The sequence below is a fragment of the Pleurodeles waltl genome, chromosome 4_2 (genome assembly GCF_031143425.1).
Source record: "Pleurodeles waltl isolate 20211129_DDA chromosome 4_2, aPleWal1.hap1.20221129, whole genome shotgun sequence".
In the NCBI taxonomy this organism is placed as follows: Eukaryota; Metazoa; Chordata; class Amphibia; order Caudata; family Salamandridae; genus Pleurodeles; species Pleurodeles waltl.
The window spans coordinates 126,247,806-126,801,174 of NC_090443.1; the positions used below are offsets into that span (position 1 = coordinate 126,247,806).

The 553,369-nt window shown below is 46.8% G+C and overlaps 1 protein-coding gene across 1 annotated transcript; it reads left to right on the forward strand.

Annotated features, from left to right (window-relative positions):
- Positions 1–245,657: 245,657 nt before the first annotated feature.
- IGFBP6 (insulin like growth factor binding protein 6) lies at positions 245,658–487,360 on the forward strand. Its single transcript, XM_069230935.1, has 4 exons — positions 245,658–246,506; positions 342,341–342,561; positions 343,436–343,558; positions 485,926–487,360. The coding sequence occupies exons 1-4, from the start codon at positions 246,110–246,112 to the stop codon at positions 486,043–486,045; spliced, it is 861 nt and encodes a 286-aa protein (XP_069087036.1). The 5' UTR covers positions 245,658–246,109; the 3' UTR covers positions 486,046–487,360.
- Positions 487,361–553,369: the final 66,009 nt, after the last annotated feature.

Below are 553,369 nucleotides of genomic sequence, written 5' to 3' on the forward strand. Positions count from 1 at the left end.
GCGGTGGGGGCCCATGACTGCTGGTGGTGGTGGAGGTGTCACCCTGACAGCCTTCGCTGGAGTAGAGGGTTTTGTCCCCTCCATGACATGGGGCGTGGATTCCTTACCCTTCCTGGCAGGGGTTAATGGCTTCTTCCCCTTCATGGCAGGTTGTACGTGGTCCTTAGCCTTCCGGGCGGGATTCAAGGGCTTCTTCCTCTTCAAAGCAGGAGGTGCAGGCTCCTTCCACTTCTTGCCTGGAGGTGCAGGCTCCTTCCCCTTCTTGGCTGGAAGTGTGGTATCCTTCCCACCATGACTAGGTGGTACCATCACTGTCCCCCTAGACTGTTTGGCTGAGGTCCTGGGCTGCATCATTGGTACCCTGCTCTTAAGGGCAGGACGGGGGGAGCGTGAGGGAAGAGGTCAAGTTGGGCAAGGAAAAACTTCTTAAGGACGGTGGGGCGGGAGGAGGGATGAGTGATGGGAGTGGAGGTTGAGGGAGTGGTTGTAGGAGGTGTCTTCTGCTTGATTTGGGTCCCGGTGCATTGGCTGTATGCTGATGTGAGATGGATGGCTGTTGGGTGTGAGTGCTTGCGTTTGTGTCCTTTAGGAGGGGGGGCAGACAGAGTGGGAGAGGACAAACAGGATGCGTGCATGGATGTTGTGGAGGTGTCTGCTAGTGAGGTGTGTGTGCTGCTTGGTGTGGTGATGCTGGTGGTGGATGTTGATGTAGTGCATACAGGTGTGAGTGTGGACGTGACTGGGAGGGAGGCGGAGGATGAGGAGGAGGAGGAGGGGGAGACAGTGGAGGCAGTGGATGTTGTTGTGTCTGCAACTGTCTGGTGTTTGCGTGAGTGCTTGTGGTATGAAGTGTGGTGCTTGTGTTTGCCTGTGCCACTCTTGGGTGTTGTCTTATGTGCATACTTGTCAGTATGTGTGCCTGGGATGTGTTGGGGTTGAGGAGAATGGGACTGGAAAGTGGTAGTTGGAGGGGGAACGGCAGAAACAGGGACAATGGCTGCCATCAGAGAGGAGGCCAGAGCTTGAATCGATCTCTATTGGGCCACCAATCCACATTGAATGCCCTACAGGAATGCATTGCATTGCTGCATCAGGTATGCTAGCCCCTAGATGGCATTCACAATGGTTGATACCCTACAGAGATGAATCTCAGGAGGTCAATAGCCTCCTCACTCAGGGCAGCAGGGCTCACTGGGGCACGGCCTGATGTGCCTGGGGGAAAGGAGCTGCCCAACCTCCTGGGTGAGCAGGCACGGGCAACTCGCTGAGGGGCTACTGGGGTGGTGGTGCTGGTACAGGGGTGGCGGCTGTACCTGCAGCTGGGGTGGTCACAGAGGTGTCTGCCACCACCGGGTAGCTTCCATCGAAGGAGGTATCTGAGTCTGTGTTGTCACCTCCTGTCTCCGATGTGGTGCTCCCCTAGCCCTCCGTCCCACTGGATCCATTGGCGTCAGTGGACTCTGCCTCCTGGGTCCAGTGGGATGCAGCTCCGTCTGTCACCGGTGCCCCTCCTCTTCTGCCAGATGATGCTAATGCACACAAGGACAGGATGACAGAACAAAAAAGGAGGGTGAGAGAGAGACAAAGGAAACACTGGGTCAATGACTGCACCAACACCACAGTTGTCATACACAGCACCATCACACACTGGGAACAGGCTTAAGCACTATGCATTGCACTGCCAGTGATATGTCTAGATGTTAAGGCAAGATGAGGGCCACACACCGCCAACTGCACCCCTCCTGGGACCCATGATGCCCTGTCTGAAATGGACTGCTAACAAGCTAGGTTACCTGTATTTGATATACACCCATTACCCTAGAGATGACCTACGTTGCAATGTCTGGTCTGGCCTGGCCTTAGGGGCACCCACTAACTCACATCCAGATCCCACCACACCTGCCAAAATTTGTAATGATACCCACTGTACTCACCCCCTTGTGGCTACTGTGATTCCCTCGAGCGCCCATCCAGCTCAGGGAAGGCCACCACCAGTATGCATGCAATCAGGGAGGGGTCAGGTTCCGACAGGCACCCCTTCCTTGTTGGGAGGCGTTCCCCAGCTGGGCCTCCGCGGTCTTCCGTGCCCAGCGTCTCAGGTCCTCCTACCGTTTCCGACAGTGGGTGCTCTGCCTGCCATAGCCCCCAGGGTCTGCACGTCCTTGGCGATGGCATGCTATAATCCCTTCTTTTGATGGGTGCTGACCTGCAGAGGCAATACAGACAGAACACCATTAAACAAACAGTCCAGCCTGCCACACAAATGGCCCACCATACCCGCTTCCATCACCATTGGCACACACATCGCCCGGCGCACACCATGTCCACAACCACATGACATTCCCGACCGCCCTCCCCGATGACACGATACTTGCACACACATCCCCATGCATCTTTCCCACATGCATAGTGCCCAATGTGTACTCACCTGTTGGTCTGGAGGCCCATACAGCAGTCCGTACTGGGGTAGGACCCCGTCCACCAGTTGCTCCAACTCCTCTGAAGTGAAGGCAGGGGCCCCTTCCCCGGTCACACGGGCCATGGTGGGTTCCAGACACAGGTCTTAGCAGCACACGCAGTGTAGGTGTTCTCCTGTTGAAGGTCAGGAAATAAGTGAGGAATCAGATAGAAAATGGCGGTCACATCCACGGCGGTGTACAATGTCACCACCGGCGCAGATACACATTGGCCACTGTACTCTATAGAGCCCTATATTATCCAATCAGGAATTGCACAGCGGTGCAAGACCGCCTTCCACCACAATGCCCAACATCAGCGGAATTACCTCACTTCCAGCTGTCCCTACATTCAGGACCAGCGGTTGCCATTTCAGGGGGGGGGGGTCAGTCATATCGACATAAACTGCGTCACAGATTAGATTGACACGTACCTCGCCATTAACACTGCCCCATTACATAAGTACACCAAGTAGACTGAAGTTGTGGTTCCATTGTTCCAATTCTCAGACTACTCACTCTTGTGTCCCTTAGATACCTACCGCTGCAGATAAATAGGAGGTGGTGACATACCCCCCTGTACACACCCCTTGTGGACTTAGCTACACTGGAGGACAGGCACATTATCCCACCCATAGACTGGACAGGGCCACAATCACAGAGCAAATTGGAGCCAGACTGATCTCATCTATCCGTCGTCTGACTGGGATCCCCCCTCTTCTGCAAGTGCTATCAGTGCTCCATTTCTTGGCAACTGGTTCTTTCCAAGTGACAGTGAGCTTGGCAGCAGGAATGTCACAGCCAGTTTTCTCAGTCATGCAGGCAAGAGTGTTGCCTGCCCTGGTAAAACACGTGCAGCTACATTTCTTTCCCCCAGGTTGAAGAATTGGTCACTGTGAAGGCCGGATTCTATGCAGTGAGACATATCCCCAATATTATTGGGGCGATTGACAGTACACATATTGCGTTTGTCCCCCTCCCCCACCAGAATAAACAGGTGTCCAGGAATCGTAAGAGTTTCTACACCCTGAATGTGCAGATGTTGTGCCTGGCAGACCAGTACATCTCCCACGTCAATGCTAAGTATCCTGGGTCGGTGCATGATGCCTTTGTTCTGAGGAATACAGTATTCCAAATGTGATGGCCCAACTACCAAGTCACAGGGTGTGGCTAATAGGTGAGCCTTGGTCCCCACCCACTGTATGTTAGTGTATGCCTTCTGGTGTAAACCCCATAGGATTGTGTGAGGCTAAATGTGCTCCCTCAATACTTGCAGGTGACTCTGGCTACCCAAACCTATTGTGGCTGCAAACCCCTAAGAGGAATGCCAGGACAGGGACTGAGAAAAACGTTATAATGAGGCACATGGGTGAACCAGATGGGTCATCAAGAGGACCTTCGGCCTCCTGAAGGCCAGGTTCAGGTGCCTCCATCTGACAGGTGGATCCCTGTGCTACTCACCAGAGAAGGTCTGCCAGATAGTAGTGACATGGTGCATGTTGCACAACCTGGCTCACAGACGCCATGTACCTTTTCTGCAGGAGGAGGAGACTGGAGATGCCCCTTGGCAGCAGTAGACCCTGATGACAGTGAGGGTGAAGAGGCTGAGGATGAGGATGAGGACAACAGAACATCAGTTATCCATCAGTACTTCCAATGACACACAGTTGAGACAGTTCAACTGCACATTCCTATTACTATTGGTGTATTCTGTGTGGCTGTAGCATGATGGCATTAATTTCCTTTGCATCTCATCTTACTGTCACCTATGGTTTGTCATTTTACGGATGTTGGTGATATAACAACTGTGTACTGATGTGCTGACTACAGCCAGCTACGGGTCATTATGTCTATGCTCTCACAGTGTACAGTTAATTTGTACTAGATGTGACTGTTTCCATAAATACACATTTTCAATACATAAAATACTAGTAGTCAAGTAGTGTTCAAAGGTGTTTATTGTAGTGCTATGAAATTGAGGGGAAAGTGCAACGGAATGGGGTGATGATGAAGGAAAGTCCAGGGTATTGTTCCAGTCTGTTTGTACCACAGGTGCTGTGTCCAAAGGGCCATAGGAAGGGGAGCAACTGCATTTCAAAGTGGACAAGGTGACTGAGTGGGACACAATGGGACAATCAGGAGAGTCTCATTTCCTGGTGGGGGTCTTGGCAAGTGTCTCTGGCTTCTGTCTGGGTCGCAGGAAATGTTTGCAGAGTGGTTCACCTTCTGCAGGGGGAGGGGTACTGGTGGCCTGTGGGTCCTGTGGCGGGGCCTCCTGCCCACTAGCTGCAGCGGAAGTGGAGGGCTGGTCAATGGACTGGCTAGTGGTAGTTGCTCGCTGGTGTGCTGTTGCCTCCCTCATGATGTTGGCCATGTCTGCCAGCACCCCTGTTATGGAGATCAAGGTGGTGTTAATAGCAGAAAGTCACTGTAAATATTCCTGTACTCACTTAAGGTGCTCACCATCCAATAAAAATAATAAAAATAACTTGTTTATTTACAGTAAAAACAAACACCCATATTGTAAAGGCAGTATTTATTTCCACATACAATTGTGAGTGCTTCAGGATGTCCGCCGCAAATAACAAGCCTGGCAAAAAAAATAAAAACTTGTTTTCATAGGTGGTGGGGCTTGTTCGAAATGTGCTGAGCGTCTACACACATTTAAAACGTGCCATGCGTCTACAACGCTTACATCCCAAGAAATGCGCTCCACGGCAAACACACCAGCACCCAGCAACAGCAGCCGTTACAGAAATGGTGCAGCATACGAAGAAAGCTGCAAAAATGGCAAGCGCGCACTGACCATTTAAAAGATGCAGTCCAAGTAAGTCCTCCCGTTTTCAGTTTAAGTATTCGATGTCAGGATTAACACCCAAAACCATATGCAAAACAGAAAATAAAACTCACAATCTGGTCCACGAAATTCTTCTTGTTTTTTTGTAAAAAATAGATGAAATTCACCACCTGCTGATGTTCCTCACAATGTTCATAGTCCTCGCTCGTAGCCAAAACAGTGTATTAAATACTCACAGCGATCAGATTACTTAATTCCTTCTTTATTTGTACAGGATATATATACAGAGCTGTAACTGCCTTTATGCACCTCTAGAAGAATGAATCATAACACCCTTCTCATCCCCAACATCACTACATTCTAGATTGCAAATTATTACTACATTCCATTACATGCTAGTCACTACAGTATATATACATACAACTACATAAATACACATTAGTTCTGGAAAATGGAGTGTAATCACAATCCTAGCTGCCACCCACAAGAGTGTAGTGTGGAGCAACAAAAGAGCGGAGAGATTTCTCGTACCCAAAATGAGAAGTAGTTTACTGAATTCCGACAATCCACAACAGAGGAGATGAGAAGGCACTGGTCACCTCGGGAACTAATATCAGAATGCTCCCAAGCTGATAATCCTAGAAACCACCAGAACATTCCACAATCCAGAATACACAATAGCATTAAAGGAACTGTGAACTAAGCAATTAACTAAATACAAATACATTACTTAATACTATACCATACTAATACTTCACACCTCCCCTTCTATATTAATAATGAAAAATAAATAATTAAGCAATACTACTAATAATAGTAGATTATGATGAATCATAATCAAACAATTTTTACAGTAATTTAATTGGTCATGAACAACCAGAGGTCATCCGAGGAATCTTTGAATGAAAAATGTCACTGGAACATGTCAATAACAAGTGCAAATCAACAACCTCTCTACTCTCACTAGCATGGCTTTCTACCAAATGTCCACTCTTAGTGATTTGGCCCTCAAGTAGGTCTTGAAAGAATTGTAGACTTAGACCCTTTAACAACATACAAATGAGGATCTACCATCGGAATGTTATCAGCACATGACAAATGTAAGTCAGCAAACAACATAGAGTTATTGACATCTTTACACACAAACATGTGTTGTTGTAAATTTCAGCTTCAATGTTGGTGAGAGGAACAAACTTGTTCTTATTCCACCATCCCTTCTCAGACAGCAAAACAGAACTCTTACCCACCTTTATTATTTCAACAGGAGGGGAAGAGTTGCACTCCCCTTTTTTTACCTTAGTGGTGGTTTTTAATTAAAACCCGACCACCAATTGAGAATTCAAATTGTTTATGTTATCTTGCATCAAAAAAAAATCTGCAAAGACTGTTTTAGACAGATTCTGTCTTGCATCTCATTCATGGAAATGGCCGCATTCTCAAGGGAGAATTGCCAGTAGTGGAATGAGGAGTGGTGAGATAAGCCCATACTTTTTTCTTTTTAAAAAGTATTGATTTCCAAGCCAGAATTTAATGCTGTTTGTATTTCCTCTTTTAATAAATTGTTATCTCTCTCAGCCAAATCATTTGCAGCAGGACCATAGAGGGCTACTTGAATATGCCTGACATTGTGTGACCTGAGAAATTGGTGCGTTTTCATGGAAATAAAATGTGAACCATTGTCGGTAACTATTTCCTTGGGAGGGCCCTGAAGAAAGAATACTTTCTTCAAGAACCCAATCACGTTTTTTAGTATGTGGAGAATCAACAAAAGCAAGATAAACCCATTTTGAGAAGTAATCGATAAGTACAACTAAAAAAATGACAACCAGAAGAAAGAAGATGAAAGGGTCCCAAAACCCCTAAAGCCAATTTGTCCCAAGGACCACAATGCACTTGTGTACATTATCTATGTTAAGATCACTTGTACCTTTATGTCTAGAATGTTATAGCACTTGTGTTCTAGTGCTCTTTTGTATTGTGACTTGGCTGATTTCTCTCTTGGGTCAGTTGTTTGCTGGCTGGAGAGGAAGCACCAACTGCAGCCATCTGTGTCTCAAATTAAATATTTGTTTCAACCCTCTAATGGCTGCAGGGAGTTGAATCTCAAGATTGGCGACAAGGATTGGATGTAACCTGCATGGATGAGAGTTTTGACAAGCTGAGAAGATGATGATAACAAGTTAAATGAGAAGAGTGGTGTTAGAATAAAAGTAGGAGATTTGGTGAAAGTGAAACCAGGCCGGATTGAAAGTGGGCTGACAAAGGTTTGTGGTCCTTTTACAGTGAAGGATGTGCATGTATTGTTTGTAATTGTAGGGACTGGGAGCGATGGGAGATTGGCATTGTATGAGAGAGGAACTGATGGGATAAAAGCAGTAGAGAGCTGCAACAGTGAATCAGTGGAGATTTGCGGCAGCCACATAATGATGGATGATGGTGATGTATTGGGAAAGAAGGTCCAAGATTCTGGTGAGAGAATGACGGTGATTTGAGTGGCATGCAAGAGATTGGAGGTTGTTGGTTGCCCAGGCACAGAGTTCTTGTTCTTACAATATGTATTAGTCTTGTAAAGAGTGTTATTTCTGTAAAGGAAGGAAGATGTGTTGTACTTGTGTATATTATTATCTATGCTAAGATTACTTGTACGTTAGACCTAGAATGTTATGGCACAGTGTTCTACTGTACTTTTGTATTGTTACTTGGCTGGGTTCAATCTTGGGTTAGTTGCTTGCTTGCTGGTTGGAGAGCCTGGAGAGGGAGCACCAACTGCAGTCACCTGTTTCTCAAATAAAATAACAATTTCAACCCTCTAGTGGCTTTAGGGAGTTGTATTTCAAGAGGTCATCAGGTAAAGGGACAGGAAACAAGGCTTTTCAATTTGTTTTCCAATGCTTGTCCGAGATTATACACTTGGGACAAGCATTAATTAGAGCTCTAACCTGATCATCCATTTTAGGCCACCAATAGACTTGCCTTAACCTTTTGCTTGTGGCAGAAACACCCAGGTGTCGTCATGAGCCACTTTAATAATCCTCTCATGAAGACCTCATGGAGGCATTAACAAACCATCCCTTGAACAAAAATGATTTTTGTAAGGTTGGCCAATTTGCATCAAGAACAGCATGGAGGCAATCAGTAGAAGACGCAGGATATCTTATTACAATCTGCTTGGTTACAGCATTGTTACATGTCCCCAGGATACCAGCAAACCCCCCCCCCCAATATAATCCACTGCTCCATATTTATCTCCTCCCCACATTCTACCCCACATTCCTACCTCAAGCACATATAAACACTCCTAACAACTAAAAGCAAACATACTTAATGACACTACATCATTTAACATATGATAACAACACAACATTGAACAACATTATTTAATATTTAAATGACAATTAGATATGTAACAATCTTCACACATGAGTTCCGATGACACTTGTGCAGAACACTGCAATTCTTTAGAAAGCTGTTATAGTTGTGGCCATCCTTCCCTGCCTTAAACAAACACTTTTTACAAAATCAGATCCTGAGTCGTGGCCACGTCCCAGTCAGCTCAGAAATCTGACCGTTGGTACCATGCACAGCATCATTTGTGGCCCCAGCACATTCCAAGGCATTTTCATCAGTTTTATCCTGCTCAGAAACTGGCAAAGGTAGCCGAAATAAGCAATCTACTAGAAAGTTTTTCCCACCTTGAATATACTTTAAGTGCAGTCACATTCCTGCAATTTAGAAAGAAGATGAACCACCATGGCGGAGGCCTTCCCCAGACCATTGCCAGGCAGTAAATACACAAGAGAGGTGTGGTCTGTGAACACTTCAAATGACTTGCCCCAAGTATATTCTTTAAATTTCAGTACAGCCCAGACACAGACCAAAGCCTCCTGATCAATGGTACTGTAGTTTGACTCTGCATCACTAAGGGACCTAGAAGCAAATGTGACTGTTACTTCTTTGCCTCCAATAAATTGGACAAACATAAAACCAATACTTTTCATGCTAGCTTCTAAAGAAATGAGGCATTTACCTTCAGGACACTAAGGTCTCAGTGCAGGGGCATTACCCACTAAATATTTTATGTCACTGAAGGCTTGATTAATTTCACTTGTCCACACAAATTTTACCTGCTTATGAAGCAAATTCCTCATCGGCTGTTCAAGTAAGGAGTAGGCTGGAACAAAACAGGCATAATATTTGCACTGCCCTAAAAATGAATGAAGCGATTGTCATATGGCGGCAGAGCCTTCTGAATTGCTTCTAAATTTTGGTATAATGCCCTTAGTAGTGAGCATATGTCCTATGTAAATCAACTTCTTGTACCAATAAATTACATTTTTCTGGTCTTGCAGTCATTTTCCTTTCCGTTAGAATGGACAACACCTTTTCAACAACAACATTTTCTTGCCTGTTCTTGGTAAAGATTAAAATGTCATCCTGGAAGTCACAATCCCACTCTCCGAAAAGATTATCCATCATCTTTTGAAAGATTCTGGCAGAGGATGCCAGGCCAAAAGGTAGTCTCAGGTATTTAGATGCACCATGTGGTGTGACAAATGTAAGATCCCGAGACTGTTGGCTCAGAGCAATCTAGTAAAAAGCATAGTGAAGATCAATGGTGAAAAAGTATTTTGCCTGTCCAATGTTGGCTAACATTTCTTGAATGTGTGGAAGAGGATGGCAATCAACCACATTATTTTGATTAAGAGACCTTAAATCCACGCACAAACACAATTCACCTGATTTTGTTGTAGTTTAAACAACTGGTGAAACCCACTCTGAAGAATCTGTAGGTTGAATTATTCCCCCTAGGCACAACCTATTGAGCAGAGCTTTAAACCCTTTACGAACACTAAGAGGAATTAGCCTTACTTTAGGACTAACAGGACAGGTACCTTTCTTTAATTTAATGCAATTATTAATGTGTTACACTATGCAAATCTCATTCTTAAACAAGCTAGGAAACTTCTTGATCAATAATTGAAGAATATTTTACTCAGTTTCTATTGCAAAGATTGGCAACTCTCCAAGGACAATAGGTTCCCTATGTCCTGGCTGCAATATGATACCAAATTTAGCCAAATCTTTTCAGCCCACAATGTCACGTCCTTTGATAGCCATGTACACTTTTCTGCAAATGTTTCTTCCTAGACACTCCAAATTTCCCTTGAAGTAAGCCCAAAGATCAATATAAAATTCTCCAAAAGCTTTGGGGTTGATATCAGGCTTCCCAAACTTACATTCTGTGGGCCAATGTTGGAAAAATGTAGTGTCTGCTAAAATGCTTATGGGTACCCTTGAATCTGCCATAACCAGAATAGACTATCATTCACCTTTGCCTGCATCAGAATACCTTAGATTTTTGTAAGATCCTTGCCACAATTATTGTCAGTAGTCATAAAACATTGTTAAATTGGTTAGCATGTTCTTGAACATTAGCTTGATTGGCTTCTACATTGATTACTTTAACCTTATGACCACCTGTTTTGCACATAGCCGAAAAGTGTCCCAATTTCTTATAACTACCATACTTTTTGTTCAGTGCTGCACAAGAGGAATAGTGACTAATATGAGCAAGAGAGTCACATCGAATCAAAACATTTGCCCCCTTTTCTTGGATTTAGGGGCAGATTTAAGGACAGTGACATATCTCCCAGTGAAGCTTCACTTTCCTTGCACCCCTTAACGCCCCCTACAGCCACCATGTGTGCGCTGTGTTTAAAATACAGTGCACCATGACGCAGGGTAAGGGGCAATAGCATCATTTTTTACACTACTGATGTACAGGAATAGTGCCACCATTTTGGCACTACTCCTGCAGATTACCCAGGGGCCCATTATAAATATATGTGTATTTCCCCTTTTAACGCCTGCTCTGAGCAGGCGTTAAAAGTACCCCAAAACAAATGGCCAAAAAAAATGGCGCAACGAAATCTCTTCGTTCTCTTTGCGACATTTTTTGGCCCTCCTAATGAGGGAACGCCCCCTTGGACATATTATGCCTGGCACAGGCATAATGTTGTGCAAGTGGTTTACAAAGTGGCACAATGCATGCATTGTGCCACTTTGTAAATATGGCACAGGGAAAATGCCACTTTAGCCCTGCCTTAGGGTCAATAGAATGGCACTTTGGCAGCTCTAAGGTGGCGCTAGGGGCTCTTAAATCTGCCCCTTAGTCTTTATAGCACAGACTGCACTTTCATCAGAAACACAAACAATGGGTGACAAATCCTCATTCCCAGACAAAGCTTGTGAGAAAATAATAGACCTCTCAATACTCTCAGCAACATCAGTAACCTCTGACAAAGAACGTTTTTTGCATGTAATCTTTATTGTGTTTTCTTCTAAAAGCTCTTAGTCTGCTCTGAGCACTCAAAGTATCAATAAAATATAATGCCAAGTGTTCCAACACAATAAATCCTGCATTCTCTAAATAAATGTCTCTTCATAATAACCACAAGTCACTTTGTTCATTAAGTTTCCTTGTTGCTTTTATTTCAGAGACTTCTCACAGCCATCAGACGTTTTCAATACCAGTTTCTTGATCTCACCAGCTTCTATCAATGTTCCATAAGACACAATTGCCGGAGGTACAGCCAAAACGTGTTTTATCTTGGCAATAAGCCTTCGACTTCTTCAGGGCTGTAAAAAAGATGGACTTCAATATGAATTAAAATTAAAAGATGAGGTCTCATGCTTGTAACCAACACTCAAATAACGGTGCTAGATTCACTGTAGAACTATGACTCAGGAATTCATCATACAAATCCATAGCCACCAATAAAAAAAGCAGTGAAGATTCTGAAAAGTAGTGTGATCAAGATCTGTTAGTGAAACAGACTAAGAGATCGAGAGAAATGGCCATAGTGTGCCAGAAACACTCAGCAAGATATAATTCAGTCAAAATATCCATGCAGAAAGGCATAATGATGAGCGCCAATAGAGACACATAGGGGGATAACTTATGTTGTACTTATTTTGTAATTTGTGCAGAAAAATATATATATTCGAAGATAACGACATATAGTATGTAGGTGATTCCTAATAGATGTGGGCACTGGACACTTGTCCTATCCTGTGGAAATTTGGGAAATTTTTGTGTCTTTCTGCACGGATCTTTCTCATATACCTTCCAGTCAACATTTTTGTCATTGGGAGCAGCCACAGTTGATAAATTATAAGACACTCCGTGACTAGCAACTCCCAAATGATTAAATAGAAGAGCAACTTTATGATTGAAATCATGTGTAGCTGCATCACTGGCTACAAGATCACTCGAATACTCACCACCATTGTTTCCATTTTATTTCAGGCTTACTAGGACTTTAAAGACATGGTGGAGGTTGAACCACGTTGCTCCTAGAAGCCGTTATAATAATACAGAGTTTGCCTGCCAAGGAAACCAAGAATAAGACAACTACTAAACAATCAAGAAAAATAACTACTTAATAATATAGAATTAAAGTCACCTCAAATTCCAATTTTGAATTCCCCCTTAAATTGCAACATTGAGATTCTAAAGCTGTAAATATCTGCTGTACCACAGACGGCAATCCAACCAAAATGTGGGCTGCAGCTTCCGAAGTTGAAATATGCAGGCTTACAAAGACTAAAAGGTGCACAAATGTCAAATTGACAGAACGAAAATGGCAAAATTAACAGATGACCAATCGTTTACCAATCAGTATGAATGGCAGAGTACCTTATCTTGAGTCTCATGGTCCATCCACAGTGCCTTGATCGCAAAAATCTAATTTCCATCTCTGTGTATGCATGGATTCCCATATCCATCAAATGCTGTCAGTGGATTGTAGGATAAAACACAGATGATCCAACAGCTCGCTGAACCTCAGTTATGGTATCAAAAATGATCTAGGATGGAGCAACAAAAGAGTGGAGAGATTTCTTGTATCCAAAATGAGAAATTGTTAGTTGAATTCCAACAATTCATGACAGAGGAGATGAGAAGGCACTGTCACTGATGCAGCTGATAATCCTAAGAACCACCAGAGCGTTACACATTCTAGAACACATAATAACATTATTGGAATAATGAGCTAAGCAGGTAACTAAATACAAATAAAGTACTGTTGGAAAATGGGTTATTGGTAAGGGCAGGTAAGTACCTACACTTAGCAATAGGCCTCTAACCTCCACTTAGGTCCAGTTAGGTCTCAGTAAATTAAACCCAGCTCAACCCTTGCTAGATTGGCAACGAGCGACAAGGCTTAACTTAGGAGACAGAGTGTAAAGCATTCAAATATCACAAAACAGTAATTAAATAAAACACAGGAAACAGTTTAAAAATCCAAAACCAATTTATAAAAATAGATTAAAATGACACAAAAACAAATAAAATCGGATAAGGGAACCGGAGATATGAATTTTTAAAGAATTATTGTTTTCTAGCGCCTAGAAACAAAAAGCGCCAATCTGGTCATCCGGTCGCTCCTCGACCGGGGCACAGTGAAAGTTTAAGGCCGACTGCGATGGAGCCCGGCTCGGCTACAGCCTTCCGGAGGACCCGGTTAAAAGTTTACCTTCGGACTTAGTCGTTTTTCTGAAGATTTTCTTCAGCGGGACGAACCTGCCAGTCCAATCCGACCTCCTGGAACTCTTCTCCGGATACGCGTCGCAGGAGCCCTCGGTTGAGATTTTTACCTTCGGTCTTAGTCGTTTTTTCGAGGTGAAAATCCTTCGACCGGGGTAAACCTGGATCTTGATCCGACGTCCTTGGAGCCCTCCTCGGATATGCTGGCTGGGAGGTCCCTGTCAACTTCCTACGTTTGGACTTAGCCTCTTTTTTGGAGATTTTCTTCAACAGGACGAACCTGCAAATCAGGCCGGGTCGCGGTTGAGGCAAGCTGGCTAGAGTTGCCGCGGCGGGTCAGTCCCTCTATGGAGCTTTTTTTCAAAAGTTCTCCAAACTTCTGGATCTCCTTCCAGGTGTTCCTTTAAGGTTCTTTTGAGGTCCACAGCTCACCCCAAGGTTCCAGAAGCTCTGAGATGCTCCTTGGGGATGTGGACTACAACTCCCAGAATGCACCTGGCGCAAACTCCTTTTTGGCCACTGGACAGTGGTCAGCTGGTTGGTTTCTTCAGGAGCTGGTGCAGGGTACTCTGGTTAGCAATTCTTCACCTGTAGCAAACAGGGAGTCCCTCCTTGAACCAGTTGAAGCCAGGCAAAGTCCTTCTTGTGGTGAAGCTCAAGTGTGCAGCTGGTGCAGTCCTTCAGAGTGCAGGATCCAGGTGCAGGCCAGAGGTTCAGCAGGGCAGTCCTTCTTCTCCTGTGGTTCTTCCTTGTAGGAATCTGATGGGGATCTGAGGTGTGGGTGCAGGTCTGCCAGTTTTATCTTTGCTCCTGGGTGAAAAACAGAGGGGTCCTGGTTCTCCAATCAGGTGCAGGGTCCTTCCCCCTGTGATGACCACTTCCTGGGAAGTGTGTCAAAAATCAATCCCAGGAGGCAACATTCCTAAAAAATCCATCATGGCTGAAAGTGATTTTTGGAGGTTACATCTGGCTGAGCCCACCCACTGGTGTGGCTAAAAATCCTAAACACACCCCTCTCCTGAACTCTCCTAGTCTAATAAAGGGGGCACCTAACTGCCTGGGTTTGCAGGATGTGGGGGTGTTGCTGGGTTGCTCCAAATGTCCTTCTCTGCCTTTGAAGACCAGTTTGGCAGCCCTCCCCCTTCCTGCCTCACCATCTGCTGAGGGGAGATCTCCTCCCACAGGCACATCTCTTTGAGTGAAGCCAGGCCACTTCACACCTCATTAAGGCAGCCTGGCCAGGCTGCCAGAGGCTGACCAATCAGAGCACAGCAGCAAAAACACTGCAGGGCTGAAGTTGGCATCTTTTTAGGTAAAATTTAAAACTCTTTACCTGAACAAGTTATATTAAATCCAACAACTGGAAGTTGTGGGATTTATTATAACAATTAATTTGATACCAAACTCTTTGTATCTGTCACTTAAGGGGACTTTTAAAATTAAAGTAAAATCTCCCCATTCTAGCCTACACTACAATGAGGGGAAACAAATTTGGCTGTTTTACCTCACCAGGGCTTATAAAACTATTTTTATAAGGTCTCTGCTTATAATTACATGGCACCCAGCCCTAGGGGCACATAGGGCACACCTTAGGGGTGACTTATATGTACAAATAAGGTAGTTTAAGACTTTGGAACTACTTTTAATTCCAAAGTCGAATTTGCGTATAACTTTAATTTAAAAGCAGCCAGCAAGGCAGGCCTGCTTTTAAAATGACACTGGGAACCTCAGCAGTGCACGTGCACTACCTATACTGGGGTCCCTAAACCTACATGCCCTTCCATATACTAGGGACTTATAGGTAGGTTGACTTAGCCAATTATAATTAGCCTAATTTGCATACTGATTTTACACAGAGCACAGGCCCTGGTACTGGTTAGCAGTACCCAGGGCACCATCAGAGTCAGGAAAACACCAGCAAAGAGTGTAAAATGGGGACAAAAAGTTAGGGGGCCTCTGCAATCAGTCCCGTTCTCTCACAAGTGCTAAATACTACTTCATACTGCAAAGAGGCAATCTGAATAAGATGGACAGGCTTTGAAGTCTAAGTAAAGGTGCTAGTGGCATTGTGACCTCTTTGGGGAGCTTTGAATCTAGGAGTGTGAAGATGACCATTTGGCATTGAACTGTCTTTGCCACAGAGGCCCTTTTAAGTTGGAGTTTTCTAGGGTAGAAGCATGCTGGCCCTTCAGGCCACCTGGAAAAAGCAAACGACTTGGGGCTAGTTGTCTTAAGCTGCTCTGCTCTAACTAATTGCGATGTCTTGTCATGGAAAATTCAGTGGACTTAGCCTCATTTGATCTCAACGCATCCTGGACATTGAGGCATATTCTGACCATTGGCTTACTGAAGGTGTTGAGGCATCCTCAGATTCGAAGAACTTCAGGTGCTGACAAACTCTCAACATCTAGCTAGCCTGACTGATGAAACCGGTCTAGGATGCTTGTTTCCGGTCCAGGGAAGACCTGGCTTGGCAGTTTGGGTTGGACTGTTCCCATGGGAAGCAGGGTCAAGGTTGATGTGCATATGGCTGGGTCAAAACTGGGGTGTCTTGGGGATCAAAAATACGATAGATTCAACACAGATCTGTGACTAGGATGTGTGTTTGAAAAGTTTCAGCACTCCATCCATCATCCTTTTGTGTTGCTAAAGTTGCCTTAAGTGGCCAGGGTATGCCCAGACATGGGTCCTTTGCTCACTGTGCCAGTAGATTCAAGCTAGCGTGGCTGATGAGGGGTGATACCCAGAAACCGGTCCTAGGATGCTTGTGTCCGGTCCAGGGAAGACGTGGCCTGGCAGTGTGGGCTGGACTGTTTCCTTGGGGAGCAGGGTCAAGACTGGGTCCAAACTGTAGTGGCATTGTGAGCAAAAGAACGATGGATTAAACCAGATCTGTGAGTGGCGGTGAGTATGTTCAAAGGTTTCAGTACTCTGCCCATCATGCTTTTGTGTTGTTAAAATCTCAACATCAACAAACGGAAACTGTTGACAAGAAAGCATTCTCCAAAAGGAGAGACTCCCCATGTAAAGACACACTCGATGTGAAGGATACTTCATTGTTGAACCAAACGTGGCAGCCAGAGCAGTGAGAAATGCACAAAAGGCTTGAGGATCCCAAGATTTACCGAAGGGGATAGCAGGACTTAAAGGTACGCAGTTTCCTTCAGTCACTTTGCTGATCTGTAAGAGACCCACGGAACAAATAAATCCACTAATGGCTACAGATGTTTTCCTCACCGAACCGTTCATCACCAATACCAACATCAAGAACAAGAAAGACAGCAGAAATCTATTTTCTATGATTGCCCTTCCACTGCAGGAGGAAACTCTTTAAAAATACCGCGGAGGCTGAAAGGACAGTGTGGAGAAATTGCATGAGAGTAAAGGCAACAAATAGAAAAATCTGCGTTCAGAAAAAAGTCTGCATTATGAAAACAAAGTGCAATACTACAGATGAAAACAGATCAAAAGACAAATGTTCATTAAGGATCTTCGATACACAGGGTTGTAAAAACTGAAATCACACACACGGCACTGCACTGCATTTGGGTCATTGGAGCATACCGGTTATTCAGACTGACAGTTGTGGACATTCTTTCTGCTGAGAGTTGTGCCACACTGCACCATTTCCTGCTTTTGTTTTCTTGTTACAAAGAATGAAACCTTACTCTATTGGCAATTAAAATGTAGGGGCTTAACAATTTATTTTAAAGCAATCCGGTAACAGCAGAGGTGGAGTCAGAGGCTTGTGAAGTCACTAACCCTCCTAGAGTCAGAAGGGAAACAACCCGTACCTTCAGATCAAGAAGAGCTGCTGTGGGACAGAATACATTATTTCCTTCGTGTGGCAATGCTCTTGCAAGACTTCACAGGCCAGTCTTTTGTACAGGCATTGCCTTATGATCTCAACTCTATTGAGCCAAGGAGGCCCATAGCCTTTTAAAATGTTACAAGATCAGAACGTTTTTAATCTACAGGAAGCAGTCAGTAACTGGCATTAGCTGCAATTCTGTAGACATGTAAAACTAACAGAATAATTATTTTTTCCTCTAAACATTTCCAAGATTTTTAGTGGCATTAGGTGGAAACTGCATTGTTTTCAAAGAGATGTATGACAAGTCTCTGATTGTAGATGAGTGGCAGAGTTCCGTGAGACTGGACTGTAGTTTCTGAGGACCGTGCATCTTTCTAAACCTAGCAGCCCGTGAAGGTGTGGAAAGCAGGCCGGCCTGAAGTAACTCCCCTGGGTGTTCTGAAACATCGACAGGTGTAGACATGATGGCTTAATGACTCATCCAGGGTGGTTCCCCACAAGGCAGCCTCTCTGTTAGCCACTGTGTCAACATGAAGTTAACTTTCATCCCAGCTCAGGAGGTCGGCTCTCAGTCAGGACATTCCTCACCTTCAGTTAAAGAAAACCGTGACTCACCTATAACTATGTCAAAAGAGGGTGAGGCCTGAGCTTTTTATCTTCCCTTAGCTGGTATTCAATGCTTTAATTAATAGTCAGTATACACACCACAAAAAAGTTGTATCCTAAGATGTCTCCCATAGTATTGTTCCAAAGAGGGCTCGTCGTTCTGAACGTGATATTGGTTTAGTCACACTCTGCCTTCAAACCTCTTACTCTTTGCCAATTATTTGTATTTCTTTGTTCAGTTGTCAGGCGTGGTTTCAAACCTCATAAAGTCCAACCTTATCTCTGATGGAACCGTAGACCACTTTTCAAGAAAACACTTAGGCACAATTTAAAGTCAGTTATAGATGGGCACTGACAGTTTCAAGTTATTAACACGATACTAAGCACCTCTTGGATGAGTCAAAGAAAAGGAATACAAAGTGGTTAGCTTATCAACACAACACAAAATATTCTTTGAAATAAGCCCAGCATCTTTATTGTTGCCAAATGATCGCAACTGGTAACTGCTAAAACACTTTCTCCTTTGACCTAATCAATGGAGGAGCATAACCACCGCCCGACACTCCAGGGCAAATCTTCAGCCATACCCTTTCAGGAGGATGGGACCATATCTAGGGCCAGGTTTATACTTTTTGACGCCAAACTGCGCTAATGCAGGTTTGTGTCAAAGAGGTTAGCACTGATTAGTGCCATTTTTTAACGCCACTCAGGCGTCAAATTTATAATATGACGCTGGGTGGCGCTAAAAAATTTTTAGAATAATTTTTTCCCACTTTAACCATTGCGCCTTGTCATAAGGCAAAATGACGTTAACAAAGGAAAAATGACTCTAATCCGGTTTACAACACAAACACGTCGTAAAACGGAAATGCACCATTTTTGCCCACAATAGCGTTGGAGAGAACAGTGCAAAGGAGCCCCAAAATGGATCTAGGAAACCATGAGAGACCCCAGGGAAACCCTATTCCACCAGAACCAGCCAGGAGGACACAGACAAGACCCAGGGGAGGGAGAAGAAAAAGAGGAAGTGTCGTTTCAGCACAGAGGACCATGACATACTGGTGAGAGAGGTGACGGAGTACCAACATCAACTCTTCATCACCTCTAAATTGCCAATTGGAAGGAGAGAGGCAATCTGGAAGCCGATTGTCGAAAAGATCAACAGTGTGGCAGAGGTCAGGAGAACTGTGACTGAGTGCAAGAATCGCTGGCATGACTGCAAGAGAAGGACAAAGGAAAAAATGGCACAGAACAGGAAGGCAGCACTGCAAACTGGAGGTGGGAGTCCAGCACCGCAAGAGGACTTGGACGAGATGGAGGTGATGGTTGCAGTGGTCTCCCGGAGGAAATCGCCACAGGGATACAAGGACAGGACAGTGCAGAGTACCAGAACACACCACAAATGCAGGGTAAGTTGCATGGGGGAAATATATGCTTAAATGTCAAGTGCAAGAATGGCGAGGCACATAGGACTCACACAATGCATGTCAAAGGAGCGCAGAGGGGTACCATGTACATTAAGCAAGTTGCACCATGCCAACGTAAGCTACACATGTACCTACGCCTGGTAGTGCCATGCACCATTGACAAATACACAACCTGGACATAATTAGAACACCATGCTTAAATACCTACATGTACAAATGCAGTGCATGGGATGGATGGCATGTATAATCACTGTGCCACTGGTTGTGACATCACAATATCCCTTGCATGTAGTCACATCAACACCACTAACATGACCAAGACCTCAGAGACAAGGTAGTCAGTCAACACAATTCCTGGGGTTACTTTATAGTGGTGTCCCTTGCAGTAAAACTTTGCAACTGCCTTGCCTCATTGCCCAAACGCATGTGTGCTGCATCTCACAGCACACAAGTCATTGCAACATTACATTAAGCAAGTTGCACCATGCCAACGTAAGCTACACATGTACCTACGCCTGGTAGTGCCATGCACCATTGACAAATACACAACCTGGACATAATTAGAACACCATGCTTAAATACCTACATGTACAAATGCAGTGCATGGGATGGATGGCATGTATAATCACTGTGCCACTGGTTGTGACATCACAATATCCCTTGCATGTAGTCACATCAACACCACTAACATGACCAAGACCTCAGAGACAAGGTAGTCAGTCAACACAATTCCTGGGGTTACTTTATAGTGGTGTCCCTTGCAGTAAAACTTTGCAACTGCCTTGCCTCATTGCCCAAACGCATGTGTGCTGCATCTCACAGCACACAAGTCATTGCAACTGTCCCAACAGTACCCAGGCATGTGTCCGTTGCACCACCACACCGCACGTAGACAACACATGCACATGAGGCAGCCATCCCTACATCATGCAGTCAGGGTGTCCCCTGGGTGCATGGAACAATTAAATCAACAGGTGCTGGAGGAATAGCAGGCTGAACCGGTGTCATTGGTAACATGCCACTACCCAGACCAAGTGTCAGTACAAGAGTTCATGAATATGTGGGCAGATATCTATGCACATTGTACCTACATGTTGTACGTCGATGCTGGTCCCATCCCCTTCAAGCAATTCACTGAATATGTGAAATACGTTGAACACTGTATGCTATACCCACTACATACTGCAGGAATGGGTGTGAAACAGTTATCGGGCAATATCGTCAGTACCAGTCGAACGCATTTGTGTGAAACAGAGGGACTCAACCTCATCTATTATTGCCACTGGTCAGTTTATCAGGATAGGAATGAACTGTAGGCTGTTGTCAAATGCCCCACAGTGCCCATCAGTCCTAAACAAAACCCATACAATATCAGCTGAATTCCCACACCTACCTGTCCTATACATTGTAAACATAGTCACCTTAAGTGGTGGATACACTGGATGGCAGATGCACAGGTAGATGTGTTGTAGCTGCCACTGTGACAGCTCAGTCATGAGGAGGTATTGAACATGTCAAGAGAGGGATTTGGATGCAGGACAGAGTCCCTAGGACAACACACAATTTTCCCTGTACACCCAATGGAAGACTCTGAGACCCAAGCATATGACACATGAAGTAAGGGAGTACCCAATATTATTTATTATGATAATAATATTGGTATAAAAATAATTATTAACACCTATCCTAACCTATCCTAACTATACATAACCCACAACAGACCCTAACTACTCTATGGTAAACTTACCTAACACATTTAACCACAAACTCTAAACATTCGCCCCCCCCACGTCCTTATATCACAGGACACATGTGTGAAAACATACACTAAACTACACATTTACTAACTATGACTAAACAAATATATATTCTTTTGGTATTTTATTTTTTATTTTTTTATTTTTAACATTTTTTTTAATTTTTATTAAAAACACATAAAAGCACCAACATCACCCCACACTCACCCACCCACATAGTAAAACATACAAAGTAGAAATCCCACCCCCAAACTTACTTATCCTAACTAACTTACAACTAACACCCTAATACCCACTAAAAACCTAGAAAAAAAGAGGAGCGAGGGGAGTGAACTTGGGAGGAGTGACATCATGCCATTCAGAGGTTGGCCTTTTTCAGTCTCCTCTTAATGTTCTTGAGGGCCTTAGCATTCTTTGCCACCTCCTTTTCAATGGAGTCCAACTTTTTGAGAACCTGTTGTACATCCCTCTGTAAATCTGTGATGACACTCATGTCCATGGCAGCAGGTGTGGTTGGCTGTGTAATGGTAGTGGAGCAATATTTATGTTGGCAGCTGTGGGCCCCGGCACAGTTGTGGTGCTTGGTCCAGCCTGTGTGGGCAGTGTGGGTCTCCCCTTGGCTGAATACCCGCCACTAACCAGTGGATCTCTCTGAGCGATAGCGGCATGCCATCCTCCTGAACCCAGATTCCACTGCAATATGTGCCTATAGCGCACTGCCCTCTTCTGAAAGGCTCAGAGTTGGTCGTTATTCATGTTGGCAGCTGTTAAAATGAGAGAGGCAACCATCAGTGTCAGCATTATGTGGAGTATGTACAGTAAATTAGCTTACTATCTACATCGATTTGCACATGCACTCCTACTCACAAACTGGATGATACAATGGCCCTGATGGATGAAATGACAACGCTGCCTTAGCACCATTTCCTTGACACCATCTCCACCTACAACAAGATTATGAAACAAACAAAATTAGATCTGCTTAGATTGTGTACCATGTGTGACAATGCTAACTAAGGCAGCGCCAAATTCACATTGATCAGGGCCACTATTCCTCGTCATCTGTGTCAAATTTTCTAACATACATCACCAGAAACTTGCATCTGTTATTGGGAGTATGGGATGCTGTTGGTAACCATAAGGGTTCAGTGTTGATAGGTACACATGCAAGCCTGATGAAATGACTGTCACCTACACTGTGAGCATCACATCTACCTACAAATTTGTTGTTCCCCCCACCTGTGCCTCTGGGGGTATGGCCATGCAGATCAACATCTCAACTTTCCATGTCATCCACCAATGCATGTCCACTCATACATGCGGTCAGGGAGGGGACCGTATGTGAGGTGATGACAAAAATGAAGCTGGTATCCATAGGTCTATCACTTCTACATTCACGTGTCCAGGTGTAGACACCCATCTATACCTAATCACCAAAACCATTCCTCACACGCCCATAACCATGCCAGCACACGATTGGACTTGACCTGCATGCATGCCTATTACATTCCATATAAGTGTCACGTAAGTGGAGTACACAATTGGTGGCACCATGCTGGAGGACAATTGGCCACCCAGTCCTACAGGTACAATACAATACAGGGATGCACCAATTTGTCTACAAAATGGTGCATCACTGTGTTGTGGGAATGATGGTGTGTTTATATACACAACGGTGCACATCTAGGCCACATATGGCACTACATGTGGCTTATCATCACCTTGTTTACACAATGCTGGCCATTGAGAGCCACAAGCCTCACAAGATATGACTCTTTGCACATGCACGGGGAACCACTTAAATGTGACACAGTGTCACCATCCAGCCTACTTTGATTTCTGATCATTTTACTGCTCATCACTTCTAGCATTGGGTGCAACACTCATGACTCACTCACACAAAACACTTCAACACTACACAGGACAGACAAAATCACACTTACTGGATACGTCAGACATCAAATCTTGCCACTTAACCTACGGTGTAGGAGGCAGGTCCACCTGAAATATATGAATGGAAAACCATGGTTAGTATCACATCACTGTCCCTACTAGTGGACAACATATGGCAGTATGTACTATTTCGGAGGAGTGAGGTAATTATCCAGGTTGTGGACAGTGCAACAGACACACCACTGCAAACTCACAATGAGATTGACACTCAGGTGAATAAGAGCCATACATCTGCACTCTTACACTGCGCCTGAGACTGATGTAGTGCTACATCCTTCAACAACCATTTGTGGCCAATTTGTCGAAGATGGAACTCCATGGCATGAGGGGGAGTTGGGTGACAGATATATTACACTACCCTTGTGCTCTGCAAGACAACTGACTCAGGTATTCTGGCTTGTCCTGCAAGGCACACAGAGGCACTTTGTGGAGGACAAGAGGATAAATAGTTAATCTGCAATTTTCATGCACTGAGTAACTGATGTGTCACAGTTGGATGATGGCATCAAATGCCCCGTTGCCAGTGCCCCCTAAGGCGGGTATGCCCCCTTTGTAAACATAATGGCAGGGATGATGTATGTGAAAATCTGACATTGTGGCACCATACATGGATTGTCATACTTTGTTATCACAATCCACTTACATATGGTATGCTGGCGGTGTCTTGGCTTATCATACATTAAACAATGCTGGGGCACAGATGTTGCCATGGCCCCTGAAATGTGTGACTTAGTGATGGGTGTGCATGCCTCACCTAACATCTGACTTGCATTTGTAAAAGTGCAACCTGTCCACAAGCACTGCATGAAGCATGCCAACCCATCTGCTACTGTCATTCAAGTGCTGTGAACAGTAATTAGTTTGCAAATGGGGGACTCACCAACAGGACCACCAATCACCACTCCAGGATGGTCCAGAAGATCCTGCTCCCTGGCCTCAGATCAGCCCAGTGATGCTTGAGCTGGTGGTCATTACAACTGCTGTTGTACACCCTCTTCAGGTGGTGGAACATCTTGCCCCACTGCAGCCGCTTCGCCTCAGTACAGTAGCCCTGGATCACACGGCCACCCATCTCCAGCATCATTGGGAGGTAGTGGGCTACCAGCCACAAAAAGCCTCCCAGCTCTTCCTCCCCCATTCTGGTCTGCCTCCCCTGCCAGACATTGCACTGAGGTACAGGTTGAAAATAGTAAAATGTAGTAGTAATATACAGAAGTAAGGAAAGTAAACTTAACACCCAAAAAATAACTAACCCAACTAACCCACCTACAGAACTAACCCAGACAGACACCGCACAGTTACAAGGTAAACTACAGTAGACACACAAATTCACAGACACTGGGACGAATAACAATCAAATACAACAGAAAACACAACAGGAGGGACACCACAAGATACAAAAAAGAGCAAGAAGACACCACCAACTCCAAGAAACAACCACACAGTCAAAAGAGGCACAGACTGTAAAGAGAAAGTGAAAGTACACCCACTGTACCATGCCTGTCAATAGGATATCCTATTACATCACTTCCTGTGCCCTTGCGTCACATTTTCTGTTATGTGTGAATTTTTTTGACACATCTGATATTTGCGTTAATTTTTCAGACGCATTAGTTACATGTGCCTTTTTATACTGACGCATTACCTTTATGCGTCAATTTTACAGTAAATCAGCATTTGCAATTTGTGCGAAGGTGTAAATCATGCTAAGGGCCCATGGCTCATGTACTTTGCATTTGCGGGTGTTTTCGACGCATTTGCGTCATTTGTTTTTTTACTCAATTCCTGATTGCGTGATTTTGTCAATTGTTAATAGATGCACCATGTATCAACATAATAATTGAATGGGCAGGGCTTCAGTTTGGCATTTTGTGTATGGCCACATGTGGTAGTCCATTGAACAATGTGATTTGTGTGTGATTGGTCTGTTACACTAATGTGTGTGTTACAGAATCAACAGCATGCAAATGTATACAGGTCATGCATATGTATGTATGTGTGACAACAGTGTATGCACATATGTATGGCAGTCATTACTATGCAAGAGACATGATATGTGTGAATTGTGTTAACTTATGTGCTGTGTGTTGTTGTCTCGCAGAGCATCACATTGCAGACGACATGCACAGCTCAGGCATTGTTGATGATGGCTAATGAATGCAATCTGGCAACTGTTACCCGACATATGTCTCGATATGTTGCTCTTGAGTATATGGATGACTTGTGTGTGGACTACACATATGTTGGACATGTGTATATATTTGTTACATACTGTGATTGACACACTCTGCCTACATTCCAACCATTTAATGTATTGAACACAATAGACAGTTAAAATCATAACATTTTGCATTGCAATAATAAGTAATTTGTGGTGGACCTGCAGCCTTAGCTGCAAATGTTCTCATCCATTCTGATGTGCATTCCACAGACTTGTCCGTCCAAAGTGTGAGGTCATGTGTACCCTGTGACAGGATTGGGCCCCATGGCAGAGGCAGGAGTGATCTCCATGGATGTACTGCTCAGGATCCATTTCTATCATTGCTTGTCATACCTGGCCTAATCATGTTGAACATTGTCACTAATGATGTTCCCCCCTTGTCACACATGCTCCATGCAGCCATTGCACTCTCACACTGAGTTGTGTTAGTGCCCTGTTCAAACATTACTGTCTCACCACATTTTGACATCCACTGCCTCGTGTGTGGCCCCCTTGTTTACCTCCTATTTGGACATGTTGTTGTTGTGTGTGATGAGCTATTGTACAAGTTGTCAATGTGGATGTTATGAATATGTTGTGGTCCATAGACTGTGTCCTTCAGTTGTCACAACCAAGTGATGTTGGCTAATTGTGATGTGTGTGATGGTAGCAGTTCACTCATACGCTTCACATGTGATGTTGTTACAGTACTCTTCAGATTAGTGTTTGTGACATGCTTCCTGAGGTTAGACTCATAATCCTAAGGTATATGTTTAAGAGGCCGAAGACACCAAAGCCAGATTGTGTGAATATGTGAGGTGTTTATTGACAAAATCTATCAGGTGAGGTATGTGATTATTGAGTGAAGAAGTTATCAACAATGTGCAGTCTGCGTCGTATCCCAACAGCAGTGTTGTGCTGTTCCCCCTCATTTTCTCCTCCACCATCCTCCTCCTCTTCCTCAGGCAAGTCATCCACCTGCTCATATCAGGGGACGTTCATCTGCACACATATGTTGTGCAGGATGGCACATGTCGTGATTTACTTGCAGATGATGTGTGGAGCATATAGGAGGCTGCCTCCTGTGATGTCCAGGCACCTGAATCAGGAGGCCAAATGCCGTCTCCACAATAGTCTGTGTCCTCTGATGTCCCTTATTATATGTACGCTCTGCTGCTGTGCTTGGGTTGGGAAATGGGGTCATTATCCATGGCTGTATGCCATAACCCTGATCCGCTGCAAAAGATTAAAGGAGTAATTTGTTGTTAGGGCTTGCAACAGGTATGTCATGTAACATGGCAGTTGATATTAAGAGCTGGTTGTGGCTCATATGTATTTGTGGTTTGGTGTGAGTTCCTATCCTTGTGTAATCTTTCCTCAGCACTAGGTTGTTGGACATGACAATCTTGTGTTTGGCACAAGGACCTGAAACATATGATTTGGTTTCCACACTGATAGTCATTATTTATGTACCATACATTGTGTAGTGCACCTTTGTATCAGTGTGCTATCACTACAGGGAACATGACACATCCTCACAAAGCAATGGGGTCAGATGTGGTGGCAACATGGTAGCACTACAGAGCCTGGTCATCCCATCCCTTCTGACATGTGTCATTGAAGATGAGGTGTGACACTATGGGCCTTTGAAATTGGTTTGTGAGAATGCACTACATGTCTCCAAAATTGCCTTAACTGTCCTGCAACATTTCAACTATGCAAGAATGCCCATGTGTGACATGTTACTTGGCAAGCTTTGTTGTCCCCTGCGCCAGTTGCTCATGTGCAACCGTGCACCAACACTACCTACCCTGCACCAGGGTACTTGGCTAGCTGCCTTGTAGAGGTGGATGTATCTGTGCAGGACAGTACACCGCCCTGTACATATGCTTTTTGGATGGCCAATTGGCTATTTCTGTGTATGTAGCAGTGTGCAGCATGCATTTGCAACATTCAACAGAGTTCATAGCACAGTCTACTTCCTTGTTCCAATCTGCATGCAGCACCCCTGGGGTGATATTTGTTGTTAGCACTACCTCAGGTTTTAGGGGACAGCTTCATGTGAGTCTGCATCATCGTGCTATGTATCTTGTGGTGAAAGACCTGCAGTGAGAAACATTGCACACCCCTTCCACGCTACATACAGCATGGGAGGGTGGCCAATTTACAATGTGGCTTGAAGTCATTACAAAATGGTCATCTGTCAAGATATTCATACAGTGCAGGCCATGAATATGGAACTGTGGCCTACTGCATTGTTCCATTGGTGTTCCTGAGTGACAACTAATGTTTGTGTCAGCCATGAGGTGTCCAAGGGTGTGTATCCCATTGTCACAGGATGATCAACATAACTAGCAGTTTCTCTCCTATCTTCCTAAACATTATTGTGCTTTTATTCTGTTGACAGATGCACAGTGCAGGCTCTGAGATGGAGCTCAGCTACTTGGCAAATGTGTCCCTTGCCACAGTGCATGTGAGGTCAGTGATGTCCTGTTTTCTCCTACTGGGTCTCACTATGACATCCATGATCTGCACTGTCTGACTGTGTCTCCGGCCCCGCTTAGGCCAATTATTGCATCTGGTACAGACATTATGGTGTTGTGAGTCAGTGAGTGTTGCATGTGAGGATGCACAACAGTAGGTGTGGTATCACTTCTGACCCATCTGGCACATGGTATGTGATGGGCATTGATCTTGTATTCTTATGTGTGTGCGCCAATTCGTCAGGCAGATGTCTTTGCGCACTACAAGTAAGTTAGGTACGTGTTGATGAGATGCAGGCACAATTTGTGTGGTGTTTGATATTTGTTCTGGCAGTGATTTGCATGGCATGACTTGAGGCATCTGTGCCTATTTGGAAGTTACATGACATGGGCATGGTGTATGCCTTTGACATTTCTGTGCTATTCTTTGTGTGGTGTAGTGTGTGTGATGTGTACATAGTGGGCAACCTGAGGGCACTTGTAGTAGTCTGTGTAGGTCTGCTGTTGTCAAAGGGTACATGTCTGCACCTATCCTTCCCGTGGTATGCCTGTCAAGTTGTGGGTATGTTACATACATGTCGGTGTATGTATTAGTGTTGTGCAGTGATTGTGCTGTACTGCAGCATGGTGTATATGTATTATCACCTGCACATGTGTGTTACCCTGGCCATATGTTATGTATGTATGTATGTATGTATGTATGTATGTATGTATGTATAGTGTATTTGATAAAGCGCATTTCGACCAGAGGTATCAAAGCGCTAAGAAGGCAAAACAAGATTTCTACTGCAGCTCCCCATCAAGATTGAAATAGCCAAGTTTTTACTAATTTGCGGAAAGACAGAAGAATGGGGGTATTTCTAATTTTAAAAGGGAGGGAATTCTATAATCTAGCGGCGGCTGCTGAAAAAGCTCTATCCCCCCCATTTCACTTTCTTTGACCTGGGAGGGCAAGCTAGCCTGAGAATAGCTGACCTGAGGGGGTAACCAGGCATGTCCCACCTAATAAATGAAAGAGGGGAATGAGGTCCATGTAAATAGAGGGTCTTGTGAGCGAGACACAATGTTTTGAAGATAATACGTTTCCTGATCGGTAGCCAGTGGAGTTCATTCAAACTCTCTTTGGTGGATGCAAACTTGTCTAGACCCAGTACCAGGTGCGCACTTTGATTCTGAATAAGTTGTAGCTTATGTAGAGATGTTTGATTGAAGTTAACATACAGGGTGTTAAAGTAGTCCAGCCTCGATCTGATCAGGCCCAGAACTACCGCTACCCTAAGGATCCGAGGTATGAAAGGAAGAATATTCTTGAGCATCTTAATAATCCAAATGCATGAATTGGGGATTTTATTAACCTGGGTGTCAAAGGTTAAGGCAGAGTCACAGACAATCCCAAGGTTTTTGACCGCATCGGAGAGGACTGGTAATGTCCCACACAACTCTGGCCACCAGTTTGAATCCCATATAGAAGAATTGGCCCCAAAGATAATGACCTTGGTTTTGTCCCCATTCATCTTAAGCCAATTTAGATCCATCCAGTTTTTTATTTCTGTCATACAGGACTGAATTTTTTTTGCTATGTCCAAAGTCTTATCTTGAAAGAAGACAATAATTTGGGTGTTGTCAGCATAGGAGGACACCTGAAATCCAAAGGAGCGCACCAAGTCCGCCAATGGTGCGACATACAAATTAAACAAGGTCGGGCTTAGAGAGGACTCCTGTGGAACTCCACTGGGGAGGTGAAATGGGGCCGAACTAAAGTCCTCCCATTTAACTAATAGTGATCTGTCCTGGAAAAAAGATGTAAGTATGTTCAAAGCTGGTCCTCTCAGTCCAACCTGGGAAAGACGATCAATTAATATGAGGGGCGAGATGGTATCAAAAGCAGCCAACAGATCCAGCAAGATTAGGATTTCGCCACCACCTGAATCTACCTGTTTCCTGATTGAGTCAGTAATCGCAAGCAGGGTCGTTTGTGTTGGGGAAACTGATGTGGTAGGGTGTCAGGGAGATGATGGCATCTAACACCTTTCACAGGAATGCAGAGAACAACGGCTGTGAGACACCAGCAACCAGTGCACCCGTTGTTTGGAAGGAACCACTTGCCAGCCTGTGAAGGACAGCGAGCACCTTTGTCATAGGTGGCATGTTGTGTGGGGTCTGCAGGCTGGCTGCAATTTGTGGCTCAATATGGTGCAGCAGGTATAGTATGGCTTGCCGGTTGAGTTTGTAGGTCCTAATAATGTCCAGGTCCCTGAGGCCAAGGAGGGTTGTCCTGGTTCTGAAGGCCCTCTCCTGCCTTCTGCGTTGCCTTTGTGGGCCACGTTGTTGTGGTGGTGTGTGCAGTAGTTTTTGCTGTCGTCTAGCAAGCTGTATCAGTATCACATCCATCTTCTCCTTGGGTTGTAATGTTGCTTCTGTGTGTTCTCCTTTAGTAGTGGTGTGTTTGCCTCATTTTAAAGCCTGCTCTGACCCAGGCATTACATTTTGGCGCATATTGGAGTTAACATAATTTTTTGGGTCCGCCTCCCACCTGTGCCTCATTTTTGCTCGGGTGGTTAAATACGGCGCTAGGGTGTTTGAGTCATTTTTTTGACAGGAACGCCTACCTTGCATCTCATTGACGCAAGAAGGTTTCACGTATCTGAAAAATGATGCTAACACCAAACTTTTGACACTAGACGGGTCGAGCGTCAAAGTATAAATATGGCGTTGGGTTTGAGCTGAGTTGGCTTCAAAGATAATGACGCTAATTCAGCGCAAAGCAAGTATAAATATGCCCCTTAGTACTAGACGGAAACAAGACAATTATGCTACACCTGCAATTAACGTCAAATGTTAAACTCTCCATTGGGAGGTGGTTTGTGTTAACATACAATCCTTAAAGACCTACAACTTGCCTCTAAATGGGAGCTTCTAAGGATGCGAAGCATGGCCAACGCATGGTCAGCATATGCAAAGGTTTAACACCTTTGGTTGTTAACTGCAGTCCTGGGAACTTTTTCCTGCGAGTACCCATTTCTTTGTCCCAACACAGAGATGTAGTATGCTTCCATGTTGGCCTCAATATACCTATGATGGTCCAACTTAACAACCATTCTCCCATAGTGTCCGGAATGTGTTTCACCATTTCGAAAAAAGTTTATTCCCTAGCTACTGGGTGTGACATAAATCAGTGATCTCTTCTCTGCCCTTTTGCTCGAAAACTTTGCTGAGGTTCCCAGAACTATGAAAGGTATAATTCTCCTAAGGCAGACTGTAATTATTGCAATGTTGGTGATAGTGCCTTTCTAGTTATTTCTACTATTTCTGACTTTTCATTGAAAATGATTCTTTTTGTTTTCTTACCCCCTTAACTGCTGAGCTTTACCCCATCCCAGAGCTAAGCCCTTTTTTGGCTACTTGGGGTACTTTGCACTTATGCCTCCATAACATTTTTAAACATAAGGGGCCAAATGTACCAACACATTTTCCCATAGACACAGAATGGGTAAAACCCTTTGCTACATCTGGCCCAAGGTGTCCATGCCAAATTTGCATTCTTTTTCCCAACATGACGGGTGTTCTGAGGATAACCAGGAATTGTGGATTTCCCTGGAGAGGACCGGGTAAACAGCAAAATATAGTTACATTTTTTTTAATGGAACAAAAGTGTTCTGCAAAAACAGTTTTATAACTAAAAATGCCAAAACATTTACTGTGCTAAAATCACCATCGTCTTTGCTTTTAGGTATATGCAGAGCTGTAACAAAATCAATTTTTTTATCACACTTCTGGCATTTTTCTAAGAGATAGACCATTTTTTCCTAATTTTTCTGCTTTCAACATACTTCCAACTTGTGGTGGGACCAGGTGTGAAACCCATCGATGATGCCAAAAATGTGATGAAAAATCTATATTTATAGCACACTAGCTTACATTCGGACGGCACATATTTAAAGAGAATGAATTGGTAATAACAAATGATCTAGTATTCTGTGTTCCCTTGTGTCCTGATATAAATGGTACCTCAATTGTGTAGCTAGGCCCAGCGCCTGTGACACAATTCACCCTAAAACTCGACTTAGAGACATCATACTTTTCCCAGCAGAATCCATGCTTTTTTTTTTTTACAATGTGGGTAACTATGGATTTAGGGCTCTAACTCAACCGCCAAACTGGAAAACCTACCAAACCAAGAAATGTATCTTTTTTTACCACTTTGTTCAGATTTCTGCAGTGAGGCATATGGTAGCGCAATAGCTACTGAAAGTGCCAACAACCTATAGGAACGAATAAGGGGAAGACATGACTGTATTGCTACTAAAATATGTAATTTCGAACAGGAGAGCAGTGCAATACACAGTACAATAATATTAGTAACCTAAAGCAAGCTTTCAAGGGACATATTGTCAATAGTGTGCTGTAATTTGTTGTTAAGGACTGCCATATATCTCTGGGTGTAGTTGCTGGACGTAACATACCCACATATGTTTCCAGTTGTTCATTACAATGCACTAGGTCAGCAAACTATACCTTAAATTTGGGGGCTCGTCTTCTGCCCCATCCACAAGCCACCAGTCGCTTCGCCAATAGCAACCCTAATCCCACAAACTTCCTGTTTGGTGCCTCCATCTCTCACACATATCCCAAGAGGCCTACATATGGGTACACAGCATTTGCACAGCCAGTCATATTGGTCAGAGCTGTAAATAGATGTTTCCTGTACTCTTGTATTGAGGGGCAATTTCAGGCAAGGTGCAGGATTTCAGCTCCCTGTCCTCCACACCTCCAGCAGTGATCGTCTGATCGCAGGCCATACCTATGTAGCTGCTTTGGGGTGTAGTATGCTCGCTGTATGTATTTATAATGTGTAATGCAAAACCTACTACTGAATGACGCTGGCCAGTTTGCATGCAGCAATAGTTCCAGTCTGCATCTGGAATTTCATTGGCCAGCTAGTATTCCCATCTCTTCTCAGCTGTCGAGGGCTGAAGTGCAGCCTCAGCTTATGCCTTTGTGATAAAGTGTAGCAATGAGGTGTCTGGTAGCCTGGGTCTCAAGTAGGCCCTCTGAAACTACGAGGGTCTGGGCTTCTTAAAGCACTCTTGGAAACACTACTGACTGTGTTGTATGTAAACACCTCCAGCGGGAGGTGTTTACATACAACATACTTTTCCAATGTAAGGAAGGTGTCCTGCCTAAACAAGTCACCTTAGGGTCCCTGCAGGGCCGGCTGTGCGGGGGTGCGACCGGTGCAGCCACACCTTGCGCTGACCTCGTGGGCGCCATATGTAGGAATAACGTGGGACCGTATCACTGAGACATTGGGAAAAGGTATACGAGGGGGTACGGAGTGTCAGCTCCAATGATCGATTCAAACTCCTGCAATATCATTTTGTACATCAGACATAAACCTTACGCCAGCCACAAACGTTGCACTCAATATATAACACCCGGCCAGTCAGATGTCCTCGCTGTGGAACTCCCACGGCAGATTTGTTACATATGGAATGGTCATGCCTATCCTGTGCTCCTACTGGCGAGACATAGTACACAGTCTCAATAGGGCCTCAGGGTGGGATGTACAGATGGAGATCCAGCTGGTGTTGCTGGGGCTACTTCCCTCACCCGCAAAGAAACATGTAAGTAAGAAATGTGTCCTCCTCGGGCTTGTGCTGGCAAAAAGGCTCCGACCGACACCCCCCACTTGTGCAGCATGGGTGAGGGATGTCTTTGAGTGAGCGATGGTGGAAGAGGTGCGGAGATGTGAGACCTACCTGCCCCTGAAGGTGAGGATGCATGACATAATATTCCTCCTAAAGGGGGGGGGGGCTGGTAAGGGGTATGGGTACCTCCGTTCTTTCGATTAGAGTGCTATGAGTGTCTGTGAACTGTCCAACAGGCTAACTTGCCAGATATGTCTTGCTGGCCAACACAAAAGGAGACAGAGGGGAGGGTGTGGGGTTTATTTGTTAAATAATGGTTTTCGGGGAACAAAGACTGGATTTATTTTTTCACTTCACTTTTTTGTGTTCCTGGAGCAGACATACTAGTTGATCTCGGGGAAGCAGATGTGCTGCATCGCTTTCTGTAACGCAGATCTTGTTTTCTTCTTAGACCTACCCCCAGTGGATAGAAGGTTAGCCACTGTCTCTGTTATTATGTCCCGAATGCCTGTGCATTTGCAAGGAGGATGCAAAACTACTCAATGTCAAGTTTATGTGATGCACTGTCCTTGTGTTATCTCTAAACGCCAATAAAGTTCATTTACAAAAAAGGATCTTTTTGTTACTCGCATTTCATAAGTTACAACACTAATATAGCACAGTGACCTATGCAAACGGCATAGTATAGGTTAGGACGTCATTTTTTCCTCCGTCCTTTTATTATCCTAATTTTACTAAAAAGGGTTTCTTTAGGGAGAAAGACATTCTTTTCAGTAAAGCCAACCCAACTTCTGTAGTCTATTTTAAATCCAGAGTTTATGCTTCACCAGGCCAAACACTCTTCAAATATGCTGCCTGCTACTATGATTGATATGATTCCTAAACTTTGTAATCCTTTTTTTCTTATGTAACATTTCCTCTAGTAGAGTGATTTACACATGATTCATTCTCTCTGTATGATGTGTGTGTGTGATATGTAAAGTGCTCAGATACCCTACAATAGTATGGGTAGCGTTATAAAACAAATTAAATGCATGCCAGACAGGTGTTATGGAGAGATGAGGACAGTGTTGGACAATGGTAGTGAATAAATCCATGGAGAAGGTGTTCATGGTGGGGGGAGGGCACCTAAAAAGACTGCTGCACTAGGGTCCACAAGTACTAAAGCTGGCCCTGCATCCCAGATCCCTAACATGTGAGTGGGTCCACACTAGCTTTTCTTGTGTTACTTTTAGCGGTGGGTGGCTGACTACCAAGTGGCAAGCGGGGGGGGGTACATAAGGGCCAGTCCAGCTCTTATCTTAAATGTGTCTCATGCTTGCAGTGTGCGTTCACTTTTGGTATAGTGCTTGAATGTTGAGTGATGTTTCAAGGAGAGGTTGCAGCACAGCATTACATAATCTGCTTCCACAGCCAAGTTTAGGGGAAACAGGTGAGTTGAAACTAGAGGAAGGCGAAGTGTGTCTGGTAGCATATTTAATAAAGCTCTAGCTCAGCAGCCTTGAATCTGCTTCTACGGAACAAGAACAGGAGAGTTTGCTACCTTATATGTGGCTGTTTCCCTGCCCAGGCAAGGTGTACCAGCTATGTCCTAAGTTCTGTAAAATATGCTGCTGTAAGAGGGAGAGGTAAATTAATGAACAAGGACAGCAATTTAGGGAGCAGCACCATTTTTATGAGCACTATACGCCCAGCCAGTGAGAGCGGGAGTCCCATCCATCTAGAGTGCCATCCATCCAGTCAGTCATGGCTATGAAGGTCATCCCATTGGTGGCCCGCAGAACGCCCTCCCTGTCCTGGTGTATCCAGATACGTAGATATCTGAATTCTAGCCAGCGCAAGTGAAAGTCCACAGTGAAATGAGGGGTGTGAGCAGTAAGTGGGAAAATCCAGGACTTACCCCAATTTATATTTATACATGTGTGCCAAAACTCAAGAATTCCTGCAATAAGCCTTTTAGATTTTTACTCAGCTTATGCACCTAAAGGGTGATGTCATCAGCTTATAGATTTATTAGTATGGGCGGATTTATGAAACGAAGGGCATGGTCCAAGTGTCTCCGACAGATCATAGCAGCCAGGGATCCACCACCAGAGCAAACAAAAGGGGAGACCTGCTGAGTGCCCCGTGGTAACTTGAATGATCCTTGATTCTAACAGGAGCCACTTTTCTGCAGTACAAGATCTGTACCCATCCCTTGAAGGTTTGGGGAAAGCCCATAAGAGTGTATAAAAAAAATTCCAATCCAGAGAATCTAAGGCCTCAGTGGCATCTAGAAATATCTTAGCTGCAACCAATTCTGGATTGAGGGTCTGCAACATAGCAAAGAAAGTGCACTGGTTATTGGTCGTGGATTGCTCAGGAATAAACCCAAACTAATCAGGCCTGACCAGGTGAATTATCAGGAGTGCCAGCCTGTTGGCCACCAGTTTAGCCAGTATTTTATTATCACAGTAAAAAAAGCGATAATAGTCAATACGAGTCACATAAGGAGTGTTTTTTATCTGGTTTGAGAAGTGTGATGATAACCGTTTCCTGCTACAACTGGGGCATAGTGACTTTCGACTGCAGCTTGGGCCTACTAGTTGTCTGAATCTTTTAGAAAACTCTGGAGAAACGCCTTCAGAGCCAGCAACCTTACAAGTGGGCAGTAAACCGAGAAGCACTGAGAGTTCGTCTAATTTTGAAGGGCTGGTCTAGAAAGAGTATGTGCTCATCGCTGCGGCATCCGGGGGTAACCTCATCAAAACAGTGTGCCTTAGTGGGACTCTCCCTGGAGGTGTACCAGTTCTTAAAGTACTGAAGGAATGTAATTAGAATTCCTTCCAGATCCTGCTAGGTTGTGCCCCCATAATGCATTATCTCAGTTATTATATTGGCATCTCATGGACGGAAGTGATCTTTCCGGCCTCTCCCCTTCTCCGTAGCTCCCAGCACTTGCATATTTACCTCTAAATTTGCACTCTCTCACAGCCATCTTGTTAAATTTAGTAATATTGTCTCTCATTTGTGACAATATATCTCCCCTCTGTCCCTCCACCAATTTCAGCTCTAGGTGTATAAGTTCGCCCTCTAACTGAGTGAGGCGGCACAGGCGAGAGTGAAAGATCCTGCCATGCTTGGCCATGCATTTCCCACAGATGGTAACCTCAAACATTTCCCAAACAGTGCTGAAAGAGTCCATAGTGCCCTTATTGTGCTTGAAAAAATCTGCTGCCTCCCCACGGAACTCCTCAGCAAACACAGGATCCATAACGGCCTCCGGGGAGAGAGGCACCACTGTTGTCGCGAAGCAAACATGCTGGGTTTACAGAGCTTTAACAGCACTGGGGAGTGATCAGAGATCAGGTGCGCTATATATTCTATGCTATGCACCCATGTACCACTTCCACGATCACAGGCAGAAATAGGTATGCAACCACCGTCCATGCACAACACCATAAAATGTGCCCTCTTTAGCAGTAGGGTGACTGGCTCTCCAGAAACTGCAAACATGGTGTTCCTGGTTCGTCTCCCTTAGATGTTTGGAGGCTGACCAGAGCAGCTGGGGGGAACACGTGACCTGTCAGCGTACTCCTGCAGCGTGCAATTGAGGTCTCCTCCCCAAAACAGGGAATGTGGATCTGTGGATAATATTTTCCCCAATTATGCATATAAACTTTTTTGATCATCTGCTTTTGGGCCATGGCAGTTTGAGAATATGACTCTCAAAGTGGTCTTATGTCCCCTTGTTAGCACACACCGTCTGTGCTCATCTAAGAGGAAGCCCCTCTTACTGGAGGAAACTTCCTGCCTGAAAAGTACAGCCACCTCTCAGAATTAAGAGGAGTAAGAGGATGGCAATCTATGTTTAGCTCATTTGATGGTGAAGGTCTTCACAAGGTACGTCTCCTGCAAAAAAGCAGCCTGCACTTAATGTCTGTCCCAGTATGAGAGCACCCATTGGAGTTTGCAAGGGTTATTGTGTCCCCTAACATTCCTGCTCATGCATGTCAGTATGGTGAGCCCCCAATTGTACATGAGTCATCCGAAGAGGCTGTTGAATGGCGTCACGGCAACTCTCCGTATGTGTGAGTGCTATGCATGCCTGCCTACTGGCCAGGGCACTTGCCATCAGTACATGTGCATGGAACTCCTCCCTTGTGTTATGCCTTTCCTCAAAACCATCCCTGCTCCTCCCACACTGGTGACCCAATCTCACCAGGTAAATACCACCCCCAAAAAACAACAACCATGTGTACCTCGCATGTAAACTGAAGTGTATTATCTGAATCATCGCAATAAACACACAAAAAAGTTTGAACCAACAGGGGTGAGGGGCATCAGAGTAATCAGTAGTATACCCTGCAGTTACTGACAGTCCACAGTAGGGGCAACAAAGCAAAGAGCCCAACACATATAGTTAGTAGTATGACACATTGAGGGTGTGTGTCTCGGCGGGTGGCTTGATCACACGCCCCAGAGGGCATAGTCTCTCACCCCCACGTGAATCGTTCGGAGCAAGGAGGGTCATAGTCAGGGTTGCCAGCTGTCAGGATGCCGCAGTCTACGCCAATGCCGTAGCAGCCCAGTCCCAGCCAGCACATCTGTCAAAGCCCAGCTCACCTGAGTTCTTGTTCAGTTCTGATGGAGGTTGAAGACAATCCGACCCCACCCTGAAACTGCTTGTTCCGGCACACTAGTTTTTAAAACAGTGCACTAAGAACAGAAGCTCAAGGGAAGGGGGGAAGTGGATAAAATAAAAAAGAGAGACAACACCGTTCTTGCGTTTCCACTGTTGAAGTGCTGCACAAATCTGCGGCCCTTTCTGACTTCTGTAGAAACTGGTGCCTAATGAAACATAAACAAAGAACAGATAAATTCCTAAATGGGTTCCTGACTATCCCTTTATTTATTAGAAATTCTCTTCTAAAAGTACCTCTTGGATCCTGGTCTCTAGTTTCCAGGTTTGGAATGTGTTACTGCTCTGGGATGTGTTTTCTATTACTGTAAAGCTTCTAAAACATTAAACAAATACCGTTATCAGAATTACCAATATCAAACATTCATCATAATATAACTAAAGCCTAAATTCCCAATAGCAGACTCACTTTTCCCATATTTCCAGAATCTTTTATAAAACAAATACTGTACTTTTACATCAAAATACAGCATGTAATTTGTGCAAGTCCTTGATTTACTGTTTGCCTTGCTGTTAATGGTTTCCACTGTTCGATTCTTAAAAGTTCCATGAGAAAAAACAATGTTTGCTTCACGAAGTTCTGCAAAATATTCTTGTAACAAAGAGTTTGAATCACAATGTTCGTGGAAGGTATTTCATTTCAAATTGTCTATACACGAATCCAGAAATTGTTGTCAAAGTTCTTTCAGGTAATAAAAGGTTTTGCACTTACTTGTTGCTGGCAAGAGATACTGATCAGTCTAACCTTCTCTTCTTTCTCTTTTGCAGGTTACTCATAGGAGAGAGGCTGAAGCAAGGAGGAACCGGAAACCGGAAGAAGGAAGAGCCAGAAGCTGCGCCCATTGAAGTCAATGAAAGTCTGTAAAGAGCAGGAGTGCCAGCGCCGAGGGATCTGTTCTCAGGTAAGCGGGAGGTAGACGAGCACAAGCACTGGGTGAGGCTCGGGGGATGCCTTTTATAGACAGGGCTGGGTGTGGTTTGAAGGGCTGGGTGTGGTCCTCACATGCTGCACATGTTCTTGGAAGGTGTGCAGAGCTGGGTGTGGTTTGAAGAGCTGGGTGTGGTCCTCACATCCTGCACATGTTCTTGAAAGGTGTGCAGAGTTTCAGTTATTATACAAATGAGTTGGATTAACACATGGCCTAGGGAGGAGTATTTTAAAGAAGCCTTGGTAAAAGCAAGGCCCAATGTGTAAACAAAACAGCACATTAAACAACATACACAGAAGCCTGGGGGGGGGAAGGTGAGATAACAAGAAAGGCTTTCAATAGTAAGTTTAAAAGGGAGCTATTACAGAACCCACTAGTGCAGTGAGAGGGGACATGCTCTTTGCTGTGTACAAACCCTAACAGTTGCCCCCCTCAAAGGCCCTCCTACAGGACGGGGTTTTCCTGGATTTTTTAAATAAAACCGTCTAATCAGCTGTGGGGCATGTACATATGATGCTGGTTCCCATGAATTCTCAGATTCATCATATCCTTTCCATTCTACTAAATAATACAGACGTCCACTAATTCTTTTTGAGTCTTTTATGCTTTTCACTTCATATTCCAGATTTCCCTTAATTGGTATGGGTGGAGGTGGTGGTTCAGGTCGGGTTTTTGAGTTGTACGGCTTAAGCAAGGACACATGGAATGTAGTATGTACTGGATATTCTTTTGGTAAATCTAATTTTACTGTTACCGGGTTTACTATGGCAGTTGTACTAAAGGGTCCAATGAAACGTGGTTGCAGCTTTCGGGATCCCTCTATGTTTAGGTTCTTTGTGGAGAGCCATACCTTGTCACCAATTTTATACATTGGGGCCTCAGACCTGTGTTTGTCTGCTTGTCTTTTCATGCTTTCCTTGTACTTTAACAAATGTTTCCTGGCTTTGTCTTGTATGTCACCTAACCTCGTTAGTCTGTCCGTTACTGTAGGCAACAGGGAATCTTCTAACAAAATTGGGTATAGCTCTTGGATGATACCCCTGCAAGAAATAGAATGGTGAGCAAAGTAGAGCTGAATGCTCAGTATTATTATAAACAAACTCTGCTACAGGGAGAGCTTCCAACCATTCACTAGAATAATCAGCCAATAAACAACGTAGCGTTTGAAGTAAGGTTTGGTTCAGTCGTTCAGTCTGTCCATCTGTCTCTGGGTGGAAAGCAGTGGATAAGGCCACATCTATTTTCAGTTTTTCACATAATTTTTTCCAAAATCTGGAGTTGAACTGGCTCCCTCGGTCTGACACCACTTTGCTTGGCAAACCATGTAAACGCACAATTTCCCTTATAAAAATATCGGCAAATTCTGCCGCCGTGGGTAATTTCCGTAATGGTACAAAATGTGCCATTTTAGATAAAAGATCCACTATAACCAACACTGTTGTGAAGGATTTTACAGGTGGTAAACCTACAATAAAGTCTACGCTCACAGTGTGCCAAGGTTGTTTGGGTGTTGGCATTGGTATTAACAAGCCGTCAGGAGCCTTATGAGAAGATTTATGTCTTGCACAAATTGGACAGGTAGTGACAAATTGCTTAATGTCCTTTCTTATAGTGTCCCACCAAAAGTGTTTTTGCACATTTTCCAGGGTTTTTACCCAACCAGGATGACCTGCCAACGGTGAGGCGTGATGCCAAATTATCACCTGTGTTTGTAATTCAGAGGAGGGCACTAACAGCATGTTGTCGTGATACAATAAACCTCGTTGTATTGTGTTATGGGAATCCTTTAACCAATCCTGAGGTGCTATTTGCATGTGTGCATTATATAGATCTGTGATGAAATCCTTCTGTTGTACTGGTGCCAACAACTTTTGGGGAGGAATAATGGGTTCTCCTATTTTATCTTGTTTCATGTCTGAGGTATGTCCGTATCTAGATAACACATCAGATTGAATTTGTTGTGCACCTGGTCTATAGGTTATAACAAAGTCAAATGTGCTAAAAAAATTTAACCAGCGCATCTGACGTGGTGTTAGTGCTTTAAGTGATCCAAAAAACTGTAGGTTCTTATGGTCAGAAAAGATTGTAACTGGGTACTTGGCTCCCATTAAATGGTGCCTCCATTCTGAAAAGGCTACTTTGATAGCTAGTAGTTCCCTTTCAGCCACAGTGTAATTTTGTTCAGCTGGCAATAACTTTTTAGAATAGAAGGCTATAGGATGTAACTGGCCATCTACTGCATCTCGTTGAGAGAGAACTCCTCCTAAAGCTACTTGTGAAGCATCCGCTTCAACAAAAAAGGGCAAGTCAGGATCAGGATGTTTCAGAATTGGGGCTGAAGTGAACTTTTGTTTTAGGAGTTGAAAGGCGTGTGCCGCCTCATCAGTCCAAAGAAATCGTTGCCCTTTCCGCAACAAGGTAGTTATTGGGGCCGCAATGTCTGCAAAATGTGCAATAAACCTCCTATAAAAATTGGCGAAACCCAGAAATTTCTGAATATCTTTTACAGAGGATGGTTCTGGCCAATCAGCAATAGCACTGATTTTCTTTACATCCATAGTTATTCCTTGAGGTGACAGGCAGTATCCTAAAAAGTCCACCTTGTTGACATTAAAAGTACACTTTTCTAACTTAGCAAAAAGATGATTTTCTTTTAACTTTGATAATACTGCACGAACATGTTGGGTATGTTCTTCTGAGTTCTTAGAGTAAATGAGGATGTTGTCTATGTATACTATGACACAAACGTCCAGGAATTCGTGTAGGACCTCATTTATAAAGAACTGAAAGGCCGCAAGGGCATTACATAACCCAAAGGGCATTACTGTGTACTCAAATAAACCAAACTTTGTCTTGAAAGCTGTCTTCCACTCATCCCCCTCTTTTACTCGGACCAGGTGGTAAGCTCCCCGCAGATCTAGTTTAGTGTATACAGTAGAATGTCTTAATTGATCCAACAACACAGGTATTAGAGGAAGAGGATATTTATTCTTTATTGTAGCCTTATTTAGTCCTCTATAATCGATACACGCGCGCAGGGATTTATCCGGCTTCGGGATAAAAAAGAGTGGAGATGACACCGGAGATGTGGAATGACGGATGAACCCAGACTGTAGTAGGTCATCTAGGTAGGTTCTTAAGTATTTGGTTTCTTCGTCAGTCAAAGCGTATACTCTGTTATTAGGTAAAGGGGCCCCTGGGATAAGATCTATACCGCAGTCATAAGACCGATGTGGGGGCAGCACACTAGCCTTTACTGGATCAAAGACGTCTTTAAAGTCAGAATATTCAGGAGGGAGACTTGGTTCATCTTGTGTAACACTAGCACAGTGTAATACTGTGCTCTGTTCTGTACCTGCTTCTTGATAGCAATTGGTTCTACAGAAAGAGGAATCCAAAGTAACAGTTCTATTCACCCAATCAATTTTTGGGTTATGAGTTGTTAACCAGGGTACCCCGAGAATCAAACCAAAATTAGGAGTATCTATCAGATCAAAGCTAATCACCTCTGTGTGCCCGTTCTGACAGACCATAACAAGTGGACTTGTTTGTTTTGTGATTAATCCAGAGGTCAATTCTGACCCATCCACTGCACATACTGCTTCTGGACAAGGCTTTAGGCACATAGGAAGTCCTAAGATTTCAGCTAACTTATTATCCACAAAATTTCCTGTCGCGCCTGAGTCCAGTAGGACAGGGAGAGAATGCCTCACTTGGGTAGTAACAATTAAAACGACCTGAATTATGAAATGTCTAGGTATGTGCGGTACCCTGAAGGCTGCAGCATTAGAGGTTTGATTAAGATGTTTTCTCGAACAAGTAACCTCTCCCCTTGTCGAGCTTAATCGTTTCCCGATTCAGTTGAGGAGGTGGAGGAAACAGCACCCTTTCGTGGAGTTTTAGGCTTTACTGGACATTCTCTGGCAAAGTGACCTGCCCTGCCACAATATAAACATAATTGAAATGTTCTCCTTCTTTCTTTTTCCTCTGATGTGAGTGGACCTCTGAGTGTCCCTATTTGCATAGGCTCTGGTTCAGGGAGTTTATTATCTGTGTCTTTCTTCTCGTGTCTAATAAAAGTTAACCGTGATTCCAGTTTGTATTTATCTCCCTTTCTTTCTCCTAGTCTATGTTCTAATTTCACAACTAAATCTACAAAGTCCGAATAGTCTTTTGGCAAATCAACGATATGAGCCAGCGCGTCTTTTAACTCGTCTCTCAAACCTTTATAAAAAAGGGAGACACGCTTTTCTTCAGGCCACTGTGTCTCGGTGAGTAAACGATTAAAACTAGTGAGATAGGTCAATAAATCCTTGTTACCTTGTTTAAGATTTAAAAGCTCATTATCACTTGCCTGCATGAAAGTGTGTTTTGCAAAAAGGCTGGTCATGGTATGTTTAAATTGATTCCAATTATGGAGGATGGGATCATCTCTATCCACGAAAGGAATTGACCAATTGGCTGCTGTGCCACCCAAATAAGACAAGACGAATGCCACTTTCGTATCATCAGTAGGGAACTGTTGTGGCTTACAAATGAAGTGTAATTGACATTGATTGATAAAAACATGGAATTTGTTACTATCTCCATGAAAACGTTCAGGTGCTGCTAAGGGCACAACATTAGGAACATTAACAGTAACCTCAACTGGGGAAGGCAAAGTTGTATGTTTTGATGGCGCCCCTGTCTCTGAGGAGGTTTTAAACAAAGGCGTAGAAGCTGTGTTCCACTGAGATCCCCTAAATTTATACCTGCTTAAATCCTGTTTTAAAGAGGTATTCTCCATCTTTAATCTCTCTATTTCCTCTTGCATATGTTGCAAGATGCCAGACACTGATTCATTATGAGCCAAGTCCTCATTTAGGGCCTGCGCCATATCCGTGACGTCAATGCCCTCTATTTCTTCCCCGGTATTCATCGTCCACCAGAACTGAAATTTTTTAAGGCTTGTGCTTCGGTCAAAGCCCAGCTCACCTGAGTTCTTGTTCAGTTCTGATGGAGGTTGAAGACAATCCGACCCCACCCTGAAACTGCTTGTTCCGGCACACTAGTTTTTAAAACAGTGCACTAAGAACAGAAGCTCAAGGGAAGGGGGGAAGTGGATAAAATAAAAAAGAGAGACAACACCGTTCTTGCGTTTCCACTGTTTAAGTGCTGCACAAATCTGCGGCCCTTTCTGACTTCTGTAGAAACTGGTGCCTAATGAAACATAAACAAAGAACAGATAAGTGCAACCTATTCCTAAATGGGTTCCTGACTATCCCTTTATTTATTAGAAATTCTCTTCTAAAAGTACCTCTTGGATCCTGGTCTCTAGTTTCCAGGTTTGGAATGTGTTACTGCTCTGGGATGTGTTTTCTATTACTGTAAAGCTTCTAAAACATTAAACAAATACCGTTATCAGAATTACCAATATCAAACATTCATCATAATATAACTAAAGCCTAAATTCCCAATAGCAGACTCACTTTTCCCATATTTCCAGAATCTTTTATAAAACAAATACTGTACTTTTACATCAAAATACAGCATGTAATTTGTGCAAGTCCTTGATTTACTGTTTGCCTTGCTGTTAATGGTTTCCACTGTTCGATTCTTAAAAGTTCCATGAGAAAAAACAATGTTTGCTTCACGAAGTTCTGCAAAATATTCTTGTAACAAAGAGTTTGAATCACAATGTTCGTGGAAGGTATTTCGTTTCAAATTGTCTATACACGAATCCAGAAATTGTTGTCAAAGTTCTTTCAGGTAATAAAAGGTTTTGCACTTACTTGTTGCTGGCAAGAGATACTGATCAGTCTAACCTTGTCTTCTTTCTCTTTTGCAGGTTACTCATAGGAGAGAGGCTGAAGCAAGGAGGAACCGGAAACCGGAAGAAGGAAGAGCCAGAAGCTGCGCCCATTGAAGTCAATGAAAGTCTGTAAAGAGCAGGAGTGCCAGCGCCGAGGGATCTGTTCTCAGGTAAGCGGGAGGTAGACGAGCACAAGCACTGGGTGAGGCTCGGGGATGCCTTTTATAGACAGGGCTGGGTGTGGTTTGAAGGGCTGGGTGTGGTCCTCACATGCTGCACATGTTCTTGGAAGGTGTGCAGAGCTGGGTGTGGTTTGAAGAGCTGGGTGTGGTCCTCACATGCTGCACATGTTCTTGAAAGGTGTGCAGAGTTTCAGTTATTATACAAATGAGTTGGATTAACACATGGCCTAGGGAGGAGTATTTTAAAGAAGCCTTGGTAAAAGCAAGGCCCAATGTGTAAACAAAACAGCACATTAAACAACATACCCAGAAGCCTGGGGGGGGGAAGGTGAGATAACAAGAAAGGCTTTCAATAGTAAGTTTAAAAGGGAGCTATTACAGAACCCACTAGTGCAGTGAGAGGGGACATGCTCTTTGCTGTGTACAAACCCTAACAACATCTCAGTCAAGATCCACCAATGGGGATCATAATCTGGATCTACCTGGCGAGCAGGATCTTCTATTCCTATTCAGTAGTAGTTTATGTAGAAAATTCATAGTGTGCTATGGGGTTTGAAATATTTTGGGTTTTCTCTGATAGGAAATTCACAACTGCGCAGGGTATAACATTGCATATGGCATGTTAACTTGCTGAAATTTATGATTGGCGTTGGTAAGTTTACATTTTGCATCCTGAACAGCGATAGTGAAGTCCAGGACAGTGACACCGTATTTCAGTCAAAAAACAATGTCAGTTTTACTCTCACCATGCTTAGGGTGGTGTCCTGATCCTGAAAATGTAAGAGGTGGGCAATGACAAGCCTACCTGGTACCGTGGGTAGTGGTCTGGCAGCTAGATATGAGCTCTTACAGCAATGAATAGCAGCAAGAACGTGTCAGCTCCAAACAGCGCTACTAACATCTTTTCTACCTATTCCTCCATCCTGTCAGCATTTTCTGATTCAGGCACTCCAAGAATGTGGATGTTATTTTGGCACGGTTGCTCTTCGAGATTCTCATTTTTTGCGACAATCACCTTAAGTACCTTTTCCATATTCAATAGGGATTCACTTTTTGCAGCCACCACATCTTCCATGTTTGAGATCTGTTATTCTACCTCCTGAAGTCTACCATCATGTTTCTTCAGCTTGTGCAAAATCGTGACCATTTGGGATCCTAGTGTGTCCATTTTGGATTCTATGGACGTCAGGCTGCCCTGCATTGCTTGGAGGAGGGTTCTTATGCCTATGTCATCTTTCCTCTCTTGGTCTGGAGTCAAGGCACGCTCTGCTGTGGCGGCGGGCGCAGCAACATGCAACCACAAGCCCCTACTAGCATCAAAGTGGAATTTGGTCTGCTTGCTGTCAGTCTTCCCCATTGCAGAAAGGATAGTTATTGTATTGATTTAGAATTAAGATTAAGGGTAGAAGGCTTTAGGCCACAATAGGTCGATAGTTGAATGCAGCTAAGGCATCAGCAGGCATCCACGCTGATTTAGTACGCTCTCCTAAGCAGAGTATGTTTAGTATGTTTTCCTTTGCAGAAGCCTGAATTCCCCCCACCACTACCTCTGGGGCATGTCAGGTGATTCGATGGTGCTTAACAGGTCCTACCTTGCTCCCTTGCAAAGTAATTACAACCAGGTCACCTGAGGGTAGGCGCAAGCAGACTCTTTTAAAGATGGTCTCCTGTCCTATGACCTGATACAGCTGTGGGGGCATAATCCTGAGCCCGCCCCACTACCACTGTTGCAGCAAGCAGATCTAGTTCCCGCAGGGCCTCCACAGCGGGCATTCTGGAACGTCCAGGCCCCTATCTCCAGAGCGCCAGAGCCAATGCAGTGAGCTAGGGGCATACGGCCTAGAAGTGGGCACCAATCCTTGAAAGCCGCAGCAGAGTCCAAGTCATCAAGGGTGGCCCATGCACCCATCAAAGGACCTGGGTCCCCCGTACAGCACAGCTGAGTTATCTGCACAGCACTTGAGGCCCCAATCCCCCAGGCAGAACCTGCAGTAATTGTGCAGCATACAGTTTGGGTCCGTAGCAGTGACTGGAGGCAGCAACAGTGGCCGGGCCTGAATCTGTCACCGCTCGTCGATCCTTACCTCACTTTTTCTGACTACAGCTCACAGTAGCAGCTCAAAAGATGGAAAGCCAAAGCCTGACTACTCACACATGATCCAGGCCCAGTGCAAGATAGATGGAATCAGCAAACACTCCACTCCAACAGACCAAGAGCCCTGGTAATGCAACTCAACTGGGGTGCCCAGTCCTGCGGACCACTGGCATCACCAAGGCAGCACCCCAATGCCTCAGGGGATGCAGAGGTTGGCGGATAATATCAGCCAACCACCGGAGCCTCACCAGGGTGAAGCTATCTTGTACGGCGGCTTTCTGGTGACCCATATCAAGACATTTCTGAAAAGTAGACACCTGTGGATGTCCAAGATGGTGTAGCTTATGTAGTTCTAATTAGTTTTTTTTACTCAGAAACCCTTGCAAACATTAAACTGTGCCTAAAAGCACACATTTTCCTTACATTTCTGTGACGGCTAGTCCTGAAATCTGCAGCGTCCCACAAATTTCTTACCAGCCAGCATTCATCTAAGTCTCCTGATAAAATTGGTCCCTCACTTGTGTGGGTGGGCCTAGTGTCTGTGACAGGAAAAGGCCCAAATAGCAACAAGGACAGATCACATTTTTCCACCCAAAAAGTGTCCTTTTCTCCAATGATGGTGGCTGGGGAATATGGAGCCTAGCTGAGCTGGCACCCCAGGAAACCTACCAAACCTGCACATTTTTTAAACTGTATACCCAGTGGTGTCCAGGGTGATGAGATTTGTGATGAGGATTGTTACTCAGAACCCCTTGCAACCTTTAAACTTTGTTTAAAAATGCACATTTATTTTTCTTTGACATGAAGTTCTGTTATCTGTGGGGAGCCACACACTTCCTATCACCCAGTGTTTGCAAAAGTCTCCTGATAAAAATGGTACCTCACTTGTCTGAATGGGCTTAGCGCCTGCATCAAGAGAAAGCCAAAACACAATGTGGAGGCATCAATATTTCCCATCAAAAACACTGTGAGGGGGAATCAAATTAAAATTGATCTCCTCCTTCCCCCGACTGACACCCATCCATGTGCCTGCGCCAAGACCCTTTATCTACCCTACTTGAGAGGCACACATACCCGCCCCCTCTGATGCCTGCCTGGAATAGTGGAATATGCACTGCACCCACTCCATGGCCCATGCATTCTCCATACCAGTATCTTCCCCTGACTCTAGCAGTTTGATATGTTTGTCAAAGTTGAAGTGAAGTTGTTGTTACTAACGCAGGAATATTTCCTGTATGGCAAATAATGCTTACAAATTGGACCACCCAAGCATGGACTGTTTGGCTTAATGATATATTCTGCTGGGACTTACCTGAACCTATCCCTCTTTTATCTACTACTGTATGATTTAATCTTTAATGATACTTTGACAATGTCAGACTGGATATGGCAGTACTTGTATCAACTCTGCAAACATGTGCATGAAACTTAATTAAAATGTGTTTTTTTTCAATAAAAAAAAAAACATTTCCTGTAAAAAAATGACCTAATTTGGAGATAGCTGCACTATATAGGCCTTGGTTTGGTGACCTCCCGGGAAAACCTACCAAACCCTGACATTTCTGAAAGCTACACAATCCAGAGAATCCTGGGTGGTTAGCCTTGTGTGGATCCCATGATTGTTTCTGGCTGACAATGCCCTGCAAACTTTAAATTTGGCCAAAAATCTGAACAAATGGGGGAATGCTGGGTGGTAGGAATGTTGTGGCCTCATGCACATTGAGGAAGTTTACTTCACAGAAATGCAAGGGAAATTTGCAATTTGAAAATATACAAGTGTACTAGGTGAATGTCGCAGAATTACCAGTAAAGTGCTACACAAAAGGTTTTAACAATGTAAAGGAGGAATAATAGGAAGGGGGAACCACGTAGTTGAGAAGCATAAGTGGTCAACCTGAAGATAATTGATCTTTAAAAAACAATGTATCTTGACAATAGTTACAATTCAGATTGCCACACCACCTCCATTTTTTAAACATCTCGTGGGGAGCCAAAATTATGCTGAAACAAATAGAAGAAAGTGTTAGTCACTATGCCAAAGTGTGTGGCACTCATTTGTCTGGAGAAAGGAAAGTGTCAATATTTATGCACTGCTGAGAAGCAGAATGACGAGATGTATTTGAATATCTACCATATTACTGTCAAACAAAGCCATGGTTCTGAATAGGTATCAAATATGTGTACAGTATTAAAGCTAAACAAACATTGCCTTCCTAAAAGGAGCACTGTTTTAGTATTGCATAATTTTGGAATGAGATAACAAAGGCAAGGATAGAGTATGGAAGAAAACATAACAGTATTGAGATAACTAGCTTATGTGTTCAAATTTGACGCTACACATGAAGATAGAATTAAGGACCAATGTATGTTGGAATGGAAGTGAGTTCAACAGTAGGTTCTATATCCCCTATGTTTCTTCATTTTATACTTATGGAGGTAGGAAGTTATTTTTACCATGTGTGACTGAAAAGAATAGTGCCTAAATAGGGATCCTCTTTGAGCCCTGACGAATGTCCCTGACTGGTTTTCTTGAACACGTGTGGACAGCAACATGTTGGCCTCATAGTGGATTAGGGGCTATTATACCCTGAATCATCCACCACAATATTTTGTAATCAGACCTAGGGTACTTACAAATAAAGGTATTCCTTTAGATTTACCTTGAGGTATTTTTACACATATCTGTATCCTGGTTTTATCCAGTCTAAACTTCATTAAGAACCCCCTCTCTATGACGTATAGGCCACCCATGTGGTAACATCTTATTAGGGTGGGATGAAATTACTGTTGATAAAGCATGCCACAAAAGATGGGTAAGGCTTTTTCATCCACTAAGATTGGCTTATTGGCAAATCCTATTGTCTAGGCAACTGACCTAATAGGACATTTCTTCTATCACCACCATACCTTTTGTGTTTTTCCTGCTCATGTTTGGAGGATGTGCGGGGGGGGTCTACCTTCTGCTTTTCGGAAGTTAATAAAGTGTGATCAAGATTCAAGTGAATGGAGGAAAAATTAAATTCAGAGACGGTATAATAATAAAGCACTACAAAATTAATGTGGGACTGAGGTGGTTGTGAAGGATCCAATAGGTAATTCTCCACATTTTAAATATACATGTCCTATGAATGTAGTGGAAGTGTACAACATAGCCCTTAATACACACGATGAAAGGACATGAAATGTGAGTAAAATCGCCAAGTTCATTAAGTGCTATCCATCTGGGGTGAGAATGAAAAATCCAATGGTAAATGAAGATTATGAACATGAGAAGAAATAAAATATAATTCTGGAAGGCCTAGATTTCTTGATGATTATTCAAATACTGAGACCATATGTCTGTAGACGAATATTTCTATTAATTGTTTTAGTTGTTTTAAATTGATGACTGTTTTTTGTTCTTCATTTATTTGTGTTTGTTAATGATGTTATTGTGGTTGAAAGATATGTAGTATCTACACATTCTAGATCTTAGAATCTGGAAGAAAGAAGTCCAGTGTTGGGACTTGAATCTAGACTTTTGGATCTAGTTATTTATAGATGAGATTTCCCTCTTCTTATAGACTTTATTAATTATACCTTTGTCAGAGAGTGCACATGGTATGCCCCTCCAGACACAGTGACTGGTACTGGGTCTCAAACTTTCACACAAAAGTGCCCCTGGAGCAAACTGATGGTCACTGTATATGCTCAAGTAGGGGTCAAAACGTTGTAGTTTTCTATGGTGAATTCGAGGAAGAGTGCAAAATCTACAGAGCCATGCAGGGGACCTGTCTCCATCTCAATAATGTGGTTACTTGTATTGCATGCTCAGTATCTGCTTTGGTAAATATTATCCGAGTGGGTTCATTCTATTACATGCTCTAAGACCTAGTTGTAATGCCAAACATTTTGTCTGGCATGCTTTTACAGTCCTACAAACATTTTTCATTGTTTGAGCTCATTTAGTCCTCTGGAGAATCAAATTAGATATTAAAATGCCCAGCTATCACTATTAGACCCTCAGAATCAAGGAGCGTTCTAAAATTTTGATGGTACCAAAGGTAGATAATCTGCATGCTTCCCATTTGTATACATTAAAACAATGAATTTGCAGTCCCTGATCAAACTGCAGAATCAAATATTTGATATCTATGTGACTAGTATCAACAGCATTGTTTTTGTCTTTGACAGAGATTTTTATCCAGGTGTTTAAATGACTGATGGGCATCTTCTGGGGTCCTTACTTACATGTTTGCTAGACTTCTGGTAACCCTGTATAAAAACAAGAAGAATTGGCAAGTTTCTAGAAATGATATTGGCTGAATTACAGAACTGTTGCCAGTTCTCATTATTAATCTTGGAGTTAAGGCCTGCCATGTTCTCAGAGATCCACAAATCTTTATTCTGTCACAAAGTTATTTTACTTCTGCGGTACATTTCCATTGAAGGGGGCTGCTAGGACAAAATGTCAGTTGAAAGAGTGTTCTTCGAATTAGAATCTGTATGGGAAGAAATATATAACTTAGTTCTCTTGATACATTTATAAGATCAGATTGTATATGCCAAGTATGTCAGGAACAAAGAATGTTTTGCTCACCAGAGTCTCTTGTGTTCTCATACTGGTTGGGTATTGACTTCGCTAACCTAGCTAGAAATACTTCAGCGATTGCAGGGCCAAAGTGATTTCTGGGCTGATTTAGAGACACTATAAGGCACTTATCACTTGTCATATTTACAGGTCTGGCTAGTGGGTGAATTTTGTTCTAATCTGGTTAGTATAATTGCTCCATGGTTTGATGCCTAATATCTCACAAAAAGGACAGGGAATATAGTCAAGTATCCAGACCCGACTAATTAAAAAATCCCGCCAATTCTTTTTTGAAAAAACGGCCCTCACCCACAAATTGTGGCATGCTTCATCATAGGGCCCTGCTAACACACTCCAAAAATATATAAATCCCCTTTTGGAGTGGAGCAGTAAGGGTAGGGGAACATGTTTACATTTCCCCTACCCTTACTGCTCCACTATGATGAGCCATGCCACAATTTGTGGGTGAGGGCCGTTTAAAAAAAAAAAAATGTTTTGGGATTTTTGAATTAGTCGGGTCTGAATACTTGACTATATTCTCTGTCCTTTTTGTGTGATGATTCATTGGTTAAGGGAGGTCGGACAGGGAATCCCTTTCACCCCTTCATAGTGTTGTGATGTTGATGCCTAATATACCTGCTTTGTAGATGTAATAATGAAAGAGGGAGGAAGAGTGCAGCTCTGTGAGATGGTCCATGTGTGGCCCTTGCAGAACACCTTTAGACCCAGAAGTATCTGACCAATATCTACAGCCCTAGAATGAACTGTGCAATATCTGCAGACCCAGAATTTTTGATGCAAAAGCAGGAGACCTTAAATCCTATCACAAACCACCCAAACTCTTATTTTCCCCTATGAGGAAATAATGCAGTGCTTAATAGAATTAACTATGATGAAAGTTTTTCAAAATTCAAAACACTTGTTTTTGTTTTTATGAGATAAACTACATTTCTTAACAGAATTAGGAATTATGAAAAGTTTTCTTGTCTAACACATAAGTCTTAATTTTATGTCAAGACAGGAGGTTAGCGTTAGGCATAAGCCTTTTATTCACCACTTCAGTGCAGCACCTTTAAAGACTCAATAGAACCAACATGAAGTCACAATCCGAATAGAATCTTACCAGTACAAATCAAGTCTATGCTCAAAGCTCTCTTCCTCTTTTGTTTGCTGCTTCCGTGCAAGTAGTAATGATTACCTATTTGTTTGTTAAGAAATGTGTTTCCCATACTGGAGTTTGTGGATGAATGGTATTTTACGAGTGTTCCTGGTGGGGAATTTGTTTGTGAAACCCAATTTTCAGGTTGAATTGTTTGGATTAACAATGTTTAAATTCGTTTACTGTATTAAGTAAAATATTGGACTGGAGAAACCAATAGAAAATGTATCTGATGTACAGTGCAAATTATTTACAACAAGTGTTTATTTCAAAATATTCTTTGGATATGAAATAGCGAGGTTACCGTTATATAGGATGTTTATTTTTTGTCGTAGCGCTTGGCACGCGTAGCGACTATTCTCCCTTGAGAGCAGTGCTTCTACTCGCGTGAGGGAGAGCGTAGTTAGAACATCTATGTTTCTTGAGCAGAAGGGCCTGTTAAGGAAAAAGAGCTCTATTTGATAACGTGTTACGTGAAACATTTTTATCTAGGAGAATTTGGACATGTTTTGGAAACACTGATGGGAAGTGATCCTCAATGTAAAAACACCTCCTACGTGACTGTGTTTTTCAAGAAGCAGCGTAGTTTTTGGATTGCGTTAGAAAGGAAGCTGACCCGATATTTATAAAAAGTATAAAAATAAATAGATATAGGAGTAGTTTAGAGATAGTTTTAGTTTAAAGTTAGTGCAAGTAGATATTTGTTTTAATACCAAACAATAGTTAGACATTTTATGGTTGGTTTAATATAAAAAAAGAACAAACAAAATGTCAGAAGAAGGTAATATTTCTAATAAAGAGATCCAAGAGGAGGTCATTAAAAAACAAAATTCTCAGGAAATTGGGGACACTGTTCAACAAACAGTTAAACACTTATTGAAAGAAAATAAAAGGAAAGGGAAGGTAGTAGAGGAAGGTGAGTATTGGTCACTATCTGAAAGTGAGGGGACAGATAAAAAAAGGCCCCCGAGGCAAATGCTTGAAAAAAAGAAAACATATTGATAATGAGGACATAATGAAAGAACGCATAGGGGCTACAAAACATTTACATTCTAGTGTCCTAAGAGGCACAATGGAAAGAATGGAAAGGCAGGATGACCTTGCAAAAGACATGGCTATAAGCCCGACTGGAAAGATCAGAAATTCACTGATGAAGTAGATGAATACTTCTTTGATTTGGATTATGATGATGAAATGGATGAGTTTGGAATCCTGGAGTCCTCAAATAAAGAACAAAAAAGCAGGTAAAGTCCCATTGGGTCAGGTATTGTTTGAGCCATATGATATTAAACATCCAGGTAGTATAGAATGGTGGCCTATTAGACATGTAGAAGAATACATTAAGCAAAAAATAGGAAAACCTTCGGATAGGGGCGAAAGAAATATAATGAGAGCTGAATGCTCGCTTCCTGTCATGGAGCTAAGGACTCCATTGCCCCTCATCTGGATCTTGAATTAATAACGTATTTATTTAAACTAGGCTGGGATTCAAGAAAAGGATTAGAGAGATCATTGAAACACTGTGGAGATAAACTGCTTGATGTTCTTGGCCCATTAGCAAGAATATTTGAAATGGTTGAAGAATCATATATTAAAGAGTCTGATTTAGACATTATTTATTAAGGGGTTGGAGCCAAAGAGTGATCTGCTTTTTAGGCAATGTGAATGCAGGACTCATAACAGAAAGGTGGAGGGCTGTGCTCTTGAGGATTATCCCAAAGTTAGGAGAACTTTAAAAGAGAGAGAAGTCTGAGGAGACAAAGGGCCTTCTCTTGGAGAAGGTATGATTAAATCTTTGGGCAAATATGTTCATACATTGATGGCTTTAGATAAAGCCCATACCTCGATGCATAAGGTGTTTGGAGATGGAAATTTATATGGTAGGGCCGGAAGAAGGGGCCACTCTTTCGGCCGTACATTTTATAGAGTCCCAGTTAGTCAAGGATGAGGAAATTACAGAGGAGGATCTAATTCAAGTACCTTTTACCCTCAAAAAGGAAGAGGTGGTAGAGGCCGGGCAGGTCAAGGTTAGATCGCAGGGCCATAATTTGGGATCTCAGTCAGGACAAGGTGAGTATGAGGACTGGAACTGTTTTGGAAAAATGGCGGGGAGACTTAAGTATTTTATAGATTAATGGAAGAAAATAACTAAAAATGGTTGGATTTTGGGGACAATAAAAGGGTATTCAATAGAATTTCAGGAAGATCCACTTCAAGCAAGAGAATCCAAGGAATTGTGTTGTCAGCATCAAATAAGAGAGATTGTGAGCAAAGAGATAGCTGGAATGATGGGAAAGGGGGCTGTTGTCAAAATAAAAGAAAGGAAGAAAGTGTTGTTGGAGAATACGTTCTTTGTGGTGGATAAAAGATAAAGGTGGGAGACCTGTGATAAACTTGTGAAGTTTAAATGCTTACTTAGTTTACAGGTACTTCAAAATGGAGGGGGATATCCTTTAGGCACAGGACTGGTTAGCAAAAATAGATCTGAAAGATGCACATTTTACAATTCCTCTGGCGAAGGAGAGTCAACAATATTTACAATTTAGACGGGAAGTTCACATGTCTACCCTTTAGTCTATCATCAGTTTCTTTGGTGTTTTTCGAAAGTCCTAAGACCGGTAGCAGGTTTTCTGAGAAAAAGAGTGAGATTGATTATTTACTAGGACAATATTTTTTAATAAATAGTCGAGATCAGTTTTAATAAAACATGTAGAAATGACTATGGATATTTTACAGAATCTAGGCTTTGTGATAAATCAGGAGAAGTCCATTCGTCAACTGTCTCAGAAGATGTTTTTTTTAGGTTTTGTGGTGGACGCAGTGAAAGCGCAATTGCAAATTCCAGAAAGAAATATTCCCTAATAGAGAGCTAAAGGGTGTATTACAGAAAAAGAGAATTACATTGAGGGAGTTGCCAAGGGTAATTGACTTACTTTTGTCATCAATTCAGGCTATTTTTCCAGGCCTGTTAAATTACAGAGCATTGCAATGTGTAAAACACTTTGCATTAGCAAAAGGACAATGGTACAAGGACATGGTAAGGCTTTCAGAGGATGCAGCAAAGCCTCTCCCTAGTATAATAAATTGTGTGTAAGTCGCACAGATGAATAAGGCGGTACTAGGAGGCAATTGCCTCCACCCAGTGAAAAGCCAGCGCCTCCCTCCAGTCCTCCTCGGCCACGGGGCTCAGGTTGTTGGCTCAAGCCTCTTGGAAAGCCTCAAAATATCTGGAGCATTGACCACTAGAGACTGATCTATGATGGAGATCTTTTGTTGTTGGATGTTCACCAGAAGCATTTTGGCTTCTAGGGGGCTAAATCCCAGTATATCCTCTAAATGTCTATGTATGGTGTGATGGCGTGATGGAGTTGCAGGTATTTATAAAACTGGGTTCGGTGGAGTTGGAACTCCTATGAGGTCCCATCACTGGAACCCTGGTAGCTCAGCCACCTGGCGCAGGTCATACCCTCCCATAAAGGAGTCTCCCTAGTGAGCTGCCCCTTTCACCCCGTGAATGTGTAGCTTCCCTCCAGATGGTGAGGACCAACCAGGTCACCAGAGGGAAGTCCAGAGGGACCGCTCCCCCATTCAGCAGGTGCAGGGGGGACTGTGCACCCAGCGCCCATCCCTCAGATGCATAAGTGGGGTCCCCGAACCCACCAAACCATCAGTCATTCAGGTCAGTCAGTTGGACCACCCTGTAGTAGAACCGCACATCTGGCATGGCAATACCACCATCATATGATCGTTTACATCACTTAGAGATGGCAATTCTGGGTGGACCATGATTCCACAGGAAACCCCGTAGGAGCGAGCCTCATTCGTAGTGATATGCACCCCCAGATATTAGAACCCCTGTCTGAGGACTCTGAGCTCCGATGTCCAAGACAAGTCTGGTGTGGCTTTGCTCACTAGGAAAATTGAGGAATTTCTGTGATGTACTTGGAGTCCTGAGAATGTCCCGAAGATATCCAGTATCTGAAGCCCATGGTGCCCGAGCCCCAGAGGCATGTCAGAAAGATGAGCACGTCATCTGCGTATAACACAATCTTTGCCTCAACCCCTGGTCCCCACTCAAACCCCCTCAGCTGTACATCTACTTTAACTCAGTCCACCAAGAGTTCAATGACCAGGGCGAAGAGGAGCGGGTGGGGAGCACCCCTGACATAATCCTCGGTCAACTGGAAAGGAAGCGTAGGTGGCCCGTCCACCCTAACCTGGGCAAACAGCTCCATATAAAGAAGCTTGACATAGTAGATAAATCGGGGTCCAAAATTAATCTTGCCCAAGAGAGATAGCAAAAACGGCCGGCCAACCAAGTCAAAGCCCTTGAGAAAGTCCACTTGCAGAGGTACACTCTCCTTGTGGTAATTATTCGACAGGGCAATGTTGTGTCTTTTGTCTCGTAGCCCAACCTGGCATGAATCCAAATTGGGCTGGGTGGACCAGGGTGAAGATGACCTTAATCAGTCAAATAGCCCACACCTTGACCTCAACGTTAACAAGAGGAATCTGCCAGTAGGACTCACAGCACTCCAGTGGCTCATGCAGTTTTAGAATGACAACAATGTCGGTTTTCCTAAGATTCAGGGGCAGTAATTAGCCCTTCAGAGCCTCCCGAAATACTCCCAGCAAATGTGGGCCTGTAAGTCCCAAGTGGTCTTATAGAACTCAGCCGGAAACACATCCAGTCCCGGTGACTCCTCGGCTGGAGCCACCTCTGCGTCCCCCTAGTTCATCCACTATGATGTCTAGCTACAGTGACTCTCTGTCTTCCCCTGAGAGGGCTCTGATAGGAAGGTCATGTATCAACCTCTCCATGTCAGAGGAGCACTCTGTTAGGTTGCTGCTTCACTTTTGATAAAAATTGGAAAACTGCAAAGAATGCCTTAGATTTATTAGTGCCACAAAAATATAGTATTGCCTGATGCAAATAGCCTACTGTATGGGGACCAATGTAATAGAGTGTGAAAAGGTGAAAAACTCACCTTGGACTCTATTACATTGGTCCTGCATGTCTTGAATACAAATGTGCATAATGTACTTCTGTGTACGACTATACCTATGTATATGTGACTTATTGTTTGAGACTACTATATGTGTGGATACAAGTCATTACTGCTGTGTAATGTGACATTTACTGTGTTGCCTACCTTATGTGCGCACTTACCTGTAGAGAGAACGTGATTTCCTTGCAGATTACATTGTTGGAAGTGACTTTAGCTGGTCAGATTCCTATGCCACAGCCAATGTGTAATTCCTGTGCCTGGGTTTTAGAGGTGTAGGAATTCTGATGCATTGCAGGCTCAGAGGCCCGCTTCCTGATGATGCGTCGCTTTTCCACAAAAGTCAGTTTACGGTGGGATTTTGCGTGGGAACGCCTACATTGCATATATTAATTCTAACACAAAGCAGGCAATTCCAACAAAGGTAAAAACTGACGCAGGCCAAAGAAAAGTACCGCATCTACCTAGATGCGACACATTGCAAATATGGAGCAAAGAAAGCGCAGCTGATGCGTCAAAAACAGTGATGCAACAGCGGCACAAGTTCCTCATAAATGTGCCCCTCTGTTTCCGCAGTGGCCAGTACAAATCTGTTTATAATTCATAAATATATTGTTCCTCTCAGTCTGTGGCGTCCTCCTCACGCCTTCTGTGTTGCTTCCACACAGCTGCATTCCCATGTTGCTTCCCCGCTCTTCTGTTGCTTCTCCATCCCACCCTCTTTAATTCCTACTTCCCCTCCGGATTGCTTCCGCCCACCCACTCTCGCCACTTTGTTTTGTTTTTGTTTACCGATTCAACTCGTACTGATAAACATTTTTTTTTTTAAACGCTATTTTGTAGGTAGGTGCACGCATGCTCGGCGCCCACAAAATGACCTTTTTTGCACTCAATTAATCACGGGCTACAGTGCCTCAGGATGCTGTACAGCAGTGGTTCCCAAACTGTGCGCCGCGGCTCCTTGGTGCGCCGTCAAAATTAGCCAGGGGCGCCGCACACAGTCTGGAAACCACTCGGAGGTGCTTTTAATTGGTAGCTTTTCACCGTGGTATTGGAAACAAAACCCCCTGCATTAATTATTGTGACCAGCGGAGGGCGCCAAAGTACCATTAATAATATCCCTATGACAAAAGAACAAAAATAGTTTCCAATAAATGGTTTTCAGGAACCTGAACGAGAGAATAAAAAAGTCAAACTGTAAATAGTGTAGGTACAGGTACAGGCTGGGATTACGTTCTCCCACCCGCCAAAAAAAAGTAACATAATGGGGAGCCGTGGCCAACACGGCCAATAGGTCAAAGGAGCCGGGGATCGAAAAAGTTTGGGAACCACTGCTGTACAGCATTACTAAAACCATCAGCAGAGCCTAAGTCTCAAAGGCGAGGAAGGGAGCTGCAGATACAGTGCAGTGACGTATGGATATTTAGTAACAAAATACCGGAATATTTTGTGTGTAGTGGAAAGTTAATTTTGATTTGTAAATTTGACAGAGCTTTATAAATGAATAATAGTGAGGAACAAAATATTTTCGGACAGATTCACAAAGGCATTTTCCGATATAAGTTTACCTTTATGGCCATAACATCTGGTTTACCTCTGTCAGGTATCTGGGAAAGGGACATTTAAGAGGCATGCATTTCCTACTGTGTAATTGCAGGAAAACTCTGCATCCAGTTATGCAGTAGTAGACCCCAAAGAATGGTTGGAAAGTGGGCGGCTCAAGGCACAGTTCGTCCTGTGCATTTTTGAATTCCCACGAACAACTCATAAGCGCGTACAAACGTTTCTCAACCCCCGTTAAATCCTGGAAATGATTGGATATTTGCTCCGTAAATGTGCTGGAGTAAGTCCCCTTCCAGACTTGGAAGGGAACGATTCCTATCCCAAAGTTTGTAAGGCGATAGAGGAAGGAGTTTCACCAATGCGAAAAATGTTTCCTCCTGGAGAAAACAAATTAAAATGAATAAAAATCTGCAATTATAGAGCGATGTTGCCATTCCACAATGTGTTGTGAAACTGTACATGTAACAGTGTCATATTACATTCCCACTTGTTGCTGCTTTCCAGACCTACTACTGCCAATGTTTGTGAACTGCAAAACGTAGTAAATCGCACCCATTCGAAGGAGTAATACTTCGAGCGCAATTTACTATTTTGCTGTATTTTTGCTCCGTGTTTAGTTCTGGACCTTGTGATTGCAAATGCTTTGTTTCCATCCGTATTGGAAGCCTTTCAAAGAGTATTTTGCGTGCTTTCTGGAGTAGTCTGTGAAAACCTACTTTATCACTGAAATCGTAGGTGGCTCAGAAAAGTTTGAAATCTGATCCCGAACGCAAGCTAGATGAGATATATGGGCCCATATTTATACTTTTTGACGCAAAACTGCGCTAACGCAGTTTTGCGTCCAAAAAATTAGCGCCGGCTAACGCCATTCTGAAGCACCATGCGGGCGCCGTATTTATTGAATGACGTTAGCCGGCGTTAGCCGCCGGCGCCGTCTGGTGTGCGTTAAAAAAAACGACGTACACCAGGCAGCGCCGGCGTAGGGAAAATGGAGCTTGGGCGTCAAGAAATGGGGCAAGTCAGGTTGAGGCAATTTTTGCGCCTCAACCCGATTTGCGTCATTTTTTTTTCACTCCCAACCCCCATAGAAATGACTCCTGTCTTAGCAAAGACAGGAGTCATGCCCCCTTGCCCAATGGCCATGCCCAGGGGACTTCTGTCCCCTGGGCATGGTCATTGGGCATAGTAGCATGTAGGGGGGCACAAATCAGGCCCCCCTATGCCACAAAAAAAAAATAAAAAAAATACTTACCTGAACTTACCTTAATGTCCCTGGGATGGGTCCCTCCAGCCTTGGGTGTCCTCCTGGGGTGGGCAAGGGTGACAGGGGGGGTACCTGGGGGCATGGGAGGGCACCTCTGGGCTCCTTCTGAGCCCACAGGTCCCTTAACACCTGCCTTTTGCAGGCGCAAAAAAACGGCGCAAAAGCGGCCGTACGTCATTTTTTTTGACCCGCCCACTCCTGGGCGTGATTTTTGCCCTGGAGTATAAATCCGACGCACATGCCTCGGAGTCGATTTTTTAGACGTGAACGCCTACCTTGCATCTCATTAACGCAAAGTAGGTGTCCACGCTAAAAAATGACGCTAACTCCATGGACTTTGGCGCTAGACGCGTCTAACGCCAAAGTATAAATATGGAGTTAGTTTTGCGTCGCAATTGCGTAAAAAAAAAGACGCAATTCCGGCGCAAACGGAGTAGAAATATGCCCCATGATACGTGGTTGTGCGCCCAATTTTAGGTTTTGACGGTTTTGCGTGGTGTGTCCTGTTGATGCCTCTCGGTAGAATCTTGCATTGCTGAATACTAAATCAGTGTGGCTCGGTGAGAAGGGGTTTCCTGTTTACCTAGTGACCTTGAAAAGTATGTATATAGTTTATCTGTTTTTGTTTAGCTGTATGCCTTAGTGACGGTAAACAGGCATTTCAAAACTGATCCAGAGGAAGGTCACCACCGCTGGACATTCTGGGACCTGCCATGTTAAGTGAGAGAATCAGAATAAAGAGCCATGAAAATCGGGAGATTTGAATCTTAAAAATGTCACGTTTCATTGCTAATCAAATGTGTTAGACAGACAACGAGCAAAATACATTTTTGAGATGGACCCTAGAACGGGGCTAGCCTTGTTCCCTTGAGCATTAAAAATACCCTGTTCAAGACCTAAGGTCCAGAGAACTGACATCTAATCTGCATAGGATTTGGTAAAGATGTGCAGTGATCGCCAAGTGGCTGTTTTACAAATTTCTGAGGACACCCTTCTCACGAAATTGCAGTGGCTGCTTTCTATACCATTGATGACGCAGAAATGAAGGTTTTCATTTATTAGCGCATAAACGTAGTACTGCAATAATCAAGTGTGATTTTAACCGAACTCATAAAGATTGTACGGGGACAAAATGTGCCCTCAGAGTAGTTTGCTAACATTTATAAGCGTGCTTTATATAACGTGATGTATTAGAATTGCACTAATCCGACATAATCATAAACGTGTGCTACGATTTGCTTGTTTGAAATGTTTTAGCTTAGCATAACTTTAGTGCAGGCTTTGGCCTAGTTGCCTGGTCTCACGGTTTAGATGCTCGTATTTTTCCAATGTGCTAATAAACGTGTATTTCTGCTTGAAGCTGTACTTTTCCACTGAGATCGTTCACATGCTTATCTTAAAGTTTCGTGCCAGCCTGGCATTTTTCTCTTTGCTCCAAGGTCAATCTGCAGGTGCGGACAATGGAAGCCCTGAAAGTGAGTTAATTGGTATAAAATGTTGCAACTTGCGTACCCATCTCCAAGGATAATGTATGCTTAAGTAAAAGCTTGAGAACTGTTGTTTTTGATTGGACAATTTGAAGCCAACCTATGAACCCTCCAATGGAAGACCCTACTGGATTTGAACTGTTGTCTATTTAAACCAGGTGCACGAGAAGAAAATAGCCTTTTACCAGCTATTGTCCGACATTGCGCCATTCCGTAGCTATTATGGCCCACCTTGCTGCGACGCCATTTTGAAAGAGACTCTGATGCTTTCTCTAATCGAGAGAAAGAGACTTTAAATGATTCTTACCCTAGAGACTTTAACTTTGATCCCTTTGCATGAAGTAGTAGTTTTATTTTGCCGCCGTGAGGCAATTGCCCCGTCCACCCCTGCCCCTTTGCCCCGTCCCATGCCGATCGAGAAGCGGTACCTGTGAGACGAAGACTTCCTTGAATGCTGATTGTAATTGGTAAATATGAAAGGAAATTATACAATTGCATTGTGTTTCTTTTAGGTAACCAACTGCTGATTTTTTACAAGAGCCCTAGCTAGGAGTTTTTCCAAATTAATGTTGCTAAATTGTTTTTGCATGAAGTCCCACATGCCGATGCTAATTTGAGGTTAGATGAGGATTCCTTTTGTTGCACGATGCAATTTGAGACCTTGTTATGCTGACTAAATGTATGCAATTAGCTCATTACAGATCATAGTATTAGTGATTTGCATTGCTATTATCGAATGCCTTGTTATTCAAATGCTGCATAGATTGCACCTGTTTCATCGTTATGGACAGCTATTAATGTTCATTTATGTTTATCATTTGGTGTTGAGACATATCTATATTGTGCTAGCTTTGTTAATATAGGGAAATAAATTCACTAACTTTGAATAAATTGGTGTGGTTATTCCTGACTGAAAGGTCAGGGTTCGCCGAAATGTATTCTGGATTAATTGTTAAGTGTTATGTTGATCAGGGTATTGCTTATGTTCGTTATTGATTATTGATTAGATTAAATTGACCGATATAGAGTGAGGAGAGTCCCACTTAGCCAAAAGATTCATCGGCCTAAAGAGCGTCCAAATACAGGTAAATTATTAGTACGGAACGCTCTATCACCATTGAATGAGCGCTGGCTTTCCTGGCTGTGGCTTGTTACCCATTTAGTAAGATGTAGTTATGCAAGACGTGATTCACCTTGAGATGGATGGTTTAAAAGATTCTAAACCAGTGTGAAGAGAGCCACAGCTTAAGAAAATCTGCTTTGCTTTATGCGCATCGTTTGTTTGACCTCTAACACTAAAGAAGTCTTTTGGCATCCAGGGTTGAGGCCTCAGTTTACCTCCTACCTGTTGCCCATATGTGGCAATAATGACAAATGTGTCTCCTTTGACTCGGAACTTGGTTGAGTAGCCCACCCAATTAAGGAATAAAGTTCAGATCGAATTCTGTTAACACACAGGGCGGACTGGATTAGCCCGTCCCAAAAAGTATTTGGTGACGATTGTCATTATAACTTTCAGGTACCCTACGTTTGAAGGGAGGATTTTACATCGCACTTAATCTGCCCCCCCAGCAGGGAGTAATATCTCGCTCTTACCCCTAGGTTTTCTGTAGGCATTTATCTCAGTTTTCAGTCAATCCTGCCTCTTGTTTAACTGACCCTCCCCTACTGGGCAATCAACCTTTTTCCCTAAAACTTTCAAACAAGTATGATGCCCTGAACAACCTGCAGGCAGTGGATTGATGTCTGGTTCTCAAGGTCACTACCCCCTCTGGCCGTTTATATGACCATTCAAATTGAATTAAATCATCCCACTGTCACGAAAATATCACTCTAGCTGTTGTTGATGCTCCTGCCCCATCCAGAAACCCCTCATCTATTTTCAGAGTTTTGGACAGGAGCTCAAGCCAGGCCAATCTAGCTACCCCTATAGTTCAATCAAGCTGTAACAGGGTATGTACTATTGTCTCTTGGAATATTTCAGGGCTTCAGAACAAGGTAACCTCTCAAGATTGGCTTCATATTACTCTTACTTCCCTTATAATTTGTATTCAGGAAACCTGGCAGGTGACACCTCTACACGTGGATGGTTTCTTTTCTCTGTTTACAGTAGCTACTCCAACCCCTGCGGGCCATGATAAAGGTGGTTTACAGCTGCTGATTTCTAATTTATATCTGATTTCTGCTTTAGAGCTTTCTGCTGGTGCCCTTAACTCCCTTCTGGTGCGTCCTGCCAAATCAGGGTCATATGCAAGCCATGTTTGTTTTAATCACGTTTGCTCGCAGGCTGCCAGACAGCTAAGGTATGCCCTACATCATTTTCCAAGGGATTCTCCTACCATTAAACTGTTAAGGGAACATATAATTAGACGTTAGAAACTAAGAAGAAGGAGCTAAGGGAAAAGGCTTTGTTGTCTTTAATTCAGGCTGCTGAGACCGGGGACACCATTTTGTTCTAGAATACTGTAAATGTCACATTTTTGAAATGTGATACCTGCCCTGACTTAACATCACATGTTCTGTCACAAATGTGAGTAGACCATTTTGAAAGGATTTTTTTACTCTTTGACCTGTAGTGATTCAATGTCGTTTTGTCCAGTATTAAATAGTTCTGTAAGGATCTCTATTTCTATGATTGCTTTACCCTTGAGCTTCAGACTGAATAAGGTCTGGGATGCCATGTGGTAATTGTGCCAAAGAGAAAGCACCTGGACACGATGGGTCTCGGTTGATGCCTTTTTAGGTATGGTTGAGTTGTGGGCACCTGTTCTAATGCGGCGGCATTGGGCTGCGCACCTTCATCTTGGGCCAAGTCTAATACTGTTCCTATTTATAAGAAGGGAAACAGAGCTGATCTAAAGTGCTACCATACCATTTCTATCCGGTATTCTTCTGCAAAGCTGCAGGATAGAGATATTTTGAAATGTCTAGAGGACTGGTCAACCAACAATTCTATTCTGACGCAGGTCTAGTATGGTTTCAGGAAGGGACTTTGGAAAGGAGAACAATGCTTAAACCTTGAGATCTTAATGGGAAAATATACAAGACTTAAGCTAGGATCTCTGTACTTGTGCTTTGCTGATCCTAGTAGTGCATTCGATGCAGTAGATCATTCGATTTTATGCCATTCTTAGTGCTCCTTTGGAGCTCCTGAGAACATCGACTCTCTTCTTGATAGGCTTTATGAAATCTTTCATCTCAAGTACTATATGACCCTAATGGTGAACTCTCCCCTTCTTTTGAAATTAGGCAGGGCAAAGCACAGGGGTGCGTGCTGCCCCCCTTTTTATTTTTTATTTTTCTAAATGGGGATATCGATAAATTATGGTTCGTGCAGGCCAATGCACTAACTATTGCTAGTTGTCTGGTTCCCGTGCTTTTACATGCAGACAACGCAGTCCTATTGTCAAGGACCACTGTTGGGTTGCAGCGAATAATGGATTCTTTTTCGGGTTTTATGGCCTCTAAGAAATGAAAGAATATCAAATCCAAGAGATCCACAATGATTTGTGAGAAAGACCCAAGGAATGTTAAGCAGTTTTACTTAGATGGTGCACCTCATGTTAAGATGAAGTCCTTTAGTTACCTGGGTATTCTGTTCTCTGGCTCTGGTTCCTTGGCCGAACGCATTCAGAACAGCAGGCTCAAGATGAAAAGAGTGTGTGTGGGTGTGTTAAGATTTTCCAGTAAACTAAGCTGCTGATCCATTAAGGATATGATTACAATCTATAAACCTGCTACTTATGGCGGCAGTGTGGGGCTATGTCCCTAGTAGCCCTTTACAGGCTGAGGAAAAACCCTTTTTAAAGGATCTCCTGTGTATCCCCATTATGACATCGCCCACCATCATCCAAAGGGCTTAGCCACATGGAAGACATGCTGGTCTGCAAACCCATTTTTTTATGGCATTTGGTATGGACCAAACCGGAGCCTGAATTTATGCAGGCCAATATACGGGATTGGTTAACTTTAGATCATGCTTTTAAAATCCAGTGGCTGTCTTTTATTAATGATACTCTTAGGTCGGTGTTTGGTTTTCTGGGCTTCAGCATCCGGCTAGAATTTTATCATATGGCAGGTTGGAGGTTAAGGTTTTTTTGTCTGACATAAGGGCAAGAAAGAGAGCCTCCGTTGATGAGGCGAAACAAACAGAAGGTGCATATACATCTTACGCCTTGCCTGAGGGATTCTAACCTTATTTGACCCAGGTGACAAACTTACAACATCGTCTCATTTTAACTAGATTACAGATGACTATTTGCCCTTGTGAAGGAACCTCAAAACAGAGTACATTGCACTTCATGCTTTTCTGCCAGTTTTATCGGGACATAAGGAAACATTTTTTAAAACCTATTTTTCCTAACTCTATCTTGCATGATATTCAGGATTATAAAACTGCTATGGATTTTATGTGTACTCTGGGATGCACTGTTGTATGTTTTAATGTTACTTCTTGTATCTGCAATGCAGTACGGGTCAGGAGAAGAGTGGTATCATAGTGTTACCTTATCATTGAGCTATGGAGATATACTTCAATGTTTTAATTGTCTTTTAAATTGTTATGATCTATTATATTGTATCGTATTATACTGTGCTTTATAGCCTATGGAGATAGTGCCGAAATAAAGAGTTTGAATTGAATCAAATCAAACCTTTTCAAATCGAACAGAAGTAGCTGATGTGGAAGTATCTATTCTAAGAAAGGTAACATGTTCCTCTACATCAATATCTTTGTAAAATCCATTTTCTATTTTAAGATATTGTAAAGTTCTCTTAGCCCTATCAATGCTGACAAATGCCTGCCATTTTGTTTCTCTTTAGAAGGAATTTCATTTACTAGAAGCACTAGTGGATGGATCTTCACCATTTTGATCTACCCCTATAGTTCCAATATTCTGCTTTATATTCAAAGGCAAGTACCCAACTTTACCTTTCAAACGTTTAGTAGCTCAGAAGGAGGTCATTTTTTTAGGTTCCATTCTAGCAATGATTTGGAATGGATGTATCATTTGTATACGCATATGATCATACATCTTCAAGTTTTCAAGTTAAGGAGTTATTGAAAAAACGTAGTTTGTTATGAATTCCTCTAGCAGGCATTTCATTATCATCAAGTTTGTCAATACAGTATTTACAGACAACTGTGTGACACGCAAGTCAAACCTATCTTCAGCAATCAAATAAAGATCAAGTTTAAACCATTGTACTAGATCGCTGTCTTCTGTTTATTCACAAACAAAATGTATTTTGACTTATGGTTCGTAAAGAATTTGCATGCAACAAACATACACCTTGTCTGTAATGTCTGCATTTGTTCTCGCAAATGTATACATTTTCTTTTTAAAATTATCTAACACTGTGCTAATATTAAACTTTTCAGTGTTGTTCTCAACAACCATCTCATCTGTTTACAAGGCCTTTCAGGCCCAAAGCATTGCACCCAAATGTCATCTATTAGAGAACTGACTTGAGAATGAGTATCTGTTAATACCATATCATTTAGTTTCTGAAGTTACAGAGTTGGACTTTTTACAAAATACAATCTTCCTACTAGATTGCGCATTTTAGAGTGGTGCACAGACAGCATCCGTATGTGATGGAAAGTACTGTCATGGATCTGCTGAGATCAGCAATCCAATAAATGTCCTTGGAAGTTTGTAAGTTTCCTTACTCTACAACGAATCAAGGCTTTGGAGAAGTTTAATTTTTTGTTTCACAGTTCCTTTGCTGTATTTGTTTGAGAACAGTCTAAGGACCTCATTTACAAGAAATGACGCAATTCTGCCCGAGCGCAGCATTGCGTCAGAATTTTTAATGCTATGTGAAGACAAATCCTAACACCATGCTTGCACCGTATTTATAAAACAGCACAAAAAGGCGTTAGGATCTGGGCAGTGTAAAAAAAATGACACTAGCATGTTGTGGCGGGTCGTGAACCAAACTGACGCTAGTGCTGCATAAGTGACGCTAGCCTGATTAGCTTTGTGTGAAGGGCAGCATCATTCCATTTTTACCTTACTTTGGGCCTCGTTTACGAGGCAATAGTGGCACGTTGCACCACCGGAGTGTCAATTTCAATTGATGCTCCAGAGGCTCAGTGTACCAGCCCATATGTACAAGGCCATGCAAAGCCACCTTGAATTGCTTTTCCAGGCCTTGTAAATATGGACAGCTTTCACATATACTGCATGAAATGGCCTTTTCATGGGTGTTGCTTGGGGTGTTCATATGCAACTACATGGAACCTGAAGGAGTTTCATGCTGTCACAGATTTACAAGTCTGGGGATGTGTCACATTCCTATGCCACCCGAGGGGTGACGTAAGAATGATGCAACCTGGATAAATGTCTTCATGTCACAGTGTTTGTACCGCTTTCTGTGTGCGGCAGAATGCAGCACACATTCAAAGAGGAAAACACCTTTTATGATTGTATCTCGTGCAGGGAAGTGTCCTTTACATTATCCCCACAAGGCAGGCATCCTTGCATCATGGTGCAAGGGTGCCTGCATTGGCACTAGGCAGCAATCTATGCACCAGCGCCAGGGGAGAGGAAAGATATGCACCTTAGTTTGTAGATAAGCAAACAAACACAAATGATGTACGGAATGCGGAACCAACCAAGCACTCATCCCCAGTCACAGATCTGGGTTTAATCCATCAATTCTCTTGCGCTCCACCCCACCCCAGTTTGGACCTAGCCATATGCAAATCAGTCTTCACTCTGTTACCCACAGGAACAGTCCAGCCCGAACCGCCAGGGCAGGTCCTCAATGGACCGGAAACAAGCATCTTGCGACCGGTTTCAGAGTATCACCGTTCATCAGTCAGGCTAGCTTGAATCCAGTGGCATAGTGAGCCCAGGACCCACATCTGGGCATACCATTCCCACTTAGGGGCAACCTGTACCTGTAATTTCTTCCATCATGGTGTACTGCCTGCTGCCTAGCAAAGGCACCCTTGCACCATGGTGTAAGGGCGCCTGCTTGCAGGAATGAGTGCACATGTACTGAAAGGAACATGTTCTTGAACTAGAAGAATCATGAATGTCCATTTCCATTTACTGTGTATGCTGGTTAATACTGCAAACATTGAAATATGAATTAATGTGGACCAAAATGTCTAATCTCTCTGTTGCACCACAGTACTGCCATCCTTGAGGTTGGATAGGAATCAGACACATTTCCAGATATCTAAATCTGGGAATCTGTCACAATCCTATGGATTCAATGGGTTTTGTGGGGAAAAACCCACAGCAGCACCTAAGGAACTCACCTTGTATGCAGTGTAATGAGTGAAAGGGGTACACAATTACAGGGCCACAACCAGCGACACAAATTGGTGTGGTGTGATCTTGTGAATTATGGGCCCGCACACTGTGCCATTGGAGCATCAACCTCAATGACACTCCAGTTCCACAGTGTGCTGCTAGTGCCTTTGAAAATAGGTCTTTAAAGTGCTCCCTTGGAAACTTGGTTTGTAAACCTGATCACTCAGCTCAACATTTAGCAGAAATCAAAATAAACTTACCTCCATTTCATTGCAGAAGACAACGCCATACCTCCTGCCCAGCTGCCTGTCTTGGACTTCTCACATGATGCAGATAACCAGCTGCAAACCATACATCTGGATACCCTCCATCAAATCGTGGGTGCCATCCAGACACCATCTCCATTTGCAGGGAGGGTAGACAGTGTTGCAGCATCTCCAGATGATCCACCCAGCAGGCAACATGCACCACTTGCCAGCTCAACCACAGCCCGGGACTCCCAGGACCCAGCACCTACATTCCATTAAACTGCAGTAGGAGTCCAGCATGAGCTGGCTGATTTGGTGCAGGTGGGGATGGAGAATTTTGTGGGTACTATAGAGGCAGTGCTGAGGTGACTCACTACAAATTAGGACAATTTTTCTTCCATACGAGGCACCAACCGTTTGCTTCTTGGCCTCCAGCAGTCCCTGGCTGACATCGCTGGTTTTCATGAGGGTGAGGCATGAGCAAATGCCCAGCCAAAGTGCCACCACAATATTGCAAACAGGCTGGGAGCAATAGAAAATGTCTTGGAGTCCATGGAGCGGAAGCAGAAAACCCTCACTGCCACCTTGGGTGCCCTTCACCGTGATGTTGCTGCAGTGTTGCAAACCCTGCAGGTCTTCCTTGCTGCTATGCTACCTCACGTGTTCCCACAGATGAGAGGTAGACACAGCATTCAAATATTCAGCCCCAGATGTGTGTGTGCCTTTCTCTACTTCTGCACCTACAAAAAAACAGTCACTGGAGGCACCACATACATCAGAGGATGAAGATGTGGAAGGAACATCTTTCACCAGGAAAGCTGCCTAGTAGCTTTTCTCTTTGGGACATGGCCCCTTTCTCCTTTGCTTTGTGCCAAAGATCATGGCAGTGTCACTACAACTGTTACCATACTCAACTGGAATATCCCACTGTTGATCTCTCACATATATGGACTGTCATTGTGGCTAATCTTCCCTAATGGCAATGTCATCCTCCTCCTTACTAAAGCACTCCTCTTCAACACATGTCCCATGACATGTTCAACCCCGGGGACTCTGTCTGGACATCCACTGGCCCCATATACCTATTGGGGTTGTTGTCCCATGAACTGGTCTTGTCTAGCTACAAAATATTTGCACATGCAAATAAAATCACTTAGTCAAACCTGTCTGGCATGTGTGTATTCAAATCAGGACTTATCTGAACATGATGCATTATGTGAGCAAGTACACTGAATACATACTAAAGGGATATGTGTGGATTGCAGTCCCAGACAAAGCCACACAGACTTAGTGAACAAACTTGGGGAATATGATTCGTACCTTGATAAACAAACAGTTCCGGCGACTTAAAAGCATGTATTGCAACAGGTATCATGCAGTCATCGTGACAGCTGAGGTAACTCACACCACAAGTGGCTGGTCTACGCAAGGATGTTATCAACAAGTCAACATTGATGTGACAACCAAATGATGCATGTTTAGGTCTGTAGGGGGCTATAATCCTATCTGTATTTAACCACCGATTCTATCTTGACCACTGACTCCATTTTGTGCTTAGCTAAAAATGCCATCACATTAGTGGCACAGGTATTTTTCCATGCACAGCTTGTTCTCTACATTGAAAATGTTTTTGCTATTCTCACTAGGGAAGGGAACATAACTTGAGGGATGCAACGATGATAAAGGTGTATAAGGATGAGAATGTTTATAGTAGAGAAGGGTATGGCTCTGTCTTGGAAATGCACATTGCGATCTGGCCAATAGTTTTGTGTGTTTTCAAAGCTCACTAAGTACAGCCAGCGTTTGAATTTCACAACTTACTCAAAGGGAGCGGGGAGGTTACCAGAAACTTCCTCTTAAGTTTGTTTAAGGTATATGAGGTGGGGAAACTTGGCACTGAGGCAGAAGGAACTCATTTCTGAGGGTGGACGCATTTCTGTAAAATCAGAGTCCCAGTTGGCAAAATTTCTCCTGTCTCAGCTGTCCAGGTTTCCACAGCTTGACGTTGGCAAGGACAAGGATGATGTTGGATTCGATCCCTATGGTTATGCATTTTTAATTCTTAATTATATAGCTTTATTGTTTGCATGCATAAATATATAGATATTCATGGCATACATATTAATTGTTGATATTTTATTTTTTCTGATTATTATTATTCAACTGCTGTGATTATTTTAGTAACTCCACATGTTTTGTTGCATTGAAGTTAAATGCTCATGTTAATATTTTTGTGCACTTTGGTTTGAGCCCTGGGAAGTGCTCTGATAAATTAATTACTCATACTAAGAGTTCTGCATTCTTTGCATTCTTTAGCCTCGTTCCTTAGTAGTTTGAAGCTAAGCAGAACAGGGGTAGGCATAGGTGTGTGAGTAACAAAGCCACATAAGCTAAGGTGATGGCAAAAACAACATGCCACCAATGCATTCAACATGTATTCCCACCAGACTAATAACATTCAACTAAAACTCCCTAATTTACTTAACCTAACTATCCTAACCTAACCTACACTACCTTATCCTATTCCATGTACAAACAACTTAACTTATCTTAACTTAGCCTATATATTTAACACCACATGACAAACATCATCACAGCCACACCTTTAAAACACATCTGTAGAAAAGGACAACATCAGCTACACCTATACTGAAACTAGCTAATCGTCTAGGCCTAAACAAATATATATTTTTCGTGTCCAACATAAATTCCCACCACTGAGCAAATGCATAAGAATACTTGTTTGGAATGTGAATCACTTAACATCAAGATTAACACTTAAAATCAGCAATGCTGTTTGTAGATGACTGATAGTGTCCCATTGCCAACATGACACTGACTTGCTCTTAGGCAATACACCTTGTCACACATATCAAAATACTGCTTGCAAAGCAAAGGTATGTCCCTGACACAACCTGTGCAAACATGCTAAATTCTAGTCAGAAACCATGATGGAGACCACAAGATAGGAAACAACTATTTTAATAAGACTAATAACATTTAACTAAAACTCCCTAAGTTACTTAACCTAACTATCCTAACCTAGTCTACACTACCTTATCCTATTCCATCTACAACCAACTTATCTTAACGTATACTATATATTTAACACCACATGACAAACATTAACCTCCCGGCCCCCTTAAAACACATCTGTAGACGAGGACAACAGCAACTATACCTATCCAGAAACTAACTAAACATCTAGGCCTAAACAAAGATATATATTTTGTGTTTTTTCATTTGTTTTTGTTTTTTATTTTTTATTGCACACACCTAAAACTTCGCCCCTCCAAAACCAACCAAAACATAAAAAAACATTAAGAACACCCCACCCCTAATAAAAACCGCTATGTCCTGCAACTAAGCTACACTACACTACCTTACCTAACACTAACTATCTAATAACCCCAACAGTATAAACAACTATATGCTGGGGGAAGGGAGGGAAGTCTAAATTGGGCCAGCCATCTCCTCAGGGCTTGCAGACGGCTGCCATGATGCCATGGAGCATCCCCATCATTTGAACTTGTTTATGTTCCATGTTGACCATATGTAGTTTGAGGTCTGCCACTTCCTAGTACATGTCCCATTCAAAATTTGCCCACTGGACCTGTGGTGGGGGCCGTGCTGGGGCTGAGTTAGTTGGTGGTGCGGTGGAGGTTGATGGACCTGCCCCTGTAGGCCCACCCCTGTCAGTGGCCGAGCTTTTCCATTGTGGTGTTGCGTGGAGGTATCTGTTTCCCTTGTGGGTGCCACTTGGGGGAAGGCACTCCATGATCCCGATGCACAATCCCTCTCATACATCTTGCCCATCTTTTTAAATTTCCTCCTCACCTGGTGAATGTGGGTATATCAGTCCTTGCGTCTTTCAAAGGCACGCCTCTGGGATGGGATAGGCTCATGTTACCTGAGGAAACAATAAGAATACATGTCAGACAAAGATTTTTTGGGGCAAATGAACATCAAGCATGTCATGTAAACACAATCTGCAATCATCGCATGATGCACATAACATACCACAAGAACCACTAGAAGGACAAAATGAACATTCATTTACTCAATTTCCTTCTTCTCCATATCGATTATGTTCAAAGTAGCAAGCCTAAGCTACTGTCTCACACTAGCAACGTCCTGTCTTAACTCATCTATGAATTACCATATCTTCATTGGGTATGCTTATGTCAAAGTGCATGCATTGGGACAAAGCGATGATTTTCTTTGGTGCAATGACTCAGATGTGTCTATGTGTATGGTGTCATGTGGAAATCAATTTTCTAGTAATATGGGTTGCTGTGTTACCTTTGGATAGTTGTGTTTCACACTTCTCTCTTTCGATGTGCCCAATGTATGTATAGAAAGTGTACATGGGTGAAAGTACATGCATTACAAGGGTCAGACCACGCATAGGCCACATTTCCTATGATTTGTGGACATGACACCTTCAGAGGCTTGCCCCATGTTCCAGCTATGTGTTGGCACCTAAGTCCATTGCTTAATTTACCCCCAGGGATGCCATGGACTAGCCGTGGAATGTGGTCTGCACACCCACATTTAGGACAGCGCAGACGTGGGACAATATGTGCTGACCCCCAAAGTGCAGACATCAGGCTGTCAAGCAAGGTGGGAGGTTACAGGGTCTGGTGCAGGCAAGTGTTGTGATACTTATGGCCTCATTTATGAGGAAACGGTGCCGCACTGTACCACAAAAAATTTGCTGTGCCGAGCTGCATGATTTCCAAAATGCAGGGATGCGCCATAGTTACCAGAATACGGACCATGCCTGTGTTTTCCCCTGCGCAGGCACAAAATCAGATGCATAGCGCCAACAAAGGCTCCCTTGCACCATGGTGCAAGGATGCCTGCGTTGCGGAGGTGATTGCTTTTGTGCATGAGGGACACCTTCCTGGACAAAAACAATCATTAATGGTGTTTTGCTCTTTCTATGTGTGCTGCATAATGCAGCACGCATAGGGGCTCATTTACAATCCCCTTGCGCCACCACAGCATCACTTTTTGCAACGCTCCGATGACGTTGTGCCCTGCTCCATATTTACAAGGCAATGTTAAGACACTTTTCATGGCTTAACATGGCCTTGTAAATATGAGCCGCCCAGACACAGTTTTCTGCGGCAAAGGGACGTGCACTGTAGGCGTAACCAAACACAACACCCATTGCTTTTTGACACTGCACCAGATTTACAAGGAAACGTAAACCAGAGGCTGCGCCAAAAACTAACACCTCCCCAGGGGTGGCATTAGAGTGGCGCAACAAGGATAAATTCTTTTATTTCTCCTTGTTTTTGCTCTTTTCATGTATGCTGCATTGTGCAGCACACATGGAAGAAGCTAATTGCCATTAATGCTTGTTTATGTGCAGGGAGGATTCCCTTCCTGCACATAAACAATCATCCTTGCAATGCAGCCGTCCTTGCATCATGGCGCAAGGGGGTATGTGCTGGCACAAGGCAGCTGATTTAGCAAAGGCGCAGGGGAAAACACAGGCATGCACCGCATTCTGGTAAATACAGCACATCCCTGCATTTTGGAACTGATGCAGCTCGGGGCAGCAAAATTGCTTGCGGCACCGCACTGTGTCATTTCCTTGTAAATGAGGCCCATAAAAAGAGCAAAAAACAAGGAGAAAAAAGTATTTCTCCTCGTTGTGCCACTCTAACGCCACCCGTGGGGAAGATGTTAGTTTGTGGCGCTGCCTTCCATTATGTTTCCTTGTAAATCTGGGGCAGTGTCAAAAAGCAATGGGTGCTGCATGGGTACGCCCACAGCAACACCCATGGCATGCCCCTCTGCCACAGAAAACTGCGTAGGGGAGGCCCATATTTACAAGGCTGCGTTAAGCCACAAAAAGTGGCTTAACGCAGTGTGGTAAATATGGAGCAGGGCACAGTGCCACTGTGTCCCAAAAAGTGATGCTCCAATGGCACAAGTGTATGGATATGTGAATGGTGCAATTTTCTCATGTTCCCCACATACAAGGGCCTCCCATCAGGGGACACACTGCAAGTGTGCCACAGGATATTGTATCAGCACCTGGCACCACATTTGACATTCAGCAGACAGTCAAAACTTCTCTGCCCTATTATCTACTGGTGACTTATAAGTAGTATGATTCAACCTTGCCCTATTATCTTCTAGGGACTTATAGATAGTAGGATTCAACCTTGCCCTATTATCTACTAGGGACCTATATGTAGTTGGATTCAGCCTTGCCCTATTATTTACTAGGGACTTATAGGTAGTTGGATTCAACCTTGCCCTGTTATCTACTAGGGACTTACAGGAGTTTGTAGTTGGCAATTGTGCTTCTTCCACTATAGCACATGACATTAATACAGAAAAGCAGCTCTAGGCCTGGTTAGCAGACCAGGGGTTCAGCCAGGATCAGTCAACACCAATTTTAGTGACTAGAAATTTGTAGTAGATGCAACTGGATGAGTTTCTCACACTTTGACTGGGCAGGTAATTTGGCCGGACACTGGTTGTAATGCTATGTTTTATCTTACAGAGGTACACTCTTGTTATCACGCACGCTCTTCTCACATTGTGTGAGACACTCACACATGTACCACACACATAACTAGTTTTTGTTAACTCAGCAATGTTGCTGCTATTGATGTTACATTTTGTACTTCCTCATACTCTTCGTCCAGCTGTTCTTGCTACCCATTGTCATTGGGCCATGGGAGATTATGTTTCAAGAAAAAAAGGGGGATTCTGAGGATTAATGGTCCAGTGTATACCCTCCTATGGACATTACTATATAATGAAATACACTGTTCCAAAAAGAGAAAGAAAGACAGGGTGAACACTAGGGAGTCCTAATTGTTAGGAGCAAGAGTCCTCACACACCCTATTGAGTGTCATGCTTCATCATCGGACGTGCTCCTCGTCAGACCGGCGGTGCAATGTCTGACGAGCACCCCCCATAGGGGGGCTCTTTGCCCGAGATCCTTTCTCGATGATGCCACGATATCCCAAAAGTGAGTAAGGAGAAAAAGAGGAGAGATCAAAAAAAGAATAAAATTGGCTCAAGACCCTAACTGAGTACTAGGTTTATTTGTCTGTGTTGGGTGATGGCCAAGATTAAAAATATGACCAAAGAGTGAGATAGAGATTTTTTTTTTTTTTTTATATATTTTTATTAACATTTTGTTGTCTAATAAATCATTGTTACAGTTGCAGAATCACTTAGTATGCACTAGATTTGTACATGATATCCTTAACATCACTCCTGTATCTGTTGTTTAATTGTACTACCTCGTGGTCAGTTAGCTTAAGTGTTTAATTCCTTTTATACAAGCGTTACATTGGTAGTTCAACTTTCCTATGGGTTGTTCTGTAAGCTGAGTGTTATGATTCTGTGTAATTCTAGGAGTCATGCAACCCGTTTGGTGTCTATTGAACAGTTATTAACTCAAACTAAAAACTAGATGGTACTGTGGGGGGTGGCGGTTGTTGATGTAGGGGTTTGCTGTGTCTTTTTCCCTTCTCTCTTCAGGGATTTATGTGGCATTAGTACTCCTAGCCTTGGCCTGGTTTCGTGGGGGTGGGGTTCTCTTATGTCTGATTTGTCTGTAACTCAATGTCTGAACTCTGTTCCTTGGTGGCTCGTCCCTTATTCAGTTCCCATCTCCCTCTTGCCCAGTCCATCTGCATTTTGGTGAGTGTGGTAACGTCCGTTGATTCTCATTATTTACCCAGTTTCCCCTTCTGTCGCTACGTCTACGTCAGCATCCGCGTCTGTAGCCCTTACTATGTCACTCCAGTTTGTCACCGCTATTTCCCATCCCTGTGCAACAGGGTGGCGTCGTAGACCTTTCCCCTCCTCGCTCTTAAGGACCTGGAGTTCAGCCCTAGCCCACACTGCAAAATCTTGTCTCCATCTGACCCGGGGAGGGCGAAGCTGTGCTTTCCAGTTCTTCGCGATTTGTCTCCTGTACAAGGCCAAGGCCAGGTTCAAGAATTGGATCTTGGCCCTTCCCTGTGGCAGTTCATCCCCATAGCCCAGCAAGCACACGTTGGGGGTCGGGCTCAAGTTCTCACTTAGCAGTTTGGACAGGTCAGAGATCACTTCGCCCCATCCCTGCTGAATCTCAGGGCAGGACCATACCATGTGGTCAAAGTTTGCGTCTGTGTTTTTACATCTGGGACACTTCCTAGGGTCTCCCCCATAAATTACTGTTAATCAGTGTGGGGTAAGGTACGTTCTATGTAAGTAGTTGTATTGTATATACCGCAACCGTGTGCTACATTCCGGGGATAAGCCAGGGCCCTATTCCACTCCACATCAGTCGGTTCCCTGCCATCTGTCCTCCCCCATCTCTCTCTCAGTGGTCCCAGAGAGTCTAGTGCATCCTCAATTTGAGCGCGGTATAGTTTAGTGATCAAATGGGTCTCTTCGCCCGATGTCAATATGAGATGCAATATTCTATGGGTGGGGGGCTCTACATTGACAGTGGTCCAGCACGTTTTCAGCGTGTGTATCAATTTATGGTGTAGGAGGAACTGCCCGGGGGGGATTCCATCCATGACATGGTTAGCGAAGGATCTCAATTTTCCCTCATGGAACAGATCTCCAACTGTTTCTATTCCAGCTCTCCTCCAGGGACCAATACCTGGGTCCCTCAAGTTCCTCCCTTCGGTGTCAGTCACAAGTGCCGCTAGGGGCAAGGCTGGGGAGTAAGGGGGACCCACTCCTACCCTTTTTGCGCATCTTTTCCAACATGCCAGTGCCACTCTTGTCATCTGGCTGTGCGTGTGAAGGGTAAGTTTCCTACATGTTAACCGCGCTGCGAACCGGTCAATGTCCTCGGCCGCTGGTTCGATGAATCTCTCCAGTTGGCCCCTACCTATAAGCCACCTGGCTACCCACTGCAGCTTTGAAGCTAAGTAATAGGCTTCGAAATCAGGGGCTCCCAATCCTCCTTGATGGGCTTGTCTGCGTAATATCGAGAGCGATGTGCGTCTCCGTCCATCATCCCATATAAGCTCCCTGAGTAGGGCATCAAGCTCCAGGAACCATGCTGTCGGGATCAGAAGGGGTAAGTTGGTGAAGTAATATAGGAGACGGGGTAGCATGATCATTTTAGATAATGCTATTCTGGCCATTATCGTTAGTTTTAGCGATCGCCAGAACCCAACTGAGGACTTCAGCGATCGTAGCGCCTTACCCAGGTTACCCTCGCGCAGATCTATCTTGTCATGAAACACCTGTATACCCAAGTATTTGAATGTTCGTGGGGCCCAGATCAGGTCCTCGGGCAAGCTGTTGGCCGTTCGCCACACGGGGACAGGGGGAACACATATGTTTTGCCACGGTTAAGGCGTAATCCAGAGATGTTCCCATAATGCTCCAGCACTCCCAGGGCCCACAGGAGGTCTCCCTCTCCATCCCGGAGATATATAAGTATATCGTCTGCATATGGCGAGATTATATGTTCTTGGTGTCCCCATTCCACTCCTCTACCCGTGCCATCCTGTCGCATCTGGGACACCAGCGGCTCGATGGCCAGGGCAAACAACAGTGGGGACAATGGGCAGCCCTGTCTGGTTCCTCTATAAATTGGGTAAGTGTCAGATACTGTCTTGCCTGTTCTTACTCTCGCTAGCGGAGACGTGTATAATAGGTCAACCCATCTAACCCAATACTCACCCATTCCCATACGGAGCATCACTGCTCTTAGGTAGTCCCATCTGATCGAGTCAAACGCTTTCTCAAAATCTACTGCTAGTAACTTCCCCGCTGCGGGTCTCGCATTACTAGGCATATTCAGGATCGCAAATAGGCGCCTCAGATTCAGAGAGGTGTTGCGGTTCGGGACGAAACCATTCTGATCTTCATGTACAAGAGTTGGTACATGATCAAGCAGCCGGTTAGCCAGGATCTTACTTAGTATTTTGAAATCACTATTTAGCATTGACAGGGGGCGGAAGTCAGTCACTGATGGTTGTTTTGTTTTGGTCTTAGGGAGTGGAATCACTAACCCCTCTCTCATGGTGCCTGGCATTATTCCGATTCGCAGCGCTTCTGAGTATAACTCTACCAGCTGGGGAGCTAGTTGTTTCTCAAATTTCTTGTAGAAATCCATGCGGAGGCCATCTGTCCCAGGGGTCTTCCCAGGGGCCAGTTGCGCTATGGCTTTGCTAACCTCCACCAGTGTTACTGGGCCTCCCAAGCAAGCCCTATCTTCAGCCGTCAGGCTTGGCACAGGTATCTGCCATAAGTAATTATCAAAGACTTCCGTGCTAATTTCCTCCGGCTTCACATAGAGATAGGTGTAGTATTCTTTGAAGGCGTTATTCACTGTACATGGTCCACTTCTGCCTATCCCTTCCTTATCTAGTACATTCGTTATGGGCTCGGCCTCTCCCCCCGGTCCTACCAACCATGCTAGTATTTTCCCAGACCTACCCTCTTCTGACTGTTAGGAGGCAAAATATTTTTGTGTATGGTGGCATCTGAGTTGTTCTTCGGTCTGTGAGTGTTCCTTTCTTGCCTGATTGTACTCTTCATTCCCTGTTGTGTCCGCCCCCTGTCTCAGTTCCATCTCATGTATTATCTTCTCTAGTCTGGTCAGTTCTCTTTTGAGTGTTTGACGAATTCCGACTGATTGTCCCATACAAAAACCCCTTGTTACCACCTTAAGGGCTTCCCATTCGGTTGCTCTAGTGGCGGTGGATCCGTTGTTAGTTTGAATGTGGTCAGTCAGGTGCTGCCTCAGGGTGTCTCTATATGCTGGGTCTTCAAGCGCCGACGGTGTTAGACTCCAGGTCGGTATGGGGGGACCTACCCTCTGTCGCTCTCCAAGTTACTAGCAGGGGATTATGGTCGGATAATGTGCGACCTAAATATTCTGAGTGGGTCATCTCCCGCTAAGGTCTCCTGTACATACCACCCTGTCAATTCTGGTAAGAAGTCGGTGGAGACCCGAGTAGAATGAGTAGTCCCTGTCGTGCAGATGGTGCTCCCGCCAGACATCCAATAGTCCCCATGAATTCAACCATTCACTGAGCTTCCCGGCTATCTTACTTGTAATTGCACCCTGCAGCAGAGGAGTAGACCTGTCCAGGTCTACATCTAGTATACTATTGAAGTCCCCTCCAATCAGGAGCTCCCCTCTCCTTTGACGGTTTACCGTGCAATCTACCCTCCAGAATCACAAACCTCCCCTCCCGGTCTATGTTGGAGGCTTCAATCTCTAGTGGGACCCCTGCTCGAACCCAGATCATTACTCCTCTCGCGAATGCTGAGTACTCTGTTGCGTACATCCGCCCCCTCCATCTCCGTCTTAGTCTCTCGGGTTCACCTATTGCCAGGTGTGTCTCCGGCAACATTGCCACCTGTATATTCCTCCTTTTTAAGTAAGCCAGTATTTTGTGTCGTTTATTCGGTGACCCCATCCCCCTAACGTTCCACGTTAAGAAGTTGTATTCTGCCATTTAGGAGTTTCACAAGTTTATGCAGGTTGCACTTTACCCCTTTTACTTTCAGCTCTCCCCTGTTCAGTAATGGAATACCACTATTTTCAAACCATTCACCACCCCTTGCCATCTTAACTCGTAACTGTTTCTCCCAACTCCCCCTCACCAGGGCACCTCTCAAACAGTAGGCTGCCCATAACAGACAAACCTGTGCAACAGTGCAACTTGTGTCAACTTTTGGTTGCTGTTCTCGCCAGTCTACTTGTACGGACGAGATTCTAGTGGGGGGGTGGCCCTGCACGGAGGGGCCTCTCGTACATCAAGATCAGCCGCCCCGAGGTTGTCCAAAAAAGCCTTGGGGGTCAAAGTTCGTCTGCAGTCTGTGGGGTCACTATTGGTGCTCGTACGTAGCTGCCCGAGCCCCCCGACGACGACATCACGGTCTTGTCTGACTCTCCTCCAGAGCACTCTAGAGGGGACCCTTCTCCACTCATACGGGCCGCCGCCTCTAATACCACTCTTCTGCCACTCTCTTTTTGTTTTCAGGAGGGTGCCAACCAGTGGTGACTTCGGGTACGTGGCCCTCGGGGGGGTCGAAGTGATCCTCCCCCAAGTGGTCCTCCCCTCACCTGCCGCTCCGTCTGTACTCCACGGGCTTCCAGTAATTCCCATGCCTCCTCAGGGGACTGAGGAAATTATGTTTTACCATCTAGTATTACCTTCAGTCTGGCTGGGTATAACAGTGAGTATTGAATGCCTTCATTCCTTAGGGCCCTTTTGACTGCGATGTAAGATGCTCGTTTATTTTGTACTTCTACAGTAAAATCCGGAAAGAGTGTGACTTCGCCTCTGTGCATCTCTGTGTCCTGATACAGCCCAGTGTTCAAGGATTGCAAAAAGACCTAGGTAAGGAGCCCAAAGATTTTTCTGGGTAAATAGTATTATTTTGTTCAAAAAGTGTTTGTTTTACTGTGGACTCTCTGTGTTTCAGGCAGCCTAGCCTCTTTTAAAGTGGTGTTTTTTTAAAAATCGTTTTTGCCATGACTGTGTGAATTCCCTTGCTAGTTTGTGGCACCCCCCCCCAATCACCCCCCCCTTTTTGGCCCCTATTCTTAGTAAAAAGGCTACATACATCTAGCAGAGTGTGGTTTTAGGAGACTGTTTTAATCTGTTTGTGTGATTTAAATTGTGCTTAAAAACTGTCTGCCCCCCTGTATTTTAGCCTTTAAAAAAGCCCGATTTTAGAGTGTGCGCCCAGCACTATTGCAGTGTTTGTCTCTTAAACAATCTCCCCCTTACCTGGAAAGTAGACTGCTAGCTTGGAAGTGTGGATTCAGCCTGTCTGTATCCAAGGAGATTCTGAATAGAGCAGCAGTTGCCTTTGCCCCTGCCCACAGGGACTGGAGTTTAGTTAACTTGCTCCTTATATAAGTTCCTTGTGGTTGTTGCATATGCTGTTGTGATAGGTTGTTGGGAGACGGTGTTTCATTGGTTGCTAGCTCCAGGGATGCAGTTGTGATTGGTGGATAGGGCTGAGATTCTGATTGGCTGTTGGTTCTAGGGCTGTGATTGGTGGATAGGGCTGAGATTCTGTTTGGCTGTTGGTTCTAGGGCTGTGATTGGTGGATAGGGCTGAGATTCTGATTGGCTGTTGGTTCTAGGGCTGTGAGTGGTGGATAGGGCTGAGATTCTGATTGGCTGTTGGTTCTAGGGCTGTGATTGGTGGATTGTGCTGAGATTCTGATTGGCTTTTGGTTCTAGGGCTGTGATTGGTGGATAGGGCTGAGATTCTGATTGGCTGTTGGTTCTAGGGCTGAGATTCTGATTGGCTGCTGGTTCTAGGGCTGTGATTGGTGGATATGGCTGAGATTCTGATTGGCTGTTGGTTCTAGGGTTGTGATTGGTGGATAGGGCTGGGATTCTGATTGGTTGCTGGTTTTAGGGCTGGTGCTGTGATTGGTGGTCAGGAATAGGGCTATGACTGGTGATTAGGACTGGGTCTCCCATTAGTTGGCTAAATCAGGGTTTGAAATTGGATTGGCTAGGGTTAGGACCAGCTTCTTATTGGCCAGTAGGGCTATAATAGGCCAGGATTCAGGGCGTCTCAGCCCGGGCGTCGAGGCAAAGGGCAGAGAGGACAAGGGCAGTTGTCTGTTTGGGACTGTTCATTACAGGTAGGGACTAGGGACTAGGGCCAGAAATGCTGCCCAATTCACATATGACCAGGAATGGTGTCAACCCCTACACATCCCTCAACATGCAACCACATATTCTACAAAGGCAGCCAAACCATGCATCACAAACTGACCATAGACAGATTGCATTGCCCCATCACCCAACACAATACCCTATATACAACACATATACACATATCCCCCACAACTACTCCAGTCAAACACCTGCATTCTCACAGCAAACACTACTCTGTCCCTTCCCACTAACACTACCTGCCACCACCCACACAATACAAAACTACAACATACATTTCTCTCAGTTGCAGTTTCCCAGATACACACTCTCTGCTGATACTAACCAACAACACTATCCGCTGTTCACTCCACACAGACCACCTGTCATCATAAAAATGCCCAAACCCTGCATTCAAACACATCATCTACAAACACTCTTCCCCTCTCCTCACCAATTACACACAACCATACAATTCCCACATTTCACTCCACCACACATATTACCTCTTCCGGTCATCTCAACTAATACTTACTTCCCTGACACACACCCATCACCTCTTACACACCTCATACATTCATCTCCAAAACACATCAACACCCCATCTAACACTCAAATTCCACTTAGCAGCACTAACTCACATACAAATCCCTCACCAAAAACAACTACACCAATTTCCCCTCTCATTATTCCACAAAAACAATACCAACCACAAACATCAGAACATCAAAGCAACACAAACTTACATTACACTCATCGTCATACCCACTCCCACCCCCAGGACTACACAAAGGATACAAATTCCATCCTATCTCCACCCCTACCCCCCCACTCTTCACAAACACCTACCACAAGCACCCCAACCCAGCAACTTTCATTCACTCGCCTCTCCTCCATTGCACAATTTAGAGCCTTACATCATGATCCACATGCTCCTCCACCACCCCTAACCCATACTGCATCCACACTAAACAAACGCAAACAAAATAAAAAACATGCCACTCATAGCAACCTTGCATCCCCTTGTCTGTTACATAGTAAAACTACCCTGCAAAAAACACTACACTCCTCATGGCTCTCTCAGCCACCAAGTCCACCACCCACACACACAGACCCAACAAAATGCCTCCTTAACCTGCTGGAAGAGGAACACTATATTGAAAAGCAAGACTATTGTGAGCCTCAAACAGTTATCACAACAAGCAACACTCCTGCTTCAAGCTCACATTACACTACTTACCCTTCCCCTAAACAAAACAACACTACCACTAACACACCTTATCTAAACTGCCAGCTCATAAATGCTCGATCACTCTAAAAAAACAAGCACCACATCTACGACCTGCTCACAGACACACAACCTGACTTACTATTCATTACGGAATCCTGGTTGGGAGATGACATGGCACCAGTGTTGCACGAAGCCCTTCCTCCGGGCTATCAAACCATCACACAAAACCGTATAGGCAAGAGAGGAGGTGGACTAGCTATTATATTCAAACAGGCAATGAACCTCAGTAAAACAGACAACATCTCCATACAAGGTTGTGAAGGCCTCCTTACCAGATGCCACCCTACTCCAACTTCCTCCTGTAACTTTCTCCTCCTTTACAGACCTCCACCTAACAACTCCACTTTCCCAGATTCTTTTCTTGACACAGTCTCAAACCTTATTACACTATACTCCAATCTATGCATTGTTGGGGATCTAAACATTTGGTTTGACAAACCCAATATGCCCCATCCAAAAGCTATCACCACTGGCCTACTCACATTGAACCTACATAAGATTGTACACAATCCCACACACATCGCTGGTCACATCCTAGATGTCATTTTTGCTAAGCCTGAACTCGTTACTATTCATAACATCACACCAACCACCTGGTCAGACCACCATATGATAACTTTCCAACATACAACTCCACAAATCAACACACCCCACAACTACTTACACACATTCACCTATCGACCATGGAGCAAACTCAATTTGGATCACTTAGAAACACAACTAACAGCAAACACAGATCTAGATACAATTAATTCTGTGCCAAAACTTTATGAGTGGCTACAGGAAGCTTTTGATGTCCTAATACCACTCAGAAAAACTAAACACGACAAAAAAAAACCAACACATTGGAGAAACACAGAACTTAAAAAGATAAAGCAACAAATCAGAAAGTTGCAGCGGACCTGGCTCAAAACAAACAACAGTCAAGACAAACTGCAGCTACACAAACTTAACAGGATATACAAATCATCAATCAAAAAAGCTAAAAAAAGATACTACTCAGACAGAATTCAAAATGCTCAATCTACAACCAAGGAATTTTATAAAATTCTCAATGAATTTTGAAAACCTACATGCATGGAAGGAAGTCATCTAACCACTCAAGATTTCACAAACAAATTGGCAACTCACTACAGAACCAAGGCAGACACATTGGACTCCTATTTAAAACAGAAGAAAACCATCAGCACCAACCCCTTTACTAAAATACCCTTTAAGAATAAACCATCCCAACCTCTACAGTCCTTCAAACAAATATCCCAGGATGAATTTATGGATTTAGTCAAAGCAAGCAGACTTTCTGGTTGCCCTTCTGACCCTTGCCCACCACAAATCTTCAAGAACATCCTGCTATCTACTTCTGCTGCCACACCTGTAAGAAGAATCATCAACAACTCTTTAACTTCAGGAACTTTTCCTGCAGACCTGAAAAAGGCATACATACGACCATTATTAAAGAAAACAAACCTAGACCCGCAATACCCCAACAACTACAGACCAATCACAAATGGACCTTTCCTGGGCAAATTGATAGAAAGAGCAGCATTCGCCCAGATGTCACAATTCATTGAAGACAATTCTATACTTTCAAACTTCCAAACTGGATTCCGCCCAGGAAGAAGCACTGAATCGGTACTCATGGCAATCTGGGACGATCTTAAAAACACAGTCGACCGAAATGGAGTTGCTGCACTACTACTCTTGGACCTCTCAGCTGCCTTTGATACGGTTGACCATGACACCCTAACTCAAAGACTCCATGAAGCCGGCAGACAAGGGATTGCTCTCTACTGCATTACTTCCTATCTTCAAAAAAGAGCGAATATCATCCACTCGCCCCCCCTTCTCGTCCGAACCCTACCTCACAAAAGCAGGGGTCCCCCAAGGGTCAATCATCTCACCTTTGCTTTTCAACATCTACATGATATCTTAACCAGAACTGATCAATTATTTCCATCTCACATGCTACAACTATGCAGATGACACACAAATACTACTTAAATTGGAAGACCCCAAAAACATAGAAAACTCACAAATCTTCAGTTGCCTCAGAGCTGTTGATCAGTGGATGACCTGGAGCCATCTCAAACTAAATACCTCCAAAACAGAAAGACTCATATGTGGTGACTGGAAAAATTATGACCCTCTGTGCGTCTGGCCTGACGATCTCGGACCACCTCCTCAATTATCCAAGGAAGTTAAAAACCTAGGAATCACCATGGATTCCAAGTTAACTATGAATGCCCAAGTAGACAAATTAGCACGTACAAGCTTCATCACCTTAACCTCTTAGCTGCTGGGCCTTCCCCCCCCTAGTGCTGAGCCCTTTTTTGGCTATTTGGGGTAGTTCGCGCTTAGGCCTTCATAACTTTTTGTCCACATAAGCTATCCACGCCAAATTTGCGTCCTTTTTTTCCAACATCCTAGGGATTCTAATGGTACCCAGAGTATGTGGTTTCCCCTTTAGGAGACCAAGAAATTAGCCAAAATACAGTGAAAATTTAGTTTTTTTTCAAAAAAATGTGAAAAAAGGGCTGCAGAAGAAGGCTTGTGGTTTTTTCCCTGAAAATGGCATCAACAAAGGGTTTCTGGTGCTAAAATCACCATCTTCCCACCTTTCAGGAACGGGCAGACTTGAATCAGAAAACCACATTTTTCAACACAATTTTGGCTTTTTACTGGGACATACCCCATTTTTACTATTTTTGGTGCTTTCAGCCTCCTTCCAGTTAGGGACAGGAATAGGTGTGAAACCAATGCTGGATCCTGGAAAGCTAAACATTTCTGAAAAGTAGACAAAATTATGAATTCAGCAAGGGTTCATTTGTGTAGATCCTACAAGGTTTTCCTACAGAAAATAACAGCTGAAATAAAAAAATATTGAAAGTGAGCTGAAAAAAACAGCCATTTTTCTCCACGTTTTACTCTGTAACTTTTTGCTGCAATGTCAGATTGTTTAAAGCAATATACCGTTACGTGTCCAGGACTCTTCCGGTTGCGAGGATATATAGGGCTTGTAGGTTCATCAAGATCCCTAGGTACCCAGAGCCAATAAATGAGCTGCACCTTGCAATGGGTTTTCATTCTATACCGGGTATACAAGAATTCATTTGCTGAAATATAAAGAGTGAAAAATAGGTATCAAGCAAACCTTTGTATTTCCAAAATGGGCATAAGATAAGGTGTTGAGAAGCAGTGGTTATTTGCACATCTCTGACTTCCGGGGTGCCCATACTAGCATGTGAATTACAGGCCATTTCTACCAAACCAGTACCAATACCAAACCTGTGCATTTTTTAAAACTAGAGACCCACAAAGGGGCGGGTGGGAGGCGGGGTGAGACACGGAAGAGCTTCTGTGTCTCCCAGGGAACAAAAAAAAGAAAAATAAATCCTCGGGTGCGACGCACCCGAGGATTTATTAACCCCCTCCCTGGTGTCGGCCACTGGTCGTGACCCGCACCAGGGAGGTAGTGCGGGCGTCGGCCAGTGGCCGACGCCCGCATTTAAAGGGTTAAAGAATTTATGACGCATCTTCCCCCACCTCGGATTTCCACACAAGGTGCAAGCTACTATCTCGCTTGTACTATCCAAACTGGATTATGCCAATAGCCTCTACCATGGATCATCTCTATCCGTTATGCAAAAACTACAACGTATCCAGAATTCTGCAGCTAGGCTACTACTACATATAAAGCCGCAAGCCCACATCTCCCCTGCCTTGAGAGCACTACACTCATTACCCGTTGCCAGAAGATGCACTTTCAAGCTGCTTTGTATCACCCACAAAGCTATACATGGAACAGGACCGCTTTTTATCAGAAAGAAAATTACCAAATACATCCAACAAAGAACCCTCCGCTCAAGACTGGCACCCCGCCTTAGAACACCACCATACAAGAAAAAGACTATAGGTGGTACATCCTTCTCCGTCCAAGCAGCCAAACTATGGAATTCATTACCCCCAACTATAAGAGCCACAGATAACTTTCTTGTCTTCAGAAAACTACTCAAGAGTTGGCTCTTTCCTTCATAACCACCTTTTTCAAACAACTATGAAATGTATATGCCTATGTGGATACATATTTTTTCAGATTATATGTATATTTCTATTTATTTATAGTTTCTTTGGAAAATATGTATTGCTACTATGTTATAACAATAAAATACACACACACTCTTTAAACCTGTCTGACTAAGTATTTTTTACCCATGATTCTAATTATGTATTGTATGTGCATATGTGTGTGTATTCATGTGTGTGTGGATATATATATATATATATATATATATATATATATATATATATATATATATATATATATATATATATATGTATCTGTATATGTTGTTTCTGTGCTTGGCATGTTCGTGGATCATTGCATGGCTCCTGGATTTTGGGTTGTTATACTAGATATCTATGAATTCCTGCTCTCATCTTATCACACTTATCTATTCATCACTCTTATGTCATGTCTCTATCAAACTATCCTCCATTCTCACTCTGACTCATCCCAAATCCCTTCTACCACTTTCATCTCCTAAATATCTCTGCCTAAGCTCTTCCCTCCACCTCCACATATAACTCACCAAACCTCACTCTACCTCTGTGACCTCCCACACAACCCTACTAAATTCTCCTGCATTCATGTCACCCTGCTACTATGCTCTCCCTAACCCTTCCACATACTCTTCCCCCTCCGCCCCCCTTTACTCATCCCAAGCCTTTGGGTTGAGTAAATGAAGGATATACTCCCAATTAACACTTCTGGATTTCTTTCCACCTCCACCCCTCCAATACTCCAGTCTAACTAACAAACTCTCATATCCGCGGCTCAAATTAACTCATAATAATACTAAAACTGTACTCATTATTTAACGAAATTAATCCATCACTAATTCTTGTTGGGTTCCGGAGTAGCGTGCTACTCATCGAAAAGCGCTTCGACGCCTCGTCAGGGGTAGTAAGCGCTATATAAATACGATTACAATACAATACAATACAATACAATTTGCCACCTTGAACGGGCCTTCCTCTCGTGCTCTTTGCAGTAGTATGTCCCGGTCTCTGTAGTGTAGTAATCTTGCGATCACCACCCGTGGGGGCCGGCCCGGAGCCAAAGGTCTTGAGGGCACCCGGTGTGCCCTTTCCAGAGTGGAGAAGGGGGTCAGCCCATCCGGCGCCTCTACAGTGCTCAGCCATTTTTCGAGGAATTTTACCATATTCGATCCCTCGGTCCCCTCCGGAAGTCCCACCACATGCACATTATTCCGACGACTTCTCCCCTCTGCATCCTCTGCTCTTTGCTCTAGGCGTGTCATTCTGTCCCTGAGGTGCGTCATTTCAGCTTGCAGGTCTTTTTGTTTTGGTGCGATGTCGGCCAATGTGGTTTCTGTTTCTTTGACTCTGTCTGACAACTTGTGGTGGTCGGCCCTCAGGAGGCCCAGCTCAACCGCGACCTGATTGATGTCGTGTTGCAGTGTCAATTTAGTATCTTCAATCGCGCCAAGGATTTTATCTAGGGTGTCCTGCATTTGGCTCTGCGGATCTCCCCCTCCGTGACCGGGAGCCGCCGCGCCGTCCATATCTCTGGGCTTGTGGCGGTTCTTAGGGGACATTTGGCGTGTGGGTGACTGCTCCACTAGGGGACGAACCAGAGACCAGCTCAACAGGTCCTAGTCAAAGCGCTATCCAGGGCCCCTATGGCTCCTAGGCCCGATCCCAGTGGCATCAGAGTCGATGTTTTCGCTCTCCAGTTCACCAGAGGCCTAGGGATGCACCCCGGCAGCCCAAGGGGGTATCACCAACCCGTTCTCAGTAATCTCTGCCCCAGGGCTTGATACGGGTCACATAAACAAGGCTCACGTTACAGGTCACTGCCCAGTGGATCTTTTGCAAGGGTGCACAGGTCCATGCCATCTGTTTCCAACGAGTCACCACGCAGCGCCATGCCACTATACCTTCCTCTTGGATCAGGGGCCAACCGTCACAATTCAGTTCCCCAAGTGTTTCGTCCGCATCGGGGAAGGTCCGGGTACCCTCACCCTTGGGATGTCTTTGGGCCTGTTCCGAAGCCTCTCCTCTTAGGGTCCGTCAGGTAGGGCCCGGCCTCTAGTCAGCCCCACCGCTCTCTCGCAGTGCCGGCCCAGGCCCTACCGCAAGATAGGCGGTTCCTCCTGTTCGCCTTTCGCGCCCCGGTCCATGCCCAGCGTTCTCCTCCACCAAGGGGGGCAAACCTGTTTCCCGTTCGCCGCGGCAGGGGCCCCAGTTCTCCGCTAGGCCCCGCCGCCTCGGTCCTCAAATCTCCTCGCGGGCCAGGACAGCAGACCCCTTGAAGCCCCGCTCACGGGGCCGCAAGGGCAACGATCCCGCCGGCCCCGCCCCTCTCACCAGCGGCTCCCCCGCGGGCACCTCACTCACCAACAGGCCCCGGGAGGGCGGGGGGGGTCACCTCAGGCTCCGGCTCCGGTCCGGGATGCCCCTCCGAAGCGCCGTACAGCCGCAGGGACGGGCGCGCACCGGTCCCCTCTAGGGCGTGGTAGGTAATGTCCCCAGGAGCGCTCGCCTCGGGGTCAGCTGATGCCCAGCGCCCTCACTTGGGTCCCCACTCCTTTCCGGGCTTAGACTGCCCCGGGGACGGCATAAATGAAGGATAAAGTTCCGGCCACTCCGGAGCAGCAGAATTAGGCGTGCGCCATTTTCAACCGCTTGGCCACGCCCCCGAGAGTGAGATAGAGATAATGCACAACCACTCTCTAACACTATATACGACAGAGAGGAGGTCAGGAACTACCAGACCTACCTCAGACTAGGGTCGACATGTTTCGCGTCTCTGTGGTCCACAAGGATCCTTTGACGCTTCTTCAGGACCTAATGTATTCTAAACTTCTCCAACTATAGACTAAATTGACTCCTGCAATTGTAACTGACAGTCAAAAAGTATCACCAGTCACTTACGCGAGTCCAATCTGACCTGAACTTTCTGTTCCTATTAGTCCCCCTGGAGATGTATAAAAAAATAACACTATATAGGTTATGTACCAAATAACCATATTTCGTCGATAAAACAATAAAAATGTGACAAACTGTGCAACACAAGGTGGTGGTGTTGGTGGTAGCACACCCATGCCAAATAAATAAAGGTAGGCTTACCCTCCCAAGTTGGGATAGGGCTTCATGGGATCACACAGGCTGTTAACCAGGCTTACAAACACTCTGATCGTCAAATAGACAGAAAAACAAGAGAACAAACACCTCTGTTATAATACCGATTGAAACTTGATCCATTGGATAGCAGAGAATGATTAACATATTCAAATAGTAATGTGAAACATATTCAATAATAATATGAAAAATGTCATCCTTCTGGGCGCACATATTAACCCACCCACTTGATTTCACTAAAACTGGTCATTATCAAGCGTAGTGAAAGACCGGTATGAATCAGGGGATGCTACGACTGGTTGCTGGTAACCCGAGAGGAACTTCAATATAGCTCAGCCAAAGATTATTAGGCAGACAGGCATGGGAGATTATGGCCTGAACATGTGTTTGGCAATATTCAGCATAGTAGTATTGGTTTATTGGCTATTAGTGGGGAGTAGGGTAAATGGTCCCAAAACCTATCCTGACGCCAAGAGTAATACTGAGGTACTCTGGGAGTCCCCTCCACAATGTAGCAGGTCCTTTTTAGGCCATGATTTGGACTCTGCTGGGCTTCAATGTGGGTGTGTTTGTGAAGAGTAGTCACCCACAGCTACAGATTCTATACTATGTCAGCTGCACAGTGAGTAAGGGTGGTTTGGGGTAATGGTCTTTATAGTTAATGTTCCCACATACATATACAAGTCTTTCTATGTCTTGATGTGCTCAGACTTATTGCCAACAGTATGGGCATGCTCTGACATCGATTGGAATACATGCAGGATGAACACTGATTTGTTGGACACTGTGCTACACATGTGGATGTAGTGTCCTCTGTGATACACTTACTATTTGTCATACATGTGAATGCAAAAGATGCTCATGTTGTGGTTTGCCAGTAGTGTTATTGATCTTTCACCCATTGATTTGTTAACACACCTCACACTCATCAACTGTTGCATTGCCTGACTACTATTTGCAGACCTTGGTGTAAAGTGTTGCCCTGCTACATCACATAGTGATTCCTATCCATCTGTTTTCCTTTTGGAACAACATTTCAATAGCAGATATGACTATTTTCATTAAAACATGTTTGTTTGGCAGGCAATGCAAACACTACACATCATACTTTTCAGAGCTCAGTGCATTTTGTCTGGTACTTAGAGGATGACAGCAGTGTTCATACTAGATTGAAAACTCTTGGGGCTTACTCATGGGTTCCTGGATGTAGATTGTTTTGGAAATGGGACTGTACCAAACACTCCAAGACATATTTTGAATATGATTATTTATTCACATGTTTGGCAGTCATACCTTACTGCACATGTTTTCAGGTAAAGAAAAGCTGCACAATGTAGGCATGTCGCTGTGCACCGGGAAAAGCAGTCCTCTGTATGTCCAGATGATTTGGCATGTCATCCTCCTCCTTCTCCCAGGGAGGCTCCTGCTCCTCATTCAAGGGGACGTTGCTTTTTACACACGTACTGTGCAAAACAGGATCATCTTGCAGACCATGGTTGGGGAATTCAACAGTCGCCCACCTGATACATCAAGGTAGTGAAAGGGGGCTTTCAGCAAGCAAAAGGTCCTCTCCACAATGTTCTCCACAATGTTACTGGTCCAAACATCTGCCTGGTTGTAGGCCCTCTCCGGGTCTGTTTGTGGATTTGCAAAAGGTGTCATTACTCATGGCTGGATGTCGTAACCTTGATCAGTTGAAATGTTAAATGAAAAAAAATGTCATTGCTTTGGTTTACTGCATTTGCCTACATCCTGCCCGTGTTATATATATTTGTATGTATTTGTACTGTTATGCACTTCTCCAGGCGCGCGGCCGAGGGTAGGTCTTTGCTGAGACCAGGGACGACACGATCAATACTCCTTTGGTTTGAGGCTTGCGCGTTCCTATGAAGTCCATACTCTACTATGGGATGGGCGACTGGCTGACCAACTGACTCTGACAGACAGTCTCCATTAACTAAGTGACCATCCAGCACTTATTTTTGCACATTAGTATAGGAGAAGTAGTAGCAACGGCCCGAAGAAGCGTCACAGGATCATTGCGACCACTTAGACGCAAAACATGTTGACCATATTTTTCTAGGATTTGTGGCACCACCTTTTTTTCCTTGTGTGGAGTGTAGTGGGACATTATCCCTGTTTACAGTCCCCCGTTTTTTTCTTTTAATCTTGGCCTGAACCTATCTCTGATTCATTAAATGTGATGTTTATGATTCTGAGCTAATTTTAACCTTTTCCTTCTCTCCTGCATATACCAATAGTCAGTATTCATCTCAGGCCTAACCAAACTTGGTAATAGGCTCTCCGGTTAAGTACCACCACCGTAACAGGGGTAGCCCGCCAGACATTGCAGCACCGGTCTGACGGGGAGATTGCCCAGTGATGAAGCTTGACACCCTATTGGGTGTGTGAGGGCTCTTCTTAACTACTGACTTTCCTCAGCCCTGTGTGTTCGATCCATGGAACAGTGTACTATATCTATTGTATTCATGAGTTTTGGGAGACTGTACACTGGACCAATATCCTCCCAGTACCTCTCTTTTGTGATAAATGCACTTCTTCCAGTCATTAAAAATATATCATGCCAGTGCAGTGCCGTTTCCAGGGGCCTCTGAGATCCAATGCAGTGTATGGGCAGTTACATCATGCAAATCAACTTCCTGACAGGCATATCTGTGCAGCAGGGTTGGATGGTATCTGATTCCCATCACTCTAGTTCACTTAGGGCCAGATGTAGAGCTTTTGTTTTGCTACTTGCAATTTGTGATTCGGTTGGGAGTTGCAAAACAAAATGTACAACAGTGTTAAGTACGCTCCCAATGGGGTCGCAAATTACCTACCTCATTAATATTCATGAGGTAGGTCCCAATTTGCAACCCATTGGGGATAACCACACTCAGAGGGATGGTGGCCTGCTGTGGACAGAAGACCACCATGTCTGTGACTGCTTTTTAAATAAAGCAGTTTTTTTCAAATGCAGCCCATTTTCCTCAAAGGGATCCATGGGACCACTACCTGCTCTGAAAAAATATTTTCGCTTCCATTCACAAAGTGGGAAGGTGCCCCATTTGTGAATGGGTGAACACCAAATTGAAATTGGTGTTAACTGCAATTGTTTTGCGACTGCATTCACAGTCACAAAACAAACATACGTACCACTGCGACTTGGCAGGTCCCTTCCTAATTGTGACTTGCAAACCCTTTTTGCGATTCAGTAAATAGATTACCGAATAGCAAAAATGGGTTTGTACATTGGGAAATGCTTGTTTCATGTGCAAACTGCCTGACTCTGCAAATCTGTCCGTTTGCTTTGCCACCACAATTGTGGTGGGACAGAATGTGACTGTGAATCTTTTTTGTATGTTCAGCCTAGGTTGTTGGTCACATGCTAGACGTGGCTGAGCAGACACATGTACGGGTCCATGCTCCTCCCCAGATGTTGGTATTGCCCTATTTTACATCTGCCCATGCCTTTGAGTGTCCTACATTGTCTGTGACAGTTGACATGATGAAATCTACACAGTGTGCCCTCACACATTCCAACTGAGTGACATGATGTGACAACTGCCATTTCCTGATACATGTTTGCATGTCACGGTGTTGTAACATTGTGTGAATGTGAGACAGATTTGTACTCAATTTGTGCATATGAAACATATATCTTGCAGATTTGTGTGTGGTCATCTGCAGTCAAGCTACGCAACTTACTGCACTGTAATATGTCGATAAGAAGGGTAACTGATACACATTACTCGAGTCTTCCTGCCAATTTGGGATCCATACAACCGGACTTACACATAAGTTGCCGCACAAGTACACATTCACACTTGCATCAGGGGTTGTAGGTGTACTTATTAGTTTTCCGGATGGAGTTTGTGTATGAAGGAGCACCTCCCAGCCAAGGCTGCTGCCTCAGTAGCATGGTGATTGATGTCTGCGTGTAGCATTACACTTCACACATGTGAGATGTGAGTTATTTGATATAGCATTAGACATTTGTACAGCTACATGTCACCTGGCCATGGATGTTGGTTTTTCATCTAGCACCTAGGGCCTCATTTATGAGGCACATGGCACAATGTAGCTCAGCAAGTACCTTGCTGTGCTGCCATGCATCACCAAGGAAAGCCAGGAATTCACCATAGCTACAAGATATGGTACCTTTTTGTCCTCTCCCCTGCACTGATGCACAAATTGCTGCATAGCGTCAAGGCAGGCAGCCCTACATCATCGTGCAAGGGTGCCTGCATTGTAAGGATGATTGTTTCTGTGCAGGAATGAACACCTTTCTGCACATAAACCATCACAAGAGGCGTTTCCTTACGGGAGTGATGAAGATATTTCTCCCCGTTGCGTCACTCTTACTCCACCCCTGAGATGGCATAAAATTGGGATACATTCCCAGAATGTCAGTTAGCTTTGTCTTCCATGGGTGTTGCGTGGGTATACCCCAAGCAACACCCACTGAACGACCCTTTCACACAGAGTTGTGCATGTAAGTTGTCCATATTTACAAGGCCACAATAAGCCACGCAAGGTGGCTTTGCATGGCCTTGCAAATATTGCCTGGCACATTATGCCAGTGGAGCATCAAACAAATGTTGCTCTGGTGGCACAAAGTGGATCAAGGGCATGGTAACTGAGGCCCCTAGTCCCCAATGTATTAGGCATGACACGGCTGACGTCCCATGTGTGTTGCATGTGACCACCCCCAGTGTAGGTGGTGCTCCTCCCTTGCCCACAGAGATGTAGAGCAGATTTCCTGTCTGCCATGCATGGCTGTGTGCCTTTACATCATGCAACGTGTACAAAAGTGGCGTGAGATGTCTTCACCTGTATGTCAGGGTGAGTTGCATTAGATATGTGTACAGAAGCAGAGTACACATATGTGTGACAGGCCTCATTGTGCAGTTCCTATCTGTGCAGGCAGACAGTGATCTTTGTATTGTGTCCCCAGAGCTATTTGTTCTTGCGTCTGTTAGGTACTTGCTGTTTGCTTACCTACAAGCAGGTGATTCCCACATTGTCCATCCTGAAACCTCTGATTGATGATTGAGTTGTGGAAGATGTATGTCTCATGGGCACTGACTAGGTATTTGGCCAGCACGTTGAGGGTTAAGCCACAATGATTTACAGAGACCTACACATTCATCGAGTAAGTGTGCTTCCAGTTGTGGTACATGTGTTCTGTTGCCACAGGAGGTACGAGTAGCTCTTGGGTGCACTCTATGGCTCCCAGGACATGCGGAAACCCCGCAATTGCATAGAAACCCTATCTAATTTGCAACTGGGTGTTGGAGAAGAGAATGTATTGGGGTGTGAGGCAAATGAATGCATCCAGGAAAAAGGGCAGGAATGCTACGATACTCTACCCACTTGTGCTGCTGGGATCTGAAAGGATCCAGACGCAAGGAGGTGAAGCACAGCCAGGAGTTTAGTCTGTAGTGGGATGGTGGAGGGCCACTCAACAGTTGCCTGCAGTAGTGGCGCAATGAGGCAGAGCAGCTGGACTATTGTTTCCCGGCACAGCCGGTAGAAGGTGATGACCTCCTCTTCCCTGAGGGCAATCAGGGATGCCTGCTGGCGGTAGACACGCTCCCTTCTCTTGCGCTGCCTCTGTGATCTGGGTGGTGGTGACTGTGGTGGTGCTGGTCTCCTTGGTGCCCCAAGTTGCAAAAGGAGTAATTCCATGTTGTCGTCCAGGTTGCCAGAGTATTTTGTATGTGTTCTCCTTATACCTGTGCCTTAGCCTTTTTAACGCATGGTCTGACCAGCTGTAAAAATGTTGACACTAGTCAGAGTTATGGTGACTTTTCCTTTGCGCGTGTAATTTTTCAAGAAGCTTGTAAATATGGCACTAGTGGGCTAGCATCATCTGATGCACGCAGATCCGACGCTGATGGAAAAAGACACTGGCCTAGAAATAGTGAAACTAGAGACCTCTAGCATCATATTGTAGATCTGGAGGTAATTTAGCACCACCGCAACGTCGGAAAAAATGACGCTACGGCGGTGCAAAACTCTTGTAAATAAGTTTGTCAATAGACTGTTGTCTTATGTTGCATATACTTCTACATTTCCACTTAAAAACTGGATTTTGAGGATGTTGACCCTACACTTCATCAGTTACTTCTTCTTCTACATTTCTAGGCACTCATTTTTCTATTTCAACCACTGTACCTTCATTCATATCATGTCCACAGCCATCTCTGTCTATTGCAAATACCTGCGGTGCTCATTACGACTTTGGCGGTATTTCTCGAGGACCGCCGTCTAAGCGGGTGCCGAAAGACTGCCAGTGCTCATTACGAATTTGGCGGTATGTGTGCCGCTGCGGTTGAGGTGGTGGTGCAGACCGCCATATTACGACCACAGCAATGATCCAACCGCAACACAGCCAAGTCGACGCAGTACCGCCAGTGAAGTCGGACATCCGCCGATGGCTGTAGCCATCTCCAGGCCGTCAGGAACCAATTCATCGTCCACCATAGTACGAGTCAGAAGGCCGCCAGGATTTCGCAGGGCAGTGTCACCGCCACAAAAAGCCTGGCAGAAACTGGCAGTAAAAAAGGAGACACTCACCTCCAGGTACACAGACGCATCTGCAGCTGCCTTGGCAAACTAACTGTAAGTCTTCCCAGAGTTGTATCTCGCCATACACCTTCAGATCCAGCGACGAAGACGACAACCGTAAGTACCCCTGCCTAGCACACTCCACCAATTTTTCAGGTTCATCTTGAGTGAAGGCGGGGGCCCTATCCCCTGCAATACTTGCCATTGTGGCTCCCAGATACAGTACACAGCAGCTCACGCTGGGGAGGTCTTGCTTGTTTGAGTGTCAGGAGTCAAGTGAGCTGGGATATACAAAATGGCAGTCACAGCTGTCGTGGTCATGACTGTCACTGCCGGCGGTGATCATCATTGGCCCCAGTTCCCCATAGACATCAATTTTAACCAATGAGGAGTTGAACAGCGGTCCCGGCCGCCATCTGCCATGACGACTCCCCCAGGCGGAATGGGGACACTTCCATCTGTCCTCTGCATGCAGGACAGGTGGCTGCCATTTTACAATTTCTAAAGTATTTTATGTGATCCCACTGCGTCATTACTTGAATATTTACACAATATGCTTAATGTTAGGTGTCAACACATTAACACTCACATATGAATTGGGTGTCAACTGGCAATACTTCAGGTGTATGTTCATATCCATGTAAGAACATTCCGTACTGTGTAACATATGGGAAGCTTTTGTTTGTTCATGACTTCCTTTCCTGTACACGTCCCTCTGTCACAAGCATGGCAATATGAGGTACTGCCATAATGTCTGGGTAGGAATGGTGTGTGGATAAATGTTTTCATCCTGAAAATGCCTGACAACTTACAGGACCTATCTTTTTTGATTGTCCTGTGATATTTATCGGTCACAACACTGTAAGAAATGTACTGAGTACTGTTTGTCCCCCTGCCTAGATGCCACCAAATCGGAATGATGAGGAATGCACCAGTCTACCGGCCAACAGTAGAACTGGAAACCATGGAAGAGAGGCACATAATGATGACCCATTGACTAAAACTTCTGACCATCAGGGAACTGGTTGCCCAGTTGCAGCCAGTCCTCCTGCCAGCCTTAAGAAATCCCCATGCCATCCCTCCAACAGTACAGGTGTTGTCTTTCCTGGATTTTTTTGGCTAGTGGCTTGTTTCAGGTGACTGTGGGACTGGCTGCAGGGATGTCATAGATGATGATCAGTGTAGTGTTCCAGGATGTGCTGGATGCCCTATTGAAGCATATGAACAGGTACATAAGGTTCCCACAACGTCCAGAGCTGAACACTGTTAAGGCTGCCTTTTACAACATTGCTCATGTGCCACATGTAATAGGGGCCGTTGATGGGACTCACATCGCCTTGGTACCTCCGAGGGCCAATGAACAGGTATACAGAAACAGGAAGAATACATATTCAATTAATGTTCAGATGGTGTCTCTTGCAGACTAGTATATGTCACATGTGACTCATAAAGTCCCTGGTTTGGTACATGATTCCTACATCCTGAGAAACAGCAGTGTCCCTGCATTGAAGTTACATCTAAAGCGGAAAGGTCCTGGCTCATTGTCACGTCAGCCGTCACAACTACCTCTGTACACAGTCAGCTGCATGCCTATCACAGTTCCCTGATGTACTGTTCCTATGTCTAGATAGGTAACCCCAGATACCACAACCTGTCCTGGCTTCTGACTATAGTTAGGTATCCAACTACAGTTGGTGAGGACAAGTACAATGAGGCACACATCCGGATGAGGCATGTGATAGATAGGGCTTTCGGCATATTGACAGCAAGATTTTGTTGCCTCCATGTGTCCAGTGTTGCCCTACAGTCCTGACCAAGAAAAGTCTGCAAGATTGTTATTGCATGCTGCATGCTACATAACCTGGCCATCAGAAGGCACATCCCATTGTTGGAGGAGGGGTACATTGCTGCAGGAGCTGTGGCTGAGGCTGGTGACCCTGATACAGATGAGGAAGAAGATGAGGAGGAGGCAGCTGACTATAGGACTGTGTCTAATTCGCTAATACTTTTAATGATTTTCAGGTATGCGTGGTGTGAAGTGTAATGAACAGGTGAACCCTGTATGGGAGATGTGATTTTGTCCTTCGGTGTTGCATGCATCAAGGTGTATGAGGAGACTACTGTCTTCCATCTTTGTTTTCACATCTGAAGGGATGCTGACTTAACATGAGGGGAAGGGTAAATGCAATGCTGCCATTTACATGCGATAAATCCTTGTGCAATTACATCTCATCCTTGTAGATATATTAAGGTTGTATGATCCTAAGTCTGAATTGATAAGACAGTGGAATGTACACATCTTTGAATTGTCCTGTTCAGCAGGCCAATCATTTTTTACTCTGAGCTGCTGTCTGGCATCTACCTGTTATTGACAATGCAAGGTGATGTACTGTTGGGGATCTCACCTATATGGAATGATACCATTACTTTGCATGTGCATGACTGACATTCCTTGACTGTAGATATGTGATGTGGTGTCCTACCCAATGTAGCATGTATCCTGTGTATGTGGAATACTGCTGTATGTGTATTATAATGGCCTACATGGGTTACTTCATTGAACATTTTCCCTATTTTGGTTTCTAATCAGGTCACATGTGTTTACAATCTGCTTCCTGACATGACTGTTGGCACCCTTGTCATTGGATGTTACTACCATGTGGATGTCCTGACACACCTGCTGGGAATGTGTTGTACAGATATGCGTATTTGATTACTGTTTGTTACCAAAGATGTCCCTCTAAACAATAAAGATATACACCATACAATAAAGACAATGTACACATACACCATTAATTTTGCTCATTAGTGTTTATTTTGTGTTTCACATCACAGTTCTGAGGAGTCAGGTCATGGTTTCAGAAATCATCAGAGTGGGTGGTCCAGCTGTTGGTTCCACAGATCCTGTATCCATGAACCTGGGGATAATGGGGTTTGGGATTTGACAGTCAACAGGGTGTATAAGTGGTATACAAGGGAGAATGTTCAGGAGAGTGGTCACTTCCTGGCGGTGTGTTTGGTCTTGGCCTTAGGTTCTGCAGGATGTCTGGACAGATGACATCTTTTGCAGGGAGTTCCTCAGCTGCAGGGGCAGGGGTGCCAGTGGCCTGTAGGTCCTTTTGCTGGGCCTCCATTCCAGTAGCTGGGGCAGATGTTGATGGCACAGGTGTTTTTAGACTACTGGATGTGTTACATGATGGTATAGTAGTAGTGGTACACATCGTTGTTTGCTATCATTGCCTGCAATTGCTGACCTTTAATGGCATTTACAGTTTCTTGACAACTGCTAGTTTTTGGGTCTGTTGGAAGTTGCTATTGTATTTATGTGCTATATATTTGATGGTGGTCTTGACTGCTGTCATTGGGGTGACATGGTTGTATGTGCAGGTGTCCAAATGTGGGTGGAATTAGCAGTTTTACAATGGTTGGGAGTGTTGCATTGTAGTAGTTGTAGTACTTACTGCAGTGTGAGTAATCCATGCACTAGGTGGGTCTGTGTGGGAATGGTGCTAGTGGGGAGGTGTGGCATGCAAGGGAGGGTACTGGGTTCAGGGTGTATTGGTGCATGTAAGAATGGTGTGAGGGGGTGACGGGGTGGTGGGGGTACATGCTGTGCAGGAGACCAACTGTACAGTGTTGTTGACTTACCACAGTCCAGTCCTCATGGTATTCCTGTCAGGCCCTCTGGGTGTAGAATGGCCAGGACCTTCTCCTCCCAAGATGTGAATTCAGGAGAGGAGGTGGAGGCCCACCACCAGTCTTCAGTATGGCGATTTGGTGTTGTGATGCCATGGACCGTACTTTCACCTGTAGGTCGTTCCACTTCTTCCTGATGTAGTCCCTTGTGCATGGATGGTTTCCCACTGTGTTCGCCCTGTCAACGATCCTCTGCCATGACTTCGTTTTCTAGGCTATGTATGTCTGCTGGACTGGTGCTCCACACAGTTATGGCTCCACTCTGATGATTTCGTTGACCTTGATTTTTTGGTGCCATGGTGGTTGTTTTGTGGTTGGTGGGGTGTGTGATGTGCAGGGATGCTAGGTGTGCTAGTTGTTGGGGTGAGGTTGAGTGCTAGGGTGTGCATGTGGTTTGCGGTGTTTGTGTGCAGTGGTGATGTGCGTGCTGTGTTGCTGATGCTGTTGTGTGATGTGTGTTCAGTGTGAAGGGGCCTATGATGTCCAGGTGCATTGTTTTCTGTTAGTGCGGTCTTCCCTCTCTCTCTGTCAAAATGTCTGGATGCAAAGGTTTGTGGGGGTATTTAGGGGTGTGTTATATAGTGCTGTGATCAGGTGTGTGTGGTATGTGTATCAGGTGTGGGGTATTCGTATTGTCCAGTGTGGTGGTGTGTTCTGGTACAGGTGTGTTTATGACCGCAGCGGTTCGGATCGCCAATGGACTACCGCCGTGCAAAGACCTCAGTGCTGATTTGTGAGTCGTAATTTGGAGAGTGGGATGTTGTCGGTGTGGCGATGCTGGTGGTGGAACCGCCTCTCTCCCGCTCTCGATCAGGCCAACGATTTCAGATTTTTGGCTGTTTTTGGGCAGTGTTCTGTTGGTGACTCGTAATACAGCAGTCTTCAGACCGCCATCACTGATGATCTTTTGGTGCCCGCTTAGACGGAGGTCTTCGGGAAATACTGCCAAAGTTGTATATGCATCTGAGTTTCTTGTAAATAGCTCTCCTCATTAAAAAATGCCTCGGTACCGGTGGTGTGTTTCCACTCCCCCTTGAAAATACTGCAGAGGTTTGCTTTACTCACTTGAACCTTCTGATGACATTTTTTCTTCAATTAACTAATCAATTTATCTAAACATCTCATTCTCTTCAAAATTAGAATATATATCTATTTTAATACAAAAGCCTTGTCAACTAAACACTCAACAACATTTCTCTGGTTTTGCCAACCTCTCTTGCTTTTTACTAGTTTCATGCTTTTCATAATATTACATACTACTCTTCTACGAAATAACTTCTGATGAAGTTCTTTAAATTTATTTTTCCTAAATCTGCTTGGCAGGGCTTTTTTTAATGGCATTATCTCTTATTGAAGAATAATTCAACATTTTGTTAGATTTTGACATATTTTGCATTCTACTCACACCTGTAGAAGAATGTTTACATGGTGATATGGATCTTTAAAAAAACATTTGGTACTCTTACTAGATATGAATTTTCCTTTACCATCATTTTCTTTCTTTGCGTCTGCTTCATGTTTGGAGGGTTCTTTCTAGTACTGCTGTTTTGTCTACTTTCTTTTCTGTTGCTTTGTTGGCATCTTGATCTGACTGGAAACCCTATAGAAACAATAAACAACACCTAATATTTGTTTCTGCTTTTTATAGAGTACTTACTAATAAATTAAAAGTAGGCTTTGTGGTACTACAGTTCAGCATGTTACACATTCTCTGTGGTACAGTTTCATCAAACACTGATCCTGTCTCATACTATCCTGTAACAGTAGTATTGATAACTCACAACTCAACTACACCAACTACTTAGTGTAGAAAGCCTTTGAGACCTAGTACCTTCTGTACTACATGGCTTTATAAATAACAAGGTGTCTAATAATGTATCTGACCATAGTAAAGGTTATGTCTGAAAGGCCTCAGACTAACACTAGCTCCTGTGCTACTACATTTATCAGAGAGGACATCAGACATCATAAGGTTTGATATAAAACCAAAGCTTAGTAATATAATTTTCTAGAGAGTGGGTAACCTCCTTTGAATCAGAACATTCTAAATCTCTAGTAATAGGTCTACAAAGACTGTAGATTGGGTGTAAAATGGTTCACTGAGTTCACCTGTGCACAGGGTATCTCCTGTGAGATGGTGTATGAATGGGTCGACAGACAGGAAGACCACTACTGATAGGTCTAAAGAGAATAAAGAGTTACTGTAGAAAGTTTAAGACAAACATTAGGCCCTCTGCTATCAGATTTAAACAGGGTACACTTTGGTTGTGGTATTTTTTCATGAAAGAGTAACTTCCTCTTAAACAAACCATACAGAGGTAATGGTTGACATTCAAAATAGCACACCACCTCTACTGACAACACTGCACAGGTTACCCACTGAGTATAAAATGATTCATTAATAGACACGTCTCTCAACAGATGTGTTCTCACAGTGAACACTGGCTCAGATGAGAGAGACCAAATTGTGTACTGACATTTCTGAAGTGGATAAAGGGTGTATGTAGAAAGATCTGTGCAAACTAGGCCTGGTATGAGCACAGTTTACCAATCCACAGATTATCTATTGCTCAGTTTCAGGTGAGAGCAGCTTCTTTACTTATAGGCGTAAATAGAATCAATACCTCTTCTTTTCTTTTACTGCAACATAGCCGTTCTGTTGAGACGCCTCTTCACGGTGAGAGCTGCGTGTGGAAGGCTTCACTGAGAAAGTCATCCCTCTCTAGAGACGTTTTTTCTGAGTGAATAGGGCGTTTAGTTCAGTACAGTCGCACCACCCTCTCTAAAGATTCCTTTGAGCAGAATAGATAGTCTCTGTGAAAGGATTAACAGAACAATTAGACCCTGAGCAACTATATTTCAGCATGCTATACATTCTGCATGGTGCAGTTTCATCAAAAAGTGATCTTTTTCATATTACACTGTAACAGCAGCCTCTCTAAGTGAGAGCTCTAAAGAGAGCAAATGTTTTTTGTAGAAGACCTTCGAGAGCTAGTCCCTCCTGTGTTACATGGCTTTAGAAACAGCAAGCTGTGTACTCATATTTGTGAGAAGAATAAATGGTGTCTGTAACCTTAGAAAAACACTAGACTCAGTACTAAAGCCATTTTACCACAGGGGAGATGCGGGATAGTGAAGTTTGTTTTAAAATGAGAGCTTTGTAATGCACTTGTACACTTTTCTAAGAATATTCCCTTTCTACTAATATATGTGTTGAGGTTATAGATTAAGTGTAAAAGGGTTTAATAAGTAATTCAGCCCTGCACAAAGTCATCTCTATTGACAGCATATGGGGAAAGAGAAGGTTATAGACAGCAAGGTTTCTACTGATGGTCATGAAGAGAGTAAAGGGTTGGCATAGCAGGTTTTGACCAGCACTAGGCCCTCTGCTACCAGATTTAAACAGGTTACACTTTGGTTGTGGTACTGTTTCATGAAAGAGTAACTCTCTCTTACACAAACCCTTACAGAGTGAATGGTTCACGTTTAAAACAGCACATAATTTCTACTGATAGCCCTGTTCAAGTTAGACATTGGGTGTGAAGGGATTTAGGAACAGACCCATTTCTCTCAACAAATGTTTTCTCAGACTGAAGATGGTGTTTACTTCAGAGCAGAAAGAGCTATTTATTTGCTGACATTTCTGAACAGGTTAATATATGCATGTAGAAGGATCTATGGAAAACTATGCCTCTATTATCATACCTTCACAAATCTCAGATAATATATAATTCATTTTCAGGAGAGAGAAGCTAATTTTCTTATATGTTTACACAGCCTAAATGGATCATAACAGTGAAACACTTTACTAGCAAAATCACCTCTCTTCTGATAACTGAGCACATATTAAATACAGCATGCAAAATACTCCTCTGTAATACAAAACGGTACCAGTCAAACTCTCTTCTAACAAAATGGTCTCTACACTGAAACCTCTCAACTTGTTAAATGCTGGTTGAAAACAGTTTTATTATAAACCCATCCCCCTATAAAACATTTACTGTCAGACACCCACATGCATAATTGTTTTATGAAACAGTACCCTCTTTAATCACTTTGCAGTATACATTTTAACAGTTTTAAGATTAAATAAAGTTTAATTTGATAAAAGCCTTCAATGTGAATCATACATCATAGAATATGAACACTTCAGTATAAGGTTATTATACACTCTGTATAAAACACATTTGCACAGGGTGAAATCTCAGTGTTAAACTGTTCAGAAACCAAATAATTAATTATCCACACATATTTTCCCTGAGTGGCCAGAATCTATGGCTCTACTCACTTAATGCACACTCTTTAGTACAAACACACTACCATATACTTTACTGTATTTAGGATCTCCAATGTCCAAAAATATATACAGTAAGTTCTAAGGATAGAATATACATCAACCATGCTTAAAAACATCTATGGTGGTCATTCTGACCTCAGCGGTAAAAGGCGCTTACCCCCGGTCAGAAGACCGCCATAACACCGCCGCGGTCGCAGTAAACCGCCACCGTCATTCTGACCCGCAACTGGCAAACCGCCAAAAACCCGACATCAACAAAAGTTCGCCACAGCAACGGCCAGCGAAAAACTGGCGATGACCAAACCTCCACCGTCACGCCAACAGAAATACGCCCATGCCATTCCGACCCACAAATCCCCGCAGCGGTCTTTCAACTGCGGTATTCCATTGGCGGTACACACCGCCGCGGTCAAAATACACACACCTTTGCAAAACACTACCACATTGGACAATTCAAAATACACACACCTGAGACACATACACACACCACTCCCACACACCCAATTAAATATAAAACACACACCCACATCACCCACAAACCCTTACGACCACAATTGCGACTGAAGGACAGAGAGAGACAGCACAGCATAGAGTAGACCATCACACAGAGGCAAATCACAACATCACCCACACAATATCCACGCACAAAACACCATACACCACCACACTCACCACACTCTACAACACATACACCACCCCTCACCTCATCCACACCACCCCATGGCACCCCAAAGACACCCCAGGTTCTCTGACGCCGAACTCAGGGTCATGGTGGAGGAAATAGTGCGGGTAGAGCCCCAGCTCTTCGGGGCACAGGTGCAGCACACCACCATTGCCAGGAAGATGGAGCTATGGAGCAGAATAGTGGACAGAGTCAACGCTGTGGGACAGCATCCACGAAATCGGGACGACATCAGGAAGCGGTGGAACGACCTACGGGGGAAGGTGCGTTCCATGGTATCAAGGACAACATCGCGGTACAGCGGACTGGCGGCGGACCCCCACCTACTCCCCCAGAATTCACAGCATGGGAGGAGGAAGTCTTGCACATCCTGCATCCTGAGGGCCTCGCAGGAGTAGGCGGAGGAATGGACTCTGGTAAGTCAAATCTTCACTACTTCATTCCCCCCACCCCACCTGCATGCCAAATCATACTCCCACCCTCCCCCCCACCCCCATCACACCAACTCCTTGCAAATGGCTCACCATCACAACCCACCCATCCCAAAACCAAGCCCTGCATGCCTCCCCAAAGCATGGACACCCATCACCAAAGCATGCCCACTGCACATACCCATCTCCCCCACAAGCCACTGTCACAAAAGCCCCCACAAGGGAATGCCAGCACTGGGGTACACGGCCACCCACCCATTACACGAAATGGCACACACAGAAGCAATAACCATACTCTAATACCCCTGCAGGACCCGAACGCCACCACACCGCCCAGGAGGGTCCAGAGATGTCCATCCCACCCCCAGAAGAGGCCCCCAGTGATGACAGCAGCTCTGTCTCCCTGGACCCAGATGACCAGCCCGGCCCATCGGGGACCTCTGGACAGTCGGTTCCCCACAGACAGCCACAGGCTACAGCAGACCTAACCCCCTCTGGGAACACCAGCACAGCTCCCACCCAGCGGGCCCATGCCTCTGTCTCCAGGACACGTCAATCAGCGGTGTGCCCACCACTACAGGGCACCCAGGTTGACCCACCACCCCAACAACAACAGGGACCTGGGCGCAGTGGTAGTGGGCACACGGTCCAGGGGACAGAGGCCCAGGGAAACAGGGGAACTGGGAGGGCTGCTGTGCGACAGGGGGGGACAGGCCCAGGGAACCGACTCTCCAAGAGGCCCTCTCCTCCATCATGGGTCAATACCACCACTCCCAGGAGACGATGGCTACGGTACTGGGCAGGTTCCAGGAGATCCAGGTACTGCAGGAGGAACAGTACATGGGGTTCAGAGAGGAACTGAGAAACATTAGTTCCGCAATGGGGACCATCGTCGTGGCCCTTAACCAGATAGTCACCACATTGCAGGGCCATGTGGCACCACAACGGGCCCCTGTCACTAGTATGGACCAGGAACAGCCTACCACCTCCGCCGGCGCTAGTGGACAGGAGGCTCCCACACAACAACAGGCCACCAGAACCCCACCTCCTGCAGAAGAAGAACCACCTCGCAAGCGGTACCTGAGATCTCACAAGAAGACAGAGTAGGATGCCAAGACCCCCACCAGCAAACGATACCCCCTGATGTCATCCCACTGTCCCACATTGTCACCCTGTCCAAACTTAAACTGCCCCTGCTCCATCCTTCCACAGGCATATGGACAATGCACCTGTGAGACTGAAAACTGGACTCTGCCATGGACATTACTCCACCATCACCCATCACCGTTTTACAATCATGTCCCTAAATTTATCACTTTAATAAAATCACTTATTGCACTTAAAAAATCTGGAGTCTGCTTGTATTTTTAACAAATGTATTAGACATAACGTTGCCAAAATGTTCAGTTACATTGTGATGACAACATACCACGGTCACACAGCTGTAGTCCATGGGCAAACAAAGCAGAGGTTACGCAGTGGGGCCCACAGCTCTGAAAACGGAAGGGAAAGTCACAACTCAGTTAACAGGAACTGGGGGGAAACACAGACAGTAGAGAGGCAGGAGACTTTAAGTAAATGTAAAATGGCGGGGTTGATTCGTACCTGTGTGCTACTGAAAATACTGTTGTATCACTGTGTCCCTGTTGTCTGTGTCGTCCCCGTCGTCTTCCTCCTCTTCACTCTCCACAGGCTCCACAGCTGCTACAACACCACCATCTGGACCATCCTCCTGCAGGAAAGGCACCTGGCGTCGCAAAGCCAGGTTGTGAAGCATACAGCAGGCCACGATGATATGGCACACCTTCTTTGGTGAGTACATTAGGGATCCACCTGTCATATGCAGGCACCTAAACCTGGCCTTCAGGAGGCCGAAGGTCCGCTCGATCACCCTCCTAGTACGCCCATGGGCCTCATTGTACCGTTCCTCTGCCCTTGTCCTGGGATTCCTCACTGTGGTCAGTAGCCACGACAGGTTGGGGTAACCAGAGTCACCAATTAGCCACACACAGTGTCTCTGTAGCTGTTCCATCATGTAAGGGATGCTGCTATTTCGCATGATGTACGCGGGAACTTGGCATTTACATGGGAGATATACTGGTCAGCCAAACAGACCACCTGGACATTCATCGAATGATAACTTTTTCTGTTCCTGTACACCTGCTCACTTTCACTGGGGGGAACCAAAGCCACATGGGTCCCATCAATGGCACCAATGATGTTGGGGATATGGCCAAGGGCATAGAAATCACCCTTCACTGTAGCCAAATCGCCCACCTCAGGGAAAACAATGTAGCTCCGCATGTATTTCATCAGGGCAGACAACACTCTGGACAAAACCTTAGAAAACATAGGCTGAGACATCCCTGATGATATGGCCACTGTTGTTTGGAATGATCCACTTGACAAAAAATGGAGTACTGACAGAACCTGCACCAGAGGGGGAATCCCTGTGGGTTGGCGAATGGGGGACATCAGGTCTGGCTCCAGCTGGGCACACAGTTCCTGTATAGTGGCTCGGTCAAGTCTGTATGTCAGTATGACATGTCTTTCTTCCATTGTCGACAGGTCCACCAGCGGTCTGTACACGGGAACATTCCTCCATCTCCTCGCAAGTCCCAGCGGACGGTGCCTAGGAAGGACAACATGGAGCACAGAGTCAAGCAACCCACAGGTACGTAACCACAGCTTGCACAGAACACGATTCGCTATGCATTGAATGGCTTGTATGAGTGGCAATGCAAGGCCTAGGCCTGTGTGACGCAGTACAAATTAAGCCATGTGGGCCCTTGAAATGGCGGCTGCCTGACCTGTGAAGTGTGACAATGGGATGTGAGGTCAATGCACTGGCGTGGCACACCGTGGCGGTAGGCGGTCGAAGACCGCGGCGCAAAACAGCATTGGTTAACATTGAACCCTATGGGTCTCAGGAGCCAATGATGATGTGCGCCGGCGGTAAGCACCGTCGCGGTACGCACCGCCGCGGGCGTGACCGCAATCTTCTATCTGCTTAATCACTCGAGACCTGATCATCCAAAGGAGAGGACCTATACTGCAAGTGCTGCTGTGACCTCGGTCTGGAAGATACAATGGCTGCTGCGACTGGGGAAAGGGCCCCTGCCTTCACATCTGAGGAATTGGAGAAACTTGTCCCCCAGTATGCGCTACTCTACGGTCCTCAAGACCAACAGGTAAGTACACTGGGACCATGCTTTGTGGGCAATGCCTGTGTTGAGTGGGGTGGATGAAAGATGGTGGGGGAGGGGAACGAATGAGGCATGCATCGCACGACAGATGAGAGCATGTGCCATATGGCAAGGTTGGGGAGGGGGGGCCACTCACATCGACCATGCAGAAAATGATGATATTTATTTTCCCACCCTGTCGATGTCACATAGGTCAGCGCCCATCAGAAGATCGACATTTGGCGTGCCATCGCCAAGGACGTCCGGACCCTGGGTGTCCACAACAAACGGGGCACCCACTGCCGCAAGAGGTGGGAGGACATCCACCGCGGGAGCAGGAAGACCGCGGAGGCTCTGCTGGGGATGGCCTCCCAACGTAGGAGGGGTGGCTCCCGTCAATTGACCCCCCTGATGTCCCAGATCCTGGCGGTGGCCTACCCCGATTTGGATGGGCGCGTGAGGACATCACAGCAGACACAATGGGGTGAGTACCAGCACATTCTGCTATGTTAGCGCACAGTGGAGGTGTCTGGGTGGGGGAGGAGGGCTGTGGGTATCTCTAGGCCATGGCGACTTCTGTAGGCTGGTCCCCTCCGTAAGGGATGGCCCTGTGCCCCCGCCCCCCACCTCTGTAGGGTGCTAAGTACAGCTATCCATGGCCCTGGGTCACCTATGTGTGCAGTTGTCGTCCATAGGCTTGTAGGCCAAGTCACAATAATTGAGTAGTGCACACCGAGTGCGCGGCGTAGTGCAGGGGGCTTCTGTGTCTGTCCTCTCCGCCAACGGTGTCGCCAATGCATGCACTCAACATGTCATTTTTTCTCCCCCCCCCTTTTTTGTGGTCTTCCTGTTCATGTGTGCATTAGCATCATCAGGCGGAGGAGAAGTGGCATCGGAGCACGAGGGAGCTGCATCTCACATGGCCCCGGAGGGCCATGCAACCGACTCCGAGTACACCAGTGAGACGGAGGGCGAGGGGAGCTCCACAACGGGGACCCGAGGAGACGTCAGCGACACAGACACGTCCTCGGAAGGGAGCTCCCTTGTGGTGGCGGCAACATCCATGCCCACCGCTACAACAGGTACAGCCGCCTCCCCGCGCACCAGCTCCGCCCTCCAAGCAGCCCCTCAGCGTTCGCCCCGTATCGCTCGGCCAGGAAGGCGGGCATCTCCTTCGCCCCAGGCACCTCAGGCCCTGCCCCAGTTACCCCTGCTGCCCTCAGTGAGGAGATTATTGACCTCCTCCAGACGCTCATTGTTGGGCAGTCTACCCTTTTGAATGCCATCCAGGGTGTAGAAAGGGAGGTGCACCGGAGCAATGCATACCTGGAGGGCATTCATTCGGGTCAGGCTGCCCATCAGCGATCGTTCAACGCTCTGGCCTCAGCACTGACCGCAGCCATTGTCCCTGTCTCCTGCCTCCCCCCTCCAATTTCCTCATCCCAGTCCCACTCCCCTGTTCCTCTGCCTATCCCAGCCACACCTACAGACCAGCCTGCACACACATCAACACCCAAGGGCAGCTCATCCAGACATAAGCACCACAGATCACACAAGCATTCACACATGCAACATCCACATGCAGACATGCCAACAGCCACTGCCTCCTCTGTGTCCCCCTCCTCCTCGTCTCCCTCCTCCCTCCCTGTGACGTCTCCACTCACACCTGCATGCACACCACCATCAGCCAGTAGGCCATCACCAGCACACCCACCAGAACACTCCGCACACGTGCAGTCACCACCCCCACTGTGATTTACACGTCCCCTGTGTCCTCTCCCAGTGTCTGTCACCCCCTCTTCCAAACCACACAAACGCAGACAGCCACCCACCCAACAGCCATCCACCTCACGACAGCCTCCGTCACAAGCACCTGCACCCAAAGACAGCACACTTGACTCTCCTACAACCACATCCTCTTCCTCCACTCCCATACCCACTGCACCTACCCTTCCCACTGCTCCTAAAAAGTTTTTCCTCTCCAAAATTAACCTCTTTGCATCACCTGACCCACCCCCTCCATCTCGTAAGAGTCCAAACAGCACCTCAGCCACCACAAGCCCTGCACCTACAAGGACCATAGTCCAGGGCTATTGGAGTCCACCAGCTTCTAGGGCAGCAACATCGGCCAGCAGCAAGGGGACAGCCAGCCCACCCCCTGGGAAAAAAACTAAAAAAGGGAAGGGCCGGAGCGAGAGGCCAGAGACGGCAGCCCCCAAAGGCACTACCCTGGCACCGTCACCTGGCACATCCACAAAGGGAGGCAAGGGCCCCAGAGAATCGGCGAAGGAGGGCAAGGGCAGCAGGGCGGACATTTCCGGCAGCAGGCGAGCTGCCCAGGAGGGCCCCACCAGCCCCATTTCGGGTGTGAAGGAGGACACCCACAGGCCCAGGACTCCAGCACAGGAGGGCCCCGCAAGCGAAAGGTCGGATGGCGACTGAGCGGAAAATATTGGCCCGATCTGGTTCCCTGGGAACACATGTCACAAGCACCGCTGAACAGGGCCCTTCCTGTCAAGCACCGCTGAACTGGGCCCCGCCGTGACAAGCACCGCTGAACAGGGCCCCGCCGTGACAAGCACAGCTGAACAGGGCCCCGCCGTGACAAGCACAGCTGAACAGGACCCCGCCGTGACAAGCACCGCTGAAAAGGGCCCCGCCGTGACAAGCACCGCTGAACAGGGCCCCGCCGTGACAAGTACCGCTGAACAGGGCCCCGCCGTGACTAGCACCGCTGAACAGGGCCCCGCCGTGACAAGCACCGCTGAACAGGGCCTTCCTGTCAAGCACCGCTGAACAGGGCCCCGCCGTGACAAGCACCGCTGAACAGGGCCCTTCCTGTCAAGCACCGCTGAACAGGGCCCCGCCGGGACAAGCACCGCTGAACAGGGCCCCGCCGGGACAAGCACCGCTGAACAGGGCCCCGCCGTGATAAGCACCGCTGAACAGGGCCCTGCCGTGACAAGCACCGCTGAACTGGGCCCCGGCGTGACAAGCACCGCTGAACAGGGCCCTGGCGTGACTAGCACCGCTGAACAGGGCCCCGCCGTGACAAGCACCGCTGAACAGGGCCCCGCCGTGACAAGCACCGCTGAACAGGGCCCTTCCTGTCAAGCACCGCTGAACAGGGCCCCGCCGTGACAAGCACCGCTGAACAGGGCCCTTCCTGTCAAGCACCGCTCCGCTGGGCCCTTCATCTCAAGCACCGCTCCGCTGGGCCCTTCCTGTCAAGCACCGCTCCGCTGGGCCCTTCCTGTCAAGCACCGCTCCGCTGGGCCCTTCCTGTCAAGCACCGCTCCGCTGGGCCCTTCCCGTCAAGCACCGCTCCGCTGGGCCCTTCATCTCAAGCACCGCTCCGCTGGGCCCTTCCTCTCAAGCACCGCTCTGCTGGGCCCTTCCTCTCAAGCACCGCTCCGCTGGGCCCTTCCTGTCAAGCACCGCTCCGCTGGGCCCTTCCTGTCAAGCACCGCTCCGCTGGGCCCTTCCTGTCAAGCACCGCTCCGCTGGGCCCTTCCTCTCAAGCACCGCTCCGCTGGGCCCTTCCTCTCAAGCACCGCTCCGCTGGGCCCTTCCTGTCAAGCACCACTCCGCTGGGCCCTTCATCCCAAGCACCGCTCCGCTGGGCCCTTCATCTCAAGCACCGCTCCGCTGGGCCCTTCATCTCAAGCACCGCTCCGCTGGGCCCTTCATCTCAAGCACCGCTCTGCTGGGCCCTTCCTGTCAAGCACCGCTCCGCTGGGCCCTTCCTGTCAAGCACCGCTCCGCTGGGCCCTTCCTGTCAAGCACCGCTCCGCTGGGCCCTTCATCTCAAGCACCGCTCCGCTGGGCCCTTCCTGTCAAGCACCGCTCCGCTGGGCCCTTCCTGTCAAGCACCGCTCCGCTGGGCCCTTCATCTCAAGCACCGCTGGCCCATTGGCAGGGCCGGATCTGTGTCAGCCAGGGCTTCACGAAGCACTCTGGGCACCATGCCTCCTCCAGAACCAGTGGAGTCTGTAATCCACTTGATGGACTGTGGCTTTGCACTCCCCAGGATGAATCAGTGGGCAAGCCACCCACTGTAGAGACTTGAGAGACTGTGGCTTTGCACTCCCCAGGATGGTACAGTGGGCAACCCACCCACTGTAGAGACTTGTGAGACTGTGGCTTTGCACTCCCCAGGATGGTACAGTGGCCATGGAGGCCCCTCGTGGATCTGGCGTCGTGGACTCAACTGGCTGAGGTGCCCCCCTTCCCTTCCCCCTGAGGTGCCTGTCGTTTTACTATCTGATGCCCCTGCAGTGTTCTCTCCAATGGAATCGGGTCTCGTGGGTGGGCTTTGCCCATGTGTTTAGGCCCATTGGCCCACGAACAATGGATGATAGCCAATATGGCCCGGACTTTTGACCTATGTATATATTGTTCATGATGTAATATATTGTATTTATATATTTCATATTTCACTTAACTTCAATTATGCTATAATATACTTCATTGTTAATGTTCATTTTATTTTGTCTTTGCATTCTTTCGGGGGGGTTGGGGGGGTGTCACTCTGACTTGTTGCTCTGCATTGATGTGTGTGTTGTAGTGGGTGGGCGTGGGGGTGGGTGTGTGGCGTATGTGTGTCCCCGTAATTTTTTGCCTCCCCCCTCCCCTGTGTCGTAGGTGCCGTACTCACTGTTGTCTTCTGCGCCGGCGTTCGTGCTCCTGGTAGAGGAGCAGGTAGACAATAGCTGGAAGGATGTGTAGTTCGGGTTCCATGCTGTCCAGATTCCTCCTGGAGTGTGTAGAGGTGAGCGTTTTCCCGTTCGAAGTCTGTTTCCGCCGTGTTTTTTTCGGCGGGGCTCCCGCCCCGGAAAAGGTGGCGGATTGGTGAGTTGTGATAGGGTGGGCGGTACATTGTCTGCCACCTGTCTGTTGGTGGTGACGGCCGCGCTGCTTGTCTGTACCGCCGTGGCGGTCGGAGTGTTAAAGTGGCGGGCTGTGTTGGCGGTTCCCGCCAGGGTCGGAATTCAATTTTTTTGGCCGCCTGCCTGTTTGCGGGTTGGCCGCCGCTTTTACACCGATCACCAGGGTTGGAATGACCCCCTATATCTTTGGTTAAAACTATCCCCATAGACAGCTATGAACTTAGCAATATAGTAGAATACAGTCAACTAACGTTCAATGGCAAGCACTTTTGATTTCTACGTAGCATTTTAAAAATCCGAATTACTAGTACTGGCACACTAAACAAATATTTTACCACTTGCTTCTAAATGCGTTTTTTTATTTTAATATTTAGTCAGAGGCTTCATAATTAAATTACAGTATATTTTTACTTACCTGAAAATAAAGTTGTGTCTTGAAGGTAGGTGAAAACCACCAATCATGTTTAATCAAAAGTCAAATATCCCCTTCTGAGCACAAGTCAAAGAGATTACACTTGCTTCACCTCCAAACCACTAAGGGCAATCTCAGGTGCCTGAGGTTATACAACACAGATAAATACATGAACTCTCAAAGCTTCCAGCCAATCACATCGTAGCGTTTTTTTAATTTTGAAGAGAGAAAGTCAACTATTAGTGGACCCTAATATAACCTCACTCTTGGATTCTTCACAGAAGAAATGTATCTGGTTCACAGTACATGTACTACATGTACGATAATCCCCTATAATAGCTTGTGCAACCTTTTATTTTTGCTTTATAATTCATCTTGACTGCCTTTGCTTTACTTCTATTGCGTTATGGTTGTTCTAACCAGTTAATGACACTGATACTGGGGTAATACCCATTTTATTCTCTCCCTGTACATTCTGACTTACAAGACTCTTGCTAGATCAAAAGAAAGACCTCATGACAGGGTCAAGTTCCATGCTTCTCTTGCAAGAGTCTTGCGGGATCGTATGAGGACCCCCTTCATTAAGCTTCACCTGCATAAACTTGTCAATGATTCTAGCAAGACTCTTGCGGGATCATAGCAAAATTTGAAGATCAGCCAATAGAAAAGTTCATACTGTGTATTAAGTAACTGTGCACCATACAGACAACAGTTGGTCACAATCACACTTACTTTTGTCAATTCCAAAAACCTACCAATTACATTTATAATTTTGCAATCTTTCTGTTTTTGGTGTTCTCGTATAACTCCACATTGCTCCTGAAGCTTACTCATTCTTGTGACAGAGGTCTCCATACTGCACCATGGTTCACCTCTGGATTTTGGGACACAGCTTCATCCACTTGGATAGAGGATATGCCATTAATTGTGGTACTGACGGGAATCCTGGATATAACTTGGATTGGCCATAGAAGTATGAAGTGGCATCAATTGTTACCAATGGTTGAGAGCATTTTTGATTGTGAGCACACAGACCTGATGACACTGCACTGTGGTGGCAATGACCTAGCCCAATAACAGGTGTTGTAATTGAAACCACAGACATTTTTTCAAATTGATGTCTTTCTTTCCTCAAACTACCTTTGTGTATTCCAATATATGTCAAAGGCAGAAATGGCAATAGTCAAAAGAGTTTTGTCACAAGATTTAGAAGTCCTGAAAACATGGCAATGAAACAGTGTCTGCATTTCTTGTGACCATAGCATGGGCTCTATATATCACAACAACATCCTATTTGATATGCCTGGTGTCCACAGGAGAGATGAAGTTACCTCACTGCAGAAGAGAACAGGATCTTCCTCAAGAACATCAAGGAATGCACCCAGTTCTATGTGTAGCTGAACACTCCACACCATAAACATAAAGGCTCTTGTCAGAGTCACCATATTCTTAGATAATGTGGTACTTTCATGTTACAACTCCCTCTTCTTGTGAAATACTGACATCTGCAAGACTTACATGAGAGGGAAAGCACCAAAACATCTTCTTCAGCTCATATATTTGCCTGACTCTTGAGAAAGGACCATGCGTTCAAACATTTAACATATATTCCACGGATAATAGCTGAGAAAATACTGTCAGTACTACAGTCTGCACACACACAACTCTTTGCACTGAAAAAAGGGACATATTTTGTCTACTGTTCAGTTTTTTTTTTTAAATCCCGCTAGACTCTTGTGAGTGTGGGAGGAACCAAATGCCTACTTGTAGCTGTGTATTTCTCCATATCTTGCGAGAGTCTCACAAGCTTGAACAATTAGTGCATTTCTCATGGATAACAGGTCTGCATCCTTCAGTGTGGATAGTAGAATATTCAAACACATAATCCTGTGCACTGACAGCTTTCTCTATTAACACTGTTCTCTACTACCCCCTACCTTTTTCACTATCTTGTGAGATCAGATTTTTTTTTTAGTTAAGGAATATACACTTTTCTTCATTACAGTACTTATACCTTTTAGTTCCTTATCCTAGAGTTTTAGCAAAAAGTGCCCACTCCAGTCATAGCTTTCTACGGTATGGCAACGCTATATGGAGCAACTGAGGAGAGGCTGGCCTCTTCAATAACACCTCACCAAAGAATAAGCAGTCTGCATAGTAGGGTGTAGTCAGAGCCACTAGAATTACGCGCTATGAGAGGGCCAAATTATGCAGCAGGGCTGAGTAAATTATAAGGCAAGAAAGTGCAAATTATGCAACATAATGTGACACATTTTATAGAGTATTGCTTCATTTTATTTTAATTTTTAAACGTGGTAACACTATCTGGGCATTGGCAGCACCTCCATAGGCCCATTTTAACATCAAAATATAGCAATAAACAACAGAAAAGTGATCAGTCCAGGTTTGCAAAGGGCCTTCCACAGCGCTGCAACACAGTTTGCTACGTTTATAGTAACTTTTGAACCTTTTGAGCTAGAAACAACATTTGTTATTTGCTAAAATCTTCAAATTATGTGGTAGATGATAGATTAAATGGCAAATGCGGCAAATCTGTAATTATGCAAAAATCACCGCAGCCGCACAATTGCATAATTCCAGTGGCCCTGGGAGTAGTAGGGACTAGCCTCTCCACTGAGACCTCTCACCAAGGCAACAAGGATCTCCAGTAGGGTGTGCAGAAGGACTGGCCTCTACACTAACAACTCTCTCTTGGATGAATAGTGTATATAACAGGGTGTAGAAGGATACTAGCCTCTACACTGAGACCTCTCTCTCAGATGATGGATGTACGTAGAAAAGTGTGGAGAGGGAGTTCCTTCTCCAATGACATCTCTCTGTTGCATGCCAGGTGTCCATAGTAAGATGTAGAAAAAAAGGACTGCCCTCTCTGGCAACAGCCCTCTCTTGGATGACACCTTTGCATAGTAGAGTAGGGGAAGGTAGCAGGCTTTGCACACAGATGTCTTTCTGGAATTACAGCTGTCTCTGCTAACATATGAACACAAACTGATCTCTTCACTGACATCTCTCTCTTGCATCACACTGATGCATAATACGATTTGGAGAGGGACTGGTCTCTCCTTTGACACCTGTCTTTGACAACAGGTATGAATAGTAGGCTGTGGGGCAGAAAACTGGCCTGTATGCCAAGACATCTGTCTTAGATGACACAGCTATGAAGTAGTGTGTCTTCAGGGGATTGCCTCTCCACTGAGATCTCTCTCTTCATTGATGAATACCACAGTATGGCATACAGAGAGACTGGCCATTCCACTCAGAGCCCTTTCTCAGATTATGGGTGTCCATAGTAGAATGTGGAAAAGAATTGGTCTCTCCACTGAGACCTCTCTCAGATCACAGCTGTACACAGTAGGGTGTGGGAAGGCACTGGCCTCTCTGCTGGGACCTCTTTCTGGGATGTTGGACGCATGTAGTATGGTGTAGGGAGGAACTAGCCTCTATCCTTACATCTATTTGTTGGATGATGGGTATGCATAGTAGGTTGTGAAGAGGGACTTGTCTCTCTGCTGAGACATGTCTCTTGAATGACAAATCTACAACCACAGTTATTTTCGGCATCACTTTCCCAACATTTGCTGGAGGTATTCTGCGAGTCTAACACGTCTTAACAGTTACCATCTTCAATGCGTGAAGCCATAATAGTGGTCCTACATAAACAGGGTTGCGATCTATTAGACTTGCACTCCTATCACCCTCTGTCCCTATTAAATCTTGCTTGTAAGAATCTGGGGAAAATCCTTGCTAACAGATTGCTTCCTCACATCAGTACATTAATACATCCAGACAGGTCAGGATTCATACTGGAACCTAACACTTTCCTCAACATCAGTTGCCTACTGTAGTTGATCCAGAGCATGCCTCCTGAGATGCACTGCGATGTCTCTGGATATAGAAAAAGCCTTTGACACATTAAGCTGGACCTGCTGCTAGCCACACTGGAGTGTGCGGGCTTCGGTTTGGGATTTTTAGGTTGGATGTCGCAGACTCAGGGGGTCATTCTAACTCTGGCGGGCGGCGGAGGCCGCCCGCCAGAGTTCCCCCTCCAGAAAACCGCTCCGCGGTCCGAAGACCGCCGTGGTGATTCTGTGTTTCCCGCTGGGCTGGCGGGCGACCGCCAGAAGGCCGCCCGCCAGCCCAGCGGGAAACCCCTTCCCACGAGGAAGCCGGCTCCGAATGGAGCCGGCGGAGTGGGAAGGGTGCGACGGGTGCAGTTGCACCCGTCACGAATTTCAGTGTCTGCTAAGCAGACACTGAAATTCTTTGTGGGGCCCTCTTACGGGGGCCCCTGCAGTGCCCATGCCATTGGCATGGGCACTGCAGGGGCCCCCAGGGGCCCCACGACACCCCATACCGCCATCCTGTTCCTGGCGGCCGAACCGCCAGGAACAGGATGGCGGTATGCGGTGTCGGAATCCCCATGGCGGCACAGCAAGCTGCGCCGCCATGGAGGATTCCTAAGGGCAGCGGAAAACCGGCGGGAGACCGCCGGTTTTCCCTTTCTGACCGCGGCCAAACCGCCGCGGTCAGAATGCCCTTGAGAGCACCGCCAGCCTGTTGGCGGTGCTCTCAGGGTCAGAATGACCCCCTCTATGCCAATCCAGTTGCTCGGGGTAAGACAGGCCAGTTGATTTCAGACTTGTCCCTATTCAACTGGGCACTCACCAGGGATGCCCATTGTCGCCCCTATTATTTGCTATTGCCATGGTGCTCCTGGCCTTCGTGCAGCAGAATCGGGGATTTTAGAACTAGCAACTTATCATGCTGACGATGCCGTGGTGTTCCTCCGCAATGTAGAATCGTCCCTTCCAGTTTTGATGGGGGCTACTGGATGACTTTGGCTCCATCCTGGGACTACGGTTAATTGGAGTAAATCCTGTTTGTTTCCACTTGCCCGCATACCTGATTCTCGCTGTGAGGCAAAACCCAGGCACTGTCCTCAATGGTGCCACTGCACTTTCAAATACCTTGTTATACATGTTTACCACACTGAGGCTGCCCTCTGGGAAGGCAACTTGGGTCGAGCAGTTCGCTCCATTCATGGATCCCTTCCTTTATATTGTTGGCTAGCTCTATCCACATTAGGACTCACAGCAATTGCCAATATGTCAGTCCTTTTGAGGTTGCTGTACTACTTCGCAGTGCTCCCCATTAAGCTCCCCAAATCCTTCTTGCATGACCCTTATGGACTGTTACTGGACCTAATGTGGGGATCGGGTCAACGGCAAAAAGCCTTAACCACTGCTTAACGCCCATTGGCTGCTCCCCTCTTTGAGCTCTATTATGCTGTGGCTCAACTTCAGTGCCTCGTGAGCTGCTTTGGTGGGAAAGCTAGCCCAGAACTGACAGAACTCTAGAATGTACTGGGTGACACTGGTAACTACACCTGGCAGACGAAGCACGACTTCCACCCAACATGTGAACCAGAGCTGATGCGCACAGCACAACAGTACTATTGGTGTTATATACATGGCAAGAGCCCTTTCACTCCTTCTACTCCTTCCATTCGAAACGAACACAACATTGGGGCAGGATGCTTCCTTTCCTACGTTATTATTAGAAGCCAGCTGCATGCGGCGTGGGAAGTGGAAGAAAGCGAACCTGTACTATCATCCGCACTACACACACTGACTACGTGTGGAGATACACACCTCACTATGTCCACGATATATTCCTCCCTGTTTTTGATGTCAATGGGAAGCATAGACCAAGCTAAGACTAGATGGGACAACGTACTACCCCATCCGCTCACAAATAAGGCTTGGTTGCAGGCATTGCAACAAGTCAAGAACGTATCTTGCAATGCTCGCTTTAGATACACACAATTCAATTATGTGCACCACACTTATTTATCACCACACTGAATCAGGCGTATGTTCCACAACGCACAAACTTACTGCCCCCGGTGTCGGCGTCCAGATGCCAGATTCTATCATATGGTGTGGGACTGTCCCCCAACTGCAGGTAACCTGGACTGAGAACACAGCCATCACGGCAGAGCTAACTGGGCATGCCCTGTTCCCAACCCTAGACTATTGCTTGCTGGGCCTTTGCCCTAAGACAAAAAAGTTCCAACAAGCTGCATTGGTTTGTAGACCTTGCCTTTGTACTTTTTAAACGCAAATAGCTATGACCTGGAAAACTCCCTTAGTCCTGGACACAAAACAATGGTTGCATACCTTATTACTCGGGGTTCGGGCTGAAGCCAATACACTCAATGCCATGAGGGCCAGAGGTTTGTTGAGACCGGGAGTGGAAAGCTGGGCTAACTAAATTCTTAACATAGAGGCCAAAAACAACATTTACCCGCACTGAATGCCAGGCTCCGGTAACATACTCAGGCTTACCACTACAGTTCCAATACGAGACAACAAGAATGAAGTGCTTGGTATCTCGGCAATCCTATATCCTCCATATCCCTAAAACGTCACTCTATGTAACTGTTTGTACTCACATCTTAACTTGCACTTCTTCTGTTCATAATCTAATTAACATGTTCCATCCTCAATAGACGTCATGTACATGTTTATTCATGCTGGTAAACTCATGTATCTATATCCACGATTGTAGCTAACCTGTATCTACTACCATATATCCCAACACTGTCACTAACTATGTATTTGATCCCTATGGACTATTCCTAATACATGCAGCATTGATTCCTATTAGAATAGGAGGAAGTGTATCATATCACAAAGTGGATGAGGTGGTATTTTTTAGTATGTTGGTTTGATTGGAATTGAATGAATGAAGTATAAATGTGTGATTGATAGGAATGAGTCTGGGATTTACAAGTTTTAGTATAAGCCATTTCTGGTGCCTTTCTGGATGTAGTGATAGAATCAGGTGCCAGCCGTTGGGGCTGGGAGTGAGATGTGGACAGTTTTCAACAGGGGGGGGCGGTGGTCTTCAGAGGAACTTCGCCTCCACAACAATTGTCTGGAACTCTTAGAGGGCTCCTTTGCCATCAGATCCCTCTCTCCATCAAGAACAATTGTTGCTTCCTCCTCAGGATGGACAATGTCCCCGCGGTGTGTTACATCAATCAATAGGGTGGAACCAAATCTTTCATTCTGGCACACTTTGCCAAGGACTTCTGGCACTTTTGCCTTTCACAGAAGATCATGGTAATGGCGGAGTTTCTCGTGGGGACACCCAGCCTTGTGGCAGACTGGAATTCTTGTTTCCTGAGGGATTCCAGTGATTGGAAACGTCATTCATCAGTCTTTTAGTTGATCAACTTGATTCAAGGCCCTTGTCAATTAGACCTTTTTGCATCTTGTTTCAATTACCAGCTCCTGAGGTTGTTCAGTTGGAGACTGGATCCTCTGGCTCTAGCAATGGATGCCTTCCTACAGCATTGGTCAGGTCAAGTGAATGAAGCGTTTCCCCCCTTTACGATGATCCTGAGAGTGGCATCTCATACAAGACGTCAGAGAGCATCTCTCATTCTGATCACCCCAGTGTGAAAGAGCTAGTCTTGGTTTCCCTCCTTTCTAGAGCTATCCACTGTGCTTCCTCTTCTCCTCTTGGTCTTCCCTCAACTCCTCCTGGACCCAGTGGGGGCACCCCATCCTCTTCTTCTTTCAGGCCACTTAAACCCCATGGCTTTAAATATTTCGGGGGACATAGCCAAGTGCAGGGCATTTCAGCTGCCCAATTTACACAAGCTTGGGCTCCATCCACCCGCAAACTATATTAATTGGCATGGAAAAAATGGGTGGGTTGGTGCCTTTAAAGAGATGCGGATCTCGTGGGATATGAATTCAAGGATGTATTCAATTTCTTGTCTGAATGCGCTGAATCTGGTTTAAGATACAGGTCAGTAAACAATTTTAGATCAGCAATTTCTGCTGGACATGAATGGATAGATGATAAGACAATGGGTCAACATGTGTTAGTTTGTAAGTTGGTTAAAGGTATCAGGGTGGCTCTTCCACCCAAACCACGTAATTCGCAACTTTGGGATGTGAATGTGGTTTTGGCGTTCTTGAATCCCTGGCAGGACAACTATTTATTTTCTATTAAACAATTATCTGCGAAATTGACCATATTATTATGTTTGATTTCATGTCACAGAATTTCAGATGTGAAAGCCCTGGACTTAGCAGGTAGGTGGTTTTCTCCTAATAGAGTTTATTTTGTCATTTCCAGAAGGACTAAATGCATGTCTAGATCAGTGGATTATCCAGCTTTTCCCATTAATGACAAATTGTGTGTAGTCAAGTGCCTGAAGGTATGCAAAGAACACACTGCTATTCATAGGAGTGATCCGCTTAGTCCTCTGTTGATTGCAACTCAGAAACCTTTTTGACCAGTGTCTGCTGCGACTTTGACTCGATGAGTTCACTGGGTCATGTCAGAAGCAGGCATTGACACTTCTGTTTATGAAGCTCATTCCACCAGAGGTGCCATGGCTTCTAAAACGTTTAGGTTGGGAGATATTCTGTGTGCAGCTGATTGGTCCAGTGATTCTATGTTTAAAATGTTTTAATATAAACATATTGTGCATGTTTCTTCTTTGGGGGTTGAACAGCTTTAAACTAGCATAATTGGAGCCTCCTGTCCTTACACAGAATACAAAAGTTTCTAGCTTTGCTGCAAGAATTTTAGATTCTATTAAGGACATGGAGGTGAGGATTATCCCACTCATAGACACAATTGTGATTGATTTTGAAATGTATCAAGTTGTTCTGTATTGTCACTTAAAGTACCTTCCCTTCTTTTATCACAGAACTTGTGTTGAGATATAAATATTCTCTAGGATCCGATCCTAAGGTCTCATAATTCATCAAGAGGTTCTAGGTTCTTGGTTGTCTACAGGATCAGCATTCCGTCCGTCTGGATTGGGCTAGGCAGTTGAAATTCAGTTGGAGTTCTTATCAAGGATCTGAGTGGTTTGGTTGCAAAGAAAGAGGAAGTCAAGATTGTGCTTCTCTATTTGTAGGCTGTTAGGGACTGCTATAGGTGTCTCAAAAAAAGGTGTGGTTCAAAGTCTCGGTGTTATAGTGTGTTTTCTCTTTTTACTCTTTTCTTATTGACTGCTGTTTTTGAGTAGTAAAGATTGAGAAACATAATCCTCGCCTCCGTGTCCTTAATAGAATCTAAGGCCCATATTTATACTTTTTGACGCAAAACTGCGCCAACGCAGTTTTACATCAAAAATATTACCACCGGCTAACGACATTTCTTTGCACTATGCGGGCGTCAAATTTATACTTTGACGCATGGCGGCGCAAACTACAGGTGTAAGTCATTTTTTTTATGCACACCGCAGCGTCATGTCGTAAAGGAAAACGACGTTAACGCGGCAGAAATGACTTTGGGCCGATTTACGACACCGCAAACCGGATATGCAGCTTTTTTTTTATGCAATTACGTCAAAATTCCACACAAACACAGCCATTTCAGCAGAGGAGAGCCAAAATGGATTCCAGATGCCTGTACAGACCCCAGGAAGATGACAACAGACCAGGAACCAGCCAGGAGGACCCACACAAGAACCAGGACAGGGAGAAGAAGAAAAGAAAGTGTCGCTTCAGTGCAGAGGAGCAGGAAATCTTGGTAGAAGAGGTGACGGAACACCAGCACCAACTGTTTGTCACCTCAAAGTTGCCAATCAGTAGGAGAGAGGCAATATGACAACAAATTGTTGACAAGATTAACAGTGTGGCAGACGCACGCAGAACAGTCATCGAGTGCAAGAAACGCTGGCATGACTGCAAGCGCAGGACCAAGGAAAAGATGGCCAGGAACAGGAAGACAGCACTGCAGACTGGAGGTGGGAGTCCAGCACACCAGGAGGGCCTGGACCACATAGAGGAGATGGTGGCAGCCGTCATCCCTGAGGAGATTGTCACAGAGATTCAAGGACAGGACAGCACAGACTACCAGGAGACAACGCACATGCAGGGTAAGTCGCATTGGGAATTAAAATGCACTAATGTCAACTACAACCAGGGGTGGGGGGATACCGACTACAAAATGCATGGAAGTCATCATATAGATGTAATGGCATAGGTAAAGGGGTACGGCACGGGGGCATGGCCTGTACAGAGAAAAGCTGGGGCACACCATAACACAACACCAACAACAGTTCCATGGGGGTATGCTGCCATGCCAACGATGTAGCAAAGGTAAAGCCACGCCAGGAGGGAAGAGCACAACATCAAACTGACATCCTGTCACACGTCAGCCACTATACCCCCTACATTAACTAGGGCCCAATTAACAACCTCTAGCCATACCAACAACTGGAATGTAACAGTGACAACATTTGCCACTACCACCTCCGCTGTGTGTGCAGCTCAAGTAGCCAATGGCAGTAACGTCCCCACGGATCATACACACCTAAATTAAAGGGTTGAGGATGACAACTTTAACAATCCCCTGAAACAAGACAAAGTTCCAATCCTGTCAATTGTGAATGCCCATAGTTGCAGCAAACATCATCCAATATCATCAACATTAGGAGCTACACAGCACTAAGGTCACACCCATGCAGCATACGTCAGGGTCCATCCTGTGCATGGGTCACAATGCAACATCCCAAATATCATACTGCTCAGACAACAGCATTGAGGGGGAGGACACATGTAACTGGTCACTAAAATACACCTGCACAGTCAGAGGAGGAAATAGGACACTGCTACAACAATCAGGGCAATCCAATCTCCACACATTCCCCAACATCAGCTGTACACATTACCAATGCTGACATCCATATCATGCCATAACAATGCTATGCATAGTATACGCTACATTTCAACTACATATAAGTGGATGTGAAAGATCAGAGCATGGGGCAGGTCCAGATTGTTAAGTGTGCTGCTAGTGCCATCAGAGCACCCACAGTCAGTGAAAAGTCTCATCATGAGAATTGATGTAGACAGAGGGTTGAGTAGGACAAGAAGGTGGCAAATCACTATTTGGCCAAAACCAACACCCAGAGGAGATGATGCAGACAAGTCTAATAACTTACCACAATACATGTGACATGCAGGTGGGGCATAGGCCTGGGAGAATGCCCATCTGAAAGACTGGATCAATGAACAAGAAACAAGTTCTCAATGTGAAATCATCACAAGGCAGGCATGTCACATCACTAATGCCACAACACAGACACACTAATTGTACCCTATTTCATTGCAGAGGACGGTGGATCTCCTGTGGCTATGCGTGTCCAGGACTACCCTGATGACATGGATGATGAGCTGACAAACATCAGCCACCAGACCCTCCAAGATGTCCTTGTAACCCTCCAGACCCCACCTTCAGTCACAAGGAGGAGCACAGAACAAGCAGCAATCACAGAGGACCCACCCACCACCCCAATTGTAAGACCTGCCAGCTCTAATACAGCTGAGGACTCAGACGACACAGGCACCAGCTTTGAGAGAACTGTAGTCGGAGTACAGCGGGAGCTGGCCAAGGAGGTGCGGGTGGGGATGCAAACTATGGCAGCCAGCCTAGAGGGGCTGCGTTCGTGCATGATGTCAACTGAAGAACAGGCAGCAGCTATGCAAGGGCGGACAACTATCTTGCAGGAAGTAGAAAAAAGGCTGAAGGAAATAGGCACAGCCGTAATACAGTTGACCCAACACCTACAACAGCAATCCTGTCAACGCGTGCACAAATGCAACATTGAACCCCTCAGGGCCGACCTGGCTGCCTACCATCATGATGTGGCTGCTATTCTTAAGAACCAGCAGATCCTCCTTGCAGCAGTACTGCCCTTAAGACCCTCACCGGTAGCAGCTACCGGGATGTCTGACTCCACGTCTTCAAACACTGAGGTGTGTGTTGCTCCTTCACAACCACCACCACCAAGGCAAGAAGAGGAAACACACACATCAGAAGAAGAAGACATGGAACAGATCACCTTCACACGTAAAAGTACCCGAAGCACTAGTCCCTGCCACATGGCCACCTATTACCAAGGTCCTGCGCTTCGTAACATGCCAGTCTTGCAACAACTGTACTCAACGACTGTTCTGCAAACCACTGTATATCTTGTCAGCGTGCCTTGTGATTGTCTCTCACTTACTCATTGGCAAATCCTGTCCCTCTGTACTGTCTGACACATCACACCAGCATGTCAAATGCATTGTCCTTTAGCACTTGTGTATGATCACAATGGAAGATGTCACTATAATGGACTCACAATCATGGACAATGTACATATAGCACTACAGCACTTTTCAATAAATAGCACTTCCACAACCACTTTGTCTCTGTGTAATGTGACACATCAATCGTGCAGTACACCACTGAATTTTGCCTTCTGTCAAATTACATAGCTTGTCAATACAACAGTCCTGAAATAATGTAGTCTGCTAACTATGCACAGTGGCCTGGATTCTACCATACTCTGCCCTTCCTGAGGGTAATATCTGGTGAAAAGAGAAACTATACACCATAATGCTGTGTTGGACAGAATAATTCTTCCTCAGGGGATATCTAAGCCATTAAATAGTGCCTGCAAAATGTTGTCTCCATGCAAAACTAACACATATAACATTGCCCACAAATCTAAGCGAACAGTCACCAAACTGCATGAATGGAGGTGTCTGAGTTTACATCCAAATAAGTAATCATGTGAACAGTGTAACAAATGATCTATGTGAGTCATGAACAGGATACTACAAGAGTGCTTATTACCACTCAGCTTACAAGGGTTTCCTTGAACTTCAGACTGCAGTCAGACATAACACAGTGTCCCCAATACCAAATCTGGAAGCACTGTATGTGACATTGAAAACATACTTATTGAAAAAAACTTGTTGGGATCCATAGTAACTGTGATTGGTGGTTGCAATGAATGGTCTAATCTTTGCAAGGTTGCTTTGGGGTAGCTGCCAATGTTACAGCTAATTTGGGATTTGTTTGTAGCATAGGACACAAATTATAATACAAAAGAAATCATGTACACTCACGCCAAGGCCCTGATCTACAAGCATGTCACATATACTGTAAAGGGTTTACTACATATTCATTAAACTGTTAGAACAGAAGAGAAAACTTGGGGAAAAGCCTTACCTACCCTAATCTACCCTAACTACTCATTACCCACAACTGTCCCTAACTAACCTAAGCTAAACTTACTTATCACACTTAACAAAACGTTCTAAATATCAACCCCTCCCTCCCCTTATGAGACGGGACACATGGAGGACAACAGATACTAACCTAAACACATACTATCCTATACTAAACAAATATATTTTTTTATGTATATATATATATTTTTTTTTTTTTAAACACACAAGAACCCCAACATTGCCCAACACACTCAAAAAGAAACAGTAGAAATAATCAGGACCCCCACCCACTAACACTAACTATACTAACAGCCTATACTAACCTAACACTAAGCCCCCTAAACCCACAAGGTATAAGAATAAGGAAAGAGGAGGGAGGGGAGGGAATCATGTCCGTCAACATGTCTATGGGTTGGCCCTCCGGAGGGTCCCCTTGATTGACTGCACCCGCCAGTTTATATGTCGCACATCCTGCTGTAGGCGACTCATTTTTCGCAGGACACGGCCCAATTTACGCTGCATCTCAACAAAAGCAGCAGGGTCAATAGCTGCAGCTGGGGTGGTCTGGGTGCCAGCTGAGGAAGTGTGGGGCTGTGTAGTGTCCATGGCTATGGGCTGCCCTGCAGGTGGTGCTGTGCTAGGGCCTGAAGCACTTGCTGATGTGGTTGCCGCAACGGTCCCAGCTGTTGGTGGTGCCACCTGGGTGGTAGTGGTGGTGGTGCTGGTGGTGGCTGTGGTGAGCAAAGAAGGGCCGCCCTGTGGGAACGCCCTGCAGGCTCCTTAGGCCCGTTCGTTCTGGTATCTGCGGGCCATTCTTCGGTACCCAGACTCTACCTGAAGTATATGCTGATACCTCATTGCCGCCTTTGGAATTCCCGCACCTGGATGGGTGTCATATTGCCAGTTGTGAAGACAAATCGAAAAAATAACATTAGGAATTGCATTGTGTGAAATGGCACAAGAAGTAAATCATAGCACATCCAAACCCTACAAGATGGGTAACAACTGGCATGTTTTGGCATCATAGTTCTGCCAGTTGTTAGCTAACAAGCATGCAGCACATCCTCTGCCAATGCCAGGGCTACCAATGTCTCGGGATGGAAATCTAGGGCCACATGATCTGCAAGTTGTAAATGGACTTGCTAGTATAGTACTCATGTGGGAAAAATGAGTGTGTATACTAGGTTCAGATAAAAGATTCACTGATTTTCATGTCTGTGTACCAAACTTGTATCACCAGTCCTAGGTATACTATTCACAAACCCATGCCTGTGGTTGAGGGCGGGGGGGTGGAGTAACAACTAACAATTGCAAACATCATGGACACCCAGGAAGCTTAGGAAAGCTGGACATGTGTTTGGCTCTACACACACACCACAGGTAAGGTGTATCTACAAATAGGAGACAGCAAACCCTTGACGAATCCCAGAGCCACACATGTCTGGAAATGCAGACCTTTGTCCACATCATATACTTCCAGTAAGCCATGACTTACAACAAACACAGAGATGCAACAACACCCCTGGCCATGCGTTGCATGCAAACCTAGGCCATTGCACTCAAGTGCCACATACTCGTAGCACTACATGTGGAGCTAGATGCTGCTAGGAGGTTCAACCTATAATAAGTACATTAGTGAATTGGGAAGCAGAAGTCTGTGGGTAAGCATTTAGCAGCCCCATTCTGGGAGAATGTGGGTCTGACAGGCTGACTAAATCACAGATTAGGTCCAGTGCAACTCTTGCTGATACAAGTGTTCTCCACATGACTCATCCCCATTCACATTGCGGGGCTTACAGGACTGACCTAGAATCCCTAAATAAGACAACAGGATAAGGATTGGCCAACCCAAAGATGGTGATAAAATGAAAACCCACTCATGGAACAAAACAAATGATTGGGCAGCGCATCACTCCTTGCTATGTGTTAAACACACAGTAGTCCATCACACATCACCAGCAAACACAACACATAACAGACATATCAACACTTACTGGAGTTGTCTGGGTCCTCAAATGTAGCCACCTCGCCAACAATGTAGGGTGCGGGTCGACCTGTAAGGCATGGAATGGAGAAATGTGCTCAAAATCTGTGCACTGTCCAACAATTCCAAAGACAAATACAATGTGTAAGATTACATAAGTAAGTAAAGCCACTCAGACATGATGATACTGCATCCGATATAGCACAGCTAACATGTACATACCATGGGTATCCTGTGAGTTTTACACACATATCTGCACACATGCAGTGGCCCTAACTATCATGTGGTGGCAAACATGCTCCTTCATTAGTGAGGAGACATAATAATGGAGTGTATTCGTCTCATCATGTGTATCCAAGGGAGACATCCAAAACCACTTTCTTTGAGGAGTGCATTACCAGTCAACCAGCCATTGTGCCCATGACAAATTCATGACACACAGGTACATTGTACAGAGGGGCAGGGACAGTTGTAAACCCTCATGTTGTTACAGTTTCTTCATTTGATGTGGCCTGGCTATAATGAGTTGCACCAACCACAGAGATATGAACCCATGTGCATACCTTTGCCCAGCCATCCGTAAACGAAAGGTGGAACAACAAACACCAAATACCAGTCAAAGATGTTAGCTGAGGGCAGCTTGAACTTGTCCAGATCTGACATGTATTCGAAATGACGAAGGGCCACAATAATCCCTAAGATTTATAGAACTTCTGTGATTGCTTTCCTTACACACTCACCAGACACACATGAGACATATGTTTTGGCCACATTGCTATCATCAATTGATGTGAAGCCTGCACTCATTTTCAGCCTCATGTAGTGTTTCGAAAATCAGTCTAGCTGTTGCGTCAACAAATGTTGGTAATGATTTTGAAAATCTATACCTCACAGGCAAATGTGACCTATATCTATACATAATTGGCTCCTGATTTGTGTTGCTGTTTGACACAAAGGTGGCACCAACTTACATTAAGCAAAAGTATTCAGTAAGTTTGCAGAGCACTTGCTTCCTAACAGCTAGCAAATGTGGTCCTTAACTAAGCACACAAATTACCCTGTATGTTTCCAAAGCATTCCACACACTCAACAACATTTCCTGCAGATATTGTACAAATCATCTGATGTCACTACAGAGCATTTAATCGTGCACATGTACATGATTTGTACTAACCAACAGGGCCACCAATCACAATGCCCAGGTGGTCCAGCAGATCTTGCTCCCTGGAGATGAGGTCAGCCCAGCAGTGCTTCAGCTGGTGGTCATTCCTTGGGGTCCGATAGATGCGTTGCAGGTGATGCAATACCTTTACCCACCGGAGCCTCCGTGCCTCGGTGTGATAATCCTGTATCACCCGCCCACCTGCCTCAATCATAAGGGGGAGGAAATGGCACACCAGCCATATGAAACTCCCAAGCTCCTCCTCACCGATCTTGCCAAGACGAGGCCTACCCAACATCTTAGCAGAAAAAAGGGAAATAGGGGATAAAGGGGAACAAAGGAGAATAGGGGGAAGTAGAATATGAAAAATGTAAACTAAACAACTAAAACAGCCAAACTATCCCCAGACTATCACTACCCACAACAGACTCCCAAAAACAACAAAGACAATTGTACACAATAAACACTCAGAAAGGATACAACAACAATATTTTATTCACAAAATGACAAGTAATGGACCACACAGGAGACAAAAGCACAATTTAACCAGACAAAACTCTCAACACAGCCACCCACTGTACATAATCTGTAAACAGGATATCCTGTTACATCACTTCCTGCCTAAAATGGCGGGCGTTTTTATCGTTATGCGTCAAAACTTTTTGACGCATACAGTCTGGGTGTCATTTTTTTCGACACACAGGAGTAAAAATGAGCCCGCATCCATATATTTGGAAATAGTCTAACTCTTAACAAATTTTCTGAGGTACAGTGTGGAAGAGTCAATGGTGTTTTCAGTGCATTATGTGTCGTTTTTCGGGCATAAGCGTAATTGTTTGACACTTGTGCGTCATTTTTTGACGCATATGCGTCAAAATTTCAGGGCATTAACAGGGTTTGGGTCATTTTACCATTTTAATGTTATGTAACATTTGTGACACAACTGAGATAGGGTGATTACACCCACTTTGGTCTTGACGGTGTATGGGCACATGTGAGACATCATACTGCTGCGGACCATGATCCGCTACTTCATTAACAGGATTTTCACTCTTCGCTGATGCACTAGATGGCCATATGTGTGGCCTACATATATGTATCGCACAAATTGGGCACGTTTGGCGTCAGGAGAGGATAGCAATGTGACGCACATAAGTACAATACCTCAATGCCTATGGCTCAATGTGTGTGCATTGGCTACTGATGTAGTTGTTGACCCAGTGTGTGTGCATCACAAGATACATTATTGCAAATATGTTTGTATGAATGTGAAGTCAGTGTGTCCAAACCTTAGATGCATGTCAGTGTGGAAATGAGAGAGGACATGTGTTAGTCATACATATAGCAACATCTGTTGTGTGCACTTCCAAGATTTTGGGTAACGTAGACACCACAAATGACAAAGCATACACCGGATAGATGGCAGATGCTTGTTCATGTCAATGGTCCAAAAGTTGCCCATCACATGTCCTGGAAATTTGGATACTGCTTCCTAGGCACTTGTTGGTGAACCCACCGTGAGTCAGGCACATGTACAGACTAAGGGGGTACCATGTTATTGACACAGAAAGCCAAAGGTGACCCACAACTGTAATATCACCCCACAGTTGTGGTCATATGACTGAGCCACAAAACTCCTGTGGCAGTGGTGGACCAGCAGACGAGGCTGCACGTAGCCGCATATTTCCAGTGATCAATTCCACAGAGGTGTCTAGTTCATGTGTGTGGTCCAATGTTGATCCTGTACATTTTTAGGGGTCTATGTTGTCACAGTTACGTCCAGGTCTCATCTTGAGTCAGTGGCGGCTATTCCTGTATCTACTGAGTATCCTTCGGAGATCAAAGGAAGTAAAGTCGATGAGGACATGAGAACCTACATGGGGATGGTCCCACCCTGTCACTGCAGACGTGTTATGAGACTGTCAACAGGGCAACCTTGGTGTGCTAAGTGAGATCATATCTCAGGAGTCATGTTCCGGCAGGTGTCATTACAACATTTGTACACAGGTTGGCCTGTAGAGTTCCCACTGCATCTGGGAACATCATAGCCTCTGTGTTGATTAATCTTGCAGCTATTCAGCACGCACAGGCCATCAATATGTTGTGAGCAATCTGATTCAGCATGTGAACTGTCAGTGTCCTAACATGTGTGGAATTTTCATGCACATTATCAGAGGTTGCTGGTTCTGCTGGAGGCACCATACCCAATCCCTGCATACGGCCCTGGTACACTGTCACACTTTGTCGTTCATGCATACATGAGACCCAGACAAGGGATAGGCCATGATTTGGGTATTTGGAGACAAGTTTACAATTATGGTACAATAAAAAAGCAGATTATGCTATACAATGTATTTGAGTATGCATTGAGGAAGCACCTGACAAAATATCCCCGGAGGAATGTGAGGGTTGGGAAAGCAAGTGTGGTACATATGTAGACACAAGGAACCTTTAGGGTAACACACAGACAGGTGCCAGCCAGGGTGACAAGATGCAGGGTCAATCAGGATCCAGCAATTTCACAGGGTACATACTCAGTGGTCTGACTTACACTGGTCGGAGGAAGAACAAGACAGTTGACATGGAAGACTGTGTTTGTCCTGTGTTTTGGAAGGTGACACATAAACCCAAGGGCTGTGTTACACGGCTTATTTTTCTAGCAATGCATAACAGTGTAATCGACAAAATGGCAGCTTCTATGCTGTTTCAAGCATCTGCAAGGGCAGTGCATGTTCAAATGGGTGGTCTGCATGTAGGTGCTCACAGGTGTGTGCTGCATAATTTTCTCAAAAGTCCTGTAGGTGAGATTTGAGTTAAAATGGCCAACAGTACCTTTCACATGGGAAGCAATCTACAGGTGATAACTGGTCTTAGAAACTACAAGTCAGTGTATTAATTGACCTGACGTCCATGCAGTCAGATGTACTATGACAATGGCATACCATATGAAAGGGTGAAGCACACTGGATTACTATTGTTAGTCTGTGTGTGTAGAGGAGGGAATATCTGGGTACACATATTACCATTCCAGGGACCTCTTCAGACAGGTGGGGTGAGACCAGGAGCATGGGTGTGTCAGGAGTTAGGGCATGGGCTGACATGTACATGGAATGTCATGTGCGCAATGCTTGTCATAGGTGTGGCACTTGTGCTGTCTATGTTCTGCTTATATGGAACTCTAGTCACAGATAGTCCTTGCAAAGATAGGTGCTGTATGACTTACTGCTGTCAAGGGTCTGGTAATACATTCCTGTTACCAATGCAATAGCACATCCACTGCCTCATTTATGAGGCATTTTTTTCCCTTATAGACTGATGGTGTCTTACTTGTGTGCCACATGCTGCGATGAACCATGTTGCCAACATGTATGTGTAAAATAGGTGTGGTCCTCTGCTATTGCCCTTCAAACGTGAAATGTACAAGATATATGTCATTTACAGTGTGTGTGTGTGTGTATGTGACTGTTGTATAATACACATCACAATTGCTTTGGAATGTTCTGTGTCCTGATCTGTATGTCAGCAATGCTCCATGAGGCTACACTCTTATTCTGATAGTTAGAGATAAAGGTGAGCAAAAATGATTACCCAGACCATGATATGGTGATTATTATCGGTGTTTATTTACATCTGTTGCTACAGTGGTGATGGTGAGTTGTTTCAAAAGAAATTGTTCACAATATGTTGGCGCCTAGCAATCCAGCAGCTGTGTTTTGTTGTTCCCCCTCATGTTGCAGCCCAACATCCTCCTCTTCCTCCTCTTCAGGCATTTGTGGCTCTGGTTCTAATAGGGGAATGTTCCTTCGTATACAAATGTTGTGCAGGATAGCACATGTTAAAATGATCTTACAGACCATTTCTGGTGAATATAGGAGGCTGCCACCAGTGATGTTGAGGCACCTGAATCTCGACTTGAGGATGCCAAAGGTCCTCTCGACTATGGTGCGTGTCCTCCTACGTGCCTCATTGTAGGCACACTCTGCTGCAGTGCTTGGGGTGCCAAATGGTGTCATAATCCATGGCCGGATCCCATACCCCTGATCAGCTGAAAGAGAAAATGATTGGGATCATGTTGACGTATCTTGCCCCATTCATATCACCTTGCATGGCAGTAGTTGTCTTGTGTTGTCTGTGGCTCTTTTGTGTTGATTCCTAGGCTTGTAGGATGTGACATCTGCATTGGGTTGTTTCCTTGCTGAACCGGTGTTTGCCTGCTGACCGGTTGTCAGCAGTATGTTTTGGGATTTGCAGTACAGTGTGCACCCTAGCATTGTGACTTGTGATACAGGTGTCCCTCTGTCTTCACTGGGGGTGAGATGATAGTTCCATACACAGATTCAAATTGACAGTGGTTGCAACACGTTAGCATCTATGTACCCTGGACATCCCATACCTTTAGACATATGCAATGGATTAATTTAAACATTAGTGAGACGCTTACATTTTGCAAGGTGACAATTAGCCAAACCACTCCATACGTTGTGATCATTGACGTATTGACATTAGACTGTACACTAATTTCAGATGTGTGACACGTTCACTGCAGACCTATCAAACATGGCCAGCGGTGTCACAACCTCAGTGTGTTCCTGTCCACATGTTGCTGTCGTGGTGTATGTGTTGTGTGTCCTAAGGGTTGCTGTGCAGTGTGTATATAAGTAGGTTTCTGTACTTACCAACAAGTAGTGAATTGCCATATCGTCCATCCTAGAAGTGTTGATTGATGGTAGAGTGACGGAAGATGAACGAGTCATGGACACTCCCAGGATACTTTGCCACAATATTGGTGATCAATCCTTGGTGATTGACAATGGCCTGCACATTGATGGTGTGTGTGTGCTTCCTGTTGCGGTATAGGTGTTCTGTTGCAGCAGGTGGCACAAGGCGTACATGTGTGCAGTCAATGGCACCAAGGACATATGGGAATCCATTTATGAGGTAAAACCCCTGTTTGGTCTCCTGCTGCTTCTGCTGTGTGTTTGGGAAGCAGATGTGGCGGGCGTGAGTCCAATGATGGCATCCAGTACTTTGGGCAAGAAGGCAGAGAATGATGGCTGTGATATCCCGGCAACCAGGGCGCCAGTGGTTTGAAAGGACCCACTTGCCAACATTTGAAGTACAGCTAGCAGCTTGGTTTCTGTTGGGATGGTGCGGGGTGTCAGCAAGGTAGGTGCCAACTGTGGCTCAATGTTGCGCAGCAGCTGCTGAATGGCTTGCCAGTTCAACCTGTACCTCTGGATGATGTCATGTTCCCTGAGGCCATGAAGGGTTGTCCTGGTGCGGAATATCCTCTCCTGCCTTCTGCGTTGCCTTTGTGGTCCCTGCTGGTGTTTTGGTAGCTGCTGTTGTTGTTGCTGTGCTCTGCGTCTGCATGCACGCTGGATGAGAAGCACATCCATGAATCCCTTTTGCTGCTCTGCTGTTGCTTCTGTGTGGTCTGATTAAATACAGGTGTGTTTACCCCATTTTAATGCCTGCCCTGACCCAGGCATTAATTTTTGACGCAAATCAGGTTGTGCGTCATTTTCCGCCTCCGCCTCCTGGCCGTGCGGGATTTTTGCCCGGAAGCATAAATACGACGCACAGGTGTTTAAGTCATTTTTGGGACGGGAATGCCTACCTTGCATATGATTAACACAAGGCGGTCTCCCGCATCCAGAAAATGACGCACACGCCGGGATTTTGATGTCTGCGGGCTCGGACGTCCAAGTTTAAATATGGGGCAAGGTTTGCGCCGAATGTGCATCAAAAATTTCAGCGCAAGACGGAGTATAAATATGCCTCTAAAATTCTTGATGAAAAGCTAGAAAATGTTGTAACCTCTTTGAAGTTTATACATGCAAGCACAACTGCGCATTGGCACGTCTTCAGCCTCATTGAAGTTTATGCGTGAAACCACAATGGCACATCGGCAAGTTTTCAGCCGTTGCTTAGCAATTTTACATACAGAGCATGTTTTTATGAAGCAGCCATATTAGATGTGGCTTATATTTGCTTCTGGACAAACTATTGCCTTACGATTGATTTTACCATTGTTACTGACTTGTAACCTAGATGATGGGAACACCGTTTTGCAATTTCTTACTGTTTAAGGTACTTTTATTTGAGCAGCGAAGTATTACAGCTTTGGGCAGCGCGTTAATATTTATTTCAAAATTCATTTAAATGTTTGGCAGCAAGCTTCTACAGAGCGCATGACAATTACACACATTTCTTTTAGATTTTTAAGATTTTCATTAGCTTTACGCAATTGTCAGTTCTCATCTTGGAAGAAGTATTCGTTTATTTATATTCTGAAAATGGCTGCAGTTCCCTCTACCACCTTTGCGAAAATCAGTCTATTTTTACAATCTCCTCGGAAACCTCCAATAAAATGGCGCATTTGGTTAAGATCATTTGAGAATTATTTGGTTGAGGTGGAAGCAGGTGACCTTGAACCAAAGTGCACAGTTGCTATACTGTTCAGTCATTTAGGCTCTGAGGGCCAACAAGTCTTTGATAACTTGCCCAGGGCTATTGCACTAGCAGGTGAAAATGGAGATTGGAATGAAAAGTGAGGTAACTTGTCGCCTCCAACATACGTTTGCAGAGGAACCTAGCGTACTCCTTTTGCAAGTTTGCGCCGTTTTTGCGTCAAAAAACGACGCAAATGCGGCGCAAAAAAAGTATAAATACGGGCCTAATTTTTTTTCAGAAAAAACAAGCTCCTGATGAATCTGTAGAGGATTTTATATCAGCTTTAAAGTTATTGGCAACTACTTGCAATTTGTGGGCATCTCTTGATACACCTGAGACCAATTTGTCTACAGTTGTTTTTCAAAAACAAATTCAAGGGAGACTACTCAGCTGCAGGGAACAATTCATTGTCTGAAGTTCTTAACATTGCTAAAGGTATCGAACACTCTATTGTTTCCACTTCTGCAGTGAATTCCCTAGGAACAATGGAATATGAAGATGCTATTCGTATAAAAGACAAACATTTTAAAAATTATGTTTCTGAATCCGAATCCTGAAACTATTTTGTTTTAGGTGTGGTTCCAAGACACATTTAGGCAACTATACTTATTGTCCTGCTGTGGGTAAACTTTGCACAAAATGAAAGAAATTAGAGCATTTTAACAAGGTTTGGTCAAAATGGGAAAAAATGCAATGAGAGTGAACAATATTGGATGCAAGAAGCGTGAATGATGTTGAGGTCTTGGATGCTGAAAGAAAGGCTGATTTTAGTAATATGGTGCTGAATCTTGAAGTTAACTTACTTACATCTGAGAAAGTTAAGGATCATATGTGTCAATTAACGTTGGGAGACGAGCTTACAATTGACATGATGTTTGATTCAGTGCCCCCATTACAATCATTTCTGACAATCTGTTTAATGCACATTGGAAGACATCTGTAGTTTTGAGAAATCCTGACATTCATCCCAAGGCTTACGGGGATCAGGACATCGATAAGTTGCGGTACTTTGAGGAGATTATCATGTGCCTTGGAAGAAAAGTGTTCACCAAGGTTTATGTGGCAATCAAGGGCAGGCACATTGTGGGGTGGCAAGATGTAGCCAAGCTAGGCCTTGTGTTAGAACCTGGGGCTGATCCGTCTGTGAGAGTTTCTAATGTAGCTGTGTCTTTGGTACAAGTGTTTGATCAGCAAACAACAACAAAAAATTGTGAAAGCGTTTCCTGAGATTTTAAAAAATAATATTGGTTGTGTTCAATAACTATTTGTGTTCTTATAAGTTAAAGCAAAATGCTGTTCCTGTAGCCCATAAAGTAAGGATAGCACTGTTGAGTGTAAGAGAAGAGTTGAATTTGCGTTCAGGAAGGCATAATCAAACAAGCAGCTTCATCTGAGTGGGTAAGTCCTTGTGGGTTATAAGGTAATAAGCAGGTATACTAGGAGTTTTGGCAGATGATTTATCTTTATTTAACGTGTCTGAGGTGGAGAACAGGAAGTTCATAAGCTGTTTTTCTCTCTTCTGCCCCTTTAGGTCGTATCCCGGGTCTTCACCCTTCCTGATTGGCTCCCGGGATGAGGGATATCTGTCTCCTGGTCAAGCTCTTGCCTGGTCCCCCTCGGAACAAAGAAACATGGACTTGTCTCAGGTAAGTTGTTCTCATTTTTTTAGTATGGGGGTTTGGGTCACCGCGGAGGTGCTCGTGGAGGTAAGTGGGGTATGTACTTCAATAATGTTTATATCTCAGTGGGTGATTTCTCATGCAAAATAAAAATGCTCTCTATTGTTCTTCTGCTACCATCAATTTGGATAACTATAGGTTTGTTTTCCCCCTCAATGACCCCTTATTCTCTATCCTCCCTCCCCCTCCCCTCACTATTCATAAATAATGGCTTCTTTTTCTTCAAATACAGCCGTACCTGGTTTAGCCACATTCCTCTAGGAACATGGCGTGGCTGTCGTGTGGTGTCTCTCTCTCTCTCCTTTTTGGTGCACTGCGGTCTGGCTTTATTTCTCATCTTTGCTCTGCTCTCGGCCGTAGCTGTGGTTCTGGTTTCTCCTCTGGCATCTTCTTCTTTTATTTCTCGTTCTCCCTCTCTTTGCGCTCGTGTCTCCACCCACTCCTCGGCGTCCGTCTCACCTTTACGACCTTATTCCGGGGTCACGCCCCAGAACCACTCCTCTTCTTTGATGAAGTTTCTCTGCGTCATGCCCCCGGGGTGTCTTACAGAGGGCTCCTCTTCCTCGGCCCTTGTCTGTGTTCCTAACGGGATTTCTGTTACAGTCCCATAGTGATAGTACATAAGAAAGATGGTGACCAGACTGTGGGCCTGATTCTAACTTTGGAGGACGGTGTTAAACCGTCCCAAAAGTGGCGGATATACCACCTACCGTATTACGAGTTCCATAGGATATAATGAACTCGTAATACGGTAGGTGGTATATCCGCCACTTTTGGGACGGTTTAACACCGTCCTCCAAAGTTAGAATCAGGCCCTGTGTGTTGATTTGCGCAGTTTGAACTATAATATTGGTGAGGCAAAATTATTTTCACTGCTAGATCTTAAATAAACATATCACCAAATTTTGTGATAAATCACAAGAGCTCACAACTTTTGTAACTCCTTCTGGTGCATATAAACTTGCTAGATTACCATTTGAGTTGGTTTCGGCAGCCACTGTCTCACAGAGATTGATAGACACTGTTGGGAGAAATGGTTCAGGCCTTCCAGGACGACATCCTTATCTTTCAGAGACACTGGCTGAGCACAATAAGATGTTGAGCACAATTTTGACAAAGTTTAAAGAATTTAGGACCAGATGTAGCAACCGGTTTTCATGTCGCAAACTTCGAAAAACGCTATTTGCGACATGCAAAACGGCCATCGCGATGCAAAGTTACATTTTGCGAGTCGGCACCGACTCGCAAAATGTGATTCCGACTCGCAAATAGGAAGGGGTGTTTCCTTCCTATTTGCGACCGCATCGCCATGCTGAGTTGCTTTGTGACCGCGAAAGCAGTCGCAAATCAACTCGCAGTTACCACCCACTTGAAGTGGGTGGTAACGCATTCGCAAACGGAAAGGGGTCCCCATGGGACCCCTTCCCCTTTGTGAATGTCGCTGAAAATATTTTTTCAGAGCAGGCAGTGGTCCTATGGACCACTGCCTACTCTGAAAAAATGAAACCGAATGGTTTCATTATTTTTTTGAATTGCAACTGGTTTTCCTTTAAGGAAAACGGGCTGCAATAAAAAAAAAAAAAACTGCTTTATTAAAAAAAGCAGTCACAGACATGGAGGTCTGCTGTCTCCAGCAGGCCACCATCCCTGTGAGTGAAGGGACTCGCTATAGGGTCGCAATTTGCGACTCACCTCATAAATATTCATGAGGTGAGTCTTTGCGACCCCATAGCGAGTCGCAGAAGGTGTCTGAGACACCTTTCTTCATGCACTTTTGCGATTTGCAATTTGCGAGTCGGTATGACTCGCAATTTGCAAGTCGCAAAATATTTTCTTGCTACATCTGGCCCCTAGCATCACTTTTCCCAAGGACAAGTGCTAATTTCTTACACAGAATTTGATAATCTAGGGTATTCCATTTAACCGAATGGCATTTCACAGAAACATTCATTCAATAAAGCCATTGAAGAAGCCCCTTCACCCAGAGAAAAGGACACTCGTCTCTCTTTCCTGGGTTTGAGTGAGCATTACTCATCTTTTGCTAAAGGTTATGTGTAAGGAAATGCCTCCTTGGCATGGTTACCCCCTGACTTTTTGCCTTTGCTGATGCCAAGTTATGATTTGAAAGTGTGCTGAGGCCTGCTAACCAGGCCCCAGCACCAGTGTTCTTTCCCTAACCTGTACCTTTGTTTCAACAATTGTCACACCCTGGCATCCAGGTAAGTCCCTTGTAACTGGTACCCCTGGTACCAAGGGCCCTGATGCCAGGGAAGGTCTCTAAGGGCTGCAGTATGTCTTATGCCACCCTGGGGACCCCTCACTCAGCACAGACGCACTGCTTGCCAGCTTGTGTGTGCTGGTGGAGAAAAAATGACTAAGTCGACATGGCACTCCCCTCAGGGTGCCCTACCAACCTCACACTGCCTATAGGTATAGATAAGTCACCCCTCTAGCAGGCCTTACAGCCCTAAGGCAGGGTGCACTATACCATAGGTGAGGGCATAAGTGCATGAGCACTATGCCTCTACAGTGTCTAAGCAAAACCTTAGACATTGTAAGTGCAGGGTAGCCATAAGAGTATATGGTCTGGGAGTCTGTCATGCACGAACTCCACAGCACCATAATGGCTACACTGAAAACTGGGAAGTTTGGTATCAAACTTCTCAGCACAATAAATGCACACTGATGCCAGTGTACATTTTATTGTAAAATACACCCTAGAGGGCATCTTAGAGATGCCCCCTGAAACTCTACCGACTACCAGTGTGGGCTGACTAGTTTTAGCAGCCTGCCACACACCAGACATGTTGCTGGCCACATGGGGAGAGTGCCTTTGTCACTCTGTGGCTAGTAACAAAGCCTGTACTGGGTGGAGGTGCTTCTCACCCCCCCCCCCCTGCAGGAACTGTAACACCTGGCGGTGAGCCTCCAAGGCTCACCCCCTTTGTTACAGCACCCCAGAACACTCCAGCTAGTGGAGTTGCTCGCCCCCTCTGGCCACGGCCCCACTTTTGGCGGCCAGGCCGGAGGAGATAATGAGAAAAACAAGGAGGAGTCACTGGCCAGTCAGGACAGCCCCTAAGGTGGAGGATTCCCCCAATAGGATTAGGGATGTGCCCCCCTCCCCTCAGGGAGGAGGCACAAAGAGGGTGTAGCCACCCTCAGGGCTAGTAGCCATTGGCCTAAACACACACCTAAATCGAGTACTTAGGGGCTCCCAGAACCCAGCAAGATAGATTCCTGCAACCTAAGACGAAGAAGGACTGCTGAGCTGAAAAACCTGCAGAGAAGACGGAGACACCAAGTGCTTTGGCCCCAGCTCTACCGGCCTGTCTCCCCACTTCAAAAGAACTGCTACAGCGACGCGTTCCACAGGGTCCAGCGACCTCTGAAGCCTCAGAGGACTACCCTGCATCTAAAAGGACCAAGAACTGCCGAGGACAGTGGCTCTGCTCCAAGGAAGAAGCATCTTTGCAACAAAGAAGCAACTTTGAAAGAACACACGTTTCCCGCCGGAAGCGTGAGACTTTGCACTCTGCACCCGACGCCCCCGGCTCGACTTGTGGAGAACCAACACTACAGGGAGGACTCCCTGGCGACTGCAAGCCCGTGAGTAGCCAGAGTTGACCTCCCTGAATCCCCACAGCGACGCCTGCAGAGGGAATCCAGAGGCTCCCCCTGACCGTGACTGCCTGCTTCTAAGAACCCGACGCCTGGTGAGGACACTGCATCCGCAGCCCCCAGGACATGAAGGATCCGTCTTCCAGTGCAGGAGCGACCCCCAGGTGGCCCTCTCCCTTGCCCAGGTGGTGGCTACCCCGAGGAGCCCCCCCCTTGCCTGCCTGCATCGCTGAAGAGACCCCTAGGTCTCTCATTGAACTACATCGCAAACCCAACGCCTGTTTGCACACTGCACCCGGCCGCCCCCGTGCGGCTGAGGGTGTACTTTTTGTGCTGACTTGTGTCCCCCCCGGTGCCCTACAAAATCCCCCTGGTATGCCCTCCGAAGACGTGGGTACCTACCTGCTGGCAGACTGGAACCGGGGCACCCCCTTCTCCATTGAAGCCTATGTGTTTTGGACACCACTTTGACCTCTGCACCTGACCGGCCCTAAGCTGCTGGTGTGGTAACTTTGGGGTTGCCCTGAACCCCCAACGGTGGGCTACCTTGGACCCAACTTTGAACCCTGTAGGTGGTTTACTTACCTGCAAAACTAACAAACACTTACCTCCCCCAGGAACTGTTGAAAATTGCAGTGTCCAGTTTTAAAATAGCTTATTGCCATTTGTGTGAAAACTGTATAAGCTATTTTGCTAATTCAAAGTTCCTGAAGTTCCTAAGTAAAATACCTTTCATTTAAAGTATTGTTTGTAAATCTTGAACCTGTGGTTCTTAAAATAAACTAAGAAAATATATTTTTCTATATAAAAACCAATTGGCCTGGAATTGTCTTTGAGTGTGTGTTCCTCATTTACTGCCTGTGTGTGTACAACAAATGCTTAACACTACCCTCTGATAAGCCTATTGCTCGACCACACTACCACAAAATAGAGCATTAGAATTATCTCTTTTTGCCACTATCTTACCTCTAAGGGGAACCCTTGGACTCTGTGCATGCTATTTCTTACTTTGAAATAGTACATACAGAGCCAACTTCCTACATTGGTGGATCAGCGGTGGGGTACAAGACTTTGCATTGAATGGACTACTCAGCCAATACCTGATCACACGACTAAATTCAAAAAAATTGTCATTAGGAACTGATTTTTGAAATTTGAGCTATTTTTCTTAATTTTTAAAAGTCCTGCTAGGGTCTTGTGTTAGTCCCTGTTAGCATTTCTTTTAGAGTTTAAAAGTTTTGTAAAAGTTTGAATTAAGTTCTATATATAGTTTTAGATTCTTAAAAAGTATTCCAACTTTTAGAAACATAGGTGGTCATTACAACCCTGGCGGACGGTGTTAAAGCTGCGGTAATATCGCAAACAGTGCGGCGGAAAAAAAAAGGGAATTATGACCCTGGCGGAAACCACCAACAAAGACAGCCACTTTAACACACCGCCCGCCACGGCGGTACAGACAAGCAGCGCGGCGGTCACCGCCAACAGACAGGCGGAAGACAATGTACCGCCCATAGTATCACAACCCGCCAATCCGCCACCTTTTCCGGGGCGGATTTACCGTGGATAAAAACACGGCGGAAACAGTTTCTGCAATGGGAAAACGCTCACCTCAACACATCCCACGAGGAATGAGGACTCCATGGACCCGGAACTCCAAATACTCCCTGCCCTTGTCTTTCTGCTCCTCTACGACCATCATCTACGTAGGCGCCGAAGACAACGGTGAGTACTGCACCTACGACATGGGGGGGGGGGGAGGCAAAAGTTAGGGGGACACCCACCAAACACCCCCACCCCCAACCTCGCACAATACAACATACACACCAATGCATCCACAAAAATCACAGTAACAACCCACAATCCCCCCGGAAGAATGAAAAGACAAAGCGAAATCCGTTCAAACATTGTAATGTAGCAATATACATGTCTTACAAAAATATACAGATATATACGAAATTCAGTCAGAAATATATACATTACGAGAAGTAGTGCAGATATGTACATAACAATGTCCGTGCACCAACAGTCCAAAAATGCATGGGCGAGGCCCACAAAAGATACCTGACCGCAATTAGAGAGAACACTGCCGGGGCATCAGATTGAAATACTACAGGCACCTCAGGGGGAAGGGAAGGGGGGGCACCTCAGCAAGATTACTGCAAAGCCAGACCGACGACGGGGCTCCATGCCCATTGATGTATCCTGGGGAGTGCAAAGCCACAGTCTCACAAGTCCCTACAGTGGGTGGGTTGCCCACTGTGCCATCCTGGGGAGTGCAAAGCCACAGTCTCACAAGTCTCTACAGTGGGTGGTTTGCCCACTGTGCCATCCTGGGGAGTGCAAAGCCACAGTCTCACAAGTCTCTACAGTGGGTGGTTTGCCCACTGTGCCATCCTGGGGAGTGCAAAGCCACAGTCTCACAAGTCAATAACATTCTCCACTGGTTCTGGGGGGAACTGGTGCCCAGACTGGATCAGTCTCCCCGTGAAAGTTCCTGTCCTGTCACTGTCCCAGCTGCACATGGGATAAGGATGCCTGATGTGGCGGTCTATTCATTCCTACCCGGTGCATGCCCTGTTCAGCGGTCTTCACCATGGCGGTCTTTGGACTGTTCAGTGATGCTTTGCCATGGCGGTCTTTGCCCTGTTCAGCGGTCTTCACCATGGAGGTCTTTGCCCTGTTCAGCGGTGCTTTGCCATGGCGGTCTTTGCCCTGTTCAACGGTCTTCACCATGGCGGTCTTTGCCCTGTTCAGCGGTGCTTTGCCATGGCGGTCTTTGGACTGTTCAGCGGTGCTTTGCCATGGCGGTCTTTGCCCTGTTCAGCGGTCTTCACCATGGCGGTCTTTGCCCTGTTCAGCGGTACTTTGCCATGGCGGTCTTTGGACTGTTCAGCAGTGCTTTGCCATGGCGGTCTTTGCCCTGTTCAGCGGTCTTCACCATGGCGGTCTTTGCCCTGTTCAGCAGTGCTTTGCCATGGCGGTTCTGGTGCGGACATTGGTGTGTGGCATGACATTCCCTACACTGGGCATTGGTGTGTGGCATGACGTTCCATCATAGCCCACCTGGGCTGTGGCAGCCGTGGCCCTCCTGGGCACTGACTCCGGCGGTGGTCTCCTGACCAGTGACGATACTTGGGCCCTCCTGGGCTGTGACTCCGGCGGTGGTCTCCTGACCAGTGACGATATATGGACCCTCCTGGGCTGTGACTCCGGCGGTGGTCTCCTGACCAGTGACGATACCTGGGCCCTCCTGGGCTGTGACTCCGGCGGTGGTCTCCTGACCAGTGACAATACTTGGGCCTTCCTGGGCTGTGACTCCGGCGGTGGTCTCCTGACCAGTGACGATACTTGGGCCCTCCTGGGCTGTGACTGGCGGTGGCCTCCTGACCAGTGACGACGGTGTTGACGGTTGGGTCTCGACCACCGGGAATGATGGAGCCCTTCTCTGCAGTGACACTCACAACAGGCTGGGCAGACTTCCTCTGGCCGTTCCCCACCTTAGGTGGAGTCACAGCTGACTCTCCAATCCCCTTGGAACCCATGTGAGTTGTTTTCCCACCAGGAGTCTTCACACGGTTCCGTCGTCCAATCTCCAATTTTAGAGCCTTTACAGGGGGTGGGCTGCCAGTGCCTTGGCTCCGGGTCACACTGCCTGCCCTGGTGGCCGGTGCACTCCACAAACATTGAACAGGCACCACTGGTATTGGAGGCTTTTTGGCTGAGGCGCTATGACAGGACTGATGAATTGGAGGGGGGGGTGGGAGCAAAAAGGTCAACTTTACAGAGGGACAGTTTCTGACGTACACTGGGATGGGTAGTTGGAGGGGGTCTGGGAGTGGAGGAAGAGGAGGTGGTTGTCGGAGGTGTCACTTTAGGTGTTTTGGGTGCAGGTGCAGGTACTGGAGGCTGTCGTGAGGTGGATGGATGTTGGGTGTGTGGGTGCCCGCGTTTGTGTACTTTGGGAGTGGGCGTCACAGACACACTGGGAGAGGACACAGGGGACGTGTAAATGGCAGTGGAGGTGGTGAGTGCAGGTGAGCAGCTCGTGGTGCTGGGTCTCCTTGTGCGATTCATGGTGCCTGTAGATGTGGTGCATGCAGGTGTGTGTGTAGACGAGACTGGGAGGGATGAGGGAGAAGAGGAGGAGGGGGACACAGTGGAGGCAGTGGATGTTGCTGTGTCTGTACGTGGGTGAGGCTTGCGTGAGTGCCTGTGGGTTGTGTGGTGCTTATGTTTGCTTGAGCTACTTGTGTGTACTGACTTGTGTGCATGCTGGTCTGTAGGTGTGCTTGGGATGGGCTGGGGTACAGGAGATTAGGTCTGGGTGGAGGAGGTTGGAGGGGGGAGGCTGGACACAGGGACAATGGCTGCCATCAGTGCTGAGGCCAGAGATTGCAGGGTTCGCTGAAGGACAGCCTGACCAGAATGAATGCCCTCCAGGAATGCATTACCGTGTTACAACTCTTGTTCTACACCCTGGATGGCATTCACAATGGTAGACTGCCCAACAGTGAGTGAACTGAGGAGGTCAATGGCCTCCTCACTGAGGGCAGCTGGGGTGACAGGGGCAGGGGCTGAGGTGCCTGGGGCGAAGGTGATGCCCACCCTCCTGGGTGAGCGGGCACGGGGCGAACGCTGAGGGGCTGCTGGGAGGGCGGTGCTGGTAGGGGAGGTGGCGGCTGTACCTGTAGAAGTGGGGCGCACAGATGGTGCCGCCACCACAAGGGAGCCCCCATCAGCGAACGAGTCCGTGTCGCTGCTTGGTGATCCGGTGGCCGACGTGAAGCTCCCCTCGCCCTCCGTCCCACTGGTGCATTCTGAGTCCGTGGTGTGGCCCTCCATGGCCATGTGGGATGCAGCTCCCTCGTGCTCCGGTGCCACTGTACCTCCGCCTGATGATGCTGATGTACAAAAGGACAGGGAGAGCAGAAAAAGGGGGGAGACAGAAGAAAGAGAGTTTTAGTGCATGGCATACCGATACGGTTGGCGGACAAGACAGACACAGCAGCCCCCTGCATTACGCCGTGCTCCTGCCCTCTGCACATGCAATCTCCGGGATATTGCCTACATGGCTATGGTGGACATCTGCACACATGGATGCCACAGGGGCAACTATACTTGTACTTGGCACTCTGCTGAGGTGGGGTAGAGTGCCACATGGCCTGCATTACGGAGGGGCCTAGCCTACGAAACTCGCCCTAGCCAAGGTACACCCACAGGCCTCCTCCCCACCCAGACCCCTCCACTGCGCGCAAAGTCCGCAGAATGAGAGAGTACTCAACCCCTTGTGTCTGCTGTGATGCCCTCAAGCGCCCATCCAACTCCTGGTAGGCCACCGCCAGGATCCGGAACATCAGGGGGGTCATGGTGCGACGGGCACCCCTCCCACGTTGGGAGGCCATCCCCAGCTGAGCCTCCGCCGTCTTCTTGCTGCAGCGGCGAATATCCTCCCATCTTTTCCGGCAGTGGGTGCCCTGTCTCTGGTGGGCCCCCAGGGTCCGGACCTCCTTGGCGATGGCACGCCAAATGTCCCTCTTCTGGTGGGCGCTGACCTACATGACATGCACAAGGAAAGAGGAACAGTCATTACCAACTGCACCGTCGATGTGAGTGGCCCCCTCCCTACTCTGGCCATGTGGCCCATTCATTCCCATGCATAAATGTTCTATGAACTCTGCCCCCTTCCCTCATCCAACCAGCCCTCTTCACCCAGGCCTATCCCATACAACGTGCTCCCTGTGTACTAACCTATTGGTCTGGAGGACCGTAGAGTAGCGTGTACTGGTGGAGGACCCCGTCTACCAGTTTCTCCAACTCCTGTGCAGTGAAGGCAGGGGCCCTTTCCCCAGACGCAGCAGCCATCGTCGCTTCCAGACCGAGGTCACAGCAGCACTTGCAGTGTAGGTCCTCTCCTGTCAAAGGTCAGGGATCTAGTGATTGAACAGATAGAAAATGGCGATGACGTCCGCGGCGGTGATGTCCGCGGCGGTGCGCATCATCACCACCGGCGCACCTCTTCATTGGCTCCTGGGACCCATAGGGTCCAATGTTAACCAATGCAGCATTGCGCCGCGGTCTACAACCGCCTACCGCGACGGTGTGCAACGCCAGCGCAGTTACCCCACAATCCCATTGTCCCAGTTTAGAGGTCAGGCAGCCGCCATTTCAGGGGCCCACATGGCTTGATTTACCTCTGCGTCAAACATAGCTAGGCCTACACTCAACACACATACAGGAAGGGATTTGTGAGTGGTGCAGTCTTGTGTGTAACTGTGGGTACATACCTGGAGGAATAATGACTGATTCGTCACTGTTGTCCTTCGTAGGCACCGTCAGCTGGTACATGTGAGAAGATGGCGGAATCCTCTGGTGTACTGACCGCTGGTGGACCTGTTGACAATGGAAGAGCGACATGTCATCGTCACCTACCGGTTTGACCGTGCCACAATCCAGGAACTATGTACCCAGTTGGAGCCAGACCTGATGTCACCAATCCGCCATCCGACTGGAATCCCCCCTGACATGCAGGTGCTGTCAGTGCTCCATTTCCTTGCAAGTGGGTCTTTTCAACAGTGGCCATGGCATCAGGGATGTCCCAGCCTATGTTTTCCAACGTGCTGTCCAGAGTGTTGTCTGCCCTGCTGAAACACGTAAGGAGATACATCATTTTCCTTGAGGTGGCAGATTTGCCTACAGTTAAAGGTGACTTCTATGCCCTTGGACATAACCCCAACGTCATAGGTGCCATTGATGGGACCCATGTAGCTCTGCCCCCCCCCCCCACAGGAGTGAACAGGTGTACAGGAACAGGAAGTGTTATCATTCAATGAATGTTCAGATGGTCTGTTTGGCAGACCAGTACATCTCGCAGGTAAATGCTATGTTCCCTGGCTCTGTGCATGACGCCTACATCCTGCGGAATAGCAGCATCCCTGATATGATGGGTCAACTCCAGAGGCACCGTGTATGGCTATTGGGGGACTCTGGTTACCCCCAACCTTTCCTGGCTATTGACCCCAGTGAGGAATCCCAGGACCAGGGCAGCAGAACGGTACAATGAGGCCCATGGGCGGACTAGGAGGGTGATCGAACGCACCTTCGGCCTCCTGAAGGCCAGATTTAGGTGCCTCCATATGACAGGTGGATCCCTATTCTACTCACCGAAGAAGGTGTGCCAGATCATCATCGCCTGCTCCATGCTTCATAATTTGGCTTTGCTACGCCAGGTGCCTTTTCTGCAGGAGGATGATCCAGATGACGGTGTTGTAGCAGCTGTGGAGCCTGTGGACAGTGATGAGGAGGGAGCTGAGGAAGAAGACAACGACAACAGGGAGTCAGTCATACAGCAATATTTCCAGTGACACACAGGTGAGAACATTTTCATGTTTAACATTACCTTAACTTTCACAGGTCTACCTCTATCCTGTCTGTCGGTTTCAACCACTATTTGGTAACTGAGTTGTACCTTTCCATTACTGTTTCACAGGTATGGTTACCAACGTGTCATCTGCTTGCATCCTTCAAGGACTTGTGATTTGTGACATAGGTATGTTAGCTTTACAATAGGAAACGCATTATCACACTGTCATTGATAATACATATTTACAAAATCACAGACTGACTCCAGATTGTTTTGTGTTTCAAGGGTGTTTATTGAAGTGCTAATTATTGGAGGGGGTGGTAAAATGGTGAGGGGTGATGGTGGAGGAATGTCCATGGCAGAGTCCAGTCTATTAGTCTCACAGGTGCACTGCCCATCTGGGCATAGGAAGTGGAGCTGGGGCAGTTTAAGTATGGACAGGGTAACAAGGTGGTACAGTGGGAGGACAAACAGGGTGGTCTCATTTCCTGGCGGGGGTCTTGCCATCTTGCTCTGTCCTGTTCCTGGATCTCAGGGACCGCTTACGTGGTGGTTGTCCGTCTGCAGGGGATGGGGTGCTGGTGTGGTGGTCCTGTGGTGGGGCGTCCTGTCCACTAGCGCCGGCGGAGGTGGTGGGCAGTTCATCGTCCTGGCTAGTGTCAGGGGCCCCTTGGAGTGCCACGGTGTCCCTCAAGGTCTGCTGTATGTCCTTCAGAAGCCCTACGATGGTGCCCAGGGCGGAGCTGATGGTCCTGAGCTCCTCCCTGAACCCCAAATACTGTTCCTCCTGCAGGCGCAGGGTCTCCTGCAACTTGTCCAGGACCGTCGCCATCGTCTCCTGGGAGTGGTGGTATGCTCCCATGATGGAGGATAGGGCCTCGTGGAGAGTGGGTTCCCTTGGCCTGTCCACCCCCTGTCGCACAGCAGCCCTCCCAGTTCCCCTGTGTTCCTGTGCCTCCGTCCCCTGGACCGTGTGCCCACTACCACTGCCCCCAGGTCCCAGTTGTTGTTGGGGTGGTGGGTTAACTTGGGTTCTCTGTAGTGGTGGACACACCGCTGATTGACCTGTCCTGGGTAGGGAGGTTTGGGCCCGCTGGGTGGGCGCTGTGCTGGTGTTACCAGAGGGTGGAAGGTCGGTGTTGGGCTGTGCTTGTGCAAAGGGAACCGACTATCCCGAGGCCCACGATGGTCCGGGCTGGTCATCAGGATCCAGTAGGGCAGAGCTGCTATCGTCACTGTGGGCCTCTTCTGGGGGTGGAGTGGTGTTGTCTGGACCCTCTGGTGTTGTGACTGTCCTTCGGGTTCCTGCAGGGGCATAAGAGCATGATTATTGCATGTGTGTGTGTAATGGTGTGCAATGGGTGGGTGTGCGTGTACCCCAGTGCAAGCATTCCTGTGTGGGAGCTTGTGTGATGGTGGTTTAGGGGGTTGTATGGGTGTGTGCAGTGGGCATGCTTTAGTGCTGGGTGTCCATGCTTAGTTGTGTCCTGCAGGCCTTGGTGTTGGGATGTGTGGTTTGTGTTATTAGTACATTAGTGAGGGTTTGGGGTGATAGGGGAGGATGTGAGGGTGGGGGTGTGTGATAGCATGCAGGTAGGGTGGGGGATATGATAGTTAAGATTTGACTTACCAGTGTCCCATCCTCCACCGACTCCTGCGAGGCCCTCAGGATGCATGATGGTCAAGACTTGCTCCTCCCATGTTGTTAGTTGTGGGGGAGGAGGTGGGGGTCCGCCGCCAGTCCACTGAACCGCGATGTTGTGCCTGGAGACCGTTGAACGCACCTTCCCCCGTAGGTCGTTCCACCTCTTCCTGATGTCCTCCCAATTTCTTGGATGCTGTCCCACTGTGTTGACCCTGTCCACGATTCTTCGCCATAGCTCCATCTTCCTGGCTATTGATGTGTGCTGTACCTGTGAGCCAAATAGCTGTGGCTCTACCCGGATGATTTCCTCCACCATGACCCGGAGCTCCTCCTCGGAGAAGGGGGGGTGTCTTTGGCGTGACATGGGGTGGTGTGTGTGATGTGTGGGGCGTGTGAGTGTTGATGTGCGTGATGATGTGTAGTGGTGTGTGGTGTTTTGTGCGTGGATGTGGGTTGGGTGATGGTGTTGTGTGCCTCTGTATGGTGGTGTTGTCTTGGCTGTGCAGTCTCTCTGGCCTTCGTCTCTAATTTCAGGTCGTAGGGGTTTGTGGGTGATGTGGGTGTGTGTTTTATATTGTGTTGGGTGTGTGGGAGTGGTGTTTGTATGTGTGTGAGGTGTGTGAATTTTGAATTGTCCAATGTGGTGGTGTTTTGGAGATGTGTGTGTATTTTGAGCACAGCGGTGTGTACCGCCAATGGAATACCGCGGTTGAAAGACCGCCGAAGGGATTCGTGGGTCGTAGTAGCATGGGCGTGTTTCTGTTGCCGTGGAGGTGGAGGTTTTGTTTTCGCCAGTTTATCACTGACCTTTGGTGTGGCGGTGTTGTGTGGGTGTCTGAATTTCGGCGGATTCCGAGATGTGGGTCATGATAGCTGTGGTGGAATTCCGCGGCGGTGTATTGGCGGTCTTCTGCACGGCGGTAAGCGCCTTTTACCGCCAATGTTGTAATGACCCCCATAATGTCTAATGCAGAAGAGATAGTGATGGAACTCAATCTCATCCCTTACCTGCATCTTAGGATGTCAGAGTTAAGGTCTCTCTGCAAAATCAAAAAGATTAAAACTGGTTCAAACCCTACCAAAGTACAGCTCCAGGAGCTTTGGCAGAGTTTGCTAAAAACAACCCCTCTGATGATACCTTCCCAGAGGGGGAAGCTAGTGATGCGGAGGAATTCACACCTCCAGTCCTAGTTAGGGAGAACAGGGTCCCTCAAACCCTGTCTCCACAAGTGATAGTCAGAGATGCTGCTTCTCTCACAGGCGAGCCCAGAAACTCTGGAAGCATTGAGGGCAGCCTCAATGAAGAGAACCTCCTGCTAGCCAGGATGGCCAAAAGATTGGCTTTAGAGAGACAGCTCCTAGCCATAGAAAGGGAAAGACAAGAGATGGGTTTTGGTCCCATCAATGGTGGCAGCAACATAAATAGGGTCAGAGATTCTCCTGACATGTTGAAAATCCCAAAAGGGATTGTAACTAAATATGAAGATGGTGATGACATCACCAAATGGTTCACAGCTTTTGAGAGGGCTTGTGCAACCAGAAAAGTAAACAGATCTCACTGGAGTGCTCTCCTTTGGGAAATGTTCACTGGAAAGTGTAGGGATAGACTCCTCACACTCTCTAGAAAAGATGCAGAATCCAATGACCTCATGAAGGCTACCCTGATTGAGGGCTTTGGATTCTCCACTGAGGAGTATAGAATTAGGTTCATGGGGCTCAAAAATCCTCGAGCCAGACCTGGGTTGATTTTGTAGACTACTCAGTGAAAACACTGGATGGTTGGATTCATGGCAGTGGTGTAAATGATTATGATGGGCTGTACAATTTATTTGTGAAAGAACACCTGTTAAGTAATTGTTTCAATGATAAACTGCATCAGCATCTGGTAGACCTAGGACCAATTTCTCCCCAAGAATTGGGAAAGAAGGCGGACCATTGGGTCAAGACTAGGGTGACCAAGACTTCCACAGGGGGTGACCAAAAGAAAGGGGTCACAAAGACTCCTCAGGGGAAGAGTGTTGAGACATCCAAGGGAAAAAGTACAGTCTTCTATAGGGCCCCAAACAACTGCTCGGGAGGGAGGGTCCAGAGCCTCTTCACAATCCAATTTTGGGTACAAGGGTAAAAACTTTGATCCCAAAAATGCCTGGTGTCGTAGTTGTAATCAGCAAGGACACCAAACTGTAGACAAGGCCTGTCCCAAGAAAGGTTCCACTTCTAACTCTGGAATGGCCAGTCTCCAAGTGGGATCAACAGTGTGCCCAGAGCAAATCAGGGTTCACACTGAAGCTACATTAGTCTCTGAGGGTGGGGTGGATTTAGCCACACTGGATGCCTGGCCCCCTAATATGCAAAAATACAGGCAACAACTCTTAATTAATGGGACAAGTGTAGAAGGCCTGAGGGATACAGGGGCCAGTGTCACCATGGTGACAGAGAAACTGGTTTCCCCTGGTCAATACCTGGCTGGACAAACTTATCCAGTCACCAACGCTGACAATCAGACTAAAGTACATCCCATGGCTATGGTAACTTTAGAGTGGGGAGGGGTCAATGGCCTGAAACAGGTGGTGGTCTCCTCAAATATCCCTGTAGGCTGTTTGCTTGGAAATGACCTGGAGTCCTCAGCATGGGCTGAGGTAGAACTCAAAACCCATGCAGCCATGCTGGGTATCCCTGAACTGGTGTGTGTCAAGACAAGGGCACAATGCAAGGCTCAGGGTGAAAAAGTGGTGTTGGAGCCTGGAAAAGGGGCCCAACCCTCCAAGAGAAAAGGAAAGAAGACTGGGGAACCAGCTTCAACACAACAAGAGAAAGAGAACCTCTCTTCCCAGGAAGAAGTTCTGCCCTCTGAGGGAACTGAGCCCATGGAGTTAGAACCTTATCAGGTTGAGCTCCTAGGCCCAGGGGGACCCTCAAGGGAACAGTTGTGTAAGGGGCAAGAAACATGTCCCTCTCTTGAAGGCCTTAGGCAGCAAGCTGCTGAAGAGTCCAAAGGAAGAATAACAGGAACACATAGGTGGTCATTCTGACCCTGGCGGTCTTTGACCGCCAGGGCGGAGGACCGCGGGAGCACCGCCGACAGGCCGGCGGTGCTCCAATGGGGATTCCGACCGCGGCGGTAAAGCCGCGGTCGGACCGGCACCACTGGCGGGCTCCCGCCAGTGTACCGCCGCCCCATAGAATCCTCCACGGCGGCGCAGCTTGCTGCACCGCCGCGGGGATTCTGACCCCCCCTACTGCCATCCAGATCCCGGCGGTCCGACCGCCGGGATCCGGATGGCGGTAGGGGGGGTCGCGGGGCCCCTGGGGGCCCCTGCAGTGCCCATGCCACTGGCATGGGCATTGCAGGGGCCCCCGTAAGAGGGCCCCTACATGTATTTCACTGTCTGCCGCGCAGACAGTGAAATACGCGACGGGTGCAACTGCACCCGTCGCACAGCTTCCACTCCGCCGGCTCGATTCCGAGCCGGCTTCATAGTGGAAGCCTCTTTCCCGCTGGGCTGGCGGGCGGTCTGAAGGCGACCGCCCGCCAGCCCAGTGGGAAAGTCAGAATTACCGCCGCGGTCTTTCGACCGCGGAACGGTAATCTGACGGCGGGACTTTGGCGGGCGGCCTCCGCCGCCCGCCAAGGTCAGAATGAGGGCCATAGAGTCTATTGGGAAGATGGACTCCTTTACACTGAGGAAAGAGATCCCAAACCTGGTGCCACTAGGAGAGTGGTAGTGCCTCAGGAGTTTAGGGAGTTCATTCTGACCTTAGCTCATGATATTCCTCTTGCTGGGCATTTGGGACAGACCAAGAAGTGGGAGAGATTAGTCAACCACTTCTATTGGCCCAACATGTCCCAGAAGGTCAAGGAGTTTTGTGTCTCCTGTGCCACCTGTCAAGCCAGTGATGAGACAGGTGGACACCCAAAGGCCCCCCTCATTCCATTTCCAGTGGTGGGGTCCCCTTTGAAAGAGTGGGTGTGGACATAGTGGGTCCACTTGAACCTCCTACAGCCTCAGGGAACCAATACATACTAGTAGTAGTGGATCATGCTACTAGATACCCTGAAGCAATTCCCCTTAGGTCGACTACTGCCCCTGCAGTAGCCAAAGCACTCATTGGTATTTTGGTATTGGTATTTTTACCAGAGTGGGATTTCCTAAGGAGGTGGTGTCTGACAGAGGTACCAACTTCATGTCAGCATACCTGAAGCATATGTGGAATGAGTGTGGGGTGACTTATAAATTCACCACACCATACCATCCACAAACCAATGGTCTTGTAGAAAGATTTAACAAGACATTGAAAGGCATGATCATGGGGCTGCCTGAAAAACTCAAAAGGAGATGGGATGTCCTCTTGCCATGTCTGCTTTTCGCCTACAGAGAGGTGCCACAGAAGGGAGTAGGGTTTTCCCCTTTTGAACTTCTGTTTGGCCATCCTGTAAGGGGACCACTAGCTCTTGTAAAAGAAGGCTGGGAGAGACCTCTTCATGAGCCTAAACAAGATATAGTGGACTATGTACTAGGCCTACGTTCAAGGATGGCAGAGTATATGGAAAGGCAAGTAAAAACCTTGAGGCCAGCCAACAATTCCAGAAGATGTGGTATGACCAAAAGGCTGCTATGGTTGAGTTTCAGCCAGGGCAGAAAGTCTGGGTTCTGGAGCCTGTGGCTCCCAGGGCACTTCAGGACAGATGGAGTGGCCCTTACCCAGTGCTAGAGAGGAAGAGTCAGGTCACCTACCTGGTAGACCTAGGCACTAGCAGGACCCCCAAAAGGGTGTGATCCATGTGAACCGCCTCAAACTCTTCCATGACAGGGCAGATGTGAATCTGTTGATGGTAACAGATGAGGACCAGGAAGCTGAGAGTGAACCTCTCCCTGATCTCCTCTCCACAGACCCAAAAGATGGCTCAGTTAATGGAGTGATCTATTCAGACACCCTCTCTGGCCAACAGCAATCTGACTGCTGAGTTCTTTTCCCTAACCCCTGGTCAGACACACAAAATTTTCAGACAGTCTGACCAAGTTAAGGAAAGCATCAAGGTGGAAGTCCGCAAGATGCTGGAATTGGGAGTCATTGAGCACTCTGACAGCCCCTGGGCTAGCCCAGTGGTCTTAGTCCCCAAACCTCACACCTAAGATGGAAAGAGAGAGATGAGGTTTTGTGTGGACTACAGAGGACCTAATTCTGTCACCAAGACAGATGCCCATCCCATTCCAAGGGCAGATGAATTGATAGACAAAATAGGTGCTGCCAGATACTTAAGCACCTTTGACTTGACAGCAGGGTACTGGCAAATCAAAATGGCACCAGGAGCAAAAGAAAAGACAGCATTCTCCACACCGGATGGGCATTATCAGTTTACTGTTATGCCCTTTGGTTTAAAGAATGCCCCTGCCACCTTCCAAAGGTTGGTGAATAAAGTCCTTGCTGGCTTGGAGTCCTTTAGTGCAGCTTATCTTGACAATATTGCTGTCTTTAGCTCCAGCTGGCAGGATCACCTGGCCCACCTGAAGAAGGTTTTGAAGGCCCTACAAGCAGCAGGCCTCTCTATCAAGGCATCCAAATGTCAGATAGGGCAGGTAACTGTGGTTTACTTGGGACACCTTGTAGGTGGAGGCCAAGTTCAGCCACTCCAGCCTAAGATCCAGACTATTCTGGACTGGGCAGCTCCAAAAACCCAGACTCAAGTCAGGGCATTCCTTGGCTTGGCTGGGTACTACAGGAGGTTTGTGAAGGGATATGGATCCATAGTGACACCCCTCACAGAGCTTACCTCCAAGAAAATGCCCAAGAAGGTAAACTGGACTGTAGAATGCCAACAGGCCTTTGACACCCTCAAACAAGCAATGTGCACAGCACCAGTTCTCAAAGCTCCAGATTACTCCAAGCAGTTCATTGTGCAGACTGATGCCTCTGAACACGGGATAGGGGCAGTTTTGTCCCAAACAAATGATGATGGCCTTGACCAGCCTGTTGCTTTCATTAGCAGGAGGTTACTCCCCAGGGAGCAGCGTTGGAGTGCCATTGAGAGGGAGGCCTTTGCTGTGGTTTGGTCCCTGAAGAAGCCGAGACCATACCTCTTTGGTACTCACTTTGTAGTTCAGACTGACCACAGACCTCTCAGATGGCTAATGCAAATGAAAGGTGAAAATCCAAAACTGTTGAGGTGGTCCATCTCCCTACCGGGAATGGACTTTATAGTGGAGCACAGACCTGGGACTGCCCATGCCAATGCAGTTGGCCTTTCCAGGTTCTTCCACTTAGAAAATGAAGACTCTCTTGGGAAAGGTTAGTCTCATCCTCTTTCGTTTGGGGGGGGTTGTGTAAGGAAATGCCTCCTTGGCATGGTTACCCCCTGACGTTTTGCCTTTGCTGATGCCAAGTTATGATTTGAAAGTGTGCTGAGGCCTGCTAACCAGGCCCCAGCACCAGTGTTCTTTCCCTAACCTGTACCTTTGTTTCCACAATTGGCACACCCTGGCATCCAGGTAAGTCCCTTGTAACTGTTATCCCTGGTACCAAGGGCCCTGATGCCAGGGAATGTCTCTAAGGGCTGCAGCATGTCTTATGCCACCCTGGGGACCCCTCACTCAGCACAGACACACTGCTTGCCAGCGTGTGTTTGCTGGTGGGGATAAAATGACTAAGTCTACATGGCACTCCCCTCCGGGTGCCATGCCAACCTCACAGTGCCTATAGGTATAGATAAGTCACCCCTCTAGCAGGCCTTACAGCCCTAAGGCAGGGTGCACTATACCGAAGGTGAGGGCATAAGAGCATGAGCACTATGCCCCTACAGTATCTAAGCAAAACCTTAGACATTGTAAGTGCAGGGTAGCCATAAGAGTATATGGTCTGGGAGTCTGTCATGCACGAACTCCACAGCACCATAATGGCTACACTGAAAACTGGGAAGTTTGGTATCAAACTTCTCAGCACAATAAATGCACACTGATGCCAGTGTACATTCTATTGTAAAATACACCCCAGAGGGAATCTTAGAGATGCCCCCTGAAACCATACCCGACTACCAGTGTGGGCTGACTAGTTTTAGCAGCCTGCCACACACCAGACATGTTGCTGGCCACATGGGGAGAGTGCCTTTGTCACTCTGTGGCTAGTAACAAAGCCTGTACTGGGTGGAGGTGCTTCTCACCTCCCCCTGCAGGAACTGTAACACCTGGCGGTGAGCCTCAAATGCTCACCCCCTTTGTTACAGCACCCCAGGGCACTCCAGCTAGTGGAGTTGCCCGCCCCCTCCGGCCACGGCCCCACTTTTGGCGGCAAGGCCGGAGGAGATAATGAGAAAAACAAGGAGGAGTCACTGGCCAGTCAGGACTGCCCCTAAGGTGTCCTGAGCTGAGGTGACTCTGACTTTTAGAAATCCTCCATCTTGCAGATGGAGGATTCCCCCAATAGGATTAGGGATGTGCCCCCCTCCCCTCAGGGAGGAGGCACAAAGAGGGTGTAGCCACCCTCAGGGCTAGTAGCCATTGGCTACTAACCCCCCAGACCTAAACACACCCCTAAATCGAGTATTTAGGGGCTCCCAGAACCCAGCAAGATAGATTCCTGCAACCTAAGACGAAGAAGGACTGCTGAGCTGAAAAACCTGCAGAGAAGACGGAGACACCAACTGCTTTGGCCCCAGCTCTACCGGCCTGTCTCCCCACTTGAAAAGAAGTGCTACAGCGACACGTTCCACAGGGTCCAGCGACCTCTGAAGCCTCAGAGGACTACCCTGCATCTAAAAGAACCAAGAACTCCCGAGGACAGTGGCTCTGCTCCAAGGAAGAAGCATCTTTGCAACAAAGAAGCAACTTTGAAAGAACACACGTTTCCCGCCGGAAGCATGAGACTTTGCACTCTGCACCCGATGCCCCCGGCTCGACTTGTGGAGAACCAACACTACAGGGAGGACTCCCAGGCGACTGCGAGCCCGTGAGTAGCCAGAGTTGACCCCCCTGAGCCCCCACAGCTACGCCTGCAGAGGGAATCCAGAGGCTCCCCCTTACCGCGACTGCCTGCTTCTAAGAACCCGACGCCTGGTAAGGACACTGCATCCGCAGCCCCCAGGACCTGAAGGATCCGACCTCCAGTGCAGGTGGCCCTTTCCCTTGTCCAGGTGGTGGCTACCCCGAGGAGCCCCCCCCTTGCCTGCCTGCATCGCTGAAGAGACCCCTAGGTCTCCCATTGAACTACATTGCAAACCCGACTCCTGTTTGCACACTGCACCCGGCCGACCCCGTGCCGCTGAGGGTGTACTTTTTGTGCTGACTTGTGTCCCCCCGATGCCCTACAAAATCCCCCTGGTCTGCCCTCCGAAGACGCAGGTACTTACCTGCTGGCAGACTGGAACAGGGGCACCCCCTTCTCCATTGAAGCCTATGTGTTTTGGGCACCACTTTAACCTCTGCACCTGACCGGCCCTGAGCTGCTGGTGTGGTAACTTTGGGGTTGCCCTGAACCCCCAACAGTGGGCTACCTTGGACCCAACTTTGAACCCTGTAGGTGGTTTACTTACCTGCAAAACTAACAAACACTTACCTCCCCCAGGAACTGTTGAAAATTGCACTGTGTCCAGTTTTAAAATAGCTTATTGCCATTTGTGTGAAAACTGTATATGCTATTTTGCTAATTCAAAGTTCCTAAAGTTCCTAAGTGAAATACCTTTCATTTAAAGTATTGTTTGTAAATCTTGAACCTGTGGTTCTTAAAATAAACTAAGAAAATATATTTTTCTATATAAAAACCTATTGGCCTAGAGTTGTCTTTGAGTGTGTGTTCCTCATTTACTGCCTGTGTGTGTACAACAAATGCTTAACACTACCCTCTGATAAGCCTACTGCTCGACCACACTACCACAAAATAGAGCATTAGAATTATCTCTTTTTGCCACTATCTTACCTCTAAGGGGAACCCTTTGACTCTGTGCATGCTATTTATTACTTTGAAATAGTACATACAGAGTCAACTTCCTACATTATGCAATTGTGGTGCAACCTTGAGAAATAATCTAAAGAAAGGTGTCAAATGCATTTGGTCAGATGAGATTCAGAAGGCTTTTCATAATGTAAAGGGATTGGTTATATCTGCACCTGCACCTTCTTCATTTGTTTCTGGAAGAAAATGTCTGATAAAAGTGGATGCAAGTCAAATTGATATTGGAGCTGCTTTGTACCAGTTTGCTCAGGATCAAGAACACGCCATTGTTTTTGATTCACGTACACTTACCTCTGCTGAATCCAATTATAGTACGATGGAGCGTGAAGCATTGGCTTGTTCTTTGGCTGCGGAAAGGTTTGAATGTTACATTTGGGGTACATATTTTAAAATGTATATTGGCCACAAGCCATTGTTGCATCTGCTCAGTGGCAATGGTTTAGGAAAATCATCTGCGCATCTTGTTAGACTACTGTCCAAATTGCAAGACTTTGACTTTACAAAAAAATACAGTTATGGTGGGAGGAATGTGTGGGCTGCCTGTTTATCTAGGTTGCCTGGGTAGAATTAATTTGTGAACAATACTGTTGAAGATGAATGTGTGATTGCTATAGTGTATGATTTTGTTGGTGACTTTAATACAATTTCATGCAAGGATTGGTTGGAAGCTGCAAGTTATGATGATATACTTTCACTTGTGTGTTTGTACTTCAAAAATGGCTGGCCAAAGAAGAGAAATGTGGGGCCTTCCTTAAGACCTTTTGTGCAAGTTTCAGAACAGCTGTGCTTAATTGATGGTGTATTAGTGCGCGCTGGTGTATGTGTGCCACCTACATTATTGAGAGATGTTCTTATTGAAGAAGCTCACAAAGGTCATCTGGGCATTAGCACTACATGTAAAGCTCTCAAACAGTTTTATTGGTGGCTTGCCATGGATTCCCAAGTCAGCAAATTTGTGGGGGACTGTGCTACATGTCTTGTCTTAGATAAACACTGGAGGATGCATGAAACACCTCTTCAGACAGTGCCATTGCCTAAAGAGGCTTGGGAAAAGTTGCTTTAGATTTTGCAGGACCATTTGAGTTAACACCCTTGACACAAAGATACACAAAATTATTTGTGGATTATTATTCTAAGTGGGTCTATTTCGATTTTACACGAAGTCCTACCATTCTGTTATCAAGTTTTTAAGAGATATTTTTGCAATTGAAGGTGCTCCAAAGCAAATTGTGTCCTATAATGGGACACATGGCACATCTTTTCAAATGAAAAGTTTTGTAAAGGAGTTTCAACATGTACACTTCAAAGTGGCGCTTTATTCTTCTTCATCTCATGGTCTTGTGGAGCGAATGAATACGTTTTTGAAGGAAGGTGTACAAACTGCAGTAATGTTGGGCCATGATGTGAAATAATTTCTAAAATAACGGTTTGGTCATATTTGGTCACACCTCATGGTACCACCGGTATTTGTCCTTTTGTGTTATTACGCAAAAGACTTCCAAGATGCTTCCTGTGTCCTGATTGAATTAGAGAAATGAGCAAAGGCAAACTGGTCAATTTATATTTTATTCCAGCTACAGTGTCAGCCAAACTAAAGAACTGTTTGATAAGAAACATACGAGCATATTTAAGAAAAGTGGTGCTGCACACAGTGCAGCGCCGCTTTCTTGCATCCTTTCGCACCCCCATGCCGCCACTATGTGTGTGCTGCATTACGGTGCATCATGCTGCAGGGTAGGGGGGAATAGCATCATTTTTATTGACGCTATTGATGTACTCTTCCGGAGTGGCACCAAAATATTGGCACTACTCCTGGAAAGTACTTAGGGGCCCATTATATTAAATGGTGTGCCCCCTTTTAACGCATGCTCTGAGCAGGTGTTAAAGGTACCCAAAAAAAATGATGCAAGGAATCAGTTAGATTTCCTTGTGCCATTTTTTAGGTCCCCCTGACAGGGGAATGCCCTCTTTACATACATTATGCCTGGCGCAGGCATAATGTAGCGCGAAGGGTTACAAAGTGGCTCCATGCATGCATTGCACCACTTTGTAAATATGGTGCAGGGATTTTGGCCATCTAACACCAAATTAGCAATGATACTGTGTCGGTAGATGGCACTATGGGCTCTTAAATATGCCTCATAGAATTAAAGACATAGATTTGTCTAGAGGAGATTGGGTTCTTATAAGGGCACCTACACGAATAAAAAAAGGAGAATCTACATTTTCTTTTCCACTACTTGTAGAGAGGGTCTGAAAAAATTCTGTTCTTCTATACAACAAAGGATGGTGGAGTAAAAGAGATACAATCAAAGTGTCAGCTTATCAGGCGAACAAAAATACAGTCGGTGAGAGGGTTGAATGATGTGTATGGTTTTGTGGGAGAACATTTTAATATTGATTCAAGGCCACAGATTGATGTTCCCGTGCAAAAATAATGTTGATGTGGGGCAGAGCGTATCTGATGATTGGTGCTTCATGTGACATTATTCCCAACACAGACGCAGACAGTGTGAGGTTTTCAGAGAATACCTGTTACCAAGCCAATCAGTCATCTACTACTGGAAAGTAACTCATATGCAGGTATGTCTGTGAAATATAAGGACCATTAAAAATAATAATAATAATAATAATAATAGTAATAATATATATTTGGTTTAAAACAGGAAAATTGTTGTATATGTATGTACATATGTACTTTTTGCTTATTTGGCATGTCACACGCGACGCTCTACTGTATTGTTTATTTTCTTACCTCGAGTGACATGCACTTTGTCATTATTTGAAATGCAGGCCATGCGTGCTCATACTGTAATGTCTATACTTATTTCTAATTAGTGAGGAACTTTGAAACTTGAAGTTAGTTTGGTTTTGTCCCTGTTTCGAGACAGTCTTGAATTCTGTCAGCTGTTATTATCTCCTGTCACACTCTTTTCTCTAAGTTCCCTGATGGGTGTTCTCATCATAGTCTTAATTGCCCCATATGCTATACTGTTAAGTACTAATATGCCTAACTAATTCTGACCTGCTGAATTGATCTTTGTATTGCCTGTGTCCTGCACTGTCCTGATGCTGCTGTTAACCGACGCCAGAGGAGGTGACCGCTCTTGTTGAGGAAGAATTACCATGTATGCTATTCCAGAAGGAGAGGTATAACTAAATGTGGTTTCTTGTTTCCTTATTCAGCTTAGACATTTACACCAGCATATTTTTATAGTGAGTTGCATTAGTTTAGATTATTTTTCTAAATTATTTTTGTCTTTCCTTTGTTTTTCCGGCATGTATTCGTTCGTTCCCACACACGCAAGTCCCCATTTGTGTTAGAGATAAGGATAGCCCAGCCCTGAAAATTGATTATTAAAATTGTATTTTGATGATTTGCTGATGCCACCATCTGTTGCTTTGAAATTTGAAATGAATGTGCATATTGTGGTTTTGCTGATTTATTTCATTCTTTTGAAGTGTTTTACAGTATTGCTGTTTAGTAGACTAAGGGCCAGATGTATGACTATGTATTTTGTGACTCGCTATTTGCGACTCATTTGCCAGTCGCAAATTAAGATTAGCAAAACCAAATGCACAACAGTGTAACTCACACTGTTTCTGATTCCCAGTGGAGTGTCATATGACCTATCTCATCAATATCATGCGATAGGTAGCAATATGCAATCCCACTGGGACGACTGCACTCACAGGCATGGTGGCCTAGTGGGGACAGCAGACCACCATGTCTGTGACTGCTTTTTAAATACGTTTCAATTTCATTTTTCAGAATAGGCAGGGGTCCATGGGGCCACTGCCTACTCTGAAAACATATTTACGAATCCATTAACAAAGGGGAAGGGATCCCGTGGGGAGCCCTTCCTGTTTGCGAATGGGTTCCCACCTATTTGAAATCGGTGGTAACTCCGATTGTTTTGCAATGACAGTTGCGGTCACAAAATAATCATACATCCCCCTGCGACTCGCTATTTGGAAGGGACATACTTGGCAGACCCATTCCACATCTATTTTGCAATTCGGTAAATAGACTACTGAATCACAAAATAGGGTTTGTACATAGCAAAATGCTTTTGTTCTTGTCACAAATGTCCCGATTCCACGAACTGGGCAGTTTGTGACAAGACAAAAGCTGTTTACATCTGGCCCTAAATCTTTTAGACGCTTTGGTCAGCCTATGGTTTTCATGTATGTTTATAACTTAGTTTGTGAACCATTTACGTGACATTAATTTTGGATTGTAATAAAGCTTTGAAACATATTCAGTTTGGGGTTTTCCTTTGAGTCTAAATTGTTCATGGTGTTTAAATCTGTTTATGATTTAATGTCAATGATTTGTGATTGTATGAACCTGACTACTACATCCGTCACCAACTCCAAAGATTTAGTTGACCTGTTAAGGCAAGAATAGTGATGTTGTCTCACCTGCGCGCTTGTGGTATCTGAACCCGAGGTGGGAAGAAGACCTCCGTGGGCACACCAGCAACCCAGAATCCATGCTACTGATCTATTACTTTGCAACCTGCATTTCTCTTTCTCTGATCTCTCTTGGGTCTCCCTACACTCTGTCTCACAACTATCTCCTACTTAGCTGGCTTTGTTTATTTCTAACCTCTCTCTCATCTGCTTCCTCTTTTTCTCTCACTCAGTATTTGTTTAATGTGTCTGTCTCTTCATTACCCCACTCTACCTTACACACATCTTCCTTACTCCCTTACCTGCCCCCTTTTCTCTCTGTCTCTCTCTAAGCTGTCTATTTCTCATCATTCTATGTCTCCTTATCACTTCTCTCACAGTCGCACTTTCTACTTATTTCAGCTGTCTTGAACCATCTTCCTATCACATATCTGCCTTCCCCATCTCAAATGTCTCTTTCTTATTGACGTATCTCTATCACTTCTTTTCCCATCCATCCATATCAGCACTTTCTCAACTATCTTTATTTGCCTTACATCTGTCTCTTTCAGTCACTCTGAGCTGTTCCCTTCTAAAGTGACTGTCTTTTTATCAACCCTGTACCTCACTCCCCTACCTCTGTCTCATTGTCACATGAACTACCTATCTCTCTCAACTGCCTTTTTCTCCCCTTTGCAGATGTTTATTAACTCTCTCTCACCTGTCTCCCCTTCTGTCTCTCAGTTGACTTTCACCCTTTTGCCTCTTGCACACACACACACATACCCACGCACACACACACACACACACACACACACACACACACTTGTCACTTGTCTAGTTTCTCTGCCTTTTTCTCACCTCTTTTTCTCTCACTTCTTTATCTTTGCATCTCTCACAAGTGTCCTCACCAATATCTGTCTCTCTCAAGCTTTCAACTGTCTTTTTCTCAACTGACATTCATGTGTTTGCACCTTTAATTCTCCAAGTTGTCCCTTTATCACCTTTCATTGTCAAACCAGTCTCTCGCCCTCTCTCTCTCTCAATATACTACCTAGTGGTGGTCGCCATTAGGTATTCATAGTTAGGACCTAGTTCCCATAGAAAAAGTGTTTTTTGTTTTGCTAATAACTTTGGCACCATTTGATGAATCTTCACGAAAGGTTCCAAAACACAAGTGTTGTCACTTCAGTTGCTGTCTGGAAAGTTTCAGGGTAATCCATCAAGCTGGGGCTGAGAAAAAGGGAGTGGGTCCCAAAACACATTTTCCCCATTCATTTTTCCGTAGGGATTTTGATCAGCGATAGCGCTAAAACTACTGGGCAGAATTAAACCAAATTTGAAATGTAAATGTAAAGTTGTATATATAGGGACACAAAGGATTTGCGTCCCCTCGCAATCTCGTGCTGATATTTGATTGACTGAAAACACTTCAACAAGGAAGTGTTGTTAACACTTCAACAAGGAAGTGCTGTCAGCTATGTTGGGACTTGACTTCAGCTGAGTCCCACAATGGGGCCGCCCCCAGAGGACCACGACCTCCTCGGGGTTATGCCACATTGGATGGGGGACACAAGGTCCTCCTTGTTGAGCCACAGATGGCCCTGGGGAGCTCCACCCCCAGGGCCGGCTCTTGCTATGTCTTGGGGTGCCCACCCCTGGGACACAGCTGTTTGCTGTGGCTTGGATGCAGCTTTGACAGCTACAGCCAAGCCATAGCAAACACTCCGTTTTTTTACAGCAGGACCTGTGTGCAGGGAACAGAGATAAAAGCTTTGCTTCAGCAACCAGGAAGCTTCCACTTAAAGCAGCTCCTTAGTTTCTAGAGCAATGGGACCGTGGGGATATCTTGAGGCTCATCCGCGGTCCCAGATAGCCTGCAAAGGAAACATAATAACATTTTAAAAAATAGTCATGGACTGTGGGGATGGTCTTCAAGCTTCCCCGCGGTCTTAGATAGCACGTAAAGGGCAAATTTAAAATTTTTAAAAATTATCTGCAGGACCACGAGGGAACCTTTGAGGACTCTCTGTGGTCCCAGATAGCCCATAAAGGGCTACAAAAAATATAAAATGTGAAAATAATGAATAGTTCAAGTGTGTCGGTCACAGACTTTCACACTGAGCTTTGACGCTTTGAGTCCAGCCGGAGTCGTTTCCCTCCTTTTTTTTTTTTTTTGGAAGTGCAAATGTTAAAGGCTTATACTGAAAGGTGATCTTACTGTTTTTAAATGAGAAATACATTTTTTTTTCAAATTGTTCAGAAAAATCTAATTCTAAATATATCATACATCGATGCCTAAAAACTTTCAATCGCTCTCCCTCTCTATTTCTCTCTCTCTCTCTCTTTCAATCTCTTCCTTCCACTCACACGCCCACTCAGACACTTACGCACTCACTCACAGACCCACTCAGACATTCACGCACCCACTCACAACTCCAGTCAGACCCTCATGCACACACTCACAGACCAACTCAGATTCTCACACACCCACTCACTGTGGCCAACCGCCACTTCGGCCATCTGCAGCGATGGATGGATTAACGTATAGTAATAAAGATTACTATATGTAAAAAAAAAAAAGAAATTGAATGGAAAAAAACAAAGGTTACAGGGACGTTATACTTAGGAAATACAATAAAAAACATAGAAATTCACTTAAAAAAACTAAAGGGTACAGGGATGTTTTAGTTAGCCTCACATTTTAAATGTACCAAACCATAAAAATTCACCAGTTATAGTTAGTTATCTCAAGTAACTATAACTCATGCCCAAAGGTAACTATAAATTGCGCCCTCGCCATGCACTGCTAATTACCCCACCAATTACAGCACTCATGACATCTTTGATAACATCATTGATAATATCAATGTAATATTTGCAGTAACATTTCCCACAAAAAAATCTGTGCATGGCGGGAGGTGTAGTTACCTTAGGACATGAGTTATAGTTACTTAAGATAACTGGTGAATTATTATGGTTTGGTATGCTTAAAATGTGAGCCTAACTATAACGTCCATGTTACCTTTGGCTTTTTGAAGTGAATTTATATACATATATATATATATATATATATATATATATAGTTTTTGTTTTCCTTCCACAAGTCGGTCATAGAGTCGGCAGTGCATTCAAGCTGCTGGCGCAGGCAATGGAGGGGAACCAACCCTCCTCTACAGCAAGCAAAAACGTTGCTGCATTCCTTTATCTCCTGAATTTCATGTGTATTACAACAGAAAAATAAAAACGGCAACACATTTCGACCCTGACTGAGTCCTGTTCATGCTAAGTGAGTCCATCTTTGCTGCTCCTTTATATGCCTACCCGTCATGCCATCTAGGTGGTATTCTGGGACACATAGGGCCTCATTACGGCCCTTGCGGTACACCGGCGGTAACACCGCCAACAGGCTGGCGGCCATACCCCCGGCCCCTGCAACTGACCGTCAGGCTTCCGCCAGGCGGTCATAATTCCCAGGGCAACACCGCCATGGAAAGGCTGGCAGTAAGGGGGACTCAGGGTGCCCATGGGGGCCCCTGCACTGACCATGCACTTCGCATGGGCAGTGAAGGGGCACCCAGGCACAGCCCCATCGAGCATTTCACTGCTCGAATTTTGGGAAGTGAAATGCGCGACGGGTGCTGCTGCACCCACTGCACATCAACATTATGAGCCGGCTGCAATGTTGATGTGACTTTTCCGCTGGGCCAGCGGATGGAAACGCTGTTTCCATCCGTTGGCCCAGCGGAAAAGTCATAATAGGGAGCCACAAATATCGCCAGCGGTATAGTGGCACCCACAGCTTCGGCTGTCTTTTTGTAAGACCGCCAAAGTTGTAATGAGGACCATAGTCTCAAAATTTATGAAACAGGCAACATTTAAAAATATTTTTTCAATAATTAAAAGTCAGGGAAATTTCTATTGTTCAATGGTATAGCAGAAACAGTTTGCTTGGAATATTATTAGCTGTCAACGTGTTTGAAATCAATCATTTTGAACCTTATTTTGCTAACGTCTGAGTTTACTTACTTCTGTTGCTTACTGTACTTTGGGAGCAGGATCTATCCGCTCAAGAAGAGGATGCTGGAACATATTCGAACTGTACAAAAACGAGATTACTCTTATGCAGTTGCTAAGCACTGTGCCTTGAAACATGATAGCAATTGGAAGACCATGAACTAATTTGGAGTTGCTTACATCCCGAAGGATGAGAGGGGTGGTGACCCAACTCTCAAACTGGGATGTTTGGAGAGCAAATATATTATCAGATCAAGAACCAAAGTACCATTTGAGTTAAATGCAGACAAAGCACTTTGGGAGCCACCAGAGCACAGGGGTCAGAGTTTCGTACCCTGGCTCCTTTCTTTTTTACATTTTTTTGGGGGGGGACTCAGCTTCAGCCGAGTCCCAAGATGGCTGACAACACTTCAACGACTTCTGTTGTTGAAGTGTTATCAGCCAATCACATCTCTCAATGAGATCGGGAGGGGTTGCGAATCCTTGCGTCCCTAGATATAAAAATGTGTTTTCCCTTTAATTTCAGAAAAAACTGCTGAACGGAAGTACACCAAAACAAAAAAGCACTCTTTCTGGACCAGGACCTACCTTCCTGCCAAATTTGGTGTAGTTCGGTCCAGTAGTTTTTTTGCTATTGCTGTTCAAAATCCCTATGGAAAAATGAATGGGGAAAATGTGTTTTGGGACAAGGCAAGTAAATAAACGTTTTTTAAATAGAAACTAGGCCCTAAATATAACTACCTAGTGGCAACCGCCACTAGGTGATACAATCACACATATATATTATATTATATATATATATATATATATATATATATATATATATATATATATATATATATATATATATATATATATTTATTTATGCACATATCTAATACATAAATAGACACACATACACATGTTGTTGGCTCAAAAGTCTGTGATGTGCCTTTTTGCAGTGATCACTGGTTTTCTAGCATCACAACACTTCAATCTTTGAATTTTTCTTTTTACCGTGACATGCTGAGCAGCAGGTTGTAGCGAGGCAGTGGTCACTCTGATTTGTTCTGCATGCCGTTGGACACAGGCTGCATAAGTGGATGAAGGGCCCCTTCCAAGGTGGATACACTTGCGGGCCCTTGCAGCATGGGTCCTTGTGCTATGCTCCTGCACACAATACAATACAAGCACTGGCAAAGCCTGTAGGTCTGCTTTGGCTGACAACCTTTTGGCTTTGGCAAATCTTGATTTGTTCTGTCATAATTTGTGCAAAATCTTATTCTTGGTGAAGCAGCCAGGCCTTCAATCTAACAAAAAAAATATGTTTTGGCTTAAAAAACAAGCACACATTACCATAGTTTTCCCTGACATAGAAGAGGACAACTTTGTGTGTATGTGCTCCTTATGAAAGATATACATGGCTTATGAGCCCTAATCCGGACAAAACATGCCCTAGGTTGTTTGTGTTCTATGCTGGACGTTTCCCACTGGAGCAGGGTCAAGATTGATGTGCATATGACTGGGTCCAAACTGAAGCAGCATGCTGTGCAGAATAACTGTGGACTTAGATGCAGCCTGAGTAATTACCAGTGGCTGACATTAATTCAAGCATTTCATCCATCACTTCTTTGCATGGTTTCTTGTGAAAGGACATCATGCTGTAATTCAACGTGAAATCAACCAGTGGCTGAACGGTGCTAACCGACTGCCCATGATGCAGTGGCTAGAAAAAAACACGAATAAAATAGCAATAGATTAATTGGTCCAAAACCACTATAAGTAACTATCTTATACACATAACTGTAGAAAGATCACAAGGTATTGGCTAAAACAAGACATAAAAAAGCCAACTGGTTTGCCATTGGCCGATTGCCTCTTGCCTTTGCTAATGCTTTTTTTAAATATTTTTGTAAAACTTTCTTACAAACCGGCTTGGACAGAGTCTTGAAGAGACAGGAAGAGAGGTTTGGATGGACAGAAAGAGGGGCTTAGACACCCAGATAGGCTTGCACAGACAGACAGAGAGTACTGCACAGACCGACAGGCTTGTACAGACTTAAAGAGAAAGACAGAAAGAGGGACTTAAGAGACAGACAGAGAGGCTTGGACACAGAGACAGACAGACAGGCTTGCACAGACAGAGAGACTTGCACTGACAAACAGGCTTGCACAGATACACAGAGAGGCTTGCACAGACAGACAGGCAGGTATGCTTGCACAGTCAGACAGTCTTGCAGAGGCAGGCAGATAGAAAGGCTTGCACAGACAGGCAGGCAGAGAGGTTTGTACAGATGGACAGGCTTGCACAGACAGACTTTCACAGATAGATAGGCTGATAGGCTTAGACAGACAGACAGACAGACAGAAAGGCTTGCACAGACAGACCGATAGGCATACAGACAGAGGCTTGCACAGTCGAACAAGGGTGCTTAGACAGACAGAGGCCTGCACAGTCAGAGAGGCTTTCACAGACAGAAATAAAGGCATGCACAGACAGACAAAGTCTTGCACAGACAGACAAAGACTTGCACAGACAGAGGCTTGCAAAGACAGATAGAATTGCAAAGATAGAGTTTCAAAGATAGCTAGACAGGTAGGGCTGCAAAGGTAGATGGACAGATATATATATACAGTTACACAGGTAGAAGGACAAGCAGACAGATAGGAATGCAATAGTAGACAGACAGACAGGTTTGCAAATTTGGCTGAACAGATAGATATATAGAACATGAAACTGGAATAAGTGGTAGAGTTAAAATTGGTAATATAATTGTTACTTGTCTGCATAGGCAGGACATACAAGAGCACTGAAAGCGTACCAGAAAGCCACACAACCAGTCTATAAAGAGTAAATGGTTTACAAATATAACGATAATATACAAGAGAACTGAAAGCAAACTAAAAATCATACAAATAGGGCATATGGACCTAAATTGGTTTACAAGTATAATTGTAGCCCTCAATTAAAATACATACCAGAATATCATATAGGAGATAAGTTAAGAATGCACTTCATTGTACACATACTAAAAAATGATAACTTCATGAAACATGTTTCAAATGAAATTTTGTATGCTGAGAAATAGAAGCAGTCACAAAAGAAAACAAGCATTTGTAATGCAGTGGGTCTCGTGTTTGCTTGAGGTGTTGTAAATTCCTAACTGGACTTTTCTTGCCACATAAACTGAAAATAAAAAGTAAAACAGTTGACATAAGCGAGCCGATTCAAGCGCCACCGTGAGCGCAAAGAGAGACAGGCAAAAGGAAAAAGAAGTTTGCTTGAATTCAGTTATTGGTAATAGTGCAATTGTCCCTGTAACAGAGTCGATGGCCAAGGCGATAACAAAACCCCCCTAAGGAGGGACAAACCTAAAGCAGTTACCAACGAAAACAAAGTATTTTTGAAAGGTAAGCCCATGAACAAGTAATAATGATGGGCGTGTGATGGGTGTGGTTAAAAGCCCAGATACATACTAACACGTCGGAAAAGCAGCGTTTGCGCACTGCTATGCTCAACCTAAAAAAAAAGGGCCACTCCAAAAGGAAATTATAACACCATTAGCAAGATAAACTAATAAAATTGAAATGTGCCACCTGTTCCTTAGAGAAGAGCTGGTAGAAAGCGCCCTGCTGTTACATCAGATTCTAAACAAAAAGGCGACACCAGAGCAATAAGTAAAAACAAAATCACTGGCACTGAAGAGAACCACCTCATGTCCCGATGTGCACCTTAAGAAAAAGCATAGTGCAGTCACTTAAAGTGAAGTTACCCAGTAGCTGACTTGAGCTGGCCCTCTACCCCATACTGTATGATGTAGTGGGTGTAAGCAAAATGTGAATGACAAACCAACAGACCAATGGATGAAGACATCTGAAAGAAAGCCTTTTAAATAGGTATATTATGCACATATTTTTTAAATAAATGAAAAGGTATTGTCTAACGCCAGACCTAATAGGCCGCTTCTGGGAAGAACAGCTGTAGTAAAAGACAGTGTTTTCCAAAAAGAGGAAGCAGCAGAGAAGTTAATCTCTGCCTAATCGAAAAGTGCACAAAAACTGGATTTGGGTATGACGATTGATGACGCAGATACAAGAGAATAAAGCTCACACCCACACACATGTATAAAAGAAACATGCACTGGAGATCCAATTTCCTTTAAAGTGATAGAATCTTTTTGGAAGCTTTTTCCATTCCTGATTGGAGGTGCGTGCAGTTCTCAGCTAGTAGAGAAGTGGGGGTATGAAGGGACAGAGCAACTCGGGCAGCTCATCTGATTAGATGTTGGCAAGTTGGCAATTGGGATTGTAGGATGGACAGCTCAAGGATTCCTAACACCAACCATCCAGGACCACTAAATACACACATTTGCAGAAGATCAGAACGAGAAATTACAGAATGCAAATTATAGTTATTGGCCGCAAGAAGAATTGCCATTTTTGATCAGAAAACAATAAAGTGCAGCCAGTAGCATGAAATGCTTATGGTTAAAACTATAAGTAGCTAAGGGGCATCAAAGAAAGGATTCAGTTGATGACTTCGGTATCCACTTAGAGTCACAAGAAGTGAGATCGAAAATCTGAGTCCCCAGCTACCATCATGGTTTCATGCAACTACCTCGGCTCATGTGCTCTACAAAAAACATGGCAGCCAGCTCCATAGTGCCAATTTCCAATATTGCACTCTACTCTTGGCACTGATGCAGTAACTGCCACATATGGCAGTTACATTAGGCTTGATGCACCTTCCTTTTTCTTAGAGACCTATCCTTAGTCCTTTTTCTGGATTGCATTTCAAGCAACAGACAGTATGACTGGAAGGAGGCAGCTTCTGAAACGCTATATAGAAGATAGTGGGTTGAGGAAATGACAAACACCACAAAGGGGTTAGCACAAAAGTAACGTCGGTTGACCCACTTGTACTGTGAAGACTGATAACCAACAAAAACCCAGGGGCACAACCGCCATAGAGATGAGATCAGGAACTTGGTGAGGATCAAACCTGGATTCTAGAAGTGACATGGTCACAATCAGGGTGGATAAAGAAATTTAACGACTGTATTACTGAATACTTATTAGCAGAATTTTGTGACACCAGAATAACAAGGACACAATATCGAGGAACAAAATATTGAACGGTAAGTCCATAAAGGGAAGTATAGATTTACTATACTATACTCCACATATACATACCTTCAATATATATATGTAGCGTGTAGGTACATATATGTGGAGTTAGGTACAGAAAATCTAGCCTTAGCTGTCTAGATTTTCTTTTTATATTTTGTCCTCGATATTTTGTCCCTTTGATATTCTGGGGTTGATATTCAGAGTGCGAATCAAATTTAACACTGGGTCTGGAAAGTCATGGGGAAGGTTAAGCAGTTGTGCCAGGGCCATCCTTGAAGGTTAGTTTTCTTAAGAGGGGTTAAAACTCAGAAGATGGAGGCCAACAGATCAGAAAGCCTACCCTCAGCAACATACCAGAATGCTCTCCTCCTGAGGCTCAATTTTAGTCCATTTTAGCTTTAAGACATGGTAATCTTGTGACCGGTAAATGCACCAGTAACAATCCATTAGAGGCTCCATATTGAGCTAAAAAAAATCTGGGGACAAGACGGTCCCTAAAGTACAACTGAGTGGAAGGAAAGAGAATCAGAGTTTGAGCATTCTATCTAAAACAACTGAGCTGATGCGTAACAGCAAAACCTTTCACCCACTTTACGACCACTGCTTTGTGAATACAGGGCCTCATGATGCCCACGTCCAGTACATCTAAAAGATCCAGGAAGAGGAACAGACCTGCATCTGCAACATTCATCACATTGAGAGTACCACTTCGATAGGGTAAGAAGGATGTTTTGTTTATTTAGTTAGGCACAAGTGATTTAAAGTAACAACAAGACCACCATAAAAAATAACCCGGTTCTTGAACCATACATATAAATGCTCTCCAGAGATGATATCGCCTAGATAAATTAAAGTCCAATAAGATATTACACTGCAAAGTCTTGACCTCCAAATTGAAAGATAAATTTCTCAACATTTCCTTTCAATTTATCCATAAAACGCTATGTATGATCCAGGGCTAATGCCAACTCTAAATTGTAAAGTTAGCAATCACATCCTCAGCTTGACATTCAGGGACAAATACACAGTGTCTTCACTACATACATTTAATTGCCTTTCCTACCCCCCACCCCGATGTTGGCCGTCTTGCAAACCTTAACCACCAGCACAAACGTCTACTTCATACACCAACACCTCAATCAACAGCCAAAGCAACCCCATACAGGAAGTAGAACCCCATACAGGAAGGAGACCATCTACCCACATTCCGTTGCATCCCGTTACCTCAACACATGTACACCTTTTCAGACCTCAGAAGCCCACCCAAAATACCCTACTCCACCTTACCCAAAGGATCCCTAACCCACAGAAACAACTGCTTGACCTCTTCAACCTGGTAGCCCAGTCAGTGATGGCTTCGAACGGGTGGTGTTTCCTGATTTGGTTGAGCTTATCCTGACCAATAGGAGAGGACAATGTACCACAGTTGGATGAAAGTGGAGGTTGTGGTACTTGCTGTGATTCCCTCGTCTGAGTGGGGGGCAGCTCAAGGAATCACAGCAATGAGGATGGCAATGAATTTGCTACACTGTGCCAGACTGGGAAGCACAAGCACTAGGACCATGAAGCTGCTACAACATTTTATTCTGTGCCTGTGTGTAATCCCTTTCATTACAATGTACCAATTTGGTTTGATTCCGTGGGATTCTCCTAAGTGTTTGATAAGCCAATACTCCCCCCTTCCAACTCTGATCTGCCTTGTCTGATATCACACTTCCTTGCATGTGCACCTCTGCCTAAGACTTGGCTCCTTTCCAATGGCCCGTCCTTTTTTTCACTCTTTTTCTCATATTACCCTAGTGACAGTGTTTCACCAAGGTCTTCCTCCATTAGTAATGGCGTCATGCGCCTGGATGACTGTTCAGGACTGGACGCTCAGAAGTAATGCAGATCCGGGCTTTCCTCTGTCCAAGGTAAGGGTGACTGTTTCTAGAGGCCACAATGTCACCACAAACTGAAACATATAATAGGCAAACTGCCACCTTCTCAAGAAACAACAAGCTAAAGAAGTAAAAACGTCCTTGCTGATGAAGTGTTCACAGTGTTACAGAGAAATCGGAGGCAGGAATCCAGAAGGGGAAGTCCTAGGAGCGAAAAGTCAGGATCAGCAAGTGGAAGAGGCAAAGAAAAGAAGTGAAGGAAATGGGTTTGTTGCAACACACTCTCCATCCAGTCTGAGGCCTTTAAATAATAAAAATATCAGGGAGAGTCATGAAGAAACTAAGATAGGAACAACCATGATGGAAAGGGAAAAGAAAAGAGAATGAAAACCTGAAGTGAACTAGCTGCAGAGATATCTTAAAAGGGAGCTGCAAACTGTCAGGCAGGTGATTGCCATTTCGAAGTAGAGGAGAAAAGGAGCAGCAGCCAGGAGCCCAGGAGCATGGGAGGAAACAGGCCCAGGTGAGTGAATCTTTGAGCCCGCAGTTGAGAAGCTACAGATGCAACAACGACTTGGAGTGTTTGAAGTTGGAGTGGGAATTTGTGAATTTGGGAAAGCTAGTAAGCAAAGGTCAGTATCTGTGAGTGAAAGGGTTAACCTGAGCTGCTCTAATCACCAGCAGGATCGAAGGAAAGCAAAACACAAAAGGTGCAGGGAACAGAAACTGTGGGAACTATGCAATTGGTGTAGAGAAAGGAACACAAGTGGTGCAAACTGTTGCCAGGCAATGTGTTACACTGTGATTGCCGCTTATGACTTCCCAGCTCTTACTGACACTGAAGTGTCCATAACCTTAGGGCCCCTTCCAGAATGTTCTAGCTTTTTTGTAATGCTCCACCTCTTCTGGAATATTCTATCTCCTTCCACCTTGCACCAGAAATGCAGATGTGTGTTACCCTGAAACTTCAACCTCCATCGCCTCCCCAGCCACCACTAGGCCATAATCACAGTCTTGTACAGCACCCCCTAAGTAATATGACCGCAACTCTGCAACACTGGCGACGTTTGGATAGCACAAACTGCAGCATTCCTGACATTATCTCCCCACTAAAGCCCCCAAACTCATTCAAGCCAGGGCTTCTTTTTTAGGAAAACGATGTTGGAGTGACTGGAATAAGCAGGTTGCATGACTGAATAACTCAGGTTCAGGGGATCTATTTGATACATCATACCCTTTCCATGCCACTAGATATTGTAACTTTATTGGGATCAAGAATCTCCTACACTTTATACTCAGGTGACCCATTGTTATAACTAGAGGAGGTGGTACCTTGCCTGTGCTTGTTGCATTGTTACCCTAGTGATGTGAACTACTGAATGTTTGTGCCACTTTGCTGATAATTTTAGGCATACTGCAGAACTCCTGACTAAGCCAGTGATCGTGAAAGGACCCATAAATCGGGGAAGAAACTTAGGGTGTGATCCAGGAATCAATTGTATTCTGTGAGAATACACAAACAAGACCATTTAATTTGTACTGAAAAGAAGTCTGTCTGTGCCAATCCTCAAGTCTCTTATAATCTGCTGTGGGGAGCCTACGATTTTTTATGGTCCTTTGTCAAGTCTCTCATATGTTGTTCAGAGTATTCTGTACAGTTAGTACTGAGGAAAGAGAAAAATCTCCTGGCCAAATCTGAAGATGATACCCATATGAGCAACAAAAGGGGTGAAAAACCTAAAGTACTGTGGAGGGAATTGTTATTAAAAAGCTTAGCTGGGGGAAACCATTTTGAATAGTGTTCTAGGTGGTCCATTAAAACTGATATTTTGTTCTGCATCTTAATTAAATCTCTCTATCTGGCCATCCACCTACGGGTGGTACCTGGTGGAACGGTAATGTATCATGCCAAACTGAGTGGTTAACGCTTTCCAAAATTTAGAAAGAGAATGGGATGCTGTATTTGAAATGATGATCTTCGGCAACACATGAAGGTAAACCGTGTTGCAGTTTGGACAGCTGCCAAGGCCCCTGGGCTAATTCAAAGACATTAGGAACCTTAATAAGTAGGATGAAATAAGCTGTCTTTGTCAGATAGATGACTACTACCAGAATTGTAGTCTGTTGTTCAGAAGTAGGGTACTCAACAATGAAGTCCATTGGAATACAAGCCCAGTGTTGACTGGGTGTTAGTAAAGGTTGTGACAGAGCAGTGGGCTAACTGTGAGATGACTTGGCTCAGGCACAGATCACACAATGGATTATGTACTCTTTCACATCTTGATCCATTCTTTCCAACTAGAAATTAATTTAAAGAAATGAGCTAGTCTTTCTACAATGTTCATGTCATACTACTGGAGTGGAGTGCCATGATCGTACTATAGACAATGTTATTGACAGCTTCATTCAGGTAAACATAGAAGACTGGCATGCCATAACAAACCATTCAATATTTTTCCTTTTGAAAGGATTCTTCCTAATCTATTATTGTTTACTAAGAGCAGCATGTTGATCTTTGAGGGATGTCAGGAATAAGTGACCGAACATTTTTTCCATCAATTCAAGTGCTAAAATGCAAATAATTTTCCACTAGTGTTGTTTTATTTTCCATGGGTTTGGACAAGGCATTTGCTTTGCTATGACAATTTCCATGTGTATAATTAATTTTATATAGGAATTTACAGTTAAGGGGAACACCACATTTGTTGTGGATTAGAGCACTTCATTCCTTTGAGATAACTCTGGTTCTTATGGCCCATCCACACTGTAAATGGACATTCTGCAGTTAATACTGGCAGTGATGGAAAACAATGAGGTGTCATATAATATTTAATTCCTCTTCGCTGAATTTAAAATCCAGGAATGGAAGGCTAAGGGATGCAAGGCTGTAGTAGTCAGATCTCATTGTGAATAATATCCCCAATGTCATAAGATGAGTCATTACTTTCCAGGATGAAAGGAAGTGAATAATCTGGAGGCCACAGTATTCCAACAATCACAAAATCTTCATTTAATTTGGAGAATGTATTCTCCTATTCTGGACCATATCCAAAAGGAATTATTTTCTTGGCTAACTGTTAAGAGTGGAATGACTTTAGATGATAAATATTCAATGAAATGTTGGTAAAAGTTAGCAAAACTAAGGAATCTCTGTATCTTCTTACAGTTTGAGGAACATGCCATTCTCATGCGGCTTTAATGTTATCTGAATCCATCTGTAGTCCCTGATCAGTGAGATGGAAAACCAAAAAGTGACAGTGTTAATTAAATAAGCACTTCTCTACTCTTACATAGAGGTAATGATGTCTCAGCCTCTTCAAGACTTCTTTAATGTTATTGATATTCCTCTTTGGGTCCCAGAAGATTAGAATATCATCCAGATATATTACAACAAAAGCATTGAACAGATCCCTGAAGATGCCATAAATGAAGTGCTCCAAAGTAGCAGGGGCACTGCAGATGCTGAATGGCATGACTAAATGCTCATACTAGTCATAACAGGGTTTGAAGGGTTTCTTCCATCCATCACTTCCTAGATGTGTACTGAGTTATATGCAATCCTTTTTTAGATTTTCATCCAGATATTCTTTAAACACCACACCCACTTTAGGGTTTAAAGGATAAATCCTTCCATGTGGTATCAGGGACCAGATTGCTGGTGCAACCATGGGGTTAATGCATTAATAATGTGCTAGCCACTTTCTTCCTAAATACTTCCAAATACTCCTGATATGCATCAGACATCTGCAGTGTTTCCTCTGAAGGCTGTGACATAACATGCATCAAGTTGTGTGGTATTGCTGGATTAACAAGGAGTAAGCAGTTATTTGTACAGTACGGATGTAGAAATTGTAGGGTTTCTTGTTGTCAATCAGTTTGCAGATTATGTCTACACAACCACATAATTCCAAGTACAATATTGAAAACAGGAGAACCAATCAAATAAAAAATACAGGTTCTACATGTAATGTAGTCATAGTTAAATTTTCTGTTTCCTAAACAATGTCTTGAGAAGTTAATTCTTTACCAACAAAATGTTGAATAAGTTCCTTTTGTTACTTTATCTCTTTTTGGAATCTGTGCTCTTTCTTTAAAGGCCTGGTTCTTAAAACATCCTGAGGCCCTTGAATCAATAGGAGCCAAAACTGAGAATGGCCCTGAAAGAGTGGCCAGTTCAACGGGCAATTAGTAATGCTCCTATATTTTGGTCAATTAGTTTGTTGGAATTCTGCTTGAACTGCGTGCTTCCTTCAAAATCAAGCATTGGCATTTCTGGCCAATTGGGACAGTTCTTAAAGAAAAGTCCAGATTTTCCAGAGGCCTTCGATCCTCCTTTTATCCTTTTCCGCAACTGTGAGGTGTTTCTGTAATCGACCAATAAACACAGGTTCTTCTGTTTCTTATGTACACTTAGGTTCTTCTGCTGGAACCAGAGGTATTCTGCAAGTTATTACCCTATCTTCACACTGGTGTTGTTTTTGCTAGGATTCTATTTGTAGTGCTAAGCTTATGAGACCTTTAGAATCACTGGGGTGGTTTACTGTTAGTGAGATGGTGTCTTTCAATTCTTCATGTACATGTTGATGGAAGATGGCAGCTACCGTTTCATCCATCCATTCTGAGTCAGAGACCGATTGATTGTAATGACTAAAATATTGAGTCAGCACTCTTGACCCTTGCCTGAGAGTACGGAGCCCAACATGTGCATCTTGTTTAGTTTGGCATTTACCGAAGATTCACTTGAAATGCTCCTGAAAAAAGGAATAATTGGACAACAAGGGGATGCTTTTATTAATTAATGGAGTTCCACATGCCAAGGCGTCTTTGACCAAATATAACATGATGAAAGTAACCTTGGAATGATCTGTTGGAAACAGCTGAAGCAGAGTCACAACATTTAAGTTGTATTGATCCAAAAAGGCTTCAAAGGCCTTGGGATCTCAGGAAAATGATTCCAGAGGAGCCATTCATTTGTAGAAATGGGGTAGGTGTGGATATTGTTTGTGAGTTTCTACAAGTATTTGTTAGACTGGTCCCAGATGGAGAAGACAATCTTATTCCCATTATTTGGGCTTCCTAAGAGATTGGAATTGGCATACTGCAACAAATTGACCATGTCAAGCAAAAAAGCCCTTTCTTGAACTTTCTGCATCTCTTCCTGTATTTTACCAATGGCTTGAGCGATGGCCTGAACTGGGTCACCATTGGATTAAATTGAATATATAGGCCTGGAAAACTGTCAGGATTTTGCTGGAATGACCTGGGACTCACATGCTAACCTCACTCCTTCCCCTTTCAGTCAAATAAGATCTGTAATTAATTCCAGAAAGTGAAGTTACTGTATGGGTGAAGAAGGTGAAGGGAGGTAGAGATAAGAGAAACATTCTGTAATCATCTTGACCTGCTGAGCTTGTGAGCACGGGCCATTGGAAGGCTTGTGGGAATGATCCTCATTCTGAAGCGGACTGACTGGTATCCTCCGTAATCCTATAACACAAGGGACCATCAATCTAAATATACTGGCGTACAACAGGATACAATGGCTTGGGAGTAACAGTAGAATGGCTTACCAGGGGATGGACATGGCTAGGCTGTTACTAGTCCCAGACAAAGGGTCTGGGAACCAAATACGAAGGTCTGTCTCCAATAGTAGAAGCGCCATGGTTGCCAGGGAAGTTGTAACACTTTGACTGGTGCTTAAAAGCTCTTTCTGACCTCGAAGTGCCCAGAATCTTCTAGCTCATACCACAATTTTCTGGCCCTCCAGAATGTGCTAGCTCGCCCCACCTAGCCCAGGAATGGCTGGTCTGTGTTACTCTGCGACTGCACCTTCTTTTGCTTCCCTAACTGAAAATTTGCCGTTTGTCACAGTCTCTTAGGCTGGCCTCTAGCAAGCATGCACCATGGTATCTGAGAAATGTGGCAGCATCCCTGAAACAGGAGACACGATCTCAGCAGAGCACGAACTCCAGGATTCCTGACACCTTTACCCTCTAAAATGCATACTGTCATCTCCATCAGTACACCTTCTGCTCGCCATCTGCCTTAGTCCTTTTACCTATGTCTCTGCCTCATTCCTGATGGTCACAGCTACTCTCCACTTCAGTGGTGCCTCTGATGTCTTTGGGTCGGGACTAAAGGTAGGCATACAGTCATGGTGAAAGGCTTTGGAGCTGCATTTACACCAGCTCCATGTCTGGTATTGGGCGTTGATAGTCCAGACACAGATCAACTGGTAAATGAAGAGAGGAGTGTGAGACTATGTAAGTGAAAAGAGAGCAAGCATGTAAAAGCAGTTGTTTTCAGAGGGAAAGGGAGAACGTGTGTAAAGTGTGTGAGGAACAGCAGTAAGAATAGGAACAAGCTCAAACACCCTGCATTATGAGATTATGAGAACTGTGCCTTTAGGGAAACCAACATATTGTGAATATAATGAATACAGGGAACACAAGGACAAGGAAGACTGGTCCAAGGTGATATACTGTTCTGTAAAAAGGAAGGATTTGAGTGTCCTAGACAAAACCAAAAAATGCATATAATACCATATCATAATGGGAGATCAGACCACTTTAGTAGTATTGCAGCTCAAGGTTCAGCCAACGAACAATTAAACAAGGGTTATTTGCAACTTACACCACCCCTTAATCATAAGCACAGCTGCACACCAACACACAGGAAAGGGCAATAACATGCCAGTTGGGTAAGAGGACCAGTGAAGCCCCAAGCGATGGATTTGAGTTCCATAGCTGAAATGGGTCTGAGAGCAGGCCAGAAGACATCCATCCCTTCTGTGATACACCTTAAGTAGACAATCCAAGCATATAGGGGGTCATTCTGACCCCGGCCGGCGGCGGACGCCGCCGGCCTGGCTGGGACCGCCAGAATACCGATGCGCGGTCAAAAGACCGCTGCGGTTATTCTGGGTTTCCCGCTGGGCTGGCGGGCGACCGCCAAAAGGCCGCCCGCCAGCCCAGCGGGAAACACCCTTCCACGAGGAATCCGGCTCCGAATGGAGCCGGCGGAGTGGAAGGGGTGCGACGGGTGCAGTAGCACCCGTCGCGAATTTCAGTGTCTACTAAGCAGACACTGAAATTCAAAGTGGGGCTCTCTTACGGGGGCCCCTGCAGTGCCCATGCCATTGGCCCCACGACACCCCATACCGCCATCCTGTTCCTGGCGGCCGAAACCGCCAGGAACAGGATGGCGGTATGGGGGTCAGAATCCCCATGGCGGCGCAGCAAGCTGCGCCGCCATGGAGGATTCCCCTGGGCAGCGGAAAGTCGGCGGTACACCGCCGACTTTCCGTTTCTGGCCGCGGCTGTACCGCCGCGGTCAGAATACCCAAAGGAGCACCGCCAGCCTGTTGGCGGTGCTCCCGCGGACCACGGCCCTGGCGGTTTTTACCGCCAGGGTCGGAATCAGGCCCATAGTGATTTTACACAGTTTTGTATAGCAGGTCAGAGGACTCAATTTCCTCACAGCTGGAGCTCATCTACAGGGAAAACCTTAAGATTAATCACACCTCATTTCATTAGTGTGCCAGAGCATATGTACAGGCATTAACCCCCCCCACCCCCCCCCCCCCATGGAGCCCCTGCCCCCTGAGCAAACCATGAACTGCAGACATGGCTGGTCCTAGCCATAGGCAGTTTGGGCAGCTGCCAAGGCCCCAAGCCTGCTCACTACAAAGGGACCTCCACCCAGCTCTGAGTATCCCTCTATCTGTCATGACACTAAACTTGTGCCCCTTCCCCATCTGTCTCTTGTACTACAGTGCACAAGAGTGTGCTAGGATTTTTGAAGGGGCAATCTTTGAGGTCCAGGAATGGTCCTGCTTCCCTAGTCATTGCAGTGTCCCCCGGGTGTTGTACCACTATACCATGTCCTTGATGCAGAAAGAATCCAAATTATTGCTGTGTTTTACAGTCTCACAAGGGGAAAATTTAATTAACTTGCACAGGGGCCCATGGTACCATTGGTATGACTCTGGCCACTCTCCCATGGCTGTCCCAGACATTATTCAGCACTGTGAGGCCCAGGAGACCCCCTCAACCCTTGTGAGTCTCCCTGCTGTAGTCCAATGCTGCAAGGCCCACGAGAAAGGGTACACTTTTCTGAACATTGTAGCTCTTTACCAGCTGCAGGGCCCAGAGAAGGGGGCAACCTTCCCTGGGGCGCAACTATTAACAGTGCAGCCATTGCATTGGTACAGTGGCTGTAATTTACTCTCCAGCCAATGGGAGGGGAGAGGAGGAGGAGGAAAAGCTACCTTGCTTGAACCATGTCTCGTGGAACCATTGCTACACAACTGGCTCCTCTCACAAGACTCAAACCCATGATCCAGCACTGCAAGGCCCAGGGCAGAGGTCCCCAACCCTGTGCCTCGTAGAAAGCACATTGAAGCACAGCGAAGTAGGTTTGCAAGGTGCTGGATTGTCTCTTATTTTAGATGTGGGTCCTTCATTGTGGAGTAAGTCCCTGCAGGATGCCAAGTGTTTTGCTTTTTCCTTACCAAGGGAATGATACAGGTAAGCATGCTAATTAATAGGTGATGTAAAACAAATAGGCCAGACAGTAAGCTTGGTGCGCCCAGCTAGACAAAGGGCCATCACTGACACTAAGAACAACCACTATACAGAGATATTAGGGCCAGCATTCTCCCAACATGCCAACTAGGAGTGAGCACTTGAAGCACAGGAGGTGGTCTACACAAGAAACTTCAATAAAATGTTTACCTTCAGAGATGCTAAAAATGGGGAGTGAAAAAAACAACAATGAAACTGTCTAAACTGGAAGACACCCTAAAATCTTTACATTCAAAAAGTAGCCAGTCAACCCATAAGCTAACAGCAAATGAGGAGACAAATGCCCAGGGAGAACATGATTTGCCCAAGATGAAACAATGTGGTCAGGTAGGAGAACCAAGATTGCACACAAGACTAATTATTTCAAGACCCATAACTTCCCCACTACACCACATGTTTATCTGTCAAGGGGTTTAGATGGCTGAATTGGGTGCTACAGGATAACAACTCAAAAATGAACTCAACAAATTTGTATAATCCCCACATAAACATCTTCTTGGTGAAACCACAACCTCAGTGGGGGCCACATTTAAGACGCACTTGCTCTGTCATTGTGTCTCTTTTTGTGACACAACTGCGGTGCACACCATTAACTCATATTTATGAGGCTATGCAAAACGGAATTACCTCATTTGCACATGTCCCTCAATACAGGATAGGTGGACGCCATTTCAGGGGAGGGGGCATGCCTTGGCACCTAACTGTGTCACAGAACACATAGGCACCATTTGGGCCTATCCAACTATATACTGTTACAGTCACAACATGCAACGCAGTGTAGTGTTTGGAAATATGGAATACTGACCAGCTGCTCACTGTTTGCCCCCTAGATTGCAACCGCTGCAGATGACTAGGAGATGGAGACATCCCCCGTGTACAGGCCCCTGGTGGACTTAGCAACAATGGAGGACAGGCACATTATCCTCACCTATAGATTGGACAGGGCCACAATCACAGAGCTGTGTGCCCAATTGGAACCTGACCTGATATCTGATATCCGTCAGCCCACCGGGATCCCCCCTCTTGTGCAAGTGCTATCAGTGCTCCATTTCCTGGCAACTGTCTCCTTCCAAGTGACAATGGGCTTGGCAGCAGGATTGTCTCAGCCAATGTTCTCAATAGTGCGGACCAGAGTGTTGTTTTCCCTGATTAAACACATGCGTAGCTACATTGTTTTCCCCCAGGTGGAGGATTTGGCCACAGTGAAAGCAGATTTCTATGCAATGGGACATATCCCCAACATTATTGGGACAATAGATGGTACACATACTGCATTTGTTCCCCCCCCCCCCGGAGAAATCAACAGGTGTTCAGAAATCAAAAGAGCTGTCACTCCATGAATGTGCAGCTAGTGTGCCTGGCGGACCAGTACATCTCCCATGTCAGTGCAAAGTATCCTGGGTCTGTGCATGATGCCTTTATCCTGAGGAATAGCAGCATCCCATTTGTGATGGCTCAACTCCCGAGGCACAGGGTGTGTCTAAAAGGTGAGCCCTGGTTCCCACCCAGTAGGTGTTGGTGTATGGGTATGGTGTGAGCCCTAATGGTTAGAGTGTGTCTAACAGCTGTCCCTCGATATTTGCAGGTGACTCTGGTTACCCCAACCTCTCATGGCTACTGACTCCTGTGAGGAATCCCAGGACAAGGGCAGAGGAACGTTACAATGAGGCACTTAGCAACAATGGAGGACAGGCACATTATCCTCACCTATAGATTGGACAGGGCCACAATCACAGAGCTGTGTGCCCAATTGGAACCTGACCTGATATCTGATATCCGTCAGCCCACCGGGATCCCCCCTCTTGTGCAAGTGCTATCAGTGCTCCATTTCCTGGCAACTGTCTCCTTCCAAGTGACAATGGGCTTGGCAGCAGAATTGTCTCAGCCAATGTTCTCAATAGTGCGGACCAGAGTGTTGTTTGCCCTGATTAAACACATGCGTAGCTACATTGTTTTCCCCCAGGTGGAGGATTTGGCCACAGTGAAAGCAGATTTCTATGCAATGGGACATATCCCCAACATTATTGGGACAATAGATGGTACACATACTGCATTTGTTCCCCCCCCCCCCCCGGAGAAATCAACAGGTGTTCAGAAATCAAAAGAGCTGGCACTCCATGAATGTGCAGCTAGTGTGCCTGGCGGACCAGTACATCTCCCATGTCAGTGCAAAGTATCCTGGGTCTGTGCATGATGCCTTTATCCTGAGGAATAGCAGCATCCCATTTGTGATGGCTCAACTCCCGAGGCACAGGGTGTGTCTAAAAGGTGAGCCCTGGTTCCCACCCAGTAGGTGTTGGTGTATGGGTATGGTGTGAGCCCTAATGGTTAGAGTGTGTCTAACAGCTGTCCCTCGATATTTGCAGGTGACTCTGGTTACCCCAACCTCTCATGGCTACTGACTCCTGTGAGGAATCCCAGGACAAGGGCAGAGGAACGTTACAATGAGGCACATGGGCAAACAAGAAGAATAATAGAAAGGCCATTCGGACTCCTGAAGACCAGGTTTCGAGGCCTCCATCTGACAGGTGGTTCCCTGTGCTACTCACCCAAGAAGGTGTGCCAGATCATTTTGGCATGCTGTATGTTGCACAACCTTGCCTTACGTCGTCAGGTACCTTTTCTGCAGGAGGATGAGGCTGGAGATGGGCGTGTGGCAGCAGTGGACCCTGTGGACAGTGTTGAGGAGGAGGCAGAGGATGAGGATGAGGACAACAGAAGTGCTATAATACGACAATACTTCCAATGACACACAGGATGACACTGTAATTTCACTTTACAGTGACAGTTTTGTGTTTGACATTGTCACTGGCAGTCTGATTTTCCCACTTCTATTGCCACTTACTGTTCCCTTTGGCATCTCTATTTTCAGATATTTGTGCCCCACCATCGCTCCTGGTGTGTTGACTGCAGCCAACTACAGGTCATTCCTATGTATACATTACTGTACAGTTGTATTGAGGGGTTTAAAGCTTGTTAAACGGATACATAGTTCAACCATTTGACTGACTCCGTATTTCTTCAAATGGTGTTTATTTAAGTGCTAATAAGTAGAGGAGAATGTGCAATGGGTTGGGATGATGGTGGAGGAATGTCCAGGTAAGAGTCCAGTGTATTTGTATCACAGGTGCATTGTCCAGGGGGCATAGGAAGTGGAGCAATGGCAGTTCAAGGTGGACAGGGTGACAGTGTGGGACACAAGGGTGACAATCAGGAGAGCCTTATGTCCTGGCTGGGGTCATGGCAATAGTCTCTGGCTTCTGCCTGGATCTCAGGGACCGTTTGCGGGGTAGTTCTTCTGCAGGGGGTGGGGTTCTGGTGGCCTGTTGTTCCTGTGGCGGAGCCTCCTGTCCACTAGCGGCAGCGGAGGTGGAAGGCTGTTCATCAGTTTGGCTAGTGTCAGGGGCCCGCTAGTATGCCACTGCCTCCCTCATGGTGTTGCTCATGTCTGCTGGCACACCTGCAATGGTGACCAGGGTGGTGTTTATGTCCTTCAAGTCCTCCCTGATCCCCAGGTACTGTCCCTCTTGCAGCCACTGGGTCTCCTGCAACTTGTCCAGTATCTGGCCCATTGTCTCCTGGAATGGTGGTATGCTCCCAGGATGTTGGTGAGTGCCTCCTGGAGCGTCGGTTCGCTGGGCCTGTCCTCCCCCTGTCGCACAGCAGTTCTCCCTGTTGTCCTGTGCCTCTGTCCCCTGAACCGTATGCCCACTGCCACTGACCCCATCTCCCTGATCGTCCTGTGTTTATGGGGTGGCCTGGAGTCCCTGTAGTGGTGGACACACTGCTGATTGACGTGACCTGGGGACAGACGTATGGGCCCGCTGGGTGGGTACTGTGCTGGTGTTTCCTGAGGGGGGGGGGGGTGCTCTGTGGTGGAATGGGACTGTGCCTGGGTAACTGACTGTCCTGAGATCCCTGATGGGCCAGGCTGGTCATCAGGCATCCAGAGCTGCTGTCATCACTGTAGGCCTCTTCTGTGGGGTGACTGGATGTTGCTGACACATCCTCTCTGGTGACGTTGGGTGGGGGACCTGTGGGCATGTAAATGCAGTGTTATTGTTTCTGTGTGTGTCATCTTGTGCATGGGTGTGCTACCCTCTATGGTTGTTATTGCCCTGTCAGCTTTGCCTGGTGTGAGTAGTTATTTTGTGTGCTAAGTGATTCTCTCTATTCTGCATGCAGTGGTGATAGCTGTCCACGCAGGTCAGTGAGTGGTGTCCATGCAATGATGTTATATGCAGGGCTTGGTATTGGGATGAGTGGGTTGTGATGGTGGGATATGTGGTAGATGGTGTAGTGATGGGAGTGAGGGTAGGGGTGGGGGTTTGTGATGGCATGCAGGTGGGGGGGGGGTGATAGTAATAGAGATTTGACTTACCAGAGTCCAGTCCTCCTCCTACTCCTGCCAGGCCCTCAGAATGCATGAATGCCAAGACTTGCTCCTTCCATGTTGTTAGTTGTGGGGGTCCACCGGCAGTCCTCTGTACAGCGAGTTGGTGTCTTGCTGCTGTGGGTTCCCCCGTAGGTCATTCCACCTCTTCCTGATGTCATCCCTTGTTCTGGGTCGCTGTCCCACGGTGTTGACCCTGTCCACGATTCTCTGCCATAGCTCCATCTTCCTTGCAATGGATGTCTGCTGCACCTGTGATCCGAATAGCTGTGGCTCTAACCAGATGATTTCCTCCACCATGACCCTTAGCTCCTCCTCTGAGAACCTAGGGTGTTGTTGTGGTGCCATGGGTGTAGTGTGAGTGGTGTGGGTGAGGCCGTGTGGGGTGATGTGTTGGGGTGTGTGATGTAAGGTGCGTGGATGGTGTATAGGTGATGGTGGTGTGTGGCTGTCGTCTTGTCTGTGGTCTTGCTATCTCTCTTGTGGCAATTGTTTTTTATCGTAAAGGGTTGTGGGTAATATGGGTGTGTGTTTTATAGTGGTGTGGCTGTGTGGGTGTGGTGTGTGTATGTGTGTCAGGTGTGTGTTATTCAAATTGTCCAATGTGGTTTTGTTTTGTTAGGTTTTGTGTATTTTGAGTGCAGCGGTATGTACCGCCAATGGTTTAGCGCCATTGAATGTCCGCCGCGGTGATTCGTGGGTCATAATGCTGTGGCCGTATATTCTGTTGTCGTAACGGTGTGGGTTTTGCTTCTGCCAGTTTATCACTGACCTTTGGGCTCGCGGACTTGTGTGTGTGGCTCTATAGTGACTGATTGCTATGTGTGGGTCATAATATGGGTGGCGGTAATCCACTGCGGCGGCGGTATGTTGGCGGCAGTCAGCATGGTGGTAAGCGGTACTTACCGCCAATATCATAATGGGGGCCTTAGTGACTTAGGTTTGGAGGTTGATTCTTGTCAAAGAGAGCTCCAAGCCCTGGCCCAGTGCTGCAAGGTCCAGGGCAAAGCCTACCCTTGAGTCTAGTAGTAGTGGACCATAAAGACAAGGCCAAGGGGTGGGCTTTCTTGAACCTTGCAGGTATGGTCAAGGGAAGCGACCCTCAAGTGGGATATGACAACACCTTGGCCCTCGCAGCACTGAGCCATGGTTGCTAGGCCCAGGGAAGAGACCCTTCCATTGTGCCTTGCGGTCATAGATAAACATTTTGAGGTCTTGGAAGGGAGTCTTCCAGACTTTCCAGCCTAAAACGCGGCATTGATGTCTCAAACGCCAATACTTTTCTAGGTAATATCCCTAAAAACGTGCTGCACAGTGATTTCTTAGCTTCAGATGACTATGTATGTTCAACAATGATCTGCTTAATTTGTGTGAAGAATGTTTTATCATCACTTGTTGCTAAAATATAATCCATAGCTTTTGGAATATTCTCGGTACTGAAAGTAAATTGAGGACAGAAATTCAGGAGACCTATACAGCATTGCTGCTATATATTAAACACGATGGCAAATACCATCCTGGATACAAGGAAAGGGGAAGAACTTTTCCCCAAATATAGGAAAGGGGATAAAGGTGACCCAGCCTATTACAGACCTAATAGTTTAAAAGATATAGCACACAAATCTTTACCAAACAGATACTGTCAAAAATATATAGCTGTGGATAGAGGAGAAACAGATTCTATACCAATTACAAGCAGGGTTTAGGGTTCATACAAGTACCACTGATCAGGTGTTCCGGTTTCTACTGATTTTAGAAAACGGGGTTATAATTAGTAAGAGGCACCATTATGTAGTGTTTGTGGACCTCAAATCCCCTTTTGATCTGATTCCCCAGGGTAAACTGTAGTCACCACTAAAAGAAATGGGAATGCCAGTGGAGCTGCTAAATTTAATAATTCATCTGCATAGAGAGAACTATGCACAAGATGGGGCGGAGAGGGCAAACTGACCGAACAAATTGATGTTTTCCATGGGGTTTGCCAAGGCTCCATTCTAGCCCCTACTTTATTTACATTATATATGAACGAGGTCATAAATATGCTGTACGATTGTAATGGTGATCCCCCTGATTTGGCAGGTCAGCAAATTCTGCTCCGTTATTTGCAGATGGCACACTGCTTATCTCGAAAACTCCTATAGGTTTACAAAAGATTTTAAATCGGTTTACAGAGGCATGTGAGATGTTTGGGCTAGAAATAAATGGGCTCCAAACGAAATGCATTACCTTATATCCCCACAAGTCCTTTAAAGGGAAAACCAATATTGGTTCAGAAAACTCAGAACAGGTCAAGGAATTTGGGGCCAGATGTATCATTTTTTTACAATTGTGATTACCTAATTGTGATTTTTAGTGAATCACAATTAAGTAATCGTTATTGGAATGTATGAAACTCTAGGAGTTTCATACTGTGATTCGCAAGGGCTCACAAATCGACCTACCTCATTAATATTCATGAGGTAGGTCGCAATTTGTGAGCCAGTGCAAATGGCTACAATCACAGGGATGGTGGCCTGCTGGGCTCAGCAGACCACCATGTCTGTGATTGCTTTCCAATAAAGCATTTTTTTTTCAATGCAGGCTGTTTTCCTTAAAGGAAAACGGGATGCATTTGAAAATGAAAAATGAAAAGTTTTCTTTAAATTTTTTAAGAGTAGGCAGTGGTCCATGGGACCACTGCCTGCTCCCAAAAAACGTTTTTGCAGGCATTCACAAAGGGGAAGGGGTCCCCTGGGGACCCCTTCCCCTTTGCGAATGGGTTAACTGCGATTGTTTTGCGACCGCTTTCACGGCCACAAAACAATCATACATACCTCTGCAGTTCGGTATTAGGAAGGGACACCCTTGACATGTCCCTTCCTAATACCGAATCGGTATGTAGTCGCAAGTTCAATTTGCGATTCGGGAACAAGTTACCGAATCACAAATTGGACTTGTTACATACCAAAACGCATTTTTGCGATCGCAAAAATGTTTGATACATCTGGCCCTTGATTACCTAGCAGTAAGGCTGGCAAGTAATTTATCATGGTCGGCACAGATCCTAAAGAGCCAAGTGTCCCTTCAACATGTGGAGTCAGCCATCTTAAACAAATATGAATTGCTTTAATTAGTGACCAATCATCCCTAAGGTAGAAGTACATTGCGGTAGGGGTCGTGGTGCTGACCCCTATGGTGCAGAAATTATGGGGGACACATCAAATAAAAGGATTAGAAAAAATAGAAAATAAATTCATAAGAGCAATATTATCTATGCCACAAAGTACTCCACTTGCCCCCACGCAACTTGATTTAGGACTAAAGAACATATCACATTGCATCACTTAAACCTCCAATCTACTGGGTTAAGATCTGAACGGGGAAATCTTAAATCCCCATCAAACAGGTTGTATTAGAGTTTAAAACATTAGTGAAGAGGGACTGAGTCCATGGTTCAAGTATGTTAAGAATTAGTTGTTCAAACTGGGCTTAGAAGCGTGGAATAACCCAGAAAACATGAATAAAGGAATATTAGAGAAATTGAAGTCAAGACACTAGGCCGATACCATGGATAAAAGGTCATTTTCAACGACATGTGGCACCTTAGTTAATCATTTTATTGAAATTAAATGCACCTTAATGCATGAAGCATTTATGGACCATTTAGAACACCTCAGGCAAGGTCCATGTTTTTAAAATTCATATGTGGGATTCTACTGGTAAATACAGTGAAAGCTAAATGTAAGCTAAACTCCAATACACTGGCATGTCCGGTGTGTAATTGTGGAGCATTTCATGTTTTTTTGCCCAACCTACATGAAAACCAGGAGGAGGTGGATAATCCTAATTTGTCAATTACGATCTGTTTCTGGACCCATCCATGCCACTGGTGTCTTAAATTAAGAAGACACTGAATGGCTTGTGTTCTCAGTTTCACAATATTTATGTACCCACGGTGTATTTGCTGGCTTGCTGGCCCTTACTTAATAATCTGATATCACTGACTGGGTTTATGTTTGTGCAATCACGTTTAGTTTTATCATTCAAAATTGGCTGTCATTTTATGCACCTCACTTTACTGATTAATTAAACCTAGATTTCTGTTTATAGAATTCATTCACGAACGTGCAATAACCAATGATTATTGGTGTATGGAAAGTGATTATTTCATCTTTGATGGTATATACAGTATTTTAGCTCTCTGACCATTTACCTTTAATAAGAATGGTTTTACCATTGCCTAAATTAAAACAGTAAAACAAATGGATTCAAACTAAGTTAGCAATGACTTAAGTCTTCTTTTCTATGTAAAAGATTGGTTTTATACTCCTCTTTTAAGATGTGGAGTTACTATAAGTAGACTCAACTGCCTTTGCATGGACTCCTGCACTCTAGATTATTAATCTGCACAAATGTTTTAATCTCTCCAAAGAAGGCTGTAAGAACTGGGATTGACTTTGATGAATCTAGTTATTGCATTTTACCTCACTCTGTCCCTTCTTCTCTTTTACAACAATTGTATTGCACAATGAAGGTGATGTAATTTTTTATTATATGAATGTTATTGGAAATTGATTTTCTTTTTTCTTTTTATACATGTGTGTATACGATCATATATTAATCGAATAAATTAAAAAAACACTGAGGTAAATCGTATTTGTTTCAACTACAAATAACACTTAGATGTCCCAAAAAAGGTGGACTCTGTCTTCTTACCTTTTTCCCTTTCCAAGTTCAAATACTCAGAGATTCAGATCTACCAAAGTAGCACCTATAAAAGAATACATGTGTTCTAGAACTCAAAACAGCTCTGTATGACTCTCCCCTTGTCAATGATGGGCACGATTCTCCAACTAAAATGATAGCTCTATCAAAACTGGTATAAAAAATGCTGGAAAAGCTAAACCTACCACAACAGAGACGGAGATTGAGAGTCCCAAATTATGAGTAGTTTTAACTTAAATTTATAACCAAGTGAGCCCAACCCCAATTGGATACAACAGAAGCCAGCTTTCTATTAATCACGACTTCACTGCTCACACTATAGAGTGCAGTGTAGGGAAAGGCACCATAAACAAACACTTACCAAAATTAGTGTTGATCGCAGTGCACTGTTGGAACAGATAAACCAAGCTTAAAAGACTCACACGGGCCTTTGCACACGAAAACACTATCAGGTGCTTCACGAAAACACTATCAGGTGCTTCAAATATATGTGAAGAGGCACTTTTCAAAAAATGAGTTGGTAAAATGTTCTCAGAAGGACTGCTTTCTTGAATATACCGACAGGGCAATTCCTAACCTATAGCTCTATGATGAATACAGTGAAGACTACATGCATAAACAATATGTGAAATGGTATAAACAATATTGTTTCCATTTATGACACCAGAATGGTTGTTAATCCTGTAGAATGTTGGTCGCTTAGGTAGCTTTGGGCACATACGCTGTCACTAGATACACTACTCACTTGATATGTTATGTTCATTTGTATAGCGCACTAATCACCTGAGGCGTATATAGGAGTTGGGCAATTTGGCCTTTGGCACTCCAGTGGCGGGCCCGCTATGCGTTCGTGTTGCAGTTAAGCTGTATAAGTAAAAAATCGATTCTAACGGGTACTTTGACTTTTCCAGCCCCCGAGATTGTGGATGAGAATGCCACTGGAGTACTAACCTCCGTTTTTGGTTTCTATATATAATGTTTGCTCATCAGTCGCAGTAATGTACTACTGATGCAATTGTAAATCACACACATATTGTTTGAATGCAAGAACACGCCCGCAAAGCTGCTCTTTTGTTATCATCTAATAAAGAAATGTTTTAAATAATTAAATAAGCAAAATTGTTTCCAGTGTTGTATCTGTCAGGGTTTTCATATCATCTGACTGGGTGACATAGAAACCCCAACAAATACAACAGTGCAACCAGTAGTACAAGCTGGAGAGTCGTCTGGTTACAGGCAATCCACTGAGCTGGTACAACCTCCCCCTGCACCTCAGACAAAGCCCGTCACTCACCATCTTCAGGAAGAACCTCAAGACGTGGCTCTTCGAATGAGGCCTCTCCCCTCCCCCCAGCGCCTTGAGACCCCCACGGGTGAGTAGCCATGCTTTACAAATACTGATTGATTGATTGACTGTTTATATAAAGGAGTGACATATTGAGCGCCGCTGTCTGGAAACAGTCAATTTAAGAAGATTGTATATAACTGCCAGTATAGGCAAACTTGAGAACAGTTATAATATGCAGCATATTTAAGACAGGATTAGGAGATTGCCCCAGGTGCCATGTTCCCAATGCTAGCTACTAATATATGACTTAGGTCTTACAAATTAGAGCAGCACTGTCCACACCAATGTTTTACGGTTCCCACCAAAAAGGTAGGACTGCACATTAGAGCAACAGAACTTCAGAACGAGAGAACTGAGTCTGTCTACACCATTGGGAACTGTTGACCCAGTTCCTAGCTAGCTCACAATACCTCACCTGAACCCCAACCTTTCCAGGGTAACAGATGATTTTGGTAACCTTGAACATGACACTCTGACTCACAAGGAAGTTGTGCAACAGATCTCACCCTATCGTTGTTTTACTCATGCATGCCCTGGGTAAACACAAAAAAGATTTGAAACAAGGTTCTCAAACATTTATTTCAAATAATTGTATCCTTTCATAGAGAGAATGAGCTGTGATTATTAAGCAGATGAAACAAAGCTTTGTGACCACCATCACTAGCATTGTGAAAAGAATAAACAGTCCATCCAAGGTAATCTTAGATCTATATCTTCCTATCACTGCTTACACTCCGAAAGCAAAGCAGGTGACCGCACTGCCTGATCTGGGTTGATAGCCTACGACCCCCATACATAGAGAGTTGAGCCAGGGAGCCGGTCTAGAGTGGAGTTGGCAATCCTTCTCTGCAAGATGGAAGATCAGTGTTAGCAGAGCTGCATGTCGAACACAGGATTTGTTCCAGGACAGTAGTGGTTGGAGTACTCCTCTGAGCCGTGTAGGGCAGTGCACCGTTTATATAATAAAAACCACACTGTGTCTGAAGAACAGCTCTGATGGAATGATATGTATAGATGTTAGAAGCTGTCTCTGAGTGGGTAACCAAGCACTAGGATATCTTGTTCTATGTTACTAGTCTTGAACAGAGTGTACAGATTACATAACGAGAAAGGCTTTATCAAAACAAGCAACATGTACAGCGTCTGATCAGAATATTGTGCAAGCATGAAGTGTGTTAAATGCCATTGCCAAAAAGTGATGTCAGTCTAAAAAATGTAAAATGTAAAACCAAGCTACGAGGGAGAACCAGAGTGGGTTCAAGAAGGCCTAAAAAACCAATAAAATCACTACCACATGTATGCCTATTGAGAATATTTCCAAACAGAGTGACAAGAGTGTACGAAAATGACTTTGTACATTTAGCGTTAATATTGGCTAAGCACAGGAGTGCAATGTGTTATCAATTGCCTACTTCACCCCACAGCTGCATGGAGCATGAAGTGGTTCTTTGGATAGAGGCAGAAATAACAACCCCAAGCACCTTGACTGCTAAATCAGCTCAACTAAACTAGAAATATGGTAGACCTCACTGGAATTGTTCATTAAAAAATTGGAAAAGAGACAATTTCTAGCATTCTACACATATTTACGTGATTAATAAGCAATATAATACAAGTGCAATTATTATACTACGTTATTCCCCTTATTTTTACTAAGGATACAAAGGTTCAGGTGTAGAACCAAGAAAAAAGAACTTAGTATAGAGCCAGACCTTGTGAGTTGGTTGGGTGTTGCTTCGTTCTCCTCCAAAATACATACTACATATCATATGGAACATGTTGGTCGTAATGTACAAACGTTGTATCTAGTAACATACTGGAAGTCAAGGATTGCGCCTGTTGAAGTAGAATGTTTTCTGAATGTCATCCAAAAATGTAATCAAATATGTTACAACTAAAAATTATCTGCATGCTCTTACCAAACATGATTGATTGGAATAGTAAAATATATAACTTACTGTACAAAGCATGTGACCTAGGTTGGTTGATGCTGAATGCTGAATAGAACAATCTATTCTTCCAGTTTTCCACTTTCATTTTATACTTAGCCTACATAGTCTTCAGTTTTACCCCTGCTTTCTCATTTTCATTGCAACTTAAATACGAGAAAGGCAGCAGCATTTTTGGATGAACTCATACTTTTTAGGTATGCTGCAAACATAAGAAAAACCATTGTCACTAAGCAAGTGAAATTAGATATCTGCAAAAGGTTCATTAATTCTAAAAAGCCTAAGTCCATACTTATAATTATTGTTAGAAGCAGCTTCCTGGTGCGGATATGTATACATTTATTTTAAAGCTTTACTAAGTGCAAACATATAATATTAGTCACGCTGGGTGAAAAAGTGTAAACTAGATCTCGCTGACACTGATATCTATACTCAAATGTTAACTATCTTTTTGGAGCTTACTGCGCTATTATGTATGTGGTATGTATAAAAAGCAAACCTAGCCAAATGACTAGTGAGTGCTGTAAAGGGTCAAAGGCAAAGACACAGTCAGCACACAATAAGAGGTGTAGATGGTATGTTGATTACTACTGCATAGTTATGTTGTGTTCTTTACATCAGTGAGTCTTCAGCTCTTTCATAAATTGAAATTGGGACTGTCCTGCTGAATAAAGGGGTATTGTTCCATATCTGAGACACACTGATGGAGGCCTGTTGCCTTTTTTTCTTTTTCACACTTCATCTTCTGCCAGTAGATTTCCACCAGCGCATGTGCAGAAAGCCACTAGAGATGGTCAGCATGTTATTCAAGTAGGCAGGGTGCCAGTAATGATGGTTTTGTAGATTTTGCAGCTGGTTTTAAGGGTGTAGGCGGGCAAGGGATGCCTGTGGATTTCTCTCACATTAGGTAGTCATATTTCTTCAGACCATAATGGTGCATGCTGCAGCGTGTAGGATGCTATTGACAGAGGTAAGTGTGGATTAAAATTCCAAGATGGTTGCCCAGATACCTATTGTGAAATAAGGTGTGCAGCACAGAAGATATTTGAGTCAGAAGTGTATGAATGAAAAGAGAAGATTATGGCACTTTGGTAATATGCCAATTTTAAACTCAGCCTAAGAACAATTTAACAAGGGTCATTGACAAATTACACCATTCCTCTATCATCAGCACATCTGCCCACCAACGTACAGGAAGGGCGATAACCTGCCTGTTGCACATGGCCAGACTGGCACTATGGGGCACCAGGCATTTCCCAGGGAGGCTGGAAAGGTGGGGCTGAGTTTGCTGCATGTGAACGCTAGTTTTGTTGCTGGCATACAAGGAGACTGCTACTGTTGAACGTGCTTTTAAACAAATTGCAAAAAAAGTGTGAGCGCCAACCAGTGATTTGTATGTCTCTAGGAACTTTAAAAAACACTTATTTTTTCAACGGGCTTTACAATCAATAAGTCCAACATGAAAAGTGATAATTTCACCGAGGCGATGAGCAGCGCTGCTGAGCATTACTGTGTTAGGTACCTAAGACTTACATTTTGTTTGTTTTCAGAATGTTGAATAAAAAGGTTTAAACTGCTGTCGTAGGAGAGTTGAATAGGCAAATATTTAATAGACACATAGCACTCACTGTATCCGGGGTTTGTTCTGTTTTGTGATAGTACACTTGGTGAGCCCTTATTCAGAGGCATAGCTATCTATTGTGCAGCAGGAGTAAAGGCACCAGGGCTTAGAGGTCTTAGGGGCCACCTGATCCCTGATTATTGCTGTACTTTATTACCCAGAGGCCTATTTTCCTTACTTACACCAGGGCCTATCATACCATATCTACCCAACTGCCCTTGGTGTGTGCCTGGGACTGGAGAGGACCTTCTTCAGTACAATGATGTTCTATCTGTTAATTCATTAATTTAATAATATTTGGAAATGACTGTCTGCTGTGATCGCTTACTACACCCAGTATGGTGGGGGATGCTTTTGGTTTCCAGTCCGGCCCTGTGGCTATATACAAAATCCAGTGGGACCTCAAGCAATGGGCTCCAGTTCCATTGATTATTGTTTCAGAGCTTATTCAGGTTAGTCAGTGGGTCTGAGGACAAGGTCAGATTGGGATCACAATTCGCCCCGACACACGCGAAACAATTCCAAGTTAATGCTAGTTCACGAAACACCATTTGGCTGGTGTCATTGGGCTCATTTTTACAGAAATGGTTGATACATTATATATTTTAAAGTTCATAGAGGCAGAAACATTGGTGAAAACTAAAAGCACTACATTTTGCTGGCGGACAAGGTGAAATAAAATGGCTCAAAGATCACAACTCTCGATCTGGCTATGTCTGTTGCCTGGCTGTTCTTTTAACCTTACAAAAAGGCCCAGTCAAAAGAATAACCTCAGGATGGACAAGGACAAAAAGGATGCTTCTATTCGAAAAACCCTCACCCACCACGGTTACCCCTTGGTGGCATGCTTCATCATTAGGTTTCTTCCCGTTCTGCTACGGAGCAGAGCGTGCTAGGACCTACGGGATACATGAGAGTGTTTTTTTGTAACCGGCATTACCAGTAATTTAATGACCTGGCTTGTACGAAAATGAAAAAAATCATCTAAAGTTGGTATTTTTCCTCTGATCAGTATGTACTTTAAACAATAAACGCAAGGTGAAATCAGTTTAAAATGGTGTCTAGTACTACTTTATTGATGCCTTACTAATAGTTAAACTAAAAAGAGACAAGGAATACAGACTTTGTTTAGGGTCGAGCCTGTGAGTGCATGCGCTTGTGCATGCGTCTCATATGCAAGACGATGTTGTATTCAGCAAAAGGGCTAGGAGCTTGCCCGTCACTCACCATTTATTGGTCTCTGTGGCACTCTTCTTTACAGCCACGCAATTTGTCAAGGCAAGCCTGGCATTGTTTCCGTTTTCTGTGTGGAGCAGAGATCAAGCACTAATTGATTTCAACTTAATCAGTGCCCGTCCACTGCTCCCGACGTGATCGATGTACTGTTTTCTTCCTTGTGACTTCTACTGCCCTGCAAACTGAAGGCCTGTAACAAGTAAAAACGTGCCCTACTGGACCAACAAAATTGCAACGTTTTATTTTTTTAAACTAACTTTATTTTATTTTGTTAAGTCATCTTTTCTCAGTTGCCACTCATGTTTTCTTTTGTTTTTGCTCTTGGGCGCTGTTGTCAAAAGATGACAACTTGTTCGTAATATGCAAGACCTATTGCATTGAAAATGCTTGTATTATCATGTAAAGAATTCTCTTTCATTATTATGCTCCAGCCTTTTCAGATTCTTAAAACATGCTGAAACAGAAGGTTATTTGTTTTTGTAGTTTTATTTAGAATTAACTCGGCACAAGGGCATGGGAGTGATTATATGAGTGCCAGTTACAATACAGAAGATCAAATTCATTTAAATTTTAGTCTTTGGACAATTAAGTCATTTGCCCAGAATCACAGGATGTGAACTCAAACCTATTTCCATTTCCTTAATTACAAATTCAGCAGCTCAGACCCTAACATTATATCCTCTCAATTCTCCTCTCTGGGAAAAGTGCCTCACAGCGACACCTATGCAAACATACCCCTACCCTCTCACAAGGGGCCAAGGTGCCAACAACATGCCCTTAGGGAGGCTGCTCCTCTTACTGCCCGCATCCTACCCAACTATAGCCTCAGGGCATGGCCTGGCAGGGGAGGGGTGAAGAAACACACAGAGCTGCTGCTGCTGCTTCAGGGGGGGCAAATGTGTTGAAGGCACAACGCCAGATCACTTGCCCCCAGCAAGGTTGCTGCACTCTCAACACCACGCCTCAGTTTAACAGCAGGGGAGTGGGACACTGATTCTAGGTGTCTGCGCCAGTCCCACAGGGCAAGCTGAAAGTCTTTAACAGCCAGAAAAATACTGGCCTACGGACACTGCTGCAAGCTACCCCCTCAAAGTCTCCCTGCTCATGAGGCTGGCTTCACATTACAGTGGCCTGGTGAGGAAGACAGGCTGTGGTGCCTGGTTGACAGAACTTCTAAGAAAAAACGACCCACAGGTGACCCCCTAGGTACCAGCCATTCGCCCAGTGCCCGACTGACTGCCCACCTTCCCATTTCAATGCTGTCTGAAAATCTACACCCCCATTGTGCTACATCTCGCAGAGACAACCCAAACATATACTGATTTTGCACAGGTTTCTACGGCAGGTGGAAAAACTAAGGCCCATATGTATACTTTTTTTGCGCCGCGTTTGCGCCGTTTTTTATCGCAAAAGTGGCGCAAACTTACAGAATACAATTGTATTTTGAAAGTTTGCGCCGCTTTTGAGTCAAAAAATTATGCATTTGCGTCGCTAAAAAGGTATAAATATGGGCTTAAGTCCCCTCACAGTTGGGCCTCACCTGCAGGCCAAACCCTTAACCGAATCCCTGTCACATTTACTTAAGAGACTAATACTTAATTTGGACAAGAATGAGTGACGCTGCTGAAACTCTGCTCAGAAGTCCGTGGTTGGAGCAATTAAATATTTGCTGGCTGCCGAACAACAAAGAAGTACATAGTCCTAAATCCACTTCATGTCTATTTGGAGGGGCCCGCGGAGACGAGACTCGCTCTAGTCTCCGCGGGCTTATTCGGGGCGGGGGAAGTGACGCCCGGGAGGAGAGTATAGGAGGAAGGTAAGTGGGGGAGGGCTGAAGGGTGGAGGGTTAAAAAGGGTGTGGGGGGAGGGATCGGCTTCTTTCCGCGCCAACCAGCTATCGGAGCGGAATTTGGGCGAAGGGTTTTTTTACCTATAGATAGGCAAGGATTTTTGGGCTACAGGCTCGGCACGGTTTTTCCTTTGCCGGCTTTTTTGAAATTGGTTTCTGCAGTTTTATACCGCTGCCGCTACGGCGCCATGGCAACAAGCCATGATGCTGAAGCTGTTAAGGCCGCGCTTTGCATTCTTTGCGAAGCCGGCCGTGCCGATCTCCTCAGGCCTGGTGTACTCGACCAGGCCTAGTCGGCATGGTGCGGCCGACGCGCGTTGCGTCAAGCCGGGTAGCAGCAGTAGTGGCCGCATGTTCATCTACTGAAAGGGGGACAGGTGGGCCCAAAAAACTAAATAAAACAGCGGGAGGGCGGGCGCAAAGCGCGTCCAGCCCGTCCCAAGAGGGAGAAGCAATGAACACGGGGCAGACAGGGGAAGGGGCATCAGAGGGGACAGCAGCAGTGATTCTTGGGGAGGAGGCCCCTGGGGACCCCCAGGAATTTTTTAATATAGATGGGCCTGGTTTGCCCCTTGATTTAGGAGAGCAGGCTTTGTCTGGGCCCAGCCAGGAGTGGGCCCCTTTGGACCTTTCTTGCCCCAAAGGGGGCATAACACATGTCAAGGGCCCTGGGCCCCCAATTAAAAGAAGGGGCAAGTGTATAGGCAAGGCGAAAGGTGGGCCCGGTAAGGCAAAAGTGGTGGGTGGACAGGCTAAAAAAGTTAAAACTGGGGTCAGGCAAGGGCTGGCAGGGCAGGGGCAAAGGGGAAGGGGCAGGCAGTGCATTTGGGACCCGGTTGAGGCTGGGGATTTAGAGGCCAGGATCAAGGAGCATTGTGGCGGAGACAGAAGAAAGGTGGGCCCAACTGTGTAAGGACAGGGAAGAGGCAGGGGCACAAGGCAGGCAGCTTAAAAAGGCAGCTGAGGGCATGGACAGGACGGGACCCCCACCTACAGGTATGGGGCCCGGTATTTGGGTCTGGGTGCCACAAGTAGAGGAGGGGAGGGTTCAGGAGGCTCGTGCGGTCGGAGGTCTGGTCGGCGCGGAAAGTCCCAGTGGCACACACGGCCACTTTGGGCGAGGACGTACAATGCCAGTGTCGGAGGCTGGCAGAAAGAAGGTGATGCCAACGGAACGCAACACGGCCCCCGCATGTTGGTCTGAAGTGCTAGAGGGGTCTTCGGCGGCCTTATCTACACTGCTGGATCGAGGGGCATGCAGAGATGGTGTGCGCCATGAGGGTCAGGGAGAAGCCTTGGCGAGTAATAAGAGAATGACGGGCGGTGCTGGAAACAGGGGTTAGATGGTTTAAGAGGATGTGTTTGACCTCAATTATGAGGAGGATGTAGATGAATGGGAGGACAGAGAGATCCGTGAAGCAGGAGTGAGCAGGGTAAAGGGGAGGGGACAAGGCCGCAAGTGCGGCGCAACCCCTTCTTCTGCTTCTATTTTACAGGATCCCATGTCCGTTGGTGGGCCGCTGGAGGTGCGGCATGGGCCGGCCCGTGGTCGAGGGGCAAAGAAGGTTGCACGCCCCATAGGGGAGCAAGGCAGAGGCAAGGGCAATGGTGGTCGGTTTGGGGGGACGGTTCTGGTTTTAGTGGGTCCTGCACGCGTAAGTCCATAGGGGTAGGGAATTTTTTGGTTCATGGACCATCTACGGAAGGAGTGACACATGGGGGTGAAGTGGAAAAAGCTAAGGGAGCGCTTATAACGACAACGACTGAAACAGGTAATCAGACGGCTGGGGAGGTCACAGGGTCTGAGGACAAAGAAGAGGGGGGGGACACAAGAAGCGGCTCCCGTACATGGATATGGCCATGCCATTGGGGTCGCACGTAGCGGAAAAAACAAAAGCGAGGATCTGGAAGCATGAATATGTGGACGTTTTTAAGCTTCTACATAGAGACATACAGGCTAAAGAGGGATCCAAGGAGGAGGATTGGGAGTTAGCGCGCAGACCTAGAGTGCCGATCACGATGGATAACTGAACATCAGCCTTTTTGATTTTTTCCAGTATATAATGTGAGAAGTTCCCGGACAGGGCCATAGCGTTTTTTAAGTATATGGATATTATAAGGAAAGCCCAGATGCATTTCGGGGTTTCGCTTGGCTGAGCTATGACAAGGAGTTCAGGGCTAGGGTGAGCGTCAATCCTGATAAACCCTGGGGTGACGTAGACCCAGAATTGTGGATGCAGAGGATGGCGTCAGCACAATCCACAGCGTCTACGCATACCGCAAGTGGCTTGCCTGTAGTCTACAAGCTTTTTCAGGCACGTCCCGCCCAGGGAGGGGCGGGCGTGGGCCTGCGGCCCCCGGTGTCCACAACAGGAGCATGTTGGAACTTTAATAAAGGCTTTTGTTCCAGACAGCCCTGCAAATTTAAAACATGACTGCTCCAAGTGCAGGGGCTGTCATCCAGTCACACAATGTTTTACTCTTTCCAGCCCAGCTGAACAATGGAGAGCGTCCAAAGGGCGAGGCATGCAGGGCACTCCTGCGCCAAAAGGCTCCTACGCCAATTAGGTTGAGGACCCTTCTGCCCTGGCTACATAGCTATCCTGACAGCGACACAGCTTGCAAGTTGAAGTGGGGTTTTCTGGAGGGTTTTTGGGTTGGTTACCAAGGTCCACGACTAAGGAGATGGGCAGACAACCTGCGGTCCGCCAGGGAAATGCCACAAGTAGTGCGGGCCAAGGTGGATAAAGAGGTGTCGCTGGGCAGAATTGCGGGCCTTATTATGATTGGCCAAGTGCGGATATGATGATATCACCTAGGGGGTAGTGCCCAAAAAGGCCCCCGGGGAATTTTGCCTGATTCGTCATTTGTCCTGGCTGGAGGGTACCTCTGTCAATGACTTTATTGCACCCGAGGACTCTCGGGTGGTTTACGCATGCGTAGATGATGCCATCAATCTGGTCAGGGGGTGCGGCAAGCGTGCTGAGTTGGCAAAGTGCGACATTCAATCGGCTTTCAGGCTGCTGCCGATACACTCGGATGATTTTCATCTGCTGGGTATGCAATTCGACTGGGCAATTTATGTCAACAGGGTGCTTCCTATGGACTGCGCCATTTCATGTGCACTTTTCGAGGCTTTCAGTACCTTCCTACAGTGGGTCTTTGTCAAACAGAGTGGCCGGACCAAAGGTGAAGGAGATGCTGGAATTCTTGGGCACAATGCGGGTACTCCGCAAGATTGTTCTGCGGTCAGCTCAGAAGCTGTTAGGCTACCTTAATTTTGCTTGCAGGGTAGTGCGGGAGGCAGGACTTTCTGTAGGCATTTGGGATTAGCCATGTCAAGAGCTGTACTGCCACACCATAGGATATGTGTTTCGGTAGGTATGAGGGAGGATATCAAGGTGTGGGAAACTTTTTTGGCAGATTTCAATGGTGTGTCCATGTTTTTCTGCGAAGCCGATACGGTGTGGCAAGTGCAGATATTTTCAGATGCAGCAGGAGCAGCAGGTTTCGGGCTTTTCTGGGATGGGGGATGGTGCGCAGAAACATGGCCCTCACGGTGGCTGCAGCAAGGGAGGAGCATTGCTTTCCTTTAGTTTTTTCCCCTCCTGGTGGCCTTGGCTGTGTGGGGGCATGAGTTAGCCAACAGGACGGTGGTTTTTCATGTTGACAACATGACAGTAGTTGACTTGGTTAACAGACAGAGAGCGAGGGACCTCAGGGTTTTGCGCTTGTTGCGCCAATTTATGCTTCGCTGTCTATCATTAAATGTTATTTTCAAAGCTGCACACATACCTGGGGTGTACAATGAGACTGCAGATTCCCTGTCTCGTTCACAGTGGCAACGTTTTTGCACATTGGCACCAGGAGCGGAGCGGAACAAGACCACGGTCCCGGCAGACATTTGGGAGTGGGGGGCCTGATGATCACTGGGCTGGTGGAAATGTCCTTAGCGGAATCCACTCTGCTGAGTTAGAGGCTGGCATGGTTGGATTTTCAATCCTTTGAGTCCTGTCAGGGCAATTTTCGGTTACAAGGAACTGAGGTGCTAGAGTTACGCGCATTGCGTTTTGTGTTATTTCTGATTGGGAAAGGTTTGTAGCCCGCAACCATCGGTGATAAATTGGCAGGGGTATCTTTTTACGGGAAACTCTCTTTTGGTCTTGACCCAGCGCGCAATGATTTGTTGGGAAAAATGCTAAAAGGCTGGGGCAAGATTAGGTCAAGTTCAGGGAGGGCAGTTAGAGAGCCCATCACTTTGGAGTTATTGCTGGAGCTCTTGCATGTTTTGCCAGTTTGCTGCGCTGACAAATGTGAGTTGGCTTTATTTCAGCTATGCACGGTGTGGATGTTTTTTGGGGCTTTTCGAGTGTCAGAATTGCTGGGGGTTGGAAAGGGGGTTGGGGTGAAGGTTAAGGAGGTTTGCCTGCATGGGGATGGTTTGGTGATTTGACTCAGGCGCTCTGAGACAGATCAGTTGGGGAAAGGAAAATGGGTATGGCTGGACAGAGGTGGTAACGCAGTTGCTTGCCCGGTGCTGGAATGGATGACCTTTCGGGGGGTGATGTGCTTGGCAGGAGAAGGCGGAGTTTTTGTGCACAGGTCTGGGGCAAAGCTTACCAGTTTTCAGTTGTTGCAGGTGCTACGCATGGCTTAGGGGTGGACGGGGCGTCACGCTCTTGATTTTGGCACTCGTTCCTTTAGGATTGGGGCAGCTACTGCTGCGGCTCATTTGGGCTGGGACTGGATGAGGATTAAGGCCATAGGTAGATGGAAGTTTAGATGCTGCAAGCGCTACGTGAGGCCGTAGAAAGTTGTGTTGTTTTGGGGGTCCATGCGGGTTAACCAACGTTCGTCAGTGGTTGGGGTTGTTTTGTTTTTTTAGATCTAGAGACCATTGTTACAGTTCTTTTTCTTTGCAGGATGCGTATATGGACCACAGAAGGACAAGACGACCACATGGCTGGTCGGCCATTCTTTTATCCACTGGGCGGAGAAGTTTGCAGAAAAGCAGGTTTACGGACGGGCTTTGGGACTCCCAAGCAGTCAACATGAAGTTTTCTGGTGGGGTAAAAGCGGCATGAGGTGGGGAAGTCTGCCTACGTTTATTACTTCTAGCCTGCCGAACTGGGGTTGTCCAGACTTGCTGTTGATTCGCCTGGGGGAAAATGACCTTCTGAAACTGTCAGGCCTCACACTACTGCAACACATGCAGAGAGATTTGGAACTCCTTAAGCAGAGGTGACATGGTACCTGCTTGGTCTGGACCGAGTTTGTGCCTCGATGAGCATGGAGAGGGGCAGTTAAGCATGGAGCCATAGAGCGGGCTCGCAAAAAGCTCAACCGGGCTATGAGGGTTTTCTGTTGGTCACATGGGATAAAGGTTTTAAAACATGAGGACATCAAGGAACAGGATGAGGCACTTTTCAGGGCAGACGGAATGCATCTGTCACAGTTGGGAAACGCCTATTATTTGACAGATTTGAGGCTACTGGTAGGGGATTTGTGGGGGGAGAAGATGTGGCTCAGAGAGCAGGTGTGAGGCAATAAGATTGCAGCAGTGTGCAAACAAAACAAAAACAAAAAAATCCTCTTGGTGGGGCAGCAAACCGCCAAGTGGGTTTATGCTGGATGGCAGTAGATGGGGGAGGGTGGAGAGTCAGATGCGGGCTTGGCCACCCTTCCAGGGGAAAAACAAGCAGGCGAAGGATCAGAGTGTGGGGTATGCACGAAGCAAGTAGGGCATGAAAGGAAAAGGGAAGTGTCTAGGGGAATGGAAGCGAAAAGGCAGGTTTTGAAGTGTAAAGATGAGCGAGGAAATCTTAAAGGGTGGGCTCTGTTAAAGTTGGGGGTATACGTTAAAAGTTAAAATATGTATTATTGTTTCAATCCTGTCCTAAATAAAAGACCTTTAACACTAAAGACTGGTGTCACTGAGGTATGTCCCGATAAATCCACTACCTGGCACACCTTGCCCATTTATTTCACTCTTGCAGGTTCCTGCGTTCACCTTTGGCGCTATCATCTCATTCTTTCTCACCCTCTGTCTTTTCGCTTAGTGTGTTTTCCCTTACTTCCAGTGCTTGAAACGGAAAAATAGAAGTGCAGGTACTCTGACGTGAGTACATGCTTGTTTCTGAAAAATGCCGGTACTCTGCAATTAAAGGCATTACATGTTTCTTGAGAAGAGCACGTACTCTTCCTCTCAAAATAAAAAAGCGCCGATACTGCGTACCAGACAGTACCGGCCCATTTAAAACACTGCTTACTTCTATTACTCTCGGGAAATGTCTGAGGGGGGGAATAAGTGCCGGTTTCCAAAAAGTGTGTCTGTGGCCTGCACCCGCTCAAATAAAGCACAGAAGTGTTCACGGCAACTCCGTCATGGAGTCCTAGCGCTGTGGGCGAACCCAAACCAAAGTAAACTCTGCAACAAAGTGCTGCAAGTCCTAGTAATTGTGGTATATATAGTAATCAGTGACACCTAGTGGCTATTGAGAAAGTAATTGGTTGCGGTCATAAATTAGAGACCTTCTGCAGTCTGCTTATTGGGCTGTGGGGGAGTGAGAGGGGACTGTCCTTCGTGCCTGGTCTGATAATTGACATGTTCTCTATTCCTTAATATCGAAAATACACAAATCCGCACAAAAATATCTAATTTTGCTTAACGCTCAAAACCAAAATATCGACATGAGTTGTTACCGTTTCAATACATGGGTGCAGGAGCTACGGTCATCTTTTAGTAGACCATGATTCGCATTTAACTGTACTTGTGTTTATATAGCGCTTATTATACCCGATTAGGCGTCGAAGCGCTTTTTCGTCGAGTAGCACACTACCCCGGCACTCAAAAAGAATTAGTAGTGGATTAGTCTAGTGAAATATGAGTTAATTAGAGGGGTGGACACGCGAGTCTGTTAGCTGGAGTGCTTGTCGACATTTATTACACAAAAGAAAGGGCGTCTGGGTTTTTTTCACGTCAAGATTTGGGCTTCCTGTCATAACCACGGAAGGGAGGTCTGCAGACATAGCCTTCTGGTGGCTCCTCACACGGCCCTCAGTCAGCTGTGGGTCAGTTACGGAGACCGTGGGGACTGGACCAGTGGGAGACGATGGACCCGAGATGAACAATAACAGAGAAGGGTGGAGTTTGCAGTCAAGCTTCCTGCAGCAGCCTCAGACAAGAATTTGGAGAATACGTCAATGGACCCGGACTGCTAAACATAAACGCAACAAAAACAAATTAGATTAGTGCACACATAGTTCAAATAGTTCCTTCCCTCGCAACGGAAACAGATTCTCATACAGACTGAAATACCGAATAAACAAGTAAATGTTACATGGAGGAGGCATCCACTTCCTGATCCCTCAGGGACAGAAAGAAAGTCTGTAGGAGAGATTCTTGGCATGCACGATGTTTTCTTTATTTTCGGAAATGATTTAAGTTTCCATATTACCATCTCGCATGACTTTGGAGATGTGTTACAATGCTCCTATTTTTTTCAAAATTACAGCTGTAATACATTAAAAAAAAATCACACCTAAGAGGGGCTACTAATAGATATCACAGTGCGAATCATCTAACCCCATGGTTTGTTTGAGTGGGTCACCAACACTCAAACTCTTACATAATACAGTGATCTCAGATTCCATGTAACAGAATCCCTGCCAATAGTCTTTAACACATTGTAATAACAATCTGTCCTTAACCCCTTCGCTGTCAGGCCTTTTCCCCCTCAGGTACCAAGCCTTTTTTTATGGGAGAGCACAAAGTGCTCTGCCCATTCTGTAATCTCCCTTTGGGCTTGAAACCACGCCCATGCCACGTCAGTCACTTACATTGGTTCCTGGGCTTGCCTTTTAAAATCCGCTTGCTTTCATTTGTGAAAGGCATGCATACGTCATGCCTTTTCCGGTGTTTAGCCCTCTTCCAGAGCACCGGTAAAGTACCAAAAACATACAAGGCTCGATGTTTTCAGCCTGGACTACTTTATCTGTTTATTTTCCACGCAGCGCGATTGTGCTGCATTTTACACAGCGCGATCGCGCTGCGTTTTTTTTGCTTTACAACACTAATAGCTTTAACTCGAACAAATGCAAGACCCGTTGCATTGAAAATGCTTGTTTGGATGTTTGAGGCAGTTAGGACTTAGGCCCTCATAACCTTTTGTCCACATAAGCTACCCACGCCAAATTTGAGTCCGTTTTTTCCAACATCCTAGGGATTCTAGAGGTACCCAGACTTTGTGGGTTCCCCTGAAGGAGACCAAGAAATTAGCCAAAATACAGCAACATTTTTTTTTTTTTTTTATAAATGGGAAAAAAGGGCTTTAGAAGAAGGCTTGTGTTTTTTTCCCTGAAAATGGCATCAACAAAGGGTTTGTAGTGCTAAAATCACCATCTTCCCAGCTTTTGGGAACAGGCAGACTTGAATCAGAAAACCCAATTTTTCAACACAATTTTGGCATTTTACTGGGACATACCCCATTTTTACTAATTTTTTGCTATCAGCCTCCTTCCAATTAGTGACAGAAATGGGTGTGAAACCAATGCTGGATCCCAGAAAGCTAAACATTTCTGAAAAGTAGACAAAATTCTGAATTCAGCTAGGGGTAATTTGAGGAGATCATACAAGGGTTTCTTACAGGAAATAGCAGCTGAAATGAAAAAAAATATTGAAATAGAGGTGACAAAAACAGCCATTTTTCTCTGTGTTTTACTCTGTACCTTTTCCTGTGATGCTGATTTGTGAAAGCAATATACTGATATGTCTGCTGGACTCTTCTGGTTGCGGGGATACATAGGGCTTGTAGGTTCATCAAGAACCCTAGGTACCCAGAGCCAATAAATGAGCTGCACCTTGCAATGGGTTTTCATTCTATACCGGGTATACAGCAATTCATTTGATGAAATATAAAGAATGAAAAATAGGTATCATGAAAACCTTTGTATTTCCAAAATGGGCAAAAGATAAGGTGTTGAGAAGCCGTAGTTATTTGCACATCTCTGAATTCCGGGGTGCCCATACTAGCATGTGAATTACAGGGCATTTCTCAAATAGATGTCTTTTTTACACACTGTCTTACATTTGGAAGGAAAAAATGTTGAGAAAGACAAGGGGCAATAACACTTGCTTTGCTATTCTGTGTTCCCCCAAGTCTCCCGATACAAATGGTACCTCTCTTGCGTGGGTAGGCCTAATGCTCACAACAGGAAACGCAACATGGACACATCAAATTTTTACACTGAAATCTGACGTGGTTTTTTTGTAAAGTGCCTAGCTGAAAATTTTGGCCTCTAGCTCAGCCGGCATCTAAGGAAACCTACCAAACCTGTGCACTTTTTAAAAACTAGTCCCCTAGGGGAATCCAAGATTGGGTGACTTGTGGGGCTTTCACCAGGTTCTGGCACCCAAAATCCTTTGCACCCACGCCCTCATCAGCAACAGACTTGACTACAGCAACGCCCTCTACGCAGGAACCACAGCCAAGCTTCAGAGAAAACTCTAGGGCATCCAGAACACCGCCGCACGTCTCACCCTCAACCTCCCTCGCCACAATCACACCTCCACCCACCTCAGATCCCTACACTGGCTGCCCATCAACAAAAGGATCATCTTCAAAATCCTCATCTACGCACGCAAAACCCTCCACGACACCGGACCGGCCCACCTCAACAAACAAATCAACTTCTACATCCTAACCCGCCAGCTCCGCTCTGCCGCCCTCGCAACAGTCTCCCGCATCCAATGCACCACCTGTGGCGGCAGATCCTTCTCCCAGCTCGCCGCCAAAACCTGGAACTCCCTCCCCACCAACCTACGCAAGACCCAGGACCTCCTAACTTTGCGAAAGCACCTCAAAACTTGGATCTTCGAGCAATAACTTGCCCCCCCCCATCCACAGCGAATTGAGATCCTACCGGGTGAGTAGCGTGCTTAAGAAATTTGATTAATTGCAAACCTCAACATTTGGCTAAAAAAAACGTTTTCCTCACATTTCGGTGACAGAAAGTTCTGGAATCTGAGAGGAGCCAAAAATTTCCTTCCACCCAGCGTTCCCCCTAATCTCCCGATAAAAATGGTACCTCACTTGTATGGGTAGGCCCAGCACCACGGCTGGAAATGCCACAAAACACAACGTGGACACATCACATTTTCCCAAAGAAAACAGAGCTGTTTTTTGCAAAGTGCCTAGCTGTGGATTTTGGCCTCTAGCTCAGCCGGCACCTAGGGAAACCTACCAAACCTGTGCACTTTTGAAAACTAGACCCCTAGGGGATTCTGAGATGGGGTGAATTGTGGGGCTCTCACCAGGTTCAGTTACCCAGAATGTTTTGCAAACCTCAAAAATTGGCACAAAAAAAACATTTTCCTCACATTTCAGTGACAGAAAGTTCTGGAATCTGAGAGGGGCCACCCATTTCCTTCCACCCAGCGTTCCCCCAAGTCTCCCGATAAAAATTGTCTCTCACTTGTGGGGGTAGGCCTAGTGCCCGTGACAAGAAATGCCCCAAAACACAACGTGGACACATCACATTTTCCCAAAGAAAACAGCTGTTTTTGCAAAGTGCCTAGCTGGGGATTTTGGCCTCTAGCTCAGCTGGCACCTAGGGAAACCTACCAAACCTGCGCATTTTTTAAAAAATAGACCCTAGGGGAATCCAAGATGGGGTGACTTGTGGGGCTCTCACCAGGTTCTGTTACCCAGAATCCTTTGCAAACCTCAAAATTTGGCAAAACAAACACTTTTCCCTCACATTTCGGTGACAAAATGTTCTGGAATCTGAGAGGAGCCACAAATTTCCTTCTACTTAGCATTCCGCTAAGTCTCCTAATAAAAATGGTACCTCACTTGGTGGTTAGGCCTAGTGCCTGCAACAGGAAATGCCCCAAAACACAATGTGGACACATCACATTTTCCCAAAGAAAACAGAGCTGTTTTTTGCAAAGTGTGGATTTTGGCCTCTAACTCAGCTGGCACCTAGGGAAACCTATCAAACCTGTGCATTTTTTTTTAAAACTGGACACCTAGGGGAATCCAAGATGCGGTGACTTGTGGGGTTCTCACCAGGTGCAGTTACCCAGAATCCTTTGCAAACCTCAAAATGTGGCTGAAAAAACGCTTTTTCCTCACATTTCGGTGACCAAATGTTCTGGAATCTGAGAGGAGGCACAAATTTCCTTCCACCCAGAGTTCCCCTTAATCTCCCGATAAAAATGGTACCTCACTTGTATGGGTAGGCCTAGCACCCGTGGCTGAAATGCCCCAAAACACAACCTTGGCACATCACATTTTCCCAAAGAAAACAGAGCTGTTTTTTGCAAAGTGCCTAGTTGTGGATTTTGGCCTCTAGCTCAGCTGGCACCTAGGGAAACCTACCAAACCTGTGCATTTTTAAAAACTAGACACTTAGCGGAATCCAAGATGGGGTGAATTGTGGGACCCTCACCGGGTTCAGTTACCCAGAATCCTTTCCAAACCTCAACATTTGGCAAAAAAACACTTTTTCCTCACATTTCGGTGACAGAAAGTTCTGGAATCTGAAAGGAGCCACAAATTTCCTTTCACCCAGCGTTGCCCCCAAGTCTCCAGATAAAAATTGTCCCTCACTTGTGGTGGTAGGCCTAGTGCCGGCGACAGGAAATGCCCCAAAACACAACGTGGACACCACATTTTCCCAAAGAAAACAGAGCTGTTGTTTGCAAAGTGCCTAGCTGTGGATTTTGGCTTCTAGCTCAGCCCGCAACCAGGGAAACCTAACAAACCTGTGCATTTTTGAAAACTAGACACCTAGGGCAATTCAAGATAGGGTGACTTGTGGGGCTCCCACCAAGTTCTGCTACCCAGAATCCTTTGCAAACCTCAAAATGTGGCTTAAAAAAACTAATTTTCCTCACATTTAGATGACAGAAAGTTCTGGAATCTGAGAGAAGCCATAAATTCCTGTCCACCCAGCTTTACCCCAGGTCTCCCCATAAAAATGGTTCCTCACATGTGTGGGTAGGCCTAGCGCCCGCAACAGGAAATGCCCCAAAACACAACCTGACACACATCACGTTTTCCCTAAGAAAACAGCTGTTTTTTGCAAAGTGCTTAGCTGTAGATTTTGGCCTCTAGTTCAGCTGGCACCTAAGGAAACCTACCAAACCTGTGCATTTTTTAAAACTAGACACCTAGGGGAATCCAAGATGGGTTGACTTGTGGGGCTCTTACCAGGTTCTGGTACCCAGAATCCTTTGCAAACCTAAAAATCTAGCCAAAAAAACAATTTTTCCTCTCATTTCGGTGACAGAATGTTCTGGAATCTGAGAAGAGCCACAACTTTATGTCCATCTAGCATTCCCCCCAAGCCTCCCGATAAAAATGATATCTCACTTGTGTGGGTAGGCCTAGCACCTGCAACAGCAAATGCCCCAAAACACAACATGGACACATCACATTTTCCCAAAGAAAACAGAGCTGTTTTTTGCAAAGTGCCTAGCTGTGGATTTTGGCCTCTAGCTCAGCCGGCACCTAGGGAAACCTACCAAACCTGTGCACTTTTGAAAACTAGACCCCTAGGGGATTCTGAGATGGGGTGCATTGTGGGGCTCTCACCAGGTTCAGTTACCCAGAATGTTTTGCAAACCTCAAAAATTGGCACAAAAAAAACATTTTCCTCACATTTCAGTGACAGAAAGTTCTGGAATCTGAGAGGAGCCACCCATTTCCTTCCACCCAGCGTTCCCCCAAGTCTCCCGATAAAAATTGTCTCTCACTTGTGGGGGTAGGCCTAGTGCCCGTGACAAGAAATGCCCCAAAACACAACGTGGACACATCACATTTTCCCAAAGAAAACAGCTGTTTTTTGCAAAGTGCCTAGCTGGGGATTTTGGCCTCTAGCTCAGCTGGCACCTAGGGAAACCTACCAAACCTGCACATTTTTTTAAAAATAGACCCTAGGGGAATCCAAGATGGGGTGACTTGTGGGGCTCTCATCAGGTTCTGTTACCCAGAATCCTTTGCAAACCTCAACATTTGGCAAAAAAAAAACACTTTTCCCTCACATTTCGGTGACAAAATGTTCTGGAATCTGAGAGGAGCCACAAATGTCCTTCTACCCAGCATTCCGCCAAGTCTCCTAATAAAAATGGTACCTCGCTTGGTGGTTAGGCCTAGTGCCTGCAACAGCAAATGCCCCAAAACACAATATGGACACATCACATTTTCCCAAAGAAAACAGAGCTGTTTTTTGCAAAGTGTGGATTTTGGCCTCTAACTCAGCTGGCACCTAGGGAAACCTATCAAACCTGTGCATTTTTTAAAACTGGACACCTAGGGGAATCCAAGATGGGGTGACTTGTGGGGTTCTCACCATGTTCAGTTACCCAGAATCCTTTGCAAACCTCAAATATGTGGCTGAAAAAACGCTTTTTCCTCATATTTCGGTGACCAAATGTTCTGGAATCTGAGAGGAGCCACAAATTTCCTTCCACCCAGAGTTCCCCCAAATCTCCCAATAAAAATTGTACCTCACTTTGGGGGTAGGTCTAGTGCCCGCAACAGGAAATGCCCCAAAACACAACGTGGACACATCACATTTTCCCAATGGAAAACAGAGCTGTTTTTTGCAAAGTGCCTAGCTGTGGATTTTGGCCTCTAGCTCAGCAGACACTTAGGGAGCCAACCAAACCTGTGCCCTTTTGAAAACTAGACCCCTAGGGGAATCTAAGATGGGGTGACTTGTGGGGCTTTCGCCAGGTTCTGTTACCCAAAATCCTTTGCGCCCATGCCCTCATCAGGAGCAGACTTGACTACGGCAACGCCCTCTAAGCAGGAACCACAGCCAAGCTTCAGAGAAAACTCTAGCGCATCCGGAGCACCGCCGCACGTCTCATCCTCAACCTCCCTTGCCATGAGCACACCTCCGCCCACCTCAGATCCCTACACTGGCTGCCTATCAACAAAAGGATCTTCTTCAAAATCCTAATCCACGCACACAAAGCCCTCCACGACACCGGACCGGCCTTCCTCAACGAACAAATCAACTTCTACATCCTAACCCGCCAGCTCCGCTCCACAGACCTTGCCCTTGCAACAGTTCCCTGCATCAAATCCACCACCTCCGGCAGCAGATCCTTCTCCCACCTCGACGCCAAAACCTGGAACTCCCTCCCCACCAACCTACGCAAGACCCAGGAACTCCTAACTTTTAGAAAGCGCCTAAAAACCTGTCTCTTCAAGCAATAACTCCCTCCCCTCTTCCACAGCGCCTTGAGACCCTACCGGGTAAGTACCGCGGTTAAGAAATTTGATTGATTGCAAACCTCAAAATTTGGCTAAAAAAACACTTGTTCCTCACATTTCGGTGACAGAAAGTTCTGGAATCTGAGAGGAGCCACAAATTTCCTTCCAAGCAGCGTTCCGCCAAGTCCCCCGATAGAAATGCTACCTCACTTGTGTGAGTAGGCCTAGTGCCCGCAACAGGAAATGCCCCAAAACACAACGTGGACACATCACATTTTCCCAAAGAAATCAGAGCTGTTTTTTGCAAAGTGCCTAGCTGTGGATTTTGGCCTTTAACTCAGTCGGCGCCTAGGGAAACCTACCAAACCTGTGCATTTTTGAAAACTAGACACCAAGGGGAATCCAAGATGGGGTGACTTGTGGGGCTCTTACAAGGTTCGGTTACCCAGAATCCTTTGCAAACCTCAAAATTTGGCTGAAAAACAGTTTTTCCTCACATTTTGGTGACAGAAAGTTCTGGAATCTGAGAGGAGCCACAAATTTCCTTCCACCCAGCGTTCCCCCAAGTCTCCCGATAAAACTTGTACCTCACTTGTGGGGTAGGTCTAGTGCCCGTGACAGGAAATGCCCCAAAACACAACGGCAACACATCAAATTTTCCCAAAGAAAACAGAGCTGTTTCTTGCTAAGTGCCTAGCTGTGGATTTTAGCCTCTAGCTCAGCCAGCACCTAGGGAAACCTACCAAACCGGTGCATTTTTTAAAACTAGACACCTAGGGCAATCCAAGATGGGGTGACTTGTGGGGCTCTCACCAGGTTCTGTTACCCAGAATCCTTTGCAAACCTCAAAATTTGGCTAAAAAAACACTTTTTCCTCACATTTCGGTGACAGAAAGGTCTGGAATCTGAGAGGAGCCACAAATTTCTGTCCACCCAGCCTTCCCTCAGGTCTCCCAATAAAAATGGTACCTCACTTGTGTGGGTAGGCCTAGTGCCCGCACCAGGAAATGCCCCAAAACACATCCTGGACACATCACATTTTCCCAAAGAAAACAGCTGTTTTTTGCAAAGTGCCTAGCTGTGGATTTTGGCTTCTAGCTCAGCCCGCACCTAGGGAAACCTACCAAACCTGCACATATTTTAAAACTAGACACCTAGGGGAATCCAAGATGGGGTGACTTGTGGGGCTCTCACCAGGTTCTGTTACTTAGAATCCTTTGCAAAACCTCAAAAGTTGGATAAAAAAACTATTTTTCCTCACATTTCGGTGACAAAATGTTCTGGAATCTGAGAGTAGCCACAAATTTCCTTCTACCCAACCTTACGCCAAGTCTCCTGATAAAAATGGTACCTCACTTGGTGGGTAGGCCTAGTGCCCGCAACAGGAAATGCCCCAAAACACAGCGTGGACACATCACATTTTCCCAAAGAAAACAGGGCTGTTTTTTGCAAAGTGCCTAGCTGTGGATTTTGGTCTTAACTCAGCCGGCACCTAGGGAAACCTACCAAACCTGTGCATTTTTGAAAACTAGACACCTAGGGGAATCCAAGATGGCGTGACTTGTGCGGCTCTTACCAGGTTCAGTTACCCAGAATCCTTTGCAAACCTCAAAATTTGGCTGAAAAACAGTTTTTCCTCACATTTTGGTGACAGAAAGTTCTGGTATCTGAGAGGAGCCACAAATTTCCTTCCACCCAGCGTTCCCCCAAGTCTCCAGATAAAACTTGTACCTCACTTGTGGGGTAGGTCTAGTGCCCGTGACAAGAAATGCCCCAAAACACAACAGCAACATAACACATTTTCCCAAAGAAAACAGAGCTGTTTCTTGCAAAGTGCCTAGCTGTGGATTTTGGCCTCTAGCTCTGCCGGCACCTAGGGAAACCTACCAAACCTGTGCATTTTTAAAAACTAGACACCTAGGGGAATCCAAGATAGGATGACTTGTGGGGCTCTCACCAGGTTCTGTTTCCCAGAATCCTTTGAAACCTCAAAATTTGGCTAAAAAAACACTTTTTCCTCACATTTCGGTGACAGGAAGTTTTGGAATCTGAGAGGAGCCACAAATTTCTGTCCACGCAGCCTTCCCTCAGGTCTCCCGATAAAAATGGTACCTCACTTGTGTGGGTAGGCCTAGCGCCCGTGCCAGGAAATGCCCCAAAACACAACCTGGACACATCACATTTTCTCAAAGAAAACAGCTGTTTTTTGCAAAATGCCTAGCTGTGGATTTTGGCCTCAATCTCAACCGGCACCAAGGGAAACCTACCGAACCTGCACATTTTTTAAAACTAGACACCTAGGGGAATCCAAGATGGGGTGACTTGTGGGGCTCTCACCATGTTCTGTTACCCAGAATTCTTTGCAAACCTCATAATTTGGCTAAAAAACCTCTTTTTCCTCACATTTCGGTGACAAAATGTTCTGGAATCTGAGAGGAGTCACAAATTTCCTTCTACCCAGCCTTTCGCCAAGTCTCCTGATAAAAATGGTACCTCACTTGGTGGGTAGGCCTAGTGCCCGCAACAGGAAATGTCCCAAAACACAGCGTGGACACATCACACTTTCCCAAAGAAAACAGAGCTGTTTTTTGTAAAGTGCCAGATGTGGATTTTGGCCTCTAGCTCAGCCGGCACCTGGGGAAACCTACCAAACCTGTGCATTTTTTAAAACTAGACACCTAGGGGAATCCAAGATGGGGTGACTTGTGGGGCTCCTACCAGGTTCTGTTTACCAGAATCCTTTGCAAACCTCAAAATTTGGCTAAAAAAACACCTTTTCCTCACATTTCGGTGACAGAAAGTTCTGGAATCTGAGAGGAGCCACAAATTTCTGTCCACGCAGCCTTCCCTCAGGTCTCCCAATAAAAATGGTACCTCACTTGTGTGGGTAGGCCTAGCACCTGCACCAGGAAATGCCCCAAAACACAACCTGGACACATCACATTTTCTCAAAGAAAACAGCTGTTTTTTGCAAAGTGCCTAGCTGTGGATTTTGGCCTCAAGCTCAACCGGCACCTAGGGAAACCTACCAAACCTGCGCATTTTTCAAAACTAGACACCTAGGGGAATCCAAGATGGCATGACTTGTGGGGCTCTCACCAGGTTCTGTTACCCAGAATCCTTTGCAAACCTCACAAATTGGCCAAAAAAACACTTTTTCCTCACATTTCAGTGACAGAAAGTGCTGGAATCTGAGAGGACCCACACATTTCCTTCCACCCAGCATCCCCCCAAGTCTCTCGATAAAAATGGTACCTCACTTGTGTGGGTAGGCCTAGTGCCTGCGACAGGAAAAGCCCCAAAAATTATCAAATACAAAACTGACTTTCTTTTGTGGGGGGCACTTGCGTTTTTGGTCCTGGGCTCAGCAGCCATATAGGGAATCGTGCCAAACCCAAACATTTCTGAAAACTAGACACCTGATAGAGTCACATTTCGGTGATAGAAAGTTCTGGAATATGAAAGGAGCCACAAATTTTCTTCCACCCAGCGCTCCCCCAAGTTTCCCGATAAAAATGATACCCCACTTGTGTGAGTGGCCCAGGCGTGACCAACAGAAAATGCCAAAAGCCTTTAGAGATTGAGGGGATAGCACAGCGAGTTGATAAGCACATATCTTTCTTTTATACATCTCTTAGGCTGACTCTGCTTTGGGGACCCACACAAGTGAAGTATCATTTTACTTGGGAGACTGAGGGGAACGCTGAATGGTACGAAATTTGTGCCAGAGCGGTGATCCTATAAAGAAAAGTTAGGAAAATATGCTCTTTTAAGCAAATTTTGAGGTTTGCAGAGGTGTCTGGGTAAGAAAATGTTGGGGGATCCAGGCACGCCACACCTCCCTGGACTCCTTGGGGTGTCTAGTTTTAAAACATGTCTGGGTTTGGTACGTTTCCCTAGATGAAGGCCACACCCAGGACCAAAAACATAGGTGCCCCCCACTCAAACACAGGTAGTTTTGCAATAGATCATTTTGATGTGTCCTTGTACTTATGTGATGTTCCAAACACTAAAATTGTGAAAAGAAACGCACTTAGGTTATGTTAAAAAGACCCCTCACCCACCAACCAAGTTGGTGGCATGCTTCATCATCGGGGTCCCACCTGAGACACCTAGTGTGTCACAGGTGTGCTGCGACACCTGATTACAGCGGCGCATGTTTTGTTATTTTTACCACACATACTGGTTGGATTTGGCACGAAGGTGAGTTGTGGTACAGTAGATCAAATTTTAATAACAGGACATTTCACAAAAATGAAATGCACTGTTAATAACTGAAAGGCCAAAAAACTGAACCAATGACTCACAGCTTGTGAGCTGTAAAGCCACAACAAGGCACCAACCGCTTTACAGTCCATTCACACACCTTTCATACATGACATGCACAAGACCATTCACGCCACCAACCACGGCCCAGCACATTATAACACTCTCATCGACAGACAGTGCCACTCAATATACAGCAATCACACCAGCTGATGGGAGTGTGTGGACTGGCGTTTGACTGGCACTGTGTTGCAGTAGCCAACAGCAAGTCAATATTTACACCGCCAGCCAAGCACCATTCCACACACACTGCAAGCCAAGCGCCACCCCCGTTCACATGCCAGCCAAGTGCCACCCCACACACACCGCCAGCCAAGTGCCACTCCAGACACACCGTCAGCCAAGTGCCAGCCAATGCACACAGCCATCACTTTTTTTTGTTTTTAAACAACAAATAAACCATTATTTATAGATAAGTACAAAACTACAACCACAAAAGCTCTAACTGAATACATGACAATAATGCCAACCGTGAAACTGAACATATGAAAATATAAAACAGCAGTTTACGCTCACGTTATTTCCCAATAATTCTTCTGTGTGTGGCAGCTCCTGAAACAGCCACGCACAAACAGTCCAGGCTTTGAAGGACAATCAGGGCAGTACATCCTAGTCTCCTTCCTGATACCGCTCCGAGCACAGACTCCACATCTCTTAGCAGGAAAGGTTTTTTTGCCTGTGGGAGGAATGTGCTCAGCAAAGTGACGATCTTTCAATCTAGCCACATCCTCCAGCACTGCTCTAGGAACTCTTGCCTGTTCCAGCACAACAAGGCTCGCTATGATAGACTCCTGAAATTTCACAAATGTCATCCTTGACGCTGGAGAACTATCCGTGAACACCACAAAAGCATTAAAAGTTGCCAAGTGGAACAGGTGAACCACTAATTTCTTATACCAAACATAAGCCTTACGAGCAGCTGTGTAAGGTTCCAATCTCTGATCTACTCTATCAACACCACCCATGTGCTTATTGTAATGTAAAATGCACACAGGTTTGCGCACTTCAGCAACTTGACCCCAAACAGCCACAGTGAAGTACTCTCATCATGGATGGAAGTTAGTGTGTACACATCCCTCCTGTCTACAAATATCAGAGCTAGCAGCTCATCATTCCGCAGGCACTGCACTCTCCCTTCTCAAGTTTTTTACAGACAAGGTCTCTTGGATAGCCTTTCCGATTAGAGCGGATTATGCTACAAGCAACAATGTCCACTCTGAACAACTCATTGAACAACTGAACTCCAGTGTAGAAGTTATCTACATATAAATTGTGACCTTTGCTAAACAGTCGCCTACCAAGTTCCCACACAATTTTCTCACTAACTCCAAAAGTGGGCGGACAACCAGGGGAGTCAATACTGGAATTCCTACCAGTGATAAACATATCCTGTACTACTTTCAGAAAGCATATACAATTTAATTCCATACCATGCCCTCTTGCTAGGAATGTACTGCCTAAAAACCAAACGACCCTTGAACAGGACCAAAGACTCATCTACAGATATTTCTTTGCCTGGAACATAGATCTCTGAAAAACGATCTACCAAATGATCAAGGACAGGTCTAATCTTAAAAAGACGATCAGAATCAGGGTGATCTTGTGGCGAGGCTAAAACATTATGTCCAAGATGCATCGTCTGAAGAAGAAGCTCATACCAGTTAGGACTCATGATTGCAGGAAATATAGCAGTTGCCATCAAGGGACCAGTAGACCAATATGAAGACAGTGATGGCTTCCTTATCAGCCCCATCAGAAAAGTTAAACCCAAGAACTTCTTCAACTCTTCCAGATTTGTGGGAATCCACCGGCTAGCTCTAGAGTGTGGCCTAAGTCTGGCAGCGTTGTCCTTCAAATACTGCTCTGAATACAAATCTGTCTGCTCAACAATCTCTTCCAAAAATTTATATCATCCATAAACAACTCGAAAAACTTGACAGGCAAAAAGTTTTCCGTATTAACTCGACACACTGGGAAACCAGTAAACGCAGGCAACTGTGGCTGCTCCATGTTTGGTGCAACCCACGTGTCAGGTCTTACAATGGGAAGCCTTTCAGCCGTTGGCTGCTGCACCATTGGCAAATCAGTGTGCTCCTCTAAAACAGGCACTTAATCAGCACTAAGAGTGGCTTCATCATCAGATGATTCCTCTCTGACAGAAAATTCACTTCCAGAATCTTGCACTTCCTCCTCTGCCTCAGATGCAGAGTCAGTCTCATAATCATGGCCAGAAGACAACACAAAAAGCACACCTACAACCTGCTGAATGGTCATCCTATGGCTAGCCATGAGCCTTCCTACAAATAGTAACTGGACAAATGCACCCCCCAAACACAAAAAAAAACAAAAGAAAGAAAAGAAAAATCCCTGGCGGCTATATGGTTTCTGCCTTGGGTAGAAGGGCCTAAAAAAAATAGGCCAATCTGCCCCCGGGGGGGGGGGGGGGTGGGGGGAGGGGACAGAAATGGCATAGGTTATATTGCCCCCTTTGGGGGGGCAACTGCTGACCAAGGGGCTACCCCACACACAAAGCACACACACACATGATCCCTGGTGCTAAGTGGATTCTGCCCCCCTTGCGGGCAGATGGCCCTTAAAATAATAGGCCGATCTACCCACAGGGGGGCAGAACTGCCCAATAGTGCATTTTGCCCTTTGGGGGTGACCCTTGCCCATGGGGTCGCCCCAACACAAAAAAACAGGCACAAAAATGATCCCTGCTTTCAATTGGCTTATCAGCCTAAAAATAAAAGGCAGTTCTGCCCCCAAAGGGGGCAGAAACGGCAATAAATATAATGGCCCAAGGAGCGACCCTTGCCCAAGGGGTTGCTCGCCCACACTGTAAAAGCACACATACACACACACATGAATTCCCTGGTGTCTAGTGGGCATTCCTGCTGCCCGATTGCATTGCGATCGGGCAGCAGGAATGCTGAAAGAGACATTGAGGGAAAGGAAAACCCTTTCCTTTCCCCCAATGACTCTTTTTGTAGAATCCCCCGCCCGGAGAAAAAACGTGCCTCTTTGCTGTTCGACGCGCTGGAAGCAAATTGCTTCCAGCGCGTCTTGCACCCTTTGATGATGTCAGCGCGCGACTTCATTGTATGGGGGCAGTCGGGGGTTGAAGGGGAAGTGATTCCCCTCCAACCCTGACCATGGCCCTCGGGGGAGCACTAGCGCTTCCCCCGAGGGCCGGTACAAGGATGTAGTGGCTATGTCCGTGGCGCCTCAGCGCCACAACCACGGACGTAACCATTACATCCACGGCAGGGAAGGGGATAAAAACCTGCTGTCTTTAACACATGCCTTTCAATATAAGTAAGACAGGCCTACCGGTTTTGTCACAATATTTCATAATAAACAGATGAAACCTAAAGAACCAGAGATATATTTTCCCAGTAGACCAATAAGGCCTATAGACTGTACCATTGACTTGACATCATAACAAATACAGTCCTACTAAAGTATTTATAAACTGCAAACTATACAGGTGTACAGTTGTAAATATGCACAAAATTAAGACAGCAAAGCAATATATGATCCCTCTCTCAAGTGGCCTAAAATGGATATTCACAACAACAATCTTCTACCACCAGGGTTTGTCAGAGGTGGTGACCAATACACACAGTGTGGTAACAATTCATTCTTAAAGGCCTACTGGATTTCGCAAATGCTTTTGGCAATAGATAAGCCAGGCCTACTGTTTTTGTTTGAAGTTTCATAATAAACTGATCAGTCCTCTGACATTGAACATAAGTTTTCCCAGTGATTTAATCAGGTGTACAGCCTTTATCATTGACTTTTTGCAAAAACCAACTCGGGCCTAATGTATTGAGCGAAAGCTATCTCCAAAGCAACCATCGGGCATACAGTCTTAAAATTACAAAAATCTAAAAAATTAGTTAGCAAAGCAAAATACTATACTTTCTAGTAGGGTTAAAAATAGATCATCAGAGTGCAAATCTTCTATCCCCATTGTTTTTCAAAGCGGGAACCAGCACCAAAACCCTTGCCTACCAAGGCAATTTGTGAATTTCCATTTAGCAAAAATACCCTTATGTTGGATTTAAAATAGAGTAATACCAAACCCATTGAAATGCGTCCTTACCTTATATCATGCGCTTTAGAACAAATGTCAGGTCTACTGTCTTTACATTTTTCTAATAAACAGATTATGCCTATACAATACCAAATTCAGTTCTGCTATATTAAACATAAGCTTATCCACTTGGCAAAAAGTGCAGTACATATGCTTAGTTTCAGTGGGAGCACACTCGTTCTGCCCAAATAAATGATGTACTCAGGTGAACCAACATGTGGATAGAGCCGAAGCCTCTCTCATAACTACTCCTAAAATGTATTTTTCTGTTGTTCACATAAGATCAAACAACAGGCGTGCTGTCACTCCAGACCTAAAAATGCCAAATGGATAATAAAAACAAGAGCAGGAAAGGAAGTAAAGGCACATGAGAGAGGAAAGTTAAAGTGCAAGGGGGGGGAAATGAAGAAGAGAGCAGAGAGAGCAAGAGAGCTGGTCCTAAGCCAGCTCTCCCCTGCTGCATTGTTCTCGTCTTCTTTTTGCCTTGTCTTTTTTTCTCCGTTCTCCCATTTTTTTCTGACTGATTTCTCCTTATTTTTGCCTCGTTTGTACTGCTTTCTCAAACTCTCCCCCATGTTTTGTGTGCTTTCTCCTTCTTTCTGCTTCATTTTTTTCTGCTTTCTCCTCCTCTCCCCCTTTTTTCTGACTACTTACTCCTACTTAATGCCTTGTTTTTACTGGGTTCTCTCCCTCTCCTCTGTTTTTCTGAGTGCTTTATCCTTTTTTTTTGCTTTGTTTTTTTCTGCTTTCCCTTCCTTTCCTCCTCCCCCGTCGTTCTGAGTGCTATCTTCTTCTTATTGCCTCATTTTTACTGCTTTCTCCTTCTCTCTTTGTTTTTTTGACTCCTTTCTCCTTCTTCTTCCTTCTTTTTTCTGCTTTGTCCTCCTCTCCCTCAGTTTTTCTAAGTGCTTTCTCATTCTTATTGCCTTGTTTTAACCTGTTCTGTGCCTTGGACGAGATGATCTCGTCCAAGGCTACAGTTCCCCTGTGCCTTGGACGAGATCATCTCGTCCATGGCACAGGTGAACTTGGGGGAGGGCTAGCGCGCCCCCGTGCACCCCCCTCCCCCCCAAGCCGGGGATGGAAGGGGAAGACCTTCCCCTTCCACCCCCGACCCCCCCAACCCCCCCTGTGCGCGCTGATTAGTCACAGGGGCCTCCCCCATCGCGCTGGAAGCAGAGCTTCCAGTGCGATTGAAAGAGAAATGCTAAGCATTTCTCTTTCAATCACGTGGGGGAGGCCCGGAGGGGCTTCAAAGGGAAGGAAATGTCCCTTTCCTGCCCTTTGAAGTCTCTCCGAGGGTTTCAAAAGCCGGATTGCTTGCAATCTAGCTTTTGAAACCCCACAAGACACCAGGGATTTTTTTTTTTTTTTTTTTGATATTGTCATAAGGGAGCGACCCCTTGGGCAAGGGTCGCTCCCAGGGGGGGCATGTTTTCGGGAAGGCCTTTTCTGCCCCGGCCAATTATTATTATTATTATTTTTTACGTTTTTTTTTTTTTTTCAGGTGGGGAGCGACCCCTTAGGCAAGGGTCGCTCCCCTTGGGGGAAAATTATATTTAGGCCATTTCTGCCCCCCTTGGGGGCAGATTGGTCTATTTTGATGAGGCCAATCTGCCCCCAAGGGGGGTAGAAACCACTAGACACCAGGGAGTTTTTTCTTTGCGTGAATTTCACGCAAGGGGAGCGACCCCTTAGGCAAGGGTCGCTCCCTGGGGGGGGGCATTTATTTTAGGCCATTTCTGCCCCCAGGGGGGGCAGAAACCTCTAGGTGCCAGGGCAATTTTTTTTTTTTTTTTGTTTACTTTTTTAGAGATAGGGAGCGACCCATCAGGCAAGGGTCGCTCACCTGGGGGGCAAATTGTATTTAGACCATTTCTGCCCCCCTTGGCAGATTGGCCGATTTTAGGTCAATCTGCCCCCAAGGGGGCAGAAACCACTAGGCACCGGGGATTTGTTTTTTGGGGCCAATGTCACTCAGGGGGAGCGACCCCGTAGGCAAGGGTCGCTCCCGGGGGGGGGGTGGGGGCTGGGGCGGCAAATTTATTTTAGGCCATTTCTGCCCCCCCAGGGGCAGATCAGCCTATTATTAGGTCGATCTGCCCCCGGGGGGGGCAGAACCCTCTAGGCGCCAGGGCAATTTTTGTTTTTGTTTTTTTTGTTGTTGTTTGTTTTTTTTTTTTTTTAGAGATGGGTAGCGACCCATCAGGCAAGGGTCGCTGCCCTGGGGGGCAAATTGTATTTAGGCCATTTCTGCCCCCCTTGGGGGCAGATTGGCCGATTTTAGGTCAATCTGCCCCCAAGGGGGCAGAAACCACTAGGCACCTGGGATTTGTTTTTTGGCACCAATGTCACGCAGGGGGAGCGACCCCATAGGCAAGGGTCGCTCACCTGGGGGGGGGTGGGGGCTGGGGGGGCAAATTTATTTTAGGCCATTTCTGCCCCCCCTGGGGGCAGATCAGCCTATTATTAGGTCGATCTGCCCCCAGGGGGGGGCAGAACCCTCTAGGCGCCAGGGCAAATTTTTTTTTTGTGTTTTTTTTGTTTGTTTGTTTGTTTTTTTAGAGATGGGTAGCGACCCATCAGGCAAGGGTCGCTGCCCTGGGGGGCAAATTGTATTTAGGCCATCGATTTTAGGTCAATCTGCCCCCAAGGGGGCAGAAACCACTAGGCACCGGGGATTTGTTTTTTGGCGCCAATGTCACGCAGGGGGAGCGACCCCGTAGGCAATGGTCGCTCCCGGGGCGTTGAGGGCTGGGGGGGGCAAATTTATTTTAGGCCATTTCTGCCCCCCCTGGGGGCAGATCAGCCTATTATTAGGTCGATCTGCCCCCAGGGGGGGGCAGAACCCTCTAGGCGCCAGAGCAAAATTTTTTTGGGTGTTTTTTTTTTGTTGTTTGTTTGTTTTTTTAGAGATGGGTAGCGACCCATCAGGCAAGGGCCGCTGCCCTGGGGGGCAAATTGTATTTAGGCCATTTCTGCCCCCCTTGGGGGCAGATTGGCCGATTTTAGGTCAATCTGCCCCCAAGGGGGCAGAAACCACTAGGCACCTGGGATTTGTTTTTTGGCACCAATGTCACGCAGGGGGAGTGACCCCATAGGCAAGGGTCGCTCCGGGGGGGGGGGCAAATTTATTTTAGGCCATTTCTGCCCCCCCTCGGGGCAGATCAGCCTATTATTAGGTCGATCTGCCCCCTGGGGGGGGCAGAACCCTCTAGGCGCCAGGCCAAATTTTTTTGTTGTTTGTTTGTTTTTTTAGAGATGGGTAGCGACCCATCAGGCAAGGGTCGCTGCCCTGGGGGGCAAATTGTATTTAGGCCATTTCTGCCCTCCTTGGGGGCAGATGGGCCGATTTTAGGTCAATCTGACCCCAAGGGGGCAGAAACCACTAGGCACCTGGGATTTGTTTTTTGGTGCCAATGTCACGCAGGGGGAGCGACCCCATAGGCAAGGGTCGCTCCCAGGGGGGGGGAGTTGGGGGGGCAAATTTATTTTAGGCCATTTCTGTCCCCCCTGGGGGCAGAAACCTCTAGGCGCCAGGGGACATTTTTTTTTGTGTTTTTTTTGTTGGTTTGTTTGTTTTTTTAGAGATGGGGAGCAACCCATCAGGCAAGGGTCGCTCCCCTGGGGGGCAAATTGTATTTAGGCCATTTCTGCCCCCCTGGGGGCAGATTGGCTGATTTTAGGTCAATCTGACCCCAAGGGGGCAGAAACCACTAGGCACCGGGGATTTGTTTTTTGGCGCCAATGTCACGCAGGGGGAACGACCCCGTAGGCAAGGGTCGTTCCCGGGCAGGGAGGGTTTGGGGGGGGGTCAAATTTATTTTAGGGCATTTATGCCCCACCCCTCCCGGGGCCGGCTGAGCTAGAGGCCAAACTCCACAGGTAGGCACTTTGCAAAAAACACCTCTGTTTTCTGTGAAAAAATATGTTGTGTCCACGTTGTGTTTTGGGCCCTTTCCTTTCGTGGGCGCTAGGCCTACCCACAGAAGTGAGGTACCATTTTTATCGAGAGACTTAGGGGAACGCTGGGTGGAAGGAAATTTGTGGCTCCTCTCAGATTCCAGACCTTTCTGCCACAGAAATGTGAGGAACCTGTGTTTTTTTAGCCAAATTTTGAGGTTTGCAAAGGATTCTGGGTAACAGAACCTGGTCCGAGCCCCGCAAGTCACCCCTCCTTGGATTCCCCTAGGTCTCTAGTTTTCAGAAATGCACAGGTTTGGTAGGTTTCCCTAGGTGCCAGCGGAGCTAGAGGCCAAAATCTACAGGTAGGCACTTCGCAAAAAACACCTCTGTTTTCTTCCAAAAATTTGGATGTGTCCACGTTGCGCTTTGGGGCGTTTCCTGTCGCGGGCACTAGGCCTACCCACACAAGTGAGGTATCATTTTTATCGGGAGACTTGGGGGAACGCTGGGTGGAAGGAAATTTGTGGCTCCTCTCAGATTCCAGAACTTTCAGCCACAGAAATTTGAGGAACATGTGTTTTTTTTAGCCAAATTTTGAGGTTTGCAAAGGATTCTGGGTAACAGAACCTGGTCCGAGCCCCGCAAGTCACCCCTCCGTGGATTCCCCTAGGTCTCTAGTTTTCAGAAATGCACAGGTTTGGTAGGTTTCCCTAGGTGCCGGCTGAGCTAGTGGCCAAAATCTACAGGTAGGCACTTCGCAAAAAACACCTCTGTTTTCTTTCAAAAAATTGGATGTGTCCACGTTGCGCTTTGGGGCGTTTCCTGTCACGGGAGCTAGGCCTACCCAGACAAGTGAGGTATCATTTTTATCGGGAGACTTGGGGGAACATAGATTAGCAAAACAAGTGTTATTGCCCCTTGTCTTTCTCTACATTTTTTCCTTCCAAATATAGGAGAGTGTGTAAAAAAGACATCTATTTGAGAAATGCCCTGTAATTCACATGCTAGTATGGTCACCCCGGAATTCAGAGATGTGCAAATAACCACTGCTCCTCAACACCTTATCTTGTGCCCTTTTTGGAAATACAAAGGTTTTCTTGATAGCAATTTTTTACTCTTTATATTTCAGCAAATGAATTGCTGTATACCCGGTATAGAATGAAAACGCACTGCAGGGTGCAGCTCATTTATTGGCTCTGGGTTCCTTGGGTTCTTGATGAACCTACAAGCCCTATATATCCCCGCAACCAGAGGAGTCCAGCAGACGTAACGGTATATTGCTTTCGATAATCTGACATTGCAGGGAAAAGTTACAGAGTAAAAAGTAGAGAAACATTTATGTTTTTTTCACCTCAATTTCAATATTTTTCTTTTTCAGTTGTTATTTTCTGTAGGAAACCCTTGTAGGATCTACACAAATGACCCCTTGCTGAATTCAGAATTTTGTCAACTTTTCAGAAATGTTTAGGTTTCTGGGATCCAGCATTGGTTTCATGCCCATTTCTGTCACTGACTGGAAGGAGGCTGAAAGCACAAAAAATTGCAAAAATGGGGTATGTCCCAGTAAAATGCCAAAATTGTGTTGAAAAATTGGGTTTTCTGATTCAAGTCTGCCTGTTCCTGAAAGCTGGGAAGCTGCTGAGCTTAGCACCGCAAATCCTTTGTTGATGCCATTTTCAGGGGAAAAACCACAAGCCTCGTTCTGCAGCCACTTTTCCAATTTTTTTGAAAAAAACGAAATTTTCCCTGTATTTTGGCCAATTTCTTGGCCTCCTTCAGGGGAACTGTAAAGAAATGGCTCCCTGTTGCAGTTACCCCCCACTTTTTGCCTGATACTGATGCTGACTTGACTGAGAAGTGTGCTGGGACCCTGCTAACCAGGCCCCAGCACCAGTGTTCTTTCACCTAAAATGTACCATTGTTTCCACAATTGGCACAACCCTGGCACCTAGGTAAGTCCCTTGTAACTGGTACCCCTGGTACCAAGGGCCCTGATGCCAGGGAAGGTCTCTAAGGGCTGCAGCATGTCTTATGCCACCCTAGGGACCCCTCACTCAGCACAGACACACTGCTTGCCAGCTTGTGTGTGCTGATGGGGAGAAAATGACTAAGTCGACATGGCACTCCCCTCAGGGTGCCATGCCAACCTCCCACTGCCTGTGGCATAGGTAAGTCACCCCTCTAGTAGGCCTTACAGCCCTAAGGCAGGGTGCACTATACCACAGGTGAGGGCATATGTGCATGAGCACTATGCCCCTACAGTGTCTAAGCAAAACCTTAGACATTGTAAGTGCAGGGTAGCCATAAGAGTATATGGGCTGGGAGTCTGTCAAAAACGAACTCCACAGCTCCATAATGGCTACACTGAATACTGGGAAGTTTAGTATCAAACTTCTCAGAATAATAAACCCACACTGATGCCAGTGCTGGATTTATTAAAAAATGCACACAGAGGGCATCTTAGAGATACCCCCTGTATTTTACCCAATTGTTCAGTGCAGGACTGACTGGTCTGTGCCAGCCTGCTGCTGAGAGACGAGTGTCTGACCTCATGCGGTGAGAGCCTTTGTGCTCTCTGAGGACAGAAACAAAGCCTGCTCTGGGTGGAGGTGCTTCACACCTCCCCCCTGTAGGAACTGTAACACCTAGCAGTGAGCTTCAAAGGCTCAAGCTTCGTGTTACAATGCCCCAGGGCACTCCAGCTAGTGGAGATGCCTGCCTCCTGGACCCAGCCCCCACTTTTGGCAGCAAGTCCAGGAGAGATAATGAGAAAAACAAGGAGGAGTCACTGGCCAGTCAGGACAGCCCCTAAGGTGTCCTGAGCTGAGGTGACTCTGACTTTTAGAAATCCTCCATCTTGTAGAAGGAGGATTCCCCCAATAGGGATAGGAATGTGACCCCCTCCCCTTGGGAGGAGGCACAAAGAGGGTGTACCCACCCTCAGGGCTAGTAGCCATTGGCTACTAACCCCCCAGACCTAAACACGCCCTTAAATTTAGTATTTAAGGGCTCCCCTGAACCTAAGAAATTAGATTCCTGCAACCACAAGAAGAAGGACTGCCTAGCTGAAACCCCTGCAGAGGAAGACCAGAAGACAACAACTGCCTTGGCTCCAGAAACTCACCGGCCTGTCTCCTGCCTTCCAAGGAACTCTGCTCCAGCGACGCCTTCCAAAGGGACCAGCGACCTCTGAATCCTCTGAGGACTGCCCTACTTCGACGACGACAAGAAACTCCCGAGGACAGCGGACCTGCTCCAAAAAGACTGCAACTTTATCCAAAGAAGCAGCTTTAAAGAACCCTGCAATCTCCCCGCAAGAAGCGTGAGACTTGCAACACTGCACCCGGCGACCCTGACTCGGCTGGTGGAGAACCAACACCTCAGGGAGGACCCCCGGACTACTCTACGACTGTGAGTACCAAAACCTGTCCCCCCTGAGTCCCCACAGCGCCGCCTGCAGAGGGAATCCCGAGGCTTCCCCTGACCGCGACTCTCTGAAACCTAAGTCCCGACGCCTGGAAAAGACCCTGCACCCGCAGCCCCCAGGACCTGAAGGACCGGACTTTCACTGCAGAAGTGACCCCCAGGAGTCCCTCTCCCTTGCCCAAGTGGAGGTTTCCCCGAGGAAGCCCCCCCTTGCCTGCCTGCAGCGCTGAAGAGATCCCTTGATCTCTCATTGACTTCCATTGCGAACCCGACGCTTGTTCTAACACTGTACCCAGCCGCCCCCGCGCCGCTGAGGGTGAAATTTCTGTGTGGGCTTGTGTCCCCCCCGGTGCCCTACAAAACCCCCCTGGTCTGCCCTCCGAAGACGCGGGTACTTACCTGCTGGCAGACTGGAACCGGGGCACCCCCTTCTCTCCATTGAAGCCTATGCGTTTTGGGCACCACTTTGAACTCTGCACCTGACCGGCCCTGAGCTGCTGGTGTGGTAACTTTGGGGTTGCTCTGAACCCCCAACGGTGGGCTACCTTGGACCAAGAACTGAACCCTGTAAGTGTCTTACTTACCTGGTAAAACTAACAAATACTTACCTCCCCAGGAACTGTGAAAATTGCACTGTGTCCACTTTTAAAATAGCTATTTGTGAATAACTTGAAAAGTATACATGCAATTGAAATGATTCAAAGTTCCTAATGTACTTACCTGCAATACCTTTCAAACAAGATATTACATGTTAAATTTGAACCTGTGGTTCTTAAAATAAACTAAGAAAAGATATTTTTCTATACAAAACCTATTGGCTGGATTTGTCTCAGAGTGTGTGTACCTCATTTATTGTCTATGTGTATGTACAACAAATGCTTAACACTACTCCTTGGATAAGCCTACTGCTCGACCACACTACCACAAAATAGAGCATTAGTATTATCTCTTTTTACCACTATTTTACCTCTAAGGGGAACCCTTGGACTCTGTGCATGCTATTCCTTACTTTGAAATAGCACATACAGAGCCAACTTCCTACATTGGTGGATCAGCGGTGGGGTACAAGACTTTGCATTTGCTGGACTACTCAGCCAATACCTGATCACACGACAAATTCCAAAATTGTCATTAGAAATTGATTTTTGCAATTTGAAAAGTTTTCTAAATTCTTTAAAGTCCTGCTAGGGCCTTGTGTTAGTCCCTGTTAGCATTTCTTTTAGAGTTTAAAAGTTTGTAAAAGTTTGAATTAGATTCTAGAACTAGTTTTAGATTCTTAAAAGCATTCCAACTTTTAGAAGAATAATGTCTAGTACAGAGATGAATGTGGTGGAACTCGACACCACACCTTACCTCCATCTCCAGATGAAAGAGCTAAGGTCACTCTGTAACATAAGAAAAATAACAATGGGCTCCAGACCTACCAAAGTACAGCTCCAGGAGCTGTTGGCAGAGTATGATAGAGCCAACCCCTCTGTGGATAACACAGAGGAGGATGATAGTGAACTGGAGGAAGAATCCCCGCACCAGTCCTATCTAGGGAGAACAGGGCTTGTCAAGACCTGACTCCAAAAATAATAGTCAGAGATGCTGGCTCCCTCACAGGAGGGTCCAGCCTCTCTGAAATCACTGAGGATAACTCCAGTGAAGAGGACATCCAGTTAGCCAGGATGGCCAAAAGATTGGCTTTGGAAAAACAGATCCTAGCCATAGAAAGGGAAAGACAAGAGATGGGCCTAGGACCCATCAATGGTGGCAGCAACATAAATAGGGTCAGAGATTTTCCTGACATGTTGAAAATCCCCAAAGGGATTGTAACTAAATATGAAGATGGTGATGACATCACCAAATGGTTCACAGCTTTTGAGAGGGCTTGTGAAACCAGAAAAGTGAACAAATCTCACTGGGGTGCTCTCCTTTGGGAAATGTTCACAGGAAAGTGTAGGGATAGACTCCTCACACCCTCTAAAAAAGATGCAGAATCTTATGACCTCATGAAGGGTACCCTGATTGAGGGCTTTGGATTCTCCACTGAGGAGTATAGAATTAGATTCAGGGGGGCTCAAAAATCCTCGAGCCAGACCTTGATTATGTTGACTACTCAGTGAAAACACTGGATGGTTGGGTAACTGGAAATGAAGTGTATGACTATGTTGGGCTTTATAATTTGTTTATGAAAGAACACATTTTAAGTAACTGCTTCAATGAAAAGTTGCATCAGTATCTGGTAGACCTAGGTCCAATTTCTCCCCAAGAATTGGGAAAGAAGGAAGACCACTGGGTCAAGACTAGGGTAACCAAAACTTCCACTGGGGGTGACCAAAAGAAAGGGGTTACAAAGCCTCCCCAGGAGAAAGTGGGTTACACTAGAAACAAAGAAAAAGAGTCCCCTGTAGGCCCCCAAAAACCAGACCAGGTGGGTGGGCCCAGAGACACAACCCAAAACAACGGTGGGTACCAGGGTAAGAGCTGGGATGCCACTAAGGCATGGTGCCATAACTGTAAACAGACAGGGCACCACACCAAGGACACTTCTTGTCCCAAAAACAAACCCCCTAGCAAAATCCCAGGGGTAACCAGTGTAGCCATTGGAGATGACTCCTCAGATGAGGAGGTCTTCATAGCCTTCAACTGGAAGAGGGCCCAACAGGTGAGTTGGAGATTCCAGAGGGAAGTAGACACTTCCACCACCTACTGGTGAATGGAATCCCAGCCACTGCCCTGAGAGACACTTGTGCCAGTCACACTATTGTGCATGACAGGCTGGTGTTCTCAAACCATTACATCCCAGGTGAGATGGCCAGAGTAAGAGTTAGCCCAGACAGGGTCACTGATAGGCCTGTGGCTTTTGTGCCCATAGAAGTGGGTGGGACTTTTAGCTGGAGAAGGGTGGTAGTCAGTACAGACCTCCCCCTTGATTGTCTCCTTGGAAATGACTACCCAGAGGTTAGTCAGAGCCCCAGAGAGGAGCTGGTCCAGTGCCAGTCCTCTCCCAAGGATTCTGGAGTGCCTGCCTCTGCAGTAAATGCAAGTAGGCCCCAGAAGAAAAAGAAAAGGAAACAGAGTAGGAAAGGTGGACAACCTTTAGCCAAGGTTCCAGCAAGCCAAGGAGATTCTGTTCCAGTAGGGGAGAACTCCAAAAGTGGCTCTGATAAAGTCCAACCTGACCCACAAGAAGTCCTGGCTAGTCAGGCAACTGTTAAGCCTGAGTGGGTGGCTCCTCAGCTAACAGAAGAAAGAGTGGAAGAAGGGTGTTTACTACAAGATGTGGTAACCCCCCACTCTAATACAGCAGACAGGCACCCTGAACCCAAAGAAGCCTGTAACTTAGCCCCTTCCCTTGTAGGTGAAGAGCTAAAGGTGTGGTTCTGGGCACTGATAGCTGTCAGTGGCCTCTGCTGGGTGTTAGCCTTTATGGCTGCACTATCCTTGGCATGGTGGTCTGACCACATGCCAAATAGCAAGTTAGGCCCCCTGACCCTGTTGGTCATGGTGGGGTTACTCCAGCTCTGGGTACCTTCTTTGGGTAAGCTAGGGGTGACCCTGGCTAAGATAAGATTAGCAGAGGTGGATACCTCTAACCCCAAAATAGACAGAATGGGTGAAGACATAAAAAGCACAGACAAGAGGCAGTTCAGACTAGGTCCTATCACTGTGGAAGTGGGTCAGTTCCCCAGAGGGAATGACCTGAACAGGAGGATGTAAGGCAGAGTAGGCCCTGCAACAAACCAGCCTATTTCCTCTACTCTTCCTCGCCTGACAGACTAGGAAGACTCTCCCAGCTTTGGCTGAGTCTCCTGGCCTGTGGGCTGGGGGGGGGCTTGTGTAAAGAAATGGCTCCCTGTTGCAGTTACCGCCCACTTTTTGCCTGATACTGATGCTGACTTGACTGAGAAGTGTGCTGGGACCCTGCTAACCAGGCCCCAGCACCAGTGTTCTTTCACCTAAAATGTACCATTGTTTCCACAATTGGCACAACCCTGGCACCTAGGTAAGTCCCTTGTAACTGGTACCCCTGGTACCAAGGGCCCTGATGCCAGGGAAGGTCTCTAAGGGCTGCAGCATGTCTTATGCCATCCTAGGGACCCCTCACTCAGCACAGACACACTGCTTGCCAGCTTGTGTGTGCTGATGGGGAGAAAATGACTAAGTCGACATGGCACTCCCCTCAGGGTGCCATGCCAACCTCCCACTGCCTGTGGCATAGGTAAGTCACCCCTCTAGTAGGCCTTACAGCCCTAAGGCAGGGTGCACTATACCACAGGTGAGGGCATATGTGCATGAGCACTATGCCCCTACAGTGTCTAAGCAAAACCTTAGACATTGTAAGTGCAGGGTAGCCATAAGAGTATATGGGCTGGGAGTCTGTCAAAAACGAACTCCACAGCTCCATAATGGCTACACTGAATACTGGGAAGTTTAGTATCAAACTTCTCAGAATAATAAACCCACACTGATGCCAGTGCTGGATTTATTAAAAAATGCACACAGAGGGCATCTTAGAGATACCCCCTGTATTTTACCCAATTGTTCAGTGCAGGACTGACTGGTCTGTGCCAGCCTGCTGCTGAGAGACGAGTGTCTGACCTCATGCGGTGAGAGCCTTTGTGCTCTCTGAGGACAGAAACAAAGCCTGCTCTGGGTGGAGGTGCTTCACACCTCCCCCCTGTAGGAACTGTAACGCCTAGCAGTGAGCTTCAAAGGCTCAAGCTTCGTGTTACAATGCCCCAGGGCACTCCAGCTAGTGGAGATGCCCGCCTCCTGGACCCAGCCCCCACTTTTGGCGGCAAGTCCAGGAGAGATAATGAGAAAAACAAGGAGGAGTCACTGGCCAGTCAGGACAGCCCCTAAGGTGTCCTGAGCTGAGGTGACTCTGACTTTTAGAAATCCTCCATCTTGTAGAAGGAGGATTCCCCCAATAGGGATAGGAATGTGACCCCCTCCCCTTGGGAGGAGGCACAAAGAGGGTGTACCCACCCTCAGGGCTAGTAGTCATTGGCTACTAACCCCCCAGACCTAAACACGCCCTTAAATTTAGTATTTAAGGGCTCCCCTGAACCTAAGAAATTAGATTCCTGCAACCACAAGAAGAAGGACTGCCTAGCTGAAACCCCTGCAGAGGAAGACCAGAAGACAACAACTGCCTTGGCTCCAGAAACTCACCGGCCTGTCTCCTGCCTTCCAAGGAACTCTGCTCCAGCGACGCCTTCCAAAGGGACCAGCGACCTCTGAATCCTCTGAGGACTGCCCTACTTCGACGACGACAAGAAACTCCCGAGGACAGCGGACCTGCTCCAAAAAGACTGCAACTTTATCCAAAGAAGCAGCTTTAAAGAACCCTGCAATCTCCCCGCAAGAAGCGGGAGACTTGCAACACTGCACCCGGCGACCCCGACTCGGCTGGTGGAGAACCAACACCTCAGGGAGGACCCCCGGACTACTCTACGACTGTGAGTACCAAAACCTGTCCCCCCTGAGTCCCCACAGCGCCGCCTGCAGAGGGAATCCCGAGGCTTCCCCTGACCGCGACTCTCTGAAACCTAAGTCCCGACGCCTGGAAAAGATCCTGCACCCGCAGCCCCCAGGACCTGAAGGACCGGACTTTCACTGCAGAAGTGACCCCCAGGAGTCCCTCTCCCTTGCCCAAGTGGAGGTTTCCCCGAGGAAGCCCCCCCTTGCCTGCCTGCAGCGCTGAAGAGATCCCTTGATCTCTCATTGACTTCCATTGCGAACCCGACGCTTGTTCTAACACTGCACCCGGCCGCCCCCGCGCCGCTGAGGGTGAAATTTCTGTGTGGGCTTGTGTCCCCCCCGGTGCCCTACAAAACCACCCTGGTCTGCCCTCCGAAGACGCGGGTACTTACCTGCTGGCAGACTGGAACCGGGGCACCCCCTTCTCTCCATTGAAGCCTATGCGTTTTGGGCACCACTTTGAACTCTGCACCTGACCGGCCCTGAGCTGCTGGTGTGGTAACTTTGGGGTTGCTCTGAACCCCCAACGGTGGGCTACCTTGGACCAAGAACTGAACCCTGTAAGTGTCTTACTTACCTGGTAAAACTAACAAATACTTACCTCCCCCAGGAACTGTGAAAATTGCACTGTGTCCACTTTTAAAATAGCTATTTGTGAATAACTTGAAAAGTATACATGCAATTGAAATGATTCAAAGTTCCTAATGTACTTACCTGCAATACCTTTCAAACAAGATATTACATGTTAAATTTGAACCTGTGGTTCTTAAAATAAACTAAGAAAAGATATTTTTCTATACAAAACCTATTGGCTGGATTTGTCTCTGAGTGTGTGTACCTCATTTATTGTCTATGTGTATGTACAACAAATGCTTAACACTACTCCTTGGATAAGCCTACTGCTCGACCACACTACCACAAAATAGAGCATTAGTATTATCTCTTTTTACCACTATTTTACCTCTAAGGGGAACCCTTGGACTCTGTGCATGCTATTCCTTACTTTGAAATAGCACATACAGAGCCAACTTCCTACAGGAACCCACAAAGTCTGGGTACCTCTAGAATCCCTAGGATGTTGGAAAAAAAGGACGCAAATTTGGCTTGGTTAGCCTATGTGAACAAAAAGTTATGAGGGCCTAAGCGCGAACTGCCCCAAATAGGCAAAAAAAGGCCTGGCACAGGAGGGGGAAAAGGCCTGGCAGCAAAGGGGTTAACTGCTTTCTCCCCTCTTCCCGTTTCTCTGAGTGCTTTCTCCTTCTTTTTGCTTTGTTTTTTTCTGCTTTCTCCCCATGTACCCTGTTTATTTGAGTGCCTTCTCCTGCTTTTTCCCTTGTTTTCTCTCTGTTCATCCTGCTTTCCCTTTGCGGCTCCCACCTGCCGTTTGTTTTCCCGCCTCCTGTCTAGCCCTGCCCACTGCTTCCTAGCATCCCTCCCTCCTCCCAGGACCTACCTGCCAAAGGCGCACCAAAGGCAAACTTCAGGGGCAGCCTTGCCTACAGACTACCGGGACCACCCCCTAACGTCTGCAACGCCATCCCAGAACTCAGCACCCTGCACGCAATCAACTCCGAGCACTACAAAGTCCTAGGGTTCCTGAACTTTCACCTCAAAGACCCCAGCAATGCCAACTCCACCAACTGCCTGGAAAGCTTGAGCAACATCGGCCTCAAGCAGCTCTTCGGTGACCCTACCCACATTGCAGGACACACGCTCGACCCCATCTTCACCTCCAGCGACAGAGTCAGGCACATCCACGCCACACCATTCACCTGGTCCGACCACCACATCATACCCTTGACCATCTCAGTGCCCACCTACCCAGGCACATGCCCCCACAGATCCAGGTGAAGAAACTGGAAAAAGGTATGAGAAGGCCAGTGGGACAACAATCTCTGCTCCCACCTCCCAGGCTCTACACAAGCCTCTGAACAAGTAGCAAAGAACTTCTCCCAGTGGATCACAGAATGCGCCAACGCCATTGCCCTGGCCAAGACAGCCAAGGTCAAAGAACAAAACAAAAGACAAGTTGGTTCACTGAGGAACTGCACTCCACCAAATGAAACTGCCGACAACTTGAAAGGAAGTGGCACATCAGCACAAAAACTGAAGCCCACACTGCCTACAGGACCGCTCTCACCCAGTACCACCGCCTCCTGAAATAAACCAAGAAGAACACATTCGCAGACCACTTCCAAGCCAGTGCAAACCACAGCAAAGAACTCTTTGCCACTGTTAAGGAGTTTACCAGTCCCACAGCCACCAAGAACGACATCATTCCCTTCCAGGAACTGTACGCCAACCTTGCGGACTTCTTCTGCGACAAGCTATGAAAACTTTAAATGCCAACCCTCCACCGCAGACAGCATCATCCAGCTCACACCCACGAACACAAACCCGGGCAACCTTCTCACCCACTGGGATCTCCTCACCACACAAGACACTGTCTTCATCATGAACTCTGTGCACTCTGGAGCACCCATGGACCCTTGCCCCACCGCATCTTCAACCTCAGAAGCAAGCCAATGGGCGACTAGCTTAGGAAGGTCCTGATTACCTCCATCACCGTGGCCTCCTTCACGGAGGACTGGAAACACGCTGGAGTGAGACCACTCCTCAAAAAGCCAAATTGAAGAACTACCAGCCCATCTCCCTGCTCTCCTATCCAGCAAAAGTCCTTGAGAAAGCAATCAGCCTGCAACTCACCCAACATGTAGAAGACCACAACCTCCTGGGCCCCTCACAATCCGGATTTAAAGCTGGCTGCAACACTTAGACAGCCCTGATTGCAGCCATAGATGACATCAGAACCCTCCTGGATGGTGGGGAAATGCAGCCATCATCCTCCTGGACCTGTCCGCAGCATTTCACACCGTATCTCACCATATCCTGATCAACAGACTTCACCGCATCTGGATTCAAGGAAACACCCTCAAATGGATCGCCTCATACCTCACCGGCAGAACCCAAAGGATCTGTCTCCCATGGTTCACCTCAGAGCCCAAGTAGATCATCTGTGGAGTCCCCCAGGGATCGTCCCTCAGCCCAACCACCTTCAACACCTCCATGACCCCCCTGGCTGTCACTGTCCGATCACACGGATTCATCATCATCTCCTATTCTGATAACTCACAGCTCATCCTCTCACTGTCCGAAGATCCTTCCACCACCAAAGCTAACTTGCAGAGATGCATGATGAACATAGCAGACTGGATGAAGGACAACTGTCTCAAACGCAACACAGAAAAAACTGAAGTCCTCAACATTGGGAACAACACCTCACCATGGACGACAAATGTTGGCCCACAGAGCTCGACATACCCTCCGCCACAACAGACCACACCCACAACCTCAGCATCATCCTGGATAGCAAGCTATCCATGAGGAAACAAATTGATGCAGTCTCATTCTCCTGCTTCCACATCTGTTGCATGCTCTGCAAGATCTGTAGGTGGCTCCTAACAAACACCATAAGGAATGTCACACAGGCCCTCATCACCAGCAGACTGGACTACGGAAACAGGCTCTACATAAGAATCACTACATTCCTCCTGAAGAGACTCCAGACAATACAAAACTCAGCCGCAAGACTCATACTCAACCTCTCCAGAACGACTCACATCACTCCCTACCTCAAGAAATTACACTGGCTCTTGATTTAAAAGAGATGCCTGTTCAAGATGCTGAACCACACCTACAAGGCCCTGCACAACGAAGGATTAGCTTACATGAACCAACGCTGACCTTCCACCAACCGACCAGACACCTTCGATCAGCTTCCCTCTCCCTCGCAGACACCCCAGGGACCCATTGAGCCAAGGATGCTACTTCTTGCACCTGCCAGGCAAGGCTTGGAACAATCTCCCCCTGCACCTCAGGACCACATTGTCACTCCAGCGATTCAGAAGAGAACTGAAAACCTGGACGTTCGAATGGTCATACCTCCACACAGCAGCATACAGCTCCAGTGCCTCGAGACCCTCACAGGTTATTTGCTGTGCTTTACAAATGTTTTATTGATTGATTCAGAGTGGGAGAGTGTTTGACTTGGCATCCCTGGCGTGGTCTCCCCTAACTTTTTGCCTCTGTTTCCCAGGTTGTTGATGTGTGCTGGACTCTCTTTTTGCTGTTTTTGATTCTCTGGGCACTTTACCACTGCTATCCAGTGCTAAAGTGCAAGTGCTCCTATGTAAAATATATGTAGAATTGGCTTTTCATGATTGGCATATTTGATTTACTAGTAAGTCCCTATTAAAGTGCACTAGAGGTGCCCAGAGTCTGTAAATCAAATGCTACTAGTGACTACTTGACATGCAGCCCTGGTTGTGCCACCCACATTAGTAGCCCTGTAAACATGGCTCAGACCTGCCACGTCAGTATCTGTGTGTGTGGTTTTAAACTGCCAATTCAACTTGGCAAGTGTACCCACTTGCAAGGCCTAAGCCTTCCCTTTTCTTACATGTAAGGCACCCAGAAGGTAGACCCTAGGTAGCCCCATGGGTGGGGTGCAGTATATGTAAAAGATGGGACATGTACTTATGTGTTTTACATTTCCCAACAGTGAAATACTGCCAAATTCGTTTATCACTGTTGCTTTGCCTATCCCTCTCATAGGTTAACATGCCTTTAAATATTAGTAAAGTGCAGATTCTCTTTGGGAGCAGATAGAAATTTGGAGTTTAGGTCTCTGAGCTCACAATATTAAAAAATACATCTTTTAGTAAAGTTGTTTTTTAGATTGTGTGTTTGAAAATGCCACTTTTAGAAAGTAGTAATTTTCTTGCTTAAACCATTCTGTGACTCTGCCTGTTTGTGGATTCCCTGTATGGGTCAGTTTGACAGCTGGGCTGTTTGCACCTCTCTCTAGACAGTGACACAAAGGGAGCTGGGGTGTAGCCTGCATACCCTGATGAGCCATCTGTGCTGGGAGGGAGGGGACGAGTGGTAACTCACACCTGAAAGGGCTGTGCCTGCCCTCACACAATGCAGTCTTCAACCCCCTGGTGTGTGTCTGGGGCCTGGTCTGGGCAAGGCAGGATCTCACAAACAAGATAGACTTTCCTTTGAAGTAGACCTACTTCAGAGGCATAAAGGGGTATAAGAAGAGCACCCAAAACCCCTAAAAATTATATCACTTCTGGAATCAAGAAGAACCTATGCCAAGGAGAAGAGCTGAAGAGTTGAGGAGAAATGCTGCACCTGACTGTGACTGTGCTTTGTTGGGCTATCCTGCAGTTGCTGCTTCTGCTTGTGAAAGGGGACAAAAACTGGACTTTGTGGTATATTTCTGCTTGAGAAGAATCTCCTAGGGCTTGGACTGAGCATGCCCCCTGTTCTGAAGTCTCAGGGCCATCAAAGACTTCTGCTACCAGCACCTGCACTCTCTGCTGAGACTCCTGCCCTGACAAGTGGTGCCCTATCCAGTCCCTGGGTCCTTGAAAGGAGAAGCTGGTGAAAATCCAAGAAAACCGACTTTGGATGACTCTGGACTGACGCCGCTGCCGAATCCTGTGGCGCCGCCTGCACCCAACTCCGTGGCCCTCGCTGGAGTGAGACGACGCTCGCAGGCCCGACATCCCTGCAGCCCCGCCGAAGTCCACGACTCCGTGGAAGTCGCTGCACCACATCGTTAACGCCGGATATCGACTCCGCCCGAAGTGCGTGCATTCAACACTTTGCACTGACGTCGCCTCACCTCCACTGCTCCGCAGCAAGGACCCGACGCCTCTTCTTGACATATCCGCTCCTTCGCCCCGCACCACCGGAACCGACGCCACCTCGGATCCAGCGACCCTACAATCCCCAACTTCACACACCGGCTTGTTTTCACATTTTACTAAGGTACTGTACCTGGCGGTCTCCGTGACTCCATACCCGACGCCATTGGCGTCGGATTATTGGGAACGGCTCCGTTATGACGCAATGTTATCACCTCATTGAAGCATTTTGTGTTTCTAGGCACTATTTTTGAGTTTAATCTTTAAAAATTCATAACTTGAATTGTGTATGTCGGGATTTTGTCGTTTTGGTCCTGTTTTGTTTAGATAAATATTAACTATTTTTCTAAACCTGTGTTGTGTAATTTTGTAGTGTTTTCACTAAGTTACTGTGTGTGTTGGTACAAATACTTTACACCTTGCTTCTGAAGTTAAGCCTGCCTGTTCGTGCCAAGTTACCAATGGTTTGAGCGGGGGTTAACCAAGGGTGATTCTCCTTTACCCTGACTAGATTGAGGGTCCTTGCTTGGAGAGGGGGTAACCTGACTGCAAACCAAAGACCACATTTCTAACAGAGAGAAACAGAGTGAGAGGGGTTAAGAAAGAGAATGATGTGCAAACAAGTAGGTGGAAAAAGGGTACCTGGATATGTATAGAGAAAGGGAACAAGGGAGCTAAAAAGGGATAGAAAAATGAGAAACTGAGTGGTAATTAGATGGAAGAGATATATAAGAGGGGCATGGGCGTAAAATGGGGTAAAGGGGGTAAACTAGTGAGTGAGAGACAGTGTGCAAGCAAAGAAATAAACAGAAAGAGAGAGTGGAGGAAAGAGATGGTAAATTGAAAAACGGTACGGAAAAGGGAAAGAGAATGAGAAGGATATTCGGTAAGCAGGAAAGAAAAAGAAAGACAACAAGGAGGGGGAATACAGGGAAAAGGAGGCGCAAATAAAGACTAAGGGAAATGTAATGAGAGTCAAAAAAACATGATGAGTTCCAGGGAAAGAGGAACAGAAAAGGGAAAACGCCGACAGGGAAAAACGAATAAAAAACGGAGACAAAGAGAGAGAAAATATGGAGCGATAGGAAAAGAACAAAGAAAGAAAAAATAAAGAGAAAAACGCGATGAAAAACAAAAACAATTACAACAGAAAGAAAATTACAGGGAAAAGTAGTGATGTCGACTCGAATGAGAGCTGAAATGGATCTGGCCGTAAACATTTGGAAAAATGACAACCGAACAAAATAAATTAAATAGGAAAGGTCAGTGAGTGCGGCAGTGCGTCAACGTAAATGAAAAGACGCCATCGGCAAAGACAAATACACGAGAAAGCAAAAGAAGAGAACGGGAGGAAGAACGACATCACGATAAAAGGGGTGGGGACCATTAGGTCCCATCAGTGCTCCAGGCTCCCTCGGACACTTTTGGGGGATGTCGGTGTCAGTCTCCAGGAGCTGTTACAGACCTGGGAGGATACGGGCTCTGGGGCTGGGCTACAAATCTATTTAAGGAACTGAGTTTGCAGAGGGAGTACATGAGGAGCACAAGACGCAAACCAGGCTCGCCTAAGAGTCAGAGATACTGTGGAGAGAAATCCATAGATAGTTAGAATACTTATGCACCGACAAACATATAGATTATATAGAAACAGTAAGAAAAGCACAGCCACTTGGATCGAAGGCTTAGGTAGAGGGCAAGACATTACAAAGCACAGAGACAAGTAGTCCCCACCGCACATTCCCACACACACCCAAAGTATGCGTCCACGCTGCTGGCTGCTGGTGATGTTGCTGCTGGAAGCCAAAGTATTGGGTAGAGGCGATGCATCGGAGTGCCTGGTCTGCGGGGATGGAGAGCTCGATCCAGTGGAGCAGCAGCCGGACACCCCCGGAGCGGGCCACCCCAAGGACCCGTGCAAAAACCCACTCTGCTACAGAGCTGCTGGGACGCCCTGCCGCCGAGACTGCCATAGCCTGGCCCCGGAGGAGCCCTGCGACCCTGCCTGCTACAGAGACCTGGGAGAGGCCTGTGGGGTGTACACCCCCAGCTGTGCTCGCGGCCTGCGCTGCACCGCCAGAGACGAGGAGAGAATGCCACTGCACGCCCTGCTACAAGGCAATGGGATCTGCAGGAAGCACACTGCTGTCCAGCCAGGTGAGGGCTGCATGCAGGGAAATGGAGGTGGGAGTGGGGGGCTAGTGCTACCCTCGAGGTGGGGCGGGGGACCTGCAAGAACACCACTACAAGACCCGAGGAGGGGAGAGGCTGCTGTGGGCTGAAAGTCATCATCGGGGAGCCCCTTTGCAAGCTTTTAAGATCACAAGAGGTGTCTCTCTGTAGTGGAGGCATGTGTAACAAGCATTGGTAAAGACAATAGGTCTCGCTTATGCAAGTGTGGCTGGTGTCCAGCATGGCTAAAAGTTAGTGGCGTAGAGGAGAGTTGTGTGGCGTGTCAGACTGAAATGACAAAGAGTGGAGTAGAGTGTTGTACTGGAGTTGCATAGTGTGGAGTTGCTTAGAGTGGCATACACTGGAGTGGCATAGAGTAGGGAGGACTGGTGTAGGGTGCATTCGCTTAGATTATTACAAAGTATAGTTGCATAGAGCAGTGGCATTGAGTGCAGTGGCATTTAATTCAGAGGCGTACAATGAAGTGGTGTAGATAAGAGTGGTGCATGGTAGAGGGCAGTGGTGTGGAGTGGGGCAGAGCAGCTCAGAGTGCAGTGGCATAGAGGGAAGTGGTGCAGAGTAGAGTAGAGTGGCATAGAGTGCAGTGGCATAGAGTAGAGTGGCGTAGAGTGGTGCAGAGTGAAGTGAAGTAGAGTTGAGTGATGCAGAGGGCAGTAGCGCAGATTAGAGCTGAGTGGCATAGAGTGCAGTGGTGTACAGTGGTGTGGAGTAGAATAGCACTGAGTGGTGCAGACTATAGTGCCATACAGTGCAGTGGCATAGAGTGAAGTGGCGTAGAGTGGAGTAGTACAGAGTGGCATAGAGCTCAATGGTGGGGAGAGCAGTGTTGCAGAGTAAAGTGTCAGAATGCAGTGGTGTAAAGTGGTGTGGAGTTGCATGGACAGCAGTGGTGTTGAGTACAGTGATGTAGAATAGATTGCAGTGACAGTGCAGTTGTGTAGAGTGTGCTGGCGTAGTGTGCAGTGGTTAATAGTAGAGGGGCATAGAGTGCAGTGGCATAGAGTGGAGTAGAGTGGCTTAGAGTGCAGTGGCGTAGAGTAGATTGTTTTGTTTCAGACTGTAGTGAAGTGGCGAAGAGTGGAGTGGTGCATGGTAGAGAGTGGCATAGAGTGTAATGGCATTGAGTAAAGTGGTGTAAAGTGCAGTGTCATAAAGTGCAGTGGTGCAGAGTAGATTAGAGTAGCATCTGGTGGATTGGTGTAGAGTGCAGCGGCATAGAGTTGAGTGTTACAGAGTAAAGTGCACTGGCATAAAGTGTATTGGCATAGAGTGCAGTGACAAAGAGTGCAGTGTTGCAGGGTGGCTTAAACTACAGTGGCGTAGAGTGGAGTTGTGCAGAGTAGATTGGTGTGACCTAAACTGGAGTGGTGTAGAGTGCAGTAATATAGAATGCAGTGGTGTAGAGTAGAGTGGCAAAGAGTGCATTGGCGTAGAGTGGTACAGTTTAGAGTAGCGAAGCGTAGAATGAAGTGGCAGAGATTGCAGTGGCATAAAGTGGAGTGGTGCAGGGTCCTGTGGCATGTAGTTGGAAAGTGGAGTGGTGCAGAGTAGAGTGCATAGTTTTGGAGTGGTGCAGAGTAGAGAGGAGTGGCGTAGAGTGGAGTATTATTGATGTGGTGGCAAACTGCCATTACAGACAACATATTTTCAATTGAAATGACCATTACATTTTCAGAGAAATACAGGTTTACTAATAAAACTATACAGTGCACAGACAAAAATGTGTGGAAATTACATCAGCTAGTTTAATGATTGGTTTTGATGATATTAAAGTATTTGTTTCCAACATACTTCAGAAATAACAAAAAATTTGCTTCATTCGTTTGTTCATAATTCTTATATATTCTGAAATACTTACACAGTTCATTTAAAGGTCGTTCTGTGCCAGAAAAAAACTCTTTCTTACCCCCAGAATCCAGCAAGATTGTCATATGAATCTTCTCACTTTGAAGTCAGAGTAAGGAAAGTAAACAAGTGCCCTTGGAAGACAGAGCCTGAAATTTGACCTCTGTCTTTGGATGGACAGCCAATGTGACTAGATAAGAATAAAATTTAAAGACCTGCTAACAGAAAGCGAGTTAGAGGAAGGATACAGAAAACACAGCGAGGCACAGGGAGGGACAAACTGAATCTGGAGATCCTAAAGCAAATAAAGCCAGCAAATTGAAAATCAGAAAGTATGAGTTGAAAACCAGAAAGCCAATGATAATCAGCAAGCAGAATGCATTCATAGGTCAACTTTCTGAAAGTCTCCCCGGTGTCTTTAGCAAACCAGACAGCTTGACTGTCTGCTAGGTGGGCCCCTGAAAAGGTTAACCCCCATTTTCCCAAATGGGATGGTCTTTGACTGCGGCCAGTGTACCTCTCTCCCACCAAGCCCTGCAGCCTCCACCCAGGCCCCTACGTTATGCACCTTTGTTGAAAACTGTGGGACACTGATGGTGATCTGAGAGATGACTGCCTCAGCTACCAGCCTGATGATCAATCGGAGGGGTTAGAGTCCTTCGGTAGGGACACAGCATCTCAAGAGAGTTGGTGGAGGAACACCGCCAGTTATATCAGAAGGGGTTCTGCCTCATGGGAAGCCTCTGGCTCATGGAGAGTACTGCCTTGTACATGGATGATGGGAGGGTGCTGCTGGCTACCTGGGGAAAAGAAGGCTGGTAGCCAAATCTATAACTATTGGTTGAAGGGCAAGGGCAACTGGCAGGGTGATCAGCTAATATCAGCTAATATCAGCGCTTAATCATTACTATTCTCTGATGATGAAGAGTTACTGATAAAGAATGAATGCTGTTTGATGGAGATCCTCTGGGTGGCTAGGAGAAAACTATCTAATCAGAAAAGGAGGTTTTTACTGATGGCTATACTACAGAACAGTAGGGAGTGCAATACGACCAGGGTTTGGGGGCCTTTGCACGGTGGTGCCTACTTTGTGATGGGCGCGAGTGAGTTTGTTCAGAAAAAATCCAGTTTTTAAGAAAAGATCTAACGTTTTTCAAACTGCACAATGTTACTCTGTGTTTGTAAAAACAGGGAAGTTTGTCTAAAACATTTTATTTTTCGAAATAGAAGTTCTTTGTTGCATATTTAAAAACCTTTTTTAGTACATTGACTATATACAGCTGTTGTGCATGTTATTTTTGGACTAAACGTAGTCCAATGAATGATGCATTATATCAACAAATGTCAATAGTATTTTATGTGTATTTTATTAAATATTTAGGAGATTCTAGATATTGTGGTTGCAGCGTAATTGGTTACTTTTGATAGCAAAGTTATATTTGTTGTTCTTAAGTTTATAACTAAGCATACACATAATGAAAGACTGGCTTTTAACCCCTTCACTGCCAGGCCTTTTCCCCTTCCAGTTGCCAGGCCTTTTTTTGGCTATTTTGGGCAGTTCACACTTAGTCCCTCATAACTTTTTGTCCACATAAGCTACCCACTTCAAATTTGCATCCTTTTTTTCCAACATCCTAGGGGTACCCAGAGTTTGTAGGTTCCCCTAGAGGACAACAAGAAATTAGCCAAAATACAGCATAAATTTCGTTTTTTTAAACAAAATGGGAAAAAAGGCTGCAGAAGAAGGCTTGTGTTTTTTCCCTGAAAATGGCATTAACAAAGGGTTTGCAGTGCTAAAATCACCATCTTCCTAGATTTCAGGAACAGGCAGACTTGAATCAGAAAACCACACTTTTCAACACAATTTTTGCATTTTACTGGGACATACCCCATTTTTACTATTTTTTGTGCTTTTCGCCTCCTTCCAGTTCCAGTGTGAGACCAATGCTGGATCCCAGAAAGCTAAACGTTTATAAAAAGTAGACAAAATTCTCAATTCAGCAAGGGGTTATTTGTGTAGACCTTTCAAGGTTTTCCTACAGAAAATAACAACTGAAATAAAAGAATATTGAAATTGAGGTGAAAAAAAACAGTCCTTTTTCTCCACATTTTACTCTGTAACTTTTTCCTGTGATGTCAGGTGTTTGAAAGCAATATACTGTTATGTCTGCTGGAGTGTTCTGGTTGTGGGGATATATAGGACTTGTAGGTTCATCAAGATCTCTAGGTACCCAGAGCCAATAGAGGAGCTGCACCTTGCAATAAGTTTTCATTGTATTCTGATATACAGCAATTCATTTGGTGAAATATAAAGAGTGAAAAAAAGGTATCAAGGAAATGTTTGATTTTCCGAAATGGCCACAAGATAAGGTGTTGAGAAGCAGTGGTTATTTGCACATCTCTGATTCCGGGGTCCCCATACCAGCATGTGAACTACAGGACATTTCTCAAATAGATGTCTTTTTTACACACTGTCTTACATTTGGAAGGTAAAAACGTAGAGAAAGGCAAGGGACAATAACACTTGTTCTGCTATTCTGTGTTACCCCAAGTCTCCCCATAAAAATGGTACATCACTTGTGTGGATAGGTCTAATGCCCGTGACAGGAAATGCAATATGGATACAAAACATTTTTACATTCAAATCTGAAGTGATTTTTTTTAAAAGTCCCTAGCAGTGGATTTTGGCCTCTAGCTTAGCTGGCACCTAGGGAAACCTACCAAACCTGTGCATTTTTTAAAACTAGACACCTAGCTTTCGCCAGGTTCTGTTACCCAGAATCATTTGCAAACCTAAAAATTTGGCAAAAAAACACTTTTTCCTCACATTTCGGTAACAAAAAGTTCTGATATCCGAGAGGAGCCACACGTTTTCTTCCACCTAGCGTTCCCCCAAGTCTCCAGATAAAAATGGTACCTCACTTGTGTGGGTAGGCGTACTGACCGCGGCAAAACACAACATGCCAAAACACAACATGGACACACCACATTTTCCCAAACAAAACAGACCTGTTTTTTGCAAAGTGCCTAGCTGTGGATTTTGGCCTCTAGCTCAGCCAGCACCTAGGGAAACCTGCCAAACCGGTGCATTTTTTAAAACTAGACCCCTAGGGGAATCCAAGATGGGGTGACTTGTCGGGCTCTCACCATGTTCTATTACCCAGAATCCTCTGCAAACCTCACAATTTTACAAAAAAAAACACTTTTACTCTCATTTCGGTGTCAGAAAGTTCTAGAATCTAAGAGGAGCCATACATTTTCTTCAACCCACCATTCCCCCAAGTCTCCTGATAAAAATGGTACCTCACTTGTGTGGGTAGGCCTAGTGCCCGCAACAGGAAATGCCCCAAAACACAACGTGGACACATCACATTTTCCCAAAGAAAACTGACCTGTTTTTTGCAAAGTGCCTAGCGGTGGATTTTGGCCTCTAGCTCATCCGGCACCTAGGAAAACCTAGCAAACCTGGACATCTCTGAAAACTAGACACCCAGGAGAACTCACGATGGGGCAACTTGTGGTGCTCCCACTAGGTTCTGTTACCCAGAATCCTTCGCAAACCTAAAAAGTTGGCAAAAAAAACATTTTTTCCATCTCATTTCGGTGATAAAAAATTCTGGAATCTGAGAGGAGCCACAAATTTCCTTCCACTCAGCATTCCCCCAAATCTCTAGATAAAAATGGTACCTCACTCGTGTGGCTAGGCCTAGTGCCCACAACAGGAAATGCCCCAAAACACTACCTGGACACATCAAAATTATTAAATACAAAACTACCTGTTTTTGTTGGGGGGGTAGGAGGGAGCACCTGCGTTTTTGGTCTTGGGCTCAGCAGCCATCTAGGGAAACCTACCAAACCCAGACATTTCTGAAAACTAGACACCCGAGGGAGTCCAGGCAGGTGTGACATCTTGGATCCACCAGTGGTTTCTTACCCAGAATCCTCAGCAAACCTCAAATTTAGCTACAAAAAAAAACATTTGCCCCCAATTTCTGTGTGGGATCACCGCACCAGCACAAATTTACTACCACTCAACGTTCCGCTCAATCTCCCGATAAAAATGATATCTCACTGGTGTAGCTGGGCCAAGTGCTTGTGACAGGGAAGAGCCAAAAACATATCGAAAATGAGGGGGAACCAAAGCTTGTCCAAAAGGGCAGTTTGGGAAAAAAGGTTTTTAGGCCAACAGGTGGGGCATATCGGTATAGATGCGACAATGCTGAGTGTTAGGAATTTTGTGTGTTCCTGCAGATTCCTGAAGGTTCCATCACAAAAATGTGGGAAAAATGTGTGATTTCCAAAGCAAAGTTAGAGGTTTGCAGGGCATTGTGGGTAGGAAAATGGTGTGGGGTGCATGTGAAGCACACTACCCTGGACTCAACCAGATGTTTAGTTTTCAGATGCTTTAGTTTTTGTGTCTAGGTCTCGTAGATTTTTCTCCATGACAGTGTCCCAAAGTCCAAAATGTTCAGCCCTCACCATTCTAAGTGGGACGATTTTGAGAGTTAGACAAGCTCTAATTGCCCAAATGTAAAATCAAAACCCAAAATAATCAATTGTCCTCTTGCTTGCCGTTGGGATAAGATCTTTTAGTGTGCGGGGGAGAGCTGAAAGACTTTTACCCCTTTTAGTTGGGGTAGGGGCATCAGCATATTCGAGGGGCACCTTGATTTGGATACGAGCGGGGGTTCCCTTTGAAGTCATATCTAAGGACATAGACCATGAGTGTAGGTTTGTGATAGCGGAGGGGAGGCTTCATGGAACTCCAATTGTCCTGGGCAGTGTCTACGACCCCAACCAAAATCACGTCCCCTTTATAACGCAACTTTCGAGTCATCTCACATGCCAACAAACCGGGGGTATCCTAATCGGAGAAGACTTTAACGGAATATTAGATGTGGACTTAGACCGGTCCTCTCCACCGGTTTCAGGGGCAGCGACACATAGAGTGGCGAGAAAATTGAGAGAATGGATGAATGCGTGGGGCCTAGTGGGTGTATGGCGGGAACAACACCCCACTGAGAGAGACTACTCATTCTATTCGGGACTACACCAAGTACATACCAAAATTGGTAGGGTAGTGTGTACAGCAGATCTCGCACAGGGAATGACCCGCGCAGAATACTTTGCTCGCACATTATCAGACCATAACCACCTACTGGTTACCAGGAGGGCGACAATGGATAGGCCCCCTGTCCCGACATGGAGACTGTCCCCCAGCTCGTTAGAGGACCAAGCATATAGAGAATCCCTTTGCCTACACCTCTCAGACTATATTAAAACTAACAAAGGATTGGCCTCTTCAAGATCCTTGGAATGGGAGGCTTTCAAGGTGACAACTAGAGGTTTTTGTCTAGGTCAGACAGTCGGAGTGAGACGCACTCTAGTACGCAAACTGAATAGTTTGGAAAGGATAATACACAAAGGGGAGTGAGGTGGGGGGAACGGGGATGCAATACAGGAAAGATATGTCCAGGCACGGAAGTCATATGCCCAGGTGGAAGAACAGCTCCGCTGTTACAGCCTTCGGAAATATCTGGCATCACTCCAGGCTGAGGAGGGCCGCTCAGGTAGAATGCTGGCGTAGTTAGTAAGGGCTGAAGGGGACAGTGGACCCGAGTGTCTATGATAAAGGGGGGAACATCTGTGTATGCCGGGACCCATAAATGATGCCTTCAAAGAGTACTACTCCCATCTCTACAGGGCCCCGGGAGAGCTTAGAGCAGATGACCTTGACAACTTTTTGCGTCCACTCCCCCTGACCACGCTGGCACCCGAGGAACAGGATAGTTTAGGGGGCCCGCTGACGGTAGATGAGGTACAGGAGGCTATAGCACAGTTGGCCTCTGGTAAGACCCCAGGGGCGGATGGACTTTTACAAAAAATATTCTACACTGTTAACCCCCCAGTTGGTGGAGATGTATACGGAAGCATTGCAATGCGGAATGCTGCCGGACTCGCTTAGGGAGGCACTGGTGGTCCCTCTGCCCAAAACGAAGTCGAAAGAAGCCTCAGTAACCGATTTTAGGCCTCTATCAATGCTGAATAACGATTTTAAAATCCTCAGCAAAGCCTTAGTCAATAGACTGCTACGCCACATCACCGGGTTAGTGCATACTGATCAGAATGGCTTTGTCCCGAACCGCAGCACCTCTTTGAACTTGAGGCGTTTGTTCGCTATCTTGCACATGCCCGAGGAAGAGAGGCCCAGGGCAGGAGTGCTGCTTGCAGTAGATTTTGAGAAAGCTTTCGACTCGGTCAGATGGGACTATCTGAGAACAGTGATGCGGCGGATGGGAATGGGAGAAGGCTGGATAAAATGGGTGGACTTACTGTATATGTCCCCATTGGCGAGGGTGAGGACGGGCAGAATGATATCGGATACTTACCCTATATACCGAGGGTCACGACAAGGGTGCCCGCTATCGCCACTTCTATGTGCTCTAACCATAGAGCCGCTGGCGGTTTCCATGCGAAGCAAGGGCACTGGCAGGGGAATAAAATGGGGTCAATCAGAACATATCATTTCATTGTATGCCGATGATATACTCATATACCTCAATGATGGAGAGTCGGGCTTGCCTTGGGCTTTGCTGACGCTAGACCATTTCGGTGCACTGTCAGGTTTATGCCTCAACAGGAGCAAGACATTCTTTTTTCCCCTAACACAAATTTGTGGGCGGCCCTCCTCCTGCCCTGGGGACATAGTTTGGGATCCACCCACTTTTAAGCATTTGGGTATACAAATATACCATGAGACCGGGGATCTGAGGGATGGAAACATTGGAAGGACACTCCGCTCCCTGAGGGCCTCAGTCGGTTTCTGCCGCTCATTAAAATTATCCATCATGGCCAGAATTTCTTTATCTAAAATTATCATGCTCCCCGCCTCCTCTATTATTTTGCTAACTTACCATTATCGATTCCTTCAGCGTGATTTCAAGAGTTAAATACTTCACTTAGGGAACTTATCTGGGATGACTGCCGCCGACGTACAGCACTCCCAACCCTATGTAGACCAACTTTGGAGGGAGGCCTGGGGGTTCCAGATTTTGAGGCCTATTACCTGTCGTGCCAACTGCAATGGGTCGCCAGTTGGTTCGCTGGGAAGGGATACCTGGACAGATGGATTACCATTGGAGATAGAGTGCGGATCGGGTCATAGCGCAGTTGATTAACAAGAAGGTGGCACGCCAAATGGACAGTCCGATGATGAAAGTAGCCATACTTTGCTGGAAGAGGTGCGCAAGACGAGCGGGGGTGGGATCCCCTTATTCCCCGGCCTTGCCACTGACCGCCCTAATACTAGATCTGAGGGAGGATGGCTTGGTGGGTACAGGGCTCGGGATTTTGAAAAGAGCAGGAGTAGAGACGGTAGGTGACTTATTCTGGGATGGGGTGTTGAGGCCCTTTACTGACCTAGTGAATGATAGGGGAATCCATCTGGGACAATTTCCTCTGTACCAGAAGTTAACACATAATCTACGGGAACACTGGGAAACAGTGAATGTAGAGCCTACCACCCATCAAATATTACATCTCCTTCTAACATTGGGGGATGATGCCCACCGCATCACAAGACTGTATCGAGCCCAACAGGAGGGGGCCCTTGACCCATTGCAACCCCTAAGGGAGAGGTGGGAGAGATCCCTGGAAAATGAGATAACAGACTCAGAGTGGAGTAGAGTGCTAGCGTACCCAAGGGAGGCGTCGAGAAACACGAGACCAAGATATACCCAATATAATTATACACACAGGACCTACCTTACCCCACACCGCTTATCCTTAATGTACAGGGGGGTCCCCAGGACATGCCCCAGGTGCAGTGACGTGAACGCAGACTTTGACCACATGGTGTGGAACTGTCCCAATCTGCGACTGGGCTGGGGCAGTGTGTTGGCGGACCTGTCTAGACTGCTTGAAAGGGATTTGGCCCTATCCCCCAATGTGTGCCTATTGGGTCTTAGAACGGGACTTCCACGTGGGAAGGTGAGGGGTCGTTTTCTGGACCTGGCTCTGGTTTTATACCGGAGACTAATTACCTTGGGGTGGAAATCCCCCAGATGCCCATCACTGACGGAATGGAGACGGGAATTAGAGAAGTGGGCCAGAGCAGAACTGCAGATACTGAAGAGAGAGGAGGAGGGTGGACTCCGCCATACCCCCATCGCCCCAGAATGGGAGGAGATACTGACGAAATGGGAGGGGATGCTAAGAGGTACAGACCCAAATACAGAGGGACTGACATACAAATAAAACTAATGGACAGAAATAGAAGTCGGCAGTGACACAACTCCTGTGGCAAGGAAGGGTGAAACCAGGGTTTGGAATCTAGAAGATACTAGAAGGGAAACGAAGATAGACATGGGATACGCAGCCCAAGATCACAGAAATGACCAAACGGGGTTAGAAGGAAATGGGCATTACTTGAAGGAGTTACCGTTTTGGGAATAAAAGGGGACGGATAACATGAAAGGAGCCAACCCTGCTCCAAAGGGTAACGGAGAAGAGGTTAACTCCAGACAATGGAACCGCCTGCCCATACAAGTTTCATCGCACCATTAACTTGTTTAACTTTAGTTAAAGACTGTTTTAGATGTACAAAAATCAGATCTGTGGCATGGCTCTCATATGGCGCACAGGTAAACGTACGAGGCTTCAGAATTAGACCATAAGCAATTAAAAATGATGTAAAGGTATAAGAAAGAATGTGATATTCGAGCAAACGATGTAACATGCTGTGCTGCATGGGAAAGACCAATTGCCACATCAAATCATTCTGTATGTGTATAACAGCAAATTGTTAATAAAAATATTTAAAATAAAAAAAAAAAATGGGGTAGGGGCATAACCATGCCCATACTGATTGGTACCCACCACCCTACTATTTTTTATTTTTAAATACCATGGCATCTAATAGGCTTTCTGCCCCCCCCCCCGGGGGAGTGGATCGGGGGTAATTGCCCCATCTGCCCAGAACAACTTTGTCCCCATTTATTGGGGGGTATGGCCATACCCCCACCCTCTTATTTTTCTTATTTCCTGGTGTCTGGTGAGCTTTCTGCCCCATTGGGGGCAGATGAGCCTTATAGAAATAGGCTCATCTGCCCCCAAGGGGGAAAGAAATGGCCTAAAATAAATGTATCCCCCCAGGGGAGCGAACCTTGATTGATATTGTCACAAAAAAATATCCCTTGTGTCTAGTGGTTTCTGCCCCCCTTGGGGGCAGATTGGCCTATCAAAACTTGGCCGATCTGGCCGAAATGGCCTAAAAACAATTTCCTCCCCCCCAGGGGAGCGACCCATGCCTGAGGGGTCGCTCCCCTTATCAATGTAAACAAACAAAACAAAATCCCTGGTATCTAAAGGCTTCGGCCCCCCCGGGGGCAGATCAGCCCAATTAATATAGGCCGACCTGCCACCGGGGGAGGGGGGAGGGGCAGAAAAGGCCTAATAAACAAACTGCCCCGTGGGGAGCGACCCTTGATAAGGGGTCACTCCCCTTATGGCAATTTCATTAAAAAAAAAAAATCCCTGGTGTCTAGTGGCTTCTGCCCCTCCTGGGGGCAGATCAGCCTAGTAATATAGGCCGATCTGCCCCCGGGGGGCAGAAATGGCCTTAGATAAAATGCCCCCTCCCCCCGGGGAGTGACCCCTGCCCAAGGGGACGCTCCCCTTATTTGTTTACACAAAGTAAACAAAATCCTTGGTGTCTAGTGGGCATTCCTGCAGCATGATTGCTATGTTATGCTATGCTACGCTATGCTTTTCTAGGTGAATGCAACATGCAGGCCTGAGAAGGGAGTGTAAAGGGAGGGCTGTATGCAAGGAATATATCCAGCTGTTTCAAATATAAAGTGCTGTTTGAAAGAGAGAAGTTGTGGCCACCTAGAGGTGATTCAATTTACAAAGCCTGTACTGTGTATTCACACACACTTATGTATTCACTCAAGGTGAAGGTTGTGTCCTGGTCTGATGATAGCATGCAGTGGCGGCCGGCAGCTTTGGGAGGGGGGCGGGCGGGGCACACACACAAACACACAAACAAACACACACACACACACAGGCTCATTCTTTCACACACAGACACGCACGCACGCTCATCCATTAACAACACTCATTCCATTCAAACATACACGCACGCACCAAACATTCATTTTACAAGATCACACACATTCATTCTTTCACTCACACATGCATGCACGCACTCACATCCATTAACAACACTCATAACACTCAAACATGCACGCACGCACCAAACATTCAATGTAAAACATTACACACATACATATATACACACACACACACACACACACACACACACTTACCTTTAGCCTCCGGGTCCCAGGAGGGTTGGGACTGCTGCCTTCCCTCACTGGCTGACCTGAGGTCAGCCAATGAGGGAAGGCAGCAGTCCCAGCCTCGTCACAGAGTGGGATGAGGTCAGTGAGTCTGCTGACCCCACCCCACTCTGTGACGAAGTGTCACTGATTGACACTCGCCCTGGGCACTTCAGGGCTTAAACCTGAAGCGCCCAGGGAGAGTGTCAATGGGTGACACTTTCCTCGTCACCCAGGGGAGGGCCTCGAGGCACCTTTGCTGGGCCGAGGAGGTCACGCCCATAAGGGTCGTGATCTCCTCAGCCCAGCAAAGTTCAGCTCAGGCAGCCAGGAGTCTGCGCAAATCGCGCATGTCTGCTCCTGGCTGCCTGACCTGAACATGAAGAGTGTCTGTCAGGCTGACCTTTGTTCAGCCTGACAGACACTCTTCATGGGGTGGGGGGGGCGTGGCCCCTCCGCCCTAAAGGACGGGCCGCCACTGATAGCATGCATTCTGGATGGAACTGAATTCACATCTAGGTGAATGTCATTGTGCAGGAAAGGGCTGAATGCAGGTCTGAGGAGAGGGTCTGGGTAAGAGATCCATGCCGGATCGGGTAGGGTGGGGTAGTCATGGGAGGATTGAATGTAGTATTGTAGAGGGGTTTGTGATTTGTGGTGAGGAATGTATATACTTTGGAGTGAGGGCTACTTGAAGGGATCAGAAACTGATTTGCTTTCATGTTATTAACTCATTCATGTTTGGGGAGGTGTGTGTTGCAGGGTTCCTGCAGATCAGAATCTAATGTCCTGGTGAAGGATGAACGAGGCACTCAATTGGGGTCCAGAAAGGGAGGGACTGGTGGAATAATTTTGGTATAGTAGTCCTACTAGAGAAGGCGGAGAGTCCAAATTCTATCTTGTACATCAAAACCTGGCTTCAAAAGCTGGTGGGCCCAGAAGGGCTTTTCCCAGTGTTCACGGTGTAGCGAGCACATTGAGTCCCAGCCAGGAGATCCCTTCCGAGGGTACATCCCAGACCCATAGTTGCAAGAATCTTGAACTACTGTGACCATGAACTTACCCTCCAAATAGCTCACACTATTTCTCCCTGACGTTGAAAACTGCAGGGTGATGATTTTTCAAAACTTCATTCTGGTGATCAACACCACAGAGACCCCTTCAAGGAAGTAAAAAATGTCTTTGAGACATTGGTCTGTCGTACGCACTTCTCTTCCTGGAGAAATTGAAGATAATGCAGAATAACAGGCCCACTTCTTCACTAATCCAGAAAATGTGTGGTCCTGGGTAGACTAATATCGAGCAGGTGCGAATGGGACGCAGGATAACTCTGGGCACTCCCCAGGGCGCCATGCCCTACCAAAGGTAGCTTAGATGGTCTCCCACCAGTCTTGGGGGGCATATACTCTGCAGTGTAAAATGGCCAGCGTTCCTAGTAGACCTCTTGCAACAGCTGGCTGACTGAATGAGTTTACCCTGGATTTTGGGTGGAGACTTTAACTCTTTTATGAACCTGGAGCTCGACTGCTACCACCCCCCATTACCGAGCTCTCCAACAATCTGTACCACCAAAGCTCTAGAGACATGGATGATGGAAGTAGTCCAGCCATTTCTCTGTATATCATGCTACTTATGTGGAAAAACTGTCTCAGATCATAACCCCATGGAGGCAGCGATAAACTGGGGCGAAACCAAAATTTGATTCTAACTTACAAACTCCAGTATTCTTGTCTCTAGGGCCAATCTCCAGAGAAATACTAAAAGAGGCAGTAATTTATCACTTCCATGGCAATGATAATACAACCTCCTCACCCATGGTAGAGTGGGAGGCCTTTATGGTAGTCATCAAAGGGGTCTGCATACATGCCGCTATGGGAGCCCCAGGTACAATTGATGCCAAGTGGAAGAGGGTGGAAAATTTGTTGCTGGAACTGGAAGTAGCTCTGGTTCATGCTGGTCGAGAGCAGTTACAGGAAGCAAGTGGTGAGCACTTTAATCTCCTAGAAAGACTGCAATACCTTGATTATAATTAATATGTGGAGAGGATCCATTCAGAGGGCGGTAGAGTGGGGTGTCTGTTAGCCTGGCTTGCTAAATCCCCTCAAGCAGAGTCCTCTGTGTTGGCTAGTAAAGATGATACAGAGTGAGAACTCAATATGCAAGAAGGGATTATTAAAGCATTTCGGAACTATGATGAGGCATATTACTCAGACAATAGGACCCAGAATGAAGCAGGCTTAGACATGATCTGAGAGGACCTGAGTTTTACCCAGGTGCCCCAGAACTGAACTGAAAGCCTGGCTGCCCTGATAACAGAGCAGGAAATCCAGATGGCCATCCAGACCTTGTTTAAAGGGAAACGCCGGGCTCGGATATGATGCCTATCGAAATTTATGACACCTTTGAATCGCTGTTGGTACCCAATAATTACTTTTTTACAAGGTTGTAAGATCTGCTGAACACCTGTCTACTCCATTTAATAAAGCCATTGTCACAACTATCCTTAAATCAGGGTTGCCTCAAATTACTCTATCTTCTTATCATCCTTTTTCGATCTTGATGACTGAGTACAAGATCTTCAAAATAATTCTAGCAGAGAGGCTTCTAATGGCCCTCCCCATATGAGTCCATAGTGACTAAAATGGCATTATCCCCAGGAGGAATACCTTTTTAAACATCAAGAGATTTTATCAGATTTTGATGAGGCCCTGGGCACATGGCCCAGCTCGGTCTGCCTTTCATTGGACCTTGAACAGGCCTTCAACACACTTTGGGGGCTTTACCTTTCTAGCCTCTTGGATAAATACAGAATTGCTCTGTAGATGTTGGGATTTATTAGTCTATTATACAGGATACTGACAACGAGGGCAAAAGCAAGTATGCACATCTCAGAGTTGTATAACATGGCCTGGGACTTCAGACAGGGAAGCTCCTTTTGCCCTTAATATTTGCCTTTGTTATTGAGACTCTGGCTATAAAGTCAAAGCCGGACCTAGGATATACCTATATCCGGAACTACGCACCCATCAGTGTTGCACGCAGACAATGGGTTGGCATACGTCTGTGATGTGACAGCGAGCCTCACCCCAATTTCCACTTCTCTGAATTATTTCTATGCTGTCTCAGGCTTGAGGGTTAATTATAATAAGTCTGACATATTTCTGCTGATACATACCTTGCCACAACAGACGGTCTTATTTGGTAACCAGCCATTACAATGGGCCTCCAGCACCTTTCATATCTGTGAATCAATATTCACCACACATAAACAGATCTATTATATGAACCCTAAAGAGAGATATAAGGTCTATCAAATTCCAGGTAACCTTTTGGACCTCATTAACATTGTCAGCCCAAGCCATATAGCAATACCAAAAATGATCATGCTTGGGAGAAATTGGGTTGTTGGTGGGTTAGGGTGTGAACCATGGTCAAGAAGCAACCACAATTGTTGTTAGGGTAAGGCACAAGCAAACCCCAAATGAACCTGTGCTCACCCTCTAGTAGCTTAGCACACAGCAGTTAGGCTTAACTTGAAGGAAATGTGTAAAGTATTTGTGTAACACTTCAAACAGTAAAACGTTGAAAACTAACACAAAAAGCTTACCAGATTAGGAAAATAGTGTCTAATTTAACAAATAAAACAAGACCCAAACAACAGCAATGAAAACAGTAGAACTTAAGCTGTATGTTTTTAAAGAATAAACTGTAGCATAGCACCTAAAAGCAAAAAGCTCCGACCAGGGATATCTGGTTGCGCCGGACCAGAAAAAAGTCAAAAGTTAAGGCTGATCGTGATGGAGTGTGGGGCAGCAACAGGGACCCAGTTAGGTCCGCTAAATAAAGTACCTTAAATCCTCGTTGTGGTGGGCTGCATGGATCTAAGTTGAGCTGTGTCACACAGCCGATGCAATGGTTCTGTGATGCTGCATGGCTGCAGTGCGAGTCCTGTTGCGTCAAAGTCAAGGATCCCTGAGACTTCAGATCAGGAGACTAGCCAACTAGTTCTTGGAGTCACTCTGAGTACTGGGTTGGAGAGATGCAGATCCAGCCTTTCCCACTCCCAGGCAAGAGGGCAACAGGTCAGCACATCAAAGCAGGGGTGCAGCAGAGTGCAGTCTAGCAGAATGGCAGTCCTTCAGTAGCACAGCAGGCCTTCTTCCTGGCAGAGTATCCACATATCCAGAAGGGTACTGAAGTGGTGATCTCTGAGATCCAGTTCTTATACCCAGTGGTGCCTTTGATGTGGGGGAGACTTCAAAGACATGCCTTTGAAGTAGACAGATGTCCTGCTCTGGCCCTGACTAACTACAAGGGGTATGCAGTCATTTGGGAACAGGACACAGCCTATTCAGGTGTAAGTGAGGCTGTGTCAAGCTCCTCCCTTCCAACCTTCTAAGCTCCTATTGTGTGTAGCTGTCCAGGAGGATGACACAAGGCCTAATTGCCAACTACACCCAGCCATGTGACCAGAGACAGACTGCAGGCATTAAGTGGCCAAGGCAAGAAAGTGCCAACTTTCTAAAAGTGGCATTTTTAGAATTGTAATTTAAAATCCAACTTCACCATAATTTAGGATTTTAGGTTGTGGTTCCAGAGGTACCAAACTTGAACGGGTCATCTCTTCCCATTTGGAAATTATGCTCAAAAAGTGTAATAAGGTAATTTCAACATTAACCTATGGGAGAGATAGGTCTTACAGTGGTGAAAACAAATGTAAGAGTTTTTCACCACGAGGACATGTAAAACTAAAAAGTACATGTCCAACTTTTGAAATACATTGAACCCTGCCCTCTGGGCTGTCCAGGGCCTACCCTAGGGGTGACTTATATGTATTAAAAACAAACGTTTGGGCCTGGCAAAGGGTTTATTTTGCCAGGGTGAATTGGCAGTTCACAACTACACACACAGACTGTGCAATGCCATGCTTGAAACATGTTTAAAAGGCTCCTTGAGTGGGTGGCACAATCAGTATTGCAGGCCTAGTAGGAGCATTTAAGTTATAGGTACTGGGCACATATAGTGCACTTTACTAGGGACTTATAAGTAAAATAAATATGCCAGTTGGGTATATGCCAATGATATCATGTTTTAGGGAAAGAGGAAAAGCACTTTAGCATTGGTTGGCAGTAGTAAACTGTGCAGAATCCTAAGGCCAGCAAAAACAGGTCTGAAAGCAAAAAGTTAGAAGGAAACTATGCCAAGGCTTCCAGGTTTAACACTGCTCCTGCAACTTCGTTATTATTTTGCAAATCTGTCTCTCTCCATACCAAAACGTACTTATGTCACCCCAATATCCTCCTAATTGACCTAGTGTGGAGCAGGGGAAGACGTAGGATAAGACAGGCAAAGCTAAACTTTTCCTTGGACAATGATGGCTGGGGTGCCCTAGCTTCTATGGGCACTATCTGGCGGCACGGCTCCAATGGATTGCCTACTGGGAAAGTGGAAAACTCTTACACAAGACAGTTCCCAGAGCTGCCCATGTCTGAGATTGAGAGTTAGGTAAATTATTGTTTCCTGATTTGAAGTTGCTGAGGGAGATACCCCTCCTGGTGCATAATGCTCCTGACCTCTGGAGAAGGGGTTCATATACATAGGCATGCCATACTGCTGTGTTGCCTTCCCTCCAGATCAAGCACACTCCCAGTCCAAGAGCCGATACAATGGGAGGGGGCGGGCTTGCACACACTGGGGAACCTCTATGAAGACAAGATGCTCCTGGATTTCAGGTACTGAAGGATAAATACAATCTATACGTTGGCTAGTTTTTACAATACAGTAAAATGAGAGGTTCTCTCCTGCGGCTCTCAAATATAACTCCAGCTAAACCGCTTAAAAATGCAGTTCTTCAAACCTTACACACAATAGGGCATGGCCACAGACTAGCGCCCTGGATCTACAAGGAAATACGAGAAGATATCAATATCTCCCTACAACCTCTCAGGGAACCTGTTAAGACATTTCAGTGTGAGCCTATAATGAATGGCAAAAGGTCCTAGAATATCCCCTTAAGGTCTTCTGGACAGCTGTTTCAAATTTGTACAACTCAACATTCTCCCACCACAACAAATTGGGCAGTTATGCCCAGGAGCATAGCCTGATTGCACGAGATGCCATCACTCCCCTGCAGACTTTCACAATGTTATATGGGCTAGTCCCAAGATTAGTGAGTTTTGTGGTATGGTGCAGACCATGCTCATGGAAGTCACTGGGAGATCCAAATGACTACTATGGAAGCCTGTCTGATAAGCATGTACCCTAGAGCCTCTAAAATGAAAGTCATAGCAAAATTCACTGATCTCCGACTGTTACGAGCCAAGCGTAGTGTAACAGTGCACTTGAAGTTGCTGCAACCACCTTGTAGGGCTGCATGGAAGGCAAATGTGTTCTTCTGGGCAGAGGTGGAGGAGAGTGAGGCAGTCATTGGGGAGGAGAGGCGAGGGCTCCAAAGGAGACTGATTGGATCTCTGTGGGACGTGTTGGTACTAGGTCTGAAAAAACACGGAGAACCAGATGGTAGGCCCTTGTTACTCCCCACTTTGAAGCCCATGACTTCATTAACTGGGCTGATGGCTCTCCACTGGCAGATACTCTATAGACCCCAGTTCACTGTGACACTACCTTCCAATCTCAATATCTCAGTGGCCAGTGGACTTGATGGCACCCCACACTCTGTACCTTTTGATCTCTTGGTCAGATGCCCAGGATGCCTTGGCGTGGCCTCACATATGCGCTGTACAGTGCATAACGGAACTTGAGCTCCCCTCCTGCAAAGTACCTGAGCCCCCCCCCCCCAACTCAGTCAGGGGCCTGCTGCTCGTGCATGGTTTTCTGTGCTGAGGGCCCCCTCCCTGCACCACGGAGGCTACCGGGGCCCTTGTTACATCACTTGCAGCGCTGTAAATGTCCCCATTGATAAAAAGCCAGTGAAAGTGTAATTTAGATGGAAAACCGCTCTGAGCTTGCCACAGATTCCTCAGGACAAAAGTGCATTGGGATGGTTTTTTGTTTGTTATATGTTACTATATGTGATCCTGTAGTTCTATTTGATGCAATTTACAAATGTGGTCCAACAGAGGCCTGTTTTGTACATAAATATCATCGGAAAGGATAATACATTTTTTGATGCCTGTCAAATAACACTTCAATATCTAAATAAATGTCTAACAATAAAAATCACAATAAAAATGTTTAATTAAGAAAGAGGGGTCTAGGTGAGGGTTTCATGGGGATCTGGAGGGCGAACACTCAAGAACTTTTCAAAATCAAGCTTTGCCCAGATTCATTTAATGAGGAAATAGGAAGCAAGCTACATCAACAATCAACACAGTTGGAATGAACAGCTAGTAGTTGTTGGAATATAGTCCCATTATTTTTATTCCCCGTGTACTACCTATCACCTCCCCATAGTAAGACCAGGGGCATCTCCTCCATAAGGGCGGAGGAGCGTTGCCCCCACCGCCAGCAGCAGCTGCTGCAAACCTTTTGCTAAAAACTATAATAAACTATGTTTATTATTGTTTTTAGAAAAAGGGGCGGACCAAAGAATTTTACGAGCACTGAGGGGGAGTGCACACTCCCCCTCATTGAGTATGTATGTTTGGCCGCCCTTCTCGGCTCAGCCATACACACATGCGCAGTAGTTGCTTGTCTGGAGAGAGCCTGCACAGGCTCAGGCTCCCAGTCTGCCTGGCAGCGCGGTGCTCCCAGCCAATCCTGATGCTGCTCTGAGCAGCTTCAGGTCTGGCCGCAGGGCAGTCTGGGAGCCTGTGCCTGCAGAAGAGGAGAAACGCAGTGGTTACAAAGGGGGCTGTGACAATTCAGGTAAGTTTTTTATTATTAACTACCCCTTCCCCAACCCATGTGCTGCTCCACCCCCTGCTACCACCACAAGCCGGTCCTGAGTAAGACACGCTGCTGAGGTAACTGCAGGAAAAAATATTGGTTTTAGATTTTTGTGCCATAGTATAATAATTGCAGTCCTTAAAAGAGGCTATCCAGGAGCAATCTCTTGATTTTGCCCAATTCCCCTGTTTGATGTGTGGTGAAAAACGAACACAAAATGGATTGGAAGAAACCTACAAATGAGGTTCACGTACACAAGAAATCTCTGATAACAAAGCGTGTAGTCATATCTTTGCAGTTATGACAGAAACCTTATTTGTTAGCAGGTCCCAGTTTTGCATTCTTAGTAATTTGTTCCTGTTTGAGGACGTCACAACGAACTTTGCGAGAAGCAGAGTCCAATATATAGACATTTAGAGTGATCAAATGGATCGAAAAATTTAGATTTACCTATAGGAAAGTTGCTCCATTCAGAAGTTAGAAAATGCTGCACGAAAATTCTCCAAATTGTGATAGTTCTGCATCATATGCTTCATCCAGTGCCATTTCTTGGTTTCGTGAATTTTAAATCAGTCAGGTTGGAAGCATTAGCCAAAATGTGTGTTCCCTGTATCCCAACTATGTATATAAACATAATTGTTGCAGTCTTTGAAAAACATGAATGCACAAAAAAATAAAAAAATGCTTGGGTGCCAGCTAGATGCTTGCACAGTACACATTCATTTCCTAATCCTCACAATATTTAATATCAGTGACCTTGTTTGGAGGGGTAACAGGGCAGACAGAGACTACTGGGCCCCAACTGTGGTGGTTGAGTACCTTTGTCATTAGTGTCCCGGGGCCCTTCCTGCTATTGCGCTACAAACTGGCCCATATAGTACCTTTTCCACACGTGACTAGGAGTCAAAGGCTTCTCAGGGAGGTAGTGTGGATTGCACAAGCTCAAGGAAAAGAGAGTACATTTTAGTCACACAGCAATACAAAACACTACACAGTTCAACTTAGAGCACAAGCCAGTGACCCTGGTGGACCTCATCTCTTGAGGCATTACATTTACTGAGTCCCCTTGTGCTCCTCCCTCCATAGATGACCTCTTGATGGTCTAATCACACTGAGCAGATTTGGCAAAAGCATGAATTAATCAGAAGCGAAAACTTGACTGTCCTTGTTAGCACCTCTGACCTTAATAAGTAAACTTACAAGGGGACGCTAATAGATCGATGAACCTTTTGACTCGCAATTAAGATGTTCTTACCATAGATCCAGTACATAATCAATAATCAAGACACAATAATCAATAATCATTAGCAATCAATAAATCAATAATCAATGGAGTCAGTAACTATCATGCACCATGACCTTTCAGTCATGAATAACCACACCTTTTAGTAAAAGTTTAGAATGTTTATTTCCCTATATTAACAGTGCTAAGGTCATGTAGATTAATCTCAAAATCAAATGGAACACATACAGGAATAACTCTGGTTGTCCAAAGCGGCGGAAGAAACGCAATCTAATCAAAGCTTGAACTACAACACATTCTAAGGTTATGCGCAAATCAATTACAAAGTAAATTGTGTCATCGTTATAACATACATGAAATTCAGCAGAGAACTTAGTCAAATGTCAGTCCCTGTTATCGTAAGTCATTAGTGAGAATCCTTAACTAACATCAAATTAGCATCAGCATGTTGGGCTTCATGCAAAACAATTTAGGAACACAAATTTGGAAAAACATCTAACTATGATAGAGCCATAGACAAAACAGTACAGTTGGTACCTAGAAAGAAAAAGCAAGTATGCATAATAATCACAATTTGGGCTATACCTATGCTCGGTATGGATCAGCAAAGTAGAATCAGTCTTCGTCCTCAGGTCATCAGTCGAACAGCAAGGCATCAGGGTTCAGCATCAGAATTTAAAAAGGGCAAAATCTTTAAGCATTAAAGTTAATCACGTCTCTTGTCAAGACGCAAATATGGGCAATCGTTAGAATGACTGCAAGGGCAGAAAGTCTCAGAATGAATGAACGTCTTCCCTCTGTGTACTCTTGTTAAGTCAAAACTGTTAAAACTAACCCTTAAATCCCTATTGGTCAGTTAATTGTATGTTCGCACTCTGTCTAATAAAACTAAAATCCCAAATCTATGAATTCTAATATTTCTCCGTTCTCATAATGTTGATTGGTTTGTCTTGTCATGTCCTCATCATCTGGCTTGTCAGGTATCAATATTGTTGCAGCTTCTACTCTAGTCAGTATCTTCATTGTTCTTGTCCTGGGAAAGTCAGTCTCACACACATTACACATAAAATATTGCACTAGCAAGAACATCATCTCCTAGCAGTTGGTTCATTCAAAAAGCTTCTGTTATGAGCACATTTAAACAATACAATAGAGATGCACAGTTTAACTCACTTGGTCAGCATTTTTTATTAAACGCTAAGAAATACAGCTTTTACACCTGGCAAGTAGGCCAAGACACTCGCTAAGTTTAGGCCTACAATCAATAAAGCTAAAGCTTAATTCCTAACCCTTAATATGACATATTACTGCATTATTCTAACATATATTCAACATTTCATTTTATTTAATCATTGATCAGTATACTTCGTTAACATTGGTGGCCATTCTTCGTAATCACATTTTCAAATGTGTGCATTATTTTTCTACATTATTTTATTTTCTGCATAAACTTATTATTTAAAATACATAAACACTCATTAATAATTTTTATTAAGACACCTGCGCAAGCATCCTCCACAAGTCAAATGCTTATTTTGTTTAAGGCTTTTACCCTTGGTGGTGTAGCGGTTAAAGCAGCAGTGGTGGTGCTCTCCCCAGATCCGGCCTCTCAGTGGTCTGCTGCACAGCCCATGTACTGTCTCTGTGCATGTAGCTGCTAGGTTCCAACTCCTGGGTTGCAGCGGTCCTGGTAAATTAATCGTTGCTGTGGCCTGGGCAGCTGTGGCACAGTTCAACTATGATTTATATTGTGACCCTCGACCATGCCATGCCAGTCATTATAATACATGCAGGCCTAGATGGTCCGACATTGTCCACATGGCAGATGCATACTTGATAGGGCCTGAACAGGTAGGTGAAGCCCCATTCAGGCCAATATTATCAACACCGGGCCAATTCAGGCAGTTGTAGTTCCGATCGGGCAAATGTCATCCACACTGCAGCTTCCCCAACTTAGCTGGAACATACAGTGGTAACTTGATCGGGCTGTTGTCATCAGCATGGAAGTACAGCCCCAAATGGGACGGAACAGGCAACTGTAGCCCTGAATGGGCTATCTCATCTATATGGCATAGACAGGCCATACTGGGCCAAAAGAGGCAGTTGCTTAATTCAGTTCCTACCACGAACCAAGTTAGAGAGATCAGGGGAACCCTCTGCAGCACAGGTCGCTCCTAGTGCAAGAACTATTGTCTCTTGATCTTGGTGCCATGGTATAACCAACTTTCATTGATGTCCCATAGCCCCGGAGACAAGGTGGCATCCTCATCCTGCAGTCCCAGGCAGACTCCATCCCTCCTTCAGCAGGGAGACAGGCTTCTTGGCACCCTAGCAGATCCTGAGCTCTTCCAGCAGAAAGTGTAGACTTCAGGTGATGTCGCCTCACCTTTGGGAGGCTGGCTATCAGGCAAACACTAGTACTAGTCACAAAGCAGTCTGAGTTTTCTGCACATCACTCCCTTGTTTGGTCTTGAAGGGCATGGAACTGGGACAAAGTGAGTGGTTAGGGTTCCACTTTTACACACAACGTCTAGGCAGTGGGTGTGGATCCACTGTATCAAACTTGAGAACCAGTTTGTGTTATTCTTTTTCAAGTACACTTCTCCAGCAGCGCTCTAGGTACAGTGAAGTAATGACGCCACACACCAGCAGCTTGTAAGTAATAAATAGGTATAGATTTATTATTGTAAGAACAAACACGATCCTCTCCTCAGCCAGCCACACTCCAACTGATCAAGGAAGATCCCTCGCAGTACATCATTCCAATTCTAATGGAATGTTGCATTGCAACATTTAACACTACAACTGCTTGCCAAATATAACACATCTCCCTCCCTTTGGGTTTACAAATTACAACAAAAAATAACCTTACAAACAAACTTTATAATTATATATAATCTTGCAAATAGCAAGGTGGCCTTTGAACTCTCCAGCTGTGACAACCTCTTGCTTCACCAACTTGAAGAGAATGATCTGTACCACTTTGAGAATGATCTGCACTCCTTACCATAGTTTCTCTACCAAGTTTCAACACTCCTTTGCACTCCTTTCCTTTGGGACCGCCCACCAACTCATCATCACTTTTTAACATTATAGCCAGTTGTATTTTGTCTCACATTCACACCTCCTTCACCCCCTCTTTGGTATAATGCCACCTTCCTTTTATTCCATATATTACAATTCTCCAATTCCACATAAGTTTCACTTTCTTTACTTTGAAAGGGCCGCAAAATTTAGATAAACCTCCGGATACTCTCTCATGCCTAATCTTTACCCAATCACCTTCTACAGCGTCTTTCCTCTTCTCCATATTCCCTTCACTCATACTTGGCCTAATACTTATATATGTCATCCATGCTGGCATTACTTTTGATCCAGGTTTTCTACCTCTCATTTTCTCAAATGGAGATACACCTATTGCCTTGTTAATTGTGGTGCAATGAGCCCAAACCATTTCATCAACCACTTTCTTCACAACCCTCCCACCTTGAATGGCCATCAATATGGTACCCTTAACTAATCTATTGATCCTTCCCACCATTCCATTTGCCTGTGGATTGTACAAACCTGTACATCGATGTACAATTTCACAAGCTTCCAGGAATCTCTTCATCTCATGCGAGGTGAGCTGTGTGCCATTATCCGTTATTAACACCTGTGGAAAACCTTCCTCCTGAAACACCTCATTCAAAGTTTCTATGGTTCTCCCTAGTACTGATTTCTTGTAAAAAATGTGCTACCATCTATCTTGAGTGAACATCAACCATGACTAATGCATTTCTAAACTTGTTTTTTAAGTCTTGCATAGGACCGATAAACTACACACACAGAGCTCCCCACTGTAATCCTGGATCTTCAATATGACCTTGTGACCCTTGCACACCTGCCTTCAATCTTTTCTCGCTTTCTCTACATGTCATACAATCTACTACCCATTGAGAAATCATTTCATCCATCCCCGTTCACCAAAAATGTTCTCTGACTCTTTTCTTGGTCATAGTTTGACCTAAATGACCCTCATGCGCCAGCATAATTTTTCTTTTCCTTAAATCCTCCGGAGGTACAAGTTTATCATTTCTCATCACTAAAAACTCATCCACCAATGTCAACTCATCCACTAGTTTTACGTAAGGTCTCAGAGATGGAACAAGAGTACTCTCTCTCATTTTGCTCTCTACAATCATGTGTACTACACCCTTGAGGACAGAGTCGTTCTCCATGGAATTCTTCCATTCTTTCACTGTAAATGTTCCTATACCCCATTCTTCAATATCACTCATCCACGCTACTGCTCCTTCTTGTTTCTCAGATAAAATGTTACTTTTATCCACATCTTCCCAATCTAATGGTAGCCTAGAGAGACAATCAGCTTGTGTATTTTCCCAGCCAGGAATATGTTTTATTCTATAACGATACTCTTGAAGCCTAGCAGCTAACCTTGCTAACCTAGCCGATACTTTACCTGTTTCACCAGAACTCAATACCTTGATTAACGGTTTGTGGTCAGAACGTAATATAAATCTATGCCCCAAAGGAATGTCCTAAAATATTCTGCGGACCACGCCACAGCTAAAGCTCCTCGTTCTATCACCGAATAATTTTGTTCACTAACAGTCAAAGAGCGTGAAGCAAAAGCCTATGTAACTTCTTTTCTCCCAGGTAACTGTGAAAGTTCAGCTCCCAACCTGCATGCACCGGCATCAACTGTCAATGTAGTTTTAAGTAGGGTATCGAAAGGTGACAAAATACCAGCTTCACAAATGTCTTTCCTCACTGCATCAAACGCAAACTGCTGTTCCTTTTCTAATTTAAAATTGCACCCCTTCCGTAACAACATCTCCAAACTTTCTGTTTTTTTGTGCATAATTTTTAACAAACATATTGGAATACTCTATGAGACCCATAAACGAATGTAATTGATCCTTGTCACGCGGACTAGGTGCAGACCTAATGGCTTTTAGCAAATCTTTCTTAGGTCTGAACTCCTCACCTGAAATAATGTGGCCTAGATGGTCAATTTCTTCCACCAAGAGTTTACATTTATCTTTCCTCAAAGTTAGACCAGCTTTCCTGAGTCTATCCAACGCTGACTTGAGAACCATATTATGTTCTTTAATTGTTTTGCCAAAAATCAAAATGTCATCTTGAAAGTAAATCACATTCTGCACATCTTTAAATAGGTTTGGCATGACTCTTTGAAATATGCTCGCAGCTGAGGACATACCAAAAGGCATCCTGGTGAACTGGAAAGTGCCTTCCATTGTTATAAAAGCTGTGAGCACTCTTGATTCTTTATGTAACTTTACCTAATGATAAGTATTTTACAGATCCAACTTAGAAAAATACCTCCGACCTTTAAGTAATGACAAAAGCTCATTTATATTCGGAAGGGGAAATGTGTCTGTCACCACAAACTGATTCAAACTGCACAAATCCTCACAAAAGTGAAGCTTTCCATCATCATTTCTTTTTGCCATGACTACTGGAGAAACCCATGGTGAAGCTTCTACCGGTTCAATAATTCCCCTCTTTTACCAATACATTTAACATATTTTTTACTTCTTCTCTCAACACCACCGGTACTCTCCTCACTTTGTACTTCACTGCAACAGCTCTATCTATTAAAATCTTACCATCAGAATATGGATCAATCACTGTGTGTAGATCATATTGATGCACCTACTCCAGTATGGGAGGTCCACATTCTGCTACATAAATTTTCCCTTCAACACTCCTTGCCTTGAAGACTATAGATGACACAAAATAACCCAAAACATTGATTTCCGACCCTTGATGACCCCTCGGATTAACGTCTTTAGGTAATAATGTGAAATCTGGCAATTTTTCTTCCTACAGTGTTTTCGGTATTATAGTATATAATGATCCTCAATGTAGTTTTCTTCTGCTTGTTTAGTCAAAGCAACACAAGACCTGTATCCATCCTTGCACATGTGAGCAAAGTCCCCTTTGCGCCCACCCTTTCTACATTCTCTGTTTATCACAAAACACTGCTTAGCATCACTGTTGTGTGCTGAACTCCCACACCTTGAGCATAACTTGGGTTTAGAAGCTTTTTGATCCTTGTTACACTGATAGCTGTTTACTGACCCCCATATTTAGGTGCAACACTTTTTTGTGACACCACAGCAACTTTACCTTCTCCACACCCACTCTCCTTTTTGTTGATTTCCCTCATACATAAATCAGACTCCTCTACAATTTTCACAATCGTAATCGCATCCTTAATTGAAGGCTTCTTTGTGGCCCGTATCTGTTATTGAGTTTTATGGCTTCTACATTGCACAATAAGTTGGTCACAAATCAATTCATCGGTCATATGCCCTAACTTGTACTTCACAGATAATTCACATAGGCTTCAAATAAAGTCTTCCAATGACTCTCTCTCTCTCTCTGGTCTAGTATAAAAATTGTAATGCAACATCACTATATTCTCCTCTTTAGCAAACCTTTTCTCAAGACGTAATTTTGCTTCTTCAAATACATGTTGCACTAGTTGACCATCATCACCAAGTGCTTCAGGTAAATACTTAAATATATGATGTGCTTCCTTACCAATAGTGCTCAATAACAATGCTTTTTTCCTTTGTGCTGAAAGGTTTTGTCCATCTAAAGCCACTAAATAATTTTCAAACACGCCAATCCACTCTTCCCATTCAATAGCTGGTTGACCTTGCTAATCTAAAAATGCACTAGGAGGGCCGATCTCCCTCAACGATTAGTCTTCAAGATAGAGACTTCACAGGTCTCACACGAACACGTAGGTCCCATAGGAACGCGTCTGATCTATTCTCAGTAGCATGGATGATGCGGCTGGCGCTCTTTACCAAAATGAAGTAATGGCGCCACACACCGACAGCTTGTAACAAATAAGTATAGGTTTATTATTATAAGAACAAATGTGATCCTCTCCTCAGCCAGCCACACTCCAACTGACCAAGGAAGAACCCTCGCAGTACACCATTCAAACTCTAATGGAATGTTACATCGCAACATTTACTAACGTTATAACTGCTTGCCAAATATAACATACAGCCTTTTTGTAGAATAATGCTTCTCACAGCAGGAAGCACTGGGGTTGTCTCCTGCCAAATTGGAACACTCACAAAACAGGCACAATATAGTTTGAGGTTTCTGCACCTGGATGTCATCAGCCTATCTGAAAGCAGCAGTCAAGGACAAACAAAAGAGTAAGCATAGCAGAACATTCCTCATCTATTAAAATTGAAACTGCAGTTCTAATCTTCACCCCTGCAATCAACCAAATGATAGTACTCTGGAAAAACTAATCATCAGCCCCTTACCACCCCAATTCCTCAAGGAAATTCTAAAAGCAGACCTGACTCCACTCTCTTCATTCAATGTCTTAATGTCCTCCTTCCAGCCACAGGTAACCAGGCAATACACTTCCACTGTCTGAAGAAACTATTCTCATCCTGTGTCTTGTGCAATGCTAAGTTTAGGGGCATCCAAAATGGATCAGATTGGCATCAGTTTTCAGGCTCACTCATGCATACAGCCCTACTTCTGCACATGTACTCTATACACACACACTCTCTCTCTCTCTTTCTCTCGTTCTCTCTTTCTTAGTGACAAGCAAAAAGGTCTGGTCATTTTATCAATCTCTAAAAATTTACTCAGTATGCTGTCACCACTGCTTTATGTGCTATACCCAGGAATAGGACATCCGTCCCTAATCCACTCTTCTGGAATGCATGTTGTGTCAATAACAGTCACTGGACAAGTCCTGGAACTTGCACAGTTAGGGACACGCTTAAGCCTCTGCACGCACACTTAGATTAGTGTGACTCTATGGCCAAAATAAAAGGTTAGGATACCAGATATGCAAGATGGAAGTATACTACGATGCAGGAGATACCCCCGCCTCCAACACTAAGCATGAAAACAATAGCAATTGAGGAGGTGCTATAATGCTGGGGGCCTGCCCACTTTATGTCAGTCTGTCCCCAGCATCTTATACTCACTATGGCTTTCACCCCATCACTCTCTTACCCTGGCCAACACCATGAATTAACTTAGACGCTCCAATGTGGCACACTAAGGCCATACCACGCTAGGATGTAAAAATAATTAAACCTCCCAAGTCTTGTCACTTAACCCACCAGGAATATGTTGGCCACATCCCTTTACATAACACCCCCCCCCTTCCTCAAGGGCAAAAGGGGATATTCTGTTTGGGCAGGAGCAGCTTTGGGGCTGGCCCCCGGCATATATAGTCACACTTAACGTTGCATTGACAAGTGTCAGCGCAGAGAGTTTGTACATCCCTCCTCCTCACACTGCATAAATATGGCAGAAGTCCCTGTGTCTTTTGTCTCTGACCACATGAGGACAATGACGAGCTGTGTTACGGAATCTTATTACTCCATAATCATCAAATGGATTTCTACCTACTATAAATGTAGGTAATCATCACAGGTACACCTGCCAGTCTGCTGACAGAGCTACTGCTAAAGGTACTTTGGAAGAGCTTGCTTAAAGTGATCAAGTATTCTGATAATCAAAAGCTATCTTTACTTGGTCAAAGACTAATAATGTTTATTTTGGAATCAGACTGAAAATGAACAGACAAGCTCCTATAATTATCTTGGTATTCAATTTGCTGGAAAAGGAACCTGGATGACACCCTACACCTCTACTGTTGGGCGACCCAATTAGTGGTGCTAAATGACTGGTCGTTTTCGAAACAGAGGGAACCCTTGCTAGTGGCAGACCGACGAGCCATGGAACTGCTGGGTTATGCAGCTCTATGGGAAAGGGAAAGTGCCTTCACTAGCATCCCCTACAGTGATGGTAATCAAGGGTTGGAGAGGGGCAACAAAAAGTTTGGATGGCAGGACATAGTCGCTCTGGACACCCCATTGTGGGATGCAGCAGCCTTGCCGTCATTACAGTAGGTCGACGAAGGTAGGAAATGGGATGCGTTGGAGATATCGAAGCTGGGGGACATGTAGACAGATAAGGGTGTGATGACTTTTGCAGACCTCCAGGCACAATACAAGTTAACTGGGAGCCAATACCTGCGATACATAGAAGTTAGGGACTTCCTGCAGGGATGCCTGAACCAAAGGAGGATATACCAGAAGAGAGCTCGCTGGAATACAGAGTGCTGCGGGCCCCATTGGACCGTCATGCCATCCCTGTCATATATGGCACACTGCTTTTCAACAGAGGCCATCCCGCCGTGGGCACTGCAGGGAAGGTGGGAAAGGTTGGCAGATTAAAGATGATGAATGGTGAGGGGTGCTTGGCGATACCCAGGCGAAGTGGCGATCAGAGCAGAGTTCAGACCTATCCGGCTAAAAAATACTGCGATCATACTACACCTTAATGAGGCTATTTGCCATGAATAGTATTACAAATGATAGATGCCCAAGGGAATGTCCACAGCAGAATACTCCAATCCACACATTATGGAACTGCCGAGCCTGCCCTCCCGTTCTGGAGAGGATCCTACGCAAGATATCACAGGCCCTGAAACGGACGCTGGAGCTCAATCCTAGAGCGACCACGCTTGGAATTCGTGTAGAACAAACACTAGATGGGTATGCACTTCTCGTTTGTAATATTGCTTTCATGGTATCCAGACTATATGGCATACGGAAGTGATAAAAGTGCATTCACGCAGAGGAACATATACATAAAGGCCTCGGATGCTCAGGTAAATTCACCAAAGCCTGGGGCCCTGGAAAGGGCTTGGCGGACGATATGTCATAACGGCGCGAACCCTGAGTAGTGATGCACGAGATGAGGCGGGGAGGGCGGGGTTAATGGATGGAAGAGACAACCTAGGGACTTTCATGGGAACACCAGACCCACTCGGTCAGTCTCCTGGGCGAAGAAATGTACCAGTAAGTAGTTAAGTAATTTTGCACATGATTGCTAGATATGAACTGTCATCTGAGGTGGGGGTGCGGTGGTTGTTTTTGTTTTTGTAATATTTGAAGGTAACACATTGAAAACTTGAATAAAACAGATTTTCATAATAAAGAAAAAGAAGCAGGCTTTTGCATATTAAAAGATTGAGTAAGTGAATAAGGGGACATGCTAGGCTGATGAAGCTTGAAGTGATCTAAAATAGGGTTCTAGGATTATGGGTATTTCTGCTGTCTGTCTGTCATGAGATTATTAAATTCCTCGTGAAATTGATGGCACTGGTGTGGAATGCCAAAGCAATATCTTACTTCAGAAAGACCCTTTGAGGGCCCAGAGAATGGAATGTAATAAACAACTTGAAAACAATGAGATTTTATATCTCAGCAACCACAATAGGGGCCAGATGTAGGAAGAATAGATTTTGCGACTCGGAAATTGCGAGTCAGTGCGACTCGCAATTTCCGAGTCGCAAAATCATATGCAGAATGGTGTCTCAGACACCTTCTGCGAATCGCGAGGGGGTCGCAAAGACCCACCTCATTAATATTAATGAGGTGGGTCTCAATTTGCGACCCCCTTGCGATTCCCTGCACTAACAGGGATGGTGGCCTGCTGGAGACAGCAGACCTCCATGTCTGTGACTGCTTTTTTAATAAAGCAGTTTTTTTTGTATTGCAGCCCGTTTTCCTTAAAGGAAAATGAGTTGCAATACAAAAGAAAAAATGAAACCATCGGACCACTGCCTGCTCTAAAAAAATATTATGGCGACATTCACAAAGGGGACCCCTTCCCTTTTGCGAATGAATTAGCACCCACTTGGCATGGGTGCTAACTGCGAATTGCTTGGAGACCGCGTTCGCGGTCACAAAGCAATTCTGCATCGCGGTGCGAATCGAAAATAGGAAGGGAAGACCCCTTCCTATTTGCGAGTCGCATTCCCATTTTGCGAGTCGGAACCGACTCGCAAAATGGGATTGTGCATCGCGATGCACGTTTTGCATGGCGCAAACTGCGAATTTCGCAGTTTGCGCCATGAAAAACACTTCGTACATCTGGCCCCAGGTGTCTTCTCCTTTGAAAATTCTTGTCTGGAATCTTAGTGGAATTATGACATCAGATAGGAAAATACATTATCTGTCGGTGAGGAAGATGTTTGGGCATGAAAACAACAGTACGAGTAAATTAAAGGATTACTTTCATAGGCGTGTATTAAAGATACCTTAGTTGACGAAGCTCATCTTATGACATAAAATACCAATTTTAATGGCATTATTTCTCCTTGGTGTGCTTGAGCTCATTTCTCTTAGGTAGTAGTTCTTTCAGTTGTTCAAATAAGTGACAAACCAGGCAATTGCATTGTGGTGCTATAGGAGATTTAAATCATTTTCTAAATACCTGTCCAAATTACACTGCACTGAGGATAATTATACTGAAACCGTATTTTAAGACATGGTGCTTGGTCTAGAGGGAAGCAATGGCCCTATCATCCACATGAGGGATATAATTTAAATCGGGTCATTGTGGCACCTGTTATTTTTCAATACTCAAAACTGGCAAGACTACAATACTATATGCTATGTTTAAAGCAGTTATTATTTTCACCTGGGCCCTTATGCACAGGAGGGCTATGTGCAGAAAATGTGTCTACATGAGAGCTGCATTCAGGGACATGTCCAGGTATAGGCTGGACAATCGTCTGATGAAAGTATAGGTCCTTCTGAGGCCCATGATGGTTATTCGGATGAGGGCTTCATCTTGGTCTGCAGATATATTTGCTCAGTTCAGAGGTGCATGCAGTTATGAGGGTGGTGCTGTTTAGGTGTTGGCTATGTGTTAATTTGAAGGCACATTGAAGTGAGGGTGCTATTTAGGATGCAGACCTGAGAAGAGGAATTGGGAAGTCATTGATTTGGGGAAATGGGGTGCCCAAGTGAAAGGCTCACTCAAATTGTATGTTGAGGTATCACTGAATGGGTATGGGGAGAGAGAGTATCCAGATAAACACTTCATACAGGTCCAAGAGGGCTCTGTGCAAAGATCGTGTTGCCTGAGATGTGTTTAGGTGGGGTCTGTAGTAGGTCTAGAGGGGTTGTCTGAACTAGAGAGGTGTGAAGGCAAGTATAAGAAGTGGCTGCGTCCCGGTCAAGGCTACATGGAAGTCTGAGGCAGTGGTGTGTCTGGAGGAGGGCTGGGTGCGGGTCAGCTGAAGTCAGAGCTGAACCAGCGCTGAAGACAGGATGCATCTTGGTCCGTGCTGTATGGACGTCTGAGGAGCTGATTTGTTCAGCTGAAGGCTGCGTGCAGGCCTGAGGAAGATGTAGCGAGGGCAGTATTTAATTCAGAGGTGGAGATCAGTGTCAGCCATGGCAAGATTCTCTTCCATTACTATACCTTGAAAACCGTATGCTGCATGCAGCCTTGTCTGAAAATGTTCGGTTAAAAAACGTTTTAGGACATGCTATGCTTAACAAATCTTTCCCATGTGTCCTTACCTGCTACTATCCCTCTGTGGTGACCCAAATACTTGTTCACTACCTCAGTTCCAAAGATGAGAAGCCAGACACAATTTGTAATGGAGTTTATCAAAAGTGGTGGGTGGGATGGGTGCCTTATTGTAATAGGAATATTGACGTTACTACTAGTGAGTAGATTTTCAGTACTCTTATGTTTAGCAGTCTGTTGTTTATCGCACAATGTATTTAAGAGTTCTAAATAGCACTAGTATGTCTTCTTTTTACCACCTACCATGTGCTTAAAACGGTCCTGTTTTTTTTGGTTTGTAATACTGATGACACGATTAGTTGGTGGGATGTGGGGTAGCCCAGTCTCCTGGGATGAGCAAGGCAGTCCAGCTTGTATGGTGGCAGTCTGGCCTCTCGTGGCAACAGAGGAGGATCGTGGCTGCTTCTAGGATAGTGGGGTGCTTGAATCACCCGACAAGCACCAGTGCCTAATGATTAAAATGCTGGCTCCGTAACACAGCTGTCACCCAAATGTAGAAATCAGGTGACGGCTGTGGGACTCCATGCCAATTGCTGACCACAAAAACAGACGCCGTTGATCACTGGGATATGGCACCCCTCCCCCTTATTTCTGTCATGTGTGTGCCACTGTATGACACAGTTACTTAGTAGTGCCACTCTATGTGACTAGGACTAGGTCTTTTGGATTGCTAATTGTGGATTAAGGTGGTCCTGGGACATTCCTGCTACCACTGTGTGCGTGCTGCTTTGATGTACCTGCTCATCCTGTCACTGCCACACGGTTGTGTAGATGTGGTGAGTGCAGCCCTCACTGTGCTCATTAGATCAATACATTTCTTCTTCCTATTTCTTCGCCTCACCCATTTGCATGATGAGTGGTTGCACATGGTGACCATTTTGAAGCCACGGAAATTCCCAAATTCACACCCTGCCCTTGCAAGGCTCAAGACTCCTCACTGGAGAGCAGCAAACAAAGGAGTATTATGCAGCCACATGCTTTTGAGCCCATCTGGCTTTCAGTTACATGGATGAAATCCTTGTTTCAAAGTTATCAGATAATTAACTTATGACTATTTCTGTCCTTAGCAGCACCATCTGCACATAGACTCACACAGGATTTGGAACCCATCCCACCTGATATCAGGTCGATAAACTCTTACGACCTATGTAAACGAAAAATAAAACAAAACTATTATTTGACCAACACCTCCCCCTTTTCACAACAGGGACCGACTTCCTCAGGGCCCCCTATCCTCTATGTCCTGAGATTGAGATGTGCACGGCCACCTTCAGTCCAACCAAACTCCCGCCTCTTCTTGTAGACTAATTTTGCATATATGCTACTTTCTAAGAGCCCCATTCAACCTTTATCATTGCGATATTCTTTGCACATGATGTTCTGTTTTGAGGTTTAGAAGCCAGTGTAAACGCCTATATCTGTTTTATCCATTAGACACCTTTATGTGATGCACTCTCTCACCATTTGGAGCCTGACCAGCACTGTCAAATAAATGGAGATGACATTGTCCTTGAAATCAGAGCCAGTACCTTGGTGAACGCTTAATCTGAGCTGCTGGAATCGTGAACAGAGATTTGTAGGGGGTGAAATGGGACAGTTCAGCTGGCTTCACAGTGGTGCTTAAACAGTCACAACTATGTCCTCAAAATGCAGACATAACGCACTGCCAGGATTGTGCACACAGGGTGCTTGGCACCAGTGCTTAATTTGTAAATAATAAGGTGCCTGTGCTCAAAGCCCTCCTCTTAAACACGCGGCTGCAGCAATTAAATGTTTGAACACGGCAAACCGAGGCGGCGTAATCCTGAAGCCATCTCGGGTCTCTTCAATCTATATAAAGCCACTCGCTGCCCCTTCAGCTCACTCTTGCAGCTTTCTGCTTTCTCCCTTTGTGACGCTTTTTCGTTTTTCTCTTCCTCCGTCTGTCCAATATGTGTTTTTTGCTCGCAGCAAATGCTTGAGGCAGAAGAATAAGCCCCGGCCCTAAAAAATAATTGCCGGTGCTCAGCACCGGAAACAACAAGCACAAATTAAGCACTGCTTGGCACTTTCCTCTCCTGGACAATCAACGTCTTTTTTCATAAAGTCACTCACCCAGCACACAGCACTAGCACATGAACACTGATACCTCAGTGGGACAGTTCGTGCTGCTTACTCCAAAACATCCGATAATCCAAAAATGCCAGGTCAATCCTCACTGCTCGGAGGTAGCATGACCAGCTTAACAAGGCAGCGCCCCTGCGTCTCCACTAAAGAAGGTGGCAACCGAGCTGTGTTTGTGGCCCAATGGGATCGCCGCACCAGGTAGATACAGAAGGATCAATGTCTCCAAGACAATGAATGCAGAATCAGTGCAGTGGATTTGACTATTCCACACAGCATGGGGTCAGCTAATAAAACAACAACTAAGAGAAGAGGTGGATGAACGTGAAGGCAGGTCCATGCACAGTAATCTTTACCTATGTGGGGCTAAAGGAATATGTCAAGGGCCAATATATACTTTTCTTAGTTCACCACTTCCTCGGGGTTGATCTCTAGATATCTGCAGATTCATGTGGGATATATGAAAGGGCACAATCAACACTGACAGTGAAAAATGAGAAAAAGCTGATGATACTCTTTTTGCCCGACTTACCAGGGTGTGGGTTTACGCAGTGGCTAGAAACATAAAGATAGGCAAGCAATGGTGCATATTGTTAATGGCTGTTCTGCAGACGTGGACTGTCATGAAAGGAAATTTAACATAGAGCTTTTGATTAATTTCCTGTCTACCAGCCTCACTGTCAGACAAAACTCTGCCTGATGTTATTCTTATTCCATGCGTGTGTTTGTATGTAAATATTAGTTCTGTAAATTTTGCACTAACCAGGCACATTTTTGTTTTAAATCTCTTTATTGGAATTTGCAAATTTTACAGGAAAATCACTGGTCACAAAGTGCGATTGGCACAATGACAATATAATTATGACAGTGACATATAGTTAAAGACGTGTTTACAAGCCAAGCATTACTTATGGATGTGAGGAGAGCCAGAAGCCCTCAACAGTCAAATAGTTAAAACATTGATTCATATGGTCACTTTGCATTGTAGGGGAGAGGGAAGGGGAAACGGAGAGGGAAAACGAGACAGAAATTAAACAGCTATATTACATAACAAGAACCAAAAAAACATTGGTTAGGTCAGAGTAGAGGAGGTTATGTAGTGGTGGGAGTTCATCAAATGGTGTTGTGTAGCCCTGCGGACTAATTTCTTGAGGAAAATGTACGAATGGTATTAAGAGTATCATCCTGGTGAGAGATCAGAGGAATAGCTCCAATGCTCTCAGTTTTGGTGGATTAAAGCAAGTAAATTCTATGGGGCATATTTACATGAAAGTGGAGCATCAGCATTGATGCTCCACTTTTCTTGCACCCCCTGATACACCCTAAAGGCACCATGGGTGTGCTGTATTTTTACTATGGTGCACCATGGCGCACAATATCACAATAACGTCAACATTTTTTTTCACTATTGTGGTACTTTGCTGCACTAGCGCCAAACAATTTCACGCTAGTGTAGCAAAGCAGAGGGAGTGGGGAAATTGCCTCCTTAATGCCACATTAGCATCTCAAAAAATTACGCTAGTGTCACGCAAGGGGCTTGTAAAAATGCCCCTATGCGTGTGAGGTAGTTTAGCAGGGAGCACCATATTGTTTGGAATTCAGCATCCGTACAGGCCAATTTGTGGGAGAGTTGTTCCTTTGTCATCACATGCCACAGGTGGGTAAACAATTGTTTCACTGAGGGTGAGGCTTTTTGTTTCCAAGCTAAAGCATCCAGTTGCCTAGCAGTCTGCAGCATATAGCTAATGAGCATCCATTCAGGGTGTGTTATGGCCTTAAGGTTTAGGGGCCGTAGCCCCAATGTTACTGTAAGGTATGTGGCAGGAAGTGGGTACCCGACTACGGCTTTTATGTGACTAAGAACCTCTTTCCAAAAAGTGTTGATGAGGGTGTCAGACCACCAAATGTGAGTAAAGTTTCCCCTCTCTGCCAGCAAAGTGCTGATGCCCTAGAGTAGAAGGCCCATATGCCAAAGGGTGTGTAATACCATTGGAACATGAGCATAAATGCTGTTTCCCTTAAAGAGAGGCTACGGTACGTTTTGGTGATATCAAGCAATAACGTGTCCCACTGTTTAGGCGTAATTTCCTTGGGAGCATTAGTATTCCCTTAAGGAGAGGTTACGGTATGTTTTGGGAATATCGCGCAATAAGGTGTGCCACTGTTTAGGCGTACTTTCCTCGGGGGCATCTGTTTTTCAGAGTGTTTGGTAGGGGTGCACACAGAGAAGTGTAGAGTGTTGACGTGATAGGTCTGCCTTAGATATAAGCCCCTTTGACCCATCGTAAGTTGTAACCAATATCTTGAATGGACTATATGGTCAGATGACTTCTGGGTGGCTGAGGGATGAAGTCACCAATGTCGCAACTAAAGATATTGCAGCCTATTGACATCGAAGAGGTTGTATTCTGGCTGACATTGGTCAAAGGATCTTACAGTAGGTCCCAAAAATAACCTAGCATTTTTTATGTACATGTGAGTCAGTATGTATGTTTCCTTGTATCCTTTTAAAGTTTTAAAAAAAATGTGTTTATTTCTTTCAAATGGCATATGTACACAGTAATCGCTTATCAAAAAATAGAAAGAAAACTGTGAAAATACAACTTGTCAGGGGTATAGTGTTTTTACAAAGAAGAAACACAACACATCTCAACTGGCGGAATGGTTAATGAGTAATAATTGCAATAACAAGGTAAAATCATGAAAATATAGGCCAGTTCAATTTTTCCATTTAAACCTATGGCAGTTACCCTACCCCTTAACATTATATATAGCCCGGAGGAAGGCCTATGGAGTCCTATGGCAGGGAGCAATATTTTGCTAAGTAAGACATATGTTTAGTGATATGTCTTAGCAGCAGCTCTTTCAAATTGTTGTTTTGCTGTGGGTAAAGTTGGTGACCCCAATGGCTCATATATGGTTACCGTGTGGCATGTACATCCGGCTAACTTTTGACTGCGACTAACAAACTGGTTCATGTGAGGTAATCTTGGAATTAAATGTGAACTGATGCCCACGTCGAAATGAATGTCACTGTTAATAGGAAGCAGCTTTTAGAAATGTGCCCCTCTGTGTGTGAACGGCTCCCAGGCCCAGCAACAAAAGGCAACAAGGTGTCATCTCCTCTGCCCGGATAGCCCCTCCGGGGAGTTAGCTCAGAGGCGAGCTTCAAAGGAGAAGCCATCTTTGATGGGCTGCCTGGCCCAACACCCCTGAGCAGGATATCTTTTGTTCCTGTAAACAGCGTTGTGATAGACATAAACTGTCACTAGGAAGGGGGAACCCAGTAGCCCATTGACTATTGACCGCATGGTCCCCTTAGGGCACTTTCTAGGGATAATTAAGGCACCCCTTGAACGCTGACCCACAGTACTTGCTGGACTTAGAAGGGAGAAAAGAAGAAGACCACTTTGCTTCCCTTTGGAAGCGCAGAAATTAAGGCTGGGACGCAGGGTCAACTGCACCCGCTGCCTTTTGGGTTAACGGAGTTTGGACCCTGTTGTGCATGGCTGAGTCAATGAAAAGTTGATTCGCAGCCCCAGCCCGAAGCTGAGGCTTCAAAGGTCAGTTTGCTGGCCCCCCAGAATGGCACTGGGGATATTAAAGCTTGAAGAGCAGAAGTCGCATCTCTGGTAGCTACCACAGAAATGTTGCCGCTACTGGATGCCGGGCACCCCAAAAGACAATTTGGAGATTGCCAAGAGGCAGCCCTTGGAACCCTTCAAGGACCACTTTGGACGACCCCAAGATCCATCAACAGATTCGCCCCCACTTACCTGTGGACAAGGACTCGACTGGAATTTACCTGGACTTTACCCCTGTGGACCGCACATCATCAGGAACATCCTTGAGCATCTTTAAGCTTGCATCTCTCAGCATCATGACCACTCCATTGTCATCTATGGTGGTCATCCTGTAAAGTTTGAATCTTGCTTTAAAAATGCTCTGGTGGCCATGTAACTTTCCAAAGTATTCTTTCTGGCCACCTTGACCTGTCGGACTTAGTTGCCTAACTTGGGCCAGACTCGTCAAACTAACTGTTTCAAACTTTTTAAAAAAGTGTCCAAACTTTTTGTTGGACAATGCTTATTTGTGGCTGATTTAAAATTAGTTTTTTTGCTTCTGAAATCTGTTTCCCTTGAATGCTGAGGGGGATTTTGATGGTTAACGTCTCTAAGTATTCATTAAAATAAGCTTTATTTGTATAAATTGGTGTCTTGATTCTTTCATGTCATGTGGTTTTCTTATTTCGTTGTTTGGTGCTGTTATATGCTTTGCATATTGTCCTTTTGCTAAGCCTTGCTGCTCGCAGCCACAGCTACCCAGGTTGGCTATGGCCGTGAACCATCGGATACCCAACAGGATATTCTTGGCATAGCGTAGGCGAGCCAAGAGAGGGTTAAGGGAAGAGGGGTCTCCGTAATGGCAGCTATAAACATCAACGCCTTGGTCCAGTATGTTTGGAGCATTGGACATGTCCAAGTAAGATGTATAAAGTCAGCATGGTCAGCTTCACATTTGGACAGCAGTGGGACAGGGTATGGTCAACCCTGGCCAATCTCTGGTGTGGCCTATGCACGGTGCAGGATCTTGTAGTGTAGCAGTTTGTGGCAATGCCTAGGTGCATCAAGTTTTGTTTGGCTACAGAAATATTTCCTAGTTGCCTCAGGTATTGAGTGGCCCATCTTTTTTTAAGTTTAATTAATCTTACTTACCTATTTTGTTTCCAATGTTTTTGTTTCCCCTGCTATGTTGTTATGTTTTTTTTACGGGTGTGTGGGGTGCTCCACTCTGCTGGCAGAGCTAACAGAGTTTTTGGAACCCAGCGCTCTGCTTGGACCATGGAGCTGTAAAAAAAAACTCTGTTAGCCAGGCCAGCCCAGTGAAGCTCACCCCGTGCACGCTGCAGCTCAGCATGGGCTGCACAACGTGCACCGGAGCAGAGGAGGGAGGCAGCCACGCTGAGAAGGACTAGTCAGCGAGGAGGACCCGCCGGGAAGACCCAGGTAAGTCCTCTTCTCCTTTTTTGTTGTTGTTTGTGCACACTGGTGCACAAACAAGGACTGAAACAGCAGCTTTCTTTTGAAAGAAATTTGAATTTAGGCCAAGGCCGTAGGCAGTCAAAGAAAGCTGCTGTTTCAGGCCTCTTGACAGGCCGGTGCACAAGAGGCATGAAATGGCAGTTTTCACTGCCAAGGACCTCTCCTGAATGCGCCCAACCTCGGAAGTGCTAAGCAGGGTTGGGCCTGGGTGACCAGGCCCGACCCTGGTTTATGCTTCCAAGATCAGGTGCATTCAGGACTCCGCGGGTCACGGAACTTCGGAAGCGCTAAGCTAAGCTTAGCTAAGCGCTAAGCAGGGTTGGGCCTGGGTGACCAGGCCCGATCCTGATTAACACTTCAGAGATCAGGCCCATTCAGGACTCTGAGGGTCACGGAATTTCAGAAGCGCTAAGCAGGGTTGGGCCTGGGTGACCCGACCCGACCCTGCTTAACACTTCCGAGATCAGGCGCATTCAGGACTCCACGGGTCACAGAACTCCACCTCTGTGGAATTCCACAGAGTTTTTTTTAACTCCACAGAATTCAGCGGAGTCGTACTCCATGAACTCTGCCCAGACCTAGTTTTTTTTATCCAAAGTTTTTGAGACGTTGAAGGCACAGAATTCCCTCCGATGATTTGGATGGCCTAAAGAACTTTATTAATGAAAAAAAAAACTCTATCAGTTACTGTGCTGGTCACACCCTGGAGGACTCAGAGCCTAAGACAAGGACATCAAAATGTCTGTTTCCCCTTTCTGTTCTGGTGGGGAATCTGGGCTATAAGTTAGTTCAAATTAATGCTCACAAATTCTGCTTCCAAGGGATTGCATTTGTCTACAATTTTGGTATTATGTTTAGTGGAAAACAGAGGAATCAGAACTTGTATTCATTCTTCTCACCTACTGCTCTCATAACATTCTCCTCCCCAGTGGAAAATGATTAGAAATGCTCTCTCATAACAGGGTGCAGACCAGTGGTAGCAGATTTCAGGACTCATTGCTTGGTAGAGTGGCCTTTCCTGAAAGTCTGCAAAACTGATAGCATTTAGGCTTTGAAAAAGGGTTATTTGCTGATATTTCTGGGGCTGCTTTTGTTGTGTTTTCCAAAAAGTAACATGAGGACACTCCTGACCTCTACCATATTCCTTCTAATGAACCATCAGGAACCCCTTGCTTTGCTGTAGACCCACTGACTTCAGAGTCTGAACTTTATTTTTCATGAGCTGCATCTTATTATCTAAATGTATGAAAAAAAGAAAAGAATTGTTGAAAGAAAGATGCACAATTTTTGGTGGGCCTACAGGATTAGTGTTGTTTAACAAAGCCAGGAGGATTTTCTAATGCAGGATATATGATACTCTCCTCATGCAGCCATATCCTTTAACTGCACTAACCAAACCAGTCTGCACAAGCTCATGAACATTATCCTTTGTTTTCTGGGATGGAGCCCCACAAATATATCAGGACACTTCTGTATCAACCCAAGAGAGTAGAATTATTAGACGTTTTTATGAACGTTACTGATGATTGGTAACATTTCCTCTCACTGGAATTCATCTTCCTGAACTCTTTTCCCAGAGAAGCTGAGGATATGGATGCCAAAATGTTATAGAACATTTTTCCTGCTGACACCACTATGAAATCTTATGGAGGCTTGTCAAGGAGGAAAGAGGGCTCTAAATTAAGAACTTTAAATATTTTCTTCAATTTCCACAGGTTTCACAGAGAAGGGAGTGAAAACGGAATGCATTATGGGTTCGAATAAGCTCTGAATCAGAGAAACACTGTGGGTTTGCATGAACATTAAAAACATAACCGGGTTGTCATAAGGAGGGCTGTGGGCTCAGTGTTGGCTTCTTTAGCCCCTCAGCAGGTGAAAAGTGGTCACATCTTCTTCTGGGAGATTCAGGATTGTCGAGTATCGATGGTTCAGGGCGCACAGTCCACCACTGGTTGACTGATGAGTTAGGTGCATAGCTTTTGGACTAAGCAAGGAATGAGAATTGGCAGCTGTCACCTCATCATGGATGTTCTGGAAGGTGTTGCTTTGCAGGTTCCATTCTGCAATGAGATTACCTGTTGTGTCCTAATTTACCAATGAATATGCATATCTTCAAGTGTTCATGTCCTTTCTTTGATGTACCCTCCAAGATGTTGATAGAAAGCCTTTATGTCCGTGCTCCAACCTGTCATCTCTTGAAGCTGTGAAGAGGTGATGCTGGAGAGGAGCAGGTGCAAAAAATGATAGAAGTATCCTTAGGTCTTTGTGCTGCTTTCTGGTTTGTTGGTCCCTTAACTACTCTGGAAGCTGTGCAATATGCTCTGCAATCAGATAGGTGGAAGTCACTTAGCCAAGGGATCTGCAGGGTCCTGAATTGGAAAAAGGGTTCTAATTCTATTCTACAGTCAAGTATTACTGCAGGAGCATGAACCCTCAACGCTGAAGCATTGAAATGGAATCTCCACAGTATCCAACCAAGGGCCACTTAGCTAACCTTCCAGGCCTTCTAAGGAAGCGATGATCTTCCACCACATTTCTTTGCGGTTAATCCTTAGTATCAATAAAGATGACTAACACCGGTGACTAACCCTGAAGAAAAAGAGGGTTGGAGAGAGTGAGCACTGGTCCTGGTGTACCAGGAGCTGCAGTGAAGAGTGTGGCAGGTGGGTGTTAATCTTTCTATGCAGGACCCGTCATGTTCTAGTGGGAAGGCAAGGAGTTTAAGATAGGTATTCTGCAACAGGAACACACTCATTTCAGACAACCATAAATAAATGGTTTACAATCAGCCTGAGGTGTGAGTCCTTAATGAAACATACCAAACAAGAATTAATATAAACAATTTGTGTCCAAGTGAAGGGCCTTTGAGCACAGATCCTTTAGCCTCTGCTCAAAAGATTCTCCAATCTTTATTTGTTCTTTATAGTGTGTTACTTCACATAACTAGTTATTTTCCCTTAGCCAAGGCTTTCTTATTCAAACTCAAATTGCTGGGGTGTTCTTGAAGAAAAAGATGATACCAAAACTCAAAGTGCCCAGTTAGCATACTATCCTGATGCCCATGTAAAGGGCATAATAGCTGGAGCGTTAAACGGTGAAAAGATGGTCAGAGTCAAGGTGATGGTGGCAAGGCAGGGCCGGATGATCAGCCAGGTCCTAGGATTCAAGATTATTGGAGGTTGTCCCCAAAGGAAGGAGTTCCAAGAGGGGTTGCTGGCTCCAGCTTCAACACAAAGATGTTCAAGTTATTCTTGTCACAGGCAGTGCGGCTTGAAACCCAAGGATGATAGTGACAGGAGACACAGCTCTCTCTCAAGAGAGATTGAGGAATCCAAGCATGGGGATGTGCTTTAGAGCTGTATTTGTAGCCTGTAATTACTAAGTGTTTGCTGTCATTTAGAATGCTATGTCCCGAAAGACTGGCCATGAAATTGAAGGTTGAGTAAACAAACACATCAAGCACTGGAGTCCTTCTTGACATTATTCAGTTTTTCCTGTCAATTAGAAGGCTATCTCTGGGAGGAATCTTAGGCAGGGAGTGGAGGCCTTTAGGTAAATGGAAGGTCAGCTGAACAAACTGACAGACATCAAGCAAGCATACAAAGCAACTTTGAGGTCAGCAGGAAACAGAAGCTATTAACCAATCAACACTACCGGTTAGGGTACCTGAACAAATAAAGAAAAGACAAGGAGGAAGCAGTCTTTAAAATAATCATCACCATCTGCTTGCATTAGCACTTATGTAAACAGAACTTTAAACAGTGTACTCAAACTGAAGTACTTAGCATGCCTAAATAAAGTGCATAGCAGAGTACATGGCAACTGCCCAACTAGAAAACAGGTAAAAGTGCACAGCAGAGTACATGGCACCTGCCCAGCTAGAAAACTGTGAAAGTAAATATCAGAGTACATGGTGCCTGTCCAACTAGAAAAAGGTGACAATAATGATGAACTAACAGCACAGGCAGACCGGGCTATGACAAACAGGTCTTGAGATCAAAAACTTTCTCAAAGATGAATGGTAACTTGACATTGAGTGGGTAGCCCCAGAAGCTTTGACAATGAGGGTCTCTCTGTTGAACTCTTTAAAATCAACTGGGAAAGAACTGTGCTAAACAGGAAAAGAGCATTCTCTGACCCAAAGACTACTTTTCTTCATTGTAAGAATTGACGCCTTGAGGGTTATTTCGTTTTTTTCCTCTGTGTAATGGTGAAATGATTACCATATACATTCTTCAATGTCTATATTAAACTAAACTGTACAGTTTGTTCGTGCTTCACAAAATGTTAACAAACATACAAATAAAAACAATTGTGAGGTAACACAATCATCAGTGATGAAAGTGAAGGTGTGGGGGACTAAAAGTGGATCAGGCCTGGTAGCACTGAAGAGAATGCTTTATGCTCCATCACTCTACTGGGAGTAAGTGACCCAGAAGGTACTAGCCAAACTTCACCCTGTTTTAACAAAAGGCATACTGCCACCCTGCCTTTCATGCTCCTGTATCTGTGTCTTAGTATGCAAAATGACACTTCTTTATGGAGTGAGCATTTGGAATGGAGTTGACAATGGAATCATGATCACCCTTACAAGAATCCTTCTTTCACACACACTTCAGAAATTACTTAAGGAGTAGTGCCAGGTTTCACTGTGTTTACAGTCCAAGGCAGAGGCTATATTTCCTTTTTTGTTTTTTCAGTATTAAATGTTTTGACCAGATGCATTTCATGAATGTTTTGGCTAATAAGTACTAAAGAAGTACTTGACTGTGGAATATAATTAGAACCCTTTTCAGGCTCTGGACCCTCCAGACCCCTTAGCTAAGTATCTTCTACCTATCTGACTGCATAACATATTGCTCAGCTTCCAGAGTAGTTTAGGGTCAAACAAACCAAAGCCCCGCCAGACGTAAATGCTACAAACAACTGGAAGAGATCTATAACAAACAATAAAAGTGATCCTGATAGCTTAGCTCCTGCTGCTCATGAATTATTCATTAAACTAAACTAAAACTATTTAAGTTGTTAGATCCCATGGAAGTCGGATCTAGCAACTTATGCTTTTTTTGCTGCTTGAACATCTGATGCCCTAGAGTTGAACACACATAACAAACAACTGGAACCATCCAAAACAAAGATTCAAAGTGAGCCTCCACTGCACCAGAATTACCTAGCAACACAGACTTTTAAAAAGCTACAGCTCAATTAAAAACTGGAACCTTAACTGGATCAATCAACACAATGATTTCTGTTAGTGAGCTACTGCTGCTCCAGAGCTGGTAAACATACTGTATCTCAAAATATCACAAATCATATGATTGGCGGATAATGAAACACTCCTCCCAAATAACATCAACCTCCATATAAATAACTCTTTTACAATGGCTAACCCAAATATCTTCCATGCCAGAGAAAAGCCACTACACATCAACAGGAATTTATGCTTGGGGGCATAATGTTGTTTATGGACCTTGAAAAAACCTTTGACATATTAAACTGGAAATTTTGGTTAGCAGACCTAAGACAGGGGAATGATGGGGTCACTGGATAAAATTATACACCTACCTGGTTGCTAGGGTGGCATTGGGAAAATTGATCTCAGCAGCTTTGCAGAATTTACTGGGGCTAGAGAAGGGTCTCACCTACGCTTTTTGCCCTGGCCAAGAGCCATTTGCTGAAATAACTATAATGGAAAATAGGGACAGGCGGATTGATCTGAGAGTTTGGACACACCTCATACCTCTCTATGCAGATGGCATGCTCTTATTTTTGAAGCATGGAAACGTAAGCATAAATCCAGTATACACTTACTGGAGAAATGTGAGAGGCTTTTCATCCAGAAGTAAAAACTGTCAAAGACATGTGCATTTCTTATCGACCCAGAAGAAACAGCAGCACCACAGAGTTTATGGAGTTGGCACATTGTACAGGAACATCACACTTTCAGATATCTTGGTGTGAAGATATTTATTACTTGGAGGAAGACCTTATAGAGGGCAACTTAGTAACCCCACTGTGATCTCTGAAAAGGAATAGCAAATTCTGGAAAACCCTGAAACTGATAATTATGGGGCAAAAGAAGCCCTTTAAACATAATACTGCCCAGACCTTTATATTTCTTCCTCAATTTGTCAGTCTGGGTGAGATTGAAGAGGTTTAAAGACCTTTAAACACTCCTGAGAGGCTTTGGGGTGAAGACAGACATAGGGCAACCTCTCTGTTTCGAAACTGCCACTTACAGAAGAGTGGTTGAGCACACCAGACTTTCAGCTATACCACTTGGCAGCTCAGAACCAGTAGATGGTGAGATCAGTGGATGGGAAGTGCCTCCAGGAAACAGGGAAATTTGGGAATAAAGGCAATCAGGGGGTGCTTACTGTGGGAGTGCTTAAGTGGTAGAATTCTTAAGAAACCCAGGCCCATATTTATACTTTTTTGCAACGCATTTGCGCCATTTTTTACGTAAAAGCAGCGCAAGCGTACACAATATAATTCTATTTTGTAAGTTTGTGCAGCTTTTGCATAAAAACATGACACAAATGCGCGCAAAAAAAGTATAAATATGGACCCCAGACTGGAAGAAGTAGCAATGAAATGCTGGTGAAGGAATGTGTAAGTGACACCACATAGGCCATTTTATTCTCCCACTATCCCACTAGAAAGCCTATCAACATCACAGGGGCTGACTGTCGAGGTCAACCCAGTTTGCATCCTGAACTGTGGCTCTCAACAACAGCCTGGGAGGACTGATGCCCTTGGCGACATCAGCAGAAAAGACCAACAGCCTACATCACTATTCCTGACATACAGGACCATAGTGAGAGCACGAAGAACAAGATGAGGAAAGGGCATGGAGGAGCTCCACAAACATTATTATTTACAGCAGTGAATTGGGCAAAAACTGGTGACATTATTTTTTAAATCATTACTGAACATGACTAACTACAACCTGCAAAAGACAAGGAAGAAGAGGGAAAAGAAGATTGGCAGGAATTGGACTTTTAGGCAATGGGAAAGGACTCTTGAACACAAAGAGAGTATCCAGAAATCCAAGACTGAAACACAGTAACTTTAACTATCTCCATTTCACAAACATGGCACCAAAACAGATAAATTTAATATTGGGAGCAAATATAATAAAATACCCTAGATGTGACCTTCTCAACGCAGTCTTTTATAACATGGTTTTGAGCTGCACTGTCATCCTTGCAAGCTGGAGAGAGATAGGAAAGCAGCTAGTGAAGACATTGTACAGAAAAATTCTATACAAAGCAGAGGTCTGTCTATTGGGCTTATTTCCTAGGCTGAATGTTAAGAAAGTTGTCAACAGATTTAAATATCTATTGCGGGTTCTAGCAAAATAGTGTATAAGCAAAGCACTATAGGACAGCGAATGCACCACAAATAGCAACATTGAATAATGGCATTTGTAAATGGAAAGAAGCAAAAGTATAGTATTGCAAGGAAAATAACATAGAGAGGTCCGTAGAAAATCAATAGTGCACCTATGGGATGAGATACTATCCACCTTTGAGAACCCCAGAAAGGCCTAAGTGAATAGGTAATTAAAATAGTCATAATCATTAGTTGTTACACAATTTATTCTGTCATAGTTAAGATGAATTCAGCAGAACGCAGTGAACCATTCCCCTACCTGAAATCAAGTAAAACGAAATCCCTGAACATATGTATTATATAAACCTTGAGAATTGTTGGACTTGGCCCTCTTTGCAGGGAGTTCCCCAAATGTTTTTGCCTTCAATCCTCTATTTTTGCTGAGTTCATTTTTGTTGTCCTCGGGACTCTGTCCACTTTACTAAAGCTAACCAGTGCGGAAGTGCTTGTGTTCTCTCCTTAAAACATGTTACATTGTCTTATACCTAGTCGGCATATTTAATTTACATGTAGGTCCGTAACACAACATTTCCAGGGCGTGTAACTTAAATGCTACTGGTGGTCCTGCAGCACTGATTTTGCCACCCACTTGAGTAGCACTTTAAACATGTCTTGGGACTGCTATTGCAACCTGTGTGCGTGTAGTTTTAAATAGCTTTTTCAACCTGCCAAAATAAACTTTTGTCAGGCCAAAACCTTCCTTTTTAATACCTCTGGGGTAGGCCCTGGACAGCCCACAGGGCAGGGTTCCATGTATTTAAATAGTAGAACATGAACTTTTAAGTTTTACATGTTCTGGTTGTGAAAAACTCCTAAATTCATTTTTCACTACTGCAAGGCCTACCTCTCCTATAGGAAAACATTGGAGTCACCTTGTTATATTTTGTAAGTGCAATTTCCAAATGTGAATAGTCACCCAGCCAGTGTCTCTGGAATCACAATTTCAAATACAAACAGATGGTGAAGTCGGATTTTGAATTATAATTCTGAAAATGCCCCCTCTATATAGTTGTTATTTTCCTGCCTACGCCATTTAATGACTATAGCCTATACCTGGGTCACATGACTGGGTGTAACTTAGAGTTGAGCTTTGTGTATTCCTCCTAGACAGCCACACGCAATAGGGAGTTTAGGTGTGACTGAATGGGCCATCCCTGGCAGAATGGGAGGGAGGAACTGGGCACAACCACACTTACACCTGAATAGGCTGTGTTCTGCCTCCAGGCAAAGGGCTGCATATTAATTGCAATTAGACTACAGCCAGGGCATGGAAGGCAAAATGCCTGGGGAATTCAAATAAAAACCTCTAGAAGCTTCTCCCCCACTTCAAAGGCACACATTGGTATAAATACTGGACCTCAGACACCAACTGTTAAGTACATTTCTGGACCTGTGGATACTCTGTCAGGAAGGTCTGCTGTACTGCGACACAGACTGCCATTCTGCTGGACCGCTGCACAAAATGAGCTGCTGCTCTGCTATGCTGATCTGACACCCTCTTGCCTGGAGAATAGTAACTGGACCTGCAACTTCATCGTGAACCCTGGACCTCAAAGTGACTCTAAGGGCTAGTCTACTGGCATCCTGACCTGAGCCACAGGGACATAAAAGGCTCTGCAACATCCTGAACCAGCCCCTGGACCCAGTTGCATGGAGTTCCTGACCCACAATTGGTGCCGTGGACCCTTGGTGTAGCTCAATGGTGCTGGAATCAAGCTTTTGGGCTCTTCGCTACCCGTTGGCAGCGAGACCTCATCACTTGCTCTGGAAATCAGGGCAAAGCTCTGTCAGCCAGAGTCTTTATACAACAGCATTGACAACTTGTGGCAAACACTAGGGTGAAGTTCCAGCAACAACCACTTGCAACGCTGGCTGGCTCCTTGTGCTTCACCTATAGCATCCTGTGACACTCTCCCTGCTGCTCATGGCCCCCCAGAATGCGAGCGGAATTCTTGGCACAAACCTGACAAGGTAAACGTCCAGCAGAACTAATCCTGGAACTGCATCTGCCCCTCGTTCCATAGCGGTTGGTATGAACTTTTGAATTTGACGTGGTGGTGCGCCACCAGGTGTGTTATTGATCTTCTATGGGGCTCTCTATATTATAATGCCTTTTAGGCACTATTTGCCTTTAGTTTTTAGAAATTCATGACTCTAGTTCTGATGATTGGATCTTTGTCATTTTGGTCTTATTTTACTTATTAAATGCTCCTCAATTTTCTAACCTGATGTGGGATCTTGTGTGGTGTTTTCACTGTGTTACTGTTTGAAGTGTTGCAGAAATACTTTGCACATTGCCTCTCAGTTAAGCTTGACTGACTGATCTGTGCCAAGCTACCAGGGGGTTAAGCGCAGATTAATTTGGCGTTTGCTTATGACTTACCCCGACAGGGTGTGTGGTTGCTGCTTGACCAGGGCTCTCATCCCAGTTGACCAACAACCTAATCTCTCACAGGAATGACATGATGTACGGTGGGCTTAGAGAGGAAAATCATCCTGCAATGTAAGGTTGATAAAGGTGTGTTTTTAATATGTATAAAAGAAAAAGAAAATGTAATAAACCAATTTAAAGAACAAGCTACTTACAGTTTGTAATGCTCTTTCTGGTGGATACTCTCACTGCTGATTCCCCACCTTGCGAATACCTCCAGGCTCCAGACTGGATCCAGAGATTTTTCTTAGTAATTACTTTGTGAGCCAGTAGGTGGTGTTGTGAGGCTCTAAATTGGGTTCATCCCACTCTGGAAATGACTTCAGGGCCACATATAACTGCCATCACTGCACATCAACGCTAGTCTCTTACCGATATTGGTCTAAGTCGTTGGACAAAGAACCTAACGTGAATCGGATTTGACAGCGTGCAGATTTCAAACTAGGATCTTTTTAGATGTAGAAAAGAGTCCATTCTACAGAACAGGAAGGGGGGAGGGTCAGTGAGGAATTTGCAGTTACATATAGTATACACTAGAAACAGTTTACCAAAGGTAAGTAACTTGTTCATCTGATGCTTCACCTTGTTAATAGATACTAAAGTAGTACCTTACCAGGTGGGGGTCTGTAGAATGGCTCCAATCAACAAGTCCTGCAGGACCGAATGGCCAATGTGTCCCTCCTGCCAGATCTGGCTATCCATGCAGTAATGTTGTGTGAACATGTGAATTGATGCCACCTCGCAGCCTAGCAGATGTCCAAGACACATACTCCATACCCCAGCGTGAAAGGAGGAATCATGGTGTGGTTGAATTAACCTTTGGGGAGCTGTTTCGTAGCCAAACCATTGCAATTCTTTATGCAAAGGACAATCCGTATAGAGATCAATTTCTGCACTGCTTTGCACTTCATTGTCACAGAGAACCCCACAAAGAGCTGAGCACCCATCCAATAGTCCTTGATGTCATCAATATAAAAGCTCATATTTCTCTAAAGGATGAAGTCTCTCTTTCTCCTTGAATGGATAAGATGGGGCAAAAAATACCAGCAGGATACTAGAGTGGCTGAATTGAAAAGGCATCACAACGTTTGGGAGAAAAGCAGCCTTACTTCACCAGCACTAGCTTGTCTGGAAAAAAGTGATATATGGTTACTTGACAGATACTGCTTGTAACTCACTCACTCAATGAGATCAAGTGATTGCTATGAGGAACACCGTCTTCAGGGTTAACAACCTTAAAGGGCAGCTGTGCGTTGGCTCAAATGGGGACACATCAAGAATGTGACAGTCAAATTCAGGTCCCACTGAGGCATCACAAAAGGTTTTAGCAGAAACATGTGGGTCACCCCTTTTAAAAAGTGCATCACAACATGTGATTTAAACAGAGATGGCTCAGCTGGAAAAAGGCTGATAAAGCTCTTAAGTAACCTTTAACAGTAGCCACTGCAAAGCCTTGATAGGTTAAAGATAGAGATAAATTAAAACATCAGACAGCTACACTTATAAAGTTTGGTTATGCTGAGAAGAACCCCAAACAACAAAATTCTACCAGCATCCACCATGGATGGTTTTGATGGGTGGATGCCTGACTGCTAAAATGTTGCCTCTGCCTCAGGAGAAAGGCTGAAGGCAGTTATCTGTCACTGCTCAATCTCCAAGAATTGATGTGTAAACTGCACAGGCCCGAATGTAAGACCCTACAACAAGTAGTTGCTGCAACAAGAAATCTTCCCAGAGTGGTAGCTGAATCGGAGGACAGATGCTCAGAGCCAGATGTTCTGCATACCACACTCTCTTGGCCCAACCCTGGACTACTAGAACGGCTTGGGCCTTTTTTTCCTTATCTTATTTAGAATTTTGGGCAGGAGAGGTAGAGGTGGGAAGGTGTACACAAGTCCCAAGCTCATTCCCCCACAAAAGGCATCTCCAAGGGTAGCTGCTGTGGAACCTCCAATGTTCAAAAGTTTGTACATTGCACATTCTTGGCAGTGGTGAAAAGATCCAACCAAGGTGCTTTTCACTGCTGAAAGACACCCTGTGCCACCTCTGAAGGTGGTTACCATTCATGATCTGCCAGGCAACACTGACTAAGGGGGTGATTCTGACTATGGCGGACGGCGGAGGCCGTCCGCCATAGTACCGCCGCCAAATGACCGCACCGCGGTCAAAAGACCGCGGCGGCCATTCAGACATTTCCTATGGGCCGGCGGGCGCTCTCCAAAAGAGCGCCCGCTTGCCCAGAGGAAATGCCCCTGCAACGAGGACGCCGGCTCAGAATTGAGCCGGCGTAGTTGCAGGGGTGCGACGGGTGCAGTTGCACCCGTCGCGTATTTCAGTGTCTGCAAGGCAGACACTGAAATACTTTGCGGGGCCCTCTTACGGGGGCCCCTGCCGTGCCCATGCCATTGGCATGGGCACGGCAGGGGCCCCCAGGGGCCCCGCGGCACCCCCTACCGCCATCCTGTTCATGGCGGGTTTCCCGCCATGAACAGGATGGCGGTAGGGGCTGTCAGAATCCTCATGGCGGCGGAGCGCGCTCCGCCGCCATGAAGGATTCCCCCGAGCAGCGGTAAGTCGGCGGGAGCCCGCCGACTTGCCGCTTCTGACCGCGGCTGAACCGCTGCGGTCAGAATGCTCGTGGGAGCACCGCCAGCCTGTTGGCGGTGCTCCCGTGGTCGGTGGCCCTGGCGGCCACCGGCCGCCAGGGTCAGAATGACCCCCTAAGTTCATTTGCCCTAGTGTTTAAAGATCCTGCTAGGTATTGTTGTACGAACAAGGAGCCAGCCTGAGGCCTACAGTCTCCTGGCAAAGGACCAAGGCCCCACTCCATCCCGCTTGTTGCAATACCAGATGTTGGTGTTGTCAGTGAGGACCTGCACTTGTTCACCTCTAATGGTTGGGAGGAACACATTTACTGCCAAGGGAATCACCTGCAATTCCAACAGATTGATGTGAAGATGGGGCTCTGCCAGAGAACAAAGCCCTCTGATCTCCCCTTCTTGCAGATGACCTCCCCAATCCAGCAACTGTGCATCCGTCACACCTGTTTTATCTGGGTGGGGTAGGGAAAGTGGTCTGCCGCGGTCCAACTGCAGTTTAGCAGACACCACTGCAGGTCAATTGCAGTCTCCACAGACACCGGGATGGAATCTGACAGATTTTCCTGGTACAGAGCCCACTGAGAATTCAGATCCCACTGCAGAGCCTGCATGTGCCAACTGGCGTGGTCCACTAGCAGAATGCCTGAGGACAACAGGCCAAGATGTCTCTGAGTCGTTCTCATTGTGACACTGGTTAAAAGTTGAAACATCATGATCATTGTGCGAATGTCCTGGACTGTTTGAGCCAGAGAGATGGCTAAGGACAGTACCATGCCCAGGATGGCTCAGATAAAGGGGAACCTCTATGATGTAGTCAGGTGTGACTTTGGCAGGTGATGGAAATTCCAAAGGATGTTAACAGATTTGTTTTTGTTTAGAACTGGTTCACAATTGATTGAGGTGAGCCCATCTTCAACAACCAGTCATCAAGATATGGCAAGACTGTTATTCCCAACCTCCAAACATGGGCAGTGGCGCCAACATCATTTTCATGAATGCCTAAGAGGCACTGGTATGGCCAAAGGGGAGCACCAAGAACTAAAAGTGTTATGTGACCAACCTGAAACCGAATGTAAGGGCTGTGGGATTGCCAAATGAGGATATGAAAATAGGTGTCCTGCTCATCCAACGTGGCCATCCAGTTGCTTGGATCCAGGGCAGACAGAACTTGGGCCTGGGCAAGCATCCTGAACTTGTCTGTTTTGAGAAAGAATTTCAGTGGACAAAGATCTAAAATAGGACAAAGTCATTAGAAAGTAACAGGAGTAGCAACCAGTCCCTTTTTCTAATGGTGGCATAATTGTCCATAAGACAACATTAAAGAGTACCGGGGTACACCAAAAGTAGTCCTAGAGTCAATTCCAGAGTGGAAAGAAGAGTCCAAAGTCCAAGCACAAAGTAGAGGTCGATGAGGTTTTATTCTTCGCAAAGAAAGTACATACTGCAGACAGCCGACACGTGTTTCGTCACTAGGACTTTTTCAAGGCAATAATCCAAAGATGTTCATAAAGTGAGACTGGTCGGTAGTGTACCATATATTAGAATAATGTAGAACAAATGAGGAGACAGGACCATGATAAGCCAAAGAAGAATTCAAGTATGTCGAGAGACGCAACCGGAAAGAAAGGGGTGGAGGTGGTACTATAAGAGCCTGAACTTCCTTCCTTTGAATAGACAAGTGGTCCTCCAAAAGCTGTTGTGATGGAAATGGCATACATGAATTTGTGGATAGGAAGAACGTATCAATCCTTCTTCATTTGAAGGACCCATCCGTCTGATATGATGCTTTGCCACCCATGGCGGTAATAAATCATCCTGCCTCTACCTGGGTGCTAATATGCTTTTCAGGGCGAACTAAAATGCAGTACCAGCTGTCCTAGTTAACATTTGGAGGTGTCCAGGCCTGACCTGATGCCATACTTCGAAGCATCTTGGCCTCCTTGTATTATCTATGCCAAACTGGCCTTTTGTCATCAGGAATCATAGGCAAGATCACACCCCCCATGTCCCACAAAACATGCGAGTAATGTCCCTTGAGGCAACTCAAGTTCATTGGTCTGAGAGCAAGGCTGGCAAAGGAGACTGTCCTTGTCCCAAAGGCCTCCATGCATTTCGATTCTCTGTCTGGAGGTCTGGTTGGGAACGAGTTATGGTTCAACCTACTTTAGATGCTTGTATTGCAAGACTATTTGGTGTGGGATGCTGGAGGAGAAAGATAGATTCTTTAAAGCTGCTCTATATTACCTCACAATTTGTCTTGCCACGGGGACATGATACTGGTTTTGCCCAAGGGCCCATGAAGGTGTCCAGGAGGGCCTTGTTACAAGGAAGGAGCCCTGACTGCAGAACTTCTGTGAGGATGTATGATTTGACCTCCACTGTGGGCAGTTTGAGTTTGAAGACTTCTGTTCCCCTCCTAATAGCCATGGCAAAAGCTGCAGATTCTTCTGTGGAAGGTCAAGGTGGAGAGTTGAGACCAGTGTCAAGAGATATGTCCAGACCACTGATGATATAAAAATAAATTCTCATCATATAACTGATACTCATCATCACCATCATGGGGTTTCAGGTCTGAGAAGCATTGTGGCAATGGAAACATACCTTATGAGTCTGAATGAGGCTGGGGTTGACGTAGAGGTGGGTGTGACTTCAGCTGAGGTCACTGTGGGTTGACTTTGGAGTCCAATAGAGCAATAGGTTCTTCTTCTGGCGATGGTGGTACCAGTGCTGAAGCGTGAGGAACCAATGAGGGTCTCAACACTAGATGAGGAGTTAAAGCATTTGTGTCACGCCCAAAGCCGGGACGCACCATGAAAAGGGGTCGAGGTGCACAGTCAGTGATGGGGACATATCAACCGGTGGTAATTCAGCTTGATGCCTCCTCAGTTCCTTGGGGTCCACAGATGCACCAGAAGGAATCAGAAGGGTAGCAAAGCTAGGCAATATGGCCTCTTTGACGGCCTGGATCTGTTGTGGATTTGCAGATCACGATTAACTTTTGGAATGATTTGATGGCTTGAGATTGGGACCAAGACTGAGGTACATTGTAATCTAAGGGACTTCTCTTGATGAGATTGGCAGGAAAAAGGGGAGTTGCACTTTGACTCTTTAAGTTTCCTCTTTGACTTCAACTTAATTGATGACTTGAAGTGAAATAAAGATCTTTTTCCGAGAATGGCCTCAAGATTACTAACGTATCCTCGAGTTAGACAGAAACCAGTTATAATGCACTTTCCTGAGATGCTCAGCTACATAGAATTTGGCCTTGTGATCCTGAATGGCCTCAGAATCATCCCAGCACAGCAGCCACACAATTTTGAGTCATGAAGGGAGTCCAGGCATCAGAGACAGACCTTCTGAGGGTCCATCACTGACATCTACTATGGCAGGGTTTAAAATCTGTAGATTTAGTGGAAGACATGTCCCTGACACACTGGTAAAATGTATGAAAAAAACTTATATCATGTAACAGAATCAAAAGACCAAGCTCCGGATACACATTGAAAGCTGAGGAAACTAAGGAAACAATGTTGATGGGCAGGCGTGGTGATTATGTGTGGCTCTGAACTCGCTTCGAGAGGAACAGATTTGACACAGATTCACATGATGCCAACTACTGGAATGCATGGTAATTGTGATAAGGGCAAGTTTCTTACCTTTAGTAATGCTTTAAGTGGTAGAGACTTTATAAAGCTGCAGATCCCTTACCTTAGAATATTCGCAAGGCATCAGACTGGATCTGAAAAATCTTGAGCAGTACATCTGCACACAGGTAGGTTGTGTCAATCAGGTCTATGTCAGCCACTCCAAAAGAGATGTGCATCCGTTTCTTTTTGTGGCATTTCCGCACTAGAAACAAAGAGCCACGACAGAAAGCTGACTGACCCGTTTGTGGATACTAAGGACCTATATGGACCTTTCTAGGAATGAAAAATGGATTGCAGAAGCAGGTAGGATGGGCGGGTCTGGAAGGAATCTGAAGCTAGATAGAACTGTACCAGATAAGGCATTTCTGAAGGTAAGTAACATTTTCATTTGATAGAGACTTCTAGCTGTAGATTCCTTACATTAGAATAGATACCAAAGCAATACCTCCCAGGAGGAGGGTCTGCGAACAAGCTTAGACCAAACATTCCTGGAGGATGGAATTGGCAAAGTTCCTGTCACGACAGACCTGACTGTCAAGGCAGTAGTGCTTCATAAACATGTGCAGAGATACCCACGTAGCAGCCTGACAGATGTCCAGGCAGGGGCAGCTCCTCTGTTAGGGCAGAGGAGCGTGTCACCCCTGCCAGAAGTGTCAGCTGCAAAATCTATACCAGAAAACGATAATAAACTGAGTTTATTATATTGTTTTCTGGTAAAGGGGCTGGGCCACAGGGATGACGAGCAGTGAGGGGGAGTGCACAGCACTCCCTCTCAATGCGCATGTATGTTTGGCCGGCTGCCAAGGGCCAGCCAAACACACATGCGCAGTAGGCTCTCTCCAATCTAGCCACACAGTTGTCGGGCTGGAGAGAGCATGCACAGGCTCCCAGCCAACCCTGATGCTGCTCTGAGCAGCGTCAGGATTGGCTGCAGGGCAGGCTGGGAGCCTATGCCTGCAGCCTGCGACAGAGGAGAGGAGCGGCATCGAGTGAAGGTAGGTGGTTGTTTTTTTGTTAAAATAAATGAATGGTTAATCCCCCCCACATGCCGCCCCACCCTTTCCGCACCCTGCGAGCCACTATTGTGTCCAGGACAAGGACTCCGCAAGCTAGTGCAGTAGTTGCAGCCTTTGCTCTTGAAATCCCTCAGGGGGCTGGTTCTTGGCCAGTGCGTAGCAGATCTTAATGCAGAGCACAAACCTTCTAGAGATGGTCTGTTTCTGCACTGCTTTCCCTTTCTTCAACCCAGCAAATCCCTTGAAGAGTTGGTCATCCACCCTATGGGGGTGATTCTAACTTCGGCGGGCGGCAGAGGCCGCCCGCCGAAGTTCCCCCACCAAAATACCGCTCCGCGGTCGAAAGACCGCTGAGGGTATTTTGGGATTTGCCCTGGGCTGGCGGGCGGCCGCCAAAAGGCCGCCCGCCAGCCCAGGGCAAATCAACCTTCCCACTAAGATGCCGGCTCAGAATTGAGCCGGCGGAGTGGGAAGGTGCGACGGGTGCAGTTGCACCCGTCGCGTATTTCAGTGTCTGCTAGGCAGACACTGAAATACTTTGTGGGGCCCTCTTACGGGGGCCCCGCGGCACCCCCTACCGCCATCCTGTTCCTGGCGGGCGAACCGCCAGGAACAGGATGGCGGTAGGGGGTGTCAGAATCCCCCATGGCGGCGCAGCAAGCTGCGCCGCCATGGGGGATTCTAAGGGCAGCAGTAAACCGGCGGGAGACCGCCGGTTTACCCTTTCTGACCGCGGCCAAACCGCCGCGGTCAGAATGCCCTGCGGGGCACCGCCGGTCTGTCGGCGGTGCTCCCGCCGACCCTGGCCCCGGCGGTCTGAGACCGCCGGGGTTAGAATGAGGGCCTATGTTTCCTAGTGTGATAGATGTTGAATAACAACCCTCTTTTTGTGGTCAAGCCGATGGAATCTCTCCTCCCCTTTAGGAGGGTGAGGCAGCATCATGCTTTGGCCGATGTGGAAGGGGGTCACCACTTTTGGGAGAAAAGGGGCCCAGGTACAGGAAACCATTTTGTCTGGAAAGAAATTGGTGTACGTCGGGTGAAAAGAGAGTGCATGTAACTCACTAACCCTCCCAGCTGATGTAATGGCCACCAAGACGACTGTTTTGGTAGTCAGGAGATGAAGAGGGCAGCTATGCAAGTGCTTGAATGATGCACATTTCAAAAAGGTTAAGACTAAGCTAATTACCTATTGGAGCATAATAAAAGATTTAGGTGGAAACAAGTGTTGAAATCTTTTTGGAGAAACAGTCACAACAGGTGACTTGAACAGGGAAGGCTGATCCAGCAACCAAAAGAAAGCAGAAATAGCCAAAAGATATTCTTTGTCTGAGCCCACAGTATAGCCTTGCTGGGCCAAAGCTAAATCAGACAGCAAAATCTTGGACAAAGGTGCAGAAAGATCAACATGCTTTTCAGCACACTAAGCCACAAATGGCAGAAGTGTAAATTCTTCATCATTGGATGCCTCCCTGCCAATATAAACTCACAGACTTCCGACTTAAGACCAAAAACTATCATCTACCTCCGCTCAATGTCAACACATAAAGTGGGAGCATGCACAGGTTTGGGTGGAGAACCCTGCCCTGTTGCTACAACAGGAGATCCTCCTGAAGGAGCAGCCTGATCGGAGGACCGATGCTCAAGAGTTTGGGATACCATACTCTCCATGCTTAATCCAGATCCACAAGAATAACAAGAATGACTTGGGTCTGGTTGTTCTTGATCTTCTTGAGAACTCTGGGCAAAGTGGTATTGGCAGAAAAGCATAGAGGAGTCCTGAGCTCTGCTCAAGACAAAATGTGTCTTCGACCAACACCCACCTTGAAAACGTCAACACACAGAAGGCGCAGAAGTGCTGACATTACGCATTTTTGGTGGTGGTGAATAGACCTAACCAAGTTTCTTCCTAGTCATGGAAGACGCCATGCACCACTTCCAGATGAGGAAGCCATTCATGATCAGCAAGACATCGATGACTGAGTTTGTCCACTCTGGTTTCAGAGAACCTGCTAGGTGTTATATGACCAGAAAAATGTCCTGACTTTCCGGCCATGTCTAAAGATGCAGGGCCTCTTCACACAGGGTCCAATGCCCCACTCCACACTGTTTGTTGCAGTACCACATTGCAGAGTTGTTGTCCATGAGCTCCTGAACCAGCCCCCCCTTGAAGGAAGGAAGACTTTCAAGGGCAAGTGGATCGCCCTCAACTCTAAAGGGTTGGTGTGGAGCTGAGACTCCGCCGGAGACCAGAGTCTTCTGATCTCCACCTCTCCCCGATCGCTGCCCCAGCTGGGAAGGGATGCATCTGTCATCAATGTGAAATCTGGAAAGGGAGAGGGGTCTGCTGCTGATCCAATCGTAGTTTGTCAGCCATCACTGCAGGTCTTATGCATTTCACTTTGATATCTGGACCAAGTCATAAAGATTCCGCTGACGCTGCACCCAATGGGACTTCAGATCCCACTGCAGAGCCCATATATGCCAGTGGACATGTTTTGCGTGCAGTATGCAGGAAGCAATGACTCCTAACAGCCCCATGGTCAGTGTCACCAAAATCCAGCATAGAGCTGAAATCTCAGAATCATAGTCTGAATATCCTGGACTTGACAACTCCAGAGCATAAGCTCCGAAATGCACTGTGTCCAGAATGGCTCCAATGAAGGAAGCATCTGAGTGGGAGTCAAGTGTGACTTTGGCACATTTATAGTGAATCCCAGCAAATGCAGGAGATCCACTGTAGTATGGAGGTGGTTGACGACTGCCTGGGGCACCTTCAGTAGGGGAAGACTGGGACCCCTGACCTCTGCAGAAGGGCTGCGACCAACGCCATCACTTTTGGGAACACCTGAGGGTGGCTGGTAATGCCAAAGGGGAACACAGCGATGTGAAAGTGCTCTCTGCCCCCCGTTGAAGCACAGGTAAGCATGTGGACTGGCAGGAGGGGTATATGTAAATATGCTACTATCCAGTCTTCAGGGCCCAGGGCAGACAAGGCCTGAGCCATCATGAGTATTTTGAATTCCTCCTTCTTCAGTGAGTAGTTGAGAGGACTTAGGTTTAGTACAGGACAAGGGCATCCGTCCTTCATCGGCACAAGTAGGAAGCAGAAATAGCAACACTGATCTACCTCTGATGTTGGCACCCTCACTCCTTTAGCCAGAAGGGCCTGTACTTCCTAACGCAACAGGGAGAGGTGGTCCTTCGTCAGCTGAAGGATAGGAGGTGGCAAAGGTGTTGGGGTGTCTGTGAATTGAAAGAAGTAACTGCACTGACCAATTCAGAGTACCCATTTATCCAAGGTTATAGATCACCATTTGTGCAGGTGGTGCTGGATTCTCCTGTGGACTGGTTGCCCAGGGCGATGAGAGAGCATATTAAAGGGGTTTGGAGGCAGTGCTGCTGGGTGGAGGTGGGGGACTGGGCAGATCTCTGGCCTTCTGTCCCACAAGGCCTGCTGGAACTGCATTCATCACCACAAAAAAACTGGGGAGTCTGCTGGCTGTTGTGGTTGGGTGGAAAGGGACCCTGCTGGTAGCCCCCATAATAGGCATGAAAAGGGAGAAAGACAGAATCGGGCTGGCATAGGGCCGGAGACAGTCCCAATGACTGGGCGGTGGTTCTGCTGTCCTTAGCGCGCTTGAGCCCCAAATCTGACTTGTTGCCAAACAGGCAAGTACTATTAAAGGGTATGTCCTTAACGGATGCCTGGACATCCCCAATAAGCCAGTTAACCTCAGCCAGGTGTGGAGACTAAGGGGGTCATTCCGACCCTGGCAGTCCAAGACCGCCAGGGCCGGGGACCACGGAAGCACCGCCAACAGGCTGGCGGTGCTTCCCAGCCCATTCTGACCGCGGCGGTTAAGCCGCGGTCAGAAAAGGGGATCCAGCGGTTTCCCGCCGGATTTCCCCTGCATGGGCTGAATCTCCATGGCAGCGCTGCAAGCAGCGCCGCCATGGAGATTCCGACCCCCTTCCAGCCATCCTGTTTCTGGCGGTTTTTACCGCCAGGAACAGGATGGTGGGAACGGGTGTCGTGGGGCCCCTGGGGGCCCCTACACTGCCCATGCCACTGGCATGGGTAGTGCAGGGGCCCCCTAACAGAGCCCCATAAAGATTTTCACTGTCTGCTTAGCAGACAGTGAAAATCGTGACGGGTGCAACTGCACCCGTCGCACCCCTGCAACTCCGCCGGCTCCATTTGGAGCCGGCTTCCTTGTTGCAGGACCTTTCCCGCTGGGCCGGCGTGCGCTCAGAATGGCCGCCGCGGTCTTTTGACCGCGGAGCGGCCATATGGCGGTAATCGCGTGGCGGGCGGCTACCGCCGCCGGCCGCGGTCAGAATGACCGCCTAAGTGCCACCGATGAAGCAATTGCTCTACCTAGCGAGTCTACCGTGTCCAGTCCACAGGGTAGCAGGAACTTTGCTATATCCCTGTCTTCGGCAATAGCCTGTGACAGGATAGCTCAGGCCTCTTCTGAGAACATGGGCAGCATTTGCACAGCCTAATCCCAAATTGTGTGAAAATACAGGCCCAAAAGTCATACGGTTTTTATGGACGACAGTGCAAGGCTAGTGGAAAAGAAACTCCTCTTGCCAATAGTGTCCACCCTCTTGGATTCCCTATCTGGTGGTGTGGTAGGGATCGCGCCAGGGTTGACCTTGGAGGTGGAGGCCTTAATGACCAGGCTGTGCAGATTGGCATGATGGGAGAGGACGGCTAGGTCCCCAAGAGTGGGGGCATGGTGGTGGGCAATGGGCTTGTACACAGGAGGGCCTATGCAGGGCAAAGAGGTTCCATGAGGATCACCATGGGTTGAAGCACCTCTGTCAAGACCTTAGTCTTAACTACCACTGAAGGCAGCATAAGGTCCAGGAGCTCAGCCCCTTTCCTCATGACATGGCAAAGGAAGCCCCTTCCTTTATCCCCGTACTAGGAGAGGTGACTAGGCCAGTGTGAGTAGAGGTGTCCAGACCACTGGCATCTGCCAATTGGTCATATCAGTTATCCTTAGCTAAGGGCTCTTCCAGGGTGGTCAGGATAACCATAAGGATCCTCAGATCCCCCCATTCATATTCCTCACAGGGCAGCCTGTCAGTAAAAGGCGGTGATGTCACCAACCTGGGTGATCTTGGTCGGGGCATGCCGGCATCGGACGAGGCTGGTCCGGCTTTGTATATGATTTAGGTATGACAGTGGAGTTGGTGCCACCAAGAGGCATCAGCAGAGCTGACAACAGTGCCGTTAGAACAGACTCTGCGGAAGGCTGCAGATCGGGGAACAGTACCGAAGGGCACAACTGGTCCCAAAGGCAAAATCGCCAAAAGGAATCCAGCTGGGACACCTGCCCAACATGTGGGGCCCAAAGGTGCACCAGAGGGGTTGCCCTACCCAAAAAGAGGTACATGGCCTCCTAGAATCAGACTTTGCTGCTGTATTGTGGGTGTGAGGCCTAGATTTGAGGTGCTTTTTCCTACACCTCGTCCAAAGACTCGGACCAGCGCAGAGAAGTCGAAGAACATTTAGACTTCTTGTGGAACTTACCTGATGATGATTTTGAGCACAACGACGACCGGCTGGAGCGATCCCGTGAGCAAGTCTGGGATCTTCCTCATGACCGAGACCTCGAATGGAGTCGTCTGGTGTCGGGAAACCATGAACTTTAGGGCACTCTCCTGGACCCCTATGGGGTTCAGCGCTGGGCAATCAGGATAGGCCTTGGAGTCGTGGCCCAGCTCCAGACACTATAAGCAAACCAGGTGTGGGTCTGTAACAAACATCTACCTGTGACAGGAATTGCAGGGTTTCTACCCCACAGGTTTCTGAGGGGACATCCCTATGCACACTGGGAGTCTAGCTCAAAAACAGTCTTGACAAAAAGTTGAGGAAGGGTAGTCCTAAAAATGACTGAGGTTGCCCCCTCTGGATCTATGCTTATGATGCAAAAAGAAAAGAACTGACGTAAGGGTTTGGGGAGGCACTTATATAGGCACCTTGCAAGCCGATTCCAGCTTTAGACAGCACTGATACAGAGCTGCCGGCACAATGAGGTATTGCTCAAGATTTTCTGGATCCCATTTGACGCCCAAGGAATATTCCAAGGTAAGGGATCTGTGGCTAGAAGTCTCTACCAGATAAATTCCTGGTTTCAGTCTGGCACCTGGGGGTATTCACAAAGTGAGAAATCTGCAGTAAGAGGTATTCATAACTAAAAACATGCATCTATGCTTTCCTGATTAAAAGGAAGTTCCTTGCCTCCTGAATCCCCATTTACCACTCTAACTGTTCTTTCCATTGCCTACCCTAGCCTTCTCTCTCAAATGTGACCCCGTTATGTTCTCCTTTTCTCTAACATTTCTCTTTCTCCTTATTTATCACTCCTACTACTAAAATCCCCACCTTCTACTAACCACTTCATCAACTCCTACTTTGCCAGCTATTACTTAGCCTGCCTCCCCCCACACTTCTCTGAGATTAATATCTTCACCCTTCTGACCATTCTGTCCCACTAACACCTGTCCATCTGTACATAATATACCTTCCAATCGCTCCCATAAAATTTAGACCCCAACATTGCTTCCGACTCTTACCCACCCAATACCTACTACCCTCTGTAAAACCACCTGTACCTCTAAACTTGCATCACAGTCATAATCCACCTACCAACCCACCTCCTTAACATATTTACCCCTTACTCATCACACTTTCACTAACCCATGGGCTGCAGTCCTGATCCATCTCTTTATCCTACTCTTATGCCCTTTCCTAATTTATCTTCATTCAATATACCCCCAACGTATCTCAAACAGTGCTGGTCAACAACTCCTATTTGTATTCTGCTTCCCTCCTCTCTAGCTGTTGGAGTCCTTCAACCCTCCTGCCTCCTCTCATCTTCCCCTCTTCCTCCTCTCACCTTATCTAATAATTTTCCTATCTTCTCCCATCTTTTTTCTTCTCACCCTTTACAAGCCTCATGCATCACATCTATTGCCTCCATTTTAGCACTTCTGCATAAAACCTCTCTTACTCCACCTCCCAACACATACATACACACACACACATGCACACACACACAGCTTTATACCCAAATAGAAGAGACAAAAGCATCTCTCTCCATTAAAACTCTCACACACTTCGACTACCACTCATTGCCCTATCCTCTATTTCATGACACTCTTTATATCCTGTCCCCTGTGGGAATCTCTGTTCCTTCTACCCCTTCTAATGCCTGTTGCCTACATCACACCAACAGTCACCTATTCTCCTCAAATCCCTAACCATGTGAAGACCCTTATCCTCTTCCTAACGGATGACAAGCCTCCCAGTTCTGCCTCAACCTTATCTTCTCAGTCTTTCCTAATCCTCCTCCCTCATTGCCACTAACCATCCACAATCTCACCCTAATACCTGTCCCAGGCTGCTCTGGCCCAACACACATTCTATGACCACAAAGAGCTTAAGCATCTACAAGCTGATTTCTGACTCAACCCCCAAAATACTGTTTATCACTGAAACCTCGCTAGGTAAAACAGACCGCCAGTCTGCACTGAGGGAGTTCTGTTTAGATGCAAAATACTCCCATTTACACAGAAAAAGACTGTTCTTTATAGAGCTTCCAACAAGGCGATCCTACTGCACCTGCTGTGGATACAAGCTCTCAGAGGCCAGGCAGGATGAACATTCATGCATATTCTCAAATGTTTCAGTATCTATCACATAACAAAATTCTTATTTAGGTTACAGGTAGATGCATGGGTGAGCTCCTAGGATTGACTGCAGACAACCTGTGTAAGTGAGAACTCATTACACTGCTACAGCTGAGCAAGCAAAATGTTGCAAAAGCCTCGCCTTAGGTGCTAAGGAGGTTTTTGTCTGCTCTCGGAAAAGATAGGCTCATCCAGTGAGAAGAGTTAGCAGGAAAACATAGCATATATATAGGGCCTGACTACAACTTTGGAGGAGGGTGTTAATCAGTCCCAAATGTGACGGATATCCTGCCCACCGTATTACGAGTTCCATAGGATATAATGGACTCGTAATACGGCGGGTGGTATATCCGTCTCATTTGGGACGGATTAACACCCTCCTCCAAAGTTGTAATCAGACCCATAGTGCTTTAGCACATTCTCTTATAGATGTGTCTATATCATTCACAATCCCTGCATCTTCCGCCCTTCTACAGCACAATCACATACATTATTATTTTCAATACTTGACATCCTTCTCCTCCAGTGCCTCCTGAGAGACCTTCTTTTGATGCAATATAGACTCAGAATGACATCTCTGACTGAGAATGTTAATCATCAGAAAAATAAGTGGAATGATCAAGATAATCCTCAATATCTTCATAGTGGAGTCCCTGAATCCACTTTATATCTACATAAAAAGTTCAACCTCAGCTTCATTTTTGACATTATTTAAAACATCAATGCTTTTGCTTATATTCCAAATTTGGACATAAATTTCTACATAAATGTCTGGAAAATGGACTCAACATTTAGCTCATGGCTCAGGCAGCTCAGGCAACAGCGGTTGCTCTCTGGGCAGGGGAAGGTGAGGCTAAAACCACTACTGGCTGCAAGAACAGAACTTTCTTAAATCTTGCTGTGGCTGCTTGACCCTACTTTGCAGTTTCTAATTGGCGTTCCTCCTTTACGAAATAGGGAGGAATCATATGTGGAGCTGTACAACATGGTATGGAACCGGCTTGACAGAAACAGGGACTTTCCATTTTTCCCTTTCTGAGGAGATTTTGTTTACTTGAAGAGCTGGCTGGATTGGTTCTGGCCCCGTCACTGCCCAAGGAGGCTGCATCATTATTGATTTAAAATCTCCCCCAATTGCCACGACTATTTTGTGTTGGAACAAGAGTGTGTGTGGCTCTGAAAGCCTTTTTGTCCCTGTTCCTCTTGGCTACTTTAAAAATCAGTTTCTGTCTGTGCCCCCTGGTGTGCTGCACGCTTTGGCATTTCAGAGTTATGGGCCTGTTGAATCTTCGGGGTTGACGTTCAACAAAGTACACCCTGGCCAACGCACTTCTTCATCAGTCTCCGGTAACACCATGTTTAGTGAGCCTGTGGAGAATAGGTTTGGTGTATTATCTGAAGTGGACTGACTGCCCAATCACTCCATAGGTGGTTGGTCATCTGGCTAACCTTGTGAAGTTCTTGCCCAGTACAATGGAACCTTGGCTGTCCCAGCTGATACCAGAAACCGTTTCTCTCTTGTGAGCTGGAACCAGTGCTTAATTTGTAAATAAAAACCTGCCGTTGCCCAAAGCTCTCCTCTTAAGCACGCAGCTGCTGCAAATAAACGTGGAAACACGGAATACTAAGGAAGCGTAATCCTGAAGCCTTCTCAAGCCTCTTTAATCCGTTAACAGCCACTCCCCGCCCCTTCAGCTCACTCTTGCAGATTTCTGCTTTCTCCCATTGTGACGCTTTTTCGTTTTTCTCTTCCTCGTCTTTCCCATATGTGTCTTTTGCTCACAGTAAATGCTTGAGGTAGAAAAATAAGTGCCGGCCCTAAAAAATAAGTGCCGGTGCTCAGCATCGGAAACAAGTACAAATTAAGCACTGGCTGGAACATAGCCGGACGTGAGGACAAGATAACAAACCTTGACTATCTGTGCTTTATAGATAGGTTTGATTTTGTTGTTTTGCAGGAAACGTGGGGCACCTCACCCAGCTTTTGCAGGGTTTTCCCTGTTATTCTTCTGCATTACCCTCCACTCACAGAAGAGCCAAGGGGGAGAGGAGTTATTATGGGTGAAACTGAACTTGAGGGTGACCGCTACCGCCATCAACATGAGCAACTCCGCTTTCCAAGTCGTTCTTATCAAAGGTGCAATCCATGGGCGTAGGAAGTTTGGGGGACGCGGGGGATGTATCCCCCCCCCAGATTTTGGAGGGTGGGGGGCACGGGGACGAAGGTGGGGGGGGGACAAGGGGACAAAATTATTTACCCTCTCACATCTATTATTCAGAGGGCCATTAGCGCACAAAAGTGCTACTTATAATAGCCCTGTACGGACCATCCTCCAATCTGATGGGAACAGAATGAAGGTGAGTCCGGAGGCCCCCTGCGCCCTCTGCCCTTTTGTTTGTCCTGTTGTCAGCTGTGGGCATTAAGGGTGCTCATAAGAACAAAGGGCACGAGAAGGAGAAAAGAGTTTTGGATGATTATTGTCTGCATCACCTGCCACCTTGAAGAGGAGCACTGCAGGAGGCCTTCAAGAGGAGCTGCAAGACAATGAGGAAGATCTAAAGAGGAAACAGAGTCCCACTCACCCTGAGGCCTGCAGGCTAGAAAGGAGACTCTGTGAAACACAATATTTGTATTTCCCTCAGATCACACCAGTTGGTGAAACAGTGAAGTCGAGATTGAGCCCAAATTTTACCTTTTCACACAACAATTTAGCTATTAGAAGGGTATATTTTTCTAACATTTATATTTAATGTTTTGTTATCTAGGTAATGAAGGGCTTGATTACAGCGTGGCTAACAGGGAGAAGCCATATTTAATTTTGGGCCGTTATGCCTAGTGTTATTATTTATGTTGTTGTTATTGTTACATACTTAAGCATATTGAAGTATATTATCTTTTCTCTATCTTTTCTTCACTCTACTCTGAAACAATCTACCCTATGCCACTGCACCCTACACCACTTTTCTCCACTCTGTGCTACTCTACACCGCTGCAATCTATGCTGTACCACTCCACTCATCACCCCTCTACTCTGCAGCACTCTACACTACGCCACTGCAATCTATGCTTTTCTACTCTAACCATTGTACACTACACCCCTGCACTCTGCCAGTGCACTCTTCACCACTTTACTCAAAACCAATGAACTCTATGCCACTGCACTCTGTGCCAATCTACTCTTCATCACAGCACTCTATTCCACTGCTTTCAATGCCACTGTACTCTGCGCCACAGCAGTCTCTGCCACTCTACAATACACCACTGTACTCTGCGACCCTCTAAACTGCAACATAGCACTCTCTGCCACTGAACTCCACGACACTCTACTCTGCACCACTGCACTCAATGCCACTCTACTCTGTCTACGCCAATGCATTCTATGCCACCCTACTCTACACCACTGCCCTTTATGACACTCTACTCTGCAACACTGCACTCTGCCACTGAGCTATACTCCTCTCTACTCTGCACCACAGCACTCTACTCTGCTCAACTATATGCCACTCTACTGTACTCTACACCAATGTACTATATGCCACTACACTCTATGCCACTCTACTCTGCATCACTGTACTCCACCACTGCACTCTACACCAGTCTACTCTACCTTGCACCACTCCACTCTACCATGCACCGCATCACTCTATGACACCACACTCTGAACCACTGTGATCTATGATGTGCCACTCCACTCTACCATGCACTGCATCACTCTATGACACAGCACTCTGAACCACTGCAATCCATGCTGTGCCACTCCACTCTGCTCCCCTCTACTCTTCACCACTCTACGCTACTGCACTGTACGCTAAACCAGTGCAGTCTTCGCCAATGCACTCTACACAACTTTACTCAAAACCAATGCACTCTATGCCACTTCACTCTACACCAATCTACTTTGCACCACTGTATTTTATGCCACTGCACTCTAGACCACCCAACTCCACTCTATGACACTTCACTCTGACATTACACTCCATGATACTAGACTCTGACACTCTATTTCATTAAACTCTAACACTTTCTCCACTCTGTAACTCCCTATATGCCACTCCATTCCACTTTACTCCACGCTATGCCACTCCACACCACTCTATGCCACTTCAATCTATGGTACTCTACTCAACGCCACTGTACAACCCTCTATGCCACTCCACTATACAACAATGTACTATGCTTTCTGTAACACTCTACCCAACTTTTACTATGCCACCTCACGTTACTTTACTTCACTCTACTCCAGTTCACTCTTCTTTATGCCTTTCCACTCTATGACACTCTGCCACTCCACTCTGTGACACTCTATTACACTGTGACACTACTCCACTCTACTACTACTTTATGGCACTGACGCTTGATTAGAGATTCAGATCTCCAGTGATTGCATTCTCACTCATATGAGACGTGAGTCAGATTTATCTTCGTTGTTTTGGTTATAGGCACTCTGTATCCCTTTTAACTCAAGCTTAACGAAGGCTTAGGATGATCTCGATACTTGTCTAGGGGATCGAAATATCATCGGCCAAAGTACCTTAACTTGAATTTGTGTTATTGTACATAAGTTGGCATAAGCATAGGTACTATGAGCTAATGACTTCTTGATTCACTATTTGAGTCATTCTTGTAAAGGTCAGTGTATAAAAGCTTGTAAACCATTATTGTGGATGCTAACCTTGTAGGAAAGTAGCCTCTTTCTAGCTTGGTTATCCCCACATTTGGCCTGTTTGCCAGTGTGTTTGAGTGTGTCTAGTGGGATCCTGCAAATCAGGACCCCAGTGGTTATGCTCTCTCCCTTAAATTATGGCTGTTGCATACTGGTAACCTAGTATTTCTCCCAAACTTGGCATACTGGTGCCACCTCATAAGTCCCTAGAATATGGTACTTAGGTACCCAGGGCATTTGGGGTTCCAGGAGATCCCTATGGGCTGCAGCATTTCTTTTGCCACCCATAGGGAGCCCATGCAAAGGCTTCTGCAGGACTGCCATTGCAGCCTGCATGAAAATGTGCATGCACCCTTTCACTGCCAGTTACACTGCACCAGGTCACTTATAAGTCACCCCTATGGCAGGCCCTCCAGCCCTGAGGGCAGGGTGCAGAGTACCTGTGTGTGAGGGCACCCCTGCACTAGCAGAGGTGCCCCCACGACCTCCAGGACCATTTTCCCAGACTTCATGAGTGTGGGGATGCCATTTTACATGTGCACTGGAAATAGGTCACTACCTATTCCCAGTTACATAATGGTAACTCCGAACATAGGTATGTTTGGTATCAAACATGTTGGAATCATACCCCGAGGCATTTGCAAGCATTGGTTGTATGATTTCATGCACTCTGGGGGCTCTTTAGAGGACCCCCAGTATTGCCATTCCAGCCTCCTGAGGTTTTCCAGGCAGCCCCAGCTGCTGCCACTTCTCAGACAGGTTTCTGCCCTCCTGTTGTTTGAGCAGCTCAAGCCCAGGAAGGCAGAACAAAGAATTTCCTTTGGGTGAGGGGTGTTACACTCTCCCGCTTTGGAAATAGGTGTTACAGGCTTGGGAGGGGTAGCTTCCTTCCCCAGGCCACTGGAAATGCTTTGAAGGGCACATTTTGTGCCCTCCTTGCATAATCCAGTCTACACCGGTTCAGGTACCCCCAGTCCCTGCTCTGGCACGAAACTGGACAAAGGAAAGAGGAGTGACCACTCCCCTGTCCATCACCACAGGTGCTCAGAGCTCCTCCAGAGGGTCCCTGGGTTTTGCCATCTTGGAATCCAAGTTGGCAGCGAACTCTGGGAGCATCTGAGTAGCCAGTGCCAGCAGGTGGTGTCAGAGCCGTCCCCTGATATGTGCTTACCTGTTTAGCTGATCAATCCCCTTTTCAGGGCTATTTAGGGTCTGTCCTTTGGGAGGTTCTTCAGATTCAGATTGCAAGACTACAGCAGGAATCCTCTGCATCCTTTACTTCACCTTCTCACCGAAGAAACTGAATCTGGACCCTCCAGGAACTGCACAAACTGCAACAACAAAGCGAAGATGACTTCTCCAACATTGTATCTTCAGCTTTTGCCAGCAAATGCAACTGGTTCCCGGTCGTGCATCCTCAGAGGACAGCCAGTCTTCAGCCTGCACCAGAAGAATGAACGAATCTCCCTTGGACTGAAGGAGTCACTCCCCTGCTTCAGCAGGCACCTCTCTGCAACAATGACCATCTGCGTGCGTCCCCTCTCCTGATGGGTTGCATGGATCCTGCATCACAGGTGGTGGACTGAAGTGGTCCCGACGGTCCTGACGTCCTACTGTCCAACTTTGGTGGAGGGAAGAGCTTGCCTTCCCACGTAAGACAGTACCCCTGTGCACCACGTGTTTTTCAGTTGCCAAGGCTTGTTGGCATCCTTCTATGAAATTCTTTGTGCACAATGTAGCTCCGGCCCTCAGCACTCCTTCCTGCGATGCACAGCTTCCTGAGTGGTTCTCTGGCGACGTGGGATCCTTTGTTTTTGTGCTGTATGGGCCTCCTTTTGCAACTCCTTTGTCCCTGTGCTGGGGGACTCCTGTGTGTGCTGGCTGGTCTTCTGTGGGCTCTCTGAGTTGCTGAAAGCCCCCTCTGACTCCTCCTCCTGGGTAGAGTCCACCAGGTCCCTCTTGGTCCCAGGCAGTGCCATTTTACACTAACCGTGAGCTATGCGTGTGCCAAGGCTTGTTGGCAGAATCCAGCAATGCAAACCAGACTGCAATCATCCATCTAGTATGGGATATCATCTTCACCAACCAGGAACCCGCATCCATTTTCTTGGGTGCAGTACTGACTGTTGTTCTTCACCAGTGTTTCTTCTTTTGCACCTTGATTCGGGTTAGCAGGGGCTCCAGTCCTCCCTGGACTCTTCTTTGCTTCTTGGACTTAGTCCCATTCTTCCACAGGTCTTTAGGTCCAGGATTCCACCCTTTGTGTCTTGAAGTATCTTCTGGTTCTTTCATTATCTTCTTTCTCGTGTTCTTGTATGCTCTAGGAAAGTTACTGTGATTTACTCCTGCTTTGCTGGGCTCTGAGGTGGGTTCTATTACTTACCTTTGGTGTTTTCTAATACTCCCAGCGACCATCTACACACCACACTTGCCTAGGTCGGAAACCGACATTCACTTTAGTATATGGTTTGTGTTTCCCCCTAGGCCTATTTCCAACTATTGTGATTTTCACTAATTGCACTGTTTTCTAACTGTTTTTATGCCTATTTCTGCATACTAGTGTATATAATTTGTGTATTACTTACCTCCTAAGGGAGTATAGTCTCTATGGTATTTTTGGCATTTGTGTCACTAAAATAAAGTACCTTTATTTTTGTAACACTGAGTATTTCCTTTCATGAGTGTGAGTACTGTGTGACTACAGTGGTATTGCATGAGCTTTGCATGTCTCCTAGTTAGGCCTTGGCTGCTCATCCACACTACCCCTAGAGAGCCTGGCTTGTAGACACTGCCTACATTTCACTAATACGGGATAACTGGACCTGGTATAAGGTGTTCGTACCATAGGTACCCACTACAAACCAGGCCAGCCTCCTCCAAACCACTGTACTATATAGGTTATTTTTTACATTTTTCTTGTAATTGGTGACATTGGGTCATCCAGATAACTTGTGTAATGCCCGAATACCAGTCTTTCTTGATTTTTCCTGTTGATGTTTTCCCACTACATTTGATCTTTTATATTTTGATTGAATAAATGCATGAAACATTCCATTTGCATACTACTTTAATGTCATTGTTCCTTTAAAGTTAGTTTACTCCTCCACTCTAGGACACTCTACTTACTCCGTGACACTACGCCACACCAGTCGATGACACATTATTCTCCTTTATGCCATTAACTTTGAGCCATGCTGAATAGTAGTCTCACTAGTGCACAGCCAGGCTAAAACACATTGGCAAAGGCAATAGAACTTGCATAGGCGAGACCTATTGGCTTTGCCAATGCTTGCTTATAAGGTATGAACTTCAAGGTGACTTGCAATATCCTTATTTACGCGGGGGGTATTTTACCCCATATAATACAAGGTCACACCACCAACATTCCCACAAACCACTTAAAACCTTAGGGCATAGCTTCTGTCATTCCAACTATTAAAGTATAGCAGAAGAAGGAAAAACAACATTCAATTTTTTGCTTCAAACATCTGCATTAATTATGCTCCTTGACCTGATCTGCCTTTTACCTTGGCTGCTAGCTCTGGCAGTAGGCATTGTAATGTCAGAAATCGACTGTAATAACCCTATCATAGTCATTTTCTGATGTCTTTTTTTTATAATCAGTGAAAGTTTTTTCTTTATACGCAGTGACTGGGTGCATCACAAACAGCCGTTTCTAAAGAAATTAGTGACTGCAGTTTATACAGAGATTAGAGAATCTCTGCTTATGTAGCCTGTAACTCCAAGACCGTCTTCAGTTGAAATGCTTCCAGTCATGACTGAGGTGGAGCTCAGCAGCCCAAGATCACACACAGTAGAAGTGTTATTAGAACTATGGTTTCCGAGCGCAGTTTACAGCTGTTGTACCTGATCGCTTTTGATATCTCCAGTGCGGTTCCAATTGGCACGAGGCGAAGGTCATGATGGGTGTGGGGCACAAAGGGTATGTTCTTCCTTTTTACCCTCCTACCTTTATTTGCTTGGTGCATGAAGATGCAAAGTTAATCAACATGTTATTTTCACATTTGAGCTAATTACTTTGTGAATGTAAATAACAATAAAAGATACTTTCAGACTGTGAAGACATGCCATCCTTTCTCCCTATTTCCCTTCCAATATATATGATTATGTATATTTATCAGAGCTTGCAGTTCGTAAACAACGAGCGATTTGTATAGGGTTGATTGAAAGTCCCCAAGGCTGTCCTTGTCCCCCCCAGAAATGTATTGTCTCCTACACCCCTGACGCTATCATTTTTATTTTTAAATAGTGAATTTCTACAATAATGATTTCACCGGCTCATTTTTCTACCTCTTCGAGAGACTGTTTGATTTGATAGTGACTCTTGAGCTTATTGTTCCTAGTTTTAACTTACAGCTAAGTTTCTATGTGGCAATTATAATGCTAAATTGGGGTACCAGCAGGAGTAACTAGAGGGGCGGTTCCTCCTTAAGGGTGGAGGAGCGTTCCCCCCACCCCCGCCAGCAGCAGTAGCTGCAAATCCTTTAAAAGAAAAGGATAATAAACTTTGTTTATCATCCTTTTATTTTAAAGGGCTGGGGCCACTGGTTGTGATGTGCACTAAGGGGGACGCCCCCCTCACAGCGCATGTATGTTTGGCCAGCCATCTCGGGCCGGCCAAACATACATGCGCAGTGTGCTCTCTGCAGCCCAGCAACACAGTTGCACAGGCTCCCAGTCTGCCAGGGAGCGCCCCCTGCCAAACCTGAAGGGAAGTACAGCATCACCAGGCACTGTCCACAGTACTTAGCCTTTATGGACCTGTCTATGGCCTTTGACAGGTTCAACAGGGAATAATTGCGGGTGATTTTATTAGAGTTGGGAGTGGAGGTCCCCCTGTTGAACTTCTTGTACACCATGAATGATATTCTGGGGACTGGGTGCATTATGGCCATGCAGGGGAAACCATTGAGGTTTTCTCTTTATCGAGTGGGGAGCGCCAGGGATGTATTTTAGCTCCTTTACACTTCATCATTTATATTAATGAGTTAAGTGGGCACTTGTCCATAGCCACCAGAGACATGCCAAAAATAGCTAACATTTTTGTCCTAGCCTTGTTATATGTGGGCAATGTTGTTCTAATGGCATGCACCCCAAGTGCCCTGCAGATTTTGGTTGAAACAGTTGTTGTTTTCATGGGGAACCTAGACATGTCAGCCAATTTTGGGAAGTCTCATATCATGCCATTCGGCCCTAGGAAAAATAACTTGGGCCCCCTTAGGATTGCAGAACAGTCTCTGAGCTCCGTGCAGAACTTTAGCTACCTTGGGGTTATCTTTAGTGCATCGGACTCTTGGCAGCCCCAAGTTAACACCGTCCATTTGAAACTAAGCAGGGCGACAGGTTCTTTATTTAATCTTGTGCGGAATGCATGCAGTGGTCATACCCTACCTTTCATTAAGATCTATAACTTGCAGTGTGTCCCACAGTTGTGTATAGAGCTGGGGTTTGGGGCTTTCATAATGCCTCCACTATTCAGGTAGAGGAAAGTCAGATTTGCCGACCGTTAATGAATCTCTCACCAACTAGATCTAATTTTATTCTGCATTCAGAGCTCTCTTAAACTATGTTTCTGACTCCATTAAGCTGGCCCTAATTTTGTTTTTGGTTCGGATATGGTCAATTGCTAGCCTAAGTTTCAACAGGGAAGCAGTTCAGGGCTACCTTAGCCTTGATAGCAGTCTGTCAGTTCCTTGGTTGAGGTATATTAACAAGGCCTTCAATTATATTAGCCTCCCAGAAATGTAAATGCCTCAGTCAATATAAAGAAGTCTGACAAGGGGCTGGTGAAATCTACCCACATAGAATTTTGTCTCTCACAAAGACTGGAGGTGGTCTTTAGTAAGCGACATCAGGTGGACTTTTATATGCTTTTATCTTCAGGAAGGATGGCGTAGTATTTGCAGTTGGAGCTAGCACAATGGGAAAGTTCACTTATTTTTAGATTCAGGGCAGGCACACTATGATGGTTATTATGGTTCCCTGATGAACTTAAGGCTTAGAGCAACCATTTATCAGTCTGTTCTTGCGATTGTGCTGCCCTCTTGAATTTCATGTTCTTTTGCAAATTTTATTAACCTCCTCTTTTAACTTGTCTTAAACATATCCTGAAACCTCTGGCGTTCCAGAAATGTAATGATGCCTTATTGTATTTTCAGTCGTTAGGCAGCCCGAATGTCTGTTATGGTGTATGCTGCTTTTTAAAAATGGCAGTTAGACACAGAAAAACTATGGAAGGTTAAGGAGTGTTTCATGCTTTGCTTTTTATTTGTAACACTCATATATTTCTGAGGTTGCTTTTAGTCTGCACGGATATATGACATCTTCTTTGGTACGCTGCATCTTATAAGGATTGAGCTCCTCTGGATACAACCGTGCTGCTATCTTATTTTTAATCGTATTTATTAGTTGTAATGGACGTTATTCTCTTGATGCAAGATATTTGTTCTGTTTTACGTTTGACTCTTTTATGTTTTTATTTTAAACATCAAATAAAGAACTTTTTGAACTTTGAACTAGACTTGTGACCACCCTAAGCAGGACTATCAGTAGTAAACACCCAAGCATTTCAGGCGACCACCAGCTTTAAATGTGTTTTGGAAATGCAACCTTTTGTCATCAACAGACTATCTGTTTCTGCAAATGCATTTTTATATTAAATACCACTTTTCATTTTAGGCAAGCAAACTCAGTTTTCTAGATGAAAAACCTTTTCTGAAACAATTAGACTTTTTCTTTCAAAATATCGGTTTTCATTTTTAGATAGGACATAGTCCCCACGTATCGACTTGTCATCTTCATCAAGTACTCACATACACAAACACTTCATCTGGGCAGAATCAGCCCCAAATACCCATGCAATACAATCATAGGCCATGGATGATCAGCATAATAGCATAGAAACCTGTAATATGCCTATAATGCTGACCGTTACGCCAAGGTCACCATACTGCTAAAGACCAGGATACAAACAACATGTCAGTCATGGCTATTAGTATGTAAGAGGTGGCCCCCATTGTGTCATGGATGGCTGAAACTCTGCCAGTCGTGCTCTTAATATGTCAATGATGTCTGCCAGTATGCCACAACTAGATCAAGAATGCCCAAATATATCAAGGATGACTATTATTATGGCATCATTACCACTATTATTCCACAAACAGATACAATTGTACCAGACAGCCCTCTTATGATGGGGGAAGCATATATTTTTGGTGGTCATTAACACCAGGCATAGGGTCCAGAGATTGATACTGTTTCTTTGGGGGACAATATAGAAGACACATGCACACAGACACAGCACACATAAATATGCACACATGCATACACACATAGATACATGCACTTAAGGCTCTTAATTGTCTCAGCTCTGGGCCCAGACTTTGCTCTCTTCAGCTCCTGGGCTGATCTTGCAACTAACTCGCATATTTTCATTCTGGCTCCTGCAGTGTCACAGTTAGTGAGTCCACAGTGTTTATTGCTCTAGCTACTGCTAAAACTCTTCTTTCCTTGTCCAGTATTTAGACAGAATATCGGAAACACAAATATTGTGGGACAGAATATTGTGTCAAACATATTAAGGACAAATATATTGTGAAGGTAAGTTTCTATTGGTAAGTAACATTTTACTACGTATAACTCAACATATAGGTACCTTGACTATATATATATATATATATATATATATATATATATATATATATATATATTCAGGGAATGTCGATGTGGAGTTAGGATTAGTAAATCTATATTTACCTGTTTGCAATTACGTTCTCAATATTTTAGTCCTCAATATTTTTGACACAATATTCTGTCCACACGATATGCGTGTTTTTGACATTCTGTCAGTGATCCCCTTGTCCGTTGTTCACACACATAGGGCCTGATTACAACTTTGGAGGACAGTGTTAAACCGTCCCAAAAGTGGAGGATATACCACCTACCGTATTACGAGTCCATTATATCCTATGGAACTCGTAATACGGTAGGTGGTATATCCACCACTTTTGGGACGGTTTAACACCGTCCTCCAAAGTTGTAATCAGGCCCATAGTGTGACTGATCGAGCAAGGTGTACAATATGGCCAGTATCTTTGTGACTTTGCTAGACTGGGAGTGGAGAAGATAGTAATGTGGCGGACCTCTGGAGGATGACAGTGCGTATTTGAATATTTAATTTCTCGAAACCCTTTCATTGGTTTTGCTGGCTGCCCCTCTAAAAGTTTGGGCATGAGCAGTGCTGCCTTCTTTAACAAGCACATATCGACGGAATGTGGTACTGGGTTTGACTTTACTTCTGAAAGCTACTTCTTGAGTGGTCGTGAGTAACCAGTAGTTCCAGAGCTACTCGTTTGAGATCCTGATCTAAAATTGTACCATCAGAAAGGTGCAAATCTAGTAAAGCTGGTGAGACTGGATGAGGCGACATCTTCATGTAAGTACTTTGTAAGGGCTCAGCTTATTCAGTTGGGTAGGAATGACTCCTATTGAAGTAAGGACCAAAGATAAGCCTTGATACCATCCCTTCACAATCTTTGATATTTTGTTTTTCAAAGTTCTGTTAAAATGCTCCCACCTCCCAAAGGACTCAAAATGATAAACTTAGTGGGCATTTTGTTGAAACTTTAAGACTTTGCATAGTTCCTGGAAAATGATGACCTAAAATGAGCTAATTTGTGACTTTTGATTTTAAGTGAAATACTGAACTTGACGACAGAGCCTTAGATTAGTTTTCTGGCCAATGTGACTGTGATGGGTCTTTCCGATCCGACCCACACTCTCCCTGGACTTGTGCTGACACTGCCTCTTCCGCACCGGAAGTAACTCAGGATGGCGGCGCTAGCATTGGTTACCTGACAACAACGCGGGACTTGACGGGATTCAAAAGACGGCTTCCTCTCCCTTCCAAGGAGAGCGCCGGGAATAGGAATAGGAATAGGAATAGGAAGAACCCGGAGTATGAGGACACAGAAGAACGGACGGACCAAGAGGACACCGACGCCAAAGACGAAGATACCGCTCTTTGGAGGAGCGGAACACCGCCAGAGTCGGAGCCGACGGAAATCCTTGAAGAAGACCGCTGACCCCGGGGAGCTTTGCGAAAGAGCTGCCACGCTTCAGGAGAAGCGTGGCCACTCCAGGTACGGGGTGCGGAACAAGGGGAAGCGGGCGGGAGGCGGGAGGTAAAAGAGAGGGCGGGGAAGGGAAAACAAAGGGGCACTTCACAGGGAGCACGGGGAGAAAAGTGGGAGAGATTGTGGGGAGAGACCCAAGACGTAAGAAGACATAGAAGAAAAGGGAGAGAGAGAAAGACAAAGACAGCGGAAAGACCTATATACGCATACTAATATATACCATTAATCAAAAGAGACGAAAGGGAAAAAACAGGAAAGGAAGGAAGACTGTAGTATACGAACAACAGGAAAAGAAGGAAAAAACAGAGAGAAAGAAAAGACAGCGAGGAAAGAAATAGAACAGACCCCAGAGAGAACAAAGGGAAGAATAAGAAAAGTAAAGAAGAAAAGACAGGAGAAAGGTAAATAGAGAAGAGAAGAAAAGAGAGAGAAGAAAGAAAAATTAAACCACAACCCAGCACTTACCAGATCTATTTTCTTCTCTTTCCGCACGCTTCCTGCGAGGTCCTGAGAGGGAGAAAAGAAGAAGAAGACGCGAGTTCATATCCAGAAGGAGAAGACGCCACAACCTACTATAACACAACAACTATCTATGTCTGGTCCCTATAAACTGCCTATCACACCAATAAATCAAACCTACTAAAACAAAAACCCGCACAGTCTGCTGTCTAGAACAGCCATCCTCGTACAAAGTGGTGTCAGAAGTGGGATACTTGCCGATCTGTTAAAGAGAAGATGGAAGAAAAACCTACCATGGCGGATGTCATCGCACAACTCGCAGAAGGACAACGACATCTTCAGTTGATGTGGGAGCAACAAATGAAGGAGGCTAAAGAGGAGAGAGACGCATTGCAAACTGGGCTTAAAAGTCAGGCCACAATCATGGCCAACAACCAACTCGTCCACGAAACTGCCCTGAGTAAGTTAACAGAAACCATTGCTCACACAAAGATACATCCTAATGTACCCAGCAGCGTGCTCCAAAAATATCAAGATCAGGAGGATCCTGACTCCTTCTTTCTTAATTTTGAGAGGGTGGCCAGCTCAGCCAACCAACTGGCCCGAAGATAAATGGGGTCAATATATTGCTCTGCTATTGACCGGACAAATACAGGCGACCTATCAGGCCATAAATCCTACAGGTACCCTACCGTATAAAGACATCAAAAAGACCATCCTGGAAAGAGTGGGCCTGGACAGAGAAAGTTATCAAAATAAATTTAGACACATGAAATGGATGGTACAGAAAAGGCCCCGCACTTTATATTACCGGGTTCAACACGCTGCTGGGCGATGGCTGCGACCCACAGAAAAAACTCGGGAGGAGATGTTCGATGTCGTAGTACTGGAACAATTCCTGGATGCCCTACCTCCTTCCACAAGGAACTGGGTTCGTCAACATCCTGGGTTAAGCAATGAAACGGCCATTGAGTTAGCATGTGCTTTTCACAGGAGCCCGGATTTTAAAGCCAATCCCAGCAGGAACCCTGTACCAACCTCTATGCGTCCAGGCATGGGAAAGGGACTACCTCCTCGACCTCCGACTTCCCACGAACCAGAACTAATTTGTATACCCCATCCAAATCCAGCCTTATATCCTACAAATGGCCCTCAATGTTATAAGTGTTCGGAATGGGGTCACATCGCACAATTCTGTCCACAAAAAAGAGATGTAGAAGAGCCAATGGAAATCGGTGTCACGAAAGGAAGGGTATTTTGGGCAGGGGAGACCAAACCCACATACACTCTACCCATACTTCTGAACGGGCAGGAAAAAGGAGCTCTGGTTGATTCAGGGTGCAGTCAGAGCGTGATAAGACAAGATCTGGTGAGCCCAAGACAAACTGTGCCCCAGGCCCATGTGTTAATCGCCTGTATCCATGGAGACCAATCCTATTATCCTGTCGCTATGATCAAGTTTCAGTGGAGGGGTGAGGAGGAACCTCTCAGGGTGGGAGTGTTGCCACATCTCGAAGAAGACATTATCATTGGGACTGATTATACAGCCTTCACACGGTTGTTGAGTAAAGCTGGGGAGGAACACATAATGAGGAACTGGTGGGAAGAAATACCTTATGATACCGAGATAGACGAAACTCGTCCTATCAAACCCCACTTAAGTAGAAGACAAAAAAGAAATCAGAGACAATTGCATTGGGAAGAGAACTGTGGGAACATTGATGTACCAGAAGTCACGAGAAAGGTATATACCGTAGCGAGTGACTTTAGACAAAGTCAGAGAGAGGATCCCTCATTGGAAAATGCATGGGAAAAAGCACTTAGTAACGAGAGTGCAGGAGCAGGACCCTCATTTCACATCCATAATAATCTGTTATATAGGATACCCCAGTCAGGAGACAATCCACAGCGACAATTAGTAGTCCCTAACAGCTATCGAATGCAGGTGCTGCAGGTAACACATGGGGGAGCAAGGGAAGGACATCTCTGACGGGATAAGACCGAGGAGGCGATACTTAAACGATTTTACTGGCCCGGGATATACGGGGAGATACGTAGGTTCTGCCAAAATTGTCAGAAATGCCAGCTATATAATCCAGTCACGCAACCCCCAGCCCCGTTACAGCCCCTCCCAATAATAGAAACTCCTTTCTCTCGGTGGGAATGGACCTTATTGGTCCCCTCACTCCATCTACTCGGGGGAGACAATGGGGGTGATTCCGACCCCGGCGGTCCTTGACCGCCAGGGCCGGGGTCGGCGGGAGCACCGCCAACAGGCTGGCGGTGCTCCTAAGGGCATTCTGACCGCGGCGGTATGGCCGCGGTCAGAACCGGAAAACCGGCGGTGTCCCGCCGGTTTTCCACTGCCCTGAGGAATCCCCCATGGTGGTGCAGCTTGCTGCGCCGCCATGGGGGATTCCGACCCCCTCACCGCCATCCTGTTCCTGGCGGTTTCGACCGCCAGGAACAGGATGGCGGTGAGGGGTGTTGTGGGGCCCCTGGGGGCCCCTGCAGTGCCCATGCCAATGGCATGGGCACTGCAGGGGCCCCCGTAAGAGGGCCCACTTTGAATTTCAGTGTCTGCTTAGCAGACACTGAAATTCGCGACGGGTGCTACTGCACCCGTCGCACACCTTCCACTCCGCCGGCTCCATTCGGAGCCGGCTTCCTCGTAGAAGGGTGTTTCCCACTGGGCTGGCGGGCGGCCTTTTGGCGGTCGCCCGCCAGCCCAGTGGGAAACCCAGAATGACCGTCGCGGTCTTTTGACCGCAGTACGGTCTTCTGGCGGTTCCCGCTTGACGGGCGGTATGTCCTGGTGCTGGTTGACTATGCCGCTCGATATCCTGAGGCAATACCCCTCCCGAGTATGCACACAAAGGTAGTAGCTCAGGCTATGATTGATTTCTTTTCACGGGTCGGTTTCCCTAAAGAGATCTTGACTGATCAAGGCATCCCATTCATGTCCCGACTTATGGGAGAGGTCTGTAAAACATTGGGAATAATACAAATTAGGACCTCCGTATACCACCCCCAAACCGACGGACTAGTGGAACGCTATAATCGGACTATTAAGTCATTACTTAGGAAAAGTATTGCGGAAGACGGGAAGGATTGGGAAAAAAGTTTCCTCTTGTACTATACGTACACACACTCACTCATCCCTTGGACATAGCCCCTATGAACTATTATTTGGCCGAACCCCTCGCACTCTCCTAGACCTGTTAGTAGAACAGTGGGAAGAGACAGATGAGGAAACGAAGGATCTCCTGACTTACACTAAAGAATTAAAATAGAATCTGCAGTCAGTTTGGGATAGGGCACATGATAACCTACGAGAAGCTCAAGAAAGACAGAAGAAATATCACGATACTAGAAGTGTACTACGTACTCTTAATGTTGGGGACAAGGCACTGATCCTCCTTCCCAGTAGTGAGAATAAATTATTGGCCCGATGGCAAGGACCTTATGAAGTATTAGAACGGATTAACCCCACAACATATAGGTTGGCCCTTCCCCACAGACTCCATCGAGCGCAGATCTATCACATAAACCTGTTAAAAAAATGGCAGGAGACAGATGACATACATAAAATTCAACATATCACAACCGATCATAGAGACGACATACCATATCCCTCCTTTTTCCCCTCCCAAAACCCAGAGGACAGTATACCTCAAATCAACTCCAACCTGTTGGACCCATATAAAAAGTCACTCTCACAGATGGTTAAATCCTATGCAGATGTTTTTTCCCAACAACCCGGTCACACTACCTTAACTGAACATAGCATCCGCACGAAAAGTGAGGCAATAGCAAGACAAAGGCCCTACAGAATCCCCGCGGCCAAGAAAGCGGTAATGGAACAAGAAGTTCAAAAGATGTTACAGACAGGTATTATAGAACCGTCCAATAGTCCCTGGTGTTCTCCGGTGGTGTTGGTACCCAAGCCGGATGGGACTACCAGATTTTGCGTAGACTACAGAAGGGTCAACAAGCTTACTTATTTCGACGCATATCCTATGCCACGCATAGATGAGTTATTGGAGACGATAGGTCACGCCAAGTTCATGTCTACCCTAGATCTAACAAAAGGGTATTGGCAGATCCCTCTAACCAAAACAGACCGAGAAAAAAACACCTTTGCAACACCTTCCGGGTTGTATCAATTTACCGTCTTGCCTTTTGGGCTACATGGAGCTCCCGCCACCTTTGAGAGATGAATGGATATGGTCTTACGACCCCATTACCTGTATGCAGCAGCATACTTAGATGACATCGTGATATTCAGTGAAACCTGGTCTGACCACCTCCAACACTTAGCAGCGGTATTACAGTCATTAAGGGAAGCCCACTTGACTGCCAATCCAGAAAAGTGTAAACTGGGATGTACGTCTATAAGATATTTAGGCTACATCTTAGGACAGGGGCAGGTCCGCCCTCAAATAGAGAAAGTGGAAGCTATCCAACATATCCCTATTCCAACGTCAAAAAAAGACGTACGTGCCTTTCTAGGTCTCGTCGAGTACTACAGACGGTTTATACCCGGGTTTTCTACCATTGCCGAGCCCCTTACTAACTTACTGAAAAACACGTCCCCAAAAACTTTCACTTCGTTGTCCGAAGCTGGTATGCGTAGCTTTCTCCAGCTCAAGACTGCCCTATCTACTGATCCTGTTTTATGTTGTCCTGACTTCAATAGCCCATTCTGCTTACAAACTGATGCTTCAGGAGTGGGGCTAGGGGCTGTATTGTGTCAACCACAACCTGATGGTACTACCCGACCCATCTTATACATTAGTAGGAAGCTACTCCCACGAGAACAGCACTATCCGACCATTGAGAAAGCGTGTCTGGCCATTAAGTGGGCCATTGAGTCCCTCCGTTATTATCTCAGTGTCCGTCCCTTTACCCTCTTGACTGACCACGCTCCTCACACCTGGCTAGCTCGCAATAAGGATACCAACCCTAGAATCCTGAGATGGTTTCTTTCTCTGCAACCTTTTTCTTTCCAGGTGCTTCATTCTCCAGGCTGGGCCATGGTCAATGCCGATTTTCTCTCCCGGCATCCCGTTACAGAGCGTCATCGACAGATGCTCTCTAGGGGGAGTGTTTGTGATGGGTCTCTCCGATCCGACCCACACTCTCCCCGGACTTGTGCTGACACTGCCTCTTACGCACCGGAAGTAACCCAGGATGGCGGCGCTAGCATTGGTTACCTGACAACAACGCAGGACTTGACGGGATTCAAAAGACGGCTTCCTCTCCCTTCCAAGGAGAGCGCCGGGAAAAGGAGCTGGAAGAACCCGAGTATGAGGACACAGATGAACGGACGGACCAATAGGACGCCGACGCCAAAGACGAAGATGCCGCTCTTTGGAGGAGCGGAACACCGCCAGAGTCAGAGCCGACGGAAATCCTTGAAGAAGACCACTGACCCCGGGGAGGTTTGCGAAAGAGCCGCCACGCTTCAGGAGAAGCGTGGCCACTCCAGGTACGGGGTGCGGAACAAGGGGAAGCGGGCGGGAGGCGGGAGGGAAAACAAAGGGGCACTGCACGGGGAGCACGGGGAGAAAAGGGGGAGAGATTGTGGGGAGAGACCCAAGACGTAAGAAGACATAGAAGAAAAGGGAGAGAGAGAAAGACAAAGACAGCGGAAAGACCTATATACGCATACTAATATATACCATTAATCAAAAGAGACGAAAGGGAAAAAACAAGAAAGGAAGGAAGACTGTAGTATACGAACAACAGGAAAAGAAGGAAAAAACAGAGAGAAAGAAAAGACAGCGAGGAAAGAAATAGAACAGACCCCAGAGAGAACCAGGGAAGAATAAGAAAAGTAAAGAAGAAAAGACAGGAGAAAGGTAAATAGAGAAGAGAAGAAAAGAGAGAGAAGAAAGAAAAATTAAACCACAACCCAGCACTTACCAGATCTATTTTCTTCTCTTTCCGCACGCTTCAAGCGAGGTCCTGAGAGGGAGAAAAGAAGAAGAAGACGCGAGTTCATATCCAGAAGGAGAAGACGCCACAACCTACCATAACATAACAACTATCTATGTCTGGTCCCTATATACTGCCTATCAGACCAATAAATCAAACCTACTAAAACAAAAACCTGCGCAGTCTGGTGTCTAGAACAGCCATCCTCGTACAGTGACAGTATCAGCATTGGCTTCCACCTACCATAAAAACATACAACCATGACTAAGATATACAAATAAGAGCAACATGGAGGCACATTAATGAAATCAATCTCTATATGCAACAGGATGACCAGCATGGGTCGTTTGGACCCTCTTACCAACATTATAAACATGACAAATGAAGAGGCATGGCAGGCAGCATCGTTCGGCAATGGAGGGAAAATATGGGGCAAATAAGTACGTGCCCAGGACATGGGTATTGGCCCCGCTGACATGTGCAATACCCTATAGTAACTGTACTAAACTGGATAACAATAATCAAGAAGCCACCAATTTACCATCATTGTCGCGCCACAGAATGTCCCGATGCCTAATACACACATACCTTATTCAAAGTGTCTTGTTGTTCTCCGGGGCTTGCTCCTGTACAATAGCACTGCCATGTGAAGTGGACACAAGAGGGTAAACGCTGAGAGACAAATAGAGTTACATTGTCATTGGGAGACGACACAGCATTTTTAGCAGCACTATCAGCAAAAGCATTCATTTGAAACACTTCATCCTGGGTTAATTAACATTCATATTAACTGGGGTAGGTTTATTCCTATCCCAGTATACGTGTTTGTCAACAGATACATCTTCTAGTGTCTGAGCACCACCATTGCACCTAATAAAATGTATAGGAAGGTGTGGCTACATTAAGGCTATTGTTGCCACAATATTATTTTAATTAATAAGCAACACAGGTAATAAACATAACTTCCCTTGAGAGGAAAAAAGCATCCAGCAAACTCTTCCTAAGGGAGTCATTCTTTAAGGGAGTACCTCCAGAAAAAAAGGAAACACTTTATAACTGTAGAAACCCAAAATTGTGTGCAACCCTGAAGACGTATGTTGAGTCAGTAAAGACAGTGACACTTTCTTTGCAGCTAAAATGCAGATTTTAGTAAGTGCAATCGATTGGGCAACTTGGGCGGAGTGTACTTGTGGTAGACATCAACTTTCCATTAACGCATGTGAAGCACATACTGTATATCCAGACACAGGTGCTCATTTTGACTTTGGTGGAAAAAACCACCCGCCACCACGGTAACGGCCACCAAAATACTGCCATTGCAGCTACCATCTGTCCGCCATATTATGAGCACTGACGGACTTCCACCACAAGAATCCGGTAGTGTTCATGGTGGCGGACGGTGGTAAGGTGGCGCTGCTACCACCAGCACCGCCACGACAGTAGAATGCCAAGTAATACGGCCTGGCAGTGTTCTGCTGGCAGGTTACTGCTGGCAGTAGCAGTGCCCCTTCCCGTTCCTTTACAGAGGACCTCCTTGTGCAAGGAAAGTCAGGCTTCCGACAGGGTGTTGGGGGGTCGTTGTGTGTGTTTGTCTGAGTGTGTGCATGAATGTGTGAGTGAGTGTGTGAATGCGTCTTTGTGTGTTTTGTTGTTTGCGTGGTTGTATGCATGTGAGTGAATGCGTGTAAGAATGGTGAAGTGAGTGCGTGTCTGCATGTCAGTGTGATTGTGTGTAAGAATGTGTACGAGCATGTCTGCAAGTATGTGTGTATGCCAGTGTGAGTGATTGGGTGTGTGCGTGTATGGGGTGAGTGAGAGGATCGGAGGGGGTGGAGGTGTGTGTGTTTGGATCGGAGGGGGTGGGGGTGTGTGTTGGGATTGGAGGGGGTGGGGAGTTAGTGTGTGTATGGGGGTGCTTTGGATGGAAGGGGTTGAGGGGCGTCTGGTGTGTTTTGGGTGGTGGGGGAGCCGCCTACCGGTGACAGGGAAGACATTCCCTGTTACCGGTAGAACCTACCGCTATGGTTTTTGTGGCATTACTATGTGCGAAAACCATGGTGGTAGGCAGGCTCATAATGCCGCCAGCGGTACTGTGCCAGCCGCGGGGCTGGGGATTGACATCTTCGGCCCAGCAATATGGCAATATGAGTGGAGAAGAGGCTGCAGCCAACCCGCCATTCTCATAATGTACTACCGCCACATTAACACTCACCTTCGGGGTCATAATGACCCCCATAGTCTTCTCTTCATAATTCCTGAAACAGCTACAACTAACAGTATAAAATAAAAAATAACTCTTGGGTAAAAATGCGTAGGTAAGATTAAAGCTGGGTTTCATAAAATGGGTGCTAGCTTAAGGTTTCTTCCGATGTTTTAAGGCCTTCGCATACCAATGTAGGGGAGGTTTCATTCTTTGGTTCTTTCCGTTTTCTTTTAAGGCTATTTATGTATTTACTATCGAAGTTACATTCTTCAGAGAAACATCTGTTCCTTTCATCCTCAGCTCACTTGATCCTATTCGTCATAAGCTACACATGCTATTATCATATTGGATATACATGACGTGGGCATGAGTCCCTCGAGACACAACCTTAGTTAATTTAAATGTACAAGTTTCAATGTACACCTATTACACCCCACTCTTTTCAATGAAAAATAGTTGAGGGATTCTCCCTAGGAAGCAGCTCATCCAAGTTAGAAATGAAAACAGATTATTCTGAAATACATGCAGAGCCACATTTAAGGCCAGATGTATCAAGGTTTTTTGCATTCGCAAACGGTGCGAATGCCCGTTTGCGAATGCAAAAAGCCAGTTCAGAATGTATGAAAGACATTCTGAACGCAATTTTAAGGAATTGCTAAAATAGCGATTCCTTAAAATTGCGACCCTGTTTAGAGAGTCTAAAGGAATCCTTATTTGCGATTTCTTAGCACATATATGAAGCCATTCCTAAATGCGATTTGGGCATTTAGGAATCACTATTTACCACCAGGTTGAACCTGGTGGTAACCATGTGCAACATTTAAAAATGCATTTTAAATGCATTTTTAAAATGTACATATAAGGCACACATTCCCTTTTGGCATGTGTGCACCTTACATGTCCCCAAAAATAATTTTGGGGTGCAGCAGAGGGGGCCTTAGGCCCCCAGAACCCTGGGGTTTTGTATTTCCAAAATTGTGATTTCTGGTTAAGAAATCGCAATTTTGGAAATGCAAAAGATTCGCAGATATGGGCCAACAGGCCCTTAGGTGCGAATGGGGCCGATATTGCAATTTGCGATTCGGTAATAGCATTTGCGATTTTTAAGAAATCGCTATTACCGATTCGCAAATGTGATACAAGGCATTTTGCGAGTCGGAAATAGCGATTTCTTAAAAATCGCTATTTCCGAATCGCAAAAGGCCTCCATGATACATCAGGCCCTTAGTGATGTTTTCTTAATGCACAATGCACCCTATCACCAGAAATGTACCTGAGGATTCATTTTGCGCTAAGAAAACAGTGCTAAATGCAAGCGAACATAAACAGCAGGAGCCACTTGCTTAGTTTGTTCTTCCTGTGCTCCAGCAGTAGAATTTTTGTGGCAAATTTTGCCCAGGCCCAATTTCACTGAAGGGAAGGTTTCAGGGTGAAAAAGAGGGAGACCGGACACTTTACCCTACTAGCTGAAACCAGGAACGGGGAATGGAAGGCTTCTCACTTGAAGTTTCGATAGGAATCTGTTCATGGATATGACCTTAGGTCAATATCCATCATGATCCTGTTCTTAAATTTCCCATAAAATCTTTTCTTAAATATCTAGTATGATTTGCGATTTTCCCCAGGAACATCTAATTACTTTTCCCAGTAGCATTTTCTGTCTCAAAAACAGTCCATGGCATACAGTGTGTTCGGTTCCTGTATAGCAGACTAGATAATGTACAAAAGTGCATAACTGTGGCTAAGCCAGAAACCTGAACCACCACAATACGTTCCACAATAAAGAAAAGGGCACCAAAATGATCTAGTGTGATCTCAGCCATAATATTAAGCAATGTATCCTAAAAGGCGAACCACATACAGACACCAACGTTGCTCCTCAATTCTTGCCACTGTCTTCCACAATCCCACAAATTTGTAAACATTTACATTAGTGTGGTAGATAGATTTGCAAACATTACAGTGAGTGCTTAATTTGAGCCAGTGGTTTCAGGTGAGGCCCACTGGCAATCATTTGCAAGGACTGGGACTTATATTTCATCCTCAGACCTAGAGCTACAAATAGACGAAGAAAAGCAGTAAAGAGGCATGAGGTGGAATCATGACAATGGCAGCCTTGTTATTCAGAAAAAACAGACATTCGGAAGCAACACCAGCGGACGTCTGCAAACAACTTTAGGCCATGGCCCTTATTCTTTTGCCAGTCAAATTCTTTATTCAGCAAGATTGCCATAAAATCACATAGAAATATAACATCAATACAGTTAAACCACTTAAAATCATCTACAAAAATAGTATGTCTTTTAAAAGAGAACTCCGTACAATAGCAGCAAAATTAGTAAAGAGTAATCATTATCCATAAAACAAACTGTACATAAAACAGTCTGTTTGGATAGATACAAGCATGGTCTGCAATACAGTCCAAAAGACAACAAAGTCTAAAAATCATTTGATCATATTATCCATAACACAACTTGTGATGCTAGCTCAATTTCCAACCGCTACAGCACTCAAGGGGCTACCTTTTCTGTCTACATCTCCACATATTTAATAGTAAACGAGAGACAGTAAATACGATAGGCTGTGTTGTATTAGTTCTTAATATCCTAGCCACTGTCCTAAAGTCCCTAGTCCCCATGGTGTGGAAGAGCGGGAATATCACTCTTCTTTTACAAATTAAGCACTGCTTACAGTACGTATGGATCGTGCTTCAAATAACATGCCACTGTGCCACAGAACTACTTTGAATGTGGTAGCAAAAGTGGTCACAAACCGCACATCAACTTTTAGCGACCTCTAAATTGTTTTGTGAACCGACCTATGTACAAATAGGTTGCCTCACTATATAAGAAATCGGAGTGGGTTGCAATCCGTTCTACCTCATGAATGTTAATGAGGTAGGTCGTAAATTGAGATTGAACTCTAATTGGAGTTTATTAGAAGGAATGTTCTCTTCTGGGGAGAGCAAATCCCCAGGGCGCAAAGGGGAAAGAGTCCCAAGGAGGCTCTTCACTTTTGCTAAAGGGTTGCCACTTCTTTGAGGAATCTGCAAATTTAAAGTGTTTTGCGACTGGATTTCGGTTGTAAAACATTGATACACAGCATACCACATTAGTTTTTGAAGGGAATGCACAATGCATGTGCCTTCCAAGTACCAATGCAATATCCATTTCTAAACACATTTAGCGATTCAGAAACACTGTAATGATTTGCTAGATGTGTTTGGTACATAGCAAAAATGGTTTTAACATTTGCACACCATCTGATTTACAGAATGCTTAACACCCTTCGAAAATGAGGATCTACCTGTTTTTTGTGTGCAACCCAGTCGCATCCTAATGTTAATGATGCAGCACGCTCATCAGTGTGCTACAAAATAGCATGCTCTTATTTTATACCGTAAGGCAACAATCCCTTCACTGTGCTACTCAATAGCATATCTATAAATGTGCTACAAAGCAGCATGCAAGCCCTGTATCCCAACCCTGCAAAACTAAAAAGGTTGTTTCTTCTGGGAACCTATTCCTTTAAGGCCACCATCCTTCCATTTGTTTCACTAATCAGTCACCCTAAGATTCCAGAATATCGCCAAGTTTATTTGCTACTAGAAGTGTCAACCTCCTTTCAGTTGAATAGAACTTAACATATCCTTCTTGAGGGCTGAGGCAAGCCATCTTGTTGCTCCCGACTGCCTGCTGGCCACATGTGCAGGGGCTTGCAGACAACATGCTGTCATAACCTCTTGTCTTCAGGCGCAATCCAGAATCACATTCCAAAGAGGACCCTCTTCTGTGAGTGGTATGCAATTGAGGAAACATGCAGGTGCTATATATGTGTATGTATTAGTTTATGTAGGTCAGGATCGTTTTGGGCCAGGGTGTGGGCTGTGAGGATGAACCCAAAAAGCCAATATGGCCGCCAAGGGCTCAGCCATGATGCCATGAGCGCTGTGGCCTAGTAGTTAAGCCAAGATGGACACAGCCCTTCTCACAGATATCTCACCACAAGGGGCTCCATGTTTGACCTGGTCCAGAAGACACCAGTCAGCAATTCAGCCAGGAGCCACCAAGGGAGGTCAATCCCACCCACATCAGCCACATTAATGGAGACAGCATGAAGCCTCCCCAGGGCAGTATGCAGAAGAATCAAGGCGGTGGCTGAAATGCAAACCACTGGAGGCGGTATGAGCTTCAATGGCTGTATTTGGTATTGCAAAAAAGTGAACAATCTAAAACTAGAACCCAAACCTCAAAGCTACTGGACCCAAAAGGAACCCGCTGCAAATGCGTCTAACTGAATTTCGCAAAGACTTTACATCCCTCAGACAAGATTTCAATAAAGCTTTGACAGACCTGGCTGTTCATTCCGAAGAACCAAATTATGGCTGGATCAGGTGGGAAACTACATCTCAGGTTATGCACATGAGAAAGATGAGTAAACCTCTGGGCTCGATGTCCTGGAACGACAACAACAAATCTTACAAGAAAAGGCACAGGATGCCAAAATTTGATCCTGCTGCAATAACATTTAAATCCAGGGTACCTCAAAAATTGTGAGGTACCCTGGAAGAGCATGTTCAAGATTTAGCTGCACAGCTATTACCATCGTCAGGCAATGAACCTGTACCCACAGAGTGTACTCCTCATTTCATTAACAATGAAACCTTCAATCAGATGTCCTAACCCTGGTTCACTACTACCACCTCAAATAAAGGTCTTAAATGCAGCCCACAAACAGGAGCCTTTTGCTTTCAGAGGAAAGATGATTATACTTTGATGGTGTCTCAGACAAAATGCTTGCTAAACAACGTGAATTGTGTGAGATCACACATCTTTAGAGGGAAAAGATTCCCTACTAATGAGGGTTCCGCCTCCTTCTCTTCTTCATGTTTAATGACAAATGCCTGGCGGTGCAAGAGATGCATGAATCGTCAAACATCCTCTTCATCCCAACAGGAGCTCACCTTCATGGCCAGAGTGGATTCCGCTGGCAGCTGGAGGTTTCAAACTACAATGCCAATCCATAAAGTGGCCCAGAAGCTTCAGCGACAATAAGATAAATTGAGTTGCCTTTTGTCAGAAGAAGGCCGCCTCTACCTCATATTGGCCAAGAATCAGAGATAATTACTGACCTAGTTGCCCAAATGGCAGTAGTACTGGTAACTCTGCACATCCAAACACCATACCTAGGGGTGGAAGGCCTCAAACTAACTCCAAAGTTAGCCCACTATCCCTCTACCCTCCCCTAATTTTGTATGTTAGAGACAGAGAATCCAGTCTTACAGATGACCGAGTAATACTCTAAAGTCTTTTTTTATATTTCTATGTCATGGTTTTATCATGTTAGCTATTTTGCAGTTAAAGGGAGCACCATGCAGTAGACAGAGGTGGCAGCACAGCAGTCACCACTGGTTATATATGTCAACCCCAAGGAGGTTTTATAGACCTTCACTATGGTCTTACTCTAGGACACTCCTATGGGTTGTGATAAATGTTTAGGGCCTCAACTCACTGATCAAACGATGACCAATCCTCCAGTGGCTGAAAGACAAAGATGTAGACATACCTATTCTTCAAAAACCCACCTGCTTCCTACTGACATTCTAAGATTTAACTCATACTGGTAACCACACAATTCCATGCATCCTACACAAGAAACACTAAGGAGATTGGCATCCTGTCGTGAGGAGGACTGGATTATTACATGGAGGTCCAATTCCAAGATAGGGAGGGTTTCACGTTAAATATCAAAGGCAGGTTGGGCCTTGTTTTGCATACGATATACGTGCCCAATGAACATAAGGAAATATTATCTTTCACCCTTTTCCCTATCGTAGCCCACTTTACATCAGAAGACCTTGTAATGGAGACAACAAAAGATGTGGGACTCAGTCATAGACTGGTCTCACCAGGGACAAGTTGGGGTCCAGCCTTCACGCTCACTAATCCAAGGGATCAATGACCTAAATTTTGTAGATGTTTTGCGTCACAATCATCCCTCTGATTGAGACTATACATTCTACTCCAACATGCACAATAACGTTTTGAGAATAGACTTCTTTCTAGGCTCTAGGAAAATATTCACTTGTAATATTGACTCTTCAATAGATGTCAAAGCATTATCAGATCCTTCTTACCCCACAGAAACTCCCATCACGCTTGTGGCTGGTATGTGAGGTATCCTTGAAAGACTCAACCCTAAGGGAGTGCGCAAGGGAAGAAATTGAGCATTTTTTTGCAGAGAACAATAACGGCGAGGTTATTCTTTCCATTCTCTGGGTGCTGGGCAGTGTTCAAAGGTGATCTAATTTCCCATACAGCCACTTTTGAATGCCTTGCTAAGCAGAAGAAAACTGACTTGGAGCAGCAACTTTTGAAAGCTGATGCCCACCATAAAAAAGGAACTCAATCAGATCCCTACGGGGAACTATATAGTATTAGAGGAGAGTTGGAACAAATCCAATTGATAGAGGCCGCTAATAATCTTCTTTATATGAAAGAAACCTATTATGAAAAGGAAGAAAAGGCAAACAGATTATTTGCTTATAAATTATGACAGGCTGCCACATGTAATCACATCAAAGAAATGAAAGATGATAACCGTTACACGCGACCATCAGACATCATTCTTCCAACAATACTACACTGCCCTATTCCAACGTCAGAGACAAGATAACACAAGATGAATAGCTTAGATCTTATACTCCTCCAAACTTTGGCGATGAATTGATTGAATAGGAAAAGGACATTTTAGTTGATTGACCTCCCACATAATTTCAGAGACCAGGCTCACACCTAACCGTCTTCCTTTAACCCGACAAGGACTCCCTAAATTTATCTCCTGTCACTCAATAGTACTTATTCATTGTCAAACAAAACTATATTATCCATAATCTTTTAAAAACTCAATGAAATCTGGCTCAAACTAATTTCCATCCAAGAGTCTGGATTTATCACAAATTGTCAGGTTAACAGTAACATCATACTGGCAGCGACTCTGATGGATGTGGCTGAGGGAAGAAAACAGCCTAGTCTTAATCTCTCTTGACATGGAGAGGGCCCTCTACAGGGTAGACTGGCAACACCTGACAAACGTAGTAGTCTAGCCAAGACTTAGTGCCACTTTGGTCTGTGTAACTTGTCCCTCTCAAAAGATGATGAAAATAGCAACGGTTCCACCTGCTGGATTCTCAGTCTTGGTCACTATGAGTAGTAAAATTGTACCATCATTTAATGGGTACATTGGCCTAGAAAGGTTAATGTTACCTAGTAGCTACGTGACTAGGGTGGTGTATATTTTACGTGCTAATGCTCCTGTTGTTTCCAATAAACAATGTATTCTTTAATATGAATTGCGCCCTTCTACTATGCATATTTTTATCCTTTAAAACATAAATAAAATTAAAAACAAAAACACTGCACTAACAGCCATCACACTCTATACCTTTTGCCACTTCCAAATCCAGCACTGCCTTTAGGTAATGATCTTTTATGTGTTCCAGGTCATTAAATTGCGTAGATCAGACAGAAGTAGAGCGCTCTTAATTTCCTCACACTGTCAAGGCTCGAAGGGATCCAGTGCAAACAATAACTTTTGAGAAAATGCTATTTTGGTTGTTCTATCCTGACAATGTTTTAGGGTTGGAGAATGAGTCACACTTTTATCCATTCATTCCAAACAGATGAATGATATATCAGACATGCCACCAGAGAGGTAACTGCTTTTCTATTGTGTTTTTTGCAGAGGTGGGCCATCGTTTAAAGCAGATACAACCCACACTGGAATCAACACACCTGGAGGCGAAAGTTATGAATGGCAGCGAAAACAAAACACATGAACTCCCCACCAAAGGGGACACGGCCAACACTCCCTTGCCAAATGAGAAAGACCTTTTTCATACTCGCCCACTCAAGAGGGAGAACCCCAAGCCAGATGTGCACCACCCCAGGCAGCACTCTGAGTTGGTGAGTGAAATCACTTTTGTCCAACATTGGGACTATCTATTGCAGAGCCTACAGGGAATGCACATTCGTCTATGTCATGAGAGCATTGTCTCCTCGGGTGTGAGGTGGGCAGAGCCAAAGATTTAGCATGCTCAAGCTACCTGTTTTAAAATAAAATATTTTAAAGAGTTGATTAAAATATTTTGTTTTGGAGTTCAGCAGGGTTGTAGAAAGGTAGGAAAACGGACATTAAGTTTGTTTGGGGAGACCACGAGGAGGTGGTGAGATATCTGATGATATTTATTTATGGAGTCTGAACTATAAATCTCCCTTTAAGGGCGAATCAGGGGGACTAAACCTATTTTGGTGACTTACATTAGCAGGGCAGAAGATACCCATTCTTTCACCATCTTTACAGATAATGACACACAGTTACAAAGTTTAGTGGCTAACCTTGGACAGGGAATATACACTAAAGAGCCCAGTGATTCACTTTAGTCCTGGTGTACATCTTACAAGACCCAGTCTTAGCCCTATTTTTACTTCACCCACCAACGATTACTTTTAGTGGTTAGTGATTATCCCTGTTGGTATTTGGGGACAGCGTCTTCCAGAACTGGTGCACCTCCCGATGCTCCATCATTATCCCTACATTTCACTACTCTCTCTCTGCCTTTCCTTCTCTAACTGATTCTCTGTCTTTCTTCATCTTTCTCTCTTGTCAGAGCAGACTACAGTGGTACCTTCAAGCAGCAGGTGGTGTCGTTTGTGCTCTTGTATGTCATGCTTCATGTCACTACAGTACAGCTCTTGCTTCTTGACAGCATGGATGCTATGATTTTGGAGATGCTCGGGGGATGTAGAATTTACTGGTGCTGTGATTTGCAATCTACAGGTAGGTCCCTGCCGGCTGCATATGGAACAGATCCTGCGGGAGCTCCATCTGTCACCGTTCTTCAAAATCAAGGATGTGTATATTCCGAACTGTGACACCAGAGGTTTCTACAGGAGGAAGCAGGTATTTTGCGTGGTAGAATCCTTAGATATTTTGATGTGAAAATACACAATAAACCACACACATTCACAAAACATGTGCTCATGCAAATACAAGCACACACGAAACTACACACCTAGCCGGAATCCACAAACAAAACAACACAAAGAAATCCACACTCATTCATACTGAAGGAAAGCTCAGCTATTCCTAATCCCAGTTCTCCATCCTGGGTTTCTTCAATAAATTCATATGTATGGGATCCTGAAACGCCCTATTCAGGGATAAATAATCTGTTTCGTAAAAAAATTGTGAAATGTTCTGTCTTTTTTAAATAACTCCTATTAGATTTTAATAAAATAGCAGAAACAAGCATCGGGCAGAGGACCCGTTTGAAATGCTACAATTTTCCGATATAGAAGAGTAAAATAAAGAAACAGTAATAAAGAGGCAATGTCATGTTTGTGAGGGTTATTACGCCGTCTGGGGTAGAATTAATTGAAGCATCAATTAGGGACACTTCATTTTTGCTGACTAGATAAATTGTCTTAATCGCTGTTGTTTTACATGTTCTGCTGGATTTAGCAGGGAAGCTGAAGGTCTGTTGATGGATTTAATGAAGATGCCCATGATAGAGATCTAAAATTAGAAGCAACTTTTCATTAAATCTTTATTATTATGCATAAATATAGAATAAACAGAGGTTGGTGGTTGTAAGGAAATGCCTATTTTAGTACGGTTACTCCCAAGGTTTTTGACTAATGCTGCTGTTTTTTCAACTCTGAGAGTACACCGAGGCCTACCACCCAGACCTCAGTGCCAGTGCCCTGACCCTAAAGTGTATGTCAAATTGGCTATACCCAATAGGAAATGGCTAACTTACATAGAAGTCCCTAGTAAATGGTACTCTGGTATTCGGGACATGTAAGGTAGTTAGAGGGGTACCCCAGGGCTTGTAGCACTGATTGTGCCATGTGGAGGTCCCCCAAGTAAAACAAGACCCTCAGTCCGCCATCACAGACTGGTAGAGCTGTCGTGAACTGCTAACCTGACTTTGCCATCGGAAGCAATCAAAGCCACCACTTCCCCTGGACATGTGTGCAAGTCATCTCTCTGTCAGGCCTCCTGAGCCCTAAAGGCAGGGTGCAACTTATGACCCAGGCAGGGCATGTTCTTTACATGTCCTGACAGTAAAACATGCAAAAAAACCATTTTATACTGTGGAAAGACTTGGTTGCCCAATTGGCAAGTGCAGGGTTACACTCTAACCCCTCAGCTGTGCTAACACCTTAGCAGTGCAACCAAAGTGGGCACTGCAGACTATCAAACAACTCGTTACATTAAGCTCAACATGTATCTTACTTCAAAATTAATGTAACTTGGTGCAGGTTGCAGCTTTAGCAAAGCTGCTACTATGTTGCCTTTAAAGCTCCTGTGCTATCCAGAGTACAAGTGGAACCTCCTGCACGAGATATCCTTCTGCCTTCTTGGAGAAGTGCTAACAGATCTCAGGAAGGAGACAATGAGGGATTATTACAGGCCAGGGAGGTGGCACCTCCCTTCTGCAGGAAGCTGCTTGGATGTTAGCCCCAAAAGGAAGGCTTCAAAGGTGAAACTGCCTTTGAAGGGCAGTTTGACACCGAGGGATGGTTGCCCATTGTTGAGGTAGATAAGCTGGCACGGGAGGAAGAGAGTGGAAGACAGTTGCCAAACAGGTTTCCCCAGGGGCGTGTAGCCGTGAGGAAGCTACACCACCAGGAGATGGGCTAGTAGGGTCTGTACACCTGGACAGGGGTCTCACCATCTTAGGGATGGGCAGAATGGTGCATGCTGGGATAGCCAGATGCCTCATTCCACAGGAAATGGTCACCAGGTGGAAGCAAACCTGGTAGCCCATTGGTTGAAAACTACATCCTGCCCTCAGGGCATGTTCCAAGCATAAAGGGGGCACCCAGGGTACCCGGACCTCAGATCTCAACCTACTTGGGGAAGGACTGCCTGCTGCACCGAGGGATGAACAAAGAGAGGCTACACTATTGAAAACTGCACCTGCTGCACCTGGTGGCTAGCAAAGAGAGGGACTGTGAATCCCATGTTCTGCTCAGGGAGAAGCTGTCTTCAGAGCCTTTTCAATCCAAGAGACATCAAGGGCCAGTGGACTGGCCTCCTGTTCGCAGCACTGGGAGACAACAGCTCAAAAAGGCTGCTGGGGTAACTTGGCAGCCCATTGTCTTCAAGCCGCTACCACCGCCTCCCTGCAGCACCAAGCACCAAGACCTAACGCAAAGAGTTGCACTAAGTTCGCTGAATTCGAGAGTGCAGTCCGTGAGTTGCTGGAATTCTCAGAAGGAGAGTTATCAACTCAGGAAGGATTGGCCTGTGATTGCAAAGACAGACGAATAGTAGTCCAGTGGCGACTGGATTTTGGCTAGACCGGAGAGGACGTTGTGGGATGTCGACCTTCCAGACAGGACCCCCTCACCGTCTTCAAAGACCGAGGAATCCCTGGAGAAAGAACCCTGTCAACCACATTGCATCCACAGCATCTGCAGAGCATCTTCAGCATCCTGCATCCCTTGCATCAGGACCACTCCATTGGAATCTACTGCAGCACGGATAAAGGCCCTCATTCTGATTCTGGCGGGCGGCGGAGGCCGCCCGCCAGAATTCAGCCCTCCATAATACCGCTCCGCGGTCAAAAGACCGCGGAGGGTATTATGAGTTTTTCCCTGGGCTGGCGGGCGGTCTCCAAAAGACCGCCCGCCAGCCCAGGGAAAAACTCCCTTCCCACGAGGATGCCGGCTCGTAATCGAGCCGGCGGAGTGGGAAGGTGCGACGGGTGCTACTGCACCCGTCGCGTATTTCACTGTCTGCTACGCAGACAGTGAAATACTAGCGGGGCCCTCTTACGGGGGCCCCTGCAGTGCCCATGCCATTGGCATGGGCACTGCAGGGGCCACCAGGGGCCCCACGACAATCCTTACCGCCATCCTGTTCCTGGCGGGCGAGCCGCCAGGAACAGGATGGCGGTAAGGATTGTCAGAATCCCCTCGGCGGCGCAGCGAGCTGCGCCGCCTTGGAGGATTCTTAGGGGCAGTGGAAAACCGGCGGGAGACCGCCGGTTTTCCCTTTCTGACCGCGGCCAAAGCGCTGCGGTCAGAATGCCCAAGGGAGCACCGCCGGCCTGTCGGCGGTGCTCCCGCCCCCGTTGGCCCTGGCGGTTCTCTACCGCCAGGGTCATAATGAGGCCCAAAGTCTCTAGGACAGCTGAAGGACTGCTTCTTCTGTGAAGGTAACTGCTCTGGAGGACCTTGCTGGTCCCACTGACCAGCTCCCTGCCAGAGTTGGTTGCCCCCAATACTTCTATCTAACCGCAGTGACACTTATCTAAGTTTTCCTTGAAAAGGTTTTTAAGTTTCCAATTTGTTGACTTTACAAAGGCTTGTTCGAAGTTGAGTGAAAGTGCTTTGAATTATTATTGCTTGTAACATGTCTTAAACCCTCTGGTGGATCTTTATCCTTCTAGAGTCCAAATTCTTGTAAAAAATACATATTTTTATAAAGTGAGTGTAGTGCTAATTTCTTTTTCTATTGTGATTGGTGCTATTTAAATGCTATACACGTATTCCTCTGTGTAAGCCTTGCTGCTCAGTTCCACAGCTACCAAAAGGGTGAGCTGAGGATTTGACAGACGAAACCTAGGCAGTTGTACAGGCATTGGTAAGTGTTTTGCACAGTGACGTTGAACCACTTTACCATATAATACACCCCATTTCCTCACAGCAGCTAAACCGGGAGAATAGAAAAATGAGCAGAAGATATGAACAACGAATACATATACATTTTGCAGAGATGCGTAACCAACGTGTCTATTCTGGAGTCAGATTCAGATAGTATTGTCTGGCAAACGTAAGGACTGGTCTTCAATTGTCTAGTCAACAATTGTATTTTATGGGGACAATCCACCTGAGAGCAGCAGTAATGTGGTTAGACATCTTGCTGTTCTCCTTTCTTCCCACAGCAGGGTCAATGGTTGTACTAAATTGCGACTTCTAAATTAGCAGAGCATCACAAAGGATGCCTTGGTCTTTCAGACTATTAGCCAGCCGTCAAGTAGATTTGCATGGTTACATTCTAAAATTTCAGGGCCCATCTATTTTTTCCCCAAGGGTGACCAAATGGTCGTGGTCTGGTCAGAAAAGGGGCATTGTGCTAGCTCATTTATGAAGTAGATTAATTAACTGTCTCTTCTTTATGCAAGAAAAGAGCCTCTATTCATATATAAATCTTTAATACCCTAAAACTGCGAGAAACAAGGAAGGTCTCAACAGCGTGCACACACTTCTACCAAGTTCACCATAGCAATCTGCAGTATGTTTATCCCCACATCACCGCACACAATGATCACATGTGTGTACTGTGGCCTTTTTGTATAACAATGAGTGAGGCCCAAAGTTGGGCTCTGAGGTCAGAGAGGCAAACGATGAGCACCCTCATTGCATGAGAGAACTACTGTTCCTTCACTGGGCTGTATAGGACAGGCCTTGGTAGCAGCAACACCAAATTCATTAAGTGTGGCAGGTATTTTTATTTGTCGCCTTCTAAAGAGAGGGCCTACTGACATCTCCCACCCATTTTTTCAGTTTGCTTGCCCATCCCTATGTCATATGAGTGGCACGTGTGTGAATACCTATATTAGTAACAGTAGTGCAAGGAGGACATGTGGTGCATATATGACCACGGACACACTGCCTTCCATTTTGGATGCAGCCAAATGCAGTGGTATCTAACAGGGAGGAAGAGGATAGAGTGCCCAGACATCTGAAATGAAGATATTCAAAAGACCTATGTGATGTGCCAGACTAGAAAGCGTTTAGGACAGGAGACAGTTGGTTTCTTTAAAGTCATGGAGTTTACACCTGCCCTTTAGTGGCCTCTGTTCTCTGGTAGGGTGCCCCCACTAGATGACGGGGAGCCGGTCAATCTGCATGCCTTTAATGCCTTGTTTTAGGTTCCTCCTGAGAGGAGCCTCACAGCCTCACCCCACCTTCCTGCTCACACCTTTGATAAAAGCAATGCCTGGATAAGTCTGATGCAAATTCACAAAAGTAAAGAACAGCCCAAAGCTAGTCACAGAAATGAAGAATTGGAATGCCCTAAAGGCCTCATTTATGAGGCCCTAGTGGCACACTGCTCCACCAGAGTGTCTTTTTATTTGATTCTCCAGTGGCACAGTGTGACAGCCCATATTTACAAGGCTCTGCAAAGTCACCTTGCGTGGCCTTTCATTGCCTTGTAAATATGGACTCCCTTCACGCATAACACTGTGTGAAAGGGGCGTTCCATGGGTGATGCTTGGGGTGTTCCCACACAACTCTCATGGAACCCAAAGGAGTCTGACGCATTCCCAGATTTGCAAGGCTGGAAATGCATCAGATTCCTTTGCCATCTCAGGGGTGGTGTAAGAGTGATGCAATGGGGAGAAATACCTCTTGTGATTGTTTTTGTGCAGGAAGTTGTCTCTTCCTGCACAAAAACAATCATCCCCACAACGCAGGAACCATTGTACCATGGTGCAAGGGTACCTGCATTGGCACATGGCAGCAATTTATGCACCCATGCAGGGGGAGAGGACAGAAATGTGCTGTATCTTGTAGATACGTGCATTTCTGCCATTCCCATTGGCACAGGGAAGCACAGCAAGGCACGTGCTGCGCTGCCCTGCAACACAGGCCTTGTAAATGAGGCCCTAAGTCTTTATGAAACTTCAGTAAAGATGGGACAAAAATTTCTAGTCAGTGTGACAAGATTTCCTAAACAGAAGCCTTGGGTCTCATACCAGTGGAGACTGGGAGCCTCCTTAGAGTGTCGCTTTGTCGTGACCTGCACTGCTGTTGCATGGGTGAGGTTCAGCGACCCCAAACATATCCCCGTCAAAGGCAGATACATTCACACCTGGATCGGAATGTATTTTGGAGGGAATTAACCAAGCACGTTCGGAAGAAAATCTTCTTTAATGCCACAAAGAACAGTAGTACTAGAATAAGCCATCTGACACTTCAATGAAATCACATGCACAGCCTTTAAGCATAATGCAAAGATTGCACCAGGAGGAAAGGCATCAGTGCTGCAACTTGGGTTTGACACTAAGCTTCTTTGAGTGGTAAGTTGTGACTGGGCCTCAAGAAGACACAAAGCAACAAGACCTCCCCAACTGCAAGCATTTTGCAACCTCAGGCGCCCTCAGTGAGAGGATGCCAATGTGTTTAGTGGCTGGGGCAGCTACAGTAACTCCTATGCTTGGTGGGTGGTGTCAGGAACATACCACTGGGCTGGATGGTCCCCATTGACAATGATGCCTGCCTCAATGAGGCTTTACATCAGACCAAAAAGGTACTTTGAAATTGAAACTTAGCATGGGAGGGGGAGCCAAGAGAAACTATTTGGGACTCATGACTGTGAGAGCATTTTGACCAACAATCAATCACCAAAGCACCCAAGAGATTCCTTGCCCCCAGGGTATCAGGCTAAAGTACTATTGTCATAAATCAGACCATGGAATGGTCATGGGTACTGCTCCCATTAGTACCCTTCAAAATTAAATGTGCTAGCATAGTTTTAATTGTGCAAATATTAATAAATTACTGTTCTTTCATTTGACCAAAGTATTGGTTGAACAATAATTTATTAACTGCTATTTAATGTGTGTTAAATGTTGAGTTTCTAACCCCACACCACCTCACTGAATAAGTCTCAGATTGTTTGACTTAGCTTCCCTTAGAGTCAGGTGTTAAAGGCATATCCTTGGTTATCAGTTATAGATCCAGTAGTAGAGTTAAGCCCCAGAACATCATTGGTGTATGGCTCTGATTCGCACAAACTGAGCCCAGAAACCCATGTGTGCCCTTAGGCTCTCGAAAAAGCTCCCACAATAACATAGAACTTGAAGACAGAGGGTGTACACCTCCTGAGGATGACCCTCCTAATAAACAATTTTAAATAGATTTTGACCATAAATGGACAGGAGATGTGAATTGCATTGCATCCTACTTGGCCTACTGTCTTCCCATGAGCGTTTCATAAAGAATCTAAAAATGGTAGTCGCCCATCTTAGGACTAAAGGCATGAACCGCGTCATTTACCCATAGAAATTCTTTGTGGTAAATGGATGTTTGTGAGACTGACTCAGTACTTTAACACTAACCTCAGATTTCTAGTGAACACCCAAGCCCTCACTTAGATAAATGAGCTTGAAGTTTGCACTGGACAACATTTCTGAACCCTCAAACTTCCACCCTCTCATCTGGGGAGAATTAAGTGTAGCTCTCAACACAGAGTCAGACAGGATTCCAAAGACTAGTTACTCAATAAACCATAAAGGATTTAAATGCAACCAAGTTAGGTGGAAGTGCAAATATAAATGGCAAGTCTATCAAAGCAAGTACATGTTGCAATGCTCCAATCAAATCATCTCCTTCCCCAAAAGCTCTGCCATGACTTCCTGAGATATAACTTGACTGTCCATATCAAATACCTTACTGGTCTTTCCTGCTTACCAAAAGACAGGTATTTCAAGCAGTTAAAGGATTATGGGGCCTGGATGCAGGCCCCTCTATTGTTCCAGGTGCTTACTTTGAGGACTTTTGAAGCCAGACTTCCGTGAGTCTCACCTGAAGAACAAGTTACTTACCTTTGTAATGCCTTATCTGGTAGAGACACTATCTAGCCTCAGATTTCCTTATCTTAGAATATTCCCTAGAAGTTTTTGAGCAATATCCCTGCGAGCCTGTAGGTGGCATTGTTCAACTTCTCATCGTTGTCCTCCAGGCTGAAAATGATGTGTACGGTCCCTGAAAAGGCACCACCCGGGTGCTCTGCCATCCGTTATTTCACAACTTTTCACGCCTGGAGCACAGAGCCTTGATGATACTGACCACTGGTGTGAAACCCTAAGTCCCTGAGAAGAGTGCCCCTTACAATGCAATCAGCTTGCAGAGAGGGGATGATGGGAGGGTCTGTAAGGAATCTGCATCTGGATGGAGTTTGTGCCAGGCGTTGATGAAGATAAGTGACTTGTTCATCCCCAGAGATGGGTCTACGACACCTATTTAAACCAGAAAGGCCTTAAGGACTAAACAGGCAAAATGGCCCTCATGACCAACATGACTGTCCAGTGAGTAGTGTTTGGTAAATGTGCGCAAAGAGTTCCACATTGCTACCTGACTGATGTCCAGGACAGGGACTCCATGGGCTAGTGCAGTGGTCACAGCCTTAGCTCTGGTGGAAAGAGAACGCAAACCCTCCAGGGGTTACTTCTTGGCCAATATGTAGCAGATCTTCATGCAGAGCACTATCCATCTTGAGATGGTCCATTTCTCCACAGCCTTCTTTTTCTTAGCTCCCCACGAAGAGTTGATCATCAACCCGGAACTCTTTGGTGCGATCAAGGTAGAAAAACAATGGTCTTTTTGGGTTCAGATGGGAGAGTCTGTCCTCTTTGGAGGGGTGAGGTGGAGCAAAGAAGGTTGGCAGGGTGATGTTCTGTCCTACATGAAAGGGAGTCACACCCTTTGGAAGAAAGGAGGCATGTGTCCAGATCGGGGGAACAGCTTGTCTGGGTAGAAGGTAGTGTAAAGAGAGTGCACTGAGAGCGCATGCAATTCGCTAACCCTCTTGGCCAATGTTTTAGCCACTAGAAAGGCAGTTTTGATTTTCATTTGTTCAAGGGCTTAAAGAGTGCACATATCAAGGATGTGAGAACAATATTTAAATCCTACTGGGGCACGATGAATAGCCTCTGGGGAAACATGCTGCAAGCCTTTAAGAAACACAGCCACAACAGGTGACTTGAATAAAGAAGTTGGTTCAGCAAGCGCAAAAATGCCTAAATGGTTGAAAGAGAACCTTTAATTGTACTCAGAGCATAGCCCTACTGAGCCACTGTAAGCGCAAACAGAAGAACCCTAGAGAAAGGTCAAGAAAGAGGGATGATGTGGGAATAACAAAATGTCAAAAACGTATCCCAACAGCAAGCATATTACGACTTAGTGTAGGGACGTCTGGCTGCCAAAATAACATCACAGGCTTCAGGAAGAAGGTTGAAAGCTGTCAACTGTCTCCGCTCAATCTTCACCCATGAAGGTAAAGGGTGCGCAGGTTTGAGTGCAGTACCCTCCCATGTTGCTGCAACAGAAGATCCTCTTGAAAAGGCTGAGTAATCTGAGGGCCAATGGTCATGCTCAACAGCTTAAGATACAAGACTCTCTGTGCCAAAAACAGAGCCACAAGAATAACTTAGGCCTGGTCATTCCTGATCTTGAGAACTATGGGCAGGAGTGATATTGGCTCAAAGGCGTACAGAAGTGTGGAGATCCACTCTAGATGAAAAGTGTCGCTGAGCAAGAGTTGCCTCAGAAATCCTAGCACGCAGAATTGCTGACATTGCGTGTTCCCGGAAGTGGAGAACATATCTAACCAAGGTTCTTCCCACTGCTGAAAAAGGCCTTCCGGGTGGGGACGCCACTTGTGATCCTCTAGGCATCTTCAGCTAAGTTTGTCCGCCCGACTTTCAGAGGGCACGCCATGTGTTAAATCACCAGGGAAATGCCCTGGCATTCCAGCCATATCCAGAGATGCACAGACTCTTGACAAAGGGTTCACAACCACACCTGCCCTGTTTGTTGCAGTACCACATGGCAGTGGTGTTCTCTGTGAATACCTGCACCAGCGTTCCCTTGATCGAAGGAAGAAAGGCTTTCAATGCAAGCGATTCGCCCAAAGCTCCAACAGGCTGATGTAGAGCCTGGACTCTGCCAGAGACCAGAGCCCCCTGACTGCCACCTCTCTCAGATGGCCACCTCATCCCAGAGGTAACATATCTGTCACCACAGTCAGCTCTTAATGGGGAAGGGAGAAGGGTCTGCCTCTGACCAAATTGCGATTAGTAAGCTACTACTGCAGATGTTTTGCAACTCCCTCCAACTCCCTCCAAGATTTTGACCATATAGGAGAGATTCCCCTAAATGCGGCACCCAGTGGTACTTCAGGTCCTACTGCAGAGCCCACATATGCCAACAAGCTTGAGTTGTAAACAGCATGCAGCAGGCCATGAGGCCCAAACAACCTCAGCATCATTCTCACCGAAATCCATCTCGCCACTCAGTAGAACAGGCCCAAAATTGCACTGTATTCAAAACAGCTCTGATGAAAGGGAGCATTTGAGAGGGAGTCAGGTGTGACTACCGCACATTGATAATGAACCAAAGCGAGTACAGAAGTTTTGGTGTAGTCTGGAAATGGGTCCAGGGCAGACAGAACTTGTGTGAGCATCATGAATTTCTCCTTTTTCAGGAAGAGATTGAGAAGGCTCAGGTCTAGGTTAGCACAAAAGGCTCTTTCCTTCTTGGGCATCAGAATGTGGGAGGGAACAGCAACAACAGCCTACGTCTGATGCCAGAACCCTCTCAATGGCTCTCTTGGCCAAGAAAGGCAGCACTTCCAGACAGAGCAAGGAGAGGTGGTCCTCCATCAGCTGGTCATAAGTGGGTGGCATGGTTTGAGTAGTAGTCACAAAGGAGAGAGAGTAGCCCCCTTGGACGATTTGCAAAACTAAACAGTCTAATGTTACTGATCGCCAGTGGCTGTCGATGGGTGGTGGACTGCCCAGCCCTCTGGGTATCTGTCCTACATGGTCCATTGGACCCATTTCCTCAGCCATGAAAAGGCTGCGAAGCCTGTTGGTCAGTACTGACGCTTATGTGCTTTGTTAGAAGACTTTGACGATGAGGTGAAGTTGAACAACTCTTCGACTTCTTGTGTTTGTAAGACTTACACAATGAATTGGAGTGTGACAACAGGTTGACTCCTCAGACAGTCCCTGAACCTTTTGTATGACCAGATCCTAAGCGTTGTGGGGTTATCTGATGTCGGGCGGCAAGGAGCTTGAAGAATTGCTCCCTCAGTGCCTTTGGGTGCATGGCGCAGTAGTCCTTGCAGGTCGTGGTTCCTCTCCAAGCACCGTAAGCACACCAAGTGTGTTTCTGTCACAGACATCTACCTGAGACAGACACCACATGGTTTGAAACAAGCCGATTCCTTAGGAAACATCCTATCACACTATGACGGAAAATCTCTCAAGAAGGTGTTGACAAAAAGTTGAGAAAAAAGGAAGTGAAAAAATGACTCAGGGTAGCTCTGAGGGATCAGCGCTATCTGGTGCAGAAAGAAAGAACCACGCTGGGCTCGTGCCTATATATGTACAGTACGTCATTTTTGGTGCACATGACCAGATACCGCCGACAACAGGGAGCCAAACTATGCCACCTACCGGCGCACAGGGGTACTGTTCAGAAATGTCAGGATCCAGTCTGACCAATGGGGAATATTCTAAGGTAAGTAATTTGAGGTTTTAGGCTCTATCAGATGTGGCAGCATTCTAAAGTCATTAGTTGGCATCCAAAAATCAGAACTTGGTTAACCTGTGCATTTCTTTCTGAATGGAAAATCTCTCTGATAATTTCTTCCTTTACTTAATATCAGGTAAGACCTGGCTTGCCTCGCCATCATCAGTATGGCTTGGCCCACCATTAGGGACCCATATAAATTCCAAACTGAAGCTGATTCATTGAGTCTTATAGCTTGCACCTGCTTGGGTGTTGAAATGGATCTGGGATTGCAAGTGTTGCATTTTGAAGGGGACTTGGCATGGCAGTAAGTGCTTAGCTGTTTAATTTGGAGAAGGACAGAGACAGACATGCCGATGGTTGGTATTTGTCTAGGTTGGTACAGTGGGTGAAAAACAATAGACCAGAATGTATCCTCGAGTAATTGCCAGTGGCTGAAATTAATTTAGAACTTTTATTTTGTTGCTTGTTGGGTTTCGAGAAAAGAAATTGTAACCAAGGATATAAAGAGGGCTCCAAAAGAATGTTTCAAAAGAATGTTAATTTAGAAACCTTTATTCTGCAATTATTTACATATATATGGGCTATTACGTGACATTCTTATACATTAGCCATATACTAGGAGAGAGAATGCCGTACATCTAAGTTCCATCAGAATACAAGGTGGCTGGGTAATACGCAGAGTGGGCAATCAAGTACCAAAAGTATAAGCAAGGGTGCGCATAAGAGGGATGGAAAGCCACCAAAGCAGCTCAATAGGAACAAAGTGATCCCATTAAGTTGAACAGGGCAATATTTGGTGTTAAGAAATATGAGTCAGGGGGGCGTAGCCAAGATGGCGACGTGAAAGGATGCTCTAAAGAGAGCTCCGTCCACAGCCAGCAAAAGATCCTGATAAAGCAACAAAATCCCAGATATTGCACACGAAAACTGCTGAAAATGAGTGCAATATGGAAAATACAATAAGTAAGACCGTACAACGGAAACCCACGACACAGTGAGCGCAGACCGGACGACCCGCAGAGGAGCCGAGGCGGCGCCCACACGCGGGCCTACTCGAATCGGGTGAAATCTGGCCGCCGAAACAGAACAAGACGGAGGTGAGGAGCGCACGACCCCGAGACATATATTGAGGCCCTGACTCGAGCCGCTGCTAACGCCACCACAAACGCCGAAACCACTAGCGGAGCTAGACCCTAGGCGAGTGGAAACACCTAGCGACGAGGGCTCAAAATCGCTTAGGCATGGACGTGATCGGCGGGGTGGTACGGAGCAAAGGGCCTTAAGAAACGGTGGAGGTGAGATCGTACCCCGGCTGCTGAATGCGCTGAAACCTGTAGACGACACCGACATCGGTGGTCGTGCGCAATAAGTACCAACGCTTAAATCAACCCGATTAATCGGACGAGGCGCGCGGCGCCGCCACACTATAGCTGCGCATTCCTACAGCTCTTTTACCGCCGACACGGAGAGGCTCACTAGTGTGAAAGTTATCGAGGGGCACAGACCGGATGCCACAGAATAGACACGGCCGAGAGGGGAGCTGGATGCCACCACAAAAGCCGAAACCACTTGCGGAGCTAAGCCCGTTGCGAGTGGAAACACCTAGCGACGAGAGCTCAAAATCGCTTAGGCATGGACGTGATCGGCGGGGCGGCACAGAGCAAAGAGCCTAAAGAAACGATGGAGGTGATATCGTGCCTCGGCTGTTGAATGCGCTGAAACCTGTAGACGACACCGACATCGGTGGTAGTGCGCAATAAGCACCAACGCTTAAATCAACCCGATAAATCGGACGGGGCACGCGACGCGGCGACACCACACTATAGCTGTGCATTCCTATAGTTCTTTCACGGCCGACACGGAGAGGCTCACTAGTGTGAAAGTTATCGAGAGGCACAGACCGGATGCCACAGAATAGACACGGCCGAGAGTGGAGCTGGATGTCCCGCGGAGCAACCACTATAAGAATACGCGGAAAGACGTGGATCTCAACCTCATCTAACCCCCTAATCGGGGCATAGCACCAAGCACGCGAGCAGTCCCAATTATAAAATCAAAACCACCGGATAGAGCGACGCCATTAATCAACGGTCTTGAGACGGGTTGCTACAACGGAGGACAACCTACATAACTTAAGGTTAATATAAACATGGTGAAACCGAAAGCACAAAATACACAAACTGAAACTGGACCCTCATCAGCCTCAGAATTGGACATAGAACCTCACCCAAATGTCCTACACAGAGTAACAGAGTCCCTAGCCGCCCACTCCGTGCAAATGGAAAAGGTACTCCAAGCAATTCTTGACACCAAAACATTGTTAGAAGGAAAAATAGACACCGTAGTGGCTGAAGTCAACACGCTTCGAATGGAACAACTAAAACTCACAGAAAGGGTCGCAACAACTGAAATAACCCTTAAATCGATGCAACCAGACATAATAGACCTAAAACAGCGGCTTCAACAACAAGAAACTGAAATACTACGACTAAACAAACAGGCCGATGAAGCGGAAGGACGCTCTCGCCGCAATAATGTAGGATTCCTCGGATTCCCGGAGAAGATCGAACTCCCAAACGCAGAACTATTCCTGGAGCGCTGGCTTAGTGAAAACATATTTACAAACAACCCCCACCACTATTAATAGTGGAACGTGCACACCGAGTTCCAGGGGGCCCTCCCGGTCCGGGAGCCCCACCGAGACCACTAATCGCGAGACTTCTCAACTACAGAGACAGGGACCAGATACTAAGAAACTTCCGCACAACAGGCCCAATTGAAATAGAGAATACCAAAATCACGGCCTACCCAGACTACACAGCTGAAGTCCAACGCAAACGCGCTACCTTCAACACAGCAAAACAAATACTGAGAGATGAAAACTATTCATACTCACTGATGTACCCAGCTAAACTGCGGGTAGTGGACGGCGAAAGGTCACATATATTCCCAACATCAGAAGACGCATGGACTTGGATACATGCGAAAGGTCTGATAGACCCTACAGCTGAGACCCGAAAACAAAAAGAGTGGCTGACTCCACAACCGCGACGCAAAAGAAAATCAACACGTAAAACAGAATTGGGCCCAACGAAATCACAAGTAGAGGCGGAACAGCTCCAAGTCTTAAAACTGGCGAACAGGTTTTCATCCATTCAACCACGACCCAGCCAAGACACAAATAATTCAGATTCAGACTCAACGAACAGTCAATAAGGACTAACCGCGGGACCAATGATCACCCCACGCTCGGCGGACGACCTTTAACTCTGCAATAGTGAGACTTCCTCAAGACGCACTCGAGAACTCAAGGAACAAAAGAAGAACAATGAAAATATCGCAGAAACTCTTCCCCTAAAAAAAATCAAGTAAACCTGGAGCAAAAAGCAGACTTGTCATAATTAGAACACGTGAGGGGACGCAAGCACAAACTACCGGGCTGAAAATCGGAGACACTCTGGGAAAAAGTACAACGCCCCTCCCCCAACCCAATGGGTAACCGAAAGGACCTTGCAGTAGCAAATGTAAAAAGTTGCACCAGTTGTGCCTTGCAACCCCCAGTAAGATTAACCAATGTAAGTTCTACTCTCTCTTTTACTTTTATTCTTTCCCACAAGATGCTTAATATCCCACACAAAGGAGATATGGGGCGTGACGGGTTTAACGGCCTGGGAACCGGGACACGTGAAACACACTATATTAAGCAAACCACACAAAATGACGATATACAATATAGTAACCTGGAATGTAAGGGCATTAGCAAATATGTCTACAAGACATAAGATACACTCATACCTTAAACGACACAAAATACATATAGCTATCCTACAAGAGACGCATGCCACAGCACACGAACTGTCTGAAATAGATAAAAAATGGTCGGGAATAACACACGGAACCAAAACCTCGACATATGCGAAGGGAGTATTAATATGGATAGCTCCGGGTGTACCGTATACTGTCAAAAATGTACATACAGATAACAATGGTAGATACACTAGTCTAGATGGAGAGTTAGACGGAAAGCAACTAACGATAATCGGACTATATGCACCCAACATGGGACAGGGTGAATTCCTCCAAACTATTACCAAGCAAATCCCATATGATCTGACCATACCCACTATTTGGGGAGGTGACTTTAATAGTGTAATTGAGATGTCATTAGACAGATCACCCCCCCCATTGAGAGACACTCAATGCAAGACACTGTCCTGTGCACTTAATAAATGTATACAAGAAAGAGAACTACAAGACATATGGCGACGCTTACACCCCACAGATAGAGAATACTCTTTCTACTCACCAGTACACCATCTCCATACGAGAATAGATTTATTATTATGCACTAAAGGACTACCGCACATGATATATAATGCAACATACCTCGCCAAAACCCTATCAGACCATTGCCCGCTACTAGTAACATTAAAATGGGGAAGACAATTGACATGTATACCAACATGGCGCCTACAACCCACCCAATTACGTGATCCCCCTTTCCGCGCTAAAATAGCAGAAGAAATAGAAACATACTTTGCAATTAACACAAAGACAACAGCATCACGCGCTGTAGAATGGGACGGTCACAAGGTAGTTATAAGGGGCATGTGTATAGCAACAGCAGGAGGGGTCCGCCGAGCATTAACTATAGAACTACAAGAAACAGAAAACAAAATCCGCAACATAGAATGTGAAATGGCTTTGGGGAGAGGCAATAGTAACGAGCTAGCTAACCTAAAAAATTAATGGAACGCAACCGAGACACGATTGCACAAATTCGATCATAAACACTACATAGCACGTCTACACACTGAAGGCGACCGCTCTAGCAGATTGTTAGCGTGGCTAGCAAAAGGGACACAGAAAATCACTCCCATAAATGCTATACGCCAAGACACAGGCACAATGATAAACACACAACTAGAGATAAACGATACATTCGAACAATACTATAGTAAACTATACACAGCAGAACCTCCCCCACACCCGACACAACTGGCAAAGTTTTTTCAACAAGCCCCAATGAAAAGACTAACGGCAGAACAAATAACTTACCTTGATAGACCAATCGAAAGGGAAGAGATACTACAGGCATTAAAACAGTTGGCACACAATAAGACTCCAGGAACAGATGGTCTCCCCATTGAATACTACCAAACATTCACACCACAGATAATTACATCACTCCAAAATATGCTACAAGAAGCAAATGAAAGAGGACAACTCACAGAAACGCAAAAGGAGGCGACAATTGTAGTCCTACACAAAAAAGGTCGTGACCCTTTAAACATCCGCTCCTATAGACCCTTATCTTTATTAAACTCGGACTATAAAATTCTGGGGAAAATCCTAGCCAATCGCCTCCTGCCGCTAATGACTGCCCTGATACACCCAGCTTTATACCAGGGCGAAATACCGCTATTAATATAAGAAACTTAGTACGCATTATATCTATGACACAGGAACAGGATCAATCTAGCGTGGCAGTGTCACTGGACGTGGAAAAAGCCTTTGACACTCAAGGCTGGCCATTTCTGATGGCAACACTACAAAAAATGAGGTTTGGTGCTGGCTTCACACGCTGGATATCCATAATATATACTAACCCCAAAGCACAGATTAAGACCGGCGCAATCATCTCAGAGAAATTTGACATAGGTAGAGGAACGCGACAAGGCTGCCCACTATCACCACTACTATTTGCACTCGCAATAGAACCGCTCGCGGCAAGACTACGTAATGAAACAATACAATGGGGTATCCCAGATGGCGAAGAATTCCGCATAATATCACTATACGCAGACGATGCACTAATATATCTACGCAACTATAAAGAATCTCTACCACATATATTACAACTACTTAACACGTTCAGAGACTTATACGGTCTGCGCATCAACTGGTCCAAATCATGCATATTCCCTATGTGCCCGTCCCCAACACCACGCGTCGAAACGCCAACTGATGATACATTACAATGGGAACATACCACTTTAGGAGTCCACATCTACCATAGCGCTACAGACCTAAAGGAAGGCAACCTGGACAGAGCCATTAGATCAATTAAAAGCTCAATACCCTTCTGGTGCTCACTATCCCTCCCACCAATGGGTAGAGTGGCTCTGGCCAAAATGATAGTACTACCTCGACTACTCTATTATTTCACAACACTACCGCTAATATTACCAAAAACACTCTTCACACAATTAACCAAACTATTGATTGAACTGATATGGGTGAATGGTCGTAAAAGAGTAGCTATTGATAAACTCTACCTCCCAATGGAAAAGGGAGGAATGGGGGTACCGCACCTCGATCATTACTATACAGCAGCACAGTTACATTGGATCATGACCTGGATACAAGACCCCCCAAGCCCGGAGGGCCATAAAGTGAGAACACAACTAGGGAGAATAAAGATACTAGATTGGCTCATAGGAGGGACACACACCCCACATCACAAAAACGTACTGATAACAGTTGCAGTACGCACCTGTAATCGATATACTGTATATCTACGGGAACCCGCGCACCACAATACTCACCAAAGATTCCCCTACTAGCCATACCAGGAATAAATAAATTGCACGAAACACTATATCTAACATACGGGGCAATCAAAGGACTGATACGTAAAGTATGGGGCCAAGGCAACTCAGAACCACCAACAGCCCCCGCCCTACACGAGCTGCTAGCAGGTATTAACACAACACCAAGTATATTGCAAATATACCACATACTACAAGCTCACCCTGCAAAAACACAAACACAAGCCAAATCATACTGGGATAAGGCTCTACAAACACCTCTCACAGAGAAACAATGGACCATGGCCCTAACGACCACCCGAGAAATTTCTCGCAATGCCCGCTTCAGATATACCCAACTAAATTACTTACACCAGACATATTTAACCCCACTACGCATAAAACGCATGTTCCCACAAGCAACATCTGAATGTCCAAGTTGCGGAACCATGGAGGCAGATTTTTATCACATGACCTGGAGCTGCCCACCACTACTTCGTATATGGTACACCGTCACACAACAGACAAATAAATGGACGGGACTAAAACTGAGTCCTACACCCGAATCCTGCATATTGGGCATACGACATAGACGCAAAAAAGATAGGCAAAAACATAGATGCTCAGACCTAGCGTTTATTATCTTTAAACGCCTCATCGCAACACAATGGAAGTCTCCTGGCACTCCGGATATAAACAGATGGCATAAAGACCAAATACACTGGACCAACGCAGAAAAACATGTATTGGACTCATTAAAAGATATAGGGATTATAGTAAAAAATGCGAAGACATGGGACACCTTCCTAGAGCAGTTACTCTAAAAGGATGATACCCGCCCACCTTAGAAAAATGCTGCAAGATAACTGCAAATGACTGCAGCAACAAGACACTACAACCTTAACCATATGCAAGTACTCGAAATACTCCTCTAAAAGAAACATGCAAGACTGTAATACAGAATCCCCCAAATCCCACACAGACCTCACCAACCTAACAAGCATTCACAAAAAAACTGTCAACTCCCCCACCATCGCATCTACATCACTAGCATCTTTCTCATCTCCTCCCACCCATTATATATATAACCTTGTCTTCATAGCCCTATTTTGGCTTCTTTACTTTCTGTTTTCCTCTTCCCAGTTTTTCTTATTACTTTTACAATGCTCTTTGAACCAAATGCAATAAAGTTACTAACTGCAAAATATGTAGAACAAGATGTATAAAATGACCAGAAGCAAAATAATGCAAAATTTAATAAAGAGATTTAAAAAAAAAAAAAGAAATATGAGTCGGGCGTGGCCAATATGGCGGCCAGAGCGGTGGCATAAAACACAGCTCCGCTCTCAGCCCGAATAAAAATCCTCCACAAGACGCCTCTGTTTCCTAAAAAACGGTAGGCGCCGAACGTGCGACCATCGGAAACCCCCCACCCCGGCGGCTCTGAAACATACCCTGGATGCCCCTGAGGGGCGGCGCCATGACTGCGGGGACAGGGGCGGAGACCGAACGCTGGGACGGGCAGCGTGACCACGCGAGGAGCCAGACTCCACGGCCCCTGCGCCCCGGTCAGGGAAGGAGCTGAAACAAAGTCGGAGCCCGTGAGCGGACTGAGGGACCTGGCGAGGCAGCTGCAGAGGCGGCGCGGGATTTGAGAGACAGGTGAGAGCCCCCGGGGATTGTGAGGAGAGACCTCAGAGGCCCCCTGGCTAGGCCATAACGGCCTAAGATGGCGGACCCGTCCCCGGACAGCTGATATACACGGGGCCTGGCCAAACAAGGGCATCAACTGGCGGCATTTACTTACCGGCGTCATCGCGGGCGGCGTATCCAGCCCGTGGTTGGTGACGGCGGCGTGGTGTGGGCGTGGAGGCAGGCAAGAGGGGCCTGAGCTGTGTACCAAATATCCAACGCTTGTAAAAGCCCTTCACTCTGCGGACCATAACTGCGAGCCCTATCAGCGGCATTGACCGGGCCGCAGGGCCCCCCAAAGTATATCAGACACCACACAGGTGCCTAGAAGACGCAATAACTGTCCCGCAGCAGCGCGCTGTTTGTAAGGGCACCACATAGCGCACTGAGGCTGTTCACATTAGGCTACGCACCAAATATTCAACGCTTGTAAATAACCTACACTCCGCGGAGTATAACTGCGAGCCCTTTCGGCGTCATTGACCGGGCCACAGGGCCCCCCAACGTATATCAGACACCACACAAGTGTCCAGAAGGCGCAATAACTGTCCCATAGCAGCGTGCTGTCTGTAAGGGCACCATATAGCGCATTGTGGCCGTCCGCATCAAGCAGCTTTCAACAACTACCGCTCGCTACAAAATAAAGATACACCGTATGCGCAATACTTAACCGCATCAACCAATTCTACGAGGGATAGGCCAGACCACCATTGCTGGAGCAATCCTGAATGCAAAGGAGCCAGAAAACACCGGTGAACTCGATTAATACTGCTCTCAGATTGACCTGTAAGTGCCACGCCAGCTTACCTGCAACAAATCAAACTACACTCGCACCATTAATGGGCAAACCAAAGACCCCGCGAGCACCACCAAGCAACATGGAACCAAACGAGCCGACTCCACCGCCAGAGCCCTCGGTCACACACCAGGCACTCCAGAAGCTTGAGGCAACCTTACAGTCGCACACTACGCAATTCGAGAAAATACTACAAGCCATCCTGGATACCAAATCCACATTAGAGGCAAAAATAGGAACGATCACGGAAGATGTTGAACGGACCAACAAGCATTGGCGGAAAGAGTAACAACGCTCGAAGAGGATACGGCACGGTTAACGCCATAGATAAAGGACCTTCAACTACAACTATTGACAGTAACAATGGAAGTCGAAGCACTGAAGCGCAGCGCCGAGGACGCTGAGGGCAGATCACGCCGGAACAATGTCCGATTCGTGGGATTTCCAGAACGGGCAGAAGGACCAAGCGCAGAACTATTTATCGAGCAGTGGCTAACGAACACAATACTACAAAATAATATCCCAATTTTTTTTTCAGTGGAACGAGCACATAGAGTGCCCGGAAGACTCCCCCCTCCAGGGGCCCAGCCCCGTCCGCTTATTGCAAGACTCCTTAACTTCCGTGACAGAGACCTTATCCTGCAACTGTTCCGAAAATCAGGCCCTGTAAGCTTCGAAAATGCAGAGATCATGGCCTATCCAGATTTCACTGCGGAAGTACAAAAGAAACGCAATTCCTTTTTTAAGGTCAAAGAAAGACTGCGTAAACATAACATAAAATATGCCCTTCTATTCCCTGCAAAATTGCGTATTCAAAACGACAATCGCACTCTCTTCTTCACTCCTCCTGAGGACACCTGGACCTAGCTGCACGCTAAAGGCCTGGCCGACCAAACAAACTTGAGGAACCCAGCGGAAAAATGGTCATCACCTAAGTCTAGGCGCAAACCTCGAAGAAAACAGGATGTTAAACCTTCACCTGAACAGTCCCAAGCAGAACGCTCTTCACTACTACAGGCCACAACACGCTTCATCAACACGTCTTCAATGTCCCAGTTCACCCAAAATGAAGAAGAGCTAGAACTGAAACACAATATGACTCCACAGACTCCAACCGCGGCCCTAACCTAACTCCTCGCACAGCAGATGACATTTGCTAAACAAGTAGGCCCAGAATAACTTTACAGCCAGGAACAAACTTCCTCCCAGAGTAAAAAGCCCACCTAGTCTGATCACTAGCAAGGAGGCGGAGTATTGCCAAACCTGGAGACCAGCCAGGATCGCGGACCCGCAGCTGCCGGGGGTCCCCGAGAGAACACACCAGTACTAGGAGTGGATCGGGCCGAGAAGCTCATCGACTTGGATACATTTACCCACAGCATCCCCTACTCCATATGGACCGGTTCTTTAAGAAGGCAGACACAGGCTCTATTCCAGCCGTGTTGTATGCACAGTTACAGTTATACATATTTGTTGTTTTAAATGTTACTAGATGTGATTCACTCAAGGCACATATCGTAGCCCACGATCGTAGTAATAGGCGTTGTAAATAATCCCACAACACAAATGTCGTACTCATTACCACAGTTGGTAACACCATAACTATAAAACACAATTGGGAATACCGGGTGGGGCACAACACACAGACAATATATCCCCAAAGCTTAACAAAACAACACACATACCATGGCACCCCAACATAACCTAAACACTCCACAATATAAAATAATCACATGGAACATCAGGGGCATGGTAGCTATACGTAAACGGCAACAAATTAATGCGTATCTTAAGCGACACCGGACACATAGCCATGCTACAAGAGACTCACCGCAATGGGGCCTTGCTAGAAAACCTGCGCGCAAAAGGGCGGGGCCAAATATATGGTACCATTTTCTCGTCCTTCGCTCGCGGGGTGGCGATATGGATTGCACCAGGGGTCCCGTTTGTAATGTCCCGCACGCAGATTGATCCAAACGGAAGGTATGTGATACTGGAGGGGGAACTAGATGGTCACCCTTTAGCACTAATTGCTCTATATACCCCGAATACAGGCCAACGCGAATTCCTATGGACACTTAACAACAGCAAACTTAGAGATCCATCTGAGCCTAGTATATGGGGTGGGGATTTTAACTCGGTACTAGACATACACATGGACCGATCAATCCCTCCACTGATCACTGCCCCAGCCAGATGCACAACTGCTGACCTAATAGAGTGGGCTACAAACAACGGCCTGAAAGAAATATGGAGGGCGGGACATCCCACGCACCAGGAATACTCTTACTACTCATCAGTACATAAAATACACACAAGAATAGACATGCTATTCGCAACGCCTGCCATAATTCACAAAATAAATAAATCAGAATACCTAGCTCGCACTATCTCGGACCACAATCCACTACATGCCACAATAGCATGGGGACGCACACATGCCCGTATTCCAATTTGGCACCTACAATCAGAAGCCCTCACAGACCCCCCCTTCCAAGCAGAGTTATCCAAATGCTTATTAAATTATTTTACGTCAAACAAAGATACCGCCTCAACACGCGCTACTGAATGGGATGCCCATAAAGCTGTGACCCGTGGCCACTGCTTAGCGGCCACAGTGGGAGTCAGAAAAGTGCTCACTAAAGAACTACAGGAATTAGAAATTAAAATCTGCAGGGCGGAAGTTGAGGTCTCAACAAACCCATCCTCACTACAAACACTGAGTGATCTCAGAGCAAACCACAAGGAAACAGACACCAGACTATGCAAACATGATTATAGACACCTACAGGTGAGACAACACGCCGACTACTCCCTTACCTACCAGAACTAATACACCCAGATCAATCTGGGTTCATACCAGGCAGAAACACTTTTTAAATATTAGAAGACTGATTCATTTAATGCATGGCACCAACGGGGTGGAAGCAGTAGCCATGTCCCTGGACATAGAAAAAGCTTTTGACACACTCAGATGGGAGTATCTCTACCGAACATTAGAAGCATTTGGGTTCCAACGCGGCTTTATAAATTGGATTAGGACGCTATATCACAAGCCCATAGCACGTGTCAAAACAGGTCAAATTATATCCGAAGAACTTCCAATAGGCAGAGGCACCCGGCAAGGCTGCCCGCTGTCTCCCCTATTATTTGCTATTGCAATGGAACCACAGGCAATCAGACTCCGTAAAGACGCTCACAAATGGGGCATACCAGAAGCTTACCTACATCACATTGTGTCACTATACGCCGACGATGCCCTAATCTACCTACGCCAGCACCCAACATCTATCACAGAAATAATGCTAATACTAGATTGCTTTGCACGGGTTTCTGGATTACATATAAATTGGTCCAAATCATGTATTTTTCCCCTAGTCCCCATACCAAATGAACAACACAGCAGTCTACCCCAATATCAGCCACCCTGGGCTACCTCAACCTTTAAGTTCTTAGGCGTACAGATTTACCACTCTATGACAGACCTAAAGGAGGGCAATCTAGACCGTCTGCTCAGTTCCACCCGGAGCTCCCTGTCATTCTGGACATTGCTCCCACTATCCCCCATGGGCCGTACCGCAATAGCTAAAATGTTAATCCTACTGCGTTTTCTGTACTATTTCACAGCCATCGCGCTGACATTACCACGCACATTCTTCCACAAACTGCATTCCCTCCTAACTGAATTGCTATGGGACAGAGATAGACAAATGGTATCGCTAGCTATTACACAACACCCACAAGTGGAAGGTGGTTTGGGTATGCCAAACCTGGAATTATACTATGCAGCGGCCCAACTGCAATGGATAGCTTCATGGTTCAACAACTCAACGTCCCCAGAAAGCGTAGCAATGAATGAATACACATCGCAAAAAATATTAACAACATTATTAGCGGGCTCCCCTTCCCCACCCAATAGATCCCCAATATTGGAAGCTGCTAAATTTTGCTGGAAAAGTTATGTCCAGGGCAAGTCCAACCATCCCCCATACTCACCTACAATACCCTTATCCCAGATCCCGAAAATACAGAACCTAACACTTCACCATGATAGAAGGGAAACTACAACTTTAAATGTGGGTGACCTATACTCTGATTCCCATATAAAAACTTTTGCGGAACAGGTGACGATGGGAGTAATGCACACTGGAGCTTTTTTAATCTATGGGGCCATCACCAAACTGATACGTAGCCTGTGGGGCAACAGTAACAATGAGCCCAACGAATCTGGGTTGCTCACAATACTCCTGACAATAGGCAACACTAAGGGCACTATTTCAATGATATACAAAGCTCTAACAGCAAATGCCCGCGTAGACTTATCCCCAGCTAAATCTCGCTGGGACACCGCCCTAGCTGCTCCATTCTCCCAAAAAACATAGGAAATCATTCTTGCCACGGTTAAAACGGTATCACGAAACACCAGACTGAGATACACCCAGTTTAACTATATCCATCAGACGTACTTATCCCCTGCACGCATCAACAGAATTTATCCTAATGCCAAATCGGAATGTCCTAGATGTGCCACATCTACTGCCAATTTCTACCACATGGTCTGGGAATGCTCCTCAATAAATGCAAGCTGGCAGAGAATTACAGAAACTACCTCAGAAGTCGCTGACCATGCACTCACCCCCTCCCCAGAATCGTGTCTCCTAGGAATCCGCCACCGCTCCAAAGGCGACAAACACCAACACAAATTCATAGATTTGGCATTTGTAGTGTACAAACACTTGATCGCGATACATTGGAAGGCTCCCCAAACCCCCCCTTACATAGCCTGGCTGCGCTACCTATACAACCGTACACAAGCAGAAGACCACACATTGAAACAAATACAACAGACGGGCCAGCCACAAGAAGGAGTTGAAATATGGGACAGCTTCGTGGTTAAAATAGAAACTAGAGACGACATGTTCCCCCCATGACTCCCTACATTTCCTTCACCAATAGCGCTGACACTAGAACATCCAATTAATACATAACCTAAGGAACTATCAAGATTCCTCAAGACAGATTGGCCATAAACTCCTCCAAACTAACATGCAAATGCCAGGCCCACTCAAAAACATGCTCCCTTGGTTAAAATCTGTACCCACATTAGTTGTGCACCTCCACCCCCCATGCACCCCAACGACAATTCCAATGTTCAAAACGCCATTAAGCACACATGCATAAAAAAAAACACAACCAGAGTGATCACAGTTATATAATGTATAGTTCTTTTTTTTTCTTTATTGTCTCTTCTTTGTTCTCTCTTTCTATTCAATGCATACCATTAAAAGCTTCTTGTTGTCTACAAAGCTATATGAGCTAAGAAGCCGCATACTCTTTTGAAACAATTGTATTGCATTGTCAGTTTCTATATCTTGCTTAATAAACAGATTTAAAAAAAAAAAAAGAAATATGAGTCAAATCTGCAACATCACAGTAAGGAAGCTCAAAAACTCACTCAAATAAAGTCCTCAAATGTGGAACACGAATAAGTACCAAAAGGAGAGTACTCCTCCTATGTAATCACTGCCACGCATTTGTGAACACAGTTTCCTAAGATGGGCAATCACCATCTTGAAGGCTTTCTGTTTGAGCATGATTTTGACTTTTCTTTCCTTGATGTTGCTGAAGATGATGGGAAATTGATCCAACGATGAAGTAAGTGTGAGCGGCTAGAATTGTGAAGAAACACTGAGCCGATTACACAGCATTAAGCATCTTGTGAATAAAACAAAGATTACAGCAATACTTTGGACTTCTTGACTTACCTGGCATGCTTGGGGGCTTCTTGTTCTACATCTAGAGTTGGATAGGCAGTCCACCAAGCCTCTCGTGCAGGGGAGGCTCTCTCCTTCGTCAGGCCTGCAAAGGTCCTGATCACAACAGGCATGGCAGAGGATTGCCCAAAAAATGTAGGCCCTCATTACAACCCTGGCAGTCGGTGATAAAGCAGCGGTAATACCGGCAACAGGCTGGCAGTAACGAAAATGGAATTATGACCACGGCGGAAACCACCCATACAGACAGCCACTTTAACACACCGACCGGCACAGCGGTAGCAACAAGCACTGCGGCGGTAACCACCAACAGTTAGGCGGCGGAAGGCAATGTACCACCCACAGTATTACAACAGGTCTATCCGCCACCTTTTCCGGGGCAGAACTAACAACATCAAAAGCACGGCAGAAACAGTACACAGAAGGGAAAGGACTCAAATGGAGACTCGAGGAAGAACCACAACGCCATGGAGCCCGAGTTGCACATCTTCCCCATGCTGCTATACCTCTTCATGCATTATGAACAGCAACGCCGGTGAAGACGACCATGGTGAGTGCTGCCGCCTATCACACAAGGGAGGGTGGAGGAAAAAGAGAGTGACACACACACCAAACATGCAATACCCCCACCCTCAACACCATAAACACAATCAGAAGCAGCAACATTACATATTCACCCTGTACCCCTCAGGAATAATGCAAGGACAAAAGGAATTGATTAAAGTGAGTGTAATAAGATCAAATAGTAGAAATGAGTGCTTCAAACTTAAAACAATATATACAAATATACAAATGGAGGGGCATTGCCCAGTCCTCAATGTCCGTGGGCCACAGGGCCACATCACATAGGCCACTGCCCCACTTGACTCCTGCAACAACACTGTGAGAACACCACAGGGGCATCAGGTCGAAAATACACAGGCACCTCAGGAGGACGGGGAACGGGGGTGCCTCAGCCGGATGATGGTACAATATCACTGGTCCTAGAGGGGGCAATATGCCCATCACTCTGTCCTGGGGAGTTCAAAGCCACAGTCTCTCTAGTGGGTGGTTTGCCACTGCTTGGTCCTGGGGAGTTCAAAGCCACAGACTCTCTAGTGGGTGGTTTGCCCACTGCTTGGTCCTGGGGAGTGCAAAGCCACAGTCTCTCAAGTGGGTGGTTTGCCCACTGCTTGGTAGAGGGAAGTGCAAAGCCACAGTCTCTCAAGTGGGTGGCTTGCCCATTGCTTGGTTCTGGGGAGTGCAAAGCCACAGTCTCTCTAGTGGGTGGTTTGCCCACTGCTTGGTCCTGGTGAGTACAAAGCTACAGTCTCTAAATTGGGTGGTTTGCCCACTGCTTGGTCCTGGAGCGTGCAAAGCCACAGTCTCTCAAGTGGGTGGTTTGCCCACTGGTTCTGGAGGGGGCCTTGTGCCCAGTGTGCTTCATCCTGGCAAGGATGGGGTGAGTGGATGGCTTCTTCCACTGGTTCTGGAGGGGGCCTTGTGCGCAGTGTGCTTCATCCTGGCAAGGAGGGGGTGAGTGGATGGCTTCTTCCACTGGTTCTGGAGGGGGTCTTGTGCCCAGTGGGCTTCATACTGGCAAGGAATGGGTGAGTGGATTGCTTCTTCCACTGGTTCTGGAGGGGGCCTTGTGCTCAGTTTTCTTCATCCTGGCAAGAAGGGGATGAGTGGATGGTGTCTTTCACTGGTTCTGGAGGGGGCCATGTGCCAAGTGTGCCTCATCCTGGCAAGGAGGGGGTGAGTGGATGGCTTCTTCCACTGGTTCTGGAGAGTGCCTTGTGCCCAGTGTGCTTCATCCTGGCAAGGAGGGGGTGAGTGGATGGCTTCTTCCACTGGTTCTGGAGGGAGCCTTGTGCCCAGTGTGCTTCATCCTGGAAAGGAGGGGGTGAGTGGATGGCTTCTTCCACTGGTTCTGGAAGGGGCCTTGTGCCCTGTGATGCAGCACTTGGGGTGTGCAAGATCACAGTCTCTCACCTGGGTGTCACACCTACAGGATTTGCAGGGTCCAGGATGCCCTACAGCCCATGGAGGCAGGACTACGCACTGCCCGCCGGCGGTGACGGCAGCTCAGTGGTGGCAGTGGCGGGGCTGGGTCGGGGATGCCAGTGGTGGGGGGAGGCTCCAGCCCTTCCCCTGCAGCCTCCGATGGCTGCCCACTGGGGCTGCTGCTGCTGGCAGTGGTGCTGGTGGCGGTGCAGGCAGTGGTAGGGGGATGCTCCAGCCCTTCTCCTGCAGCCTCGGATAGCTGCCCACTGGGACTGCTGCTGCTGGTAGCGGTGCTGGTGGTGATGCTGGTGTCTGGGATGAAAGTGGTGGGGGGAGGCTCCAGCCTTTCCCCTGCAGCCTCAGATGGCTGCCCACTAGGGCTGCTGCTGCTGGCAGTGGTGCTGGTGGCGGTGCTGGCAGTGGTGGGGGAAGGCTCCAGCCCTTCCCCTGCAGCCTCGGACGGCTGCCCAATGGGGCTGCTGCTGCTGGTGGCGGTCCTGGTGGCTGTGCTGGTGGTGGTGCTGGTGTCGGGGATGTCAGTGGTGGGGGGAGGGTCCAGCAGTTCGCCTGCAGCCTCAGACGGCTGAACTGCCATGGTTGGTGGTGGGGGCTCAGAATCAGTCCCAGTACCAGGCTTCCTGTCCTTCATGCCTGCAGTTGCAGGCCCCTTGCCCTTCCCTTTCTCAGCTGGTGGTGCCTCCTTGCCCTTTCCCTTGGCAGCTGGTGGTGCCTCCTTGCCCTTCCCCTTGACAGCTGGTGGTGCCTCCTTGTCCTTCCCCTTGGCAGATGGTGGTGCATCCTTGCCCTTCCCCTTGTCAGCCGGTGGTGCCTCCTTGCCCTTCCCTTTGGCAGCTGGTGCAGGCACACTGTCAGTGCTGATGGCTGGTTCCCCGGAGTCTCTCCCACCTGCAGTAGCTGCTGACACTACTGTGGCCGTGGACTGGGTGGCTGAGGTGCTCACCTGGGTTCTGACTACCCTGGCCTGACGTGAAGGACGGAGGGCAGGGGAAGGAAAGAGGTCAATGGCAGAGAGGAAAAGCTTCTTAGGGACACTGGGGTGGAAAGAGGGTGAAGGATTGGGAATGGAGGAAGAGGGAGTGGTTGTAAGAGGTGTCTGCTGTGTTTGGGTGCAGGTGCATGGGCTGGATGCTGTTGTGAGGTGGATGGCTGTTGGGTGTCTGAGTGCTTGTGTTTGTATACTTTGGGAGGAGGGACCACACACACAGTGGGAGAGGACGTACGGGATGTGTGCATGGATGTGGGGGTGGTGACGCTACTGGGAGGGTGGTGGACGAGGAGGAGGAGGGGGACACTGTAGAGGCAGTGGATGTTGGTATGTCTGCATCTGGATGGTGTTTATAGAGTGCCTGTGGGAGAGGGGGCAATTCCATGATCATAGACATGTTACATGGCCATATTCGGAGTTACCATGGTGAAGCTACATATAGGTAGTGACCTATATGTAGTGCACGCGTGTAATGGTGTCCCCGCACTCACAAAGTTCAGGGAATTGGCTCTGAACAATGTGGGGGCACCTTGGCTAGTGCCAGGGTGCCCTCACACTAAGTAACTTTGCACCTAACCTTTACCAGGTAAAGGTTAGACATATAGGTGACTTATAAGTTACTTAAGTGCAGTGTAAAATGGCTGTGAAATAACGTGGACGTTATTTCACTCAGGCTGCAGTGGCAGGCCTGTGTAAGAATTGTCAGAGCTCCCTATGGGTGGCAAAAGAAATGCTGCAGCCCATAGGGATCTCCTGGAACCCCAATACCCTGGGTACCTCAGTACCATATACTAGGGAATTATAAGGGTGTTCCAGTAAGCCAATGTAAATTGGTAAAAATGGTCACTAGCCTGTCAGTGACAATTTGAAAGTAATGAGAGAGCATAACCACTGAGGTTCTGGTTAGCAGAGCCTCAGTGAGACAGTTAGGCACCACACAGGGAACATATACATGCACACCTATGAGCACTGGGGCCCTGTGTGACAGGGTCCCAGTGACGCATACATATAGGCCACAAACTTATGAGCACTGGGGTCCTGACCAGCAGGATCCCAGTGACACATAACAAACATACTGAAAACATAGTGTTTTCACTATGAGCACTGAGGCCTGGCTATCAGGATCCCAGTGAGACAGTGAAAACAGTGACAAACACTCTGACATACACTCACAAACAGGCCAAAAGTGGGGGTAACAAGGCTAGAAAGAGGCTACCTTCTCACACAACCCCCCCCCAAACGAAGGACAATAAGGCTAACCTTGGCCAGTTGAGACTTTATTGTCTAAGTGGTGATAAGTAGAGAGTAGCTCTGCAATAGACTGGTTACTCCCTTTATCATCCACTATATGGTTACTTCCCTGTGGGGATGTAAACCACCCTGTTTGAAGTTTTTTAGCTAACCAACAATGTGAAGATGTATTTTCAGAGTTTCTATCAGTAAGTTTTAGTTTAGAGCAGTGGGAATTATCCACTGAACCTATTTGTAATGATGGAAATGCCAGACAGGGATGCTGTCTCAGTAAAGCCATAGCTGGGCAAAAACTTTGTCCATTTGGCTGGAAGAGAGAACAGGGATGCTGTTTCTCTTGAGTTGGAGCAGGGCAGGGATGCTGTCCTATGAGCTCCACACTAGGGCAGGGATGCTGTCCTAAGTGTTGTGAGGTAGTGCAGGGTTTCTGCACTAAAGTTTCTCTGGGAGGGTTGGAGGGATGCTCCATGTTAACTAAAATGGTGCTGTTTTTCTCACCAATGTTAGTTATCCCACAGAGAGGTACTTCCACCTCAGGGAGTCCAGCTTTTCCAGCTGATGATTCCCTTGGAACAGGTGCCACCCCAGGAGAGGTTTCTCCCACCACAGGAATAGTATCCTGAATGGTAGGGTGGTTAGGGGATACTGTGATACCCTTTTTACCTGTTGATGGAGAGGGATCCTGAGTTTTCAGGCCTTCTCTCCTTTGCTTTTTCATTTCATTTGAAATGAGAGGGAACAATTCCTCAGGGATGCCCAGCATGGCTGCATGGGCATAAAACTCTACATCAGCCCAACCTGAGGCCTCTAGGTCATTACCTAAGAGACAGTCTACAGGTAAGCTAGGTGATACCACCACCTGCTTAGGGCCAGTAACTCCACCCCAACTAAACTGAATTATAGCTAAGGGAAGAAACTTAGTGGAGTTATGGACATCAATAATCTTATACTGTTGTCCAATGATGTGTTGTTCAGGAGGCACTAGGTTTTCAGTCACCAAAGTGAAACTGGCACCTGTGTCCCTGTAGGCCAAGGCCTCAACACCATTTATTGAAACTGTCTGCCTGTACTTATCCATTGTAAGGGGACAAGCAGCCAGTGTGGCAAGGCCAATGCCACTAGGTGTGACAGAAACTGTCTTGGGACTGATTACATCAGTTTCCACTATGGACCCATAAGTGAACCCAACTACACCCTTTGCTTGACTGTTGCCAGCAGTCCCACCACTAGTACCACTACTGCTAGGGGCACTAGAGCTTGATGTATTAGTGGTGGTAGGCTCAGGGGGTTTACCTGGACAGGACTTATCCCCTGGCCTATGGCCTCTGTTTTTACACACAAAGCACCAAGGCTTTTTAATGTGTGCATGTTGGGAAGAAGAGGAAGAATTTGTTTTATCCCCACCCTCTGAAGAGTGTTTAAGATTTGAAGTGGGATCTTTGGTTTTACCCTTATCCCCATGCTTATCTTGAGATTTTTCACCATCTTTCTTCTTATTGCCATCTTTGTCACCCCCTGTATGAACTTTTCTGTTCACCCTTGTTCTGACCCATTTGTCTGCCTTCTTTCCCAATTCTTGGGGAGAGGTCAGATCAGAGTCTACCAGGTACTGGTGCAACAAATCAGACACACAATTATTAAGTATATGCTCTCTCAGGATTGTGTTATACAGGCTTTCATAATCAGTAACTTTACTGCCATGTAACCACCCCTCCAAGGCCTTCACTGAATGGTCAATGAAATCAACCCAGTCTTGTGAAGACTCCTTTTTGGTCTCTCTGAACTTTATCCTGTACTGTTCAGTGGTTAAGCCATAACCATCCAGGAGTGCATTCTTAAGAACTGTAAAATTATTGGCATCATTTTCTTTCACTGTAAGGAGCCTATCCCTACCTTTTCCACTAAATGATAGCCATAGGATAGCAGCCCACTGCTTTTGAGGGACATCCTGTACAGCACAGGCCCTCTCAAGTGCAGCAAACCACTTGTTAATGTCATCCCCCTCCTTATAAGGGGGAACTATCTTGTGCAGATTCCTGGAATCATGCTCTTTTGCAGGATGACTATGGGGAATACTGCTGCTGCCACCATGGGTATCTAAACCCAACTTCTGTCTTTCCCTCTCTATTTCTAAAGACTGTCTATCCAAATCCAGCTGTTGCTTCTTGAGCTTCAGTCTGGTTTGTTCCACTCTCAATCTATTGAGCTCCCTTTCTAACAATCTGTCATCAGGGTGGGTGGGAGGGACATTTCTAGATACAGAGGTATGATGGGAATGAACAGAAGGAGACCTGTCCCTTACAAGGGGCACCCTAACAGCTTGGCTACCAGCATAATGTGAGAGCACATCATCAGTATGATGTGATTCAACCTCTGTACCAACTATGCTAGACTGTCTAGTAATGGGCAGGCTGAGAAGTTTCTTTCCTGAACCTTTTCCTGGGGGAGTCCCTGGATCAGATTGAGAACCATTAGCTCCTTTTTCTACAGATTGGGCACTTATGGCCTTATCCTGTACTCTAAGCATATTAATTAACAGTTCTAAGGAAGGATTCTTCCCTACACTCAAACCTCTCTCTATGCAGAGACTCCTTGCTCCTTTCCAGCTAAGGTGATCATATGCAAGTTTGGACAGTTCAACATTTTTTCCTGTGCCAGACATTTTTTAGAGAGAGTTAAAGTGATAGCAAAAGAGAAAAAAGTTTTCAGAACTTTTTGGAAAGACAGAAAAAAACTTTTTAAACTTTTAAGAACTTTTTGAAAGTTTAGAAGTACTTTTCAGCACTTAGAAAAGAGTGAAAAGAGGAAATGCAAAACTTTTTGGCTATGTGTATATACACTGACCTTGTTTTGTATATTTTTCTCTTATGAAAAGTACAATGACAAGAGTGGTAAGTAGTCTCAAAGCACTTATCCCACCGCTGCACAACCAATGTAGAAGGCTGGACTGGCGTGTAGTGAGTACCAAGGGGTACTTGCACCTTGCACCAGGCCCAGTTATCCCTTATTAGTGTATAGGGTGTCTAGCAGCTTAGGCTGATAGATAATGGTAGCTTAGCAGAGCAGCTTAGGCTGAACTAGGAGACGTGTGAAGCTACTACAGTACCACTTAGTGTCATATGCACAATATCATAAGAAAACACAATACACAGTTATACTAAAAATAAAGGTACTTTATTTTTATGACAATATGCCAAAGTATCTTAGAGTGTACCCTCAGTGAGAGGATAGGAAATATACACAAGATATATATACACAATAGCAAAAATATGCAGTATAGTCTTAGAAAACAGTGCAAACAATGTATAGTTACAATAGGATGCAATGGGGAAACATAGGGATAGGGGCAACACAAACCATATACTCCAGAAGTGGAATGCGAACCACGAATGGACCCCAAACCTATGTGACCTTGTAGAGGGTCGCTGGGACTATTAGAAAATAGTGAGAGTTAGAAAAATAACCCTCCCCAAGACCCTGAAAAGTGAGTGCAAAGTGCACTAAAGTTCCCCTAAGGACAAAATAGTCGTGTTAGAGGGAAAATGCAAGGAAAACACAAATCAGCAATGCAACAACGATGGATTCCTGACTGAGGGTACCTGTGGAACAAGGGGACCAAGTCCAAAAGTCACAAGCAGCTCGGAGATGGGCAGATGCCCAAGAAATGCCAGCGGTTGGTGCAAAGAAGCTCTTACTAGGCTGAAGAACTGTGAATACTGCAGGAACGACAAGGGCTAGAGACTTCCCCTTTGGAGGATGGATCCCCCACGCCTTGGAGAGTCGTGCAGAAGTGTTTTCCCGCCGGATGGACGCCAACAAGCCTTGCTACACGCAAATCGTGCGTTTGGCGTTTTTGGATGCTGCTGGGGCCCAGGAGGGACCAGGAGGTCGCAAATTGGACCTGCAGAGAGAGGGGACGTCGAGCAAGACAAAGAGCCCTCACTGAAGCAGGTAGCACCCGGAGAAGTGCCAGAAACAGGCACTACGAGGATGCGTGAAACGGTGCTCGCCGAAGTTGCACAAAGGAGTCCCAAGTCGCCGGGGACCAACTTAGAAAGTCGTGCAATGCAGGTTAGAGTGCCGTGGACCCAGGCTTGGCTGTGCACGAAGGATTTCCGCCGGAAGTGCACAGGGGCCGGAGTAGCTTGCAAAGTCACGGTTCCCAGCAATGCAGCCCAGCGAGGTGAGGCAAGGACTTACCTCCACCAAACTTGGGCTGAAGAGTCACTGGACTGTGGGGGTCACTTGGACGGTGTCGCTGGATTCGAGGGACCTCGCTCGTCGTGCTGAGAGGAGACCCAAGGGACCGGTAATGCAGCTTTTTGGTGCCTGCGGTTGCAGGGGGAAGATTCCGTCGACCCACGGGAGATTTCTTCGGAGCTTCTGGTGCAGAGAGGAGGCAGACTACCCCCACAGCATGCACAAGCAGGAAAACAGTCGAGAAGGCGGCAGGATCAGCGTTACAGAGTTGCAGTAGTCGTCTTTGCTACTATGTTGCAGGTTTGCAGGCTTCCAGCGCGGTCAGCGGTCGATTCCTTATCAGAAGGTGAAGAGGGAGATGCAGAGGAACTCGGCTGAGCTCATGCATTCGTTATCTAAAGTTTCCCCAGAGACAGAGACCCTAAATAGCCAGAAAAGAGGGTTTGGCTACCTAGGAGAGAGGAAAGGCTACTAACACCTGAAGGAGCCTATCACAAGGAGTCTCTGACGTCACCTGGTGGCACTGGCCACTCAGAGCAGTCCAGTGTGCCAGCAGCACCTCTGTTTCCAAGATGGCAGAGGTCTGGAGCACACTGGAGGAGCTCTGGACACCTCCCAGGGGAGGTGCAGGTCAGGGGAGTGGTCACTCCCCTTTCCTTTGTCCAGTTTCGCGCCAGAGCAGGGGCTAAGGGGTCCCTGAACCGGTGTAGACTGGCTTATGCAGAATTGGGCACCTCTGTGCCCAACAAAGCATTTCCAGAGGCTGGGGGAGGCTACTCCTCCCCTGCCTTCACACCATTTTCCAAAGGGAGAGGGTGTCACACCCTCTCTCAGAGGAAGTTCTTTGTTCTGCCATCCTGGGCCAGGCCTGGCTGGACCCCAGGAGGGCAGCTGCCTGTCTGAGGGGTTGGCAGCAGCAGCAGCTGCAGTGAAACCCCAGGAAGGGCAGTTTGGCAGTACCAGGGTCTGTGCTACAGACCACTGGGATCATGGAATTGTACCAACAATGCCAGGATGGCATAGAGGGGGCAATTCCATGATCATAGACATGTTACATGGCCATATTCGGAGTTACCATGGTGAAGCTACATATAGGTAGTGACCTATATGTAGTGCACGCGTGTAATGGTGTCCCCGCACTCACAAAGTTCAGGGAATTGGCTCTGAACAATGTGGGGGCACCTTGGCTAGTGCCAGGGTGCCCTCACACTAAGTAACTTTGCACCTAACCTTTACCAGGTAAAGGTTAGACATATAGGTGACTTATAAGTTACTTAAGTGCAGTGTAAAATGGCTGTGAAATAACGTGGACGTTATTTCACTCAGGCTGCAGTGGCAGGCCTGGGTAAGAATTGTCAGAGCTCCCTATGGGTGGCAAAAGAAATGCTGCAGCCCATAGGGATCTCCTGGAACCCCAATACCCTGGGTACCTCAGTACCATATACTAGGGAATTATAAGGGTGTTCCAGTAAGCCAATGTAAATTGGTAAAAATGGTCACTAGCCTGTCAGTGACAATTTGAAAGTAATGAGAGAGCATAACCACTGAGGTTCTGGTTAGCAGAGCCTCAGTGAGACAGTTAGGCACCACACAGGGAACATATACATGCACACCTATGAGCACTGGGGCCCTGTGTGACAGGGTCCCAGTGACGCATACATATAGGCCACAAACTTATGAGCACTGGGGTCCTGACCAGCAGGATCCCAGTGACACATAACAAACATACTGAAAACATAGTGTTTTCACTATGAGCACTGAGGCCTGGCTATCAGGATCCCAGTGAGACAGTGAAAACAGTGACAAACACTCTGACATACACTCACAAACAGGCCAAAAGTGGGGGTAACAAGGCTAGAAAGAGGCTACCTTCTCACAGTGCTTGTGTTTGCCTGAGCCACTCCTGTGTGTTGTCTTGGGTGTATGCTGGTCTGAAGGTGTGCCTAGGATAGGTTGTGGTTGAGGGGAATGGGACTGGGTAGAGGAAGTTGGAGAGGTGAGGATAGAGACAGGGACAATGGCTGCCATCAGAGAGGAGGCCAGAGCCTGGATTGATCTCTGTTGGACCGCCATGCCAAAGTGAATGCCCTCCAGGAATGCATTTGTTTGTTGCAAATGGCCTGCCAGCCCCTGGATGGCATTCACTATGGTTGACTGCCCAGCAGAGATAGGTCGCAGGAGGTCAATAGCCTCCTCACTCAGGGCAGCAGGTCTAACTGGGGCAGGGCCTGAGGTGCCTGGGACGAAGGAGATGCCCACCCTCCTGGGTGAGCGGGCACGGGAAACACACTGAGGGGCTGCTGGGAGGGCGGTGCTGGTACTGGGGTGGCAGCTGTACCTGTTGTTGGAGTGGGCACAGAGGTGTCCGCCACCAGCAGGGAGCTTCCATCGGAGGAGGTATCACTGTCCGAACTGTCCCCTCCTGTCTCAGCCATGGTGCTCCCCTCGTCCTCTGTCCCACTGGTGCCCTTACTGTCAGTGGATTCGGCCTCCTGGGCCCTGTGGGATGCAGCTCCCTCCGTTGCCGGTGCTTCTGCTCCTCCGCCAGATGATGCTAATGCACACAAGGAGAGGGTGACAAAACAAAAAGGGGGGGAAAGACAAAGGTTACACTTGGTCAATGGCAGCAACAACACCACCGTTGGTGTACACGACACACACACACATAGGGAACAGCCCTACGCTCTAGGCAAAGCACTAACAGTCACAATGCTAGTCACCAGGCCATGGACAGGAATACCCAAACGCCAATAGCAGCATACCTGACATCCACAGACCCCTGCCCAGTAGTGGATGCCTACTAGCTTGGTAGGAGGTGGTGTTCATCAGCCCCTGCCCAACACGGGACCTATCCTGCAATGTCTGGCCTGGCCCAGGGGCACCCACAGGCTCACATCCCCCACCCGGAGACCACCACGCGCAAGTAGTATATTGGGAAACTGTGCTCACCCCCTTGTGGCTACTGTGATGCCCTCATGCGCCCATCTTGCTCCGGATAGGCCACCACCAGTATGCGGGCCATGAGGGGGTTCAGTGTTCGGCGGGCACCCCTTCCTCTTTGGGAGGCCGTCCCCAGCTGGGCCCCCACCTTCTTCCTTGCCTAGCGTCTCAGGTCCTCTCACCGTTTGCGACAGTGGGTGCTCCGCTTGCCGTAGACCCCCAGGGTCTGCACGCCCTTGGCGATGGCACGCCATATACCCTTTTTCTGATGGGCGCTGAACTGCAGAAAAATAAACATAGAAAAAGATATCAGTCATACCGTCCGGCCTGTTACACTCATGGCCCACCATTGCCCTCTCATCCCCTTATGCACAGACATTGCCCACCATACATGCAGCACGCTGCCCAGAACCATTCCACCAACTCCCCCCCACAGGAGGCCCTCACACACAGCACTCCATGCATCCATGCCCCTTGCATTGTGCTCACAGTGTACTCACCTGTTGGTCTGGAGGCCCATACAGCATTCAGTACTGGGTCAGGACCCCATCCACCAGTCTCTCCACCTCCGCAGCGGTGAAGGTAGGGGCCCTTTCCCCCAGAGACACGAGCCATGGTAGGTTCCAGACACAGGTCAGAGTAGCACTTGCAGTGAAGGTCCTCTCCTGTCGAAGGTCAGGTAGCAAGTGAGTGACTAGATAGAAAATGTTTATTGCCCACGTTTCTCTAATATAGGAAGAGACACGCCTTTACGACTTATCAAGGTCATAGCTTTTCGCTTGATTCTGAGCATATTATAAGCTATTTGCACATATGACATACATTGGACTTATGGTATGCCCAGGACATAGGATACTCGCTACATTCTGCACAATTTTGTTCATGCCTTTTCATCGATGTCTTGAAAAAGTCTTTTAGACAAAACATGTGTCGGCTGTTTTTTTCCATTGGACTTACCATTGCTTTGGTTTGAATCTCTTGCCAATGGATGAATAAAATCCTCATGATGCACCATATACTCGTGTTACGCGCTGATTTGCAAGCGCAGTAAAGTTTGGACTTCTTGGACCTTTCGTTGTGGCCCGGTACATATTATCTTCATGTTGTAGGCTGGTGCCTTCACCAACTAAAATTGCACTTGTAATGGTTGGGTGCAGTACTCATGGGCACCCTTGGCTGGAATAAGCTCACTATATGAACAATTTGTTGATATGCACACATAAGGAGGTGCGAACCATCTGCATAGCCACTACCTTGTTTGGATTACGAACAGATAGAAAATGGTGGTCATGTCCGCGGCTGTGCGTACCTTCACCACCGAGGTACATCACCATTGGCCACTGTAACCCAAAGGGCCCAATGACAACCGATGAGGAGTTGCATGGCGTTACTCGACCGCCTCCTGCAATGGAGCACAACGTCAGCGGCATTACCTCATTTCCACGGGGGGGCAGGCCATGGATCCTAACTGCGTCACAGTACACATAGGCACCATTTGGGCCTATCCAACAATATACTGTTACAGTCACAACATGCAATGCAGTGTAGTGTTTGGAAATGTGTAATACTGACCAGCTTCTCCCTGTTTAGCCCCCTAGATTACAACCTCTGCGGATGAATAGGAGATGGAGACATCTCCCTGTGTACAGACCCCTGGTGGACTTGGCAAAAATGGAGGACAGGCCATTATCCTCACCTACAGACTGGACAGGGCCACAATCACAGAACTGTGTGCCCATTGGAGCCCGACCTGATATCTGCTATCCGTCAGCCCACTGGGATCCCCCTTTGTGCAAGTTCTATCTGTGCTCCATTTCTTGGCAACTGACTCCTTCCAAGTGACAGTGGGCTTGGCAGCAGGAATGTCTCAGCCAATGTTCTCAATAGTGCTGACCAGAGTGTTGGCTGCCCTGATTAAACACAATGCGCAGCTACATTGTTTTCCCCCAGATGGAGGATTTGGCCACAGTGAAAACTGATTTCTATGCAATGGGACATATCCCCAACATTATTGGGGCTATTGATGGTATACATATTGCATTTGTCTCCCCCCCCCCCGGAGAAATAAACAGGTCTTCAGAAATCGAAAGAGCTTTCACTCGATGAATGTGCAGATAGTGTGCCTGGCGGACCAGTACATCTCCCATTTCAATGCAAAGTATCCTGGGTCTGTGCATGATGCCTATATCCGGGGGAATAGCAGCATTCCATATGTGATGGCTCAACTCCAGAGGCACTGGGTGTGGCTAATAGATGAGCCCATGGTTCCCACTCAGTATATGTTGGTGTATGGGTAAGGTGTTGGCCATAAGGGTTAGTGTTTGGCTAACAGGTATCCCTCGATAGTTGCACGTGACTCTGGTTACTCCAATCTCTCATGGCTACTGACCCCTGTGAGGAATCCCAGGACAAGGGCAGAGCAACGTTACAATGAGGCACATTGGCGTACAAGAAGAATAATAGAGAGGACATTCGGCCTCCTGAAGGCCAGGTTTTGTTACCTACATCTAACAGGTGGATCCCTGTACTACTCGCCCAAGAAGGTATGCTAGACCATTGTGGCATGCTGCATGTTGCATAACCTTGCCTTGAGACGCAAGGTGCCTTTTCTGCAGGAGGATGAGGCTGGAGACGGGCGTGTGGCAGTAGTGGACCCTGTAGACAGTGAAGATGAGGAGGATGAGGACAACAGAACAGCTATTATACGACAGTACTTCCAGTGACACACATGTAAGACACTGTAACTTCACTTTGCATTGACAGTTTTGTATTTGATATTGTACATGGCAGGCAAATTCTCCCAATTCTATGGCCACTTACTGTACCCTTTGGCAGCTCTATTTTCAGATATCTGTGCCCCACTCTGGCACCTGGTGTGTTGACTGCAGCCAATTACAGGTCATTCCTAAGTATACATTACTGTACTGTTGTATTGCAGTGTTTAAACCTTGTTAAACAAATACATACTTGAATCATTTGACATACTCCATACTTGTATTTTTTCAAAGGGTGTTTACTTAAGTGCTGATAAGTAGAAGGGTATGTGAAATGGGCTGGGGTGATGGTGGAGGAAAGTCCAGGATATAGTCCAGTCTCTTTGTATCACAGGTGCATTGTCCAAGGGGGCATAGGAAGTGGAGCAATGGCAGTTCAAGATGGATAGGGTGACAGAGTGGGACACAAGGGTGACAATCCGGAGAGTCTTATTTTCTGGTGGAGGTCTTGCCAATTTTCTCTGGCTTCTGCCTGGATCGCAGGGACCGTTTGTGGGGTGGTTCTCCTTCTGCAGGGGGAGGGGTGCTGGTGGCTTCCTGTCTACTAGCGGCAGCGGAGGTGGAGGGCTGCTCATCTGTGTGGCTAGTGTCAGGGGCCCAGTGGTGTGCCACTGCCTCCCTCATGGTGTTGGCCATGTCTGTCAGCACCCCTGCAATGTTGACTAGGGTGGTGTGGATGTCCCTCAGGCCCTCCCTGATCCCCAGGTACGGTCCCTCCTGCAGCCAATGTGTCTCCTGCAAATTGTCCAGTATCCGGCCCATCGTCTCCTGTGAATGGTGGTATGCTCCCAAGATGTTGGTGAGTGCCTCCTGGAGAGTCTGTTCCCTGGCCTATTCCCCCCCCCGTCGCACAGCAGTCCTCCCAGCTTCCCTGTTGTCCTGTGCCTCTGTCCCCTGAACCGTGTGCCCACTGCCACTGACCTCAGGTCCTTGATCGTCCTGTGTTTGTGAAGTTGCCTGGGGTCCCTGGACTGGTGGATACACTGCTAATTGCTATGTCCTGGGGACAGAGGTATGGGCCCGCTGGTTGGGTGCTGTGGTGGTGTTTCCTGAGGGGGGAGCCTCTGTGGTGGTATGGGACCGTGCCTGGGTAACCGACAGTCCGGAGATCCCTGATGGGCCAGGTTGGTCATCCAGATCCAGGCGTCCAGAGCTGCTGTCATCACTGTGGGCCTCTTCTGTGGGGAGCCTGGATTTTGCTGGCACCTCCTCTCTGGTGACATTGTGTGGGGGACCTTTAGGGATGTAAATGCAGTGTTATTGTTTCTGCATGTGACATCCTGTGCATGGGTGTGTTGCCCTGTATGGTTGTGATTGCCCTGTAAGCTTTGCCTTGTGTGAGTAGTGTTTTTATGGGCTAGGTGATTCTCTCTAATGTGCATGGTTTAGTGATGGGTGTCCATGCAGGGCTGTGAGTGATGTCCATGCATTGCAGGTTTGGTATTGGGATGGGTGTGGTGTATGTGAGGTGGTGGGGTGATGGGGTGAGGGTAGGGGTGGGGGTATGTGACGGCATGCAGGTAGGAGGGGTGATAGTAATAGAGATTTGACTTACGAGAGTCCAGTCCTCCTGCTACTCCTGCCAGACCCTCAGGATGCAGGATTGCCAAGACTTGCTCCTCCCATGTTGTTAGTTGCAGGGAAGGAGGTGGGGGCCCACCGTCAGTCCTCTGTACAGCTATCTGGTGTCTTGCAACCACGGAACGTATTTTCCCCCGTAGGTCGTTCCACCTCTTCCTGATGTCATCCCTTGTTCTGGGGTGCTGTCCCACTGCGTTGACTGTCCACGATTCTCCGCCATAGCTCCATCTTCCTTGCAATCGATGTCTGCTGCACCTGTGATCCAAATAGGTGTTGCTCTACCCGGATGATTTCCTCCACCATGACCCTTAGGTCCTCCTCTGAGAACCTGGGGTGTCTTTGTGGTGCCATGGGTGTAGTGTGTGTGGGGGTGTGTGGGGTGATGTGTTGGGGTGTGTGCTATAAGTTGCGTGGATGGTGTATGGGTGATGGTGTTATGTGGCTCTGGTTCTGTGGGTGCTCTTGGTGTCTCTCTCTGTCTCTTTTGTCAATTTATTTGAGTCGCAAAGGGTTGTGGGTAGTGTATGTATGTGTTTTATAGTGGTGTGGGTGTGTGGGTGTGGTGTGTGAATGGGTTTCAGGTGTGTGTAGTTTGAATTGCCCAATGTAGTGTTGTTTTGTATGTGTGTGTGTATTTTGAGCGCAGCGGTATGTACCTCCAATGGTTTACTGCGGTTGAATGTCCGCCTCAGTGATTCGGGGGTCATAATGCTGTGGGTGTAGTTCTGTTAGCGTAACGGTGTGGGTTTTGCGAACTTGTGTGTGTGGCTGTATAGTAACGGATTGCTATGTGTGGGTCATAATATGGGTAGCGGTAAACCACCGACGCAGCGGTATGTTGGCGGCAGTCGGCATGGCGGTAAGTGGAATTTATCGCCAATGTCATAATGAGGGCCTTAATGTTCCTGCATTTCGTGGACATCTTTTTGCCAAAAGTGTATAAGACACTCTTCTGAGAAACTGATTGCCAGGCTGGTGCCATGTTGTTGGGGATGTTCTTTGTTTTGAAAGAAAGAATGCCCCAAAGTGGGATTTCTGTAAGCAGGACAAAAATGCTCCTGACAGACTGTCACAGTGTTGGGGACACTTTTCTTGTTTCCTGCTCAAGAGTGCAATGCCTATCACATCAGACCTAGGCAGAAAACATGAGTGGTGGAAGGTTAAGGGTTTATAGTGGCAAGACCAGTTAAGAGTCGAGAAACCTAGCAGTCTCCCATCTCTAAATGTGGCAGGGAAGCCTTAGGTTTGGTGGGGAAGGAGCCCAGCTGGTTTGTGATGCTGCTTCCACTATACTAAACACTAGAGGCATAATGAACTAACATGCAGATCATAAACAGCGGGGTAAAACTGTGCACCAACTGACTTGCTTGCCTGTCATTCCGTGATGAGGCATTTTTACTGATAGGTCGCGTTGCAAAATGTCCATTTGTAGGGTGTTTGAGCAAAAAAGTCTTCTGCATGTAAAAGACATGTACCCCTGGCCTGAGTGCCCAACTATTTTGTTGTCTGGATCCTTAATGCAGAAGATTGTTGTCATAGGCAAACACGAATCATGTGTGTGTGCCATGACATAGGCCTATCTCAGGATTTGCAGTCTTGTTGGACCGGGAAGGGTGCCCAAAGCGTTACCCTCATAGGCTACTGTCTTCACCAAAATTTAAGCTGCACGAGTGAGGTGGTGGCAGCATACTATGTAGTGATTAGTAGGAGTGAACAGGATCTTTTTACCTTGTGCCACTAGAGTGAGGCCTGCAGGCTAACTCTCCTTTTTATAAAGTTCAGCCGCTATATGCTTAACTAACCCTTGGCCTACATCAGTATGATGTGTATCTGGGAAGGGTAAAATACAGTGGTAGAGCAGTGTGGTGCAGTACAAGCATGGTTTGTGCATATATTTAATGTATTTTTACCTGCAAATAATACACTACATTAGAGATGTAGTGATGTGCGTGTGCGTGTGCAATTAAAGCATATCCTGGATGTATGTGTGCTTGCGTGAAGTACAATACATGAAGGGTGAAGTGTTGTACAGTACACATAGGGAGTGTGTGTGTGCAGCAGCAGCTCCTCGATTAAGGTGGAGAAGCATCACCCTACTGCTCTCTCAGCAGTGAAAACATGAAAAATAAAATGATTATAATAGGTTATTATTATTTTATTTTTCCTTGCTGAGTCGAGTCGAGGGCATGGCGAGAATGGGCCATCCTGATGGACAGCAGCAGCAACAATGGTCGGAGCATTGGGCACTGCTGCAAGTGCACATTTTGGTTTGGCCGACCGTCTTAGGATGGCTAAACCGACATAGGACTCTACACCCGAGCTGTGGTGCACATTCGGGTGAGGACCAAGCACAGGCTCCCAGGCCCTAACTGAGCATCAAAATAGTCCACTCAGGCAAATCACAGCACTGCATTCATGCTGCTAACTAATATTACCAGTATAAGAGTAGCGTCTGGATTGGCATAGACGACTGGGATCCTTGCATAGACTACCAGGAGTTGAGAGAAAAGGTGCAGAAGAGCACTGAGGTGATTAATTTAGTATTTTTGTATTTTTCTCCCCTCGCGCTGACACAGCCTCTCCCCCTTCATGCTGCCCCACCACTTTTTGTTTTGCAGCGGCTGTCTCTGTGTGTGTGCCAGCAGTGTGTGTGTTTTGCAAACAGCACAGCATATTAAAATACAAAAAGGACACAATGCTGAACAGTGTGCATAGAGTGATTGTGTGTGATGGATGTATGCGTGCCTTGGGTGGCACAATACTTGGACGTGGTAGTACTGGACAGCATGTGTGCTGCGTATGTACAGTGGGTGCAAGCGTGCCTGCAATAGTACATTACATAGAAGACTCTGAGTGCCTTTTTTGTGAAACCGAGGCCTGCCTTATGAAGACATGAGGGGTAGGGTAATTCCCCAGACAATTTTGTATATTTCTGTATTCTTGTGAGCTGGGTGAAAGAGACTGGAGGAAGGGAGAGAGATACTCCCTGGGTACACTTCAAAATGGTGCTCTTTGAATCAGTGATTGATCACAAGGAAAGGGCCTGGACATATCCCAGGAAAGAGATGGGGCGGATAAGGGAATTACAGAAAGTAGAAGTGGGGAGGGAGCTTACTGCCTCTCATCCCAGTACAGTTCACTACGTTGCATCCTGGTAAATGCAGTACTCTTACTTTAAAGTTGTTGTCGTTTTTCACCAAAGTTGGTGCAGGTAGTACTGTTATCTCAAGACACATGTTTTTGGGAGTAGCCCTTCATCAGTAGAGAGCAAAAGTAGCAGCTAAGTGTAATTTAGGGTTCTTGTATGCTACCCAAGTCTTCACGGTCAGAGTACCACTCCACAGGCACACAGATGCATGCCAGGTAAGCTCATCAGCTAATTAGCTCAAGAGAGCCTTTTAAACATAATGGGAGAGGGAGCACACTGCCTCTCTTACCAGCACAGTTCACCCATTGCATCCTGGTAAATGCAGTACGCTTACATCAATGTTGTTGTAGATTTCACCAAAGCTGGTGCAGGTAGTGCTGTTATCTCTAGAAACATATTTCTGGGTTTAGCCCTTTATCAGTAGAGAGACAAGGTAGCAGAGAAAATGAATTAGGGGTTGCTGGTATGCTGCCCAAGTCATCACAGGTCACAGTACCATTCAACAGGTGCACTGTGCTCGGATGTGAGGCAGTGTACTCCCAACCTCCCTTCTGTCATAAAGTGTAGGGCTGGGAGCCGGGATTAACCTTTTGATGCACATACCATTGTGGCTGAAATCCAGGTGAGAAGTCTCTTGCATGGCCTGTGTTGTAGGACTATCAGTACTGGAGTCTCTCCTGCTGTGACAGACCTCCTTTCAATAGGAAGAACAGAGATAAATGTGTATACTTCAGTTAAAGTTTCAAAGACCCAGACCCTAACTCACATTTGGTGTCTGGAAATGTACTATAAGAAGGGGAGGTTAAGACCCCCACATTTTTCATCTGAGAAGAAGCCAGATGAGCTGTGTGACAAAGGGAAGCTCTGCCATTCTTCTGCCTGTGACAAGTACTGGGGGCTAAAGCCTGATAGTCTTCCTGTTGGGTGAGGGAACAACATCCAGGGAAACCAAGATCACCCGACCTGGAGCCTGAAGCACCAGCGCCTGCCTGCTTGCCAAGTCCAGTGTGCCTTGTGAGAAAGAGGAGAGCATTGGAGGGAGGTCCACTGGGGAACCCTACAGAGAGGACTCCTTGTGCGAGGTTTGAGGAGACAGCTGTGCACTGATCGCTGTTGCATGTGTGTGGGAGTGGTTCAACACCCCCCGTATGCGAGGAAAGGGCCTCCATGGACTGAGCCATGCATGGAATGCCATACAGGGAGCGCCGCACCTGTACTTCCTTGTTGCAGTGACCCTGTATGCCATAGGGGGCCAGCATAGAAGTGACTATGCTGACAAAGTACCAAGACTTGGGTGCGCATTACCGGTGACCCAAATGCCAGGAGTGGCCACTGTGGTATCAGTGATTGCACAGGAGAAATCTATACCCTGCCAGTAAGTAACACAGTAACTGCAGATGCCAGGAGAAGCTGCTGGTGCTGAGTTTTGGCAAGATCACGCCATCACCCGGGAACATGAAGCTGCGACCTACGGGTAGAAATTGTACATCAGACCTGCTCCATGACCCACTGACTGACTTCCACTTCGGAGGACTCTGAGAGGGCTTTGCTTCATACCTGAGCTCAGGTCGGGAGCACAAGTTCAACCCACTCTCCCAGTGTGGGGATAACTGAGTTTGCTGCACCAGCGGAATCTGGTAGTACCTCGGATTATTGTTGTGTCTGGTAGCTTTGATCAGAAAAGAGAGCCTGTACTTGCCGGATGCTGCCATGTGTACTGCAAGCAGCTCGACTCCTCTGAACAAGACTGAAGCATGCAAGTGCCTGTGGTCAGGGCACCTTCTGAAATGCTGAACACTTCTTTGCTGTGGAGAGGGTAATACTTGAAATGGACCTGTCAAGTTCTGGGGATGCTCGCAGTTAAAAAGGTGCAATGCCACTATTGACACTTTTGATTATTTCCTAAAGAGTCAAAGGGGACTTTTGAGTAAGACCTACTAGTGAGCATTTCCTGGATATGACCACCAGTGAAAGGGGAATAACCCCGACTACACTGCAAGGAAGAGTAGGGAAGGGGTTTATCAGACACAGGAATCCCATCCTCATGGGGATATGTTGTTGCTTCTAAATGTCATTATTTCTTCGAGTGTGTTAGAAATCAAATACTTATTTTTCATATAAAAGCAAGTATTTCACTGGACATTACCGCCTGCACTTTGAGTTATGAGTTGTGCTCACTAACCTGTATATAAGCTCCCCCCACCATGTATCTATGCTCCTGCCCCAAAGTGGTAGCTTTGACTGCTCGTTCAAAGCTACAACTGAGAGTCAAGGGCAGGAGTACTTAGCTCAATTTCTCATGATCCATATTAGGTTGGGCCCCAAGACATTAGGAGTAAAAGGCCTCAACCATCATCAAAGTTGGGCTCAGCAGCTCCTACGTGCCTCATGGCCCTCTGAGGGGGTTCTGACACAGGCCATCACAGAGTGACCTTCCTAATTAATATGAAGAATGCAGATCACTATTTGTGACCCTCTGCAATTGGCTATGAGCACAGGGATGGTGGCCTGCAAGGGAGACAGCTCACGATCCCTTTGTTTACATTCCCAAAAGGAAAGCATTTTATAAAGTCCCTCTAGTTTCTCAAAGGAACAGGTGCTGTTTAAAAATAAAGGGGGTCATTCTGACTTCGGCGGGCGGCGGAGGCCGCCCGCCAAAGTTCACCCGACAGAATACCGCAGCGCGGTCAAAAGACCGCCGCGGTAATTCTGAGTTTCCCGCTGGGCCGGCGGGCGACCGCCAGAAGGCCGCCCGCCCGCCCAGCGGGAAACCCCCTTCCACGAGGATGCCGGCTCTGAATGGAGCCGGCGGAGTGGAAAGGGTGCGACGGGTGCAGTTGCACCCATCGCGATTTTCAGTGTCTGCTATGCAGACACTGAAAATCTTTGTGGGGCCCTCTTAGGGGGCCCCACGACACCCGTTCCCGCCAGCAAGGTTCTGGGGGTCAAAACCGCCAGAACCAGGCTGGCGGGAAGGGGGTCGGAATCCCCGCCGCCATGGAGGATTCCTCAGGCCAGGGGAAAACCGGCGGGAAACCGCCGGTTTCCCTTTTCTGACCGCGGCTTTACCGCCGCGCAGAATTGGCCTGGATGCACCGCCAGCCTGTTGGCGGTGCATCCGCGGTCCCCGGCCCTGGCGGTCTATGACCGCCAGGGTCGGAATGACCCCCAAAATGTTTATCATTTGAGAAGACATTGGAGAAGGAGAAGGCAGTGGTCCTCCCATGGCTGCATGTAATGATTCGAAATTATTAAAAAAGGTGAATATTTCCAATGGGGACAACCTCTTTTCAGATATATTAGAACCTACTTTGAGTAGTTGGTAACTTTTCACTGCTTTGCAACCACATCTGGAGTCACAATTTGTTGTTACATCTCACTTAGACCTGCAAATAGGAGGCGATGCTCCTTTCACACTCCCTCATAATTGTTATTCTGGATTGTAAAAGGGGTTTAGTGCATTGTAAAATGCTCCTTTGAGGTCACAAATCCTACAATTATGAAAATCACAGGGTTAGTGATGAAAAAATGTCTTTGTATATCTGGCCCTTCATGAGTTTGGGATAACAGCCCAGAGGCGTTTATTAACATCCCTCCACCTGTTTTAGACTCTCCCTCCTACCACAACCCAGACATCCTGGTCCTGCTATCAGTTACACCCCAGTGGCTAGCGAAGAGATAGGGTGGACAATATTATCCCTTTACTTGCACAGGACTCTTCTGCCAGAGTATGAGTAACTAGCTATTACATGTCCTGTGTAGTGTTGTGAAACTGTGTGGGCTTGGACCCTTGCAGTTCAGAGCAAACTCAACAAATGGATTATGAAACAGGCTTGGGAAAGAGTTGCAGTTGATTTCTTTAGGCCCTTAGGACATGGACAACATCTCATGGTAGTCATTGAAGAGTATTCACTCTTTCCTTTAGTAGAGGAGTTATCATCAACAGCCCATGACAAGGATATTGTGTGGCTAGATGACATCTGTGCAACATGGGGTATGCTCGCCATTCTCAAATCTGACAGTGGTCTGCAGTTCAATAGCAAAGAATTCAATGAGTTTGTAGTCTGACTACATGTAAACTGTAAACTTCACACTTGTATACCGCACTACTCACCCGTTAGGGTCTCAAGGCACTGTACGCATACTGCTGTGGAACCCCCTCCTGGCTTTTCCCTGTGAGGCACCCACTCCTGGACAACCCCAGGGTGAAGCCAGGCATCCAAGCTCTGTTATGGAGATTAAGCAAGTGTTCTGCTTTCCTGCTCTTATCTCATAACGCTTACAGAACCTCTCTGGAATGCACTTCTGAGTTTAAAGAAGACATTTATTGTTCACCACAAGGTTCCTGAGAGACAAAATTAGTAGATTGGAAGCACACGTTCAAAAGTAGTCGCAGCAATGAAAGCAAAATATATCAAAGTACTTCTCGATTACAATGTACACAGCAAATACATTATATTATAGCATAACTTCAAAGCAAAGCATAAAAGTCAAAATTCATCGCCGTAGGGGCAAGGCTGTAGGGCCTATATTCAGCTTCATCATTCTGGGGTCTGCAAGTTGATGACTCTGGTCAACTGCGAGAAAGAGATTTTCTACCCAAATGGGAGACAGGCAACTGACGTCTCCGTTCCTGTCTGAAGTCAAGCAGATTCAATCTACCCCTGCTGTAGCCCAGAGTCATCCTTAAAAGCAAACTCAGTGTGAGAACCGAAGATACTTGGAGAGAGGCCAATTCTCCCGAGCTCACTCGTTCTCAGACTGGATTGCGAGGTAAGGTCTGGTGTGAAGAACACAGCGTGGTCTATCTTGTGGAAAAACACAGCTTAAAAAAAACACAGCTCATCTGCAATGTCTCAACTGCAATGTCTAACCCCACGTTAAAGCCAATAGGCAGCTAACCTAAATATCAAATGTAATAATGTCTAATGTCATGTCAAAGCCAATAGGCATCTAAACTGAATACAGAATGTAATGTCTAATGCTATGTCAAAGCCAATAGGCAGCTAAACTGAATACAGGATGTAATTTCTAATGCCATGTCAAAGCCAATAGGCAGCTGACCTGAATACAGAATGTAATGGCTAATGCCATGTTAAAGCCAATAGGCAGCTAAACTGAATACAGAATGTAATGGCTAACTCCATGTTAAAGCCAATAGGCAGCTACACTGAACACAACATGTAATGTGCTACTGGTGAACATTGAGCAACTAATATGCGCAATAGTGAAACACAAAGTCATTGGTCAAACACAATTAATAGCATCACAGCAAGCTATTGCCCAGAGTTACAGAGGGGGACCCGTTAATTAGATTAGGCACCGAGGCAAGAATTACCTGGTCCAGGGGAATTGAGCCCAAGACCCACCGAAATGGGAATTGAACCCTGGTCCCGGGCCAGATCTCTGCATTAGGGTCTGCCGCTCTAACCATTGTGCCACACTTCTCCACATCTCAAGCATCAAAAGAGTACACCTCTGTGGCCCCATGCCAATGGTGTTGTGGAACGATTCATGGCTACCCCCAAAAGGGTAATTCAACAAGCATTGATGGAGGGGATCCAGTTAAACCAGGCCCTGTGTCAAGTCCTCCATGCTTATTGTTCAATTCCTGATTCCACAACTGGTGAGAGTCATGCCACCTTGCTATTTGGGAGAGCCATTGGAACCAAATTGCCATCGTGGATAGTAGACTGATCCTTAATTGCTAATAACGTTTGTGTCATAGACACTTCTTGAAAGTGCAAAATGAAAACATATGCTAGGAAACAGTCTTCGATGAAAGTGACTGGGTCCTTTCAAGCAGAAACAAAAATGGAAAACAGACACTCTATTTGCTGTCGATCCGTGGAGGACTGTGGCATGTAAAGGACACATGGTGACGGCTCATTGCCCTGAAAAGTACATCACAAGGGACTTGTCCCTCTTTAAGTACCTACCTCGACGTTCATCAGTTCCTACAACTATGAATGACACGATCACAGTAAACAGTTGAGATCAAGCATCAGAACCTGTGTCATCAGTGCACAATCAGAGTGTGTCTCAACCATCTCCTACCACTCTATCTGGCCAACTAGTGTGAGCGCCTCAACGCTGTATTGAAGAAATATAGGCTTTCATTATCACATTGGCGGTACATCTGCTTACCGCCGCGGTGACGGCAGCCAACATACCGTCGCAGAGGCGAACATCCATTTGCCATATTATGACACACACACACACACACACACTAAACCGACTGATTACTGTCACTATCACATATCCGCCAGACCAAAGGTCAGTGTTAAACTGTCAGTACGAGCACCCATACCGTTACACCAACAAAACAAGGCCCTCCACATTATGACCCATGAATCACCTCAGCAGACATTCAACGGCGGTAAACTATTGGCGGTACACACCGGCGCGGTCAGAATGGCCACCCAAATATAAGACAACACAACATTGGCCAAAGCTAAAACATACACCACACCCACCCACCCACAACACTATAAAACACACACCCACATTACCCACAACCCTTTCCTAACAAAAAAAATAGCCAATATATAGCCACGCAAATCATAGACACAACTACACACACGCCACAAACACCCATTCATCAGTCACGCACCCCACACCCCACCACATTACTCAACATCCACTGCACAACACAACACCCATGTCCCCACAAACGCACCCCCGTTTCACTGATGAGGGTCATGGTAGAGTAAATAGTCAGGGTAGAGCCACAGCTGTTTGGAGCACAGGTACAGCAAATCTCCATTGCAAGGAAGACGGAGCTATGGCGGAGAATCATGGACCGGGTGAACGCCGTGCGACAGCATCCAAGAACAAGGGACGACATCAGGAAGAGGTGGAACGACCTACGGGGGAAGGTACGTACCATAGCGGCAAGGCACCAGTTTGCCATCCAAAGGACTGGCGGTGGATCCCCACCTCCTCCCCCACATCCGACAAGATGGGAGCAGCAGGTCTTTGCAATACTGCATCCTGAGGGACTCACTGGAGTTGCCGGAGGACTGGACGCTGGTGAGTCAATATGTACCACCTATTCCCCCCACATACCTGCATGCCATGACCACCCCTTACCCTGACACCCATCACTCTACTTCATTCCCCACACAGTGCACCACCACAATAAACTAACCTGGATGCCAACCCCTGCATGCCATACCCACTGCATGAACATCCCTCCCAGCCCTGCATGTACACCCCCTACCAATGCATGCACATCATGGAGAACTAACAATCCCACAATACATCATCATACACAAACAAAGGTGGCAGGGCAACAGCAAATGATATAGGGGAAGCTAGGGATGTAGAACATGTCACAGACATGTAGCATAATACACCACTTACATCCCCACAGGTGCCCCAGCCAATCCCAGTGGCGAAGAGGTGCCACGGCTACCCAGTCCCCCCCCTCCCCCAGAAGATGCTCCTGGTGAAGACAGTAAGGCCCTCATTACGACCCTGGCGGTATAGAACCGCCAGGGACGCGGCACGCGGGAGCACCGCCGACAGGCTGGCGGTGCCCCACAGGGCATTCTGACCGCGGCGGTAACGCCGCGGTCAGAACAGGAAAACTGGCGGTCTCCTGCCAGTTTCCCGTGGCCCGTTTGAATCCTCCAAGGCGGCGCAGCTTGCTGCGCCGCCGAGGGGATTCTGACAAGCCATACCGCCATCCTGTTCCTGGCGGTTCGGCCGCCAGGAACAGGATGGCGGTATGGCTTGTCGTGGGGCCCCTCGGGGCCCCTGCAGTGCCCATGCCAATGGCATGGGCACTGCAGGGGCCCCGGTAAGAGGGCCCCACTTTGTATTTCACTGTCTGCATTGCAGACAGTGAAATACGCGACGGGTGCCACTGCACCCGTCGCACCTTCCCACTCAGTCGGCTCGATTCCGAGCCGGCATCCTCGTGGGAAGGTTGTTTCCCGCTGGGCTGGCGGGCGGCCTTAAGGCGTCCGCCCGCCCAGCGGGAAACTCAGAATGCCGGCCGCGGTCTTCAGACCGCGGTGCGGTATTCCTGCGGTGCAACTTTGGCAGGCGGCCTCCGCTGCCCGTCAAAGTTGTAATGAGGGCCTAAGTCTGGACTTTTGGATCTGAATGAGCTCCCTGGCCCATCAGTGACCACTGGTCAGTCGGATAGCCCAGCACACACCCAGTCGACCACAGAGCCTCCTCCCTCAGTATCCAACACCACAGCAGCCACCCAACGTCCCCACATCTCTGTCCCCAGGACACGTCAATCAGCGGTGTACCCACCTGTACAGGGACCCCAGTCCACACCTCACAGCCAAGACAATCAGGATCCTGGGGGCAGTGGCAGTGAGCACACCGTTCAGGGGACAAAGGCACAGGGGGCCAGGGACACTTGGAGGACAGCTGTGCGCCAGTGGGAGTACAGGAACAGGGAACCGACTATCCAGGAGGCACTCACTAATGTCCTGGGGACTTACCACTATCCCAGGACAAGGTGGTCAGGTGATAGTTATCATGCAGGAGAACCAGCGGCTGCAGGAGGAACACCACCAGGAGATCAGGAATGAATTGCAGGCCTTCAACACCACAATGGACTCCATAGCAGGGTTGCTGGGTGATATGGCCATCATAATGAGGAAGTACACATCACACCAGCGGGCCCCTTCTACTAGCCATTCAACTGAACAGCCCTCCACATCTGCTGCAGCTAGTGGACAGGTGGCCCTGCCACAGGACCCTCAGGCCACCAGCACCCCTCCCCCTGCAGAAGGTGTACCACCCCGCAAACATTCCCTACAACTCAGACATATGCCAGAGACACTTGCCAAGACCACCGTCAGGAAATTAGACCATCCTGAATGTTCACCTTGTGTCCCGCTGTGTCACCTTGTCCACTTTGAACTGCCATTGCTTCACTTCCTATGGCCCCTTGGACACTGGACCTGTGCTACAAACAGACTGGACCAATACCCTGGATTTTCCTCTATCATCACCCCATTCCATTGCACGATTCCTTCTATATTTTCCACTTCAATAAACACCCTTGAACTCATCTTGAGTGCTTTATGTGACAAAAATGGGAAATTATTTTAACTGTTTCATCTTGTGCAATTGTCCTGAACTTTATGATTCCATACAAAAAATGGCCTGTAGCTGTCTGTAGTCATCACACCAGTACACAGTTGTAACCACACCAACATCTGCAAAATGGGAAGGCATAGGTGACAGTCAGTTGTGATGCTAAGGAAGTGACTTCCATCATGCTACAGCCACACAGAAATGATGAATAATCAGAGGAATGGTCAGGTCCAATGTGTTACCTGTGTGTCATTGGAAGTACTGCTGTATGACCGATGTCCTGCTGTCCACATCCTCATCCTCTGGCTCCTCATCCTCACTGTCTTCAGGGTCCACTGCTGCCACAGGAGCATTTCCATCCTCCTCCTCCTGCTGATAGGGCACATGCCGTCTGATGGCCTGGTTGTGCAACGTGCAGCGTACAACAACTATCTGGCATACCTTCTCAGGGGAGTAGCGGAGGGATCAACCTGTCATATGGAGGCATCTGAACCTGGCCTTCAGGAGGCCAAAGATCTTCTCAATTACTCTCCTGGTTCGCCCATGAGCATCATTATACCTATTCTCAGCCCCTGTTCTTGCATTCCTTACAGGAGTCAAGAGCCATGACAGGTTTGGGTAGCCACCTGCAAGAAGTGAGGGAAAAACATTAGCCTTGCACAATGGTATGGGGGATGACTCCTGAAGCCATACACTGACATGCATTGGGTGGAGACTCAGGCTCACCTATTAGCCACACCCTGCCTCTGTAGTTGTGCCATCACATGTGGGATGCTGCTATTCCTCAAGACAAGGGAGTCATGCACCGACCCAGAATACTTGGCAGTGATGTGGGATATGTGCTGGTCAGCCAGGCACACCATTTGCACATTGAGTGAGTGAAAACTCTTCGGATTCCTGAACACCTGTTCATTGTGCTGGGGCGGAGGGTGGTGGGGGACAAATGCTATATGTGTTCCATCTATGGCCCCAATAATTTTTGGAATATGTCCCATTGCATAGAAACCAGCCTTCACATTGGACAAATCATCCACTTGGGGGAAGCGATGTAGCTGCACGTGTGTTTGAGCAGGGCAGCCAAAACCCTTGCTAGCACTATTGAGAACATTGGTTGTGACATTCCTGCAGCCAAGCCCACTGACACTTGGAAAGAGCCAGTTCCCAGGAAATGGAGCACTGATAGGACCTGCACAAGAGGGAGAATCCCAGCAGGTTGACAGATAGCAGATCTCAGATCAGGCTCCAACTGTGCACACAGCTCTGTGATTGTGGCCCTATCCAGTCTATAGGTGAGCAAAATGTGCCTGTCCTCCAGTGTAGCCAAGTCCACAAGGGGTCTGTACACGGGGGCTTGCCTCCTCCTCCTATTGCTCCGCAGTGGTAGGTGCCTAAGGGACACAAGAGTGAAAAGGGAGTCACAAACTGAATATTGGGACCACCACTTCAGTGTACATTGAGCTTGTATGTAACTGAACCATGTAAATGGCAATGTATGTACAATGGACTGCAATGACTCAGTTTTCAATTTCAGCATGTTGACCTGCACTATAAAATGGTGACCGCCTGTCCTGTATGTAGGGACAGGTGGAAGTGATGTAACTCCGCCGGCTTTGGGCATCATGGGGGAAGGCGGTCTTGCACCGCTGTGCTATTCCTCATTGGCTTACATGGGGCTCTATGGAGTACAGTGTGCAATGAGGATCACCAGCAGCGGTGACGGTGTACACTGCCACGGACGTGACCGCCATTTTCTGATTATAACCTCACTTGATTCCTGACTTTCCGCAGGACAACACATCCACTGCGTCTGCTGCTGTGACAAGAGTCTGGAACCTGCCTTGGCCCATGTAACAGCGGAAAGGGCCCCTGCCTTCACTTCAGAGGAGTTGGACCACCTGTTGAATGGGGTCCTACCCCTGTATGGACAGCTGCATGGGCCTCTACACCAACAGGTGAGTACACCATGGGATGATGCATGCGCCAAGGTTGCATGGAGATGTGTGTGTTCTGGCAGTGTGTCATTTGGGTAGGGGGTATGGCTGGTGGTAGTGAACATGCAGGGCTCTGGGTGATGTTTGTACCATTTGAGGGGAAATGGTATTTGTGGGCCATATGTGTGACAGGCTGAATTGTATGGTTAATGGTGTCCTCCTGTCTGTGTTTCCTCTGCAAGTCAGCTCCCATCAGAAGAAGGGATTGTGGCGTGCTATCGCCAAGGACGTGTGGACCCTGGGGGTCTATAGCACCCACTGCACGAAACGGTGGGAGGACCTGAGAGGCAGGGCTCGGAAGACCGCAGAGACCCAACTGGGGATGGCCTCCCAACAAGGGAGGGGTGCCTGTTGGAACCTGACCCCCTGATGGCTTGCATACTGGCAGTGGCCTACCTAGAGCTGGATGGGCGTTTGAGGGAAGCACAGCAGCCACAAGGGGGTGAGTACAGTGTGTGTAACACCCTTCTTTCTTGCCTCACATAGGATGCTGGAGGCTTTCTTTCAGTAAGTGGGTGCTCCTTCATGCCAGCTCGTACATTGCTGCGTGGTCCAGCTCAGGGTAAATGGGTGAATGGCAAAATCTTGTTAGCTAGCTAGGTGACATTCCATGTCAGACAGGCTTAGTAGGCCCCAGGAGGGGTGCAGATGGCAGTGGATGGCTCTCATCTTGCTGTGGTACCTAGCCAATGGAATCCCAGTGTGGTGCATGGTGCTCAATCTTGATCCCTGTGTGTGATGGTAATGTGTATGCCATCTGTGGTGTTGGTGCTGTAATGGACCCAGTGCTCCCTTTCTCTCTCTCCCCCCTATTTTCTTCTGCCACTGGTGCCAAGGGGACCAGTGGAACGGAGGGCAAGGGGAACACCGCGGCGGGGACAGGAGGTGACAACACTCATTCTGATTCTTCCTCAGATGGGAGCTTCCTGGTGGTGGTAGACACCTCTAGAACCACCCCAGCAACAGGTACAGCTGCCACCCCCTGTACAAGTACTGCCCTCCCAGTAGCCCACCACCAAGTTGGCCGTGCCTGCTCACCTAGGAGGGTGGGCATCTCCTTTGCCCCAGGCACCGTAGGCCCTGACCCAGTGAACCCTGCTGCCCACAGTGAGGAGGCTGTTGACCTTCTGAGATCCATCTCTGTAGGGCAGTCAACCATAGTGAATGCCATCCAGGGGCTGGCATCCCAGATGCTGCAATGCACTGCCTACCTGGAGGGCATCCACGGTGGGTTGGCGGCCCTACAGAGATCGTTTCAGGCTCTGGCCTCCTCTCTGATGGTAGCCAGTGTCCCTGGTCCTACCGTCCCCCCTCCAACTACCCCTTCCCATTCCCAGTCTCCTCAACTCCAACCCATCCCATGGACACATACAGACATGCATGCACACAAAACATCACACAAGAGTGGCCCCGACAAACACAGGCACCAAACTTCAAGCCACAAGCACTCACACGAACAACAGACAGTTGCATATACAACATCTACTGCCTCCACTGTCTCCCCTCCTTCTCCTCCCTTACAGTCACATCTGCACTCGCACCTGCACGCACTGCATCAACAGCCACCACCACCACCATGACCACATCATGCAGCACGCCCATCTCACTTGCAGACACCTCCACAACATACATCCACACGTCCTGTTTGTCCTCTCCCACTCTGTGTGCCTCCCCTCCTAAGAGACACAGACGCTCACACTCAGATAACCAACAGCCATCTGCCTCACACACGCACACTGTCCATGCATCTGCACCCAAGTCCAGCAGACGTTCACCTCCTACAACCACTCCCTCTACCTCCACTCCCATCCCTCCTCCCACATCCCGCCCCCACGTCCCTAAGAAGCTTATGACCCTGCCCAGCACTTCAGCAAACCAGTCTGCCACTGCTCCCACCAAAAAATCAGCTGCTGGCACAAAGGGGCCCCTGAGTGTGACAGCAGCCACTCCAAGTAAGTCCACACCTCCGCCTCAGAAAGGGAGGACTAGGGTGGTGAAACTTAAGGGACAGAGGACAGGGTCGGTGGAGACACCTCCTAGAACTGGAGGCAAGGACACAAGTCACATGACAAAGCCCAAGGGTGCCTGACACAAGGATCCCCCTCCACCACCAAAGAAAGCCAAGGATACCGCTCCACCACCAAAGAAAGCCAAGGAGCCCCTTCCACCAGTAGAGGGAAAGGAGCCCTCACGACCAGCAGAGGGCAAGGAGCCCCCACAGCCAGCAGTGGAACGCAAAGAGCCCACTCCACTAGCAGAGCACAAGGAGCCCCCTCCACCAGCAGAGGGCAAAGAGCCCCCCACAACCAGCAATGGAACCCAAAGAGCTCCCTCCACCAGCAGAGGGCAAGGAGCCCTCCCAACCAGCAGAGGAACCCTAGGAGCCCCCTCCACCAGCAGTGAAATCCAAAGAGCCCCCTCCACCAGCAGGTGGCAAGGAGCCTCCTCCACCAGCAGAGGGCAAGAATCCCCCACAACCAGCAGAGGAACACAAGGAGTCCCCACAACCAGCAGTGGAACCCAAAGAGCCCCCTCGCCAGCAGAGGGCAAGGAGCCCCACAACCACCAGTGGAACCCAAAGAGCCCCCTCCACCAGCAGAGGAACCCTAGGAATCCCCCCACCAGCTGAGGGCATGTATTCCACCCTCCAGAGACTGTTGGGCAAGGAGCTCCCTCCAACCAGTGGGCATGTTAACCACTCCAGAGACTGTGGCCTTTCACTACCCTCCAGAGATTGTTGGGCAAGGAGCCCCCTCCAGAACCAGTGGGCATGTTACCCATGCCAGAGACTATTGCCTTTCAATCCCCTCTAGAGACTGTTGGGTAAGGAGCCCCCTCAAGAACCAGTGGGCATGTTACTCACTCAAGCTGAGGTGCCTCCCCTCCACCCCCTTCCCCCTGAGGTGCCTGCCTATTTCCAACATGATTCCCCTGAACAGTGGAGTCCGAAAGTTGTCAGGAGTCACATTGGGCCTTGGACTATGCCCTGTGGCCATGTGGCCCTTTGGTACTTTGGACTGGCCATTGGCCCAATCTGGACATTGATGCCTGCATTATCATGTCATGATTCATTATGGTGGCTGTTGGCAGCAAATTAGAGTGTTCGTACTTCAGAATTGTTGCCCTTGCATTATTTGCTAGTGGGTCATGTGACAGTCATTTTACTCTGCAGCTGGTTCTGTGTATGGTGTGTTTGTGAATGGTGTGTGTTGTGTATGTGTGTGTGTCACTGTCCTTTTCCTTCCTCCCTCCCCTATGTGCTAGGTGGCTGTACTCACTGTCATCGTGTTCAGAAGCGTTGGTGCTCCAGGACAGCCATGGCGTGGTAGAGCATCGGGAAGACTTGAAGTTCCGGTTCCATGGTGGCCGCTGAGTCCTCTGGGTCCCTGATGGTGAGTCTTTTGTTTTCTGTACTGTGTTTCCGCCAGGCTTTTGATGGCATTGGTACCTCCCCTGAAATCCTGGCGGTTTTCCATGTCATAATATGGTGAGGGGTACCTTGACTTCCGCCTGGCTGTAGGTGGCTACTGTTGTGGTCAGTGGTGTTAATGCCCTGGTGGTTGGTGTGGTACATTGGCTGTCTATGGGAGGTATCACCGCCATGGTCATAATTTGGCGGTAATTACCGCCAGGCTTTTGGCGATATTACTGCCACTTTAACAGTCACCGCCAATGTCATAATGACCACCAAAATGTTACTATTTTTTATACTTTTTATTTACAAAAGGTGGGGGGCCTAGTGTCGTAAGCCTACGTGCCCTAGGATGCTTGCAGTTCTGGGCAAATCCAACACTGCATTTCGTAACTTCCTAGGAGATTTTATGTTAACGTTCAGTTATTAACAGTAATGACATATTAAGAGTTCAGTGTGCGATTGTATGCTGAGGAAAAAGAATTATGATATAAAGCTCTGTGTGTAGTGTGTTCATTCACATGCTCCTGGGTTGGGGAGAACACCATATCCTTGTCTCTTTTGCCTGTCTTCTACATCTCCTCTACCTTCTCAAATAGGCAGAAGCAGCTCATCTGTATGGGTGGAAGGGCCACGCCCCTCACCTTTGCCCCGACAAGAACAAAGGTCAGCCTGGCAGACACTTCTAGTTCACGTCAGGCAGCCAGGAACTAGAGACGCCCTAAATGCACAGGCTCCTGGGTGCCTGAGCTGAACTTAGCCAGGCTGAGTATTTCACAGCCCTGTGGATGTGAGCTCCCCAGCCTGATAACAGAGTCTCAAGGCCCTCCCCATCATGAAAAGGGAGAGCATCACTCATAGCCTTGGACCTGGGTGGTTATGTTTTAAGCCTTGAAGTGCCCAGGGCTGAGTTTCAATCAGTGGCACTTCACCACAGAGTGAGGTCAGCACCCTGATGGACCCCATCCCACTCTGTGATGAGTGAGGAGCTACTGCCTTCTCCCATTGGCTGACCTTAAAGAAGGCAGCAGCCCCAACCCTTCAGGGACCTCCAAGGCTACCTTCCCGGAGACCAGCAGTGAAGGTAAGTGTTATTGTTTTTTTAATGTTTGGTGCACATTTGCATGTATGTATGTGTATTTGTGAGAGTGTGTGTGTGTGTGCATGTGTGACTGAATAGCTATGAGTGAGTGTGCATGTATGTGTGGCCACCTCCCCCTCACCGCTAAAATTACTGGCCCCCACTGCAAATAGGGGCACCGTACTCGAGGCTCATGCTCTTCACCTTACCTGCCTGCATAACCTCCTTGATTATTGCAGGCAAGGCCTCTAAGGTCCGCACCACTGAAGTGTCAGAAATGGTTTGCAAACAGGCATTCTAGAACAGTGGTTCTTAACCCTTTGACTTCTGTGGACCCACATTTTATTACTACTGGAACCCAGGGACCCCCAATGAGTAATTATTGGAATCTAGGGATCCCGCAGCCCCCCTGAGTCTTTAGTGGAAGCTAGGGAACCCGGACTAAACAACGCTGATGATATAAACTGCAAAACAATACACAATAAATAGAGAAACAAACATTCATCAAACCCATCCACAAATGATAACACATTTTATTTAATGTGCAAACAAATATAAATAAAAAAATAAATATTTTATTAGAAAGGTTACAGCTTTTCTAAATTCAATTGAAGCCACAAATTGTCCATACTATATTCTGCTGCCCTGCACTGCTCCCACAAATCAATCTGAGGATACTAATTATATTTTTAGCCTCCAATTTCAAATTCCTTGACATTTCCAGTCCATTTAACATTTTCAGTGGTACATTTAGCCATTTTATTAATATACACTTTATGAATCTGTTGATATTATTTTATTTTCGAAGCAGTCATGGACCCACTGCGAAGGCTTCTGGGACCCCAGAAGTCCCCGGATCACAGGTTGGGAACCACTGTTCTAGACAATGAAGGCTTTTTTCACCTGGGCCTGAGACACCAAATGAAAGCATTATGCCATTGGGAAGGTGGAGACCCCTGCTACTTTCATAGTATGATTATCATTAGGATAGACCAGCCATATGGCTCACCATTCACTCACCTTCTCAGGAAACAGCTTAACTTTTCCAGAGATGAATGGATCCACGCCATATGAGAATAGGCAGAATTAAACAGTGAACCCAATAAAGGGTAGTCCCAGATCCAAAAGCACTATGGGTCTTGGTAGAACCTTTGGTTGGAGAAGGTATGAAAAAGGGTTGAGATTAGAAGTGGTGCAGTGCTAGTGGATACTTTGTGAAATGTAGCCAGGTGGCTAGCTTATCCACCAAAGAGATACAAATGGATTCTGTGAAGTGCAGTGACTAAACAAACACCTATTCAAAAGCAATTTAGAGCAGCATTAGCAGCACATGAACCGAAAAAGCTAGAAAGTGCCCTGTTACACATCCAAAAAATTAAGAGCTGGTAAAAGTGCCCTGCTGTGACATGGGGAACTAAACAGAGAACATAAAGGCAATGCCAAAATAATAATTATTTAACCACAAAGATTGGCATTGAACAGAACTACTTTGTGTATGGAAATACTCTTTGTGAAAGGGTAGAAAGCTGTAACTTTCAATGAAGTTAGACAGTAGCTGCAATAGGTTAAACTTCTGCCCCATGCTGTATGCTATAGTGGGTGGAAGAAAAATGTGAATGACACAACAACAAATCAATAGATAGTGAGAGCTGGCTGAAAGTCCCTATAATTATAATTAAGGGATATAGACGGAATTTTTGTAAAATCAAAAGTTCTTGGGTAAAGCCAGACTTACAAAGTACCCACTAATTTTTCAGATGAAAAAAGGAATGGATTGCATTTTTTTCACCTTTAGGTAAATGTGTGCCTGTTACAGCACATCAATGAAAATGATGGAAAAACTCAAAGCACTCCACATTAGTTTTGTAGTTCACACGAACCACGTTAGTTACTGCGGTTTATTTTTCAAACGAGTAAGTACTTTATGCATGAACTCCCTATTAGATTACAGATTTGTACGGCCAGCTTCAATTTGACACGAATGGACAGAGCACGACAAATATGCACCCACCCATTCCCACTCCCTTCCGCTCTTCATCTACTCTCAGCCTCTTCAGGGAGAAAGTCCAATACTGCAGAACTGTTAAGATAGCTTTGTGCCAGGAATATACACAGACCTTGCGTTGTGTACTTTGAACTGATTTCAGTTTGTGAGCAAGGTATATGAACAATTCAGCTTTTTTACTTTTAGATACACAACATGCGGCTTCCCTTGTATTCAATGAAGGATGTTCACATGTTTGTCCCAAAGTTAGACTTCTGGCTCTTTCCCCAGTAAGAAAGTATTTAGGGTCAGATTATTAGTACGGCAGTCCTAGGACAGCCGTACCCATGGTGGCGGTACAAACACCGCATCCATGGCGGTCCGGCCGCCAGATTTGGATGCTGGCAGTCAGACCGCCACAAGACTGCTTCAACAACCAGGATCAGAGATCCCGCTGTTGCAGGGGTGCGGAAAGCCATGCTCAAGCACAGTGGTGTTGATGTTGGCACCGCAGTGCTGATCACAACTTGCCTTTCTGTTGGCCTTTTCATGGTGGGGACACTGCCATGAGAAGGCTGGCGGAAAGGCAGAGGCGGGGCCCCTGCACCACCCCATTCCCATGACGTGGGCAGTTCAGAGGCCCCCCTGTCAGCACAGTTGGAATTCCAGTGTCTGCACTGGGAACAGTGCATATTCAAACTGTGCTAATGGCACTGACTGTGCGGCGGCATTAGCCCCGCCTCTCCCTTAAAGCCAAAGCCAATGCGGCCACACTGTCTCTGCCAGCCGGCTCCATGGAAACATCGTAATAGCGTCCTTCTAACCATGATCTTGGCTGTCTGTTGGTCAGATCGCCAAGTTCATAGTCGGAGCCTTAGGCTCTCATTATGAAATTGGCGGTGAGAGATAAAGTGGTGGTAATACCTTCAACAGGCTGGCGGTAAGTACCGCCAAATTATGACCATGGTGGTGAGAATTCCCATAGACAGTCAATGTACCACAGCAACCGCCAGGGTGGAAACAACACTCACCACGTGGGTAGTCAAAAACAGCCAGGCAGAAGACAAAGTACCGCCCACCATATTAAGACACATCACACCGCCACCTTTTCTGGGCCGGTACCAACACCCTCAAAAGCCTGGCAAAAATGCATCGCCGAAGAGAAAGGACTCACCATTGGAGACATAGGGAAGAACAACGCCGCCATGGAATCCGAACTGCAAGTCTTTCCGATGAACTTCTGCTTTATGCTCCACCTGGAACACCAATGCCGACGAAGGCGACGGCGGTGAGTACAGCCACCTAGCACACAAGGGATGGTGAGAGAAAAAAGGAGAGTGACACACACAAGCACGACACACACGCGACAAACACACACCATACACACAACCAGCTGCACACAAAAAACAATTTGACCCCGAAAAACGGCAGAACAATGCAAGGACAACAGGAATGGGCTAAAGTGATTGTAATCTGATCAAAATCAAAATTAATAATTCGATTTGTCAATGGAACAGATATGTGCACATGTACACAAAGGGACACTGCCCAGTCCAATGTTCAAAGGGCCCACATGGCCACAGGGCACAGTCTAAGGCCCAACTCAAATCCTGACCACATCTGGATTGTACACTGCAGGGGCATCAGTTTGAAAATAGTCAGGCACATCAGGAGGAGGGGGAGGGCACCTCATCCGGATGCAGGGACAAGCCCACTGGTTCTGGAGGGGGCTCCATGGCCATTGCTCTGTCCTGGGGAGTGTAAGGCCACAGTCTGTCAGGTGGGTGACTACCCCACTGGTTCTGGAGGGGGCTCCATGCCCATTGCTCTGTCCTGGGGAGTGCAAGGCCACAGCCTCCCAGGTGGGTGGCTACCCACTTTTTCTGGAGGGTGCAACTCGCACAGCAGCCCCTGGAGTGTGGCATCCATGGCATCCGCTGGGGGTGACGGCTGCAGTGTGGTGGTGGATGGAGGAGCCTCCTGGGCCACCTCTGCACTTTCTAAACAGCTGAAGTGTGGTGGTGGATGGAGGAGCCTCCTGGGTCGCATCTGCACTTTCTGGCGGCTGCAGTGTGGTGATGGAAGGAGCAGCCTCCTGGGCAGTCTCTGCACTGTCTGATGGCTGCAGTGTGGTGGTGGATGGAGGAGGCTCCTGGGCAGCCTCTGCACTTTCTGATGCCTGCAATTCATCAGTCGGAGGTGGGGGCCCGATGACAGTTGGTGGTGGTGGAGGTGTCACCCTGAGAGCCTCCACTTGAGTAAAAGGCTTCGTCTCCTCCAGTACATGGGGCATGGATCCCTTACCCTTCCTGGCAGGGGTGGATGGGCTCTTCCCCTTCCTGCTTGGTGGTGCAGGCTCCCTCCCCTTCTTTCCTGGTGGTGCAGGCTCCTTCCCCTTCTTTCCTGGTGGTTCAGGCTCCTTCCCCTTCTTGCCTGGTGGTGGTGGCTCCCTCCCCTTCTTCGAGGGAGGTGTGGTATCCTTACCACCACGAGTGGGTGGTGCTACCACTCTCCCCGTGGACTGTTTGCCTGAGATGCTGGGCGGTGGTGTCCTTGGTACCCTGCTCATATGGGCCGGACCGGGGGGGGGGGGAGGGAAGAGGTCAATTTGGGAAAAAAGCTTTTTAGGGACATTAGGGCGGGAGGAGGGAGGAGTAATGGGAGTGGAGGTTGAGGGAGTGGTTGTTGGAGGTGTATGTCAGCTAGACTTGGGTGAAGGTGGATGGGCTGTATGCTGATGTGAGGTGAATGGCTGTTGGGTGTGTGAGTGCTTGCGTTTGTGTCCTGGGGGGGGACAGACAGGGTGGGAGAGGACAGAGGGGACGCGTGCATGGCTGTTGTGAAGGTGTCTGCCAGTGAGGTGTATGTTCTGCTTGGTGTGGTGATGCTGGCAGTGGATGTTGATGTAGTGCATGCAGGTGTGAGTGTGGACGTGACTGGGAGGGAGGTGGTGGAGGAGGGGGAAGGGGAAACAGTGGAGGCAGTGGATGTTGTTGTGTCTGCAACTATATGGTGTTTGCGTGAGTGCTTGTGGGATGAAGTATGGTGCTTGTGTTTGCCTGTGACACTCTTGGGTGTTGTCTTGTATGCATGCTCGTCTGTATATGTGCCTGGGTTGGGGTTGAGGAAAATGGGACTGGGAAGTGGAAGTTGGAGGAGGTACAGTAGAAACAGGTACAATGGCTGCCATCAGAGGGGAAGCAAGAGCCTGAATCGATCTCTGTTGAGAAACCAATCAACTGTGAATGCCCTCCAGGAATGCATTGCATTGCTGCATCTGGGATGCCAGCCCCTGGATGGCATTCACAATGGTTGACTGCCCTACAGAGATGGATCTCAGGAGGTCTGTAGCCTCCTCTCTCAGGGCAGCAGGGCTCACTGGGGCAGGACCCGAGGTGCCTGGGGTGAAGGAGATGCCCACCCTCCGGGGTGATCGGGCAAGGGAAACTCACTGTGGGGCTGCTGGGAGGGCGGTGCTGGTAAGCGGGTGGCGGCTGTACATGCAGCTGGGGTGGTCACAGTGGTGTCTGCCACCATCATGGATCTCCCATCGGAGGAGGTATCTGAGTCAGTGTTGTCTCCTCCAGTCTCTGCCGTGGTGCTCCCCTCGCCCTCAGTCCCACTGATTCCCTCGGTGTCAGTGGATTCTGCCTCCTGGGTCATGTGGGAAGCAGCTCCCTCTGTCGCCGGTCCCCTGCTCCTCCGCCAGATGATACTAATGCACACAAGGACAGGATGACAAAACAAGAAAGGGGGGAGAGAGACAAAGGAAACACTGGGTCAATGACTGCACCAACACCACAGTTGGTATACACAGCACCGTCACACACAGGGAACAGGCTTAAGGACTATGGCCCTCGTTATGACATTGGCGGTAAATCCCCCTTACAGCCATGCCGACTATTGCCGACATAATGCCGCTGCGTGTCAGAGTCACCTGATCCTCGGGTCTGTTCACGTTCCCAACACGTCCACCACTGAACAGCTCCAAGACTCTGATAGATAAATCACAGAGACTGAAAGAGTTCAAGAGGGGATTAGGAAGGGAAAAGCTGGGAAGGAGACCTGTAGTAAGAAAAAGGTTAGAACACACGATATGAAAATTATATCTCCTGAAATCAATACTAGACTATGATTCTAAGCCTAGTCACTCTGAAAACATGAACAATCTAAGAGTTAAGTTTAAAATGACTAAGTTTCGAGATGGCCGGATATCTGTAAGGGAATCAAGATGAATTAAATGAAAACTTTCTTATTCAAGTACTTTCCTTTACATGAGATTCAGAAAAAAAATTCTGACTAGATTTTAAACCAGTCATATAAATCCTGTTTTGAGAATGTATACTAGGACCATACAATATTGCATCTAGAAACTCTGGCCCTCTGTGTACTCTTAAAATGTTTCAACACAAATTGCGCATATTGCAGATATATATATGTATATAGTAACCACCATAAAAGGATTGTGCACCATGAAAAACACAATATAGATTCAGGAAACAAATCAAATAACTTGTCAACTCGAATATTACATAATAAATATCTTAGAATAGTGGCATACAATAAACAACATGAAATAAACTCGAGGAGAGAATTGTGCATCTTGCCGATTCGAGTGTCACCATGTAAAATACCAAGAAATGGTAGCACGCAATGAATATCAAAGTCAAATCATCATTAATCGAATCGCGCATCTTGCCGATTCGTAAAACACAATGTAAATGTCAAGAAATAACAGCTCACAATAAATAACAAGATCAAAGTACAATGAAACGAATCGCGCTTCTTTTGCCGATTCTTAAGCCACCATGTAAATGTCAAGAAATGGTAGCGCGCAATGAACAACAAAGTTAAATCCTCATGAAACGAGTTGCACGTCTACCCAATTTGGAAAACATCATGTAAATGTCAAGAAATAGTAGCGCGCAATGGACAACAATGTTTAAACACCATAAAACGAATTGCACGTCTTGCCGATTCGTAACCACCATGCCAATGTCAAAAAATGGTAGCAAGCAATGAATAACAAAGTCAAACCTTTATGAAACAAATCGCGCGTCTTGCCTATTTGTAAACTACCATATAAATGTCAAGAAATGGTAGCGCGCAAGTAATATGTTACTCATTTAAGAATTAAACCAAGAATATGAAAATTCTCATTAACGGTGTCGGAACAGTCCAACCACCGTCTTACCGCCTGGAACAATGATCACCAATGAAGGATGAAGGGCAGAAGACTGGAAGATCCAAATAGGACGCCGGGGCAGGAGCTCAGGAAGAAGCTGCTGCTCTGCACCGGGACCTCTGAATAGTGAGGACTGCATTGCAAAGGAACAGTATTTGTAAGCATATTAAAAATACGTTTTCAGGATTGAACTCTGCAATGCAAAAGGTTAAACCACAACATATCAGCACAATGCATAAATTACGTTGTTTTGAGAGTGCTGGGTCTTTGCATTTTTGTCGCCAATAGAGTGCATACTGCTCTGGTGTTGACATTGCGGCAGTTAACCGCCAAGCATATTATGACACACACATACCAATCCGTCACTAGACAGCCACACAAAGAAGTCCGCCAGCACAAAGGTCAGTGATAAACTGGCGGTATCCAAACCCACGCCGTTACGCCAACAGAACTATGCCTACAACATTATGACCCACGAATCACCGCAGCGGACGTTCATTGGCGGTAAACCATTAGCAGTACGTACCACCACGCTCAAAATACACACACTCAAACAAAACTACACGACATTGGACAATTCAAACTACACACACCTGACACCCATACACACACCACACCCACACCACTATAAAAACACCCACCCACAATACCCACATCCATTTACAACTAGAAAGAATAGCCACCAGAGAGACATACAGCAAGAGCACCCACACAACCAGAGCCACATAACATTATCACCCATACACCAGGCACGCACCTTACATCACACACCCCAACACATCACCCCACACACCCACACCACTCACACTACACCCATGGTACCACAACGACACCCCAGGTTCTCGGAGGAGAAGCTAAGGGTCATGATGGAGGAAATCATCTAGGTAGAGCCACAGCTACTTGGATCACAGGTGCAGCAGACATCCATTGCTAGGAAGATGGAGCTATGGTGGAGAATCGTGGACAGGGTCAACACTGTGGGACAACACCCCAGAACAAGGGATGACATCAGGAACAGGTGGAACGACCTACAGAGGAAGGTGTGTTCCGTGGCAGCAAGACACCAACTAGCTGTACAGACGACTGGCGGTGGACCCCTACCTCCTCCCCCACAACTAACAACATGGGAGGAGCAAGTCTTGGCAATCATGCATCCTGAGGGCCTGGCAGGAGAAGGAGGAGGACTGGACTCTAGTAAGTCAAATCTCTATTACCATCACACCCCTACCTGCATGCCATCACAAACGCCCACCCTCACCCTCACTCCCATCACTTCACCACCTCCCACATACCCTACCATCACAACCCACTCATCCCAATACCAAGCCCTGCATGCAACACCAATGCATGGACACCCCTCACAGACCTGCATGGACACCTATCACCACTGCATGCACAATGGAGAAAATCACCTAGCCCACCAAATAGCAACTCACACAAAGGCAAATCTGCCTGGGCAACAACCACCATAGAGGGCAACACATCCATGCACAATATGTCACGTGCAGAAACAATAACACTGCATTCACATCCCCACAGGTACCGCAGCCAATGTCACTGGAGAAGAGGTGTCAGAAACATCCAGTCCCCCTCCAGAAGAGGCTCACAGTGATAACAGCAGCTGTGCTTGCCTGGATCCGGATGACCAACCTGGCCCATCAGGGATCTCCGGACAGTCGGTTACCCAGGCACAGTCACACACCACCACAGAGCCTCCCCCCTTAGGAAACACCACCACAGCACCCATCCAGTAGGCCCATACCTTTTTCCCTAGGACACGTCAATCAGCAGTGTGTCCACCTCTACAGGGACCCCAGGCCACCTGACAAACACAGGACGATCAGGGACCTGGGGTCAGTGGCAGTGGGCACACGGTTCAGGGGACAGAGGCCCAGGACAACATGGAAGCTGGGAGGACTGCTGTGTGACAGGGGGAGGACAGGCCCAGGGAACCGACTCTCCAGGAGGCACTCACCGCGATCCTGTGAGCATACCAACATTCCCAGGATACGCTGGATCAAGGAGGACTTGAAGGACATCAATACCTCCCTGGTCCCCATTGCAGGGGAGCTGGCAGACGTGGCCAACACTATAAGAGAGGCAGTGGCACACCGCTGGGCCCCTCACACTAGCCAAACCGATGAACAGCCCTCCACATCCGCTGCCGCTAGTGGACAGGAGGCCCCACCACAGGACCAACAGGCCACTAGCACTCCTCCACCTGCAGAAGGAGAATCACCCCGCAAATGTTCCCTTGCGATCCAGGCAGAAGCAATAGACTATTGCCAAGACCCCCACCAGGAAATAAGACTCTTATGATTGTCACCCTTGTGTCCCACTATGTCACCCTGTCCACCTTGAAATGCCATTGCTCCCCTTCCTATGCCCCCTTGGACAATGCAACAGTGTTACAAATAGACTGGACTCTATGCTGGACTTTCTTCCATCATCAACCCAGCTCATTCCACTCCCCCCTCTGCTTCTTAACACTTAAATAAACACCCTTTAAAAATATAAGTATGGAGCATGTCAAATAATTTAAGTATGTATTTGTTAAACAAGGTTTAAACATTGCACTTCAACTGTAGAGTAATGTATACATAGGAAGGACCTGTAGTTGGCTGCAGTCAAGACACCAGGAGCGATAGTGGGGCTCAAATATCTGCAAATAGAGATACGAAAGGGTACATTGAGTGGCCATAGAAGTGGGAAAAACAGCCTGCCAGTGACAATGTCAAAAACAAAACTGTCAATTAAATGTGAATTTACTCTGTCTTACCTGTGTGTCATTGGAAGTATTGATGAATTATTGCACTTCTGTTGTCCTCATCCTCATCCTCTGCCTCCTCATCTTCACTGTCCACAGGGTCCACTGCTGCCACACTGCCATCTCCAGCCTCCTCCTCCTGCAGAAAAGGTAAGGCAAGGTTGTGTAACATACAGCATGCCATGATGATCTGGCAGACCTTCTTGGGTGAGTAGCACAGGGATCCACCTGTAAATGGAGACAACAAAACCTGGCCTTCAGGAGGCCAAAGGTCCTCTTTATAATTCTTCTTGTTTGCCCATGTGCCTCATTGTAACGTTCCTCTGCCCTTATCCTGGCATTCCTCACAGGGGTCACTAGCCATGAGAGGTTGGGGTAACCAGAGACACCTGCAAATATCGAGGGATACCTGTTAGCCAAACACTAACCCTTATGGCCAACACCTTACCCATACACCAACATATACTGAGTGGGAACCATGGGCTCATCTATTAGCCACACCCAGTGCCTCTGGAGTTGAGCCATCACATATGGAATGCTGCTATTGCTCAGGATAAAGGTATCATGCACAGACCCAGGATATTTTGCATTGACGTGGGAGATGTACTGTCCGCCAGGCACACCATCTGCACATTCATGGAGTGAAAGCTCTTTCGATTTCTGAACACCTGTTCATTTCACCGGGTGGGGGGACAAATGCAATATGTGTTCCATCAATTGGCCCAAAAAATGTTGGGGATATGTCTCATTGCATAGAAATCAGCTTTCACTGTGGCCAAATCCTCCACCTGGGGGAAAACGATGCAGCTGTACATGTGTTTAATCAGGGCAGACAACACTCTGGTCAGCACTATTGAGAACATTGGCTGAGACATTCCTGCTGCCAAACCCGCTGTCACTTGAAAGGAGACAGTTGCCAGGAAATGGAGCATTGATAGCACTTGTACAAGAGGGGGGATCCCAGTGGGATGACGGATAGCAGAGGTTAGGTCAGGCTCCAATTGGGCACACAGCTCTGTGATTGTTGCCCTGTCCAGTCTATAGGTGAGGATAATGTGCCTGTCCTCCATTGTTGCCAAGTCCACCAGGGCTCTATACATGGGGGGATGTCTCCATCTCCTATTCATCCTCAGCAGTTGCAGTCTAGGGTTTAAAATGGTGAGCAGATGGTCATTATCTCTTAATTCCAACCACTACAGTTCAATGCATGTTATGATTGTAACGTTATTTTGTTGGAGATGTCCAAATGGTGCATTTGTGTACTGTGACGGAGTTAGGATCCATGGCCTGCCCCCCCGAAATGGCGTCTGCCCGTCCTGTATGGAGGGACAGGTGGATATGAGGTAATTCCGCTGACGTGCGCCGCCGTGCAACTCCACATTGTTAATATTGGGCCCTATGCGGTACAGTGGCCAATGGTGATGTACGCCGGCAGTGATGGTATGCACCGCCGCAGATGTCACTGCCATTTTCTATCTGTTCACTCAATGGCTAGCTAACCTTCAACAGGAGAGGACTTATAGTGCATGTGCTGCTGTGACCTGTGTCTGGAACTGATCATGGCTTGTGTGACTGGGGAAAGTGCCCCTGCCTTCACATCGGTGGAGTTGGAGCGACTGTTGGATGGGGTCCTACCCCAGTACCAAATGCTATATTGGCCTCCAGACAAACAGGTGAGTACACTGTGGACACGATGCATGCGGCATGAATACATGGAGTGCTGTATATGAAGGCCTTATGTAGGGGGTGGGTGGTGGATGGGCCCTGGGCAGCGTGCAGCATGTATGGTGGGCCATGTCTGAGCTACTGGGAATGGGAAGGGGCATGGTGGGCCACGATTGTAACAGGCAGGACGGTCGGACTAATACCTTTCCCTGTGTCTATTTCCCTGCAGGTCAGCACCCATCAAAACAAGGGTATATGGTGTGCCATCGTCAAGGATGCATGGACCACAGGGGTCTACGGAAGGCAGAGCACCCACTGTCGGAAATGGTGGGAGGACCTGAGATGCTGGGCATGGAAGACCGCCGAGGCCCAGCTGGGGATGGCCTCCCAACGAGGAAGGGGTGCCCGTCAAAACCTGACACCCCCCTCATGGCCTGCATACTGGTGGTGGCCTATCCGGAGCTGGATGGATGGCCTGGGATCCCTGAACAGGTGGGCCCACTGCTGATTGACGTGTCCTAGGGACAGAGGTGTGGGTCTGCTGGGTGGGTGCTGTGGTGTTGGATCCTGATGGGGGAGGCTCTTTGGTGGTTTGTGAGTGGGCTTGGGTAACCGGCTGTCCAGTGGTCCCTGATGGGCCAGGTAGGTCATCTAGATTCAGAAGTCCAGAGTTACTGTCATCACTGGGGGCATCTTCTGTTGGGGGACTGGATAGTTGTGGCACCTCCTCTCCACTGACATTGGCTGGGATACCTGTGGGGTTGTAAGTGATGTATTATGCTTCATTGACATTTGTACATCCCTGGCCTCCCCTCTATTGTTGGTGTTGCCCTGCCACCTTTTGCTTGTGTATAGTGATGTATTGTGGGAATGTTAGTTTTCCTATGCTGTGCATGATTTAGTAATGGGTGTCCATGCAGGGCTGGGAGGGGTGTCCATGCATTGGTATAGCATGCAAGGCTTGGCGTTGTGGTTAGTCATATGTGTAGGTGCAGATTGTGGGATGTTGTGGAGTGATGGGAGTGAGGGTGAGGGTGTGAGATGGCATGCAGGTAAGGCGGGTGATAAGTAGTAAATGTTGACTTACCAATGTCCAGTCCTCCGGCTGCTCCAGCAAGTCCGTCAGGACGCAGTATTGCCAGTACTTGCTCCTCCCATGCTGTGAGCTGTAGGGGGTCCACCACCAGTCCTCTGTACAGCGAGTTGGTGTCTTGCTGCTGTGGGACGCACCTTCCCCCGTAGGTCATTCCACCTCTTCCTGATGTCATCCCTTGTTCTTGGGTGCTGTCCCACGGCGTTCACCCTGTCCATGATTCTCAGCCATAGCGCCATCTTCCTTGCAATAGATATCTGCTGTACCTGTGCTCCAAACAGCTCTGGCTCTACCCTGACAATTTCCTCCACCATGCCCCTTTACTCCTCCTCAGTGGAATGGGGGTGCCTTTGTGGTCCCATGGATGTTGTGTGGTGTGTGTTGGTGAAAGTGTGTTTAGTAATGTGGTGGGGTGTAAAATGTGGGGGTGCGTGAGGGATGTATGGATGTAAGTGGTGTGTGTCTAGTTGTCTAAGTGGCCTTGGTGTCAGTCTGGTGACTATGATTTGTAATCGTAAAGGTTTGTGGGTAATGTGGACCTTAAGAAACTACTAGCTGACACGTGGGGCAGACTTGATTGGCATACAACCGTCAGTTATAGACAAACATTACGCAGTTTGTTTCCCCGGCTAATTAAAAAAAAAACGGTCCAGCGCTCATTCATACTCATGGTAAAACACAAGCAAAGGAAGTACTTATACAGATGGGCATAAACAGCACCTTTTTCACACACTGGTGAAAAGTTTATTGTCAGCCCTCATGGGATAATCAACAATGCATGAAAGATTGTTTAACTGCACTCGCTATGAGAAAAGCTGTGATTGAACAGTGGGAAATCCTTGAAAAGGAATTGTCATTGCCATTCAAACTATGTGTATAGCTAATTGTCTATAGCTAAGTGATTGCCTGCCTGCCAGCTCTTTCAGATGAACATGGGGATGTCGGCAGAGAGACATATATGCATATTTGGCGGTATATATGCAAGCATTCAATACTGGAATGCTGCCTGAAACAATGAGGGAAACAATGATAGCCCTCATACCGAAATTGGACAAGGACCCAACAGAAGCATCTGATCAACGCCCACTGTCAATGTGGACATGAAAATTCTTAGCAAGCTACTCACAGCTAGGTGGTTGAACGAGATCCCAGACCTGGTGCATGAAGACCAGTGCTTCTTTATGCCATGAAGGAACACACCGTGTAACCTATGCAAGTTGTCACGTGTTTCAGGCACTGCACCTAGATGAGGATGAATATGCTCTGGCATTTCTAGCTACAGAACAAGTCTTTTACACCGTGAAGTGGGAGTATGTTTGGGAGGTGTTACATTGTGTTGGGCTAGGAAGAGACAATGTGAGGTAGGTTAAATTATTATATACCAGAGCCCTGTCTAGGATCGGCACGGGATGGGTGATTTTGGAACACTTTGAATTAGGAAGAGGGCTAGACAGGGATGCCCTTTGTCACTGCTATATTTGCACTAGCTGTTGGGCCCCTGACTGTTGTGCTGCTTCTGTCCCACCACCGGTCTTTAATGAGTGGGACACCCTGCCTTCATTGTATCACGAGCAGAAGGAGCTTCCTGGTGGTGCATGGAGCCAGAAGCTCCTTACCACACATCTGCTTGTGCCCAGTCCACCAGTGCTTGTCTCCATTGTTGGGTCCTGGGCCTTGGGGGGTGAGCAGTACTCACAGGGACATGTTGTTGTTTCTTCTCCTTCCCAGAATACCTCTGTGAGGATTCTGGAAAGTAAATACAGCTTCCCAATCCAAAACAGCTGACGCCTTCCTAACCTATTAAGAAGGAATCCCCGGATTTTATTTCCTCTTCCTGTCCCAGGCCTACTTATAGGAATAATTTTCAATAATTTGAATGTTTATAGTCATATTTCCTTGCTCCTGCTGTTCTGCTCCAGCCTTTCCTTCGTCTCCTGTTGCTGTACTTAATCATCTGCTGTGCTTCAGCCTTACCAGTCTTCATCTGGTTTCTTTTACCTTGAGAACGTCTTCTGGGAGCCTCACTATCATCTTGGAGATTTTTCGTCTTTGGGTGTTTTTCCTCCTTGGGGCTCCTTCTAGGGGGCACTTTCCTTCTTTGCACATCCATGAGTTGGCGACAACATGGCTTTGGGAATGGGTCATCCATACCTCTGGCAGACTAGGACTACCAAGACCTTGACAACCAAATGCAGATGGAACTTGGAAGATACTGCCAGAAGACGTATGTGCAACACTGGCATGCAGAATGCAGGATGTCCTAAAACTCTGGGACAATAACAATACATGTAGTGTTGCTGTAGGCAAACAATGCTTTTGTGTATTTCCCATAGCCTGTCTACTCTGCCCCTATACTACAAAATGCACTAACAGAATATGGGGAAATCTTGGACTGCATATTAAGGGCCTCATTACGGATTTGGCGGTCTGGTTGCCAGACCGCGGTGTTTGTGATCCTGAAGAGACCACCACATTACGTATTACACAAGCAGGACCATCCACTGCCAACCAAAAGAGGAAGATCGGCAGCAGTACTGAGGCCTGGAAATAGGCAGTCTGACGTCCAGCACTAATAGCAAGCAACCAACCACTGACCGTATTACAAGCATACAGTCGCCATGATGGACAGACAATGGCGGGCCGAATCACGGCGGTCCGCGCTCACCACAGTAATACACAACTGCGCATTGGATGAAGTTGAAAACAACACAGCTGACACACATTGCCACACTGGACACACCTGCAAAGGACACTATAAAACACACCCCTTCACACACCACAATCCTTTGCATCATTAATGTCAAACACTGAAGCCAGAGCACATTATTTTCGAAACACTGCATAGATTAGGCACACCTTTTTTTCTGCCATCCCATAGATTACCCTGCCAACACTTCTTTCCAGACACCCCCTTCTGCACTTCCCCACCTTAGTAAGATATTGTCACTAAATGTTTATACCACTATGTCACCTTCAGAAAATCCCTGTTTGTCTGAGGATGAATTCAGAGTCATGGTGGATGAAATCATAACAGTAGAGAGACAATTGTTTGGAGCACAGGTCCAGAATACCCCTCTCAGTAGCAAAATGGAAATGTGGGACTGGATCATCGACAGAGTCAATGCTTTAGGCACCACTCTGCCCACAAAGGAGGACATTATGAAGAGGTGCAACAACCCCAGGGGAAAGATCCATTTCCTGGTCTCCAGGCACCAGCTGCAGTTCAAGAAGACTGGTGGTGGCCCTCCCAATGCCTCATTACATCTCTTTCCCTGGGAGGAGAAGGTTTTGGACATTCTGCATCCTGAGGCTTGATACTATGTCATGCATGCCCTCAGCTCACCTGTTGCCTCTGTTACTGTTACTCCACTCACCAGCCCAGTGTCCACCAGTCCAAACAGCTCTATTTGGCAACTCAGATTTGAAGTGTACTCGCTTGCTGAGATGACGTTTGTATAGTGCGTGTAGTGTAGGGACTGACGTGACTACAATTCCCAGCAAGCACTGTTCTATAACTCCAAACACCAGACCAGTAGTCATGTCTCCCGTTAACCCTGTTTGGCAAATCACAAATGAACTTCACTCACCTGGGAGGATACCACTTGTCAAGTGTGGAAAGTAGAGTGACCTGACTGCAGCTCCCAGTAGGCCGTGTTTTTTGAACTACCAACCCCAGCACAATGTTTTCTTGTTCAAAGATCCCTGTTTGTCATTTCACCAATGAGGTTTTCTCACTGGTGGGGATAATATTTGTCGGGTATTGGGAAGTAGTGAGAGATCCTACTGCAACTCCCAGGAGGCACTGTTTCTCAAACTCCAACCGCCAGACCAGTGGTCACATGCCCCAATACATCTGTTGGTGAACTCTAAAATGAGGTTTACTCACCTAGGGGGAGAACATTTGTCAAGTGTGTGTACTACAGAGAGTGGCCTGACTGCAACTCTCAGCAGGCTCTGTTTTTGTAACGCCAACCACCAGACCAGTGTTAAATACCCTTATTTGGTAACTCTTAAATTGACGTGTACTTACTTGAGATGATGATATTTGTGTGTAGTACCTGGAGTTACTTGACTGCAACTCCTAGCAGGCCCTGTATCTGTGACTCCAAACGCCAGCACATTGTTCACTTGTCCGAGGATCCCTGTGTATTAACTTTCAATTGAAGTGTACTCACATGGTAGGAAACCATTTGTATAGTGAGTGTAGTACAGGGAGTTACATGACTGCAACTCCCGGGAGGCTCTCTTACTGTCACTCCAACCACCAGCCCAGCGCCCTCTTCTCAAAAGACTCATGTTTGGGGAATCACACATACTATGTACTTACCTGGGGGGTGATATTTATCAAGTGTATGAAGCAGAGGGAATTACATGACTGCTAATGCCAGGAGGCTCTGTCTCTCCAACTCCAAACACAAGCCCAGTGTTCTCAGGCCCAAACCCCCCTATGTCTTAACTCTCAAATGACGTTTACTCACCTGGGATGGGCCAAGATACACATCATGCTCAACTCTTAGATGTGTCTGGCCACCTAGCTCCATCTTGACCAGCTAACCCAAAATGAAGCTATTGAGGACAGGAAGGACAGCTTACCCAGTGTGCAAAACAATGATCCCAAAGGCCTCAAGATACATCACTAGAATGGTATTGGCAGCAGACACATTCACAATGCATGGACCACATGAAGACTCCAGTCATATGCAACACATTCCTGGGTCTGCCTGCATCATAGTCAACTAGGCCTCAAAATGGCCAAAGACATATCTTGCCTAGCCACTGTTTTGCCTGCACTTTTGGCAAGATGCCATTCTCAGGCCATCTTCCCAATGGCTAATGATCTGCACATCTCAGCAGCTGCTTCCGTCCACAAAATCTGGCATGCTCCACAAATGTCATGTCAATACAACTAATGCCTACCCCTTCCTTTGGTGCATCAACACCAGGTCCTTCTTCATCAGTGCCAGTCACTGGAAGGGAGGCCCTGCCAGAGGAACAAGACCCAGACATCCCAGCCTCTGTAGCAGCACATTCCCCTGCCACCATGCAAGTGGGGACATCCGGCAAAGAATCCAGGAGGTGTGGATGGATAGACACCCACTATTGCCAGAAAGGGACCTCTTCCTAAAGGAACTCCTTTGTGTGCCACACATTCATTCTGTTGACTGATCCTGAACTATCTACCAGTTCCAATGGAAGATTTCTCTGGACTTTGGACTCTTAATGGTGTAGCATCTACTCCAATTATTTCATTCACTATGACTTACACCTTCACTTTATTAATTTTATTTTTTACTGTCCAAATTTGATTTACTGCATCAGCACTGTAATACATTTGCCTATCACATTATCATTGTCTGCTTGCTGAATTTCAACATTTTGCTATGCATATACATATGTAAGACCATGTGAATCATATCATGAAGACATGATTTACTTAAACACAAACACGTCAGTACAAATGTCTGGTCACAACAAACATTTCATTCCAGTGTACAGAACTTGACTGTCCATGTGTCTGGACCTTTGTGACATGAGCATGTGTGACTCATACTAAGTCAAAGTACATATTCCAGGGTATATCCCCCAGACCACGGAAGGGAGTGTTTTGTCAGACATTGTCCTGTAGAATAGGCAGGCATTAAAGTGGGTGATGCCAGCAGCTTGAGCCTTATCACATACCACACCAAAGTATTCCAAGATCACATAATCGTAGATACAGACAGATGACAGTACAACAGTCCCCGATCAAACATCCATCATTATTCAGTGACCATGGATCTGGTGGCATGACACAAACATATATCAGTGTTGTGGCACAGGCACTGTGGCCAGCAATGATGAAACACATCTACAGCTACATACAGGTCATAGAAGAATAGTGTTTAGCCAATGTGAAGGATGAATGCCTTGCTCTCAATTGATGACTATACATTTCATGCCACATGATGACACACTTGATGCAACTGGCCCAACACAACACACAAAACAAGTCCAATGTGCACTTCTGAAAATACTGTTCAAGCTGACTTGGCACATGTCTCATTCACCCAAAATCTATGACCTACTTTACCTGGAACAATCCATGTCTACTTTGTATGTCAGAACAGCGTCAAATACCTGCCAATGGCACAACTCTGAAATGCTCACATGAGGATGTCAAGCAAAGGTACCTGTACAAAAACAAAACAAGGAGTATAGGCTTGAAAATATACCTATTACACAAATCACATAGCAAGCATCTGGAAATGACATTACATTGCAATGAGACTGACACAAACAAAGCATCATCATCAAGGTGGGGATATGTCAAAGAATGACTCTTCAAGCAGTCTTTGGCTGAGTTTCAGCTCCATAATTGTTGCTTAAACACTAAACTTCACACATTCTCACACCTACAGTTCATTGTGCAGTCACAGTCATGGCATCACATGACATACTTACACTCATGAAAAGTATCTATTGATGAGATCTTCCAGAAATTCAGCTCCTTCCTTTTCACCACTGTCATCCTCACTTGGCATTTCAGGGGGTTCATCCGGTGGCACTGCAGGCTCCCCCTCCTCTGCGATGTTCGGGATATTTCTCTGCAGGGCAATGTTGTGGAGCATGCAGCATGCCACAGTGATCTGACACACTTTTCCAGGTGAGTAGAGGAGGGCTCCACCAGTCTGGTCAAGACTGCTAAATTTGGCTGTCAGGAGCCCAAAAGCCTGCTCCACTACCTGCCTTGTTCTTCCATGGGCCGCATTGAAGCAGGCGTCCCCTGGCATAATTGGATTCCCTATTGGCATAAACAACCAAGGAAAGTTTTAATATGCGGAGTCTCCTATTAAGTAATGGGACATATGTGCAACAATCAATCACTCAGTTCATGATTTTAGCACCAGGCATTGCACACACACACAAACAGGACAGATGTGACTTACCAATCAGCCAGACCCTCTCTGGGTACATTTGTGACATCAGCTGGGGTATGGTGCTGTTCTGCATTATGAAGGAATCATGGGCTGAACCCGTATAACGGGCACTGATCTGTGAAATGTAGAGGTCTGTCAAACAGGCAACTTGCACTTTTATGGAATGGACATTCTTTTTGTTGCAGAATACTTTTTAATTGGCCTGTGGTGGGACCAATCCAACATGTGTGCCATCAGTGGCCCGCACCACATGTGGGATGTGTGCAAAACCATAAAAGTCACCCTTCACATAGGCTAAATCCCCACGTTGGGGAAACTAGATATAGCTGTCCAGGTGTTTCAACATTGCTGAGAGGGCATCCTTAAAACAGCAGACTGAACATAGGTTGGGACATGCCAGTAGACAGGGCCACTGTATGTTGGAAGAGCCTTGTGGCTAGAAAGTGCAATACTGACATGACTTGTACAATGGGTGGTATGCTGGTTGGATAACTAAGATCTGGCTCCAACTGACAACAAATGTCGACTATTCTTTGCCTGTTCAGATGGTACAGCAGATCTGAAGGTCTGGCAGTAGAGAGTAGATAGAAGGTTGCCACATCCTCCCCATCCCTGGGTACCTATGTATCTCAAGACATGATTTCTAGCATTTGTCAGTGTGTCCACAGAAACATACATGATGCATGTCAATGATATCATGTGACAAGGCATTTCTGAATGGATAGACATGGCAACCATTACACATCACAGCAGCAAATCACACAAGGGTTAGATGTGGCCACTACGGTTTTCCACACATGTGGTCACAAAAATGTATATGGACCAAACTCAAAGATGTGCAACACAATTGCCCATCAAAATGTGAATTGATATCCCTTCTGCCAAAATGACTGTCGGCAGTGGTGGACTGTATCCCACTGTTGAATGCCGTCTGTGCCCTGCAACATACTACAATGGCGTTTGAGTGGTAGAACCTACACGACAAGACATGATAAACCTGTTCACAGGCTAGAATGTGCCCATGTGTGCCAGTTTGACTACTCATGTGCCTGTTGTTGCAGTCTGTGTGGCCTCAATGGGATGGACAATGTGCAGGTATTGGTGACCAGTGTTGCCATATGTTAAGTTCAGTGACTTTGTGTTGTGTGAGGTATTTGGGGTCCTAGATCATCCTTGTTTTGGATGCACATAACTAGGTAAGGAGACATTACTGCCATCCACTGACATATATTTCCTCATGATTGCTGTAAATGTCAGACAACATGTATGTGCATGTCAGCATGAGCTGAGTATGCATGTTGTATGAATCAGTTGAGAGTCATAAGCAATGTATATAGTGCCACAGATCTTTCAAACCACATCTGTCCTTGCTAAACTGTTGTATGGAAGCCATTTCATGAGTCACTCTGCCGTTCAGGTTGCCACACACACCACATGCCTAATTGCTGTTGGCTACATGATGTACTGCAGAGGTCTTCAAACTGGGGGGCGGGCCCCCCTAGGGAGGGCCTCAAGAAATCCCGGGGGGCCACCAGGCTCTAGCCAAAATGAACATTTTACTGATAACAGGGCTTTGTTTTAAGCAGAACCATGTTATTCCATTGTTAAACAGGTAACAGTACTTAACTGCAATGTTTAAATAGGTCTAGCCATATTTAAACACTGCAATCTTTATAAAATAATTGCGAAGAATTCTGAGGGGGGCCCAAGGATTTTTATTTTTCATCTTGGGGGTGGGGCGCAGCATTAAAATGTTTGGAGACCACTGATGTACTGTAATGCATGGAAGTGATGGAAATGGACTTTTATGTAGGTTCTGTCAGCTCAGCCTGCAGATACCAGGGCCTGTCACATGTATCTCCCAGTATGGGACCTAGACTAGGCAGTGGGAGAGTCACTGGGGCTATGCAACTGTTTCAATATACCCACTCCCTGTACACCAGCAGATCCAGTCATGTGGTCAATATGAGGCTCTGGTGGCAAAACCTGCCCAGAATGTCTCATTCCTTTGAATTGATTAGGAATGGGTACAGAGGTAAAGCATTAATCTCCCACAGCTCTGTTGTCACCTTCCCACAAGTAATATTTGTCCTATACAGGCATATTGCATAACTGACTGTCCCACAGTGCAGACAGTCTGTTGAGTCCTGGGAGATCATGATATGTGAGTCAGTAGGTTGGTCTCATAGCAGCAACTGTACAATGCATGCCTTTGTTTGTTGGATACCATCTCTGTAGGATGGGCACGTATGTCCAAAGGAGTGTTCTGTGGTACAGGTACATACCACAGAGCCCCACCCCCTGAAGTGGCATGAGTCTGCATTTGGTTGTCCACATGTCCACACATGGACAGGGAAGACACTCTCTGTACCCACCATATCCAGCCCCTTCATTGTTACTCATGTGTAATGTTGGAGTTTGCACTCTGGCAGTTGCCTGTAAGGACTGTATGCAGTAAGTCATTCTCACAGAGTGTGAATGTGTTGTTTCATTTGTGCCTAAGAATTTACCCTTCAGAAGTCACATTGGTGTGTAGTGTTTCATTGCGGCTCACTTCACAGTACAGATTGCTAGAGCATGGGCTACTTGATGTCAGTAAGCTTGCTTAGTCATTGTAGGCTATGAGCAGGGTAGTGGGTTAGTCTGCAGATGGAAATATATATGTCTGCAGTCATGTCCTGGTATGAATTGGCTTATGTGTGTCACACTTGGGTAGTATTTGTCAGAGTCACCAGATCCTCGGGCTCTGCACACGTTCCCAACACGTCCACCACTGAACAGCTCCAAGACTCTGATAGATAAATCACAGAGGCTAAGAGAGTTCAAGAGGGGAAGAGGGGATTAGGAAGGGAAACAGCTGGGAAGGAGACCTATAGTAAGAAAAAGGTTAGAACACACAATATGAAAATTATATCTCCTGAAATCAATACTAGACTATGGGGGTCATTACAACCCTGGCGGACGGTGTTAAAGCTGCGGTAATACCGCAAACAGGCCGGCGGAGAAAAAAAGGGAATTATGACTGTGGCGGAAACCGCCAACATAGACAGCCACTTTAACACTCCGACAGCCACGGCGGTACAGACAAGCAGCGCGGCGGTCACCGCCAACAGACAGGCAGGAGACATTGTACCGCCCACACTATTACAACCCACCAATCCGCCACCTTTTCCGGGGCGGATTCACCGTGGAAAAAAAACACGGTGGAAACAGCTTTTGCAATGGGAAAATGCTCACCTTAACACACTCCACGAAGAAGGAGGGCACCATGGAGCCCGAACTCCAAATACTCCCTGCGCTTGTCTTCCTGCTCCTCTACGAACATCAGCAACGGCGGCGCCGAAGACAACGATGAGTACTGCACCTACGACATAGGGAGGGGGGAGGCAAAAGTCAGGGGGACACAAACGCAACACCCCCACTCCCACCCCGAACCTCACCCACTACAACACACACATTAATGCATATCCAAACATCACAGTAACAACCCACAACCCCCCCGGAAGAATGCAAAGACAAAAGTGAATCAGTATAACTATTGTAATGAATAAAAATACAGTAAGCTCATATATACAGAAATATATACACATTCCAAATATATACATCACGATTAGTAGTGCAGGTATGCACAATTCAATGTCCGTGGACTACTGGGCCCAAAATGCATGGGCGAGGCCCACACACGATACCTGTCCAGAAACGGAGAGAACACTGCAGGGGCATCAGATAGTAATACAACAAGCACCTCAGGGGGAAGGGAAGGGGGGGCACCTCAGCCGGATGAGTGCAAAGCCAGATCCATGACGGGGCTCCATGCCCACTGATGTATCCTGGGGAGTGCAAAGCCACAGTCTCTCAAGTCTCTACAGTGGGTGGCTTGCCCACTGTACCATCCTGGGGAGTGCAAAGCCACAGTCTCTCAAGTCTCACAAGTGGGTGACTTGCCCACTGTACCATCCTGGGGAGTGCAAAGCCACAGTCTCTCAAGTATCTACAGTGGGTGGTTTGCCCACTGTACCATCCTGGGGAGTGCAAAGCCACAGTCTCTCAAGTCTCTACAGTGGGTGGGTTGGCCACTGTACCATCCTGGGGCATGCAAGGCCACAGTCTCTCAAGTCTCTACAGTGGGTGGCTTGCCCACTGTACCATCCTGGGGAGTGCAAAGCCACAGTCTCTCAAGTGGATAACAGTCTCCACTGTTTCTGGAGGGGGACTGGTGCCCAGAGTGCTTCATCCTGTGAAGGATTCAGGTAGTGGATGCAGTTCTCCACTGGTTCTGGAGGGGGACTGGTGCCCAGAGTGCATCACGCTCCTCGTGATGGTCCCAGTTCCGTCACTGTCCCAGCCGCACATGGGCTAACGATGCTTGACTTGGCGGTGTTTGCCCTGTTCAGCGGTGCTTGCCATGGCGGTCTTTGCCCTGTTCAGCGGTGCTTGACTTTGACGTTTCTGACCTGTTCAGTGGTGCTTGCCCTGTTCAGCGGTGCTTGCCATGGCGGTCTTTGCCCTGTTCAGCGGTGCTTGCCCTGTTCAGCGGTGCTTGCCATGGCGGTCTTTGCCCTGTTCAGCGGTGCTTGACTTTGACGTTTCTGACCTGTTCAGCGGTGCTTGCCCTGTTCAGCGGTGCTTGCCATGGCGGTCTTTGCCCTGTTCAGCGGTGCTTGACTTTGCTGTCTGTGACCTGTGCAGTGGTGTGTGGCATGACAGTCCCTCAGTGCCCAGCGGGGCTGTGTGTGCCGGGGCCGTCCTGGGCACTGACACTGGCGGTGGTCTCCGGACCAGTGACGATAGTGCTGCCCTCCAGGGCACTGACTCTGGCGGTGGTCTCCGGACCAGTGACGATAGTGCTGCCCTCCAGGGCACTGACTCTGGCGGTGGTCTCCGGACCAGTGACAATGGGGCTGGCGGTGGCGTCCTGGCCCGCGAGGAGGATGGCGGCCTTCTCCGCCATGCTGCTCTTACCAGACTTTGGAGACTTCTTCTGCCCCTTCACGACCTTGGGTGGGGTCACAGCTGACTCGACACCCCCCCCCCGGGACCCTTGTGGGCGGTTTTGTCGGCAGGAGTCTTCACCCTCTCCCATTGGGCACTGTCCAACTTCTGGTGCTTTACAGGGGGTGGACTGGCAGTGCTTTGGCTCTGTGTCACACTGGCTGCCCTGGTGGCCGGTGCACTCCACATACCTCTAACACACACCACTGGTACCGGACTTTTTTTGGCTGAGGTGCTACTACGGGACCTATGAATTGGAGGGGTGGGGGTGGTGGGACAGAGGTCAAGGTTGCTCAGGAAAAGTTTCTGACGAACACTGGGATGGGTAGCTGGAGGGGGTCTGGGAGTGGGGAAAGAGGAGGTGGTTGTAGGAGGTGTAACTTTAGATGACTTGGGTGCAGGTGCAGGTTCTGGAGGCTGTCGTGAGGTGGATGGATGTTGGGTGTGTGGGTGTCCGCGTTTGGGTACTTTGGGAGGGGGCGTCACAGACACACTGGGAGAGGACACAGGGGACGTGTAAATGGTAGTGGGGGTGGTGAGTGCAGGTGAGAGGGGTGTGGTGCTGGGTGTTCTGGTGCGAATCCTAGTGGCTGTAGTGGTAGTGCATGCAGGTGAGAGTGTAGACGACACTGGGAGGGAGGAGGGAGACGACGAGGGGGGACACAGTGGAGGCAGTGGATGTTGCTGTGTCTGTATGTGGGTGATGTTTGTGTGAGTGCCTGTGGGATGTGTGGTGTCTATGTGTGCCTGAGCTGCCCTTGTGTGTTGAGGTGTGTGCAGGCTGGTCTGATGGTGTGCTTGGGATAGGCTGGGGTACAGGGGATTGGGTCTGGGTGGAGGAAGTTGGAGGGGGGAGGCTAGACACAGGGACAATGGCTGCCATCAGTGCTGAGGCCAGAGATGGCAGCGTTCGATGATGGGCAGCCTGACCAGAATGAATGCCCTCCAGGAATGCATTAGTGTGATGCAACTCCCTTTCTACACCCTGGATGCCATTCACAATGGTAGACTGCCCAACAGTGAGTGACCTGAGGAGGTCAATGGCCTCCTCACTGAGGGCAGCAGGGGTGACAGGGGCAGGGGCTGAGGTGCCTGGGGCGAAGGTGATGCCCACCCTCCTGAGGGGCTGCTGGGAGGGCGGTGCTAGTAGGGGGGGTGGCGGCTGTACCTGTAGAAGTGGGGTGCACAGATGGTGCCGCCACCACAAGGGAGCTCCCATCGGAGGACGAGTCTGTGTCGCTGTTTGCTGATCCAGTGACCGCCGTGGTGCTCCCCTCGCCCTCCGTCGCACTGGTGTATTCTGTGTCCGTGGTGTGGCCCTCCATGGCCATGTGGGACGCAGACCCCTTGTGCTCCGGTGCCACTGTACAAAAAGGGGTGGGGAAACAGAAGAAAGACAGGTTGAGTGCATGGCTTACCGCTACCGTTGGCGGACAATACAGACACAGCAGCCCACTGCACTACGCCGTGCAGAGACCGCCAGGGTTGGAATGAGGGCCATAGACTTTAAGAAGAAGCACATGTTTAATCCCAAATTTATAGGTCCTTACACAGTCCTTCAGCAAATCAATCCGGTAACCTATAAACTACAATTGCCCAGATCCTTACGGATTCATCCAGTGTTCCACACTTCCCTATTGAAAAGGGCAGTCCAAAAGGTCCACCCTCATCCAGCTCCTGTTCTAGTACAGGGAGAAGAAGAATATGAAGTTAAGAAAGTGTTGGTTTCTAAACTACGAGGGCGTAATCTATGGTACTTAATCTCATGGAAAGGTTATGGTCCTGAAAGTAACTCATGGGTTCCTGCATCTGATGTTCATGCTCCAGTACTTGTGAGACACTTTCATCGTCTTAATCCAGGCAAACGAGGCCCTAGAGCGCGTCTGGGAGAGGGGAGTACTGTCAACACAAGGGCAGTGCGCGCTCTATTGGCGACTAGAATGCAAAAACCCAGCACTCTCAAAACAACGTAATTTATGCATTGTGCTGATATGTTATTGTTTAACCTTTTGCATTGCAGAGTTTAATCCTGAAGACTCATTTTTAATGTGTTTACAAATACTATTCATTTGCAATGTATTGCTGCAGGCTTTCAGAGTGTGTTAGGGTCTGGTCCCTTTCCAGGGCCTTCCAGAGACTTTCCCTGCAGCATGCCTGGGTGTGGTTGTGGGCTGCGCCAAGACTCTATAAAAGGGAGCCAGCCCAGCTCCAATTGCTCACTATTCAGAGGTCCTGGTGCAGAGCAGCAGCTACTTCTTGAGCTCCTGCCCCGGTGGCCTATTTGATCTTCCAGACATCTGACTTTCATTCTTCATTTGGAGATCCTTGTTCTGGGCGGTAAGACGGTGGTTGGGCTGGCCTCCTGACGCCGTTATCGAGAACTCTCATGTTCTTGGGCCTAATTCTTTTATGATTTGATAGAGTACTTTGCGCGTGTGAAATATTCGCTTGAGTGTTTGTGACATTTGCAGGGTGACTTGCGAATCGGCAAGACGCGTGATTCGTTTCATGATAATTTAATCTTGTTATTCATTGCATGCTACCATTTCGTGACAGTTGCATGGTGGCTTAAGAATCAGCAAGACGCGCAATTTTCTTGACATTTACATGGTGGCTTAAGAATCGGCAAAAGACGAGCGATTCGTTTCATTGTACTTTGATCTTGTTATTCATTGTGAGCTGTTATTTCTTGCCATTTACATCGTGGTTTACGAATCGGCAAGACGAGCGATTCGTTTAATGATGATTTGACTTTGATATTCATTGCGTACTACCATTTCTTGGCTTTTTACATGGTGACACTCGAATCGGCAAGACGCATGATTCTCTCCTCGAGTTTCATTCATGTTGTTTATTGTATGCCACTATTCTAAGATATTTATCATGTAATATTCGAGTTGACAAGTTATGTGATTTGTTTTTTCCTGAATACATATTGTGTTATTCATGGTGCACAATCCTTTTATGGTATTTACTATATATATATATATATATATATATATATACAATATGCACAATTTGTGTTGAAACATTTTAAGAGTACACAGAAGATCAGAGTGTCTAGATGCAATATTGTATGGTCGTAGTATGCATTCTCAAAAAAGGATTTACATGACTGGTTTAAAATTTAGTCAGAATGTTTTTCTGATTCTCATGTAAAGGAAAGTACTTGAATAAGAAAGTTTTCATTTAATCCATCTTGATTCCCTTACAGGTATCCGGCCATCTTGAAACTTAGACATTTTAAACTTAATTCTTAGATTGTTCAAGTTTTCAGAATGACTATGCTTAGAGTCATAGGGGGTCATTACAACATTGGCGGTAAAAGCCACTTACCGCCGTGCAGAAGACCGACAATACACCGTCGCGGCCGCGGAATTCCGCCACAGCTATTATGACCCACATCTCGGAATCCGCCGAAATTCAGACACCCACACAAGTCCGCCACACCAAAGGTCAGTGATAAACTGGCGAAAATAAATCCTCCACTGTCACGCCAACAGAAACACACCCATGCTATCACGACCCACGAATCTACGCGGCGGTCTTTCAACCGCGGTATTCCATTGGCGGTACACACCGCTGCGCTCAAAATACACACACATCTCCAAAACACCGCCACATTGGACAATTCAAAATACACACACCTGATACACATACAAACAACACTCCCACACACCCAACACAATATAAAACACACACCCACATCACCCACAAACCCCTACGACCCAAAATCAGAGACGAAGGCGACAGAGAGAGAGCCCAGCAATAGAGAACCCCACCATACAGAGGCACGAAACACCATCACCCACACAACATCCACACACAAAATTCCACACACCACTGCACATCACCACACTCATCACCACATACACCACCCCACACATCACCTACACCACCCCATGGCACGCCAAATATACCCCAGGTTTTCCGAGGAGGAGCTCAGGGTCATGGTGGAGGAAATCGTACGGGTAGAGCCACAGCTATTTGGATCACAGGTGCAGCACCCCTCTATAGCCTGGAAGATGGAGCTATGGCAAAGAATCGTCGACAGGGTAAACGCAGTGGGACAGCACCCAAGAAATTGGGAGGACATCAGGAAGAGGTGGAACGACCTACGGGGGAAGGTGCGTTCAGTGGTCTCCAGGCACAACATCGCTATTCAGCGGACTGGCGGCAGACCCCCACCTCCTCCCCCACAACTAACAACATGGGAGGAGCAGGTCTTGACCATTATGCATCCAGAGGGCCTCGGAGGAGTCGGTGGAGGAATGGACACTGGTAAGTCAAATCTTAACTATCATATCCCCCACCCTACCTGCATGCTATCACACACCCCCACCCTCACCCCCTCCCCTATCACTCCAACTCCTCACTAATGTACTTATAACACAAACCACCCATCCCAACACCAAGCCCTGCATGACACAACTAAGCATGGACACCCATCACTAAAGCATGTCTACTGCACATACCCATAACACCCCCCAACCCTCATCACACAAGCCCCCACACAGGAATGCTTGCACTGGGGTACACGCACACCCACCCATTGCACACCATGACACACACACATGCAATAATCATGCTTTTATACCCCTGCAGGACCACTACCAAACGTCACCAGACAGGAGGGTCCAGACATGTCCACTCCACCCCCAGAAGAGGCCCACAGTGATGACAGCAGCTCTGGCCAACTGTATCCAGATGACCAGCCCGGACTATCGTGGGCCTCGGGACAGTCGGTTCCCCTCGCACAGGCACTGCCCAACACTGACCTTCCACCCTCTGGTAACACCAGCACAGCATCCACCCAGCGGGCCCATACCTCCGTACCCAGGACACATCAGTCAGCTGTGTGTCCACCACTACAGGGAACCCAGGATAACCCACCACCCCAACAACAACAGGGACCTGGAGGCAGTGGTAGTGGGCACACGGTCCAGGGGACGGAGACACAGGAACACAGGGGAACTGGGAGGGCTGCTGTCCGACAGGGGGCGGACAGGCCAAGGGAACCCACTCTCCACGAGGCCCTCTCCTCCATCATGGGAGCATACCACCACTCCCAGGAGACGATGGCAACGGTCCTGGCCAAGTTTCAGGAGACCCAGCGCATGCAGGACGAACAGTATTTGGGGTTCAGGGAGGAGCTCAGGACCATCAGCTCCACCCTGGGCACCATCGTGGGGGTGCTGAAGGACGTTCAAAAGACCATGAGGGACACCATGGCACTCCAAGGGGCCCCTGACACTAGCATGGATGATGAACTGCCCACCACCTCTGCCGCCGCTAGTGGACAGGACGCCCCGCCACAGGACCACCACACCAGCACCCCACCCCCTGCAGACAGAGAACCACCCCGCAAGCGGTCCCTGAGATCCCGGAACAGGACAGAGCAAGATGGCAAGACCCCCGCCAGGAAATGAGACCACCCTGATTGTCCTCCCACTGTCCCACTGTGTTACCCTGTCCACATTGGAACTGCCCCAGCTCCACGTCCTATGCCCATATGGGCAACGCACCTGTGAGACTAATAGACTGGACTCTGCCATGGACATTCCTCCACCATCACCCATCACCATTTTGCCACCCCCTCCAATAATTAGCACTTCAGTAAACACCCTTGAACCACAAAACAATCTGGAGTCAGTCTGTGATTTTGAAAATGTGTATTAGCTATGACAGTGACAAAATCCGTTCACAATAGTAATGTCAACATATCTATGTCACACATCACAAGTCCATGAAGGATGCAAGCAGATGACACACGTTGGTAACCACACCTGTGAAACCGTAATGGAAATGTATGACTCAGTTAGCAGATACTACTTCAGAATGACAGACATGATAGAGTTAGAAGTGTAAAAGTGAATGTAATATTAAAATAATTGTTCTCACCTGTGTGTCACTGGAAATATTGCTGTATGATGAGTCCCTGTTATCAATGTCTTCTTCCTCTGCTTCCTCCTCATCACTGTCCACAGGCTCCACAGCTGCCACAACACCGTCATCTGGACCATCCTCCTGCAGAAAAGGCACCTGGCGTCGCAAAGCAAGATTGTGAAGCATTGAGCAGACGATGATGATCTGGCATACCTTCCTTGGTGAGTAGAATAGGGAACCACCTGTCATATGGAGGCACCTGAACCTGGCCTTCAGGAGGCCGAAGGTGGGTTCGATCACCCTCCTAGTTCCCCCATGGGCCTCATTGTAGCGTTCGTCTGCCCTGGTCCTGGGATTCCTCACTGGGGTCAATAGCCATGACAGGTTGGGGTAACCAGAGTCCTCTAATAGCCACACACGGTGCCTCTGGAGTTGACCCATCATATACAGGATTCTGCAATTCCGCAGGATGTAGGCGTCATGCACTGAGCCAGGGAACATAGCATTTACCTGGGAGATGTACTGGTCTGCCAAACATACCATCTGTACATTCATCGAATGATAACTCTTCTTGTTCCTGTACACCTGTTCACTCCTGTGGGGGGGGACCAGAGCCACATGGGTCCCATCAATGGCACCTATGATGTTAGGGATATGTCCCAGGGCATAGAAGTCACCTTTAACTGTAGTCAAATCCTCCACCTGAGGGAAAACGATGTAGCTCTTCACGTGTTTCAGCAGGGCAGACAACAATCTGGACAACACGTTGGAAAACATAGGCTGGGACATCCCTGATGCCATGGCCACTGTTGTCTGAAATGACCCACTTGCTAGGAAATGGAGCACTGATAGCACCTGCACTTGAGGGGGGATTCCTGTGGGATGGCGGATTGGTGACATGAGGTCTGGCTCCAACTGGGTACACAGTTCCTGGATTGTGGCACGGTCAAACCTGTAGGTGATGATTAAATGTCGCTCCTCCATTGTTAACAGGTCCACCAGCAGTCGGTACACCGGAGGATTCCGCCATCTCCTCACATGTCCCAGCTGACGGTGCCTAGGAAGGACACCAGCGACCACAGAGTCAACAAATTCTGAGGTATGTACCCACAGCTACATAGAACACGACACTAAATACAATATCCTTCCTGTATGTGTGTCGAGTGTAGGCCTAGGTATGTGTGACGCAGTTGTAAATGAAGCCATGTGGGCCCCTGAAATGGCGGCTGCCTGACCTCTAAAGTGGGACAATGGAATGTGCGGTAACTGCGCTGGTGTTGTACACCGTCGCGGTAGGCGGTCAAAGACCGCGGCGCAATGCTGCATTGGTTAACATTGGACCCTATGGGTCCCAAGAGCCAATGACGAAGTGCGCCTGCGGTGATGATACGCACCGCCACGGACGTCACCGCCGCGGACGTCACTGCCATTTTCTATCTGTTCAATCACTCGATTCCTGATCTTCGACAGGAGAGGACCTATACTGCAAGTGCTGCTGTGGCCTCGGTCTGGAAAAGACAATGGCTGGTGCGTCTGGGGAAAGGGCCCCTGCCTTCACTGCACAGGAGTTGGAGAAGCTCGTGGACGGGGTCCTCCCCCAGTAAACGCTACTCTACGGTCCTCCAGACCAAAAGGTAAGTACACAGGGAGCAAGTTGTATGGGCTATGCCTGGGTAGGGAGGGCTGGATGTCAGTAGGAAGAGGGCAGAGTCCTGCGAGCATGTAGAAGTGTGATTGCATGTGCCACATGGCAAGGGCAGGGATGTGGGCCACTCACTTCGACGGTGCTGTTGCTAATGACTTCTCTTCTTCCCCTGTACATGTCATGTAGGTCAGCGCCCACCAGAAGAAGGATATTTGGCGTGCCATCGCCAAGGACGTCCGGACCCTGGGGGTCCACCAGAGACGGAGCACCCACTGCCGTAAAAGATGGGACGACATTCGCCGCTGGAGCAAGAAGACGGCGGAGGCTCAGCTGGGGATGGCCTCCCAAAGTGGGAGGGGTGCTCGTCGCACCATGACCCCCCTGATGTTCCGGATCCTGGCGGTGACCTACCCTGAGTTGGATGGGCGCATGAGGGCATCACAGCAGACAAAAGGGGGTGAATACACTCCCATTCTCATGACTTTGCGCGCAGTGGAGGTGTCTGGGTGGGGGAGGAGGGCTGTGGGTTTCCCTAGGCCAGGGCGAGTTCCGTAGGCTAGGCCCCTCCGGAATCCAGGTCATGTGCCACTCCACCCCACCTCTGTAGGGTGCCAAGTACAGGTGTACATGCCCCTGTGTCATCTATGTGGGTAGATGACACTCATAGCCATGTAGGCCATATCCCAGGAATTGCATCTGTAGAAGCCGCGGTCAGAAAAGGGGAACCAGCGGTTTCCCGCCGGTTTTCCCCTGGCCCAGGGAATCCTCCATGGCGGCGCTGCTTGCAGCGCCGCTATTGGGGATTCTGACCCCCTTCCCGCCAACCTGTTTCTGGCGGTTTTCACCGCCAGAACCAGGCTGGCGGGAACGGGTGTCATGGGGCCCCTGGGGGCCCCTGCACTGCCCATGCCAGTGCCCCACAAAGATTTTCACTGTCTGCTTAGCAGACAGTGAAAATCGCGACGGGTGCCACTGCACCCGTCGCACCCCTGCAACTCCGCCGGCTTCATTGTTGCAGGGGCTTTCCCGCTGGGCCGGTGGGTGGTCTTTTGGAGGGCGCCCGCCGGCCCAGCGGGAAAGTTGGAATGGCCGCCGCGGTCTTTGTCACCTGGTTGATATTGCAGTCCCTCACAATGTTTCTTGTCATTATGCCTTTTGTATTTTTGTTTGGCTTTTCTAAATGCTGTTGAATCAGTTTCTGGGTTTGATGCAAATGCTGAATGGTTTCTGACACAGCTGGAGTAAGAGAACTTTCTTGAGGAATTGTGATGGGCAGGGTGTCAGGATGATGGCCAAATAAACCAAAAAAGGGTGTAACGCCAATAGAAGTGTGGAATGAGTTATTGTAAGCTAACTCACCTAACCAGAGCATAGATGTTCAAGAATTAAGGGGGTCAATCCGATCCCGGGCGGAAACCGGACAAACACCGCACCGCGGTCAAATGACCGCGGCGGTGATCACAACTTTCCCGCTGGGCCGGCGGGCGATCTCACGCAGATCGCCCGCCGGCCCAACGGGAAAGCCCCAGCAAAGATGAAGCTGGCTCCGAATGGAGCCGGCGGATTTGCTGGGGTGCGACGGGTGCAGTGGCACCCGTCGCGATTTTCAGTGTCTGCTTTGCAGACACTGAAAATCTTAATGGGGCCCTGTTAGGGGGCCCCTGCAGTGCCCATGCCTGTGGCACGTTCCCGCCAGCCTCGCCAGGAACAGGCTTGCGGGAAGGGGGTCAGAATCCCCATGGCGGCGCTGCATGCAGCGCCGCCATGGAGGATTCCCTGGGGCAGGGGAAAACCAGCGGGAAACCGCCAGTTCCCCTTTTCTGACCGCGGCTTTACCGCTGCGGTCAGAATTGCCCCGGAAGCACCGCCAGCCTGTTGGCGGTGCCTCCTCTGCCCTCTGCCCTCTGCCCTGGCGGTTACAAACTGCCAGGGTCAGAATGAGGGCCTAAGTGCCTTTTCAGCGTAGGCACGTAGGTATTGTTTCAAATTCTGATTTAGTCTCTCCGTTTGACCATCTGTTTGAGGATGGTGACTAGTAGATAGCGTAGATGTCACTTGGAGTGTTTTACACCATGTCTTCCAGAAATTGAAGGCAAATTGCGACTCCGATCGGAGAGGATAACTTTTGGCAGTCCAAGATAACGAACCACTCAGTAAAATAGTTGCCAGTTCACTAGAAGTGGGCAATTTTTTACAGGCAATGAAATGTCCATATTTCGTGAGACTATCTACTATCACCAGAATTACTGAATGCTGTTGAACCAGAACCACTGGCAGACCGGTAATAAAGTCCAAAGAAATGTGCTCCCATGGACGACTTGGGGTTGGAAGTGGATGTAACAACCCTTTTGGTTTTGAATGACTTGTTTTAATGCGAGCACAAACTTTGCAGTTGTTTACCATTGCTTTTACATCTTTTGTTAGGGTAGGCCACCAAAAACAGCGCTGGATCAGTTCAAGAGTTTTAGGAAAACCTGGGTGACCTGCCGTCGGTATAACATGCAACCAATGAAACACTATCTTGCGAAGTTTGGTAGTGGGTACGAACAAACGAGTGTCATGAAAGGGTAGTCCTTGCTTGATTGACCTTTTGGGATCTGCTTGGGCCCATGTTTGCCATTTTTCAACAGTGAAAGAGTTGCGAATTTCTTCAAAGAAATCTTCAGTTTTTATGATACATAGAACCTTGTCAGGAGCAATGATAGCTCTGGAGACTTGAAATGCAGGCAACATGGTAGACTTTTGATGGGACAAGGAGTCAGCTTTGCGATTATCTTTACCAGGCCGGAAGGTTACTACAAAATCAAATTCGGCAAAAAACAGCATCCAGCGTAATTGCCGAGGGGTCAAATGTCTGGCGGAGCTCATGAATTGAAGATCACGATAATCAGTATATACTGTGACAGTGTATTTGGCACCCAACAAATGATGTCTCCATTCTTTAAAGGCACCACTAATCGGCAGAAGCTCTTTTTCAGTAATGACATAGTTCTGTTCGGCTTTGTTCAACTTCCGAGACATATAAGCTACAGGATGAAGTTGACCAGTGTCTTTATTTCGTTGTGATAAGACGGCTCCTATTGCTACATCTGAAGCATTAGCTTCCACTATGAAAGGTCGATTCGCATCAGGATAAGTCAAGACTGGGGCAGTGGAGAAAGCTTTCTTCAAAGTCGAAAAGGCTTGATCAGCTTCTGGGGACCATACAAACTTTTCTTTCTTTCTTAGTAGCTTAGTTATTGGAGCCACTGTCTGGGAGAAATGATTTATGAACCTCCGGTAAAAATTTGCAAACCCCAGGAAACATTGTACATCACGAACAGTCTTTGGGGTGGGCCAATCAAATACGGCTTTTACTTTCTTTTCTGCCATCACCATACCTTGAGGGGTAAGAATAATCCCTAAAAACTCAACTGTGGTAATATAAAACACACACTTGGTTAGTTTGCAATATAAATGGTGCTTTCGAAGGGCTGCAAGAATTTTCTTGACATGTTGGACATGTTCGTTTTCATTGTCAGAGTAGATCAAAATGTCATTGATGTAGACTATGGCAAATATGTCGAGGTACTCTCTAAGAACATAATTCAAGAAAAATTGAAATGCTGCTGGAGCATTACACAGACCAAAAGGCATGACGGTGTATTCAAAAAGGCCATATCTTGTCTTGAATGCTGTTTTCCATTCGTCACCCACTCTCATTCTGACCAAATGATAAGCAGCTTGAAGGTCAAGCTTCGTGTAGATTTTTGCTCTCTTTACTTGTTCCAATAATACCGGAATTAGAGGTAAAGGATATTTATTCTTGATGGTGACTTTGTTCAAACCCCTATAGTCGATGCAAGTTCGAAGTTCTCCATTAGCTTTTGAAACAAAAAACAAAGGCGAAGCTGCAGGAGACTTAGGGGGTCATTCTGACCCTGGCGGTCCAAGACCGCCAGGGTCGCGAATGACGGAAGCACCGCCAACAGGCTGGCGGTGCTTCCAAGCTCATTCTGACCACGGCGGTAAAGCCGCGGTCAGAAAACCGGGGCTGGCGGTTTCCCGCCATTTTTTGCCCCGGCTGGGCGAATCCGCCATGGCAGCGCTGCAAGCAGCGCTGCCATGGGGATTCTGACCCCCTTACCGCCAGCCTGTTTCTGGCGGTTTTCACCGCCAGGAAGAGGCGGCGGGAATGGGTGTCCTGGGGGCCCTGGGGGCCCCTGCACTGCCCATGCCACAGGTATGGGCAGTGCAGGGGCCCCCTAACAGGGCCCCATGAAGCTTTTCATTGTCTGCCTAGCAGACAGTGAAAAGCACACGCCTGCAACACGTGTGCTTCAGGCCTCCTTCCCGCTGGGCCGGCGGGCGCTAACATGGTTAGCGCCCGCCGGCCCAGCGGGAAGGTTAGAATGCCGGCAGCGCTATTTTGGCCGCGTTGCGGCCAAATGGCGGTTTCCGCCTGGCGGGCGGCTACCGCCGCCCGCCAGACTTGGAATGACCCCCTAGGTCTTGATTCCCTTGGCGTAAATCTAATAATTCACGATCTGCTGAATGTGTTACAGTTCTACGATCAAAAACTCTCTCAAACTCACTATTAAAATTTCTCCAGTTGTACAAAAAGGGACTATTTTTACGCACAAGAGGAATTGCCTAAGTAGGTGCATCCCCAACCAAATATGATAACAAGAAAGCTACTTCAGACTGGGCATCGGGGAAAGTATGTGGTCTGCAGGTGAAGTGTAGTTCCACTTGAACCAGAAAAGATTGCGCTTTCAAAGGGTCACCTGAGAAACGTTCTGGGGGAGCTAAAGGAATTGCGGAAGGAACATTTAGGGAAATGTTTGTCGGATTACTTCCAGAAGCCTGAGAAGAAGTACCTGGCCAGGACACACCTGTGGGACTTTGTTCCTTCTTCTCTACCTTATCTTGCAACTGACTCACTCTCTCAGCTAAGCTAGTTGTTAATTCTTTGGATAATACCACCTCTGCCTGGAGCTGGGTGATAGCCTTGGCTAACTCGTCCAGCGTGGCCATGATGAGAACATACACAAACCAGGAGGATAATAATTTGTGGGCTCACTATTCTGTCAGAGTAACCAGATCCTCGGGGTCTGCGCACGTTCCCAACACGTCCACCACTGAACAGCTCCAAGACTCTGATAGATAAATCACAGAGGCTAAGAGAGTTCAAGAGGGGAAGAGGGGATTTGGAAGGGAAACAGCAGGGAAGGAGACCTGTAAGTAGAAAAAGGTGAGAACACACAATTTGAAAATTATATCTCCTGAAATCAATACCAGACTATGGGCCAGATGTAGCAAAAAAACGTTTTGCGACTTGCAAATTGCGAGTCATAGCGACTCGCAATTTGCAACTCGCAAAATGTTATGCAGAAAGGTGTCTCAGACACCTTCTGCGACTCGTTATGGGGTCACAAAGACCCACCTCATGAATATTAATGAAGTGGGTCGCAGTTTGCGACCCCACAGCGAGTCCATGCACTCACAGGGATGGTGGCCTGCTGGAGACAGCAGACCTACATGTAAGTGACTGCTTTTTTAATAAAGCAGGTTTTTTTTTTCTTTTTGCAGCCCGTTTTCCTTAAAGGTAAACGAGTTGCAAAAAGAAAAACTTCTGAAACCATTTGTTTTTGTTTTTTTCAGAGTAGGCAGTGGTACATTTTTTTCGACATTCACAAAGGGGAAGGGGTCCCATGGGGACCCCTTCCCTTTTGCGAATGAGTTACCACCCACTTCAAGTGGGTGGTAACTGCGAGTTTGTTTGCGACCGCATTCGCGGTCACAAAGCAACTCAGCATGGCGATGCGGTCGCAAATAGGAAGGGAACACCCCTTCCTATTTGCGAGTCGCAGCCTCAAACTCGCAATTTGAGGTTGTGCATCGCGTTAGGCCTTTTGCACGCCGCAAACTGCGTTTTTCACAGTTTGCGACGTGCAAAAGCCTTCCTAAATCTGGCCCTAAGACTCTAAGCATAGTCATTCTGAAAACATGAACAATCTAAGAATTAAGTTTAAAATGACTAAGGGGGTCATTACGACCTTGGCGGGCGGCTACCGCCGCCCACCAGGCGGTAACCGCCTTGCGGCCGCCAATGCAGCCGCACTCACGCGGCCCCATTATGACATTCCCGCCGGCCCAGCAGGAATGAGGCCGCAACATAGGAGCCGGCTCCTAATGGAGCCGGCGGTGTTGCGGCCGTGCGACGGGTGCAGTTGCACCTGTCGCGACAGTGAAAAGCTAGCCGGGGCCTTTTTAGGGGGCCCCAGGACACCCCTTACCCCCAGCCTCTTCCTGGCGGTGCAAACCGCCAGAAACAGGCTGGCGGTAGGGGGGTCGTAATCCCCAGGGCAGCGCTGCAAGCAGCGCTGCCCTGGTGGATTACATCCGCCGGGGCCATTGTAGCGTACCGCCGGCCCCGGCGGTGCGACCGCGGCAGAGAGGCACCGCCAGCCTGTTGGCGGTGCTCCCGTCGTTTTGGCCCTGCGGTTATAATACCGCCAGGGTCATAATGACCACCTAAGTTTCAAGATGGCCGGATACCTGTAAGGGAATCAAGATGGATTCAATGAAAACTTTCTTAATCAAGTACTTTCCTTTACATGAGAATCAGAAAAACATTCTGACTAAATTTTAAACCAGTCATATAAATCCTTTTTTGAGAATGTATACTAGGACCATACAATATTGCATCTAGACACTCTGATCTTCTGTGTACTCTTAAAATGTTTCAACACAAATTGCGCATATTGTAGATTTATATATATCTATATAGTAAACACCATAAAAGGATTGTGCACCATGAATAACACAATATGTATTCAGGAAAAAACAAATCACATAACTTGTCAACTCGAATATTACATGATAAATATCTTAGAATAGTGGCATACAATAAACAACATGATTTAAACTCGAGGAGAGAATCGTGTGTCTTGCCGATTCGAGTGTCACCATGTAAAAAGCCAAGAAATGGTAGTACGCAATGAATATCAAAGTCAAATCATCATTAAACGAATCGCGCGTCTTGCCGATTCGTAAACCACAATGTAAATTCCAAGAAATAACAGCTCACAATGAATAACAAGATCAAAGTACAATGAAACGAATTCCACGTCTTTTGCCGATTCTTAAGCCACCATGTAAATGTCAAGAAAATCGCGCGTCTTGGCGATTCTTAAGTCACCATGCAACTGTCAAGAAATGGTAGCGTGCAATGAATAACAAGATTAAATTATCATGAAACGAATCGCACGTCTTGCCGATTCGCAAGTCACCCTGCAAATGTCACAAACACTCAAGCGCATATTTCACATGCGCAAAGTACTCTGTCAAATCATAAAAGAATTAGGCCCAAGAACATGAGAGTTCTCGATAACAGTGTCGGGAGGCCAGCCCAACCACCGTCTTACCGCCCAGAACAAGGATCTCCAATTGAAGAATGAAAGTCAGATGTCTGGAAGATCAAATAGGCCACCGGGACAGGAGCTCAGGAAGTAGTTGCTGCTCTGCACCGGGACCTCTGAATAGTGAGCACTTGGAGCTGGGCTGGCTCCTTTTTATAGAGTCTTGGCCCAGCCCACAACCACACCCAGGCATGTTGCAGGGAAAGTCTCTAGAAAGCCCTGGAAAGCGACCACACCCTAACACAATCTGAAAGCCTGCAGCAATACATTGCAAATGAAAAGCATTTGTAAGCACATTAAAATAAGTCTTCAGGATTGAACTCTGCAATGCAAAAGGTTAAACAACATGATATCAGAACAATGCATAAATTGCATTGTTTTGAGAGTGCTGGGTTTTTGCATTCTAGTCGCCAATAGAGCGTGCACTGCCCTTGTGTTGTCAGTATTGGCAAATATAAAAGTCCTAACCTGATGTTATTGACATGTATGTGACTCAACGATTTGTGATGAAACTTTTTTTGTTTTTAAATATATTTTTATTGATTTTGTCATATAAAACATACATTAACACAAACAGCCCCCCTCATCAGTACTGCAAATAGTGTGTGGAAAAGCCTCCATCAATTACATCAGTGTCACATTCCACGAGGGGAATCAACAAGTAGTCTCACATTAAGCGTCAGTATCTAGGGACTCTACTTCAAGTTTCCTCTATCAGTTGACGAATAGCAAAGTCCGCAGCAATAGTCCAGGAGGCGTACTGCAAGCAGCAGAGAACTGAACGTAACATAGCGAAAAAGGGGGACAACAGAGGGAACAGACAGAAAGGCAGGTGGAGTACACAGCCAGACGATACCAGCCAGCCACACTATCACAGATTTATACCGAACAGGGAGAGGAAGTGAAGCTCAAGCGCAGGCTTCTCCTATTGTACCACTTACTCATTTCGGGCCGCTAAAAATGTATTCAACGGAGCCCAAATATCCTTGGGCCGAGACCCTTCAGGCATCAAGTTCCAGAAAACCATCAGCTGGTCATGACAAAAGGCGGCATCACGCAACCATTCAGAGCTACGCAGCACTCTCGTCCCACCCCAGCACATGGTAACTGTACGCTTGGCCAGCAGCAAAAGCAGACCCACCAGACGCCTGTGCGTCCCCCGAATCTCCTCCACGCTCCCAAGCAGCGCAACCCTGGGAGAAACATGTATCTGTAGGTCAACCATCTCAGAAATCGCTTTAAAAACCGCTACCCAAAAAACATGGACATCCGCACACTCCCATGCCAAATGCAGAAAACCTGCATTCCGGCGCCCGACAGCGAGCGCAGCACGCATCCTCACGTAGCCCCAAAGAATACAACCCCCCAGGGGTATAATATAGTCTGTGCAAAAATTTAAAGGGCAGCAGTCTAAGCCTATAATTCGGGGACAACACCCTCATATGAGCACAACAGTCGCGCCACAGAGCCTCTGAGATGGGCACCCCCAAATCTCTCTCCCATGCAAGCCTGGAAGATTCCCGAAAGCCACTCCTCTGCTCTTGCATACAGTTATACAATTTAGCAACCAACCTACTAGGCGACTGCGCACTGCAGAGAACCTCCAAAGCGCGAAACTCCAGGGGGCCTCAGACGGGCCACACAAACGGGTCCGCAAAAGAGAGCGAACTCGAATAGCATACATGCGCTGTAACGCCATACCCTCATAGCCAGCCAGCGCCTCAGAGACGTCAAGCAAACGACCATCCAACAGCCAATCTCCCAGCTCAGTCAAGCCAGCATCTTGGAGAAACCCGCGGACCCCACCATCCCGATACATCTGAACATCAGCTATTGCCATGACAGGCAAGGAAGGAGCAAAAGGCACAGTGACACCAGATCGCTGCATCAACATTCCCCACGCTCTCATCGTGCATGCCACTGTGTCGATTCCCTTCACTCAGGACGGAACGCGCCTCCCGAACGCTCGCATCAAGCCATCCGGCCACACAGAGTCACTCTCAGGCGCCAAGTGCGGCAAGTATCGAATCGGGTTCAGCCAGTAATACGCAAAGTGAGCCTGAGCACAGAGATAGTATAACTCCAGGTCTGGCGCAACAGGCCCACCAAGTTCAAACGGTAACGTCAGCCTCTCCCAAGAAATGCACGCACGTCCCACGCCAGACAAATCAGCGCGGAATGCAGGCGTTTTAAATAGCCTCTCGAGAGTGGAAGAGGAAGATTCACAAATAGATACAGGAACCTAGGAAGGACCACCATCTTCGCAATGGCAATACGCCCAATCAACGATAGTGGTAGGGCCTGCCAGATCTCGACTTTCCCCTCCAGCCACGTCAGAGCAGCACCATAGTTAGCCAGCCATAACGTGCCCGTATCACAACTCAGCTGTATACCCAAATACCGCACCGGCCCCTCCGCCAAAACCAGAGGATAGCGTGATTCAAATCTTGTCACCTTAGAGGTCTAAGGCAGAACCATTGATTTGGACCAGTTAATAGTAATGCCAGAAAAGGTACCAAAGCGCACAATCTCCTCTAACAAAGTGTCCAGTTTCTGATCAGGATTCCGCACATATAGTGCAATGTCATCGGCATAGAGGGATATCAGGATAGGTCGCTGTCGGAACTGTAACCCTCTATCATTATATTTCTGTCGCAGCCCAGCCGCCAAAGGCTCCATCGCCGCAGCAAAAAGGAGGGGGGACAACAGGCACCCCTGACGCATTCAACGTGCAACCGTAGGCAGAGTATACAACAGTTTCATCCAGTTTACAAAGCGCACACTGAGTCCTACCCGGCCTAAAAGGGCAAACATATAGTCCCAGGCCAAGGAATAAAAAGCCTTGGCAGCATCGAGGAAGACCGCCGCCGCATTATCCTTCTCCACCAGTGTGCCCGCCACCGCGAAAAAGGTGCGCAAGTTATGACATGTAGACCTCCCGGGGATGAAACCCGACTGATCCGGTAACACCAGCCTGGGCAGGAGGGGCTGCAATCGTGCCGCTATCATTTTGGCCAAGATTTTATTGTCAATATTAATCATGGAGAGTGAACGGTACAAATCGCATCGGGTCCTTCCCAGGCTTTAAAATCGTCACTATCAAAGCCTCACGAAGCGAGGCCGGCAGCGACCCAGTCACCAGGGCTTCCGCATACACCTCCAACAGGCAGGGAGCTAAAATATCCACATATTCTTTATAAAACGCTGGGGACAGACCGTCCACATCAGGGGAACTTATCTCCAGGGAGACCTCGGATGGCCGCAGCCACCTCCTCTACAGTAAACGGTTCATCTAAATATTTCCTGTGTGCCTCATCGAACCACACTAGCGCGATGTCCTCAAAAAACGCCTGTGCAGCAGCCATACTCAGGCCCACCGGGGCCGCATAGAGCCTCGTGAAAAATTCTGTAAACACTTGCACAACCCCACTCGATCCCGTCACCCTCTCGCCCTCAGCATCCACAACCTCTGTAACATAGTCACTAGTCCAAGGCCTACGAAGCAGATCCGCTAATGTATGCCCGGCTCTCTCACCCTCCCCATAATGACGAGCCCGAGCATATCTCTCAGTAAAAAAATTTCTCTTAGGGAGGCCTCTTCGTACAGTGATGCCTCTCGGCGAATCTCCGCAAGGACATCGCCAGACCAGCTAGAAGCCAATCGCCTCTCTAATTCAGCAAGCCGACCCTCTATATCAGCCATCTCCCGCCTCAAAGCCTTAACTATGCCATGTTGTTTCGAGAGGCAGACTCCTCGGATAACAACCTTAAATGCCTCCCAAAGAGTGCCCGGAGACCTCACAGACCCCCGATTCTCTGCAAAATACAACTTAATCACCTCGCGCAGTTCCTCCCGAAAAGCCACATCCCGAAGCACCCCAGTGGTAGCCGCCACATAAACGACCAGCGCAGTTCAGTTGGTATCGCCAACTCCAGACTAACCGGCGAGTGATCCGACAACATGCGAGGAAGATGATCCACCGCTCTAGTCCAGACCGTCACATCTCTGGTACCCAGCCAGCGATCAATCCGCGACCAGCTACCATGCACATAATTCAGACACGTTCCCTCTCTCACACCTCCATGCTGCTGCCGCCACAAATCCACCAGCGCGCCAGTCCGCATCACTGCCTACAAAGACTTAGCCACAGAGACATGCTGCATCCTGGCCAAACTCTCACGATCCATCCTGGCATCCAGAACCACGATAAAATCACCACCCCAGATCACTGCACCCGCCCCAAGCGATTCAACTAGGCACCACAGCTCCAGAAAGAATTCTGGGGCATCAACATTCGGTCCATACACCGCCACAAGTCGACAAGCTCTGTCAAGCAACATACCACTCAGTATTACATATCTACCATTTGGATCCACTAAGACCTCTCGCGTGCGCCACTGCAGTCCCTTGCAGATTAAGATTGCAACTCCACGAGCATAGCCGGAGTACGTGGAGCAGTGCGTCTCTCCAACCCACCCAGCCTTCAGCCTACCTACGGTAGCCCTCACCAAATGCGTCTCTTGTAGCATACAAATATCAATTTCATGCCGTTTAACATATGCAGCCACCAATCAAGCTTTCTGCCTGTCATTGAGCCCACGCACGTTACAAGTCAAGCACCGAACCACAGACACTTCCTCACCTCTCAACCCCATCGGTAGTCATCCAGCATCGCACAAAAAAGCACAACTCCACCTGCCAGAGACATAACATGAGAACAACCAAAACAGCAGAAAAAAAAAATTCCCTACGAATAAGGGGAACCCACACCACCCACCACCCACTCAGGCCCCCCAAACGGACCCTTCCAGGAACCCACCCATTCAGGCCCCAAACCCTCCCCCAATTACAAAAACAGGAATTGTCAGGACTCATCCCAGGGGCAATAACCGCCCTAATAGCTCTCCACCCAGCTAGCACTAGGGAAGAGGGGCCCATGGGCCAAGATACAAGCTACACAGTTAGACGGGACCAGGCAAAGAGCAGTCCAGAGCACTCCAGCAGCTCCAGCAGGTGACATTAGGCCAACCAGAGCCAGTTAGTCATTATCACTTAAGGCGGCGGCGTCAGCGCCCATTCCCCGGTGCTCAGCGGCCCCCCCCCACCTTAGGCAAAAGTCTAGCAAACCTGGCCGCCAGTTTCGGATCCGTGAAGTACAGCGTCTTGCCCTCATGTCGCACCCTCAACTTGGCAGGATACAATAGGGCAAAACCTACACCCGCTTGACTCAGCAGACGCTTGATTGGCAAAAAAGCACACCTCTGAGCTTGCACGCCAAGGGTGTAATCGGGAAAAAAGTTGATTTCCGAGTTCTTATATAACAACGGTCTTCTCTCCCTAGCTAAACGGTAGTTCAATAGACGCGCGATGATTGAACGAGGGGGGTCCCCGGCAGGGGCTGAGGCCCCAAGGACCTATGCACTCTCTCAACCACCAGCATCTGAGAGAGCTCGGCAGCAAACAATTCAGTCAGCATCCGCTCCACAAAGTCTTCCGGCAGCCCCACGATACGGATGTTATTACGGCGGGATCGTGCCTCCAAATCCTCGTTCTTATTTCGTATAACCTCCAGAATATGCTCCATTCGTGCAATCTGGTTTCTATCGCCCTGGCGTGCATCTTCTATTTCGGATGTGCGTGACTCCAGCACCTCAAACCTGGAATCGTGGTCGTCTACCCGGGCCCTGATGCGGTCAAGCTGTTCTGTTACATGGTCCAGCTTGGCGTCAATGCCAGCCAGACTAGTCTTGAGTTCCACAAACATGGACCTTACCGACACCTCTGGGCTATCCTCTCCATTTACGTCATCACTGGGCTGAGGGGCAGCAACAGCACTCCTTTTTTTCCCACCCTCAAAGGTGAGTTTTGCCTGACGTTGATCAGCCTTGCCCATTATTCCACTCCGCGCAAACAGCCCCCTGCCCGAGCAACCGGAAGGGCCAGAGCAAGAACCTCCACAGTCTGTATCTCACTCCTTGCAGCACAAGTCACTCCACAGGTCCACCAGCCAGCACCAGGGTCCCCCGGTAAACAGTAGAGCACCCCAGGGAGCCAGTCAGTTCACGCGGCTTCTCGCAGTATACACTGACACTATATAGGCAGAACGAATTTACACTACCGTGGGGAGAGCGGCCCCAGGACAGAGTCCGCACCACCAAATAAGGGGACCTCCACTACTTCGCCTTCAGCGGGTCGCCAGGGTCACAGCCAGCACTACCACTACCTGGGCACTGCCGCGTATCTCCAACAGTCAGCTCGAGGAATTTAATTAGGCGCTCCAGATGGTTCCGCTCCTGTCCCCAGGGGGAGTACCGACGAGCCCCCCCAGGACACCACACCAGGAGGGGCCTCACCACGCCAAAGCACAGTTCCCCGGGCAGTCCACGCATCAATGGCTGGCACCTTTGACCACCGCCGACCTCAGGGTCAACCCCTTCCACTCAGGGTCGGCCCTGGACCCAGAACCGGGCCCACCCCTCACACGGCCCTCTGCAATTCTGGGCCCGCCGAGCCCAAAGGCACCCGTCGGCCACAGCGGCGGGAGATCCCAAGGGCCGCAAGATCCAGCAAAGTGCCCGGCACCGCAGAGCTGTGAAATCCCGATGCGCCCCGGGGGCGCAGGGCTCTGCGGCTCGACCCAGCCGCCGATCGGCCCCCAGTCAATCCACCGCTCCCGGCCTGCACGCTCGCCAGAAGCAGCTACGGGCCTCCGAGTCTGCCCGCCCTATAGCTTGCGCGCGCGGGCAAGGCCGTCTGCAGGCCCGTCCGCGAAATTCAGCACCAGCTCCGGCCGCACTCTCGCTCCCGGGACGCCAGAGACGTCCCAGGGGGTCTTCTCAGGGAGCACACAGGTCCGCTCCCACCAGCACCGCCTCAAGGAGAAATAAAACAGAGAAACGGCCTGGGCCCATCAGAGCCTCACGCAGTGACGGCCGTCTTGCACGGCGGCCAGGCCACGCCCCCACTTGTGATGAAATTTGTGATTATAATCTCTTGATTTGTCTTTTGCATCCGTGCCGGTCAATGCCCATCAAAAGAAGGCAGTATGGATAGCCATCACCTGGAAGGTGCTTATCAGGGGGGTCCCCAGCAGGTGGAGCGCCCACTGCAGGAAAAAGTGAGAGGGCCTGAAATGCTGGACCCGGATATTTGTCGAGGTCCAGATGGGGCTGTCCTCCCAACGTGGGTGTGGTACCCGTCAGACCATGAACCCCTTAATGGTCCACATTCTGGCGGTGGCCTATCCAGATCTTGATGGGCTTTTGAGGACAGAACAGCAGCCACAAGGGGTGAGTACAGGGCATATTCCTGCCTGTCATATTACCAAGTGAATGTGTTTGGTTCTGACAGCTCCCTCTGACAACTGGGGTTGAGCTATGTGACACACAGTGGATGAGTGATTGTTTGTGTAGACATGTCATGTGTTGTATACTGATGTGCCTTGCCCATTGGTCTAGGGACCTAGGACACGAATGTGCACAATCCACATACCACTTGCTCTCCAGGGACGACATATGACTGTGTACAGTGATCAATCAAGTACAGTTTGTTGTTGTAGTGCGTGTAAATTCTATGAAATAGACCACTACTCCTCAATGTTACAGGCCAAAGGCAAGTAAGTGATGGATCTCTGTCCTCAGCCATGTGCCTGGGTAAAATGGTACATTGGCATCCTGCCAACCAGAGGCTAGTTGTCTTCAGCGTATAACGGATGCTCGTGCCTCACTGCAGTCGGTAATGTGAGTATGGCCATCATGCATGTGACAGAGCCTACATTGTACTTTGGGTGCAGCTACAGCTCAACACTTTCCGTTGATAAGTGGGGAATTTCCATTGACATGATTTATGTGCCATCACTGTTGGCAACATGCCTTGTGCCTACATGTCATCATGTGTTTCTTTCTCATTAATAAAACATTTGTAAGCTGCTGTTTCCTGCATGGTCTACCCGTGTTGATTGATGATGTCTGTATTCCCTCACATGTATGTGCATAGCAAACCTGTGTGTGGAATAAGCCATTTACAACGGGGAGATATTTCATGTTGTGCCACATACAGGAGTGTGTCACCATTTTTTGTTGGCTGACACATTTCCTTATGCATCGTATCATGTAATTTGCATTGTAAAACTGCAGTAGCAATAAGTGACATGAGAGGTAGGCCTAGAGGTTTGAGCCACATTGTGCATTTCTATGCCATGGATGTGGAGGCATGTAGCAAAGTGCACTGTACATGTGCTGCATGGTATGTGGAAATCACATGTGTTTGGGTACAAGCATTCATCCACAGACAGATATCAGGATCTGCATGACCAAAATGGAGACAGTGATGTAGCTTACAATTGGGCAACATGTTGAGGGCCCTCAACAAGTACTTGCAAATCTCTGGGCCTCTCCAACATCCAAAGGACTAATGGCATCTACTAATGCACTCTGAGTATGTCACTGTAAGGGGTTCCAGACACTAGTGGTGATTACCCCGGGGCTTGCTGATTCATTGTGTTGTGGATTTTGGGGAAATCTCCCCCTGACATATTGCACATGATGTCTACAGTATCCATTCCCATGCCTCATGTGTGGCCTATATGAGCAACATTACTACTACCTCTATGACTTGATTGGGACAAATGTCACTTGGTGAAGTGTGCATAGTGGAACTGCTTCCAGTGTGACATGAGTAGTTCCATGTCACCTTCTCCAGGCTATTATACTTTTGCCATCAACATGGCAATATTTTTAACATCATTTCTTATTGTTGGGTCATTATGTTTGTGACAAATAGATGTGGGCATGACCTTGTGTGGGATCTGTGGGAATGCAGTTGGCACTGACCTACTATTGTATGACAACAGGCAACTGAGGTATGCTCCATGGGGCAAAGCTTTGAGGATGATGAAGTCTCCTACTTGTTGAATGGTTACAGTGATTGCACAACTTCAGCCATGCAATTGTTGTTTTATGAGATCCTGATTGTCCAGTGGGCAGCTGTTGACAGTTCAATCGGCATGCATGTACATGGTATGGCACATGTACGGGCCACTTAGGTGGACTTTTTTGCTAGGGCCTACTTGACATTATGGTAATGTTTGCTAATCAGAGCTGTTGTTCAGGTGTGATCATGGACATGTGATGACCCTATTTCTTTTTGTTTTTTCAGCATCAGCACCAATAAGTGAAGGAGTCAGGGCAGAGGCGAGTAGGGAATCATCTGGGCTGGGACCTCAGTGAAGACACCACTGACACACAGGGACCCAGTGGCCTGGAGGGCGAGGGCAGTGGCACGGGGTGGCCGGAACATCCTCTTCATCATCATAGTTTTCCTCCTGTGAATACTCCCCAGTGGTGGCGGGTCCGTTGGTGCATCCCCCTGTACAGTCTTTGTCCACCACCCGCATTCTATCACTGTCCTCCCTATTGCTCCCCACCCACTTGGCCATGCCCACTCACCCAAGAGGGTGGGCATCTCCTTTGCTACAGGCACCTCCGCCCCAGCCCCTGTTACCCCGGCTTCTTCCGTGAGGACACTGTTGACGTGACTGATCCGCATGCACCCACCTCAACACACAAGAGCAGCGCACACAGACGCAAGCACCACAAAACACACTGGAGCGCAAGCAAACAACAGACACCCACAGACACAACATCAGTCACCATTTCCCCAGACTCTCCCACCATCCCCAGCATAACAAACACAACATCAAGCATACCCACAGACACCACCACAACAGTCAGTGACACACCCACTACACCCATCATACCCACAGACACCACACCAAGAGACACAGACATCCACTGCATCCACCATGCCCGCAGATACCACCCCAACAGACACAGAGACATCCACCACATCCAGCGTACCAGCAGACACCACCTCAACAGACACACACATCCACCACTCCATCCCCCAGTACCTCACCTCCCAGCCCCCAAGACACACAAACGCACTCACTCAAGCAACAAACACAACCCAAACACAAGCATAGCATACATCCCAAATGCACGCACCCATGATCTCCACAACAACACAGCAGACAACAACAGCCTCAACCTCCAAATCCCCACCCCTGTCTGCTGACTGTCCTCGTTTCCCTAAGAAAGTTTTTTTGTTTGACCTTGACCTTTCCCATTTCCTCCTCCCCGTCACAAACCCAAGAGGCCCCATCCCACCTTCCAACCCTTCCCTTCCACCTCCAAGACCTACCCTGTCACACCTTCCCCCCTTGCAAGCGCCCATACCCCCCAAAAAAACAGTCCACTCCTCCCCAACCAAAGACCAAACCCACCCCTGAGGTGCCTTTGTGCCCACTTAATGCCCCTTCCTGTGGAGGTTCCCTGGCAGTTGGGAGTGAAGTGAGAGCACAGTGATGTGCACTGCCCATTGACTATGCATTGGCCAATGGCCTTGGACATTTTAGCTTTAAAGTTAAAAACCCAAACAGTTGTTTTTTTTGGGGATACATTTGTCCTGCAACTCATTTTCCACCTTAATGTTGTTCCTGAGGAACTTGTGTTGTCTGCTTACAGTTGTGTGTGCTTCAGCCTGCTTGCTGATCCATTTGTTGTTGTTTACAATATCTGACTTTGTGGGCAGTGCTCGTATCCCCCAAGACAAGGGTATATGTTGACTGTATGGATATGTGGGTGTAAATGCAATGGTGCTGTCATGGCATTGTGTACTGTTTATTCTGGTAAGTATTTCACTTTGTGTTGTCCAGTGTGAGCATGTATGGTGTTAGACTTGTCCCTCTGATATGGATTATGGATTCATCTGAAGTGTGGCAGCTTGAGTTTTGTTTGTGCAGACATGGAGTATGTTCAGTTGTGCTACCTTTGTTTGCATTTGATTGTGCATGTGTCCATTTAGCTGTGTGTACCTTGTAGCTGCTTCACGTAAATGTATGCCTCATGCAGTTGGAGTTGTATGTGCTTTGTTGACTTGCACTTCCACAGTTTGCAGATAGGCATGTCACTTGGGTCTAGTATTGTTAGTCCCTGAGTTACATTTAGGGCCAGTTCCTGTACAAATGTTGTTTAAGGTGCATATGCAAAGTGATATGTGCCCCAGTGCAGGATTCTTCCCTGAGTGCTCCAGATGCCCCATCCCTATTCTGCAGGTATTGTTTGCATAGTGAGCTTTATATGTTGGTCTCTGTTTGTGGATTTTGTGCTCCATCGATAATCATCAGCGGCGGCGGGACATGTGCCATGGGCTCCATGGTGACACTGGATGTGTGAGGCTGCCTACAGGTGAGTGTCAATGTTATAGCCCCCATTTCTGCACAGAGAGACGTGGTGGTTGTACCGCCACAGTCACATTGGTGATGTGCAACCTTATAATGTGCACGGCGAAAATATAGGTTCCACCAGTCTATTTGTGCAGCCTCGTGACCGCAACAGTCTGTGCTGCCTGGAGGTGCCGGCGGGACCGCAGTAGTCTTTGCTCCATAGACCCCAATGACAGCGGTTGGACTGCCAACGCCGCAATGGCGATCCACAGACCACCAAACTCGTAAGGAGGATAGACGTTTTCTAAATCTAAACTGTTCGCAATGGGCAGACTCAAGGGCTTATTGGTTCAGCTGTTACCTGCTATTGAACTGTCATGGGTGATTTCAAGGTTACATTATCTTGGCATCCATGTCATGCATAATGAGGTAAGTAGCCACAAGAGGGACATAAAAAGGAGGGAGAAGGCCTTCAGCTCTCTACCAAATTTTTAGACATGCTACTGTTATTGGCGATGAGTAAAGTGGCCCTGGCCAAAACGATTTTCTTATCAATCAAGTTTATTTTATTAGTTAATGAAAAACATAAATGTTTCAAGCATTTGAAGGGTAGCTGAAATCATAGTAATATGTGGGTTAACTCCTCTGGCATTGTTCATGTCTGCAAAAGTTATAGGGGGTCCGCCTGTCCTTAATCCCGAGTTTTTATGCATCTAATTCTTAGATTTACTAATTTAAGATTAAAATGTTATTTGGACCAAAAAAGAGCATAACCTTTGTTCTGCCCGATGTCTGGGTATTATGGGTGTTGGATGGTTACTGTAGTCCCTACGTTTTTAGTGGAGCAGTTAGGGAGGTAAAAGTTTCCTAAAATTCGACCAGCCTAATGTTTAGTATTTAATTTCTTGTGTCAAGTGCCTCAATTAGGGCATGTCTACATATTCTGATCCCTAATTCATTACATTGTTTATTCAGCATTTGTCCACTGTGAGATGGCATAAGAGGCATTCCTGATTGGGTCTTTGTGACACATTCTTCCATTTTGGCATGAGGTCTAGCGGTGACATATCGCCTAGCATTAGCCTTAGAAAACATTGTTTCATTTTCAATGAGTGGCGTTCGGCCAACAATGTTGATTCTGCAAGTGTTTTATATGAATTAAGAATCAACCAACCATGAAACCTTTTAGCCAATTCCTCCCTGTCTTCTAACCAGCTGTATAGTGTACTTGATTCATTCACTACTTTCTTAAATGCTGGACTAGACAGGTTCTGGTCCCATACATCAAGTAAATTCAAATGATTTAGGCTGTTTACCACAATTCTGGTGTTGCTGAGCAGCATCAGGTCATCCGCATATAGCAAGTTAGATAATTGCTGACCACCAAGGGTGGGTGAATGGGCAGACTGGTTGTTAAGCAGTGTAGAGTGATCCGCTATATAAAGAGTAAAAAGAATTGGTGCTTAACAGCCTTGTTTTAAACCAACTGTTGTTTTAACTGTCCTTGATAGATATTAACCATCCCCAAGTTTAACCTTCACCCATGTGTCAAATTAAAGCAGTTTAACAGCATTTAAAATGGTTGATGGGAGTCCACATTGCTGTAATTTTGCCCCAGTTTTCAATGAGGTACACAATCAAATGCAGCTTTAAAATGAACAAAACATAAATATAATGGGGTCCCTGTTGCCTTTGCTCTATTAATAATCAGACCCTGTGCCATGAGATTCATTATGGTACGTAGGTTCTGAATAAATCCAGTTTGATTTATGGGAAGGATGCTATTATCTGCTACTCATGACTCTTTAAGTGCTGCAGCAAACATACAGAAAAATATTTAAGGCCCAATTCTAGAAAGGTGATTATCAGGGTATTCAAGACCTCAGGTTCCTGTGTATCCTTCTCCGCCTGAGCTGGCACAACTCCTCCAGTGGGTATTTTCCTAAAATGCGACTTTAGGTGGCTAATCCTGGGCTTCTCTGTTATATTAGCATTGTGAGCTGCTTTTGGACCTTTTTCACTGGAGTTTATCAGTTTCCAGAAACGTTTTGAGCCTGGTAATTTAGGTGCATGATGCAATTTGGCCCATGGCGTTTCCTGCTAGAGATTTTTAAAGGACCATATTTTTTAGGAGCTTCCTTTGCTCTCGGAGGGTACTCAATAATGTTCCATCCTCAGGAAATTTGCGCAATTGCCTCAGCAGCCTACCCACCGCTGCTTTTCTCATGTGAACTGGGCGTGGCATGTATATGCCGTTGAGATGTCTCAATTAAACTCCTTTTTTTGTTTTTTTCGAGAGGCCTTGGCTTGTAAGATCCTTAACGAAGGCCTCCCAGACCATTACCAAATTTGTGGGGCCCGTAGCCATGGACTCCAGCCTGGGCAGAGCCTCTTCTGCTTGACATTTGATAGAAATAGATGACCATTTCAGCCGCTTGAGGTTTTCAGTGCTGAGCTCCCCTTTAAGGCATACCAATTTCTCCGGCTGACAGACTGTGGATCGTATCTTAATTACCTATGGTTTATAGTCACTTTCCACACGGTCCAGGATTCTGAAATCACTCACAAACTTATACAGTGAAGGAGTAACCAGTGTGTAGTCTAGATATGATACCATTTCTCAAGAGGATCTTGTCCATGCAGGGTGAGTATCGACCGGATTCCGACCATTTAGCTTGAATAGGCCAACAGTCTCACAGGTCTTTATTAATTTCTGTCCAATATTGTCTTTCTTCAAATTCACTGGGATGGTTTGTCTTGGCACTGCTGCTACTGTTTGTATGTGTTCCTTGCTTGGATTATGGAATAAATTGAGTTTGAAGTCACCCAAAATTAACCAATATGCTGGATATGTTATACTTTTTATGTACAACAGGTGTTCTATCAAATTGCTAGATTTGGCTGATTTCTGTTTTGGGGTAATGTATATATTGATTAATATCAGTGGTTCATAAATGTTTTTTCCCCAGTCATCTAGTCAAACCAGCTGGAACAGTAGATCTTCCACATTAAATTCTGATGTCTTGGCCAGGATACTTGTACTGACATAAGTCACTAAGCCCTACTTTGCCCTTCCAGACCTGCTGGTTTTCACTGCTGGTTTGGTAAATTCTATGTGTCCGATTAGGGGTATGGACACTTGGGCACATGATTCCTGTACCATTATAATATCACAAGAACCAAAAAATTGGATTATTGCTGGGTTTTCCAATTTTGGCTGCAGGCCTCCTATATTCCATGAACAAATAGTCAATACCCCTTGTGGAAGCTGTTCGGTTGCTGTTCAGCTTTTACAGACCCTTCCCGAGGATTGCACCAAAGGTAGCCAGCTCCAGTTGGGTAGGAGATCCTGCCTTGTTATTATTTTCCTTCGCCCCCTCATCCTTCCATATTTGAACTCTTAGGGGGGAACTGAGCAACAGGCCTTTCACTAATCTTTCCTTCAATATCTTCACTGAGATTGGTTGTTCTGTTTACCTCACGCTAAACTGACCATGGTTCTGTGGGCTTGTTGGACAGATGGTCCTGTAATAATGGATGTGGATATCTATTCTCTTGATGTGTGATCACCTCAATGCCCCAGACTCTCGGTACTCCATCCTGTCAAGAATTTGCTTGGGGAGGTCGGGGCTGAAAAGATAACCAATATTGGATCTGTATGTTGATTACCTCTTGCTTGGATGAATTTCATAGCAGCAATATCTTCTGTGGACGCATGTTTAAGATCTGGGAGTGCTTTTAGAAGTCATAAGATAGTCGAGCGATTGAGCACATCTGAAGGGGCTCTTGAGACGAATTCCGGGATCCAAAGCAACTGAAGATCCTTCTCCTGATTGCTTATGTTTTGATGATTTGCCAAATTTAAGTGCTGCACAGTGGAGTGTTCACTTCTCATAATCCTTACATAGTTAAGGGTTGGCGGACTAACCCCTCCTGTTATACAGTTCTTTGACGCCACATCTTGCAGACCACAGGTGGGACTTCCACCTTCGTCCAGGGGTCCATTTACTAATAGGGATATTCTGTGTTTTAAGGGACTCATGGATGTCATGGGAGTACCTTCTGATTCATGGGCATTCTTTGCTTCTGCGTTTGGATTGGACCGAGGAGTGCTATCTGATTTTTGCCTTCCCCTTGTGGCCTTGCCTTCCTTAATTGGTTCTACTGGGGTGGCCACAGTGGGCATTATGATATTTGGATGGAGAGACAAAGCAGATTTCCTGCCCTTTCTTGCACGTTTTTTCTGTCTATTTGTCAGTTTCAAGGTTGTAGGCTTCTCAAGATTTCTGGGATTTTAAACAACTAGTGAATAAGCTACAGCCTTTGGAGCCTCTGTGAAAGATTTGACCGGGAGTATGGCACTGTTTTCTGCAGGATCCCTGTTATCAAGTAAAACCACAGGTGAGGTTACTTGGAGGATGTGAAGGCTGCCATCTGCATTCTCTGTGGGGAGAATGGATGTCAGCATATTAGAAAACGAGTTGACATATGTGCGCTCCTCTTTTTTGACGGTGCAGACTTCTTTCAATATTCCTTCTAAGGTTCTCGGCAATTGAGATAATCTGTCTACCACCTCTTTGCATGAGCAGATGGTGAAATCATTGAGCTGTTTGGCTTGAGCCCTTGTTATCAGGACATTTAGGCCCTCATTATGAACATGGCGGTCCGTTCCGCACCGCTGGAGGTGGCGGTAGAAACCGCCAACAGAGGAGCGGCCCGGACCGCCAAATAATGAACCAAACAAAACACACGCATCCTGCGCACCACCCACCACCAGGAAAGGAGTCCTGCTGACGACGGCAGAGTCTGCCCACAGGCCGTCGGAAAGGCCCAACTCGCCCATCAAATTATGAACCACCCTTCCGCTGCCAGTTCTGGGGCGGGAACCACCGCCACACAAAGCCAGGCGGAAACGAAACAAAAAGAAGGAAACACTCACCGTAGGTCAACAAAACGTTCAGCGGCAGCCATAGACAGAGAGCTGCAGATCATGTCAGCCTTGCTCCTTGCCATAAATCTTCACGACCAAGACCACTGACGAAGACGGCGACGGTAAGTTCCGCAACCTACGACACAAGGGAGGAAAGGGGAAAGTTACATACTCACCCACTCCACCCACCCCGCAATGCCCCCCAACCCTTCCCAGCAGCACAAGTCTGACACCCCACCCCAAGAGGGACATACCCGACCGAAGGCCACCGCAACTTGGCCATAGTACATACAATAGCCCCATACCCATAAATAATGTAAACAAACACCAGGGTGGATCTGCGTGCAGCCCAAACACAGGCCAAAATAAAACTTTATTATGTAGCTTCGTGAGCAAAATGGTGCCAACAGGGCCAATGGCCAGTCCTTCAAAAGTAATTTGTCCTTGGCCACAACTGGCAGCACCTGATTCCCACAAGTGCTGGGTACTCCACTGAACGGGGCACCATATGGGGATCCAGGCACCTAACGGAAGGGGGGCAGAGGAGGTGGGGGTGGGACTTTGACTTGCGTAAGGAGGTTGGAGGGGGGTTGGTCTTCTCCTTTGCAGGGGTGGGGGCTGTTTCACTCAGGTGGAGCTGGATGGCTTAAGCTCAGAGCGGAATGGAAAGGCTGGACCGGGGTGGGCTGCGATGTGGAAGGAGCAGAAAGGGCAAGGAGGTGGGCACATTTCAGGACAAGACGGGGTGGGCCAGTGGGTTCAAACAGGTCTGCACGGGAGAGGAAAAGTTTTTTAGGAGCAATTGGGGTGGGCGTGGATGAGGACATGGGAGTGGAGGCAGAGGGAGTTGATGTATGGGGTGTAGGTGTGCATGTAGTGGGTGCAGGTGACTGCTCAGTATGCTGTGGTGTGGTGGATGTCTGATGGGTGGGTGTCTTGGAGCCTTTGAGTGTTTTGGGAGGTGGGGGGTTGGACACAGTGGGAGAAGACAGACAGCTAGTGTGGATGTATGATAGGTGGGAGTCTGCAAGTCGGGTGAGTGTGCTGCATGTGTCAACTACAGTGGAGGTGGTGAGTGCAGGTGTGGTGTATGGGGTGCATGTATGGCTGTCTGCTATTGTGGTGAGTGCAGGAAGAGGAGCAGTAACAGTGAGTGAAGGTGCAGTGTATGAGGGTGTGGATGTAGAGGGGACAGACGGAGGTGGAAGAGGTGGGCACACTGGGGGAAGTAGATGTTGTGTATGCAGGTGTCTGTTGGCTGTGTGAATGCTTGTGGTGGGAGGTGTGGTGCTTGTGTTTGGAAGTGTGCTTCTTGTGTGTTGATGTGCCTGCAAGCGGGTCTGATTGTGTGCTTTGGACGGGTGAAGGGAGTGGGGTGCTGGAAGGGGCAGAGGAGGTTGGAGGGGGGATGGAATGGCCAGGGAAACTGGCGGCCGTCCACGAGGAGGCCAGAGCCTGAAAAGATCTCTGTGGCAGATACGGCACAGTGAATGCCATCCAGATAGGCATTGGTCTGCTGCACCTCAGAAGCCAGGCCCTGGATGGCATTGACGATGGTTGTCTGCCCTACAGAGATGGTTCTCAGTAGCCTCATCTGTGAGGGCAGCAGTGCTGACTGGGGCAGGGGAGGAGGTGCCTGGGGTGAGGAGATGCCCACCTTCTGGGGTGGGTGGGCACGGGCAACTCGGTGGGGAGCAGAAGGGAGGGCGCTCATGGTATGGGGGTGGCGGAAGATCTCATGGTCGTGGTTTTTCCACTAGTGTCCACCACCGCCGGAGGACCCCCATCGGAGGAGGTCTCAGAGTCACTACCTCCTGTGGTAGTAGCCTCCCCCGTGGAAGTCTCCTCCCCCTCCCACCCACTGGTCCCCTGGGCGTCCATTGTCTCTGCCTCGGAGGATCCGTGGGCCGCTGTCTCCCCACTTGCCGGTGCCTCAGCTCCCTCGTCTGATGTTGATGCTGTACCAGACAAACACAAGAGAACAGGGATGGGGAGACAAAACAGGAGAGACACTTGTAAGTAGCTGAATGCTGATACACAATGGCCAGACATACACCTGTCCAGCAGACACACCCAACAGGCAGCACCATGCACTAGGCCCATGACCATGGCCCTGATTACTGAGCAGTGTACTGACCTACACCCATATCCTGAAATTGTATTGGAGCTGAGGTAGGTGAAACCTGACAGGGACACCCCTACACCCTTTGGGGAGCAGACAGTAGCTGGACACCAGTCAAAATCCCTGATCTAAGCATCATGAGCCCTATCGCACACACACTCATCCTTCCAGGCTGAAGTATGGGCTGTGAGTACTCACCCCCTTGTGACTGCTGTGCAGCCTTCAAGCGCCCATCCAGGTCTGGGTATGCCTGCGCCAGGATCCTTCACATGAGGGGGGTCAGTGCCCGACGGGCAACCCTTCCACGTTGGGAGGACTTCCCCAGCTGGGCCTCAGTGATCTTCCGCGCCCAGTGCTGCAGGTCCTCCCACCTCTTTCGACAGTGGGTGCTCTGCCGGTTGAAGACCCCCAGGGTCCATACCTCCTTGGCGATGGCATGCCAATGTGCCCTCTTCTGGTGGGCACTGACATAGTAGGGTGACACAGAAATGGAACACAGAGGTCAGGCACCTGCACGATGGCAACAGCTGGCAGATTGTCAGACATAGGACAGACAGTACTCCCAGACATGCAGGACAGTGGCACGCAGCATTCCATGCACCAACCCCCATCCTTGCTCACCGGAGCCCACATCTGTGCAATCCACTCCATCCATCACTCACACAGTGCCCGCAAAACCCGGACTCACCTGTACCTCTGGCCGTCCGTAGAGTCTTTTGTACAGGGGCAGGGCCCCTTCCACCAATTTCTCCAGTTCTTCCTGGGTGAAGGCCAGGGCCCTTTCCCCTGCACCACGTGGAACATCCATAGCCAGAGGCAGGCCACAGCAGTACACAGAGTGGAGTACTTGTCTGCACAGGATCAGGGAGTCAAGTGATCAAACGATGACGAACGCACGTACGTTCCGCGGCGGTATGCACCGTCCCCGCCGGCGGCGATCATGATACCCCAGGATTCCCCATTGGCATCCATGTTAACCAATGAGGGTGCGAACAGCGGTTAACACCGCTGTACGCTGTGACGTCAACCGCTAGCGGTATTAGGTCACTTCCACAACGAAGGGGCAGAACTGCAGTGGGCAGGCATTTTGCCATCTCCTACGCATCTTGACATTTATATTACTCACAATGCTGGGCCTACTAGCCATAAGAAGCACCTAGGCCTCTATCCATGGAGTATATAATCACACATGATTTACTCCGTTCCCTCCTAGTGATGTACATGTACATCTGTCAGATTGCCGTTATTGTACAGACACTACTATGAAGAATGCAGTGCATGTATGTAGCAAATATGCCAGTGTATGCATGCACATCACTCTTTTTTCTTACCCCTCATAGGTACCAACCCTTGTGGCGTGGAAGGGCACCATCAGTGTGCAGACCACTTGTGGATATGGGGACCATAGTGGAGCGTCAGATCATAATCACCTACAGACTCACATGTGCAACTATTCAGGACCTATGTGCATTACTGGATCCTGCACTGACTCCCGGAAATCGTAATCGGCATGCCATTCCAGGTGCTCCCTGCACTCCATTTCCTGGCAACAGGCTCTTTTCAAGTGACAGTGGGCATGGGTGCTGGTTTCTCACAGCCAATGTTCAGCCAGGTACTGACAAGATTTCTGAATGCATTTGTACAACATCCGCAATCCTATTTGCGATTCCCCCAAAGTGCTGACCACCCTGCCATCAAGTCTGACTTCTGTGCCTTTGCAAACATTCCCCATGTCATAGGTGCCATCGATGGCACCCACATAGCTATCATCCCCCCAAGAGTGAGTGAACAGGTGTACGGAAACAGGAAGTACTTTCACTCCATAAACATCAAATTGGTATGTACTGCAGACCAGTACATATCCCATGTGAATGCCATGTTTCCGGGTTCTGTCCAGGAACAATAGTGTGCCACAGAAGATCGAACAATTACAAGAGGACAGAAGGTGGATCATAGGTAAGTTTGCCTGTCACTAACTGACACATTGCTGAGAACCAGCCTGTCTGACTAAGGGGGTCATTACGACCTCGGCGGTCTTTTTGCAAGACCGCCGAGGGACCGCAGTGCGGAAAATCGCCTGTGCAGGCGGTTTGCCGCTCGGCGTATTATGACTGTTGGCTGCTCTCCGTCGTTATTCCGACGGAGAGCCGCCAACAGCCACACTTGCGGGCGGCGGGGAAGTGGAGGTTCCTCCACCTCCACCGCCACACCAACAGAACACCGCCCAGCGAATCACGTCCTGTGATTCGCCGTGGCGGTGTTCTGTTGGCGGTGTAGTGTCGGCAGAGCTGCCACCATGGCTCCCGTCCCCTCCCGGAGGAATGACGGACCAGGTAAGTCGATCGTCCGTTAGGGGAGGGGGCGGGGGTGTGTTGTGTGCGTGCATGGGGGTGTGCGTGTGTGTATGTAGAGGGGGTGTGTGAGTGCGTGTATGCTTGCGGGGGTGTTGTGTGTATGGGAATGAGTGCGTGTATGGCTGTGGGTATGTCTGTATGGATGTGTGTGTGTATGTTTGAATGTGGGTGTGCGTGTATGACTGTGTGTGTGGATGTAGGCATGTATGTCGGGGTGTGTGCGTGTGTGTGTTGGTGGTGCCTGCATGCGTGTCAGGTGTGTGTGAGTTATGTTATGTTGGGGGTCGGGGTGGGGAGGGGGGCCCTGCCACCTTTGGGGGGTGGCAGGGGTGTTGTGGGGGGTGTAGGGGAGGGAGTCGGGGTGGGGGGGGGGAGATCCCTATCAGTGCCAGGGAAAGAATTCCCTGGCACTGATAGTGCTTTCCGCCATGGATTTCATGGCGGTTCAAACCGCTGGAAATCCACGGCGGTAAGCTGGGTCAAAATACCGCTGGCTGTATAGTGATGGCCGCCGGGCTGGAGACCCAGGTCTCCAGCTCGGCGGTCGTCTCCGTCCTGGCGGGCGGAACGTAGAACCGCCGAGTCATGGTCATAATTCCCCAAGGTAAGACCGCCAGCCTGTTGGCGGTCTTACCGCCGGTTCTCCGCCATCCGCCAGGGTCGTAATGACCCCTTAAGAGACATAACGATAGCGACTCTGTACTGCATCATTTTTCTAGGTGATCCTGGCTATCCAAACTTGCGTTGGCTCCTGACACCAGTGAGGAATCCCAGGGCGGATGCAGAGAGGAAATACAATGAGGCCCATGGACGTACTAGGAGGGTGATAGAGCATACTATAGATCTCCTGAAAGCTAGATTCCGGTGCCTACATATCTCTGGGGTTTCCCTGGCCTACGTGCCTGATAAGGTGTGTAGAATAGTGGTGGCCTGCTGCATGCTGTACAACGTGGCAGTGAGACATTCAATCCCCCTTTTGGAGGTGGAGGGTGCTATAGGTCCTGATCAGTTACCTCAGAGAGGTGAGGAGAGTGATGGTGAGGATGAGGAAGGGGAAGATGTCAATTCCAGGAACCAACTGATAGAACTCTACTTCCAATAACTATGTGGGACTTAAGCCAGGAAATGTGGTTAGTGACTGATACTGTAAGTGTGTCATGTCATCTAGGGGGAATTGGTCATGATAGGCGAGACATGGACCTCTTCAGCATGGTACTGACAGACAATATATGCATTCCCTCCTTGCCTAATTTGAAACACACATTACCACCACCATGCACAAATTGACAATAAAGTTGTTCCCTGCCAGTTGCATCCATACTCCACTTTGTTCAACATTGAAGACAGGGGACAGTGTTACAGGCGAGATATGTGGTTTGTTGGTGGAATACTGTGATATGTGCTATGTACAGTAGATGGAAGTCGTAATGGTTGGGCATCCTAAAAACCGACTTGGTGGCAGGCCTGTTTGATGTCATAGGTGGGTCCTATTTGTAGTTTAGTACTTTATTTAGCCCTCAGCTAAGTGTAGTTGGTGAATGGGTGGGATGGTTGCTTGGCAGTAGTAGCAGGGTCAATTGTTGGAGTGAGGCTTGTTCTTAGCTGGGTTTCCAGTGCCATATCTTGGCCTGAGACTACGTGACTTGGGTTGGCATGGTTGGCCCTTGTGATTCCTGAGAGGGTATTTCTTGTGCTGTTTCAGCTGCTTGGGTCATCTGTTGCTGGTTGTCCAGGGCTGTTATGGGGCCCCTTGTCTGGTGTGGGTGTCTGATTGTTTGTTGACTAACTGCAGCAGTGCTCCAGCAATGGTGGCCATTGTGGCATTGTGTTCTTTCCACTGCTCCATGGCCTGTTGGTGTTGTTCCAGCTGCATCCTCTGACTTTGCTCCAGGGTGGATACAATCTGTGCCAACTTGTCTTGGGTATGTTGGTAGGCCCCCAATACCTCTGCAATGACGTCCTGGGCTGCTGCATCTATCTGGTGCCCTACCCCCTGACCCACTGGGGCACTTGACCTTGCCCTGGCCCCCTGTTCCCATGCCCCCTGTGCAGGTCTTGACATGCCACTTGTACTGGGGCCCTCGTCTTCCTGCATGTTGGGGGTGGGAGACTGCAGCCTCTGTAGCTGTGTTCCACCTGTTTGTGCCTTGGGTCCACTGGTGTGGGTATGCCTCCCCTGGCCTGCAGGTCGTGACTGGGTGTTAGGGGTGACAGTGTTTTTCTGGGTGGGGCTAATGCATGGTGAACATCCAGGGCTGTGTGAGGGGCCTGCCTGCTCATCAGTGTCCAGGGATCCTTCACCAGTGTCCTGTGATGTGCCTCTGTCTCCCGGGAGTGCTGCGGCACTCCTTGTCCTCTCCATTAGGGTTGCATGGTTGATGGGTGGTGGTGCCTGTTGGTTGACATAGAAATGTATGTTACATATGCATGAGGGTTTGATGTGTACTAAACTGTGCAATTTTATGCTGGTGTGCCTTTCAGTGGCTTCCAGGGTGCCTTTGTGAGGTTGTCATTGCATTTAGTGGCAGTGGTCGGGTTATATTGTGGTGGGGGTTATTATTCCATTGTGGGTACGTGCAGGGGTGGGTGGCTGTGCACAGCGGGAGTGATGTGGGCTTGGTAGTGAGTTGTGGGTGATGCAGGGTGGTGGATGTGGTGGGTAAAGGCTTGGTGGGCTGTGGGTCTAGGTGGGTGTGGGTTGGGTGGGGTGGGGTGATGCATGCATTACGGGTATGGTGTATATGGGGTAATTATAGATGACTTACCCGAGTCCATTCCTCCATTGAGTCCAGTGAGTCCCTCTGGGTGCAGGATGGCGAGTACCTTCTCCTCCCAGTCTGTGTAGTCGGGTGGTGTTGCTGGCAGTCTTCCCCCAGTCTTCTGCACTGCGATGTGGTGCCTGGATGCCATGCCCCAGACCTTCCCCCGCAGGTCGTTCCATCTCTTGCGGATGTCATCCCTTGTGCATGGATGGTGTCCCACTGCATTCACCCTGTTCACAATGGTCTGCCACAGCTTCATTTTCTGTGCGATGGGTGTTTGCTGCACCTTGGACCCGAATATTTGTGGCTCCACTTTTAGGATCTCGTCCACCATGGTTGTTAGCTCCCTTTCGGTTAAGCAAGGAGTTTTTGGGGGGGACATGGTGAGGGTGGTGGATGGCGTCGGGACCAGGGATGGGGTTTGGGTGCTCCTGTGTGGGTCGCTATGCATGTCCTGTCTGCTGGCATTCTCTGTCTGGCTCTGGTGCTCTCCGTCTTCTGGTCATAGTTTCGTTGCAAGGGATTGTGGGGTGTGTCTGGGGTGTTTTATGGTGTTGTGGATGTGTGTCAGGTGTGTGGGTGCTAGGCCTAGCCAATGTGTGCACTGGTTGCTGTTGGGCCCACTTGCCACCCTTGACGGTCGCAGCCGCCAATGGTCGTCCGGCCTCCACTGTCCGCAGAGGTGATTTATGCATAATTATTTAGAGGGCGGGATGTGGGTGTGCTTGGCGGTGGCGGGATGGGGTGGGACGGGATTCCTGCCGACAGGGTCCTGGCGGGGAGTGGTGGTCTGGGAATTATTGGCAGGGTTGGGTTTTTCGATCATTATATGGCAGGTTTCTATTCGCCGCCGCCACCGGGATTCTGTTCACCGCCGCCACGGCGGTCGGCGCTCTTTCCCGCCATGTTCATAATGACCACCTTAGTTCCTCCAGTTTGCCATCTATTCCGGAAACGAACACCGCCAATGAATTTAACAGGTCTACCTGGATATCCATTTTGTTGGAATGAAACTTGAGCGCCATTACTGTTGCCGGCATTGAGATCCTAATTGCAGCCCACATTTTATTCGCACTGGTTACCACTGGGGGCTGTGGGTTATGCCTGTGATCAGCCCTTTAGTCTCCCACTATGGCTTTCTCGTTGGATCTTTCTATCTGTAGTGCATTCCCTGTCTCCATCCTTCTATTTAAATCAACTGGTCCTATCTTCAATGGGTCCTGCTCCCTGTTTTCAGATCTGTAACCTGGAAAAGAGTAGAACTAAGGGCTGGGACTCTTTGGGCGATCTTGCGAGTTCTCTTTTACAGAATTTTAGCGGTTGCTACCGTCTCTGAGTCAAGGATGGCTAGACAAGATATTTGGATTATCGAGATTTAGACAGTTATTTTTCATGGTCGTTGCATGTTGAGGGGTTCCGTAGGCTCCTAATATGGGGCTTGGTTCCACTGCGGCAGCATCCAAAAAGCTTCCGTTTGGAAGCTAGTTTTCTATAATCACTATTGTTGGTGATAGAGGAATTGGTGGAGGTAGCTCTTCACCGGCATCATTCTTCTTTCCAGGCCTTTTGGGTTGAAAGTCCTGAGCAGATAAAGGGCTGACCCCTGGAGCTTGGTGATTAAAACCCAGTGAGTCCCTCTTGTTGTCACCATTGCTTAAGAGAGCATAATAGTCAGTTATCTTATGTAGTTGAGTTGGGCTACATACTTTGCTTCCTCCTCTTGGAGAGTGTCATTTGCCAACTGACCTGTATTTTTTACATTTACCTTTTCCATGCTGTTATTTTGCACTGCTGGGCTCCTTCTAGTTGTGTTGATTGTACTCAAAACCCTATTGGGGCTAAGGAGCTCTGAAGCACTGCTCGCCCTCTTTATTATGGCCACTTCATCAGGGCCCCCGTCTCTTATCCTCTTTCCCTTGGTTAAATTGGAAATGTTGTTGCTTCTTGCTTTGCCTGACCTCATTCTCTTTCTCATTGCTTGTGCAGGGTGGGCAATATGGGCGACAATGCAGGATAGGCAATATAATCCAATTTAAGACCTTCTGTCGGGCGCTTTTACTTATGTTTGTGCTTTTGTTTTATTCAGGTTTATACTCAGAGTTATTATAAATTATACTTGTCATGTTAGTAACCTTGTATCCTGAGCAGGTGAGATAAGGGGTGCAACTGGGGCTCACTAGCTGCCCCGCAAGCCGCTTCCGGACCAAGCCGAACCGCTTCGGGGGGCTGCGGCATGCATTTAGCGATAGCCGACTACAGCTGTCGGGCTCACGTTTCCTGACAGCACTTCTGCAGCTCTTCTGTGGGTCTAAAAACCTGGAGCCGATGCTGGTGCCGATGCCAGATGCCAGTGCTGGTGCAAGACTAATGGTGCCGGTGGTAGAGACGATGGCCGGCTGGCCTGACAGCCAATTGCTGCCTAACTGCTGGCCGTGCTTCTTTACAACACGCTATGCTCATCAAATCGTCTTTCGTACCTCCAGCGGCTCCAGGCACTCGATAGGACCCCCGGGCATCCGGCCTCAACACGGCGGCACCGCTTCGCACCGCTGGGCCTCTGCGCCTTCTGTGCCTCTGGGCCTCAGGTGTGGGCCGCCTCTCCATGGGCTGCGGCCCCCCACACAGACCTCCGGGGGGCAGGAGGTTGAAATTTAGGACGGGCAACAGAGGAGGAAGGTGGGAGGCTATTTTGATGACTTCCAATAATGATAGTGAGGGCTACCAAGTCGTGGTGAGCCCTTTCCGTGGTGAGCCCTCCGCTCCGCTGACTCTCCACACCCTCTCTGTGCTCTGCACTTCAGCTTCTGCTCAGCTTCTGGGTCAAACACCTCCTTTTCTTGCTACAATGTCTCTACATGGAATGTGCACTGTACATAGTCCTACAAAGAGTGTTTGCTGAGCTAGTGAAACTGTTAGTGGAATTACTTTGGGTTGTTAAAAGAAGCAGAGTAAAACTAAACATCTTAAAGCAAGAGTGAAAGGAGCCTGGGCTATGGATACCTGACATGGAACCATGGTATATGGCAGCCCACCTACAACACGCTGTGCCTTGGCTCGATAATGGTGAAAATTAGAAAAGAGATTACTGATGTAAACACATCCCATTAGAGGGGCAAGGGGGATTCCAATCCAAATACCATTTATTGTTAGACAAGTATGCTAAATCTGGAATTAGGAAGTTAAAAAGATTCTTATGTATCACATCATTTGCCCCGGCCATGCGTATTTGGAGAGCGCATTCTTTTACACAGATGATGAGGAGGCTGCTTGACTCTTGCCACTCCTAATATACCCTTTATGTTTTTGACCCTTGTGAAGCCATGAGGAACTTATTGAATCAGAGCTGGTCAATTTTTGCAATAGAAAAATCTTTCAGCAGTGGCAGACTGGGCAGCGAGACCGCAGGCACTGACGTATACAAAAAAGTGATGGATGAAAAGTTTGAATTAATCTCAGCCCCTGGTAATTACTCGGCCTGCACCCCAGGGCATTGTTATTTTGTTCACCATGCCACCACAGCTTGGACCCAGCCATATGCAAATCAGTCTTGGCCCTGCTCCAACAGTTTGGTTGGAAGTTCGAGACACGGTGCTCACTGAACTTGAACACAAGCAACCTGTGACCATTTTTGCCCCGATAAGGGCTTATCAGCCAGGTATAGCTTGGGTCCAGTGGCCCAGTGCACTTGGGGCCCAGATCTGGGCATACGTATTCCACTTAGGGTGACACACTGAAGTGTACAAAAATGATGGAGGAATGCTTGAATTGATCTCAGCCACTGGTAAATACTCAGGGTGCATCCCAGTCCACTGTTATTTTTCACCTCATGCCACCTCAGTTTAGACCCAGCAATATGCAAATCAGTCTTGACCCTGATCCAGTGGGAACAGTCCAGTCCAAACTGCTGGGTCAGGTCCTCCCTGAACCGCAACACACGCAACCCAAGATCAGTTAAACCTTGATTAGGGCTCATCAGCCAGGTGCAGCTTGGTTCCAGTGGCACAGTGTGCATAGGACCCATGTCTGGACATACCAGTCCTACTTAGAGTGACACACTGAAGTAAACAAAAAGTAATGGATGGAAAGCTTCAATTACTCTCAGCCACTTTTAATTATTTGGGGCTGCATCCCAATCCATCCTTATTTTGCACACCATGCCACCTCAGTTTGGACCAACCATATTCTAATCAGTTTTGACCTTTCTCCAAAGGAAACAGTCCAGCTAAAACTGGTCCTCCCAGCAGGCTCACCGACTATGAACATTCAGTTTACAGAGAGGGTGCAAAGTTCCCCACATCCGGGGGAGCGCCTGACACACTATAGCATAGGTTCGCCGGTTTAGGAGCACTAGAGTTCCCAAAATTAGGGACACACTTTCTGGGGATTCGCACCCACACATATAAATGTTTTAAAAATGACATAGCCCTTAATGACAGAGGTAGGGTAACATAAGAAGATAGAGTCATATATAAAGGTCCAGAAGAATCGCCACTTGACCCAGCTAGACAGCAAAGTGTAAAAAATGTCAGCCACATACAGGATTAAAGAATAATTGGTGCTTAATTGTTCCACAGTAGATTTAACCTTGCCATAGATGCCTTTCAGGGAGTAAAAGCAGTACATACTAGCTCTCTATTGTCAATTTTAATTTTCTCACCAAATCACTACCCACTAATGCCACTCATTCACCACAACCCTACTGGGACAAGGGGCAAGAAAATGTCTCCACCAAAGAACCTATTTTTCTTTTTTGAGGCGTCCACTCGGTATGGCACTGCCTGGCCAGCGTAGATCACAACCCAGTGATGAAGCATGCCATCTAGGTGGGTGAGGATCTGTGCATCCTGAAAAGGATACTCCCCTGATACTTATATAACAATAATAAATAGGAATTCTTTCCCTCGTGCCCTTTTATGCTCAAAGTGGAAAAAAATCCAATGGAACGCCACATTTTTCTGTAAGCAGTTATGGAGACACCTGCACCCAAATAATGGTAGGAATGTTGGTACTGCCCAGACTTGAAAAAAATAATAATCTACTAACATACAGTGCTGCACGTTGATGGGCCTTTGACAAAGTGAATGGTACAAGACAGATAGCTGGAAGTAGCCAATGAGCCAAATACAGACAAGAAGTGAGGCAAGGTGTGCCTGGGAGTTAAGATAGCGTTGACTAATACTTATGACATATCTGACTAGTGCATAGCAGACAACAATTAAATTAAATTAAATTAGAATTATCCTGAGTGCGACACTCAAAGTTGTATATGTATGTCATGCAGTGTTAGGGTTCTTAGTTCTGTTAAGGACTGTCAAGGGGTTCTCAATGTATGACATGATACGATGTCATGTTTGATGTGATAACTGTATGATTTACTTGTTTAAAAAACAATATAAAGAAATTAGAAACACAACATAACATATTAAAACATTCAAAATATAAATATATGCATTATAAATAAATATAATTAAATGTAATTGAAAAAGTAATTAAGTCAAACATAATGTAACAAGTATAAAAAACAAAAAAAAAAATTGTAATAAATGCACTTCCTTTACTACCTGAAAAAACACGAACCAAAACACCTTTAAAACAAATCATTAAAAAAGCAAATAATACAATTAAAACCATAATGAAATAAAACAAAATTAAAACAAAACATACATTAAAAAAATCATTTAAAAGGGTTTATTTTTAAATATACTTACCAATGAATAAACAATTTAAGTACAACACATATTTTATATAGCAAATAATCAATTCAATAATTTACATAATTCCCAATGTAATATTTAATTACATTAAAAAATAATTTGAAAACACCCCAAATTTGTATTAATTAAATAGCTTCCCACTGTAGTCCCCTATAAGCCTAAACAGCGGTTACTATTATAGTAATAATAACACCTAAAATTAAATTAATACTTAAGCTGCTTTTAAATTAATAAAAAAACGATATCCAATGCAACTATATTAAAGTAAATAATATTACACCCTTCTATAATATGCTCTTCAGTATATTTGACTTGACAATATTTTTGACATAATATTCTTTCAACTCAATATTTTTGAAACAACATTCATGTCATTCACCTGCTGAAGGGCTGCATGGGTACAACCAATAGCACCTACAAACAGAGGAAAGTAAGCAAAGCCATACAATTCCCTTGCCACCCTTTGCCTTCATGCCAGTGACCATGGTATGGTAATAAACTAGTGCACTCTTCTATTATTGAATCTTGATACCTAAAGTAAACATCAAGAATAGCTGAGCTGTGAATACCTACACTGTCAGAAATAACCCTCTGAAAAGAGTAAGTGGACATGAAATAGTGTGCAGCCAATATTTTGACAAATGCAGGGAAACCTGGGATCAGGCTGTAGGTGAATCAAACTCCTGCACCCAGTCTGCTACTATGTCAAGGATCCACTCAGATGAAAAGCAGTATCTGGCGATGACTGCTTCCCTGGACATGCCTAAGATGTTGATCATTTGCATGTGAACTCTCTCTCTGCTCCTCCAGTAATAGTTCCTCAAAATGAGGGACAAAGGTACTAACACATTCGCCGATATAGTGAAGGCCAAACAAATTGTGGTTAGTCTATTTGTCGCTCATTGTTGTTATAATGATTTTCACCTATGGATGGGTGGGGGATTACACAGTCAATACTGCATCGTCTTTGCATTAGATTGGTTGTTAGTGTTTTAGGCATACTTTAAATATATATGATTATTATTTAAACCAAAAAATGTAAAATATGGGGGGGTGTTACAAAACCTATGAGTTGTCATGTGAGGTACCAGACTTACTCGAAGGCTGAGCTGAAGAACAGTAACTACTGTTTTATGCCCTTCCTAGTTGCAGACATTTTAGACACTCCACCTTGTCCATCCCATATTTACTACAAATTCATATGTGTATGTGCGCAAATATCTCTGCACGTGTATTGGAGACCTCTGCACAGAAAAGATAGGAGTGGCGAAGGTGGAGATTCACGCCTCTTGATTTGTGAGTGGCATTTTGTAGTATTTGAGTAGTACTAATTTAGTAGTTCTCATTTATTAAAAAATGCAGTTTGCAATTAGGCCCCTAATGTGTTCCGTTTTCATTTGATTTTGTCAGTTTATTAAGAACCTTCTATATGTTGTTAAATGTTTTATCTAGGTCAATGTACTTTATGCAAGAGAAAGGTTTCATGAAATACTAATGTCTACATATTTCAGTTGTATGATTCCTTTTTCCCATGGTGTCTGGGACATAAAATATTGACTATTCTAGGCGAAGTCCATGATGTGTGATGCATTTCATCTCCCTGTGCGATTAATTGTAACATACACCTCTGAACTACTTCACTGTGTTCCTTTTTTACATATCATTTGTTGCAAAAAGCTCTACTAGACAGCTTTAGCATCACAAATCCCTGAAGCAGTAAGCCCATGCTACCATGTTTCTGATTTCATTGCTGCAGACCAACAAGTTATACTTTCCTGTTCAGGACACTCAGTTCGTGAGTTTGTTCAGAGGTAGTCCAGAGGGATTTTTTAAATGCTCTTCCCCAGAACAGTACTAAACTCGGCTGGAGGAGGAAGCTCAAATGAAGCATACTGTTTTTAACATGGGTGCGCAGTGCCAGTTGGTGGCAGCTATTACAAATGATGGGGTTTAGGGCTTTTCCCTTAGACCCCAGTGGTTAGAATATCTTTTGATCTTATTGGTAGAGTTTATGGAGCCTGTCATGACTGACATATCTAACAAACCCTCAGGTTTGAGGTATATTCAATGATGGTGTAGTTTACATGACAGAATGGACGCCCCAGTTTGGGGTATCCAGTGTGCTCATATGGCCACTTGCTCTCATCTATTGCAAATTGGTGAGCCATTTGTTTGTGTTGCATATCCCCTGTTAAGCACTGACAAAACAGATGCAGCCCTAGAAGTAATCTTGTATTGGCTAAAGGCCTTCTGAAGCTAAGTCACATTCCCCAGCATCAGTTCCTTCATCACTATGAGTCCTGAGACACTGGAGTATATGAGACCTTTAGTTACCAGGGAGTTGGACTGTACCCACTCAAGCATGCCTTTGAATTTGGTTGTGTCCCTCTAGATTACCTAGTGTGGTAATAGATCTGAATGGCTGATTAGCTAGCTGGCTTGTGCCACTAACTCTAGATGTAATTTGGTCTTTGAAATCAAAATATCAGTTATCTTTTTACTTGAAGTGGAACTCTGTGCATTAGAAAAGAGGAAAGAAGCCTGCCTAAAATTTGAGTGCTGCTGCAACTCAACATCCTATGCTTTTCCAGTCTCAGCCACTGTTGCCTAGTCCAACAGCAACACCAGCATCACCCCTGTACTGGCACTGGTGACATATGTTGTTGTGACAGGTCACAAACATATGGCCTGATGTAGAGTTTGGTGGACGGGGGACCTATTCAAAAATGTGATGAGTACACTGTCTGCCAAACACATTCTCCACCCATTCTCTTTTTAGTAGGGTGGACCATCCTGATGGCTCCATCATCAGAAAATGTACTTTGATAGCCCAAGGGAGTAGGTGCTGTTGGACTATGGGCGTCAGGCTCCCCAACTTATTTAGAATGGACAGTTTGATGATGTTTTTTTCTGACACTCCCTATTTAGAGCAGATGGTCTAATGTATTTTTTTCCAACAGAAAAAAAATAATGAACCCTACACCATGGGAGTGAACTCACAGAGTATTGGGCCTATAGTTTTTTGTTTTTCAGAAATAAACTTCTGCTTTGGAAGTTTGTTTCTGAAAAACACATAAATTTGGTGTGTAAACATACACAAGATGGTGGCTGCACACCATACTTCAAGTACCTTTGCTGGAACCACGATGGCGGCTTCTATGAATCCACAGAGATCACCACAGACTCTACAAATCTGCAGTTTTCTGTCAATCAAGGGCCCTCCACCACCATGACAAACAGTTTAAAGTCTGCCAAGAGCTAAACCAAGTCCATAGTTTTGAAGAAATGCATCCCTAAGGCTGTGACCCCTTGCAAATCTGTGACAACGCCTACACAAATCCAACCAGTTATATAATCCTCAACTTTCCATCTAGCACTTTATATATATGCCCATGGCCTTGAACTGCACAACCTCTGTGTCACCGCCATTCCCCTGCATTTACTGCTTCAAAAGAAACCGTAAATGTATGTCCACTTAATTGCACCAGCCAAGATCATAGTACCATGCAGCACTGCGAAAAGCTAATAGACAGGTGTTGGATGTGGCCCTCTCTGCAAGGTCACCCCAAACTTTTTGTCTTCACCCCTCGTGTTTTCTGAAACGGTCTTGATTGACTTTTAGGACTCTGTGCACTTCACCATTGCTAACCAGTGCGTACGTGCTTGTGCTCGCTCCCTATAACATGGTACAATTGCCTTACACTTGATTGATATAATTAATTTACTTGTAAGTCCATTGTATGTGTACCATGGATACCCAGGGCCTGTAAATTAAATGCTACTATTCGGCAGCAGCATTTATTGTGCCACCCACTAAAAGTAGCCTTTTAAAACATGTCTCAGGTCTGCCATTGCAACCTATGTTGCAGTGTTAAACTGCCAATTTGTTATATTTAGAGAGGCAACAGGCAAAGGTAACAGAATAGACACACTCCCTTAAATGACTCTACAGTACACAGTGTGTAATAACAATCAGAATATTTTCTTCTTTCTTTATATTGTTTATTCTCCTTCATACAAAAAGTGCAGCCAACACGTTTTGCCCAAAGCGAGCGTCCTCTGGGCTGAAACATGTATAAGCCATACAGTAATTCTTCCATATTTAAAAGAGCAATGAAGAACAATATCTTAAAAAACAAAAAGATACATAAAGTGAAAAAATACTCAATTGAATGCATCTCCAAAAACACAAAGTGATATAACAGAAGGATATAACCATACCAAATGTCAGAGTGAGACATCATAGTAAAATTCAAACTAATACAGAGACAAAACATTCTATAACAAAAAAAATGATCCTGTTGGCAAAGGGATAAACTCGCAAAACTGTGACAAACACCTTCAGAGCTGATATACAACTCCAATAACAGAATCATCCAAACAAAGTAATTAGCCAATTAAATAAATTCATTTTTGTAAAGAAAACAGGAAATTTACACAAACAAGCCATCTTGGATATGCAAGTTAAAGAACACAGTCAGAGAAAAAAAATGAAGACACACAAAAAGAAACACCTACAAATGAAGCAACTAAAAAAGAAAAGAAAAAAAACACAATAATATGAATCTACATACAAAGATAAAAAAACATAATTATCACCAAACATTCACAAAACGTCCAAGCAAATCTCATTCCCACAACAACATATATGGAATATCCATCAGATTATCCTCAATATTCTTACTATAATTTGTCTTGGGAAAATATCCAAACATGATACATGTAGTGGAAACTACACTTTTTTCATAAAACACACTATAACAACTAAACTTACAACCAGAATGAGTCCTCCATATTACAACTTGTAGAATATATCCCCAAATGTAAATGAAAAACAGCAAGCACATCCTATCCACGTGCATGTACCAACACCAGCACTACTAAAAAATGAACAAGCAGTATGTTAGGAAAAACTTATGCGTAGTCTAAAAATATTATTTTGCATGAAAGAAGAGAAAAGACATCACACTCCCAAATAGAGATAACGTTAAGGGAATGCAATTTTGTGACCCAAAACCAATAGGGCCAACTCTGGACATAGGGCCAGATGTAGCAAAGGGTTTTTCCCATTCTGTGTCAATGGGAAAATGTGTTCGTACATATGGCCCATAAAGTGCTCCCCATCACCAAGACAAATTGAGACAGATCATAATTTGATGCCCCAAACACAACAAGAAGCCCAAAAACACCTTATATTTAGAGTGAACGTTGGGTTGTATATCACTGTGTACTCGCAAAAAATGTCATAGCGATACTCACCAGTACTCAAAGTACAACAAATTCAAAGTAGTTCAACAACCCAAGCTACAGCTTTCTTTATTGTCTTTGAATATTGCATAATATGTTATGAAAGTGCGCATCTATTCCCTACAAATAATTACTTAATAAAAACACCACCACCATTTTGTAAACAAAAAAATCCAAACACAACCCCAGGTGCATATACCTGACCAAACATTCATGCCACCTTGTTTGGGATCACTCACAAACAACGAAATAACCCCAAAACATCATATAAAACAAACAATCGTTATGTATGTACCTGTGTTCGGCATGAGCAACTCATCCTAAATCAAAGTTTCCTGCTACAGTTAACAAGCATTTGCAATGCAATGGGTCTTGCATTTTTGAAACAAGTTAATTGTCATCTTTTGACAGCATCGCCCACAAGAAGAAAAAAAAAAACATGAGTGGAAAGTGAAAAAAGTCGACTTAAAATAAAAAAAGTTAGCTTAAAAAAATAAAACTTTGCAGTTTTGTTTGTCTGTAGGGCACTTTTTTGCCAGTAACAAGCCTTCTGGTTGCGGGGCACTGGAAGTTATAACAAAATAGTACCTTGATCACGCCGGGAGCAGTGGACGGGCACTAATTAAGTTGAAATCAATTAGTGCTTGAGCCCTGCTCCACACAGAAGAACGGAAACGATACCAGACATGCCTTGATGAATTACGAGGCTGTAAAGAAGAGTGGCACGCAAACCAACAAATTGTGAGCGACAGACGGTCTCTAAGCACTTTACTGAACACAACAGTGTCTTGCATTCAAGACGTATGCCCTAGCGCATGGACTCGCAGACTCGACCCTAAAATAGTCCTTATTCATTTTTTACAGCCAACAGCCCCTCCAACAAACTAGGTTATTGCCCATATAAGCACAATATGAGATCTATGAGCATACATTGGTGGAAATAGAAAATGGGCAAATACTACCGTATGAACGTCGCTTGTAGCTGTGCTGCAATGTTTGGAAAATATAGGAATTATGGAAATAGGAAACAGGAGAGCACTACCACTCAAATCTATTGTAGACACATCTGCCATCTTTGGAGATATGTCAAAAAACATACTCCTAAATAAAGCAATATCCACAACATACCAACCCTAGGCAGGATAGGGGAGCAAGTATAAACATTAGCTACCTAATTACTATACACTACATGGCAAACAAATTAATTTGATAAAAAAGCAATTGATTTTTCACAGCGTAACCCCATACCATTATCAGCATATCATGAGACAAAGAGAAAAAGGCAACACCTTATGTATTAACAAAATAAATATTTCCAATAAATAAATACCTACTCATGTACACTACACAACCATAATAATTAACATCATAGAAAAAAAGTTGGGTATGCACAAAGACACCCATACCATAATCCCTAGCAATACAAGGACATGCATTGAGTACCTAACTTGTGCGTACTGCAGTCACTACAATCTATATCAAACCATATCATCATTCAGAACAGTATGAATAAATTCAATAAGCAACACCTCGTACACCATACCAACGTAGACGCTCAGGCGATGGCATGTCTAAAAACATAAACCAACCGGCATCAGGCAACAAACCATATCATGATTACAACAAGAGAAGACTTCTCAAATCTTCTTCTCCCATTTAGTTAATAAAAAATGTATAATGTCACATATTAAACTCCACAAAAGCCTGCAAACTACTGACCCATGAATAAGAGCAGGGGATGGTAATGAAAAACTGTCATTCACTGTTTAACTCAATGAGTTGTAAGTAAATTTCAAACAAGATTAAAATGGGCAATGCCTCCTCAATATGGGATTATTCAAAGTGTCATCTAAAGTTAATAACACCACACCAAGTCACTCAGTAATGGAACAGTGCAGACCAAAGCGGACTAACTGAAAAATAGAGGGAAATGAGAAAACCCAAGCAGAATAACATATACCATTCAAGCAATCTCCCAAGGAGGACATATCTCCCAAGGAAGGTAAAAGGCCCCAAAAGTCCAACCCCAGAGCTCCCACTTCTTGAGAGGACAGGTTTGAAAATGCAAGGACTGCAAATGTTAGCTATATGAACAGCCAAACAGAAAATGTTTCATTAAGGCATTAAAGAAAAGGAAAACACAAAGCAACTATAGGAAAGCCCATGGACATAGTCAAGAGGAAACTTCTTAGAGAAAATGACGTAACTCATTACCAGAATTTAGCCTTTTCTCTACAGAGCTCAACCTGCATATCTATTTGGCTTCCAACTCCTGAAGGCGTAACATTCTACCACCCCCCTTTTGTACAGCAGCGCTACATCCACCCCGTGAAACTCGAAATGAGCTTTATTCACATCTTTAGCACAGTCATGTTTGACAAAAGAGTAGGTAGCATCAGAACTAAGGGCCAGATGTAGGTAGGCTTTTGTGCCTCGCAAACAACAAAAAACGCCGTTTGCGACGCGCAAAAGCCCTCACGCGATGCAGAAACACATTTTGCGAGTCGGAACCGACTCACAAAATGTATTTCCGACTCGCAAATAGGAAGGGGTGTTCCCTTCCTATTTGCGACTCGCACCGCAATGTAAGTTGATTTGTGACCGAGAAAGCAGTCGCAAATCAACTTGCAGTTACCATCCACTTGAAGTGGATGGTAACTCATTCGCAATCGGGAAGGGGTCCCCATGGGACCCCTTCCCCTTTGTGAATGCTCACAAAATAATTTTTTCAGAGCAGGCAGTGGTCCTATGGACCACTGCCTACTCAGTAAAAAACCGAAACAAAAGGTTTCGGTATTTTTTTCTATTTGCAGCTCGTTTTCCTTTAAGGAAAACGGGCTGCAAAGTAAAAAAAAAACTGCTTTATTTAAAAGCAGTCACGGACATGGTGGTCTGCTGTCTCCAGCAGGCCACCATCCCCGTGAGTGCCTAAACTCGCTATGGGGTCGCAAACTGCGACCCACCTCATAAATATTTATGAGGTGGGTCTTTGCGACCCCATAGCGAGTCGCAGAAGGTGTCTGAGACACCTTTCTGCATCGCGCATTGTGAGTTGCAATTTGCGAGTCGCTTTGACTTGCAAATTGCAAGTCGCAATTTGTGTTCTACCTACATCTGGCCCAGATAGGAAGGCTTTTGCGCCTCGCAAACGGCAAAAAACGCCATTTGCGAGGCGCAAAAGCCCTTACGCGATGCAGAAACACATTTTGCGAGTCGGTACCGACTCGCAAAATGTGTTTCCGACTCGCAAATAGGAAGGGGTGTTCCCTTCCTATTTGCAATTCGCACTGCGATGTAGAGTTGATTTGTGACCGCGAAAGCGGTCGCAAATCAACTCGCAGTTACCATCCACTTTAAGTGGATGGTAACTCATTCGCAAACGGGAAGGGGTCCCCATGGGACCTTTCCCCTTTGTGAATGCTCACAAAATTATTTTTTCAGAGCAGGCAGTGGTCCTATGGACCACTGCCTACTCTGAAAAAAACGAAACAAAAAGGTTTCAGTATTTTTTCTATTTGCAGTTTGTTTTCCTTTAAGGAAAACGGGCTGCAAAGAGAAAAAATAAAATCTGCTTTATTGAAAAGCAGTCACGTACATGGTGGTCTGCTGTCTCCAGCAGGCCACCATCCCCTTGAGTGCCTAGACTCGCTATGGGGTCGCAAACTGCGACCCACCTCATAAACTTTGCGACCCCATAGCGAGTCGCAGAAGGTGTCTGAGACACCTTTCTGCATTCCCTTTTGCGAGTTGCAAATTGCGAGTCGCTGGGACTCGCAATTTGCAACTCGCAAAAGGAAACCTTCCTACATCTGGCCCTAAGGCACGCCACGCGATGTTCCTGTCTACGTGACCGGAGCTCACATGAGGTGCTCCCTCATAGATCTTAACGCAGACAAAGTAATCACATACACCACAAAGCATGTCTGACAGTTAATAAAATACCTGATGATATATTTAACTGGAGTATTAATTATGAACTCTTTTGTTCTGTTTAACAATAGATGGCATTTATTACAGTTACCACGTGTGAAAAAACCCGGACTTCATTTCAGAAAAGTGCTCTTGTTCTCCATTTGGGGTAGTCTCATTGTTTTTTATAGTTTATTTCTTCGCAAACCGGGTCATTTTTCAGAAAAAAAAAAAACTTGGGGCTTGAAATATTTTCTACTAAAAAGTGGTATGAGAACTGACAGGAGACCAGGTCATACCTGCTTGCCCATCAGCCCAAGGTGCATTGCCAGACTGCCATACTATGTATTATCTCCTGCTACATTTTTCTCTGCAGCAGCAAATCCTGTTCACACGGCACCTCTTTGGAAGGGTGTCCAGCCTCGTGGACCCCTCCTCGGCTACAGCCTGAAGCTTAGCCCTGCTGTGGATTTTCGACTACAAGCAAAGTGACAAAGTCAGAATATAGAAATTTCACAGTGACTTTATCCAACAGCTCCCTGAGGACAAGGCGTCCTTCCCAGACACCGCTGGCTGCTGAACTTTACCTTCTCAGTCATTTTCTCCAAACCTTCTTCTAAGTTTGAAAGTAAGACGAGACCAGGCCCAATTTCTTGTGTATCTGGACTGCACTTCATCGCAACCAGCCATAACGTTTGATTTTTCAACAGTCTTGCATGACTAAATGTTCACGGTTGCCACTTTGATATTTGAGCACTATTTTTCACTGAAAACTTTAAAAATTCATAACTCTGGTTCTACTGATTAGATTGCTATTGTTCTGTTGTCAAATTATGTCTAAGTTGATGTAGGATTTTTCTTGTGTTGTGTTTTCACTTTATTACTGTTTGGGTGCTGCATAAATAGCTTACACATTGCCTCTAGGTCCAGCCTGACTGCTTTTGTGCCGGGATCTCCTGCCGGGATTGTGGTTGTTGCTTGAGAAGGGTTCACACCCCCCTCAACCAAAGTGTCATTATTTTACAACAGGTGTTCCCTTGCATTTAATATGAAGCACACCTTTCAACTCTAACTGCACAAGAAAAAAATTGAAGTCAGATTGCCATTGTTCAAGGTAGAAATATATTTCACTCAGTGCTATCACATGCTTTGCTGAACATTGAACGTTTAAGTGAAATTCAGTAAAATATGTTCAATTTGTTGGTGGTAATAAATGTTTGTCTATTTAAGTATAGCTTTATTTTTTTAGATTCATCTACAGATATATAGACGTAAATCTATCTATATAAGTACTCACTGAAAAAAGCAAAGGTTGCAGGGACATTAAAGTTAAGAAACTATAACTCATGGCCTAAAGTTACTTAAAGGCAAGAGTTATAGTTTCTTCAGACAAGTATAACTATATGTGTAACTATAACTGCTGAATTTCTATGGTTTTGTGTGGGTAAAACTTGAACCTAATTATAACATCCCTGTAACTTTTTTTTTCAGTGAATTTGTATTTTTTTAATGTAAAGTAATATATAGCTACTGTACGTTAATATACACGTAATATATAATTACCCTCGCATGCACCCATCCCAGTGTTGTGCATGGTTTTTAGCCACGGGTAACTGTGGCTTGGTGTGAGTTGGTGTATTTTTTTTCTTTTTAATTGTGCTTTGGATCCATCTCAAAGTTACACTCAGGGTCGCACTGAGCACTGTGGATCCTCGTGTAGTCCAAAAAATGTTTTTGGTCACTTGCTTGCCCATTACGGGATCCTCAGGGACCCTTCCATTTGTCCTATGGTGTCAAGATACCTGCATCCTGGCCCCTTATGTGTTTTTACATGTTATTTTTCCCTCCCCAACCCAAGAAACAAACAAAATTGCAGCCGCCATTTTCCTGTCAGGTTGCTGCCAGCTAATCACGGTCTTGCTTTTCGCCCAGATCCGTGGATCCCCTGCGAGTGGATCCACATTGTCCCTAAATATCTATAGTTTTTCCCTTTAATAACTCCAAAACTACTGAACTGATTTACACCAAATTACAAAAGTGGCTCTTTATAGACCAAGATCTAGCTTTCTGACATATTTGGTGTCATTAAGTTCAGCTGTTCGGGGTAGCCATGTCTAAAAATTTCAAAATCCCCATAGTCACTGGATGGGGAAGAAGCCTTTTGGGACCGTCCTGTTTTTCTCGTGCCCCACTTGAAGAATCACCCCGAAAGTTTCCAGACAGCAGCTGAGCTAACTTGCATACTAACTACCTACTGACTATCATCAGTAAGTAACATATATATATAGTTATATTTATATATAAAATGAATGGCAATAATTAACATATAACTCAATGCAGATCTGCATATATGCCAAGATATATTTTTATGGTTTCCCGTGCATTAGTGTAATACAAATCTTTGTGTCCTTCTTTTGATTATTTAACTAAGCCCAAGATACAAGGGGTTAACCCTGCAGTCAGATAATAACAATTGCAGAGGCCTCGTGACTACTTGCACTTTTGTCTCCCTTTGGAAAGTCATTGTAACATGCAATCTGTGAGGCAGTAAACCGTGTTTTCTCATGTCCTGCCTGTACGAGGGTGATAATAAAGAATGTGACCTTCAAACTTTAGTAAGATGTGAGCTCAATTTATTAGTACCCTTGTTCTAAATAACTGTTATTGGGAGATACTTATTTTCATTAGCGTGGAACGGCCTATGTAATATATATTCGAATTTGCAGAGTGCCATAAGCTGTTTTTTACCATTTGACTGTGGGTGAATAAGGGGAATTGGCCAAAAGTAAATATCTTTGTCTTCAGAAGAGCATTCATTTGGTCTTTCTTTTGTTTGAATGTCACTTGTGGCAGCCACAGGCTGACCTGCTAAATCTGTTTCTTGACCACCGGGGCAAACAGAAAGGCCTTCACTCTGCCACTTAGCAAGGTTTGTGGATCCAACCAGACACAAAAGAAAGAACCGGAGCTACAACTATACACAGGGGATGCGGAGGGAGGGGCAGCGCTGGAATAAATAGGGGGGGGGGGCAACAGGAAACGTTACCAACACGGTCTCCAACTTTCAGTTATTGCACACCACACTGGGGGTACTTCTGGATATGGATATCCACAGGTATGGCCATCCCAGCCCTGATTTACACACAACGAATTTGGAACGTACATCTTGCATCAAGGGGAAAGTGAGGAATCTCACTCATCACAGAATTCGCAGATTTTACCAAAAAGTGCCAGCAGTCAGTTTCCCCAGCAGCACTACTCTTTATTTTAACCTTATCCAGCTGTCATTAACCATGGACAGGGTCGGGCTGAGGCAGAAAAAAGGCCAGGGCGCCATAATAAAAGTTGCCCATATTAGGGAATTAAAAAGCTAAAGGTGTGACCCACGTGTGTAAATCTGGCCAGTTTTGATTTTCTAAAGACAGCTTTAAAGTTGTTTTGAAAGGCATACGGCTGCGTGGATTTGACCTTGCTGTGGGCAACGTTTGTTTTAATATCAGGGAAATCAACAGTAAAACCGACCCAGCATCTCATAAAACAGCCCAGAAACAGTCCCCCCCCCCACCACCACCACCACCACCACCACCACTGCCACTCCTGTCAAATCAGCCCAACTGGCGCCGCCTAATTGCTCTACTGGCAAGTTCGTCCCTAACCATGGGTCGCATCAAGATGTGGGCAAGGGGACAGGGACCACCCATGTTGAAATTCTTCTCACGCAGTGCAAACCTATCAAAGCACTAGTTACGCAACTTACACACGTTCTGTGCATAAACAAAATACCAGGTGATTCAAAAATAATGATCTTAGGAGCAGAGTGGCTAATAACACTAACACACACAGGCATACACACATAATAATACAGACACTTAATTGCTAGCACAAGTGTTAACATACACACATGGACAAGAAAAATGCCATTCTCTGTTAACGTTTCTTTTTTTCATTTTCCCCCAAGTGCAAGTCATCGAAGGGGCGAGGGAGAGGACGGTGCTGGTGCGTGGATAACATGGGGTACGAGCTGTCCAAAGCCACATACCAGATGGGAAATTTCCACTGCCTCGCTGGGGCCAACTGAGTACTCTACTCTCTGCAGCGCCTTGCTATTATGCTGACATTTTTTCGCAGATGCTTATTTTTTAAGGGGGATAATAGGATGGAAAATTCGTTAATTTACAAGCAGAGCAAGACAACTGTGCTAACGGAGGCAAATTTGGTCAGTGGGAGAGTGAGTATAGTGAGTAAACGTGGTGGGTCCTCCATAAAAGGCAAATAACTGTGGATGAGGATGAGTTGTGGCGCTATACATTTGGAGAGTTGAAGTGTACTTGGGGTTGGGATTACTTGCATGACCTGTAGGGGCGGTATTCATTCCCTCTATGCTTCCTGGTGATTGTTGTGCTAAAATATGCTTGCAAACCACAAAGGAAAACAAACATTGATATGTCTATGGTTCACAAAGTATGTTTCAAACCGCTCTAAGAGATATTGCTGCACCCATGCCTTGATACACGTGGCTTTTCACCAATGGCATAGTATATTGCTTCAGTTGTGTTAGTATGATAGTTGTAGGAAATGGCCAGCCCAACACTGGAAGAGCAGCACCAATGACATTCCGGATAAGCTTCTTCATGAACAGAGAGCCAAAACGGTAGCAGTGGGGTTGATTTACCTAGGTCATTCTGGGAAACCCTCAGAAATGGGGCATAGACTGAGGTGTTGTGAAGCTAGAAGGCATTAGAATCAATGGTTCTAAAGTGGTGCCTACAGGACACTTCAGAGTTGCACCTTAAGGAAGCTTTCCATGACGGGAAACCACTGTCGGCCCACCATGACGGAATAGCTTTGTAGATCAACTGTGAATGGAGACAGGCTTAAGATCCGGTGTAATGGAAGACCAAATGTTGGCTCACGATTGCTGTGGACAAGCAGTAAAGGGGGCAGCATTTGAGGTCCTCCACAGTTTTGCAAAAGCAGTGATGCTTATTGCTTACTACCATACTGTTTTATCTTCTTTGCCCTTCTCTAGCACAGACTCATTGTGCCTTACAGTAACACACAATGAACTCTCTGAATCATGCATCTTTCACACTGACTACCAGATATCATCCATCATTACCATCTATTGACAATCAACAGGAAGCACTGCCCAGTGGCTTTGATAGACCTCTTCTCCATGGAGTGGCCGTCTGGATCTCTATCACAAATAAAGTAGTGTTGCACAGTGTTTGAACCTCTTTACAGATGGACATATCAGCTACCTGTGGGTGCTTTAGTAAGTTCTTGCAAAAGGCGGTTTTCTGATGCGCAGCGTTTGGTATATTTCTTGTAATTATTGCATGCTTCATTTCCTCAGTCATTACGTGACAATAAAAAAAATCTGATTGACTTTTCTGGTAGGCTGGTAAAGATTTGTGGTTTCGCCGTAAGATATATTAAGCTGTTTATATTTTATTGTAGTAGCATTTACGTAGCAGTTAAAACCTTTAGCAAGGCACACATGCTGTTTCATAGATTGCTTAGTTGGTAGGCTATGGGTTGTAGTGGGGTCTACGTCGAAAGTATTTGGTATAGTTTATTAATGCTAGAGCGGTGCTCTAATGCTGTTATATTTTGTAGGGCCCGTGGGCAGAACTGTGGAATGGGAATTGAGAGACTGAATGCTTAAGCTTATATAGTAGTCAAGTGTCTGGTTGGTATGGTATGGGTTGAGATTGTGGACTATGAGGGAATTTTTTGGTGTTGTCCCTGATAAGCAGCAGTTTGCCCTTATTTCACAACTGTGAAATTGAAGCTGCACTGATGCGTGGAATGGAGTAGAGGGAAGCGAGCTGAAAGTGCACATATAACCAATTGATTGTAACGATTATACTCTTGTGGGAGATTTGCTTCTGGTTCTTCAGTGGGAATTCTCCTGAGTCATTTGGTGGCCATAATATCCTTGTAACAGAATTAGTTCTGATTGTTGGTTGGTGCAAACCAAAGTCATGTGCTAGAAAAGAGTAACTTCTTTCCCACCTTCCTGAATTCCATGTGACTTTGAATATAAATTATTTTTTCTGGAGGGGCTCTACCACCGTGTGACTTCTTGTAGGAAGGGATGGTGAACAAGGGTGACAGTCTAGTGCAAGAGGGTTCTGTTCTGCTTCCACCTTTTGTTTGACTGAGTTGCGGGCCTGCACCATAAGTGGCCCTGTGGCAACGCAGATTGCCTTGAATGAGTAGTTAAGAACTTTGAGGGCCCCTGTGCTGTGGCGATGTAGGTAGAAGTGCTTTCAGAATCTTTGATTCTTTACAGTGTTCAGAGTAGCAACAGTGGGACGCAGAAGTAGAGTCAATCTGCATAATCTAGGAACGACAGGACATAAGAGTACCTTCCAGAGTCTGTGCGAAATATAGATGTGTGAAGATGTACCTAAGACTTTGCTAGGACGATGAGTGAGAGGCTGGAGTTGATGATCACTCCCATATTTCTGTACTTCAGGGGTAAACTGGAATTAACATTCGTATTCTAGCTCATACACCCTAGTATTTCCAGATGCATGAAAACACTATACAAGAATCAGACCTGCCATACATGGATAGAACACGATAACAAGTATCTGATTTCAGAAAGAGGAGTTTGAGAGGGAAGATGATCAGCAGGGATTAATCAGGCAACTCATGACTGATCTTAACATTTCATGAAAGGGTTGTAGTCCAGAAAATGTCAAAAAACATGAATTCGCTCATCTATCAAAGCACATGAAGTGAGTTCTAGATCTGTGTATCCATTACAGTACATTTTTCAAGACTGTGGACTCAATTATTAAACACTTTGTATATACATGTATAGTTTCGACATGAATATAATAACAACATTATTTTGGGGGAAGCCAAGTGCTTAGGTGAAAAACATAATAGCTTATTGAATCATTACAATTAGTCAAAACAGCTATCTACACCCAAGGGAAAATTCCAGAAATGTGTCTGAAGAATGTTTCATCGTAGCATTGTGTTTATGTTGTGTCTGGGATGTGACAAAGTTGTGGGAAAGATTCACAGAAGTCAAGCCTCATCAATATTTTCAAGGTAGGATTCCTTCTGCAAATCCTTGTGTCAAGCTGCAAATGCAGATGGGGGCCTGAAAGAAGCAACAAATCGCCGTATGGTCAGACCAATGAAGGATGTCGGGAGGAGTGCCTTCTATGTAGTCCCTAAAGAGATAGATTTTGGAATGACAAAGAAACGTGGCACATCGTGAAAGGGTAATCCGGAGAGCATGCAAAGGTCCATGGAGAGCGATCTGCTCTCCCTGATCAGCACACTTGTCATTCCACAATAGAAACTGCGAATGATTACCGACTGAAATGAGCTGTCAGTATCTTTTCAATGCTTAGGAACGACTGGACTGTTTTGAAAATCATTAACATTTCCTCATAAATGGAGGGTGGAATGATAATGCGCCGTTAATGAAGACATTTTTGACTTCCAGTGCCAGTGCCAAACTGCTGTATCACATGTTTTGTTTTTCTTCCCCTCAAAGCCTAGCATTTTGTACAGTGGAGGCTTGCAGGGTAGAAAAGCGTCCAATATATTGAGTCCCTTATCCGATCATAAAGCATCTCCTCTGAGTCTCTTTTACACGATAACTAGAAAAAAACAGTTTTATTTAAGGAAATAATTTATGTTAGCTTTGTCGAAAATCTGATTGAGATTGGGCTCACGGAAGATGTAAGATTAAGAAGGTGGAACAGTGAGATCTGCATGCAAAGAACAAAGTCCAAGTCACAGAAAGATTGTAATAGACAGCGTCCCTGTGACTGACTGAGCTGGGTTACAAGGTAGAAAATGTAAACAAAAGTGCAGTTCAGTAAAAACAACAGTACGAGACCAAGTACTGTGGCTAGAGAATACAGACCCCCCTCCCCCCAGTTACTTAGAAACATTGTAATCAATGGGGACTCTTCTTTTAGCGCGAAACATATAGGTTGATCTTTGTTTTATTCTGATTTTGAGTATAAAGTGAACATTTCCAAGGAGCTCAAAAATATTCCTTCAGTCCTCTTGCTGGTAATGGAAAAAGTTTACTTTGGGTTCCCATAAACTGGGTGCCGCAGAAATTGATAGACAGTTAAAACATTATTTTGACAGACTGAACCTACAAAGACAATACGAACAAGGAAATATGTGATACTATTGCTGTTCTTCTTTTGAAGATAGCTGAGGAGTTTAATTTGCGTTTTAACTGTACTATATAGGTGGTGGTCTCTAAAATGGCTGAGACCTAAAAATAGTAACTAAGAATAAGAGGTGCATAAACTATAACCCAACCATGTTCTAATAGTTGTGGCCTAGAATCACTTTGGCCTCCTTTTCCTGCTACTCATTCTCCTGTTTTTCTCCTCCTTGTGGGTCTTCTGCTCCTCCTCATCATGCTCATCCTGTTCCAGTTCCCCTCATCTTCATCTACTCCTCGACCTCCTAATCCTCAAAGACCCTTCTCATCTTGGATTTTCTCCTCATACTCCCCTGGATCCTCTTCTCTGTCTTGGTCCTCCTTGACATGATTCTGGCCCTCTTTGCACTCCTCATACTCCTGGTTCTGATGCTTGTCGACCTGGTCGTTCTGATCCTAGCGCCCTTGGCCATCTTCTGTATTCTCATCATCCTCCCCACCTGGTCATGGTCCTCCCCACCATAATAGTCTGGTACTAGTCCTTCTTTTCCTCATCATCCTCTGTCTGGCCATCCTTCTCCTGGTCCTGATCCTATTATTCAGCCTTCTGATCCTTCTAATACTGGTCCTGAACTGCCAGAACTGACTCCAGGGAGCGCGGAGCAGGAGCAGGTGCCGTCTGACCGAAGGATTTACGAGCAAATTATTACATTTGCTGGATAACGAATGCCCGTCGCTATCTCTTTGGGGACCATCCTTTAAATTGAGGAGGGTTCCTGTTCTACATATTTAACGTAGTTTACTGTAACAGTGAGGATTAGGTACGATCTTTTTTAGGTCCTGATGAATCGCACTTAGATGTATTCAGACTAAACTAGCAAGAAACATGTTGACCTTTCCATTTTAGGCAGTGTAAGGATTCCCAACCCTGTCCTCCACATACAAAACCCCTAGATGAGAGGTTCTTTGACATAAGACATTACATTCGAGTAGGGAAAAATAGACATTATTCTTACTTTCCCCTTACTTTCTTTGTTTTTTACCTTAACAGAGGCCCACATTCTCACCAAGCATATTCTATTATATGGTCCTTCTAGTCAAATTTAACAGTTTATTTCACCAAACCCACATTACAGCACTCACCACTGGCAAAAAATTCTAAAAGATCTCCAGTAAAGAGGCCCCTCGAGGGGCCCGTCAAGCATTGCAGTACCGGCCTGACGAGGAGCAAAGCCTGATGATGAAGCATGTCACCAAATGGTGAGTGAGGATTCTTGTTCCTGAGTTTGGATACTCTTGGGGACCGGTTGATTTCCCTCAGATTGTGTGGAGATGAATCACCTCCATTGTGGAACAGTGCATCCATTCTTGCCTGAACTGCACTCCCCTTCATCCTTCATCCTCCTGCTCCTGATTTTCCAGGTCCTGGTCCTCCTGGTCCATTTAGTCTTAATCCACCTAGTCTTCTCGGTCATGTTCTATCTAATTGTGGTACTCCTCCAGGGTTCTGTCCCTGGTTCTTCTTGTTTTGATCCTCACCATCCTGGTCTTCTTTAGCCTGGCCCCTCTTTTTCCTCTGGCTCCTGGTCTTCCTGGTCTTTCTTTTTCTGATCACTCGGTTCTCTTCATGCTGGTCCTCTCAGCTCACTTCGTGCGGGTTCTCCTGGTAATTCTGATTCTGTTCCTCCTGGTCTTCCTGGTCTTCCTAATTCTGATCCTGCTGGTCTTGATCCTTCTGTTATTGCCCACTCCTACTGATCCTAGTTTCAACTCCCTTGACCCTATGCGTAGTTCTTTTTCTGCTCCTCTTGGTCCTCTTTGTCCTCATCTGATGATGATCCTCCTCGCTCTGATCCCCATTGTCTTGTTTTCCCCTGGGCCATCTCCTCCTCCTAATGTACATCCCAATGCCTCTAATTCATCTGGCCATGGTCCTGCATGTCATGGTCTTCATAAAGGTCCTGCTCCTTTTCGTGGCCCTCCTTGGCTATGTTCCTGGCTCTCCAAGTCCAGGACCTATTTTTAATGCTGTAGCTCTCCCTGCTTCTCTAAGCCTATATTTTCCAATGCTGGTGCTCCTCATGCTGCTCCATGTAGACCTGGTATCCCAGATCTTGGTGCTCCTGGTATTGTTCCTTCTGGTCACAGACCAACTGCTTCAGTTCCATTGGGTTTCCCTTGCATTAATTGTGCTGGACCTACTGGTCTTTGTCCTGATCCCCATCTCCTTGCCACATGGTTAGGGATTTTTATCTCTTTCTGGCACTAAACATAATGAACCTCTTGGACTTCGTCCTCCTGGTCCTCCTGATGGCCCGGATCCTGCTGGTGATCCAGGTCATCCTGCTGGTTCTTTTTCCCTTCATGTTGCTTCTCCTTTTTCCCAGATCAGCTGGGCACCACCCCCAAGCCTAAGATACACGTTATATACAACAATGCTTGATATTGAAAATCATATTTCAGATCTCGAAGTGACATGCATAGACTACCCTTGTTTCTCATGGTTGGCAATAGCTAGGCTCCAGCTGTGCACATTAGGAGCGCCATCTGCTTCCAGACAGGCCATATTTCAGAGAAAAAGAGTCGAGTTCATGGTCCTACGGTGGAGGCATGTGTACCTCCACTGCAAGCTGCTGATATTCCCAGAGAATGACGCAGTGAATGAATTCCGGTGATGCTGCTATCCTTTGGTATCAGACCCAGAAAACTTTACTAGAACACAAAGCACTTGGACCAGATTATATTTTAGATCCAGCTTATGTACAGGTGTTAGATCCAGAAAGCAGCAGGTTCCAGCCCTTTTCCAGCACTGTCTAATCCAATACAGTGGATCAGGATTTCAAAGTCAGAGGACATCAACTACAACTTTCAAAGAGACCGACTGACAATTAAATGTAGTCAGTGGAAGAGGGGCAGTTTGCCCGCATTCAAAGTATGACATATTCTGCTTATGGTGTGATAGAATTTTAGGTACATGGAGTGAATTGGTAGGTATGAAGCAGGTAAGTTCAACAAAAATAGAAAGATTTTGGGCACTAGCTTGAATAACATTCAACATGGAGAAGTAACTCTGGTATTCTTAGTGTTTCACTTCCCTTAGCTGAAATCCTCCCACAGAAAGGTAACGGAGCTGATTTCCGACCACTACCACTTTAATACATTTAAAAGTGAGACAAGGACATTAATCACACAAATAAGGCTTTGTGGGTGGCACCACCATAGAAGGGACTGAGTTGAACAGGGAGAAGGTGTGAGTTTGTCTTCTCAATAGTCTGGGAATTGGTACCACTGGTGTCCAAGACATTGTTGTAATTGCCTCATGTGGAGATGGTAGTTCTGTACCAGCATTATGGCCCTCATTATGACATTGGCAGTAAATCCTGCTTACCGCCATGCCGACTGCCGCAAACATAACGCCATTGCAGCGGATGAGTGCCAACATTTTATGACACACACAAACCAATCCATCACTATACAGCCACACACACAAGTCCGCCAGCCCAAATGTCAGTGATAAACTGGCAGTAGCAAAACCCACACCGTTACGCCAACAGAACTATGCCCACAGCATTATGACCCACGAATCATCGCAGCGAATACTGAATGGCTGTAAACCATTGGCAGTACATACCGCCGCACTCAAAATACACACACTCAAACAAAACTACACCACATTGGACAATTCAAACTACACACACCTGACACACATACACACACCACACCCACACACCCACACCACTATAAAACACACGCCCACACTACCCACAACCCTTTATGACTACAAACCACTGCCACAAGAAAGAGATACAGCAAGAGCACCCACACAACCAGAACCACATAACATTATCACCTATACACCATCCAGGCACCTTACACCACACAACCCAACACATCACCCCACACACCCTCACCCACACCACGCACACTACACCAATGGCATCACAAAGTGACCCCCGATTCTCTGAGGGGGAGCTAAGGGTCATGGTGGAGGAAATCATCCGGGTAGAGCTACAGCTATTTGGATCACAGGTGCAGCAGACATCCATTGCTAGGAAGATGGAGCTATGGTGGAGAATCATAGACAGGGTCAACGCTGTGGGACAGCACCCAAGAACAAGGACAACATCAGGAAGAGGTGGAATGACCTATGGGGGAAGGTACGTTCCACAGCAGCAAGACACCAATTAGCTGTACAGAGGACTGGCGGTGGACCCCCCACCTCCTACCACACAACTAACAACATGGGAGGAGTAAGTCTTGGCAATAATACATCCTGAGGGCCTGGCCGGAGTTGGAGGAGGACTGGAATCTGGTAAGTCAAATCTCTATTACTATCACACACCCCTACGTGCATTCCAACACAAACTCGCCCCCTCACCCTCACTCTCACTCCCATCACTTCACCACCTCCCACAAACCCCACCATCACAACCCACTCATCCCAATACCAAGCCCTGCATGTAACACCAATGCATGGACACCCCTCACAGACCAGCATTGACACCTATCACCACTGCATGCACACTGGAGAGAACCACCTAGCGCACCAAATAGCAACTCACACAAAGGCAAATCTGCTAGGGCAACAACAGCCATAGAAGGCAACACACCCATGCACATGGTGTCACATGCAGAAACAATAACACTGCATTTACATCACCACAGGTCCCCCAGCCAATGTCACAGGAGAAGAGGTGCCAGCAACGTCCAGCCCCCTCCCCAGAAGAGGCCCACAGTGATGACAGCAGCTCTGCTCACCTGGATCTGGATGACCAACCTGGTCCATCAGGGTTCTCTTGACAGTTGGTTACCCAGGCACAGTCACAACCCACCACAGAGCCTCACCCCTCAGGAAACACCACCACAGCACTCACCCAGCGGGCCCATACCTCTGTCCCAAGGACACGTCAATCAGCAGTGTGTCCACCACTAAGGGGACCCCAGGCCACCCCTCAAACATAGGACGATCAGGGACCTGGGGCCAGTGAGCACACGGTTCTGGGGACAGAGGCATAGGACAACAGGGAAGCTGGGAGGACTGCTGTGCGACAGAGGGAGGACAGTCCCAGGGAACTGACTCTCCAGGAGGCACTCACCGCGATCCTGTGAGCATACCAACATTCCCACGATACGCTGGGCCAGATACTGGACAAGTTGCAGGAGAACATGTGGCTGCAGGAGGGACAGTAGCTGGGGATCGGGGAGGACTTGAAGGACATCAACACCACCCTGGCCTCCATTGCAGGGGTTCTGGCAGACATGGCCAACACTATGAGGGAGGCAGTGGCCTCTACCACTAGCCAAACCGATGAACAACCCACCACCTCTGCTGCCGCTAGTGGACAGGAGGCCCTGCCATAGAACCAACAGGCCATGAGCACCCCTCACCCTGCAGAAGGAGAACCACCCCACAAACATTCCCTGTGATCCAGGCAGAAGCCAGAGACTATGGCCAAGACCTCGGCCAGGAAATAAGACTCTCCTGATTGTCACCCTTGTGTCCTACTCTGTCACCCTGTCCACCTTGAAATGCCATTGCTCCCCTTCCTATGCCCCCTTGGACAATGCACCTGTGATAAAAATAGACTAGACTGTACCCTGGACTTTCCTCCACCATCACCTCAGCTCATTGCACATCCGCCTCTACTTCTTAGCACTTAAATAAACACTATTTGAAAAAATACAAGTATGGAGTATGTCAAATGATTTAAGTATGTATTCGTTTAACAAGGTTTAAACATTGAAAATCAACTGTACAGTAATGTATACATAGGAATGACCTGTAGTTGGCTGCAGTCAACACACCAGGAGCAATAGTGGGGCACAAATATCTGCAAATAGAGATGCCAAAGGATACACTGAGTGGCCATAGAAGTGGGAAAATCAGCCTTCCAGTGACAATGTCAAACACAAAACAGTCATTTTAATGGGAAGGTACACTGTCTTAACTGTGTGTTGTTGGAAGTATTGTTGAATTATTGCACTTCTGTTGTCCTCATCCTCATCCTCTGCCTCCTCATCTTCACTGTCCACAGGGTCCACTGCTGCCACACGGCCATCACCAGCTTCATCCCCCTGCAGAAAAGGTACCTGGCGACGTAAGGCAAGGTTGAGCAACATATAGCATGCCACGATGATCTGGCAGACCTTCTTGGGTGAGTAGTACAGGGATCCACCTGTTAGATGAGGCAACGAAACCTGGCCTTCAGGAGGCCAAAGGTCCTCTCTATAATGCTTTTTGTTTGCCCATGTGCCTCATTGTAACGTTCCTCTTCCCTTGTCCTGGGATTCCTCGCAGGGGTCAGTAGCCATGAGAGGTTGGGGTAACCAGAGTCACCTGCAAATATCGAGGGACAACTGTTAGCTACACACCAACCCTTAGGGCCTACACCATACCCATACTCCAACATATACTGGGTGGGAACCAGGGCTCCCTATTAGCCACACCCTGTGCTTCTGGCGTTGAGCCATCACATATGGGATGCTGCTACTCCTCCGGATAAAGGCATCATGCACAGACCCAGGATATTTTGCATTGACGTGGGAGATGTACCGGTCCGCCAGGCACACCATCTGCACATTCATGGAGTGAAAGCTCTTTCGATTTCTGAACATCTGTTCATTTTGCTGGTGGGGCACAAAAGCAATATGTGTGGTGTACCATCAATTGCCCCAATAATGTTGGAGATATGTCCCATTGCATAGAAATCAGGTTTCACTGTGGCCAAATCCTCCACCTGGGGGAAAACGATGTAGCTGCGCATGTGTTTAATCAGGGCAGACAACACTCTGGTCAGCACTATTGAAAACATTGGCTGAGACATTCCTACTGCCAAGCCCCCTGTCACTTGGAAGGAGCCAGTTGCCAGGAAATGGAACACTGAGAGCACTTGCTCAAGAGGGGGGATCCACTGGGGTGACAGATAGCAGAGATTAGGTCAGGCTCCAATTGGGGACACAGCTCTGTGATTGTGGCCCTGTCCAGTCAATAGGTGAGGATAATGTGCCTCTCCTCCATTGTTGTAAAGGCCACCAGGGGTCTGTACACGGGGGGATGTCTCCATCTCCTATTCATCCGCAGCGGTTGCAATCTATGGGACAAAATGGTGAGCAGCTGGTCAGTATCTCTTACTTCCAACCACTACACTTCAATGCATGTTGTGACTTTAACAGTATTTTGTTGGAGAGGTCCAAATGGTGCATATGTGCTGTGACGCAGTTAGGAGCCATGGCCCGCACCTCCCGAAATGGCGTCCGCCTGTCCTGTTTGTAGGGGCAGGTGGAAATGAGGTAATTCCGCTGACGTTGTGCGCCGTTGCAGGAGGCGGTCGAAAACCGCTGTGCAACTCCTCATTGGTTAACATTGGGCACTATGGGGTACAGTGGCCAATGGTGATGTATGCCGGCGGTGACAGTATGCACCGCTGCGGACGTCACCGCTATTTTCCATCTGTTCACTCACATGCTACCTGACCTTGAACAGGAGAGGACCTACACTGCATGTGCTGCTCTGACCTGTGTCTGGAACTGACCATGGCTCGTGTGACTGGGGAAAGGGCTCCTGCCTTCACTTCGGCAGAGTTGGAGAGACTGGTGTACCGAATGCTGTATGGGCCTCCAGACCAACAGGTGAGTACACCGTGAGCACAAGGCATGGGACGTGAATGCATGGAGTGCTGTTTTTGAAGGCCTCATGCAAGGGGGTGTGTGGTGGATGGACCCTGGGCAGCGTGCAACATCTATGGTGGGCCATGTCTGTGCTAATGGGGATGGGAAGGGGCATGGTTGGCCATGAGTGTAACAGGCAGGACGGTTGGACTAATACCTTTCCCTGTGTTCATTTCCCTGCAGGTCAGTGCCCATCAGAAAAAGGGTATATGGCGTGCCATCGCCAAGGCCGTGCGGACCCTGGGGGTCTACTGCAGGTGGAGCACCCACTGTCGCAAACAGTGGAAGGACCTGAGACGCTGGGCATGGAAGACGGCGGAGGCCGAGGTGGGGATGGCCTCCCAATGGGGAAGGGGTGCCTGTCGAACCCTGACCCCCCCGATGGCCCGCATACTGGCAATGGCCTATCCGGAGCTGGATGGGCGTTGGGGGGCATCACAGCAGCCACAAGGGGGTGAGTACAGTGGCCCAATATACAACTTGTGCCTGGTGAGGTGGGATCCGTGTGGGGGATGTGGGCGTGTGGGTGCCCCTAGGCCAGGCCTTACATTGCAGAGTAGATCCTGTGTTGGGCAGGGCTCTGATGTTATATACCTCCAACCAAGCTAGTAGGCATCCACTACTGGGTAGGGGTCTGTGGGTCTCAGGTATGCCGCAATTGGCATTACGTGTCCCTATCCATGGCCTGGTGACTAGCATTGTGACTGGTAGTGCATTGCCTAGTGCGTAGGGCTGTTCCCTGTGTGTGTGTGTCGTGTACGTCTGCGGTGGTGTTGTTGGTGCCACTGACCAAGTTTGTCTCTCCCCCCCCCCTTTTTGTTTTGTCACCCTGTCTTTATGTGCATCATCTGGTGGAGGAGCAGAGGCACCGGCGACAGAGGGAGCTGCAACCCAGAGGACCCAGGAGGCAGAGTCTACCGACGCTGAGGGCACCAGTGGGACGGAGTGCGAGGGGAGCACCACAGCAGAGACTGGAGGGGACAATACAGACTAAGATACCACCTCCGATGGGACCTCCCTGGTGGTGGCGGACACTTCTGTGACCACCCCAGCTACTGCGCCACCCCTGTACCAGCACCACCCTCCCAGCAGCCCCTCAGCAAGTTGCCCTTGCCCGCTCACCCAGGAGGCTGGAATCTCCTTCCCCAGGCACCTCAGGCCCTGCCCCACTTAGCCCTGCTGCCCTGAGTGAGGAGTCCACAGACCTCCTGTGAACCATCCCTTTTGGGCAGTCAACCATTGTGAATGCCAACCAGGGGCAGGCAGCCCAAATGCAACAGACAAATGCATTCCTGGAGGGCATTCACACTGGCATGGTGGCCCAACATCAATCAATCCAGGCTCTGGTCTCCTCTCTGATGGCAGCATTTTCCTTGTTTCTAGCCTCCCCCCCTCCAACTTGCTCTACCCAATCCCATTGCCCTCAACCCCACCCTATCCCAAGCACACAGACAGACGAGCATGCACCCAGGACAACACACAAGAGTGGACATGGCAAACACAAGCACCACACTTCATCACACAGGCACTCACAGAAACACCATCCAGATGCAGACATACCAACATCCATTGCCCCCACTGTGGCTCCCTCCTCCTCGTCCTCCACCAAACTCCCAGTTGCATCTACACTCACACCTGCATGCACTACATCCTCATCCACTAACCCAATCACCAGCACACCGAACAGCACACGCCCATCACTGGCAGTCACCACCCCCACTTCCATGCACACGTCCCCTGTGTCTTCTCCCACTGTGTCTGTGCCCCCTCCTCCCAAAGTACACAAACGCAAGCACTCAGACACCCAACAGCCATCCACCTCACAACAGCATCTAGCCCATGCACTTGCACCCAAACACAGCAGACTGACACCTCCTACAACCACTCCCTCTTCCTCCACTCCCAAACCATCTCCCTCTTCCCGCCCCAATGTCCCTAAGAAGCTTTCCCTCACCAACATTGACCTCTTCCCTAGACCCCCCCCCCCAACGTCAGGGCAGGGTGGTCACAACCCAGGCAAGAACCTCAGCCACCTAGTCTAGGGGCACAATAGTGTCCACAGCCACACCAGGTGGGAGAGGATCCCAGGCACCAGGCAGCCACACTGATAGGGTGCCTGCACCAAGTACTGCACGGAAGGGCAAGGAGGCACCCCCAGCTGATGCAGGGAAGGGCAAGGAGCCACCCCCAGCTGCAAAGTGGAAGGGCAAGGAGGCACCCCCAGCTAGTAAAAGGAAGGGCAAGGAGCAATCCCCGGCTGCTGCCAAAAGGAGCAAGGAGCCATCCCAGCTGATGGCAGGAAGGACAAGGGGCCTGCACCAGCAGGGAAAAAGGACAAGAGGCCTGGTGCTGGGACTCAGTCGGAGCCCTCACCACCAACTATGGCGGTTCATCAGTCTGAGACTGCAGGGGAAGGGCTGGATCCTCCCCCACCACTGCCAGCACCGCCACCAGCACCACTGCCAGCATCAGCCCCAGTGGGCAGCTGTCCGAAGCTGCAGGGGAAGGTCTGGAGCCTCCCCCACCACTGCTAGCATTGCCACCAGCATCGCCACCAGCTCTGCCACCAGCACCACTGCCAGCAGCAACAGCCCCAGTGGGCAGCCGTCTGAGGCTGCAGGGGAAGGGCTGGAGCCTCCCCCACCACTGCAAGCCCCGCCACCAGCACCACCGCCAGCAGCAACAGCCCCAGTGGCCAGCCATCCGAGGCTTCATGGAAAGGGCTGGAGCCTCCCCCCACCACTGCCGGCACCGCTACCAGAACCACTACTGCCACCACTGAGTAGCCGTCACTGCTGGCGGACGGTGTGTAGTCCTGCGTCCATGGGCTGTTGTGCGGCCTACCCCCAGCAAATCCTGTGGGTCTGACACCCAGGTGAGAGACTGTGACCTTGCACTCCCCAAGATCTGCATCACAGGGTATGTTACACCCTCCAGAGCCAGTGGAGAAGCCATCCACTCACCCCACCGTTCCCAGGATGAAGCTCACTGGGCACAATGCCCCCTCCATAACCAATAGAGAAGCAATCCACTCACCCCATCCTTCACAGGATGAAGCTCACTGGGCACAATGCCCCCTCCAGAACCAATGGAGAAGCCATCCACTCACCCCATCCTCCACAGGATGAAGGTCACTGGGCACAATGCCCCCTCCTGAACCAGTGGGCAAATCACCCACTTGAGAGACTGTGGCCTTGCACTCCACAGGACCAAGCAGTGGGCAAATCACCCACTTGAGAGACTGTGGCCTTGCATTCCCCAGGACCAAGCAGTGGACAAATCACCCACTTGAGAGACAGTGGCATTGCACTCCCCAGGACCAAGCAGTGGGCAAATCACCCAATTGAGAGACGGTGTGCCTTGCACTCCCCAGGACAGAGCACAGGACATGTTGCCCCCTCCAGGACCAGTGGCTTCGTACCATCTTCCGGCTGGGGTGCACCCCCATTCCCTGTCCCCCTGAGGTGCCTGTCTATTTTCGACCTGATGCCCCTGCAGTGTTCTCTCCGTGTTGTTGCAGGAGTGAGGTTGGGCCTTGGAATTTGTGATGTGGCCCACAGACATTGAGGACTGGGCAGTGTCCCTTGCATTGTAAATATGTATATACCTTTTGATTTGGATGCACATATTTTACCTATATTCATCTTATTACATCTTTTTTACACTATAGCAGTTGTCCTTACATTATTCCTGAGGGGTATGGGGTGCATATGTTATGTTACTGCATCTGGTTGTGTGTGTGGTGTTGGGGGTGGGGGTGTTGCGTGTGTGTGTCTCTCTCTTTTTCCTCCCCCCTCCCCTGTGCGCTAGGCAGCAGTGCGTTGGTGTTCATAATGGAGCAGAAGGTAGAAGAGTATGGGGAAGACATGCAGCTCTGGCTCCATAGCGGCGTGGTTCTTCCCTGAGTTTCCAGAGGTGAGTCGTTTCCCTTCTGTGTTCTGTTTCCGCCAGGCTTTTGATCTCGTTGGTACCACCCCAGAAAAGGTGGCGGATAGGAGTGTCATATTACTGTGGGCGGTACATTGTCTTCAGCCTGGCTGTTGGCGGTTACCGCCATGGTCCCTGTTGGTTTCGCCCTGGCGGTCGGTGTGTTAAAGTGGCTGTCTGTCTGAGCGGTTTCCACCGTGATCATAATTTCTTATTTATTACCGCCGGCCTGTTGGCGGTATTACCACCACTTTATCACCGACCACCAGGTTTGTAATGAGGACCTATGTCTTTAGCACAGAAGTGACATGATTTGCCTGGCTGGGGGGAAGATTGCTTTTAGAAGACTGCAGCACTTCAGATGGATAAGTAATTGTCTTCCGAAGGATACACTTTTGCTTGTAGAGTATCCAGAACACCTCCTAGATAGTGTAAAAAATATACTGTGATTGATGTTGATTTGTTGTGCCTGCATTACATGCAATCCTAGTGATTGAGAGTGGCAACCGTGTGTTAGAAATGTTGATAAGTCTGTTGCAACAGTGTGGCCTTTTTTAGCTAGTCATCTAGATATGGATACCCAAAGATGTTCTGTCTCCTAAAGTGAGTTGTGACTACAACCACGCATTTTGGGAAAGTTCATAATGCAGACTTGAAGCCGAATAGATAGAACTTGTATTGGTAATAATTGTTGCATGCATGAACACTGAGGATTTTTAGATGTTTCTTTGCAATGGGGACATGGAAGCATGTATCCAGACAATCTATGGAACACAGACAATCCCTGATATAGTTATGGGTAGGTTTGATGGACTGCTAGAATTCTGGATTTCTCCCTCTGTGTCAATTTATTTGCTAGTTTTATATCCAGAATGGGCTTGGACTTTGCTGGTGAAAAGGCTACTTTTCGTATTGTATATTTCCTTGAGGCTTCAGAGGGGTTTGAACCCTCTGATGATGATAGCCCCAATCATAAGGCATGAAAGTGCGTTTCCTCTTGTCATTTCTCCCCTCTAGTCCTGTAACCTGTATGGTTTCCATTTCAGATTTCACTCGGCCATCTTATCAACCATGTGTGAGCAGAATAAGGGGTTAACAGAAAGGGAAAGGTTGAGGATCCTCTGCTGAGCCTCAGGCTTGAAACCCCTTCACAACTAGAAAGATCATCTCAGCACCAGACCATGACAGTACCCTGAAGCTCCCAGACGTGATGAGCCTCTACCAGTGCTGATAGCACCATCAAGGCTTCATTTAGTATTTCTATAAAATCCTCATGATGTTCTCTATGCAAGTTGTTAGCAAATTGTTGACGTGAGCTTAAAAGACCTGTCAGATTTGCCTAAGAGAGCTTTGGCACTTGCTGTCTTCATTGTCATAGGTGAACAATCACACACTTCTCTCCCACCAAATTCAGTCCGTTACTCTCCTTGTCTGGAGGGATTCTAAATAGAGGAGCTGTAGCATAATTTGTTTGTCTCTGACACTATGAACTAGTCAGGAAGTAAATACATTCTGAGGAACAATAACTCTTGCTTGGATGGCTTGTGTTTTTTCTGCAGCCTTGACGGTGCCACATTTGCAGAAGGTAGTGTCTGGAAAATCTCCATTGCTCGCTTCAAGAAGCCTGGAAACAATGGCAGATGAGATCTTAAAGATGTTCTTTGGTGAACTGTTTTGAGAAGAGAATCTCCAAGGTGGATGTTATCATATCTGCTAATTAAATATTTTGTTTGTTTACACCCATAATGAAAACCTCTTGAAAGGTGTTGATATCATAACCAGTGAGATTCCGGTAGGAGGAGTCATCAGAGTTAGAGAATATCTTCTGATCCTAGATTTAGAAGAAGAACACAAGGAGGGTGAGTGTGACCTAGACAGATTCCTCTCTCCAGATGAATGCCTGAACCTGCAGGTAAATATCTGAAAGTAGAAGGTGCTCTGCAGGTGTCACGGGATGAGAGAAGGACTAGGTGGAGGAGGTGGAGAAAGTTGTGGAGGAGGAGAAGATGTCGAATGAGGTACCAGGTAAGGAGAATCCCATATTTCCACTACTGGTATTGCTGGCCTGGGTGTCGTATAGGCCCTTTAGACCTGGGGGTCCAAGGCTGTAGTTCACATCTGAGTCTTCATCTTCCTGTGCCATACAGCAGGTTCTGTAAAAAAGCAGTAGATTGTGTGCACTGCAACAATTGTTTGTTCAATGTGATAGATTCCCTTGATGTTGGATATCTCCTTGAAGGCGAACCAGTCCTCAACAGCTTACAGATACCTACTATTCTTAGGCTTGACACCACAGATTTTGGTGTTGACCCTGAAAGGCAGTGTTTCTCTTAAAAAGAACAGTAACTGAAGGACCTGTAGATGGTGCTCCCTCTCCTCACTCCTCTGGTCTCCCTGCTCATCTTGAGAAGGACTCCTGCTATCTGCACTGTTCTTCCTGCCTCCTGAATATTGTCTTGTTTTTTCAGGGTGTGCCTCGAAAGGGTCCTGCTGTTTTCATACTGGTCAGGAAGGCGGAAGCCCAGTAGGCAAAGGATACTGAGATATGTGAATTGTGTTTTGCCTTTTTCCTGCAACAAGCAAGCGTATGCAAAGTATATAGAGATAATGGGAATTTGTTTTTGCCTTTTCCTCCACTCACATGACAATTTACAAAATAAATGGTAGTTCTGTGAATTAACAATGATACTTCCTGTCATAAAATGACAGAAAACCCCTCTGAATCCCAAATTATATTGTGTAAATGCAGTTTAAAGAAGGTTTGTAGGTAAGAAGAGCAAAAATAAAATGGTCAGACTCACTGATTCAGAGTCCTGTCACCAGAACCCGGAAAAAAGAACTGGAGCAACTGCCACTGAGAGACCATGATAAGCTACTGGATGGCAGATAAGCCCTGAAGCTGCAGTATCACTTTTTCAGCCTTTCTTGACTGCAGCCTAAAGAGCTCCAGAGTCCTTGTTTTCTTACCTTCATTCCACTTAAAGTTTGTGAACAAGGTTGTTTTCTTACATTAAAGACTGACTGCCAAGTGTACATACCAATGGCAATGTACTACAAATCAATACACTGTCGACAGAGAAGCAGAGAGTGGGCGACTCTGTATCCCACACCATAGGCAGTTGCAAGTGAATGTGCCAAAGGAGGTGTGTTACATTATCTCAAGGGTCTAGATTGGGAAGGCTTATAGGAGCCTTGCGTAGGTCCCAATTGTTTTTTTTGTCTGGAAAGACACGCCTAAGCTAGAGCAGGGATCTTAATATTTTCGTTTTCTGCATGGAGGAGCAGGTATGTAGTCGAGGTTGCCATTGATCTCTAGGCCTAAATGTTGCGAGGAGCAGTTCAGCATATAGTTCCAGTTGTTATTGCCAATATACTAAAGCAGCAATCCAGATCCTGAATTTGAGTGCCTTTCCCCTCTCCCATCTACAGGTCACCAGTCTTTTTGCCAGCAAGAGAGTAGGGACTGTGACTTTCCTGTATGTTTCTAACACAACCCAGTAAGCAAACAATCGGGTCTAGCTGTACCTCTTCCTCTGTCATGGAGGTCAAAGCTGCAGTAACCTCCTTTCAAACTTTATTTACGCTAGGGTAGATCCAGGCAAGGTAGAGGTACCCTGCCTCATGCGCACCGCAACTGGTACACCGATCGTCGCTACAGGGCCCAAATTTGTGAGGGTGCGCTGGGATTTAGGAGAGGCAGTGCAGGTATCCATAAAGGACGGCCTGGAGACGGCTGCATGAAGATACCAGTCCCGTCAATGAACTGCAGAATCGCTAAGTCTCTTCCTAGATCTCATGCCCCAGATCAGCTTCCCAATCTATCTTCACTCTCTGAGGAATCTCCTCAGTCTCCGGCTGAGCTGCCCTATAGAACGGTCCGATAAGGTGTTTAGTAGATGTGGCTGCCAGAAGAGTGGTAAAGGTTCGGGGTTCTTTGGGAACGGCTGGGAGGGGGATTCTGCAGTTGCTGCGAAGCCTGTGGTATGTAAAGGTCTTTAGCAGGGGCCAGGGAGTACCACCCAGAAAGTCTGAAAATTATATGTGGGTGCCCTAGTTCTATAGGCTACCCCATGTTATTAAGCGTTTTTCAAGAGTTTAGACATCATCAAGTGCTCTTGTGTGATAGGCAGCAATGAGGGGTGCCTGAGCGGAAGATCAGGAGAGTAGAATAGATCCCTATCCCACCCTTCTTCTCAGCCTATCACTTGCTCTGATCATGCAGTCTGCTGTCAACATGTCTCCAGCTGGGGCTCAGTGTGGTCAGACCAATGAAGGGTATCTGGGACGAGGGGTTCTGGCTTTTACTATCTACCTTTACTACCAGATGTATGGGGAAGGGTGTCACTTTGTATCAGTAGAACGAATGATGTGCTTGTGCACAACAAATAGTGGAGTTCCATGTCAGAGTCCTCAAAACCCGCTTGATGACAGAGGAAAGTGATTGATTCCCATTTACGTCTGTGTTGTATCCTTGCCCATGCCAGGCACACTAGGTGAGACCTCAGTGTCATAAAGTATACAGCATTCAGGGAGAATGGAATATTAAAAACTAAGTGCAATAGCTTGGGTGGGAGCACCATTTTGAGCAGTCCAATGCATCCTAAGAAAGACATTGGCAGTGTGATCCATCTAGTAACTTGCTCACCAATAGTGTTGAGCGCTGTGCCATAGTTTGCCCATATGACCTCTTCCTGATTTTGAAGGAGACATATCCTTAGGTAATTATCCCCATCTGTGTGACATCTGAGCATGAAGTCAGGCAAAAATCGTGATGTATCGGCCATGAGTGGAAAAATCTGTGACTTAATCTAGTATGAATTCTTGCAGCAAATTAATAAAACTTACACTTGGTTCCCGTAGATAGACAGTAATATTGTCTGCATAGAATGAGAGCAGTATTTTCCGGCTCGTGTAACGCAGGGCATAGTCTGGGCAGCACTGGCTGAACAGTCTAGCAGCTAGTGGGCGAGAGCGCACAATCTTCGTGAGTGCCACATGAGAACACAAAGGGCTGGGACAGCACTCAATTAATGCTCACCTTGGCAGTAGGATGAGTGTATAGCACCCATATCCAACTCAAGAAGCATGGTGGCATGCCCATCCTGCGTAATATAGCAAACAGGTACAACTATTCCAGCGAATCAAACACCTTGGTGGCATCCAGGAACACCACGGTCTCCTCTAGCTCAGGATCTAAAGCCCTGCAGCAGTGCATAGCATGTGCGCAGACTGTGTGTAGTGGAGCATCCGGGGAACAAGCCAGACTGGTAAGGTCTCACCAAGCTAGGTAGGAGTAGCACCAGACAGTTCATTATAATTTTTGCCAGCATCTTAGCATCACAATACAGTATAGACAGGGGTCGATAGGAGTCACAGAGGTAGGGATCCTTGCTTAGCTTCAGAAGCATAATTATGATTTCCTCTCGCCAGAGTGTGGAACGATACCAGTCCGCCGTACCTCCTCGTACACCTCCAGTAGGCAGGGGGCCAGCAAAGCTGCATGCCATTTATAAATCTCTGTCGAGTAGCCATCTGTCACTGGCGCCTTGCATGTGAGGAGGGCGCCAGTGGCCGCAATGATCTTGTCCAGGGTGAAAGGTTGATCAAGAAAAGTTCTTTGGCCTTTACTCAGCCATCCAATGGCAATGTCTGCTAAGTAGGCATTGATGTCAGTCAATAGGTGGGAATAATCAGAGGTCTACAGTGTGCCAAGAAAGCTTGTGAATACATAGAGTATCCTGGTATGCTCAGAACATCTCTTCCCCTTCAAGACCTTTATTTCCATGATATCACTAGCAGCTTTAGAGCATTTTATTTTAGCTGCCAGTGATCTACCCAGTCTTTGCCCACCTCCATAGGCCCAAGCTTGTGCATATTTCTCTCTATGCTTTCACACTCTCTGCACCACTTTTCTAGTCAGTAATTCTGCATCTAATCTGTTCCAATATGCCCTCGACTTCCCTATCTAACAGCTGCATTTCAGGGAACGTAGCTCAATTTCTAGGGATTGGCGGTGGTCCCGGAGTGTACACCCTGTGCCATTTTCTGGACATACCCTTCCCACTTAGGACAAAAAATCAAAAAGAATGGCCTAAGCAATTTCCAATGGCTGAGATTAATTAAATGATTCCAGCCATCACCTTTTTGTTTTTGCATTTGCTGTCGTAAATACGCCAGGTATGCCCATATGTGGGTCCTGGGCTCACCATGCCACTGGATTCAAGCTAGCCTAGCTCATGAGGGGTGATACCCTGAGACTGGTGCCAGGATGCTTGTTTCCAGTCCAGGGAGAACTTGGCCTAACAGTTCAGGCTGGGCTGTCCCCATGGGAAGCTGGGTCAAGACTGATTTGCATATGACTGGGTCCAAACTTGGGTTGCATGGGTGGCACAAAATGATGGATTGGGATTCAGCCAGAGTGATTGCCAGTGGCTGTGTTAATTCAAGCATTCCATCCATCACCTTGTTCTCTTTGTATTTGCTGCCATAGGTGTGCCGGGTATGCCCATACATGGGTCCCCGGCTCACTGCGGCACTGGATTCAAGCTAGACTGATTGATGAGGGGTGAGACCCTGGAACTGGTCCCAGGATTCTTGTTTCTGGTCCAGGGAGGACCCGGCTTGGCAGTTTGAGCTGGATTGTTCCCATGAGGAGCAGGGTCAAGACTGATTTGCATATGGCTGGGTCCAAACTGAGGTGGCATGGTGGGCAAAAAAACTATGGTTTGGGATGTGGAACCAAGAGATTGCCAGTGGCTGAGATTAATTCAAGCATTCCATTCATCACCTTGTTGGTTTTGTCTAAGTGTGACCCCTTGTTTAATTAGACTTGCCACACCCCTCAAGTACAAGGAATAAGAGGACAAAAAGGTGGTACGAAGTCCATCGTGAAGAGAAGCTGACCGCTGTCTGTGGTGCTACATGGTTTTCTTACAATAATGCCATTCGGATCTGGTGTCGGTCAAGGTACGATAGGACCCACCTGTACTTGCGGAGGTTGTTCAGTCCTCTCACATTCTATGTCAGGTTATTGGTGGCCCGATGAGGGCTAGGTTTGATTCATCATGTTGTGGTGGGTCCAGTTGAGCCGTTATAGTGGCTATGGATATTTGATGGACCTCATTCAACTCAGGTGTGTATGTAGTACAGAGGATAGGGGTGTAAAACTCAACATGTAACTTTGCTGCATTATCTGTTCCCTACACCTGGCCACTCTGGTGGCCCAATCCCATCACGTCAAAGGTCCCCCCTTCACCGATTCCAGAAACACTTTTAACAGTGCAGCAAAGATGTGTTCTACCTGGTAATGCAAACAGCATGCATTACATAGGACTATCCTTTTAGGTGGGGGTACAAGGGGTAATGAACCTCAACCTTGAATGAGGGTGTTGTAGGCACCATAGAGGGTCTCCTAGCTCCGTGCCAACCCATGAGTGCTTCCACTCCTTATAATTCAGTTTCCAATGTTTCTCAGCACACCCAGTGGCTGCCATGGGGCCCGCATAGAAATAGTCCATCTGTGGCCATTGGTCAGCAACGGTGACACTGAGGGCTCCACTGGAAGGAGATCCTATCCAGATCAGGCAAGTGTACATTTGTGGCTGGTCCTTGGCTGCCTAATACGGGTCCACCAGGAGGAGCCAGTCCACAAAGGTGGCGACCTTCAGCTCAGATTAGAGTCTGGCATGTCACATATGAAATCCTAGGCCTGTTTCACGGTTTGGAATATGTGCTGTTTCACTCATAGAGTGATCCTCAATCTTGCCGGATACACCATTGCATACAGTATGTTCGCTTATTGGAACTTTTGTTTGACCGGCAAGAATTTGTGCCGTTGCACCTGCACAGCCATTGTAAAGTCTGGAAAGAGTGAGATCAAATTGCTCTCAAATGTCAAGGAGCCATTTCATGAGCCAGTCGCAAAGCAGCGTTACGGTCTTTGTAATTTAACAATTGGACGATGATGGGATGTGCTGGTTTTCCAGGTGGAGATCTGGTTGTGAGTGCTCTATGCACACTCTCCACTATTAGCAGCTTTGAAAAGGAGCCTGCCAAAGAAGGGGCAGTAGCAATTTATCAACATAGTCCTCTAGCCTGCCAATATTTGCAGGGATTCAGGAATAGATGGATGTTTTTATGATGGGAGAGCACTTCCAGGTCTTTGTCTTTTGCAAAAATGACCTTTAGTACATTCTCTATGTTGAGGAATGAATCACTTTTTTTCTGCATGTCATCTTCTGTGTTGCAAATGTGCATCTCCGCTTCTGCAATCTGCCATCATGTTTTTCCAACTTGAGGATATTTTGTCCATCCTAGCACCCAGCTTGCCCATTTTAGACTGAAAGGAGAATAGACAGGTTTGCATCATTCAAAGAATAGCCCCTATGTGAGCGTTTTCCCTCTGCTCATCACTCAGGGTGTTCTGATCCTGGGTTGTGGAGGATGCTGGTACCATAGTAAAGGCACTTTTTTGGTTGTCGTGGTGGAGCTTCGATCGTTTATCGTCAGAATTTTTTGTTGCATTTTTTGGGGGGTCTCATTGTTATGCACTATGGCTTGCTTGCCATGTCAAAGAGTCTATTTAGGCCCTTTGTTGTGCATACAGGTCATGTTGAGAGGAACTTTTCCTATGCTAGCGTGGTAGCAGAGCAAGTGTTGTACCAGGTTGTGGCACTGGTCCCAGCTCAACCGTGTTGCAAGGTGCCCCTGAGATGTGAAGGCATGGGGGCAGTAGCAGACCAGTAGAGGTGTGGCAGTGGGGAAGACCTTTTCCATCAGGCAGGCTCAACTCGCCGGTGCTGGGGTGGCTCAGCCTCGATGGTCCATAGCTCCCCGGTAAGTGTTGCTATGTGGCTTAATAGGTCTATCTCAGTCTGTAGCACTATCCCAAGGATCCTATAGCCATAGAGCTCCACAACATGCCCCACCAGTACCCCCGCCACTCTACCATCCACCCGCTGCAACCAGCACAAGGGCCGCTGGCCTCAGTCGGACTGTGTTGCAGGGCCCCTGCGTACTACACTGGGCCTCACAGCAGCGGCCCTCATGGATGGCAGCAGCCCGGCTCGATCCCAGCACCTGCCGAGCCCACCTCTCTCTTCAATGTCAACGCAACTCCCATGCCTCAGATTCCAGTCATCAAGCTGGCTGGAGGATTCTGGGGGCCAACACGCCTCCCACCAGCTCCCCGAGCCCTGGCCTGCCACATAGTGCCTCAATTGTTAGCACCAAAGTCACAGCTCCTAGCCGGCATGGCCAACATCAGCGTACTGCTGTGGGCCATTCATTCTGTTTCCTGGGTGAAGCAGCAACGATCCCCTCTGTTGCGGTGTTGGTTGCAGGCTGAGAGGGTGAGGAAGTTGTTGGATAGGGGCCTCTGACTGCCGGAGCCTCACAGCTGTGTGGCTATTTTGCTCGTCTACTCTCTTGGTGCCTCCAAGTTTTTTTCTTTGCCTCTTAGATCTGTGATGGCAACTACATATTTATTAATAAGCGCTTATTTTTTAAAGTAAATAAAGGGAAGTGGTCAACATAGCCTGTTTTACAGACTGCTAAATAGGTTAGTTAAAGCCTTTTCTAAAGTGAGATGAGTGTGAAATATATTGTCTTTGAAAAGTGCTGCTGGGAACCTCCCATGGATGCGACTCTTCAATGCTTATGATTGTCAATGGAGATTCTCTGAAAGAGTAATACACTGAAACAGTGAGTTTTCTCAATGTAAACTTATATTTTCATTACTAAGGAAGCGTATAAAGCTTCTTTTGTAGTTCAAAGACCCTAAAAACAAAGCATAATTGGAACACTTGCAAATATTTTTTGTTTTCTTTTTGTGTTGTAATTCTTTATCAACACTGCAAGATGATACAGAACCAAAGAAGGACCGAGGTCCCTTCATTTACAAGAAATGATCACATAGAAAATAAATTGAGTAAGACACAGTCAACCATACATCTGATCGCAATAAAGGGACAATTGCAATAAAACAGAAGAAGAGAGAAAAATCAATATCTCTAAAATGAGAGAAAAAAGAGAGAGGGAACTCGAAGAGAGAGAAAAGGAAAAAAGAGAAAAGGGGGGGCAATAGGGGAGGGTAATACGTAGTGGCCTGATGACGCAGTGTCGGAAATGTCAAGTCTCACTGGAGTGAGGCACAGGTCTGCATCATACTGTACTGTCTGTGTACCCTAAGATGCCAAAATGAATCCTATTTCTTCATGTCACAGATCAGAGTGTCAGATTACCAGAATATTGAAATATCATAATTTCACAATATCAAAATAACAAAATAACTGGGGCCGTTTGCACCTAGCCATTCACCCGTCGTAGGAAGTAGTGGGCGCCTGGTACAACAGCCATGGCTCAGAAAGATGCAACTATGAGGGGCTCTTACAAGGAGGGGAATAGAGGGCCGAGATCAGATCTCTTAAATTAAAATCGCTTGAAAGGCCCATGAAGGCCTGCACAGGCGTCACTGCATGGCCACCTAGCATTGATGGAAAAGAATGATATAGGAGGAGAAGAAAAGGCAATAAGAAAGAGAGAAAGAGAAAAGAGAAAAGAAAAGAGGGAAAGAAGGAAAAGGCAAAAAGGGGGGAAGAAAGGGAAAAATAGAAAAAGGAAAAAGAAAGAAGAGAAAGAGAGAAAGGGGGACAAGAGTAGTATTAGCAGGACAGTGGAGAATGCTGTGTGGAAGCGGGGAGGGGTGGGCGGGAGAGGCGGACACACAAGAGGGGGGAGGGGAAGGATAGGCACGTCAAGATGAAGCTATTGGAGAGGAGGGAGAGGAGGGGGCAGAAAGCTAGAGGCTCGGGGGGAATAGAGATGTAGTATCTAAGGCTTTGACTTTGGTCGTGGGTCTGGTGCTGCTTATAGGTGTGATCTCAGTGAGGAGCTGGTAGGGACAGACATGCGAGTGAGAGACAGAGACAAGGGGCGGCCCTCAGCTGGTATGGGTAGAGTCGGACAACCTACGACGGTCCGGCAGTAAGGAAGGGGGACCACACTTGACTAAATATCTGAGCCTGGTCCTGCAGGTAGTAAATGACTCTTTTGTGCGTGGCTATGCGGGTCATTGCCACAGTCAATTCCTCCGGGGTTGGGGAGGTCGTCGATCGCCAATGGTGGAGAATGCAGATTTTTGTGGTTGCTAATGCCGTGTGTAACAGTCGTCTATGCGTTCTGGGTAGGGCCGGGAGAAAGGTCATATCATGCAATATGATAAGGGAGGGGGGGAGCGGCGTTGGAAGCAGTATAGACTCAGCCAGAGTGGAGCCCACAGCTGCCCACAGAGGTCGGATCGTCGGGTAGTCAATTACGATATGTATCAGATCACAGTGCGCCTCTGCACAGCGCCAACATTTCGCATGCGGGAGGAGTCCCGTCCTGTGCAGCTTCGCTGGGGACCAGTCATGCAGCACCTTGAATAGACAGAACTTTAGTCAGGCCTCCCGGGTGCCCTTAGCCAAGGCCTCCAGGATGTCCACCCAGTCCTCTGTATCAAACGTCCACTTCAGGCGATCTTGCCATTGTAAACGCAGTTTATCCAGAAGAGGTTGTGAGTATAACTGTCGGGTGATGGTCTCATAGAGGCCTGCCATGACGCCCTTGTGCCGTCCCCATGTTTTCAGGTATGTTACTACAGGCGATGTCTGGAGACTCCAACGGATGGTGTCAGCGCCCATTTGCAAGCATTGTTTGAGTTACAAGTATCGCCATTCTTACCGCGAATTAAGGTTAAATTCCTTGTTCAGTCTGGCGAAGGATTTGAACGCTCCACCCTCTAGAACCTGATCAAGATCAAGGATACCGACCCTGCTCCATTGCGGCCAGTTGAGCACCTCACCGCCTATCCATAGACCATTGTTGTTCCTTTAGGGGGTCTGGTCATGTAAAAGAGGGTTTACCCCAAACAGGTGGTGGGTCCTGCGCCAGGCCGCTCGAGTTGCCCTCAGGATCAGGTTGGCCCCACCGGAAGACAAGAGGTCATCACGATAGAGCCCTCCAAGTCCCCCGTCAGTGGAAAGCAGCACCCACTCCAAAGCTACCCACAGTGGTGGGTCTGGCATCTCGGGCAGTGTGTGGACCAATTGTGATAGATGTAGTGCCAGCGCGTAATGTTCCACCGAGGGGAGTTCCATTCCCCCATGGAAGCGGTGTGCTAGCAACTTAGCAGGTGCCAAGCGTAGTCATGTGGGACCCCACACAAAAGCGCTGATAAGAGTGTTGATATTCCGCGGGGTAGAGAGAGGCACCTGCAAGGGTAAGAGCCCCAGGACATAGGTAAAGCGAGGCACTGTGACCATCCTAACCGCCTGTACTCTACCCCACATGGAGAGGCCCAGGTGATTCCACTTTTCAAAATCAAGTTTCATTTGCGCAACAAGGGGCTCCAAATTGTCTGCCACCATGTGCACCAGGCCCTGATTAACCAACACCACCAAATATTTGAGACGTCTCGGAGTCCATCAAAATGGGAAGCCGAAAAGCACGGCTTTTGTGGTCACAAGCGAAAGAGGAAACGCCTCACTCTTGTCTCAATTAATACAATAGCCAGAGAGGGGTGCAAACTTATTGATAATCTCCAGCAAAGCTGGAAGAGAGCGCTCTAGGTCCGTAATGGTTAAAAGAATATCGTCGGTGTACAGGTATATTTGTGAGATGTCGTTTGACAAAGTGATACCCTTTATTGAGGGGGAGTAGCGGATGGCGGCAGCAAGTGGTTCCATTGCCAATAGGAACAAGAGGAGCAAGAGGGGGCATCCCTTCCGCGTCCCTCTGCGGATAGGAAAAGGGTCTGAGAGGAAACCTCCACAGTTAGCTCCTGCCGTCAGTTGATCATACAGCAATTGTATCATAGTGATAAATCGATCTCCCAGGCCGAACCTTGCCAGCGTCGCAAACAGATAGGGCCACTCTATGCGATCAAACGCCTTCTCGGTATCCAGAGACAAGGCCAGCGCAGACTCAGCAGTTCACTGGAGGCCCACAGGGTATGGCACAGAGTACGCAGGTGGTTTCGGGAGGTTCGGCCTCGTACAAACCCCACCTGAGTATGGTGGATCAGGGACGGTATGACTTTACGCAGCCGATTTGCTAAGATGCTAGCTAAGATTTTGATATTGCCGTTCAGGAGAGAGATGGGCTGATAGCTACTGCAGAGCAGGGTGTCCTTCCCAGGTTTTGGTATAATCGATATTGTGGCATTGTTAGAGATGTTTCCCAAAGCCTTCGTCCTGCAGGCTTCGCTCAAGGCCTCATGCAAAATGTCAATCGACTCTTCCCTCACCCATTTATAAAATTCAGCAGGGAATCCATCTTCCCCGGGTGATTTGTGGTAGGGGAGGGCGGAGATGACTCTCTCAATTTCCAATTTGCTAATTTCTCCATCCAGGAGGCTACGCCCGTCATCGGACAGAGAGGGTAGGTCGAGGTCACCAAGAAAAGCCTCAATCTGAACCGGGCTAGATGTTGTCTCTGGCGCTTAGAGATGCCGGTAGAAGGATGCAAACTTGTTGGCTATCGCCTGTGGGTGCGTGAGCACGTCCCCTGTATGTGCACGAATGGCTGGTGTAGAGCGAGCAGCCGTCCTCTGATGAAACTGAGCTGCCAACAACCGAGTGGCTTTCTCGCCTTGCTCATAGTGCCTCACCCGCAGACGCTGTAGGGCATATTCGGTCTAGGAGGTGTATAACTCATTAAGGGCCATACGGGAGAGTTCCAGGCAACGACGCACTGGGAGAGAATGTTGGTCAGTGTATTGGCGTGTAAGACGACGGATGTCAAGTTCCAGTGCCGCTTGTCGCTCTTTTCTCTTTATTTGCTAACGCCTCGTCCCGCATGAGCTTTCCCCATAGCGTTGCCTTGGCTGCCGCCCACAGGGTTTTCTTGAGCAAAGGTGGACGCATGGGCTTTCAACTGCATCTTGCCCCTTGAATGGCGACGAGGATTGGAGAGTGGTCCGAGAGACCACATTAGAGTATGCAGGAATCTTGGGCAGGGGCCACTAGGTCATGTGACATAAGGAAGTAGTTGAGACGAGATTGGGTGCCGTGCACCAGTGACAAAAAGGTATACTCTCTGTCAGCCGGATGTAACAGCCTCCAGTAGTCCACCAGGCCATTGTCCAACAAAATATCGGACTGTAGGGCTCTGTTGGCATTATTGTTAGTGTCCAGAGGTCCTGTTCTATCCAGTACTGCATCCCTGACCAGATTCCAATCGCCCCTATTATTTAGCGGGTCGCCCCTATCTCTGTCAGGAGACGGTTGATTTTCAGGAAGAACAGGCGCTTTGAGCCGATTGGTGCGTATACGGAGCCCACACACAGTGAGGAGCCCCCCTACTTTTAACTTAGCGAACACATATCGTCCCTCAGGGTCCGTCGTTGACTTAATAACTATGAGGTGAGGGCTTTGCGCAGTAATAGTGTAACACCACATTTCCGGGGAGCACTGCCTCCCATAGCGGGTGAGGTAGGGCTGCAACTGAACAGGGCAGTCCCTACCCAGTCCCTGTGCAGTTTCCTAGACTCCTCTCTGTCTAAGTGTGTCTCCTGGAGTAAGGCTATATCAGCCCACTTGGAGTTAAGATAGGACAAAACCTTTTTTCATTTTATAAAGTGGGTGAGACCGTTTACATTCCATGATACAATCCGCAATGGCTCCGGGGGGGGGGGATGGGCGAGGCCCTGCCATCTTAGAGCCCAATTGAAAGGATAGGAAAAGGGGGGTGGTGGGGAGGAAAACTAGGAACGAGGAGAGGAGGGGCTAAAGACAAAAGGGATGGACCAAGAGGGAAGAGAGAGCAAGGTGCTGTCCTCAGGAGCGGAGAAGAGGGAAGAGAAAGGGAAAAACAAAAGAAAAAAGAGACAAGAGAGGCGAAAAGAGGAGGGATGGGAAAGAGGGGAGATAAAAAGGAAAGAGGAAGAAAGAGAGAGGGAAGAAAAAGAAGAGAGAAAAGAGAGAGAGAAAGAGAAAAAAAAGAAGAAAGGAGAAAAAAGATATCGGAAGAAGAAGTCCTGGCGATCCCAATCTGTAACCTGTGGGTCTAAACCTAAGCCTCTAGAGCCCAATCGTCCGGCCAGCGGGCCCTCGGTCGGGGGAGACGATGCGTGTGGGGCACCTTAGCTCCACAATCCCAGACCTCCAACCAGGACGCGTACACCGGGGGGGGCAGCGCGAGAGCACTCAGGAGAAGCAGAAGCCAGAGCGGCGCCGCTCCACAGGGTGGGGGGAGAGGGGACGAGGGGGGATGTATGCGTGGGGGAAGGGCAGGCACACGGCACAGCAAGAAGGATATCAAGGGATGAACCCAGCAAGGGAGATGAAACCACGGAGGCAACGCAAGTGTAGGACATCCATAAGTAGTAAAGGGGAGGGCGGGAGAGGGGAGAGGGAAGGAAAAAGGAATAAAGTAGCCCCCAGATGATAAACATATGGTATAGCACCCAACATCAAAACATGAAACGTGGCGGCGCATCTATGCATGGGATAGCCTGGCCGCGTGGGGGGGAGGGGGCAGTCCGATCTGGGAGGCGAAACTGTCTAAGCGCCTGTAAGGGAGAGGGGGGAGGATAGGATGCAGGGAAAGGGGAGGGCAGGTCGGGGAAAGATAGAGAATGAGTCTCTGTCATGTTAAACCAAATGGCTGAAAGAGCGTAAGACAACACACATCTGTCATATAAAAGCAGTCAAACTGGAGACACATTATTAACAAATGGGATTGGAAAACTCTTTTAAGCAATACTAATTACACTCAAACCAAATAAGAGCTAGTCAACATAGTAAGGTTGCCATAGGGCCTGAGATAATACTGGCCATCTATTAACAAAGCGTCTGTGATGGTATGAAGGCAGGTACTCATCTCTCCGTCGTCTCAGCAGTCATAGCAGGAGGGCCACTGCAGTTTCTCACGGGACTCCGCGTCCGCTGATGACAGGTCACCCTTGGAATATTACGGTTCCTTGTCCTTATGTGGGGGTCAAAGTGGGTTTCACAGGTGAGCCAGATTTGTCTGTGTATGCATCGCCACCGCCTGCAGCACTTAACCCATATCGTCATGGCTCTTCGTGAGTCTCTCCAAGTCTCTCCCTCTAGGGTGGGAGCCTGCGGTGGTCCGTCCCATGTCCTCAGGAGCAGGAGTTGGAAGGGCAACACTCAGGAGCGGCCCTGGCGGATCCTGAGACCGGATCGAGGAAGCTGTGTCCATAGACTGGGTCTGGCTCCGAAGCCCCTCCAGAAACACTTGCAGGTCATCGCGGTCATAGAAGTCCCTTGACACCCCGTTTTTAGTTAACCACATCCTGGCTGGCTTTAAAAAGCCGTATTTCACATCTAGCTGACGAAGACGGGGTAGAAGGGACAATAATGCCCTCCTACATTCACTGGTTTCTTTGGAAAAGTCGGCTGTTAGTCTAACCTCCAGATCATCCAACCTAAATGGACCGTGCGGTCTGGCCACCTGCAATAGTTGACGTGTCTGCACATGGCGCAGCAGGCATGCTGTGATTGGGAGGGGCGGTTGGCATCATTTTGCCATTTGGGACCCAGCCTGTGCACCCTTTGAAATTCCAGGGGAGGATCTAAGGTTATGCCAGTCAGCTTGGGTAGGGTCTCCCATAAATAAGAGTGTACGTCTGCGCCCTCAATATTTTCTGGGAACCCAAGAAAACTAACATTGTCTCTGCGGCTCCTGTCCTCTAAGTCAATCAGTTTGCTTCGTAGGTATAAAAGATCTTGGTCTCTGTCCACCCAGGAGGCGATGCGTGTTTCCACCATTGTTACTCGCTGATCTAAACCCGTAACTTGTGACTGAAAGTCTGCTATGTCCAAGCGCATGGATTTCGTCTCTACTGTCAAAGAAGCCATGGCACTGTCCATACCTTCCAGCTTGCGGCCCACTGCCGAGATCTCCTGCAGGATGCGGTCCATGGTCGCACCCTGCGTGGGTTCCGCCATACTGCTGGGTGAGATGAGGGGATGCTCCTCTGCGGGCGTGACTCTCTGGTGACGCAAGGCTTCCGAAAAGAGCAGTTGCCGGGACGGCTTGCCCGATTGTTTGCTTACCGTCCCACCACCGGGCATCGCAAGCTCCCCAGTGTACATAAGGATCGGAAGGGTACCGACCCACGGTGCAGCATGAGGGCAAGTATGAGGGCAGGCGGGCAGTGCAAGAAAAGAAAAAGAGGCTGGTATATGTGTCGTCTCTTACGCTGTGACCAGATCCCAACAAAGACCAGAGAGCATCCAATGGGATGTCAGTAACCAAGGGCCCGTAGTCACAAGCGGGGTAGGGGATACTGAGCCCCATCGTTTATGGACCACCAGGAAGAGGAGTAGCTGATCAGATCAGAGAGCCCTCCATTGGACCAGCGCCGGAAAGATTGGTCAAGTACCGTTGGCACTCCAGCCCAATGGTCCAGGGCGATACAGGGGCAGTACAGGGGCCCCTTACCACAGCAAGCAACGACGCGAGTGGTCTCCTCCTGGCAGTCTAATTAGGGACCCCCTGATCTGCCAACAGGGCACAGTATAAAGTATCTTGTCATTCCCAAGAGGTGCATAGGCCCACTATATGGACCCTCCAGGTACTGACCCGCCATGTGCCTCTCCTCACCCCACGAATTTCGATTACTCGGATCCTGTCATGTGGCCCCTCTCTGCTGCCACCAGTCAAGGGCGGTCTCCCGCTGAGCCACTCCGCCATGTCTTTGACGTTCGTAGCGACCCCTCCCAGGCTCCGGTTCAATGCGCCGTTGTGCCGGTGTGTGCCCCCTGAAAACCCGCCCAGCTGGTAGAGGGGTCGGAGGTTAAGTGGGGGCAGGCCGGATCGCTGACCTTCTCTCCCCTGTCGAGGTCCAGGTGGCGGGCGCGCCGAAGTCGGGGCTCCAGACACTGCCCCAGGCGCTGCCCGCGCGACAGCCGGGAAGAAAGAAGGGGATATTGGAGGGCAGGGTAGGGCGGGCGACGTACACAAATGGGCGAGGGCGCGGCCCCTCCTCAAGCCCCCACTCGTCTGACAAGCCTGTCGCCGCCACACGTGCTCTCCGTCAGGGCACCCCAGGCAGCTGCACACTCTGAGCCGGGTCTTCAGGTCACGCAATGCCGCGGCTCATCTTCAAAGTATAGGCCGCCAGGCCACTGTATCCCTCGCGCTCCTTGCTAAAGGGGTGGAGTGCCTCCTGCGACCACCCAAGGGGTCCCCCGGTGTCAGCGGCCCCCAGCGTCCAGCATCCATCCAGCAATCTGTGTGGGGAACTTGGCACACACCCAGCACCGCCGCCCCCGGTCCGGGGCCCGCTGCTCCACAAAGCTCAATTCTCAGGCGGCCTTCTCAACTCGTGGCCAGACCTCACCCCCCTTTTTGTTTTCTTTAAGTTACAGATCACTTTCAATGTCTAAAAAAAAACTATTTTCAGTATATGATGTGGGTCGTGAAAATAAGACAAAACAATAGATCTCTTCCTTAAATTGAATCTACCCTTTTAATCCTTTCAAGACGGCTGAGAACGTCTTCTGATTATGTTCGACATTCAAGTTCAACAACTCTTAAGAGTTGTATGGAAAGTCCCCCATTCCTGAGACAGAGAATCCTCGCTGGAATACTGTTTCAATTAGGTCCGAAAACCATACTTGAATCGCTCAGCAAGAAACGTGCATTTTCCCTACCGGGCTCCTACATAAATAACTTGAGTCGAACTCATATTTGAATCCGCTGAAAACAAAACATCTCTTTACAATTATTGTGTTTCCTGAAAAGCTTGCGTATTGGGTTTTGCTCAAACAGCATAGCTTCATAACCTCTCTGGAGCTTCATCAGACTGCTGGCTTCAGCAGCTCCTAACCCCCCCTGAAGACTGTGGCCTTCAAGCGACACTTGTGAGAGACAAGAGGCAGAAAGAAGGTTATATTGAGCAGCCAGTGCCTGCTCCACCGTACAGAATCTGGGTTCAGAGAAAGAGGCAGGGACTTCGCATGTAACCACATCCAATGGAATAACGAAAACTAACTATACACACACAGCAGATCCTCATCAAAATCTAATTAACCGATAAATTAAGATTTTTGCACATATATAATAGCCACAGAACGTCATAGTATTAAGAGATGACTTTCCCACCTTATAGAGTGACATAGTTAAGTAAAACATATACAACGTTGCACCAAACAGAAACATGGGCCCATTTACACAGTAATAAAAGGTGTGCTTTCTCATTTTTGTGCATTCCAGTTGTGTTTTAAAGCCTGTCTTCTGGAACCCAACGACACTGCCCGCCAGAAATGTACTGTACAATATCAATCTATAACGCAATTAAACATAAAAGGTTTCTTTATGCGCTAGACATGTCCCATCCCCCTTCCATAACTTGGAGACGCAATTATCTCATCTTTAGTGTCTGATTTTAGCAAAATCCTTCCTCGGAACCGCCCTGCATCCCATTTTCAATTATTTTTTATCTGTCTAATGTTAAAACCATCCTTTTGTTAAAATCAGTACAGTAGAAGGTAGGTTTATTTTGCAAGCGAGAAAAACAAGGATATGGAAAATGCAGCAGCCATAGAAAATCATAATTTCAGTGGCATTATTTATAACCCAGAATGTAAAAGATTTAGATTTCCCCTCTCCTGTGATCCCAGAAGTGGTTCCTATATTCAGGGGCGGCTCTTCCGCTAAAACGGAGGACCATCGCCCTACTGGATTAGGGGGAAAGGAAAAATAACATGATAATAACGCGATGATGTTCTAATTTCATTTTTCCTGGGAGAAAGGGGCGGGGCTGGGCTAGATGGAAGGGGCTAGAGGAGGACTTTGGTCGCACAAAGTGTGCATGTCGGTTTGGCCGGCCTCATTGGGCCAGCCAAACAGACTTGCGAACTTTGCATGTTCTCTACCTGGCTGTATTGCACAGCCGAGTGGAGAACATGCATAGGCTCCCACTCCCACTTTGAGCAGCGAAGCAGGCCACTCACACCAATCACAACGCTGCTGTCATGCTGGTGACAGCAACGTCATGATTGGCTGGGAGCCTGTGAGCAGCCGGGAAGAGGATGAGGACAGAGAGGAGACGAATGCATCTCCCCCGAAGGTAAGCATTTAAAAAAATTTCTTCACCCCTCCCCTTGGCCTGTCCCGTCCTACTGCCCCCTTTGAGTGGCAGCCGCCACTGACATCACTGTCTATGGACCTCGCAAACTTGCCATTGCTTAGCAGCTTTTCTACCCACTCAATAGATTGCTGGAGCCCACACCTCCTGATTCCGACTGAATACCGCTGCCCTCAAACTACATCCGCTAGAAAGCAGAGAGAGAGAGGTAGGCAAGACTTTTGGCTGAAGTATAGTCTAAAGAGACTCTGACAGCCTCCAAAGCCGGGGCAACTACTACCATAACTTCTGACCCCTTTAACAATATCATTCTCTTCTATTATTCTTCCCTCGGTTTTAAAATAATGGTTTCCTGAGCATAGCCTGTCCACCTACACAAATAACTTATGGATCAGTTGAGGAATGAGGGCCTGACACATACAAAAGGGCAGCTCTTAATTTGTGAAACAAATAATTACCATGGCGTCCGGAGGCCACTAGAGCTTGCACCACCCATTGTCCTTGCCAACGCTGCCAATGACAGTACCAACACAACTACTAACCATCACACTCCTACAAGTCAATCAATCAATCAAACATATATAGAGCATGACAAATCACCTGTGAGAGTCTTGAGGAGCTGTAGCTGTATGCTGCTGTGTGGAGGTATGATCATTCGAATATCCAGGTCTTTAGTTTTCTTCTGAATTGCTGGAGTGAAGGTGCAGTCCTGAAGTGCACAGGGAGGTTTTCCAAGCCTTGGCTGCCAGGTGTGAGAAGGAGCGTCCTTCACTCATTGACGTCATTTAGGGGTTGCCTCTTGCGACCCCTGGCACTGTCTTTGTGACCCCTGGCTTCAGAAGTGGCAAAATCAGTGCCAGGAGCACAATGGCAGTGCGTCCTTATAGACATCGGTTGAGGCTCCTTTCTCGTTGTTTTCTCTCTTTTTTTTATCACACTAATAGTAAATAAAGTGTAATTATTCTCTATTAGTGTAACAAAAATACAATTAGCTGGACTATGGTCGTCCCTGGCAACTGAGTTAAGTAAAGAAATGCTTTTAAATGCATGTTGTGTGTGTGTGCTGGAGGGTGAGTGTGTGTTTGCGTGAGAGTGTGTGTGTGTAAGTATGAATTTGTGTATGTGTAAGCTTGTGTGTGTGAATGAAATTGAAGGCCAAAGGGTGGGTGATGTCACTTCTGCTACCCCAAGCTGATTGGATGTGTCTGGTCAGTTGGTAGAAGGTCAGGCATTTATTAATGTATGCTAGTCCTTCATTGTGCAGAGCCCTGTAGTTGTGGGTCAGCATCTTGAACTGGCATCTCTTCTGAATCGGGAGCAGGTGCAGTTTCTTGAGACGGTGGGTGATGTGGGTCCTTCTGGGAAGGTTGAGTATGAGCCTTGCTGTTGAGTCTGTATTGTCTGGACTATCTTTAGAAGGTGTGCAGTGATTCTTATGTAGAGCGTGTTTCCATAGTCTAGTCTGCTGCTGATGAGGACCTACATGACAGTCCTTCTGGTGTCTGCTGTGAGCCACCTGAAGATCTTGCGGAGCATGCGAAGGGTGTGGAAGCAGGCGGATGAGACTGTGTCGACTTGTTTCTCCATGGATAGTTTGCTATACAGGATCCTGCTGCGCTTGAGGGCGTGGCCTTCTGAGGTGGGGAGGAGAGGACAAGATCTGCAGGTCACCATGTGTCAGTCGATGGCAAGGTGTTCTTCCTGAAGAAGAGGTCTTCCATTTTTTCATGACAATTCAGACTATTCCAGGCTCCCAAAGCTATGAGAATGGCTTGGGCAGCAAGTATTAGTCTTTTTAATGCATATTGAATGAATAAACAACTGTTGTTGTATCTATCTCTGAATTAGTTAAACAGGGCCACCATGTGCCAGTCTGTTATATGTGCCAGTGGTGACAAATAAGTACCAAGCCTGAGCACTGGAAACCACTGAGTCAAATTAAGCACTGCAAAAGGGCCTACGGTAGAAGCTATCTTTTCTTGCAGGAACATTGCCATCTCAGTTTCAGTCATTTTTTTTACATCTTGTCACTTCCTGATCAGTTTCCCTATTTTCATGAGGGTAAATGACTAAAGAGGGGGCATAAGTGCTGGTGGGCGGACAGGTACGCATACTTCACTATAGTCTCCATAATTAAATGGTACCAGAGTTATTTTACATATTCATACACAATAGGATATATCCACAATCAATGTTCCAAATCACATTACCTATATCTTAACACATCTCTTCGTTTTTACATGACCTAATTTGCAAAAAAACAGTATTGACATTATAATAAGCATACCTGAAAAATAGAAAATAAAACAAACTTTTGGGAGGACATAATGGGTTGGCATTTCGAGTTTGACTGTATATTTATTTATCGGATGCATTAAATACCTCAACTGTCATTAAATTTCGGCAGGTTAAACCTGCCGTAATTTAATGGGGGGAAAAAATCATACAGTATTTACTAAACTGCTAGGCCTGGCATCTTTGGCGTGTTTCCCCTGTCTTTTTGCCTTCTGACCGCCTGTTTTTATGGTTTGCTGGACTCTGTATTTGCTGGTTTATTGTTTCTGCACACTTCACCATTGCAGATCAGTGCTAAAGTGCAAGTGCTCCCTATGTAAATTGTATTGGTGTTTAGTTTATCCATGATTGGCATATTTGATTTACTAACAAGTCCCTAGTAAAGTACACTATGGGGGTCATTCTGACCCTGGCGGTAAAAACCGCCAGGGCCAACGACCGCGGGAGCACCGCCAACAGGCTGGCGGTGCTCCCATGGGCATTCTGACCGCGGCGGTACAGCCGCGGTCAGAAACGGAAAACCGGCGGTGTACCGCCGGTTTCCCGCTGCCCTAGGGAATCCTCCATGGCGGCGCAGCTTGCTGCGCCGCCATGGGGATTCCGACCCCCATACCGCCATCCTGTTCCTGGTGGTTTTGGCCGCCGGGAAGAGAATGGCGGTATGGGGTGTCGTGGGGCCCCCGTAACAGGGCCCCACAAAGATTTTCAGTGTCTGCCATGCAGACACTGAAAATCGCGACGGGTGCAACTGCACCCGTCGCACCCCTTCCACTCCGCCGGCTCCATTCGGAGCCGGCATCCTCATGGAAGGGTGTTTCCCGCTGGGCTGGCGGGCGGCCTTCTGGTTAAACCATTCTGTGCCTCTGCCTGCTTGTGTATTCCACATATGTGTCAGATTGACAGTTGGGCTGCTGTGAATTCCCTCTAGACAGTGACACAAAGGGAGCTGGGGCAAAGCCTGCATATCATGATGGGCCATCTGGGCTAGAGTGGAAGGAGGAGAGGTCACTTACACCTGAAAGGGCTGTGCCTGCCCTCACACAATGCAGTCTCTGACCCCCTGGTGTGTGTCCGGGGCCAGACCTGGGCAAGACAGGATCTTGTCAACAACAGAGACTTTCCTTTGAAGTTTGCCTACTTCAAAGGCAGAACTGGGTGTAAGTAGTGGACCTAAAACCCCAGACTTTTAGAACCCTTCTGGATCAAGAGGAACCTCTGCCAAGGAGAAGAGCTGGGGGAGGAGTACTGCCCCTTTGCTGTGTGTGGTTTGCTGGGTTGGCCTGCAGTTGCTCCTTCTGCCTTAAAAAGGACAAGGACTGAACTTTGCTGTGTATCCTGCTTGTGAATTTTCTCCAAGGGCTTGGAGTAGAGATTGCCTCCTGTTGGAAGTCTTAGGGATATCAAAGACTTCAGCTTCATCTGCCTACAGCACTGGGAACTGTGTGTTTTGTGCTGCAACAGAAGAAAAACCACTGCAAAGCTGTCAACGACGCCGCTGCCTGCACCGTGAACTGATGACGCCACACAGAGCCAGGCCCCACAGCACACCGCAACCCTGGTCTCACCGACAACGCCACCTGATGCCGTCACTGAGCCGCTGCTTGCACCGTGACCTGTGGGCTCCGCATTTGTCGTAGTTTGGACTCTTGCTCTAGGAAAGACTGCTGGTTCGAGGATGACAGTACTTTTATTTGTAGGCGACTATGCCTATCCTACAACAAGTCGTAACTGTAGTCCCAACCTTACCGGCTCACTAGCAGCACCTCACCAGAAACACAATAGTAAAAGGTGATTTGTGGCAGCCTTTACGCAAGGACTCGAGAATAAGACATCTCAGGGAGTGTCGTGGTTAAATGGAGATTACCCCTTTCTCACAGATATATCATGTCTCATACAAACACAGGCAATGACAAGGATGCAGTAAAGTTTCAATAGTTTTTATTTAACACAACTGCAATTTACGATATGTTGCATGGGCTGCAGTGATCAGGATAATGAACAGTGCAAGAAACAGAATTGTGGAGACGAGAGTCATTATTACAAAGACCCCCACCATCTTGCAATGCATGTAAAAGACATACGAGGTGTAATATGCCCTAATACCCTAATGTGATAGGCCTAACCTCATACCTAAAGGAGAGCTGGGTTTGTTAAACCTAATCTGCCAATGCCATGTCCATGAGAGCAGCTCCCAACCCTTGTTACCTTGGAATGAGGTCTCTATCTCAAACTCCGCAGGAACACGAAGACTGGATCAGCGTCAAGACGACGTGCAGCATCGATATTAGCGATGGTGGCGATGCCCTCTGGTCGGAATCCCTCTGATTATCTATCTGGAGTGCGATGTGTTTATACAGATCTACCAGGACCCCTGACGTAGGTGTGTTCCCAAACAAAAGATAACAGACATGCTTGGAACGGCAATTATTATAAACAAATCCCTCAAAAGTATAGAGAGGGAAAATCCCTAAGTGTGAACACCTACTGTTTGTTTGTCTTTGTCGCCTGATTTTGGCGCCTTAGCGCGGTGGCATTGATAATGCAAAGCATAACAAGTGGCCTAACTATAAACAAGTCAGCCATCTTAGATGAATTAAATAATTAAGGGCCAGATGTAGCAAAGGTTTTTACACATTCTGGGGGTCATTCTGACCCTGGCGGCCGGTGACCGCCAGGGTCACCGACCACGGGAGCACCGCCAACAGGCTGGCAGTGCTCCCAAGGGCATTCTGACCGCAGCGGTTCAGCCGCGGCCAGAAAGGGTAAACCGGCGGTCTCCTGCCGGTTTACCACTGCCCTACAGAATCCTCCATGGCGGCGGAGCGCGCTCCGCCGCCATGGGGATTCTGACACCCCCTACCGCCATCCTGTTCCTGAGTCTGCAAGCCAAAGGCTAAGCTAACTCCTGTAATCCCATTAAAACAAACTAGGATTCACTACACATTCTGTATAGCCTTGCTCGCACCGCAGCCTTGGCATCCCCGATGACGCTGCTCCACCCTGACACCGGTGCCACTGCCTGAACCATGGCCTGTGGACGCCACTTGTGAAGCACACAAAGCACAGTTCCATCCCCCAACGCAGTCCTGGTCCACTGACGCCAGGGCCATCGACTCCAGTGTCGTCAACAGAGGCCCCTGTCTGCACCACGACCCGTGGGCACGGCATAGAGCCCGCCCCGCACCACCACCTTGGGCCTACCGACAACAGCAATTCAGCAAATACGCCACCACTGCCTGCACCATGACCCGGAGACACCGCACGTTGCACCACCGCGCTTCACACTGCAGCACTGGTCTCATCAAGGCTGCAGGATGCCGTCAGTGAGCCGCTGCCTGCACCGTGACCTGTGGGCACTGCATATTGTATCGTCCCGCTTCGCACCACAGCCCCGACGCCATTCATGCCAGCGCTCCTGACTTCGTCATCAGCCCAGAGTTCGATCTGCAACGCGTGTGATTTCAAGGGCCCGATGACCCCCGTACCGTCCTCTGGAACCAACGCCTGCGACGCCAGCGATGCCCCAATCCAGATCTCATTGTGAGGATCGCAACGCCCTGCATTTCTATGGTACTTTATGCAAGTCTTCCCAGCACCGTAGCTGGCCCGACTACACCCCGGCCGGCCTGAACTGTTGGATTTGTTGTTCATGATGTCGTGATAGCCCCAGACTGAGCTATCGACTTCAAGGAACTGTATTTTTAAGTAATTCTTACAAAATTCATATCTTTATTACTGTATGTTGGATTTTTCTCATTCTTGTCTTCTTTTACACGGACAAATATTGGTTATTTTTCCAAAACTGGTGTGGTGTCCTTTTGTAGGGTTTTCCCTGTTTTACTGTGTTTTATGTGCAAATGCTTTACACATTGCTTCTGAGATAAGCCTGACTGCTTGTGCCAAGCTAACAAGGGTGTGAGCAGGGGTTATCTGAGCTGGGTATCTCCCTTATCCTGACTAGAATGGGGGTCCCTACATGGACAGGTTGCAAATCAACTGCCAACTAGAGACTCCATTTCTAACATATATACTGTGGATTTTGGTGCATTAAACACCAAAATCCGCTTGTTAATCCCCATAAACTTGCAATAGGTGTTATTTATGGCACACGATAAATAACGTACCCCATGGTATCGTTATTTACCAGGTGCAATAAATAACACTGAAACTTGTAATCAGGCCCTAAGCGTTGCATACAAAGAATTGCCTAGAAGGCAATCCATATGCCTACCCGATCTCCCCAAAGCACACATGGTTCCTGGAATAGTATAAATGTCCTACTGTGGTGATGGAGTGTGTCGCTCAAACACTGCAGTGGACTTCTGGCTCCACCTGTTTAAATCTAGATAAGCATCACATGGGCAGGTCTGGCAAGTACACTTTTTTGTGTTTTCTGCAGATACCTAATCCAACAGTATTTCACAGCCTGGTTGGTATTAAATAGCACCAGAATTGAGTGACTACACACTCAGACAGCAGCCTGGATCACCAAATCTCCAAAACATGCCACATCTGTTGAACTGCCATCAACATCTTCTCTCACCTAGTCCCCGCCCGTCTGACTGTTTAGACCTGAACCAGTCCCTCTTGTCCCTGACACCAGTCCAGTTGTCAGACACAGCAGTGATCCCAGTATTCTGGGTGAGTGCTTGGGGACTCTTAGGATGGACACCTAAAAGGAGTTTGTTCTGTCCTTGGAGTGTTCACATAGGACAAGGGCCTCGGTCATTCACAGACAAATGCCAGGCCAAGATGGTTAAGCCAAAAAGGGTGGGGATCAATAAGAAAATAAAGTTCTGGCGCAGGTTGCATGTCCCAAATCATTCAGCAAGGAAGAACTCCATCAGTGAACATTTGGAGGCTAGCCATGTCACGTCACCTAGGTACTCAACAACCCAGCCATGCCACAGCCTGGACCCCCGCGATAAAGAGGTACATTTTTTAAATTAAATTATACAAAAAATAACTGTGTCTAATCGCCCCAATTCCACTGACTTCATCTTCATTACCCCTGCCTCAAAGTGCTCCCCTGATATCCATTTCTGATCTGACTCTACATAATAGATTTAAAGTAGTGGGAGAACGATTGTGGCTAAGATCCTGCACTTACCACACTCTACAACCTAAATCTGTCAACAGACATTGCATCGTTAAATGGCAATCATAACCCCTCATTCTTTGATGATGATGATGTGGCCCTAATGACCAGGGCTGAGTAGGCCCTCCACTCTTTACTGTAGGGATTAAAGGCTTTCTCTAGGACCAACGCCTGGGGTATAAACACTCGCACGTCTAAGATAGAGGTAAAGAAACTTTCTCTGATGAGATTCTCCAGGCTCAGGTTCTGCACGCTACAAGGGATACTGTACTTTGACTATCCAGGGATCTTCTTTTTCCTCCAAGGGAAGTGCAAAGCCAAGATCAGCAAAAGCGGGGCTGGAACAAGTGGCTGGGATCATATAATGGTGTCACTGGAGGTATGATGGGTCGAAGGGAAAAGAAGCACCCTGACTATAAGCGCACGGCAAGGTCGGCAGCGCTCTATTGGGTAGCAGGCACAGTGGAAAATCCAAATTGAGATATAGACGTTTTCAGTAAAAAACAAGGGTCACTAAAACACAATAAGACACCCAGGAATATTACGTGAAGACAGGAAAGAAGACATTTTATAATACATCCTACTTTCCTGTCAGGAAAGGTTAGGAAAGAGGAGCACCGAGTACTCAGCAAGCCTGTTCACAGGAGCAGGCAAAACAAACTAAGGCTTCAGCTTCCAGTCTAACACATTGTAGTTGCTGCCTCTCTAAATAAGGCAGTGGCCGTTTTCAGGACTTTGCAGCCGCTTTCTATTGTGTTCAGTTCATTTTTCAGATCTGGCATTTGACAAAACCTCTTGATTTTACAAAAAAATATATACAATATGCTTATACATAGAGGCTTTCCGCAAGCACTGGCCATCATCCGTTGGTCTGTTATTGTATCACTCACATTTGTATTCTGTCTACTCCAACACTGTGGGCCTACATCAGCCACAAGCTTACTGTGAGTGACAGCATTTCATCCATTTACTATATGCATCTGCATCCAGAAGGGAGAATGCACAATTGTGAAGCAGTCCATATTTCCAGGTGTCACCCACTCACTGCATATTTGCCATCATGTGTGGGCACTGAGGCTTAAAGCAAATTGCAAATTCCCTCAACATAAAGCATATTTCCCTTAAAAAAACAATTATTAACAGCATGGTGAAACAAATCATAGAGAACAGGATCATACAAAAATGGAGGGGCCCGTGGAGAGAGAGACTCGTTCTAGTCTCTCCACGGGCACGTTCGGGGGGCAGGAAGTGGCGCGGAGGAGCCAGATTGGTTAAGAGGCAAGTGGGGGAGGGCTTTTAGTTAGGGTTTAAAAGGGGGGTGGAAGGGTGGGGTCGGCCTCTGTTCCACGCCGACCGGGGATAGGAGAGGGCAGCTTTGAGGAAGTCTCGAGGTAGAGCGAAAGGGTAGGTGGGTGCGTGCGTGCAGGGAGGTTGCCAGGGCCAGGCAGGGGGCATCTTCTGGAGCGCGTGTGTGCGCCGGGAGGCAGCGGCAGCGCGGGGGGGCCCGGGGGGCTGCATTTCACCCCTCTTCAACTGCCGAGTTAAGAGGCAGGCGCGCAGGGCCGAGTTGGCCGGGCGCCTGTCTCCTCCCCCCCCACCGCATTTCAATAAAATACACGGGAGCGAGGCGTGGTGACCACGCGTTCGCGTTAGACGGCCACAAGGGGGGCCTTAATTAAAAAAGGCCCGAGGGCCCGAAATTTTTCAAACAAAATAAAATACAATAAAAATCTAGAAAGGGACAGTTGCCGGACAACAGGAGGGATATAGAGCAGATTGCCTTACTGGGGGCCCACTTGAGGGTCAGGCCCTGAGGCGAGGGCCTCTACATTCAGCAGCAGGGCCACTAGGGGGGGCAGAAAAAAAAAAAAAGCACAACCCCCAGCTCCAGGGCCACAAAGGGGGCAAAGCCACACCAGAAGGGCCAGGGGGGGCATAGGCTGCCACGGGCCACAGGGGACTGCGCTGCAGTTACCAGGGCAAGCCAACAAGACGGGAGGGGGTCATAGCAGGACAGGCACAACCACATCAATAGTGAACAGCAGGCCAGGCTATAACGGCATTAGGGCCACTCAGCGGTACACAGGGAGACACGTTGTGGTGCCCTGGCAACCAGCCACGACGCAGAGGCAGTGAGGGCCACGCTTCGCGTTTTGGGCGAAGCTGGCAGGGCGGATTTACTCAGGCCTGGGGTGCTAGACCAGGCCTGGGTGGGGATGTCACGGCCGACTAGCGCCGCATCCAGCCGGGTCGCGGCAGTAATCGCAGCATGCGAGTCACAAGACTCGGATGGGGACAGGGAGGAGGGGCCCGGGGCTCTTGGACAGGACACAGGGGTGCGGCAGGGGACCCCCAGCGCACATAGCCCTTTGATGTTTAGTGGAGAAGCCCAGGGCACGCAGGACCAGGAGCCGCAGGCGCAGACAGCGCAACAGCAGGGGCCGGGCCCCCAGGCGCGGAGGGACACCCAGAAGGGGGGGGGCCCGTATTACAAGGCAGAGCGAGCGAGCAGCCCTTGCCGGGGCCCAGTGGAGAATCTGCCCCTTTAGACTTGTCATGCCCCAAGGGGGAGGGCTACAGCCCGGGGGGCCCCGGGGCCCCAGTGAGGAAAAGAGGCAAATATGCAGGGAAATCCAGAGGGGGGGGCGGCTGGACCCAAGGCAGCTCCTCACCAGGACAGATTAGCGAAACACAAGGCGGTGGATGAAACCGGGCTCATGGGGGCCCCGGCCCCTTGCACACAGGGAACTTAGGACCAGGTTGAAACCTGGGACTTAGAAGCCAGGATACGCGAACAGCGCAGGATTGTGGTCGAAACAGAGGCCAGGTGGGCTCAGTTGTGCAAGGACAAGGAGGAAGCGGGCGCTCGGAGCGAGGCAGTCAAAAGGGTCAGAGAGGCCAAAGATAACAAAGGGACACAGCAGTCGGGGTGGGCGGGGGTACCTGGGTTTGGGTACCACAGTCAGAAGTGGGCCGGGGACAAGAGGCTGGTGCGGCCGAAGGGCAGGTCGGCGCGGGGAACCCCGGTGACGCATACGGCCACGGGGGAAGAAGTAAAACAATGCCAACAGCCGAGGTTGGCAGGAGAAAGGCAATGCCAACTGGGCGCAATACGGCCCAAGCGCGTTGGTACGAAGCAATGGAGGAGTCAGCGGCGGCCTTCTCTACTCCGGGGGAACGCGGGTACCACAACGATGGTGTGCGCCATGCGGGTGTGGAAACAATAGAGGCTATACCAACCAAGGCAAGAGGATATGCCCAAAACAGGGGCAAGTGGGGAGGAGAAGAGGAATTGGAACTGGACTATGAGGACGAAGGGGACGAATGGGAAGATGGTGAGATACGTGACGAGGAGGTGAGTGCTGTCAAGAAAGGGGGGGACGAGGGCGCAAGAGCGGCGCAACCTCTTCCTCTGCTTTTGTTTTTCAGGACAACTTTGTACCGGAAGGGCCAGCAGGAGGGCCGCGCGGTAGAACTTTGAGGAGAGTGCCAAGGAATTTGGGAGAGAATGTTGGAGGTAAGGGGAGATGGTGGTCAGTTTGGGGCGAAGGGGGGGTGACATCAAGGGAGACAAGCACAAGTAAATCTATTGGTGTTGGGGACGGGTCAGTTTTGGAGACACGAGGTTCGGTTTCGGTACAAGGAACGGACGAGAATAAGGACAAAGAGGGCTCCTCCACGCTAGACGCAGCTACTGGCAGGCAGACTGCGGGGGTAGACACGAGCGCAGAGGACAAGGAGGGGGGAGGTCATAAGAAACATCTTCCATATATGGGTTTGGCTATGCCCCTCGGGTCCCATATAGCAGAGAAAACAAAAGCCAGGATATGGAAACACGAATACGTGGATGTTTTTAAGCTACTACATAGGGACATACAGGCCAAGGAAGGTTCCAAGGAGGAGGAATGGGAACTAGCGCATAGGCCCAGGGTTCCTATTACAATGGACAATTGGACGTCTGCATTTCTGATATTTGCCAGTATATACTGCGAAAAATACCCAGATAGGGCCATTGCGCTTTTTAAGTACATGGACATTATTAGAAAGGCACAAATGCATTTCGGGGGTTAGCATGGCTCAGTTATGACAAGGAGTTCAGAGCGCGGGTGAGTGTAAATCCCGAAAAACCTTGTGGAGACGTAGATCCAGAGTTATGGATGCAATGGATGGCATCTGCGCAGTCAGCTGCGTCCACGCATATGGCGAGCGGACTGCCAGTAGTATATAAGCCCTTTCAGGCACGCCCGAGGGGCGGGCGCTGCTACAAAAACTCCCGGGACCACCACGGGGCCTGCTGGAACTTTAACAAAGGTTTTTGTTCCAGAGCACAGTGCAGGTTTAAACATGATTACTCCAAGTGCGGGGGCCGTCATCCAGTCATCCAATGTTTCTCCATCTCCAGCCCCGCAGAGCAGTGGAGAGCGTCAAGAGGGAGGGGATCGCATGGCGCTCCTGCACCAAAGGGGTCCTACACCAGTTAGACTGGAAATTTTGCTGCCTTGGTTGCGCATCTACCCTGAAGCGGACAAAGCACGACTATTGGAGTGGGGTTTTCGAGAAGGTTTCAGAATAGGTTACCAAGGTCCCCGAGAGAGGAGGTGGGCAGACAATTTGCGGTCAGCCAAAGAGCGGCCTCAGGTAGTGCGTGACAAATTGGCAAAAGAGGTGGCTCTGGGTAGAATAGCTGGGCCGTTTTTCGACTGGCCAAGTGATTCATTGATGATATCTCCTTTGGGAGTGGTACCCAAAAAAGCGCAGGGAGAGTTTTGTTTGATTCATCACCTGTGATGGCCTGAAGGTGCGCCGGTCAATGACTTCATTGCCCAAGAGGATACCAAGGTAATTTATGCGTCAGTCGATGACGCGGTTAAGTTAGTTTTAAAGTGCGGACGGAAAGCTGAAATGGCAAAATGTGACATTCAATCAGCTTTTAGACTACTTCCCATTCACCCAGCAGACTTTGACCTGTTAGGCATGCAGCTAGACGGCGCCATTTATGTGGATAGGGTTCTGCCCATGGGCTGTGCGATATCATGCGCTTTATTCGAAACTTTCAGCACCTTCTTACAGTGGGTTTTTGTGAGAATGAGTGGCCATAGGTCGGTGACTCATTATCTAGATGACTTCCTATTTGTAGGAACAGCCGCATCCGGGGCTTGTGGGCGGGCTTTGGACAGTTTCCAGAGGCTAGCTCAGCAGACAGGAGTGCCTCTTGCCCCAGAAAAAACAGAAGGACCTTTACCAATTTTAACTTTTTTGGGCATTGAACTAGATAAAGAAGCTTTGGTGGCCAGATTGCCAGCGGCGAAAGTGGCGGAAATACTGGAATTCCTGGCAGTTGTGCGCATCCTGCGTAAAATAGATTTGCGGACGGCCCAAAAACTGTTAGGGTACCTTAATTTTGCATGTAGGGTAGTGAGGGGAGGTAGGACTTTCTGTAGATGTTTGGGGCTGTCCATGTCAGGAGCAGTGCTTCCACACCATAGGATACGAGTTTCCTTGGCGTTACGGGAAGACATCAAAGTATGGGAGATCTTTTTGAAGAAATTTAATGGCGTACCAATGTCTTTTGGTGACTCAGACACGGTGTGGCAGGTACAAATTTTTTCGGATGCGGCGGGAATGTCGGGTTTTGGCTTACAATGGGATGGGAGGTGGTGCGCTGAAACATGGCCTTCACAATGGTTGCGACAAGGGAGAAGCATTGCTTTTCTGGAATTATTTCCACTACTAGTGGCACTGGCAGTGTGGGGACGAGAGTTAGCCAACAAGACAGTGATCTTCCAGGTAGACAACATGACGGTGGTAGAGTTGGTTAACAGGCAGAGGGCGAGGGACCTCAGAGTTTTGCGCTTGTTGCGTCAGTTTATGCTTCAATGTTTATCTTTGAATGTTGTCTTTAAAGCTGCACATATACCGGGGGTTCATAACGAGATTGCAGACTCCCTATCTCGTTCACAGTGGCGGCATTTTTGCGAGTTGGCACCTGGAGCAGAACGGAACAAGACCGTGGTCCCGGCAGACATTTGGGAGTGGGGGGCATGATGATCACGGGGCTGGTGGAGATGTCTTTAGCGGTATCTACGCGGCGAAGTTACAGGCTTGCATGGTTGGAGTTTCAATCTTTTGAGCCATTTGGGGGCAATTTTTGGGCACAAGGCCAGCTGACTCTCGTAGCGCGGGCCATACACTTTGTGCTTTTCCTGATCGGGGAGGGTTTATCATCAGCTACAATTGGGGGAAAGCTGGCAGGTGTTTCATTTTATGGGAAACTTTTTTTTGGTTTTGACCCTGCGCATAATGATTTACTAGGCAAGATGCTGAAGGGTTGGGGCAGGGTCAGGGCCAACGGGGCTAAGCCGGCAAGAGAACCCATTACTTTTTAAATAATGCTGGAGCTGTTACATGTGTTACCAGTTTGTTGTACGGATGAGTATGAGGTGGGTTTATTTAGCTTGTGCATGGTTTGGATGTTCTTTGGCGCGTTTCGAGTGTCCAAATTGTTGGGGGTGGGAAAAGACAGTGGGGTAAGAGTGAAGGAGGTGTGCATGCACAAGGAAAGGCTGGGCATATGGCTTAGGCGGTCGAAGACAGATCAGCTTGGTAAAGGCAAATGGGTATGGCTGGAAAAAGGGGGTGTGGAGATAGCATGCCCGGTAACAGAGTGGATCGTGTTCAAGGCAAGTCTGCATAGGGCAGGCGATGCAGGGGTCTTTGTACACGCATCAGGGAAAAAGCTGACTAGCTATCAGTTGTTACAGGTTATGAGAATGGCACTTGGACGGACAGAGCGGCGTTCAGGGGATTATGGCACGCATTCATTTAGGATTGGCGCAGCTACAGCGGCAGCCCATTTAGGCTGGGATTGGGCTAAGATCAAGGCCATAGGGAGATGGAAATCTAGGTGCTGGGAGCGTTATGTCAGGCCTTGAGGAGAGCAGAGTAGGGGGGGGTTTAGCTTATCACTTCAGCCTTTACAGTGTTTTTTCTTTGCAGGATGTGTGGCCGGGCCGCAGAAAGACAAGATGATGACATGGTTGGTCGGCCATTCATTCGTGCATTGGGTGGCGAAATTTGCGGAGAAGCTAATTTACGGCAGATAATTGGGACTGCCCAGCAGACACCATGAAGTTCTTGGTGGGGCAAGAGTGGTATGAGGTGGGGGAGCCTGCTCCCATTTATCACGGGTAACTTGCCTCAGTGGGGATGTCCGGACCTCTTATTGATCCATCTTGAGGAAAATGATTTGGTGAAGCTATCGTGGCTCACTTTGATACAGCTCATGCAGAGGGATTTGGAACTCTTGAAGCAGAAACTATGCGGGACATGTTTGGTATGGACAGAATTTGTGCCAAGAAGGGCATGGAGAGGGGCCCTTAATCACGGAGCCATTGAGCGGGCTCGGAAAAAGCTGAATAGAGCAATGAGGGTATTCTGCTGGGCTCAGGGGATCAAGGTGTTGAAGCACGAGGACATAAAAGAGAAGGAGGAAGCTTTGTTTCGGGCTGACGGGGTCCATTTGTCACAGTTAGGAAATGCGTATTATCTAACAGAGTTAAGGTTGATGTTAGAGAGTTTATGGGGTGTGAATCTGTGGATTAGGGATAAAAAAAAAAAGGGGGAGGAAATACAGAACCAGGAACAGGTTGTTTTTCCTGGGGTGGGGCAGCGAAACGCTGCGTGGGTTTCACTGGTTGGCAGGAGATGGGGGAGGGTGGAGAGCCAGATGCGGGCTTGTCCACCCTTCCAGGGCTAAAAACAAGGAGGTGAAGGATCAGAGTGCGGGGGGGGTAGGTTACAAGCAAGGAAGGCATGGGAGGAATAGGGGAGCGTCTATGGTAGGAGAATTTAAGGGAGCTATTTGAGGAGAGAAGGAAGGCAAGGGAATCGTAAAAGTTAAGGTCTTGTTAAAAGGAGGGTATACAGTTGAATGTTAGTTGATGTTATGATTAAATCCTGTCCTAAATAAATGACCTTTTACACCAACAAGGAGTGTCACTGTATGTGTGTCCCGATGGAGGGGCCTGCGGAGAGAGAGACTCGTTCTAGTCTTTCTGCGGGCACGTTCGGGGGCAGGAAGTGGCGCGGAGGCACCAGATTGGTTAAGAGCTAAGTGGGGGAGGGCTTTTAGTTAGGGTTTAAAAGGGGGGTGGAAGGGTGGGGTCGGCCTCTGTTCCGCGCCGACCGGGGATAGGAGAGGGCAGCTTTGACCACCCACCCACCCAGCTTAGGAAGGAAGGAGAGGAAGGCGACATTGGGTTTGGTAGAGAGGAAGGGCTGTTAAGAGGGGGTTTTAGAAGTCATTCAGGGCAGGTGATTTGGTGGTGTTCGTAGCAGGAGATGGGGGAAGGTGGAGAGCCAGATGCGGGCTTGTCCACCCTTCCAGGGGGAAAAACAAGGAGGTGAAGGATCAGAGTGGGGCGGGGGGTAGGTTACAAGCAAGGAAGGCATGGGAGGAATAGGGGAGCGTCTACGGTAGGAGAATTGAAGGGAGCTATTTGAGGAGAGAAGGAAGGCAAGGGAATTGTAAAAGTTAAGGTCTTGTTAAAAGGAGGGTATACAGTTGAATGTTAGTTGATGTTATGATTAAATCCTGTCCTAAATAAATGACCTTTTACACCAACAAGGAGTGTCACTGTATGTGTGTCCCGATGCACGGGACTCACACAGGGGCGCCAATTGGTAGAGCAGTCCAAAAAAATCCAATACTAACCCCTGTGGATACACTCATCTGGATGTAACAGATCTCATTTGAAAAGTAAAAACAAGCCTCCACAGAATAGGAGATGAAGTGGCATGTGGGGTAGAAAATATTCGCTAGTAAAGCGCAAGAAGAGCTGACTACTAAAAAATACTGGGGGGAGTGTGACACTAACGGCAATGATGAAAAACTCCAGCCGGTGAGGGCCGAGTGGAATGGCGCATTGTGTCGGGTGAGTTCGATGTAGGGGAGTCCTTAGGGTCGGGAGTTGCAGGTGGCGTAATTGGCCTATCAAAGGCCCAATTGGTCACTCTTCCATGGCGGAAGCATCGTCAGTAATTAGTACAAGTCGCCCCACTTCATCTATTCAGGGGCAGTCCTGAAGCATCATGTTCCATGCTTGCAGGTGTTCTGGGCTCCGTAATCCTTTCTAGGCAGCAGTATGAAGCATTGCTTCCTTGCAAGCAACCTATTTAGATAGCTCCCTGTTCCATCCCTGGAGGGTGGGGCCCTTGGGAAATTTCCAGTGCATGGTGATCTGATGTTATGCAAGAATCAGAGGTAAGTCAATGAATTTGAACTGATCACTTTCGTTTTAGGTCGTGGGCAAGGGCGGCTCCTCCTGGGCAAGGGCAGCTCCTCTGCTATGGCGGAGGAGTGCCCCCCCTCCTCCTCACCCCCGCTAGCAGCAGCAGCTGCAAAATGTTTACAGTAAAACCATAATAAATCATGTTTATTATGGTTTTACTGTAAAAGGGGCGGGCCGCACGTGATGACAGGGATGGAGCAGGAGTGCACAGCACTTCCTTTCAGTGCACATGTATGTTTTGCCGGCTGTCTCTGGCTGGCCAAACACACATGCTCACTAGGCTCTCTTCAACCGGGTACTATGTTGCTGGGTAGGAGAGAGCAGGCCGAGACTCTCACTCTGCCTCGGAGTGCCCTGGCTGGGCACTTCACCCAATTCCAACATTGCTTTCATGCTGCCAGCAGCATGAAAGAAGCATTAGGATTGGAGCACGGCAGGCTGGGAGTCTGTGCCTGCAGTGGAGGACCGGAGCGGATCAGAGCGAGAAAGGTACTTTTAAAAAATTATTCTATTTTTTTTTGTCGTCCCCCGCCATGTGCCACGCCGCGCCGCCCGCCCCTTTTCCCTCCCGCCAACCATAACTGGTCGTGGATGTAGTGAGTCCCTCGGCCACTACGTTACATTATATGTAACCGCACACACACCAAGGGCCAGGCTCAGCCAGAAGGTTTAAATAAGGGGGGATTAGCTGCTCAGGGCTAGTCTGTTCTACCCTGAGACTGAGTGTCCCGTGTGTTATTCCTCTGTCGCAATACTTTGCCCCACCACCACTAGTAACACAAAAGCACTGCCCTGTGCGCATTCCCACAGTGGGAACAGGCCCAAGAGAAAGGATGCCAGGCAGCGTTAATCGTCTCCCAAGTCTGTGAACTTTTGCAACGACCTGTCCGCAAACTACTCAACATAAAGCATATTTAAATATGGCCCACACAAGGAGCTTTTTGGGTCTTAGAATATCGAAAAACACAATATGGTGGGACAAAATATTGTGTAAAAAATATTGATGACAAAAATATCGTGAAGGTAAGTTTATTTTTTTCATTCAAGTAATTTTTATTAAGATTTTGTAAAAATGATATAGTACAACCATTATAAATGTAGGTCAACAACAAGGTATCACATTGGGGAGACGTACAATTGTATGCAGTACAATATTACGGTTTATAACTAGGATGGTAGGCAAGAAGTTGGTTGAGGAAAGTCGTATGAATTTTTGCATTGGGGAGGGTCAACAAGATGCTAGTGTTTTTCTGATGTGGATCACCCTAATTGATAATCTGTAAGGATAGTACAAAGAGAGAGAAGGAAATATAATAGAAAGTATTAATAGGTAACAGAAAGAGGACAGTAGAGACAGAGGAGAGGTATGTCTGGGGGTAAGGTGTGTGGAGGTAGGAGATGAAGGGGGAGGGAAGGGTAAGGGTAGGAAGTGGGTGTAATTATGGAGTTGTGGTAAACACAAATTTCTATAGCTTGGACTAGATATTATCGTTCCTCCCAGAATGTGTTTTCAGATTTGAGTTGAGGGAGCTATCCGCTCCTCTGGGCAATTGTATCCGTTCTCACCAAGTGTGGGGAGAGAGTTTGGATATGTCTTTCCATTCAGAGAGAATGGCTTAGGGACCAGTTGAGACAAGTATGTCCCAGAGTATGTGGTCTTCCCTCTTTAGTTTGAGTTCGGGGGAGGATACTGAATGTAACAGAGGCTAGGTTTGGAGTTCAGTGGATATTTAGATTTTTTGTATACAGTTTTGCCTATTTCATCCCCAAACAAATTCAAAAAGGTGTAAACTAGCAGCATGTGGCTTAAGTCAATTGGTACTTTTTCACTGCTCCAGCAGATGTCAGAATTACAGAGGCCGAGTCTGAACAGTCTAGTCAGGGTTCAGGGCCTTGTGAGCCATACAGTATCAGCTTTGGGCTAGGGATGAAATAATTTTGTTTTAGGTTATGTTTCCCCAAATGTGTAGCCAGTTTAATGATGCTGCTTGTGGATGGTCTGAAACACAAAGAAGGGATTCCCATTTGTTTTCTTTTTAATTGGTTAATTAGGAGCTAGTAGTACACAGAAGGGAGTATAGTTTGGATGCAACATGGCCTCCTTTGTTATATGACTGTAGGGTATTGGGTGGGTCAGTCGTGGTGGTACATTTGTGTCTGGAGACAGTTGCTTTGATTTTCAAGAAGTGGAAGAAGTCTATGTCTATGTCTTTTAGATCAAATTTGGCTTTGAGGTGGGAAAATGGTAATGGGCTGTGAGTGGTACCTAGGTCTTCTATTAATAGTATACCTTTATTCGCCCAATCTTCTGGAAATATATTTTTTCCATCTATTTTAATAGCTTGTTGTGCCATAGAGAGGCAAACTGTGAGTGATGCATTTTATTAGAACGTTTATTATCAATCTTCCAGAGGGCTTGCGCTGTACATGTAAGTATGTTTGTAGAGTGGCCTAGTATTATTTTCTTAGTTGTAACAAAGGAGGTAAGGGAGCGTGGTCTGTCCAGTGCTTTTTCAATCTCGAACCAAGAGGGGGAGGTTGAGGGGGGGAAGCCAAAGGCTTTCTTGTTTTGCTAGAAAAGCGTGCAGATATCTCCCCTTAGTCAGGTAGGTTTAGGCAGCCCAGCATGTTTGGTAGTCTTAATTTCCTAAGGGTTTTTTGTACTGCCAATTTGGTAAGGATTATGTCTATCCTGGCAAAGAAACTGTCCGGTAGGAATATGGTAGACATACTGATGAGGAATATGATAACTGGTGTGATCATCATTTTGATGGATTCTATTCTCCCCCACCATGTAATTAATTTAGAAGACCAGTCATCTATGGTATCTTCAATTTTGTTTAAGATCAAGTTCTCATTATAAGTAATGGATTCTCTAAGACTTTGGGAGAACCATAGTCCTAAGTATTTTATTTTGTCAGGAGTACATTTAAGACTGTGGTCACCTATAATGGATTTGTTACAATGCACATTAAGAGAGAGGACCACTGTTTTGTCTTTGTTACGGCAGTAACCTGAGACCCAGGCATAATTGTTGATAGTTGACATAATGTTTGGTAGTGCTAGGTCTGCCTGGGAGGTGAAGAGGAGGATGTTGTCTGCATAAGCAGCTACCTTCTAAGGGCCTGCTTTGAAGGGGATTCCTGAGATAGCAGAGTTTTCTCTGATTTGTATAGAGAGGGGTTCTAGTGTGAGTAAGGCTAGTAAAGGAAAAAGGGGGTATTCCTGTCTGGTTCCTTGTTCGATTGTGAATGTATTGGAGAATCAGCCATTAATATTAATTCTGGCTCACGTGCTTGGTATAAAGCAAGAAGCATCTTAATAAGAAAGGGGCCTAGGTTGACGTTATTGAGGGTAGTATGTAGAAAGAGCCAGGAGACCTTACTGAAGGCCTTCTCCGTGTCTAGTGCTATCGCACATGTCGGTTGATCCCGGTGGGGGGGCTTTTTCTATTATGTGACAGAATACTCTAATATTATCTGCACTGAATCTACCTTTGATGAAACCCGTCTGTGAGGGGTGAATGATTTTGCTCAGGATGGGTTCCAATCTGAGCACCATGATATTTGCATATACTTTTTAAGTATATGAGGCAGTAATTTTTGGGGGTTGGGTGGGTCTTTCACTTCTTTGAAGATGGCAATTATTCTTCCGCAGCAGTTCCTTAAACAGCGCCTGTGTTGGTGAAGTGTGGAAAAAGATCTTCTAATGGTGAAATTATGGATGTGGACCACGTTTGATGGAGGCTGGAAAGCTGTCGAGGCCTGGAGCTTTCCTAGTCATTAGATTATTTTACTGCAAGAAGAATTTTGTGCTGAGAGATGGGTTTTTCCAGGGAGCTCTTGGTGGCCTCACCAATTTGGTTAATGTTGATCTTTTGAGATATTTTAGGCAGGACTCATATGTGGTGTCATTACCTTTAGTTTAGAGGGTGCAATAGAATTTTTGGAAGGCAGCAAGAATGTCTTTCTCTTTAGTTGAAGCAACGCCCTGCTCGTTTGTTATGGAAGTTATTTTAGTTTTACTATAGTTTTGGGTTAAGTAAGAAGCTAGTATATGGCCTCTCTTGTTTCAGCCACACAAATGAATGCCTTTGAGTTTTTGAACCAGTAGATGCATTTTGTAACCTAAGATTTTGTTATAATTGTATTTAAGTTTGGTTCGTTGGTTTAGTAGAAATTTATTCCTGGGTTGTTTGAGGGTGTGTTCTAATTTTTGTTTTTGTTTTTCTAGTTTATCTAGTGCTGTGTTGTCTTGTTTATTTTTCCTTGCCATGAGTTTAATCACATGTCCCTTGGTAGTGGTTTGTAGAACATCCAATACAATATGGAGGTTAGAGACAGAGTTTCTGTCTGCTTCTATGAATTGATCAATTTCCTTCTTGATTGTCTGCCTGAAGGATGGGTCTTCTGTGAGAAGGTCATTCATCCTCCAAGTTTTAGATTTTGGGGCTGTACTTGATATGTCGAAGAACAGAGTGATACAGACATGGTCAGAGACTCAGGTGCATATTAATAGGCCCCTCGCACCACCTTGCGCCACATTAACGTCATTTATTCTGACGTTAATGTGGCCCAACATGGCCAAAATCCCTGTGCCGTATTTACAGGGTGGCGCAATGCATGCATTACACCACCCTGTAACCCTTTGCGCTACATTATGCCCGCGCCAGGCATAATGTATGCAAAGGGGGCGTTTCTCCTGTTAGGGGAGCCGTAAAAATGGTGTAAGAAAATCTATGAGATTTCCTTACGCCATTTTTTACGGCACTTTTAACGCCTGCTCAAGAGCAGGCGTTAAAAGGGGGCTTCCATTCTTTAGAATGGGGCCCTATGTACTCTGCAGGAGTAGCACTAATATTTTGGCGCTACTCCGGCAGAGTACATCAATTGAGTCATAAAAAATGACTCTATTGACCCCTACCCTGCGCCATGATGCGCAGTATTTTAAATACGGCGCACACATGGTGGCAGTAAGGGGATGTTAAGGGGCGCAGGGAAAGTGGCGCTGCACTCGGTGCAGCGCCACTTTGCATAAATCTGCCCCTCAGATTGGTTCAGTGGTGGGTTTAGATGTGGCTGGGGTGTGTGCTTCATCTACTAATAAATAATCAATGCAGGAGAATGTATTGAGTGAGTGAGAGAAAAATGAATAGCCTTTACCTGCGGGGTTAAATAGTCTTCAGATATCTTTTAGCTTATGGGCTTTGCAGAGGTTTTGCATCTGTTTGTGCGATTTATTGAGTTTAAAAGAGCAGGCAGAGTTTCTGTCCAGGATACCATCCCATGGGAGGTTAAATTCCTCGCCCACAATGAGTCTGCAGTGCGCGGGTAGTCTGGATAATTTTTGATTAACATTTAACCAAAAGGTTGGGTTATTGCTGCTAGGAGTGTATATGTTCACAGTTATGAGGCTGGTGTAATCTTTTTGGAGTTTGGTAATTAGCCATCTCCCTTAAGCGTTTGCCTATGTGGTGGAGATGGCTAGCCCCAAGGAGGTGGAAACGAGGTTGATGAGGCCATTTTCTTTTGGGTCGATGGCTGCAGCGCAGGATAAATCACCCACCCATGATTTTTTTTAGTAGAAGGGCTTCTTTTAAGGCAGCTTTGTTTTCGTGTAGGAACATTAGGCCCCCCTAAGTTTGTGAGTGTAGTCTAGGATTCTTTTTTGTTTCGTTGGGTGGTTTAGTCCCTTGACTTTAAGGGATAAAATCTTTAGGTTATGCATAGGGATTAGGTGTGGTCTAAGTCAGATTTCTTTTGTGTGATTTTCCTGTATGGTAGGGTAGGGTGGGGTGGGGTTGGAGGGTTGGATGAAGGATATGGGTGGGGACCATGGGGGGAAGGGTGTATGGGATGGGTGCAGGTGGTATGGGGTATGTAATAGGAAGGGGATAAAGTGTAGCGTGAGTATGAAAGGAAGGAGTAAAAAGTAAAAACAGTCTGAGGAGAGGATATAGATAAAATATGAGTAGCATAGTAGCTGGGATATTATGGCTAGATACCCTAATAGGATACCTGCGAAGATCTATACAAAAAGTAGGCAGTGGGGGCTACAAAAGGTTGAGCCTATAAACAAAGTGCAGTGGCCCTCACCCTTTAATTAGTTTGTAATGAAGTTCTAAGTGAATGAGTAAGCGCAAGGGAGGTTATTAACTGATGTCCGGGTATGTCGGTGTAGCACGTTATGGTGTAAGATCTTGATGTAGCTGCATGAGAGAATGGGTTAGTGGGGTGATCGAGGCTAAATTGGTTGGGTGAAGAACTCTAGTTTGTTGAAAAATGACAATTATTTGAGGTGGTAGATTGTGTAATTAAGTTGTTGGTATCATGTTGTATTTGAGTAAGAGATATAAGCTAGGATGTGGGTGTCAATTGACAATGGGAGGGAAAAAATTGGTAACCTTGGTAATAGTGAACAGTGCACATATTCATGACAAGCCTTATATTGCAGGAGAGTAGGTCAATACTGCATCAGCGGGCAACTGTGACAGCTGTGAATGCTAAGAAGTCAGAATCTCATCTGTAATTTTACTACCAAGGATTAAGCAAAATCACGCACAGAACATGTGACCATACCATTTAAGAAGCCATTGTAGCTTTTTGTAGTCCATTAATTCTGCTTGTGGCCTCTATGGAGACTGGGGTAGCAAGACAAAATACCCCATGAATACTCATGTTCACAAACACTATGGGGGTCATTACAACATTGGCGGTAAAAGTCGCTTACCGCCATGCAGGAGACCGCCAATACACCGCCGCGGCCGCGGTAGACCGCCACAGCTATTATGACACACATCTCGGAATCCGCCGAAATTCAGACACCCACACAACACCGCCACACCAAAGGTCAGTGATAAACATGCAGAAACAAATCCTCCACCTCCACGCCAACAGAAACACGCCCATGCTATTACGACCCACGAATCCACGCGGTGGTCTTTCAACCGCGGTATTCCATTGGCGGTACACACCGCCGCGCTCAAAATACACACACATCTACAAAACACCGCCACATTGGACAATTTGAAATATACAGACCTGATACACATACAAACAACACTCCCACACACCCAATACTATATAAAACACACACCCACATCACCCACAAACCCCTACGACCACAAATTCTGAAAGAAGGCCAGAGAGACAGCACAGCAATTGACAACCCCATCACACAGAGGCACACAACACCATCGCTCACACAACTTCCACGCACAAAACACCACACACCACTACACTCACCACACTCATCAACACATACACCACCCCACACTTCTCTGAGGAGGAGCTCAGGGTCATGGTGGAGGAAATCATACGGGTAGAGCCACAGCTATTTGGCTCACAGGTACAGCACACATCAATAGCCAGAAAGATGGAGTTATGGCGCAGAATAGTTGACAGGGTCAACGCTGTGGGACAGCACCCAAGAAATCGGGAGGACATCAGGAAGAGGTGGAACGACCTACGGGGGAAGGTGCGTTCCACGGTCTCCAGGCACAACATCGCGGTACAGCGGACTGGCGGCGGACCCCCACCTCCTCCCCCACAACTAACAACATGGGAGGAGCAAGTCTTGACCATCCTGCATCCTGAGGGCCTCGGAGGAGTCGGTGGAGGATGGGACACTGGTAAGTCAAATCTCAACTATCAGATCCCCCACCCTACCTGCATGCTATCACACACCCCCACCCTCACCCTCACCCCCTCCCCTATCACTCCAACTCATCACTAATGTACCCATAACACAAACCACACATCCCAACACCAAGCCCTGCATGACACAACTAAGCATGGTCACCCCTCACCAAAGCATGCTCACTGCACATACCCAGATCACCCCCCCCAACCATCATCACACAAGCCCCCACACAGGAATGCTTGCACTGGGGTTCACGCACAGCCACCCATTGCACACCATTACACACACACATGCAATAATCATGCTCTTATGCCCCTGCAGGAACCCGAAGGACCGTCACCACACCAGAGGGTCCAGACAACACCACTCCACCCCCAGAAGAGGCCCACAGTGACGAGAGCAGCTCTGCCCTACTGGATCTTGATGACCAGCCCGGACCATTGTGGGCCTCAGGACAGTCGGTTCCCCTTGCACAGGCACAGCCCAACACCGACCTTCCACCCTCTGGTAACACCAGCACAGCACCCACCCAGCGGGCCCAAACCTCCCTACCCAGGACAGGTCAATCAGCGGTGTGTCCACCACTACAGGGCACCCAGGGTAACCCACCCTCCCAACAACAACAGGGACCTGGGGGCAGTGGTAGTGGGCACACGGTCCAGGGGACGGAGGCACAGGAACATAGGGGAACTGGGAGGGCTGCTGTGTGACAGAGGGAGGACAGGCCAAGGGAACCAACTCTCCACGAGGCCCTCTCCTCCATCATGGGAGCCTACAACCACTCCCAGGAGATGATGGCCACGGTCCTGGACAAGTTGCAGGAGACCCTGCGGCTGCAGGAGGAGCAGTATTTGGGGTTCAGGGAGGAGCTCAGAACCATCAGCTCCGCCCTGGGCACCATCGTAGGGGTGCTGAAGGACATACAGCAGACCTTGAGGGACACCGCGGCACTCCAAGGGGCCCCTGACACTAGCCTGGACGATGAACTGCCCACCACCTCCGCCGGCGCTAGTGGACAGGACGCCCCGCCACAGGACCACCACACCAGCACCCCACCCCCTGCAGACGGACAACCACCACGCAAGCGGTCCCTGAGATCCAGGAACAGGACAGAGCAAGATGGCAAGACCCCCGCCAGGAAATGAGACCACCCTGATTGTCCTCCCACTGTCCCACTTTGTTACCCTGTCCATATTCGAACTGCCCCAGCTCCACATCCTATGCCCAGATGGGCAGTGCACCTATGAGACTAATAGACTGGACTCTGCCATGGACATTCCTCCACCATCACCCATCACCAATTTACAACCCCCCTTCATTTTTTGAGCACTTAAATAAACACCCTTGAAACACAAAACAATCTGGAGTCAGTCTATGATTTTGTACTTTGTATTATCAATGACAGTGTCATAATGGCTGTACCATTGTAAGGCTAACATACCTATGTCACACATCACAAGCCCTTGACGGATGCAAGCAGTTGACACGTAGGTTACCACACCTGTGAAACCGTAATGGAAGGGTACAACTCAGTTAACAAATTGTGATTGAAATAGACAAACGGGATAGAGGTAGACGTGTGACAGTGAATGTAATGTAAAATCTGAAAATGTTCTCACCTGTGTGTCACTGGAAATATTGCTGTATGACTGACTCCCTGTTGTCGTTTTCTTCTTCCTCAGCTTCATCCTCATCACTGTCCACAGGCTCCACAGACTCCACAGCTGCTACAACACCGTCATCTGGATCATCCTCCTGCAAAAAAGGCACCTGGCGTCGCAAAGCCAAATTATGGCACATGGAGCAGGCGATGATGATGTCACACACCTTCTTCGGTGAGTTGAATAGGGATCCACCTGTCAAATGGAGGCACCTGAACCTGGCCTTCAGGAGTCCGAAGGTGCGTTCGATCACCCTCCTAGTCCGCCCATGGGCATCATTGTACCGTTCCTCTGCCCTGGTCCTGGGATTCCTCACTGGGGTCAATAGCCACAAAAGGTTGGGGTAACCAGAGTCCCCCAATAGCTATACCCGGTGCCTCTGGAGTTGACCCATCATATCAGGGATGCTACTATTCCGCAGGATGTAGGCGTCATGCACTGAGCCAGGGAACATAGCATTTACCTGCGAGATGTACTGGTCTGCCAAACAGACCATCTGGACATTCATGGAATGATAACTCTTCCTGTTCCTGTACACCTGTTCACTCCTGTGGGGGGGGGCCAGAGCTACATGGGTCCCATCAACGGCACCTATGACGTTGGGGATATGTCCAAGGGCATAGAAGTCACCCTTCACTGTAGGCAAATCCTCCACCTGAGGGAAAATGATGTATCTCCTTACGTGTTTCAGCAGGGCAGACAACACTCTGGACAGCACGTTGGAAAACATAGGCTGGGACATCCCTGATGACATGGCCACTGTTGTCTGAAAAGACCCACTTGCAAGGAAATGGAGCACTGAGAGCACCTGCACGTCAGCGGGGATTCCAGTCGGATGGCGGATCGGTGACATCAAGTCTGGCTCCAACTGGGTACATAGTTCCTGGATAGTGGCACGGTCAAACCGGTAGGTGACGATGATATGTCTTTCTTCCATTGTCAACAGGTCCACCAGCGATCGGTACACCGGAGGATTCCGCCATCTTCTCATATGTCCCAGCTGACGGTGCCTACGAAGGACAACAGCGAAGAACCAGTCACTATTCCTCCAGGTATGTACCCACAGTTACACACAAGACTACACCACTCACAAAACCCTTCCTGTATGTGTGTTGAGTGTAGGCCTAGCTATGTGTGACGCAGTAGTAAATGAAGGGATGTGGGCCCCTGAAATGGCGGCTGCCTGACCTCTAAACTGGGACAATGGGATTGTGGGATAACTGCGCTGGCGTTGCACACCATCGCGGTAGGCGGTCGTAGACCGCGGCGCAATGCTGCATTGGTTAACAGTGGACCCTATGGGTCCCAGGAGCCAATGAACAGGTGCGCCGGCGGTGATGATGCGCACCGCCGCGGACGTCACCGGCGCGGACGTCACCGCCATTTTCTATCTGTTCAATCACTAGATACCTGACCTTCGACAGGAGAGGACCTACACTGCTAGTGCTGCTGTGACCTCGGTCTGGAAGCGACAATGGCTGCTGCGTCTGGGGAAAGGGCCCCTGCCTTCACTGCACAGGAGTTGGAGAAACTTGTGGATGGGGTCCTCCCCCAGTACACGCTACTCTACGGTCCTCCAGACCAACAGGTTAGAACACAGGGAGCACGTTGTATGGGCTAGGCCAGGGACCACTCACAAAGACGGTGCAGTTGGTAATGACTGTTCCTCTTCCCTTGTGCATGTCATGTAGGTCAGCGCCCACCAGAAGAGGGACATCTGGCGTGCCATCGCCAAGGAGGTCCGGACCCTGGGGGCCCACCGCAGACGGGGCACCCACTGCCGGAAGAGATGGGAGGACATTCGCCGCTGCAGCAAGAAGACGGCGGAGGCTCAGCTGGGGATGGCCTCCCAACGTGGGAGGGGTGCCCGTCGCACCATGACCCCCCTGATGTTCCGGATCCTGGCGGTGGCCTACCTGGAGTTGGATGTGAGCTTGAGGACATCACAGCAGACACAAGGGGGTGAGTACAACCTCATTCTGCGGACTTTGCGTGCAGTGGAGGTGTCTGGGTGGGGGAGGTGGGCTGTGGGTGTCCCTAGGCCAGGGCGAGTTAGGTAGGCAAGGCCCCTCCGTAATGTAGGCCATGTGGCACTCAACCCCACCTCAGCAGAGTGCCAAGTCGAGGTATATTTGCCCCTGTGGCATCCATGTGCGCAGATGTCCACCATTGCCATGTAGGCCATAACCCAGAAATTGCGTGTGCAGAGTGCAGGAGCACGGCGTAATGCAGGGGGCTGCTGCGTCTGTCTTGTCCGCCAATGGTAGCGGAATACCATGCACTAAAACTCTCGTTCTTCTGTCTCCCCCCCTTTTCCTGCTCTCCCTGTCCTTTTGTACATCAGCATCAACAGGCGGAGGTACAGTGGCACCGGAGCACAAGGGAGCTGCATCCCACATGGCCATGGAGGGCCACACCACGGACTCTGAATGCACCAGTGGGACGGAGGGCGAGGGGAGCTTCACGTCGGCCACCGGATCACCAACCAGCGACACGGACTCGTCCGCCGATGGGAGCTCCCCTGTGGTGGCGGCACCATCTGTACGCACCACTTCTACAGGTACAGCCGCCACCTCCCCTACTAGCACCACCCTCCCAGCAGCCCCTCAGCGTTCGCCCCGTGCCCGCTCACCCAGGAGGATGGGCATCACCTTCGCCCCAGGCACCTCAGGCCCTGCCCCAGTCAACCCTGCTGCCCTCAGTGAGGAAGCCATTGACCTCCTCAGGTCACTCACTGTTGGGCAGTCTACCATTGTGAATGCCATCCAGGGTGTAGAACGAGAGTTACAACACGGTAATGCATTCCAGGAGGGCATTCATCCTGGTCAGGCTGTCCTTCAGCGAACCCTGCACCCTCTGGCCTCAGCACTGATGGCAGCCATTGTCCCTGTGTTGAGCCTCCCCCCTCCAACTTCCTCCACCCAGACCCAATCCCCTGTACCCCAGCCCATCCCAAGCACACCTACAGACCAGCATTCACACAAGTCAACACCCAAAAGTAGCTCAAGCAAACATAGGCACCACACATCCCACAGGCACTCACACAAGCATCACACCCATACAGACACAGCAACATCCACTGTCTCCACTGTGTCCCCCTCCTCCTCTTCTCCCTCCTGCCTCCCAGTCTCGTCTACACACACACCTGCATGCACCACATCTACAGGCACCAGGAATCGCACCAGGACACTCAGCACCACAAGCCACTCACCTGCACTCACCACCTCCACTGCCATTTACATGTCCCCTGTGTCCTCTCCCAGTGTGTCTGTGACGCCCCCTCCCAAAGTACACAAACGCTGGCAATCACTGACCCACCATCCATCCACCTCACGACAGCCTCCTGTACCTGCACCTGCACCCAAAACAGCTAAAGTTACACCTCCTACAACAACCTCCTCTTCCTCCACTCCCAGACCCCCTCCAGCTACCCATCCCAGTGTTCGTCAGAAACTGTCCCTGTGTAAAATTGACCTTTTTGCCCCCACCCCCCCTTCCAATTCATCAGTCCCGTTGTAGCGCCTCAGCCAAAAAGCCTCCAATACCAGTGGTGCGTGTTCAGGGATTGTGGAGTGCACCAGCCACTAGGGCAGGCAGTAGGACCCGGAGCCAAGGCACTGGCAGCCCACCCCCTGTAAAGGCTCTAAAATTGGAGAGTGGACGACGGGACCGTGTTAAGACTCCTGGTGGGACAACAACTGACCTGGGTTCGAAGGGGATTGGAGAGTCAGCTGTGACTCCACCAAAGGTGGGGAAGGTCCAGAGGAAGTCTTGCCAGCCTGTTGTGAGTGTCATGGCGGAGAAGTGCGCCATCATTTCCGGCGGTCCAGACACAACCGCCTGCACCGTCGTCACTGGTCCAGAGTCCACCACCAGAGTCACAGCCCAGGAGGGCCCAAGTATCGTCACTGGTCCAGAGACCACCGCCAGAGTCACAGCCCAGGAGGGCCCAAGTATCGTCACTGGTCCTGAGTCCACCACCAGAGTCACAGCCCAGGAGGGCCCAAGTATCGTCACTGGTCCAGAGTCCACCGCCAGAGTCACAGCCCAGGAGGGCCCAAGTATCGTCACTGGTCCTGAGTCCACCGCAGGAGTCACAGCCCAGGAGGGCCCAAGTATCGTCACTGGTCCTGAGTCCACCGCCGGAGTCACAGCCCAGGAAGGCCCAAGTATCGTCACTGGTCCAGAGTCCACCGCCGGAGTCACAGCCCAGGAGGGCCCAAGTATCGTCACTGGTCCAGAGACCTCCGCCAGAGTCACAGCCCAGGAGGGCCCAAGTATCGTCACTGGTCCAGAGACCACCGCCAGAGTCACAGCCCAGGAGGGCCCAAGTATCGTCACTGGTCCTGAGTCCACCGCCAGAGTCACAGCCCAGGAGGGCCCCGGCTGCCACAGCCCCGCTGGGCAATGATGGAACGTCATGCCACACACCAATGCCCAGTGTAGACATCGTCATGCCACACACCAATGCCCAGTGTAGGGAAAGTCATGCCACACACCAATGTCCGTACCAGAACCGCCATGGCAAAGCACCGCTGAACAGGGCAAAGACCGCAATGGCAAAGCACCGCTGAAGAGGGCAAAGACCGCCATGGTGAAGACCGCTGAACAGGGCAAAGACCACCATGGCAAAGTACTGCTGAACAGGGCAAAGACCGCCATGGCAAAGCACCGCTGGACAGGGCAAAGACCGCCATGGTGAAGACCGCTGAACAGGGCAAAGACCGCCATGGCAAAGCACCGCTGGACAGGGCAAAGACCGCCATGGTGAAGACCGCTGAACAGGGCAAAGACCGCCATGGCAAAGCACCGCTGAACAGGGCAAAGACCGCCAAGGTGAAGACTGCTGAACAGGGCAAAGAGCGCCATGGCAAAGCACCGCTGAACAGGGCAAAGACCGCCATGGCAAAGCACCGCTGAACAGGGCAAAGACCGCCATGGTGAAGACCGCTGAACAGGGCAAAGACCGCCATGGCAAAGCACCGCTGAACAGGGCAAAGACCGTCATGGCAAAGCACCGCTGGACAGGGCAAAGACCGCCATGGTGAAGACTGCTGAACAGGGCAAAGAGCGCCATGGCAAAGCACCGCTGAACAGGGCAAAGACCGCCATGGTGAAGACCGCTGAACAGGGCAAAGACCGCCATGGTGAAGACCGCTGAACAGGGCAAAGACCGCCATGGCAAAGCACTGCTGAACAGGGCAAAGACCGCCATGGCAAAGCACCGCTGGACAGGGCAAAGACAGCCATGGTGAAGACCGCTGAACAGGGCAAAGACCGCCATGGCAAAGCACCGCTGGACAGGGCAAAGACCGCCATGGTGAAGACCGCTGAACAGGGCAAAGACCGCCATGGCAAAGCACTGCTGAACAGGGTAAAGACCGCCATGGTGAAGACTGCTGAATAGGGCAAAGAGCGCCATGGCAAAGCACCGCTGGACAGGGCAAAGACCGCCATGGTGAAGACCGCTGAACAGGGCAAAGACCGCCATGGCAATGCACCGCTGAACAGGGCAAAGGCCGCCATGGCAAAGCACCGTTGGACAGGGCAAAGACCGCCATGG

Excerpts from the sequence above, each read along its gene's own strand:
- IGFBP6 (XM_069230935.1), top strand. The coding sequence starts at position 246,110 with ATGCGTCCACGCTGCTGGCTGCTGGTGATGTTGCTGCTGGAAGCCAAA. Across the intron at positions 342,562-343,435 it reads CCAGGCAGCACTCTGAGTTG|GTAGGTCCCTGCCGGCTGCA; the intron begins GTGAGTGAAATC and ends TGCAATCTACAG. Across the intron at positions 343,559-485,925 it reads GTTTCTACAGGAGGAAGCAG|TGCAAGTCATCGAAGGGGCG; the intron begins GTATTTTGCGTG and ends TTTTCCCCCAAG.